Source organism: Cavia porcellus, unplaced genomic scaffold, assembly GCF_034190915.1.
Source record: "Cavia porcellus strain 051 isolate PalLab524CR breed Dunkin Hartley unplaced genomic scaffold, mCavPor4.1 scaffold_21, whole genome shotgun sequence".
Lineage (NCBI taxonomy): Eukaryota > Metazoa > Chordata > Mammalia > Rodentia > Caviidae > Cavia > Cavia porcellus.
Genome location: NW_026947504.1, coordinates 9,604,818 through 10,144,682, shown reverse-complemented (window position 1 = coordinate 10,144,682; position 539,865 = coordinate 9,604,818). Strand labels below are relative to the sequence as shown.

At 44.0% G+C, this 539,865-nt stretch overlaps 2 protein-coding genes and 4 long non-coding RNA genes across 27 annotated transcripts; 3 read left to right on the top strand and 3 right to left on the bottom strand.

Moving 5' to 3' along the window:
* Positions 1-3,532: 3,532 nt before the first annotated feature.
* LOC134471914 (uncharacterized) lies at positions 3,533-39,654 on the bottom strand. Its single transcript, XR_010041648.1, has 3 exons — positions 38,026-39,654; positions 7,300-7,448; positions 3,533-5,592 (listed from the first exon to the last, which is right to left on the bottom strand). It is a non-coding gene; the product is annotated as an uncharacterized LOC134471914 (long non-coding RNA).
* LOC134471915 (uncharacterized) lies at positions 6,621-8,893 on the top strand. Its single transcript, XR_010041649.1, has 3 exons — positions 6,621-6,863; positions 7,434-7,607; positions 8,775-8,893. It is a non-coding gene; the product is annotated as an uncharacterized LOC134471915 (long non-coding RNA).
* A 15,310-nt stretch (positions 39,655-54,964) lies between the features above and the next one.
* Positions 54,965-101,743, bottom strand: LOC106025149 (uncharacterized). The gene is made up of 8 exons (XR_010041647.1): positions 100,558-101,743; positions 98,546-98,671; positions 90,025-90,078; positions 80,206-80,410; positions 59,240-66,728; positions 57,681-57,865; positions 56,808-56,946; positions 54,965-55,535 (listed from the first exon to the last, which is right to left on the bottom strand). It is a non-coding gene; the product is annotated as an uncharacterized LOC106025149 (long non-coding RNA).
* Fgf1 (fibroblast growth factor 1) lies at positions 76,902-167,802 on the top strand. 7 transcript variants are annotated; one of them, XM_063232287.1, is made up of 5 exons: positions 85,526-85,952; positions 90,326-90,643; positions 150,601-150,803; positions 163,214-163,317; positions 166,557-167,802. In XM_063232287.1, the coding sequence occupies exons 3-5, from the start codon at positions 150,635-150,637 to the stop codon at positions 166,746-166,748; spliced, it is 465 nt and encodes a 154-aa protein (XP_063088357.1). In that variant the 5' UTR covers positions 85,526-85,952; positions 90,326-90,643; positions 150,601-150,634; the 3' UTR covers positions 166,749-167,802. The 7 variants fall into 7 exon arrangements, with proteins under 7 accessions (XP_012996559.1, XP_012996556.1, XP_003477242.2 ...); XM_013141105.2 differs by lacking the exons at positions 85,526-85,952; positions 90,326-90,643 and adding an exon at positions 76,902-77,251; XM_013141102.3 differs by lacking the exons at positions 85,526-85,952; positions 90,326-90,643 and adding an exon at positions 82,059-82,262.
* LOC101787993 (uncharacterized) lies at positions 167,670-428,626 on the bottom strand. Of its 15 annotated transcripts, none has more exons than XR_010041635.1 (13): positions 428,344-428,626; positions 406,120-406,200; positions 402,882-402,969; positions 325,944-326,004; positions 314,777-314,906; positions 292,164-292,253; positions 230,178-230,260; positions 228,985-229,101; positions 217,060-217,162; positions 200,667-207,020; positions 199,400-199,531; positions 198,182-198,415; positions 167,670-167,766 (listed from the first exon to the last, which is right to left on the bottom strand). It is a non-coding gene; the product is annotated as an uncharacterized LOC101787993 (long non-coding RNA). The 15 variants fall into 15 exon arrangements; XR_010041636.1 differs by lacking the exon at positions 217,060-217,162 and having other exon boundaries at positions 200,667-205,930; positions 206,882-207,020; XR_010041637.1 differs by lacking the exon at positions 217,060-217,162 and having other exon boundaries at positions 200,667-200,752; positions 206,882-207,020.
* Positions 428,627-428,678: 52 nt separating this feature from the next.
* Positions 428,679-443,051, top strand: Spry4 (sprouty RTK signaling antagonist 4). Of its 2 annotated transcripts, none has more exons than XM_005006972.4 (2): positions 428,679-428,860; positions 438,505-443,051. In XM_005006972.4, exon 2 carries the CDS (start codon positions 438,552-438,554, stop codon positions 439,449-439,451), a length of 900 nt encoding a protein of 299 aa, XP_005007029.1. In that variant the 5' UTR covers positions 428,679-428,860; positions 438,505-438,551; the 3' UTR covers positions 439,452-443,051. The 2 variants fall into 2 exon arrangements, with proteins under 2 accessions (XP_005007029.1, XP_005007030.1); XM_005006973.4 differs by lacking the exon at positions 428,679-428,860 and adding an exon at positions 429,631-429,807.
* The last annotated feature ends 96,814 nt before the right edge of the window (positions 443,052-539,865 follow it).

Below are 539,865 nucleotides of genomic sequence, written 5' to 3'. Positions count from 1 at the left end.
CTTCAATTTCATTGCCTGTTATTGGATTATTCAAGGTTTTATTTTTATCTCCTTGGTTCAGATTTCATAATTCATATGTAACTAGGAATCTATCCATTTCTTCTGGATTCTCCAACTTACCAAAGAACAGATTTTCAAAAAAGTTACTGTCTTCTGAATTTCAGCTTTTTCCATCATGATTTCACCTTTTTAATTTCTAATTGTATTGATTTTGGTCTTTTTTCCTTTTTATTGGTAAGATTGACTAAAGGTTTCTCTACTTTGTTTATTTTTTCCCAAGACCCAGGCCTTCAATTCCTTGATTCTTTGTATTTTCTTTTCTCAATTCTGTTAATCTCTGCTCTGATCTTTATAATTTCTTTCCTTGTGCTAAATTTGGATTTGGATTGTTCTTGTTTTTCTAGGACCTTGAAGTATAACGTTAGCTTATGTATTGGAGCTCTTTTCTGTTTTTCTGATGTGGCTATTCATGGCTGTAAACTTCCCTCTTAGGACTGTTTTATTGTGCCCCTTAATGTGTTGAACTGGCACTACATTTGATTTTAGAAATTTTCTAATTTATTTCTTGGTTTCTTTTGTGATTCATTGATTATTCAAGTGTCTTATTTAATCTCCATGAAATTGCATGACTTCTGTGTTTTCTTATGCTGCTGACTTCTAGTTTCATTGCACTATGACCTGATAATATACATGGGATAATTTTGATTCTTTTGCACTTTTTTAAGCATGCATTGCAGGCTAGTATGTGGTCTATTTTGGAGAAGTTCCATGTGCTGCTAAGAAGAATGTATACAGTATTCTGTTCTCATTTAGTGGAACATTCTGTAGATATATATTTAATCCATTTGCACAAAGGTTTGTTTCAACTTAATATTTTGTGTAGACTTGTTGATCTATTTGTGACAGTGAGGTATTGAGGTTTCCTGACTGTGTGTTCATATTTATGTGATCTTTTATGTCCAACTTTAAGAAACTAGGTGCACTGGTGTTGAGTGTGTCTATGTTTATTGTAATAGTTACCTCTTCTTTGAATTGTTCCCTTAACCACTGTGTAATGACTTTCTTTGCCTCTTCTGATCAGTTTTGTGTTTGAGTCCACTTTGTCTGAAAATAGAAGGGTTATTCTTGCTTGCTTTGGGGTTTCTGCTGCATAGACTATTGTTTTCCATCCTTTGATTTTTAGTCCATGAATTTCTTTTTGGATTTAATGTGTTTCTGGTGAGGATTGTTCTTTGATTCATTTTGTCAATCTGTGTATTTTCATTGAGGAACTGAGACCATTCACATTGATTCTTATTACTGAAGACACTGACTACTGTATTTTTGTCACTGTATTATTTTCCTGTTGCTTCCCTTTCATCCTCCTCTACTTACCTGCTTACTAGGCCTGGTGGTTTGATTCTGTTAAACTTTTTGGCACTGTTGGCTCCATTATCACTTTCTAGGATATCTCTGAGAAATTTTTGGAGTGCTGACTTGGTGGGCATAAATTTTCCCAAGCCATTCTTTGTCATGGAAAGACCTTATTTTTCCATTAATTTTGAAAGATAGTTTTGTAGGATATATCAGTGTGGGTTGGAAGTTTTCTTTTCGGGCTTGAAACATTTTATTCCTAGCTCCCCTGCCCTTTAAAGTTTGTGTTGGGAAGTCTGCTGCAATTGTAACAGGTTTACTGCTATCTGTGATTCATTGCTCTTCCTTAACAGCTTTTCAAATTCTGTCCTTGTGTTGGACTTCTGGGATTTTGACTATAATATGTCATGGAAGAGTTCTTTTTCTGATTGTGGCCATTTGGGGTTCTAAGTGCTTCACTTGTCTGTGTGTTAAATTCTTTCCCCATGTTTGGAAAGCTTTCTGCTACTCCTTCTATAAACAGATTTTTCTAAATGCCATTTGTATTCGCTTTTGTTTCTTCACTAATTCTAATTAATTACAATGGCACCTCAGTTAAAGAACTTAATTTATTTTACAATTCTGGGAAAGATGGCCAGGGTTGTGTTTGTTACCCACTGTAATGTGTGCAAACAAAAGCAAAATTTTGCCAAATGCTTCTACCTGTTAATCAAATTGTTTGCAAATGAAAGCATTAATAACCTGACATATTACTATAATCTTAAAAAGTCTTCTTTGCGTCGTCTAGCAGCTATACATTTTTAATGTTCTCTTGTTTTTAAAGTATCTCTAAATATATGGTTACCAGTATCAACCTCATCTTTCAGTTCTAACACTGTCCTCACATTGGTCATCCTTTTTTTTTTTTCCTGAGACAAGGTCTCACTAGTAGTTCAGGGTGGCCTAAACTCACTATCTATCAGGCTGGGCTTGAACTTATGGCAATCCTCTGCCCTGTCTCACAAGTGCTACGATTATATGTGTGCATTACCATGCCCAACTCACATTGATCACTTTTGCTGCCCATACTTTCAATAGAATTTCTGGATTTCTGCTTGGTATCTTTTCATGGACTCTAATTCTTTGCTAAACTATTTTGTATCATTTGGTGTAGCTCAGCTAGTTTTTTATTAGTGTCTTCTGTAAATTCATGGATCATTTTATTAAGTCTATTATTTAGTTAGCTATATCTTCGGTGAACTTTCCAAGTCACCTTATTAATATTTTTTTAAAAATCTGTTCTTTAATCATTTTAACTCATACATGTGCCCCTTGATTTCCTTTCCACTGATGACCCCATTGATCAGCTTTGGGGGAGTTATGAATCCTTGGAGGCATTTTGTTGTCTTATCTTCTCATGTGTCTATTTTTTTTTAAAGATATGTGTGTATGTGTGTGTGTGCACCCACGCACGTGTATGCACTGAGGTTTGCAGGTTGATTATAGTGGAAAGATTCTGTTGCTAATATGGAGATCTCTGTGGTTAGACTCTGCTTGTCTGTGATGCATTCTGGGTATGTCCAAATATAGGCCTTTGCCCTGTCACACGCTCCAACTTCCTCTGTTAATCTGGCAGGGAAAGGTACAGTATAACTGGCCCAGGACCCAGTTTTTGGGAATGGATCACAGTGTTGTTAATGACACAAACACAATCCGTATATTAGCATACAGAGAAAAATAATCAATAGCAACAACTATGCCACTCTGACAGTTACAACAAAGACACACCGGAGGCTGACATACAATAATGTACCACCCTTATTGGAAGAAAAGAGCTCTATAATTATAGCATAAACATAAAGACAAAGCAAATATTAACATACAGTAAATACCTATTAAATGTAACCACTGTAGCTCCACTAACAATAGAAAAGAACTCAAGAGTAATAGCACAGAGTGAACTAAATAATGACTGATAAAGCTTAATGGTTAGACGTGTAAAGATAGTGGGGTGGGGAACAGAATGAAAGTATTTGAAAAATAAGGAAGAGAAGGAGGTTAGAAAAGTGAAATGAAGGGCCGGGCATTTAGCTCAGCAGTACAAGCACCTGCCTTGCAAATGCACAGTCGTGAGTTCGATTCTTGGTACAAAAAAAAAAAAAAGTGAAATGAAGAATATTAAGGAGTAAAAGGAAATTAATTGAATTAAAGTAACAGAAAATAACAAACAAGAAAAATAAGAGAAGGAAGGAGAAAAAGTTGAAGGGGAAAAAACCGCCCAAACTGGCCCAATAAACCAATGAGGGAAGAGAAGTAAAGAAAAAAAGATATTAATCTAAAAAATTCCTTTGTATTTTTTAAGAAGTTGTTTCTTTCCAGGGCCTGTAGTTTTGGATCCGGCAGACATGTGTAAGTCACTGGTAAACCTGTTTTGTTTAAATACTCACATTTTTGTGTGTGAATGCAGAATTCCATTATGCCTTTCCCACCAGGCATGTTCAGTGAATAGTATCCACCCCACAGCTGTTGTCAGTCTCTTAACGCCCACTTTGGAGAGTCACGGTTGTCTCTCCTTGGCTTTATGGCCTGTGCATTTGTGAAGTAGCTCCCACCCCCACCCCGTCCCAGGGGCCCCTGTGTCCACACACCCCAGGCTGTGGCAACTGTCTAAATTAAGCCATACCCTTGCTCATGATGAGTAGCAGTGGGAGAGGGAGGGGGCTGTCAATCAGTCTGTTGGACTTAATTGTCAGAGCTTTCAGACCCAGCTCCCTCTGAAAGCCACACACGACAAGCTTTACTTCTCACCACAGGGAATGGTGCCCCCTAAATCCTTCTTGGCATCAGCTTAAACTTCTCAGGGAGTCTGTGTCTAGTCTACACACTCTCTGCAACTGTCTGTTGTGTCTGCCTCCCACCAGTCCTGTGGTTCGGTGCCACCAGATATTCAGGGTATAGTATCCTATAGTTACTCTGTGGTTTAGTCTTAAACAAACCTTTCTCAAAGTGGCTCTTGAGTTAACCTTTTCAAAGAGGGTAGGTAACCCCTCTCCAATATGGTGGGTGCGCTGGATTTCTTCTTCAACTGCAGGCTGCCTTGGGGAAGGAGTCACTTTCAGAGTGAAACACAGCGCTCCTTTGCAGCGTTGCAATAGCCATAGGCTTTCTTCCTTGGGGCTAGCGCTGCTTGCCTGGTTTCTTGCTCCTCCTTGGAGCTGCTGATGCTCTGTAGGCTTATCTTATGTCTGTGGAGATAGGTCCCTCTTCCCAGGAGGCAGGGTGAGCATTCTGACAGCTTCATGCTTTTCTGTTTTTCCAGCTTCCCGGTGCTTTCTGACTTTCCTATCAGCTCCTTCCCAGTTCTCATGGTTCCACTTCTTTCTTGCTCTTCAAGTTGTTGTTTTCCAGGAGTCTCAATTCCAGGTCCTGGACAGGCTGTATTTGGCACTGGCTGTGATGTCTACTCTACCACTTTCTCTTCAACATCTTTTAAAACTTTTAAATTCTCTTTCTTAAACTCTGGTAAAGTTCTGTTACCTTCCCCAGCACTTCTAATCAAAAAGTCCAGATGAGGAGTGTAATTTCATGTCTACTCTTTCTGCCTCATCCGTAAGTAGGCAGTCAGCGGTCCAAAGTCACAGTTATTCCCGACTCTCCTATTGTGCCTTCCACACTGTGCCCAGCAATTTCAAGTCAGCCGCACTCTCTGCTTCTGCTTTGTGCTTTTCTGTTCCAGGGCTTAGTTCCTAACCTGACTTGCTCAAATGAGCCTGCACAGTGCACCGTGCTGCTTCCCACAGACATTCCGTGTTCATCCTTATCTCCTACCGTGGTTCTTTTTTATCCTGCCAATTTGTTTCTTGGAATAGAGGCAGGGATGGATGGAAGCCACTTCTGCCCCTTGGCTTGGAAAGCCTCATGCCACATCGTTGGGCTCTGGCCCTCACCCAGCATCACACAGGTACACTCTGTGCAAGCTGGAGCCTTCTGGTCCTGAATGTCCTACCTGCTGTTGCCTGCTTTTCCTCCCTCGGCCTGATGATCTTTCCGAGTGTGCTATCTCTGTTATTGCCGTGCCACCCAGGACATTTGCTTTTCCCTTCCAGAGATCCTGGAAATTCCTGTTAAAACATAATTTAGTGGTCTGAGCCAGCTTCTCATTCCAAATTCATCAGAACCTCTCAGTGACATGCTCCCTCCTCAGATACGGGTGGTTCCAAAGTCTACTGCTTCTACACAGGCAGGACAATCCATTCATATCTGCCAAGGAAGAAAAATAACCATCTTCAGAATTATGTAAGTAGCAAATTTTTCCTTTGGCTTCTCCTCAAACATGGGAAAATAACAAAGGGACCAAAGCTTCTCTCAGTACAGGTAACGACTTCATTTATGCTCTTGTTATCTTTCTCTTATCTAGGAAGTATAAACTGAGTAGCCTTTTATATTCTTGTCAAGCCTTGGAGAACTGAGTTGTAACCATGGTAGATTCAACACTTACTTAATCTTGTATTACATCCCAGGCACTGTGCTAGGTAATGAACTTACAGAGGTGTATACAATGGGCAAATTCCCCTTTGTACTCAGATTAGTTTCTTCTAGGGAAACTAAAGAAGAGGTAGCAAAAAATATGTAAACAGATAAAAAAGAAATTTTACATATAGTGAGGCAGGCAGGATGACATATGCCTGTAATCCCAGTATCCTGGGAGGATTAGGAAGAAAGATCGTAAGTTTGAGGCCTATCCGGCCAAGTTGATGATTTAGCAAGAGTTTGTATCATAATACAAATTTAAAAGGCCTTGGGATATAGCTCAGTGTAAAAGTCTTCAGTTTAATCCATAGCACTATTAAAAAATATTAGTACCATCAAAAAATATAAGGAGGTAATATATTTCAGAGGTACAGTATTTAATAGTTACCAGAGAAGGCTGCTCTGAGGAGGCTGATCTAAAACCCAGTGAGGAGAGTATACAAAGGATGGTGAATACCTAGGAGAGAACTGCAAAAGGCCAGTATGTGCAAAGGCCCTGAGTCTGCAACAAATGCTATGCCACAGGAGAGGTTAGTAAAATATAGCCTGGAGACTTAATCCAGGCTCGCTGCTTTTCTTGGACAGCCTACAAGCTGAAAATAGTTTTTATATTTTTAAATGGCTGAAAAACAAAACATGATAGTTGTATGAAGTTCAAAATTTAGTGATTCATAAATAAAAACTTTATTGGAACATAGCCATGTTCATTCATTTATGTATTTTCCATGCTGATTGTATGTCACACTGGCAGAGTTGAGCAAGGCCAAGAGACCCTGTGGCCTATAAGACCTAAAATATTTATTCTCTGGCCCTCTGCAGAGAGTTTCTGGACCTTCGTATTAAAGAAATACGAAGCAACATCTTTTCAGACAACATTCGATTTATTTTAATTATTTCAGGTGTTTAATCCCTGTAAATAACAGAAGACCGGTGTCCAACTAACCTAAGTAACGTGGGGGACTGAAGACAGCCTTGTACTCTTCACAACTTTTCTTACCAAGGTAAGACTCTACGTCTTCTCCCCTTGCAGCTGAGCGGGCTTCATGACTTTTTTTACCCAGAGAATACGGCTGGCTTTAAGAGTCTGGTAGCTCCCACTTCTTGCCTCTTTGTACTCCTTGTAAGAAGGGGAAATGTTCATGATAAAGAGGCTGTGTGTGTGTACTCTGCTAACCCTAGACTTCTGGGCATCACTGCTAAGGTGCCAAATGGGTGAAGGCACCTATCTCAGACCTGAAAGACTAGTTTGTAAATATCAGTAAATAACTCCAGTGGATCAGACACGGAACCACCTAGCTGAGCTCTGCTTGGCTTCTTGACCTATTGAATTGTGAAATATAATACAATAGATGCTGTTTTAAGCTACTTCATTTCATGGTAATTGCTTCATGGCAATATATAATCAGAACAAACAACACAGAAATGTTATAATCTCACATGATAGAAACCTCAGACACAGAGCAGGCTCTGTCCACAACATAGCCACATGCTGCTTTCCTGCAATTTTCTCGACTCTGTTCTGCTGGTTGTTGACTGAGCTGTCAGAATGACATCAAGATGACTTGTTCCAGGAGTCATCTTCAAACCTGACAAGGTCCAGAGAAAGAGGAAAATACGTTCTTATAAAAGTGAAAATGCAGGCTGAACGTGATCTACCCTAGAATCAAAAATGGGACCACCTCCACCAACTCACTGAGGAAAGCAGATACCTGATCATAATTGGGATTTCATCAGGGAGGAAATAGGTGAGTAAGTAAATACAGGTCAACAACTCACCATTTCCAAAGCATCTTCCTTCCTACCATTACCCATTCATTCATTTTTCCAGAGTATTTTATGTTGAATCATATGAATTTGCTTTTTTTTGCTTTTTTTTTTTTTTTTTTTTTTTTTTGTCTTTTTCCTTTTTATCGGTACTGGGGATCGAACTCACGACTGCCTGCTTGCAAGGCAGGTGCTTATGCCACTGAGCTAAATCCCCAGCCCCGAATTTGCTTTTTTATAAGTCAAAAAAAGTCAAATAACCTTCACTTCAAATATTCAGACAATACTTATCAACTGCAGGTAAATAGTGCCAAGTTTAAGGAAGTGAAATGGAACAAGTGGTATTAATTTCCAGGACCCACACAAAATGAAAGTGGAGGGACTCCAGTTCAAAAACTGTTTCAATTTTTAGGATGCTGTGACCAGAGCACTAAAAAATCAAGCATGGAATCCTCCCAAGTGTCCTATGTGATGGCAATGTCATATGAGTTACATAAAGCCAGCCCTAGAGAAGAAGGAACTAGTGTCCCCAAGAGAAGACAGGTAGACCCAAGTTGAGACTTGGTGGTCAGGTGGGCTTTTCTGAAGAGAATTACAGTCAAGGACTTAAGCATGGATAGAAGTAGCCAGTAAAGAGTGGAGCCATCTGGGTCCTGGGAGAGAAATAGCCTTCTCCCTTCTCTTTCATCTTCCAAGTTGGTTAAGAGATGTAGGCCAGCCTATCTTATCAGCTGTGATGAGACAAAAAGATAATGTAACAGATCCTTGTCTTGCTTATGCCAGCTCAGGCCTATTTCCATCCCTTTTTTGTGTTCCAGATCTTAGCACTCCGGTAATCTGCTTATAGAAACTGATCTTTCCCCTTCAGTACTGTAGATGGCCAGGACTGCCCCAGGAAGGCCCCCGCTGACTCTTTCCAGGGCTCAGGGGAGATGCTTTTTAGTGTTAACAGTGTAACTCTCCGATCCACTTGGCCCAGACTTGCCCTAAACAGGAAGAGAGCTCTCCCTGTCCTATACATTCTCAATCCCAACCGTGAAGACACCCAACACAATGGACCTGAAAACATTTTATCTTCAGACTTGAATCTTCTCTCTAAAACGATCATATTCCCTTTTTATGTGTACTATATTTTTTCTTTATGTCAGATCCTATGGAACCTTGGTGTAGTGGACTTCCAAATTGGTTATAAACAGGTAAGATATTTATTAAAAATACAGATGCCCCAGCTCCATGCCAAACTTAGCTTCCTCTATTTTTAACAACCTCCACAGGTAATTTTGGTGTACTGCCAGGTTTCTGAATCACTGCTCTCAGCAAGCTGGAAAAAAGAAGGAAAAATTCCCATTTGGCTGGTAGGAGTCACAAAGTCTTATTTCTTGCTTAGGATTCAGCTGAATGACAAAGCGCCTGCCTAGCATGCACAAAGCCCTAGATTTGACCCTGATACTGTTAAAAGAAAAACAAACAAAGGAACAAACAGTTTAATTTCTGTCACTAACTATGGCTTCTGGGCAAACCACTTTGACTCAGTTCCTGAGGGATTCCTCCATTACCCACTGCCCAGAAGTTCTGTGTAGAGTAAACCCTTGGAGCCTCTCCAGTGTCTAGCCCCTCTCTGGTGGCAGTCAGTCCTCTGGTTTCTGAGTAAACCATCCTTCTCCTATTATAAGGTTTCTAGGACTGCTGGTCAGGATGCTCTGTTGCCTCTAGCTGACTGCAATACCATTCACATCTCTTTGGATTCCATTTATGACCAACCAGATTCTTTCTCCCAGGAAGTTAAATTTGAGAAAAGTGAGGCAGAGACTAAAATTAAATGAAGTTAATTTGTTTGGTTTGGGTGACCCCAAAGTCTATCTGTTTCTGCTCTCTGCTCCCTGGTCCCAGTACCTTCCAAAACCTGTTTTGTTTGGTTTTGTTTTGTTTTGTTTCTCCCAACTTTCTCTGAGGATCTATAAGTAATATCATATAGCCTTCTAATAAACTCCTTCCTCTGCTTAAGTGAGTCAGAGTTTCTCTCATTGCTTGCTACTAGAGTCCTGAGTCCCAGAATTAAGATCTATGATATAACATAAGCATACTGGTGCATATTTATAATCCCAGCTACTTAGGAACCCAAGGCAGGAGGGTTATAAATTGGAGATAAGTAGAAAATTTAGCAGGATCTTCTCTCAAAAGAAAACAATAAAACAGAAAAGAAATAATAGAAAATAAGATATAAATAAAAAAAGACTGGGATATAGCTCAGTGTTAGAGTGGCAGCCTATGCAGGAAGCCCTGGGTTGTGTTACTAGTACTGGATTTTTTAAAAAAAAAATGATTTCTGTAGAGTGTTCTTCTTGTAAAGTCACTGTAAACGATACTTTTGATAACTGTAATGACCATTCTATGGGAGTGTGAGTTTATTTTGTCTTATTTACTTTTTACTTTAAAATACAGTAGTAAAACAATAGAGAATTTAAAAGCAAGGTAAGAGGAGATTAACACTGGTTAATATATTGTATATTGTTATCTTCAAAGTAGTTACTCAGATTAGGCAAGATATAGGCATGAAAAACTGATCAAATAATATAAGCACAGACTGTTCGTTTCAATGAGCTAATACAAATTAGTAGTAAATTATCGTAGTTACTATATATTTTTTTCTTTTTTTTTTCTCTTCCTTCTTTTCTCCTGTCTCCCATCCCAGTTGTTCTTTCATTTTGAGCAGTTTCTTCCCCTTTCACAGTATCTATTATACATTCTAAGTCTTATTTACTTTTTGAGAGGGAGAGAATACAATGTTTATACATGCAAGTATGAGTTATTTCGCCTATGAGTACAATCTCAAGTTGCATCGATTTACCTGTAAAAGCCTTGAGTTTATCCCTCTTTATAACTGAGTAGTACTCCACTGTGTAAAAATACATTTTAAAAAATCCATTCCTCAGTTGATGGGCATTTTGGTCATTTCTAAGATTTAGGTACTACAAATTGTGCTGCTATAAACATGGTTGCCCTTAGATGACTGTGGTATGATGTATTTAATTCTTCTGGGAAAATTTCCAGAAGGGGAAGAGCTGGGTCAAATAGGACCTCCAATGCTAGTTTTTTTCAGAAATCTCCATACTGATTTGCCAGTCTACACTTCCACAAACAGTGGAAAAGGCTTCCTTCTTCCCCACAGCTCTGCCAGCATTTGTTATGAGTTGTTTCTTGATGATTGCCATTCTTTCTGGAGTGTGACGAAATCTCAGTGTTATTTTAATTTGCATGTCTCAAATGATAAATGATGTTGACAAAAATGTTTCCAGAACATTTTTTCATATATTTACTTGTCATTTGTATTTCTTTATTTGAGAAGTGTGTATTCATCTCAGATGCCCATTTTTGGATTGGGTCTTTGAATTGGGGGGCCTGATATTTTTCAATTCTTTATATATTCTGATAGAAGTCCTTTGCTTGGGAAACAGTTGGCTAAATTTTTTTTCCACTCTGTGGGGATTTTTTTTAACTCTGTTGGTGATTTCCTTTGTTATGCAAAAGCTTTTTAATAAGGTGAGATCCCATTTGTTGATTGTTTGTAAGTATTTCCCATGCAATTTGGATTTTACGCCTGAACTTCCTGCCTACACTTATGTCTTTAAGAATTTTACCTATTTTCTCTTCCAGCAGATTTAATGTTTCTGTTTTAATATTTAGACCTTTGATCCATTTTGACTTTAGTGTGGTGATTGACATGGGTATAATTTTAGTTTTTGGTATGTGGACAGCCAGTTTTTCCAGCACTATTTATTAAAGATGATATCTTTTTTCCACTGGACCTGTTTGACACTTTTGTTGAAGAGAAGGTGACTGAGTGTATTTGCAGTGGTGTCTTCCTCTTCTAACCTGTTCCACTGATCCCCAGGCCTGTGTTTCTGTCAGCACCATGATGATTTTTATCACAGTAGCTTTGTAGTATGATTTCAAATCTGAGATTTTGATGCCTCCTGCCTTGCCTTTGTTGTCCAGGATTGGCTTTGCTATTCTAGGTGTCTTCTGTTTCCAAATGAATTTTTGCAATGTTTTCTCTGGTTCTGTGAGGTATACCAAGATATTTTGATCAGAATTGCATTAAGTCTGTATAACTGTTTTGGAAGTATAGCCAATGTTGGCTCTTCCTATCCATGAGCAAGGGATATCTTTCACTTTCTCATGTGTTCTTCAATCTCCCCTTCTAGAGTATGGTTATTTTCAATGTATAGATCTTTTACATCCTTTGTTGGCTTTTATTCCAAAGTATTTCACTTTTTTTGAAGGTTATTGTGAAAGTTGGTGCTTTCCTGATTTCTTTCTCAGGGATTTTGTTGTTTTTGTAGAGGAATGCTATTGTTTTTGAGTGCTATCTCTGTATGCAACTACATTACTGAATTAGCCTATCAAACCTAAAGTTTTTGGTAGATTTTTTTGGGTCTTCTATGTAGAGTATCATGTCATCTGCAAATAATGATAATTTAACTTTCTTTCCTATCTTTATTCCTTTATTTCTGTCTCTTGTCTAATTGCTCTGGCTGTTTCCAGAACCACATTGAATAAGAGTGGTGATAGTGGACATCCTTGTCTTGTTCCTGATTTTAAAGTGAAAGCTTTAAGTTTTTGTCTATTTAGTATGATGCTCTCTGTTGGTTTGTCATAGATGGTTTTCATCAGATTGAGATAGAGATCATCTATCTCAATTTTTATCATGAATGAGTGTTGGACTTTATCAAAAGCTTTTTCTGTGTCTATTTAGATGATCATGTGATTTTATCTTTGGCTCTGTTGATGTGGTGTATTACATTTATTAATTTGCATATGATGAAACATTCCTGAATTCCTGGGTTGAATCCCACTTGGTCATGGTGTATAATCTGGATGATGTGCTACATTCTGTTTGCTAGTATTTATTTGAAGATTTTTGCATCTATAATCAGTAGGGAGATTTGCTTGTAGATCTCTTTTTTGGTTGGGACTTTCTCTGGTTTTGATATCAGAGTAATACTTGCCTCCAGCAATGAGTGAAGGATTATTGCTTCCCTTTCAGTTTCATTAAAGAGTTTAAGGAGTATTGACATTAAATTCACTAAATTTCTTGTAGAATTCAACTGTGAACCCATCAGGACCTGGGCTTTTGTTTGTTGGTAAGTTTGTAATTACATTTTCAATTTCATTAACTGATACTGGGCTATTCAGTTTTGGTAATTCATATGTTTCTAGGAATCTCTCCATCTGTTCCATGTTTTACATCCTACACGAGTAAAGATTTTTGAAGTCAGTATTGATGATCTTCTGTATTTCTACAGAGTCTGTAGTGATTTCACCCTTTTCGTTCCTCATTGAATGAATTTGAATTTTTATTTCCTTTTTTGATAAGGTTGGCTATGGGTTTATCAATTTTATTTATTCTCTCAGAGAAATAATTTTTTAATTAATTAAATTTTTGTATTATTTTCTAAGTTTCAATTGCATTATTTCTGCTCTGATTTTGTAATTTCCTCCCTTCTATGAGATTTGGTTTTGATTTGCTCTTGTTTTTCTAGATATGTGAGATACAGCATTAGGTTGTTTATTTATGCTTGTTCTGTTTTACTTATGTGAGAATTCACTGCTATATATTTCCATCTTAGAACTGTTTCCTTCCATCCCAAAGGTTCTGGTATGTTGTATCTGCATTTTCATTTAATTGTAGATATTGTTTTTCTCTTAATTTCACCTGTAACCCATTGGTTGTTCAGAAGGATATTACTTAATTTCCATGTGTTTATGTAGGTTTTGCAGTTTCTTTTGCTATTAATTTCTAATTTCAGTACACTATCGTCAGATAATATGCATCGGATAATTTCAATTTCTTTGCATTTACTTATGCATGTTAAATGAGTTAGTAGATGGTCTATTTTAAAGACTATTCCACTTCTAAGAAGAGTGTTATTGTGATATTGTTGGGTGGAACACTGTAAATATCTACCATTTGTTCACATGTTTGGTTCAGTGCTGTTATTTCTTTGGTGAATTTTTTGTCTTTTTTTGAGATAGGGTCTCGCTATGCAGTTCATGCTGGCCTTGAGCTCACTTTGTAGCCCAGGCTGGTCTCCAACTCACAATGATCCTCCCACCTCATCCTCCCGAGTGCTGGGATTACAGGCGTGAGCCACCACACCTGGCTCTTTGGTGAATTTTTGTCTAGTTGATCTGTCTGTTACAATGGGGTATTAAGGTCCCCCATTACAACTATGTTATTTCTTGTTTAATGTTTCATGTCTATTAATATTTGTCTTATATATTTGGGTCTCCCATATTTGGTGCACATATATTTATGATTGTTATCTCTTTCTCTTGAGTTTTTCCCCTAACAAATATGTAGTGATCTTTATTTTTTTTTTTTTTTTGATCATTCTTGTTTGAAGTTCACATTGTCTACAAACAGAATAGCTACCCCTGCTTTTTTCTGAGTTCCTGGTTGCATGGAGTATTGTGTTCCATCCTTTGACTTTCAGTCTATAAGTTTCTTTTTGAGTTAAATGTGCTTCTTGTATACCATATATTGTTGAATCTCAAACTATTTATTGTTGATTTCTCAAACTATTCTGCCAATCTGTTTCTTTTGATTGGAGAATTGAGGCCATTTACATTAATGGTTATAACTTATATGCATTGATTTATCTTTGTTATGATATTTTCCTCCTATGGGTTCCCTGCTTTTTCCCTCCATTTAATTACTTATCCTGCTTGGTGATTTTTTTGTTGTTTTCTTGGAATTATGATTATTTTAGCTCTATCTAGAGTATCTTCCAGTACTCTTTGCAGGGTTAGTTTGTTGGTCATAAATTTCTTCAGTTGTTCTTTATCATGGAAGTATCTTATTTATCTATTAATTTTTAAAGAGAGATTTTCAGGGTACATCAATATGAGTTAAAAATTGTTTTCTTTCAGGGCTTGAAATATTTCACTCTAAGTTCTTCATAACTTGAGGGTATGTGTTGAGAAGTCTGCCATGATTCTGTGCTTTCCTTTATAGATGACCTCTTGCTTTTCTTTAACAGCTTTTAATATTCTATTCTTGTCCTGAATTTCTGGGATCCTCATTATTGTATATCTGGATATACATTTATTTTGATTATAGCTGTTTGAAGTTCTATATACCTCACTTACTTGTATGTCAGATTCTGTTCCTATGCTTGGTAAATCTTCTGCTATTACTTTTACAAAGCTTTATATGTCATTGGTATTGACTTCTGCTTTTTCATTGACACTGATTATTCTTATTTTTCTTTCAGTCATCTTGCAGCTGTTGAATTGTTATTTCCTGATCTTTTAATATTTTCAAAAGATCTTTCCTTTCATGATCGCTGGTTGGTATCTCATCTTCAGTCTCTGAAAATTTGTCTTCAGTTTTGTGCAAGCAGTTTTGGCAGCTTTCAATGAAATTTCTTATATCCTGGATGTCTGTTTGAGTCCATTTTATGCATTAGTTTTCTTTCTTGCATTGAACATTCATGATTTCAATCTTTTTCCTATTATTGTCTATTATTTTTTAATTTATCTCGACTCTAGATTTGCTGAGCAGCTCCTGTATAAATGTTGACATTTCCTTTTTTAACCTGAAAGATTCTTTCTGATCTGATACCCTCTATAACCTCATGGATTTGTTTCTTTACTTCGGTTGCTGTCAGTTCAGATGTGCACTTTCCATTTTCCTCTCTCTTGCTGTCTGCTGGACTTCTCATGGGTGGGATGAAGGTCTGAGATTGCATTTTGCTTCTGCATCATGTCATTTTCTATTTCAAAAATTTTTATTTTGTTTTCTGTGTTGCTCCTTGTAAATTTCTGTAGTAGGTGGCTAATATCAAGTCCTCTCTAGAAAAATTCTGTTCCTCATGGATGTCTTCTGTGTGTAGGAGGTTCTTAGCTTGTGCTATTCCAAGATCCTACCTTCTAAGTTAATTAAGAGTGAGACGTTGGTATCTGTTTGGCTCAGCCCCCAGTTCTTTGGTGCTGTGCTGTGGTAAGGTCATTATCCCAGTGCTTCTGAGTACTGTTACAGAAGGTAGAACAACTGATTACAACATATGTGGCATCCTAGCTAAAGTAATATAATTAGCAATAACAATAGCATCAAGCACAGATTAGAAACTAACAAACTTGTGGTACCTTACTTTTGTACCTTAAACCATAGAAACAAAATCTACAATTATATAACAGAACCTATTGTAAATTGGGAGCTTGTGTTCAAAGTGTTTTCCCTTGGTAGAGTAGTTTTATTTTGTTGTGGGTAGATTTAAGAAGGATAGTTGATAAAATAAAAATAACAGAAAAGAAAGTAGAAATAAGGCTGGAGGACAAAGTATGATCATGCAAACTTTGGGAAACTAGAGGAGAAAGAATGAAGGAGTAAGCAAGGAATTATTTGAACTTGGGCTCTGGGTTTGGGGATGGGATTAGTTTTCCGTGGACTCCCCAGCCATTTATAGGCACTTATGCCACTGAGCTAAATCCCCAGACCCTCCCCAGCCATTTACAAAAGAGAGAAAAAAGAAAAGAGAAAAGAAAAAAGAAATAATAAAACAAAACAACCAAGAGAGAAAGAGAGAGAGAGAGAGAAACAGCCTGCTTCTACTCCAAGTGTCTTGGCCTGCAAGCACAACACAGGGTCGCCCGACTTACCACCTGTTGGGTCATATTGTTATTGCTGCTTCAGTCTATTCATGTCACTGGTCCCACCTATCAAACCTGTGTGCCCTCGGTGGGACCCTGCTGTGTTGCTGGTGTTCCCTCTGGTCTCTGCCTCTTCTGGAACAATTCATCTCAGTGGTGGTGAACATGAGAGGAGGGGCCATTCTCTGGGTCTTCCTGCATGGTTCACCAGAACCGCAGCTGCGGTGATGGGGCCCACATGGTTCACCTGGGATGTGCAGTGAGATGGCAATAGGTGAGGCTGTCCTGTACCCCACAGCGTATTGAACAAAGATATTTTTGTTCCATTAGTTCTAGAAAGTGAAAAATCTTCATTGGGATAAAAGGTCATTCATTGGTGTGCTGAAGTATCTTAAATGGAAACAGGCTTTAGGTAAATACTCTTTCTCTAAACAGTGTGTATTGTTCTGGATCTTAGTGAAGCAAAGGACAAGAAAAAAAGGAAAAAAAAAAAAAGAAGAGTTTGGGTTCAGTTTATGCCACCTTCCCCTTGGCTGCCTCCACCCTTTCCACTCACATTTAAGAAAAATTCAAGACTGATTTTCACAGGGCTGGAATTTCTATCTTTCCCATTTTGCTATGACAGTCTTTATTGTTGTTATTAGCATCCTTATTATTATGCGTCTAGCTAGGAGCCACTGAGTATTTCCTGTGAACCAGGCATAGTGCTAGATATTTTACATGCATTTCCTTATTTAAGCTTTATAACTCTTCCATGCTGGTCTCACCCCATTTTACAGAGGCGGAAATAGAAGTTTAGGCTAAATACTGGGGTAATGAGCTATGATATCATTTAGTTACTCATTATCTGTGTGTCCTTATCTGTTCCACTGCCTTAAATTGAAAGTGTCTGCTTAGTCTAACGCATGAGTGCAAAAAGTATTGCATATGGATTTCACCTAAAATGAAATGGCAACTGAACTCAATGCCATATCATATTCAGTATCCTTGACTAGACTGTAAGCTCCTTAAGGGAAGGAAATCGGTTTTATCTACAATTAGTATTGCCAGTACCTGCCCAGAACAGAGAAAGTACTTAAAAATGCATATGGGATCAATGAATATTATGTAGGGCCCTTTGACTGAGGGTTGATCATGAGGTTAGAAGAATGTGCGAAGGAATCCCTTTCTGGGGCTATAGCTCAGGGGTAATATACTTGCCTCGCTTGTGTGAAGACCTAGGCTAGAGAAGGAGAGACAGTGAGAGTGAGAGACAGAGACAGACAGACAGAGGAAAGGAAGGAAAAAAGAAGAAAAAGAGAACAGGAGGAAGAAGAAGGGAGGAGGAGGAGAAAGAAGAAAGAAAAAAAGGAGTAGGAGAAAAAGGAATAGGAAAAGGAAAAGGAAAAGATGGACAATGGAAGGAGAAAGAAAGGAAGAGATAGAAAAGACAAAGGACAGACACACACACATACACACACTCTCATACTGACACACCTTCGGGATGGTTTCAAACCTGGGATCCTGGACAGCTATTTGCCTTCCTAAAGAAATGTTGCATCCTCTAGGCAGTCCTGTTTTGGCCTGAGTTTATGAGGGAAAGTCTCCAAAACTCTCATAGGGGAAGCATAAACTGAAGACTGAAATCCTAGCCACGCCTCTCCCAAGGCAGGTTAACTTTTGGAGGACTTGAATTCAAACAGCATGCTTTTGATGGAGGACTGCGAGCATCATGTTGTTCTATGATTTTTAGAACTAGAACAAATATTTGGTTGACATACTATCTACATATTTTTGGATGAATTATTTTGTGCCTATTTCTCACAGAAAACAGGCAAATAAGCGTATGGGTAACCAATTGGAATTTCCTGCCAACTCCATGGTGTTCTCTCAGCAGAGTCAGTCTTAATTCATTCACCCCGATCTGGCTGGGAGTCTGGCCTTTGGATTCAAGCAAACCTGAGATTAGGCTTTGCCAATGCCGTGGACCAGTATGGACATTGGACAAAACCCTAGCTTCAAAGCCTTCACAGTCTTGCCTTGAAAGGTTTCTGCAATGTGATCATGTATGCAACACGCTTGGCACGTGCCTGGTATGTGGTAGGCAGGCAAAAAGACTGCTTAGTTATAATGATACGTCTGCCAGCTTCCTTTACACTTTTCATCCAAACAGTTGAGCAGTCATGTGTGTCCCTGATGTTTTAACTAGCAGGTGTTATCTGAAGTCATCCCTCAACTAACTAGATCACTTTCTCTATTTCTAAATTGTAAGCAGAATTAATTTGGAATAAGGCAATGAAATTATATACTAATAACATTTCTGTCCTAACCTGTATTTGGGAAAAGATTCAATGTACACTAAAGCTATTATTCTCACACAGATTATTATGACCATTTTTTAAGTTACTTTTCTCATTGCTGAGACAAAGTACCTGATACCCAAAGTTAAAGGAGAAAAGGTTTATTTTAGCTCATGGTTTGTAGAGGTTTCAGTCCATAAGTGGCTCACTCTAAGGCAGGGTGGCATGGCAGAAGAGCTTCACAGAGGACAAACAGTTCATAACAGGCAGAAGGCAGCACAATCATCCAAGTAGCAATCAACAAGTGACAAACAGGGACCCTCTTTCTATCCCTTATATCTTTTTTTAAAATTTTTTTAACTTTTTTTATGGGTACCAGGGATCGAACTCACGACCTCCTGTTTACAAAGGCAGGTGCTTATGCCACTGAGCTAAATCCCCAGCCCTATCCCTTATATCTTATCCATCTTACCCACATAGGGCAGAGAGCACTCACTCCAGGGTGGGGCACCCTTAATCCTTACCTAAAACTTTACCAAGCCACCCAGTGAATTAGTTCAGTAATCACATGCCCTTGATCTTACCATCACATACTCTAGATCCAGCCACCTCTGAAAAGCCTCACTTATGACTACTTGAGAGTTTGGTGGGACATCTAGACACAAATCATAACACCATTTATCAAGGAAAATCAGCATTAGTACTGCACTTACCTTGACTGTTTTACTGCCCAAACTTGATGTATCTATTTTAAGACTCAATATAAGGCACAGCTCAAGTTTGATTTTTGAATACAGTGAGGAGATGAAATGCTATTTCTTTTATTCTTTCTTTTCTTTTTAAAATTTTTGTCATAGTGGGCTTCAAACTCAGTGCCTCACGAAAGGTAACAAAGTACTCTGACCCTGAGCTATAGTTCCAATTCTTTTTCTTCTTCAAAAATTACCCTTAACTAGGTATGGTGGCACATGCCTGCAATCCTAGCTTCTGAAGAGGCTGAGGTGGGAGGATTGGGGATTTGAAGCCAGTCTGGGCAACTCTGCAAGACTCCATCTCAAAATAAAAAATAAAAAGGGCTTGGGATATAGCTCAGTGGTAAAATGTCCTTGGGTTCAATCGCCAGTACACACACACACACACACACACACACACACACACACACACAAACATACTCAGCTAACTTTGGAGGAGATTTTATAATCCTTCTCCTGTTTCATTTTTACCAGATTTCTGGCCAGCTCTTTACTATTTCAAGCCAGATAATGTCAAAGGTTCAAAACATCCATTCGTTCACACTGACTCTAAGTAGATCCATTTGAATTGGAAAAAAGATTTTTTTTTTGAGATAGTCTCAAACTCATGGTCTTCTTGCCTCAGCTTCTCTAACAGGCATGTACCACCATGCTGGACTGAATTTTTAAAAAATGCTAGTCTTGATGCATTTGTCAGCACTCCAGCACTGTAACAAAATACCTGAGTTAATTAATTTGTAAAATAAAAGGTTTATTTTGGCTTCCAGTTTTGCATTTTCTGGTCTATCATGAATTGCACCCGGGGCTGGGGGTTTTGCTCAGTGGCGTAAATGCCTGCCCCGCAGGTATGAGATTCTGAATTCAATCCCTGATACAAAAGATAAATAAATAAAGCATTTAGGACTAGGGATATAGCTCAGTGGCACAGCGCCTGCCTGGCAAATGTGAGTTCAATCCTTGGTACCAAAAATGAATTTGGCCCATTGCCTTTTAGGTGTCAAGTGGGAGCCCCAGATGGTGGTGGTAGGTACCATGTTTTGAAGCAACAGAACTTCACGGAAGCAAAAGATGAGGAAAGGCCTGGTTGCCACAGTGTACTCTGAAGATGTACACATTGTACACAATGAGTTAAGAAACTCCCACTGGGTTCTGTCTCCTAAAACTTCTATCACTCCCAAAAGCATCACCTAGGGAACCAACATTTCAGCAAATGGCCTTCTGGGGGGACAGTCAACCTCCACCTACAGCAATGGTAAGAAAACTTTTCCTAAAGTTATTGGGCTATAAGATCTGTCTGAGCTATTGGAATGTGGACAGTAGTCTACAAAAATCAGAACATAATTTTCTGTGTCCCCCTTTTCCCTATCAAAGACAGTTGACATTCATCAGAACATGCAGTGTAAGCAAAATAACTTTTGTTGTTTTAAGCTACTGATACTTTAGGGTTACTGGTTTCTGAAGCATAGTCTATTCTCTCCTGAGTAGTACAGCAAAAATATAGATGCAATATGCATGTGGAACAGGCCTACTCACAGTGCCAGTCTCAAATCCTCTCTTCTTCTTCTACCATTAATTTCCAGAAGCTAGTGATTTAGTGCAATAGGGAAATAAAGCTCTGAATTACAGTCAATATCAGAACAGCACTAACAGACTGGCATCTGGGGTATCTCCTTGATGCTATGGCAAGAGCAAGAAACATGGCTCTGTATTCCCAGCTGGAATTCTTACCTGTCAAAAGACATCGTAGAGAGAACCCAGAGCAGGTTGCTTACCCCCAGCCTCGGGCACGTTCCAGCAAGGTTGGAGAATTAGGACCGACATCAAACTGAGAACAGTATCATTTCTTTCAAGGAGGCCTCACTCTAGTAATTTATTATTGGTACCTCAAGTCTCTATTAAGAAAGAGCTCAGATATGATGCCAATCTTGTATGCATCATCTAGTCCCAAACCAGCTCCCCATGAAGGAACCAGTGGTCTTCCAAAGACTCTCTTGCTACAATAGAACATATTATAATTAAAACTAATTATATGTAAGTATATTGCATAAACATTACATAATTTATACAGATATTATATAAAATTACATAAAATACAAAAATATACTTCCAACCAGAATGATTAATTATAAAATTAACTTAAAATTAATTATAAATAACTATATATGTTCCTATATTATACATTGTAATATATATCTGTAATTCATATCTATATTATATATATATTTTTTTTTCTTGCAGTGTTGGAGATTGAACTCAGGGCCTTTGCACTGAGCTATATCCCCAGCCTATTCTTTTTTTTTAAATTTTGGGACAGTGTCTAGCTAAGTAACTAAATTGTTCAGACTGGCTCCAAATTTGCAGTCCTCCTACTTTAGCACTTCAGAGTCCTGGGGTTACAGGCTTGCCCCACCATGCTGAGCTAATTTTTAAATATTTTTATAACAAACACATGCTCTAAATCCTATTATATATAGTAATAACGATCATTTGTTGAGATCTTACTATTTGACATTATGACCTGCACTTTATACACATATTTTATTGAATCTTTGCAACAACTTGATCAGATAATGTGTAAGTTAGGGTACTCCAGAGAAACAGAACCAATAAAATATATATAGATATATCAGAAGGGATTTTTAACAAATAGCGTAAGTGATTGTAGAAGATATGAAGTCCCTAGATATGAAGTCTACGTGTGGCAGAATCAGGAAGGCCAGTCGCATAACCCAGTCTCATCTTGAAGAGTCTGAGAAACGGGAGATAATGTAAGTCCCGGTCTGAGGTCAGGGGCCTGGGAACCAGGAGAACCGCGGTCCTGGCAGGAGGAGCTGGAGGTCCTAGCTACAGTAAAGAGCAAACAACATCTTTCCTGTGGTGTCTGTTCTTTTCACCTTCAGTGGATTGGAAGATGCCTGCATGAGATTGTACAAGCAGATTTTTACTCTACTGATTTAAATGTCAATCTCTTCTAGAAATATCTTCGTAGAGACACCCAGAAATAACATTGTACCAGCTACCTGAGAATCTCTTAGCCTAGTCAAGCTGGCACATAAAATTAACCTTTAGAGATAAGAACTATTCTCTTCTTTTTTTAAGATACAATTCCCAAAGCTTAATGTGATCAAGTAAACTGCATAAAGCTTGCCAGCCCAGAAGCGGGAGAAATTACCCAAACTCAGAATGTGTGCTCTTAGAGGAGCATGCTTCGTGCCCCGCCCTGGCTACAGTATCCGATCTCCATCCTCACGCTCAGGGGTAAACCCTAGAATTCTCCTTGTCCTGACCAGTGACTTCATGACATCATTCCTCGTCTGATACCAATGCTGCCCTGCTATACGTCCGTCCCATGAGAACCAGGTCCCCAGCACCTTCTCATTTCTTCCTGCCTTTGCATAGATAAGCCTGGGAAATGAACCTACAGAAGAGAAATGGAAGAAAGTGATCCAAGGAGGAAAAATCCCACACCAGGGGGACCAATCATCTTCCTCTTTGATAATTCTGTGCAAGTGGGACGAATAACTGTGGAAGAGAAAAGCGATCACGGGCTTGTTGCAGACCCTGGAGCTGCGGTGAAAACAGACACTGTGAGACCAAGGAACCGGTGGAATGAGAGGCTACTGCCAGGAAACAAAGGACAGGAAACAGGATTGCTTCTATCCAGTATCCAGAACAAAGCTGACAAGACGTTTGGCAGGAAGGAGGATTACCACCTCGTAATTCCGGTGGAAAAGGACTAAGTGCTCAAAACTGAAGATACGTGGGAAGAGATGACTCATGGAGGAGGGGTGATATTTTCCCCAGTACAGTCACTTAATATCCCTGCTCAGCATTCTTTCAGCCTTTGTCTGCAGGCCTTGAAGCACCCGCTGGCAAGCCAGGCAAGGCTGGAATAGCACCGCGACGCTTAGTATGGAACACCAATGCTAGGAAGCTACACACACTCCTCCCTTCCTCTCCCCCTTCATGTCCCGCTGCTCCCTCCTCCAGAACGCCTCCCATTGTGCTTGTTGTACACAATTCTTTGTTTTCAGATCTTAGTTTAAACATCACTTCCACCAAGCTGCTTTCCTTGACCCTTATCTTATGGCAGATTCATTCTCATCTCTTTCTTACTAATATTATTCTAACCGTGTTGGTAGTAGAAACATTCCCAGAAAATATTACATTTCCTAGCTTCTCTCGTAGCTGGAGGTAGCCATATAACTTAGCTCCAAGCAGAAAGCAGTGGTGCACAGCTGTAATCCCAACTACTTGGAAGCTGAGTTGGGAGGATCACAAGTTTGAGGTCCAGTGGGGTAATTTAGTGAGATCTGTATCAAAAGAACAGGAAAATTTTTCTAAGAAGGAGACCAGTTTAACAGGCAAGCTAGTTATTGACACTTAGACTTTCTTCATGGCCCATGACAAAATGAATGGGGCTTTAGCAGCTCTTTTATGGGCATGAGGTCAAGGGTCATATCCTAACGATGGGAGATTATATTCTGAAGAAAAGAGACACTAAGATACCCAGTGCTAATTCCGTAGCATCATGATATAAAATCTAGCAATACTATTATTCTCTGTGCAGATATTAGTCTGTTTTCTTTTGTTTAATTTCAACATACATAAAAGATATGGGCAGCTATTTTGAAGAGAACGAGAGATATTATGGCAGCCATTGTTGACTTCCCTATTGTCTGGTCTTGAAGACCTAGAATGCCTGATCTGATCAATTTAATACTATTTTGTTCAGTATGAATTCACTGTGTGTGAAGATATGGAAAAACTATTTGGAAGAAAACAAGAGACAATATGATAGACAGTGAAGATCTCTGGTGGTCTTGTTTTGAAATCTGTGATTCTTAAATTGTTTTCTTATGATCTGTTTTGTTATGTTCAATTTTACCCTCTTTAAAATACAAAAAAGAAAGGTAGAAGAACATAGGGTGCCAAAGTCATTATTGAAAGGCTTCCCTGCTTGGCTCATGTCCAGTCCTCTCATATCCCTAGGAAATGAAAAAAAAAAAAACAAACTTTAAATTATTTAAGCTACTTTTTATCAGGTTTCTGGGACTCCAAGATGAACACAATCTCCACTTGATAATCCCCACCCAAATCAATAAGTAATTTCTTGATTTTTCTCTAACATGTCCTCTTCCATCATAGCATATATATTTTATAATTATTTGTGGTTTTGATACATGGCTTAAACTTCTTACTAGTCTACAAACTCCATGAAGGTAAGGTCTTTGCCTGTTTTGCTCACTGCTGTATTGGCATACCTAAAAACTAAGTAACTAGATTTCTATGCCAACCAATAAATACCCATCAGCAAGCAGTCCACCTATAACTGAAAAATAAGTCCAAATATCAAATAAGCAAGCAGAGCAGGGCATGGGGCTGGAGGCCTAGAATCCCCGAACTCTGGGAGGCCGGCTTATGACAAGTTCAAGTCCGGCTTGGGCAATTAGCAACTTAGTGAACCCTGCCTCAGAATAAAAATTTTAAAAATTCTGGAGATATAATTCAGTGTAAAACCCTGGAGTCCTCGGTTAAACCCCAGTATCCCAAACAAACACCAGGTAGGAGTCCCTGGAAACCATAGTAAGGTTTGAATCTCTGAAGAGATGAAGTAGAAATAAGCAGAACAGCTAGATCAGCAAAGTAAGTCCACCCTTTCAGCTCAAGTCGTTTTCGCTGTTGTTTTATTCCTTGCACGGTTTCTGCAGGAAAAGACAATGGCTTGCCTTAAATGAGGGCACAATGATAAAATTGTGAAGATTTTGAAATCATTGACCATGGTCACTGTTCCGATGATAGTAATACTTAATTTACATCATCTTGAAATATCTCGGAGTACTTATTTGCACTTATAATCAACTTTTCCTAAGCCCAGCATTTAAAATCAACTCTCCCGGACCCTAAGCATATTGGCTTTTTTTCACTGAAAGACATTAGTGAAATAAAACTTTTTCTCATATTATTTGTTTTTATTGGAAAGAACCATTACTATTGGAAACTATGTGGGTTAGTTCAAAAATGGCTTTTCTGGAAAATATTTTCAAATTGTTATTTTTGTGGGAAAATGTAGCCTGAACAAAATATCTGTCAAAAAGTGGTGTTACTTCTTTCTTCTTCTTATTTGATGCATTTGCATAGTTTATGCATAGTTTTACAAACTACACATTTATGCAAATTTTACTGGACAATATGAAAACAACATCAGCCGTCCGTCACCTGTAAGCTGCCCCTGACTTATTTTAGATTTCTCAGAAGCAGGCCTGAAAATAAGAATTTGAGTGTAAGCTGGTCATCTGGAAGGTGTGATGCCACAAGGAAAGAGTTGGGGAGATGTGAGAGAAGAAAGGGCGCATCAATGAGGCAGACTGGAGCATGTTCCTAGAGCTTAACCCATAGAGAAGCTCTGGGAAACAGACATGCGTCTGAAGCATCCCGTTAGAGGGGCCATGGAGCTGGGGACACACACATGCATCCCCATACACCATCGGATGAGGCTACTCTCGGGCTTCTTAATTCCCTCTAGCCTCCAAAGAGAGAAGAGGGGGCTTCTACAGTACCAAGAAAGCCCCTCAGTTGCAGAGGCATAGGTTCTGGTGTCAGGAGGCGCAGAGCGCAAGGAATCAGTGGCACTGGAGGCCTCTACTAGGACTTCAAATGAGGCTCAGATGTCAATGTCCTTCTCAGGGCACAGAAGAGAACTTCTTAGGCAGTTCATAGTCATCCTTGTTTTTTATTTTAATAATTACAAATTAAGTTTTCTCCTGCTTAATGTTTCAGATACTGGTTTCCAATTTGCAGTAGGAATATACAATCAATTTTATTCAAATTGTAACAAAAGATTATCAACTGCCTTAAAATATGCTGAAAAACATAACAGCATGATTGGCATACAAATATGCAAAAGTAATGGGGAAATGACTGAAGTATGAGAAACACTGATGGATATTTTATTTTAGTGCAGTTCTGGGCACTGAACCTAAGGACTTACTCATCATGCTAGGCAAGTGTCCTCCCACTGACCTAATCCCCAGCCCTCGTATTTAATAAATATCTGTTGTATACTTAGCATTCTTCTAGGCATCCAGAAGATACGCAGCAAAGAGAGCATGCAGGATCTCACTGATACAGTGCTAGTGATGTCTAGCATCTGTACAGAGAATGACCTACAAATGTGCCGGCTAGTGAGCAGAGGGAGATAGAGTCAGAGAATGAGGAGGGCGCAGCCTGAGGTTTCTCGTGCATTCACTAATCTGCTCTACGTAAGCCACAGCTGGACTCTGCATCTGGAAGTAGGAAGGATGGAGAGGAAGCAAGCTGCTGCTGAAGACTGCCAAGCTGCCCCTAAATGTGCTGTCTTGAGAGGCTGTCTTATTGTGTAAGAAGACATAAAAAATCCAGGTGGCAATTTTTTGGATTTTCAACTTCCTATGTAGAAGTTACACACATTTTCCAGTACATCTTAATTGTATTTAGTGTGTGTATGTGATGGCCAAATGTCTGGACATGAGAATAAAGTCACTGGGCTAGGACTGGCTCAGTCATTATGCAAGGTCTGTGTTCTCATAGAGGGGGTACGTGGGCGGGAGCCATTGCTGGCCTGCATCTCAGTGCCAGGCAGGCTCTAGGTTATCCACGTGTATGAGCACAAATCTGGAGTAGCAGCAACATCACATTCAATGAAGATCCAGTCTTTCTCCAGGAGCTATGGACTCACTACAAAATGGCTTGTTGATTCAGAAAACAAATAGGCACTTATTTGCACTTGAACTTGAGCTTGCATGCTGTTTACTTCTCTGGGGTGCAGAGAATGCACTTGCAGCCTATACTCACATAGCTCCGCATTCTTCTCTATTTGAACTAGGTTGACCAAGGCTTAAAAAAACCAACCACTGGGGCAGGAAGGGGTGAGGTCAGTCAGAAACACGGCTTGCGCTCATGCATCCAGAGTCTCAGTGCTGGCTCTGCGACTCACGCAAGCATGAGACCTTGAGAAATGCTTCATTTCCCAGATGTTGTCTTCATTTGCAGAATGAGACAATAGAAGTACTCCTTTCATAAGATTGCTAGGAAATTTAAAGGATACAAATGTTTAGGATGGTGCTTGTCACATATTAAGTGTTTAAGCATGTTGAGAGTGGTGACGCATGCTTGTAATGCCAGCATTCAGGAGGCTGAGACAAGAGGCTCACTGAAAGTTCAAGCCCAGCCTGGGCTAAAAAATGAGTTCAAGGCCAGCCTGAACTGCATAGTGAAACCCTGTCTCAAAAAAGACCAAAAAGAAAAGTATTGAAACAATGCATGATGATGACTAATTTTCATAATTTCATAATAGCTGAATTCATTTGATACCTTTCCTCACTACAGCACAGCAGAAGGTATGAAGAGGAATTGACACAAATATAGTGACAAAGACAAGGCTTAGTCCAATCCAATCCTTACAAGAAAATAAAAGAAGAAAGCAGAGGTATATATTAGGGTTCCCCAAAGAGAAAGAACCAATTGGCACATACAGATATGTAAGAGGAACTTTATTATGGGAATTGGCTGACATGATTATGAAGGGCATATTATGTTCCCATAATATGCAGATTGCAAACTAGAGGACATGAAAAGCTGGTTTAATTCAATTTTAATCCAAAGGCCAGAGTCTCAGGACAACCAATAGTCCTAGAACAAGGTCAAAATTCTGAGTTGGGGGTTGGGTGAGCAATCTAGGCGGGGAGTAGGGGGAGGCCTCTGGTATAATCCTGAACTTTAAAAGCTAAAACAGTTATTCTGATGTCAGAGGGCACAAGAAGTTGGATGTCCCAGCCCAAGAGAGTAGCATACCCTTCTTCTGCCTTTTTGTTCTATGTGGGCTCTCAACAGGTTGGAAGATGCCAATCCACAGAGGGGAGGGCTCTCAGCATTCCTCAGTCTACTGATTCAGATGCTCATCTCTTTTGTATACACTTCACAGACATATTCAGAAGCAATGTTTTATCAACTACCTGTGCATCCTGTGGTCCAGTCAATTTGACACAAAATTAACCACCCTAAGTAGGAAGAACGAGCCACTTCTGAAACATCAAACAGAAATGAAAGATTGGAAAACACAAAGAATCTGTCATAAAAGTAAACGTTTAGAGAAGCAATTCTCCCTAACTCATTCTTAGAAGCAACTATTACCCTAATACCCAAACTAGGGAAAGACCCAATCAAAAAAGAGAAGCACAGGCCAATCTCCCTAATGAACATAGATGCAAAAATCCTCAATAAAATACTGGCAAATAAAATGCAGCAAGTCATCAAGAAGATTATACACTATGACCAAGTGGGATTCATCCAAGGAATACAGGGATGGTACAACATATACAAATCAATAAGTGTAATACATCATATCAATAGAACCAAAGATAAGAATCACATGATCATCTCAATAGATCAGAAAAAGCTTTTGATAAAGTTCAGCACTCATTCATGATAAAAACCCTATGTAAAATTGGAATACATGGTCCCTACCTCAATCTAATAAAAGCCATCTATAACAAACCAATAGAGAACATCATACTAAAAACACAAAAACTGAAAGCTTTCACTCTAAAATCAGGAACAAGACAAGGCTTTCCACTATCACCACTTCTATTTAATACTGGAAATATTAGCCAGAGCAATTAAACAAGAGAGAGAGAGAAATAAAAGGAATAAAGACAGGAAAGGAAGAGGTTAAACTATCATTATTTGCAGGTGACATGATACTTTACATAGAAGAACCCCAAAACTCCATTGAAAGACTTGTAGAGATAATAAGCAAATTCAGTAACGTGGCTGGATACAAAGTCAACACTCAAAAATCAATAGCATTCCTGTATATAAACAATAAACCTACTGAGAGAGAAATAAGAGAAACCACATCCTTCACAATAATATCCAAAAAAATTTAAATACTTAGGAATCAATCTAACAAAGGAAGTATGATCTATTCAGTAAAAATTATAGTATTCTGAAAGAAGAAATCAAAGAGGATCTCAGAAAATGGAAAGACATCCCTTGTTCATGGATAGGAAGAATAAACAATGGGAAAATGGCTATTCTCCAAAAATTATTATCCATATTTAATGCAATTTTAATCAAAATACCATTAGCTCACAGATCTAAAGAAATCATTTGTAAAATTCATTTGGAACCAGAAGATACCTAGAATAGCAAAGGTAATTCTGGGCAACAAAAGCAAGGCAGGAGGCATTATAACCCCTGACTTGAAGTTAAACTATAAAGCTACTGTGATAAGATCAGCATGGAATAAAAACAGGCCTGAAGATCAGTAGAATAGATTAGAAAATACAGCTAAAATTACAAAAATACTCAGCCACCTTCTCTTTGACAAAGGGGCCAAATATGTTCCTTGGAATAAAGATAGCCTTTTTAATAAGTGATGTCGAAAAAAACTGACTTTCCATAATGTCAATAACTAAAATTAGACCCATGCCTATCACTGTGCATTAAAGTCAAAATAGATCAAAGATCTAAATATTAAAACAGAAACACTAAATCTACTGGAAGACAAAATAGGTAGAAATCTTGAAGACATAGTGGTCAGCAGAGAATTCATGAACAAAAATCAAACTGCACAGAAAATACTTCCCAGAATCAACTGGAATCTCATCTTATTAAACGCTTTTTGCATGTCAAAAGAAATATCCCACAAAGTGAAAAGAAAACCCATGTACTGGGAAAAAAATCTTAGTCAACTGCCCGTCAGACAAAGCACTTCTATTTGGAACATAAAAAGAACTTTAAAAATCAGGCCCCTCAAATTCAAAGACCCAATCCAAAAATGGAAATCTGAGATGAATATATACTTCTCAGATGAAGAAATACAAATAACAAATAAATACATGAAAAAGTGTTCAACACCATTGGTCATTAGAGAAATGTAAATTAAAACAACACTGAGATTCCATCTCACTCCAGTAAAAATAGCCAGGATGAAAAAAACCACCAATAACAAATACTGGAGAGATGGTAGGGAAAAAGGAACCCTTTTGCACTGTTGGTGGGAGTGTAGACTGGTGCAACCACTGTGGAAATCAGTGTAGAGGTCCTCAAAAAGCTTGGATTAGAGGTCCCACTTGACCCAGCTACTCCACTTCTGGGCATATTCTCAGAAGAACTGAAAACATCATACCACAATGATATATGTGCACCTTGTTCATAGCAGCACAATTTGTAATAAGTAAATCTTGGAAACAACCCAAATGCCACCAACTGAGAAATGGATAAAAAAGATGTGATATTTTTATACAATGAAATACTACTCAGCTATAAAGAAAGACCACATTGAGGTTTGTATAGGTAAATGAAAGTGACTTGAGAGCATACTCATAAATGAAATAAATCAAACTCACATGTGTAAATACCATATTGTCTCCCTAGTGTAAGAAACTGAAAGAGCAAACAAGATATAAAATCTTCAATAAATATTGTGAAATGGTAAAAAAAAAAAAACTGCTCAACGAGGAAAAAAATAGACAGGAAAAGGAGAAAAGAAGGAAGAGAAAAAATAAAATATAAATTTATATATATATGTAAGATTACTAAGATGATTGTACTACTAATTTATTAGTTCTTGGAATAAAACAATTAACATCTATCTGTACAATCAGATCAATTTTCATGACTATATCTGGTAATTTGAGTAAGACTTTTGAAGATAACTATGCAAAACTACAACATTTGTTATGTTCCTACCACCTGGTTTTGAAAGCCTACATCGTTACTATTTTGGGCTCTTAGTTATAGTTATTTATTTGTTGTTTTGTTTTTCTCTCTAACATAGAAAGGATAGATTTACATTTATATGCTTATATATGCCTAGAACTTCACCTAATGGGTTTACAAGAATTGATTTTATTATGTGTGATAATATGAACAACTACACTGAAGAAAATTAGGCATCATGGTAGCCACTGATGATTTCCTGTCATTTTGATTTGAAGTCCAATAATGCTTTTGTTCTTGGTTTTGATTGGTTTTAGTCTGTTTTCAATTATTTGATTTCAATATGTATGAAGGTATGGACAGCTAAAAAGAAGAGACATTACGGTGGCCACTGCTGATTCCTGCTGTCCTTTTCTGAAATCCTGTGTTATTTGCATTGTTTTACTCTGCTCTGCTTTGTACTGTTTTGTTTTGTTTTGTTTTGCTTTGCTTTATTCTCTATAAAATAAAAAAGAATAAACTTTTAGCCATAAACACAAATTATTATAACAAAGACAGAACATATTACTTAAAATAATTCAATAGGAAACTATATATTTATGAGAGAAAAAGAATGCTTTCAAACTCATTTCTGAAAGCCAGCATCACTCTGATTTCAAAACCAGACAAAGACTCAATTATAAAAGAAAACTGCAAGCAACCTTTTTAATGAATAGAGATGCAAAAATCCTCAGCAAGGTGTTAGCAACTACAATGCAACACATCATCAACAAGATCATACATCATGACCAAGTAGATTTTATCCCAGACTTGCAAGGATGGTTACAAATGCCAATTACAAATGTAATACACCATATAAACAAAAGTAAGGACGAACATCACATGATCATTTCTATAGATGCAGAAAAGGCTTTTGACAAAATCCAACACTGTCTTATGATTTAAAACCCTGAAGAAAATAAGTATTGAAGGACCATACATGAATTTGATAAAAACCACTTAGGACAAACCAACAGCCAATCTCAGACCAAATAAAGAAAAGCTGAAAGCATTCTCTCTAAAATAGTGGGACAAAGCTGCCCACTATCCCCACGTCCATTTAATATAGCACTCAAAACATTAACCATAGTAATCAGGCAAAAGAAAAAAATAAAAAGGATACATATAGAAAAGGAAGAAGTCAAATTATTCTTTCCAAATGAAATGATACTTTATGTAGAGGACCCAAAGAATTCCACCAGAAAACTCTTAGAGTTAATAACAAATTTTAGTCATGATACAAAATCACACAAAACTTAATAACATTTGTATACACCAATAATTAACTCAATGAGAAAGAAATTATACAAACAATACCATCATGATAGCATCAAAAACATTAAATATCTAGGAATTAACCTAAAACTAAGGAAGTAAAAGACACTACAATGAAAACTACTGTACACTAAAAAACAAGACTAAAGTGGATGTCAGACAATGGAAAGATGTCCCCTGCTCCTGGATAGGCAGAACCAATACTACCCAAATGGCCACACTCCCAAAGCTGTTATACATATTCAGTGCAATCCCAATCAAAATACCAACATCATTCTTCACAGAACTAGACAAAAAAATCCTAAAATTCATATGGAACCAGAACACACCCAGAATAGTTAAAAGCGATCTTGATCAACAAGAGCAAAGCAGGAAGCAATACAATATCTGACCTCAAGCTATACTACAAAGCAACCATGATTAAGATGGTATGGTAGGAATGCTTTTAATCTGGTTTGATTTTATTGTCTGTGATAGTACGAATAGCAATTTTGAAGAAAACAAGACATCATAATAGCTAGTGCTGATTTAATATCATCTTGTCTTGAAGTTCCATCAAGCTGTTGTTCGTTGGTTTCCATGGATTTTAACATGTTGTATCTTATTATATTCTACTATATGTGATAGTATAAACAAAATTTTTTATAGGCAAAGAGATAATATAGAAACTGTTGTTCATTTTCTGTTAGCTGGTTCTAAATACCCTGTAATTCTTACATTCTCTTGAATGGCTTCACACCATCTTAATATGTTTGATGCTATAGTATACGAAGTTATACTCAAATAATTCAAGGAAAGACACACTATGGTAACTACTATTATGTCAGGTTATCTGGGGGTGAAACACAATGGTGCTTAAATTGTTCGGTTCTGACCTGTGTTGTTCTGTTACTATGTCCTCTTTTATCTCAATCTCCCACTTTTTAAAATTAAGTTATTTAGGCTGGGGATTTAGCTCAGCGGCATAAGCGCCTGCCTTGCAAGCAGGCGGTCGTGAGTTCGATCCCCGGTACTGATAAAAAAAAAAATAAAAAAAATAAAAAAAAAAAAAAAACACGTGATTTAAAATTAAGTTATTTTTTAATTAAGGGAAAACTAAATTAAAAAACAGAAGGATATATTACAGTAACTTTTTTGTTTTCCTATTAACCTGATTTGAACCCCAGTATTGCTCTCCCCATCTTGTTCTGTCTGATTTTACTATATTCTGTTTTCTTTGATAGTATCAAGTTTGAGAGTATAGGCAACCACTTTGAAAGCAATAAGATTTACTATGATGCCCATTATGGTTTGACTATTATCTTCTTTTGAAGTCCTGTAAGGTCTCCAGTGTAGGTTTTATTGGTCTTGTTCTGTACTGTTTTGTTCAATTCCATTATACCTGATGATATGGGCAACTCTTTTCAAGATAGCAAGAGGCATAATGGTAACCACTTTTGATCACCTGGTATTCTATTTTTGCATCATGTACTATGTCCATCCTTCTGTTCTAACTGACTCTGTTTTGTTTTGTCACATTTGGTTTTAATTCTCTTCCAAAAAAAGTAATAAGAACTATGGGAGTAATAAAACCCAAAAAGTGTAATTGTTATTGTAAAAAAGGGAGGAAAAGAAAGTGGCCTAAAGGATATAACTGCATGTATATTTAAGTGTGTAGGATAGAAAACCATATTACTGAATTTTTGTTGGATCATTGAACAGAACTGTCTTCAATCTCACTGTATGAATGTTCACTTTGTATGCTGTAATTTTGTAATTTGGACAACTGTTTCTAAGATGACAGTATGTAATCTATTAACTAGGGATTTCTTACTGTATATTTTTTTTCTTGCAATTCTGTACTACTTGTACCCTTTTACTGCTGTGGGTTTTTTTCTCTTTAAATTAAAAAAAATGGTATGGTACTGGCAAAAAGATAGACATGTGGATCAACAAAATAGAATAGAGATACAGAAACATTCCCAGGTACATTCAGCCATTTGATAGTTTACAAAGAGATCAAAAATATTTGTTAGAGAGAAGATAACCTGTTCAACAAATGGTGCTGGAAAAATTAGCTAGTTGTAGCAGATTGAAGCTGGACTCATATCTCTCACCATGTACTAAACTAAAATTAAAATGGATCAAAGATCTAAACATTAAAGCAGAAATATTGAACCTGCTGCAAGATGAAGTGGATAAGACATTTGAAGTCATAGCTATAGGCAAGAACTTTCTGAACAGTACTCCAACTGCACAAGAAATAGCAGAAAGAATCAAAAAAATGGAATTATATTAAATTAAATATATATATATATTAAATGTCCCTTCTTCACAGCAATAGAATACATTAGTAGAGTGAAGAGATAACCTACAGAAGGGACAAAACATTTTGCCCGTTATTCCTTAGGCAGAGAACTAATATCTAGAATATATAAAGAACTCAAAAAATTAAATCACCCAAAATAAAAGGCCAATCAAGAAACAGGCAAGTAAAATGAATAAACATGTCTCAGAAGGAGTACCACAAATGGCCAACAAATATATGAAAACATGTTGACCATCTCTAGTCACTAGAGAAAAGCAAATTAAAACAATACTAAGATTTCATCTTATCTCAGTAAGAATGACAGTCATCAAGCAGTCAAAGAATGTAATTTTGAATGAAAGAAATGACACACAAGTTTAAACACTATTTGGTATCTTTCATTCTCATTTGAGTGAGGCAAAACACAAAAAGCAAAATAGAGGGCTGATAAAAGGAACAAGGAAATAGACCTTTTGTAAAGGGGAACAAGGTCAGGAGACAGAGAGATGAGAGAAGGGAAGGTTAAGGGGAAGCAAAGAATATTTATGGTCTGCCAGGTAGAGACAGCAAATGCCCACAATGAATGTAAACATGATTTGTCCAAAACATAAACTAATAAAATAATAACAAAAATTAAAAATAATTTATCTATTTAATTTTTTTATTTTAAAGAGAATAAACAAAAGAGAACAGAACAAAGCAAATCACAACAGAACAATGCAAGCAACAAAGCATTTCACAACCAGACAACTGGACATCAACAATAGCTATCATAATGTTTTTTTCTTCAAAATAGTTGAGCACACCTTCACACACAATAATATCAAACATAACAATATAGCATAAAACCATTCAAAAGAATGAAAGCGTTACAGGACTTCAAGACCAAATAACAAGAAATGAACAATGACTACTATAATATCTCATTTTCCTCAAAAAATTTGTCTATACCATCTCACATAATAAAATCAAATAAACCACAACAGGATAGAACCAATCAAAACAGAAGAACAAAAGCATGGCAGAACTTCAAAGCGAGACGATAGTAAATCAGCAGTGGCTACCATAGTGTCTTGTTTTCTTCAAAATAGCTATTTTACCATCACACTTAATAATATCAAACAAAACAGAATAAAATCAATCAAACAAATGAATGAAAGCATTATAAGACTTCAGGGGCTGGGGATTTAGCTCAGTGGCATAAGTGCCTGCCTTGCAAGCAGGCAGTTGTGAGTTCGATCCCTGGTACCGATAAAAATGAAAAAGACAAAAAAAAAAAAAAAAAAGCATTATAAGACTTCAAAGCAATAAAATAGAAAACCATGATTACCATAATATATCCCATTATATCCAAAATAGCTGCCCCTGCCACCTGACAGCATAAAATCTAACAAAACAAGACAGAACAAAGCCAAACCTAACAAAATTATGTAAATAATGCAAGAGTTCAAGATAAGACACTAAGAAATTGACAGTAGTATCCACCTTTCTCTCCTAGGTGTTTCCTCCCCTTTGCTCTTACATTAACTATTTTGCTTTTGGATCCCATTAACTCCTTCTGTTTCTTATGCTAGGGCTCAGGTGTATGAGTTCGAACTGTTTTGGCCATGAACATGATCTCCAATTGTGTCCATTTACCTTCAGGAGCCTTGAGATTATTCTACTTCATAGCTGGATAGCTCTCCACTGCATGAAAATACCGTATCTTTCTTATCCACTCTTGTTGATGGCCAAGTTACTCTTTTTCTTTGGTCTTCTGCTACATAGAACAATTGTTTTCTCTTCTTTGATTTTCAGTCTATGAATTTCCTTTCCAGTTAAACGTGTTTCTTGTACACAGTGTATCGATGGATCTTGTTTCTTGATCCACTCTCCCTGTGTTTCTTTTAATTGCTGACCTGAGGCCATCTACATTAATGGTTATAACCGGCATATACTGGTTTGTCTCTGCCCTGCTATCCTCCTGATGTTGGCCCTCCACTTTTCCCCTTCATTCAGTTGCCTGTCTTGTTTGGTGATCCTCCTCTGCTGCTGATCCTGAAACCACAGTTGTCTTTATCTCTCTCTAGAATATTCTTTAGCACTCTCTGTAGGGTTGGTTTGGTAGTCATGAATTCCTTCAGTTGTTCTTTATCATGGAAGTATCTTATTTTTCCATCAATTTTTGAAAGTTTTGCAGGGTAGATCAATCTGAGTTGGAAGTTGTTTTCTTCAGGATTTGAAACACTTCACTCCAAATTCTTCTTGACTTGACAGTTTGTGTTGATAAGTCTGCTGTGATTCTGATTGGTTTTCCTTCTGTCTCTTTTCTCTAACAGCTTTTAATATTCTGTTCTTGTGCTGAATTTCTGGGATCTTGATTATTATATGTCTGGCTGTAGATTTACTTTGGTTATGGCTAGTTGGAGTGTGTTATATGCCTCACTTATCTGCATGCCAGATCCACTTCCTCTGTTTGGGAAGTTTTCTTCTATTACTTCTGTGAATATCCTTTTAATTTCATTTGTGTTGACCCCTGCTTCTTCACCTACACCTATCTCTCTTAAGTTATGCTTCTTTGCATCATCTTGCAGCTGTTGAGTTGTTATTTCCTGATTCCATGTTATTTTTACAAGATCTTTCCTTCCACAATCACTAGCTGCAACCCTATCTTCAAGGTTTGAAAGTCTATCTTCAGTCTCTTTCAAGTGGTTTTGCTAGCTTTCGATTGAATTTTTAATTTCCTGGATCTCTCTTTGAATTTGTTTCATGCATTGTAATTCTTTTCTACATTCATTTAAGGTTTCTATCATTTTCCTACAGTCTTCTTTTTTGTCTATGTCTTCCTTAGTCCTGTTGAAAAATTCTTTCAGCATGTTTGTGATTTCTCTCAGCCTGATATTATTTCTGATTTGACTGCTTTTACAATCTCAGGAAGTTGTTTCCTTACTTCAGTTGCTATCTCCTCAGAGATTTCAAGTGTGTGACTTCCTTTTTCTTCCATGACTGTATCTCCCAGATTTATTCTGTGTGGGCTAGAGGGCTCAGTTTGCATTTTGCTCCTTTGTCTTGACATTCTTCTGGGTTCCTCCCAACAAGTGATTGTGGGGCCCCAGGCACTTCCCGTGTTGGCTGCCCATAGGCAGTGTAAGGGAATGAGACAGGCACCTGAGTTCCTCTAATTCCAGATTTACAAGGAGTTAGCAGGGTGTGGAGCGGGCTTCTCCAGACCTATGCAGCTATACTGTGGCTCTGCTGATGATCAGGGCGTGGAGGTGGGGTTGCTTCTCTCAGCCTATGTGTCTACACTGGGACTCCCATGATGGTGGCAGACACACAATAGTGTGTTTGTCTGATTCTGCTAGTGAGTGATGGCTGCCTGAGGGAACCAAGGGCCTCCAATGGTGGCCTATGGATGCACAGGGCTTACCTGGCTGTGTGTTCCTGCTCCTGCTGGCTGCCTGCAGGAAGGAGCCTTCTGGTGGCAGCTCCCTGAGGGTGAAGTGGATCTGCTGGTTCTCTCTGCCCACACTGGCCACCGGCAGGATGTGGCCTTTTGGTGATGGAGCACAGCAGGCAGAGGTGGATCTGTCTTTCTCCCTTGACCCACACTGGACACACAGAAGAAAGGGCCTTCTGGTGGCGGTGCCCGGCAGGCAGACGCAGATCTCGTGGTTTAAAAATAATTTAAAAGACGCTACACACACACACACACACACACACACACACACACACTTGTAAATAAAAACGGAAATAAGGGTTGGGGATGTAGCTCAGCAGCATAAGTGTCTGCCTGGCAAGTGCAAAATCCTGAGTTCGATTTTCTATATGGAAAAAAAATAGAAAGAAAAAACCAAGAAGGAATGTAATTAAAATAATTAGTAGGCAGGAGAAAGGGAGAAAGGGAGAGAGGAGGCCATGCTGCTTTTGCTGGTAATCTAGTAGCATAAATATGAAAATGACGACTCTGGTAGCAGAGGACGGGTAAGAAGTGGCCTTGTTGCACTGGAGTGCAGGCGCCAAGGCTTCCTCCGCATGATGGTGACAGCTTCCCCAATGGGCTTCTGCTTCTACTTCTGTCCCTGCATTCTCTACCCAGCAGTCAAAATTAGCTTTTAAAAATGTAAATGAGGGGCTGGGGATTTAGCTCAGCGGCATAAGTACCTGCCTTGCAAGCAGGTTCGATCCCCGGGACTGATTAAAAAAAAAAAAATGTAAATGAGATTTACTTTACTACAATGCTTTCAGTCTTTTCTAAGGAATTCTCAGTCTATTAAAAATAAAATCCAAACTCCCTGCCCTGACCCAAAGGTCACGATCTGGCCTCTGGATGGTTGCTTCTGTGGCCTCCTCTTACATCACCATCATACTCATGGAACAGGCCAAGCTCACCCAGATGCAGGGATGTCCCTCTGCCTGGGCCACTCCTGCCTGGATCTCTGCACAGCAGCTTCCCAGCACCCAAATGTAAATGTGCAAATCACTCTCTAACAGACTCCCTTCCTCAGAGGACTTTGATCCAGAGTTAAAAGCAAAAGTTGGCTGTAGCTGACCTGTCCTTCTTGCTAGGCAGGCGCTTAGGCCGTTGAGCTAAGTCCTTGGCTGTCTTAGTTACTTTTTACTGGTTGCTGAGACAAAATACCTGATGACCAAAGTTGGGGAGGAAAGGTTATTTGTTACAGTATTTGGTGGTTTCAGACCATACTCAGTCGGCTCCAAGGCAGGCTGGTATGGCAGGGCCGCAGTTCATGGTGGCTGTAAACAGTAAGGCAGAAACTGGCAAAAGAGAGCAAGACATGTCTTCTTTCTATCATTACATTACATTCTGGCTCCACCCCTAGGCCAGTGTAGCACTCACACCCCCAATCCAAGCCCTAAACAATGAACCAATCACAGATGCATAATATAAATGCATGAGGCCTGGCAGTCACCGACATAAACCATGACACTGGCCCTTGACCTGTCCTTTTGTCCTTCATGAAGACATTACAGACTCTGTCTAAAAAACAAACCAATACAAAAGACCTCACCAAGTTGAGGAACAGATTTGGGGAATATGGGGAGGGGCTGCAGGGTGAGGCCCTGCCCTCGATTTGGGAAGGGAGGGCAGAGTTTTGTTCAGCAAAGGGAGATCTGCTTGGATCTGGAGATCCCAGGAATTGTGTGGAATCTGAGGAGTTAAAAGATAGGCAAAAGGGAGAGAGCCTCAAGTGGGCTCAGGGAGGCAGATCCTAGGCACAGGACGGGGCCCAAGAGTACTGTCCAGTGGAGGCAGAGGCGCTGCATCCAGGTTGCTGTGCCAGTCAACTGCCAGGTCACGCCATGCCTAGCCACTCTGAAGAAGCTGAAAGGTAAAAGCATTGGAATAACAACTGAGATTAAGTTTCCTGAAAGCCTGATAGAATAGTGGTTATAGTTGTACTTCACTTGAATAGTTTTAAATAATGAAGGATTAGAACATTTCAGAGACATCTGAGTTTGGGAAACAGCAAATCTCTGCTGCCCTAAAACCCACCCCAGACATACTACACAGAGGGCAGCTTGCTGTGAGACCTGAAGATGCTAGTTCTGGCCTGAGCATTTCTCACATCTTGTTTCCTGGCATCTTAAAATAATGTTATGAGAAAAGATCTGTCCCCTGTATCTGTCTATCTATGTATCCATCCACTCATCATCTCTCTATGTCTACCTATTATCAGATTTAGAAGGCCAAGCCAGAGACACTGGCAACCTGCACCGGGGCAGAGGCTCACACACTGCAGCTTGTCAGCCCCTTTGGGACGCACATTTCTATCCTTATTCCTCCTGCTTGGGAACTTGTGAGGAATTTCTGGCCATAGACCAACCCCAGATTGGCTCTTTGGGCATCATCTTTGTCCTGCAGCTAGACATGAGCCAGGACCACCAGCTTGTTTGTGGAACAGAATGACTATGGCTATCCACTCTGAGAGGATCAGAACTGCAGGGTGGGAAGGAAAGAGGGCACAGCTCTCCTTCACAGCATGGGGCTGGCATGGTTTTCACCCCAAAGAGGTCACAATGCCTCCTCTCCTCCATCCAATATCACTTGGGTGTGCTCCATGGGACAGAGATACTGCCTAATTTCATTCCTTTCTTGATTTCCTTTTGCATGACAGTAAAGGTTACTTTTTTGCCTCAAAGACACAAAAATCTCTTCCTAGAAAATTTACAGACAGAAAGCTGAAATCAGGTCTTATGGGTGGGTGGGTGGGGTTGGTCAGCAATCCCATTTGCACGAGATGAGTTGCCTTCAGGGTCGCCCTCGCTGCCCCTGCCCTTTGTGCACCTCTAGTGCAGTCCTGCTGCCCAGTGTTATCCCTGTGATTGAGGAATGGACCAAAAAAGAGTTCCTCTGGGAGTATTTGTGATTGATAATCTTGTTCTTGCCAAGTGAAGGCAGGATGGGGAGGACAGTGAAGAACAGAGTTTAAAAACAAAGGCGCAGTGCTCTAGGCGAAGGAGTGCCTCTCATGGCAGAGGCTCAGCCCACAAAGTGAAGGCCGAGACACATCTACAAGTCCCTCAAATCACAGTGTGCTCTCTGGCTGGGGACTCCACCCTGAGGAAGCCATGTGGCAGCTGAGGGACTTCAGTGCCCCAGACTCAGTGAGCCTGAGCAGTAAATCCTAGAAAGGAGCGTAAAGGATATTTTCCTTGCCAATGTCTCCATATCCCTGTGCCTTGTCAGTGTCCATTCCTGAGCCCAAGCCTGTTGGTACCCAAGGCCAACATGAGCGGAAGAAGAGGTGACCCTTGCGAGGTATTTGGGAGACCTTCCAAGGCAGAAGGAGCCTTGAACTTAGACAGTTGGTGATGTGGCACAGAGCATCCTCTCCTCAGAGCATCTGACTGATAGGCCTTCTATACCCACCATGGTATAGGTCCCAGACCTTACTTCCCGGAGCTGCTCCAAGAATGGCGGAGAATGCAGGGTCCTTAGGCAGGAAACCTCTAGCTACAGGGACTCTCCATCAGCCTGGCTGAAACTTCCCCTCCCAGCTGATGCTCTTGAAAGTCAACATGTCCCGCCAGAGGTATCAGTTCTGTGAAAAACCTGAAGACCCTCGCTGACCAAGCCTGTTCCCCCACTTTCCCACATATGGGCAATGGAAAGGGACGTGACTCCTGGCACCTGCTTCTCAGAAAACCCAAATCGGCATGGGCAAAGAGAGGGGGCCGGGGACTGCCTCAGTCATGGACAGGGAGGCAAAGGGGACACCTCACCATCCTGGGGTGCTCAGAGTCCCTGGCGAAGGTGGCAACCTAATGACTAGGTAATTAGGGGAAACAGGCCTTTGGAAGGGAACAACCCCATAGTTGGAACAAATGCCACATCTGGGAGACACTGTGGGAGGCAGCATCCAAAAGAGAAGAGCTGCTGGTTTTTGCCAAACAGTCTTAGAGTTCTCCAGAGGGAGTAAAAAATGAGAGCCATTAACAAATAGTTACCCAGTTATGGGTTAAGTGGGAGAGGACTCTTTTTTTCCCTAAAGTTTTCCTGCGGGAGAAGAGCTACAGAACTGAGGAGCACCTGCAGCCCATGATTACTAGCACAACGAGTTCCAAAAGCATCTGACCCCTGAGCCTGGGCTGATCCATTTCACTAAGACCAAGTCCCTGATTCGGAAACCTGGGCTCTGAGGTGCAGGATGGACACCTGGGTGGATGCTCTGAGTTTTTTAGTATCTTTGGGGATGACCTCTAATACTCTATGAGGGGCTCTGTACCTCACAGCTACCAGAGACACCCCCAGACAAGGTTTTAGAACTTAACAAGCAAGAATTCAATGCCTTGGGGTGCTTTCATGGGACATGAGATTTAGCCCCCTGTTGAGGGCTCTAGGAGTTAGGGTAAATCAGCTACTATGGTAGCTGTGGTGGATTAACTAACAGTCAGCTTGGAACACTCAGATGAACTGAATCGTGTGGTGCTGGGTATGGAAGGCTCACCTAGGATTGTGGCCAGCAGCATAAAGGGAGACCTGGAGGGGAAGACGTGTAGCACTGATTCTCCTGGAGAAGCTCGTCACGCTGGCTTTCCTGATATGAACTGGGCTGTTCCCCTCAACAGAGGAGCTTGGGTTTTCAATGTCCACGAGGATGACTGTGGTTCTCTTTGGAGAAGGCTCTGGTCCTTACCTTGAGCGTCACTTCCTGGTTCCAGTGCTTTGTAAGCTTTCACCATGACCTTTGGGCCTTCCCAGTGCAGATCCTTGATACAGACTTGAATGAAACATTGTCGTGTGCTGTAGACTTCTAGTTGGACTCTTGGAGGGCGGTGCCATGGGATCCATTCCCAAGAATGGCGGAATCTGCAAGGCCCTTAAGGATTTTTTTTTGTATGTTTGTTTTTCATCTTTTTGAGATAGGGTCTCACTATGCAATTCAGGTTGGCCTTGAGCTCACTTTGTAATTCAGGCTGATCTCAAACTCACAATGATCTTCCTGCCTCAGCCTCCCAAGTCTGTAATTATAGCATGTGCCACCACACCCAGCTCAACTGGATTCTTCGGGTCTCTAGTGTGGACAGATCTCCCTCGCTCTTGCACTTGACTCTTTGGATGAACATTATAAAATAACCCTGTAAGTTATGTGACCTTGTAAACCCTGACTACAACAACAGCTATGGTAGAGAGCCTCAAAGATGCTCTGGTGACTGCTGCATCCTGAGATTCTTGCCCGATATAACCCGCTGGGTGTGGGCTGGACTATTGGACTCACTTCCATACTTAGAATACCGCAGAGGTAATGCAATGTCACCCCCATATTTAGATTGGTTCCGTGTCTGTCTGTCTCTGTGTCTGTGTCCATCTCTCTAACCCAAGAAGCCTAGGCTGTCTTGTTGGAGAAGTCACGTGGAGAAGAGAGGTCCAGGAAGCCAAGGGGACATGTGGAAGAGGACTGAGCAGACAGCATGACCACCAGCCCTGTAAGTGACCTTTCTTGCAAGGGAACCCTCCAGCCCTGGTCCAAGCTGGGGAGCACAGTCACTCTGCAGGGTCTGCCTGGGCTCTGGAGGGAACTGACTGGCAGATGTGACCCTTCAGCTTCACAGCTCCTCACCTGACTCGTGTGAGAATATATGTGTAGGGAATTTGTTCCACAGCAATCAACAGGAAACCTAATAAATCCTAGAAACCTAAAGAAATTGATGGTCCAAAAAGAAACTCAAAATGTAAATAAATTCTAGAGCAAAATAAAAGATCAATAACAGGAAATGGGGAGATGTACTTTTTTGTAAAAGGAATTGTGACCCAGAGATGACAGGAGGTGGGAGGGGAGCAGAAAAGATGAAAAAGAATTAAGATGCATTATATATCTGTACCGATTCCCCAAAATGACTATAATCATTATGTACTGCAAACATGTACTAATAAAAAAGTCTTTTTAAAAGATATTACTTGAAAATAAGAAGACAGATCAATAATTATACTACAGAAAGTCCATGGATATGAACAAAAATGAAATGCATTTACAAAACTTAAAAAGCAAAGTAAAAATGCGTGACCTGCTCTGAAAGGGAGCAGAAGAAGGTAAAAAGAAGCTAAAGGAAGAAAGAAGGCCATAGTGGATACATCACACGGGGCCAGAGGATGGAGTTCTGTCTCAAGGTCCAGACCTGCCATTAGTGGAAGTGTGGCTGTCAGGGGTGCGAGCTCCACAGAAGTTCAGCGGGGGCTGTGCTCTGAGGCCAGATGACAGCAGCATTAAAAGCCTAAGAGAAAAGAAGAGTAAACTTGAGGCTTTTATAGGTAAATTGACGCAACTAGAAATACACTCATTTGTGAAATAAATCAGACTCCCATGTGTAAACACTATATTGTCTCTCTAGTGTAGCAAACTGAAAGATTAAATAAGATCCAAAAGTTACAATAATATAGGAAAAGGGAAAGAATATTGCTTAATCAATCTTGCATACCTCACCATCACTTTGAGGATAACAATATGCCGTGTAACCACCATTGTTAAATTCCTGTCATCTTGTTTTGAGATCCTGCATCACCATCATTTCTTGTGTTGTCCTTGTCATTTTGCTACTGTTGTTGTTTTTTAATTGTTTGTTTGCTTCTTGAGTTTTCTGGGGGTTTTTCTCTTTAAAATAAAAAATAATGATAAATAAATAAAACCTAAGAGAGAGCCTAAGGCTGATGGTCTTTTTCACGTTCTCATTAAATCTGTCTGTCGGAGACAGAGTCCAGGGAGACCCTGGAGAGAGACTTCAGTGCCTGCAGGCTCTGCCGTGGACTGTCCTAACCATGCTCTGGTGCCAGGTACATTAGGCTGCAGTACATTAGGAGAGCTCAGTGTAGACAGTGTGGCCATGGATCGTGAATGTGTTCCTTTGCATTCTGATTTAAACAGAATCCAAAGCAGTTGACTTTCTCAAAAAGCTGACAGCATTTATTTACAGCTTTGCCTCCATACTATTTCTTTTCTTTTCTTTTTTTTTTAAACCGGTACCCGGGATCAAACTCACGGCCACATGCTTACAAGGCAGGCACTTATGCCTGCTGAACTAAATCCCCAGCCCCCCTCCATGCTATTTCTGATCCTCCATTCTCTGTCATAATACAGTCTACATGGCCAGGCATAGTGGGCACACACACCTGTAATTCTAGCACTTGGGAGGCCGAAGCAGGAAGGTTGCTGAGTTTGAGGCCAGCCTGAACTACATAGTGATGTGAGGTCTCATTCCCACCATCCCTGCCATACAATCCACAGAAATCTACACGCCATACATCACACTGATGTGGTCTATTGAGGGCATCAGGCAGAGTGAACACACACTGGCTAAACATCTTGAGGAGACAATTGGAAGGTGAATGCTATAAAGATGCAGGACTGCCACCAATCAGCGTGTGACTGGCAATCCCCTGAAGGTAAAAGACACATTGTACGAGCCCCAGTGGAAGTGTCGTGATGCAGCCCTGGGATCCTAGGGCAATACCATGCCCTCCACAGCAGGCAAGCACAGTGTATTCTGTTGGAGAACGGTGGAGACCACTACAAAGCGGCTCTGAGCAGGATTTAAAATTAACTAACTGGCTTTCTATGTTTATCTGTGAGTCTGTCCTAGGCCTTGCCTGGTGACGGGAGCTTATTCATAGTCAGTGAACTTCTATGAATCACTGGTCCTGGCTGAGGTCTGTAGTGGCCTGTGAGGCCAGAGCTACCTCAAAGGGCAAGATAAGGCCACAGCTGCAGACTCTTGGCTCAAACATCAATTAAGTAGATAGAGACTGCAGCTGCAGGAATCATTCCTACAGTCTCACTCCTACCATGTCTTCATGACATGACAGTTCCACTGAAATTGACTTGATTCATGACTTGGAGACGTCCTTGAAGTGACTCCCAAGGTCCTGCTCATTACCTGCACTCTCCTCAGTCTCCCCGCCCTTTGTTATTGGACCTAATAAAAGTTTGCAGTCCAAAGAAGTCTTTTTCTTAACCCTCAGAGTCTCGAGCTCAGCTAAAGGGTTTTGACCTTCCTGGAGCCCTAAAATCATACCACTTGTCTCATTTTATTTAAACCTTCACTGTACACTCGTTTGGGAGATCGGGGATCTAGGTCAGGACCCAACAGGAGAAACTATTCCCGATAGGTCACTGAGCCCTAATAGAGGCAGCTCGCTTGGCCGTGGGGGACAGGTGGTTTCATATGTCTGAAACCACTTACTGTGGGCTTCTATTAGAGTCATCAAGTCATAAAGCTGGATGAGCCACAATTACCCCATTGTAAGTTAGAAATGATACACTTGACATCAAGCTATACAAACAAGTAGTCAGGTGTTGGGGTCTGTGCCTAGGTCCCCAACCCCTCAAATGGGTGCACAGCAAAGACTCAAAGGAATGAGACACACGGGATGGACTTAGGGCTGCAGGAGGAGTGAGATCTTCAGCAGAGCTCATAACTCTGCTAGCCGGCTGGCTGACTGATGCTAGGCAGACTGTATTTAATCAGAAGAAGCAAGGAGTTGAGTGGACAATGGAGGAAACCTGAGCAGGATCTTGGGAGGGGTTCAAGGATTCCTCAGAGCAACAGATGATGCTAATTAAAAACGATCCAGAAAGTCTCTAGGTGGCCTCAGCTGTGGCCTTTGTTGCCACCTGAAGTGTCTCTTCATTTTCAGTTCAGTCATGCTCAGGCCATGCCACAGCCCCTGCGTGTGTATTCAGCTGCAATGCTCTCCAACAGTCTAGACTCTCAAGTCACCAGAGAGCGGCACAAATGTCCCTCCTCCAACTTGTACATATGCCGCATATTAGGGAAAGAGGTCCTTCCCTACTAAGACCAGCTAAAGGAGGAATAGGCTCTATTTAAGCTCATGAATGGGCTAGACAGGAGTGTCCATAAAAGCTGGAGGTGGAAAATCTTCCCAGTGGACTGAGCTGATATTCACAGTCATCGACTCTGTATAAAAAGGGAAAGTGATGATTGATGAAGCATAGGTTTATAGGCAAAAGTCCTTGGCCTGCTCATCTTATCAGTGGCCCAGGAGATCAGAAATCAAGGAGGCTGGGGCAGAGATATGTGTGTGGGCAATGGGCACAAAGTAAAAAATGTGTGTAGAACATTTTACTGTTCACATGAACACATCCACCACGGAAGAGACCCTGAGTAACCAAGGAGACAAAATGACTCCAGACTCCATGTGTGTGACAGGCAGATGCGTCAGTAGCCTTGTTAGCAGGAAAGAGGCTCAGAGGTATGCGGGTCAAACACTAAAGATCCCAACTTATTATGACTGATCTAGCTTCTGCTACCTTTGAATGTTCAACTGGGAAGCAACAAAGACCAGTCCTGAGCCTATATTATGCACTGAATTATATTCTACCAAATTTTTATGTTAGAGTTCTAAACCCCAATACATCAGAATATGACTGCTTTCAGAGACACGGTGTTTAAAGAAGTGACTGAGTCTAATTCAATGTGAGTAGCATTCTTTAAGAGAAAGTTTGGGCACAGACACCTACAAATGGAAGACAAAGTAAAGACATGAGGAGAAAACAGCTGCCTATGAGCCAAGAAGAGAGGCCTACAATAGATCATGGCACTCAGAAGAACCATCCTTGCTGGTACATTTGCTCCTGGACTTTTAGCCTTAAGAAGCATGAGACAATACATCTCTGTTATTTAAGTCACTTTGTCTATGAATCTTTGTTCCTGCAGCCCTAGGCAACTAATACAGCCCTCAGCATGGCAATATTCTTCAAGAAGATAGGGCTACTTGATGGTAAATTATCTCCAATGAACTCTTTCTGTCTTGGTAGGGCCTTCTGTCCATCCATCTTTACATAGAGAGAATTATTCTCTACAAGTTGGGTTTGCTTTCTTGCTTACAGATCCCTCAGTCACAACCTTGGAGCTTGGGATCCTTCATAGCAATTGTGGGTCCATGAACATGGAGTCCACTAGCTGCATCACCCAAAAGCACGCCAACCAGATGCAGTGGGTCTCTCAGTGCTGGGATGGCCTTCTAAGGCACAGCTGAAGGAGTGCTATGCTTCAGAACCACTGTAGGCATCAAACCAGAGAGCCCAGTGTGTCGCCGTGGGATGAATCCATTGGCCAGAGAACCAAGCAGTGAAGGCCAGAGTGACCCCATTTATCATGACCCCCACTGACTCATTGAGGGACTTTGTATTTCCTGTTCCAACAACTCTGGGCTTTGCAGGGTTAGAGGTTACAGCTCACAAGGGGAGTACATTCTGCCAAATGACACAACAAGGGCCCCATTGAGCCATAAAAGCTTCAGCTGCTGCCAGAGAGCTTTGAATTCTTTGTGGCTAAGGACTGGCAGGCAAGAAGTCAATCTTGGCAGAGGTGATGGATTCTGATCAGCAAGAGGAAGTTAGGGCTGCTTGGACATAATGGAGGTGTCGAGGCATGCATGTGGAAGCCATGGGACACGTCCATAGGTGCAGTTAGCCCACGGAGAAGACTGACGCTCAGACCTCTGGGGAATGATGGCTTGAGTCACATTGCCAGGGAAGCCACAAAAGTCTAGAGGTGATGGCTCAAGAAGGGGAAGATGTGTACAGGAATCCCAATGGATTCCCTGAGAACCACAACAGCCATGGGGCTGTGGTTTGTTCTAATTCCTTATAATTTTCACTCAAGGAAGAGAAATTGGTGTAAATCACAGGGCAGCAGTTTTCCCGAGTATATAGAAACATGATTTGTAAGCACGAGGCATGAGTTGTCCAAGACACAGGGATGCAAGTGTCCCTCTAAGAACGCACTGCTGGGAGGCCTGAGTCAGCTGACAGTCCCCAGCGACCACATCCTCGTGGTTCCCCTCAGTGCCCAAGACAAGGCTTTTCAGGCTGCTAGCCAGTGACAGTGAACATGGCAAATGTAGCAGAGCCAGGTCTTTTCTGGCTACACGAACCTCTTTACGTGCTGCAAGCCCTGTGGCTTGCCAACCGTTTTCAGGAGGACACTGTGGTCTGGCGCCCTTCCTACCCGATCCTTCCTTCTCCCTGTCCTTCCGCAGGGGTCATGGTTTCCACACAGTCTGAGCCTCTCTCTGAATATCCCTGCTTCTGCCCCCTTATTTCTCACTGAAGCCACACCAATACATCTACGGTGCTTCTCATGCCATCGTGGCATCGGCTTACTAACGGGCCTGGATTGACACACCCGCCCTCCTCACTGGAATGGGCAAGGCCCCTCGGCATCTGTGTGGCTTGGAAGAAAAGAATTGAAACAGAGGGTCAAAACCGCACTGCCTAAAACAAGGAATAAGAATTTTGAGTTTTCCATGGCTACTATGAAAAGGGACAAGACCTTAAAGACAGAGAAAAGAGGAAGAGAGTGGAGGCCTCGTGATTCCTTTGTTCCTGTTTTCCACATCTTGGGGCTCTGGGGCGAGAGCAATCTTGGGTTCAGTTTCTGATGCTTCCATTCCTTAACTTCTCGGTGGATCTCATTGAGTCTGCTGACTTCAAATGGCAGTAATATATTGACAGCCTTCAAATTTATATGGCAGGTTATCAAAATTAAAAACTCTTATGCTCCAAAGGACACAACAAAAGAAGGGAAAATAGCGTGTAATCCAAGCTCCTCAGATGCTGAAGAAGAGGAAAGCAAGTTCAAGGCCAGACTGGGCCACAAAGAGATGCCTATCTCAGAGAAGAAAGAAAAGACACAAAAGGAAAAAACTATATAGGAGAAAATATTTGTGCCTCAAATAAAAACCAGAGTGAGAGACCACTTCACACTCACTAGAGGACTATAATTAAAAAGCCAGGCAAGCCAGGCATGGTGGTGCACACCTGTAATCCCAGCACTCTGGCTAGCTAAGGCAGAGGACCACAGATTGAAGCCCAGCCAGGGCAACGTAATGTCTCAGGGAAACCTCATCCTAAAATTTAAATACAGGAAGGTGCAAGCCTAGTATGAAAAAAAAATTATAAGCCTTGTTAAACTATCAGGAGAAACTGAAACTTACACATTGCTGGTGGGAATGTAAAATGGTACAGCTGTTTCAGAGAAGTCTGGCAGTTCCTGAAAATGTTAAACACGTTACCCTATGACCCAACATTCCACGCCTAAGTATACTCAAGAGAACTGGAAACACATGTTCACACAAAACCTTGTATATGACTAGTCAGAGTAACATTATTCATGGTAGCCCTGAGTGGAAACAACCCAACAATCCACCACCTAATGAATGAATGTTACAAACAAAACACAGAACATCCATACAATGGACTATTATTCAGGTATAAAAAGGAATGGAGAACTGATACTCATGAGTGGATCTTGAGAACATTATGCTCAGTGAAAGAAGTCAGAAATAAAAGGCCACATATTGCATGATTCCATTTTGTAAGAAATGTCCATAAAAGGCAAATAAATAGAGAGAGAAAGTAAATTAATGGCTACCAGGAGATTGGACACCAACAGCTAATGGATGTAGGATTCTTTTGGGGGTGATAAAAATGTTCTGAAATTAGACATTGCTGACTTTTGCATGAGTTTGTAAACATACTGAAGCTTAACAAGTTGTATACTTTACAAAGATAAATTTATGGTATGCAAATTATTTCTCAATAAAACTTTTATTTAAAAAAAGGAATCATAGGAATGAGAAAAAATTCTTGTAAGTCAATAAACCCTGTTCTTTCCCTAAACTCCAGAAGGGCATATGTAATTGGATATTTGAAATCTCCACTTGGATGTTGAATAAGCATTAAAACTTTGTGTCTCAAATGGAACTCCTTGTTTGCAACATTGTGTCACCTAAATTTTTGCCTCCTTTGGTTTTTCCCATTCCCCATCTCTAGAAACGTCAAACATCATGCTTCCAGTTGCACAGGTAGATTGGGGTTCACCCCCAAAAAAATTTAATATAAACACACACACACACACACACACACACACACACACACACACACAACCATATACAGGATTTACCAGGGCAGCTAAACAGGATCAGAAGCACAAGAGTCCCGTGGCTGCCTTGAGAATCTAGAGTGGACAAATGTAAAGGCCTAAAGCTCACTGCAGAGGCTGATGAGAGTCCATGTTGGAAAAACCAAAGGGCCTGCACAGGAAGACTTCAGAGTCTAAACTAGAAACCGAAGGAACCGGAGACTGATTTTCAAAGGCAATGACACTGACCATGGCTCCTCCCAAGAAGAAAAAGGAGAAGACATCCTCCTTCTTTCCCTTTTTATTCCACCCAAAGAACAAGCCCATTGGTTGATGCTACCCACATTTGGGTTGTATCTTTCCTATTTTTTTTTTTTTAGCCTGCAGTTTATCAGCCACAGACACACTCAGAGTTTGCTAATCTGCTAGGCAGTTCCTGCCTAAGTCAGGTTGGCATGTCGCCGCAATCAAACGTCACATTAGGCCAAGGGGAAAAAAAAGAAACCATCTTTGACTCCTTTTTCTCTTCTTCCTACCAGGCATCAAGTCCATCAAAAAGTCCTAGACTTCCAGAAAGACAGTTTCGGAATCTGACCATTTCTCATACTTTTGTATCTATCACTCTGGTCCAACCCAACATCTGCTCTTGGCTGGACTATGGCATTAGCTTCCAAACTTATTTTCTTTCTATCATCGCCTTGCAGTAACTGAATTACTTCCTAAAATTCATGCTGTAATCAGCAGGACATCTGATTGTACTTGGACACAAAACCTTTAGGGATGTCATTAACCTAACATGAGGCCATTAGGATGGGCCCTAACACAATCTGATCAGCATCCTTCTAAAGAAGAGGAAATCTGTACACAGGGAGACACGGGAGGGCTGCACGCACAGAGGAGACCACATAGAAGGCACATGAAGAAGGTGGTCATTGGTGGACTAGGACTGTAGACACAAAAACAACCTCATGTACCTAGGGCCATCTGATGTTTGACACAGGGGCCAAAAACATATGTTGGAGAAAATACACCCTCAAGGAGGTTCTGGGAAAACTGGTTATCCACATGCAAAAGACGGAGACCAGGTCTGTATCTCTCACCCTAGAGTAAAATCAAATGAAAATGGATCAAAGCCTTAAATATAAAAATAGAAACTTTGAATCTGCTGGAAGATAACTTAGGGGAAACACTTAAAGCCATAGCCATAGGAAAGGACTTTCTGAATAGAAATCTAGTAGCATAGGAAATAATACCAAGGATTTACAAAAGAGATTGTATCAAATTTTAAAACTTCTGCATGGCAAAGGAAACAATCAACAGAGTGAAGAGGCAGCCTACAGAATGATAAAAATAGCTTGCTCTTCTGATAAAAGGTTACCATCCAGACTACATAAAGAACTCAAAGAACCTGTCTTCTAAAAACAAATGACCCAACCAAAATATCAGCAGATGAACAGAATAGACAGTTCTCAAAAGAAGAAGTATAAGTGACCACTAAGTACATAAAAAATTATTCACTAGGTGATGGGTTGAAATGCAAATCAAAACAGCTCTGAAATTCTAAGTTACTCCATGCGGCATGGCTACCACCAAGAACCCAAAAAGCAACAAATGCTTTTAAGATTGTGGAGAAAAGGGGACCCTTCTATATTGTTGGTGAGAATGTAAACTAGTACAATCACTATGGAAATCAGTACGAAGATTTCCTCAAAAAACTAAAAGTAGAAATTCTACTTGACCTAGCCATACTCTTCCTGCATGTATTTCCTAAAGAGTTAAAGAGATACTATCATCATGTACACATATGCATGTTCGTAGCAGTGCAACTCACAATAGCTAAGCACTAAACATAGCCTAGATGTCTATCAACAGATGAATAGATAAAGAAAAAGTGGTATATATATATATATATATATATATATATATACATATATATATAGAGTGGAGTACTATGCAGCCCTAAAGAAGAATGAAATTATGCCATTTGCAGGAAACATATGGAATCTGAGACCGCACTCTTAAGTGAAATATGTCAAACACAGAAAGTTAAATATCAAATGGTTACTCTTACATGAGGAACCTAAAATGTAAATAAAGCGCATTAAACAAAGGAAATATTGTAGGAAACAAAAAGGCAGACTTGTAGGAGATAAGTACGGGATGGGGGTGCAAGACTGGGGAGAGGGGAAGATGGAGGAGGTAGTCAAAAATGATCAGAATGTGCTGTGCCCACATACTAATCCCATCCCCCAAATGAACATAATAATGATGTATTACAAATATAAAAAGAAAAGAGAAAGAAAAAGCAAGCATACAGGCAGTCATCAAGAACAAAGGCACCGGGCTAAGGATGTATCTCAGTGCAAGACTCTGCAAGAGGCCCTGGGTTTGACCCCACTTCCAAAATCAATCAAACAAACAAACAAACAAACCAAAACAAAACACAAAGGAGAGAGGCCTCAGAAGAAATCAAATTTGATGTGAAAATATAAATTCCTGCTTAAGCGACTTGGTTGATGCTATTTTCCTGTGGCCACTGAATCAGAGTTAACACAGGCCACAGCCTAGTCTCACGCAGTAGCTTGCGTGAAATCACCCTGCTCTCTGCTCAACCCCCTGGCCTCCACGCTCCTCTCCTGTCTCCCGGCTGCATCTCACATGCCTCCCTCTGGAGGGCACAAGGACCTCCTGTCCCGTCCTATGTGCTAGGCCACTGGGGCTTGTGGGAAGAGCCACAGACACAATCCCTCCCTGACCCCTGCAGTTTAAGACTCCCCATCACTGACCCACCCTGTGTGGCCGCAGCCACACAGCCAGGGCTCACTTCCTCACCCCCAGCTTCCTGCTCAGGTGGACTCCCACGGGACGGGACGGGACGTCCCCGGGGCTCTGTCTAGAACACCACACCTCTCCTCAGACTCTCTTCACTTCCTCCTCTCCCCCACCCCCTCCTCTCTCTCTTTCCCTCTCCTTCCCTCTCTCTCAGCCTCCCTCCTTTCCTCTCTGCCGGAGATCAAGACAGAGCCTTTGTTCATGGCTGTACCACTGTGCCAAGAACAGAGCCTGGAGTACAGCAAAAACTCAATAAATGTTCATTTTTTTCATTAAGGGAAAAATTAAGGAATTGAGGCTCTCTGGGTTACCTTTAAGACTAGACACTTTTTTCAGCTGCAAAAAGACTCAGAACCAATTCATGATCTGTCTTTGATAGTCATACACTGGAATTTATGTAGTAAATTTATGGGATAAGACAGTCTATGTGAGTTCCCAGCCTATCTTGCTGAGTGGACACAGGTTTTGTTTGTGTCAGGCATTCCCAGGGGAATTCTGAAGAGTCACAAATTCTCCTCCAGAATTTTTCGAGGAAGAAAAAATTCCCTTTAGAAGACCACCTCATGGTCAGTGGGGCATGGTGATGCCTGTGATCCCAGCACTTGGGAGGCTGAGGCAGGAGCATCGCCTCAGTTCAAGGACAGCCTGGACTGTATGGTGAGTTCAAGGCCAAACTAAACTGCATAGCGAGACCTTGTTGATTTTTGTTGTTATTGTTTGTTTTCATTTTTTGCAAGGAGAAAGTATGGAAAACTGCACTTTGAGGGAAGCAAATGTATCTTCTTAGCCTATAAAATGTTGGGCCAACTTTGAAGAGAGTGCTTTAAAATTTGCCTGCCCTAAAGGGCATGAGGGCGGTTTCTGGTCAGCTGCCTGGGTGCCTGGACTCACGGGAACAGAGGGGCCATTCATTGGCTGGCTGGCCGGATCCCTAGAGACTGGCTCTGGCCCTGTGCCCCACAGAGGAGGAAGGCTCTGTGGAGCTGGCAGCTAAACCTCCTCGGGCCACTTCACAGACATGTGGACGGCCCCTCGGCTCCCCGGGATGATAAACCCTACAGGCTGAGGTTGGGCCCCACGCCAGCCCTTTGGGATCCTGCTCACATTGTAACGCAACCAGAAACACGGAAAAGACACCAGGGACCAGAGATAGATTTATTTACATTGACGGGCACTGCTTCAGATCATTCCCAGAATACCAAGCCCCAATCTCTGTTGGTCTAGAGCTTATATGGGATAAGCAAACAGGAAGTACAGAGGTGGAATGGCTTGTCAGTTGGGGATTGGTTTACACAGTGCGCATCATGGAGACCAGCTCTGCATCACAGTGATCAGCTGTTTTTAAGGACAGAAACAACCTGAGGCGGAAAGGATCTATTACCCGGGCAGCTGAGAAACCAGCGTATACTGGCTCGGGCAGGGGGATTTTCTGTTACAGCGCAGGCACACGCAGAAGCAGGGGAGGAAATGTCTTCTCCAGAAGGAGGCTGCTAACTACAACCAGTCTCTTTGCCAAAGAAATGTGCCGTCTGCCGCAGGCAGGGTCAGAGTCAAGGTGAGGAGTCCTGTGTTTTTCCAGCACAATTTCTTGACACCAGACTCCACCTGGCCTCGGATCACATCACTTACTCAGCTTTCTTTGCCTCTTTGTGTTTTGTGGGTTGACACTTTCCCTTAGTTGCTGAGGAGTCTAGTTGAGTCAGAAGTCTGTAACACAGAAATTCTAGCTTAATTGTTCTATGTCAGAATCATTTTATAGGCAGTAACTCTCAAAGTGCACCTGTGGGAAGGTCAACTGTCCGAAACAGAGCAGCCCAAACCGCATGGCTGTCACAGGGGTGTCCTGCCTGTAGCCTGGGGGTGGTACAGGTCTGGCTTCTCAGCCACACTGAGCGAAGAGGAATTGTCCTGGGCCACATTTAAAGTAGGTAAGATAGTTAACGTATATAACAAGACTCCCTTCTAAAGTACTGTTTACTGTATCACAAGTGTGTAGCTCTGAGTGAGTGTGGGGCGAGGCCAAGGACGCTGCCTCTTGGTCAAGTGCTGCAGGTGACTGGCAGACAGCCATCTGCAGACCACACTGTGAGAATCAAATCCCGTAATGCTGATTAGCAGCACAGTGTAGTCCCTGGTTTATATTTGACTTAACGATATTCTTAACCTTCAGATAAAGCATAAAAGCAATACACACTCAATAAAAACTGTGCTTCAGGTTCTGATCTTTTCCTGGTTAATGACACATTTATAATACTCCCTCACTAGGCAGGGCAGCAATTATAACGGGGTAAACCACCACACACCACGGTCAGTGTGCATATTGCTAAGTTATGATGCTTGGCAGGCTGGGTGTATTAAACACAGTTCTGACTTACAATGGGTTTGTCAGGATACGACTCATTGTACGGTGTGAACATCTAGACTGGCGTTTGGATCTGGCCATGCACCTCCTGGTGCAGAATTTGCACATGTGCTCTGTCCCACAGAGGCATCTGGCACACAGCTAAGTTTGGGATGCACTGCTACAGAATGTATTTCTTTCAGAAAAGATGAGCCAGACTTTGGTTTTTGAGGTCTCCAATGTGGATTCCCACCACTGCCTGAAAATCAAGGATCACAGTGCTGGCATAGAAACCTTGGGAAAAAGTTGGCATGGGACTCAGCAGCTAAGATCTTTCAAAAGGAGAAAGTATCATTATAATGATTTTAAAGAACTTTTCTCTCCTTTCCTGGGTCTGGCAGGCATCTCTAAGGTGAAAGCGGCCACCACTACCCTCCTGGCTGGGAGACTGTGCCACTCTGCATTCTGTGGAAAGAAGGCAATAGTAGCAGCTGTATCCACTAGTCACCCTGGAGCCATCGGGCTGCATGCATCCTGGACAGCTGCACATTGCCACCAGATGGACTCCTTCATTCCAGGAGCCAGGATACTGCAGCGGCCTGGGAGCGATGCACTGTGATTGGTGGAGCTGTTTGTACCTGTACGTGATGATGTCACCCGCAGGAATGCCAGGGTCACTGAAGAGCAGTGAGTTCTCTGGGGAAGACCAGCCTGGGTACCAAATTCCAGTCAAGTTAACAACAGGATCCATGGTCAGACTTGCTTTGCAGCAGGCTGCTTTAGGGGGGTGGAGGTGGTAGAGACAGCTTTGAGTTTATGTTAAGGCGAGTCTCATTCAAATCAATGCAACCCTTGTTTCCCAGTCCTCAGAAGACAAGTAGGAATCACGGGCCAGCAGAAACTCAAGCTGCTGACCTGCTTAACTGCCAGCCACTGCTTTCTCCTTTCAACAAACATCAACCAAGTGCCACCAGAAACCACTGTAGCCACAGTGAGCGGCTGCTCTAAGTCGGGCACCAAGTTAGACTTGAACTGGCAAACTTTTATTCAGTGTTCACCAAACTACATAAATTAGAGAGCTGCTTCACCTATGAGGACACAAAGGATCTGTGAGGAGAAGCAGCCTGCTAGATGCCACTGAGCGCCCGACAAACTGCAACAGTGCCCGCTCCTGCAGCTCTGCGACTTCCCTGCATCCTCATCTACACAAAAACCAAACTTGATTCTCACTGTAGAGCTTTCTTCCTCTAGGCCTGCCAACATGCTCAAGTAACTTACACCCTGACCAGCCCCTGGCATTGTCTCTCCTTCCTCCGCTCCACTAGCTGTCTCAGGCAGGCTCCTCCATACTGTCCCTGGCTCTTCGATAACTGATATCTGCTGCTTCACCTGCCCTGCGTCCCCCTGATTCTTCTAACAGTTACCTCCCACATGCCTTGCTTATAGCTCCTTTGCTTGCTCAGAGCTCAGGGCTGAGCCTAGAGACTGCTCAGGATTCTGCAGTGACTGACCTGGGTATCCTCTGGTGCTCCCAGGACAGTGACCTGAAGAAGACTTTGGGTATCAAGAATGTGGCCTCGTCCATTTAACCTCCTGGCAGAAGTGTGACGAGATCAGATACCAACGTGGGATCGTGCTTCGAGTAAGCAGAACGTTGCTCTAGGGGTTCTGGAGCTTGAGCCAACAATGCATTCACCTGGAAGGGGAGCGGAGTTGTTAGACTAGAGATTGCTGAGCTCCACCTCCGGAGCTTTGCAGTCAGTGGACTGAGGTAAAAATTCCCTTTCTAACAACTTCCCAGCGTGATGGTGATGCTGCTGATCTAGGACCATGCTTGGAGAAATTCAGCTCTAGAGTTCAGGGTTGAGGTCTAGTGGTCAAGTCCTATCGCTGCTCTGTGGTGATCCCCTACCACCCTCTTCCCGCTTGACAGCCGCTCGCACTTCCCCTTCAGATGCTTTGCAGACCACAGATGCTCATGGCTGAGTGCAGTGCACCCTCTTGTGGTCCATGTGAAAAACGACCTGAACCGTAATGCACTCGCCTCTACTCTTTAACAGTTGAAGTCTGCCAAACATTGAATTTCATCTGCCTGACAAAAATCATCAGTCACCAGATCTGCCATGTAGAGAAGGAACCAAGGGTCTATTGAGCGTGTGATAGGTCAAACACTGACCTACGGATGTCCACATATGGCAGAAAGGATGAGATGTCTAGATCATCCAAACTGGATATAAATTCTCTGTAGGAGAGTAAGCCTTTGTAGCATAAGTTAAAGGTAAATAGTGTCAAAGCCTTTGAAAGACTGTGTGACTAAGAAGGAAAAATAGACAAACTCCAAACCATGGTTGGTCCCTGAACTCCAATGTCCTGGAAAGCTGGCAGTTTTGTAATTAAATTTATTGGTATATTCTAGGTGTACATAATGACCACATTCATTATAGGGAATTGTACCTGTACATGGTATAACTTCATTTTTTTTAAAGCTGGCATGATTAACTGTGGATCCCCTGCAAAAGCACTTTGGAATACTTGTCACCAGCTCTGTCACCAATTGATTTGGCACAGTCAGCTTCTCAGCGTTTAGTAGCTGTTACACTGCTGCTACAAAATTCACTGCCACCTAATGCTAGAGCCAGGAGCTGGTAACCAGGAAACAGGAACAGCTAGGCTGTCTTCTCAGACTGCAGCATGCACTAGCATCACCTGGAAGCCTTGTTACAACAGATTTTTGCACTCCTCCCCCAGGGATTCTGACTCAACAGACTAGGGCTAGGTAGGACCCAAGAACTTACTATTTTAATAACTTCTTGGCTGCTTTTGTCCCCAAGCAGAACAAAACCCTTCCTGTACTACACATTTACAGGACTTGATTATTAGTCAATCGAAATCTATAAACAATCAAGAAGCTTTGATTCAGGTGTCTTAACATGAGCACTATTGACATTCTGCATGATAATTCCTTGTGGGATGTGTGCATGTGTGTGTGTGTGTGTGTGTGTGTGTGTGTGTGTGTGTGTGTGGCTATCTTATCTATTATAGGAATTTTACCAGCATTCCCAGCCTCTACCTGCCAATAGCAGCCTCTTCTCCCCAGGTTCAATTATCAAACAGATCTCAGACATCAACAGGTGGCCCTGGAAGACAAAAATTGCCCCCAATAGAGAAGCACTGCTCTAAAAGGTAACAATGTTTTCCTCTCTCATCTGGTAGACTGTGAAGGCATCTTCGAGTTGCCTTATGTAATGATACTGACTGTCTTAGTCTATTTTGTGTTACTATAACAAGATACTTGTGACTGCCTAAGTTATAAAGAGAAGAACTTTATTCAGTTTACAGTTTTGGAGGCTGAAAGTCCAGTGTTGGGTAACTCCACCTGGTCTGCCCCTGGTGAGAGTCTTCCAGTTGCATTTTAATGTGGAGGACAGCATCACATGGTGGGAGCCATGTGCAATGGGTCACATGGTACATTAGTCACTTTCCCATCACTAAAACAAACCAACGTCCACAACTTACAGGAGGAAAGGTTTATTTTGGCTCACAGTTTCAGTGGATCGGCTGACTCCAAGGCAGACACGGCATAAAAGGATGGAATACAGGAGGAAGGCTGTTTAGGGCATGACAACCAGGAAGCAGAGGGAAGAGGAGCTGGGGGCAGAGACACACCTTCCCAGCATTCCTGCAGTGAGCTCCTCCTTTAGAGCAGGCCCCATTCAGAAGGGGAGGCTTTGGGGGGCCATTTTAGATCTAAACCCTGACACTCCACCTTTGGTCGCCCAAAGCCTCATCACCATCTCATGCCAAACACGTTAGTCCTTTCCTAAAGTCACAAAGGCTCAACAATTCCAGCACGGCTGAAAAGTCTGAATTCAGAGTTCCCCCTGAGATTTAAGGCAAATCTTAGGGCTAAGCCACTGGGTGTTAAACACTTCCAACAGGGTAAACACACACATTCCAAATGGGAAGAATAGAGGGATACACAGAAATCTGTCCAAAGTAAGACAAAACTCAGCAGGGCAAATATTAAATCCAGTAGCTCCACAACCAGAACCCGGGGCTTGGGTAGCCCTGCCTCGATGGCCTTGTTGGTTGCAGCCCACATGGTTTCTCACTTGGACTGAATCTATGCACTGCCTGAGGCTTCTCTTAGCAGACAACCGAATTCCTGGCAGTTTCATCTTCTTAGGGTCTCTACTACATCTTGGCTTCATTCTTATAACATCACACACTGTCCTCTCATGGGCTCCTGGCCCCAGACCTTCTTCTGAAATCTTAGTGGAAGTCACTGTGACCCCATAACTCTCGCATTGTGCATTCCCCAAAAACCACCACCATGGAAAGGATGCAAAACTTGGCCACCAGCTTGAGAACTAACTGGATTCCCTTGGATCATGGCCGTAGTGGCTGCTGAGTGCTTCAATGCTTGAGCTTAGGGATACACTTCTATAGGTGGCCTTGGATGAGTAAGTGCCACTCTTCTCAGATGAAGAGTTTACAATTTTGCACCCTCAAACCTGGGATGGGTGGAGCTTTACTGATTTCTGCTCCTTGTACAAAGTATTTGGCTTCTTTTTAATGTTAACTTTTTCAGCAATCATGTGTTTTTTTGCCCTACCTTTACAGGTCTTACTTTTTTTGGCAAAATTACAAACTTTAAATCATTCAGCTCCACTGTCTATTCCTGACTTACCCAATAGGTCCAGCTAAAAGCATCCAGCTTTATACATGTCATGGTCTGACCAATGGGCTGCCTTGCAATTTCCTTTGCCAGATCGATTAGTTTGCTGCTCTTAATCTCAGTGTCCTGAAAAGTCCTCAAGTCATGGTAAAATGTAGACAAATTTTTTAATCAGAACATGACATAGTCTCTAACCCAAGCACCAATGGAGTCCTTTTTCCTCAAATGCAACATCGTGACCCTGACCTTTACTGTCCACATTCCTATTAGCGTTACGATCTTCTGAGCTCTGACCAGTATCACACAACACTGCTCACAGCATTCTAGGGCTTCTCTATCCTGCATCTCCAAGCCTTTCCAACCTCCTCCTGCAAATCAGTTCCAAAACTTTTAAACTACATGGTCAGCTACAGTCACAGCAATTGCTCTACTCCTGGTAGCTATTGCGTTCCTGTCCCTGGGACAGTTTGAAGCAGGAGAGGCATATTTTGACTCAGTTTTATTGAGTTCACTCCATGGTTGGCAGATGCCAAGGCAGAAATGACACTGCAGAATGGCATGCTGGAGGAATGCTGGTCTCCTCATGGCAGCCAGAAAGTAGAGAGAGGGCAGAGCTTGGAGAAAAACGAACCCTATAATCTCACGCCCCCGCTGTGGGAGTCTGTCTGGATTTTGTTGTGGTCTGGAGGAGTTGATAAATTATAATCTCAGGAAAAAGTTATTGGAATTTTTGCAAATAAATTCCAACCTACCATTTCCAATGCAAGCCACAGAAACAATAAAGAAACAAAGACACATCAAGACTTGGAGGGAAGAAGGGGTCCTAAATCCAGGCAGAAAAAAGGCTAAATGGAACAAAGGCCACAGCTCAGGGCCAAACCTGTGTTTATTAATTCGTGGAGAGGGGAGCAGCCTGGGGTTGAGTGACTGTGAGGAAGTGGGAAGTGTGTGAGCACTGTAACCTGGGCCTGGTAGGGGGCACGAGGGCACATTTGCAATGTGCAGAGTGAGGGATGCAGAAAGAGTACCAGGTTCTGACAACAGCCTCTAAGTTTGGAGGAATCTGCAGACACAGTTTGAGGAAGTAGTTTGTGTTTCGGGTAGGCTGCTTCAGCTGTGATATCTAGCTTTGATTGCACTGGGACCCCACCACCTCTGTCTCCAAGCTCAGTCCCAGCCAGCAGTGCAGTGTCTCTCAGCCTAGCTCACACTTAGCAGTAGGAAGCTATAGGCGGGCATCACAGACCGGTGGCTTTGCTTCAAAGGCTTACATCACTGCATCATCTCCTCTGGACCCATTTGCATTGTTTAAAGCCACCGAAGGGGGAAGAGCCTTTTCCTAGTCAACTGTGTGCATAGCAGTACCCAGAAGTAGGACAAAGGTGAATCAAAACGGAGGCAAAGTGTCTTCTTTCAGGGGCAGCTGTCTTGGTTGGTCCTCCACACCCAGTCCCTGTCCTTTATGGCCAGGTCCCACTCTCAATGTGAGGCTCAGGGGGCTCATTAGACCTAAACCACAACACACTGCAAGAGAGGGAGCAAAGAATGAACTGTGAAAGTCGAGCTCGCTTTGTAATAATTCCATCCTGTGGTAACCGATCCAGAACCTTGAGAAGAGCACAAACCTTTTCCAGGGATGACCCCCCTGCGACTGAGTCACCTCCCTCTAGGGCTCACCCCTTGAAGGCCCCACTTTCCAGTGCCACAGTGCTGGAGATGAAGCCTCAATATGAGTTTTTATGGAAACAAACCATACCAAGCTACAGCAAGGACACAACAAATTTTTAATCTCCTTTAAATTTAAATAGCAAGAGAAAGAGCAGCTTACATTTCTTGAGTGCCTACTGTGTGCAAATCATCCTGTTCACCTTTTTTCCTTATGATGGGGACTTATTAAATTGCCCAAGCTTGTCTTAACTCTCAGATTCAAGCAATTCTCCTACCTCAGCCTCCTGAGTAGCTGAGACTGCAGGTATGTGCCACCATGTCTGGTTTCTGCCAACATTTTAAAAATACATTATTGATATTTCAAAATTTGTCAGTATATTTTATGTTCTTGCCTTTGTACTTGGTATATATTTTTGCACTGATGGCAGATCTTAATTCGCACTATCCTCATTTCAAGTGCTCCAGAGCCACTCGTGCCACACTGCATAGCAGAGATCTAGACTCTGCTGTCCTCCAACCTTTATGTATCAAAAACGCAGGATCATTTTATTTCGGTGTCTTTCCAGTTTTGCTTCAAAGTCCTTCTGCTTACGCTTCAGCTGATTTCTCAGTCTCATATACCTATTCATGTACTCTGCAGTCTGTTCTTGGAATGTCTCCACTTATTTTTAAATGACATCTACAGTCTGTGAAATTCATCAGATAGTGGAACACCTCATCTGATGGCCAGACTGTGTTGATTATTGTTGTCTTTTAGTTCCGGTAGCTTTATTAGAAGCTGTCTCTCAATAGTTCTTGTTTTTGTACATGCACCACTGAGATCCTTCATCCTATCTGATGCTAATCGCTGATGCAGCGTCTGTATTTGTTATGGCCTACACCTACTTTTTGGAGGGTGGTATGGAAATAGAACTCAGGGCCTCACACTTGCCAGGCAGGCTCTGTGCCCACTGAGTTACATCCCTATGACCTATATCTAGATGTTGCCCCTAAGCCTCATGCACTCATAGGTGAGGTTTTGGGGAGGTACCTGGATCATGGGTGTGTGATACTAGATTGGCCTATGGTGGGTTTATAGTGGGGGGTGTTGCTGAGAGGTGAAGCCTGGTGGGAGGCAGTGGGCCACCGTGAGCATGGCCTGAGATCGACAGAATGTACCCATCCCCTCCTGCCACATCCAGTGTTGACCGCTGTCTGCTGCCATGCTGTGAGCTTTCTTCTCTGCCATAACCCTCTACCATCTCTACCACACTCCTTTGCCTTGGATCCAGCCAACCATGGACTGAAACTCTACAAACTGTGAGCTAAAATGAATCTTTCCTTTTTAACTTGTGGGTTTCAGGTATTTTGTTCCAGCAATAAGCAAGTAACTAAGACAGTCACACCCTTGTGCTTTTCAGTTGATCTCATACCATGCAGGCACGTTCTTCTCCATTCAGGATTCCGCTTCTCCATTAATCACTGTGATGTTTCTCCCTATAGCTCCTTGTATTCCCTTAGTAAATAGTTCTGTCCACTCCCGATCATTATTCTCTAGAGAATTTTTCAATAAATCTTACCATGTTTCTTCACTCAAATTTTAAAAATATAAAAATTAAGATACACTTAAATGCTGCAGTCAACTTCTACTAAGAAAAGTAATAATGAGAGCTAAGCCTCATGAAATGCTTCCTATGAACCATGCCCTGTGCTAAGCACTGGGCAATAAGGCTTATGTCATTTATTTTTTCTAATAGGACTATTAGGTAGGAGCTGTGACAACTGCCATATTTGAGTCAAGATAAGATGGCACAGAGAGTTTAAATGGTTTGTTCTAGGTCACCCAGCCAGTAACGGACAGAGCTGGGCATTGTATGGAAGTCTGCTTGATGACTGAGTTGATTTCCTGAATTCTACACTTAACTGTCAGCAATGACAGTTTGTAAAGGTTGCTCTTGTCTCTGAGCTTGTGAAGATACAACTTTATCAATTATATAGAGTACCTAGGACACCATGGGCCTTCCCTTGCTGGGAAATTGTAAAAATATACACATGGACTTCTCATGAGCCAGGCTCCACCATGGGGATCAGGACGAGACTCAGCAAGAAGACAAATCACACCTTCCCACAAGCTAGCCCATGCGTGGGCTGGGAAACCAGAAGACTCCCACCCTGCACCTCCACTCTCCCCTGCAGCCGGGGCAACTGGCTGATTCCGAGGACTCAGAATGAGATGATAGCAGCTGAACAGCTTGATGCTTGTATTGTTTGATTGACTTTGAAGATCGGGGACTGGGGGGCTGGGCTCTGTTTGGAGGATGACAGTGTGCACCTATGGGGGATTTCCTTCTGTCTTGTTTTTGAAATCCAGTGTTTTGTTTTGTTTTAATATATTGTTTCAATATATTGTTTTATTCCTCTACCTGGTAACCTGAGCAACTATTTTGAAGATAACAATATGCAGTATGACAACCATTATTAAATATTTTTTCCTTAATATCCTTAGAACTACCTGTGAAGCAAGATGTCAGGAGTTCAAGTTAAGGAGTCACAATAGAACCCAGCGGCAGCAGAGAGAGCGAGAGAGAGCAGAAGTCAGAGGACGGCAAGCTCAGAGGTGAATGGAGGGGGAGCTGCAGCATCTGGAGAAGACGGAGGAGGGAGGGGGGAGCTTTGAGGGCTCGTGCTTTCCCTCGGTAATTTTATTTTGTTAAGACAAGTGCTGCTGGGAAGAAAATGAAAAGCTGAAGACAGAGGAGAGCATGCGGAAGGGGCAGATGCTGAATGAGCAACGATCCCCAGGGTCAGGACCGTGAGATGTCTGGGGCCCATCTGGGGGGAACATGCTTGTTGGTTCTAATACTTACGTCTGCTTGTATCTGCATCCCACAACGGCTTCCCGCCATCACTATTAAATATTCCCAGGGACAAATGGCTTGGGAAGTTGTTAATCAAAAACACTGTATGTCTACTGGGTATAACTTCATGTGCTTTTTAGTGAAGAAAAAGAAAACGATACCAGAGTGTGGATACTGTGGCATCCCCACATAGGTGATATGGAAGGGACACTAAGTCTACCCCCACTTAAAATTGTCACCTTCGAGCCCTGAACTGTCCTACCACTTGAGTTACCTTCCTAAGGAGTCCTGTTAAAATACAAATGGACCAAAACAATCTTAAAAAAGACACCCACACTCATCATAAGTTATTCCCAATTGTCAAATGGTGGAAAGAAGCTGTGCCCATCGGTGAACAAGTAGAAATCAAAGGCGGTATCCTAATAACAACCTGGATGAGTCTTGAAGACACTACGTGAAGTGAAACAAGCCAGACATAAAAAGACAAACACGGGGCTGGGAATTTAGCTCAGCGGCACAAGCGCCTGCCTTGCAAGCAGGCAGTCGTGAGTTCAATCCCCGGTACCGATAAAAAAGGAAAAAGACAAAAAAAAAAAAAAAAAAAAAAAAAAGACAAACATTGTGTCATGCCATTTATCTGAGTTACCTAGAGGCACCAAATTCATAGGGACAGAAAGCAGAATGTAAGTCACCAAGGAGGGAGGTGAGCAGGGACTAAGGACATGGTAATACTAATGGGAAACAAATTAAAAGCTGAAAACAGAAGGGACCAGGGGAAAAGGGAGAGGGAGTTTCAGTTTAGGATAATGAGAAAATCCTAGAGCTGGAGGGTGTGGAATGTTTGCACAAGTGTGTGTGAATATATCTTATGCCATTGAACTGTACATTAAATTTTACCATAATTAAACCAACCCAAACTGAGTCATTTACAGAGTGACCGGCCCTTGGCCACTCCTTCTCCCCTATTCCTGGTTTGTCCAGATTTTCCTTTCAGTAGAGGGCACTGCACCCACAGCAGGACTTTAAGGAGCCGGGGCCCTAAGGGTTGCAGATAGAGATGAGTCCTGGGGCTGGTATCTCCCTCTGGGCTCTGGGGTGCTTCGAGCAAGGCCGGGCCTGGGGTTCTGATCCTGATTGGAGGGGTACAGCCTGCTGGCTCCTCAGGAACAAAAGATCAGGAAAACTCAGACACTGACAAGATAGTTCTGAGAGAGCCACAAGATGTCCCTGTGCACAAGCGGGTGTAAGGGAGGCTGTGACACTGCCCCACTGGGTCACAGCACGGATGAGGAGCTGCAGACAGTGCCCAGCGGGGGAGGCCGCTCAGCCTCATGCACACCTTAGCTTGGCTGATACACGTCCTTCTCCAATGGGCCCTGGAAAAGGAAAGCATTTTGGTTACACAAAGTATCATTTGAAACATTTCTCATTGATGAGAGAGACAGAATTGTTATGAGTAGAGGAACACTCAAAAAAGGAATAAATTACATTTCCATGCTTCTCCTGCTTGAGTCCCAAGCTAAACAGATGCTATTTTTATCAAATACTTTCTATTCTGTCTGCTTTGCCAACATTCTATTATTAGACAGATCAGAGAAAGTCTGAATTTGATTTCTTTCCCTCCCACTTTTGCAGGAGTGGTCATTTGGGCAGAGGCACTGTCTTATCAAGAGGAGGGAAATGATAAGCAATGGCAGCCACCTGGACGCTTACCTTGTTGCCATAGCATCCCAGAAATGGGCTTTGCCTTCTTCAAAATGACATCTACTCCTAGCTTCACCCAACCCCAGATGGTGTAGTTGTGGGATGCAAAAAAGTATGTGTTTTGAAGTATTTACAGCCTGATTTCCCCCACCCTCACTTCCTGTAGCCAGCTAAGTTCTCAAGTATTTCTCATGCACAATATGGAAGCATGTGGGAAGGGATTCTGAATGATGCAAATTTGTGGGTGGGACAGCTCAGTAGGTCCACCTAAGAAAAGCCAGGAAGTCACCTCCTAAAGAAGCAGAATAGATCAGAAGGTAAAATAGGAGAGACAGGAGCCAGGGACAGGGCAGGAGACAGGATGCACTGAATTGGGGGGTTCAAGAGATAAACTGGAGTTAACAACTGGGCTGTCATGAGGAACATTTGGAAAACAGGATTTTTTTCAGAAATGTCTTATGAATGGAATTCACTTCCTCTCTTTGGTATTTTTAAAGAAGATTTCAGTAAAAACATAAATTGGCTCAAAAACTATGTTTTGTATGAGAGGGCTGGTGTTTATTCAAGGAAGCTCAGCCTACAGAGAGGCTAGAATTTAACCGAAGGGAGTTTTGTCTTTCCCCGCTTCCTCCATCAGTGCAGATCATGTTCCCAATAGTTTGTATCGGTGTCCTGGGATGGATGTGGATGCCAGAAGTATTTTGTTGAGCCAGTTGAGAGTTAATTTTTTTAAACCACTATGGTGAATTAGAAATTCGTATTTCAAAAGCCTGCATTTTCATTCCCACTTTTCCATTGGACACCTGGTAATGTGAGGCCCTCATTTCCCTAAAGCAAACACTGGCTCATGCTCTCTAGTTAACCCCAGCGGCCACCACCTCTCTGAGCTGTGCAAATGTACATACGCCCGGCCCATGTTCTGCATTTGTATTTGTTACCATCTGGCAATGGAGTCTACAGAATGCAGAACTGATCTCTTGAATTGTTCTAAGACTTGGAAAAGCAGGAAAAATTAAAAATAAAAACTGCTGGGAAACATCAGCATTAAGAAGATAATACAGACTTGTTAAACAGAAAATGGGTGTTCAGGGAGGCAAGCCTAATAACTGCCCTTTTTACCCCTCATTGGCTGCTTCTAGAAAAGGCAACTAAGAAGCCCCAGTGCAGGTACTCATGCCGTGGAGACAGCATGAATACAATCCAGAGCCCATCGAAGGAGAAGGTACCTATAACTCCCATTTTAGGCTACGCCTCACCTTGAAGGAGTATACTTTAGAGCTAGATGAACTGGACCTCGCAAAGGCTCCACAAGATCCAATGAACTTAATACTTTAAATCCATTAACCTATTAAGGTGACCTGAGATTGCTGGTATCCTTAGGTTCCTTGCAAAAGCAAATGTAAAGACTCTCTGGGGAATTATTAATGACATCCTATAAGAAAAGGGTAAGTCCAATAAGTCTCACCCTACTTCTATCAACAATGTTTCACATACAATTTTAGCACATCTGAAAATGACCAGACACATGCGGAAATAAAACATGAAAGTGATACAATTGGAACAACTACAATAGAAACAATCCCAGAGAACTCTAGTTTTTGGAGTTATCAGAAGTAGACTTAAAAATGTTTACTGAAGATAAAATGAGATAAAAGACAGTATCCAAAAATTGGCAGGTAACTGGAAATTTAAAAAGATGATGAAAGGAGTTTGCACAGTACACTAACCGCTGTGGGAAGAACCGGACACCAGCTTTTCCCATGAGTCAGTGTCCTTCTCAGACTGCAGGGAAAGAGAACAAGAAGTCAACAAGAAGCTGAGACCTGCTCTGAGTCGGCGCCACGTGTGGGCTGACTGGGGGAGAGCCAGACGCTGGCCCCTTCCAGTGCACGGGCAGGGAGACAAGAAGAGCCAATGTTCCTCGTCTCGTAAGTGACCAGCGGATCTGGAGAGATACAGGCTATGATGATAGCTAATGAGGCAAAATACAATTTAATGCGTGTCGTGTTTAGTGTTTTACTGACTTTGCAGGCCTAAAGCCTGCATCTATTAAGAGGATCATCTATTAAGAGGATAACAATATGCAGTGTAGCACATATGGGGGATCTCCTCCTGAAGTTGTTAGTTCCCTAGTATCTGGTTTCAAAATCCTGTATTATTCTCATTGTTTTGTTTGTTTGGGTTTTATTTGGGTTATCTTGTTTGATTGTATTATATCTGATGGCATGGGCAGCTATTTCAAAGATAACAAGATATATTACGGTAGCCATTTTGGATTTACTATTATCTTGTTTTGAAGTCCTGTATTGCATTCATTGTTTTGTTTTTATTGGTTTTATTCTGTTCTGTTTTGTTTGATTTTTACCATGGCTGAAGGTATTGGCAGCTATTTTGAAGACAATAAGAGACATTTTGGTAGCCATTATCTAATTATGAAGTCCTGCATCACTTATAGTTTTCCTTTGATTGAAAAAGAAAAATGGTGAAGCCAGGGTTCAGCTCCGTGGCTCAAGTGCGCGCCTGCTAAGCACAAGGTCATGTGTTTGATCCCTGATACCAAAAGAGGGGGGAGAAAAGATGGTGATGAAAACTAGAAAAATAAATAGAAACTTAGAACTGAAAAATATACCAGTAACAGTAAAGAGCACTCAGTGGATAAGTTTAACAGGAGATCAGACATAGCTAAAGAGAGAATTGATAACCAGAGTTGCAGATTAGAAGACAATAAACAAGTGAAACACAAAGATAACAGGATGGAAAATGCTGTAGAGAGAATAAGAGACAGGAGGTAAAATGAAAATAAGTTCTAAATGGAGATAAGAGGAAATAGGGGAGGAGCAGTATTTTTTAAAAACTTGGTTGAGAAGATTCAAGCAAAGATGGCAGATAGATAACAGCTGGCTACAGAGGCTCCCTGAGATAGTCAACTTAGAATTCAATATAATACAGAGTGGGGAGCCCAGAACAGAAAGAGATGAATTCTCTCATCCCAAGAAGAAACTAAGGTGAGAAGAACCAATCAAACATACAGTCCCGGTGCTACTACTGGAACAGCTAAAGGTTCAGTGCTCCCCTGCAGCGAGCGACTTGTGGAATCATCTGAGGTCCTGCAGCTTCAACTCACTGGAGGTGCAGTCACACTGAGCTGAGGGTCGCCAGCTGAATGGAGAGCTGAGCTGGTGGGGAGCCTGCATCGACCTGTGGTGAGTGACGGGAGTGGAGCCATTCCACAGAAAGGGGGACTCTGGCGGAAGACATTCTAGGACCAGGCAGGACTGGCAAATACAAGGGGCAGCAGCGACTTCAGCCAGTTGTTCCCTTCCCAAACGGGATTGGTGGAGTGAGCTAGGCCTGGGTCACACGACCTGGCTGAGACCCAATAGATTATCCAAAATCAATTATCTACAGCAGCGGTGCACACTAACACAGTGAAGGCATCAGAAGTTTGACTGACCTGGAGGGTAGGCGGCACACAGTAAAACAGTGCAGGCCTCAGCAGCGTGACTGATCCAGAGGGGATCAGTTTGCAACTCACTAGCACACGGCAATGGGAAAGGTCACCTAGCCCAGCGTGCTTCAGAAGAATTGTAACCAATAAAGAAAGAAACTAGGGCTTCCTGAAGAAACAAAAAGATGGGAAGAGGAAGCAACAACAAAAAGTCCCCAGGTCCCAACCCTGAGAACATGGACCCAGGACAGGTAAATACAAAGGAGAATGAGAACAGCAAACATGCAATATCAGACACAGCACCAGTGGACATAAAGAGATATCTTCAGGACCTCATAGATGAGTTCAAAAGGGAAATATTTAGCCAAGTAAAGCAAGATATAAGAAAGTTAATGAAAGAGATGCTAAGCACCCCTCAAGAAGACACAGACAAAAGAAGGGAGGAACTCAAACAAAGGAGAGAACCATTTGATGGAGAATATAAAGAAAATATAGAATACATGAAGAAGATTCAAAGAGATTACCAGGAAATTAAAAGCTCTATGGAAAGATGGCAAATCTGCTTGAAAGAAACTAAGGATAGATAATCCAAACTGGAGGACAGTTTTGCCATGTGGGATTATGAAAGGAAAACCTTTTTAAAAATAACTAGAAAACAAGCAGTAATGATACAAAGGCTAGAAGATGACAAGAGGATCTACAACTTGAGAATAAAGAATGTGAATGAAGAATCAGGGGTACAAACAAAGGAACTACAAAGGCTATTCACAGAAATAATTAAGGAAAACTTCCCAACATAGGAAAAGGAAATGATATTCAGATGTATGAGGCATACAGAACTCCTGCCACCTACAACCAAAACAGAGCTACACCCAGGCATATAATAATTGAGATCCCAGAAATTCAATGTAAGAACAGAATATCAAAAGCTGTTAGAGACAAGAAACAGATAACCTATAAAGGAAGGCCCATCAGAATTATGGCAGACTTCTCGACACAAACCATCAAGTCAAAAAGAGGCTAGAGTGAAACATTCCAAGCCCTGAAAGACAATAACCTCCAGCCCAGATTGATATACCCTGCTAAACTGTCCCTAGAAATTAATGGAGAAACAAGATGCTTCTAAGACAAAGAGGAATTTGGGATATTTGCAACCACCCATCCAAGTCTACAGAAAATACTGCAGGGCATTCAAGAGAGAGAGAGAGAAAAGTACTAGGATTCCAGGAACAGTGGCAGAGAGGCCTCAATGAATGGAGCAGAAAGCAGAATGAAGAACATAAGCAGACAACTGAAGGCAAAAAAAGAGCATAACAGAAATGAGGCAGAGAAGGTTGGTTATAATCTCTAATATAGATGGCCTTGATACACTAAATTAAAAGAAAAAGAACCACACAAGGAGTAGAACAGGAGGTAGGGTCCACCAAGATGCTATTTATAGGAAACATAATTAACATGAAAAAGAGTACATGGACTGAAAATCAAATATGAGAAAACAATGCTCTATGTGACAGAGAACCAGAGAGTAATAGGGGCAACTAGACCAGTATTTGTGGATAGGCTGGAAAGACAGGCTTTAATAGGTAAATGAACATAATTAGAGATCAAGTCCAGGAGAGAGACGGTTCGGAACCACTTAGGTAAATAACAGGTTGCCCCCCTCAATTTAAAACCAAGGGTCTTGGTCAGACCCAAAAATGCACAGTGTACCGTAGGGAAGTGGAAGGGGAGGGGGAGGCTTAAAAAAGATGGCAGAAGATATTGTTAATAGTGTATCAGGATTTAAAGCCCACATTACTCGCACTACTCAGCTTAGATAGATTTTATTCTGTCCCAGTTTGTCTACTTGCATTAGATTTGAGGGCACAGACAGCTATCCCAAAAAACATCAGTAATCATTTTTAATTTCCTATTATCTTAATCTGGAGCCTGTATGACTTATACTGTTTTATCATGACTGATCTTAGTTAAATCTGGTTTGTTTGATTGCTGTTTGGCATCAACAGATTTTGTTCAAAACCAATATGATTGATAGTATCAAGTCTGAGAGTACAGGCAACTACACTGAAGATGACAAGACTCTATGATACACATTCTGGTTTGATAACTGCCTGTTTTTGAAGTTTTATACTATATACAAAGTTGTGTTTTTGTTAGTACTGTTACGTATTGATATACTCAGTTATACTATATCTGATGATATAGCCAATTCTATTGAAGATAACAAGAGACAACACAGGAACTATGGTAGAACTCCTTATACAATGGTCTTAGTCTTTTTCATTTCATGTGTGTATAGGAATATGTTTTTTTTGCCTTGCTTTGTTTTGTTTCTCCCTCTAATATAGAAAGGATAGAAATACATGTTAAGACTCATGCCTGTGTAGAACCTATAAACAGTTTATGAGAACAGATCTTATGACACATGATGAAATGAACAGAAACTTTGAAGAAAGACACAGTAAAGTACTCAGTACTGATCCTGGAGTGTCATAATGTGAAACCCAGCAATAGTATTATTCTTTGTTTAGAGTGATATTTAGCCTGCTTGGGTTTGTTCAATCTCAACATAATTGAAGATATGGATAACTGCATGTATGTTTAAGTGTATAGGATTGATAACCGTATTTCTAAGTTTTTGTTGGATAGTTGAACAGAACAGGTTGCAGTCTCAATGTTTGAATCCCCACTTTATATGCTCCACTTTAGTGTCTTGAATAACTAACTATTTGTAAGAGGAGAATCTGTAGTCATCAACTAGTGATTTCTTACTGTTTATTTTTTTCTGAAAGTATGTTTTATTTCTACCCATTTTCTATTTTGCTTAGTCTTTATTTAAATAAAATTTTTTTAAAAATTCGGTTGGGAAATTGTCAACACTGGTTAAAGGCATCAAATTACAGATTCCAGAAGCCTCAGGATTAACAAGCAGGATAAATTGTTTAAGTGCAGCACTTAAGTACATCACTAACGATACCAAAGGCAAGAAGCAAATATTACAAGTAGCCACCATAACCTGAAAAAATATAAGAGACCATTAGCTAATTTCTTCAGTCAAACAGTGGAAGTATAAATTAGTAAAATTCAAATATCTTTCAGGTACTGAAAGAAATAACTGTCAACCTAAAATTCCATACCCAGTGAAAATACCTTGAATAATAAAAATGAAATCAAGACATTTTCAGATATATATGTATATATATATTTTGATATATATGTATATTTTTTGCCAACAACAAATACTAAAGGATATTAAGATGACAGGTTAAGGATGCAGGAAGAGGTGAAGTACAATGATTAAGGAAATCTAGAACATGATGTCTATTGGAGGCTTAAAATAATGCAATATAAAAAAATCCATATAGATCAGGAGGGCTAGCAAATGAAATCAAATGTTCTGACATCCTTGCATTATTATTGCTCAATTTTGCAGTGCTGGGAAGTGAACATAGACCCTTGTACATGCTAGGCAAGAGTTCTACCCTGTTCTAGCTACTTCCCTGGTCTTCTTGAATTATGATAGAAAAATAGCTGGAGATCTAGCTCAGTGGTACAAGCGCCTGCCAAGCAAGTACAAGGTCATGAGTTTGATCCCCAGTACAAAAAAAAGAAAAAAGAAAAAAAAGGAAAATAGCATTAGACTTGAATAATTAGTGATGCATATTGTGATTTCTAGAATCACTTTTTAAAGGTATTTAAAAATATATAACGTCCAATGCAATTGAGGAAAAAATAAAATATTCAACTATTCTAAAAGCAGATCAAGAAAAAAAGAAGGTAAGATGAATGGGACAAGTGAAAGCTACTAACAAGATGGTAGCGTTAAATCCAAAGAGATGATTGTGTTAAATGTAAATGTGTTAAATGTATGTGTTATATATAGATAAATAAAACTGATACATTAATGCTCATCATTTAATTCATATAGTTTGAAGACTATAACTTCCAGCCTACATTAAGTCTCCACTATAGGAACAATCTCTGGCCTAGAAATGCTCCTCTGTCAGACTTGTTCATAAGTCACACAAAGTGAGACTTATACACAAGTAGACAATATAAAGCATAAAAAAGTCAAATCTACATACAAAATACTGTATAGTACAGTATGATATAGTACAGTATAATTATAAATAAACTACACTAAATCCTTGACTTAGTGCAAGATCTTGAATGTGCAAGATCTATTTGTATCTGTGCAAGTTTGCAACTCATGTGTTTGTAAGCTTGGGACTTACTGTACTGTAAATAGTAGATTTAATAAATAAACAATGGCATCATTCTCTACATGTACCTATTATTACTTCTAATATTCTATCTTTGATTTGCTTTCATAGATAAGTCTCTCAATATTTGGGGTATGGAAGAGAATCTTGTCAAGTGAAAAAAATGCCCACTAGATCATTAAGAGTTATCGAATTAAGTAATCAAAGGAAGCTTCCAATTTTGGAAATGAAGAATTTTACACTTTTAGTGAAGTCATTTAATAAGATTTGCATAGTGACGAGTATGATTTCTTTTTATACACTAAGGGAAAGCATTACTGTGAACACACGTTTGTTGTCAGGCAAACCAATATTAGGAAAGATTATTTACAGAAAGGAAAAACCTGGAAACTGATCTAAAAACTTGGAAAGCCAGGAAGACCACTGTTTTGAGGTAATGCAGTCTATCGCCAGCGGAGGGCAGTGTTGCACAAGCGTTCAGGCTCCATCTCAGCCGCGGAAAGGACAATTTCAGCTTGATGCAGCGAGAACCAAGTGCTCTCTAAAATGTGTCTGCACAGTGAGTTATTCACAGGAAAATGGCTCCAACGGGGATGGCGGCCAGAGGCTCTCCGTTTTGTACCTAGAATCACAGTCTGGGCCTGTAAACAGTTAAAACCTTGTTTTCCCCTTTAAGAACTGAAGTTTTGGTTGAAATTGGAGATTGAAATGATGGGGTCTGAATTAACTATAAAGTTTTTGGTTTTTTCTCTTTTGAAATGAAAACAGCAGTGAAATTTCAACAAAGTCAAAGTTCAGGAGGCAGAAGAATAAAGTGGCTGAGAGCCCCAACTCTGTGGCGTGGCTCTAGCCGTTCCAAAGTTCAGGTTGAAGACCTTTGCAAACCTCAGTTTCCCTGGCTGTAAGACAGGTGTAGCTGCCCCTGCCTGGTAGGCTGCTGAGGATTAAAGGAAATGAGGCAGGAGCGGCACTGAGCGTATGGACGGTGTTCTGCAAGCACTCGTAATCATGATAGCTAGCGCAGGTGATGGAATTGAACTGGCATTCGTCTGGTGTGACTATTTCAGCACTCCATTCACCTCCAAAGAGGAAGAATTGGGGGTAAAAAATCAAGCTGCGTGTTTCAGTGTTGTAAGTTTTACAAATCGAGGAGTTAGAAGCGGAAAGAGCCAGGAGTGTTGAACCGGTGTGTTCAGCCTTAGAGCCAGGCTCCTTGACATTGCCTGCGCTTGGGAACCTCGTGTTGACATTCGGTCTCTAAGTCTAACAGTGTGTATTATTGGGGCACAATTATAATGTAAGAACACATTCAGAAAATAGCAAACCTATACATGTTTCATGATACAAATTGGAGAGAAATTAGAGGTCTCTGACCAAGTTTCTGCTGAATTCTATTGACCTTGACAGTGTCTAAAGCCCAGCTGCGTACCACTGCTAAGTACTGAGTCAGAGTAATTGTCTATACCTTAGTTACCCTAGGCTAATCAAGGACGCTTAACTATGCTCACCCTGCAGGGCCCCCTGCCCTTGATCCTGAAATGTTTCTATATTATGATAAACAATTCCTCTGTTTCAATAAATATGTTCAACACTAGCCTGCCTGTCAATATATGACTTACTGCATGTAACCAATTATGTAATATTTTGTCACTTGCTTTGTACCTCCCACTTCTAAATGCTAGATAAACTAAACTCTTTGTAAACTCAGGGCTGTTGCCTTTGGGAATGATCCAGCAACAGTCCCTGGTGTAAAGATTAAAGGACGCCTTCTTATCTCCTCAGTGCAAAGAGTCTTCCTTTCAGTTTGACTTGGAAACTTTCCCACAACAGTATGCCTGTGAGATACGACCTCTAGCCTCACAAGCACCCATCTGCCTCCGATACAGAAGTGATGACTTTTCCCGTTACACCTAGCCCCTCTGGACCGAAAGGGTAGCAATCAACTAGTTAGAAAAGTTGGCAAACTGAACAAATTGCTTGGAGCAAAACACCTCCCCTCTGCCTCTGTGAGGAAAAGAAACAGTGACTGGTTCAGAGGGGCATGGAGACAGCTTGGGAGAGATACTGCTCCTTCCACCTGGCCGCTGTCCAGCCCTCAAATAGCTTGTGGGTCCAGTCCAAAAATAAGATCACATGAGAGAGTAAGCATGCAAGCGCTGTCCTTGGGCTTTCTGTGGGCACACTAGTGTCTGCCGCCCTTGCAGGGGCCCAAGAAGGTGGCTCTCCCCAGCATCTCAAAGCCAGGAGGCCACCTGCTACTGGGTGTGCGTAGAGTGTTTCACTCGGTTCTCCTCTGGAGCCCCCTTGTGTTCCATTCACACTAGGAATGGAGGACAAGTGAATCCAACAGCCTCGGCGGGGATAAGGGCATCTCCTCTTCTTCCTGAAGGACACTCCCTTCGGATGATGAATGGGAACTCCCTTCCTCCTGCAGCAGCTGTCCTGCGGCCTCCTAATAGTGCCCTGTGAGTACTGCAGCAGCTGTCTGTCCTGAAAGAAAGCGCCCCAGAGCCGAGGCACAGAGGTGAGTGCACCTGTTTCTGCGAGGGGCTGGTTTGCTACGGACTGCCAGATCATGGCTCGGCTTTCCCTTGAGCTCAGCATGCCTACTTTCCCTTAGCCCCTGCGCCTCCTCTCCTCTTCCCCATCTGGATCTGTGGCAGGTTTGAGGCTACGCGATGGATCCAGTTTGCTCCCAGAACGTGCTAGGTAGATCTGGTTCTGAGTGGGAAGGCAGGAAGTGATTCCCAAAGTGAATTATCTTTGCTGAGAAGACATTTACCAGGAAATCATTAGACAAATCCCATTACAGTAGGGTTAATGCTTCATTTTAAAAAGCACTGCATGAAGTAGGAAATAAAAGGCCAGCTGACTCTTTGTTATTAGGCAAAAGGGAAAAAACAAAACTGAATCTGCAGAGCTTCCCTTCGCCTTCCCTTCCTGACTTCTTAAGAGTCCTACAAATCATGCTTCACAGATCCAAGAATTCCTTATTTTAGTTGAAAACAAGAGAAATAAAATCAAAGGTTTGGTAAGCAGAGTCACGGAAAAGGGGTAAAGTTTCCCTCTTGCTCTTCCCTCTACTGTGTCTGCACACTCAATAGGATGCGTGTCTATGTAGGGACAAGTATGGGGTCACTGTCCCTTGCACATGCGTGTTCCAGCTACAGAGTAATCTTAAGATGTGGACTACAAATATCCATGCTAAGAAAAACCTAATCAAATTCAAAGTCCCAGTTTTTTTAGTGATCATAGACTGAAACTCAGTTTGAAGAGTCTTGAACAAAAAGATTTTTTTTCCCTTTTGGATTATGTAACTGAGAAGCCAGTTTGGGTATGGTAGTCCAGGTGTAAGAGAGTGGCATTGGCGGCTGTCCTTGTCTGTCTCTTGGCTTTGCATTCCCTGTGTCATCCTGCTTCCAGGAAGACTTGCTCTTGTGGTGGTGATACGGAGACGGCTGCAACAGCTCAGGTTGACACAGTCACCTTGCAAATGCAGGTGCTTCTTGCGCCCGCCCGGGGGCTCTAGCTAGTATAGGGTGCAGTTGCCTGGGACCAAGGTGGGGACTGTGCCCATTCCTGCGTTGGGGTACAATGGTCCCTATTCAAACCCACACTGCCCGAGAGCAGCAAAGACTGGCTCCCCAGTGCTACTTAGCATGCGGGTCCAGGAGAAGGTGGGCCTAGGCACAGGACAGCCAAGGGTAGTGGCTGCCACTCTCCTGCTCCTTTCTGCAATGGTTTAGATGAAAAGTTAAGCCTCCTCCAACATAGCACCCCCTCTTCTCCCTCTTACAGTCCACCAAAAGGCATGAGTGACAGGGAATTTCATAGGAAGGGTCATTGTTAACCGACGGGTGACTAAAAGGCCCGTGGTTTGTCATTCCTAGAGACCCCCAACAGTGGGAAAGTCACTGACACAATAAGGCTTGACTCTGGCTCTGTCTCTAGCGACCTACCAGGCCCTGACCTGCCTGGACCCCCAGTTTGCCTGTGCTCACTGGGTCCTCCCTTGCCCTCACCCGCTTCCTCTCCGGACCCCTATGGGAAGCATCCGCCTCAGTGCTGCCTCCCCTGGTACCCCGTCTGGCTCTTCCAAGCCTTTGTGCCCTCTTCCTTCCCCAAACCTGCACAGCAGTGACTATCAGGACTGTTTTTCCTTGTTTAAATATTCTTTAGGGACTTCACGATTCTCAGTTTCTCTCTCAACTTGAATTTGCCACATGGGGTGGTAAGAATTAAGTTTTGTGGTGCACTCTCTTTGTGGTATTCAATAGAAGATGCCCAGTTTGAGTCCAATTAAGAGACCAGCAGAAAATAAGCCTTCCCAAACAAGAGGAAGAGCTAGATTTCTTGAGGCCCTTAGTTGCTTCTTTAAAAGCAACATAATAAATAAGCTGCGTATGGTAGCACATGCCTGTAACCCTGACTCCTTGGGAGTCTGAAGCAGAAGGATGACAAATTCAAAGCTGATGTGGGCAACTTAGATGGTCTCAAAGTAAAATTAAAAGGGCTAGAGAAGTAGCTTAGCTCTCTCTAGGTTCAACCCCCAGCACCACAAGAAGCAGTATAATAACCAAAGCAAACACTGACTGAGCTCAGAATGTACATGGGACCCTTACAGGTATCATCACACATCATTCTCACAGTGAACCTACCAGGAAAGTATTGTGAATATTCCATTTAACAGGTGGGGAAACTGAGTCTAAAATAATGAATTCACAGGTTCTAGGTCATGGGAACATGTTGGGGTCAGAACCCAGATACACCTGCCATCTCATTTGCTAGCATGATTTCCTACCGCTGATTTTAAATAGCTGCTTCTGCTGGGTAGGGCTCCACAAGTCAGGAGTTATTTCCCTTCCTGGAGCCATCAAGAACACGGAAGAGTCAGGGATTTCAGAAAAGTAGCTCTGCAGAGAACAAGATGCTTTCGTAATTAAAAGGGCCTCGGGTGATATCTGGGGAGCTGTGTGGCCTTTAGAATTTAAACCTGTTCACCTGGCCACCAGTCATTAGACGTGACCCTGCCGTCTTTCCTGCCCTGACCAGGATGACCAGGGTCTCAGACAGTGAGTGGCTGACAGGATTTGGTTGGCAACCAAATTCTCCATCCAGAAGAAACTAAAATCTTTTTGTTTTGTTTTGTTTTGTTTTTGGTACTGAGGATCAGACTCATGACCTTGTTGTGCTTGCTAGGCCGGTGCTTTTGCCGCTGAGCTAACTCCCCAGGCCAGAGGAAACTAAAATCTTTAGAAAATGGTTAGGTTTCTTATACCATCTGTGCCTGCAAGTCACAGGCCACAGGCCTCTTGGCTGGTCTGCAAGCTGGTGAAACTCTTTGTATCTTGTTTATTTGATATACACAAATTTATTCATATGCGTTAAATCTTCAAAAAAGCACATCCCATTTGACTCCTGTCATTTCATTTATCTTCCCAATATCCTGTGAGAGGTTCAAAGAGCTAGTTTTCTCACCTTCCTTCTCTTGATGACACAAATGAGGCACAGTGAGACTGAGTCACGCCCTGAGCTGACAAGAAGGTCCCAGATGGGAGACAGCATACACGGAGATCTCCAGGGTCCAAGCCTGCTCACTTCTCCAAGAGCTTATGAATGGGTCTGTGTGGGGGAGCTGTAGAATTCTTTGGCCAAAGCCGGAAGAGAAAAACTACCCCTAGACCTAGGAGAAATGAAAGCATGTCCACACAAACACTTGTACATGAGCATTCACAGCAGGATTATTTATAACAGCTAAACAGAGGGAATGATTCAAACACTCATCAGCTGATGAATGGATCAATAAAATGTAATCCATACAATGAACTATTATTCAGCATTAAAAAGGAAAGAAATTTTGAAACATGCTACAACACAGATGAACCTTGAAGATCATATTCAAATAAGAAAACCCCCATATTGTGTGATTCTATTTGCATGAAATGGTCTGAACAAGGAATTCTATGGAGACCAGAAAGTGCATTGGTGGTTACCTGGATCTGGCAGGAACCTAGAATGGGAAACAGCGGCTATATTTTATCAAGATAAAAATTGGTTTAAAACCCAAACCACTACTAGTGGAACCATTAATCTAGAAGCAAGGCTTTGCGGAAGACTGTGGTCTCTGTCTGCCTGATAAGTCTGCATCTTTTTCCCAGAGAGCCTGGCTGTTGGACACTGCCATAATTCCAGGGGAAAGACTGTTGATGGAAAAGGGCCCCACAGATTTCTCCCCTGGGTCTAAACCAGGGAGAGTGCTCCCCTCTTTTTTACATAGAACATTCAATAAATCACTCAGTATTCTGCTTTTACTTCTGGGTTACAAATTCTGCTTCAAAAAGTAATCCCCATTCTAAGATGATAAATCTCATTCAGTAATGTTTTGCTATAATGCTTTCCTTTAGTATTTTCCTCTAAGGTTTGACATTTTACATTTTAACTTCTAATTCATCAGGAATTTAAACAATAAATGGGCATGCAGACTGGCTGTTTATTTTGACAAATAGCAAGCTAATTATTAACCAGGAGTTATGGCATTTTGTGACCTCCAAAAAGAAACGTAAAAAAGCATGTGAGCTTGCACATGAGTGCGTGCGTGCACATATTTATTTTTTGGGATAATAGGGTTATACATCTCTAGTTTATAACCTCCTGGGGCCCAGGCTGTATGCATTCTCATGCATGGAGGCCAAATGCTGAACTAATGGCCGAGGCGCTGAGCTACACCAGGCGAGTGACTGCTCCTGGGGAAGTCACGGGTCCCATACACGTGAGAGCCGCACCACAGTTTGGGGGTGAGTATCTGCTGAGGGAGAGGACAGGGTGGCTGTCACAGGCTCCCACTTCAGTCTATGAAGCTTAGGAGTGTTAATCTGCTGATAAATCCATAGAGCCGATAAACCATTCTAACTGACAAGATTTAAGACCTTCCCATTACAAAGACTTTGAGGAGGCTTTGCGGCCAAACTTGAGAATAACTGAGAAACTGAAAAATCAAGGTGGCAGATCCTCACGGCCTCACACATCACGTAATGAATATGCATGCAACCCAGGCTCACGGACCACACAGCGAGTCTCAAAGTGCTGGCCCTGGGCCAGCTGCACCCACCAGAAATGAGTTGGAAATGCAAATTCTAATCTCGTGGCCCACAAGACCTGCTGAATCAGAAATCCAGCAATGTGTAGTTTAACAAACACCTAAGGTGACTCCAGGCACATTCACGTTTGATGAAGAGATAAAAACCCCTCTCCTCATGGAGTTTCACTTCAGTGTGTGTGGCGGGAGAGATAGAAAGCAAGTAAGTTAATGCTTTGTGAATGTGACAATTTTCAGACAGTGGTAAATTCTGTGAAGAAAAGGAGAGCAGGGACGGGAAGGACAATAAGGAGGGCTGACTTAAAACAGCTGGTCTGGGAGAAGATGGTCTACGCTGAGACCAGACAGACAACAAAGAGAAGCCACGCAAGCCATCAAGGAGCAGAAAGTGAATGCGTACATTTTGTGAAGAGAGGACAACAAATGCAAAAGCCCTGAGGTAGGACCACGCTTGGCATACAAAAAGCGGCATGCCTGGGGCACAGTGGGCAGGGAAGTGCAAATAGTGAGTGAGCTTGGGGAGAAGCAGGTGGTGGAGGCATGCTTAACATCTGCTCTTCATTCAAGAGGAAGGTACTGGACAGTTTTGAATAAATACAGATACAATCTGATTTGCCTTTTAGCAAGATCTTTCTGGAATGAACTATAGAGGGACCAGTTAGGAATATATTACAGAGATCTAAGGCTGGAGTGGACTAGAGCAATCTATTACTAAGTGAAAAACAAATAATCATGTGCCCAGTAAACTGTTTTTAAATATACATTCATCTAGCAATATAAAGACATTTTCCCCCCATAAGATCTCAGCCCCTTACACATGTGTATGTGAACACACACACACACACACACACACACACTGGCTGTTGGTGGTTATCTTTGGGAAGAAAAGAGATAAGGATCATTTTACATCTTTTTGTGCCCTGTACATTTTAATCATGTGCATGAGGTGTTCTTATTTAAAATATTCAAAAATACAATTTAAAAACTAGAATCAAGGCACATAGAATGGGCAACGGCTGATCAGTATCAGAGGGGAAGCAGACAACCTCTCATGAAAGGGAACATTTTCAAGCACTCTGCCCTGGAGTGCTGGAGAGCTGGCTGGCAATTGGGTTGGGCTGAGGCGCCTCCTTTCCTGGAAGTTGTTGGACCTGGTTTCTGTTGGGCAGCTCTGCTGGTGTGTACTGCCTTTGGGTCTCCTTGGGCAACAAATGCAATTTCCTGGGACTGTTAGCTGCATTTCCCAGGACTCTCCGTCTCCTGGCACCTGGCCCACAGCGGGGCCAGAGGCTTTGGTGTAACTGCCTGATTGGCCGTAACAGGAGAGTCTGGGGTAGGGAAGAAAGTGGCCTGCAGCATCTGATTTTTCCTGTCAGCTGATTAGGATTTGCAGTGCCTGAGCAAGGTCAAATGAGATTAGGAAGAAAATGCAGCGCGTCTGGTATGCGTTTCATATAACTGCGTCACTCATGTAAACAGGACAAATGAGGGGGAAATTTTAAAGCAAATACCAAATGTCAGTCTCAAGATTCTAGGACAAAATTCCAGAGCTTATGTTATTCCAGGAGTGGGAGAAATGTATTTATGGGTGGGTGGCATAGTGCATCCTCTGAATCTATCACGCTCTGCTGATGCTTTCATGCTTAAGTGAAAAAGTGAACTTTATGTCTGATGTTTGAAAGCACTGAGCACAGAATAAATAAAACCACAGAAGAGCCACATTCTACCTTTATGATCCTTCTAGCTTTCTTATAGGAGATGTGGAGTTACTTTCTGTAATAACAAGTGCCTACGTGTTCTCACGGAGCCTGCCTCTCCGGACGTGGAAGGGAAAGCTGACAGCTAGCACCAGCCCCAACATTTTAGATGTGGATGACTTGGGGCAGGCCCACAAATCTGTAGGTAAACTGACTAGGATTTTTCTTGGTCTTCAAAATCTATAATTTTTTTCTTTCTCAGACCAGCTCTCTTCAGGGAGGTAAGGCTCTCGTATAAGGTTTTATCATGGAGGAATTGGCTTTTGAAGTGGTGTAAGAGCTTTGGGGAAGGTATGATTTCTGTAACATACTCTGTATAGGATAAGTAGACTGTGGATGCTTAATAAGTGGTTTCAACGGCTATTATTTCCACGGACTATTTCCTGGCATAAAACTAAGGGCTATTACAAGGCCAGACATTTCCAGTAGGTAATCTCAGGATCCCTTCCCACTCTAAATAACAGTAGGGCCGAAAAGTATCATATCATCATGTCTTAGGTCTTAAAAAAAAATCCGTGTATATTTAAAAGATAAATCTAGACATTTGACATGGAAGTTAAAACAAACAGAGACTGTAGGATGTTAAAATAGAATTTTTTAAAAATTTCAACATGCAGGGAATTACGTGACTAAATATTGTAAGGAACTGAGAATTAATTATTTTTCAGTATTTAGGTTGAACACTCAATATATAGCAGAGAAATGAGTATAAGTCAATAGCTAAGGAGTACATTTATTAAAAGTTCTGTGTGTGTGTGTGTGTGTGTTTAAAGAATCATTCACGACTGGATACAGTGGAGAAATGAGATAATGATGGTCTTCGTATCCCTAATGTTTAAGGTGCCTTCACACACTTGGACACATTTGATCATCACACCTCACGCTGATTCTGTGAGTCTGCAGAGCTGACCCTAGTGGGAAAGTCTTAGTGATCTCCTTCAGGAAAGAGTGAATCTGGGCCCTATAGAGCTGAGCTGCCCAGGAGTGGCCACCGGCACTGTGTGTTCAGGTCCAAAGGTGTCACAGCCTGCAGTGGGAAGATCCATAGTCAGAGCCATGAGGGTTCCACACTTCTGGTTCCCAGACACAGGAGATGAGCCCCCAGGACTTCTCCGGGCTCCAGGGTCAGGGATGGTCGGCTGGGTGCTTCGTACAGAGAAAAGTATTCACCTCTGCCTTCCTCGTACACAAGCAACAGAAAGGAGAGAGGAAGAGCAGAAAGAAGCGTAGCTCATCATGGTCGCTTTGTCCTCTGTATCTGAATCATCAGGTGGGCAGGCTCGTGTGTGCACGTGAATGTGAACACACTCGCCACTCACTCATGCCTTCCAGGCTCGAATGGCTACGGGAGGAGGCGGGAGTCTTTGCTGAGCATAGGAAACTGCTCATCATGTTTCCACTTAGGCTCTTCAGACACCCCTGTTCTTATCCTCTCAATCTACCTTTGTTCCCCACCTTTTAGCCAGAGTTATTTGTTTAGCTTCCCTCCTTCTCCAACCCTCTCTCTCTCCCTGCCTCCCTCCCTCTCTGCCTCCCCATCTTGGTAGTGGTGTGAAGACAACACCCCAGCCCCATAGAAGAAATAGCCACCCCGAAATAGGGATCACCTGAGGACCCATGTAGCCCAGAGGGGACAGGTCTGTGCAGTTTGAGGAATGACAAGTGCTCTCTGCAGCCCTTGCCGGGCCTAACTGGACGGCCACTACCCTGACTGGCTTTGTAAAATGCCCTTTGTAGGGCTTGGCTCTAGGAATGGTGCAGACAGACAGACAGTTATGCTGCCACACAGAGACACCTACAGGCATCTGGCAGGGCTACCGGATGACAGATCAGAAAAGGGCTCCCTTTCATCCAGCAGCCTTCTGATTCCAGAGGAGTGTCTCTGAGCCACGACCTGCTGTTTCCCTGGCGACTGAGGCCTCAAAATAAACAGGATTCTTCTCAGACGGGCTAGTAGTCCACTGGTTCAGGCATCTGCCCCAAGACAAACTATGGTAAAATAACACCCAGTGTCTTGATTCTCACTGTCTGCCACCTCTGCCTTTCTCTCTCTGCTGGCTCCCTGTATGTCCTGCTGTGAGGGGCAGTGTGGGAAGGCAGGTCCCCTCTGCTATGAACAAGGGGCAGAGGCAGCCCCAGAGGTCCACACTGCCGGCCTCCCCGCCTGCTTCCCACACAGCCCTCCGGGACTGTGGCACGGTGTCTGGAGAAGAGCCAGCAACCTGACGTGCATGCGGCGGCCCGTCCCTCTCCCCAGCAGAGCCGCAGTAACCCGGAGGCTCAGAGAGCCGGCTCAGGGCTGCTGGGGAAGCAGCCACTGCAAGGTGACGGTGACCGACAGAGCACAGGCACCAAGGGGGACAGCTTCTCAGGTAAGAACTAGGGATGTGTTCTGCTGAGAGAACTGGTTATGTTGGGAGCTGAGGGTGTGTGTCCGGGTGAAAGTACAGGCTACTGAGAGGAAAGTAAAAAAAAAAGGCATTAAGGCCCGAAGAGAAGTGTGTTAAGCAGATAGCAGAGACTCCCCAGGAGCTCACCTCTGGTTGGCAGATCCCTGACCCCTGGTGGGGGAAGAGCTTGCTAATGGCACAGACTTGCAAAAATAGCACTTCGGAGTTTAGACACTGCAAAAGCAAGCATGCGCTCTGCTCCATTATCTTCCTGCCCCCAGCACTTGCCCCAGGGACAGGCGGGAGCTAGAATGTTCCGGCTTACAACAGGGCTGGATACAGCGCTGCGGTCAGCGGGGCGGAAGCCGCAAGCGTGGCCGCAGTGAGTCTGGCTGACATTATCTTGCTGTGTCACGCTCACCCTCCCAGGGAAGGCTGGAAATTCAGTGCCTTCAGAGGTCAGTTCACCTGGTGGGTGCTTTAGATCTTACTTAGGAAGCTTTTGCTATAATGTCAGGCAGAATAATAGGATTGTCTGAGGGTGTGAGCTCTGGGTTTTGATAGGGTGGTATTCGGATGTCCCAACTCTGGGCCAGCTGGTTACTTCTCCCCTTTTGTCTGATCATCTCTGACTATCTCACCCTCACCTTGGACCCCTTCCACACCACCAAGAAAGAAGGAGCCAGAATGCTAACCACTGGGCTTGCATACTCTCCACGCCCTCCCTGCTGGTGTGTACCAAAGGTATGCAGGGCTCCTATGCTGAAGTACTTGGGAAACTCAGGCCTCCAGATGCTGGGATGGGAATCTCAGGCATCTAATCGAGTACTTTCTCGAGCCACACCTCCCATCTCAGTCCACGAGCTCACCTCTCCGCAGAATTCCAGCACTTTGTACTTGCTCTGACTGCTTTAAGGGCGCCTCCCCTGCCCCTCCTCCCTCTGCTTTGGTGATCAGTGCTTTCCCTTTCATTCTCTACAGGGATGCGATTGTTCATGTTATGGTTTAGCTCCCTAAGCCCCACTGAGAGGAAGAGAACACTGGGCAGAGGGTGAGTTGGGCTGCCTTCCTGGGGCTTTGCATAAGGATGAGCCGGCCTAGCTAACCAAGAGATAAAAGAAAAGAGTCTTGCTTTGGCAAGTGGTGTCCAGCAAGGAGCTGGCCAGCTGTTTAGCAGGGCTGTTTGTGTGAATAAGTGTGGATTTTGGTGGAGACTCTGATTCACAGCCACAATTCCCTATTCCTCTGTTTTCTTTGTGTCGGTCACTACGGACTTCCGAGGAAAGTCCCCTTTTGAAACTATATCCCTGAGGGTGGGAATGCCAGTCTGCTGCTGAGGGAGCTGGCTGACGATGCAGGGAGACTTTATCCTTGCTGTTTTTAGTAGGAATGCATAGGCTTGCAAATGAAGTTTTAACCCAAGGCAAAGTTAATATATAAAAAGTTCAGGAAGGAGTGGATGAACTTCCTGTACACTGTCCCCCAAAACTGTTTATGTCTTCCCTGGGCTCAAAGAGGGGTTAGGAAACAGCATCTGGGAAAGTGCTTGATTTACAGTTGAGTAGCGCCAACCATGAAGGTACGACTTTCTGGAGAGACGGGGAACAGATGACACTAGCAAAGGACGACCCGTCCCTGCAGGGATAGCATGGTAAATCTCTGGATGGACATGCATTTTTTAGACCCTGAATAAACCATTGTGCAGAGTGCAAGGTACACCCACTTCTACCTCATTAAATACACAGTGCTTAGCTGAGGCAAAACCCTTGACTTATTTAGGTTGCTATAGAAATAATCTCTAGCCATTTGTGCCACAGACATACCATGCTTTTAATAAAATAATATCTATCTGTGGTATATAAATTGTGGGTAAATGAGTATTTTTTCTTAGGAAAGGATTCATCAACAAGCAATTGTTCATCAAGTACCCACACAGTGACCCATTTCACCATGTGACTGGGTCCAGCCCCATCAACCACAGAGAAGGGAGGGGACCTATAAGGGGAGCTGGTTACAGAAAGGAGCCAGGCTGACAAACTGTCCAGTTTAGCTGGAAGGAGCGCAGGGTATAGGACTGGGTCGGTGGCCTGAAGGGACTGAAAGTGGGGCAGGACTAGCAATTATTTTACCTCCTGTATCACACTGTATAAGAGAAATAGTGTAACATGGAGTGTAAGTATATGGATTCTGTAGCTTCAAAGTCTGACTGCCACTTATTAGTCCTGTGATCGGCTTCAGTGTGCTTATCTGTAAAGTAGGTAATAAAGTATACACTTTGACGTAGAAAAGATCAAAGGAGTAACTGCCTTAATATAGTGCCTGGCTTACAGCGAGTGCCATGTGAATAGCTGGTCTCATCCTATTAAACTGTGAGCTCTGCAGAGGCTGCTCACTGTCTAAAGTGCTATTCTATGAGTGACAATTAGTGCCACCTATTGGCAGCATTGAGGCACTTTTTTTGGCATGGAACTTTGCATCTATGAGCATTTGGAAAGCGAAGAGCTTCCATCCTGGTCACCCATTTTGTGAGCACTTCCTTTGAGTACTGAGCCAGGATTTTAGTTTGTCACAGTACTGTCACAGCACTGTTACAGATTCAGGACTTGAGGCTCAGTGGGTGAACCCTTTGCCTGTGGCTTCACGGGTACCAAGTGGCAGAGCCACACATCACACCCAGGCTGTCCTGTGAGTCTGCGTTCCCAACTGGGGGTCTATATTTGTTTTGGGGACAATGAGAGGTGTCATAAGAGGCAGGTAAAACTTAGCAACAGAAATTCAGCCACAGATGCTATGAGAAGACCCTAGGAAATAGGCTGGAATTGGGAGATTCTGCTAAGAGATGGCAGGACCTAGTTGGGACCTTGGCATAGAGCACAGAGAGACTCTAGACAAGAATACAAGCACCGAGGCACAAGGTGTGCTCTGGCTTTCCTGAATCACAGACGGTGCCCCAAGACAGAGGAAAGGGAGCCTGAGACACAGACCGCAGCACACCACGCATGCTGGCCAGGACGCCCTGCACCTCTCTACCCTAAGGTCAGAGCCCACCTTGAGCCAAGCCTGAGGTTAATGCTGAGTAACCCTCACTATGGGAAGCGGAAGGGTAGATAACTCAGAACTCGATGTCTTGGCACAGTAAGGCTTCTAGTGCTGTGAAAGAACCGGCCCCTCTAAAGAGTCCATTTAAAACATAACAGGTAGACATGGGGCTCGCCCTGTCCGACTCTGTCCAAGGAAAGGGTGTTACTGATAGGTGTCGGGGTGTGCTCCCATGCACCAGCCCTGTGTGGGTATGAGGATGACTCGTGCACACGCCTCATCAGTGTTCCTCCAGAACCTGTGCCCTGCTCCAGGGCTTTTCACACTTCAGTGTGCGTAAGACTCACAGGGGAGTGCTCCATGCAGCGACTCACTGAGTTTGTGAGGGACCTTAGGTTCCGCTTTTCCTGGTGGAGCCGTGTGGTTCTGATGCCTGGGCTCCATAAGCCACCACTGAAGCAGCTCAGTTCTGGCTGTCACCGAATCCCTTCCCTTTATTACTACTAAGGGGCGCATAGCATTGTGAGGCCTAGAGCAGTGGCATCGCCTCTTCCTGAATGACATCGACTCCACACTTCGCTTTTTGTGTGGTAGGCATAGTGCTGAGCCCTGCGCTCCTGTTATCACTCGTCAACTCTTGGCTCTGGTCCCGTACATCAAATCCTATTTCTACCCAGTTTTGTAAGTGAGAGAAAAGGCCCTATTGTCAGTAGGTGCCTTGAAACTCAGGACTAGCACATAACCTGCGTCCAATACCTAACCACTAGGCCCGTGGTAGTCAACCTATAGCATGCATGTTAGTTTTCTTTTAAGAAAAAAGATGCTAATGTATGAGTTCTTTTTTTCTAAACTAAAACCTCAATATTCAGGTTTACTTATAGTGTCAGTACTTTGCAATAAATAAGTGGGTTTGGGGTTGCAGTTTGGATACTGGAGTCTAAATGGTTTGCCATCACTACACAAGGCTATTCTGAGGGTGGTTTTAGTCACTGTCTGTTCAGCCATTCTTTCTTACCTGTAGATGGGTGTCTGTCACATTACCATCTTGTCTGCCTCACTCCCCGACTCCCTAAAAAAAAGAAACGAAAAATCTCTGGAAGACGATCTGTCCTTGTGCGTCCCCATTTACTCTCTCCTGAGGAATCAGAGTGCTAGGGAAACGGGCATATGGGGGTAGGTGTCACAGGTTGTGCCCATACACTGACATTAACCCCTAACCCCAAGGATACTTATTCGGAGATAAGGTCCCTAACCCACAATGTCTGACATCTTTATAAAACTGGGAAATTTGTTTTTGTTTTCTTTTTTGGTACCAGGGATTGAACTCACGATCTCATGCTTACCAAGCAGGCACTTATGCTGCTGAGCTAAACCCCCAGCCCCTAAAACTGGGAAATATGGACACAGAGATGTGTATAGAGGAAAGATGATGTGAGAGACATAGGACTAAGGCAGCCGTCTCACCTCAAGCAGAGAAGCCTGAAACAGATCCTTCCTCACCGCCCTAGGAAGCAACCCAGTCTGCCCCTACCTTGACCTTTAACTTCCAGCACTCAGAACTTAGATGACAAATTCCTGTTGTTTCCATCACTTGGTCATGGAACTTGCTACAGAGCCTTCAGAAAAAGCAGAAGGTAAGAAACCAGATTCTAGGTTCCCTGACTAGGCCATGATTTTGGGGTGATCTAGTTACAATTCAGCATAGGATGCTAAGTTGCGACATCTCAAAAAACAGAAAAAAAAAAACTCTTGAGTACCTTTCTGGCAACTTAAATGATATCTTGGGCTGTGGGTGTAGTTCAGTGGTAGAGTGTTTGCCTGACATACAAAAGGCCCTGAGTTTGAGCCCTATTACAATCAAATACACATGCGCATGCGCGCGCGCACACACACACACACACACACAATTTTCTTAGGAGCCACAAGTGGGCGTAAGAACCAGGAGAGATGAAAGACTGAACAGGAAGAGTGAAGAGGGAGGAGAAAAGGGGACGTAAAGAAAACAGATGGAAGGAGGCAGGAAGAGAAAGAGAGGGAGGGAGGCCTGGGACGGGGCTTACATGACCACTTCAGGGTCATTCGGCCCCACCATGGTCACGGGGCATCTCCTGCTTTCCAGGGAGACTGTAAACACAGCTGCAGCACCTGGGGCCAGCACCTCTGCTTCGTGAGTTAGATGGGCACATGGACATCAGTCCAGAGGTCACTTTTCTAGGTGGTCTGCAAAGCAGATGGTAGAGGCCCCTGAGTCGGTCAGGGTGGGACCAGATCTTCCAAGAGGTGATGCTTGGGTTGAGATTGGGTGTGGGAAGAGCACGTGCAAGGTTGCATGGCTTGAGGCAGCGTAGCAAGCCAGGTCACTGGAAGGCCAGTATGACTGGACAGCAGGGGCAGCGGAAATATGAGCCCATAGGGCAGGCAGGGTCAGATAGGTGGAGGATTTATTCCTGAAGTTGTAAGCTATCGAACGGCAGGGGAGGCCATGATCCTCTCAAGAGTAAATGTTCAACCAAAGGACACTTGGAGATGCCCCCAGTGGGGGTCAGCCTCAGGTCAGTTCTGAAGCAGGCATCAGGCTTCTTGGCTTCACAACCCGGGGCTGGCTATGTGGGCACGAAGAACAGAGTTCTAGGCTACTTCCCAAGTAGTCTTCCAGCCACGGTACACCCTCAGCAGCGTATTTCTAGGTGTTTATAGGGGCCCCGTCACAAGGGCCTAAACACGGTCCCTTCTTCCCCATGAGTGAGGCTATCTAGTGAGAATGCAGGACTAGGTCACATTCAGGAGGCCAAGAGAGCGGCAGGAAGCCCAAGAGAACACCAGTGACCTCAAGGGAAGGAGGGGGCAGAACGGCAAGGGGCAGAGGTGCTGAAAGGAGAAAGCACAGATCCAGCTGGCAGACCTTGCCTCGTTTAGGATTTCCTACAAGAAGCAGTGAAATGCCTGGGGGCCGGGGGCGGGAGGGGGAATTCCAGCTCGGTGTTGGCAGCCCTGCCAGCTGCCTGCATGCCTCGGCTACCTGACGCCTCTTTCTCCTCATTGAGAAACATCAGCACGGTGCCAACCATTGTGGGCACAATCCATATTCTGTAGCAGCAACAAAAATCCTGCTACAGAAAAACACATGCCAGGTCTTTGCCCCGGTGCCTTGCTAGCCACAGAAAAAACTCCTTTCCAAAAACAATAAAACAATTCCTTTCCTTTGGATTGCAGCAGAATGACTGGATTTGGCTAAGCCAGGACAAAATCTCGAGGTGTACTTCGGAAAAGAGAGAGCAGCCAGCACACGAAGTACCCACAGGAGCCCCCTGGCTTCCTCTCTGTTCTGCACCCTTTCTTGCCGCTGTGACTTTGGGTACTGCTCCTCCTGCCTGGGTGCGCCCCACCTCCATTCTCTACACAGCAGAACCCTTTTCATCCTAAGGCCTCTACTCTCCTGTCCACTCCCCAGAAAGGCTCTCCTGGTATCCTCATTGTCCTCTTTTCCTTCATGGGCTGTCCCCAGCCAACAGTCATCTTGCTAGATTTAAGTAATTTTTCTATTGCTTATTTTCTCCACTAGAGTGTAACCACATGAGGCCAGGACAGCACTGGGACTGCCTAGGGTTGGTCCTTGCTGCTCTGAAGAGGGCACGCATGTCCAAGAGCAAAGCTGAGAAGCGTGCGTCCAGGGTCCCCTCACAGCTCTCAGGACCCTGTGCTGTGTGTCGTGTGCTCTGGCTCAGAAGGCTTGATCCCATCTCCACACAGCACTCACTTTGGGCCTGGAAAATCCACTCTCCTGGTGTTATTCATGCACATAAATGAGTAACGCTGTCGGTGACAGGTATCAAAGGCAAACGGGTGATTCCAGGTGCCCAGAAGGGGGATAGCAAGCCAGCACATTGAGCCCACATACGCACCGCAACAGCCAGAGCAGGTGGCCTCTGCCTTCCTTGCCAATCTGATGGGGGTGATGGGTGTGGTTTACTCAACGCGTGCAAGGTGCTGTCTACTACCTCTGGGGGACAGAAAGAGCTTCCAAGAAGGATCTTTTCATGTCCTTCCTCAGAATCCCTGTAGGAAGGTGACAGTGCCAAGAAGGGAAAGCTGAGCCTTCATGCTTGAGAGCCAGGCCCGGGCCATACAGCCAGCTCAGCGGTCCAGAGCGCAGGATTTCCCTGCTTGGGGTCGCAGGCCAGGATGGCCCAGCTGCTCCAAGCAGCTCAGTGACAGGTGACGTTTCAGTTACCAGGGGCAAAACATTCCCCCTTGAGCTTGATCAGTTTCCTATGTTTGGAGTGATGGAGGGAATTGTTCTAAAGGGTGAAGGTGCAAGTCACTTTCACAATGGCACCTTTCACGAGGAAGGTTGACGTCACTATGCAATTGGCCCGGCCTGGAATGTCCATGCTGAGGGAGATTAAGAAAGGTTTGGACAGTTTTGGCGCGGACCCACGTTGCATTGTTCTTCCATTATTTCAGAAACAGCTGTGGTGCTCTGCTGGGCTACCCCAGTGGTCAAGAGCAGGGACCTGGAGAGGGCTGTCTGGGTTTAAACTTGAGATCTGCCACTCAATAGCTGTGTGGTCCCGACCACGTTATATAATCTTTCTGTCTCTACAAAATAGCCACCATAAGGACAGCTGTATTTTAGTGCTGTTAACAGGAATATATAAGTTAGTGCAGGTAAAATCTAAAGTACATGTTGGTGCTATGTCAGTGTTAGCTGTGTGCATCCCATAGAGTTAGTATAAAAGTTTAGAGAGAACACATGCTAATTACTCAAAATGTTTTAGTACACAGGGCATCATCCATAGCATTTGCTCAACAAAATATGTGTTGTTATTGCTGCTGACACACTTTGCCACCTGGTTAAGGTTTTCAGAAATCTGCATATAAATGTATTTGAAATTTTAACAGTGACCCTGGAACATGAAGGGTCAGTCAGCCCTCCTATTCCCCATCAGCCTTTCCTGTTCTAGGGAGGGAAGATTATCATGTGCTTTCTCAGTACTTAAAATTCTCAGGACAAGAATCTAGATCCAGCCAAGAAAGAAACAGCTTCTTAAATGGTTCAAGCCCTAGCAGACACCAGCTTGCCCAGCAGTTTCAAGCTGTAGATGTTCCCAAAGAATGATTAAAGCATTGACCTTTGCTCCCTTTGCTCAATCCTTGGAATTCCTACCCAGCCAGGGACCTGGTGGCTCCTCAGTACAAAAACTTATTGAAAATTCTGCTCATTTTCTTTGGAACTGGGCTGTGAGTTCAAATCATTTGATAAATGACTTCTGACACTAGAGGAATGGCCTGTTACAGGTGGCAAATACTTCAGGGATTTGCAGTTCAGCTTCCTATGCTGCACCCTCCTTCCCAGAGTAGTCTGGGGGTAGGGAGCTGATCCTCTTTTATTTTTATTCCCCCCCAGCACCTCCCTCAGGGCTGGATGTGGGAGGTTAAACAGAGGTGTGTGTAAAGCCTACAGCGTGGCAGTCTCTCTTGATACTTGCTAATGCTCCTCCCTCCCTCCATTTGTGGCCCCTTGCCTGTCTCATAGCTGTGAATATGGAAAAACTCAGCGGCGATCAGTGTCTTAGAGATCTGTGAATATTCCCTTGCACCAGGTGACCATGAGCACATTACTTGGCTTCCGAAGCAGCACAGAGAGATGAATTCTGGGATTGGATCCAGGTTGTGGTCTGGAGGAGGGGATGCTGGCAGCCCCCACACTCTGCTCAGCTCATCCACTCATTATGGGGCCAGGCTTGAAAGATGGATTTGTAGCCTGCGGCTCTCCTGGGACGTCAGGCTTCTCACTAAGGCCTGAAGATGGATACAGCCCCATAGAGGAGGTGGACCCCTTCCCGCTCCATTCTGACCCTTCTCAGAGCTTTTCCACCTTCCTGAGGCCTGGGAGTTTAACACACAGCTGGTTCAGGGTGGATCCAGAGGCCTGCTGAACAAGGGGGTGGGGAACGTTTCCAAGGCAATGTCTGTGTTGTTTCTACTGACCCATTGACCTGACCCTCCCTGTCTTGCGCTGCCCCAGAACCAAGCCAAGCCTTTGGAGGGTGGCTTCACCCTGGGTTAGCTAGCTGCAGCCCACTGTGGTGGGAGGTTCGGATCCCACGCTGGATGGGCCCTGGAGGAGGTCAAGGGGAGGGTGAGCCAAAGTAGGCTTCTTGGCCTCTGTTACCTCCAGGCCTCTCCCTCTTCTCCCTGTTGGCCAGGAATGGTCTGTTCTAGGAATTATCTTTGTAAAAATCTCTAATCCTATCCTGGTCTAGGATAGAAGCAAGTCCTAAATCGGCTACTTTAAAGTCCTTCATACACAGGCAGATCAAGAGAAAGACTCTGGTGACTAAGTAGGAGCTGTACATTCATCAGACAATGGCAGCCCCAAAGGCAGTGTTTTCCTGGAGTCCAGATCCTTTTCTTCCTGGCCAGGCCCACATCCTGCTGGATCTGCGCTGGCCAGCTCATGTTTCTCATTATCTTTTCCCCATCCTCTGAAGGTCTTCTCACTCCACCCAGGCTGTTATTTTTAACTTGCACCATAATTTTAGGGCTCAGCAGGACATACTGCCTACCTCCACAGGAAACTGGGCTGCCTGGAGAGGTGTTCCCGCTTTTTAGGACTTTCTTACTCTCTCTCTGCCTCACTTCTTTTCATGTTTGTTGAGCACCAATTCCACGAGATGTCCTGCACCAGAGATATAACATCAAAAGGATAGATACAGCCTGGCCCTTGGATAATTTATGTTCTGATGGGGCAGGAAAGTATGTGACAGGCCTGGCATCCACACACAAACCAAGTAAGTCAGTGAAGACACGGGGGCAAGATTTACCCTGCAGAGCTGGGTGTGGCAGAGCACATCTGTAATCCCAGCACTTGAGAAACTGAGGCAAGAGAATTGCTTTGAGTTTGAGTTTAAGGTCAACTTGGGCTACATATTGAGTTCACAACAGGCTTAAACTACGTAGTGAGACCCCCCCCCCCAAAATCTATGCCATAAGGAAAACAAGGCAATTATATGGGGTACACAGGGGCCTCTCTGAGGCAGCGACACAGAAGCAGAAATTCAAAGAATGAGGACCACATGCACACCAGGAGAAGGCTGATCTTAGGCAGAAGAACATGCAGCAAGGCCCCAGCATGGGGTGTCCTAGAATGTAACAGGAGGCCAGGACACAGAAAGCCTGGCAGATAAGAGGGGGTGGGTGATCCAGACAAGCTGGGGAGGCATGCAGCGGCCGTGTGTGCAGGCACGTGGAGACATCAGGGTTTGTCATGAGTGACGTGGAGTCACTGGGCAGGTTGGAGAGGTGGTGACATGGAGAGGTGAACATTTTAAGACCTTCCCTTGGCTCCTGAGAGGAGAACTGACACTAAGAGGGGCAGGAGGAAAGGCCATGACGTGGATTAGGAGGCTAGAGGTTATGCACAAGAAGTGACCACAGTTGAGGCTGTGGGAACAGAGCCACAACAGGACAGAGGCTGTTGCTGCTAAGAGTTCACTGGTTACGGAACACTTTCTTTACCAAGGGTGCATGGCACTGTGTCCTCCAGGCACCAGATGGACTAGAACTCCAAGGCCAAAGTTGCAGAGTAGCTCAGGAAAAGTTATGGACTTTAGATGGCTGTTGCCCATAAGGGGTCATGTGTAGGAGGTTTCTAAACCCAACTAAGTTAGCTTTGTTCAAAGTTACCATGATAAAACCATCATGGTACTGGCAAAACAAACAAACACCAGACCTGAGGATCAGTGGAACAGAATAGAAGATGCAGACAACTACAAACACACTCAGCCACCTTATCTTTGTCAAAGGAGCCAAACATATGTACTGGAAGAAACATAGCCTTTTTAATAAATGGTGCTGGAAAAACTAGCTTTCTACATGCCAAAAATTAAAACTGGACTCATGTCTATCACCATGCACTAAACTGAAGTCAAAATGGATCAAAGATCTAAATACCAAAACAGAAACACTAAATCTACTGAAAGAGACAATAGGTAGAACTCCTAAAGACAGGTGTAGGCAGAGAATTCAGGAACACAATCCAAATTGCACAGGAAATACTTACAAAAAATCAACTTGTTGATTTTTTCTCAACAAAAGAAATCACCAACAGAGTGAAAAGAAAACTCACATAGTGGAAAAAATTATAGCCATTTGTCCTTTAAACAAAGGATTTCTATCTAGAACACATAAAGAATTGAAAAAAATCAGGCCCCCAAAATTCAAAGACCCAGCCCAAAAATGGGCATCTCAGATGAATGCACACTTCCCAGATGAAGAAATACAAATGGCAAGTAAATAGATGAAAAGATGCTCAACATCATTGGTCATTAGAGAAATGCAAATTAAAACCACACTGAGATTCCAACTCACTCCAGAAGGAGTGACTATCATCAGAAAATCAATCAGTAACAAATGCTGGAGGGACTATTGGGGAAAAAGGAGCTCTTCTCCACTGTGGGTGGGAGTGTAGACTGGTACAAACACTGGAAATCAGCGTGGAGATTCCTCAAAAAACTAGGATTAGAGGTCCATTTGACCCAGCTATTCCCCCTGCTGGGTAGCTTCCCAGAAGAATTAAAAATACCATACCACAGTGAAATATGTGTACCCATGTTTACAGCAGCACAATTTGTAATAGTGAAATCTTGAAAATAACCCAAATGCCCATCAACCAAGAAATAGATAAAAAAAGATGTGATTTTTAAAATTATAATGAAGTAATACTCAGCTGTAAAGAAGGATACATTTGAGACTTTTGTAGGTAAATGAATGAACTGGAGACCATATTCATAAGTGAAATGAATCAGACCTGCATATGTAAACGTTGTATTGTCTCACTAGTGTGAGAAGCTTAAAAAGTGAATAAGATCCAAAATGTAAATAGATATTGTGGATAGGGAAGAAACTGTTCAAACAAAAGAGAAACTGTGATGGGGGTAAGGGGAAAGGCAGGAAGACAAAAGGAAATATATATATAGCTAGATACATACATATAAGATAGTTATGATAGTTATACGCTAGTTTCTCTTAGTTCATTGACAAGAAAGGAAAGGTTTGTTCTAATACTGTCTGGACAGTATTTCACGCCTGTATCTTGTACTCTGAGTAAATACTGTGAAGATAACAATACATAATGTATTAATTATTGTTACTTTCTTGTTAGCTAGCCCATTATGAAACTTTTATTTTTACTTTTTTTTTCTCTTAAAAAAATTTAACTTTGTCCAACATTAACCCCTTTGACTTTGGTGGGGCAGGTACTAGGGATTGAACTTGTGACCTTGTGCTTGCCAGGCAGGCACTTGTGCCGCTGAGCTAAACCCCTAGCTCCCCTGCACCCAACTTTTCTAAGAGGTGTGTAAATGCTTTTCTCTCTTGGTACCATGGTAGTTCTTTCTGTCTTTTCCATCTCTGGCTGGGATATGAGGCCAAATGGACCTAATTCACTCTTCTTGAGGAACTATTTTATCAACTAAGAATAAAAAATGATTTTAAAAAATGAGGACAAAATTCACAGCTTTGATAGAACGTACTTTGACTAAATGATCTGTTTTCCACAAGACCTGCGCAGTGGTCCCTCTTCCTTAGGCAAACACTCTCGTGTTATTACTCTTCAGAAGAAAGCCATAGATCTGAAACAGAACCACCACGTCCAGCTTCTGCAGAACACAATAATAGCTGTTATTTCTGGTGCTTTGGAGGAACTGTAACTATATTAACTCATTTATCCCTCCAAAAGTTCCCTCCAAAAGATCAGGGAGGAGGTGCCAATCCTTTTACATGATGGGACAGAGGCTTAGAGGGAGGTGACACTGTCACAGGGTGGAAGTGGCAAAGTCAGGGTCTGGAGCCTGGCTGCACTCGTAACTACACACCAGGGCTCTGGCATTACCTGGCTTGGCCACTACTATGTTTTTAAAAGCCGGAAAAGGCTAGCAGGAGGTCATCCTGAATGATATCAGAGCAAGGGTATGAGTAAACGTGCTGTCTTTTCTCACTTCTAGTTCTTTGTTATTGTTTTGAAGAAAGCAAGGGGAGGAGTACATAGTGAATATTCAAAATCTACTTGTTTAATGAAGTTGATATATGTCACTCAAAAATTAACTTTGGATACAGATCTCATTATAGAAAATATTAAATATAAATACTCTAAAGAAAATAAAAATTTACCCATCACACAGAGGTATTATAATATTGGTAACATTGATTGTTACCTTTCCAGTTTTTCCTGTGATTTTATGTTTGTCTCTCTTTACCCATTCAGCTAACTACCTTCTTATCAACCTATATATGTATATGTGTGTGTCTGTGAGTGTATAAACACATATAGCATCATAATGTATTTAGAGGCTTTTAACTTAATTTTTGCACTCAAGAATATATTATGAGCATGCACCATTTCATTTTTTCTAAAATAGAATTTTAATGATAACACATTCCTGTATTATTTGTTTATTAGTGGTATTACTAATACATATGTGCAATGCGTAATGAGTATATCATCACAAGGAGTAGGCACAATCCTCTGTAATTTACTTACTGAGTCCTTTACTAATTGGATATTCAATTTGTGGTTACAATTATTAATAAGACTGTATTGAACATCCTTGTAAAAAACACGCATAGCAATCATCTTAGTATGTTTAGTCTGCTATAACAAAATGTTACACTGGAAGCTTACACATGACAGATATTTATTTCTTATGACTTGGGAAGTTGTGAAATCAAGGTCTAAGAACCTTGGTGTTTGCTAAGGGCTGCTTCCTAGAAGGCCATCTGTCCCCTGGAACCCCACACAGTGAAAGGGGTGAGGGAGCACTCTGGGGTGTCTGCTATAAGCCAGTGATCCCATTCATGTGGGCTCCACCCTCCTGACCTAACCAAGGCCCCACCTCTTAATGGCATCATCTTAAGGATTAGAATTTCAACATAGGAATCTGGGGAACACACAAATGCAGAAAGTCTATTTTGAGGGATTTGCTAGGTAGTCCAACTGGCACATTTCTTGCCTTTGTCTTTCAGAATCAAGACAAGGCGCTACCATTTAACATACCTTCCATGTCCTCAGCTCTGGTCATTACTCATCGCCCAAGTATGTTTTTGGTGCAATTCTGCTACAGTGAGGATAGGTTAGGAAAAATCCCAGTTGTGACTAAAATGTGGGTGCCAAAGTTAGACAACTTGGTTTAAATTCCAGTCCTCCCCTGAACCAGCTGTGTGATTGAAGGCAAGCTCATTTTTCTGAGCCTCAACTTCCCCATACATAAATGGCTCATACCTTGGAGGACATAATGAAGTAAACTGGGCAAAGCTCTTCTAAGCATTCTGCCTAGCAGGGAGCAAATGTGCAAAAAAGGTTTTATTATGAAGATGGAGGGGACTTGTCACCAGTTCTGTGCTTTGGTGACCCCTCCATCCTACTGTGCAAAATCCAAGGAAACTGGATTTTAAAATCACTCAAAATACATTATCCTTGTTTCTTTCGGGGAAGGGCATGTCAAAGTCTAAGTGTTAAAGACAGTTAACTCTTTTTTCTCTTGCTTACCAGGAGCCAGGCTGGTTAGATTACAGACAGATTTAAAATTCTGTTGTTCACAGCTGCATCGGGAATGTAGTCTTCCCTTCCATGGAGCCAGCTGTGTTTTATAACTGCCTCTCCTAAAATAAAACAAAGGAGGCAAAAGAGGAAAAAGAAGCAGTACTGTCTAGATCAATCCCAAATTGCCGTTTTATAGAACAATACAGAAAATATCTAGCCTCTAACACAGACCACGGAAGGAGCTGACCAGGCTCGTTTATGGTACCATGTTTGATCCTGCAGACTCACTACTGACACACACTAGGTCCTCCCTGGACCATATTGGGTTCATATCTGGATTACCCATCTTTCTTACAGCAATAATAAGCTGTTTCCAACAAGTTACTGAGTAAAGAAACAGTCTCTTAATTTAATCTAAATACTGTCAGGGCCTGCTGGGAGGATTAGAAATGATAGATAATGAACAGATGCTTTTTGAGTTTGTAAGTTGAGTGTTGAGAAAGTTTTTCCTCCCAATTCCTGGCCCTTGGAATGACGATGTTTATGATCATGGTGGGATTTTGTTGGAATTCCTGTAAACCACTGTACTAGACAGCACATACGGTAAAGCACTTCTGATGGCCACGCCAAGTTTTCCCACTTCTGTCTAGCCATGGGAAATGTTCAGCAGTCGTAGTATGTATGCATAAGGGTGTGTGCAGAGATCTCAGCTAACACACTTGACCGTAGGACAGGCTAATTCTAGGCATATGCATTGCTGGTATTTGTTGAGTGCCTTCTGCAAGATAACACGCTGTAAGGAAGTCAACGATAAAATATGTTTTCTGCTTTCATGAGCTCATGCAGGGGAGAGATAAGGCAAAATCTTGACTGGAGAAGGAATAAAATTATTGCTTGGTAACACACTGTGGTCCTTGAAGGAAAGAAGGAGCCTTTTTATGAGGGAGTCTGGGAAAGCTTTGTGATGGAGGTGACATTCAGCCTTGAGGACAGAAGGGTGGTGGAGCATAGAGAAGGCCCTCCAGCCTGAGGGAACAGTGTGACCTAACTGGGAAAGGCATGGAAGTTCTTTGTGTGCAGCCGGGACGGGGGAGCTGCTGAGATTGCTGAGAGGTGGGAGGTCAAGGTGAATGGTGAGGGCTTGCAGACCAGATTTGGAGTCGCTTAAACGCTTGGCCAAGCACTTTGGCCTTTGAGATCTCAGAAGAGGGAAGCTGCTGAAGACAGACTTTCCTTCAGGAGGACACTAGTGGCCATGTGCAGAAGGGTTGGAAAGCAGGAGACCCATCCTGAGGCTCCAGTGTCTGCTTCCCATTCTGTCTGGCCTCTTGGGGGCTTTCGGCAGTGTGGCCCAGCTCCGATACACCATCAGATGCGGGGACCCAGCGCCCTTTGCCTCTCCTCCTGACTTGGCCTTTGCTTGCCTGGCTCCTGCAGCTTCTCCTCTGAGATACGCGGGTGTGCTGGAGTGCTCTAGGCACATAGGTGACTCCACCGTAGCTGCTCTGTCCCCCTTTCTCCAGGTCATTTCCCCTGAAGAGCCTTGTTGCCCTCTGCTCTGACTCTACCGCATCTTTATCCCATTCTGCTGCTCTGCAGAGCCCCACTTTCGCTGCTGGCCAGGGGCTCAGCAGTGATGCACCCCACAAAGAGCCCCCTGCCATTTGCTCTGCCAAATAGGCTTCTCCATTCTTTCAGCAAATAGCCCTGCACTGGCGCCTCATACCCTACAGCCTGAATTCTGTCTGATTCTTCCTTCCTCCCCTTCACAGGACTCAGAACCACCCTTTCTTTTCTCCTTTATGCTTCAAGGTCAAGATCTTTCAATAAGCTACCATCCCCAGGGACTGTACTGGAAGGAAGTACAGGGGCCCTGGCCTCGACTAGCTTGCAGTCTAGGGAAGAAGATAAACATCAAGCCAGGAGTGGAAGACTGGTTAACTTTTCAGAGATGGGAATACACAGTACTGTCCTCCACAGCCTCTGCTCTGCCTCAACCCACTCTCATCAGTACCCCAAGATTTCCTGTTTGCAGGAGCACTTCCCAAGTTCCCTTCTCAGAAAATCTCTACTGGCTCCACTTTGATCTGCTTGCAGATGAAAGCCTGGATGCTTTGAGTGGTATCCCTTGAGGTCCTCCCATGATGCAACTCCAAACCAGTCTGCACTGATGAAGTGCATCTCTGGAAAGCCCCCTTCTCACTGGCCTTCCCCTCTCACCCCGAGAGGATGCCCTCCACCTCCCCTACCCAGGATTTTGCTCAAGCAGGTGCTTTATTCTGTCCCAGACCTGTAAAGCATCTCTGTCTCTCCTTTCATGAAATTCTCCTGCTTCCTTCTTTTGTACCAGCTCTTGATTTCCCCAGGTCTTGGCATCTGCCTCACAGCACTTAGCAGGGCCTGGCTCAATGCTTACGATTTAGCTTCTCAGTCTCAATCGAGTTGATCTTATTCATCCTGAGTAATCAGAATGACAAAAATGATAGCCAAAATTATGAGATTCTATAATGCATATTTTATTTATAAGCCAGGCATTGTGCTGAGAGCTTCACTTGCATTCTCTTAAGGCATCTGGGTAACAAACACTCAGGCTGGATTCTAGCACGGGCCTCCTTTTACAAGTGAAGCAGCTGAGGCTGAGAGGTAAAATGACTGTCTGGATTTAAATGCAGGGAGCCTCACAGTAAAGCCCATGTCTGTAACCGTAACTCCACCTTCATTCCCGCAGCGTGTCTGTCCAGGTTCCTTATTTGCAATATCCTTAATGGGGGTGGATCATGAAGGAAGAAAAAAGACAGAAAGCCAAGGGCAGTGTCTTCAAGGTCATGCTGTAAGGTCCAGTCACTGAGACATAACAAATGTGGGCTGTCAGTGGCTACACCTTCTCTTACACTTATTAACTAGGAAATGGAAGCAGCAGTTTCCAAAGAAATATTTTAAATATTTTGGCAGACTTGGTGGCAAAGGGTTAGATAGCAGTTTGTTAAATGCATATTGATCAAGTCTGATTGGATATGGGTGGTCCCATGCCCTATCACCTAGCCCTGATCGACCCAGGCTCCCAAGGCAAAGAATTTCTGTCAAATAGCTGCTATTACTTCTCTGAGCTGAGAAGGGACATTTAACATGGTCACCCTCTTTTTCATTGGACTATACCTGTCTGCTTCCTTAGGGGAAAAGAGTGGTGTGGCCCCAGGCTCCCCCACGGGCCGGCTGCTCAGTAGCAGACAAGCCTGCCTTTGTGGGGATAGGCAGGCGGTGGCCTCTTGGTCTGGACAGGTCCTCTGTGGCCTCCCTAGTAAGCAGGAGGAGGGCCAGGAGGGCCAGGAGGGCCAGCAGGGATGGGAAAGTTGGGAAAGGCAAAGGGCTGGTTGCCCAGACTGCCACACACAGCCAGCCACCATCCCAGGCACTTCCTCCATTCCTGTCTGGGACATGGACAGTAGAGGGTGTGAATGAGGTGACAGTGAGCCCCAGAGAGCCTGGGGGACAGAGCCCAAAGCCTGCAGCACTGTAAGCTGACACTGATAGGATGACCCGCTGCTTCTCTTTCCCCCTTCCTTTCTCTACCAGCTTGTTAGAGACTGAGAAGTTGGTGGCTATGGCTTGATGTCACCACTGAAAATCCCAAATGTGAGTTACAGTGCTAGTTGTCTCACCCATAGTGCAGATGTATTGATATACCACCGTGTCCTCCACATCCTGGCTGAGATGTCATGTTTTGGGGGACGTGTCAGACTTGCAGATGGACAGACTGCTGAGGAATAGCAGGAATCTTGTCTAATACACTGTACTTTTTAGACTGTCATTCAACAATGCCACACTGCCGCTGAATCTCATGAAATCTTACATCACATCCAAGTTGGTGCATATTCTATGTATGATATGATTTTACATGGACAGAAACAGGTTTTGAGAAACGGGGACTAGACATGTTCCTTAGACCACTGCACTCACATTCCTATTCCACAGTCCCCTGGAGGCATGTGTCAAGCCCCAGGTTCTGTTACAGATCCAACTCCACAGTAACAGGACCTCAAGGCTGAGCATGGAGCTAAGCTTCACTCAGCCAAGTCCAAGACTTTATCAGATGCCATGCTAGGGAGGTTTGTGGATTTCCTGACCCTGGGCTTGTGGTAGTGAAACAGGCCACTTAGAAAAGACAGACTTCAGGAGGAGCCTCACCTTGAAGAGAGGGCTTGCAGAGAGCCAAGCTGGGAGAAGCCACCAGCTCCTTCTTCAGCACTCATGAGACAATGAGACAGACCAAAGATCAGGAAAATAGGCAGAGCCTGTCTGCACTCATGAGACAATGAGACAGACCAAAGATCAGGAAAATAGGCAGAGCCTGTCTGCTCCCAGCCTTCCCGGCCTCCCTGCAGGGAGAGCTCTTTCCCACTGTGGAGGAGAAAACCTGACCATGCTCTCCGGGGCCTCAGGACTTTGGATGGGGCAGGACTGCAGATCTCTGACGACACCGGGAGGTTCCAACGTCACAAACATAAAGCTTCACCAATAGTGACAAACAAGGCCTACTAGGTAGAGGTGAGAGTTTTTAGGAGAAAATGCCATTTCTTACATCACTGAGTATCCTGACAGTTCTGGCAAGGAGAGAGGCAGCCAGCTGGACAAGTGAGCAAGGGTGTAGGAGGGAACAGGGAGATGGAGACACAAAGGGGAGCCTGCGGGTGGCCGGGCTCAGGGAGGTCACTCACTGCCAGAGAAAGCCCAGCCAGGGTTTGTGGTGGCTTTTCCCAATGAGGGGAGAGCGGCTTTCTCTCCCAGGTAAACAGTTCTCAAGTAAGGAGCCCCGCAGTGGCCAAAGTCCCCAGGAGAGTGTGTTGCAGGTGTGGGAAGCCGGGCTGAGAATGGAGGACGGTAGACAGAAGGGCAGGTGGCTGGGTGGGGACAGGAGAGCAAGGTGAGATGGGTGCCCGTGTCCTTGATGCTGAGGCTGAGCTCGCGGTGTGATCTGGTTTCTGAAATCTCTTCCCACCAGGACCCAAGATGAGTGCTTTGTGGTGGAGCTTCCAGGGTCTCTTGGGGATAATACTAAAAGAATTCTTTGTATAATACGTGATAGCTGGGTCTGGTGGTCTACAGCTGTCTTCCAAGCTGAAGCAAAGGAGGCTGAAGCAAAAGGACCACTTTGAATTCAAGGCTACCCTGGGCTACAACAGTGAGTTCAAGGCCAGTCAGAAATATATAGCAAGACCCTGACTCAAATATCTTCCCAGAAAGATAATAAGGTGATATTATTTAATAATTTATATCACAATTAATTTATGTAGTGCAGCACTTTCATACTGTTATCACATCTTATCCTCACAACAACCCTCTGAGTAACACTGCTAGCCCTACTAGAGAAGGGCAGACTGAGTTTCAGGGAGGGGACGCTGGCTTGTCCAGTTCTCACAGACAGCACTAGTGGAGCTGAGCTTTGCCCTCAGTCAGGCTGACCGGCTACTGGGAACAGAGTTAACCAACCTGGAGAAATGAGGAAAATCCCAGATATCAAGGGTACCGCGACTCAAACGCAGGTAGAACCAAACACCCCACAAACACTTCCTGGATTCTCCCTCTGTATTTTATCAAAACCAAGTGCCGTGAATTACAAGACACACCATCATTTTGTGTACCACTAAGAAAAAGTGCTACATAGCTCAGTTTTCAAAATGTGGAAGCTCTAACAATATATGCACCTGAGGCCTGATTTTAGGTGCCTCTGTGTTGTCATTTCATGCCAACAACACTGCTGCTTGTGCAAAAAGGGACACGGGGCTTAGAGCAGTGGTCTACTGTCTCTGACATACAGCTAGTAAGCTGCCGAGCCTGGATCTAGCCTTGCAACTTCCTGGCCCAAACTCCCCGACCTTCACCAGCTGGCCACATGGCCTCAAAAGGACAAGGGACATATTTGTCATCTGCTCCTGCTGGTGGTGTTGGCCAACAGAAACATAGTGGGGGCACCAGGCTTCAGGGAGAAGGGAACACTCGCCTTGTTCCCCTTCCTGGGATCATCTGTGGCTGGGCTCACTTGGCATCTCAGACTGTCCCAGGCTCTGGGGATGTATCTTTCGGATGTGAAGTCAGATGAAGCCTTCCGGACATGCTTGAGCTTTAGCCACTCACTTCCTGACCCTCATTTCCCGACATGCTCAATCTATCTCTTGCTGTCACCCCTCTCCCTTTCCCAAACGCCACTTGTGATTTCTGCCAGACTTTGTAGCATCATCCTTGACCTTGAACTGTATTCTTCCCACATCTTCCTTGCCTCCTCCCATTTCCCCACGCATCTTAACTTTTTTTCTTAATTTTTTTTTAACACCAAGTACATTTATTAGAAAAAAAGAAAGTTACGAAATATCCTCATATCTTTTCTTGGAAATGAATAAAAAGAGAAGAAACCAAAAACAAATAGAAGAAAATAATAAAGATAAAAAACCACAATCCTTTATCAAACTTCCAGCATCATTTTTCATAAAGATTAACATTTTGATTCTTATATTTCTGTAAAAATAGAAAAGAATCAGAACAGTCTAAACAACTTTGATAAAGGAACAAAATTAAGAGTTCCAACCCTCCCCAGTCCCATGACTTACCACAAGGTTATATACCAGTCATGATAAGCCGGCATTGATACCAAGATAGACAAACCACCAAAGTACCAATATAAAGTCCCCAAATAGATGCCCACATAACAGATGACTGATTTCTGGCAAAGGAAGTATTGTAACTTCTCAGCCTCACTCAGCCTTCTTCAAGAGCCTTATTCCTGTCTTAATCACCCCCCAGCCCGGTTCACCCTTCTTCTCATGAAAGGTTCCCTAAAATCTCTGCATGTTAAGATGAAAATATGGGAAAAGAGAGGTGCAACAAAGGGGTTGCATTTTGGAAAATCATCAGCTGGAGGAGGAGCGACTTTGCTCTCATTTTGACCAAGGCCTCCATCCCCACCACCCGGCTGGCTTCTGGGTTCGCAGCTCATGTTGTGACCACGTAGCTCGTCGCTCCGTCTTGGCCTCTTGGCTGTCCTCCCATGATTTCCCACAGCAATTCCAAGGCAATCCTACTTCATTAACTCTTCCCCATCTCTTTAAGACACCCTGCTCTCCTCCCTCCCAGCCTCTGAGTCCCCCTTTCCATCACATCTCTCTGCAAAGCCTCTCCCGGTCCTAGAGATGAAGGAAGGGACACGGCACTTCTGCCTCTCCTGGTTTTCCTCCCCACGGGACAAAACACGGAGATTCTGACTCAAAGCTGCAAGCCGCCTGGCAAAACTCCTCCACGGGAAACACTGGTTTTCTTTTTTCCTAACTGTCCGTCTTCTCACCTGCCTCTGCCCTTAAGAATCTGCCTTCTCTTTCCTTGCATGAGCCTCAACTCAGCCTAATTTTCCCACCAAGCCTCACAAAAAAGAACTTGAAAGCAACTTACAAATTTAACATACAGCAATCTGTATTAAATGTTAGCAAACATGTGCTAACATTTACATAACATAACATAGTCAAAGTGTGAAAATGGCTCAATCATATTTCTTTTGTTCTAAATGCCCCAGGGCAAAGAAATGTCTGCTTCACTCATGTCCTTCACACACCGAGGTGGCCACAGAACCGATGTGCTAGGTGAAGGAATGATTGGACGCCGTGGCTGGGACTGTGTGTCCATCTGATCTATGAGCACCACCCAGAATTCATTCATTCATGCATTCAACAAACACCTCTTGAGACCCAGCCATACGTCAGACCCTGTGTTAAGAGATGGATATAAGACATAACAAAACAAGTAAAACTCGCCCCTCTTGAACCTTACCTTCCAATGGAAAAACAGCTATTTAAAAAGCATTACACTGGTGTCCATTTATACCAGATTCTAATCAGTATGTTAGAGAAAGTCACCTAGTGACAGAATGCAATACATATTTTTTTCAAGAAAGCTAAAAAATCAGCAAAAAGAGAACATTAGAGAACAAGGATGTTTCTTATCAACATTATTGAGATGTAATTCATTTTTCACACAACCCACCACTTAAAAGTGTACAGATCAGTGGTTTTTAGTACATTCATGCTATCTAATATCAGGACAGTTTCAGCCCCTTAAAAAGCACCCTTAAAGCAACTATTCCCTATTACTCCTCTCCCTCCACTGGCCCTTGGCAAACACTAATTGATTTTCTGTCTCTCTGGATTTGCCAGCTTTGAACATACAACTTAGAGTCTTTCGTGATTGGACCCTTTCATCTCACATAATATCTTCAAGATTTCTCACATTGTGCTTATTTCTTTCTATCGCTATTGTTGTTGGATTTCTTTCTCCACTTATCACTTGATGGCCATTTGGATTGCTCTTATATTTTGGCTATCATAAGGAATTCTATGCACATAGTGGACTCACTTTGATGAATGTTTTCACTTCCCTGGGGGACACATTTAGATGGGCCTATGGCAACTCTAGGCTTCACCATCGGAAGAACTGCCAAACTGCTCTCCACAGTTCTGCACTGTTTTGCATTCCCACCAGCAACGAGGGCTCCAGCTTCTCCACGTCCTCGCCAACACTTAGCATTGTCTATTTCATTAAAGCCATCCTGGTAAGACTGTGTTTTGCTTTGTGTTTCCCTGGTGGCTGACAACATGGAGCATCTTTTGATGTGGAGATGAGAACACCTGTGTTATGTTTGTGTAGCGGCTGCTGACTGGGTTCCCAGCACAGTGCCTGCATGTTGTCGGTGCTCAGTAATATTTGCTGAACAAACCTAAATGCAAGAGGAAAAAAGAAGTATGCCTCGCAGGGTGTCAGTTCTGTTAACTACGGTGGAGCTTCCCCAGGAAAGGTGCCAAGAGGAAAATGGTTTGTAACATGAAGCAATTTCACCCCTTTTCACACCAACCATGTTCTCAGAGGCTGGTCCAGAAGGCTTGTCGCCTGGAGCCAGAGAAGGAAGGGGAAGCATAGAAAAAAAGACAAAGACAGTTGAATCAACTTTTACGATTTGAAATGGCTCGGTTCCCATTTCACATAGTGAGGGCGAGACCTGGCAGGCAGGCCGTGATGTTGGTACCCAGGGGTAGCAAAGATGGACTTTGAAAAGAAGATAGGATGATTGCATATGTATACGTGTGCTTTGACTTTACAAACGTCCAGATAAGTGGAAGAGATGCTGAGGACAAGGCGTCCTCCAGCATGAGGTGGCCCAAAGGGCCAAGAAGTTGACTTGGTGTGATGAGATGGTGAGTGGGTGGACACTGGTGCTGACCCCACATGATACAGAAGATATTCAGTTGCGAGCCAGCGGCACTGTGGGGTGACCCTACAGCAGGGGCAGGGGCAGGCCTCCCAGGCTGCGAGGCGGGGGCCCATGGCCAGCAAGAGCTGGTCGGCCAAGAAGCCGCCCTGGGCCGTGACCCAGCCAAGAGAGACCAGCAGCCCCAATTTGAGTCATAAAGGTCAAGAGGCGGGCAGAACAGAGCAGGCGGAGGGCTCATGCTGGAGAGCTGGGTCTCAGAGGACCTCGCACAGGAAGATCTCACTTCTCCCCTTCTGGGAAGAGGCTGAGTGACCTCCCATACTCCTCCTACAGCCCGATGCCACCTCAGAGAGGGGCAGGGGGTGGCTAAACCTGGACAAAGCTGAGGGTCGCAGTGCTACGTCACAGGACCACTTCACAGGGTGAGAACGAAGATGTTTTTAGCTATCTGAAACATGTGGTCACATGAAGGAGCCCCAACCACAGACGAACCAAGAGGTGCAGAGCCACACTGTGTGGAGAAACTTGTGCCGCTGTCCTGGGGTCTGGCTCTGGCTGGCTCCGCAACGAACCAGCCCACGTGGACACAGGGAGACAAGACCCAGCCGCACTAGCACTGCCCGCTGTGGCTGTTCTCAGGCCGCTTGGAGCCAAGGAGCGCCCAGCGGGAGAATCTCTCGCTTTCAACCAGAAAATCTGTCCAAAGTGCACATCCTTTGTCATCGTTGGCTGCAGTTCTTTCAGACACACGGGAGGCCTGTGGACAGGCCAGGCTAAAGAAACGGCCATCCTCCAATATCAGCCCTGCACGAGTCCTCCGAGCAGCCCTCAGCAGTACTGCTTTAGCTAAAGAAACTGGGGGCTTGGTGAAGTACCCCTGGATTCGGGTCAGTGACCTGGCCAGCACGTGAACCCAGTGTCCTAACTGCAGCGGCCGGGCACTCAGTCACTCTGTCCACTGCCTCTGGTTATTCTGCTTAGAAATTCCCCTTAGAGCTGAAGCAAGCTCTGGTTAAGAGCTGGACACTGAAGAAAAACACAGAAATGCTATTGCTTTGTATTTGAAAAAAACCAGCAAAACAACTTTGTGCTCATTTCTCAACCACAGTAATGTTGGCATAGAACACTGACATGTAACTACAGTGGCAGAGAACTGGAGGGCTCAGTTTCTGTTCCCCACACAAGCCAGTGTCATCATACTCAAGGCTTCAGCATTGTTGGTTGTTGAATGGCCCCCAAAACGTTACACACAGCTTGGCTCAGAATGTGTGCATCCAACTACCTACCCCTCCACCCATCTAGCCAGCCAGCCAGCTTTTCATCTCATTATTGAGCCTCCTGTATGCCAGGTACTGGGTACCCAGATGGCCAGAGAGCTCTTCCCTCAAAGGAGTTCAGAGTCTAGGAAGATACTCCCTGAGAGCACAGTATCTGCACGGCCTAGGTGGGAGGTTTTCTGCATTTTGCCTCTTTCCTTTCCTCATGTCTCAGCTCACAACCCATTCTTCAAGGAATCTTGCTTCTGAGTCTTATTGTTTATTGACTGACTTGCTTGCTTGGTACTGAAGGAAATATCCTCCAAACTACAATTTGTAATTTTTCCTTGTGCCTTCCCCTTCTGTGCACATGTGTGTGCCCTGGCTGTAAAGCCCCACTACAATGTGGTCCATCAGGGCAGGGACCACAGCTGATTCACAGCCGTCTCTCCAAGGCCTGTCCAGCAGTACGCATGTCTAGTTTGTTGCCTGAGTGAATGGAAGCTGTAACCAGATCATGCAGAGCTTTGGCTGCCAAGCTAAAAAGCGAGGCTTGTGCCCAGTGAGAAATAACACAGGAAGTCTGATCCAGGGCAGGGCACAGTCAGATCTGTGGCCTAAGAAGACAAGATTGCGGGGCTGGGGATTTAGCTCAGCAGCATAAGCACCTGCCTTGCAAGCAGGCAGTCGTGAATTCGATCCCTGGTACTGATTAAAAAAAAAAGAAACTTAAGACAAGGTTGGGGATGCTGTGGATGAATTAAAAGGAATTAATTACAGAGAGAAAAGTAGAAGCAGTCTTGCCATGGATCAAGATTGATAATTCTTTGATCTGAGCTAAGACACTGACAAAAAGGAAGGAAAATTTAGGAGATATTTAGGTAGAACTGTGGGGAGATACAGTATGTACCAAGGGAAAGGGAATGTGACTCTGTCTGAAGCTGGTGGTACCTGGTACCCCCTGTACAGGCCATTAATCCAGCCAAGATGACAGGAGCAGGAGGACGTGGGCCTCGTCCTTGGGAAGTATCTGCAGAAGTGTCTCGAAGGCTTTTTGGCTGTGATGGAGCCGTGACTCTGCAGACTGGGGTGGAGGCACAGGGCGGCATTTGGGAGTAGACTGAAGAAGCTGAGATGCACATAAACTTTAAAAGAGAAGACCTGGGACAGACCCCCAAGGGAAGCCACATTTCAAAGGGTGGGTAAAGGGAGAGAAGCCTGGGCAGGGCTTTAATCGAGGGCAGGTAAAGGAAGGAGGACAGTGCTTGAGGTTTAGAAGCAGCGCTCTTGGGAACCCAGCACAACTGCCCGAAATGGGACTGAAAGTCCTGGCACCCACTGGGCTAGAAACGTGGTGCGAGTGTGGTGGAGACCTGGTGGTGGCCAGCACAAGGGTGGGCTCTGTGACGGAGGAAGCCAGACAGCGTGAGCTGAATGGGAAACCTCCTGCTTCCTTTAGGAAGCTCGGCTGAACAGAGGATGGGAATGGAGCAAGGGAAGGAGCCCCAGTGGGTGGAGGGGACCAGCATGTCTGGGGCTAACGGGAAAGCTCAGCGAACAACACGCTTGCCGGCTCTCGGGGGTGCTTCACAAGGCTGTTGGGTTTTTCCCTTTAAATTAAAAAAATACCAAGCTGGGTGAGGTGGTGCACACGTATAATCCCAGCACTTGGGTGGTAAAGGCAGGAGGATCACCAGGAGTTCAAGGCCAGCCTGGGCTATATAGTGAGTCCAAAGCTAGCCTAAACTGCTGTGTCAAGAAACAAAACAAAACAAAAAAATTAGAAAAATACCTGCAGTGACAAAATAAAATGTGACTTCCTCCCCTCCTCCCCTCTCCCCTCCCTATTCCAGGTGATCATGTCTTGAGTTTCTATCTATGCATGCACACACACAAACACACACTGGTTTAAACCAGTTATGAGTAAGTCTATATATGTTGTTCTAGGGCTTTTTCCTCCACTCGTAAACACATGCATGGGTCTTTCTCTCTTTATTATAATACTTATTGCTTGCTTGACTGTAGAATCTATTTTTCACTCTGTTTTTTGATGCAACTTTGTTTCTAAATGTTTGCCTTTGCAAATTGCACTCAGGTGAATTTCATACAGTGATCTCGGGGGACTCGTGCAAATCCTTCTCTATGACAAGTTCTTAAAACCGTCCTCGCCAGGAGCGGGGTCCACACATAAACGTGCTGTGTCCTAGCAGGACTTCCTGGACTCATTCTTCCATCAGGACTGGGAATGAAAAGTGCAAGGAAGAACATGCATTTCCAAGGAAGCTTGTAAATCAAACACAAGGTTTTATAGTATTCCGACCTGATGAGTATACAGCTGTCTTTTTAATCAGAGCTATTGTGAGTGGCCGCATTTATCCATAAGTAACTCTCACTAACGGCCTGAATGTAGATGTCTAGAGCCAGTATTTGAAGAAGTCACTGATTGCCGAGGGCACGTTTAAGCTGCTAAAAGAGTTACTGTGTGGGAAATTTGCTCACATGTTGCAGAGATTATATTCCTTGGGGTTGGGCATTTAATACGTGAAGTCATCAGATCATTATTTGGCATAGGTTGCATAAAACTCTTCCTCCTCCTGCAGAGTGCTCAAAACCATGCAGGAAAAATCTCAGATGAAATCTCAAACTGCTTGTCAGCGTCATAGTCCGGCCTATTCCTCCGCAACCGCGGCGGGAGCACACTTAGCTCAGCGCGCCCTCTTCCGGCCCCAGGCGCCACTGCACCCGCCCGAATCCCTCCACCCAGCCGGCTTGCTCTCCAAGGCTAAAATCAAAGAACCTTTGACTTCTTCCGCCCAACATGTTCTCTGTCAGTACTGGTGCTATGTTTTCACTTTACCCAAGGCTCTGCCTCCTCTAGAAATGATTTCTTGACTGCTAAGTGTTTTTTTTCCACCTTAAATGCCCTTCTTAGATGTGAAATTAAGCCATTAAGATTCTACTTATGTTTGTTAACAGTCAGGAATAAACTTTAAAATTCTGGATAAGCGGGAACTAGAACTGGAAGCCAAAGCAGAACGGCAAACAAGTCTACATGTGGCCCAAAAGATTTAACAAAGCATGGTGAGACAGGGTGTGGGTCCCCTGTGGGAAGCTGTCAGGACCTTAGATCAGCCTCCTCTTTTCTGTACTCACTGAGCAGTATCTGCTGAGTACCTGCGATGCTAGGAACACATCTCGGTTGTGGACAAGACAAAAGCAGTATCAGCATTCAGCCTTACATGTGATAACCAGGTGGGTTTTTATGGCAAAAGGCGGAAATCTAAGTGCATCATAATGGCCTACTGGAGCCTTGTGATTTTCTTACACATTGCCTGTTAATTTCTCCTGTGCGGCTACTACTAAATTTAGGCTAATCCTCTAAACACAGAAATGGCTTCTTTCTAATGTCTTAAAGGGGGCTATTCAATCTTCCAAGGAACATGCCCGCAATCTGTTATGATAGGAAGGAGGAGGCAGCATGAAAGAAAAGTTTTTCCAAATAGCTGTTTTCCTTGGAACTCTGGTGGGCTGGACTGAGGCTGGCCCTGTTAGGATGGGGGGGCCTGTGGTTACCTGGCACGGTCTTCATTAACCTTGGAGGGTGAACGGCAGGCCTGTCACTCTGCTTGGCCTTCACCCCATACCTCCTGCAGAGAGGAGAAAAGCCCCTTCTGAACCCCTCACTTCCTCCTGTCATCCAAAGGCGTCTGCCAGACCAGGGGTCGATCCCTGGAGAGGGCCAGCCCTGAAGAAGGGGCACTTCCCTGCAGCCAGGACACATCACAGCAGGGTTGACAGTGTTAGAAGGCACTAGTAAATGAGCCAGGCAGTGTCATGCTAGAGAGATAAGGACATGACACAGCCTAGGGCTGACAGGAACCAAATTCCATGCGCATCCAATGAGATTCCACTCATTATTTATGGCCTTGCTTTTACTAAACTTTGGGTGAACCCTGGAGGGACAGACAGCCTTTCTTTCTCATTTCTCTTGCAATTGCAACCACAATATGACGTCTCTCTGGGAAAGTCATACATTCTCCTAGTCTGCTCTCCAAAGTTAAATGAAGTATGTACTACTTCATTACAAGTCAGTTGGGCTTTTTTTTTTTTTTTTTTAAAGACTAGCATTCTCTCTAAAAACATTCCCACTTTCCAAGAGGATGGTACCAAGGTTTGCATTTTGTGGGCTTGCTCCATCCAAAGTTCCGAGATCTCAGATGGCCCCTTCCAAGTGACTTTGTTCAATTAAATGCGGTTCATCCAGTCCAACTCAACAAATATTTACCGAGCTGAGAACTGTTAGAAAAAGGCCTGGACTCCACCCTCAGGAAATTAATGGACTGCGAGATGAGACAGATGATAAACAGACCATTTCAGTCCAGCCTGGTAAGTGCCATGCGAGTTTGCCCACAGGCAACACTTCCAAGCCTCTGCCCTCAGGGAGTTATGGTTTGGAGGGAAAGCCAGATATTAATTGAAAAATTGCACAAATAAAAGTGGGACTTAAATTCCAAGCAGTGCCACGGAGCAGAGGCAGATGGTGCCACAAAAGCTTTGATGCAGTAGCTTGGTGTATGTGAGTGTGTGTTTTGGGTGGTGTCCAGAAGGGTATCCTCAAAACAAAGGTACACTTGAGCCAGGGTGAATAAGCTGCAGAGGAGAGAAACAGTGGTCCAGGCAAGAGGGAATGGGTATAAAGGAATTGTGACACATGGTAGATTGGAGCCACCAAACCAAGGCTGGGGTGGCCACGACTCAGGGCTGGGAGGGGCCGCTGGGCCAGTGAGTCAGCGGACCAGATCCCCCCAAGGGGTCTAGCTGACCACAGCTTTCACGTCTGTGTGTGTTCATTTCCTCCTGTGTAATAACGGGGCTCTGGACAGCGCCAACCTCACAGGGATAAGTGAGTTCACCTCTGCAGAGCACACAGGACTACCTCCTGTATCAGCATCAGAGTAATTACCACCCGCATCCTTCTCCCTGGGCCAGCTCTGTGTGAGGCAGGGCCTGCAGACCTGCAGGGTGGGATGTTTCTTTTAAACAGCTCACATTGGCTCTGTGGGCACAGCACCAGCCAGGTCTCAGAAGCCACAGAAATTAGCATAAGCTCCTGTAAAGGTAGCCACTGGCTTTGGGAGACATTCTGAATGAATGACCGGCTGAGCTGCTGACCACAGAGCTCAAAACAAACCACTGAGAGTTTATCCCAAATACCCAGAAAAAAAACAAGACAGAGGAAGGAGGACAGAGCCTTCCAAGAGAAGGCTGGCTATAAATGGAAAATTACACCAAAGAAAAACAAATCTTATTTGATGTGAACCCATTTTTGAGTGTCTGGAAATCCAGCAGGGTAGAAGGAAGTGGAGGGGACAGGAAGGGAGCAGATGTGCCCAGGCTGAGACTGACTCCCAGGCTGGTGGGGACGCACAGGTACCGTGACAGGGTACGACAGGGGATGGGAGGGGAAGGGCCATCGCAGCTGGCTGCCAAGGCACCCACACCTCTGTCCAGACTCAAAGTCAAACAGACCCGGGGCTTCTGCGGCTGCCCGTGTGTTGGGTTGAGGGCTGGATGGCACAGGCTGGCCAGTGGTTCTGGGGGAAGAGGCAGGCAGTGCGGGGAGAAGCCCACGGAGCACTGCTGGGGCCTGAGTTTCTTCTGCTTCCTCTAATAGGACCTTTGGCATAAGTGTCATCATTGCATCTAATGGATCAACCTACCTGGTAAAGGACAGTCAGTAACCACCATTACTGGGTCATTAGCCATAGCTCTTTGATCCATCTGCAGCAGAGTAGAAGACAAGGTCTGAACATCTCGTGTTCTTCACTGGAGAACTGCAACCTTATACTGTTAATAACTGTACTTCAAAATATTCAAACTGTACTGTAAATATTCAACTGTACTTCAAAATATAACAGGAGACACCATTGGGTGACATGTCTTTACTATGTACAAAACTATCAAGAAACTTCCTGGGAGTTAATAGCCCAGATAAAGTTGTGCAGTGCACAGTGCCGATTTGGTCAGCCATGGACCACATATCCAATGGCGGCCTCGTCAGATTATAAATCCTAGTGACGTCATAGCTGCCTTTGTTTGTACAGGTACATTCTAGGATGTTCACATGACAGCATCTCCTACTAACACATTTCTCAGAACACATTCTCACTGTTAAGCAATGTTTGTAAAGACCTGGAATCAGAACGTCTGGGTACAAACTGCAGGCGGACCCCTTCTTGCATATGTGACCGTGAGCGATTATTTAACCCCCCGGGCTTCATTTTCTTCCTCTGCAAAGTGTGAATAATGCCTGTAACACAGTGCAGAGAGGCACCTAGCAGTGTTTATCCTCATTACTTATGCTCTCAGTTCCTCTGTAGTACAGGCCAGGAAACTGGGTCTAAAAAGAGGTTTCGAGTCCAAGTGATAGAATATTATTCAGCACTAAAATTATGAGCCATTGAGCCACAAGAAGACACGAAGGAATCAGTCCTAATTTGGGCTTATTACTAAGTGAAAAAAGCCAGTCTGAAAAGGCTAGATGCTCTCTGATTTCTACCATATGACTTTCTGCAAGAGCTGAACCTGGAGGCAGAAAACTGTCCGTGGTGGTTAGGAGAAAGGGAGGGTGGGCCCGTGGAACACAGAGGATTTTTGGAGTATGAAATCATTGATTTGATATTCTAAGAATAAACCTATGTCATTACACTATGATGGCACACTAGGAGTGAGCCATAATGTAAACCATAGCTCTTGGTGACAAAGACATGGGTCTGTGGACTGTACCAAACATGGTGAAGGATGCTGATCTTGAGAGAAGCTGTTTGGGAGCTGGGGAGAAGGAAATCCCTGTACATTCTGCTCAACTTTGTTGTGACCTTTTTTTTAAAAAAAAATGAAGCCCAGTATTTAAAAAAAAAAAAAAAAGGTTAAGTAACCCAGCTCTCATGAGACACAGTTGATTCTCAGAATAAGCCGGCATTCTCACCGCCTGCCCTCAGCTGCGGTGGTGAGCGTGAGCCCCTGTGCAAGAGGTCCCTGGAAAGAAGGGGGTGGATTAGGGAAAAAGGGCTCTGGGGATCTCTTGGGTCATAGCTCTGGCTACCTCCCCTGCGCCCTGACCTCTCTCTGCGTGCAGGGCCACTGAGCTGCACTGACACTGCAGACACTGACCCCTGTGACCACACTGTGGGGTGAGACCTGCATGTGCGGGGCTCAGTGTGTGTGTGTGCGAGGGGAAGTTTACAGTGTTTGTCCTCCTCGCGTGGCCTCCCACAGCCAACAGCACAAGGGATCCCATTTTCCATTCTAATGCGTTTCTGGAATCTGCATCTCATAACTCACTCTGTGTTGAGATTTTCCTGTGAAAATAATAGAGCGATTGAGGATTGCATATCTGAGATTTCTATCAAGTGACATTAGCATGACAACCATGCTAAGAATCTCTTAGCATTTCAAATAACAACGCTTTAAGCCGAACTCTACAAGATGTACACAATAACTGTTTCAGGCATCATTTACCCATCATTTATCAGTCTTCAAGAGGTTCTGCGTGGAACAGTTCCTGTGCCTCCAGTCACAGGTGTTACAAAATCCCTATGCTGTCCTGTTATCATTTTGCAGGTGAAGACACTGAAGCTTGGAGAGGTTACATCACTTCCCAAGGTCACACAGTCACTCAAGGAGTGAGAAAGCCAGTATCTGAGGCCAAGGCTGACAGAATCCATACAATATGTTTTGACTGCCATGTTCACCTTTCTTGTCTTTTGAAACCTTTTGCTATGTTACCCTAACCTAACCCATAGATTCTCTAACCATTTTTCTTGACGTGATACAGGATGTATCACACCCAGCACATGCCTGGCACAGGAAAGCTGTCAATCAGTGCTGCTCTCCAGCCCTCCCCATGCACCCTGTTCCTGCCACTGACTTGCTGCTCTTCCCTGTCCCCAGACCCCACCTGGCTGTCCAGTGCCTCCCACGGGGCCGTGTGTAAGGGTCACGTGAGGCAGTTTATCACAGTGCTGTCCCCAGGCTCAGCCCTGGAAACCCTGACTCAGTGGTCTGAGGTGAGCCAGAAATGTGCAGCTGAAGACAAAGTCCCATGTAGTTCTGGTTGTATTGTGTTCCTGGACTCATACCATGAGAAACACTGCCATGTAGGTTTTTAAAGAAACTTAATTTTAAAAAAAATGAAGTCTGTTCAAATGCATATGAAAAGTAAATAAGAAAGTTCAGAAGGGTAGACAGTACAGCTCAAAACCCTATATATAGAGTTGTCCACAGCAGCAGTTTAAATATAGTGAAAAATTAAAAGTAGCGTTAATGTACATCCAGGAGATTATATATAAATACAATGTAAACTATCAGTTTGGAATTTCTTATAGTTACAAGTATTATAGATAATGTATGAAAATGAACTACTTCAAGAACAATATTGCATGTATAAACGTAAATTGCAGGCCATATGCTCCAGGCACACTGTTTATTATAGTGGACCCGCTCCCCCCCACCATAATAATAGTGGTATCTGCAGAAGAAGTGGGGTAGAAATATTAAGATGAAGGGAACCAAGGGAGACTTCAACTTCGTCACCCATGTTTCATTTCTTTTACATAGATAAAGATCTGAAGTAATTTGAGAAAACGTTAACATTTGTTCAATCAGCACACAGGCATTTTTTTTTCTTAAAACAAAGATTTAAAAGTGTTGTCCCCTTGCCCCCTGTCATACAGTTTTCTTTTCCAGAGGCAGCCAGCCTATCGTATCTTGGTGGTTTTGTTTGTTTGCGAGTGTCTTTTGGAGCTGGAGATGGGATCCAGGGCATATTACATGGTTAGCGTGTGCTCTGCCCCTGAGCTGTATCCCCTGCCTGTATTATAGGCTCTGTGTGAAGTGAGTTGCTCTGGACAGTCAAGGATGGAAACTGGAGGCAAGGAAGAGTGATGGTGGCTTGGAACATGCCAGAAATAATGAGCAGATAGACAGCTCAAGTTGTTGATGTGTTTTGGACATAATAGATCATGCTGATGAATTGGATGGGTACCGATACAGGAGAGAAACACTGATTTCATGTTTGGGCTGAGGACTTATTTACTGTTCACCAAATGAATGGCTGGGGAGTTGGGTGGTGGAATCAACAGTTCTATCTGGGCCATGTTAACTTTAAGATAATGAGTTGATAGCCAAATGAAATGCTGAGTCAGCAGTGCAATGTAAGATCTGGCTGAGTGCGCTCTTTCCAGCCTCCCTGCTCCATGCACTCATTGTGTGCAGCATCCTTGACTCCACCTGGACTGCTTCCTCTTCCCACCCTGCATCGTCTTTGTCTATGATGAACCCTCAGTCAGGTGCAGCTGCCAGTTGGGGCCTGTGGAGACCCCAGTCAGGTTGAGGAACCATCTCAAGTGACCTCTCCTCCCCAAATCTGCATTGTAAAGGATTGGTGCCAGGTGGGGATTCACATTAAAACTAGATGCTTTATTTGGGACATTTTCCACACTTTCCCCTCTTATTACTATAAATTAACCTCCTCTGTTCGGTCGTAAGTTCCTGGAATACAGGGTTTGAAAGAATTTACCTGCTTATTTACTTTATCTATTTTTATAATATCTTCTGTGGTATCCAAAAACGTGCTCGGCATAGAGAAAACTACACATTAAATATGCTGGATAAGTGAATAATTAGGACATGGGCTGAAACGATGAATAGATAAATCCAGGCATCTGTGGTCAAAGGTGGGGTATTTTCTAAACCTTCAAGCCACTGCTGATCAATGTGCCTCTTATTCATTGGTGTACAGCTACCTGCTCAGTGCTAAGGATCTCAGTATTTGTACACGCATGGAGCCTGCTTTAGGCAAAGTGCATATTCTTTTAAAAGATCTGAATCTGATTTATGAACTCATTAAAGAAGCTCATTGTTAGAAAGTTGGTGGTATATTTTCTCCTATGGAAAAATGCATCTGTAATTTTTTCATTGTCACCATTCCAATCCTATGCTCAACTTTTAATAGAACTGGATTTGAGCCTCCTTTGGTTTTTTACAGTTGTAGGTCCATTATTCTTCCACTATCCTGAGGCCCTGGAAACTGGCGATAAGCCCTAATTCTTTAGTGATCTTATGCACAATCTGTCCACAGGCTTCATTAAAATCATACTGGCTTATTCTAATAAATTTTGCTTCCTGGTGTGCCGGGTCATGGATTCTGAAGTAGAGAAGAATTAATGACAGGATGGGCTATTGCCTAGTGAGATCTTGGTACAGAAGCTGACAGACACTGCAAATTAACAAAAAGACAACTTATAAATTAAAAGCAGTGACCATGGAGAGAATCTGAGGTGTGGGCTGAGCTCAGGAGGGTGTCAGAGGCAGAAGATGACTCTTGGAAAAAGTACACATGTGGAGACGAGGTGACATTAATGAAGAAATAAAAACATGAAGGGTGGGAGAAGTGAGATTGAAGGCAGATGATCAAGGAATACAGTCGATGCCAACAGCTACTGTCTGGCGAGTATTAATGACATCCTGCGCATTGGATTTTGCAGATAGTCTTATGCAGAGGGTCTTAGGTACTTATCCCAGTGCCCCGAATAGGGACTGCCATTCTACTCATTTTATAGATGAGGATCTTGCGAGTCAAGGTGGTTAGATTACTTACAAAGAATTTCAGAGCTACTAAGTCTATGATTTGGGGTTTGAATCCAACTTTGTTGAATGACAAAGCCCATGTTCTGCCACCTTCTGGTATTTATACGAGGGGCTTCGCCCCATCATGTGTGCTGTAGACTGAGGAACAAAGCATCTCCTTACACCCCAAAGAGCAAGGTGCTTGGTGATGAGCTAATTTGGATGTGTAGCTCAAAAGCCCTGCTATGACTGAGCTGTCTGCTAGGGCTATGAGTGCTCAGAGCAGAGATGTACTCATCCGTCATCAGGGAGTACTCACCCCATTGTCGGACCACACCTAAATGTTTTTTTATTGTCTGCCCTTCACTATGAGTAATGTCACTTTCCATTTTAAGCTGGGAGCTTCAGGAGATGACTGCATTCTAAGCCAGGATTTGAAGCTAAGTGCTGCCTGGGGGATTACTCACCCACTTCAAGATGTGGCCAACAACACAGCCTCCTACTCAGGATGCTGCTGGAAGACCTTCCGTGCTGAAGCCTGAAGGAAATTAGCCAGTTAGCTGATTCTCAACATGAAACTACTGTCTTACTTCTAGTCTGACCGTGTATACTAAGGTTACGTGATTGTTTATTCATTTGGCGTTTCTTGAGGGCCTACTGTGTGTCAGGCACTCTGCTTTATGATAGAGTTATTGTCAAGAGCTACATAGGTTTTATCCTGTCCTCGGGGAGAAAACAGTCCAGGGGAAATAAGCAGGCAAATATGACAAAATGCCATAATCAATAGATATACGCAACCGAGGAGCTCAGGGAATCTTGGGCGCCCACAGCCACAGCAGGCAGGAAGGACAAGGAGGAGCTGGCATTTAGAAAAAAATTGTAAGCAACCAAAACTGATTCCAGAAAGAGAATTTAGAGAACCTGGTGTTGCCAGTGAGTCACTGGCAAGCCATGGTCACCCCAAGTCACACTTTAGGAATGATCCTGACCAAAATGGGGTGTGTGTGTGTGTGTGTGTGTGTGTGTGTGTGTGTGTGTGTGTGTTCTAGGAGAGAAAGGTGGAATGGTGATTCTCAAATACAGAGGTGGGGCTTCAGATGCTGAGCAGTCAAAAAAGATGACAAATGTCATAGACAGCAGGTAGGAACAGGGACAGCGGTGGGGAGAGGGCTGTGTCAGAATGACCTAAGACACTCTGAGTCAGAGGAACCAAAAGTAACAGCTACAGAGGATGCTGACTGACTGAGGCAGGCAGCGCTGGGCACAGGCAGGCTCTGGGGACACCTTGGTGAGTGAAGTTTGCTCCATTGAAGGCTCTGCGACCTCGGAAACCAGTTATGTGCCGGCCGGTAAGTAGAGACTATGTTTTAAGCCTCTGCTGTGTTGTTTTCTTTGAGTGCTCCTGGGGCCATTCTGGAAGCGCACAGTTCTCGTTACCTGTTGTGAGATTACAGAGCCCAGGTAGCTTGGAAAAATGCTTTGGGCATGACAGTTGGCACAGGTGATGGGAGCAAGCCAGTGGCATAACAGGAATGACCAGACCCTTCATGCCTAGGCTACGAGAGCTGACATGCATTATTCCATCTCATCCTTGTGTAAGCCTGTTAGTTCACAGATGAACAGACTGAGGCATGAAGCTATGAAATGACTTGGTTGGCTAAGATCCTGCAGCTAGCAATTGTGGAGCTGGGATGCAGATGTTGATCTGTTCCGGTGTAACTAAGAGTCTGTTGGCAGAGACATGAAAAAGCAAGAGGTGGAAGAAAAAAGCTCATTGGAGGAGAAAGTTGTTTTCTACGCTAAACGCATTATGAAGGAACTGGAATCCTTTAGTTATACTGCTCTCACGGGAAGTATTTGAATATTGAGGTCTGTTATTGTGCTGGTTGTTCAAACTGAAGGCATGCAGACTTCCTGGGTACACTATAGAGGGGCCTGGCTGTTCAGTTAAGGAATAATTGGCTGTTCACTACTTATTAATATTTTACCTACTAAACCTTGCCTAAAAGTTGTTCAGCACAATGAATCTAATCAGACAACCATTTATTTATTAGGATAGTTTTATAATATAAGCTATGATGTGCATGGCATTCAATAATATTATATTGACAAAAAGCAGAAGAGCAGGCTCTAGTGCTGAGCTCCAAGTGGGATCTCTGTCCTGATCCCAGTTCCCTTTCATTGGCCTGGAAGATCTCGCTTCCCCCCACATCCCAGCCAGAAGCCCACAGCACAGCACACAAAGCTCTAGGTCTCTGGGCCAGGAACGCAGTGGCCTTTGCTGGCCTCTCCAGCATCTCCTCTCCGAGAACATGTGGCTCCCCCGACACAAAGTGAGGTCTGTTCAGTTGCCACTGTTGTCGATTCTTGGCATACCAGTGCCACCTATCTGCTCTCCCAAACTGTCAAGACAAAGCCCCACCAGTTCAGGAGCACTATGTGTTCCCTCTTCACACACCAGACATCTGTTTTGCATTGGAAGTCAGGGGCAGGTCGAGTGCTTGCACAACGCAGCTGGGTTTGCGGGTCTCAACACTGCCTGCCTGTGTCTTTTGACCTTAGAATGCCCCCCTAGAACTATGTCTCAGGCTGCAATCAGAACTTTACCTCCAGTCCAAGGGGATAAGGAAAATGAACTTGACTTCAGTTCACAGGTTATAGCCAAGAGGAAACCAAAGCACCTGGAGGGAGGGGGATCAGAAGTTCAAGCTCAGCCTGGGCAATTTAGCAACAGCAAGACTTTGTCTCAAAATGAAAAATAAGAACAGGCCGAGGATGTAGCTCAGTGCTAAGGCCCTGGGTTCAATCTTCAGTACATCCCTCCCACCACAGTTCTTCTCTTATTTCTCTGCCTTTATGCAATGCTTTTCTCTCTGGGCAACTCCTCGCCCTGAAGGGAGGAGATGTCATGGCCAATAGCATCCACTGGTGGATCCTAGAAGCCAGAGGGCAGCTGGCTCCTCTGACACCGGTGGGTACTAGGATTTGCTTCTCCTGGGAAAAAACTTCGGTTTCTGCCCATACTTCACTAGATTTGCTTCTTATTTACAGAAGTAAACAATTAAATAATGGCAGTGGCTGTTTTAAAAGTTAGTCACCTCCCACCACCTTTTGTGCCACAAAATTCAGAGATTCTCTTTAAATAACCCATTTGTAAATAAAGTCTGAATACAATAGTTGTTTGGATATTTAAAATAACTCCTATCTCGGGAGTTACTTAATTTCTCAAGATCTCAGTTTTTTTGTTTGCGAAAATGAGAATACATCATGTAAGCTACAGCACTGCAATGACAGATTAATCATGAGATAACACAGATGTACATGAAATCACATGTACCTTACAACAGACACTCAATTTAGTACAAGTAAATTAAACGAATTACGTGTATTTTAATTTTGAATTATATTTACTTATATAATGGCTCTCTGTGGTAAGTAATAGTGGTTTTATTTTCAGGAGTGACCCAAGTTTCCATTTAAAATTAATTTCAGTTTTAAATATTAATTCAACTTTAAAAGTACTAATTAAATAATAAAAAACACATCTTAGTTAAGTCTAAATTCTTCAGAATAAAACATGATATATGTACAGAAAAATAAACCCACTCAAAAAGAATGAAATGATGCCAAAAATACAAGAAGACAAACCCAACTGAACTTCAAATCAACCCACCAACCAACCAGACATTAGAAATCTCAACGGACATTTGTAGCTCAGAGTTGCATGGAAAATGCAAGATAAATTCTATTAGCTTTTACCACTACTAAGACCAAAACAGAAGACTAGATAGACAGTTCCTCTTGTCCCTTTCCTTTTTAGTGGCCTCTGTAACTTTCTTTTCTCATCTTGGCCACTCCCATTGGAAAGTCTTAAGAGCATTCAAGGTCCTCCACTGGAAGAAGCACCAATAGGGTTTCCGTGTTCCCAAGGTATCTTTCCCTTCCCATACATCAGAACTCCTCTCTTTTTTTATAAGAGGTGTATCTCCAAAGTATCAGCCAGACAGCTTCATGATTCATGCCGTAAGGATAAATAGATATCCACTAGGAACCTGCTAAGTGTATGTGAGAGTGCATGTCTTTAAGGGGCAGGCGTGCACAGGACCCAATTCCTGCCTAAGAGGGGTTGAAGGTTCACCGGGAAGCCCGAGACAGGATACAAATAACTATAATTGTAGGGTGAAAAGGCAGTGACTGCCACAAACAGCTACACAGGATGCTGTAGAGAAAATGATGAATTTGGCTTTGTGGGGATTAGGACAGGTTCAGCATGGAGGCAGTAGTGACCCTGACAAGCATTTGTCTTATTTTTAAAAAAGATTATATTATTAACTCCTGGAGCCCCTGCAACCAGTGGATTATTCTGAACCCCTTGTCTACACTGGGCTAACAACGGGAAAGAGGGCTGGCATCCCATTGTTTTTTCTCTGGGACCTGCCAGCACCTTCCCAGATGTTTTTGGCCACTCAGGTTCATATGCTCAGTTCTGTTTGCATGCTGCAGACCAAGTCAAAGGAGGCCATTTATTTTGGTTAAAAGGATAAAGGATTTATTCAAAGCTAGCTCTGAGGAAATGGAGGGGCCCATTTGCCTCAGATCACCGTCACATCATGTATAGGTGGGCAAGGGGAGGGACACAGAAAATGGCAGATCTCTGCACTTGCTTTATCACTCGCAGCAGTCACAGATTGCCCTCCCCCAACACACACACACACACACACACACACACACACACACACACACACGCAAGTTCTTGTGGAAACTAGAAAACTGGGCCCCAGTCTTCTGGGGTCAGCATCTGCATATCCTGCCACTGTTTGGGGGCTGAGGAGAGGAGGGTGAGTTGGTTATGTGCTCAGCAGGAGAGGTCTGGAGAAGTTCCTCATCTACTAACGAATCTAACTTTTAAAGTTCATTTTGCACTGCTGGTTACAAGGACCACAGATCCTAGTTGGTGAGAAACGTGTAGATGCCTGTGGCTCCATGCACATCCCTGATCACATCTGGAAAATTTCTGCTCATCAAATATCACCCCTCCAAGAGGCCCCTGCCCACTCTCTCTCCTGCTGGTGCTTCTCCCTCTGCTCTGTCCATATTATTTCAACAGGGAGTTAGCACCATTTCCGATGCTCTTACTCACTTTTTAAAAATCAAATATCCCTGTAAGAATAAAAATAGACAATAATTTATTGCTATCCATTCAGTGCCTTGTTACCTGCTCCTCCATCAGTGGCTGCCTATGTAGCCACTAGGTAAACATCAGAGTGTAGATATTTATCTGAGATACTGATTTCAATTCCCTATATATATATATATATATATATATATATATATATATATCCAGTAGTGGGATTGCTGAATAATTATTTGAGGAACCTCTATATTATTTTCTAGAATGACTGAATGACTACATTTTCACCAGAAGTACCCAAGAGTTCCTTTTTTCCTATCTTCACCAACACTAATTCCTTTTTGTCTTTTAAAATAATGGCTACTCTAACAAGTGTGAGTTGGTATCTCACTGTGGCTTCAATTTGCATTTCCCTAACTACTAGTACTGTTGAAGATTTTTTCATGCATTTGTTAGTTCTCAGTGTATCTTTTGAGAATCATCTATTTAAGTCCTTTGCCCACTTCTAAATTGGGTTGTCTTCTTACTAAGTTGAGTTCCTTATATATTTTGGATGTTAGTTCTTTATCAGGTGTGTGGCTTACAAACACCTTCTCCCACTCTGTCATTGTCTCTTCATTCTGTTGACTATTTCCTCTATTGTGAGAAACTTTCATCTGACGCAACCCCATTTGCCTATTTTTCTCACTATCTGTACTTTTTGGATCATATAAAACAATCATCGCTCAGAAGCTCTTTTCATGTGTTTTCTTCTAGTGGTTTTACAGTTTCCAAGTCAAATTTAAGATGTCAATTCATTTTTAATTGATCTTTGTATATGGTGGGAATCAACATACTTATTTAGCACATATTATGTGCCAGCCATGTGCTGGCTACTAGGAATAAAAAGCCAAGCAAGACTGACAAGGATTCTGCCCTAAAATGGCCAAAGGGAAAACAGCTAAATAAATTGCGTAAGGCTCACTCTGAGGTTATGTCTGCGAGAAGTAGAAATACCCTGTTTTTATGAGACAGATGGGAGTGGTGGCAATGTTGGTGAAGAGAGGTTTAGGGTAAGGGAAAAGCAAGTTCAAAGCCCAGAGGTAAGAATAAACTTGGTACTTCTGTAAACTGAAAGTTCACACCCCTGTTTGAGCCCACTGGCAGGTTCCAAGGCAGAGAAATCCTGGACTATCGATTTTTCTTCAGTACAAAGCCCAAGAGAGCTTGGAGACAGAGTGGGTCCCCAATAAATGGCTGGAATTTAAGTTCTGTCCATTTGCTTACCCTCTGAGAGTAGCCCCAGAACACAGCAGATCATTAGTGATCATCCCCAAAGTGGGAGAAGGAAGCCCTGGGAGGGAGTTTCAGCCTTTTCCTTGGACTTCACTAAGCCACACAGAATCATCTAGAGAGCCAACTGGCTCCCTCCCACCTGTCCTGCCCTTCAACCTCCCAGAAATGACACCATCTCCTAAGTTGTGTGAATTATAACAGCATGACTCGGAAATTCAGTTCTTGAGGTCACACTCACACTGCTGGTGGAGAGACAGTTTGTCCAGTCACTGGTGAGTAGTCACTAGGGTAGGATAGAAACTACCCAGTGACTACCCAGTCACTAGGGTAGGATAGAGAAGAGTAGACAACACCCCTGAGTTCCCAGCCTGGAACAGCAGGCAATGGAGGGATCCTTTGCTCCCCAATATTAGGTGTCAACTCTGGAGACACCATGGGCCCCACATTCCCAAAGCAGCACCATTGCCTATGGAAATACAGCTCCTGTACATTCAATGGTGTTTTATTTGATTCCAAATTTAGCTCATGTCTCAATTCCACTCATTGACTAAGTGCCATTGTCACCTTCTGAGAAGGCTGCAGGGCCAACATCCCTAAGATATCTTAGCAGGGACCCATAAAGAGTTATAGAGACCTTCCCGGTCCTCATCTCAGTCCAGGGAATTTATATTTGTAATCCCATGGAAAAGTTATTGGAATTCCAATCAGTGAATTCCAATCTACCACTTCCAGGGCAACCCATGGTAAGAATAAAGACACTGAGGTATATTTATAATTATGGGGAGCTAAGGGAGTCCTAAGTCCAGCCAAGATGGTGGTTCACCAGAACAAAGGCCTTGACCCAAGGCCTTGACCCATGAATTTTATTAATTCATGAAGAAGGAAGTGAGTGTGAGAATGGTGGGAAATACGTGAGTACCGTGAGCAGGGCTAAGTAGGAGATCTGAAATCACCTCTGCAATATGCAGCGAGAAGGATATGCAGAAAAACTAATCTGCATAACACAACTGAGGCAGCATCTAATGTTTTGGGCCAGTGCTTTAGTTCTGATATGCAAACCTTTCTGCCCCTGGAACTCATCACCGCCTAACTCAAGGCTCATCCCATGAGTGGCATGGAGTGCTGTATCTTTATCCTGCTCAGCTCAACCATGGTGTTTGCAAGTTACAGGATGAGGAATCAGCAGTTATCACCTACTTTCAAAGACTGCACCTCAGCACCTCAGCTAGCCCTTATTTACATTGCTTAAAGCCAACTGAAGGGATAAAGAAATGGCCTGGCTTTCTCTGTACATATCAGTACATGGAGGGGGGCCAGCTTTAGCCAAAATGGAGATAACTGCTCTTTGTTCAAGGAGAGTCGTCCAGGTGGTCCTCCACAAAGAGTGACCTCACCTTTGGCCCACATCCCTCACACTGCTCACCGGGGTCCCATTCCCTCCTCCCTGGCTACTGCAGGTACTTTCCTTGCTCTGCCTTTCTTCCCTTCTTCCATCAGCAGCCACACTGACATTTTCCAAATACAAACCAGATGATGTCACTCCTCAGCTTGTGCTGTTGAGTGGTTTCCCAAGTCCTTCAGACAAATGCCTACAAGGCTCTGAGTGGCCTGGCCCTGTCAATTCCCTAGACACAGCATTCTGTCCTCATCCACAGTGGGACTGTTCCCCAATGAAACATACTCTATCTGGACTCAAGACCTTTGCTTTCTACCTGCTACCTTCCTAATTCACTAGCAGTATAAAAGCTTTCATCCAGGAAGTCTTCCCACCTTTCTGCCTCTGTAGCCCACACATCCTCCAGCTCCAAGAGCATCCTGTGCTTCACCATGGCAACAGTTAATCTGGAATTCCTTGTGTAAGGGGCTCTTCCCAATAGAATCCAAATTTTGAAAGGCTTTAACTATATCTATTTTGTTCTTCACTCTATTCTTCCTGTCTTGTCCTTACAGGGGTTCAATAAATATGTGTCAAATCATTGGATATGAGTTCAGATGTTGACCAGATCAGAACAACTTTACCAAATACAAGAGACAGAGAGAAGCCAAAATGTAACAGGACCTCATATTGCAGTGCTGAGACACCTAGAGCTATTTCGCCTTACTTGAGGCCTGGGTGTTGTGATTAGCCCATTAATTTCATTTTTGTCTCAGTTCAAAGAAATCTGGGCTTTTCCCTCAGCCAGTACCATGATCAGTAAGCCAAGGAGGGCCAATCAGTAACCCAGCAGGGCTAGGAGGGTTCTGCTTTTTCTGCTTCACTGCTGTTTTACATTCCTCTCCCAGTAGCAACAAACAACAATTCAGTAAAGGAAATATGAGTAATGGAAAGAAAGAGAAAAAAATAAACATGTCAAAATGGGCAGAGTCCCCTGGGCTACTGCTATTAAAGAAAACAAGGAGGGTAGATTTGGAGATATTTCGGTGACTCTAAATGGAGAGAAACAGTCAAATTCAATCCTTCTTAACTGAGTTGCCTTCCTCTATCTTGATACAAAAGAACCGGTGCCAAGAGCAGGGGTCACATGACATGGACTGCACTGACCCCTGGGGGAAGGCCCAGCACTAAGTATAACAGAAAGGCGCCGATGGCAATGGAGTTTGGCAAGACAGTGATGGAACTCGGTGTGTGCTGTGCTCTACAAGTATTGCCTCACTAATCCTCCTAACTACCCTAACTTACTAGTACCTTCATTCCATGCATGAGAAAACCAGCACACAGGGAAGAAGCAGAAGTTGCCCATGCTTGGTGTGGTGGTCCACACCTGTAATCCCAGCACTCGGGAGGCTGAGACAAGAGGATCACCGTGACTTTGAAGTCAACTTGGGTTACATAAGCAAATTCAAGGCCAACCTGAACTACATAGTGAGATCCAGTCTCAAAAAAAAAAAAAAAAAAAAAAAAACGTTGCCCAAATTAGGCAGAGGCAGACTGGAAGCCAGGTCTTTCTGACTCTGGAGGTTCCAGTCTACACCATTAGAGTATGCTCCCTGCCTTTCTGAAGCTTACAATTAAATGTAAAAAAGTGCAAGAAACAAAAATGAAAAGTATGAACTACATAGATTTATGCAGCTATGCGCAATCATCTGGTAATTAATTATTTAGCAGGCTCTTTGGTGCAGAGATTTCCAATTAAGATTCTTAACAGGAAAAGCTATAACTAAAGTGACTGTTTTCCTTCCCGCATGGATGTGGGGCAGGGGGTGAGCACAATTTTAGAAAAGTCCCCTTCCTCGGCAGCCCATGGAGGAGAACAGAAGCCAAAGTTTCTGCAGCCCGATCTGGGTGGGAGGTCCTGATGCTGAGAATTCCCAAAGTGTGAAGGCCCTAATACCCGTGCTGAGGATGGTGGGCCTATCAGACGCCAGGATCCGTGCTAGCCCCTTTACATGATGTGATCAGATGCGATGTGGCTTGATCACTACAGCCTCGCATGGCCCATACAGAGAAACAGAGCAGAGACGCTAAGCAACTCATCTGTATTCACGTGCCCATCAGTGGGGAGGGGTCTAAGTCACAGCCAGTGGCCTTGTGCAGGTTGCAGGCTGTCTCAGAAGGTAAGAACAGAGACAGACACCATTGGGAATGCTCAGTGAGAGAGACTTCTCAGCTGTCTACCATTCTTACCTCACTGTGTGGGCTTACTTCAGCCCAGGAGACTCACCTGGTCCTTCTTCTGGCCAGTATTTACTGAGTGATTTCCACGATGCTCATGCCAGGCACAAAACCCCACATTTAAAAAGTAGAAGATGTGGTCTCCCTCAAAAAAAATGTACAGATTCATAGTAGATCAAAGGGACACAAACAACATTTACTGCTGATTTTACAAAAGGTCTGGACTGAAAAGAGATCTCAGTGCCTGGAGACACCCAGCAGAGATGTGTTTGAAGAGGTGAAGTGGAAGGAGCTGATACAACAACCTATCACAGATGCAGAGAACTAGCAGAGGGGAGCTGGAGGACTCCAAACACCGGGATAAGAAGACAGAGACTCCAGTTATCCCAAACTGAGCATGCATTGCCTCCCTGCATTGAGTTATCACATTGCAGCCCATAAATAAGTACAATTCCTGTGTGTCGACTAAAAAGAAACAGCGAACAAAATCGGAGACAGGAGACAGAAGTGAGAACAGGAAAAGGCGCAGCAAAGAGATTAAGCGCCTTCAGAGTCTGAGGCCAAAGGCTGCGTCTGTCAGGCACCCCGCTCCCCCAGCCCGTGCACACATGGTTACCACCCCACAGTCACACGGCGGCACACGCACCCTCAGGGAGGATGACACACATGGAACAGGGTCCTGGATCCTGTGCCTGTCGCTGTCCTCAGAGCAATTTTAGGTGCAGAGAACAAAGCTCCCATTTTAGATCTGAATCCTTCAAGTCCATTGTTCCCTACCTGGAAGAGCAGACAGACAAATCAGGAAGGAAGTACAGATAAGTAAGTATGACAAATAATAAACAGCCTAACTGTTCCGCAATACAGGATGAGTTAACAGTTTTGCATGGCCTCAAAGGGAACCCCAGACAGCCACTGCAAATGGAGATGCTCCTTTGTTTATTAACGAGGGAAAATTCCTGACATGCAAGTCAGATTACAAAATAACATGAGTAATGAACATATAAACACATTTACAATACAAATGCATCTTTAGATAAACACATGAATATATCACTCCATTTTGTAAAATGTTCACATAAATAAAACAGAAACATTAGCAGAAGTTAATTCTAGAAGATATAAGATATGAACATGTAATTTTTTTTTTTGGCAGTATAGTGTATTGAACCCAGGGCCTTTGCACTGAGATACATCCCCAGCTTTTTTTATTTTTCATTTTGAGAGAGGGTCTTGCTAAGTCACTAAGTTACCCAGGCTGGGCTCAAACTTGTAGAGTGCTGGGTTTCCAGGAGTACACCACCATATCCAGCTATCATATGCAATTTTTAAAACACTTTTATCATTATTTATCTGTATTTTCTCATTTTTCTATCACTCTGTTGTAGTTAAGGGCTTCTAAATGGACTAGCATCTCCTGCTCACTTGTTGAACTGATAGAACACTAAAGCATCAGTCCCTAAACAGCAGCCCCTGTTTTCCAAGTGCAGGGCAGGAGCAGATCAGAATGGCACTGAGATACATCTTTAAATAAAGTTCCCAAGGCCGGGAATATAGCTCAGAGGCACAGTGTCTGCCTAGCAAATGCAAGGTCCTGAGTTAGATTCTCAGTACCAAAAAAATAAGTAAATAAATAAAATAACTGGCCAGAGAAAGGAAGCTGCATTTTATGTCTCCTTAAATCACTTGGGTCATTCAAGGAGAAAGCTCTGGCTCAGGACAATTATGTTTTCTCTCCTGCAGAACTGCTGTTCTCTGTAACCAAGAGCTCAGCAGGCCAGAGGCAGCCTCCAAGGAGAGGTCAGCAGCACAGCTGTCCCCACAGAACTCGTCTTTACGACTGCCTTCTATTATGTATAGGAAGTTTTTGCAATTACGCTGGTGACCTCAAGCTTCCTTTAAATGAGGAAATTAAATTTAAGAAAAACTGCTTGTCAGTAATTTCAGTAGATGTTAACAGCAAGGAATTTGGTGACAGGACGGTGATAAAAAGTGATAAACACTGAAGCCTGGAGAAAGTGATGACCCCTGGTCAGGACAAAAAAAAAGCCCTCCTAGAGCATCATCCCAGGAGCCCAGGCTTTGATTTCTATCCATCTTATCATTTTCGTATAAAAACAATGGCATAGAAATACTAAATGGCAATTTGACCCAGCCGATGGGGGGCTGGAGGGTGGGACAATTCCAGAACAGGAATCTGAGTCCTAAATCCTGCAAGGAGAAGACAGAACAGGGAGGCTAAAAGCAGATAAAACTTCTTTGTAATGTTTGCCCTGAGGAAAGAGGCCCTTCCACAGGAAGAAGGTCAAGTCTGGTCTATTTTTACAAGAGCATTTCAAGTGGTTAGTGGATTTATTTCCTGTGGTTCCCAGGAATTTTGCAGCAGGTTCTCAGGAGGATGTTGGTGATAGGGAACAGGGAGTTGAGTGGGAATCGATAATTATCTCTATATTTGCTTCACTTTTTTCTATAAAAATAATCCAGAGGAAAAACACTTGCTTTAGAAGAGCAAAGTTCATTACAACAGGGAGCAGATTGGCACAAAAAAGTCCCTTGTTGTGTAGCAGTGTCCTTGGGTCAAGACTCTGCAATCTCAAAAAGTCCTTTAGTTACTCTTCCTCCTGGCCTCCTGGTTCCTTTCTCTTCTCCCTCTCGTCTCTCTCCCTCACTTAACAAATATTTGAGCCCAGCCTCTCTGCCAGCCTTGGTATGGGAACTGGGGAAGAGGAGGTGAACAAGCAGAGCTTCTGTCTCCAGGGGCTTACCGCCTAAGGAGGCAGGAACACCTCAAACGAGGACTCACAGAGGTGGATGGATAACGAATTACAAGTGATGGCTAAATGTTGGGAAAGCAAAGAACAGGCAGTGACAGGGACAAATGTCAGGAGGTGGAGAGAGCTTAGGAGGGGAGGTAGAGAGATCTGAGGAGGTGGCATTCAGTCGCCATCTGAAAAATGACTTGCTCTGACTGGGAAGGGCACTGCTGAGACGAGAACAGTTTATAGGAAGGCAGTGGCATGGAGAAGAACATTGTGAGCTCAGTAATCCAGGAGTAGCTGGGGTCGCTGGAAGACGGGTAGAGAGGGAGTAAGGGGAGATAAGGCTGGACCACACAGGGGCTCATAGGCCACAGTGAAGATTTCTATTTTGCTTTATGGAAATGAAAACCATGGAGGGTTTTGAATCAGATAGTGACCAATGTGATACAGATCATACAAGATCTCTCTGGCTCTGTGTATTAAAATGTCAGAAGGGAACCAACAACCAACAAGGAGAGGGCTTTTTCAAATGGTAGCACTTATGGTGACAGTAGACTTGGTCATAGCTGATGGGGGTGGCGGTGGTGAGTATGGCGGTCTGACAGTCATTTGCTGCAGTCAAAGGGCCTGCTTAGGAGACCTCAGAGAAGTCAGCCGGTCCCTCAGGCTGGCACTAGTCGGGGAGAAGGACAGCAGCTGCCTTGGGTAAAAGCTTCACTCCACAATCCTAAGTATTACTTTAACTCAATGCTTTCAAAAGTCTAATATCATATACAACATCCATAATAAATAACATATCAAATAAGTTTTGAAAGGCAGAGTAATAGTGTTGGCCATATAATGTGAACCGAACAAACCTGACATGAGCCATAATGACGCTTACATTTGTATGTGAATATGTATCAGAGAGAAAGACAGACACAGAGAAGCGGTAAAAAGTAAACAAACAGATTATAAAGTACTATAAATGTTAGGAGTAAAACATATTTATATGTGAGACAATACAATACAGGAATGAGGAGTGCTTCCTTACATAAGAGGAGTCCAAAAGAATTAGGTTCAGAGAGGCAGATGCCCTGCCTGGAGAGTCTAGGCATTAATAGAGTTTTGCAAATCAAACCCATCAGATTCCCTACATAGTGTTAAATGTCACAGCCTAATGATGTACCCCCATGGAGAATAACTTTTAGTTAGTCAAAGACAGTCTATTTTTTTGAGACAGGGTCTTGCTACGTAGTTCTTACAAGACTACAGTAGTCTCGACCTCATTATGTAGCTCAGGCTGGCCTTGAACGCATAACAATCTTCCTGCCTCAGCCTCCCAAGTATACACCATCATGCCTGGCAAAAGATAAGTTTTAAAAGCCACATCCACTTATCTATTGATTTCCTGTAAGCACAGATGTATAGGAAGGTTACACGAGTGAGGGTTCTAGAATACAGTACCACGAGAACACCAGGAGATGGCCTGTTTTTTATCTGCCACAGCCTGTGGGCCTATCTAAAGGTTTAGAGTTATCAAATCCTACAAGAACCCCTTGAACCTGACAAAGTCATGGAGGAGCCAAGGAATGTAGACCTTTTCGGAGAAGAATTATGTGCAAAAAGATAGCAGCGAGAAAGACGAAGTCACTCTGACATTTCTCCTGCTTTCTTGTTGCCTAATCTGCTTTCAAGACTAATACCTTAAGGTTTCTCCATTTTTCCAGCAGCCGCACCCGACCCAGTGGCTCTTTGATCTGTAAAACATGAGTGGGGCTGTGGACATTGAAGGAGATGAATGACCGTGAAAGGTCAGATGGAAAAGAGAAATGAGGGGGGAAGCGTTGACAGGCTGAAGGATCAGCCACAAACTACGCGCTGGGCCCCCGCCAGGATTGCAGCTTCTCCTGTGAAGGACCTCCCTTGGCAGACAGATGCCCTGTCCTGGTTATCCGTACCTACCTTTTTCTGAGAAACAGCATTTTGACTACACTATGTACCTTCCTAGAGACGTGAGATACCGGGGCATACTTATCTCTTACGTTAGCACATTAGATACCAGATTTTAACTCACTTCCAACCACTTTCATCTCTTTATTCAACACTGATCATTCCCCAGGGCCCAGGGCTGTGTTGCTCCATCTCCTATAAAACTCACCTGGTTCCCACCAACAGCTATGGCTGGGGGACCTGTGTGTGTGGAAAGCAGTGACATGATCACAGCACCACGGGAGTCACCAGTGGTACTGAGACAGGGGAAATGGTGTGCGGAGGAGAATGGTTGCTTTTGGACTATTGCTATGGGACCAAGGAGAGTTGGCCAGCACATGGAATCTCTAAAAATAGTCCAAGTCCTTGGAAAGAAAGAATGCAAAGCAGAATACGTTTTATATTGTCCTAATGCAGATCCTGTGAAAACTTAGGCCCTCCAGGTTGGGGCTGAGGCAAATGACTATTTTCTTCCTGTCCTTTGACTGTGACAGCCAGTGGGTCTCTCTGAAAATCCTGTGCCCTCCTCTGCCACCTGCTTCCTGTATGTCTTTGGATAGCTTTGCAGGATGCAGCTCTCAGGGCACAGCTGGGCGCCCATGGCCCCCTTTCAAGATCCAGAATAGACTCTGACACGTGAAATGAACTCAGAGATGTTTACACTCCTCCTTCGTGTCCAAGCACCCTAAATACAGAGCTGCATGCTGCGACTGCTACCCGTCTCAGAGCTGCCTGGGTGGCACCTGTCTAGCAGAAATGTGAGTTTTGTCCTTTTCATTTTTTTAGTGTTTTGAGTAAGTGGGGGCTCTTTGAAAATCAGGCCTCTCAACGGAGGGGAGACTGAGGGGTTATAAACCGATGTCTTGGGGTTCAGGGTTTCATTTCTAGCTAAGCCACAGATTTGTTTTGATAAGCTTTTCAGCCTCTTTGCGTCTCAGTTGTCCTGGCTGGAGAGAAAGGCGAGTTCTTGTGGCCCACAGCAAGAAGAGTAGCTGATACAAAATGAGCATAAAGTATTCAGTGCCATGTCTGCATGATGTCCACCTAAAAAGCCTGCTTGTTCATTAAACGCTCTGTGAAACCCTTAAAAATTCAAGTGATCAATCTACTAAAGACACAGGCTCTCATTAGCAATAATAATACCTGTCACTTTCTGGAAACAGCTATATGCAAGGTCTTTCCCAGACCTTGTTGGATTCTTTCCCTTGGCAAGCTTGGTTCCTTTAGAACCCATGGCCTCATGCATGCTAACCATATCTCCATCCTGAGATCCGCATTTCTAACAGTTGCCTTGTACAGATGAGACAGATGGGGATCAGAAAGGTTAAGTGCCTTGCTGCTCACGTAAAAAGTTAATGTCACAGCAGAGACCAGAATCCAGGTCTCTAACTCTCAGCATGGGAGCACTTCATTTTGTGGGCATTTCACAGGAAACCAGTCTGTAGTGGAACCCTTCTCCAGTAGCTTCTGGCCTTACTTGACCCTTCCCAGCAAGCAAAAATGACTTCCCTGACAAGGATTAAGAGGGCCTCACATGATGCGGGGCCACCTTGAGGGCTTGCCTTAGTCACTTTGTCCTCTCTGGACCCGATACCTGATGCACAATTTAGAACAGTTTATTTTGGCTTACAGGTTCAGTAGCTTCAGTCCATGGTTGGCAGACTCCAAAGCAGAAAGAGGCTGGCAGAGGGCTGTGGTAGAGGAAAGGGTGCTCGACCCAGGGGAGCTGGAAGCAGAGAAAGAAGGGGAGCCAGGGACAAGAACACAACATTCGAGGTCACACTCGCCCTGCCTTACCTCTTCCAACCAAGCGCAACCTCCTAACAGCACATTCGGCTATGAACTCATCAACAGACAAACCCATGATGAGTGCAGCATCCCCAGGATCTAATCACCTTCCACACACACCAGACTTTGGGAACAGTTTAGAGATAAAACATACTCCGTGCATCAGAGTGACAGCCAGAGAAGCACTGGTGTGGCCACTGCACTGCAGGATGTGGTCACACAGGCTGCACTTGAGTAAAATCAACACCTCCTTCTGCAACTGTCAAGGGAGCTATACGAGTGACACAGGCTGATGGGGCAGAGAGAATAAAGATAAAAGTTCACTTGCCCTGGAAGCCTTTGTTTTCTCTTGTCCACAGGGATGCAGGGATTAAAATCAGGGATTCGAGTCAGAAAACCCTACTTCCAGATCTCAAGTCTAACATATATTATGCTATATAACCTCAGCAAATAACTTAAGCTTTCTGAGCCTCAGTATCTTCAGCTGTAAAGAGGAGGGGTAAAGAAAGCAGAATTGGGGGCGGGGGATTTAGTTCAGTGGTGTAAGCACCTACCTGGCAAGTACAAGGTCATGAGTTCGATCCCCAGTACCAACAACAACAACAACAAAAAAGCAGTGATAGATTCTATTCAGCACACCTCTCTTTTCTGTTAATTATACTTTCAGACATGGAAACAGAGTGTGGCCTGTGACTGCACCAAAAGTGTTATTCTAATCATTTATCTCCCAGACAAAACAAAAAAATCAATGCCCTCCTACCAAAATTTTTTGAACACTAATTAAAATAATGCATATGATGTGCTTAGGGCCTGGTATATGGTTCAAGAAATGGTTGCTGTTTTATTATTTATGCACTCATTCTATTATTTATGGGATATGCAGAGCAAGCTGTTGAGTAACATACGGTGGGGCAAGCCCTGAGCACTGCCAAGCAGATAACAAATGTACTTTGAAAAGACTGCGTTTGGAGAAACTAAATTTTCTAGGTCAGGAAGGCAGAAAAAAAAAAGTAGATCCAACAAATAGTTCATCTTCCTAGAAGCTGGAAGTCGGCTGACTTTGAAAAAGGAATATCCTTGCTGGGCTGCTTCTGGAGATTGTAACTTGCACAAGAGATTAAAAGGATTTTTGGAGGAACATCAGTGAGAGAAGGTTAAAGGAAGGGGCGTGAGGGCTGACAGGTCCTGCAGAATCACTTTACATCTGGCTCGAAGCCCTGGGCTTTAATGCATCAGTCTGCAGGAAAGAGATTTCCGTTATGATGTGCGCAGATCTCCAGCATGGCTCAGAGCCGCTGGTCAGGCTGTTCAGACAGAACCGCGGCCAGCAGAGCTCGCTGCTGTGTGAGTGTGTGCTCTGTTTTTCCTCTCAGAGTGGACACTGTTTTCTGTAAGCACTCAAAAGAATTCCTGACCTTTATCTCAGCTCTTGTGGCAGGGCTGTGTTTTGGGAATGGATATGCCAGACTGCTGAGGATAAAAGATCACCAATTGAGGAAACAAATAAAGGATATTGGAGGCCATCCTTGGGGATGTATATGTGAGTCTGTTTATTTTTCTCCGCTCTTCATTAAGGAGTCTGAGAGCTAAGATGGGGATTGGACTGGTCCAGCTAGAGGGATTAACAGCCCCTACTTCCTGCCAGGTACGCCTGGTCCAAGCCTGCAGACTCCTCTCCCATCTGAAGTATGGTTAGACTATAGCTTCTTAAAGGCAGAAATGGGGGCTGGGGATTTAGCTCAGTGGCATAAGCACCTGCCTTGCAAGCAGGCGGTCGTGAGTTCGATCCCCGGTACCGATAAAAATGAAAAAGACAAAAAAAAAAAAAAAAAAAAAAAAGGCAGAAATGGATTTCTACTTCTAGTTCCTAATCTTGTATTTGAAAACCTTGGGCTAGCTATGTTTCAGAAACTAGAATTCTGGATAGTGTGCCACATATAACATACATAATGGAGGAGCACCAGCAGGATCTGGGATAGCACCTTAGGATACATGTTAGTAATTCTGCATCAGATTATATAAATAATTAGTACAAAATGAGCTAAATACCTGAAATAGTCTCAGGTCAGTTTGCATCAGCCATTGCTGTAGCTGAGTTATGAAAGAATTTCTAGTTTTCAGAGCATTTTGGACTTCAGAATTTTATACTAGAGATTTCAGGCCTTACCTCAGCTCAGCTCACCTTGCCACACCCTCCCCTTCCCTCCCCTCCCCTTCCCTCCCCTCCCCTTCCCTTCCCTTCCCTTCCCTTCTTCTTGTTTAAATTCCAGGACACCTGCAGCATTCTGCTAATAGCTGTTGACATCTAAAGTATGACATCTCAATCTCCCTCAAATATTTGATTCTGAAAGCCTGACATGTCAGAGTTTATGCCTAATGACTGAGGGGTTCTTCAGCACTGGAAAATTTCTAAAGATCAGGACAGGCAGACTATCGAGCCCTAGGGTATCTGTCATCCTGGACAGGGAATGTGCAGACCTGGGGGATACTCTGAGAATGCGTGACTAGTGAACTGTGTTCTGCAACAAAGCAAATGAGAAGACAGCATCGCTGCACATAAGTGATAATGAAAAAACTTGAACTTAGCACTCAGAAAATGGTAATATTGCTACAACAGTACCAAGTCAAGTTCTAAATCAGTAGCATAGGTAACTGGCAAAACTAACATCTACTGAATGCTTGCAAACTTGCTAATTCTGGGCTTAGTGCACTGTATGCATTGTCATTTAATACTGACAGAGACCATGCAGTAGCTACAGTTATGGAGCCCCACTATGCAGTGAGTGCCCAGTCAGGATTTAAACCCAAGTCTAGTAACATGCTGGTAATAGAGTCATCAGAGAGAGAAAAAGTCAAAGTACAGCATTTGCCAATTTCTGTAGTATAAATACTTGCACCAGAATTGATTTCAAGCTAAACGAATGGTTTAACAACCAGCACACAATTCCGAACTAGGTCCTAATTGGCTTTTGTGACCCTGTAAGAGCTGTCTCTTGCATGCCACAATCAAGTCCATCCCACAGTCAAGTCCAGTTGACTGTCAGTTTAGGAAAGTGGATTTCTGCCCACAGGATCTATAGAGCTGGCATGGAGGTAGCATGCTGCTATGTCAGCCACCAAGATCACACACCTCTCTCAGCTCCCATCCACATTACCGAGGGAAGACGGGGCAGGGTGACATGGACAGAGAGCAGAGCTCTCTCTGTCTCCTCTCTTCAGGCAGAATCTGCTTCCCCAGAGGTCCCTAACTGCCTGAGAGTGCTTCCTGGCTAAAATAACAAAACCTGGAATAGTTTATCCAGACCTTACAAATCTTTTTCTTGGTCAGGTATGAAGATTAGACCTGAGATTAACGAGTCTGCTCCTTTTCCTTCTGAAACCCTTAATTATGACAGTATTTTCTGTGAAGAAGTAAGTATTTGTTATGAATGGGAACGGGTATTGGGCCTACTATAAACCAAAGGTCAGGTATTGCGATGGACTCTGAGCCCAAGTGAAATACACAGGCAGTGGCTTAACATTTCAGTCAATTCCTGCAGGACACTGCCTTCTAATTGGATCTCCTGATAACACACCTCTGCTAGAGCCCCCTGAGAAGGGACCAGCCTACTATTCAATCAACAAGCATGCATGAGATACTGATTCTATGCAGGTATTTGCCAAGTCCTGGATGCAGAAGAAAAAAGCAATTTATGTCTTAGGACCTCAGAGACTAATGAAGGAGACCATCAAGAAGCATAGTTAGATTATATTCATTCACTCACTTAACAAATGTTTATTATTAGGTGCCAGGCATTTTGCCAGGCACTGAGATACCATGGTGAGAAAGACAGATTGGTTTCTATGATCATGGAGCTGACAGCCTACTCGTGAAGAGAACCATTAATTAAATAATCACAGGAATGAATGTGTAATTAAAAACAGATGCAAGAGCTCTGAAGCAATGTTAACGGTCCTAGCAGCTCTGGAGGAACCTGAGCCAGTTAAGGAAGTCAGGTACAACTTTCTTGAGGAATTAACAACTGAATTAAGAGTTGCAGAAAAGTAATTCACTAGACAGGTAGAGCAGACAGAAGGTGAAAAAGACTACTGCTCCAGCCAGGAGGAAGTGTGGGCAGGTGGCAGAGCGCAGTGATTTCAAAGAGGGAAAGCTAGCTTTGCAGAGAGAATGTGGTAGGCGATGGGGCAAGAAGGCGGGAAGGGCTGCACCTCCCAGAGGCTTTGGCCACCACTGCGGAGCCCTGGGAAGCCCAGGAAGGGTTCAGGCAGGACGTGCTGATGACAAGGACACCCGGCAGTGCTACGGATCAAAAGACTTGCTGTAAAGGAGCTGGTGGGGACCAAGCCATCTGAACGAGTGTGTGTGGTGTGGAGGGGACTGGGGATGGCGGGGTGTAACCAGATAGGGCTTTCTGGAGGAGGAACTATCCAAGTCCAAATTCTGAAGAGTGCGTATGACTTAGCCAGGCCACAGTAGCAGGGCAGAGGAAAGGAGAACGCACAGTTCTGGCAGAAGAAAACGGGGTTAAGGCCTGGGCGAGTGTTGGGGGCGGGCAGATAAGAGGAAGCCAATAAGACAGACACAGGCAGCCAGCTTAGGCAGACTGCAGATGATGAAAGCAGCGTGCTCATGGCAGGAGTCTGAGGGCAGCGGAAGACCACTGACCCTGCCAAAGCACTGCAGCTGGGAGGAGTCTGCAGATTCCCAAGAGGGGAAGGTCACACGCAGCAGGGTTGGAAGTGACCCCAGGGAGCCGTGCTGCAGCCGCGCAGGTGAGAGGGGCTCTCGGGTCTGCATGCTGGCAGAGCTGATGAGGATGAAGAGATGGAGTAGTTTTAGGAACACTAAAGGGTGAAAGTGAAAGGCCACTGTCACCAACTGGATGGTCGGGAGTGATTTCTAGACACAGCATAGTTAAATGAAACTAATTTGCCCTCGAAACTAATTTTTGTCTTACATAATTCTGATTAATGTTCCATGTCTTTGAAAAGAATGGTATTCACTTCATTGTTGGGTACAGATTCTCAAGAAGGCATTAAGCTCGCGAGCTGTATATTTCAATCTTCTGCATCCTCAATGAAGTGTGTCTGTTTACTTCACTGCTGGCAAACCTATGGCATGCACATTATTTTTAAGACAAAAGATGTTAAGGTAGGAGTTGTTTTTTTCTAAATTAAAACCTCAGCATTCAGGTTTAATTGCAGTGTTGGCTTTTGTGGTAAATAACCCAAAAGTGGGTTTTGGGTTACAGTTTGGGCACTTGTCTTCAAAAGGTTTGTCATCACTGGTTTATTCTTCCTTTTATGACAGAAATGTATCAAACTCTCCTACTGTCATTGAGGACTTGTCAATTCCTGCCTTGTGTATTCTGAGGCTATGTCATTACATATACATGAGCTGGGAATTTACCTCTTACGGTTGAATTTTATTCACTCATCATTTTGCAATAATTCTTTTTATCTTTACTCATTTTTGCCTTAGGCCTAGTTTATCTTCCATTAATATATTCATATCAACTTTTAGTTTTTTGTTATCATTTATGTGCTTTTGTTTTTCTTTTTGAGACAGGGTCTCACTATGTTCCCAGCTAGCCTCAGTCATGGGCTTAATGCTCAGCATGGTGGCATTCACCTGTAATTCTAGAACTCTAAGAAGCGGACAGTGTTGTAGTCAGAGTTTGCAAGGGAATAGACTTAATACAGGACACAACTTTTAGGTTTATTTTTTTAATAATCACCCAAAATGTTAAATGCAGAAGAGTGCGAGAGATCTGTCCATGCACTAGAGACTCAAAGAATCCAGCTGAGAGGGCCTGTATCCCCCAGCAATGTCCTGCATGAGTCCAGTTGAAGACCTAGAGCACATGATAATGTCTCATGCAAGTATGAATCAAGGGTCTGCACTGGAAAAACCCAAAGGCCAGTAGTGGAAGCTAGAAAGTCACCACCAGGAGGATGAAAGATCTGTGCCAGCAGGCTGAGGGATCTGCACTGGAGCCAGGAAGTGACCCTCAAGGTAAGGACCAGAGTGCCCCTGAAGAGAACCACAGCCATCCTCAGTGACAGCGAAGACCTAAGCTCCACTGGTGATGAGGACAACGAGTTCATATCAGGATAGCTACAGTGACAAGCTTCTGCAGGAGAATCAACAGCATACTATCTTCTCCTCCAATTCTCCTTTTCTGCCATTGGCAACAATTCTCAGGCCGGCCTTCCACATCCAAAACCACACTGACTCAGTTCAGCTGGGTGTTATAAGTTGACCATTAGTTAATCCAGCCACCATACATAGGAAGACTATACATTCAAGGCTAGCCTGGGCAAATTAATAAAACCCTTTTCAAAAAAATACATATATATATATGGCTAGAGATGTTGCTCCGTGTGAAGGCCCTTTGTTTGATCTCTAGTACTGCTAAATAGGTGGATGGAAAGAGAAGAAGAGGGGGAGAGAGACAGCAGGAGTGAGAGGAAGAGGGAGAAAGAGAGAAGGAGGGACACACTTCCACCTAAGCCTCCAAGCACCTGAAACTACAGGTGCCACCTAAGTCATTTTTACTTTTTATTTTTACTTTCAATGCATTTAATCTCCTTATATTTTTAATATGTCTCTCATAATTAGACTACAGATGGACTTTTTAAAAACCCAGTAGAGCTGGGGATTTAGCTCAGTGGCATAAACACCTGCCTTGCAGCCTTGTGAGCACGCAGTCATGAGTTCGATTCCCAGTACCAAAAAAAAAAAAAAAAAGCAACACTTGACTCCAAAAAACCCAATAGATACAAAATGTAGTCCATTTACATTTATTGTAATTAGAAATATATTTGAGTTAATATACAACCTAAATTTAAGTAATTTTTGAAAAATTTCTATTCTTTTTTTCTTTTACTTTCTAGATACTTTTAGTTATGTACTTTAAAAACTGTTCTCATTCATCCTCTCTCCCCAGCCCTGTCATTTGCTGGTTGAAATTAATGCATTCTATTTTATTTTTTTACCCTTAACAGTTAACATGCGTATTTAACTTAATGTAATTAAAGCTAACTACTTACTATAAGGAACAATTAAGGCTTTGGGGTGATCTTATTCATAGAGACAGGCAGCAAGGACTTGGAATCTATTTGAAACCAAAGCAAGTCCTGTTTTATATATACTGGGTTTCAAGATGTATCCAGTTATCACCTTGATAAATACCCACACATCTACCCTCACTGGCTTCAAGCATTGTAAAATGTCCTCCTTTGTGGGCAGCCTACACTGCATATGCAGTGACAGGAGTGAAAGACAGCCAAAAAAATAACTATCAGTGTTTGCCTTCCCTTGACACTTAGAACCGTAAACACTTCCTTCCAGTTCAATCAGCAGAGCCAAGCTGAGTGTAAATGTCTCTTAGAAATACCAAGTTTCACAAATGTCACTTCAGTAACTGTTGACTGGCTGAAAACTAACTATGAAACCATGATCTGAACTCTGTCATATTTAACCACAATTTACCATTATGTTCTTCATCTTCTTTGCTATATTTGAGGCTTAAATAATGGGGGAAGGGGCCAGCTAATTTCTTTCAAGTCTGATAGGGAATGAAAAGCTCTATTTTCAAGGTTGAAGGTATAGTTCAGGGCTTTGCAACTATGCCTGAGGCCCTGGGTTCTACCTCTGGCACCACAAAAAGAAAAAAAAGAGGGGAGAAATCTCTATTTTTGAACCAATTGAAAAATTAAATTAAGCATTTAATTATAGCTGACGACCATATCAGACTTCAACTAGTGTAACATAATCAGCTCTTTCTGTGTTCTATATATCACATTTCCACAACTTCAGAGTATTTTTGTGAATAGCATGCTCATTTCTTTCACACAACTCTGCAGTAGGTAGGGTGGGGTGACTGCGGTAAAGAAGACATCAGAACGAACGTGTGACCTGCGTCCCCAGAGTCAGCTAGTGCATAGCCAGGGTTATGCTGTGGTTTCTTGCTGCCCCACACTGAAAAGTGACTGCTGTATTCCTGGGCAAGAAAGTACATTTTTCATCCTGTTCATGTTTCCAAGTTCAGGGCAGCTTCCAGAAGTCGTGGCTAACAGAGTATGTCAGCCTTAGCATGGACGTTCCAGTAGGCTTGTGTTCCTCTCACTTTGGTTCCACTGCTCAAGCCAGAGAATCATCTGCTTTCTTTAAATCTCCAGGGCTGATTGTGCAAACAATGACCTACAGTCCACTGGCCTAGATCTTCTCCATCTCCCAAAACACAACATAGCTAATCCTCTTCCACACGTCCAATAAAAAGAAAATAGCAACAAAAAGCAGAGCTCATGAATTTCCATTATGTGTAATGCCTGATTTCACTTAGTTAATGGATTCATTTATTAGAGCAATTTGTGTAAATCCCCCAGAGCCTGCTAAGGCTGTTGCCTTATGGTTTTATCAAGTCACGTATTTCCTTTATTCTCATCCTTTAACAAATAGCAAATTGGCAAAGAACTTTGGAGGAACCGTTATTTAAAATATAAGTAAAATGTAACAAAGTTAAAAAGAAAAGCTTTTCATGCCTCTGGAATTCCAGCTGATCCGTAAGTCTACCCGCTGTGGCCCATCAACTCTACACAGCCTCAGGCTTATGTTCAGGAGTTGACATCTGCCGTTCAATTTTCCAGGTGTGATGCTGTACTGAAGGGCTGTGGGAACCATCAGCAGAGTACAGTCACCCTGTGACTGTCCCTTTTGTAGGGGAGGACAGCCAGGCAGAGAACAGATTTGTTGTTGCTTTGTATCACCACAGGTCACGCTGTGGTCAGGAGGGAGAAAGCCTTAAGGACCTGCTGGACTCTGGCTGAGGTCATTTAGCTATGAAGGCTCTGCTGTGATGAAGTCCAGGCTTCAAGGCTCATACATGTGTGAGTGTATTAGTATAATCTTTGGTCAGGGCTAGTACTTCTAGCCCCAGCCAGCCTTTCATGTGTCTGCTCCTCTTCATCCCAGTGGGATGCAAATGGAGAGAGTCAAATGCATGCTTAACACTAAGAACTGATGTAATGGAAACTCCTCCCTGGGGCTGGATCCAGGCAGAAGGCCAGCCTTAAAATGCAGCCACTCCACAAACAGCAACAAAAGCCCACAAAAAACTGGAAGAGACTCTAGACAGCAAGGAACAAAATCCAGCCCACCTGGGGTTGACAATATAAATGTCTATTTGTTCAGTAAGCTGGCACTAGAGTATAATTATTGTCTCCTGTATAGCAAATTAAACATATAACTTAGAAAGTGCTTGGGAAAAATAAATGAAAAACTTACCTCTCAGTTGTATTTTAAGGGAGGGGGAATCTGGTCACGTGTGCGCTGAGGAAGAGATGATGAGTGAAGTTACGAGGATCCAGAAGGCTGAGCTGTAGCTCAGGAGCAGAGCCTCAGTTTTGCATGCACGAGGCCCTGGGTTCAATCTGCAGCACCAGGGGGAAAAGAAAAGAAGGGATCCAAACAGGGGTGGATTGAAGAACTGGAATGAGAACAAGACTGAGAGTCTGGGGAGAGACACAGAGTGAGGGTGACAGAGGTCCACACTCAGACTCAGACGTGGGATGGAAGAGAAAAGTTTGGAATAAATAGTGAGAATTTGGGAGGAAAATATCATATGCTATAAATCCTCTGTCCTCTGTGCAAAATTGATATAAAGTTTTGTCTGTTATTGTATTATGTGACCAGAACTGGACTGAGTTTTACCACATGTGGAGAATGCCATTTGGGATGGTCTGACTTTAAATATAGTTTGTTCAATATATGCAAAACTTTGGGGGCAGGGATTTAGCTCAGTGGCACAAGTGCCTGTCTGGTAAGCGAGAGGTCATCAGTTCGACCCCCAGTACCCATAAAAGAATTTTTTTCCTTTGGGGGTCCTTGGAGAGACCTCAAACAGTGGCTGGCTTGTGTGCTGCAGGTTAGGAGATCTGTACCAGAAACATTAAAATGCCAGGAGCAGAGAAAATTAATGAGTGCTTTCAACACAAGCCCTAATTCCAGTGTCACAAGGACAAATGACTCAAGTTGTTGCCTTGATTTATGATGAGGCTGTTTTCTGTGCAAGCAGCTCCAGGAGGGTGCCATAAGGCTGGGTAGCTGTCTGGTGGCCATGGGGATTTACAGAGCTGGTGAAGGAAATGTGGGGAGTGTTGATCCACGGTTGGCAGGGGGCAAAAGCAGAGACTGCTGGTGGAGATAGGCAACATTTGAGTCCAAGTGAAAAATGAATTGGATGACAACTTTATGGGGTCAGATATATCATGTCAGGTGTATCAGTCAGGTTTTACTAGAGAAACAGATATAACATAAGATACAAAAATGTATAAGAAATGACAAGACTGACTTATGATGATCAGTCACAGAGTTGGATAAGGAAGCACGTACGGGTTGTCTGCACACTGGAGGCTGAAGGGTCCAGTCCGAGGTCTGGAACTCATTTCAGTATTCCGTGCAAGTCTGTATCAGGAGGCTGAAGGGCCTGTGATGGAACACTGAAGAATCTATGCCAAAGGGCTGAAGAGTCAATGCTGGAAAGTTGAAGAGTCCCTGGTGGAAGCTGAACAGTCTGCATCAGAAGCCAAGAGATGACGTCCAAGCTGAAGGCGAAGACTGGAGCTCCTCCAAAGAATCAGCAACCAGTCCTCCTTCACCTCCCTTCTATTTTATGCAGGCTATCCACCTGGGGGTGTCCTTTACACCCACACTATCTCTGTGCCCTCTTCTTGCACAGACTGAGGCCATTTACAAAGCAAGGATCCTGGGCCCCCTGCTGAATCACTTAAAACTTCTAAACTTCTCAAGTTAACACAAATGAACAGTATCTTAGAGCACAACAATGTGTCCTCTACAAACCAAGATATAGAGTTGTTGACTTACTTGTTAAGCTTTTAGACTTCTCAAGTTGACCCAATGTATCAACCATTATGCCAGGAAATGGGTAAAACCCCACTTCTGGTAACAATACTTCCATGACAGTGAAGCCACTTTGCCTTTCCCTGCAGATTAAGAGCAAACTAGCCTTTTGTGTTCACAGACCCATTTTGAGGCCTAGTTCTGCAACTATTAGCTGTTGACCTTGGATAGGTTATTTAATATCTTTAAGCTTTAATTCTATTTTGTGAAAAACAGGAATAATATTCATGTCCACATCAAAGGATCACAGTGAGGTTAACAGGCATAAATTTGTAGTGTAATATATATTAATTATGATGATCACTGTTACGATAAGACCACTTGATAATCCATGTGTACAATTAGCACCTACTCACTTACAAGTAAACCCCCACAGCAGCTTCCTGCTGTGGCCTCTTTATTTTAAAATCTTTATAGTCACCAGCATTTCCTTTTCCTAAATGATGGAACAAATATATGCTAGAAAATCCTTACATTCATTGACTTTTCTTTTTACTCTTTTGGAGAAATCACTGATGCATTTTTACACTAATAACATAAACGTGTATATGATGAGTATATATAACATTAGAAAATTATAAAATATAACATGGCATTTTCTTTTTCCATCGCATATACAAAATAATGAAGTGGGGCCAGGGACATAGCTTAGTGGCACAGTGCCTATCTGGCAAGTGCAAGGTCCAAAGTTTAATCCCTGGAACAAAAAAAAAATTAGGACAGAGATGAGCTATGTACAAGAAAAGACCCAGCTCTCCGTGTAATATGAGGACTTCTTGAAAGCTACAGAATGAACAGAACCTAGGCCTCTCATTCATAATTACCCATCTCATAAAATGTCCTTTGGGACAGTGTTTACTCTTTTAAAATCCTCATTAATCCCTTCCCTAGTTTCTGCAAACCCAGAATGTTTCCTTTAGCTATCAGCTCTTCCCTACCCCTGCCGTGTCCTTTGCTCCCAGGTCCCCAAAGGTCCAGGCCAGCTGTGCTCTCTGTTACACCTGGGCCTGGCAGGACCTCATCAAGCAGTGTGAGGGTGGAGGGCAGGGCCTCCTTCCCTGGCTTCTGAGCATCTGTGGTTAGACCCAAGATGTTATTTTAGGGCAACTTCAGTGTTTAATTTGAGGATTTACGTAGACCAAAAGGAGGGACCAAAACATGATTTTTTTTTTGCCCTTTGGCCAAATGATTAAATTTGAAGTTCTCAAAAATCCACAGCTTGATCCAAAGTGGTGTCCAATTGGGAAGACAGAAATGTTCTGAAGAGCCCTCCCCGGCCAGGGATCCTCCTTCCCTGACCACCGGTCATCCCCCAGGCCCGGCTCTGGGCATCACCTGGGCAGCCTGCAGTTACAAGCTGACCAGGAGCCCTGTGTGCTGGAGCAGTCCTTCCCTTCTTGAAAGTGTCTGTTGAGCCTTTGCTGGCAGAACATTCTAAGGTTTGTTTAATTTTTTACAGTCCTGAGAGTGCCACAATAAGCCGTTGCTGAGCCATGGCTGAAGGAGAAATCACAACTTTTGCAGCCCTGACTGAGAAGTTTAATCTGCCTCCAGGGAATTATAAGAAGCCCAAACTGCTCTACTGCAGCAATGGGGGCCACTTCCTGAGGATCCTTCCAGACGGCACAGTGGACGGCACAAGAGACAGGAGCGACCAGCACAGTAAGCAGCCATCTGTACTGCACCCCCTCACCTTTCTGTGTCTCCCTTAGTTAAGGATAAGGGTGAGGGTGAGAAACTTAGTACCAATGCCGGCTTCTCCAAGGTTTCATTCAGACGCGATGCATTCATTCAAAGGGGTGAGGTGGGGGAGACAGATATAAGTAATTGGCCTGGGTTTGGAAAACCCGGAATTGTGAGCTGGCACTGAGCTAATGGTGTCCTATTTCAAGTTTTTAAAAGGACTCTCAGCAGCCTGACACAACTGACTACCAGCGTTCCACAGCTGGATGTTTTCCTGAGTTTCTACAGCAGTGACAGATGCGGCCCTGAAGGCTAGGCAGGGGTCTGCTCGCTCCATGACGGAAGAGCCAGATGAGCAGGCATGGTAAATCCTGTGTAAAGATGTGGGCTCAATTTTCAGTTAATAGACACTCCAGGTGATGTTTCCGCTGGGCTTGATTTGTGAAATCCTAGTCCGTGACCGTAGTCTTACACATCATAAATTATGCAGCTTTCCCGCAGCACATCATGCAAAGGGGGGGGGGGGGCAGCGGTAACCAGGAGGGGGAAAGTCATTCCCCAGAGCCTGCCGAAGCCAGAGAGCCAAAGGCTGACTGTCCCTTCCTGGCTTTCCTGGCAACTAGCTCCAAGGAGCCTGATAAATGGAGGCGTGGCCTCACAACAAAGAACTTTCTTCGCTGAGTATAAAGACCTCTTCCTTCTGTCCCAGCACTTCTGGCTGTGGGGCATATGTTTGACATCCAGTGTCTAGTCCCCCCACTCTCTAGTCCTCCCTGACTACCACTGAGACATTAAATGCTGTAGAGGCCTGCTCCCTGCAGCAATCTAAGAGCCAAATAAGCAGGGCACAGGCAGAAAGCAGGTTTTCGTGGGGATGCTGTAAAACAATATGAAATGCTGGCTTTGGTGTGATGGTTTACATATCAGACAGTCTTGATTATCCCTGAGCTATGCACCAAAGGTTACGGACTCTAAGCACGACGACTACTTCGGTACAATCCTTCCTTTTCTCTCAGATGCACAGGGAACCGGAATGGGTGCTGGCATTTTCAGAACAAGTGGCATTGTCCCTTCCTTCCTACCATCAGTCAGCCCTTGAGATGAGCAGAAAGACAGGCTGAGGTTTGCAGCTGCAGGATTAGGGTCTGGGGGCATTGTTTGGGTGGTTTGTCTTTAAATGGGCCTCGTGCCAACTTTGTACTCAGTGAAAAACAAGCAACAGAATAATCAAACAGACTGATAGATGATAGATGACTCTAGTACATTAAATATAAGCAATATTTACTGTGAGTAAATGGACTTAGATTGTAGCCCATTGTGTTAGGCATGATACACAATTCATGTGATCTGCCCACACAATGCAGGGGACAAACCTTAACTTCTCTAAGTTTTAAATATTTTCAATAAGTTTACCAATTTTCCCAAATCAGTGGGGAATGCTGTGGTCTCCAGAGCTGAAAGGAAAGGCAACCTTAGTGACATGTTTCTTCAGGGTAAACTAGCCCTCCTGGGAAACCTTGAATTCTAGGGTAAAAACAGGCTACAACTTCTGGGATTTCTGTACAAGTGTCAGGTGCCTCCATTACTGTTACCCCATCATTAACACTGTGGACTGCATTCTGGGTACGTAACACTGAGACCCCTGAGGTCTGCTGCTGGTGTGATGCCAGGAACCTCTGGAGCCAGCACAGCGAGCCGTGGGAGTGCGTGCAGGGTGCTGGCATCTGAGTGAAGCTAGATGCCTGCCAAGTGAACATGGGCACGTTACTTCATCTTTCTTGCCTTACTTTTCCCATTTGTGAATTAAGAAGAATAATATCACTTGGGTAGAGTTAAATGAGGTAACATAGTAAATGTTTTCAGCAGTTCCTGGTCCAGAGTCACAGCTCGGTACATGTTGGTTCGTATTGCTTGTTATCATCTTGAAGATATCTATAAGTTCAATACTGCAATTGAAAACAAGTATATATGGGGGGCTGGGGATTTAGTTCAGCGGCATAAGCACCTGCCTTGCAAGCAGGCAGTCGTGAGTTCGATCCCTGGTACCGATAAAAATGAGAAAGACAAAAAAAAAAAAAAAAGAAAACAAGTATATATGAAAGGAACTTCCCCAGTCTCCTGTCTTCTATAATACCACATCCCAGGCAAGGCACAGGTCTCGATTCAGGCGTTGATTCAGGGCCTCTCACTAACATTCAGAGTTGGCAGATTGGCCTTTTATTTGCTTACTCTGGAACTAAGGACAAAGGCAAGGGGACAGACGTCAGAATTAGTGGGGTCAGTGGGCAGAAATCCATGCCTACACCTACCCAATGCTAGAACTGGGTAATCCACCTGGCCTATGCAGTCAGGGGCTCTAGTCCAGAGTCAGAAAGCTTGAGTCTGTATGCTTGCTCCGCCACCGTCTAACTGGGCTGTGAACATTCTCTCCATTTCCCAACAAGTATTCTGCAAAAGAAGATTCAATTACCTAAGCCTGTGGCTCTTCCAGTCTCAAGAATTTCCACACTGTCTAAAGTTGGGAGAAAATTTTAATATCACTCAGACTTGGTTTCTCCTTCTGTGGGCTGGAAATGATGGCCTTGCTCTGTGCACCTCGCGTGTCTGAAAGCTGCAGGTGGAAGGAACCCCCAGCCTCCTGGCAGCCCCAGGCATGATACACTCCCTGAACGGGCATCTGTTGCCCTCTTCTGCCCAGTGGTGGTATTGCACTGGCTCGTCTGAATCTCAAGATCATTAGGAAGCAGAATCAGCCTTGCACAGGAATGGAGTGGATGGCTTCCGCTTATCCATGATTATTCCTTGACCATTGTTCTGAACATGAATAGAATTGTGGTGACAGAGAGTCATAGTCCAAGACTTCCTTAAGGAAGAGCATTCTTAAAACTCAATCACATATTTATATGAATCTTTGTAAATCCTCACAAGATAGAGCTGTACACCTTGCAACTCTACAAGACAAAAATAATCCACAGTCTCTCTGTCTTCAACTAGTTGATCTTCCTTGGGAAGAGAAATTGGGACTTTTTCAAAAACATGTCTTCTTCCTACCCTTAGACAACTAAGTTTCCAAGCGCCTTATTGTGCTATTGACCTCCCGTGGATGAGTGCCCGCTGCCATCCTAACACAGACCCGAGTCCAGGGTCTCCACTGGCAGGACTTTCTGTCTGTGGAGAAGATGGTTGGAGTGTGTCTCCGTCCACAGCTGCAGGCACCTGTCCCCTCCACATCACCAGAGCCGGGTGAGCCAGACAGTGAGAGCGGCTGACGCTGGGCCCACAGTGTGCAGTTTGTGAGAAGCTTCACACTGTGAGAAATGGAGCGGCGTTGCCATGAGGGAAAGGGTTCTGGAGGGGGCACAGGTGCCAGGCAAGATAGCCAGTTCCATTGTGCGCACAACATTTGAGGAATGGCTCAAGCTCTCCTCGTGGTGATGCTCCTCCTTATACGTGTGTGATGACTTGCTGGTTCTGTCTCCCAATAAACTCCCAGAGGACAAGGACTCTGTCTCTTAAGGCTCAGCACTGTAACTCATATGTCCAGCACACTGCCTGCCACTTGGAAGAATGCCCAGTAAACATTAATTTGATGAGAGGCTGAACTGTACTGGAGGTACAGTCAATGATACATTCAATATCAACTGAGCACTGATGTGTGCCACGCGGTTTGCTACATTCCTTCCCCACGAGGTGATGGGGTACCATCACTCTGGGAACACTACAGCTCATGTGGGGACCAGCTTCTAATGGGGACAGCACGGAGAATCTACTCAGCCATTTCCAGCACTGAGGCTCTTTCTGTACCCCACCACCCCCTTGGATACCAGCACCATGATGCAGAATTCACCTCACAAACTAAACTGGAGCCACACAGCCTGACCACGGGCCAGACAGGTATAGACAGAGGTCTGATTACTGCCATTTACAAGTCTGTATGTCACCATGGTAGGGTTACTTCTCTACGTGCTCCAGTTTCCACATTCTAAAAACAAGAATGACAACAGTATCTACTTCCTATGAAAGTAGGAATCAGAAATGTGATGTCTGTTAAAATACATAGCACATTTCCAGGCACAGGAGTCCTTGAAAAATGATGTTTATCATCATCTTGGGGCCTCCCTGAGCCCTCCTCACCTGACACTGGATGTTTCGAGTCTGTTAAGTCAATGCTACCCTTGGTCACGAAACTGAGAGTGACTTTTCACCCCAGCTTCTCTGGGACTTCTAAACTGAGTCCTGAGACACAGCAGGCCCAGGCCCTGGTGGGGCAGAGGGGGCCGCCGCACTCAACACTGCCTCCTTGCTGGACTTTCTTCTCTGGAGAAAGCAGGCCAAGCCTTGCCTCTTGGCAGACTAAAGACTGAGATAGGAACTTGAGAGGCGATGAGGAGCCCTGAGCTTCCCAGGCCTGCAGCCTCTTCCTCTGCCCTAGTCATGTAACGGGCTGTGCAGAGAGCAGGATTATGGGTACTGCTCACCCCACAAATGGAATCGTTCTTGAACAAAGTGCCGGCCGATCAAATATTTATAAATCCAGCCATATCCTAAGGGCTCTGGGGGTGGGAGGTGCTGGTGAAAAGAATCCTGCCTAGCAGCCCTGCATCTGGGGCAGAAAGCACCTTAGTGAAATCTCTCCCTGCCTGTTGTTTTGGGGAGACAGACTCCCCTTGTTTGACTTGGTATGAGTTGGCATTTCATAGGAAAGGCACTCTGTTCCCACCAGGGTGGGCCTGGTATCGAGGCAGTTTTCCAGAGCTGCACCGTGCTGACAGAATCCACACAGGGCAGGTCCCTGCAGAAAGGTCCTCGGACGGTGTTCTAGGCTTGATCACATATGACGTGAAGATCTCCTGGTCCCTCAGCTTCCACCCCTTATTTGATTATACAGAGGGATTTCTGGGCTGGACTAAATCAAAGATTTTCAGGCACCCTTTCTACTCTTTAAAAGAACAAACACCTTTACAGGTTATGAGAAAGGTATTTCAAATATTGCATGTTTGCATACATGCATGTGTGTGTGTGTGTACACACATTCCAAACCACTAGAATTTTCCCCCCTCAAATCCACTTTTTCTACCTTTTTTGTCTTTCTTTAATGTCTTTCGGAGCCTGGCCTGGCTACATTTTAATTATAAATTCTGCGGACATAAAACCTCCTGAGTTCTGAATGAAGCTGACCTCACTTTGAGTAAACACAGCCAAGGACCCGAGGACGGGAAGTCTGCAACCCAGAATAAACCAGCCCGGCCTCCTCAGTCCTGGCTGGGACAGCTGCACGCTCACTGCTTCTGTCCACTGTGCCTGGCTCAATGCAGTGTAACCTCATCCTTAGCAGACCCTTGGGCAGGACCAGAAACGCTAGGCTTAGACTGGGACAGGCACACATCTCACTTAGCGGGCATGAACGCCTTCTCCTGGTTTCTGTACCAGGAAAACAAGGCATCATGAGTTTTAATCTAGTGAATCTAAGAAGCCTCTGGGAACAGAGGAGAAATCAGAGACTCAGCTCCACAGCTGAGTGCCCAGGTTGGGGCTGGCATATGTTCTCAAAAGCTTGGTGTCCCCTGTGAGTAGATGCCCTACATGTGCAGACATCTATGCAGGGTTCCAAGATAAGGTAGGAGGGTGATCTGCAAAGATGATTCTGTACATTTCAGTTTGACGTTTATTTTTGATAAGAACATGTGCTTAGGATGAGTGAAGCCCTGGGTTAAATCTTCTGCACACACACACACACACACGCACACACGCACACACACACAGAGAGAGAGAGAGAGAGAGAGAGAGAGAGAGAGAGAGAGATCATCCAGGACACTGAGAATTACAAATCTGCCATACACTTCCAGTGCTCTTCAAGTCCATCTTTATAGTGTATTTACAGTGAATGCATTGTCACTCTGAACTTCTCTAGTAAAAATGTATCTACTACTAAACAACTTTTTAGAACCTGCTTTCTACTCTGCTAAATCAAAAGTTGTCCCCATTTCAGAAGAGGGGAAAGAGAGGTACCCTACCAGCTATGGACATGTCTCATTTCTCAGCAAGAACTTGCTCTTTATCCTTGAGATGCCTGGAGCCCCTGCCCTTCCTGCTCACAGTGAGCAAGCCCTGGGTTCCTTCTCCAGGCCCCATTCCCGAGAGGCTAGCCAGTGGGGAGCGTTGAAAGGCGGGTGAGTGGAAAAGTTGTAGCTTTCATGGCCTTCACCCATCCCGCCTCCCTGGTCCTCCCAAGTCCCCAGAACAGCCAGGTATTATAGATCTCTGTATGCAGTACTAAATGCAAAGTGCGTCAGGAATGAGCTGGTTCACAAAACATCTTGGGGGTCAGGAGCAGGAAATGAAGTCTTGGCCAGCTCTAGGCATTTGCCCATTGATGAAGAGCAGAAGTTAAAGACACAACCCATGACAGGTATGAAGGGAGAACCATAGGGGACAGAAACTCTCATGAAAAACTTTGTGAAAAATACAAACTGTGCATAGCTCATACACGTGTATACAGTAAAATATAAAGATGTGCAGTGATCCAGACCGAATACCAGCCAACCCTATAGCCTCCTCTGCCCAGAGCAGATTGTTTTTTTGGTTTTTTTTTTTAATGAAGCGTATGGATGAAGGAGACAATTCTTCCCACCCCTCTTTCTAACCTTAGTCCTTCTCCTCCTCCCCAGAGAAGCTACTATATGAATTTGGTCTGTATCTAGTACACTATTTCACATTCATAAATATATATATATATATATATATATATATATATATGAGCTACACATATTGGTGGTTTTATAAAGTTTTCACCAGGGGTTTACTGTCTTCCCACAACATTTTTTTGACTATGTATTATTTTCTGCTTTGAAAGAAGGAAAAAAGGTGGGGAGGGGGCATTTTATAGAGAAAGAATACAAGAAAAGAGATAGCATTTGTATTATGGCTTTTGCGTTTTTGTTTGCATTTGCTCAAAAACAGATGGGGCCCTTGTTCTGGGTTATTTCCCCATGTATAGGTCGGCGTGTGTGGCTCCCTAAGCACGCGTAAGCCCTGGCTGTGGGGACCATGTATGCACAGAGCACAGTTCCCACACGAGGCAGATGAGTGTGTGTGGATGGAACGGTCTCCTGCACAGCTGAAGGAGGTGCTGCTGCACCGCGGCCACCCTCCCTCTCTTTCTGAGGTCTCCTTTCTCGTGCTCTCTCCTTCCTCGGTGGCAGCTGCAAGAGGATGTATGTCTGGAAAAGTGGGGTGAGGTCATCCTAGAGAGCTGGACACCTAGGCAGCTACACGAGCAGCTCAGGCTGGGTGTTGCTCCTTCCTGCTGGCACTGCTTGCAAAAGGATATATGTTTAGGAAACTTAGCCAGAAAGAAATCCAGTGAAAATGAGCTATGAAACTTGGACATCCTGGAGAAATAATATTTACAGAGGAAACTCTTGAGACGAACTCTCATCAGCCCAACAACCCTGGTGTTGGGGCTCATAGGTGGGGGCTGCAGTTCTGTGCTAGGCAGAGCTGCAGCTCTGGCCGCCTGTGTGAGGTGTTTCCATGGCCACGAGAGGACTCAACAGAGGGCACAGGCAGCTCCACTTAGCCCCATGGCAAGACGCTTGGGCACCACCTAAGGCAGCAGAACAGAAGGGAGCTAGGGCATGAAAAGCTTTTTAAAAATCTCCCTTGAGTAGCTAAAAAGACCTATCCTTGGGGATCTTGGCAGCACTGTAGTGTATTTGATGAACTACCCACACACATAAATGGCAGGTGGAAAAGACTGCCAGGCACTAGTGTCCCCCCACTCCATGAGAGAGGCCACTACCAGTGGGGCCCTGAGGGACTACCTGGCATCCTGCACACGTCTAACCTTGACCACAAGGGGCACAAGCAGGTTTGGACCACATAGCCTTAATTGGAGCCTAAGACACTGTGTGATTGAGAGGAAAAGGTAGGGTGACTGAAGAACTCAAACCCAGTTCTGGTCATGATTTTTCACCTTCTTATAAGAACAGCCTTGAATAAAATATGCTGCCGCCACACTTCAGCATCTCACCTATGGCTTGGAGGAGGTGCTGCCTTCTTCCAGAGAAGGCTGTGAGGACCGCATGAGGTGACATAAGCACGGAGCAAATAATGATCACACTGTCCTTTTTCCATGCATTTGATTATTTAATCTGCATAACAACTACATCGATAGGCAAGGAAACAGGTCAACAATCTTCCCAGTGATCACCCAGATAATGCACAGCACAGCCAAAGCTGGAATTTATGTGGCTGAGTCTAGAGCCCACAGACCCCTTATCTTACACTATTTATACCAAGGCAGGAACAGCATGGCTGACACACGTGAGTGATCAATCAATGGCTCTCCTCTTGCCTTTGTCTCACACATGCAAGATTATGCAGAGAAATTAATTTTTAAAATACATGGGAAGGTTCTCTAAAACCCATGAAGTCCAATGGAAATGCTGGACATTTAAGAGGTATGGATGAAAAAGATGTGGTATTTTTATATAACAGAGTGCCACTCAGCTATAAAGGATAAACTCGAGGCTTTTATAGGTAAATGGATGCAACTAGAAACCATACTCATAAGCGAAATGAATCAGACTTGCATATGTAAACACTGTATTGTCTCACTAGTGCAAGAAACAAAGTAAATAAGACCCAAAAGTTACAATAGATATGGTAAAAGGAAAGGAAACTGCTCAAAGGCAAACCATATTGCTTGATCAATTCAGCATGCCTGTATCTGGTAACAATTGAAGATATTGAAGGTAACAATATGTAATATAACAACCATTGTTAAATTCCTATCATCTTGTTTTGAAATCCTGTATCACTATTGCTTTTGTTGTTGTTTGGCTTTTTTTTTCTTTGTCTGTTTGCTTGATTGCTTTTTTTATTTTTCTGTGCTTTTTTTCTCTTTAAAATTAAAAAAAAGAATTTAATACATATATGACAGCAAAAAGGATGACATTGGAAGATAAATAATGAATCCACGTTTCCAGTGTTCTTCTTCTACAAATGAAACTCTTTGCATAAACTCCTGAGATAATAATAGTAGTTATTACTCTATTTTCCTTTGACCTTTAATTTTGATTTTTTGATGCATAAAATCAACAAGAAAATAAATTCACTTCAACCCCAAAATATAAATAAAATAAACAGCTTTACTGAGATATAATTCACATGCTATATAATTTACCCATTGCCAGTGTATAATCCAGTGTTTTTGCTTACAACTTTTTTTTTTTAACACACTGGTGCAGCCATCTCTGCCATCAATTTTGAACATTTTCAATAATAAACTCTGTGCCTTTTATCATAATTCCCCTATGTCCATCCATGTCCATTCCCCACCCCTGTTCAATCCCTGGCTAGTAGTAATCTACTTTTATGTATGAACTTGCTCATTCTGGGCTTTTTGTGCAACTAGAATATGTGGTCTTCTGTGATTGGCTATTCTTTTTTTTTACTTTACACTGATGTAGCATGTATCAGTACTTCATTCTTTTTTATCAAGGAATGATGCTCTGTTGAATGTGGCACTGCTGTAGGACTTTTAGACTTGAGAGGAACTTCATAGAGAAGAAACCCAAACACCACTATGCTATGGCCCAGAGTGGTTAATGAGCCTAGTCAAGGCACCTAGGGGCAGAGCTCAGCCTCCAGCTTCGCACCTCTCTATCGCCTAGGTTCCTCCTCACTTCATTCCACACTGCATTGCTGGGGACACAAAGCACACAGCTTACTGATGATGGCCCAGCAAAATGCTCTCACCAACATTAGCCTAACATCATCCATTCCATAAATAGATACCTGCCTGCTGTGCAAGGGGCCGGGGCCCCAAGGAGACCTAGGGCAAACGAAGTCCCTGCCCTTCCTCTCAGGGTGCACCTTCTCCTAGGGAGGCAGAAATAAAAGAACAAATGCCTAAGCAATAAAGTAATTGTTCATTAGAGGCTACAAAAGAAAGAAGGGGCTGAGAAAGAAAGTGACGTGGGCCTGGGGAGGCTCTGGCAGGGGTGGTGGGGTGGGAATGAAGGATCCTCTGTGCAGAGCAGCTTGGGGTCCTGAATCAGGGACGCAGGGGAGCCTCTCTGAGGACAGAGTAAGTAAGCTGAGACCCAGAGTGGGAAGAGGAGAAGCAGGCTTATGCATATGCAGAAGAAGATGCCAGAAAGAGTGCAGAGCAAGTGGAGGCCTGCAGCAGGAGAGAACTCGGTGCACGGAAGAGGGCAAGCAGGCAGAGCAGAGCAACAGAGACAGCAAGCTGTGCAATCTGAGGCTGGAGCGGGCAGGGCCCAGCTCCCGGTGGAGGAGCTGTCCTGTCAGCCTGTTCTCCATGACCACACTCTCAGGGCTAACCCAGGAGAGGTAGGGGAGGCCCTGTGGGAAAGGAGATCGGTGGCTTCCAGTACTCTTCCTGGGAATTCAGGAAGTTCTGCTTATCACAGGAAGCTGGAGGAAGCCAGGGTCTCTGGAGCAGACTTCCGAGGGTCGAGAATTGCGTCTCCAGTGGGGGTGATGTAACTGTGCATTACCCTTGGGATGAGTCAGAAGGCAAGGAAAACAAAGGGAAATGAGAAAATCCAGGTATATCCATAAGGATGTGGTCAGATGATTATGGTGAAGCCACATAATGGAACACAACTCAACTGACAAAAAAAAAAAGACATATTTTTTTCAGTACAGACATATTTAAGCAAAAACAAACAAACAGAAAACGAACAAAAACAACAAAAACCAAGATACAGAGCTGTGAGAATAGTATATTATCATGTGTGTAAAAAAATCATAAAGGGTATGATATCATTTGGTAACAATGTATGTATGTATATGATGTCTCTAGAAGGATTTGGTAAAATGTCCCCAAAAGGGACCCCTTTTTGAGTCTGTCTCCCCACAGGTGAATGTGCACGTGTGCACGCTCACACACAAAGGGCCAGGACCTCAGCTGACACTCACCTTCCCTGCTACGTGGTGAGAGGCTGAGGGCTGGAAGGGAATTTTCCACTGCCTTTTCTGATACTGTCGCCAACTATGAAACAGATGAATGGATTTCCTTCCTAGTCAAAGAAATCAAATTTTAAAATGAAAACAAAAAAGAGCCCATGAGAGGTCTACAGCTGGCAATACAAGCCGTGTTCCAGCCTCCCCGTGCTCTCTGATAAGCTGACCCTTAGAAAAGCCCTTTCTCTCTCAAGAGAAGCATTTCTTGAGCAGTCACTGGTTGCTGGACTAATTTCTTTCCCAATCATAAAGATGGTTTTGACAGTCTGGTGACTGAAGAACTAGTATAGAAAAGTCCAGAAGTAATTCCAACTCCCAAATGCAACCATGAAAGTACTTCCCTTCAGAGGTATTCTGCAGTGAATGAGCAAAAACATAATTATCAGTTGGTTCCTGGATTCCAATTTTGTACCCAGCAATGGGTGAGACCTCTTGGGAGTTTCAGACAGTGCACAGGGGAACTGCGTGGCAGAGAGCAATCAGCCTTGCCCTCAGTTTCAAGGTTGCTCAACCTGGCACCACTGATGTTTGAGGCTGACTAATTCTTTGTTGTAGGGGCCGCCCTATACACTGTAGACTGTTTTTGCAACATCCTTGGGCCTCTGCCCATTAGTTGCCAGAAGCATCCTCCATCCCCTCCAGTTGTGACAGCCAGAACAGTCTCCAAATGTTGCCCAATGTCCCCGTGAAACCCAACGGCCCCCGGCTGAGAGCAGTACCCTCATCACTGTATTTCCAGGTAACCTCCTCACTCTCCTAACCAAGAGCTGGGCTCCCTGCCTCACTGCACCTGGATGGCAGGTGGGCTGCACTAGAGTTAAAAGGTCGGCTGAATTTCACTGTGGATGAGCTCCCTGCATCCCGCAGGTGACAAGAGGTCTAACTCCTTGATCTGTCTGAAAAAATAATAATCCGCTGGCAAGACTCTCTCCCTACCTGAAGATGAGGCCATAAAACAAACCCTAGAGCAGGTAGACAACGGAATCAACACACTCAGGCTGGGAAGCTCCACACTCTAAGCACCCCAGCATCACCGGGGTGACAGAGACAGAACCAGGGAAGCAAGTGTCATATCCTCCTGTGATTATCCGAGGGGGGAAATGCAAAGGTGCCTACAGGGTCATTTGGGGTCATTCACAACAAAGCAGGTGGACAGGTAGGCCAGACAGGCACTGTCAGCCCTCCTCTTTAGGCCATAATTCACAGGGACAGCTCTCCTTGGAAGATAAGCAGAAAGGGACTGCTTGTCTGTGTTTTGATTAATTGAAGGCTCATCCTTGGGGCTCTACGAAATGAATGAGCAGAATTTTCCATGGCCAACTGTCCTGGCTGCTGGGCCCTATCTGCAAAAGCACAGTGTTTATTTACTTTTGTGTGTGTTATTTTTATCCCAGTTCAGCTGCAGCTCAGTGCGGAAGGCGTGGGGGAGGTGTATATACAGAGCACCGAGACCGGCCAGTACTTGGCCATGGACACCGACGGGCTTTTATACGGCTCAGTAAGTACGAAGCTGACATGCCTCCAGCTGTGGCCAAGGTTTGAGGTTTCCACAAATCTTGTTACACCAAGTGATCCAAACTAAAAAGCGTCAATTAGCCTCTGTTTGTTGTTTTTTCCAGTAGGATTCCTACCCTCTGCCCTGCCTTATTTTAGGCATAAACATAAAAGAGTTTCTTGTGGTAGTTACTCAAAATACTCACATGTATTATCATACAGACAGAAAGGAAACATTGATTCATGTTTTGACAACTTGTCAGGGCACATCTCAACCCACCTTATACCTTAGGTTCATCTCCAAAATGTTCCTTGAGAACCTACGACACGATATGAGTGTGTGTCTTAATGCTTTTTGTAAAACTGCCCAAACAGGACATGGTGCTATGCACCTATAGTCCCAGTTACTTGGGAGGCTGAAGCAGAAAGATCACTTGATTCAAGTCCAGCTGGGGCAACACAGAACAGAAACCAGAAAAGCAGCAGCCCAGATTCTAATAATTTATATGTCTTATATTAAAACTCTGGAAATAGTTTTATTCTAGAAGGAGCATCTACAAAAATGAAAAATGTAGTAACTAAATTCAAACATTTGCCAAATGGCTCCTACAGCACCTAAGTACCATCTCAGGTGTTGAAATTGATGTAAAGATGAATGAGCCATGTCAGGAAGTACAGTCTCATGTACAAGAACCCTGTGCCTCTGCTTCTGCCCTGCCCCAGTTAATGCTTTATATATTTGGTCTTTATGAGAAAAGAAGAGAAACACAGGCAATCTGATTCTGCCCCTCTTTGTATCTGTGCTCAGATATGTAAGTAGAGAGAGAGAGCTGAAGCCAGTAATTGAGAGATTTGCAATTACTTCTGGATTTCCAGGATCCTTCTCTGTATTCTCACAGCTGAGAGCTAAAGGTCTGATAGAAATTCATAATTTTTTCCTAACCCCTTCTTGCCTCTTATAAAGATGTCCACTAAATGCAACCAGTAGGCCAAGTTTCTTCCAGGGAGTCCTCTGAGTTGCATCAAACTGCCAAGCGAAGGTGGGCACAGGTGCCCCTCTCCTGAACCAGTCTCAAAGGGGGGCATAGGATGTGAATACAGTTGTTTTCCCCTTGCTGCCCACTAGGGGTCAGGACACCGGCTCCTCAGAGCACTAGGAGCCCCTCATGTGCTGTTCACTGAAATTCACAGTGAGGGGAACTACTAGATGGGGTTTGGAGCATACACAGTTATTTCTACGAAGGGAGATTTTACTTAAGGTTATTTTTGAGGTCGATAATAAAATCAATCAACCAGTCACAGTCTCAGAGTCACAACATGCATCTGCCACGCTGGCAAGTTACTTGCCCGCTTGGAGTTCCTGTCTAAAGTAGGGCTGTGACAGACAGTGTCCACCTCACATGGAGCATGAGGGTTCAGTGAGAGGACACTCAGAACATGCCCCTGGAGTGACTGGCACTTCCGGGGCACTAAGCCCCTTACCTCAGTGTGCCCTACATTATAAGTTTCCATTTTATGGCTTTTTCTTTTTTAAAATCAATTTTGCTACTTATTACAGCCTTCTCTTAGATATATAAAATATTAAGGAAGGATCTTTGAATCCAATTTCCTCTGGATCCCAGGGAGCCCCTCTCATCATGGCGCTGGCCATCAAGGGACTTCACCTGGACTCTGATCTTAGTGCACTGTGCCTAAGAATGATGACATTTTTCTCATTGATACAGACAAGTTCCAAAGTATCTCCAAGCTCTGCATCATGCCCTGAGCAAATTCTAGGTATCAACCCATTCTAATTCAAACTGTGTTTGTGTGTGTGTGTGTATGTGTGTGTGTGTGTGTGTGTGTGTGTGTGTAGAAAGGGTGTATTTGTCTTCTTAAAAAGTTTTAAACGGTATATCCTAAAATATTAATATAGTTATCTTGGTGTGGTCAGGGGTGACTTTACAATGTATGAATGTCTTCTTGTTTCCTAAATTTCCTGCAGTGAGTATATGTCCCCTAAAGAATCAGGGAGACAGCACGTTAAATATAAAAAAGGAAAGTGACACAGCAATAGGCATGAATCAATAGTCGGTTCGGTTCCCTCCTGCCTGGTGCCAGTGCTGACAAATCCTGGCCGAGGCTGCCGTGGAGCCGGCCTGCCCCCTCAGCTGGTGACTCAGCCGCTGTGTGCGTGTCAACTCCTCCAGGCAGAGAGAGACATCAGGTGGAGAGTGTGGTCAGTCTCACCTTGGTCACAGAATGCAGACCGACGCCCACGGAAGGCGTCATGCGGGGGAGCCCTCCTTGGCAGGGCAGAGGTGACCCACACCGTCCCTCCTTTTACCTAGCTCTGTGCACCCAGCTAACGTCTGAACCAAGTTCCTCTAGAGGGAACGGAGTCATCCAATTAAGTACTATATTTATATCCCATCTCCTTCCAAAGGGACCTAATGTGGCTCACTAGATGTCACTTCAATAGACTGTAAATGAGTAAGAAGCAAGAGACTTCCTGTTACACAGCTCCTGACTGATAACAGCTAACTATAGGCTGAGGGTGTGGATTGGAGGTACAGTGCTTGCCTTGAATGTGTGAAGCCCTGGGTTTGATCCTCATCAACACACACACACACACACACACACTACAGTTATACAATTGCCTCTAGGTTTTGGGGTGGTTTTGTTTTGTTTTTAAGCAAAGTTGTGACTTTTAAAAATACAATGCTATTTGTAAGTACCAAAAGATAGTTATTCTAAAATTTCATTTAAACTCTGCACGTCTTTTAAGGAAGACAAATTTTATACCAGCATTCATGTACGTATCAGTGCTGTGGTAAAACCCAGCAACTGTTACTGAAAACCACTAGGGTGAGAAGCTGGGAGCCCTCAGTGCCCTGCAGTGTAACTTTACCTGTTTCCAGTGTCTGTCCACAGCCATCCCTGGGGCCAAGCCTGCCCTGGGCATTCAGCGCTCGCTCACAGGGTCTCCCCAGCTGGAGCTCTCCAGTTCTGAGAACAGAAGATAAGGGGGCTTATAACAACAGCAGAGGGGTGTTGAAAACTCATTATATTCTGGGTCCCCCAGCTAAGCCCTCATAGCCATTCCCTGAGATAAGTTCCCTCCTTATTCTCATTCTTCTGAAGAAAAGACTTAGACACCGGGAGCTTCAGTAATTTCTCCAAGGTCACACATCTAGTGAGCAAGGAACTTCATTGAAAGCTACTCCCTAACCGTGGTACCCTCTTTTGGTTTTATCTTTCTAGCAGACACCAAGTGAGGAATGCTTGTTCCTGGAAAGGCTGGAGGAAAACCATTACAACACCTACACATCCAAGAAGCATGTGGAGAAGAATTGGTTTGTTGGCCTCAAGAAGAACGGAAGCTGCAAGCGTGGTCCTCGGACTCACTATGGCCAGAAAGCAATCTTGTTCCTCCCCTTGCCAGTCTCTGATTAGAGAAATCTGCTCTGGGTACTGATCACTCCAGAGGAGACTTGAGAGGTCCTCACCTGGTAGACCCCAGAACGTTCCCATGACCATTGGCTGTGCTAACCCCAGCCCACAGAGCCCGAATTTGTAAGCAGTGCACTTCTACATGCCCAGTTCACTTTTTGCAGAGCCCTTTACCCTGGCACATTTTGGGACAGAAGGACTGAATTGCCCCTCGGGGCCAACTGGCCAGTCTGGGTCTGGATGTGGGTGTCCAGTTGCCTCCGGGCACCTGCTGCTGGCCACCTCTCAATGCAGAGGCGGAGCAGAGTGAAGTGTCAAGAGGTCTGCTGAGTGGCTCACCAGAAACCCTAATACCGCCTGCTGCTGAGTAAACCTTGGCTGACGTCCCCAAAACATCTACCCTGACTGCCTTTTCCCCTTACAGTAGTCCACAAATGTTAGCAGACAGACTGATGTCCAGGTTAGAAAAAGGCAGCATTCCACGGCAGAAACAAGGACAGCGAAATCAAGCAGAGGGATCTGAACAGCAGAGGGATCTGAACTGCAAAGGGAGACTGTGCTGACGAGCAGCTTAGAAAGGTGGATCCCAGTACAGGAAGGTGAAGGTGGAGCGGCTCAGCCACAGGAAAGCAGGCTGAACCATGCCGCTGACCTTCCCAAAGTCACGAGCAGCCCCAGAAGCTTCTGACATCTGGGGGAGCAGGCACTAGACGTGGTTCTTAGCAAAAGCAATGACATCGAGGTTGGAAAGTTCAGGTCTGGGCGTGGGAGTGGGGAGCAGTGAGGGGTTGCTGTCCTCTAAAAGCGATGACTTTAGAAACAAGCACAGAGAGGGTAACACCATCATTTGTGCTTAGCCACCAAGAAGCCGAGGTCTCGGGGGTTCTGGCATGGGCTCCCCTCTCTGACGTGCTAACAGCTCACCTGGGAACTTGGTTTGAGTGCAGATTCTATGTTTCCAACAGCCTCCCAGGTCCTACAGCTCCTCTGCTTTTCCCCAACATCCTGTAAGGAGCAGATCCTAAAGAAATTCAAATAAAGGTGGCTAAATCCCTGAGCCTCCCAGCCTCCGCCTCATCATAAACGCATACACTCCAGGTGGCCCCCTAAGCCTCAGGCAGCATCCACGTAGTTATGCCTGAATCAAGGAACACGATTTTAAGGCACTTTGGCCCAATGCCTATATAATGCCCATTTAGAAAAACATACAAAAGCATACTTCAAAAAAAAAGTTAAATCCTCCCAAACAGCTTTTCCCAAGAGACCATTTCTGTTACCATTACTTGTATAAATATGCTTCCTGCTTAAAGTAAACTTGACCCAAGTGGCTAGCAAATTAGAAACACTATTCATCTCTGACATGTGATACGGATGCCATGGGAAGGCCTTTAATAAGCCATTTAAATTTATGGCGAGACTGTACGTTTTAATCACATTTTAAAATATATAGCTTTAAGGCAGTGAAACTCATTAGCATTCAGCCACTGAGAATGATAATAATAGGATATGATATACAAGCTTCTCAGCTAATTCTTACACTACAGTTACTCATGAGATTTTTGTCTTCCATTGTGCTGTTTCTGAATTTTCTTTTGAAAATGGGTTCTCATAAGCATTGATATGATAATTGTGGAAAAAACTGATGAGAGTGTTAGCTCACGTTTTACAGGGTATTGCAGTCATTATTAATGGAAACATAATCCCTTATTAATTGAACTGTCATATGTAGGACGGAAGAAAAACAATTTGAAAATCCAAAGGATAGAGCAACTGAGGAGCTGATGCTGACATGATGGTTAATCGTAGTACGCCACTTTTGTACAGCAAAATCATTACGGAATCTTTTGGTTTTATAACTCGGATGCAATGATTCTCTTTTATTTTTGTAAATCTTTGCATGTACGTTGGGAATAATGCAATTTGGCTTAACATCACTCTAGGAAGACTATCTGGCCAGTAAAAGGTACTCAAAAAGGATATGTAAGATATTTACTATTCCATAATATTTATTGTATGAATCAAATTTAAGTGTAACATTGGCCAAGAAAGATTAAATACCATTGCTAACAGATGAGACAGTAGTCTGTCATTTCAGAGCCCAAAGCACTGCAGGTAGGCTGTGGCCTGATACTCTCAGCAAAGTCATCATCATATATTTGCTCAGCAATGATTACTTGCATACTATGTGCCAGGCATTCTACTGGGTACCGGGCTTCTTGGGGACCTTTTCTGTCTAGATTGCTCCTCTGTTCCCTGAAGGGCTTACTTTATGCTGACAGATGTTATGGATCCCTTTCTTTTAGTCAAGTAAAAATACAGCCTCTGCAGGTTACTGCTACATAAATAGCAAATCCCAGACATTCGGGATGGAAGATTTAGCAAGCCCCAATATAAGGTGAACCCCTAAGAAAGTGGCAGAGGACATAGCCAAAGTCAACCCAAGTTTTTCAACTTTAGATCCGCATCAGCTCCAGTGGGACTGCTGGAAGCAGAAACAGAGCGTGGCAGATCTCGTAAGAAGGAAGTAGCGGACAGCTTCCTTCTGCTGCTTGGAATATGCAAACATTCCTTGGAATATGCGACAGTCCTGTCTTGTTCCGCTTCCGTAAGTAAGTCTTTTAGCCTTCTGCCTGTTCTGTGCGTCTCGCGAGGCTCATTTCCAGGCTGACTGTCACAGGTGCTTGCCACTCTGTATGAAGCATCTGGAGCCTTAGGATTTTTGAGGGTTAGGTATACTGTGGCAGTAGCTTCGCTGTCACTAAAGATAAAGTCCTTGCTTTGTGTTGGCCTTGTCCTCAGCCTTGCAGAACATTCTGCCTAGTAAGGTAGGCCTCCAGGGAAGGCCACACCTGTCATCTGCTCCCTTTTTTCCTCCCACTGGTCTGCATCTTACAAATATTAACAAATGTCCAGTAACAGTCTGACTGTCTCTGAATTGCTGAGCCTCAGATCCCACATCTTTCTAGGGAAGAACTTTTCCAGCACCCTGAGACAGGGCTCCTTCATTTTCTAGCCTTAATCTTGTTACCAGAAATGACTTTTAAAGGCTGACAGGAAAATTTCACACAAAAACATTTTTCATTTAGTTTCAATAATACTGCTTTTCTAGGTTTTTGGTAAGGGCATAGACTTGAGAAATTTGTCCCCTCAGACACCACTAAAAACTCACTTAAAACTTTTTCTTTATAATATGAACCATGTGAAATTCTGCCACTATTGCTGAGTTGACTGGCTTCTGTTTGGGCAAAGATACTGTGAAAAAGAAATATTTAAGGACTTACTTATAATTTTAGGGCAACATCAACAAGCTGTCTATATCTTAAGAACCCTAATGTGGTGCTATAGAATTCACTCATCAGATTTTCTAAATTATCAGCAATATTTCCTTAAGGGGACCTCTGAATCTTATGACTTCTTATTCCTAGGATGTGTCACACTGGTGCTGTGTACACTGCGGTGGATTAGATCTCACACACAACATGGACACATGTACCACCCATGAAAAAAACTGGGCAGTGTGCTCACAGTACCAATTACATATAACTAGTTCTCCTTTTCCTTCTAAAGTTACCATAAATGAATTTTTTCTACTCTTTAGAGCTTGTTCCATAAAAGAGCTACATTTCCCTGCATGTACGTATCCCTTATACATCACTGAAACAAAAAATTCACAAAACTCTAGGAGATGTACTTTGGTCTTTCTGTTATATACTACTAAAAAGTACCGGTCAGATATCAATTAAACCAGGTCCTGACATTAATGGGTCACAACCACAGTTTGAAAAACACTGGCTTAAAGCAATTGTTCTCCTTCCTAAAGATGGAGAGATCCAATTAGGATCTTGTGTTATGACTTTAGTGTTTTCAAAGACACGGTTCATTCTTGAATAAACAAAGACAAAGGGACATCCTGTTGCCCAGCCACCATCTGTTCTGAAGCTCAGTGAATTCCCTTCGCTGTGTTTGCTACTAATCATGCAAAATGAAGGTAACAATGCAGATTCCACGGGCGCCACTGCAGCCTCTCATGCTGGGTGAGCAGATGTCTGCTCTGGGGAGCCTGGGAGACCTCGGTCCCCTCCCTCCTCCTTTGGAATTCTCACAGCTTTGGGGTCCTGTGCTTACTCCCTAACTCATTCATCTCTCTCTATCCACCCCCAAATTCTTACTTCATGACCATTTAAGAAAGACATTAAAAGTAGACTGAGCCAGGCTATAAAACTAGGGTCTTGATCATCTTCCCCAGCCGCCCTCACTTTCTGGAAATTACCTTCTTACCTCTTATCTACTAAAACAAAACTCAATTCACTCATAAGATAAATACTACTGCTCCTGGGATATAGCTTATATGAGGACTGAAAAATGCCCATCTTTACTGAACTCACTAAAAAAAGTAATTCTGTGTCCTGAATATTAGCGTGGGGGAAAATGAGCCCCTCACCAGTGAACTTGACCATAAAGAGAAATCTACAAATGAAGTCATCACTTTTCAGATCTGAGTGAGATCCTGTTTGTTACTGGGTGGGCAGGGAGGGGCATCTCAAGTCCCAAACACTTGTGGGTTGTTATGTTGCTGATGTAATAGTGGCACATTTAAAAAAAAAAAAAGGAGGGCCTCAACTGCAATTTCACAATCAACAAAACTCATTTTTTAGGAACAGCAGTGATGCTGCGGGAATATTTAAGCCCAACTGAGAGGTGGACTTGTATGTTCCCCATTTGAAAAGTACTGAAGATGGATTGGCACAGTAGCATATATCTGTAATCTCAGTTATTCAGGAGGCTGAGGCAAGAGAATCAAAAGTTCAAGCCCAGCCTGGGCAACTTAGCTAGATCTTTTCTCAAAATAAGGAATGAGAAAAGTGTGGGGATGGAGCTCAGTCACAGACTGCTTACCTTGTGTACTCGGGGCCCCAGGTTCAATCCCTCATACTGATAAATAAGTAAATAACAAAAATAAATACATAAAAACCAGGATAATCTGTTTGACAGTTGTTAAAATGTAATAATCTGCTAGTAAGAGTGGCACTGCATCTTCCCTAGTCCCCTCCTAAAACTGGCTCTCCACTCCGGAAAGAAACCCTCTCCATCACTGTACATAAACCCTACTCTCAAAAGTAGTCAGGGAATTCGGAACCATGGGCACAGGGATGTGACACAGGCGCCCCAGACCCCAGTGATCCCACTAATAGTTACAAGGGTGATGCAGCAAATGGCTACAGGACTCTTTCTGCAGCACTGGACCTGCTTTGTGGTTGACATATTGACCATGACATACTACGCTGCTAGCTTTCCACCCCAGTTATAAAATTAAAGACAGAAACGAGGTCACACACAGCCTGAAGCCAGAGATGGGCTTGCTTTATGAAATGCACACACTGAGGGACCTAGCTTTGGGGTCTCCTGAAGGCTCTGAGAGTGTGTGTAATGTGGGAAGGAGGTTATTTCCCAAATGGCTTCCTTCTCTCTTGGCGCCCCACTGTCACACAGACTAAACTCACACATTCAGTAACTAAGCACTGGTGTCTGTCTTATTAGATACACTAGCAAAACTTCACCCTGTCCTCCAGGTGCTTTTCCATCAGCCTAATGAAGGGCTGGGCTCTGCCTGTTCAGAACTGCCTTCCCTTCCAGGATCTTTTCACCGGCCTGAAGTCTATGCGGATGGAGATGGAGACAGGCGATTTGTGCAAACAGTCACAGACGCATACTTCATTGTGTTTTCATATTTCCTGCTGTAGGAAGAAAAATGTTTCTCACCTAACCAGAGGCACACAGAGCAAGACCTCAGATGATCTTAGTGATATTCCTGATGGGCCTTAGCCAGAATGCTCTATTCTCCAGAAAAGGTCATAGGAATATTGCTATATACAAACTTGTGTGTGGGTTGGGAAAACAGGTCTGTGCAGAGCCTGGGAATGTGAACTGAGCTGGAGTTCAGCAATTTCCTGTGGAAATGAACAGAAACATCTATGACATCCTCAAAATAGAACACCTGCCTGGGGGCAGCGCTGCTGACAGGCTTGGGGGAAAGGGTTTCAGAGTGGCCAGATTATTTCTGATATTGCGGGATGAAACTACAAATCCATGAGAGGTGTGCAGAGAGGGAATCTCATTTCTAGGTCCCTGCTGCTGCTAGAATCTGCTATATTTAATTGTAATAAAGAAGCGCTTCATAGGTTTTAAGACTGCTTGACTATGTATACCTTCCAAGAAACTTAAACATGTGTGAAGAGTTCGGTAGGACAGAGGCCGCCCAGTCCAGTGCCTGAGAGCAGCAGGAATAATGTGACTATTAAGCATCTTTCCGCGGTTCCTCACTAACTCATCTGCTCGTTAGTCGCTTATTCTCTACCATATCTTCGTCAGAGTTCAGGCATGGGTTGGTAACCACACCAATCATTTGGACAGAGAAATTTAGAGGCTAGTAAAAGAGATTAACTGCTCAGAGGGACAAAGAGATCTCTGAAGGATAATGAACAAGCAGGTGTGGGGAGCAGCTACGGAGGCCAACGAGCGTCCCCCAGGAAGGATCAACTTGAAAGGTGTTCTCCCAGGAATGACATGCAGACTTTACTGGATGAGATGAGGCTGTGGCCCAGTGGAGGGGAAAGCATCTCACTGGGCGCTTCAGGGAGCTTCCCACTGGAGCGCAGGTGAGACTTGTGGGGTGCTGGCAAAACTCACCAGAAGCTGTGCCCCGCTGAGTCTCCCACAGGGCACTGTGCCGTACGAGCAAGAAGGCAAAACCAAGAACCTAACAGAACAGCCCTTTTTGGTTATGGTGCCCTCTTGCACCTTCTACTGACTAGCCTAGCGTGGTGTCAACTGGTATATAACAAGTGTTTACAGGCCGGGTATGGTGGCAAACACTCTGGGAGGCTGAGGCAGGAAGAACACAAGTTTGAGCCCAGTCTGGGAAATGGAGTGACTTAATGAGATCCTGTCTCAAAATAAACATTTTATAAAAATCTGGAGATGTAGCTCAGGCAGATGGCTCAGGTTCAATTTCAAGACTACAAAATGAATGAATGAATGCATGCTTTACAGGTCCATCTCAGTATTAAAAAACAAGGGAAAAAAGAGTGGACTAGGAGCAGAAAGGCAATAAATTGATAATTAACAAAATACACACAACTACAGTTAGATACTGTACTAAACACAGAGTATTTAAAGTTGAGAAAGAGTGGTCCTTTCTAAAAAGCTCATGACAGCCATGAAGAAAACCCTTAGATTTTTGAAACAGTCAATATTTTTTAAGTTTTCTTCCTTTAAAGAATGCTACTGCCACTCCAAGCCCTGACAACCTCTCAGAAGAGGACCAGTGTATGTCTGGTGCTGTCTTCAAGCACGCTTAGCCACCCCCTAACTTAAATCAGTGTAACATACACACTTGCTGCAGAAGACAGTTTGAAGCCAGCCTGCAGGACTTGGAATCCTGACTTCTGCATTTGCTGACTTTGTCGCACTGGGCAAATTATTTAACCTCCTTGTGCCCCGATCTCCTGCGTAAATGAGGACGTGCCCAGTGCAGCCTGGCAGGGCTGCTGGGAGGATTAAATAAGACGGAGATACACAAGCATTGTGCAACACAACATCTGGCATTCAATGAGGATTAAATAAACATAAGCAAATATAATTATTCATGTGCTAAAGAAGATGAGGCTAAAAATGATATTTAGATTCTGCATCTTAGAGCCCCTGTGACCCACTTCAGATGTCTAAGGGTCCTTCCAGGCCCAGGGCCTCCACCAGGGCCCGCTGAGTCCGTCTCCATGCTGCCTCTGCCCTGCCTGGCTTCCTTCCCCAGGAGCACTCCCTGACTCACTTGCACAGTGACCGCCCCCCAGGCTCTGCTCCCCGAGAGCCTCACCTATGACAACACCTGTCCAGGACGTGTTGACACTGCCCTAAGCAAGGTCAAAGCAGAGGTCCCTGTAGCCTTGTGACTCTACAGAGGCCTTGGGCATCTGACGCTGAATGCTACGGGCATATGAAGTAACAACCTGTGCTTGCCTCTGTATGCAAATTGTACCAGTGAGCCATAGGAAAACTCCACTGCCTTCTAATCACCTGGCCTGCAGCAGCCTGAGGTCACTTGGGAGGGACACTTGGTGAGTCATATGATTGTACATTCGATCACTTGCCCAGGTTTTCAATATTTTTAAGGCCTGCATCTGCACTAGGCTGTACAAAAAGCTCCCCTACAGTGCTTACACTACAGTAAGGGAAATGTCATGTAAGCGGTGATTGCATTGTTTCCAATGTTCAGACATCTTCACACTGCTTCCAAAACGCTTGGACATCTGCCTGTTGTCTGAGCATGGTGCTTCCAATTTATATGGTTTTTTATTTATGTAAGGTTGGTTCGCAGTTTTAACCACTTTAGGCCCACTACAAGAACAACTAAAATGTTCACAAGGGGTATTAATTAGTAGTAGTAGAACGTGGATTTCTTTTTGGTACTGGCAATTGAACCAAAGGCCTTTGTATTGAGTTATATACCCCTGGCCATTTTAAATTTTCTCTTGAGACAAGTCTCACAAAATTCTTAAACTGCCCAGGCTGGGCTCAAATTTGAGATTCTTCTGTCTCAGCTTCTTAGAGTGCAGGGATTCCAGGAGATTCCAGGCATATGCCACCACACCAGGTTCTCTGTAGATTTTTTTTAAGAATTCACATTAAAAAATAATATAACCGGGTCTGGGGATTTAGCTTAGCGGCATAAGCACCTGCCTTGCAAGCAGGCGGTAGTGAGTTCGATCCCTGGTACCGATAAAAATGAAAAAGACAAAAAAATATACATATATATAACCTATCATGAAATAAACTCTGTATATCATCTGCCTTGCTTACATATGTGTACTTCAGGAGGCAATTTTTAGGAAAGATCATACAGAGAAACATGAAATTACAACTGTAACAGGTGCTTACGAAGGACAAGTACCAGCATCCTGAGATCACAGAAAAGGAGATTTAACTTAGGAGTTCCCCAGCACAAGTAAACTGACAGAGGAAGGAAGGGTCAGAGTGAGTAGGTGAGGCAGCGTGGCTAAGGCCTGTGAAGGACGCTCCATGCCCCTCCCTGTGGCAGGGGACAGTGCACTCCAGTGAGCCTCGATGGCAGAGAGCAAGGGTTAAGGGAGAGTAGCCGGAACTGAGGCCAACCAGGGAGGCAAAAGCCAGAGACAGAAGAAGGACGCTGGGAGGACTCCGTTCTCCAACATCTGTAGGTGACCAAGTGGAAGTTGTATGTACATAAACGTTCTCTCTCCCCGCACAGCTGAATTATAACATTTCTCTAGACCCTCTGCCAAGGAACACAAATAATCAGTATCAGCATTGCCTGTATCTGGCCTGCCTCCAACTTTGAGAGTCTGCGAAATGTATTCCAGACTGAAACTGCAGGGGCTGAGGTTGCATTTGCTAAATATTTAGATCTTTTACTAAGGTTTTTATTCATTCCCTCCAGCAGGTGGAGTACAGGAAACTGCTTTGCGTTCCCATAAATTCTCTGATACCCTAAAGAGAAAGTGTGGTTTGCCAGCAGAATCCAGGGTGAGAACAGAGGAGAGAAGCAGTGATCATGTATTTATGTCTCAGTCATGTTGGAAACATCAAGCAATTATGTCCGTTATGCTTCTAGAGATTCAGAATTTGAGGTTTTTGTTCAAGTTTGGGCAGCTGTGTTATTAATCAGTCCAGAAACAAAGAAAGCAGTTTAGAAAGAAGCACACAGCCCAAACCTACATTCTTGACGAGAGAAGCCAAAAGACAACTTGGAAACTCTTCAGAGATGGTACTGCTTTCAGAGTCAGGAAGGAACTGGCTGGCTGGAGATGTCTTAACCAGGCATGAAAATAGGTAACATAAACATGTTTACACAGGGCTAGGGATGAAAGTGCAGCAGCCCACATTACCTCAGGAACTCGCTTCTCAGAGTCCTCAAGTCAAACACTGATCCCGCAGAAAGAACAAAGGAAGCAAACGGAGAAAGAATATTTTTGGTACTTCAAATTCTGTAAGAAACACCAGATTCTTTATAACAACAACTATAAATTGATCCCATTCTTTTTTTTTTTTTAAGGATGAAGGTATGCCTTCCTGATAAACAGACCAAAAAAAATTATTCCTGAATCCTTGTATGGAGGTGGGATTGTAAAAAATACCAAGAGAATCCAGAAAATGAAAGAAAGAAAAAAGAAAAGATTCTATGAAGGGGTCACAAGGTAGTTGGAGAGTGTAATACATAACAAATCATTCGAATGCAATGTGGAAGAACAATTAAAGAAATGTGTCCAAGAGACTGCAGCAATACAGGTGGAGAAAAGATGCTTCCCAAGGGAGTGAGGGAAAGCTTTCCAGAGGGCGGTACTTGAACTGTGTCAGAAGAGAGGAGCAGATGTGACAGCTTAAATATCTGTGTACTCCCCAAACCTAGTGGCCAATGTGCTGGTGGTGGAACTTGGGTCTTTGAAAGGTGATGGATTGGTTCACTAGGGTTCTTACAAAAAGATCTGATTTAAAAAAAAAAAAAAAATCCCAGAATGCTCTCTTGCTTCCTCCATCATGTTAGGGCACATGGCAGTTTCAAAGAGCTCTACTATAGACAGTAAAATAGGCGACTTATTTTTGGCCAAGCAATATGGCTGTCCTGAGCCCTGGATCATGAGGAAGAAAGGTCTCTTTCTATGGACTATGAACATCAACCTCAAGATTCAGTCTACAGATTTATATTACCTACCTGGCTTCAAAACCCTGACTGTTAGAAATAAACATAAGACATGGTCCACAGTATTCCCAATACCTGTAAGTAAAGCAAACTAAAACCTCTCTGTAGATTCAACTTCCCAAATCAGGAATGGTTTCCCCCCATTATTGCACCTCTAATCACTAGCTCATAATTTAAAATTTATGAAAACTTAAATGAAGGAAGGCCGGGCATGCTGGTGAATGCTTGTAATCCCAGCCCTTGGGAGGCTGAGGCAGGAGGATTGCTGCAAGTTTAAGGCCAGCCTGGGCTACACACTGAGTTCAAGTCCAGCCTGAACTGCCACAGCAAGACCTTGTCTCAAAAACAAACAAACAAAACAAACCCAGAAAAACCCCATCAAACTTAAATGAAGGAACAATAATAGCATTACTGAACACTCAAGAACTCCAGAAAACAGAATAATTGGGTGTTAATGACAGGTACACCATAAAATAACCAAATATATTTTTCAAAAGAGACTTAAAATGTGAGAAATATAAAGGATGTCATAAACACAGAGCTGACTGGCAGGTTTCTCTTAGAAAAGAAACAAGTAGAACCTCAAACAAGAAACAGAAACAGTAAAATTAAAAACCTAGGCAGACCATGGTGGGCTCAGAGAAGAGAAGCCAGTCTGCTCTTTGCTGAGTCAGCAGACGCCATGCTGGGTCTGGAGGAGCACATCAAGAAACTAGTTTGGGGGCCTTAGCTCAGCGGTATAAGCTCCTGCCTTGCAAGCAGGCAGTCGTGAGTTTGGTCCCTGGTACCGATAAAAAGGAAAAAGGCAAAAAAAAAAAAAAAAAAAGAAACTAGTTTGATCTTCCCATAAGCTGCACGATCTAGGTGGGGCCCAGGAAGACAGAAGCCAGATCCTCTTTCCCATGAGCTGTGCAGACCACTTGGGGCCCAGGAAGCGAGAAGCCAGTTCACTTTTCCTGTGAGCCAACTAGCACACAGGGCTAAGAATCAAGAACAAACCCCCCACCCTCCCCACCCTCCTGCAAGCAACCGGCTGGTTCAGAGGACAGCCTGAGCTGACAGCAACTGAGGTACTAGAACAACTAATGCTTGTGTTGTTTGGCTGACTTTGCAGGACTAAGGCCGGTAGTCTGAGCCTCTGCTGGAACAGTTACAGTACGCAACGTGGCAAATATGGGATTTTCTTCTGTCTTGTTTTGAAATCTACTACTGTTCCCACTGTTTTGTTTCATTCCAATTTATTGTTTTGTTTTACTCAATGCTCTGTTTTGACTGGTTCTATTCTTTTTGTTTTATTCAATTTTACTATGTCCACAGGAATGGACAACTATTGTGAAGATAATAAGATATATTATGGTGGCCATTGTTGATGACCTCTTATCCTGTTTTGAGATTCTGTACCACTTTCATGCTTTGTTTTGATTGGCTTTATTCTGTTTTGTATTGTTGGGTTTTATTCTACTTAACATAAAATATTTTTTTAAATTAAAAACCTAATAGAGTGAACTTCCAAGAATGGCAGAGGATTATAATGGTCATGAAATCTTCCCACAGATAACAATGTTAAAAAAAAAGATAAATTAACAAATACTGATGAAGATTCTAGAGAGATTCCAAGAGCAGACAAAAGCACACGGAGAATATAATTTTAAAAACTGTCACAAAAAGGGGTAAGATTTTTGAGTTTGTCTTCCCAACCTGAAAGTGAAGCTCTGCTCTCATAGCAATAGCTGTGAAAAAAGCAATGGAAAACCACAGCCTGACCAACCCTCAGTGCCAGAGATCAGAGTTCCAGGTGCGAAAGTAGCTAGAAATACACAAGAAAAATACTAGCAAGAGGAAAAAAAAAAAAAAAACACAGGAGTATAAAATTATGAGTATAAACTCTTCCCAAATCCCTGGCCAGAAGCTAAACCACACAGATGTGATAGAAGACTCGGAAGAACCTGGCCAGAAAAGTGGACAGAAACCAGAAATATCTGCTCATCAGTAAGAGCTATGTGCATTCACTTTCTCTCTCTCTCTCTCTCTTTCTCCTCTGTCTCTCTCTCATTTTTATTTTTTATTTTAAAGAGGATAAAATTAAACATAACAAAACAGAACATAAGAAAGCAATATAAAAGGCATAAATTTCTTTTTTTTTTTTTGTATTTTTACCGGTACCAGGGATCGAACTCACGACCACACGCTTGCAAGGCAGGCGCTTATGCCGCTGAGCTAAATCCCCAGCCCCAAAAGGCATAAATTTCAAAGCAAGACAATCAGAGATCTTCACTATCTATCATATTGTCTCTTATTTTCTTCCAAATAATTGTCCATATCTTCACATACAGAGAATTCACACAAAACAACATAGTATAGAACTGATCTGAACAAAATGAGGAAGGCATTTTAGGTCTTCAATATCAGACAATAGGAAAGTCAACAATGGCTGTCATAGTGTCTCTCATTCTCTTCAAAATAGCTGTCCATACCTTCATGTATGAAATTAAACAAAACCAAGTGGGCTAAATTCACTGTGAACAAAGAATAATAGTATTGCTGGATTTCACATCATGACGCTATGGGATCAGCACTTGGTGCTGTAGTGTCTCTTTTTCTTTAAAGTAGTTGTTCATTTCATCATGTGTTATATGATCAGTTCTCATAAATTGTTTATAGGTTCCACGTATGCATGAGTCTTTGCAAGTATCTGTATCCTTTCTGTATTAGAGGGAAAAACAAAGCAAGACAAAACAAAACAAATTCCTATAAAAACATGAAATAAAGAAGTCATAATAAATCACAGTACAAGGTGATCTAAAATAGTTACTGTGTTGTCTCTTATTATGTTCAATTAGAATTGTCTATATCATTAGGCATCATATAATTGAGTATAGCAGTACATAACAATATTAATAAAAACAAACATTGTAGACAGTGTAAAACTTCAGGTAATAATCAAACCAGAGCAGGTATTCTAGTAAATCTTGTCATCTTCAGTGTAGTTGCCTATACTCTCAGACTTGATACTATCAATCATAGCAGACTTGAATAAAATCTGTCAATATAAAACAGCAGTCTAACAAACCAGATTCAAATAAGATCAGTCATGATAAAACAGTGTAAGTTATACAGGGCTTCAGATTAAGTTAATAGGAAATTAAAGATGATTACCGTACTATATCCTGCTATTTTCAGGATAGCTGTCTGTGCCCTCAAATCTAGTACAAGTAGACAAACTAGAATAAAATATAATCCATCTAAACAGAACAGTGTGAGTAATGTGGGTTTTAAGGCCTGATACACTATTAACAATATCCTCTCCCTTCTTTATTTAGGTTATTCCTCCCCTTTCACTCCCACAGGGGACACTGCACATTTTGGGTCCCACCAACTCCCTCAGTTTTTGGATTGGGGGGGCAACCTGCTATTTACCTAAGTGGTTCCAAACCTTCTCACTCTTGAACTTGATCTCAAGTTGTATTCCTTTACCTACAAAAGCCTCAAGGTTTTCCTTCATTATAGCTAAATAGTACTCTATTGCACGTAAGTATCCCGTCTTTCCAACCTATCTGCAGGTGCGGGTCAAGTTGCCCCTATTTCTCTCTGGTTCCCTGTCACATAGTGTATTGTTTTCCTCATATTCGATTTTTGGTCCATAAACCCTTTTGCAGGTTAATTTCCTATACAGAGCATCTCGGTGGATCCTACCTCTTGATCTATTCTGCCTGTTTCTTTTCTTTTCTTTTTAGTATATCAAGGCCATCTATGTTAGAAGGTATAGCCAACCTTCTCTGTCTCATTTCTGCTATGCTATTTTTCTGCCATTGGTTGTCTACTTTTCTCCTTCATTCCACTGTCTGCTCCATTCATTGATGCCTCTCGGCCACTGTTCCTGATATCCTGGTATTTTTTTTTTCTCTCTCTCTAGAATGTCCTTCATTATTTTCTGTCTGGTTGGATTGGTGGTCGCAAATTTCCCCAGCTCCATTTTGTCATGGAAGCATCTTGTTTCTCCATTAATTTCTAGAGACAATTTTGTAGGGTGTATCAATCTGGGTTGGATGTTATTTTTCTTCAGGGCTTGGAATACTTTGCTCCAAGCTCTTCTTGATTTGATATTCTGTGTCGAGAAGTCTGCTGACTTTCATGGGTTTTCTTTTATAGGTGATCTTTTTTTTCCTCTAATAGCTTTTAATATTCTAGTCTTATATTGGATTTCTGGGATCTTGATTATTATATGTCTGGGTGTAGCTCTGTTTTGGTTGTAGGTGGCTGGAGTTCTGAATGCCTCATACATCTGAATATCATTTCCTTTTCCTATGCTTGGGACGTTTTCCTTAATTAGTTCTGTGAATAGCCTTTGTATTTCTTTTGTTGGTACCTTTGTTTCTTCATTCACATTCTTTATTCTTAAGTTATAGATCCTCTTATCATCTTCTAGTCTTTTATTATTCCTGCCTGTTTTATTATTTTTAAGAGATCTTTCCTTTCATGATCACACATTGCAAACCTGCCCTCCAGTTTGAATAATCTATCCTTAGTTTCTTTTAAGCAGTTTTGCCAGCTTTCAATGGAGTTTTTAATTTCCTGGTGATCTCTTTGAATCTGCTTCATGTATTCTAGGTTTTCTTTATATTCTTCATCGAACATTTCTCTCAATTTTTTGTGTTTCTCCATTCTTCCAACTGTGTCTTCTTGAGAGGTGCTTAGCATTTCTTTTATTAATCTACTTATATCTTGCTTTACTTGATTAAATATTTCACTTTTGAGCTTGTCTATGAGGCCCCGAAGATATCTCTTTATGTCCACTGATGCTGTGTCTGATATTGCATGACTGCTGCCCTCAATCTCTTTTGTATTTACTCTCCTGAATCAATATTCTCAGGGTTGTGGGCTTTTTTTTCTTATTTCTTTCTCTTGTCATGTTTTTCATTTCTTCCATACAGGTGTATAGCGGAGGGTCCCACCCCCTTTCTTTGTTGGTTATGGTTGGTTCTTCTGAAGCATGCTGGCTATGGATTTCTGCCCTCTCCAGTTTGCTGTCAAGTCACTGAGGTGCAAACAGGGACTGCATATGCTGGCCCCTCTACTTCAGGCCAATCAATCTGCAGGGGCCTTCACTGCGTTAGTGTGTGCCACGTGTACAGAATTGGTTTAGGATGACTTATTGGGTCCTGGCCAAGGGTGTGACCCAGGCCAAGCAGATCCCACCAATCTGCTCTGGGAAGGGGGCAACCAACTGAAGTCACTGTTGTTCCTTGTTCCTGTCCATCCTGCCCAATTCCAACATGTTGTCCAGTTGGTCGCCTCTTTCCTGTGAGAGGATCTTATTCCCTGCACTCACTGTGTGTTAATGCAGGTCTCCATGCTGGCTCTGTTCTCTGTGGGGCTCATCGACCTCGTGACTTCAGTGTGTCCACGAATCTGGCAGGTCACAGCAGTGTGAGTTCAGGCGACTCTGGCAAACCATGGTGGGCAAGTTTGGGCTGCTCCCACGAGAGCACTATCGCCACTAATCTTAGCTGCTCCAATGGTAGCCCTGGGACTGCATGTTTAACCAGCTCTTTTCCCTTTAGTTTCTTCTAAGAGGTAGAGAGGATCCATCTCCCTCTGTCCAGACCTCTGCAGGATGTTTTATTCTGGCATCTGAGTTGTCTCTCTCAAGGAGACTCTGTATGCTGCTGCTTACCAATCCGCCATCTTTGTGAGAGTCCTCTCTCTCATTTTTTAAACTGAGTGACTTTTTTCAATAATGCACAAGATGGCAAAAAATGTGAATTGTATAGGCTTGAAATATCAGAGTTAGAGCTCAAAATCTGCCAAATAGGTACAAAACAAGGAGAGAGAACCCATAGAAGAAAATCACAAAAAGTCTTTCCCATCTCTGTTGAAATTCTTGGCTAATCACCACATGACACAGAAAGAGGGAAAAGTTCCAAAGGGCCAGAAAACATCAATGGGAAGCTGTAAGAACAGGAGTGACAGGGACTATGTGCCATGATAGTGACAAATTTGCAGGTGGAGTTCAGACAAGTTAATTTCTTACCAAATTAAAACTTCAGTCATCCTCAGAAGATCATAACAGAATCTAGAGAGGCCACAATGTATTCCTACATGGTCCAACTTTCAACCTAAAACTACTACTAGACAAGCAAAGATAACTGAAGTATGATCTACATTTGGGGAAAAGGCAGCCAATGGAGACTGACTTTGAGTGGCTCCAGGTGTTGGATTAAAGCAGTCGTTATTAATATGCTCATACAATTAAAGGAAAATACAATATTAAGTGGAATAAATAGCTAGGAATTCACCTTGAGAAATGAAAACTTAAAAGTAGTATATAAAAAAATCAGGAAAGTGAAAAAAAATTTCCCAAATTTAAAAAGTTCACTACATGGGCCATAGAATTAAGACTGAAAAGAAATGAGAACTTCAGAAACCTGGAGGAATTATAGAGGAGAGAGAGAGAGACAGAGCCAGAGCCAGAGCCAGAGCCAGAGACAGAGACAGAGACAGAGAGAAGGGAAGAGGAAAAGCAGCTGAAGAAATATTTGCTGAAAATTTCCTAAAGGGATCCGAGGACAATGGTAGGAGTTGTTTTAGTTACTTTTCTCATTGGTAAGACGAAACATGTAATACCCAGAGTTAAATGAGGCTTATTGTAGTTCACAGTTTGTAGAGGTTTCAGTTCATTGTGGCTGGCTCTACAGCAGGTGGCATGGCAGAGGAGACATAGTTTATGGGAGGCGGAAGGCAGCAAGGCAGTAAGCAGCGAAGAAGCAAAGCAGCAAGCAACAACAGCATCCCCCTCTCTGTCCCTTATTTTCTATCCAGGCTACCCATGTGTGGATGGATAATACTCACACTCAGAGTTGGGCACCCTTATTCCTAGCATCTCACGTGAATTAATGTCAGTGTCATACCCTTAATCCCAGCATCACACACTCTAGATGCAGCCATCTCTGAAAAGCTCCACTTAAGACTGCATGAGACTTTGGGGGGTCATCTAGATAAAAGCCATAACAAGAGCTATGTAAATGTTCTTTATTTTGAGTGTGGTATCTCATGGATGTATACATTCATCAAGAGTCACCTAACTATCCAATATAAATGGGGTGTATAAAGTATACTTCCAACTTTATTTAAAAGTAAGTGATCAAACATTCTTCTCTCCTCCACAAAATCCTAATGGATTTAATAAAGTCTGAAGAGGTAAGGAAGGTAAGAGAGAAGTAAGTGGGGGGATAGGATCAAAGAAAGTATGCTATACATATGCATGAAGAGGTTACAGTAAGACCCATTAAATTGTGTAATTAACATGAGTCATTATTTATAATAATTTTTTAAAGTTTTAAAAATGAAAAGAAAATAGGTCTAAAGAAGAACCAGAATGATACAGGGTCAGATAAATGAGAGGTGCAGAGGCACAGAGAAGAGAATGAGAGGAGATTCAACAAGGGAAGACAGGAGACATGGGAAAACAGAGAACGGCCACTTGATGTTCCCATGTTGATGGGAGACAGGAATCCGAAGGTTCAGAAAGCACATGGAGGCCCATGCAGTGCCCATGGCCACGTTTACATAGGATGAAGTAGGACACCACGGAGAGTTTCGAAAACAGCTGGAGGTGAAGGTGATTAACTTTTAGGTGGCATTTACCATGGAAGGAGGCTTTTCAACACAGCAAGAGCATCCAGGAAAGAGAAAAATCTGACTTTAAAGAGCTGAGAGAAAATAACCGCCAACCGCCTGCTCACTGGAACCTTGCAGCTGTAAGCCATTTCTTAACTTATACTTTGAGCTTCCTCATTACCTTTTCATTCCAAGTCCATCAAAATACATCCCGTCTCTTAGGCTATTAAGGGATTTTATTTAAAGTAAACAATGTTAATGTGTTCAAGGTGTTAATGACATAATAGTGAAGACTGCCAGTGTTGACCTAAGCCAATTTTACTATAATATTACTAAAATATGCACAAATATATAAAACTGGGTATAAACTTCTTATGTGTATAGTTCTTACACAGCTATTAAACCTAAACAGATGCATAAATATACATGGGGTTGATTTATAAATTAAAAACAAAATTGCATGAGGCAGGAGGATCACCACAAGCTCAAGGCCAGCCTGGGCCACACAGTGAGTTCAAGGCCAGCCTAACTTCACAGTGAGACCCTGTCTCAAACAAAACAAAACAAACAAATGCCCACAAAATTGCAGCGCCAATGAAATCCAAAATGCTAACAAAAATGTGATGGAATGTGCAATCCATTCATCAGCAGGTGGACACGGGCTCTTAGAAACCGGAACCCTGTGCTGTAACTAGGCATTTTGTGCTGTGCTGTGGGAGGTCAACCACAAGGCTGAGAATGAAGGGTTGAGCTTCAGAGCTGGGATGCAACCCAGTGGCTGTCTCGAAACATGGAAACAGCAAGGGTACTTCTTCTAGGAGCAGCTGTGCAGATTAGATGCAGAGTACAAGGAAAGGCCAGTGCCAAACCCACTTCCACTTATTTCTTATTTTGTTGTTGTTACTGCTGAGGCTGCTGCTGTTTGATTTGCTGCAGTGCTAGGGTTCAAACCCAGAGCCTCACACGCACTACGCAAGAGCTCTACCCCTGAGCTACATGCCTGGGTCTTTTCCATTATTTTGAAAGGCTAAACAATTTAATGAAACTTCCCAAAATACAATACCAACAAATTTTCTATTCAAGGAAAAAATTCTGATCATCTTGGGACCAAAGGTGGCTCTGTGTTATGCCTTCCACCTGCAATGAAGGCACCAGAGTTTGCAGTGTCAGTGCAAGGCCCTGACTCAGGTCTCTCACCTGCGATGGGACGGTGATAGAATTTTTGGCGTGGCTAAAAACATAGAAACGTGAAATAAAAGTGGCCTTTGTTTTAAGAATGCAGAGAGAGAACCCCACGACCACTGAGGTCTGGCTTTTTTCTTTGCCGGACACGTGGTATGGGGGCATACATATAGCTTAGGCTTGGGGTGGTGCCTAAAGGGCATTAATGATGCACAAGTAGCCCATTGGCATTTTTTTTAGTGGTACCAGGGATCAAACTCATGACCTCTTGCTTGCCAGGCAGGCGCTTACGCCACTGAGGTAAATCCTCAGCCCACAAGTAACCCATTGGAATTTACTTCACACCACAGGTAAATTGCCTAGGGGAGGTGACCTGAAGATAGAGCCTCTTGGTTCTGGCTCCAGCCTCCCACTGCTGTGGTGTCCCATTCAGGGCAAAATCCTTTCAGAGGGGATGTCTCTGGCCCTGCCTCATCCCTGCAGGAGCTCAGACTTGGGGACTGAAGGACAGTGGCCAAACTGAGACATGAAGGATTTAGGAAAAGTCTGTGGTACTTTTGAAAGCTTCTCCATGAAACACAACGCCTCAAAGAACTCTCTGACATGCTAGTGGACACTGGTTTAGGAAATGCTGGTTGTATCACACACACACACACACACACACACACACACACACACAACACACACAAACCACACACAGATTCCATTAGTAGCTTTTTGGGAAAAAAGAATTTTAAACCAGTGAGAATCTAAGGCTTGGTGGAAGGATGTGGGCAAAGGGAAGGATTTATTAATTTCAGAGGCAAAAGAATACTTGTAAACAGTAAAAACAAAAACAAAAACAAAAAACACTATCATCCATGTGTGGCAGCACACGCCTATAACACCAGATGACCCAGCCTAGGCAATTTAGCAATTTAGTGAGAACTTATCAAATATAAATCATAATAAAAAGGACTAGGAATGGAGATTAGTGTGCAGGCTCTGAGTTTAATCCTCAGTACTGGGGGAAAAAAGAAAAGCATCCCACCCTATATTCAGTCTACAGAGAGAACAAACTCAACTGCACAGACAATAATCTTACGATTTTAGTTTCTACAGAAATTTATGATAAGAAAGGCTAGACTGAATGTCAGTCTTTATAGTGCTTATCAAGGGAAATTTAATATGCAAACTAGTAGCCCTAAAGGAGAAACTTTTCATTACTGCAACAATGAACAGAACACCCCACTCCTCCTGTGGGGTGTAGATTCGTGGTGGAGCACCTGACTACCATGCACAAGGTCCTAGTTCAATCCCCAGGAAACGAGCAAAACTCTCTACTTTCTAATGGCTTCAGCCCCTGTTGTATATGAATGCAGCTACTTAAAATATACACTTGACTTCAAAGAGTAAATAAAAGTATATTTTATCATTGTTAAAAAAATAAATTATAGATATTTATTAATTAAAGAAAGCTTATTAAGTCTTTCCAACAAAGGCACATCCTTTTTATGGTTCAGACTGGTCTTACTGCTAGATGTCTAAAGAGATGAGGAATTAGCTGAGCTCTCTGAATCTGGGTAGGTTGAGTTACTTCCTATGTGCCACTTTCGTTTCTACTCTTAAGTCTTCTAATGGCTGCCAAATTGTGGAGTCGCAAAGCTTAAAATTATCTCATGCGAGATCCATGATCATTTCTTAATCTCTAGAGACCATGATACATTGGCCTTCATCCCAAACAGCCTTGCCCCATACCCAAGCTGTGACTGTCCGCCTCTTCCTCTCAGGAGACTGACACAGCCTATGAACAAAATTTGATGGAATTCCTCACATCTCTTAAGAATGCAAAGAACAGATTAGGAAAGAGAGGAGGAGAAAAGATGGCAGATAGATAACAACTTGCTACAGAAGCTCCCTGAGATAGTCAACTTAGAATTCAACATAATACAGAGTGGGGAGCCCCAAACAGAGGGAGATGAATTCTCTCATCCCAAGAAGAAATTAAGGTGACTTACTGACCATCTGAGGTCCCGTTGCCACTGGCCAGGGTCCCGCCGCAACTTGCAGAGCCCTCCGAGGTCCTGCTGCTTCGACTCACTGGAGGCTCAGTTACACTGAGTTTGGGGCTCAGCGAGCAGGAGGGAGGGCTTAATTGGCAGGATGCCTACATCGACCTGTGGTGAGTGATGGGAGTGGAGCCATTCCATAAAGAGGGGGGTTCTGGTGGATGACATTCTGGGACCGAACAGGACTGGCAAGTACAAGGGGCAGCAGTTACTTCAGTCAATTGTTCCCTTCCCAAACGGGATTGGTCAAGTGAGCTAGACCAGGGTCATGTGACCCGGCTGAGACCCAATAGGCTATCGAAGGTCAAATCCCTGCACCGGTGGCACACACTAACCACACTGGCCCAGTGGGGCCTTGGAGGTTTGGCCAGTCCAGAGGGCAGGTGGCACAAAGTAATACAGTAGTGCAGGCCACAGCAGCTTGACTAGGGGAGGGGCCAGCATATGCTGTCCCTGTCTGTAACTCACTAGCACACGGCACTGGGAAGGTCATCTAGCCAGCGCACTTCAGAAGAATTGTAACCAACAAAGAAAGAAACTGGGGCCTCCTGGAAGAGGCAAAAAAGATGGGAAGAGGAAGCAACAACAAAAAGTCCCCAGGCCCCAACCCTGAGAACATTGATCCAGGACAGGTAAATACAAAGGAGAATGAGAACAGCAGACATGCAATATCAGACACAGTGCCAGGGGACATAAAGAGATATATTCAGGACTTCATAGATGAGTTCAAAAGTGACATATTTAGCCAAATAAAGCAAGATATAAGAAGATTAATAAAAGAGATACTAAGCAACCCTCAAGCAGATACAGATGAAAGAAGGGAGGAACTCAAACAAGGGAGAGAACCACTTGGTGAAGAATATAAAAAAACATAGAATACATGAAGCAGATTCAAAGAGATCACCAGGAAATTAAAATCTCTATGGAAAGATGGCAAATCATCTTGAAAGAAACTAAGGATAGATTATCTAAACTAGAGGACAATTTTGCAATGTGGGATTATGAAAGGGAAAATTTTTAAAAAATAACAAGGAAACAAGCAGTAACAATACAAAGGCTAGGAGACGACAAGAGGATTTATAACTTGAGAATAAAGAATGTAAATGAAGAACCTGGGATACAAATAAAGGAACTACAAAGATTATTCACAGAAATAATTAAGGAAAACTTCCCAAACATAGGAAAAGGAAATGATATTCTGATATATGAGGCATACAGAACTCCTGCCACCTACAACCAAAACAGAGCTACACACAGACATATAATAATCAAGATCCAAGAAATTCAATATAAGAACAGAATATTAAAAACCGTTAGAGACAAGAAACAAATAACCTACAGAGGAAGGCCCATCAGAATGACAGCAGACTTCTCGACACAAACCATCAAGTCAAGAAGAGCCTGGGGTGAAATATTCTAAGCCCTGAAAGAAAATAACCTCCATCCCAGATTGATATACCCTGCTAAACTCTCTGTAGAAATTAATAGAGAAACAAGATGCTTCCAAGACAAAGAGGAACTTGGGAAATTTGCAACCACCAATCCAACTCTACAGAGAATACTCCAGAACATTCTAGAGAGAGAGAAAAGTACTAGGATTCCAGGAACAGTGGCAGAGAGGCCTCAATGAATGGAGCAGAAAACAGAATGAAGAAGATAAGCAGACAACTGTTGGCAAAAAAAGGGCATAACAGAAATGAGGCACAGAAGATTTTATTCAAAACTGATATAATTGATAGTATCAAGTCCGAGAGTATAGGCAACAACACTGAAGATGACAAGACTCTATGATACACATTCTGGTTTGATAACTGCCTGTTTTTGAAGTTCTATACTATATACAAAGTTGTATTTTTATTAATACTGTTATGTACTGATATATTCAATTATACTATGTCTGATGATATAGCGAATTCTATTGGAGATAACAAGACAACACAGGAACCATGGTAGAAGTCTTTGTACAACAGTCTTATATGTTTATTTCATTTCATGTGTTTATAGGAATATGTTTTGTTTTGCCTTGCTTTGTTTTGTTTCTCCCTCTAATATAGAAAGGATAGAAATACATGTTAAGACTCATGCATGTGTAGAATCTACAAACAGTTTATGAGAACTGATCTTATGACATATGATGAAATGAACAGATAATTTGAAGAAAAAGAGACACTAAAATACCCAGTGCTGATCCTGGAGTGTCATAATATGAAACCCAGCAATAGTGTTATTCTTTGTTCAGAGTGATATTAGCCTGTTTGGGTTTATTCAGTCTCAATATAATTGAAGATATGGATAACTGCATGTATGTTTAACTATATGGATTGATAATCATATTTCTAAGTTTTTGTTGTATAGTTGAACAGAACTTATTGCAATCTCACTGTTTGAATCCCCACTTTATAAGCTCCACTTTAGTATCTTGAATAACTATTTGAATAAGAAGACAATCTGTAATCAACTAGTGATTTCTTACTGTTTATTTTTTCCTCTGAAATTATGTATTATTTCTACTTGTTTTCTGTTTTGTTTAGTCTTTCTTTAAACTAAATTTTTAGAAAAAGACACTATACTACCCAGTGCTGATCACGGAATGTCATGATGTGAAATCCAGCAATACTATTATTGTTTGTTCAGAATGATCTTAACCTGTTTTAGTTTGTTTAATCTAAACATAAATGAAGATATGGATAACTGCATGTATGTTTAAGTGCATAGGATTGACAACTATGTTACTAAATTTTTGTTGGACAGCTGAACAGAACTGTTTGCAGTCTCACTGTTTGAATTCTCACTTTACAAATTCCATTTTTGTATCTTGAACAACTATTTGTAAAATGACAATAGGAAAACATCAACTAGTGATTTCGTACTGTTTATTTTTTTTCTCTGAATGTATGTATTATTTCTACCTGTCTTCTGTTTTGTTTAGTCTTTCTTTAAATAAAATTTAAAAAAAAGAATGCAAAGAACATGGATTACATTCAGGCAAAATACCAGATTCTTAGAAATTGGGGAGGGGGGTAGAAAAGAAATTGGAATCTCCACTCCTCTGCCAGTTTAAATTAACATGTAGAGAGATTTTTTTTAAAAATTGGAAATATGAGCTCAAAAAAATACTTGTATGGGAACTTACACAGCATCATTATTCACAATGACCACGTGGAGGAATGACCCTAGTGCCTACCAGTGGATAAAAGAGTAAAGAAATTGAGGCATTTACATAGAACGGAAAGTTACTCAGCCTTGAAAAAAGAATGAAGTGCAGAGGTATGCTACGACCTGGGTGAACTTAGAAAACACTGTGCTAAGTGAAATAAACCAAACTCAGAAGATCAGGTATGGTATGAATCTGTTTATAAGAGTTACCTGGAATGGGAAAATTCATAAAGGCAGAAAGCAGATTGAAGGCTGCTGGGGGCTGAAAGAAATGGGAAGTTACTGCTGGTCACCCAGTTTGTGTTTGGGGAGATGAAAAGGCTTCAGAAACAGAAAGCAGTGATGATTGCACAACAGTGCAAATATAATTAGTACACTGAATTGTTTACTAAAACAATGGTTGAAGGAGCTGAGTGTAGTAGTACAGGCCTATAATTCCAGCCACTTGGGAGGCTGAGAAGGAAGACCACAGCTCAAGGCCAGCCTAGGCAACTTTGTGAGACATTGTCCTAAAAGAATAAGATAGAGCAGGCGAACGAGGAAGAGAACCAGTCAGCGTCTCCTGAGATCCTACCATGTTGGAACTTAGGTGCTGAACAAGAAAGCAACCCGCCCTCCTTCCGGGTGAGTGGCTGTGGCACAAGCGAGCAGTGGGCGAAACAGGAAAGGAATCAGTCAGCATCTCCCCTGAGCCTACCGGTGCCCCCAAGCCCTGCCAGAAACTGGGGGCCAGAGGTCTGAGCGTCTCCTCAGAGGACGACCGTATGCAATGTAGCAAATATGGGGGATTTCCTTCCATCTTCTCTTTGAAGGCAAACATTGTTTTCACTGTTTTGCTTTGTTCTGATTAACTGTTTTGCTCTATTCAATATTCTGTTTTGATAGGTTTTATAATGTTCTGTTTTTGGTTTGATTTTGCTATACCTGATTGAATGGACAACTACTGTGAAGGTAACAAGATATACTATGATACCTATTACTGTTATCCTGGTAACCTGTTGTGACGTTCTGTACCAATTTCACTGCACTGTCTCAGTTGGCTTTGTTCTGTCTTGTTCTGTTGTATTTCACTACCTTCAAATAAACAAACAAACAAATAAGATACACGAGCCCTAGTCCTCAGTACCAGGAAGGAGAATTCAAAGAAAGAAATTCTTTCTCTTTCTTCCTTCCTTCCTTCCCTCTTTTTTTCTTTCTCTTTCTTTGTTTCTTTCTTTTCTTTCCTTCCTTCCATCTATCTCTTCATAATCTTTTTTTTTTTTTGTACCAGGGATTGAACTCAAGACTTCGCATTTGCCAAGCAGGCATTTATGACACTGAGCTAAACCCCCGGCCCCATAACCTTTTTACAAATCAGGGAAACAACCCAAATGTCTGCCTGGCAAGTGCAAGGTCATGAGATCGATCTCTAGTACCAAAAGAAAAAAAAAAGACCAAATGTCCTTTAATGAATGACTAAATGCACAAGCTGCAGTACATCCGTGTATTAGAATAAAACGGAATAAACTGTTGTTATATATGAGCTGGATTAACTGAGGTGGCATTATGGTGAGTGAAAGAAGCCAGTTGCACAAAGGAGACTTTCTGGGTGATTTCATGTATATCACATGCTCAAGTGGGATGGAGAACACATTAGTGGCTGGCAGAGGTAGGGGATGGGGTATGCTTAAAAAGGGATGGCACAAGGCCCTGTTCACAACTCTGACTGTTATGATGGTGACATGAATTTATATAGTTGTTAAAACTCACAGAACATCAGACTTCAAAAGTCAAATTTTAAAAATAAAGTACAATAGGACAAATGTCACCAATTGCTATCACTGTTCCTGTAGCCACTAATAACTGCTTCCGTTCTCAACTCTCCACCCCCTAATTTCCCATGGATTTCTCTAAGTCTTAAAATTGTCCAAAGATCACTATCTGGAAACCTTGTCTTATAAAATTATAACAAAGGGTCCATATTTCTATTCCTAGAAGGGATTCTTTTCCCTGTACCACATCCATCCATGTAGTCACAATGCTTGTCTCTATAGCCTGATGTTTTTCCTGAACAAACTTTTTCACATGGGAAAAAGAAATGTTGCTGTGTCCCAGCAATAATATCCACAAATCCTGGGAAATGCTGGACAGGCATCTATCACGACACAACAAGGGGCACACTCAGCCCTTCCTTGGAGATGCGGCCTTGGTGTTTTCCCACCATATGCATCCTAGATTGTTTAGTGATGGCCCCTGAAAGCTGTCTGGTTCAGAATTCTGAGTACACAGAAGCAGCCTACCACATATGAGCTCCAAGAGATGCCACCAAACAAATACACACAAAAAAGCTGTGGGAGAGAAGCCGGGTATGGTGGCATACACCTGTAATCTCAGCACTCAGGAGGCTGAGGCAAGAGATTTATGGGGAGTTCAAGACCAGCCTGGGCTACAAAGTGAGTTCAAGGCCATCCTGAACTGTATAGTAAGACCCTGCCTCAAAAAGACAAAGAAAAAAAAAAAGCCGTGGGAGACTGAATCTCCACCAGTGGTCTGCCCAAGAAAAATGGTAAGATATGGCTTCCATTTTGCTGATGTTTCTGGGATAATGCATGCTGGACTGGCCTCTCTGGTTTTCTAGAAGCCCCTGGAACCCCCTAGAAGCTTCTGGAAGCCCTAGGAAATTCACAGGCAGTTATAGGCCCTGCTTATGGGCTGGAAAAACTCAGGAGAAAGTAGAGATCCTTCCTTGCTTTATCTCACCATACACTTCCTCACTTCTCCTTGCTGAGTGGGGTGTTACCCAATAAAAGAGCATTTTGTAAGCAAACCATTCATCAGAACTCCTAATTAAAAAGTTGGAAGGTATAACACTGGAGCTAGTTTTTTCATCTTCTGACACCTCATTAACCTCATCACTGGTCTTCTGTTGAGGGAAGGAGGCTCAGGAATTCTCCACAGTATCTATCCTTATGCTTGAACAAAAAAACAACCAGCAATGCTTTTCTTAAAAAAAAAAAATGACCTCCGCCATGTGATCCTGAGAGATTGCCAGATCACGAACCAAACAGGAAGGACATGACAAGAAGAGGAAAATCTACTTAGACTTGCCTAAATTTAGGAATATCCACTTTTACCCAAAGGAGGAGAAGGAATTAGTAACCCATTTTTCATAGGCCTTTCGAGTACAGAGGAAGATGATTCCCAACTTCTCTCCACAGAAAACAGCTAAGAATAAATATCTAGGGATCTGAACTGCATTGTGATCCAAAAGCTGCACATTTTGTAAATTTTGAATTGAGCCCTTTTGAGTGCTCTTTTTTTTTTTAACTCAACTGCAAAACCAAACTTTTATTTTAAATACATAAATAAGCCTTAGGGACACACAGTTCATACTGAAACCAGGTCCATTTCTTTTCTGCGACTGCTGAATTGAAACACAGAAGAATTCACCCAACTGAACTGATTTTTTCAAGTCTTGTCTCTGGTATCATGGAAAGGGGAAGAAACCAGGCTCTTCTGGAGCAAGGAATCCAACTCTACTTTTCTCCTAGTGAGACTATGGTAAGACTTATAAAAAGGAGATGGGCCCAGCTGGTCTCACAAAGTGCAGGGACAATGCCTCAGACCAAGTCTTATCTGAATCTATGACATTCTCATCTGCTCACAAGAAGCAGAATCATTTCCTTGTTGGTTCACCCCAAAGAGAAAGTGATGGAGCCTATTTTTAAAAACTCAAGAAATCAAGAAGCCAAAAGACAGATTCTAACCCTTACCTATCTTGCTGGACCTAGAACAAGTCAACAGGGCTATGACACTGGCACCCTGTCACTTGGGTCTCTCCAGAAAGTTCTAATAGGCACTTTGCAGCTTGAACACATGAGCAGGGACATTGTACATGGTACATACATAAGTCGAAATATCTTATTTCACCTAAATAGGAATTAAGTGGACAGACTGCTAACAAGGAATACCAATGTGTCTTGTAAATGAGGACACTCTGGATTAAAAAGGCAGAAACCATTGATACTTGGAACAGAGAGCATGCGTACTGACCAAGGCTATCCCTGGGAAGCAATGAAGTGGCCCAGGCTTGGCCCACGCCCTCAACATTGTGTGTGCACAATTGTGTGTACTGGGCGTTGAAACCAGGGCTTTGTATATGCTACATAAGGATTCTACCATGGACTACACCCTGTTCCTTTTTAGTTTGACACAGAGTCTTGTTAAGTTGCACAAGCTGGCCTCAAACTTGCAATCTTGCCTTCCAAGTATAAGGTGTGGTCAGAAAATATAGTGTGTGCTTAGATTTTATCACAGCAAAAGACACACTGCCATTGCCAAAATACTTTCCTTTGCTTCAAATATACTGTTCCATCGTTCTAGTCATGTAGAAGCAGTTCTACAAATCCTCTTTCATGAGTGTCTTTGTGCTGTCAGGGCCTCCTCAGTGTCCTGAAGGTATTTACGTTCATGGCCATTTTCACTTTGGGGACATACCAGGAGTCACAGGAGGCCAGACCCAGCCAGTAAAGGGGGACAAGGACACACTGTAATATTTTCACAAGGCTGCCTCTCCACTGGTAGCAGCATTCACCATACTTTTTATCACACCCTGTAAATACACTAATGCAAGCGGATCTCCAGAACTGCTTCAAAAGTGGCATGATTGTCTCCCTAGTGCAAAAAAACTGAAAGAGTAAAAAAGACCCAAATGTCCAGTAGATATTGTGGAAAGGAAAGCGAAAGAAAGTACTTGAAACACAAGAACAACTGGGATGGGGAAAGGAGAAAAGAGAAAAGAGAGAAGGGAGAAGATTTTATAGACAGACAGACAAATAGATAACTACACCACTAATCTGTCAGTTTATCAAAAAGAAAAGTTTATGCTTTTGTTTTCATGTTTTCATCATTTTTTCATTCCTAACTTTTGTAATCTAGACAACTACTTTGAGGATAACACTATGCAATATATTAATAGTATTAATTTCCTATTATTGTGCTTTGAAATTCTGTATCATAGTTTTTATTTTTTGTTTTGTTTTTAAATTAAAAAAAATAAAAGAAAGTAGTATGAACAATGGTATAAGTGTGTTTGAAGCAAGGAGGACAATTTTGAGGGGGCCTAATGGCAATATGTCTTTTACTAGAATATATTTTTAAAATATAAACATTTGCCATATTGTCAGTCACCCTGAATAGCTGATACTATAAGCACGTGCTACCACAGCAAGCTCGGGCTCAGCATCCTGACAGTCAGTCTCTTTTGGTTGGCTGTCCTCTCTCCTTCTACATATGGCCTACTCTTGGCCTCCACTCGCCTTGGGCAGCTGGAGCTACTCTCACACCTTCAGGAAGATTTCAAGGTTAACTCCCAACCCGCGTCTGCAGCTTCTCTTGGGAGGTGCGGACCATTACGTTAGCTACCACTGGACTCCGACCTGTGCGTAGTCTGCAGACACTCTAAGCAATTAGTCTACCTTCCCTTCAGACTCAAAGCTGCTCTTTTCCTGTTTTCGCTCATGAAAATTCTTAGCTCCAAAGTAAAAATTACTCCAAAACATTCCTGTGATACTTTCTGACTCTCTACATGAACAGATTTCCAGGCAGGAAGCCAGAGGGTAATCACGCTGTATCCATGTACCTGTTCACCCCTGGGGCTGGATGGACAAATATGGGGAGGGGAAGTTAGTGGTGGTGGGTGTGAGGCCAGGGCAATGGGGGAAAGTTTCCAGGAGACAGGAAATGGCTCTTTGAAAGGAGAGGCTGGTCACATGCTCCCCCTCAGAGTCCAAGTGCTTTCAATATTTATGCTTACTGTAATTGTTTATGAGACCTACCTACCTTATTGTTTACAAGATAAGACTGTTACAAATGCACATGGAGTTAGCTTAACAATTCAGGACAGCAAAGTCTCCTCGTCCCTAAATAAGACTCAGAACCTTCTAGAAAATGAGAGAGCAGTTTCTAGAAGGACTGAATGTCCAGCAGGCTCATTCTTGACCCCTGACTTCCTGACCCTTCTTTAAGGGTTTTCAGCTGTGTCTGGCCACCGTCTCCAGTAGAAGCACACACAGAACCCCCTTTCTCGTTTCCCACTTATGCCTCAGACCAGCTGGCAACTTTATAGAGGAAACAAAAACAAAGAACAGCTATTTCCTCACATTTGTTTTCAGGACTTGAAATCTAGACATAATTTAATCATCAAATCCTATCTCACTCCTATTATAAATGAAGAAATGAGGAAACTCACTTATAGTTTCCAAAGAGAAAACTGTCCAAGGAAGCTGTTGAAGGGCCCAAGGCCACAAAGTGGTTCTGTGACAGAGCCTGAACCCAAACTTGGCAATTTCACTGCTATCTCGTGCTCTTTTTATCCTCTCGACATCACTCTTAAAAACGAAGCCTCGAGCTGTGGCGGTAGCTCAGTGGTAGAGCACTTGCCTGCCATGCGGAAGGCCGACTTTGACCCCCAGCACCACAAACAACACTGATAAATACCTCTCCAGGTCTCGGTTGCCTGCCTCCACCCTGAGGTATGCTCTTCCTTGGCTCTGTGTACCAGCTGTTTCTTTTGCTTTTAGGAACTGGTTTACCTAAATATTTTATTGTACCCAATATCAAATTGTAAATGCTCCAACAAATAAAACTTTTGGCTGTTTTAACCCTTTTGCTCGCTTCTGATTTCCCATCTAAGCAACATAGCTGGTTTACGATAGAATTACCTAGATAACAGCACTGATGTCCTCCACAAAGAGCTGTGGCTCAGGAAACTTGTTCCAGATTCTTTAGAGGACTACAGGAAGTCTCCCAAACAGCACAGGAAAGTGGGCTTTCAAAATATTGCACAGTAAAGCTGGGTATTGTGGTGTACGGCTGGAATCCCAGCACATTGGGAGGCTGAGGCACGAGTTTCACAAGTTCAAACCCAGCCTGGGCAAGTTAGCAACTCAGAGAACCTGTCCAAAAATACAAAACAAAGAAGGGAATGTAGCTCAGTTCAAAGGCCCTGGGTTCAATCCTCTAATCTCCAGTACTACAAAAAAAGAAAAGTTGTTCATTACAGTTTCCATATGCTAATGCCATAATCGTATTGTTTCTAAAATCACATGTGTGCTTATATGAACATACAAACATACAAAAATTAGAGTATATTTACTGATAAGTTGTTTTTGCTGTAATATTTCATGCAAAACACCAGTATAAAAGGCACTCAAAGATCATATAGCACACAGGGAATTTATATAACATCATGTCTTAGCCTTAGGCCTGGGCTAAAAATCACCATAAAGTCTTCTTTGTCCTGATTTTGCTGGCCAGCACTCTGAGCGCCTGTTCTGCATACCAACTCAGGATAGCCGGAGAATCAGCCACGATCAGCAGGAATTTTATTTGTCGGGGCCCCCAAAACCTCATAAAATAGTGGCTTTCGAACATCTTGGCTATCTCTGAGGCATGGGGATGGGAGACAGCCTCCACACATAGAAAACACAAATGGTGGGAGGGGAGTTATATGATGTGTAAGATTCCTTTCCTAGGAGTTTATGTACGCGGCTAGATTTTCCTTGATCTGCGTACAGGGAGCCCTTAAAAGGAAAACTAACTATTGTCTCTTTAAGTTTTGTCTTGGGTTACTGACCAGGAAGCATTAAAAAAAAAAAATCTTCCTTTCTCCAATCCCTCTCCCAGGCAAGGCCAAAACATGATTCTGAAAGGAAGGAGCACTTTGGCCCTCTCACTGCTTGCTCCCCTCTCACATCCAATCTCAGAAGCAAAGCGCATTTTTGGTTGTGGAGACTCTATTAGATCATCAGAGGGAAGACGGGGCCCACTGCTTTGTGCTGAAGAAGTCAACGTGGCCACAATTAAAGAGGCAACTCGGTGCTTCATAGGTCTGGCCGTAGGCGCGTCCACTTGGTTCGTGTTTGCACATCTGTACCTACTGGCATGCACAGCGATGGAGAAGAGCTGCTAAGCCACAAAACTGCACCGGCAGTGCCAGGAACTAGCGCACCTCTGCAGGCCTGTGGAAAAGCTCTGTGGAGGACATCACCAGGCGCTTGGGGCAGCCGTGCCTACGAGATAGCCAAGAAAGTCACTTGCAAACAGTAATTCCCCCAGCTACTTCCCAATTCCATTTATATGGCCAGCATTACTTTGATACCCAAACCAGACAAAGACATAAGAAAATTCCAGACCAATATCCTTCACAAATATTGATGCAAAACATTAGCATATATATTCTAGCAATACCAAAAAAGGGCAAGGGTGGTGTCTTCACACAATAGAAAACTACTCAGTATTAAAGGACCAACTACTGCTACCCATAACATGCATGAAACTCAAAAATCTCCTACAGAGTAAATGAAACCAGACCAAAAAAATTATGTGTGTGTTGTAATAGACACAGATATGTATGATTCCATTTAGATAAAATTATAAAACAAAACAAATTATGTGCAGAGTGACAGAAAACATACCTGTGGCAGACTAGGATGGTGGGGATAGGGGATGGGGTTTGTTGGCTGGGGCCCAAGGAGACTTTTGGGTGATGGAAATACAAATCAGTAAGGATTTTTGCTATTGTTTTGCCCTTGTTTCATGCTGGGATTTGAACCTAAGGCCCTGTATACGCCAACATGCTCTTCAACCACCAAACTACACCTAGCCCAGTGATGGAAATATATATCCTGATAGTGGTAGTAGTTATATAGATATATAAAAATTTTAAAACTTATCACAATGGAACTTAAAATGGTGCATTTTATGGCATGTAAAGTGCAGCTCAATAAAACTAGTTTTTAAAATTTTTTTATTTTGAAGAGAAATAAAACCAAGTGAGACAAAAGCAAAATAGAGTTAGTCGAAACAAAAGGATAGATATAGTACATGACTTAAAAACAAAATGCAAGGTGATCAACAATGGTTACCATAATGCCTCTTGTTATCTTCAAAAGAATTAACCATATCATCAGGCATAATAAAATTGAATAACACAGTACAGAACAAAACCAATAAAAACAAAACATTGGACACATTCTAGGACTTCAAAGAAGATAATAGTCAAACCAGAATGGGTATCAGACTTGATACTATACCTCAGACTTGATACTATCAAACAAAACATAATTGAATAAAATCAGCCAAAACAAGACCATGAGAGCAATACAGGGCTTCAAATCAAGTTAATAGGAAATCAAAAATGCTTACCATAGTGTATCCTGCTATCTTTCGAATAGCTGTCCACGCCATCACATCTAGTACAAGTAGACAAACTGGAACAGAATAAAACCAAACTAAACAGAAAGATGAAAACAATACGGGTTTCAAATCATGATAAAAGATTAACAATGGCCACTGCTTTTCCTTTTTAGACAATTCCTCCCCTTTCACTTTCACAGGGTGCATTATACATTTTGGATTCCACTAACTCCTTAGGTTTTTAATTTAGGGAGGCAACCTGCTATTTACCTAAGTGATTCTGAAACTTTTTACCCCTGCACATGATCTCAAGTTGTATCCTCAAGGTTTTCCTTCTTTATAGCTGAGTAGTTTTACATTGTATAACTGTGTCGAGGCTTTCTAACCAATCTGCAGCTGATGGGCAAGCTACCCCCACTTTTTTCTGGTTCCCTGTCACATAGAGCATCATTTTCTCATCTTGGCTTTCAGTTTATAAACCCTCTTTCAGGTTAATTATACTTCTTATATAGAGCATATTGATGGACCCTTTTTCCTGATTTGCTCTGCCTGTGTTTCTTTTTATTAGTGTATCGAAGCTATCCATCTTAGTGATTATGGCCAACCTTCGCCTCATCTCTGCCATGCTACTTTTCTGTTGTTCGTTGTCTACTTTTCCTTTTCATTCCACTGTCTGCCCCATTCACTGAGCCCCCTCTGTCACTGTTCTTGAAACCATGGTCTCTTTTTCTCCCTCTCTAGAATGTCCAGTATTTTTTGTACGTTGGATTGGTTACAAACTCCCTGAGTTTGTCTTTGTCTTGTAAACATCTTGCTTCCTCATTAATTTTTTTTTCTTTTTTTTTTTTTTTCATTTTTATCGGTACCAGGGATTGAACTCGTGACCGCCTGCTTGCAAGGCAGGTGCTTATGCCGCTGAGCTAAACCCCAGCCCCTCCTCATTAATTTTGAGAGATAGTTTTGCAGGGTACATCAATCTGCGTTGGAGGTTATTTTCTTTCAGGACTTGGAATACTTCACTCCCAGATCTTTTTGATTTGATGATTTGTGTCACAAAGTCTGTCATGATTCTGATGAGTTTTTCTTTATAGGTGATCTGTTTCTTTTCTCTACAGCTTTTAATATTCTGGTCTTGTATTGAATTTCTGGGATCTTGATTATTATATGTCTGGGTGTAGATCTGTTTTGGTTCTAGCTGGCTGGAGTTCCGTGTGCCTCATGTATCTGAATATCATTTCCTTTTCCTACGTTTGGGAAGTTTTCTTTTATTATTTCTGTGAATAGCCTTTGTAGTTCCTTTGTGTTTACTCCTGTTTCTTCACTCACATTTTTTATTCTTAAGTTATAGATCCTCTTGTCGTCTTCTAGCCTTTATATTGTTACTTCCTGGTTCCTTGTTATTTTTAAGAGATCTTTCCTTTCACAAGATCGCAAGCTGTAAACCTGTCTTCAAGGTTTGATAGTCTATCTTTAGTTTCTTTCAAACAGTTTTGCCACCTTTCAATGGAGTTTTTAATTTCCTGGTAATCTCTGAATCTGTTTCATGTATTCGAATTTTTTAAATATTCTTCATCGAAGGTTTCCTTCCTTTTTCTATGCTCCTCTTCCATCTGTGTGTTCTTTAAAGGTGCTTAGCAATTCTTTTATTATGTTTCTTATGTCTTCTTTTATCTGTAATATTTCTGTTGTAAGTTCTTTTACAGCCTCATTAAGTTTTTTTTTTTTTTTCAGTTGCTGTTGCTTCAAAAACTGCAGGTGTGCAGCTCCCAATCCCTTCTGTGTTTATCTCTCCTGGACCAGTACTGCTTGGTTTGGAGGCCAGAGACTGCCTTTTGCTTCTTCCTCTTGTCATGTTCCTGGTTTCTTCCAGACAAGTGGGTAATGGAGTCCCCGGCAATTTCTATATTGGTTATAATTACTCTGAAGAGTGTTGGCTAGGAATTTTTTGCTGTTTGATGCTTTTGGGCTGGGGATTTAGCTCAGCAGCGTAAGTGCTTGCCTGGCAAGCGTAAGGTCATGAGTTCCATCTCCAGTACCCCCCCTCCAAATTGTGTTGTTTGCTGCTTTTCCCAGTCTGCTGGTGACTACTGGCATGTAAGCAGGGATGGGGCAGGCTGGCCTCCCCCTTCTGAGCTGGTTAACCACAGGGAGTTTTCGCCATGGGTGAGTGGGGTTGGTTAGGGATAGCGTTAGGGCAACCTAGGGGTGGCTCCTGGACTATGCACAGGGGTGGGACTCAGTCCAAGCAATTTCCACCAGTCTGCTTTAAGCGAGGAGTGGCTGAACAAAGCCGGCTGCAGTTCTGGTTCCAGGTTTATTCTGCCCAGCACCAAAATGGTACCTGACCAACTGCCCACTCACACAGGAGGACTCAGTTCCCCACACTCACCGCCAGCCAGTGCAGTCCTCTGGTCCACCGCTCCCCTCTGCCACCGCATCTCCCCACCAAGGCCTTCAGGCTTGCCAGCCACCAGCTGCACTGTGACTGTGCACAGCGCTTACTGCACAGTGGGACTGGCTCTGGTGAAGGCGCTGCTGGCTACTGCCTTCCTTTTAAGTTTTTTTTTTCTTTTTTTATTATTTCTGTGAGCTTCAATTCTCACTTTAGTTTCTTTCTCGGTCAAGGGGACCCACTTCTTTCCTTTTTGTCTTCTCCAGAAAGCTATATTCCAGAATCTGGGCTGTTTCACGCAGAGAGGTTGTTTACTCTGCTGCTTATTGTTCGCCATCTTCCCAGACTCCTAAAACTAGTTTTTTTTTTTTTTTTTTTTTTTACCGGTACCAGGGATGGAACTCATGACCACACACTTGCAAGGCAGGCACTTACACCACTGAGCTAAATCCCCAGCCCCTAAGCTAAATCCCCAGCCCCCTAAAACTAGTTTTAAAAGCAATCTAAAACTATCTGGTCTAATGGGGGATTTAATCTTAAAAGGCTTTAATGTTTAGTAGTATTTGCAGTTTTCCCAAAGAGCTCTGATCCTCCAGATGAAAACACTTCTAGAGCGGGCAGAGTAGCTCAACGTGAGACCACGTGAATGGCATGTGCAAGATCCTGGGTTCAATCACTAGTACTATAACAAAACAAAACAAAACTTCACACCAAAGATTCTCATTGGGAACAGCATAATATAATTGAGCCAAACCAGAAGAACCCTCTAATAACTAACCAGAAAAACACATTTCATAAAAAATCCATGAATGTAACCAGGGGGTGGCTGCAGATGCTTGAGTTACAGCTAATCAGGAGACCGAGGCAGGAGGATCACAAGTTTGAAGCCAGCCTGGGCAATTTACCCAGACACTGTACTAAAAACAAACAAACAAAAAACTCAGAAGTGTGGTATCCCTTGATGGTCCCTGAGATCAGGACTCCACACTTACAAGTGTTAGGTCCCCTCTTTCAAATTCTGACAGACTTTTTCCCTTGGCAGGACTTTCTCCTGAGAAGCTTCTAAGAACAATCTCAGCTTGCAGATAACAACCAGCAAGAAAATGGGGACCTCAGTTCTGCAACCACAAGAAACTCGATTCTGCCAATAACCCAACTAAGCTTGGAAGTAGATTCCTCCCTAAGCCTCCAGAAAGGAGCTCAGCCTGCCAGCAGCCCCTGGTAGTGGGTCAATAAGAAGCAGAACAGAGGAGACAACTGCATGCCAGTATCCTATCTCTACCAAGAGAACTCAAAATTTTCTGAAGTGGGGGGAAAAACTGTGATATTGGTCATTTGACAATATTGGAGTCTTCTTCCTTTTCAAACTCACTTGATACAGACTTCTCACTGGAGGCAACACAAGCACATTTATATGAGGTTGGCTCAATAGATTATATTTTAAAATAATATGACTTTGCTCTTGTAATTGCATTCACTGTTTGGATTTGCAAGTCTGTAGCTCCAAAGAGTTAATGCATCTCTTTAAACATTTAACTTCTTCCCAGACATTGCCGGAGGCACTGAGAAGAGAGGAGTATAAAGTACTGTAAAAACTGAGCTGTGAATTATTATTGCATGAAAACATTTCTAGGCCTCTCTGGGTAAATTTGTTCTAATACACTACAACCTGAGAGGAGACAGACCAGGCACCATGATGTTTTAAAAAGATTGCCCATCAAAACAGTACAAAGTAGACAAGTTTTCATTTATTTTCTTTGGAACATTCCAACTGGCAGCCGTACTTGTTTGGTTAATGGAATATTCTTGACTCATTAAATAGGCTCATTTAGGGGAAGGAGCCACTGTGCGTGGGATAGAATGTGGAGCCAGCCTTGCTCTCCATTGGCATGGTCTCCGAAAGTGGTGCCTTTCCAACCGTCCTCACAGACACTGTGTGGACGCCGTAAGTGGAGAATCATGATGAAAGACAGCAGCGAAAGCAGCATGAAAGAAAGATTGTCAGTCGCAAAGAGAAGGAAGTTAAAAGCTAGGACCTCTTTTAGGTACCCTCTTGGCACCTTGGGGTAGGGGTGGGGTCCCCCTAGACATCAACATCAGGCCTCCCTCCAAGCTGACCACACTTGCACTGGGACCTGCCATTACCTCTGCATATTCATCTGCCCTGAGCTGCTTATTCCAAAAGCAGTCACAGCTCACGTCCAGGACCCCTGGCTGAATGACTTCATGAGAAGACGATTAATCTGTTCCAACCCTCTGAAATGTGAACTACACAGTTCTCTATATTGTTTTCAAGAATAAGTGTGAATTCTAAATTTTGAGAGATGTATGGACTTTAATAAAGCTGTAGGAACTTTTAGTTCTAGAAAAATCAAATTCCATTACAGCAAATATAATAGTGACCCAAAAAATAATCCCAGAGTCCTAGCAGAGCCCACTTATTTCTAGCAGTATTTAATATGATGTAACTCAGGGCCCAGGATTTAGCTCAGCAGTGCAAGTGCCTGCGTGGTGGGAGTGAGATGGTGACTTCAATTCTTGGTACCAAAAACAAGAGGTAACTTTAATATGATGTCACTCTCAGAAGCCAAATATTGAAGTTGGTCTGTTAACACATTGAGAAGAAAAATCTTAAGTATTGGCTTTTTTTGGACTAAGTATTCCCATCAATGATTGATAAATGTACAGCACTTTAACAGGTTTTCTATCAAGACCTACTTCTCTCTTAAATACTGTAGCCATAATTTGTTACCGATAGGTCACTTCCATCCTCCTCTGGCTTTATCTTTCCATCCTATCCTGGCTATGTCCTCTGTCTTGATGCCTATTCCATCAAAGTGGCAAAGTGGCAGAGCACTTGAGACCAACTCAAACTTTCAGGCTGCGACAAAAGCAAAGAGAAGTCAATTTGGGAACAACAGCCCTCTCCCTCCACACACATGCGTGCATGCCACACACGCATGTGCACAAGGCACAGTTCTGGGTTCTTCAGGTCCATCAAGTCCAGGGTTCTTCCCAAGACTTTAAACACATGGCCAACAAAATTCATTTCCCAACTTGAAGCAGAAAGAATAAAGTTAACTGAGAAATGATAAAGCAGGACTTTAACTATTCAGCTTCCAAAAATACAAATACAAGCAACTCTGTTCAAGAGAAAACCATGCAAGCTTTGCTTTGTTCCTATGTGTGAGTCTCACCCTACAATATTATAAGCAAAAATTAGGCATCTAAGAAAAGGCAGGAAAACCCCTACAAGATTTGCCCTTTCCCTATTTTGTTTATTCTGCCCAGAAAGAAGGGCATGAAGTCACAAAATTATACTCTAAGGGTCAAAACTTTTAAAATTGCACTCTGTGTTAAATAAACAGTCTGAAATACTGCCATTTGTTAGAGAAGAAGGTAAATCCAGAATTAGTGAGCCTCAAATGTCCTTTGTGGCTATCTGTGACTGTGAATGGCAAAGTTCCAGCCCTAGAAGGTATTAGCATGTGTAGGTGTGGATCTGCTTAACTAGACACCTCATTTAGGGGTGACTTCTTTCCCCAGCACCTGGAATTTGAAGGGGTTTGCCAATAAGGACCAAAGGGAAGTATTCGGGAAGAAGGCTGATGGGAAGAACCCTGAAGTCCTCCAGTATCAATGCAAATACAAAGAACCCAGAGTCCCAAGTCCCCAGGATTACCCTAAAGAGAACCATGCTCTCCCAGAGCGCTCCTTTCTGTCCTCACATCCCCATTCTATCTCCAAACAACAGGCTCCTTTTGTAAATAGAATTATCTAAAAGGCTCTCCTCTGGAGGTGAATGAACCCTTTAGAAGGGTGGGGATCTGACCTTGGACCCATCCAAGCTCTCATGAAAGACTTGTGCATGCAACTGGCATCTGTGCCGCTGAGCTGCAGAGGGGTTTAATGTTTAGAGATGCCGTTCACCTCCTTCAATCCTGCTCTATCTTCTGTGGGTTCAGAAGTCTCTGGAACAGAAAAGGTATGGATCATGGGAAGTGGCTAATAGATTGCTCGCTGGAGAGTCCAGGATTCATTCTTTAAGACTATTCAGACTGTGAAAAACAAGAAAAGATTGAGTAGCCATCAGACCAAAGAAACTGGGGAGCCCTGACAGATAAATGCAAAGTGATTCCTGACTGGATTCTATAGGTTGCTTAATCATGATACACCACGGTCTCTTAGATCCGATGAAAGTACCATGGTAATTAAAATAAGGTGTTAACAATGGGAAAGCTGGGTAAGATGTACATACAACATACTCTGTACCATCTTTGCAACTTTCCTTTAAGCCTAAAATTATATCAAAGCAAACAACGAAAAAATCGTAAAAAAAAAAGTTTATGAAAAACCAACAAAGTCTATGATAATGGCACAGCAGAATAAAAACAGCAACAAGACGTACTTAGTATTTATATAGGCTATGAGCCTATATATACTAGGCTATTAGCCAAGTACTGGATCACATGAAATTCTAACAGTCCCCTCAGCAAGTCTATGAGATGGACACTAATTCTACCCTCGCTCTACGGTGAGGGAAATGAAGTTTAGAGAACTTAGTTAGGCAGCTGGTGTGAGTCATGGAGCTGGGAGGGGGCAGAGGAAGGATTCAGACCTGGACAAAGTAACTGCAGAGCAGTGCTTGTGTGCGCTGTGCCACTGCACAGCCCTTCTGCCATTTCTGGTCTCTATAAGCTGGAGAGCGCTCCCTTGAGAAGCAATTCAAAAGGCAAAATAGTATCTGACAAAGAAGCAGAAGTTGTTGGCAGTCTCTTAGAAGGCTGAGACATAGGTTGCATTCTGCAACGTCCTCCTGGTTATCACAACTTTGTGCACATTTTAAATGAGAGAAGTGATCATAGAATATGGTAAAACTACAGAGAAGGCTTCCAAATGAAAATCAAACCCCATCTGATGTATTCAACCTCTAGTTCTAATGTATAGAGTAAAGAGAGACCTATGACAGGTCCACATGAATGACACAGTTCATGGGAGTACACTTGTCTGGCTTGTGTGAGGCCTGCGTTCAATGCCCAGCACCACAGAGGAACAGAGTGTGCATCAATTCATGCACTGCTTTGTTCATCATGTCCTTGAACCTGAGAACCCTGATTGCCCTTAGAACTTTATAGAAATAATTATAGAAAGAAACAAAAGCCAGACTACTCATAGCATTGTCCTACAATTTAGTTCCTGCAGCCAGCAACCTACGAGATAGAATAAAGTGCAAAAGGTCAGAGAGCTCAGGAAGGTGTTATCTGAGTTCTAGGCTGATGACCCCTGGGGCAGGCTGCGGAGGCCAGAGCGGTTTCAGCAGCAGCCCAGTGCCTTTAGCCTCATTTGAGCCACATCAGTGGTCCATTATCCTGGGAGTCAGCATATAGTTCAGTGAAGAAATAATTAAATTCCATATTAGTTAAAAATGTTTTCAGCTGCAAGTAACAGAAAAGTTAACAAACAATGGCAGGTTGACTATAAAGACCTAATTTCTTTTTGTGCATGTAAGACTATGGATCAAACCCCTAGGCCTTGCACATGCCAGAAAGCACTCTACCACTGAGTGCCTGCCCAAGCCCAGGACATTTATTCTTTTTATAAGATGTATTTTTAATAGTACCTATTACTTTTATAAAATGTTGTATTTTAATATGACATCTTCCCACAAGTACATGCATATAACATAATTTGATCACATCCATTCCCTCTGTTACCCTTCCTTTCTTCCCTTCCTCATGTCTAATAATAGCCAGGACATTTTATTCTTAATGAGAAGTCGGGAAATGGAGCATCTCAGGACTCATTCAGCAACTCAACAATGCTGTGAGGGTTGCAGGTCTTAGCCATACTGTAACAGAGAGGCTTTTGCCTGCTAATACTTTTCACTTGTTGACAGATAGCTGCATAGCTCCAGGCATCAGCATCCTTGAATATTGAAAAGACAGAGAAGGAGATAGAGCTTTCTCTTCACAAGGGCCTATTGATCTGACAAGAAAATTTAGCCCCTTATCATCCTGTAGATTTCTCCTTTGGTATCAGTGGTCAAACTCAGTTTAGTTTCTGTTGTGGGCTAGATGGTGTCACCTACAGATCTGTACAGTGAGGCTTTAGTCTCCAGCTCCTCATCACATGACTTTGGAGAGAGTGCCTTTATAGAGATTAAAGTGAAGGTATCCAGTAGACTCTAACTCAATATGACTGCCACTCTTTTAGGAAGAGGTAATTTGGTCACACCGAAAGAAAGCAGGGATACACCTGGATGAAGAAGAGATCCCTTGAATGCAGATCAAGCCAAGCAGAGAGGCCTCCTGAGAAACCAGCCTCACCAACCCCTTGATCTTGGACTTCCATCTTCCAGAAACAGGAGCAAACACGCTTCTGTTGCTGAAGGCACAGGTCTGGTATCATGTCGTGGGAGCCCCTGCCAATGAATATAGTTCAACAGAGCTGCCACAGCACCTATGGAGAGGGCATTCGGGCAAAGCAAATGATGTGGCCTGATTGTCCCAGCCTGGACATTCTAACTCATACAACCAAATGGTGAGTAGCTCAGACAGGTGACTAACAAGGTTCATCCTAATTCTTGAGTAGAAAGCTTACACCATCTTTCCCCCGCTACTTAGCTGAGATAGAGGTGAAAGCTGTCACTCCAGTTTAGTGAAATGGATATGATAACTAGCAGTTATTCATTTTCTTTCCTGTCAGCTCTGAAACTCTACATCTAAATGACTCTCTGCAGAAAGGACATATATTTCTAAACTGCAAGGCCTTTATAATATTCTCGATGTTTCATTCCAACTTCCAAGTATCAAATAGTTTATTTCCTGAAATAATCAATAAATTTGAATCACCTTTCAAACATTTCCAGAGCCCTAGGAGCCACGACATTAATGAGCTATAAACACACACACCCCTCGCCAAAAACTGAAAGATCTGACATTTCCCTATTCAAGTATATAATTCCAAAGGGCAAAAATGAAATATAACCATTTCAGTGATTCCATAGGCCACTGTATGTACTAGCAGTGAGTGCTTGTTGTGAATGAATGGAAATCAGAACCTTTAGGGGTCATTTTAAGATCCCTTCATTTCACAAAGACTAGTCAAATACTAGCAATTAACTTGTTCTTTCTGGAAGATGGGTTTCAGCATCTTTAAAGTCAGTGAAGAGGCCAATTTGCCCTCCCTGTGAGCCAGCAGTAGTCATGCAGGGCCAGGAGAAAGAACAAGAAGCCAATTCACCCTTCTGGGAGACAAGAAGACACACTCCCCCACCCCATCCCATAAGCTGATTTGGAGGAACGCAGGCTGAGCTCATAGCAACTGAAGTACAAAAACAACTTAATGCTTGTGTTGTTTGATTGACTTTGCAGGCCTAAAGCCAGTAGTCTAAGCATCTATTTAGAGGATAATAATATGCCATGCAGCAACTATGGGAGATTTCCTTCTGTGTCGTTTATGAAAACCGATCTTGTTCTCACTGTTTCATTTTGGTCTGTTTTCTTTAGTGTTCTGTTTTGTCTGGTTTTATTCTATTTTGTTTGATTTTATTATGTCTGATGGTATGCGGGGGAATTTTGAAGATAACAAGGAGCATTATGGTAACCATTAAGATTTTCTATTAACCTGTTTTGAAATCCTGTATCACTTTTACTGTTTGTTTGGATTGGCTTTATTCAGTTTTATTTTGTTTGATTTCATTCTCTTTAAAATAAAAATAAAAAATAAATTCAGTGAAGAATCAAATTCTTTTCTTTCCTGAAAATCATCACATATAAAGAAAGCTAACTTATGAAACATTTTCCTTATGTTAAAACATTTTACTTTCAAAAGTACCTAGAAGAGATGTATTAGTCAGTGAATACTGTGAGAACCGATTAGGCACACAGGAAACAAAGTTTGACCTCCTCTTATATGATTTATTTTTCCCCTCAAAATTTTAGTTGGATTCAATGTAAAAAATATAAAAGATTAAAAATGTGGAAATCAGAAAAAGAAACAATTTGTAGAAGGATTTCAAGCATGTTTAAAAGAAAAATCCAGCTGAGGACATAACTCAGTGGTAGAATGCTTGCCAGGACTAAACAAGGCCCTAGTACTACACAAACACATGTGTGCATGTGCGCACATATGCACAAACACACAGCTTCAGTTTGCTATTAAAATTACTTATCAAAAAAATTGTTCTTCGTGGGCATCATTCATGGGCTGTGGAGAGAACAAGAAGCCAGCCACTTCCTGTGAGCTGGTGCCACGCGTGGACCATGGGGAGGATAACCAGATGCCAGACCCTTCCACACACAGGCTGGGAGACAAGACAGGCCAAGTTCTCCCCACTATTCCACTCAGTGACCTGTTGATAAGAGAAACACAGGCTGGGATGATAGCTACTGAAGTAAAACACAACTTAATGCTTGTAGTGTTTAGTGTTTCATCGACTTTGCAGGCTGAAAGCCGGTAATCTGATAATCTATTTATAGGATGGCAGTATGCAGTGTGGCATCTATGGGGGGGGGTCTTATTCTGAAGGTGGCAGCCATTGCTGATTCCCTATCATCTTGTTTTGAAGTCCTGTATTGTTTTCATTGTTTTGTTTGGTTTGGTTTATTCTGCTTTGCCTTGTTTGATTTTGTTATATTTGACGGCATGAGCAGCTCTTTCAAAAATAACAAGACATTATGGTAGCTATTTTGGATTTACTATTATCTTGTTTTAAAGTCCTACATTGCCTTCATTGTTTTGTTTTTATTGATTCTATTCTGCTGTTTTGTTTGATTTTCCTATGTCTGATGGTACAGGCAGCTATTTTGAAGACAATAAGAGGCACTCTGGTGGCTACTGTTGATTTCCTATTATCTTGCTTTGAAACCATGTATCACTTATATTGTTTTGTTTTGATTGGCTTTATTCTGTTTTAAGTCTTTAAAATAAAAAAAAAATCTTAAATTGTTTTCATTGCTGGGCATTGAACTCAGAGGCTCCTGCATTAGAAAGCAAATATTCTACCACTGAGTTACATCCCCAGTCCCAATTTTTAAAATGTTACCTGGAGAAAAATTCATACACAAGACCAAAGGACTTTCAATAAAGTTGTGAATTAATAATAATACCTGTGATACAAAAGGTTATTTTCCTTTTTTATATAAAGGTATCTTCAAATCAGTGGCCAAAATAATACAAAAGTATCATGGTGATTTGAGTAGGAAATTCCCAGGAAAAAAAGTTATTATCTGGAGAAAACATTAATTTCTCAAGGAAATATTAGTTTAAATAATAAAATTTAAGATTTGCACTTTTAAATATCTGTGTATATATTTGTGATGACATATGCACAACCAGTTATTCCTACACACTGTTAAACTGGTACAACCTTTCTGAAAGACAATTTGACATCCCTCAAAATTTTAATCTCCCAGACACTTTAAATAACACACACACACACACACACACACACACACACACACACTAAGTTTAAAATACTTATTAAATAGAGTAAAATTAAAATATTCATTAGTAGGAATTGGTTAAACACATTAGTGTATTCATAGAATACCATCTACCACGTTTTTAAAATTAGTAAATCTAGGTTTACTGAAAAGGCAAACATCCAAAATGTGCTAAATGAAGACCAGGCAGCTGTACAGAAAGATGCCCAATATGCTCTCATTTGTATAAAACAAATAAAAGACACACTTTGCACGCCTCTGTGCGCACAGAACATTTCCGGAAGGATACCCAGAATTTTGCTAAGTGTAGTTCCATCTGAAAGCAATTAGGTTTGAAATTTTTACTGTGACTGTATATTTCTCTAGTAATAAAAAATACCTATATATAGTTAAAATGTAAAAAGCTCCACGCTGCTTCCTCAGAAATTCCTCAAATGGGGAAATTAAGCTTAAAAAAGTCAGAACTTCCTGGGAGGGAGGATTGTCTTGGATGATAGCGAACCAAGAACTGGGCGGAACCGGGCCTGGGCCGGTTCGGAGGTGGAGGTGCTGCAGGGCTGGGGTGAGCAGGGGGACCCCCACCACCCAAGCCTGCAACCCGAGCAGCCGGACTCGGTGTCCTCAGGCTGCCCTGACCTTAGGCGCATCCTGGGCTCGGAGGGCCTGGTGGGGGCGCGCAGGGAGCCCCGGAGACATCAAAGCGCCCCGAGGCTGCGGGCTCCGCTGACCCCGGGTCACCGCCCGCGCTGCGCCCCCAGCCCACCCGGGGCGCGTGCGGGAAGCCAATTCCCAGTGATTTAGGAAATCGCCGTGCCGGGCCGGACGGGCAGGAAAGGAGCGATTAAGGGCGAGGAGGAGACGCGAGGCTTCCCCGGGAATGAGCACATTTGGAAGCCAGGCAGGAAGGGGGCAGGAAGCAGCTCCCATAAAACAATCTGACAATTACGTGTCAGTGGAGGAGAAGGGCTCTGGAAATTACGGGGCTGCCGCGCACCTGGGCCCTCCCCCCGGCGCTGTCCCCCGGGCTGCAATGAGCTAGGAGAGGAAATTATATTTGGGGCCAGGTGTTTGTTCCTCCACATTTGGGTTCAACTTGGGACTGCAGATTTTACACTCGCATGCTGAAGGAAACGACCGGGCCAGTGGGTGGTGTTATTATCAGAGAGGCTGCTACTCGCCCTAGCCAGGTGCTTCACCCTGTGACCCAGCCACCCTGCTGGGTTCCCTCAAGGGTTCCCAGGCCCAGAGAGGGTCGCTAGCTTGTCCCAGATGGGAACGTGGCTAGGGCTGACAGAGCAACAATTTGAGAGGAGGCGTTCTGTCTCCAAAGCTTTGCCCTCCAAATCCAATTAAAAGCCTAAAAATGGAGATTTTTCACAAGAGCAACCAGAACCATTATTTTATATGAGGATCTGGAGGAAAGGGTACTTAAGTCGACTGCTACCCAAAACTGTGGTTGCCTTTTCCTTATCTATCTAAATTACTAGAAGAGGGGCTGGGGATTTAGCTCAGCGGCATAAGCGCCTGCCTTGCAAGCAGGCAGTCGTGAGTTTGATCCCTGGTACCGATAAAAATGAAAAAGACCAAAAAAAAAAAAAAATTACTAGAAGAACTCTTGCTCCTAAAGATAACTAGGAGCCTTGTTACAGGCTTAGATGCAGACATACAGTATTTGCAATCTTTCCGTCTAGGGTTTGCTGGGGGCAGGTGCACTCCCTCAAACCCTCGGGTCCAGGAGCGCTTCCCAGCACACATATCTGACCAACTTCTGCCCTCTTCTTGCTCCCAGCCCTACTGGATGGGATCCTCTGCAAGATAGACGGATGGCTATTCCAGGGTTTTTAAGACAATCTGAGTACCCCACGGTCATTGAAAGGAAGCAAAGGAAGCTGTCCCATGTCCTGACTCCACCAGTCACTAGCTGTGTAACCTCAAGCATGTGGCTTCACCTTTCCGAACATCCTCTGTAAGGTGGGTTTGTTGTAAGGAATGAACCAACCTGGAATCCTTGAGCATGACGCCTGGAACAGAGTAAGCACGGGGTAAGTCTTGACCCTGATCCTCAAGCAAAGGGCTGGGTGACAAGTCAGCATAAACTAGTCCTGCTCTCACGTCTTCCATTAACAAGGCAGCCTCGAGACACTGAGAATGCTCCATTTCCCTCCTCACTCAAGTCTGTAATGCCCCACATCACATTAATTTTCACACAGTGAACTGTACTTGCTAACAAAATAATCTTGCTCACTGAGTTACTGTACACTCATTGTGAACACTAAGAGGGGCAATATACACAATAGACAAGAACAAGATCTCTGGAGTGGACTTTCAAGCTTAAAGCCCTCACTGTAATCTGGGCAAGTTATCCAATGCCTCTGAACCTTAGTACCTTCACCGGTCAAAACTGGGATAATAGAGCTAGCTCTTATCCCATTGGATAATTGTGACTATCAGATACAACAATGTAAAATTATTATGTGCCTGCCTTCAGGTAAGAACTCACTAAGGTGACAGCTGTTAGCATTTTCCTTTTACTGTTGCATTGTATTGTTGAAATGAAACAAAATGGATTCAGTCCTTGACTTGTGCTATAAAATGAACCAATACTCATGGTCAGTAGTACACAGATGGAATTAAATAAAGCAGTACTTATATGTCTATTAGAGTAAATGTTTTGATGAAATGGAAAAATGGAGTGCTGATTATAAGTGAGAAGATACCATTAAGATACCTTTGTGTCCTGCCAATGTCATTGTAACACAAATGATGACAAAAAGTGAAGACTGTAAAAGCTGAAGAAAGGAGAAGCCCAAAGGCTTACGTTGCATAGTTCTATGTTAATCTGTTCCATAAAAGAAGCTTCGGGTACATCTCCTTTTAGGAACTTCTCAAAGGTGAAGATATATCCTTATCTTTTCCAATATTTGCTGTTTCATGAAGAAATTGCCTGGCAACAAATATCTACAGGGGGAGTCCCTTTGGCACCTGTGTTGCTTGTTTAAAACTGTCTTTCAGGGGCTGGGAATTTAGCTCGGCAGCATAAGCACCTGTCTGGCAAGTGCAAGGTTGTGAGTTCAATCCCCAGTATCAAAAAAAAAAAAGGTCTTTCATATAACTTTAGTTATTCATTCTTCATATTCCCTACCTGTACTGACTATAAGGCTTTTATTTATTTTTTTTATAACCAAAACCTTGTCCTTGTGTCCTGCATGTAGTTAAGAACTCAGATAAGTTCTTGCTCCCTAACAAATCTTTCTTGGAATCTCCCTCATTATTACTCTGAATTTGCAAACAGTTCAGTGTGTCATGTTTAAATAAGATGTAGAAGGGGCCAGGAGAGGGCAGTGATGGGGCAGCGCTTGCCTGGGAAAGGGAAATGCTAGTGGGTATTATCCCAGATGACTTTAGGACACGGAAAACATCTGGATTCAGCCCAGAAGAGGGTGCTACCCACTTCTAAGACAGCTGCTCCAGGAAAGCCCAGCAAGGCGGGACACCTGACTGAGACTAGCACAGCTCTGTGTAGCCCTTTTGCCAGCATAGAAGAAACACTCCAACCAGTCTGGCAATCCTTTGACACAAAGAACTCTCCTACTTCAGATGAACAACAGGCAGAAGTCTAAAGAGCCTGAAATATCAGCAGAGCAGAGCAAAGAGGGTGAAAGGATGTACAGATTCCAGGCAAAGATTCCATTCTGTTCTGAGCAGTTATCCAGCAGTTTGGCAGGCACTAGAGATACAGTACCAGGCCCTCCGATGCCACCTCTACGCTTGCTGTCTGCCCCCAGGCTGCTTTTCAAAGATTCTGAGACAGGAGGGTTACTAAGTGTGAGGCTGGGTGCGTAAGATCACAGGGATTGAATGAACCCTAAATCTGGAATTCACCTCAGGGCTGACATACACGGTATCTTTCTATTTCTACCAGTATTCAAAATCCCTTTTGTCTTTGCAGTGGAGTGGCCTCTCTAGAGCCTGGGGTCTAGAAGACTGGGCTTTCATGGTATCCCTGATCCTTCCTGCTGGAGGACCTCCAGCTGCTCCCTCTTTTTTAGAGCCTATTATATCCATAACTTAAATGGAAATAATCGCTAGCATCTTTTCAATAATAAGATGGAACTTTTGTCCAAGATGTACTTTTCTCAATATAAAGTATGAGTTGAAGCACATCACTCACCTGTTTCTCATCTGTATTTCAAAAAATCAGGTGCTATGCTGTTTGTGAACAGAAACTCTTTAACAACAGCAAAAAGCCCTACATAAACGGAAGAAAGCCAATGCCCAGCTGTGGCTCCAGGTGGGAACTGAGTATAATAAGCAGCCTTGCCAGACCTGGTGGTCTACACCTGTAATCTTAGCTATTTAGGATCACAAATTTAAGACTATGTTGAAAAATTTATTGGGATTCTGTCTCAAAATAAAATACTGTTTAAAAAGAGCTGGGATGTAGCTCAGTGGTAGAGCACTTCTGGGTTTGATCTCCAGTACTGCAAAGAAAAAAAAAAAAAAAAGGCAGCTTTGATCCTGTTGCTAAGAATGTAAATGCAGAGAGTACTGCTTATATACTTACGTACAGTTTCGGCTAGCAACTCTGATTCCATGAATTTCCTCCTACAAATGTACGCAGATGTATGTGCTAGACAATCTGTCTCAGCAATCTCAATAGCCACAATCTGCAAAGAGATATTCACTCACAGGAATCTCATTGAATAAATTATGACACATCTACTGTACAATTGGATAGTATGTAGTCAGAAGCTAGAGTATATATATATATATATATATATATATACACACATTGGAAAGATGCTTAGAATTATGGTTAAATTTAAAACTTTATGGTATACTATATTTAAATTAAACATATAAATTATATTTTTTTCTTGGTGATTTTACATACACAGAAATTTCTAGAGGATACCCTGAAAGCTTCTAACATACGGACTTTTAGGTAGTGGGACTAGGGATATGGAGCACTTTTCATTGTTAAAAGTCTTTTGTACTGGTTCAATTCTTACATGTGTTATTTCTATAATAATAAAAACCAGTCTCAGGAGTGACAGGCATATCTCTCAGCTGTCTTCAGAAACTGTTGGCTATATTCATGTCTATCTAGAGTGTATAGGACAGAAACACTAGAGAAGACGATGGTATACAGAGGGACAAGTCTCTGTGGCTGAGGAAACAGATGAACTGAAAGCACGTTAGCTGGAAACCATTGGCAGGAAGGGCCAACTTAGAGTGACACCTGTAGCACACTGCGCATTCTACAGAGGAAGTGAGCAAACTGTGTTAGTTGGGATTAGGGTCAGTTATGAGATCTAGACACCCATTAGGAAATATAAGTTTCTGTCTTGTGCAGGAAGCCTTGAAGACAAGGAAGGGTATGGTAGTTGTTCCATCCTCCAAGATGGCAGTATCTGCATTTCAGACTGCAAAACAGAAGAAGGCATGAGGAAGAGGATCAAGGCTTATACATTAAATGCCTCTTACATGGGGTTCTGAGTGGCAGTAGGAGCTGCCTCTAGGCAAATTCGCCTACTTGTGTTGACCTGGACTCAGGTTTTTGACCTACCCAGGGGAAGGAGGGGAAGCTGGGAAATGTAGTCTCAAGGCTCAGTGGCTACATGTCTAGCTTAAATTGGGAGCTCTGTGTTTTACCACAGAAGAAAGGAAAGACAGATACTGGGAAATGTCTAATGGTTTCCTGTAACACTGATCTAATAGACTCCTATCCCCCCAAGCAACTTTCCAAAGACAAGAGTTTTACTGCTAGATAAGGAGAAATATCCTGCTTTGCTGTGTATTCACATCTAGAGCTTGGGGCAGCATTTAGAGAAATGTTTTGGCAAAACACTCATATGGAAGAGACGGTGAGATTATCCTGGCATTGCATTCATGTGTCTCCGCCACCCGCTCTAGCATTTTGAACATAATGGATAGGATATAGTAGCTATCAGGAACAGGAACCATGTCATTCCCACAATGGGTCCATCAAAAAAAAGTCAATAGACTACAGTAGAACTGATCCGTGATGTAATTCAGACGCTATTTCCTGTGAATGAGACAATACGTACAGGAATAGAATACTATATTTATGCTATGGGAAAGGCCCATGGGGCTTCAGATTTAGGTTTAAGGGAAAAGGAATTTGCTGGCTGATTATCCTGGGTCCCAGGGGAACTAAGGATAGTACAGTTGACAGTCAAAGGAATGAGGGTTGAGAAATTCCCAAGGTTAGCAAGGACAAAATCCTGTTCTGACCAGCATTCCAGCCTGCCACCGATCTTCCGAGCCACCAGCGTGGGCCCCCATGCCTCCTTCCTCCATCTGTACCCATCACTTCCTGCCAGGTCTGCCCAGACGCACTGGCAAACCCAGTGAGGGTTCTTGTATGTTTCCTTGCCTGCAGGCTTCCCAGTTAGCAGTAAAAAGCCAAATGTTTAAACTCTGAAGTTAAACTTCCATGTTGTGGTCTTCCGTCTTGTTAAAAACAAGCAACTCTATGGTTCTTCAGTCAATAAACGGCTTAGAGTATAGCAATAAAGGAAACGAACATTAGCAGGAAGGCAACAGACTAAACAAGGCCCTGAAGATGACTCAGAGGTGGACGCTCAGAGCTCACTGGCAGACTTCCCACATAACCGTGCCGGAGAACTGCTTTAGATGTAAAGCCCTGTGATCGCTTAAGTTCCCTGTGTGTGTAGCTTGGCACTGACCCCACGTGACCCTTTCCTCCTGGGCCTTGGTCAGTCAGGGAGCAGCAGTCATGCTGCCCTTGAGGACTCAGGCTAGCCCTTCATTCTCACCTCTGCAACTGCCTACATGGCCTCTGCCCTATAGGTTCACTAGCGAGATCTCCTCAAGTACAGCCCGTCTTCCATTCCCGCCCTCTCCCCTGTCCGCTGAGGAACAGGAGAGGTCTCTAAGGGAGACCTCAGTCTCCTCCACGTCACTAAAAGGCCAGGGTATAGCTGCAAAGCGCTTGAGGTTCTCCAGCCAAGCCATCAGGGCATCCTATCAGCCTTGCCTTCCCACGCGCTCAGATCTGACCATTTCTGACTCCTCACTGGGCCACCTTATCCCTCACCCCGGTCCTGGCTTATGCAAACTTCTCACCTGCTCTCACTGGTCCCTCAACCTACGTTTCCCATTCCTTTGTCACACAGCAGCTGGAAAAAGCCTTTTTAAACCGGAGTCACAGCCTCCTGGCTCTGGGTCCTGCAGAGGCCTCCGTTTCTTGAGGAGCGAAAGCCAGGTCAGCCCAGGTCTCCAAGGCCTCCTACCCCATCTGCCCACCTCCTGGGCTAAGCCTCCCAAGACCCTTCTCTTGCTGGCTGGGCTCTGCCTCCAGCTCTTTGCAAGGGCAGCTCCTCAACTTGCTTCAAATTGCTCCCCAATATCCCCTTATCAGATCCTTTCCTAGACAACCCTGTCTCCTACTTTACCTATCTTTATAATGTTTATGCCCACTTGCCAAATATGCACTGATTTTTTTCTGTCTGTCTCTCCCCACTGGAATGTAGATTCTATGGATACAGCATTTTTCCTCCTGAAAACAGTGGTTAGTACAGAGCAGGCAAATATTTTAAAAATGAATATTATTCTACATTGTCCAGTTAATGTGCAGCATAAAGCAAAACAAACAGCAACAACTACAATGAAAAATGAGTGTGTACAATGCCTTTTTCATTACTAACCTTACTAACCAGAAGGGACGTAGAGGCAGAAGCTAGGAAAAATATCATAAATAAGCAAATAAGGAAATGAACAAGATAATTTTCAAGTTATCGTTAACAACTATTTTCAAGGAAGCTTACTGCAAATTATCAACAAAAATGTGCTTATTTTGTGCATGGAATTTATGAGTCTCTTTGTCTACTCCATCTCCAAAATCTGTACTTTATAAAAAATATCTATATATTTAAAACATATTAAATGAATACAAGCTATATGTCTCTGAACAGCTACTTTATAACTTGTTTTAAATGAGTTACGCCTTGTCAAAGACAGTATCTGTTGTACATGGATTTAGCAATTTATATTGTCTTTGCCATATGTCCACAAGGTATCCATTAGAAAGAGTCAATGACTTCTCACAGGTCTTCAAAAGTAAGTGTCTGCGATTCCTTCTGACCTGCTCTTGAATCTTGACAGATATTTTACCATACTACTGAGAAGCTGCTTGCTTTTATTTTAGTAGACTTGGTGAATATTCCATATGGATTCTTCTGTTCACAAAACTGAATGAAAACACAGAACCTCTTAAAATAAAAATAGATGAGTTTGGGAATCGCAAGGGAAATGTTACTCTCTGAGCATTCAGCTTCTGCTACCCCTCGTGGTGGGAACCCACAGTGTCATTCCAATTTCCTATAAACTTGGCAGGACTCTGTGTCCATTTGGAATTGTAATAGCCTGGATTTCAGTTTGGGGAGGAAGGAAGAAGTCATTGCATTCCACTGAGGAGTCCTCCAGCACAGTCCCAAGAAGCCAAAGCTTAAATGTCAATATTCTCCCAAAGGAAGAGATGGCTCCGCCTAATGAATTTACCTGGTTAACACTTCATAACTAGGTCTGGCAGGCTTTCTCTCCTGGCCTTTCTTTGGTAAAGTGGCTTATTGCAAAAAATTCTGGTTCCTGCTTTAGGTTTGGGGATTTTTTCTTTAATTATACATAGTTTTTTTGGAGTAAATACCCCAGGCATTTTAGACTACAAGTTCCAGGCTGTGTGTATTTTTGCTGTGCACCCTCCACTCCTGCAAGCTTCCTGATTTGCAAGGTGAGAACTGCAAGGAAGCCACCAGCTCATAAACTGGCCAGCTCTAATCTTTTGCTGTCACAGTCAAACAAAAGAGCAAATCCTACAATAGTGGGGACAACAGGGTAGGAGGCAGGCTACCTCTCACTTGGGCTTTGAAGTGGCCTAGGGAGGGGACATGTCATGGGACATGGAAAATCCCAAGGTTTGCTGAAGGCTGATCTAACCCTGAGTCTGTGGCTCTTATTTCCCTCTCCCCCATTTTTGGTTCCAAACAAGTCACTTGCGTGCAAACAGTTACATTCCACAAGCAAGTCATTTCCTCTTCCTTGTGGGAAGGCAACTGGGAGGAGAGGGAGGAGGAAGCCCCAGCTCTTCAGAAAACCAGAACTGGGCTAAGGTCTTCTTTGGCCCTCAGCCCCTTCCTCTTGTTCAAGGGGGTCTGCTCTCTTCCCCACCTGAAGGAAACACATTTCAAAGCACTCACATCCCATGTTAAACATATACAATTCTTTCCCAGCAAGATTATGGAAGGACTTTTAGCTGTAATATTATGGCGCTGGAGATGCAACCCAGGGTCTTGCACATGCTAGGAAATGCTCTACCAGGGAGCTATATAGCCAGTCTAGAAGGATTTTTAAATTTTCCTTTTAAATTTATTTGGCTCTAAAGAACCAATGTTTAAATAATTCTTGGGAAATGAGAAAATCTAACCTATGGATTGTTTTCAAATGTAGCAAAGCCTTTAATGAACACTAAATTTTTTTTTTTTTTTTATGAACACTAAATTTAAGAACTGATTGAGTTGACATGTAATCTACTGTGGAGATTTAATTAGACATTAATTTAAATTGTGTTTATTTTCCTGTGTCAGTAAATGTACTTACGTTTTGCTGTACATTAAGATATCATCCCATATGTGACTATAAAAATATATTACATACGTAATAGTGTTCCAGGTTAAATATCACCATAAGCCCTTAAAACCAATTAGCTGAGGGGCTGGGGATTTAGCTCAGCGGCATAAGCGCCTGCCTTGCAAGCAGGCAGTCGTGAGTTCGATCCCTGGTACCGATAAAAACGAAAAAGACAAAAAAAAAAAAAAAAAAAAAACCAATTAGCTGGGCACTGTGTCTTCCCAACCTTACAGACAGGAGACTGAGAGGTAAATGGTCCTCTCTAAATAAAAACATTCCTGGGCATAATGACACATCCCTGCCATCCCAGAACTTCAGAAGGCTAAAGCAGGAGGATTCCAAGTTTGAGCCTAGCGTCAGGAACTAAGCAATTTAACGACATCTTGTTTCAAAATAAAATATTCCAAAGGGGCTGGGGAAGCAGGTCAGTGCAAAGGCCCTGGGCTCAATCCCCAGTACTGCAAAAGAAAAGCTCTCAGAGTTCTTTTGGACACAGGTTAGCCAGTGGATGAACATAACCACAGGCCAGTCCTACAGAGGCATCCCTGCCAATCGGCAGGCTCTTACAGAAGCAACGGATTGTCAACGCCCTGGCCCCCAAGCCTTGCCATAGGTGCAATAATCCCACCACCCGGTTTGTTTCAGGCCCACTCCAAGCCCCTGCAGACTCCCCTCCAGGCTGTCCTTCCTAAACCCCTTGAATCTCATTTTTCTTGCAGCTGATTTTTTTTTTTCAAGATGTTAACGATTTCTGTGGAACCATCTGGATGTTATTAAGAAAGTGTCCCGGGTCCTCTGAGGCAGCTGGCTGTGGCCTCTTGCCTTGTTTCCTGTGTCCTGGATGTCGAAGTTGACTTTCATAAGAAATTTGGAATATTAGCTTAAAAAAAGAAACAGTCAATATTTTTCAGGCGCTGAATGCTCACAGCTTAATTTCCCTGGTTGGGACTTTGCATTTTGAATCCCATCTTTGGCCCCCGCTCTGGGAAAGGATGAAGCACGTCTGTTTTAAAAACAGAAGGCACCAGTGGTCAGGGGTGAAGCAGAAATCCAATCTGCCCCACCCTCTTCAGCCAGCCTCACAAAACCTTCCTTATGCCATTCCTGCCCTGCCTGGCTGTCTCCACGCCCACAACCCCTGCTCCAAACTGAGACCCCAAATCTCTGTCCCAAAATAAACACCAGCTAGTTCAGCCCTATATGACTTCCTCCTAGCATCTTTGGGGTAAAACCATGAAACAGAAACCAAAAAAAAAAAAAAAAAAGGCACAACTACACAGTGACAAGTACATATCAAGAGAAGCAACGTGAGAACAGGAGCAGCTGGGACCCAAACGCAGGAGTTCCCAATATCTCCTTCATTATTCACTGCCCGCAAGGGGTTGGCTCACCCACCGCCTGTGCACCACCCAGACTCATGCACTACGCTCTGAGTGTTAAGCCGCGGCCGCTTGACCTCCCCACTAAAAGCATAATCATCCCATGTCTTCCTCGGCCTTCAGCCCCAACCAACTGCCCCATCATTACCTTTTGATTTCACTAATAGTACAAGCGCTCAGGAAAATTTTATTCATTCATTCATGTATTTTTGCATTGCTGGAGATGGAAGCCAGGGACTCCCCGCGCTAGGCAAGCACTCTACCGTGGAGCTACACCCAAACCGCCCGCTCCGAGGAAATTTTATGACTCTCAGTCAGTGATATGAAGTGACACAATCTGTTCAGGGCACCACTGTACAAGCACAGGACGACTTTCCCAAAACACACAGCTGCTGGTGGTGCCAACTGAGGGATTGAAGGGAAGAGTACAACTTGATCTCCTTTTAGGATTCACTGAGGAAAGAGGCAGGGCGTTCCTAATTTCCTTGTCACAATTCACAAGAATCTGTCATCTTTTTCTTTTCTTTCTTTTTTTTTTTTTTTTTGCAGGACTAGGGGGATTGAACCCCAGTTCTTCACATTGAGCTGTATCCCCAACACTTCTTATCATGTGTATTTTGAGCTAGGGTCTTGAGAAGTCACTAAATTACTTAGGCTGAGTGTGAAGGTTTGGTCCTCCTACCTCAGTCTCCCAGAATGCTGGGACTACAGGCATGCAGAAGCATGCTCAGTCCCTCTCCAGTATTTTTATTTTGAAGTAATTCAAACTACAAAAGGAATTTAAAGGAATAAAGGCAGGTGTGGTGGCACACACCTATAATCCCAGCTTGGGAAGCTGAGGCAGGAGGACTGCAGCAAGTTTGAGGCCAGCCTGGAGTACATAGTGAGTTCAAGGCTAGCCTGAACTACATAGCAAGACCCTGACTCAAAAAAAAGAATAAAATGAATCCTGTATATGTCTTACCTGCAAGTTAACCAGTAACTGTTGCTGCATTTGCTTGCTATACTTTTTATCTATTTGAAAATAAAGTGTTAAATATCATGACATTTCATCCTTAAGTATTTATTCCTTGAATAATTTCTAAATATACACACAATGCAGTATCATATCCAAGCCATGTAACACTGAAAAGATGTTACCTAACGATGGTTGCTTCAAATTTCCCCAGCAGTCCCAATCATTGACTTTTATTTTCCTACATATAATTCACATATCATAAAATTTGCCCCACTTAAGTGTGAAGTTCAGGTTTCCAGTATATTCACAAAGTGTACAACCATCGTTACTAATTCTAAAACATCTTCATGAGTCCAGGAAGCAGATACCTGGACGTAGAAGGAATCACTTCCCATTCTGTACCCCACCACCTGCAGCGACAGGTAATCCGCCTCTGCCTCTACAGACTGTCCTCGTCTGAGCATTTCATGGAGGTGAAATCATGTAAGAGGTGATTTCTGTCTGCCTTCTTTTCCTTAAAATAATGTTTTCAGGCTTCATTCATTATTTGGAAGGCGTCTATATTTCATCCTTTTTGTCACCTGGGGGGAGCTTCCTGGGGATCGGATCCAGGCTCTTTGTCGTAAGCTACATCCCAGAAATTTTGTTTGTTTTGTTTTCATTTTGAGCAGGGATTTGCTAAATTGCCCAGGCTGGGCTCAAACATGTAATCTTTCTGCCTCGGTCTCCCAGAGTGCTGACATTAAGGGCAATGTGCTGCCACTCCCAGCAATTAATTCCTACTTCTGAATCTTATAGTTCACATTTTATTTATCCACACATCAGCTGATGAATATTTGAGGTGTTCTATAGCTTTTGCTTAAAGTCAGGATCCAAGCAAGGACTACACAGTACATTTAATTGTCATGTTTCTCATTTCTTCTGATCTACAACTCTAATTCTAGAATGTGAATCTAGTTCCTACAACACTTTTTCCATCCTTTTTTTTTTTTTTTTTTTTTTATCTTTAACAACAGTTAAAAATTCTGAAGATGTAAGTTGGACAGTGCCCTCATAGATTTGTTTGATTATTCCCTACCGTTTGGTTCTGGTTAGGCAATGTCTGCAATTGTGCCGTAGGGGTTGGTGCAGGCGAACAGTGGGCAGGCCAGGAAGAGAAGCAGTCAGCATCTCCTGAGATCCAGCCATGCTGGAACTTAGGGTGCCGAGCAAGAAAGCAACCCGCCCTCCTTCAGGGTACGCAAGCCAGGAAGCGAACCAGTCAGCATCTCCACTGAGCCTACTGGCGCGCGGGCTGAAACTCAAACCTCCCATCTTGCCCCTCACCCCGTTAGCAACTGGGGACCAGAGGTCTGAGCATCTCTTGGGAGGATGACCATATGCCATATAGCAAATATAGCAAATATGGGGGATTTCCTTCTCTTTGAAAGCAAACGTTGTTTTTACTGTTTTGCTTTGTTCTAATTAATTGTTTTGCTCTATTCAATATTCTGCTTTGATAGGTTTTATAATGTTCTGTATTTCATTTGATTTTGCTATACCTGATTGAATGGACAACTACTGTGAAGATAACGAGATACACTATGGTACCTATTACTGTTATCCGGGTATCCTGCTGTGAAGTTCTGTACCAGTTTCACTGCACTGTCTCAATTGGCTTTGTTCTGTTGTATTTTACTACCTTCAAAATAAAAGTCTAAAAAAAAATAGTGCCATAGGGGTGACAGCATGTACATCACATAGGCACATGTCAGTTTGTTGCGGGATGGTTACATCTTGTTAGATGGTATTTATAACACAGGAACCAACTAAGCCCTCTAACTTCACTTGCTTTTAATCACTTGCTTTTATCACCAAGTTTATAAGTCACACAGATAAACACAATGTACTCCCTTTAGCTTTGCCATAAACAACACGTCTGATATATGGGCATGGTGATAAGGGTAGCCCATTTTTCAGGAACTTGGTAGCTCAAACCAGTACCATCACTGGGCTTTTCCCTGTGTTTATGCAAGTGCCCAATGAGTGACCTTATGATGTCAGATGGCCAAAAACAAATCTGACTTCAGAGCAAGCTTATACTGCCATTTTCTGAACATACATCCTATGATGAGCTATGAAGTCTGATTACCCAGGCACAGATCACCTGTGCCTGTGAGATATGTGATCTCACTTTTCCTTGGCTCTAATCACCTCTGCCCATTCCCCACACCACCCTGTTTCTTTTCTTTTTTTTTTTTTTTTTTTTTGTCTTTTTCCTTTTTATCAATACCGGGGATCGAACTCACGACTGCCTGCTTGCAAGGCAGACGCTTATGCCGCTGAGCTAAATCCCCAGCCCCACCACCCTGTTCCTTTATCCCATAAGAACCCCCAAGCCCTATCCTCAGGGAAGCAGACTTGAGACATGAGTCTTCTGTCCCTTCACACTTGGCCACCTTGTGGATAAACACCTTTCTCTTTTGCAGAACATCTTTTCAGTGGTTGCAGTAGAAAAGACAGAATGACCCTGGTTTGGTGTTTTAATAAGGTAAGTACCATTCAGTAATACTTCAGGATGTATGGGTATTTCCTTATCCATACTCTTTAACCAAATTTTTTATTCTTATGTCTTTTGCAGTGCTGGGGACTGAACCTGGGGCTTCATGCATGCTGAGTAAGTGCTCTGCCACTGAGCTGCGTCCCCAGCTCCTACACAATAGTTTCAGCATCCAGTGACAACCTCTGAACCCAGGGTAGTTATGTGCTGCTTAGCGACAGAGATATGTTATAGAAGTGTAGTCAGATGATTCTTCATTGTACAAATCTCAGAGTATACTTTGGAATGCTACAATGACTACCATGGCTCTACAGGATATAAAAGTAATGTTATGGTATCATCTGTGAAAATTCATTATGTAGCACAAGACTGTATTACTCAAAAAGTCTTCCAACATGTTTGACTGTAATTCCTGAGACATACAGACACTGACACTGAAACAAAAAATAAAACAAAATTTTGTGCCATTGTTATCGTTTCTTTCTCTGTAAAAAAAAAAAACTTTCCCTACTAGTCCCCATTTTTTTTTTTTTTTTTTTTGTCTTTTTCCTTTTTATCGGTACCGGGGATCGAACTCACGACTTCCTGCTTGCAAGGCAGGCGCTTATGCCGCTGAGCTAAATCCCCGGCCCCCTAGTCCCCATTTTTTAAGTCACTACTTTGAACCGAAAGATTTTTTTTTACAGTCAAGTGTGTTAAAATTGACATCACACTTAATATTCTTTGGTTCCTCAAACTGTCTCAAGTTTGGGAAAGAGAATCCACTTTGAGTTAGTCATGTATCTTTTCGACATGTTCCCACCAGTCTTTAAGGATGTCTTTATTTTGTGACTTGAGAAATGGGGAAAAAAGTCCAAAATGTTCTTCCTACTCTTGCACAGTTATGTGACACTTTATTTCTGACATCAGATGTGCATGTGAGTTCTTCCCCATATACCAAGCCATTCTCCAGGGGACACCAGCTGCGAGTCCTCTAATTCAATTCAATTAATTCAATTATGACACTCTACCTGCAGATAACATCAGAACTTTAAGGGCTCAGTCGGGAGATGACCCCTATTTCTGATGTCAAACACAAGCCCAGGTTGTGACCCACTTGCTATAAAATGGGGTTATTCCAGATGCTCTCCTTGGGTTTAATTTTCTACAGCAGCTTACAGAATTTAGGGAAACATGATCCTTATGTTTACCCACTTATTACAAAGGTTATTTCAAAGGATATAAATGGTTGGCCAGATGAAGAGTGAGATCTGGAGGGCGCCATACTCACGAGTTCTATCCCTGCGGAGTTGGAAAGTCCAGCTTTCCTGGCACACAGAGGAGATCTTATTCATCAACCTGGAAGCTCCCCAAAGCCAGTCCTTCCGGTCTTTTATGGAGGCTTCATTATGCAGGCATGATTGATGACATCATGGGCCAATGGTGATCAATTCAACCATCAGACCCCCCTCCCTGAGGCCAAAGGATGAGTCCAAATTTCTACTCTCTAATCACATAGTAAGCGCCCTGGCAAACAGCCCCTCATTCTGTGGTTACATAAGGACTTCCCAAAGTCACCTCATTAAGAAAAGAATCCATTAATTCTTTCCATCCCTACCGTGGCCTGGTGTGGGGCTCAGAAATCTGAATTTTTATCACATTTCTAAGTGGTTCTACTACAGGGAGCTCATAGATCATACTTGGGAAAATGACCGTGTGCGGGCCACGTAGCTGATACGAAGGACTGGACCAGGAACTTAAGAGTCCTTGAGTCCACGGCTGAGCTGCACCCCTAGTCTTCTCTCCTGCATCTTTCGCTTACTCATGTTCAGTTTCAGTACAAATGTCCCTTTGCTGTGCCTGCCTTCCCTGCTGCTCTGAACACAACCGGCCCTTTCTGTTACCTGCTTTCATCACATCCTGCAATTCGGCACAGCACACAACAACCTGAAAATTACATACCTTCAATTTGTAATTAGATGCTTAGTGTCAGCCTCCCTGTGTGGAATGGAGCACCAGAGGGCAGTAACCAGGGCCTTTGCAGCATGCTCAGGGCCAATACGGGCAATCAGTAAACGCCTGTGGACCAAGTACACAAGTGAAGGAATTAGAAGGTTTTTTTAATACTGACTTTATTATCAAATGAAGACGGAACAGAACACAGAATTCATAAATAATGAATATAGAATCAAGTTCATTACCAAAATGAATAATTGGATATCCCACTTCCTGTTCTCAGCATCTTTCCTGGGGTCCTTGGAAAGATAGTTTGCATAGAGGAAATTGCACTTTAATGACAAATTTGGGGACAATCTGCTCAGAATAAGCAGGAATTCATAATGAAATTACGGCCTCACTAAGGCCTCTCCTCCCACTTCCTTCCCTTCTGGCTTCAGTTGTCATCTTGAGCTGAAGCGGCAGCATCCTCTCCTTGCAGCCTCCTGCCAATTTCAGGAGTGCAGCACCAGGCAGGACGCCTCCTGGCTGGGGAGGGCGGGCACTTCCCCTCGGACGTCATTAACTGTGTGTTCCCCAGACGACATGCATTCGTCTCCATCCTAAATGTGAACCCTAAAGCTCCTTCACAATTTAACCTCAGGCAAAATAAGCATGAAATTTTACATCTAGAATTTATGTTCATGTATTAAAAGATGGGAATCAGGGTTATGTTGTTTCAGATATTTATTTCTCTAAATTAGTGACTGATTCTGCTGGAGAAATTGAGAGAATACGTGTGAGGGAGTGAAAACAGGGGCTGCTCTTTTTCGAAGGCTTCCAGAGCTTGATGGTGCCCCTGGACTTGAGACAGCAGCAGGTGTTGTTTAAGGGCGCACTCCTGAGAATTTCTTTCAGGGCACCGTCCCCAGCACATTAGAGTAACAAGACATAGAGACAGGAAGAATTAGCAACTTTTCAGTCTTAGCCAGATAGAAGAGCATTGTAGAATCTGAAATCTATGTGTCTCAGAAATTAAGAGAAATACACCTGATTCTTAGAAATTGGGTCAAGCTTATTTTCTTGTGAAGTTCCGTTTGGTTCTGGCATTGTCCTAAATTTGGAAGTGAAGAGGGATGGTACCGGGGGTGACCTGGCACCAGGCCTGCATCTTCAGCCCATTCAGTCCCTTTGTTGGGTGCTCACTGGACTCAACTCACCTGCTAGCAGAAGATGGGAGGTCATGGTACCTCTTCTCGGTACCTCAGTCTGATCAACCATAAGGCAGAGACAATAATATATCCTGGGGACAACAGAAGACATTTTATATCATTGTTTTGGGGTCGGAATGAATGAGATAGTCTTGCTTCCCATGATAATGACAGCAATAAGAAGAATAACAACAGTGGTAGCAAGCTCTAACATTTGATAAGCACTTAGTAAGTGTTAAGGACTAAGCTAAGCATTTCACGCAAATTACTTCAATTCTCAAAATAATCTTTTAAGGTGAATATTATTAGTACCTCATCAGTTAGGAAATTGAGGCTTAAATAAATGAAACACCTTGTTCAATATCACCCACTGAGTAAACAGTGATAGTTGGACTTTAACCGCTGAAACTCTGTGGCCCAAGCTCTTACCATCTACCACTCTTTCAAAGAGGTTCTGTCTTTGGGGGAAAGGGTAGTAGTGGGGAAAAGAAAGGCAAGGGAAGCAAATGATTAGACACACTCTGACTGGAGGGTTCCCTACAGATTATGATACGGAGCACGCTGTGAGAAGGAGCTGGGGAGGGCCAGCCACCATGCAGGAAGCCTAGGGAGGGAGACTGACCAGGCGGTGAGGAATCAGTGGGCGCTTACCAGGCATTCTGAGTCCAGGTCAAGAAAGGAGGAAGAAAAAGAAAAACAATCAGAGGAGACAAAAGACCCAAGATACAAAATAGCAAGGACAAAGAGGAACAGCACAGCATGTCAGAGGAACAGAGGGAACGGGGTGCAGGGCTGGAATGTGGGAGCCTGGGGACAGGCCCAGAGAGAAAGGTGGGAAAGCTGGTGAGGTCTCTATGTCCATGAGGCCTAGAGTCAGCGCAAGACAGCTGTACCTGATCTACTAAGGACTTGGATCCACAATGGATCTGGATATAAGGAGGGAGGGGAAAGAAGAGAGAATGAGCATGATGTGGCAGTGCATGTCTGCAGTCCCAGCACTCCGGGGTGCAGAGAGAAGATGGTAGGTTCGACCTGAACCGAGGCAACTTAGAGACTTAGTGAGACTTTGTCTCAAAATAAAAAATAAAAATGAGGCTGGGGATGTAGCTCAGTGCAAAGGTCTTGTGTTCAATGTATAGAAAAGTAGGAAGAGGGAGACAGGAGAGAAGAGAGAGGAAGGGAAGAGAGAACCAACCCAAAGAGGGAAGGAGACGGCAGGGAGGCTGCTGGAACGGTGCTGGTGAGAGGCATGGGGGCGAGAATGGAAGGAGCAGGGGCTGGGGACTTAGCTCAGTGGCATAAGTGCCTGCCTTGCAAGCCTGTGGTCATGAGTTCGATCCCTGGTACCGGTAAAAATACAAAAAAAAAAAAAAAAAAAAAAAAAAAACAATGGAAGGAGCAGGAGACAGAGAGGACAGGAAGATTCTAACTTAAACAATATTTGAAGAGCACTGATTAGAGAGGACAATAGTCTTTAAAGATCTTTGTTATGAGGCAGGGCTGGGGAGACCTACCATATCTCATGTAGCCCCCTCAACAACAATTGAGCTAGGGTCCATCACCAGGCCAATTTCATGGCCTGGAAAAGTAGGCTCTGAAAAGTGAAGGGGCTCACTCAAGGCATAAGACAAGTGGAAGCAGAGCCAGGATTAGGAACCAATGTGGTCTCGCTGCAAAGCAGGGCTTTGGTTTGGTTTTGTTGTTTTCTCTTTGGGGTAAAAGGAAAGGAGAAAGAGGAAGGAGCTGAGCATGAGGCTCAGGTTTCTTGGTCAGCAGACCAGAGGAACAGGAAGGCCAGGAACTGGGATACGTATGAGCAGGCATGGAGGGAAGATGAGACTCTCCATCCTTTATACCCTTGAGTAGGACACCCTGTTGATGCCATCCAGTAGGTAACTGGAAATACGTCAGGAATTGGGCCACGAATATGGAATAAAGTTCCTGGTGAAAAGTCTCAGGGAAGAGGCAATCAAAGAGAATAAGTGTCAGGAGAACTAGGCCTTGACCTTCAGAGGGCATTGGCTGCTAAGGGCCAACCAAGGAACAGAAGCTGGAGAAGCAGTCTGAGAGCAGCAGGCTAAGGGACCTGTTGCGGCAGGAGATCAAGAAGCAGTGTGCTACAAGAGAGACAAAGTGGTCACAGAGTCTAAGTCAGTGCAGAAGTCAAGAAAATGAAATGCTCTCTAAACTGAATTATTAGTATACAGTATCTATGTCTACAGTATCTATGGGGAGAACCCAGCAAACTCGATCCTGTAACAGAGGTCACAGAAGTAGCAGCGTGACAGCTAGAGGAAATGAGAGGGCTCAGGACACTGCTGCTGGTCTGTTTCAACATGCAGACACGAACATGTTTATAGGTAAAGGGGAAGAAGCCAACAGAAAAGGAGGCGCTAAATCAGTAAGACAGACCTGATTCCTGGAGGGCGTAGAAAAGAAATGAGAATACTAAAATCAGTGACTAAAATGCACTCAACAGCTAAAATTAATGAAGGCACTTTGATGTTTTAATTAATTGCCACATATTGACATAAAAAGGTAAAGAACAAAAGTTCTGAGAGCTCAGAAACAGATCTCTCTCTCTCTCTCTCTCTCTCTCTCTCTCTCTCTCTTTCTCTGTGTGTGTATATGTGTGTGTAAACTCAGTAAATGAAATAGGAAATGCTCTCTCAAGTTGGGAGGGTGAAGGATAGCTTATTCAACAAATAATCTACTTATATCTGTCAAATTACTTTGGGAAAAACTTAGATTTTCATAATATATGAAAAACTTCCAGTAGATTAAAGATTTAAATCTATGACATGAAATCATACGTGAAAATATCAGAAAAGCATTTTGGGAAATAGTAATATAACCTTGGGTGGAGATGTTTCTCTAAATGTCTGGATATGTCCTCATGGAGCCTGAACTTGGCCTCTCCAGAGGTGGTTTGGTAAACAGGTTGAGTGTTGAGCATGGACCTGGACCTGGGGAGCTGGCAGTGAAAGGCCTTCAGGGCAGAGCTGCATACGTATCACCTGGAATGGGACAAGGTTGCAGGAAGGAATGAAAACTTAGATATTGACTGCAATGGACAGGACAGCAGTGAGATGTCAAAGCCTGCTGCCCCCAAAGTTTCAACGGCAGAACACGCAAAAGCGAAGTCCCGGCCACCTCACCTTCTCGGCACCTCCTTGTTTATATGAGGCACTTTTCATAAATAAGAAGTAGATTAAAAAGTGATTCAGGGGAAGATTCTGGTAAGACAGTGGTATTGCCACAGTCTTTGAATGTCCCTGAATGCCCACAGAAAAATAGACTCCAAAACTAAAATAGCATAGAAAGTATTTACAGCAGACTAGGTGTTATAAACATGGTAACAAATTTTGCAGTTCCTCCCATCAAAAGCTGGAATCTGATTTCAGTTCTGGCCTTTGGTTAGCTTTCAGCAGTGACATGCAGTAGAAATGACACCATATGACTTCAGAGCCTCGGACTTGGAGGTTTGGTGAATAACCTAGGTCATCTGTCCGGAGACACCTCCATGAGTTCACAGATACTTCTGGATGCCTTTTGATGTGGACAGGAAACCAATTCATCACCTTAGCAACTTGATAAATAAAGAGAAAGCATTTATCCTACCTTTTTTAATGTATGAACTCTGCAAATAAGCAAGGAAAGAGTAAATGGGAGAAAGCATCTCTTTATAATAAAAATACTCCAATGAATATATGAAGAAAAAAAGAAATTAGGACATCATCATTCTACAATCACCAATGAATGAAGATCTTAACAAATGCATCAATAGCTACTAAGATTTTCAAAAGAGAAAGTGACAATCAGACTACATGCCTCTTCTAGTATTTCTGAAGGGATCAGGCTTACGTCTGCCCGAACCTCTGACTCAGTCAGTGCGCAAAGGACCAGTGTCTACGTGCCAGGGGACTGCAACCAACCAAACCTAGACTGTGGGAAAAGCCATAGGTTAAAAACAGCTTGCATTTTCAACAGCAGGATCATAAAGGAAATAATGAATGGTGGGAAATCTATAGACACTAAAAGGAGTTCTTTTGTCCTATGCTATGATCACACCCAGGGCCTTGCACGCGCTAGCCAGGTGCCCTACCATGAGCTACATCTCCAGCCCTGAAAGAGTTTATTTGAAAAGGGAACGACTAAACTATAATATTGAGACAAACATGTGAAGGTGATAAAATTATTATCAAAAAAATAAAGTGGTGGAGATATGGCTCAGAGGTAGAGCACTAGCCTAGCGTGAATGAAGCCCTGGTTTCAATCCTTAGCACTGAAGAGAAAGAAAAGAAAAGAAAAGAAAAGAAAGAAAGAAAGAAAGAAAGAGAGACAGTTTTGATCATTATGAATTTAGAAGAGCCCTCAACAGAAGGCAGCATGATTGGGGAAGCACAGTGCAAGCTCGGTAATTGATGGGGTGCCCTCTGCTTTAGTATAATTTATTATACTGTACACTACATGTATTTTGGGATATGCCCTGTTTCTGGTTTTCTGTTTATAATAAGGAAGTTTATTTTAAAATGAATTCAGAAGAAGAGGGAGCAGTTTTGGTTTGTCTGCTCTTGTTCCATCTTTCATGGCTGGAGAGGATGAAAAGGAAGTAGGAGCTTGCCAGAGAGAAGATTTCCCTAGAGGGATTCTGCACAATGGGAATGGCATTCTGGGGTGACTTAGAAAGCAATTAGGTGATAATGGCCATACTTCCAAAACAGTTATACAGACTTAATGCAATTCCATTCAAAATTCCAACAGCATACCTCACAGAATTAGAGAAAATAATCCTAAAATTCATCTGGAGCCAGAAGAGACTAGAATAGCAAAGGCAATTCTGGGCAACAAAGGCAACACAGAGGAAATCACAATCCCTGACTTGAAATTATACTATAAAGCTACTGTGATAAAAACAGCATGGTACAGAATCAAAGATCAAAGGAACAGATTAGAAAATACAGAAATAACTCCAGACATGGTGAGCCACTTTATCTTTAACAAAGGTGCCAAACACACTCACTGGAAGAAAGATAGCCTCTTTAATAAATAGTGCTGGAAAACCAACACTGTACATACTAAAGATTTAAAACTGGACACATTATCTTTCAACATGCATTAAACTAAGTTATGAGTGGATCAAAGATCTCAATACTAAAACAGAAACATTAAATTTGCTGAAGGATAGAATACATAAAACTCTTAAAGATACTGGCATAGACAAAGACTTTATAAATAAAACCCCAGTGACACAGGTACTATCACAAAGAACCAACAACTGGTATCTCATCTCATTAAAAAGTTTTTGCCCAGCAAGATAAACCACCAACAGAGTGAAGTGACATCCTACAAGGTGTGAAAAAGTGTTTGCTACCTGATCCTCAAAGGATTACTACTGAAAACATATAAAGAACTCAAAATAAAGATCTCTCAAATTTAAAGAGTCAGTCTAAAAATGAGCATCTGAGATGAATGCATGCCTCGCAGATAAAGATAAAAAAACAGCAAATGATTATATGAAAAAATGTTCAACATCACTGTTCATGTGAGAGATGCAAATTAAAACCACACTGAGATTCCACCTCACCTCAGAAAGAATGGCTATTATCAGGAAATCAGTCAATAACAAATGCTGGAGGGGCTATTGGGGAAAGAGGAACCCTATCTCCACTGTTGGTAGGAAGGTAGACTGCTGCAACCACTCTGGGAATCAGGGTGGAGATTCCTCAAAAAAATTAGGACTAGAGGTCCCATTTAAGCCAGCTATTCCCCCTGCTGCATATCTTCCCAAAAGAATTAAAAACATCTTACCACAGCAATATATATGCACCCATGTTTACAGCAACATAATTTGTAACAGCTACATTTTGGAAACAATCCAAATGCCTATCAACCAAAGAATGGATAAAAAGATGCAATTTTTAAAAATATAATGGAGTACTACTCAGTCATAAAGAAAGGATAAATCTGAGACTTCTAGAGGTAAATAGATGCAACTAGAGACCGTACTCATAAGCAAACTAAATCAGACTTACATATGTAAGCATCATATGGTCTCCCCAGTGTGAGAAGCTGAGATGTTTATTATGTGAAGTGGGAATTTAATTTTATCTTTCCAAATATGAATCAATTGTGTCAACATCCTTTATTGATGTCTCCACCGCTTTAACATGTTGTTGTTATCAGGACTGAATACACGCAAATACAAAATTACCTCAATGTTCCAAGGATTCTTTCATATTTCTAGTTGAAGTCAGGTGTGGCTTCTAGGCAGAGGCCCAGACCTTTGATTCTGGGGCTAGGCAGGACATATGCTGGCTCATTTACAAATACAATCACATGCCACATAACCATGTTTTGGTGAACCATAGACTGCATACATGATGGTGGTCCCATAAGGTTATAATGGACTAACATGTGTGAGGCCTGCGCTTGATCCCCAATACCACAAAAGAAAAAATTCCTATTGCCCAGTGACATCATAGCCACCATAATGCTACAGCATAACGTATGTATCTGTGCTAAAGCTGGTGTAAATAAACTCCCTGTACTGCCAATTGTATTAAAGTTGAGGATACACAACAGTGATGTGCACAGGATCACAGTAAATGTGTATCTAGTACTGCAATTCCGGGGGTTGAAGCCAGGGCCTCTGCCGAGCTAGGCAAGTACTCTCCCACTGAATTACAGTCCTTTGTATTTTCAGACAAGTCACAGTAAGTTTTCTGGGTTGGCACAGAACTTAATGATCCTCCTGCCTCAGCCTTTGTAGCCAAGATACAAGGTGTGCACCACTGTGCCTGGCTTACATGATCTAGTACTGTTTATCATTGTGTTTGCATCTACTACTACTTAAAAAAAAAGTAACTGTAAATAGACTTGCAGGTCTCTCAGGAGGTGTTTCCAAAAGGTGGTTTTGTTATCACAGAAGGTGACAAGTTACTGCCCGTGAAGAGCACCCAGTGGGACAAAATGTGACAATCCTGACACTACGTAGGCCTAGGTGAATGTGTATATCTGTGTCTTAGTTTTTAACAAAAAAAAGTAAAACAGAGCAAAACAAAACCTTGTAAGATCTGGGCATGGTACTGCACACCTGTAATCCCAGTTACCCGAGAGACTGAAGCAGGAGGATTTCAAGCTCAAGGCCAGTTTTTTAAAAAAGGTTGAGGATTCAGTTCTGTGCCAGAGTGACTGCCTGGCATGCGTGAGACCCTGGGTTTAACCCTCAACACCACAAAAGAAAGGAGAGCGAGAGAGCCTGCACACATCTATCAGGATAAAATGAAAACACTTTTGAATAGCTGTACAATGTGTTGGTTCTTCAAGCCGTTATTACAAAACAATCAAAACATTTAAAAAGTTTTTAAATACATAAAGTAAAGTTGCAGTAAGCTTAGGTTAGTCTGCTATTGAAGAGAAGTGCTGCTGACGTCAGCGTGGCCCGAGTGTGATGCTCACAAAGCAGGCCGCGGTGTGCAGTGCCGCCCTTGGCCTCGCACTGACCCGGCCCACTCCCGCGCTGACCCAGTGCAGCCTGCATCCTGGCAGCTCCATTCAGAGGAAGAGCTCTGTGTGGGTGTACTGGAATTGCTGTTGTTCAGTACAGACACAATTGTTTTGATAATTTTATTTATTAGTAAATGTTTGCAGTACATAATGTTTACATTCCCGGTGGGGCGCTGGTACATGTGCGTAACACATTTTAATTCCTTGTTTCATCCCCATTCTCTCCCCTTCCTCCATCTCTTGATCCCTTTCAACTTTCAGAAAGATCTCCCTAATTCCTGTTTTTTGTTTTGCTCTGTACATATTTGGGTGTAGTATATTTTTATTTTTTGTATCATATAGTTACTGTATTAATTCCATGGTTTGGACACCTGTGGACCCACAGATACCTACCAAGCTGCTCAGGTATACAGCCATTCATAGGCTGGACCGTGTAGGTTTCAGAACATGATGACAGCACAATAATGGAATCACCTAACAGTGCTATGGTGGATTAACGAATGGGTCAACTTGGAACATCCAGCTGAATTGAATTAGCATGGTGCTGAGTGTAGAAGGCCCACCTAAGGTGCTAAGGATTGTTGCCAACAGCATAAAAAGAGAACTGGAAGGGAAGATGGTGTGCCATTACTTCTCCTGGAGAAGCATGTTGCACAGACTTTTCTGATATGAACTCTTCTGTTCTCATCCTCAAGGGGAGCTTGGGCCCTCGCTGTCACAGAGGATGGTTGTGGCTCTCTTTGGGGGGGAGCTCTGGTCCTTACCTTGAATGTTGCTCCCATGAAGATCTCTTGGCCTGCTGGTACAGATCCTTCAACTCACTGACATAGACTTTCTAGCTTCCAACACTGGCTTTTGGGTCTTGACAGCGTAGATCCTTGATACAGACTGGCATGAGACATTGTCATGGGCTCTAGGCCTCCAGTTGGATTCATGGAGGACACTGCCATGAGCTCTAGGTCTTCAGCTGGACTCGTGCAGCACCCTGACGTGGGGTCCAGGCCCTCAGCTGGATTATTTGGATCTCTAGTGCGTGGACAGATCTACTACACTTTTTGCATTTGACTCTTTGAATGAATGTTATAAAATAATCCTATAAATTATGTGTCCTGTATTAATTTTTTTTCATTATAAACCTTGAATACAACAAAACTGGTGTCAGGAGAATGGGGTTATGGTTGTGTCATCACTTGGCCGTGTGGCTTAAGAGCCTTGGGAATTAATTTGGAAAGGTTTTAAGAGTGACTGAAGAGGCAGCCTCTGTGTCTTGTAAACTATGGGAGACTCTGGTCAGAGCCTGGAAAATCAGAGTACTGATGGAAATGTTGCTGGATCCCAGGTGGCGTATAACATGCTTGGCAGGAAATTGATCTGCATTTTGTGGTAGGGATATTGCCTGGGTGACAGCAAAATTTCAGTGCAGTCTAGTGTTGGGGTGGTGGCATAGTTACTGTTGAAGGCTTTAGGCGAGATCTAAGTTAGAAATTAAGAGCAAAGAGATAGCAGAGTGATTTGAAGCATCTGGCCAGAGGGAAGGCTCCAGTGGAGCTGTGGACTGCAAGCGATGATGCAGAGAACATAGCTGTTAAGAAGGAAGGAATGATGGAAAATAAACTGAAGCTTTTCACCAGAAGGGAAGAGCACATCTGAAATGCTGCAGATCCCTGTTTTAGTCTTGCCATACCTTGTTAAAATGGGAAACAAGGATTGTGATTGTAATTATTTTCAAATGTAGCTTTGTGTTTTGTTTTTGTTTTCTGGTACCGGGGATCGAACTTACGGCCTTGCACTTCTCAGACAGGTGCTTATACCGCAGAGCTAAATCCCCGACTCTGTAATTATGTAATATGATTTTAACGTAGTTTTTAGATATATATTTGACATCAGGTTAGAGCTACATCCACCTCTTCTTTTTATAAAACACCTAGTATCTGGTATTTCCTCAATAACAAAAGCTATTTAAGAAAGAAGTTAAAATTTAAGCCAAGACTTTCAAAAGGTAAGATAAGAGGGCTCCCATAATAAATGTATTATTTTTCACATATTTGAAGCTTTTTTAGATATTTTCTAGACACTGTTTTTAATTCTTAATTTAGTTCCCTTGTAGTTAGAAAATGTATCTGTATCCTTCTTATCCTTAGACAGGTATTGAAACTTGCTTTATGGCCCCCGATATCATTTATCTTGCTGAATGCACCATAAGCACTTGAAAGATTGTTTTGTTTTGTTTTGTTTTGTTTTCAGTTGTTGCATATAGATCAGATAAAAATAACTGGTGGTATTATTCCTGTCTTCAGTGATTTTAATTATATGTTTGCCTACTTAGTCTGTCAATTATCAAATTTTCTAGTAATGTGTATGGGTAGGTCTATTCCTCCCTCTGATTCTGTAAATTTCTGCCTCATGCATTTGGAAGACCTGCAATTAGGATCACTCACCTTTATAACTGGTCAGTTATGCACTCACCACCTCATCATATGTCTCTCATCTCTTTATATCTTAAAGTCTACTTTATCTAATATTAATAGAACCAAATGCCTGTCTATGCTTAACATCTGCATGTTATACAATTATCAATTTATTTTTATTCTATTTGTTGTCTTTGTGCTTAAATGGGTTACTTATGGTTAACCTATGGTTGCATTTTTCATTTTTATCAATCGCAGCTTTTATCGAACTGTTTATTCTGTTTACATTCATCATAATTATTTATAAAGTTGGATTTAGGTCTAACATTTAACTATTTGTTTTCTGTGTATCCTTCCTGTTTTTGTTTCTCTTTTCCTCCCTTCTAGTGGGTTAACTAAACCTGTTTTTAGAATTTCACTGTATCTGGAGATATGGCTTAGTGGCATAAGTGCCTGCCTAGTAACCACAAGGTCCTGAGTTCAATTCCCAGTACAAAAAGGAAGGGAAAAAAATTTCACTGTAATTTTTCTACTACTCCCCTCCTTGGTGTGTTCTGTTTTATTGTTTTGGTTTGTTTGCTTGCTTTTTGTAACTGCAGTATGCTTCCTTAACATTCTGCAACCTATTTAGAATTAACAATATTATCTGACTTAAGCTTGCAGTTGTATAGTTCCATTTTCCCTCATACATTATACATCCTCATTCATTATACAAGAGTTTTTTAGATATGAGACAATAGTGAACCCCAAGACACAATACTGGAGTTTCCCTTTAAACGGCCACGTGTATTGCAGAGGAATTAAGGGGGGATCACCCTTCCTATTCTAAGACATAGCTACCATGTTCAGCACTGTCTTTTTGCCCTTCTCTTCCCTTCTTTTTTTCAGTCGGGGACTGGACCCACAGCCTTTGCACTCGGCTCAATCCTGGGCTCTTCATTTATACTTTATTTTGAGGGAGGGTCTCACTAAATTGTCAAATCTGGGCTCAAACTTGCAATCCACCTGCCTCCTCCTTCCAAAGTGCTGGGATTTCAAAAGTGCCACCACACCCAAATTCCCTTCATTCCTAAAGTGTCTTTTTGTGCATATAGGATACTGAGATGACAGGGTTTTTTTTTTTTTCTTTCAGTACATTAAAGTCACTGTTTGCACTGTTTTCAGACCCCTGGAGATTATAAAACCACAATCATTCCCATCATTTCTCTCTCTGGCTGCTTTCAAGATTCATTATCTTTGTTTTTCTGCAATAGATTATGCTTTGCGTGGGTAGACTTTTCTTTGTATTTATTCTACTCAAAGCTCACTGGATTTCACAAATTATTAAATGCATGACTTTTACTAAATATGAGCACTTATTTCTTCAATTATGTTTTTCTAGGCCTCTCCTCTAGCCCAGGGACTCCACTTAAATATATGTTAGATTTTTTAAATATTGTTCACAGGTCTATGAAGTAAAGTTCATTTTGTAAAAAGTCTTCTTCCTTCCTACTTTTCATCTCAGATTATTGCTATCGATTCATCTTCAGCTGTGAGGACTCTCTTCTCAGTTACCTTCACTTTTCTGTTAGGCTCAGCCAGTGGGCTTTTCCAGATTCTGCACTTTTCATTTCCAGAATGTTCATCTGACTCTGGATAACTTCTCTTTCTCTGCTGAGATTCCCATTTATTCATTCATTGTGAGCATATTTTCTTTTATGTACTTGAACACAATTGTAATAGCTGCTCTACAGTCCTTGTCTCATAAATTCAAAATATGGATTTGAGGACTCTCTTCACAGTCATGTCATCCTCTTTCTTCATCTATCTATTAGTTTTGGATTATGTCCCAAAAAGTAAGAATGAAATGTTGAAGAGCTTTTGGATTCTAATATCTTGCAGATAATGTTTATTATTATCTGATTGTATTAGCAACTAGACTTGATTTGTTTTCTTTTTCTTTCTTTCTTTTTTTTTTTTTTTTTTTGTACCATGCATCAAACTCACAACCTTACCCTTACCAGGCAAGTGCTTGAGCCACTGAGCTAAATTCCTAGCTCTAACTTAATTTGTTTTCAACTCCCGATTTCTATCTTCCCTGCAGGAGTGGCAGCATACAGCTTTTGGGAGCTTTGTAACCTTCAGTCAGGGGCTTGGAGATCATCTCATGCACACATTATTGAGAGGTTACCATAATTGGAGGCAGAGTTATATTTAGAATTTTGAAGACCTCCATCCCCTCACTTTGTCCCATTTTTTAATGTATAGACACTCTATCAACTATGTTTCCTTTTGGTCACTCTTTAGCCCTTCCGGAAGTTCTTTCTTTTTCTCCTCAGGGTTTATGGTTGTTCTCTCTGTGAGAGTTGGTTTGAGAGGAGTTAGCTAGACAGTACTGGAAATGGTCCCTTAGAAGTGTGTGGTTTTTTTTTTTTTTTTAAATTTACCTTTTTTTTTTTTTTGGTACCAGGAATTGAACTCTCAACCTTTCACTTGCCAGGCCAGGTGCTGTACTGCTGAGCTATATCCACAACCCCATTAGAAGTGTTTAAATGAGGGAATCAAAGAATAAACTTACTTTTAAAGATATCATTTTGGCTCCCAAGTAGAGGAATGAATTTTATCAGGAATAATGGTGGAAGCAAGGGAACTAGTTAAGGGCTAGAGTGATGGCCCAGGAGAAAGGTAGCTATTGTGTGCACAAGGTCAGGAGCAAAAGAAATGGACCGAAGTGGGCAAATCCAAGTACGAAGGTAAAGTCAACAGAAGTTGTTAAAGAATTATTAAGTGCAGGAACTGAAAAAATGGGAAATTCCAGTTTAACCCCAGAACTCACAGTTTCAGTACTCAGGTGGATAAAGGTGCCTTTTAATGAGTCACAGAAGATTCAGAAAGGGGCAGGATATATTAAGACATATCAAGTGTGAGGTTCTCTTTAGATATTGAAGAAGCAATGTCAAGGATGTGGCCAGATGTAAACTCCAGAACTCTGGCATTCAAAGCAGAGGTTGGAGTTGAAGGCACAGATTTAGAATCCTTCAGTTACACAGGGTAAGAAACAAAATGAGATTTTAGAAGTTTGGGTGAGAAAAGGAAGATAAAGAAAGGTGATCTCAGGACAAGTTCTTGGTTTTGCCAAAATTTAAGCACTAAGCAAGGAGAAGTAGCTAACAAAAGAAAAAGCCAAGAGGTACCCAATAAAATAGGAAGGAAGGCCCTGGAGCAAGAGTGCTTCAAGAGATGGAAACCCACCCCAGTAGCCATAGCTCTGACGCCAGCTACTCTAGAGGCAGAGGCAGGAGGATGGCAAATTTGAGGCCAGCCTGTCTCAAAATAAAATTTCAAAATGGCTAGCAATGTGGCTCTGTGGCAGAGCAGTTGCCTGGGGTTCAGCCCCCATTCAAAAAAGAGGAGGAAGGAGAAAGATAAGAGGAAGAAAAGGAAGAACAGAAAAGGAAAGGGAAGAAGGAGAGCAGGGAGAAAAGTGGGCAGGAGGATAAGAAGAAACGATGTACTCAGTGTTGCTGTGAGTTTGAAAAAAATGAAGAGGAGACAACCTTCAGATTCGGCACTGTGAGCGTCAGAATCCCAAGTGGAGGGGTTTGAAGGGAAAACTAAAATCAGGGAGGGGAAGCAAGATGGTGACCAAGAAGAGGGTCTGTAAAGCTGTCCTGCAAAGGAGAAGAAAATGCGGCAGTGGTTGAGGGGGCATGTTGGCTGGGAAGGCTTCTGTTAATTCTGGAGTCACCAGCACATGTTCACACACTCACAGGAGACGTCCACTGTGTGTACTGTGTGAACAGAGCTGCATCTACCTGCCTCTCCTGGCTTCTCTCTTCTTATTCCACATGTCCCTAAAGAACGTAAAAGATTTATTTTGTTTCTGGTGGGGAGAGGATTACTGAGGACTGAACCCAGCCTATAATGAGCTACATCCCTAGGTCATTTTTAATGTTTTGTTTTGAGACAGGGTCCCCCCAAATTGCTAAATTGCCTATGATGAGCTCTAATTTGTAATTCTCCTGCCTCAGACTCCTAGAATCCTGGGATTATAGGTGTGTGCCATCATGCCTGGCATATTTCACTATTTTTAATACAGATAAAGATTGGTTAATTACATAGTTATCTAAGGGAACAAAATCCCACTGTTACCTGATTATCAACAGTCATTGATCTCAATGAGTCTCTGTTGAACACCCTTGGTCAAACTATGTATCGAAAGTCCCATGTAAACAAGAGTCAATCAATCCTTTTGACAATGGATTGCATGAGATTTTCCTATAGATCTGAGCATAGGGAACCTGAGCCAGGCTCAGAATCTGTGCTGTGGGTGTGAAGACAGCCCACACCTGTGAGGGCTTCCAGCCATGGGTGACGGCTAAACTACAGAAGCAGGTGTCTGTGCAGTGTCCCGGAGGTTAACAGTAAACAACTCTATTTTATCTGCAGCCAGGGAAGGGGGCTAGATGTTATCAACAGTGTTGGCAAACTCGTAGCAAAGTGCTTCCCAATAGAGACCCGGAGATAAGTCCCAGAGATGAGCACATGTAGGACAGGTGACCCTTTCTCCCAGATTTTCTCCTGATTTCCTAACCACTGTTCTTATGTGTCTGCATCAGTCACTCTTTGCCCTTCTGTCTTACTTATCTGAGCCAGCAATACTCAAAACAAAGACCAAAATGAGAAATTTTGTTTTCTTCTGAAACATATGAGAAGGCAGGACGATCTTCATAATGGTGACTGTCAGAGCTGGCGGCGTAGCTCAGTGAGGAACACTTGTGTGGCATATGTGAGGCCCTTGGTTCCATCCCCAGCACCACAAGAAAAAAAAAAAGAGGATGATGATGAGGACGAAGAAACAAAGATGCTCAGGTTTCCATCTAGTCAAAGGAAAAGCTTTGAGGCTGATCACATTTGGTTTCTAGAAAGTACACACAGAGGCGTTCATTCATAGGCCAGATTTCCCATTATTCTCATTTTGGGGTCTGGAATTTGCCTGAAGATAAAGCAACAAGAAGAATAGCTATTCCCTAATGATTTGCATATATTAAGTATGCTATCCCAGCAGCCAAAGCCATCATACGCTCAAAATAATAAAACACTTAAAGATGAAAACCAGAAAATAGTGCCTTTCTTCCAAGTTAAAAACAAAAAAAATTAATATTCTAGGTAAGCCTTCTGAGTTTCCACCTAGTTTTACCCAGGAAGCTATGCTCAAGGCCTTGCATTAAGTAAGGGTCCTTCTCTGGCCTCTTTAAAATTCTAAATGAGCAGACAAGCTTTTGTTACCACCAGCAACTCATCCATATTGCCCCCTCCACACTCACATATGCAAGTATGAGAAACTCAATCTTCCTGCTTTTACAACATGAAAGGCTGCCTGGCCCGGCGGTGCCGAGGAGTCTAGGGTATCCCAAGAAAGGGCTTAGATCACAGGCCACCTAGGCCTCCCCTGGGAGCTGCCTGCTGACAGCAGGCAGGGAAAACACCTCCAAGGCTGGGTGCTTATGTGTGAATTCTTGTTACTTTAATTGTCTTCTGAACTATAAAACTTCTTTCAGGTCTCCGACCAGCACGAACAACACAGATTCCGCACCAAATAGCAAAACTGCACAAAGGAGAGATAAAAGAATGAAACGTGCAAAGTGAGCAGGAAACAGGCACGTACTGTGGATTTCTAGATTCTCTGGACTCTCGGAAGTTCATTTTGATCGGGCTAGCAAATATTGGACTTCTTTGGGAGAATTTAACTGTTCACTAAAGTCACAGAGGAAAAGCTTGGGATTCTTCCCATTTTTATTAAATGAGTGGATAGGGATCGTTTTTAACACAAAAAGCTAAGAACGTGTATATGTAAATAAGAGAGCATGTAAAGTGAGTCCCCTTGAAGAGGTAAAGGGAGAGGACAAGACAATTGTATGTTCTGCTATGAAGGGCAGACCAGAGAGGGAAATTTCTCAGTGTGGTCCACAGGTCACTTGCATCAAACTACCTCATGATGTTTGTTACAACTATAGATTCCTAGTCTGGACTCTCCACTCCTAGAGTCTGATTTATTGATCTTGGATGTGTCATAGGAACCTACAGATTTTATTAGGTACCCTGGAGTTTGAGAATCTTAGCACGGAGTCTGGGAAGCACTGTTGTCAGATGATGAGTTTCTTAGTCTAGAAAACGTCATCTCTTTCATGTTTTTATTCAGATAGACCAAAGTTATTTCACAGCCCCTACAAAGGGTCCATAATAAAGGTTAAATTATTCAAAATGTGAGGCCAGGACGACTGGGCAGATATCTGTATGGAAAGATAAAAGCTCAATTCCTGCCCTTACCACACCTAAGATTCATTCTAGATGAATGAAAACTCTAATGTGAAAAATCATCAATCTGTACCTTCAGAAGAAAAAAAATGTTATAATGGAGAAGAAATTTTTTAACAAGTTCTAAGAAAACACAATGTATAAAGAAATGATTTGGGCCAGGGATTTAGCTCAGTGGCATAAGCCACTGCCTGGCAAGTGTGAGGTCTTGAATGTGATCCTCGGTCCCCTGTTCCAAAATGAATAAATAAATAATATGGTAACATGAAAAATTTTAAATTCTTTATGATAAATGACTTGAAATAAAAAGATACATAACTAAGTGGGAAAAGATATTTGGAACATATAGATCTGGTAGATTATTATTCATCAGAACTTTTATAGGTGACTAGGAAACAGACAACCTAATATAGAAATGGATAAGGGATATAAACTGACAACTCACTGGAAAAATAAAAAATCAAAATGTCCCATAACAAATGAAAAGTTTTTTGAGCTCACTATCAAATCTCATTGGCACATGCAAACATTTTTTAAAATTTAGATGTGATTGGGTATTTGTGCATGAGAGTGAAAAAATGACAGCTCTTCTATATCATTAATGACACTACTATTAATAAATTTACATAATTTAGGGAATGACTTCTTAATCTCTAACTTTAAAAAGCGCATATGTTATGACCCATCAGTTCTACTTCTAGATAATGAACAAAACTTTATATATCTGTACAAGGAAATGTGTCTAAGCATGTTTATTTTTACATTGCTTATAATGATAAAATAGTAGAGAACAGCAAAATATCTGTGAATAGGGTATTGAATAAACTGTGCTATACTCATATAGTAGACTGCTGGTAGCAATTACAGTGCATTAGCTACACAGGTGAACCACCAAAATCTCAAGTCAAAAGAAAAGCATGTTTCTGATGCACACATACAGGGTTGGAAATGTGGATCAGTAGTAGAACAATTTCCTAGTATGCGTAAGACTCTGGGTTTAATCCTCCTACTGTAATAAAAAAAAAAAAACCCTAACATACATAAAAAAATAGTACCACCAAAGAACGTCTTATCAATAGAAATAGCTTTATATGCGATTAGGTGAATAATCAAATGTAATAAGCACTATAAAGCATTTATACAAATGATCTGTGCATGGTTGCTCTTGGGGGAAGAGCAGAAGGACTTCATGTCTTAAAGACTAAAGAGCTGAGGTAAACCTTATAAAATGTTAACCTATTTATTAATTTCAGTTGTGAGTCAACAATATTCCTTGTACTACCTGTGCAGAGTAAAAACTATATTCAGTCAAAAGAAAAGCTAAGACGCAAAATAAGGCACAAAGATATTATCAGGTTAACGGAGTCCTGCGCCTTTCGTTAATGTTCCAGTGTGTGGGTTGGGTTGGTCCTTTGGGTGGCCTTGCGCTGGCCTGGCTCTGTTTTTTTTTTTTCTCTCTTTAGTTCTCACTAAAGATGGTAGCACATGCTGGGATAAGAAGAACTGGCTGGGACAGCCTCAGCCCTGTTCCGGTCTCTCCTTAGTGTCCGCTGATGCTTCATCCCAGTGAGAGCTGTTTCCCCAGAGTATAAAACCCAAGCCAGGCTGCTCTCTGGGGTCCCGTCACTGTAGTGAAAGAGGGACATACAATTTGGAATTTATTTGCCCTGGGCAGCCTTTCTGAACCTTGAGGGACAAGTTCGTAGCCATCCTAGGCTTCTGAGGGCTCTTAACGCTTGTACGTAACTTCCTGCTTCATGCAGCATACATTGTGTGTGTGTGGTAGTCAGTCTCACTAGGCCCAGATAAGTCAGCATTGGGTATTAGCGCTCAGCGAATCTGCTTCAGACTAATACACAGAAAGCAGCAGAGAACAGAAATAAGACTTCTAAAAAAGCCAAGTCCTACTGGATTTGGTTAAATAATATATAGGTATTTACTTGTGGACAGAAGACTGAGACACAACCACTCAGGTACAGCGATTTCTTACACCCAGTGTTTTAGCAGGTAGGAGACAATGTGTTTATGCTTTTTCTCACTAAATAGTCATGAAAATACCATCAAAGACAGAGACATAATAATACCTAATAGAGTGAAATACAAAGCATCAAGGCATCCTTTGGGACATGTTAAAAAAACACACTTGGTAAGGCCCTAAGATGTCTGAGGCTGAGATCCAAACAAGCCATATTCTGAAAGCCAGGGGGCTTAACCTTCCCTTGGGAACATCCTCAGCAAGATTTCCCAGAAGTCAAGTACTAGGGAACAGAGGTCAACATGAGCACCTCTTTTTTGTATCTGCTGGGAATCAAACCCATGGCTTTGTACATATAAGGCAAGAATTCTACCACTAAGCCACCTCCCCAACCAAGCGCCTCTTTGTAAACCGTCTTTGAAAGGCCACTGTCAACCCAACACCATGATTTCCAGTTCGATGGGGTGAGCAAGTGGCAGAAGGTATCTCTGTGAAGCAGTTTGCATTTAAAATCAGGTTCACTAGAGTGGAAACTCATTCCTTGAGGATTTTCAATCTTTCTTCTGGGCAACATGCGAGCAAGCCCACTCTTTTAGAAAGCAGTCATTCATTCAATAAATATGTATTGAGTACCATTGATAAGATAGGTCTTAATTTAGAACCAGAAATAACAGTGGGGAACACAAACAACTGCTTGCTATTTTCACGGAGCTTACATTCTATAGGGATGGAAATCAGTAATAAGAAGTGAAAAATCAATTAATCAGAAGGGTTCAAATGAAGGCAACTGCCTGGCAGCGATGAAGCAGAGTGCTGTAATCACAGTGATCAGTAAGAGTGGGACTCAATGTGACATAGTAGTGGCACAGGTCCATCTGAGAAATGACATTTCAGTGCAAATCGGAGGAGTCAGCACATGGGCATCTAGGGATGGAATTTCCCAAGCAGAGCTAAGAACCGTGTGAAAAGACCCCGGGGAGGAAACAAGCTTGCAGAACTGGAAGATCACAAAGTGCACGCATGTGGCCAGCAAGGCAAAGATGAGCTGGCGGCTGAGGTCCGAGAAGTCAGCAGGAACCAGGTCAGTCAGGGCCCTGACCATGGCAAAGGGCTGGTATAGTCCACGTATAATGGAAAGTCACTGGTGCGGCTGCAGGATGGGCAGCATCCCCAAGATGCTGTTCGCAGGAGGCTCCATCTCAGCCTGCCTCTGGTGCAAACCTTCAAAGGGCCACTTTATCTCTTTCTCAGCAGGCCCAAACCCTTCTGAGGCTCGTAATGCCCCAGGATGCAGCCCAAGCCCAGAGAGCAAAGGGAAGAAGGCTGTCTTGATGCCAAGGCTCCGGCTTTGGGCCTGTCCCCATGCAGCCAGGTGGAGGCAGCCTCCTCTCCGTGAGGGACACATGGAGTCCTGACATATTAAAGAGTTTCCCCTGGTCTGCAAATCCCCATTTCTTCGACTTTGGTCTTGTTTGAAACCTCACAATAAGCAGCAAAACTTTCTTTAGAAAAAGGAAGAAAAAAACTAGGTCAGGCCTCGTCTGCCTGGTAGTGCACGGAGTGCTGAGCAAACTCCAAAAGCAGCCGCTCCACTCGGAGGTCTCCATTGAGCAATCATGGTGATGTCAGATCTGAGGGCCTCCAAAGCAGTAGGATTTCTGAACCTGACCTCACCCGTGGTTTTCCTGGTAACTTTTTAAAACCATTACTTCCTGCCCTGTGCTTTATTTATCCCACATGTTTATTTTCTATACAATCTATTCCAAAACAGAGCTCCGTGTGGGTTTCCAGGTCACCGTGTCCCATGGGGCAAACTCAACAGATGTGGGATGAGCTGAAAGATAAAACCAGCCCTCACTGCCCTTGCTGAGCACAGGCTGCCACCCACTGCAGGCGTTCTCATTCTGGGCCAGCCAGGGAAAGCCAGCGCCTATCATTTGTGCAATCAATCTTCCTTCTCTGAAGGTCATGCTGTGGGCAGGGCAGGTCCTCCCAACCCCCATGCCCACAGTGTCCGTACTGACATGTTCAACATGAGAGTGAGGTCAAAGCAGCGTCCAGAGATTCCTGAGAAGCTTGCTTTAATTCCTTTTTTTTCTTCTGAGGGCACCAGCAATTTCCTCCCATTTAATTCATTCTCTGGGTCTCCTGGCATGGCCTACTGTTGTCATGGCAATGGGAACCAGCAATGCTACTGAGGTTAGTGTACCCTGTGGCCCACTGCCCATAGGCCTCCCGGGCTGGCCCAGGCAACCCTGCCTGCACCCGGCGAGCACGCTGCCCACACCCTTCCCCCAGCAGCCTGGCCACCACTGCAGGAGCAGGAGCCAACAGAAGCTTCAGACAAGATTGATGCCCCCTGTTCCTCTCCTAGATCCCAACAAATTAGAAAACCAAAAGCACTCCCTAGAAAACCAAACCCCAAACCTTTGAACTCTGCTATGCTAAAATTAAAATTGATCTTTCGTGCTTCTGAAACCACAAGCAGACATTTGGTTTTGACTGTGGGCTGTTTTCTTTGACCTCTTCCGGGCAGGAACTTATTCTTCAGTGTGGTATTAGGGCGCCTCAGTACTAGGAGCTGGCGTGCACAGTGGTGGTGGCAGCGGCGGCGGTAGCAGCAGCACAGACAGTGTGCATAAAAACACTAGTGTTAGTGAGTGTGACTAACACGAAAGGCTTCGTCTGTGCTCTTCATTCTTTATTACTGTTTATCACACATTACTCATTGTCATTGCATTCTCGCATCCAGAACACAGCACCTGGCACACAGTAGGTCATCGATACAGATTTGTTAAATTCATAAATGTTCTCTAAGCTCTTGCTGTGTGCTATACACCATAATAGTTTATAAACACTTAACCTTATTACAGCAGTATTATAAATTATATATACATAAAAAAGTAAATACCTCTTATCATGTGAAAGGTACTCTCCTAAGGATTTTACTCATATTAACACAACTGCCAATCCTGTAGTACCTTGAATGGTGGTCCCTAAAATGATAGATGCAAGCCCTCTCTTCTGCAAACTATAAATGGGAACTCTAAATAGAAAAAGGATCTTTGAGGATGTAATTAAGTTAATGATTTTAGGGTAAAATTAGATTAGTTGAGCACACCCTAAATCCAATGACAGGTGTATTTCTAGAAGAGGAAAAGGTTATGTGACGATCATGGCAGAGAATCCAAAGATGTTGCTATAGCCAGCAACTACCCAGAGCCACTAGAATTGACAGAGCAAAGGGAGAATTTTCCCCATTGGAGGGAAAGAAGCTCTCCAATATTGTGATTTTGGGTTTTTGCCCTTGAAGTTCTCATAGAAGAAAATTTTGTTTGAACACATTAATTTTTTTGTAGTAATGGGTCATGGTAGCCTTAGGAAACCAATGTAAATCCTAACTGGTTTCACAAAGGAACTAAGCACTGCACATGAAGTGACTCAACCAGCTTCACAAATAAGTGGTAGACGGAATCTGAACCCATGCTATTTGGCAAGACCTCTTTGCTCTTAATACTCATCCCTGGGGGAGGGAGAGGGAACAGAAGGAGGGAGGGAATAGGGAGGGAGGGAGGGAGAGGACATGCTGTACGTGTTGGGTGTTGACATACAGCTATAAACGAAAGAGATAACACAGCTTATAAAGCTTATGTGGGAAGTGATGTGATGGTGGGGGGGTGAATAATTTACCTAAGGTCATACAGTTGGCAGAGTTGGGATTTGAACTAGAACACATAATTCCATAATGCCCCCTACTTGCTGAAACAACATGGGAGCCGCTGGCTTAGGTAGACCTTGTGAACTCTTAACTAAAAGACAGTGAGGAAGCACAGTAGTCTGCAGCTGCTGTTCTCTTAGCTCCAAGCAAGGTCTCTTGTCAGGGAGCTTCACTCAGGCTGCCCTGTGATGGTAGAGAGATGTACTGGAGGGTCCATAGTAGCCAACTGGTCTACCAGGGGGCAGGGGTGGGGTGGGACGGGGCGGGGACCGGGGCGGGGACAGGGGCAGGGTGGGGCGGGGCGGGGGCAGGGGGCTTCCTTCTGCTTCTGCTGTTGTGGCCCCACATCTGGCAACAACCCAGGGGGCTGATGGACATCGATTTTGCCCCTCTAGACTGAAGGCAGGCTAAGACATTTGACCCAACCCTGCCAGCACCAGGGGCAGATCTGCTTCTAAATTTTCCACAGAATAATCTGAATTCCACCTGGAGAACAAAATGACTTATTAAGTGAAACCAGATGTCATCCTCCAGGTCCAAGGGCAAAAGCTCTGAATGGTACATCTGCACTTCCAATGAGCAGGGATGTTGTGTCCTGGGACTTCCGACACTTAAAGACAAACACATTGAAGAGGATGAAGGTGCCAGAAAGAGCTGGATGTGGTTTTAATTTTTTTCTTCCTTGGAGGAAAACAAAAAGAATGAATGAATATATATATATACTAGCTTAACTTGGATAAATGTGGTGTAATTTCCTTTTCTGAGTTTAATTTTAACTTGTTCAACTGCAAAAGCATAGAAAGTCACTCTCTAGTGAGGGGGATAAAAGAATGAAAAAGTGAAGATGAAAACAAGTAGAGAGAGACAAAAACAGGGAACTTATTCCATCCGAGGAAAGAGAGAAATAGGGGATGAAGTGGCGAGAGACAAAGTATAAGATAATCGGGAAATGCAAGGGAGAGACGTGAGTCAGGACAGGCAACCAGAGGAAACAGAGGCAGAAGAGACGGCTATGTTCTGCGTCACTCTCCAAATGCCTCTCCATCTGGGGCCCCGGCACCCTCCCCTTGGCCACTGCTCAGGGACTCTCTTATCAGTCTATTCAAGATGCAGGAGGCTATCAGTTTACAAGAAGAGAGGAAGCAGAGGAAGAGGAAAGAAAGCAGACAAATTACTAAATGAGGAAGCCAATTATCCAGCACACTGTACTTCAAGCTGTCAGCAGGCTGCGACTCCTCATGCACCTCTGGGCAAAGTGGGGCTCAGACCTGGAGGCTCTGCTGCCATCTGGCCTCTCCGATGAGACAATCTAGACAGACTTCCCCTAGCACGTTCGCATCAGATTGCCAGCATCCTGCCCGAGATCTTTCCAGCCCAGAGACCAGCACTACAGTATCACTGAATCACAAAAGCAGATGAGGTCTCCAAATAAAGCTGCCCAGGAACCACTTTGGTTTCCTATTTGGACAACTACAGAGTTTCTTTGGAGCCTTTGCTGACTTCTTTAACAGCATCAAGTGTAAAAAGCCAAGAGCAATAGATTTGCTTCAGTTGAGAAGCAGAGGAGGATAGAGAGGGAATAAAGATCTTTTATGGCTGCCAAAGACTAGAACATGAAAAGCAGCTCAGCACACAGTATCTTCATTTATGAAGAATCCTTCCACATAAAACCCTCACGAACACTGATGCAGAACAAAGTAAATACCACCTCATCTAGCCCCACGGGCTGGCAAGGGCCTGGCTGTACAACAGCAGCTCCAATAATTGGATGTGGGCCATTGATGGCAGAGAAAGGGCGGACAGGAAGATCAAAACGGGTGGAAAAGAATCCTGCTAGTCAGTGACACATTCCGCTTTGCAAGAAACACGAATCACAGAAAAGAGCTGGGGCGTAGGGTGAGTAGCAGCACCCCAGTTACACAACACCTCCAAACAAACACCAGCAGGGGAGACCTCTGAGAGGTTTAAAATGGATGACACACTATGTTTTCTTGTCCCTTGAACAAAGTAACGTGGTTGCCGATAATCCCAAGAAAAGGAAAATGCTGGGTCTGTGATGAGGTCAGCAGGGGGCTGAAGGATGCTGAGCAGGCAGTGATTCTACAACCCGAGGTCCCTCAAAGCAAAGCCGCTCAGCAGCATCCTGCACATCCTAGAAATGTTTCCACTTCTCCAGAGGGAGCAATGCTTGTCACTCTGGAAAACACTGACAGCATCCAGTATACCTGCCTTATTGCTCCACAGGTTAAAAATGATTGGCTACGGTGACCAAAATGATTGGTCTCAATAACAGTGCTTCTCAGGGTGGGACCTGGGGGCTACCTGCCTCAGTCAGCAGGAAAATGGTGACAGTGCAGATTACTACATCCAAGTTTCTTAGGCAAGGGGCTCCTCGGGATGTGCTTTTTCAAAGCAGCTCTGCTGGAGATTCTCACGCACCCAAAAGTTCAAAACTACTCTTCTACTGCATGCTGTGTATGGAATGTGCTTGTTTCCTTCCATCCATCCATTTAGATCTTGAGGTTCAATGCTAAAGGTGTGACTGCTGGGCCTAGTTGGCCACCCCCCACCCCCCCACAGTCAGGTTCTGGCAATTGTTTTTGCCTCTGTTTTCTCTCTGCAGCTGCAGGAACCTGACCTGACCTGTGGCCCTAAGACAGTGTTGTTTATTTCTGTTCATGTTACACCAAAATGTTCCACAACAAAGAAAATGCAGTGGCTCTGAATTACATTGATGCCAATATCTTTCTTCAGCCTGTAAATATGAAATATTGCACTGGATTTTGAACAGACACTGATAAACTTTCATCAGTGCCTCTCTGTACTGAGAGGCAATTTCCTTCTCATTCCCAAGGTTGCCTAGTTGGCTTCCATTTTTCTGTGACATCCTTCTAAGCCTCCGTTCAGCCTTCCTCCTGTTCTCCTTTAACTTTGTGTGAGTCCAAGATTTGCTGTCATTTCTGAGGTTCTTGGTTTCCATCTCTCTTTTCTGTAACAGTAGCCTCGATACAGTATGCTTGTTACCTTCAGTAACAGCACCACCTTCCTCTTGCATCTTCCCAATGATCATAACTTCCAAATAAGAATGAAACGAATTCCTTGCTAAAGGTCGCATGTACTTTAGCTCTACAAATAAAACAGGCAAAAGGAACTCCAAGAATCTGATGTTCACCCTAATGCATGCTTTTGAATACTGAGTTTTTTTCCTAGACAACCAGAGGGCCAGGAACAGCAGGTACCAGGGGAGGATCCGGAGATGGCAACAATCCTGTTTCTGCCCTGCAGCCCCCACTTAAACAGAATGGAAAGGACCAGAAGGAAATCCTGCCTGATAAATGTTACAGACCCTACTGCTCAGTAAGAAACAACTGCTTTCCTGCCACATGGGAAGTGCTGTGTGCCATCAGTCAAGTTGCACAGCAAGTTTGCCATGGGAAAAGAACCTCCTGTCCCTGCAGCCCAATGACATTATTTCTGACCATTTGAATTTGGGTAGAGCTACCTATTATACTGGTTTTCTTTTCCTTCTCTGCCTCCCTCCCTTTCCTCCATCCCTCCCTCTTTCCCCTCCTTCCTTTCAAGCTTTTCACATTTCTTTTCAAACTCTGTTTGACAGTTGTATTCAATGTGTGCCTGTTCTACCCTGCCTTTAGAAGGAGATGTTGGATCAAGAAAATTAAACAATGAGTAGCAGAAGCTTGAAAGCCCCAAGCATAACACAATAGTTTCCGTGGGTTTTCAGGTGCTTGAGCCAAGGCAAAAGATGAATACAGAGAAAAAGAGAGAGGAAACCACTCAACCTCAACACTGCTCACTGGGGGCCACATCAGGTTGGCTTGAAATCTCCTGGAAGATTATGTTGGCCCTGGGAGCCATCAGTATTGGGGCCAGAGTGGGGGAGGCTGCAAACATGCCTTTTTCAGGGAGACATTTTCTTTCTCTTCCTTTTTACCTTTCTTCCCTCCCTCCCTTTCTCCTTCTCCTTCTCCTAGAGATTGAACCCAAGGCCTTTACATTGAATCCAGCCTTTTTATTTTGAGGCAGAATCTTAAAAGTCATTAAGTTGCTCAGGCTGGCTTTGAACTTGTGATTTTCTTGCTTCAGCCTCCCAAACTGCTTAGGTTAAAGGTAGGCACCACCATACCTGGCTTTTCTGTTTTTGTCATTTATGTAAGAATATTCTCAGCAGCTGATAACAGAAGGAAACCCTCAAAGACCGAGTGCCTATATTTTTAGCAACACAGGCTAAATCAGAGACCTTACAGGCAGTGATTTCTGTGATCATCTTTAACTGCATCAACTGGTCATCTCTATGGACAGCAACCTTTCTGAATTCAGTGAGTGGCCAGTGGAGGGATTCATGAATCTTTCCTATTGAAACAAACCCAGGGAGCTCCCATAAAACTACAGTGTGCAGGTTCTTAGCAGGAATCAGGCTTGCAGCAGGGTCCAGCATGCATTCCTCAAGTTTATTAAGGGAATTCTGAGTTTTTAGAAAATAGTGCCTAGGCCTGGGGATTTAGCTCAGTAACATAAATGCCTGCCTGGCAAGCGCAAAAAAAAAAAAAAAAAAAGCCATTGTAGGTGTTGGTATGTAAGTTTCCTATAAGATAACTTAGCAGACATCAAAAGGAAGATGAAGTAGAGGCTTTCATCATTGTGCATATATAAGAAAACATCCCAGTACTTAAGAGGCTGAGACAGGAGGATGGCAAACTCAAGGCCAGTCTGAGCAACTTGACAAACAATGATGCAATCCAGATCCTTATTATCCTCATTTCTACTCTATGGCTGGCATCATGTGCTATGGATACTATTTCTTTTCTTTCTTTCTTTTTCTTTTTTTTTTTTTTTTTGTTTTTTGGTACCGGGGATTGAACTCACAATCGGCAGCTATGATACTATTTCAATGGTCCTCGCAGTACACTTGCAGGGCAGACTCTATCATTATCAGCACTTTACAGATGATAAGCCTGCTGCTAAACATCTTTAAATGATGCTCCACTTCATAGCTGGTATGTGATAGAGCTAGGCCTCAGAGTGATGTCTTTAACTCCAGAGGATGAGCAATTAATTGGCAAAGAGAAGAGGAGGTCTTAGCTCAATTTACTCAGGGTATCCTGAAGCACAACAGAAAAAACTTAGGAAGGTGTGAGTACTTGACCTTTGTAATGAGCTAAGGCAGATCTAGGAGAATGGAAATTTATACATATGTTTTTATATATATACATACATAGAGAGAGAGAGAGTTGGGGTTTCCATATACAAGGTAAAAAATTTATGAGTACATGGATTATGTATTAAATCCCAATGGTTTCTTTAGCAACAAAATGCCGGGAAGGCTTGTCTGTGAAGGCTCCTGTGGCTGGGGACGAATATGAAAGGCAAATAAACACATGAGAAGGTGCTATGCTGGAGAAACAGTTTGTGGGCACCCCCGGGGATCCTGGGCTGGAGGCTTGGTCCCCACTCCAGCAGTGCTGAGCTAGCAGAATCACCAGGCGGTGGAAGGAGGCCCTCGCCTGTCTGCTTGCCATGGACTGTTTCTCCTCTGCCGTGCTCCTCTGCTGAGCTTACCCTGTCAGCTATGGCCTGAAACCTCTGAGCCATGTATACCTTTCTTCCTTTAAAAAAGAAAAAGAACAAGAACAAGAGAAGGGGAAAAAAAAAAAAGAGGTGAGACAAGTGTAAGGTGACAGGGTTATGATGCCCTGGGTGCACAAGGGATTGATGTTATTCTCTTGGATTGAGTCAGTTCTGTAGAGAACACTTTGATATAAAGAAGTCACCCTGCAAGACTGGTCCTTCCTCTTTATGATGTGACATCAGTAGGGGGTCCTTGCCAGGATGTCAACATTGTGCCCTTGAACCTCAAGAACCACAAGCTAAATAAATTTCTTTACCAAGCACCCAGCTTCAAGGCATCTTATTATAGCAACATAGATGAGACTGAGACAGAAAGGGTAATAGCAAGTTTCCCCAGAACTCAAAGGTTTATTATAAGAAATTTAGTTGCCTAAGACACGTTTATCAAAAATGACTGCAGATGATAAAGTTGATAATAATGTGTCCTCTGCTATTGTCTTGGAGAGTGTGCAAATAGTATGACTAGAAATGATTGTAGAAGAGATTTTATTAATAGTAAAATAATAAAATCTGCATGTATACTAATATATTTTTCCATACTGGGGACTGAGCCCAGGACCTTCATACTGAGCAATGACCCTAACCCTTTAATTTTTTTTTAATTTTGAGACAAGTTTTTGCTAAGATGCCTATACTAGGTTCAAACTTGCAATGCTCCTGCCTCAGTTTTCCAAAGTGCTAGAATTACAAGCATGTTTTGGCTATAACTTTTGAATGATCAATTGAAAGGAAAACATTATCTTTGTCAATGACCTCTACCCTGTCCCTGGTAAGCACCAAGCTCACCAGATCAGAGTTTGCAGTCTGTCAGATATGGAAATGGTAAAAAATGGCCATGTGCCCATTTTGTTATGTATAGGAATAATAAATACTACAGAGTGCTTTAACATTATAAAGATATCAGTGATAGGATTATTAATTCAATATTCCTGATTTGCAGAGCCAAAGACTTGCAGAGTTATTATTAGGTAGCACAAGGCACCAAAGAGGTTAAAACAGTTTGCTAGACTACATGGAAAATGAGAATTCCTTAGGCTGACCAGAGATTACCCAAGAGATTGGCTCCTTCCAAATCCAAAAACACAACATGGTCTGCACTCAGTGTAGTAAGTTGGGTAGATCCCACTAGATCTGGCATAGAAAACGCATGCCATGTCACACAAAGGAGTTGCCTACCGCCAGGAGTGTTCCCACAAGGCATGCAGTGATGATGTACAAGTAGATTTGGGTTTGCAGGGTGATACATTATCTTGCTCTGTGCTACTACAACAAAACTCTACAGTCTAATTAATTCATAAACAATAGAAATCTATTTCTCACACATTTGGAGACAGAAGTTGCAGGCCAAGGTGCCAGCAGGTTTTGTGTCTGGTAAGGGCTACTCTCTGCTTCAAAGGTAGTACCTTCTTATTGCATCCTATAGAGCAAATTGTGCCTTTATTCGGCAGAAAGGATGTAGAGGGTGAACTCACTCCTTTGGGCCCTTTTATTAGGCACTAATCCTTTCATGAGGCCAGAGCCCTCAGGGCCTAATCATCTCTTAACAGCACTTCCTGTTACACTATTGCACTGGGGATTAAGTTTCAACATATGAATTTTGAGGAACACATTCAGACCAGAAAACACACACACGCATTCACAATGTCCCCATACAGATACAGATACACATAGTACATAGCACATGCAAACAAGAATGTTGTCTGCATCCTCCAGAGAAGAGGGAAGGGCTGCCTGAGGCAGGAAGGAAGCTCGCTAGAAGGGACACAGGGGCTGAGAGTCACAGTCATCTATTCTACAGACCTTCTCTGCACTTTGCTCACAGTGAGTCCACATCCTGCCCCCTCAAAGGTACCTGCAAGGACGCAGGCTCCCTGAACACCGTGGACCATTCTGCAGACATTACCAGGGACCCTAGCCTTGGGGGACCCATTTGTTCTTATCAGTTCTCCTCTGCCCCTTTCCTTTAAAGTCAATGTATGGTACAGTTCATGATCAGTTGTCAAAGTTTAAAACTATTTTACCAAACGGTGCCAAGCACGTCAGGATGCCAACCATCCTCCAGATGGATAATGAATGAAACTAAATCCACACACTTGCCAAGGAGCTGTGTACAGGGAAACTCCTCAGAGTGATGGTGGCATAGAGTTGGAAACAACCAAAATGCCCATCAAAAGGAACATAGCCTAAGAAAGTGTCGTACAGTTAACCCAAGGAGCTCATCAAAAAGAATAAGGTAGATCTAGGCAGACCAATGCAGAGGTCTGCAGGGCATTTCTGTGGAATGACAAAAGCAAGTGGCACAATAACACTTACCATGTAATTTATGTCTCATAATTCCTCACTAAAAAACAACGTAATGTTTTGTATGTCTTGCATTTACTTGTAGATCAAGGTCTGTCGGGCAACATACTAAACTGAAAAGCTAAGATTCTCTGAAGAATAACTAGGGATCCTGGAATTTGGGCTGGTGGCTAAAGACTTTAGTCTTACTTAAAATTTTCTGGTTTTGACGTCTGGCATGGTTGTGCAGGCTTGTGATTCAGGAGAGGGAGGTAGGAGGATCCCAAATTTGGGCCAGCCCAGACAATTTAGCAAGACCTTGTCTCAGTAAAACTTTTTAAAAGTCTGACTTTATAAAATCAATGTTTGCGTATATCATTTATAAAATCAGAAAAATTTAAAGATGTTTCAACATCAGATCTGTGTCTCCTAGCAATGGGACACCCCCAACCTATGTAAAATAAGTAAAACTCCTTAGCACAAAGAACCTCAGCTTTACTGCTGATATAATTTTTCTAGTCTTCATTCATTTATGTAGCCAACAAATGCTTCCTGAGGGGCTTCCATGTGTGAGTCTTGTTCTGCAAACGCTTCACTCAGCAGAGCTGCCATTCGTGGTTTCTTTATTCCCTGAACTTCCCCAGAATTCATCTCTTAAGCCCAAATTCTCTCCATTGAGGCCAGAGACTCACCAACTAAGGTTTCCAAACTCTCAAGGGAGGCCCCGCCTTTCTGGGGAGTGATCCTTCCAGACACTTAGCTCTTCCTCAACAAATACTAACCATTTCCCTCTGCACCACTGAATTAAAAGGCAGCTGCTCCACCCCTGATCTGACTGTAACATCCCTGAGTCCACAGAGGTTAGCAATGGGGAGCGTGCGCCCCACTATCCCTGCCTCTACTCCTCACTGTAGAAAAGCACAGAGTGAAGCACAACTCCCCAGCTGAAAACTGCTCCCCAACCCCTTTAGATACTGGAATGGATTGTTGGTCTGAGGCTTGGAGCTGCCGACCTGCTGACCACACATCCTGAGGTGCTGCTCTGGCTGCGTCTGACACTAATGAGGTTTGGTTCTTGTCTTAGCTTTCTACCATTTCTGCAGTGAACACTCTCAGGCCCGGGTCAGCTTCGCTCTTTCTTGCTGTTTTAAAAAGTGTGTGGACCTTGCACTTAAAGCCTAGTTTCTGTTAACTTTCCTTTGTTTGGTCTGCCTCCCAAACCAAAGAATGTTAAAAAGCAAAAGCAAAATTCTAAACTGCCCAGTGGTGGTTTGGCAAGTAGCAGATTTCTCCTAAGAGAGGAAGAGTCTGTGAATAAAGGGTTAAACATTAACACACTTCCCTGGATGGTCCTTTCTAGCTTGTTAATGGAACCCAAGTGCAAACCTTGGCAGAAATCAAGCATTAGCTCATGACAGGTGTAGGCTTTGTGCTGGCTGCTGCTGCATTTCCAGAAAAAAAAAAAAAAAAAAAATCGGGGACGTGGGGACTACTCTATGACACAGTAGGCTGGAACAGATTGCTTTGCAGAGATCTCCTCTGGCTGGAATAATTCCCTATAACAACTTCCTTGACATGCTGTCAGGATGGGCTGTTTCCAAGGTAATAGTTGATGCCTGGGGACATAATAGACATCATCTGTGGCCTTTCTAGACACAGTCACCTACTGCATTCTTCCAATAGAGTTATTGATCCATACAGCAGCCTCTTCTACCCTGGTCTCTCAGGCGGCCTCCAGGTATCCCCACCCCATCACAGTATACCCTTCTACTATAAGTGTGGATAAGTGTGGGGTCAACAACTTGAATGTCTTTGGGAGCCTGCCAGACAACATAAATGACCATGGCTGTCTGGATGATGACAGGAGTACCTCCTCCCAGGACAGGTTGCTTGCAACTCTGACAGATTGTTTCAACCTCAGGATGCTGTGGTGGGAACAGAGTTTTTTGTAGCACTCTCTGGTTGACATTAAATCCATAAAGAAGGTCCCAACAAACTGTCAGGATGATCTGTGCTGGACCGAATCCTGTCCTCTGGAATTTAAGTCTACCCAGAACCTCAGGACATGACTTATTTAGAAATAGGGTCTTTGCAGATGTAGTCAATTAAATGACACTGAGGTCATACTGGATTGGGGTGTGCTCTTAACCCAGTGATGAGGAGCCAGAGAGATCAGACACTCACAGTGGAGATAACCATGCGGAGGCAGAGGTGGGGTGGGGCCAGCAGCAAGCCTTTTGCCCCCGCACCCTGCCTGATTGAAGAGGGGGCTCTTGAGGTTTATTTCTTGTTATTTGTACATAGGTAGGTAGGTGTGCATTTTTGCTCATAAAAGAGCAAAATCTTTCAATGAAAGAGAACAAAACATCATGCAATACAAAACATCTGTGTCTCATGGCCTTGCATCTGAACAACCAGAAAGGCCCACTGAGGCCCCTTCGATCCGCTGTACAAGGTAGCCAGAGGGATCTCTTGCAAACTCAAGTCCCATGGTGTCCCTCATCTCCCTGAAATCCTGTACTGATGGCCTACTACTCTTCTATTGAGTTTGTTTTTGGTTTTGTTTTTTTGTCATTTTGAGGTAGGGTTTTGCTATGCAGTTCAGGCTGGCTTTGGGCTCACTTTGTAGCCCAGACTGGTCTTGAACTTGCCATGATTCCTTTGCCTCAGCCTCCAATCCCAGCAGGGATTACCAGCATATGCTACCAAGCCTGGCTATACTACTCTTCTAATAGTGACTAAAATCATTACTAAATCTCATAAGGTCCTCTAGGCTCTGATCCCTCTCATTCTCTGCCTTAGCCTCACTGGCTTCCTCTAGTGCAGTTTAAGAATGTCTTTTTAATAATGGCAAAGAGGTCTGATATATTGTCAGAAAGTATGGTGCAGAGGGTAAGAGCTTGGAGTCTGAAGCCTGAGTCCTGGGGTGGAATCTACTTCACTCAGACAGCACAACTCAAGGGAAGGTAGCTTTGCACACAAGGGTTACCTCTTTGCAATACTAACTCTACTTTTTTGAAAGCCTTCCTTTAAAATGCAGGATTTTCCACTACATGGATCCCCACCACTTATATATGCCTTACTCAGATGAGTCTAAACTCCAAGTTTTACCATTTCTTAGGGGCAACCCAAGACTACCCCGATTCCCTTTGTCAAAGGCATTAACCATTGTATGGAGACATTTTTGCTTGTTACCATCTGAGCCAGAGGGCAGGGGCAAGGATGGAGAACAGGGCTGCTATCAATGGGCGGGCCACTAGTGGGTCGAACAGGTGCTGCCAGACAACCCACAGCACATAGGACATCATGCTCTCATCTGCCCCAGCGAGAGTTAGGCAGCCCCAAGTGACAACAGTACCACGGCTGGGAACCCCTGTCCTAGATCACTGCATCTCACATGCCAAGGGGCCAGGACTCACAGACATCATGTTACAAGTTTGAGTGATTCAGTCTCCATGGTATATCCATTCCCCCTTCTTTCAAAAGAAGAGCCTTCAACAATAATCAGTGTGTTTCCAATTTTTGTAGACCACAAAGTAATTTGCCCTGATCCAAACTAAATCTTTCATCTATCCATCCAGGCCCTGAAGTGCCCTGTTCTGGCCATTGTCGTTTAGGAGGGACCACAGCGTTTCAAGGAAGTCCAAGCCATTCAGGGTCTGCAGGACGTTTGTGGTTAATCACTTCAACCTGCATAACTTCAACGGAGATTTTCTGAGACCTGTTTATTGTTTCACTGTTCGGTTGCTCCTAAGTTATCTATGACTGAAGTCTTAAATTTATTTGTAGAGCAGAACAAGGTATATTTTTATTCTCACATCCCTTCCAAGTCTCTGAATTAAATTAATATGAACTTTCCAAAATAAATTCACCTTTGAGCTGAAATGAAGCATGGAAAGTTCCAGCCCAAAGGATACCTTATTGGAGAGCAGAAGCAAATGAATGTGGGAGTGGAATGGATATTTCTCTGTAACTTCAGCTCCGGTAGTTACAAAGGAGAGAATATTTGTTAATGTAAAAGATTCTCTAACAAGGTTGATGTATGCAATCCAGGACTGACTTTCTTCCTTTTCTTCAGACTCTAAGAAAGATCAACTAGAAATAAACAGAATGGAAAAATCAGCACATGTGGATCTCATTCGCTGCCATGTCACTGGTTAAAAAGCAAGGAAAGAATGTTTTATCAGAATGGGAAAAAAGGAACAATCAGTAATAGGAAGGCCTCTGATTCTTTTACTCCATAAACATAATTTGTTGGACCATGACTGTGGTCTAGTAGCATTTGTCAACAACTGGAAGTTCACATTTTATGTGGATGGCCACCTTGGTTTTATTTATTCCCATCGCTCTTGGCAATGTGTAACACAGAAAAACGATAGGGCCTCGACAGCATGTTTCACCTCTTAATCCTCAACATGGAGAAACAGTTTCCAATCACCTCCAGCCCCTAGAAAATTAAAAATTTAGATGATTCTGAGGCATGTGTCTTTAAAAACCCATCCATAGCCATAATTGTGATTTTGCCAACATAAAGGTCAAATGTCATTAGTGCGGCATCAAAACTAGTGCAGGGCTGGCCGTGTAGTTCAGTACTAAAGAGTTTGTCTAGCATGAACAAAGGCCTGGAGGGGAGTCCCAGACTCTAGGTAAATTGTTATTTTCAAACAGTTTTCAGCAGCCACAGAATACTTCCCTTCACGTGGTCTCGAGCTAAGCATGAACATATAAGATACTCTAATAGAATAGGGGTCCCAGTAGCCCAGACGCCCAGAATTCTTTGTTTCCTATTGTGTGGATAAACACAGGGGAAAAACAGTTTCACAATGGTTTTTGTTTCCTTTTTTTTAATGAACTGAACTGGCGTAATTTAGAACTTGTCATTAGTTGGGTATAAGCAGATAGGTGCTTCTATATTAATTTTAATAACTCACAGAAATAATGATTACTGTGATATAATTGGGGGTGTTGCTTTATTTTTACTTTCCTTGATTCCACATTATTTGCATTTTTATTATTTGCCCCAAAGGACAGTTCTTAACTTTTTCCTTTTTTTTGTACCAGGGATCAAACTCATGATATTGGGCTTGCCGGGCAGGTGCCTATACCACTGAGCTAAATTGCTGGCCCAGTTTTTAACTTTTTAAAAAATGTCTTAAGAACTTAATAGTTTGTCCAGTTTCTTTTTGTCTTTTAGACTGTATACTGGCAAACAGAAAAGCAGGGGACAAATACCACCTTCCTTTTTCTTCACTCTTAATTTAATCAGATAAGTGCGCCTAAGGATGGAGTTAGCCAAATGGGTACACTACTGCGTTTTCACTGATGCAGTCTCTACAAATGCGAAAGTTTGGGTCCATGAACTCTGTCCCCTAGCAATGGCCAGGCCTCATTCTAGTGTCTTGGTGGGGGGTGAGAGAATGACCCTCCCCAAGGCCCTAGGTAATCTTCCCAATGCCTTGCATTGAAGAAATCCCATTTCTAGAAGGAAGAGTTCTTCCATGAGGGCATGTCCCTGTCACAGGCTCATAAAATCATAACCTGCCTAACCTAAAGGCTATGATGGTATACGGGGTGATGCTAAGTTTTTAACAAAAACATTAAGTTAAACCCACAGAGCCTTTAATTTCTACTTGGACTGGGAAAACATCTTTTAAAAGTGTTTCATCAGAAAATAGTCTCTCCAACTGCACAGCAATTCCACAAAATTAATCCTCCTTCAAATCTGTAATCCAGAAAAAAGAAAAACCCTACAACAGAAGCAGTTAGGTGACAGGGCCTTCAGGAAGATCAGCTCCCTAACACAGCCTTAGCATTCTCTTTAAAAAGCATGGGGGTAACTGAAGCAGTTGAAATTGTAGCTTTCTCCCGACCAGTTCAGAAAACTAATATTCTAGAGGCCGTGTGTCTTATCTTATGGACCACATTTCCAGTGGGGCCAAATACAGAAAGTGCATTTGGATTGGCACATAAAGATTTGAACTATTTTTCTTTAGAGAAAAAAATTGAGCAATCTTGGAAGAACTCCATATTCTTCTTCCTCAAAAAAGAAAATTTAAGTTGCTCTGGAAAACTAGTTAGGACTCTGAGCAGGAAGGAAAGGTTTGGAACAGTTGTCCCTGAGTGAGTCGGTAGAATGTTAATCACTGTCCTTCTGTCTTTTACTTAGAGATTAGCTCATGTCCCAGGCCTCTACAAAAGGAAACTGCATCTACTTAACTTGTGAGACCACCATGAGGAATATCTCTGTAACAGTGGTAGCATGTCAGCCGGATCTAAAGGACACTAAAGTCTGGAAACTTACCCCACAGCATCAAGAGCCCAAGGGGTCAGCAGTGGACTGACTGGACATTTGAGAAAGTCATTTATTTCTTGACCAAAGCTCCCCAGGAAAAAGTACAATTTAACAAAACAGAGTGAAAATGAAATTTCCATATACACTGGGCATACGGCAGATTTAGCCAAAGATATTCTTAAGCAAAGAATATCTGCGTAGACCATGTTAGGTTAAAAATATTATATTATGAGTACAATGACTTTTATATACTGTTAGGTGAGGACAGAAAAATGTTTTTAAAAATAGATAATATATAATTCTATTTTAATAAAATGAATAATGATTCTTCCGATCCAGATAACTGTGTTTCCCCCCACATGACTGTGAGCACATAATTAGGTGTAGAAGGATATATGAGTTGCTACTATTCATAACAGAGAAAAGGTTAGAAAAGAGGCAAGGAAGACTTTTTTTTAAAGAAAGAGAAACTGCTACTGGATAAAAAAGTAAGCAGGGTATAATATTATGGAAAATTAAGACTAAAATTCTATCCCTGTTTTTATCACAAATGTACAAAGACTGAATGTGCACGGAGACAAGAACTGAAGGTGACACACAAGTTTCTTTCAGGACGAAACCATGGATAATTTTGTTAAAGCAATTGCAAAAAGCATCTTAGAAACACGGAATACAATAGCTCTTCTCTGCAGTAAATACCCTCTAACCCACAGTCATTGGCTACCCCACAGAAAGGCAAAAGTGAGATGCACCTTAGAGGTGGGTCTAAGGCTCTGTGAAACAGAGCCAGGCTGTCTATGAGGTCTGAGCAAATGAGACGGAGCTTGGTGTGTTCCAGCCATGCACAAAACAGGCCCAGGAGTGGGACGGCTCCCCTCCTCAGTTGATTTTCTCCGGCACCTGGGACCTCCCAAAGAGCCAGGGACCACCACCCCAGAGCAGAGGCGAAGCGCTCAGGTTGGCCTAACTAGGTGAACATGAGTGCCCTCCATTGGGTACCCGTCAACAGGGACCAACATGACAGTGCTGCCGGTCAATATGGCAGCAAGATGCGTGCTTTCAGGGGTGAGTGGGAAACAAATCAGAAAAAAAATTAAGGAAATAAAATATTAAAAAATGTAAATGTGACGGAAATTATAAACAGCCTAAAGCTTTCTCCCTTCGGGAACAGCTGTGTCTGCTAATCCCTTGAGGAGTCCTCCCTGCGATCTCCCTTCCTTCCTTCCTCCGTCTCTCTCTAATAGCTCCCTTGTTCCTGCTGGACAAAACTAGCCCTTTGTGGCTGCTCTCAGAACAACATTAAAAACAGGAATAGGGAAATTGTAAACAGGAGGCTTCTGGCCTACAGGCGAAGACACACACAGGCCTCTGAGGCCTACTTCATGCTAAGCAAAGAAACAGACCTTTGTTGCTGAAGGGATTAGGACTGCAGGATCTCGGAGCACTGCTGAGGCTTTCAGCTGGCCTGAAGCAGGGGCTTTGTAAAGAGACACCTCCATTAGAGGTCTGCGAGCGGAAATCATTCATGCTCTTTATACAATCTGGGTAATGTGATAGTGTTGCACTGTTAAGCGCCTCTGCTGAGGCCTGGTCCTATCTCCTTGAATAGTAAATTCTTTAGCAGCTAAATAGATGGTGGTATAATTACCTTCGCTGACTTTTTTTGTGAGGCAGGGGATATCTTCTATCTTTAACCCTTGGAGGGAGTCACATTTAAAGATCATCCAGAGGTGGGGGCTGGGGAAGTGTGGGGGTAGAGTCTTCCCAAGTCAGCTCAGAAATAGTCTTTGGCTTTCTAGTACTGGCAAACTATTATCCAAAAAGTGTAACTCTGCAGGCATCACCCTAACATATACTCAATGTGCACTTTGTCCTTACATTCACCAGAATGAACGTCCCTAGAATTGCCTCATTCTGTGCCCTTGGTCTGGAATGTCCCCCAGTCTGCCTTCCTATCCACCCCATGACCGGAATTGCCCTCTCCATGACTGATGGGTGTCCTTCTTCTGAGGTCTGTAGTGTTCTGTACATCTCTGTCCCAACTGCATTTTCCACACGTTTGGAGACTCTCTGCATCTGCCTGCCCGGGTAGCTGTGCTTCTGATCAGTGGTTTATTTCCCACTGCCTGGCCGTTAACGGCCGCATAAGGAAAAGGTATGCACAGCAGCACAGGAAGATGGTTGGGTGGATTTGCCTAAAGATCAGTCCCTAGGGTAGCTGGGAAGACTGTATCCACCTGAATACTGCAGTGGCTTATAAGCACTTTTAAATTAAAATTTTAAAAAATCATCAATGAGATTTTTAGTGAAGGGAACCAAGCAAAATATACTATGGCCAAGAAGGAAAGAAAAATGAGCCCTTTCTCATTTTAGGAATAAAGCAATGACCATTCCCACAAAGGGCAGGTGGCTGGGTGAGGAACCTGGGGGGTCTCGATCCTGTCTCCACACTCTCCTTGGTTAGGAAATAGTCACCAACAGGATGGAAATGTTCTTTACACTTGATGTCTTGGGATCTAAATGGTAATTATGGCATTAATTACCCCCAAAAGTGCTTATAGTCATTGCAGACTTTCAAACATTCTGTCTTTAGTACTACAGAGGGAAAAAATGCTGCATTCTTGGAAATGGACCCTTCTCCTGGCATCATCAGACCTGTCCTAGATGCTGACAAATTCCTCCTGCCAGAAAACATGGCTCCTGGTGGGTATAGGGTTCTGTGGTAATTTCACTTGGAAGGCGTCCAGGTCTCCAAAGCAGAATGGCAAATACTATGGGGTCTATAAGAAGGCTGGTGGTTTTCCCTATGGATGCTCTTACATATATGGGCCCTGCTCAGCCAGGCCCTGAAGGGAAAAACAAATCCTTGCACATTTGGGACAACTAAGAAAATATTAATGCAGGCTATATATTAGTTAATATTACTATAGTGATATTAAATTGGGGTTGGTAATTGTATATTTTAAGAGAATATCCTTAGTCTTAACACACACATACTGAACTATATACAGGCAAGAAACTGGGATACTTAAAAGTTCAAGAAAAATCGGTTTGTATGTATATGTATATGGGAGGAGAGAACAGAGCAAAAGGTCAATTAGTGAATCTACATGAAAGAGTATTAACATTTATTGCACCCAAGGGCTTCACACTGAGTTATAGCCCCAGCCCTTCCTAATTTTTTTTTTTTTAATTTTGAGACAGGGTCTCACTAAGTTGTTGAGCTGCCAATCTGGACTTGAATTTTTGCTCCATCTGCCTCAGCCTCTCAGGGGACTAAGATTACAGGCATGCATCATTGTGTTGGCTGCACAATTATTTATGTTTGAAATTTCTCAAAATAAAACATTTGATAAACAACCTTTAAATACATAGACACACTTCAAGCTGGGCATGGTGGTATATGCCTGCAGTCCTAGCTCTGGGAGGCTAAGGTGTAAGGATTCCAAGTTCAAGCCCAGCCTGGGCAACTTAGTAATACAATAAGACTCTGTCTTAAAATAAAAAACAAAATTCAGTGTGCACTGAGCTTGGCATGAAGGATCTGAGAGTAAAAAAAAAATAATCATCACCATCATCAAATGCTAACCACAGGACTGGAAAAAGAACAAACAATTAGATATTAGTCAGACAAAGGCAGAGAGAAGGGCCTTCCATGGAGGGGGATGGCCAGCACAGGACTGTAGGGCAGGAATGTCCCATGAAGGCAGGGACCTGGTCTGTGCGGTTTCCCTTTTTGTCTCCACACCTTGAACTACTCCTGTCATATGTATGTATATATATATATATATATGTATATATATATATATATATAGTTGGCACTTATAGTTTTTGTCAAATGAATGAAAGAGTTAAACAGCACCATTTATTTGGGAACTGCAAGCAGATCTGGCTACAGGGAGCAGGCGGTTTGTGTTAAGGAGAAATGATTCAGCAGTCCAGGCAGGGGGCCTGGGTATGGAAGCTTTTGTACATTCTGCCAAGGTCCTGGGACTTTATCCTGTGGGTACTGGGAACCATGAGCCGGAGAAGAGGCAGTCAGATTAGCATCTAGAGGGACCACCCTGGCAGCCAGGTGTCACATGGAGTGACAAGGCACAGGCCTGGAGGCAGGAAGCAAGGGTACCAGCCAGGATGATTTCAGTCGCCTGCAACGTAAAGCCCTGCCTCCACCTGGCTGATTCTATTGAGAGACTCATTAGCCCAGACAGCTATAAGCACTGAAGGCTGCCTGTACCCTTCAAAAGATGGTTGTAGCAGTTCCTAGAAAAACATCTGGACAAAAATGACCACAGACAGAAGCAAACCATCTTGTTTGTATGCTGCATGCTTAGCAAGGAAAAATTTCCAGGAGTTTCCCAGGAAACTTCCCGTCATTCCATTGACCCCTATTGAGAATAAGCCCATTACAAAACCAATCATTGTTAAGAGAAGAAAATTACATGCTTGGCTCAAAACAAGTCATTCATGAGAAGAATCAACTGTGATGAACCACCACTCAAGCAAGGCAAAAAGTTGCTAGAAGTCTAAGCTAGGATCATGGAAATTAGGGGTGGAGGCGTGAAAACAGCCCCAAGATTTATTTAGAAAATAAAGTTAGGAGACTTTGGATGTGAATGGTGAATGTGGAGGATGAGGAAAAGGAAGGGAAGGGAAGGGTAGCTTCCTCTGTATTTCTAGCTTGGATGAGTGGACAGAAGAGAGCACTTACCGAGATAAGGTACCCAGGAGGAGGAGAGGGGGCTTTGGAGAAAGGCAGGTCTGGGAAGGTTCAATTGGAAGAACCTATGAGCATCAAAATAAAAGTATTGGATATCAGTGGAATACAGGAGATAATCCATGCCATGATGGTTTAGACCTAAAATGTTCCCAAGTCCCATGTTCAGAAGGGGGGCTTTTGGAATATGATTGGATCATGAGGGGCTTTTGCTTCAACCACAGATTAGCCTAGTCATGAGACTGTAATTTGCTGGCATGATTGGGAAGTAACAGAAACTTAGGAGGTGGGGCCTCGTTGAAAGGAGTGGATCATAGCATGTAACTTAGGGACCGCATCACATCCCTGACCTCTTCCTCAGTTCTGTTTCCTGGCTGTCAGAAGGTGAGCAGTTTTACTTCAACACACACTACTGCCATGATGGTGCTGGGCAAACGAACTATGCAAACATAAACTGAAACTATGAGCCGAAATACATTTTTCCTCTTTTAAATTAGTTTATGTCAGGTATTGGGTACAGTGACAGAAAGCTGACCAATATGATCTATTATCCCAGACATGGTTCTCAGACAAGTGTTGGCCCAGAAAGACACTTTTAAATTTGAACCAGTATTTAACCTCTCAGAAATTCCAAATAGGAATATGTATTTTTGGCTGGAAAAACTGGAAACACTGGCCCTAAATTCTTACATTAGTGACCTCCTTGACCCCTGGAGTAGCCACCCCGCTGCTAACACTCTCACACAGCTTTAGCTAAAACCAGCCATTCTCTATTCCGCTGCACTTACTGGTTTTCTCCTTGCTGATTTTGCCTGTCTGGCCCCTGGAGGCATTTCCATCTGACACCCCTGCCCAGAATGCTGGGGGAAGAGGTTAGAGCTGTTGACATCTGGTGTGGTGGATTAACTAATGATCAATTTGTGACACCCAGCTCAGCTGAATCAGCACAGTGCTGGGTGTGGAAGCCCTACCTGAGAATTGTTGCCAGAGAACTGGAGGGGAAGATGGTGTGCTGTGGATTGTCCTGGAGAAGCTTGTCATGTAGGCTTTCCCATGAACTCAAGTGAAATGTTGTCAGAAGAGCTTGGATCCTTGGATCCTTGCTTTCATTAAGGATGGCTATGGTTTTCTTCTGAAGAGCTCTGGTCCTTACCTTGAATGTCGATTCCTGACTTTAGTCCGTCAGCCTGTTGGCACAGACCTCCATCCCACAGGTGCAGACTTTCTAGCTTCCACCACTGACCTTTGGGCTTCCCCAGTGCATATCCTTGATACAGACTTCTGTGAGACATTGTCGTGGGCTCTAGGCCTCTAGCTGGACCTGTGAAGGATATTGCCATGGGCTCTAGGTCTTCAGCTTGGACTCATGCAGGGCATTGCTATGGCATCCAGGCCCTCGGCTGGATTCTTTGGATCTCTGGTGCATAGGCAGATCTCTTGAATTCTTCTCCATTTGACTTTTTGGGAGATATTATAAGGTAATTCTATAAGTTATATGTTCTGTATGAAATCTATTCCCTTGCAAACCCTGACTACAATACACAGGGAGTCACCTATCAACACTGAGGAGGTGGTCAAATCCCTGACTGTGGACACAATCACTCAGAGAAGATGCGACGAGAACTTGGTCAGGAAGGTCCTCTTGAAGCCATGTTTTTATAATGGAGGAGGAAAAAGTATGCAAGAGACAGAGAAAGAAACACCAAAGAAATTGGAGTGGAAACAGAGATGTTGGCATATGAAAAACTAGGAGAGGAGAGGTAATACCCATTTGGCCAGATATAGCAGAGTGTCCAAGGAGAGAAGACTCCAAAAGAGGTGAGGCAGCGGGTAGAGGGCGCCTTGTGATCCAGGGAGCCAAATGGGTTGAGTAGAGGATACGAGTTAAGTGGACAACACAAGTGGTCACACACACAGACACACAGACACACACAAACATTACTTGGCAAGAGAGGGAGAAAAATGATTGAATGGAAGATGTGGAATGACAGATGGTTCCCCCTAGGATAAGAGGAATCTGGACAGAGCCCATCCTGAAGGAAAGAAGCTGGTGGTGAGAGGGATGGTGCAGAAATCTAACACGGAAGGATGAACAACAAAACCAAACAGGGGCAGGGGTGTGAGACAGCTGGGCCCAAGGTGCTGGCTGTACACGAGCACAGGAAGGAGGTGTCCAGCCTCCAGTGCTACCAAACAGGAAGGAACAATATTTCTACAAGCAAATGAGTGTGTTCAGAAACTTGACGGCCACCAATGGCCTACGACAATGGGAAAAGTGGAATTAGTAACTCTTCAAAGGGATGCTCTGGGGTACCCTTCCTTTTTGCTTTAGTAGGAAGGCTGGGTAGGGAGGGGACAGTAGGGAGATCACCCACAGCACTGACTGAAAATGGCAATGGTGGGGGTCACAGCAATGCCTGCAGGCTGGTTTTCAAAGAGGTCCAGTTCCTATCACCAGAGGGGAAAAATGAACATGTATGTTGTGGATGATCATTTTCCGTGTGGCAGCAGCTCTGAGCATGGAGGAGAGGCGGTCATAGCACAACACACAGACTAGAGAGCAGCAAACAAACTGAGCACATCCTGCTGTAAGCGAATGCTTTCCTCTGCCCCTACACTCCTCATTCCAGAAGCGCCTATAGTCACCGACATGACAGTAAGCACAACTCCATTTGTTCGGTACCCAGTCAGCTCAGAGACCAGTGGCTGCACTAAAACCAGCACGGTGTGGCCGGTTGTTGTAACGCCCATCAGGAGAACAAGGTGGGATGTTGCATAAAGGTTTGAAGCAGAGCTGGATTTGGTGCCTCCTTTATCCAAGATGTTAGGCCTCTTTCAGGAAAGAGGCCAACCAAAGCAATTTTTAGGAGCGATTCTGTTCTGATGAGCCTTTCCATCCTGGGGAGCCAGGCAGACTCCAAGGCAATGGCTCCCCTGAAATTCCATCACTGCAGACCATGGTCTTGACTATGACCCAAAAAAAGTTCCTTCCTGGATTGGGCTAGAGAGCTGTCTGAGGCCCCAGGGCTTCAGTGAGCCTCAGAGTTCCCACCTTGTGATTCTAGCTAGAAGCCTTGAGGAGCAGGTGACTGCCCACAACCACATTCTCAAGCTTCCTAATGCCCAATTCCAGATATTATCTTGTCCCAAACTGTGACACAGGATACAAACAGCAATCTCCAAGCACTCTATTCACCCATATTTTAATAAAATTTCCTAAGGATAATGATTTGGATTGTCTCCTTCTGCATCTTTTTTCCCCCCCAGTGGTGGAGTTGCTATAATGCAAAACAAAACACAAACAGCTCTTTTATTATTTAAAAAAATGGAGGCAAAATATGTGCACAAAAGCCACTATCTTGACAGTAGGCACCCCTGAATTACCAAGACTTAGTTGATATAAAATTTTCCATGTTTCAAAAACTATTTCCAATGTTTAAAATAACAAAAATGTGGGTACAGCCAAACACTGGAAAAATATCAATATTCTTTAATTCCTTCTAAAAGACAGGAGATTTAAAAATAGAACTCGGCAGAAGAGGTAGGCGCACTGGCATCCTTTCACCTGTTTTGAATTATGTGGTTTTAACCCAGTATGCATTTCCCCAGAGGGCCTGTGGAATCTTCTTTCAAGAACAAGCTGAAAATCCATCTGTCAGAAACAATCTTGGGGTACTGAGGTGTAGAGATGGCAAACAGAACAGACCTTCCCCTGAGGTTGCTTCGTGTACAGAACAGTCCTATCTCCGCAAGATGCAGAAACTCATTATCCTTGATCACTGGCGACCTGAATGGCAAGGAAGGCCACCCACACTGGGCACACAGCAGTCCATGTCCTCAAGAAGCTCATCGTCTCCTGGCAGAACCAGATGCCCACACAGATCCTTTCAAGACAATACCACATTGTGAGAGAACAAAATGTCAATGGGCATCTGAGCCAAATGCTGTATTACCAGTGTACACCAGCGGTGAAGTGTGCCATAGAGAGTCACCTTCTGACACTCATGGGCCCTGGGGACAATGTGTTTCTTACCTGCACCTCCAGCAACACAGGAGAGGATGTTCCTCTCACCAAGGTGAGGATGAGCAGAGTGGGGTCTGAATCCAGGCTGTTCTGCTTTCAAAGTCCATGTGTTTTTCATATCGGGAAACACCTCAAGTACCACATATTTAAGATGGCCTTTCCCAACTCTTTGTGAATTTTATTTATTTATACTTCTCTCAAGGCAATCATCTTAATTTGGATGTAGTATCATTTGTGCTCTTATCAATTTTGCTGAATCGTCAAGTTCAAAGGCAAGGATAGCTTCTTTCTGTGTGTTTTGAGTGTGTGTGTGTGTGTGTGTGTACGCACGTGTGTATGTAGGAATTTTTAGATAAGGCATGCCTTGATGATGAGGTGATGTTTAAGCAGACACCTAAAAGAATGGAGAGCAATCCTGGAGGTAGGAGAGTTAGGGTGGGGACAATCCAAGAGTGGGCAGAGCAAGTGCACAGGTCCTGTGTCCAGCGATAAGGATTCAGAGCAAAACCTTCACTCTTCTACCCTGTAATGTGTCCACTTAATCTTACCTTTTTTCAAAGCATATCCCAATATTCAACATCATAGTTGTGCATTTATTTGCTTATTCTTTATAACTTCAGCCAAATTCTAAGCCCTGTGAGGACTTTGTCTTGGTAGATGGAGAACATGCTATACATATTGGCTTAGGAATGTTTTGTGCAAAGAAAAAAAAGAAAAAGAAAAAGAAAGCCAGGCATGATGGCACAAGCCTATAATCCCAGCACTTGGGAGGCTGAGGCAAGAGGATTGCTGTGAGTTGGAGGCCAACCTGGGCTACATAATGAGTTTAACACCATCCTGCGCTACAAAGTCAGACTGTTTCAAAAAGAATACTCTGTGTATTATCTGAATTTCTAATTTTCATTTTGTGTCAATTAAACTCTTAAGATATACAACTACTGAGCTAAGCACTTTACATGCATTACCTCACTTAATCCTCACAAAAGCCCTACACGTGTGAATACAAAACCACTACATGTATAAATACGACTGTTTCCCTCATATACCAAAGGAGAAAATTGAGTCAAGTGACTGGTTAACATGACTTAGCTACTAAGTGCCAGAGCAGGCATGTGAGCCCAGTATGATTTAAAAGTTTGCACCCTTTAGTCAAAACAGTATTCTCATCTTGCTAAGCCTCTTGTGGCCACCACAGTGTCATGAACACAGGAGATCCTCAACAGTCACTGTTTGACTTAAATTAATTCAGTGCGGTAGGGGCACATCCCAAAGAGACTGCAGCCCAGACTCTGGTGGCCAGGTTAGAAGATGTTTCCTTCCAGTACTGGAGCTTTTAAAGAACAGCAGCATCAAGGAAATACACACATTCCTCCCCAGGAACCTAGCACTCAAGAAACAGCATCTCAGTGTGTGGCTCCAGGGACAAATATTTGGCTGATATTTGAAAAATATTTGGCTGATATCCATTTAACTAAAGGCAGACAAATTCCAACTTCCAAAATCCTTTCATTATGGAGAGGAGCAGCTGCGATGACACACCTTTTTGTAGACTCATGAAGACATCGAAGGGCTGAGGGTCCTGGGCTTGATCCTCAGTACCATAAAACAAACAAACCAAAAACCCAAGAGTGCGGAGGCTAACCAGGGGGAACTAGGGAACGCAACCCTGTCACAGTTTACCCAGGAGCGCTGTGTCTGCTGGAGTGAGGAGGTTCAGTTCCTTGAAAGATAAATGATCAAGAGGAAGTCCGAGAAGTCTTCATCTCAGACCAAAACACAATACTGCCCTGCTTTGATTCTTGCTTGCTAAGATCAATTCAGTTCCTGGACACTAAAAAAATTAGCACAGATTTCTCACTGGTTTCTCCACCTTCCTAGCCACATAAGTGCAGCCTCATGTATACAGCTCAGGACCAGGCTGCTGACAGGTGAGCACCCCCAGGTAATCAATCAGGGCTTATTATTCCTTGTGTCTAGACATCCCCCTTAAGCTTTAGGTACTCATAGGTTGCACTTTTCAAAACTCGTTGGATTAGCACTGTGAGACACTGGGATTAAGGATGAGTGGTACTAAATTAGTTCACTGATTGCTTTAGCATAGTTCTGGGTGTGGACATTGGGAAGATTCACTCTGCATATGGGTGGCACCACCCAAAAGCCACTGTTTGCTGCCTCTGCCTGCCGTGAGCTCTTTTTCCTCTGTGATGCCCCTCTGCTGTGCCACCCAACCAACAGTGGGCTGAAACCTCTTCAAACTGTGAGCTGAAAAAACCCTTTCCTCCTTTAATTGTGGGTGTCAGGTATTTTGTCTTGGCAATAAGAAAAGTATGACAGTGCTGCACAAACTTGGCTGCTGAGAACAGCCAAGACACATCCAATCCCTGCACTACTCACAAAGAGTATCCACATCTTAAACTACAGGCATTTGGATGCCATGGTGGTACAGTGGTGCCAGGTTCACGGACTTCATTCTTTCCAAGATTCTGGTCTCATACCGAATTGGATGAGGACCGATACAAATTTCTTTATAAGGTTAACACTGATCCCAACCATTGAATTTGATTTAGTGAAGAATGGAGCCAGGATGGTTCCCCCAGAACCTTACGGTATGTTTGATCGTGCAGCAGTCCCACCCACTCTTTCCCTACCCGCCTCTCAGAAAACCATCACAGGCCTTGGAAGGACCTAGCTGGTGAGCTAGGTATCCATCCTTTGTTCCCTGGGCCTCAGCCTGTTCCAGAACAAACACCGTTTCCTGAGATGAGTGCCAGCCCAGGCAAACAGGAGACAGAAAAAGACTTGGGAGCCCTCAAGTCAATGGCTATTAGAAACAAGGCCCCTCCTCACCATGCTGAAAAGTAAGCACCCCCACTAAGCCCTTGCTTCCCTCCAGCCCAAAACAGCTCCCCAGAGCTAACAAGGACTGTAGCGAAATACACTGTGGGCTCAGAGCTCCAGGCTTCTTTCAATCCAAGCCCACCCTGCCCAGCACCTTGCCCGATAATGTGTCCAGCACAGGCTGCTTTCTCCCTTTGAAGCATTTAAGACCACACACTGGATCAGTCTGCCTGACTGCCCCTCAGGCTCTGCCTCTGTCTCATTCCTACCTCCCACTATGGCTTCTCCTGAGATACAAGCCAGGCCCTGTAAGAGGGGTCCTCCCACTGGTCCACAGACGTTTCCAGTGACTGCATCCTCATCTCAGGAAATGATGCTGCTTCGTCTCTCAAGACAGAAATAACCTAAGACTCATCCTTGATTCATGCTTTTTTCTCAGCCCCTTAAGTCATTCTATGTCATGCCAACTCTACCTCCAAAATATGTCTCAAATCTGTCCTCCTCTTTCCAAGCACACTGCCTCTTCTCTAAGTTTAGCTGTCACAAACACTCACTCAGGCTTCGAGAGCAGTCTAAATGGTCCACCCTTTACCACTCTTGGACTCTGTAGCACAATGCTAGTTGCCCATGAAATTCATTCTTTTCTGTTTTGAATTGAAAATATGGCTACATTTCCCAGACTCCTCTGCAGCTAGTTTGGCCATGTAACCAGGTACGTCTACGTAGTGAATGTAAATAGTGTATGTGATTGTGAATTCCTTGCTCAAAAGGAAATCGGTTCTCAGCTCTTCCTCTTTCTGTCCTTTTTCCAGAAGCTGGAATGCACATGTGGAGCTGTGCCTGGCCCTGGCCATAGATGAGCACAGGAACCTAAGGAAAGGTAAACAACAAGGAGCTTTGGTCCCAGAAGGATCTTGCAGAACAGAGCTGCCTGCCAGTCCTCGATTGTTCTGGTTGTGGTGATGAGAAGACAATGGATAAAACAAAAGAGACTGTGATACAAACCAAGTAAGAGATAATGGCTTCAGCATCAGAAATGGTGAGGTAGAGCCAAATTCTGGCGATACTCTGAAAATACACTTAGATTTCCTACTAAATTCTCTACTTTGGCCATGAGAGAAAGAGAGATGTCAAGGATGACTCACTCCAAGGCTTTTGCCTTGACTGTGAGCTGAGATAGAGGAAAACTCAGGAAGGAGCCTGTCTTTGAAAAAAAAATCACAAGTCAAATTTTGAATGTGCTTAAGAACAAAGATCACTATAGCCTTAACTTGTGATTAAGACTACTTGGATTTGAACCCTGATTCTAACACTCAGCCCCATGACCTTGTCCAAGTTACTTAAATCTTCTATGCCTTCGTGGTCTCATTTATAAAATGAAGCCCAGGAATACCCCTATCTCATAGAGTTGATGTTAACAGGAAATAAATGCATTCCAAGGTTGTCTTTTGTGCTGCTTGATTCTTCAAAAGGACTCAGAACATTTGAGATCAGGAAAAGCTCTTCCCCATTTCCATGTCTGCATATCTCATCTCAAATAACACTAAGCCCCCAAGATATTGAAAGGAGAGATGTGGCTGTCTGCTGCGGTTTGGGGACAGCTGTGAGGAGGCTTTCAGAGCAGCTGGTATAGGCACACAACCAGAACATTTTCTTCACCTCAGATTCCTAGCAAAACAAGGCTGCCGTTCGAAGGGAAAGGTTTTAATTACCAAGCCACCTGTCCAGCCATCTGAAGCCAACCCCGTAGCCAGCTTCCTGTGGGTGACGGGGCATTTAGGGAGACCACGCTCAGAGTCCCTAATGCCTTTCACATTTCTCAGCACTGTAGTGACAATAGCTCTCAAAAGCAAGCCCTGGTATGGTTCTCCTTCCCATTTGTTAATAAGGATGGACACAGGCACTGAAGGCTTGGGTCAGGAAGAGCCTGGATTAAATCCTTCCTTTTCCTGTGTTCAGGATATGATGCCCCTAAAATCAGATGGTCTTATGCTCTCCAGTGCTAACTGCATTCCCTCATGTCCCCTCAAACAGAGATAGGTGGTATCTAAAGTATATATTACCCACCGAGTCTTTAAAAACTGATAAATGTATGAAAGGTACACTGGCTATATCTAAACCTGTCAAATAAGAATAAAAAATAATATAAATTCCTAACTCTCAACATCAGAAAGAATGAGAAAGAAGAGATGTAAGGAAGCTAGAAAGAAAAAATGAAAGTAGTAAGTTTTAGGGGCATCATTTATTTAAGTCATATATAAATACACTTACTAATTTTAGTGTTTTTCTAAAGTTATTTTTTGTTTTTGGACATGGTCTCATCATGTACATCAAGCTAGCCTTGAACTCACAGTTGCCCTGCCTCAGCCTCCCCAGTGCTGGGTTTAAATGTGTGTGTCACTGTGCCTGGTTTTTTTTTGGTTTGTTTGTTTGCTTGTTTTTGAGGTAGGGTCTCACTATGTAGCCAAGATGGCTTTGAACTCTGCAGTCCTCCTGCAACGCCTGAGTGCTGGCATTAGAGGTGGGCACCACCATGCTAAACCCCCATAAAAGGAATAGACCTAAACTACAGGATAAAATCATACACACACACACACACATACACACACACACACACACACACACACACAAAGTGAGAGCAAGTATAAAAGGTGCCAGAATTGGGGTTGGGGATTTAGCTCAGCGGCATAAGCGCCTGCCTTGCAAGCAGGCAGTTGTGAGTTCAATCCCTGGTATCGATAAAAAAAGAAAAAGACCAAAAAAAAAAAAAAAAAGGTGCCAGAACCAATTCAACTGCAGAGCTCGGTAGACACTAGTATATTATCCATTAAAGCTCTTTCTTCCTCTAGGCCCATGGTTAGAGTACATTTCTCCCCTCCTTGCAGTATGTTGTGGTCTGGTGACCAAGTTCTGGCCAGGGGAATGTGGGCAAAAGTGCTGAATGTCACTTCCAGGCCTGGCCCACAAATACTTCTGTATAACGCAGTAGGCTCTCCTTTCAGCATCACCTTGCGAGCTGCCTGTTGAGGCTGATGAGGCCCCAAGATGGAAGAAACCTGCAATTCAGATGTATCACTTTGGAGGAGAACTGCTCACTGATTAGGCACAGCCAGTGAGAATTCAACATGTGTGTTTTAAACCACTGAAATGTTGACGTTCACCTGTTAACAGCAGCTAGCTTTACATGACTAACACAGCTCAACTCTTACCCCATCCCCTCCACAGAGCCTCAGAGACCACATCAAGGGTGATGAGCAAGATGAATGGAAGGATCAATCACAACCAGCAGAGTACACCCATGTGGGCCTGGTTGGCCTCACCCTTACAACCTTTACGACGCTGACTAAAAAGTGATGCTCTCTACAGAAATATGTTATTTCATAAAACAGCATGCATTGAGAACATAGGGATCTTTTTAAAAGGAACAAATGAAATCTAGAAACGTAAGAGCACCTATAGAAATAAAAGGCATAAATCAAATAATCTATCAGCTTGCCACAGTAGCACATCCTCTGCCAATTGGCTGTGAGCTCCATGAGGACAAGGACAACCTTCTTTCACCTCAGGGCCATCGCACATGCTGTTGCCTCTGCCCGAAATGCTGGGTCCATCCTCACCCGCAAGGCCTCTTCTGCCTGGGTATTCCTACTTCACTTTCAGATCTCAGCACAGCATCCCTCCCAGGTCTCTGTTATATCCCATTAGAGCACTGTATCTTCTGTATGGTTTTACATTCATGTATGTGATTTCCTTCACTGCATTTGCCCATATCAGAAGTTATCCTAATTATTCAAATCTGTATGAATCACCTGTCTCCCCATGACCTGACTAGGACCCTAAATGCTTCATCCATGGCTGTATGCCAATGCCCCCTTCAACAATGAATGACCCACACAATGTCCTCGACAAACAAGCTTAGTAAATAAGTGAGCTGTCATTCTCATTTAGTTGATTTTATCTAGTCGTCAACAGCTAGGCTGACTTTTTTCCATGCATATTTTAATATCACATACTGAGAGGTATCTGTTAATATCAACAAGATGAAAAACAACAAATAAGACACCAGTACTACAGAATCAAAAAAAGTAATTCATCATTAATTCTTCTATCTGACCCATGTGTATCTGGTCCCTTTCCTGTCAATATCTTAGAGAAATATGAGGATGAATGAAACAGAGTTCCTGTCCTCATGCAGTTTACCAATCAGGTTGCAGAAGAATATTATAAAACAATAAGGATGGGTCTTTCTCCAGCACTAGGCCAGGCTAGTCTGGGTTTCTACCTCAGAGAAAGGACAATGAAACATGGAGAATGATTTCTTTTGAGCATCAAAGTTTACGCACTGTTTGGACTGGAATGGACCCAAGTAATTAAAACTTTGGAGGGAAATACATGACAATATAAGAATAAGGCTTCCTAACCCCTACACAGAAGCCCTTCCACCAGGCCTGTGAAGGTAGAGGAAGAGGAAATCTTCTAGCTTCTCTGGAAATTTGAAGATTGTAGTGGTGGATTAATGAATGGTCAATGTACAACACCCAGCTCAACTGAGTGAACGTGGTGCTGGGTGTGGAGACCAACCTGAGGATTGTTGCCAACAGCATAAAAAGAGAACTGGAGAGGAATACTGTTGATTCTCATGGAGAAGCTTGCCATGCAGATTTTCATGATATGAACTGTTTGGGAGAGCTCTGCTCCTTTCCTTGAGCATCACTTCCTGGCTCCAGTGCAGATCCTCAGCCTGCAGGCACAGACCCTTCATCCTGCTGGCACAGACTTTCTAGCTTCCACCACTGACCTTTGGACCTATCCCAATGCAGATCCTTGATACAGACTTACATGAGATATTGTCATGGGTTCTAGCCTCCAGCTGGACCCAGGCAGGACATTGCTGCGGGATCCAGGTCCTGAGCTGGATTCTTTGGGTCTCTTGGGTGTGGACAGATCACTTGCACTCTTCAGCATCTGACTCTTTGAGTGAATATTATAAAGCAACCCTATAAATTACGTGTCCTGTATTAAATCTTTTCCCACATAAACCCTGATTGCAACACACATGTAACTGAAGCTCTGTGACCCCAGGTCAAATGCTCAAAAAGGCAGGGTCACTTGGGCAAACTGTTCAGTCCCCTTGCTCCAGCATGGGGTGAGGCAGGAGGGCCCACAGATCTACTGGGAAGCATCTCTGCAGTGAGATGCAACAGTGAAGGTAACAGTCATCCACGTGTCCTGGTGACCAAGGATTAGATAGGGTTATACAGGTGCCACCTGACAGATGCCTTGACTGGGATCCTAGATGCTACCCCAGGAGGGAAGCGAGGAGCTGGGGAACAGTCTGGTAGACAGACACATTTCGACTGACTGATAGTTTTAAGTTCAACTTTATTTATTTATTTATTTATTTATTTATTTATTTATCAGTCTTTTTGAGACAGGGTCTCATGCAATTCAGATACCTTTCCACTGACCAATAATTTGAAGTTCAACTTATTTTTCTTTTTTCTTTTTTATTTTATTTTATTTTTTTATCTTTTTGAGATAGGGTTTCACTATGCAGTTCAGGCTGGCCTTGAACTCATTATGTAGCCCGGGCTGGTCTCGAACTTGCAATGATCCTCCTGCCTCAACCTCCCAAGTGCTAGGATTACAGGCATGTGTCACCACATCCAGCTGAAGTTCAGCCTTACAATGATGCAAAAGTGGCAGGCAGTTAGTAGAAAGTGTACTTTAATTGTGATCCTTACTCTGGCTAGCCACGTGTAGCAGGACTTCCTCATGATGCCAGGCAGTGACAGCAGACTGAAGCTCCTGATCGACCACACGATCCCAAGGGAAGGAACTGTGCTGAGCGATGATGTTTGGTATGTCAAGAGTATTAATGACATTTTAGACTCAGTTGCAATTTATGATAGGCTTATCAGGATGTAAGCTCATTGTAAATTGAGTACCATCTGTATTCACAAGCAGATAAGGAGCTCAGTTTAGGAAACGCGTTAAATAAAATTCAAAGCCCAATGCACTGTTACACATGTATAATCTCAGCTACTCTGGAGGCTGAGGCAGGAGACTCACAAGTTCCTAGCCAGCCTGGACAACTTGGTGAGGCTCTATCTCCAAAAAAAAAAATTAAAAAGGGCTGAGGATATAGCTCAGGGGTAAAGTGCCCCTGGGTTGGATCCCCAGCAATGCCGAGAGAAAATTAAATTGAACCAGACATAATGGTGCATGATCAAAGGCCCAGGTACTTGCAAGTCTGAGGCCAGATGATCACTTGAGTCCAAGAGTTCAAGGCCAGCCTGGGCAACACAGTAAGACCCTATCAAGAGAAAACAAAAGAGGATGGAAGGAGAAAGAGAAGAGGAAGAAGAGGTGGAAGAGGGAAAGGAGTCTGTGGCACTGACGGTGGCGCCCCTATATAGATGTGAACAGTTAGTCTACCAAAAGGCAGAGGTCATCACAGAGCCATGACTACTGAGTACAGCTGTGCACCAGGGAGACCATGGCAGACTTCAGGAGGAGGGAAACATGAGCAGGAGCCTTGGGCTGGGAGAATTTTACGAGACAGAGACAAAAAATGGTAAGGTTCGATAAAAATGCATTTCAGAAGTAGGAAAGCTTTGACTAAAACAACAGCTTAACCTGGGGGTGTAGCTCAGTGATAAAGCATTTGTCTAGCATGCATGAGGCCCTGGGTTCAATCCCTAGCAGCTCAAAAATAAAATAAAAATAAAACAAAGCAATAGTTCACCTGATTTATCTATAGTTCAGAGTGTATGCAGGTGCAGACCCAAGATCCCTCAGCACTGGCTATCGGGTGGTAGGTAACACAGAATCACTAAATTGCACAGCTGTATGAGATGACCAAACTGTGTCTTAAAGACAACGAGCTAGCATAGATGAGCTGGAGGAAACAGAATAAAAGGAGAAACCAGGCACAGAGCTGAGAGACGGAAAGTACAACAGGAGTTACAGGAATGGAGGAAGAGGCTGGCGGTAGAGGTGGCTTCCTGGTAAGAACAGGTGGCAGGGGAAGAGAGGGAGGTGTTAAAGATATCGCTGGGGTTACAAGGACACCGGAGAAGAACACTCAGGGAAAAGCCAAGCTCAGGATGCCAGTAGAATAAGTAGGTTGGAAACAGGGAGTTGGATTTCAAAAAGATAGAAGTATCAACATTTAGCACTTATTGTCAGAGCATGAAGGTATTTTAATGATTACCCTAAGCAATGCTTCTCAAATCTGAAATGTAGAGGGTATTATAAAAAAAATATACTGTTTAAATTTTTAGAATTTATTACAGTGAAATACACTGTCCCCCCAAATACTGTATTCCACGTTTGTTTTTGTTTTTTGGATACCAGGAATCAAACTCAGAACCTTGTGTTTGCCAGGCAGGCGCCTGGGCCACTGAGCCATAACCCCAGTCCACTTGCACCTCACTTTGAACATACTTATCCCAGCACACTTGCCACTCTCTGAATCAGGTCTGGAAGTCTTCTTTCAGGAGTGTCTTTAGTTGTGCTGTCATGGCTACCACGATGTCCTGAATCAGTTCAAAACATTTACCTTTCATGGTCATTTTGACTGTGGCAAAGAGCCAGAAGTCTCCAGGTGCCAAATCCAGTGAAGAAGATGGATGATTCCCTGTACTGTTTCCCCAGGCCTGTCTTTCTGTTGGATGGCACACGGCAGCAGCATCTACTGTCTTTATGATCAGACCTTATAAAGACACGAACTTCCAGGACTGCTTTAGGAAGTAGCAAGAATGATGGCAGGGGTACGTTGGAAGCAAGGGGGAGTTTTTTGAGAGACTGATGGAAATGTCACTTACTATAATCACATACTCACCACAGACTTTGACCATAGCTCATCTATACATATGTGAACATCATCTCAGAGAAAAAAACATCCCTCCAAAAGATTGTATCAGTCATTAGAGACCTTGTAAAAATGTGGATTCTGATTCAGGAGCTGTGGGTGAGGCCTGAGTCTGCCTCCAACACACTCTCAGAGGGCTGATGCTGCTGGCCCAGGAACACTTTGAGCAGCAAATGGCTAAACCAGTATCTTCCCAAGCACCATGGGATTGGCTGATACATACAGGGATTTTAGGTGATTCACAAGCATTCTACTTCAAGATAAGGCAAACTTTCCCTTACAACTGTGATGTGAAGTTTGTTTAAATGCATGTAAGTATTTACAAGTTGATTTTAAGAAATATTAAATAATAATAGAGGAAGCTAATACTGGTGGCCAAACTTGGGCAAGTGGCCTGTAACCTCTAACGTGTGAAATACACATGTAGCAAGCATCGAGAAGAAAGAAACGGTAGGGAGAGGAAGAATAATTCCACTTTAGGCTAAGTAGCAGTGACGCAAGACAAGAAAATGTTGACTCGATGGATGCTACAGTGTTTGCTGAGACTAAGAGCTCAGCACTGTGCTTTAGTGTCACTGACTGACGCTTCCTGACAAGGAGGTGTACAGTCCCCCACTATCCCAATGAGGCACTGTGTCTCGGGGAGATTGCCCAAAGTCATACATGGGAGGGCCGAGTGTGAACTCAGGTCTGAGTGGCCCTTGAGCAGGTCACTCAACACCCTGCACAGCACTCTGGGTCTTCTCTACAGAGCTCTCCTTCACCTATTGCTGCTGCCCCCATTTGGCCCAATCATGAAGCATCACGTAACACTTCTGCATTTATGTGAGCCAGAGCTGTGCAAATTCAGATTCAGCGAATTCTGTTTTCTAAATCCAGGTGTTACCACTGACATTTTCAAGATGGTGAAGTGGAGCTTGCCAGTATTACACCATCAAGATTTAAAATCAGTCTCCCTGACACCAGATTCAAGGTGTTTCCCACAAATCTCATTATGCAGGACCTTGGCTCACGTAGACTCTCCTCGCTAGGCCAGAGGGACTTCCCACCATTTGCCAAGCACACATCTACCCACCTTGCTCTCAGCCCTGCTGGACACTTGACACCATTTAGGCTGATTCAGAGTTTAACCTAAAGTCTCGGTGTCAGTTGGTGGCTAACATCAGCCTTGTAACTCTAAGAGGGGCACCAGATCTCCGGCAGGTGCAGATGAGCCACAGGGGAAGCCACGCTGCTTCCTCTGCTGGACCTGGGTTCTAGGCCAAACTGCACACAGCCAACCCTCCCTGCAAGGCTCTTTGTTTTATCATGAATGCTACAAAGACTTCTTTTTCTTGCAACCAACCTTTTTTTTCAGATATTACAACATGGAAAAGTACTATAAATAACTCTCCTATGGGGCTAATCAATTCTTCTTCAAGACCTAGATCTATTCATACGGCATTATAACCAAAGCCTGAAATAACTGTTATTTTGCAAATAAAGCATTCTAGAAGTGAGGATTTAAGTGTCAGACAAATAACACGTACTCCAGATTCAAGCCCACCTTCCCTTTAATTTATGTGAAACGTGGTGTTTTAAGCAATCACCTCTTTTCTGTGTAGAAGCCAGCCTCTCTGACTTCCTCTGCTTCTCAGTTCCCACAGCAATCCCGCCTCTCTTTTCCCTGTTTCCAGGCTATTTTACACAGACAGTGTCACCTCCAGCACCCTCATCCCTATTCGTTACCCCAGGACACTGGCAGGGCTTCCTCTGGTCTCTCCCACCAAACCCCTCCCCTAACAAAGTCTCTCCACTGCTGGGAGCCTGAAGGCAGGCTCCAGAGGGGTGAGGGTCCTGGGACACTGAGAAAGGACTGGCCAGAAAAACCCAAGTCCAGCCACCAACCAGCTATCCTGCCCCATGAAGCCTCCCAGAGGAAGAATAAAGCAAGGCCTGGTGGTATGGACTGGGTGGGGTTAGCCTCAAGTTCGAGGTAGAACTTGAGCACCCTTGCTCAGGCTGAACTCCCTCGAGAGGACCAAGGAAGCAGGGGTGCCAGAAAGGCCCAAGTCCAAGCCAGCCACCACCAGGGCACACCAGAGAGAAGAGCAAGCAAGACAGGCCTTGCTCCATCCTAGAATGGAGTAAACTGAGGCCAACTCCTCAGTTCTGTCTAGCTACGGAGAGAGTATGAGCACCATCAAGGGGATGGGTGGGAAGGATGGAAGGAAGAAAAAAAGGAGGAGAAAGAAGTGGGGGAAAGGAAGGAAAAAGAGAGCAAAGGAACAAGTAGCTAATAGTAAAAAAAAAGGACAGTCAGGCCTTCTCTGAGTGGGCCCAGGCCTCCATCCAATGCCCTTGTGGTCTTCTAAGAGGACAGCAGATCAGACAATGGAAGGGCCAGCTCTCAGCACTCTGGGCAGAGCATGAGGACCCTGCAGAAGACAGGAAAGGTTCCCAGAGGGAACCGGGCTCCACCCCTTAGGGTCGTCAGAAGAAGAGATGGTGAGGAAGACCCATCCAAGGCTGTGCCCTTCCAGCAGCCTCAAGCCTGACTTCCCTCCTGCCAGACCCCCATTTCCATCCCTCCTGGAGTGATGGCAATACCTCTCACTCCCACACCTGGACCAGGCTGAGAGGGAACAAAGGTGGATCCAAACTCATCCTCCCAAATAGCCGTGTTACACAGTCACCTTCCTAAACCGTAAGTGGGTTTGCTTTTAGTTTTATTGAGGTATAACTGAAAAATACAATTGTATATATTTAGAAAGTACAAGGAGATGATTTGATGTCTTTGAAAGAACTACCATCAAGCTAGTGAACACAACCATCCCCTCACAGAGCTACTGACTGATTTTGGGGTGAGCATGCTAAAGGTCTACCCTCTTTGCAAATGTCATACAATATGGTATTAGTTATGGTCCCAACCATATTGTCTATTAGAGCCTTAGAGTTTATTCATCTTGTAAATAAAAGTGGGGATCCTTTGGCCAGTATCCTCCCAATCTCATAACCATCCCACAGCCTGGAAAACAATCATTCTACTCTATATCTGAGCTTGAATTTGTTTTTTAAGCCTTAAATTTTGACTTCAGTTTCGCCCAAAGGGTTGAATGAACCTGAAAAGGACTCTACCATGTGTTTCTCCTGCCTTCCTTCCTCCAAGACGTGTAGGTCCACCAAAACCAAGGCACTTGGAGGTGCCAGGCAGGACACAGCGCTTTCGTCCACCATGGCTTCTTGAGGACAGTGAATTTCCTTCTTTTCATTCCTTTTGCTTCTTTCTCCACAGCTGCTGGCCTGGTCTCCTAAACTGACCGCAAAGCCCTTCCTCACGGCAAGACAACTCTCACCCATGTCTCAGGTTGGGGGCGGATGACAGTGGTGGTCACTGCAAAGCCCATGGATTGCTGAGGGGCTGCCTGCCCTGGGGATCGTTCTCACACAAAGACACAACTCCAGAGGCCTGACGTGAGGCTCACACCAAATGTCCCACCCAACTCTTCCTTCCCCACCCCCACTGTGATACAGGAATTTCTTTGAAGGGAAACACATGGATTTCCTAAGTGCGCTCCTAGTTCACTTCCTCACACTCTGTACCTCCAAGGAATACTCTGGTAGTTGTTATGGTATTTGAAGAAAGGCTACATGCAGAATTTGTAAAAATAGTAACAGAACAGGAATTTATACCTTAAACAAATCATTCTAACAGATGGGACTTAAAGCATTTATTATCCCTCTCTGGTCTGGGACTTTTCAAACACTGCATTTCAGCCGGCCAGACGGGGAGCTGTTTGATAGTACCTCTTTGACCAATTACATACTAATTAAAAGACCTTGGTGTGCACTGGAGGTAGCAGCTTTGCATATGGACTTTAATTACTGGGCCCTAGTTTTGCCAAGAAAACACAAAGGGTTTTTCTGGCTGGCTGCTGAGGTTTAGGATGAACATATGGCCTGCGTGGGAGGGAGGGTTAAGAGCATAATCCTAAACAGGAAGTGAAGCGCTTCCCCCCTGTAATCTCCTGGAAGGAACTATGTACCAGAGTGATCCAAAAATCCCCAATTCACGCCCAGAACAAAGGGCAGGAAGAAGCTACCCGGGCCACGTCATTCAATCCGAAACTTGTTTCTGAACTGAAATTTGTTCTTGTCCTGCTGTCCTTGTCTTTTCTTTTTTCTTTTTCTTTCTTTTTTTTTTTTTTTTTCTTTTAAATCGGAACCTCCTGCCCCTCCCATAGACCTACCCAGAATCAGATCTTAGCTGCTCAGAATCCATTTTCCTGCCTTGCAGTAATGCCGCTCCAGATTCCAGAGCTCAGGGCCCAGACAGGCTACCCCTCAGGCTCCAGAAGGCACAAGAAGCCCAGTCTTGACCAACCAGCCACTTTAATCCCTCCAGCCATAATTTTTGGCTCAAGGATGGGCACTGGACCCAAATCAGTGCCGTCATCCTGACTTCCAGGATGTGCATGGCAGCGCATACTTGGGGAAACATCTCAATCCGTGTCTAGATGAAAAGGTGATGTTTGAGCCACAGCAGTCACCTTACTGCTGTAGCAAAGAGCAGGTCTGAAAATGGATACATCCCAAGGAAAGTAGGCTCAGGAGAGAAAGAGGAAAACTCAAACAGTATTTGAGGTCCTGGAGCAAGCCATTCCTGAGAAAATCTCCTTAGGACATTCTAGTGCTGCATGGTGAGCCAAAGATTTCCTCCTATGCTTAAATTGGCTTCCATTAAGTTTTCTATCAGGTTGCAACAAAAATCATCCTATCTGGTAGAAATAAGATTGAGAGGCAGGAAGTTAAAACAACTGTCCCACTCTACAGGAATCCAGCCTAGAAAGAACATACTTGTATAATCTCTGCGGAGTCTCAGAGATCTTGGCTCAGAATCAAAGAATTCTAGAGCTGGAAGAGACCGTAGGGACAAAGCATCCTGTTCAGCGACCTTTGCCATCTTTCTCTGAACAGGTGTGTACACCAAGGCCCTCAGAGGGAAGATGTCACAAGGCAACCCATAGACAAACTCTCCTTCCCTTCACAGTTTCAGTGCTCTCTACATGGTTGTGACTCAGTAAAGCATTTTGAACATTGCAGGTCCAATAGCAGATAATCAACCTCTTTTCAAAGATGTAGCCAAGGAAATAGTTATCTTTGTGTATGGCAAATCTCTTTTAACCAATTCTTCCATACACGACCTTCTGTTCCTATGACAATCTCTCTCCTTCCTTCCATTCTTTGGTTGACACTAGCATCTCATTTCTTCCTAGTCACCATTTTGCCTTTCGGTTGCTGTAATAGTCACCTTTCTGTTACTAGGACAAAATACCTGAGACATATGACTTAAAAGAGGAAAGGTTTGTTTGGGCTCACAGTTTCAGGGATTTGGCTGGCTCCAAGGCAGAAACATTACAGCAGATGGGCATGACGGAGAAAGGCTTCTCACCAAGAGGTAGCCAGGAAAGAGAGAGCAGGAAGAGTGCCAGAAAGAAACAGGCCAGGGACAAGATCTTTCCTCAGAAGCACGTCCCCAGTGACCTACTCCTTCCAGATGGATCTTGCCTCCTGACTGTTCACTTAGCTTTGAACTCGTCAGTAGTCTAATCCACTGATGAGGTTAGGTCCCTTCCACACGCTCCACCTCCAGATGCTGAGTCTGCTGGGATGGTTTTAATCCAAACCATAACAGTTGCTTCCCCATCCTCAGTTTGATTATACTAAAAATAGATGTGAGTTCTTTATACTGTACCACTAGCAAATATACAAAACTAAAAATCAATTTCTCACAACTGAGTTAACATTTTTATGATGGCCAAGAGATTATTTCTTCTTAAGATCAGATCTTACAGCCACTTGAAATATTTTTATTTTAGAGACAGGGGCTCACTATGTCACCCAGGCTCATCTTGAACTCCTGGGCTCGAATGATTCTCCTGTCTCAGCCTCCCAAATGGTTCAGCCTACAACTGCACACCACTGCACCTGGACTACTTGAAGTAGTTTTAAATGGTTCAGGGTGGTAGTAGAAAATAAGTCTAACGATCTATTCCTTGCCAACTCCTTATATGACATGATCAGTTATTTTCACCTCCTGTGACTAAATTTCTCCTATTTCTATGACAGATTAATGCATTTGCCAGTGTATACTGTTAGCCAAGCTCTGGTAACACACAGATGGAAAGCTTCCTGCAAACGTGAAACAAGGTTATTATTCTCTGGAACCCAGTATGCAGTTGGAACTCGTAATACTTACAATTATTATTTTTATATTCCTTTTAGAGTATCATAGGAACTTACAGGTCTTCAGAGAAAGAGCTTGAGAGTTTGGATGAGATTCACAAACTCATTTGCTCTCTAGTGAAGCTTTTATTACGACTTTGGACTGAGAAGGTGGAAAGTTAATCCAGGATATAAAATAAACAAGAGATACCTTAAATTTATGCAGCCTTCCTTTGCAAAAATCTTTAACTGCCCATGTGTACCATTTGATCATCAGCGTCTACAGTTACTGGAAGTCATTCTGGAGAGAAATAAAGAAAAATTGAAACACATTTACCATGAGTGTAAATTCCAAGCTTCCTTTCTTAGCACCATATAACTCTAGTTAGAAATTTCTTTCTTCTTAATGTTGAGCTTTAAATCTACGATTCGCCATGGATGCCAAGAATCTATCTTTACCAGCCTGACCTCCTTATCACATTGGGAAACCAACCTGTGCATCTTCTCACACACCCTCCTCTGCTCCTTTCTTTCCCACTGGCCATTTCCAATTTGCCTTCCACTCTTAGGGCTCTGAAGTCTGGATTCCCAAGGGGACGGGTGGCCCGATGCTAAAAAATGGGGTGGTTATTTCCTAAATTAGCCCTCTTTTTTGGTTTACCTAGGCTGAGATACGATTCCTCTCTGCAGGTGTCTGAGGAACCTCACGTGCAGAGACCTGCTTGATCCTTCATGGCTTATTCTGAAATGGGAGCCAACCTGTGACATCTGTGCATCCTGTGCATCTTCCTGCACCACCCTCACCCCCACGGTGGGAGTTCACATCCCAGATGAGCATGAGCACCTTAGCCCTGGCCTCACCCCCTGCTTTCTGGACGATACAAAGCCAAGATACATGTTTTCTTGGTCCAGCACTTCTCAAGGTATGCTTTGTGAACACCAGTAGCTGTTTTCCAGGGTGCCTACTAGAAAGACAGGCTCTAGGGCTGGGGATTTAGCTCAGTGGCATAAGCACCTGCCTTGCAAGCAGGCGGATGTGAGTTCAAATCCCGGTACCAATAAAAAGATATATACATAAAGACAGGGTCCTGCCAGGGATATAGCTCAGAGGCACAGCCTGGCAAGCACCTGAGTTTGATTACCAATACAATAAAAAGATAAAAGAAAAGAAAGACAGGTTCCTGAACCCACCCAACATGCTGGGTCAGGAGGTCTAGGGTATGAGCAATCTCTGCAGCAGATTCCTAAACACTTAAAAATGTGAGAGGCCAAAATTTCTCACCATGCCCAAACTCTGCTGAAAGGACTTTCTGATCATCCAAGCCAAAACCACGGCTTCCCTCTCGCCCCTCTCGTTTCTGCTGGGTCCTTTTCTTCTGTGTCTGTCTCCCTTTAGAAAACTCACTGCTCCAACCTGGTATCTCTCTTTCTTTCTGGGATATCAATAGGGCTTTCTGAACGGCTTCATCATTTACCCAAAATGGGACTAAATTCAAGGATCAGGCTACAAATTGATACAGAACCTAGAACAGTACAGTACAAGAAATGGGCACGTAAATTCTGTCAGAGATAAAGTTCTGTTGAGCTTTCAACTGGACAGAATCAGTTCTGTGCTGCATTTGCTGCAGTGTTTTTGTTTTATTTTGTTTCCTCCACAGTACTGGGGATTGTGCTTAGGGAATGCTGAACCATATCCCCAGCCCTTGCTTTGTTTTGCTTTGTTTTGTTTTGTTTTGTTTTCTGAAACAGGATCTTGATAAATTGCCCCGGCTGGCCTAAAATTTGCAATCTTCCTGCCTCAGCCTCCCAATTAGCTGAGATTACAGGCATGTGACACCTTGCCCGGGTACATTTAATTCTTGTATCACTGTGACATTCACTTTGCTGATTGTGACAATGTGTCCAGTGATTCCACAAAGCAGAGTCAGCTCACCTATGTCCATGAAATCCCGTCAGGGGACACTGCACCCAGTGGCTAGTGATAGTTAGAGTAACAAGGATATAAAATTCACTTCTTTTCTTTCTTTTTCTTTATTTCAGCCATCCTACCCTATGTTGTTCAATTCCCCTCCCTAATCTGGAAAACACTCCTAGGCTCACTTCTGTGTGACTTCAGCCAAAATCCATTTATTGTCCCTGTGTTCCATTTCTTTCCCCCTCCAGGGGTCTATCCTTTCTGACTTGAAAAACAGAAGTAAAAATGTTCTTATAAGGGCACAAATTGTGTTGGGTAGCTGTGATAATTATTAAGCATTTGCCATCAGCTCAGCCAGCCTTTCCAAATATTTTCTCATTCAGGCCTTCAATAGTCCTAATAGGTACATGAAAGTCATCCTTTGGTAACCAAAGAAGACTAGTTCCAAGGACCTCCCAAAGATCCTAAAGTCCCTTACATAAAACGCCATGGTGTACAAGCATACAACCTATAGATATATCATACACTTTAAATTGTCTCTAGATTACTCATAATATGTAACATGATGCAAATGCTATTAAACTGTTATACGTATTGTTGAAGAAATAATAAAAAAGTCTGTAGAAAATTCAGTGAAAAGCAACTGCTAAAAAAAAAATTTTTTTTTTCCAGCCATCATTGATTGAGTCTGACTGTGGCTATGGTGGGCTGACTGTACTATTTTGATTCACCTTTACAGATGGGGTTTGAGAGTTAGAATTTGCCTACAAAAAGTGCTAGAGGTTGTCTGATCATGAGGTCCAGGATTCTAACCATTCTGGTATCTTCTTTCCCACTGCCTGATGATGTAGTGATTTTCCACACTGTGGCTTCCTGATAGGAACTTCTCATGCTAACAACCGTCCTTAAGTCCACATCCACGGCTGACCTAAGTCAACCCACAGGAAAGCAGGCAGCCAGCCTCACCGCCTGGTCTTTTGCTCCCTCTCAAACAACTCCCTGCTTATTAAAGACCTAACTCCGCAGTCATTTGCCACGTGGTCCCACCCTATCGAGCAGGCAGTTCTTTCTGTGTAACACCAGCAGTCCTCATGCTTGGACTGCCTTACAGGCATTCCTACCATATCCAGCCAGGAGCTCATTTCCCCTCAGTATTTCCTCCTCAAGCAGCGTCCAGGCCATCAACCCTAAAGCTCTGGCCCAGACTCCCACACTCTTTCATCCTGGCATCTGAAGTACTACAGAAAAGGGTCTCAGAGCATCCTCCAGAGACTCGCAGTCCCCACAACAGAATCTGTGTGGGCCTCTGACATTTTCTCCTTTGAAAGCCTTCAAATCCCCAAGCGCACAGTTGTCTCATCTCAGTAACTCTGTACAGAGTCTATTTCCTCTGGTTTTTATCCTTCTGAGCCCTTAAAACCAACAGAGATTTGAGCCAACGGACAGGGTTAATTAATTGGGTTTAGCATGGCCCCTGTTTCATCAAGGCATAGGTCTGGTACTCAACCCCATTTTAACAAATTCAAGGCAGCCCATGCTGGTACTGTCCCTCATCCTGGATCGAGAGGGGATAGTAACTGGCCCCCACCCCAAGCAAAATTTAGCTTTCAATTTTAAGTTGGCTTTCCAGCTATCTTGCTCTCCCCAAGCCTGCACATCTGGAATCATTCACAAAGTGGTGGTTGAAATTTTCACTAATTCAAATGGAATGCTAGGGATGGAGGCCATCGGGAGGCCCTGAGCTTCCCTCAAGTCGCAGAGCAAGCAGTTCTACTCTCAGAAATGCACACATCAACAAACACGCTGGCGAGCACCCACTGGGGACAACGGCCTGTGCTAGGGGCAAGCGAGCAGCCCAGCTTTACACGCGAGCCCCCTGAGACATCGGGGCCAATGGTACAGGCAATGTGTCCTCAAAAAAGTTCTCACGGTGCAGCCCTAACACCTAAGTGACTCTAGTGACCGGGTATGTGAGATGAAGTGCGACCATGAGGGTGAGGTCCTAATTTAGTAAGATCGATGTATGTGTAAGAAGCAATGATTCATATTCTCTTGCTCTCTGCTGTATGAAGATGTAGTGCGAAGGTGGCTGTCCTGCTGGCCAGGAAGAGAGATCTCACCAGAAATCTACCATGCTGGCATCTTCTTCCCAGCTCTCACAACTGTGGGAAAGTACCACTGTCGCAGTTACCCAGCCTACGGTCTTCGGTAGCCCAAACTGACCACACAGACGGCAAACTCTCACATCCACATCCAGTCAGTGTGGTTCACAGGAAGCAACAGGAAGCCAGGGATGTCCTTCTCCTTGTCTGCCTAGCAACACTGTCTAGGAACAGGCATCAGAGAGAAACGGGAGAAAACACACGAAACTCACCCATTTACCCATATCCATCCAGCACCCACCAACTCACCAGTAAGAATTCAGTGAATAACTATTTTGTGCAATTATAAATAAATGAAGTATATTCATATTTGCTTACAAATGCATTACAAGATCTGGAAATGCACACACTAAATGGATGCGTCACTTCTGGAGTAGAATGCAAGGGAAGAGAGGAAAAAGGAGACAAAGCACTTGATGAAAAGTTTTACTGATGTAAAACTGTTATAAAGTGTTCACCTGTAAAAGGAAACCACAGGCCCTCGCACACAGCTGCTGAATGCTACACACGTAGGCAGCATGCAAAGCACATGGAGCCTGGCTTTACTACTGGACAGACTGTGCTACCCACTAGGCTTTACCTCTGGGATATTTTTGAGAAGGTGCCAACTTTGATCCAGTGATGGCTATATCCCCAGTAATTAGCTCAGTGCCGGCCACATAGTAAATGTGGAAACACCGATAGCCTGGATACATCCATGCATGAAGGATCTGGGAGACAGAGAGAGAGAGACAGAGACAGAGACAGACAGAGACAGAGAGAGAGAGAGAGAGAGAGAGAGAGAGAGAGAGAGAGAGAGAGAGAAAGGTTCTATGGGAAGCTCTCAGTTGGCCAGGAGCTTTGGTCAAGACACAAATCTGGGGGACCCTGTAGAATAAGACAAGTGGACAATCTATGTGGCTCTGAAGTTTAGATGTTCAAAGGGACTTCAGGTGCCATATGGAAAAGGGGTCTGGAATTAAACCCAAAGTTTCCTGCACTTACAGAGGGCACTATGTGAAGGGCCTTGCCCTCCCAGACTGCCAAGGACCATGCAGATCTCACAGAGACTCTGCCCACCTAAAACATCCAAGGTTCCTGAAAAACTGTGAACTCATTATAATGTCATATCGAGACTCAGCAAAGCATGGAGGTTAAGAGCACAGACTGGATCCAGGATGCATGGGTTTGAATCCTGTTCCATCATGTAACAGAGTTAGTTAATTCTCTGTATGCCGGCTGCCTACCTGTTAAGGTAGGAATGGTGGTGCTTGGTCCAGGAAACAGGTGAGAATTGATTGAAAGGGGGTGGGTATGACGATAATCAAGAAAACTCTGTAACTTCACTCACCCAGAATCCATCATCCGAACTCCTAGAAACAAAGCAGGTTGTGTTAAAACCCACTTGGGGGGTTTGGACTATAGTTCAGGGGTAAAATATTTGCCTAGCATGCTTGATGTCCTGAATTTGATTCCTAGCACTACATAAACCTCTATATTAGATGTCTCATTTCATCTTCACATGTGTCAACTAGGCGAAATTAAATGGCAAAGACTGAAGAAGATAGGTGGTAATCACTCTTCATCCTACATAATACCTTCTCCCAGTTATTCAGTGAAACCCTAATCTAGATGCTGCTATGAGAACTTTTACAGATGTGGTTAAAGGCCCTAATCAGCTGACTTTAAACTAGGGAGGTTCCAACCCAATTATATGAGACTTTGTAAGAGGCTAAGCCTTTCTTGGCCAAAAAAGAAAAAAGGGAAAAAAAAAAAAAAAAAAAAACTCCAATAACAAATAGGTAGGCCACAATGGTTTCTCCTTTCCTGAATTCTTTTCAATCATGCCCCTATGACTGACCCTTTTTGACAGCTTGTTCTGCAGATGATAGTTCACCTTCTTAAATCTCATGATGCCTAAGTCAATTCCTGGCAAACCAGCTCTTAAAGTATATTATCTCCTGGTGCTTTTGATTCTCTAGCTGATCCTGATTGATATAATCATTTCCTAGAAGTGTTCACTGGAGAATAAAATGGAGCCACTCCCCTTTTCCATATGCACTGTTAAGTAGCAAGAGGCGAACTTTGTGTAACAAAATCTGGTCAGTTCTCATTATTTACAGCAGTTATGTTCTATAAAGCTACAGCGAACAGTGAATTAGTCTACTGAACCATAGCTTCCAGGGGAGAGCCAAGATTAGGTGCTTGTGAGATGCTAGTCAAAATATTTTCATCAATTAATCAATGCATAAACTTACACACAGCCAGAATCCCAGCACTTGGGAGGGTGAGGCAGGAGGATTACAGCAAGTTCAAGGTCATTCTGGGCTAAATAGTGAATTCAAGGCCAGTTTGAAATATATAGTGAGATCCCTCTCTCAAAACAAAACAAACCAATAACCTTATTTTATGGGTATTTCTGCTTAACGAAATCTTATTGGCTAGGGATGCAGTTCAGTGCCTAACATGTGTGAGACTCTAACAGGGCAAATAAAAAAATCGTTGACTCATAAACATTCAATTCATACCCAACAGCACTGTATTCATGACTAAACAAAGTATAGCTAACAAACACACAATGGGTTATCAAGAGATAGTGCTAAAATTTTAAAACTTTGTTAAAAGATAACATTACCATGAATTCCCTTCAAAATACCTCTTTTCCAACACACTTATCCCATCATTCTTGGCATTTTCTGAAGTAGCCCTGGAAGTCTTCTTTTGTAGGTTTATAAGATATGACTGTAAATACAGAGAATGCTTCTTCCCGGTGCCATCCCTCCAAAAGGCAGGTCATAAAAACATTACAGTTCATCTTCATCCACCTCATCTGGCCCTGTGCAACTTTTGGCTTTTCTGACCTTCTAACCTTTCATGATCATTTTGAGACCACAAAAATCTCAAAGTCTCAAAAGTTGAGATCAACTCAGAACATTGAGGCAGCTACAAGAGCACAACCAAAGCCTTTAAACTCATGAAACAGGGCTTCCACGATACTTGACAAATAGGAGGAAGGCAGGATAAGTCTGCTAAAAGCTAGGGGGGAGTGTAGGGATTGGCAGCGATAGATCTTTTACTGTAATACATTTTTAAAATGTAAACCCTTGGGCCTGGGATATAGCTCAGGAACATAAACGCCTGCCTGGCAAGCACAAGGTCATGAGTTGATCCCGGGTACAATCAAATAAATAAATAAATATATCTGAACCCTCACCATATTGTTTACTCATGCCTTGCATTTTTTCCACAAAGCGCATCACAGCCTTCTGGAGCAGAAAAACACTTAAGTAGCACTATACTTGGGGGTCACTTTATATAGCGACCAAAAAACGCACAAAGACATACGAAAAATATGGCACAAAACAGATTCTTAAAGTGATACTTGACTGTAAGAGCTGAGACAAGGAAGAGCACTCCTGGATCTATTTCGGCTGGAACCACGCACTTGGATGCCTGTTTTCACTGCTCTATGTCCATGACTGACCACAAAAGCATCACCATGACTTCTGCGGTGCTGGGGACTGAAGCCAGGGCCTCACATATACTAGGCAAACACTCTACCACTGAGCTGCATCCCCAGCTCCATCACCATCACTTCGGAGGGCTGTTATTTTTAATGACCAGGTAGTTGTGTGTAATGAGCATTAATTTTATTTCTCACTCCTTTCCTCTCAATACTGGATAAAGTTTCTCTCTTTCACTCCCTTTCTCTCTCCCTCCCCAATTTTTCCAATTTGAATTTTCTCTTTCTGTTTTACTTTCTCTTTCTCTTCTGTTTTGCTCTCATCTGACTCTTACAAGCTGAGTAGGGCCATCTTGGTGTCTGCTCTGCATCTGTGTAGGATAGTGGCAGGAGGAAAGCTGTGCTCGGGCTCCGACCAAGGCGGAGGCAAGAGGCCCCTGAGACGGAGGCGCTGGGGTAAAGGAATGGCACGTGTGTGCATGGGTTCCAGTTAATTCAGTAAATACTCAGGAACTCTACTTGCAATGAAGATTTCAGAGATATAGGCCCCCTGGGGAAGGAAGGAATTTTGTTTGGGACCCATTCAGCTTGAAGTGGCCAGATCAGCTAGATGTTACATACATATATATTAAAAAATCAATTCTTACTCAAGCTCATAAAGAAATCATTAATGAATATGCAGTGACCCACAGAATTGCTGTAACAGTCAGAGAATCAAGGTTGACAGGGAACAAGCACCACGCTCATCCCGCACCTGCTGAGAGAGGCTTGCTGGTATCACTTGAACAGACTCTGAGGCTCACAGACCTGACCTGGGGCCTCTGCTGCCACAACACCAAGAACTTGGATGTAGTCACCCTTCACGAGAGATCCCTACACTGAGAAACGTGGGGTGGCCGTGAAGAAGAACACATGTCTGCTGCAATGTTTTCAAAAGGACTGGAAGAAGGACAAGTAATGACAGCTCCCACTTTGGAACACCTAACAGTGTGTCACGTACCATACCACATACTCAACATGCTTTGTAGTATTTAAGCTACACGGGAAAGCACCCAAGAGGCTGAGGCAAGAGGAGCACTTTGAGTTTGAAGGCAACCTGGGCCACAAGGTGAGTTCAAGGCCAGCCTGAACTGCAGTGTGAAACTGTTTCCAAAAGACAAACATTAATTAATTAAAATAAAATAAATTATGCTGTAAGTACGAAAGGAGCATAGTGAAGAGATCTAGGGAAAACAGAACAGTTTCTAGGTTGCTCAATTGTACCAGTCTGCAAGGACTAAACAGTTTCCCAGTAAACAGAAGTTTCTGGTTTAAAACTGGGGAAATCTCTGATAAATTGGGGAAGTCTGGCAATTTAGGCTGGTCAGACCAACCTGCCTCCAAATTCTAACCTGTCGCCTGGGGAAGGATAATCTAACTTCTTTTGAACCTCACTGTCTCCATTTATAAAATGGGTTTAACCAAAGTACCTCCCTTTCAGGATTGCTGTGGAGGATTAGAGGAGTTGTAGCCTCTAGGCCCTACTGGGCCTAGAGTGGGCCAGGTTTCAACCAGACAGAGTGACCTCCTAATACGAGAAGCATTGCATGTAGTCCTCGGGAGGATACCTTCAGCATGGAGCCTAAACTAACTTAGACAAGACACTTGCGATCTTTTTCTAGTAATATTTCATGCAACCATTGCTATCAGTTCCCCATGTCTGGAGCACAAAAGTAGCTACAGCAGTGGTGTGATCCAATAAAACTTCATTCGGAAAGCAGGCACCTGGACTATGAGTCATAGTTCATCAGCCCCCAATTGGGCCAAAGGCTCTTCCTGCCTCACCCTAACAATGGTGGAAAGAAAGGCTCAAAGGGATCAAACTAATTCCAAGGAACATAAGTACACACCCCAGAATAGCAAAGTCCAACAGTAATTGGACAGATGAAAAAAAAAAAAAAAACCCTCTATTCTATATGGAATTCACAATATTCAGATCCAAAGTTATCAGGACTACGAAGAAAATATAACCTATAACGGTGATGGCAAAGCCTTTAGAGCTTTCAATAATACAAACAAGCCTCTGTGGCATGCGTGCCATAGATTCACCACCACTGCCCTAAAATAAAGAGAAAAATCAGTCTAAAGGAACAGACCCAGAAATTTCACAGATGATAGAATGAGCACAGATACTAACAGTATTGTAACTATGCATGGTGCATAAAATTAAGGAAAGTGTAAGCATGTGAGAGAGAGACATGGAAGAGGGGAAAACACTGTAAATCAACTTAAATAGAAAATAAACTGGGTGGGATTAGGAGTAGATTAGACATTGCAGAAAAAAGAGTAGAGTTAAAAGACACAGCAGTGGAAGCCACATAAGATAAACTATTGACAGAAGAAAATGAGCAGAGAACACGTCAGGGAACAATGGGCCAGTACTAAGCAAAATAATACACATCCAATTGACATCAGAAAAAACGAATAAAGGAGTAGAGGTAGAAATTATATCTGAAGAAATAATGGCCAAAAGTTTCCCAAATCTAATAAAAACTAAAAGCCCAGAGAAACAATATGGTTAAGAAATCTCAACAAAGAAGACCACACCAAAGAAGATGCTATAGTCACTTATAGTAACTAGTGATAAGTAGGAAACTTCTAACGCAGCCAGAGAAAAAGGACAAAGAGGAATAAAAATTGGCAGCAGACATCTTGTGCATTTCAGAGAACAGGTACATCTTTATAAGGTACTGAGAAAAGAAGAAAGCTGTTCACCTAGAGTTCTTTCTTAGCCAACAAGCAGACTTTCCAAAAACAGAGGTAGATAAAGACACTTTCAAACTCAGAAAGAGTCCGTCACACACAGACAATCTCTAGTAGAAGAGTTAAAGAGCACTTTAGGCTGAAGGCTACCGATAACAAGTGAAATTTCAACCTATAGAATGGAATAAAGAATGTGGCAGGGGGGCTGGGGATTTAGCTCAGCGGCATAAGCCTGCCTTGCAAACAGGCAGTCGTGAGTTCAATCCCCGGTACCAATAATAAAGAAAAAGACAAAAAAAAAAAAAAAAAAAGAAATCAAGAATGAGGCAGGGCGGAAATATATATGTAAATAAACTCTCCTCCACTTAAAAATAATCTCTTTAAAAGAGAAGTGAGGGTTCCAAGGAAAAACTGCAACAATGTCTAGAGGGTTTATAGGGCATGAGAAATAAAAGGAATGTCAACAACAGTACAAAGGTCAGGAAAGGGAAGGGGTAGAAACAGAGTGTGGCAGCGTCAGTAATGACAGGCTAGTGCTTCAAGAAAGTCTGAGACTAATTAAAGCTGTATACTGTGAACCTCTAAAACATTAAGACTTTGGCTAATTAAATAAATAAAGAAGATAAAACATAATCATATTTACCACAAATGGCCAAAGGATCTTTTTGAGGTGTTAGAAATATTCTAAAAGTGGATTATTGTGATGGTTGTATAACTATGTAACTATACTAAAAATCATCAAGTTACATACTTACAGTAGGTGAGTTATGTGGTATGCAAATTATATCCCCAATAATGTTGCTAAAATAATGAAATTATGACAAAAATTCCAAACTAATGCAGAAAAAAAGAACAACAAAACACAAATGGAATAAATAAAAAGTAAATAACAAGATGATAGATATAACCACATATTAAAAAAGAGAGAGACATAAACAATCTTGGTTTAAAAAATTTAAAAGAGTACACTACCTGATCTCTGGAACTCATAAAACAACAGAATGAGCATAAAAATAGACTTACAGATGAGTGGAACAGAATAGACTTCAGAAATAGATACAAGTATTCATGGTCATTTGATTTTTAACCAAATTGCCAAGGCAGCTCAATAAGGAAAGAACCATCTTGTGAACAAATAGTGCTGAGGTACTGGACCAGCCGTAAGCTCAGACAGACAAAAAGTCTGACCTCATACCACAAACAAATTTAACTCAAAATTAATCACAGACTTACATTAAAAGCTAAGAATACACTGTCCTTAGAAAAACACGACACGATCTAAGTAAACTTGGGTTAGGAAAATCTTCTTTTACATAGGATATGAAGGCTAAAAATGTATTATACTTCATCAAAATTAAACAGTTTTGCTCTTCAAAGGACACCATCAAAAAATAAAAACTAAGCTACGTATAGAGGAAAAAACTTTTTATAACGATCTTTGGGGAAAGATGGATACAGAATATATACAATGGGATAATAATCACTTTCTAAAAATGCGATCCCACCATCTGCCATAACACAGGTATTGTACAAGAGATTATTATGCTAACTGAAATAAGCGAGTCCCAGAAAAACAAATATTGCATGGTCTCATTTATATGTAAACCTAAAAACAACAACAAAGTCAAATAGAAGAAAAAAGTAGTAATAGGGAAAATGTAGCTCAGAGGTTACAAAGCAGCAAGTACACAGATGGATGAGTCTAATGTAAAACATAAAAACTGCAATTAATAAATTGTTTTTGAGGTTCCTGCTAAATGAGATTTTAGCTGCTCTTACCTTTAAAACAAAGATAACTATATGATCTAATGAACATGAGTTTGTGTCATTCTAGTAACCATTTACTGCCTAAATGAATCTTACAGCATCATGTGCTCCTCAACATGCACAATAAAATTGATTTTTAAAAAGATGTATTCGGAACAAGAACTCTTACAGCTGATTTATGTAAAGCGTCTATTAAAGTAGATAAAAGACATTTCATCAAAGAGCAGATACTGATGGCAAACAAGCACAATGAGCTACCACTGCATACTCCCTTGAAAAACTAAATAAAAAAGACTGATGTTATTAAGTGCTGGCAAGGATATGGGAGCACCTGGAACTCTCAGATACTGTCAAAGAAGCGCCATGGTTCAGGCAACGTACAAAACAGATTAGTAGCTTTTTCTAATCAAGTTAAATATACATATATGACCCAGGTATTTATCCAAGAGAAATAAAAACATTTATCTATAAAACTGACAAATCAGTGCTGATAACAGCTTTAGTCATAATCTTTACGTGTCTATCAACAGGTAAATTAATAAGCATCATGGTATTCTTATATAGTGGATTACACTGAAGCATTAAAATTACTGAACTATCAATACATGCTGCCACCTAAGTAAATTCCATACCATACTAGGTGAAAAAAGTTACACATACACATACACATATCCGTAGACATGTAAAACTACCTACCATGTGATTTAACCTGTATGAAATTCTAGAAAAGGCAAAACTATAGTACAAAAAGATCACAAAGGGAGCTGGGGAATTTAGCTCAGTGGCTCAAGCATTTGCCTGCTAAGTGTGAGGTCATGAGTTCAATCCCCAATACCAAAAAAGGAACAAAAAATCACAAGGGGTCAGAAGTAAAGGCAAAGAAGGGCTGGCATTTAGCTCAGTGGCATAAGTGCCTGCCTGGCAAGTGCAAGGCTGTGAGTTCAAACCCTGGTACACACAAAATAAGTAAAGGCAAGGGATTAATTGTAAAGAAAGACAGATGTTTGGGAGCTATGCGAATGCTCTATATTATGATTGTAGCAGTGATTGTAATACTTTAGATATTTGTCTAAACTCATTGCATAAAACACTTAAAATTGATTCTATTGATTTTTAGCTACATTTCAAGAAAGCTGACAAAAAATAAAGCATATGGAAATCAAGAATCACACTAAAGTGGTATGCATGCATGAGATTATCTCTAGGAAAAATATTCCAACTCCTATATTTAAATAATCTTTTAAAATATTTATCGTGGCTTATATTTTATAGCATACCTACTATACTCATACATTAGCATATATATAATGTAGAAAGGAATATTCAAACGTTGAGATACACACTCAGTTTTTCTCATTGATAGGGATGAATTGGTTAAGATGTCTGGAGACTGCAGAGTTGCTTAGTCAGTCTAGAGGAGCAACTTCGGCATGAGACTGCACCAAGAGTCAAGAAGGGAGATGACACACGAATGTCTCTTTCCCCATGTTTGGTGGAAAGAAAAGGTCCAGCTACAGGAACGCTGGAGAGGTGATCGATCATCAAGACCAATTATTGTACGCAGCTTTAAAGGAAAGATTCTGGGGGGGAAAAAAAAACCAGGCTGATAATATATAGCACGGGAAAGGAAACATTGCAAGGAGATCCTCAGAGTTTACGGAGCCAGTGCTGCTGAGGTCTCAGTGAAGAGCCTTCGGGAAGCCTGAGAGAGACTTGTGAGTTGATGGTATCACATTTAAGAAGATAGGGAAGATGGGGAGTTGTCTTTGGAATAACTAGTCTGAAAATAATATTCGGAATGACTAGATTCCCACATACTTGTGAAGACAGCTACATTTCCACCATGCAGGTATTTTATGCACCAGCACCTGCTGCAGTAGCATTTCCAAATCTGGTCTCCAGTGGGTGGCAGAAGACAAGGGCTTACTCTCAGCACTGTCTCTTTACGCAGACTCTAGGCCTAACCAGCAAAAGGTGACAAAGACCTAAGTGGAAACTGGGGAAGAACTCATTTCTCTATCTCTGGCCCCCTTTGTAATTCATCTCCACCACCCACAGGGTCTAGGACCAGGATTCCCACGTGGCCTCAAAAACTAATTTTGGTCCTGCTGGTCAGCGCTAACCTGGGTGTGGTGGGCGTGTGGGTGGGACCACCAGGAAGTAAAGGAAGTGGGATTGGTGAATCAGGTAGGGGCCTGACTCACCCAAGACCATGGGAAGGGGAACTGTGGGGCTGGTGGAGCCATCTCTGAGCAGCACCAGGACCCCAAGGGGCATCATTAGTGGTTGCAAATGCTTGCCTAGCACTTCTCACAGGATGGCCATAGGACCTGCCCACATGCCACTTGGGCAATTATGTCCTATTTACCCTCCTGCAGATTCACTGAATTAACAGTAGATTTCCAGGCTTGACCTCTCTGAGCACAGCAGGCCTGAGGTTATGCAGTATTTGTGCCTTAAAGGTGCACTTCTTCCCCTCTTCCCTTACTCCACAGGGGTGGGGGGCACAGAACACTGGGAAGCACAGAGGCAGGGCTCTGACAGCCTTCCCCTCCTGGTTATCAACTACCGTGCATTCTCTTAGGAGAAACACAGACCTCCTCTACGGCTGGTGTGGCTGTGGCGCAGGGGTTGCTACTGTCTCTCCAGCAATTCCACTTCTTTTGCTATGTGGAAATATTTCTCCTTTGCTCCGTAGTCAGTGAGGTCTGAGTGGTGACAACTCTACCCCAGCCCCTCTATTGGTCTATGAGAAAATAGCTGTGACTGCTTTAACACCAGATCTGTGGCCCACAAAATCTCAATGGGAGCCAGTTGTGAGAGGTCTGTAAGACTCTTAGGAAGAGAGATCACTCTTTTCTGCTCATGAGAGAGCGCACCAGATGTCGGCCAAAATTTACTGGCAGTTTTGTTTTTTTTTTAAATGAAATTAAATGCCCTTTATGTCCAAAACTGTGCCATCTGTCTCTATTATATCATGTAATCCTCACATGAAATCTGTGTCTTACAAATTCTGTTAAGTTTGAAGGTGTAACTATGAAACCAGCCTTCCTGGGTTTGAATTCTGGCTCCAGACTTGCTGGTTGTACAAAATTTAACATTTTGTACCTCAATTTTCTCATCTAATATCAAATGGAGCTAATAATAGTACCTACCTCACAGGTTGTTATGAAGACCAGTGGGTTTATATACGTTAGAGCACTTAGAAGCTGGTACAGTGGCACATGCCTATAATTCTAGCTACTTGGGAAGCTGAGGTTGGAGGATTATTTGAGTCCTGCTTAGGAAACATAGAAAAGTCCTGTTTCAAAAAAGGGGGAAATTAGAGGAATTCTAATGGTGCTGGACATGTAGCTCAGTAGTAGAACAATTGCTTAGCATGCATGAGGTCCTGGGTTCAATCCCCAGCATGATAGATAAATAACGGAAACTAAGCCATGGAAATATTAAGAGACTTGTGTATGGCAGTAGACCTGTAAGGATGTACCAGAGAACTAAAGCAGGGCCATTTCTGGCTCCAGAGACTTTGTTCTTGACCATCACAGAATACTTTTGTGGCCTTGGCAACCCTAAGGAAGAGTTCGTCTGAAAACAGAAAGCTAAGACACAGCAAAGCAGAGCTTAGAGATGTAGACAATAAGATAGAGTCCTAAGGAACTGTCTGAGCCCCTTGTGCCAACCATGGCAAAAGTCAAATCTACTCCTGGAGCTTTCAACAATCTTATCAATAAATTTTCTTCCATCCTAATCCAGTTTCAATCGGGGTATCTGCCCCTTACAGCTAAAAGTCTTTGCAGAGTTGATCAATACAGCAATTCAAATCTCAGCTCCCAGAATGTTCTTACATTCTGAGTTTGACTTGTTAAAGGAGAATAGCTTAGAAGAATCCACTCTAGGCTTCCTGAAACAAAACTGTTCATTTCTTTGCTCATTCTTTCACTTAATTCAATCACTCTTATGTTTCAAAATATTCGGGGTGGGCCAAGCCTAAGGCATTGCTACACGGAAGCACAAGGCAGATTCTTACTGTCACAGCAGTCAAGGCCAACTCCAGCCCCAAGCGGAATCGCGGGTCTCCTATCTGTCAGAACACAAGTCTCTGGGATCTTAAAATATGTGTCAGATCCTTCCCAAACACTGCACATTCGCTGCTGCAGCCCGAACTCCAGCTTGTCTTTAAATGGAAGAGGTAATGGGGAATTTCTGCATGGACTAAATTATTCATCTCCATCGAACCACAGCAGCAGCATCAATCTTCATCTCTAGACACAGTCTGCCCAGATCAAAATATTCGATTGAGGTCTAAACAGGAAATGCAGATATAAAATGGGTGACTTTAGAATGCCAGGGTAAAGCTCTCTACCACCAAGGTGGTTTTCTGTTTGTTTTGGTTATTTTTTTTTTTTCAACAGATATAGTTATGGAGAACCCTCAAGGGCTGAGTATACTTTTGATTTTTACATCACAAATGTCATAGAAAATATACAGTGAAAACCCCAATGATTCCTTAGCGAGTTCATTGCTCTCTCTCTCTCATTTTCTTTGATTCCCTTGCCTCCTCTCCACATCCTTTGAACTTCTAAAAAGACACTTTGAAGGCATGTCATAAAGCAGTTTTTCATTCATGCCCCTCTCTTTGATGATCTTGCTATTTGTCTGAACTGCAGCGTCCACAGGATGTCAGGCCGGGAGAGCTGAAAGCCAATACTGCCAAGTAAGGGCCGAGTGAGGAAGAGCCTGAGCTGTGTTTGTCAATGAAGAGGAAGGCGAGTGGAGGAAGGGATGCACCCGCAGAGACCCAGGCAGAATTTCTGTCTTTCTTACATGTTGCATCCTTCACAGCAGCAACTCCTGAAGCAGCTGATGGTCCAGAGCCCACTCCACAGCCTGGGGAATGTTTTGCTCAGATGCTTTCTTCCTCCTCTGACCTCAAACAGGACCACTCTCTGCTCACCCTCAGCCTCCAGCCACAACCCGCTCCAGCTCAGTGAGCAGCATTACTGGTTTGATGGCTCCAACCTCCCATTTTGTCCTGGTTAAAGATCCATTCTCTTCAGTGTTGACATGAGCCCTATGAGTACAGAAGACACAGAGACTGTGCTACAGAGAAAGGAGGACATCCAGACACACACCTCTTTTGCCTGTTGAATATATGGTTGAAATCAAGACTTCTTACTAATGGCTCTTAAGAAGGCTAAGTTACTAGGAAAGGTTCAATAGCCTCAAAGTAGTAATGTGGCTCCCTCAGCCTGGGCTTGCGAGCTTTGGCAGCAAGGCAGATACTAGCCTTCCCTGAGCCTGAACCCTGCAGACTTGAGGGCAACATATCATTCTGCTATGGAAGAGACTGTGAGGGCCAGGGATGAGGAGGAACCCATGACTCCAGAGGATGTGGTGTCAGTGGGAAAGCAGATTTGTCTGCTAATATATATTTAGTGAGAGACTCCTGCTAAGTCCTGATTCCATAACCATGTACAAAATAGACAAGGTCTTTGTCCTGAGCTAAGAGTTTATGTAAAACAGTTGACTCTTGCATGCATAGTGATAAACTGAGATATCTGTCTTGAAGAAGAAATAATGGGTATTATTGTAACACAGGTACACAATTTGACCACGGGGTCAAACTACCTGGAGATCCAGGAAGTCCCTCCAAAAGGGGACATGGACACTGAGACTTGAAGGGGAGAGGAAGCTAAGTAGGCAGAGAATGGCAAAGAGTATTTGACACAAAAGGAATGGCATATAAAACGGCCTAGCTTAGAAGAAGCCAGGTTGGAAGGGTCAGCACGGGAAGCAAGGGACCAGTTAGAAGTAAAGCTCAAAATGCATTCTGAGCCCTACAACTTGCTAAGTGAGTTGCTGAGCACCAGGAATACATCAAGGAACAGAGTGCCCTCCTGGAGCCCACCCCAGATGTTAACCTAGTCAGCACCAGATGCTAAACAGGGAAGCCAATGGTTCAAGCTGCATGCTACAATAAGGGAAGGGACTCATACACACATGGAAAGAGCCACAGCAAGGGCTTCCGGAGAGGAGTAATGCCTGTTCCTTTTCTGCTGGAAGGATGCCAGCCCCGGCTACCATAGGACCACAGCAGAGGCCTGAGCCTCCGGGTCAGATAAGCAGGAGACCCACGGTCCATGCTGAGAATTCTGGCTCCCACAGCCAGGGCCCTGGGTGACTGGCAGCTTTTCCAAGGACCAGCCAGAGCTCTCAAGAGCACTCTGGCACCTAGCACACTGACAGGGTGGGGCTCCTGTTTTGTTTTGTTTTAAGGTTTTTGCTTAATAGGGATTGAACCTTAGAAACGCTGAGCTATATGCTGGGGATTTAGCTCAGTGGCACAAGTATCTGCCTGGCAAGCATGAGGTAGTGAGTTCAATCCCCAATTCCAAAAAAAAAAAAAAAGAAAAGAAATGCTGAGTTACAAACTGAGCATTTAAAAACAGGATTTCATCAGATTTTCTGATGAAAAACTATCATATGATTTTTCTTATATGAGAAGCCCAAAGTATAAATAATTTAAAGGCAAAATAACAGATAGCAGATAATAGGGAGATAGACCTTTTACAGATGGAAAGGGTTGGGCAAAGTAAGGAGAAAGGACTATCATAAGAATATATTATGGGGCTGGAGATTTAGCTCAGCAGGCATAAGTGCCTGCCTGGCAAGTGTGAGGTTGTGAGTTCGATCCCCAGTACCACAAAAAAATTTAAAATAAAATAAAAAAATTAATGGAGAAACAAGATTCTTAAAAAAAAAAAAGAATATATTATGTATCACACATGTATAGTATAAAGAAAAAGAAAAAAACGTCAAAATAAATAAAATACAAAGTTTCATTAATTTGCCTGGGCTGGCCTCATACTTGCAAATCCTCCTGTCTCGGCTTCTTGAATATTTAGAATTACAAGTGTAAAACACCTATAAAGACCATTAAGGGCATAGAATTTTTGAATCAATCAATACTGACTCTTAGCCCCAGCACTGCCACTCACCAGCCTAGAACTCAACTTCTGTGCCCACAGTGTCTTGTTAAGTCTAAATGTCCTCACCAGGACCTTTACTGCAGGGTAGTGTTCAGGGCTGAAAGTCAGGGTATGTGATATGCTGGGTGTCCTGCATGGCCCAGGACAGCTACTGTGGCAGTCAGCACTGTGATATCAACCACCTCCCTGAATGGCGGGGCACGCTTTAGCATAACTTTCATAAATCACAGAATTACAAGTCAGGCAAGTCAGCGCCCTTCAATACGCTTTCCCCTGTATTCACACATTGCCAGGGAAACCAAGGCACAGCTCAGCCTCTAGCCCGGCATAACCCCAGCACTTCAAAGTCAGGAATGTTCATTTCTGAGAACAGTGAGGCAACCACAGGAAGCACACTGCAGAGGAGAACAACTGGCTGAATGAGTCCCACAGGAATTACTCGGAAATATCTTCCATTCAGAAAGACTTTGTGAATTTTCCATTGCAAATATTTAATATCGAATTGGGTTCTCTCTTCCGCCTCTGTCAGTGGAGTGCTCAAAATAATTTTAATATTAGCCTGAGCCAAGTAAAATTAGGAAAATAAATCTGCAACATTTCCTTCCCCTTCTCCTGCCTCTCCCTGCCACAACACATCCCAAAGCCAAAATTCAATGATTTGAAATTTTCAGCAGCTCAAGAGCACCGCAGCAAAGCAATGGCCTTGAAAAAAGGATGACCTGGCTCACACGCTGGCCCCAGACTTTATAAATGGCATGATTTTAAGCTCATACAATGCTCTTTAACTCTCAGTTTCCTGTTCCACAAGTTGGGAGGAGACAAGCACTTACTTCACCGAGTTCCTAGGAGAACTCCATGAAATTACACACCGAGTGCATGCCGAAACTTGCCCAGGTAAAGGAAGGTTCAGTGCTGCTATTTCCACTCTCCATCAGAGTCCCACCTCTGGGTCACTCAGAGAGGACTTGGGTCCGTCTGGGCCAATCCCCAGAGCCGGCACCAGTACACCAAGCAAAACACATCCTAGCCTGAAGCAGGATATGAAGGCTTGGCATCCTCTTGGGAGAGTCAAGATAGAAGGATAGATCTGTGTGAAAATTAAACATAGTCAGACCACACAGATACCGACAGAACTGTCTACCTTGATTCTCATGGAGTCCAATGCCTCTGTCAGAGTGAGCAGCACCTTTGGGTCCTGGGCATCTACAGTGTATTCAAGGACCTCACCGAATTCTTCTTTGCTTCCTTCACCCTTTTTTCTTTACACAACAGACACTGCCAACTCCTGGGATCCATGGAGCTTCATCTTGGAAAAAGACTAACTATGATGTCACAAATTCATCAAAATTCAATGAAGGAAATAAAGTATGTGATGAGATAGAGTGACTCAGATGGGGTGGTCAGGGGAGGCTGCCCCAGGGCGGTGAGAGTCAACCCACGGCTGCCTCATCTCATGCAGCAGACCCTCTTGCTCATTCTCTACTTGCAGCACAAAACTCAGACATCCTGAAGAAGTATTTGAACCACACAAAGGAAAATGAAATTCGTTACCCATGTAAAAGCACAGGACTGACAGTATCGGGGAGCCAATGACCTCCTACAAAGGTCCCTAACGTATTACAAGAAACACAGGGCTCTGGTTTTTGGCACCCAAAACCACTAAGTGACAAAACGCAATCATAAAGGCAATAAATGTTTTGTGAGGATGCCCTCTGCACCAGGCAGAGGCAACACGCTTCCTGCACCATCCCCATGGCAGTGGGCATGTGGAGATGATTCTTCTTAGTATCCACACTTTACTCATGGGGAATCCCAAGCTCAAGGAATTTAAGCAGCCTACCATAACACAGCTCATACCAGGTAGGCTGAGGCTCTAATACTAGGCACTATATGTGCATGTTCTGCACGTTTAAATAGATGTGACGCTGCCTTTCCAGAACTTTGGACTAGTAAGACAAATGTGCAAATTTATCATAAAATATCACTGCCACTGTACAAGAGAGGTTTGAGGGGTGATGACAGCAGAGAAGGGGGGCACAGAAGACCATCTAAGGTAAACAGCCAGTAGATCAAAGAGGATTAGCCAAGTGCAGAGAGGGTCATCAGTGTGCCAAGGATCATGAGCACCAGACACAATGACCCTGGAGAACCCGACAGAAAGCAGGAGGTAAGATGACAGAGGCAGGCTTACAGATGAGGCTCAGGAGGTCACTGGGGGAGAAAGCACGAGAGGGACAGAAGCCAGGCTGCAAAACCATGAGCAGTCATCCCAACTCCACGGCAGGCAGAGGTGCAGCTTAGGAACGGAGTCTAGAGATTCATCAGTGGCTTGGGGGAAGAGGGCAGGTGATGTAGAAACAGTGATCACAGTTCAGGTAAAGGGTAAGAAAAGATAGAAGGAAAAATAAAACCACAGGGAGGAATTCAAGAGAGACAGCAGAAGGAGGCAGGAAGGACCCCACTAATGCCGAGGGGTCAAGGGAGAGAGCGGAGGCTCAGCTGGAGAAGAGGGCCCTGGGAGGGCTTGTTTGGGGGCTGCGACAGAGTCAGTGTGAGCACACAACAGGCAGCACTGCAGGTCTGACAGGTCTTGGGGCCTGGGCAGGGCACCTTGATGTGCCCCAGAAACCGGTGCTATCCTGCCCATTTCATGTTCAGTGAGGTGGAATCATTTGGCCACTCATACGCTTGTGCATGGAGGACTGAGGCCCAAATCTAGGCCTCTCCTGCAGCTATTCTTGGGGTTTCAATCCTTCCCTCATTGATACCCATGGCCTTATGTGCTGCCATCTAAAAAGGGAAGGCTTTCAGATGACCCTTCAATGACTGCTAATTAACAACCCTTGGATAAAGCAAAACCACAAACAATTCTGGCTCAACCTACAAACTGTTTTGAAATGTGAACTGGCCAACAATTAGAAGTTTGCTTTTACCTTTTGTGTTTTGGGTGTTTTGTTTGGGGCTGAGAATAGAACTGTGTTAGACCGGTGTCGCGAGGAAGACTCCAAGGGCCTCGCTCTCATGTAAAAACAATGGGGTTTTTATTATTTCGTGTACACGGGGTCCTCCAAACAGGTGGAAACGGAGAACCCTGAGTTGGGGCAAGGCTGGTGTTTTTAAGGATGAAAACCGCAAAGCAAGCAAGCATTGTTACAGAAGCCAATCATAGCAGTTAGAGCAGAACAGTTGGTGATTTGTCCATTTGTGATTGGTCAGATCATGAGGGGCGACCAGTGGGTCAGAGTTGATTAACTGTCTTGTTTTGCACAGCTTATTTTTAGGTCACCTAGCTCCTGTGTGGCTTGGTTCTGACATACTTCCCAATCTTGATTAGCATAGTCAGCAGACTTTATCTCTGAGTTTCCTGACATAATTACCTTACTTTAGCACCACAACCTTTCTATTTGTAGAGGGCAACAATGGTTAACATATCAATTGGGTAAGATTTTACAATTCTTTACAGAAGAGAGCATTGATTAACATATCAATCTTTTACCCAGGGAAAAAGGAAGACACACATTTACAGTTACAGGTATTACTATGATATAAACGAAGCTATTTCTGTGAAGAATGTACAATCTAATACAATCTGATGCAATTAACACAATTTGTGACGGGGCTACCAGATAGGGAAGACCCAGGATGTCAGGAGCTAGTACCTCAGGCCTTTGTTTTATGGCCTTTAGGAAGTTAAAACTTAACCTAGTTGGATTTGAAGGGAGAAGGGGAGGGGAAGCAGCAGATGGAACGAGCTTTCTTCGTCTCTTCAACTGAAAACCAGAAGGGTTTACACACAAATCCAGATACCTGGCTTCTCTCTACACAGCAGATCACTGCCGGGTGTAGTGGTAGGCCCCTGGAATCCCAGCTCCTTGGGTAGTTAAGTCAGGAAGCCCGTCTGAGTCCAGGACTTCAGGGCCAACAACATACAGAGGTCCTGTCTCAGAAAACAAAAACAGAAGTAGATTATCTGGCAATATTGAGCCTGTGTCATGTGGCAGAAACTGCCTTGAGTTGAAAAGCAGTGGCCCTCTTAGGTGAATGCACGCTTTGTAGTTCACCATAGTCCCGTCGCCAAAACACCAAACAACCAAAATAGAAACTACGATGTGTAACCACCCAGGAAGTCTCTTCTTCAAAGCCAGACCTTATTTTTGCTTTGGGGGCAACAAGAATTAGTGGACACCAGGCTTAACTAGAGTCTAGCTTTCAGCTAACAGGGAGCCCTCCCTTCTGGGCCTTGAAGCACTTGGTCTCCGGTCTCTAAGTACTGCTATTTCACTCTTATGGGAAGGGCTAATAGCTACTCACCGTTGGATTCCACTTTGGGACCACCCAGGGACAGTGTCTTCCTCTACAGCCCCACGCCTGAATAACCCACCCGCTGCCACCCAGATTCTAAATTGTAATTCCAAAAGCTTGCCTGCAGGACATCCCAGGGACTTGAGGACACACAAATGGATCGCCTACCACCATTTGCAAACAAACACAATCCAAGTGGGACAGAGCTCATCTGAGACTGGCACAGGTCCTCAGTGAAATGGGATATTCTTTCAGAGCAGAGTCCTAACAAAAAGCTGAGAAGAAAACTGATTTCCCTCCCTCGCTGAGGTTTGGCTCAAAACAGAAAAATGAAACACACCCTGTGTCTCTCTCCAAAAAATCCCAATATGGAGAATTGAGTGCCAACATGTAAAAAGGGAGCGTAGAAGATGGTTGCTAGAATGAACAGGGGGTCTCTTTGCAGCCTGCTGAAGGTTACGGATGCCGAGAGGAAATGCCAGTCACTCCAAACACTAATGCTCAGCACCCCAGCTCTCCCCCATCTCATCTTGCTGGGGACTCTGAGGTCCACTGTGGATGAGTTAGCAGCAGGCCAGCTCCTGCGAGCTGGAAAGCAAATCTTGCTTCCTAGACTTCATGGCAGCTTCCTCCCAGGCACACACTTCCTATGCTTCCGTTTGTACCAAGTTCTGCAGAGAGCCTGAGTACAGAAAGCTAGGCACAGCGCACCCTGGGGTACAGCGATAAACGACCACAGACAGGCTCCTGCCCATTGTGGTTTATAGGCAAGTTGGCGAGATAAACATCAATAAATAGTCACACATATACCTGTGTACATATTCAAAATGGAACCAGGCCCTCAAAAGGAAAGCGAGTCCTGTGTGCGTGTGTAACAGGGTGGTAAGGAAGGCAGCTAGGTGGTAGAGAGTAGCTAGCTGAAGACGGTTGAACAGAAAAAGCATGCCAAGACCCTAAAGAAGTGAGGAGCAGCAGGCACGGACTGAGCAGGATGGCCAGCCAGGTGGCTGGTGAGGCATGTGGCGAGCTACTGCTTCCACAGCCATCCTGCAGATCCATGCACGCTTCAGAGACCCACCTTCCCTACTGCTCCCCAGTCAGGAAGGGCTTAGGAAGAACAGGATGAACAAGTGTATGAGGAAAACACATCTCACAGAGGACACACATGCAGAAGAATTAAATGTGCAAAGACCAGTGGTAAACTGGAGCGGCCAGGTACAGGTAACTGCAGCAACAAAGAGCCTGGGGTTGACCATATGCTAATCCTGATCCTCTTCTCTCGTCGGGTTCTCAAACTCAGAACTGGTTGCCCGCATCCCTGTGGCCCTCACAGTCCCAGGAGACACGCTTCCTGGCCTCTGACAGCTGAGCCCAGGCAAAAGCAGCCACATCCTTCAAAGCACTGGGCATGACGGAGACAGGAGGCCGCTCCCTGGACCTGCTGAACCATTTCCTCTTATTCCTGGTTTAGCTCCAATGTGAGATTTGGGGGACCCAAAGGTAGCAGGGGGACGAGGAAAGAGACAGAGGGAGGTGGGATCCCCCAGGGTCCAGCCCACTACCAACTTATACTGGACCCATGGGACCACTAAGTTAGTTCTGGGTATGATGGTGTCAGTGACGAAGGGTTTGAACCCCGGATAAGGTAAGAAAACATGGGCTGGGATAGAGTACTTGCATAGCATGAAGGGAACCCAGGATTCAATCCCCAACGTGGGAAATAAAAATGGCCAGGTGTGGTGGCACAGGCCTGTAATTCCAGCACTCTGGGAGACCAAAGCGGGAGGATCCCAAGTTTGAGCTCAGCCTGGACACCTCAGTGATTTAGGGAGACCCTGTCTCAAAATAAAAAATTAAACATAAAAAAGGACTAGTGATACAGCTCAATGAGAAGGCCCTGGGTTCAATCTCGTGCACTTAAAAAAAGAAGAAGAAATGTCTCCATCGATTCCATTAGAAGGCCAAGTCCATGCATCAGAAATGACCCAAGTAGCCAGGCATAGTGGCACACACCTGTAATACTAGTACTCAGGAGGCTGAAGCAGTAGGATCACTGTGAATTTAAGATCAGCCTGAGCTACATTGTGAGGCTAAGGTCAGCCTGAAAAACACAGCAAGGCCCTGTCTCAAAAATAAGAAGAAGGAGGAGGAGGAGGAAGAGGAAAAGGAAGAGGGGAAGAGGAAGAGGAGGGGGGGGGGAGGAGGAAGAAGAAGAAGAAGAAGAAGAAGAAGAAGAAGAAGAAGAAGAAGAAGAAGAAAAAGAAGAAGAAAAAGAAGAGGAAGAAGAAGAAGAAATTACTCACATGTAACTTTAGCCACACACATAAATCAAGATTTTTAATCATCCTTTGCAAAACTTCTAAATTCTGGCCAACACCACTTTGAACTTGTATGAGTTTCAGGTTGTGGCAGAGAGGCCATTCCAACCTGGGGATCACCCTGGGCGGTTTCAAACAGCAGCCCAGCACCTTCTCAAGCGTGGAACATTCCTTACTCCTAGTTCAGCCCCATGGAGACAGCCACGCCGCAGTCAGCCCTGCCCACGGCAGCCACCTCTGGTTCTTCCTCCCCTCTGCTCCACTCGCAGCTCTGCAACGCAGATTGGCTAAGTTCCCGGCTCCTTGGCCGGCTGGACACTTTGCTTCCTCGGTCACCGCCATCAGCCCTGCCTCCCCGGCCACACTTAGGTCTCAGCTTCAGTGTCACTGTCTGCAAGTCCGGCCACAACTGCCCCATCAAGAGCAACATGTCTCCACTCTGGTCTCAGCTCATGTTCTGCTTTTGATGTTGTTGTTTTTGTGGTACTGGATACTGAAACTTGGGTCCTTGCACTGAGCTATATCCCCAGCCCTCTTGCACTTTGAGATAGGACCTGGCTAAATTACCCAGGAAAGCTCAACTTGGGAACCTCCTGCCTCAGCCTCCCACAGTATGCCACCACAGTCAGCTTATTTTTTAATCTTTTAGAGCAGATGCATGTCCAACCAGAACTGTCTTCTGTCCTTCTGTCACAGTGGTTTTCACTTTTCTGTAATTTATTTACTCACTCTCAGGTCCTCCCACACTGTAAGCACCAAAAAGGAAAAAGATGAGTTGATTCTAAAGTTTCCTTGTCAGCTGCAGGGGTCCTGGCACACGAGTAACCTTTGACAGCTACTAGCTGCTGACAGCCACCTGGGTAATGTGCAGAGCACCAGTCCTGGCCCCTCAAAAGTGACAAAAAAAGGCAAAACAGCTGGGGAATCATTCCTGATTAAAGCACACTAAAGAGACACAACAACAAACGCAGTATTATCCTTGATTGGCCTGCATCTACTGTAGACGTGACGAGAACATAAGGGAAAGTCATCTGTGGACAGCATGTTAGAGAAAAGGGCTGGATCAAATCGCCTTTCCTGACTCTGTATTCCCGCTGCTGCGAGGTAACAGAATGGGAAGAGCACACAGCCAGCGCTTCAGGAGAGACCTGACACGAAGTCTGCAACTTACTCCACAGGGCTCAGGCGGGGCTATACGTACCCTCTTACAGCATGGTTCTATGCTTATAATCTTCCTTTAGATTTCCAATTTTTCAAAGTAAAAAGCTATAGAAATACAATGAAAGTAATAGATGAATAAAAAAATAAATACCAGAGTATGCTGTCATTTTTTATTTAAGTAAGGGAGTTTTGTTTGGGGTACTGGGACTTGAACTCAGGGCCTTGTACTTGCCAGAGTGGTGCATATGCCATTGAGCTATGTTCCCAAACCTTGTTTTGTTTTTGAAACAGGACCCTGCTATGTATTTCAGGCTGGTGATCTCAAATTCACAGAGATCTTCCTGCCTCAATCTCCCTAGTGCTGGGATTATAGTGCGCACCAACAGATCCAACCTGAGATTTCTTCAAGTTCACATGAATAATCGCTGGCTGAGCTGAGATTGAAACATGTCCACTGTATGAAAGTACTCACTTGGACTCCTGATGCCTCAAACAGGTAACTTTTGGGGCCCTGACACTTACTACTAGTTGGATATTCACCAGCTCAAAAATAATCAAAACATGTTGGGTAATTTTAATCTGGGACTGTGTTTCCAGGCATCTTACAAAATAAAAGCCTTCTGGTTCGCAGGCATCTATCCCTGGCCAGTCTCACTCCAGCCCTTCAGTTCCCACACAGTGTGAGTGCCGCTCCCAGCAGTGAGGAGCTGGAGAAGACCGGGAAAGCCTAAGTACCAAGAAGCCAGGTTATGTACATGCACCACCCCTCCACAGTGAATGTCACCATTATGTACCGCAAAACAAACAACCAAAAGGGAATTTCAGGGATGAAGAAACACGACCAGCACTGTTTTACTTTTCTATTTTTGCTTAAATTCTTAAGTTTAAACTTTCCTTCTTTTAAATCCAACCAAGGGCCTTTGATGCCTATATAACTGTGCATAGTCGAACTCCTACTCTCCTCTAGAAAGGCTCCCACGACTCCTCCAGGATAGTCAATTTAGGTGCCTCTTACCTGGGTTTCCACAACCCTGCAGTTTTTCTGCTAAAAATTAAACCTCGTTACACTGATTTTTACTGCCTCTTGCCTGTGCACCTTCATCGTAGGTCATGGCCTCTATAAGGAAAGGATGAGACCCTCCACGAAGTCAGCATAGTAGGGGATCCCCGGAGCTCAGAGAAGACCCAGTAAGCCCACTGAACTTCCCATCATTAAACAGGGGCTGCCCCCTCCCTCACCTATCAAGCCTTTTATTTTTTATGTGTCTTTTCTAGCCCTGGGGATTGAACCTAAACCCTTGGGCTTGCCAGGTAGGTGCACTGCCACTGAGCCACACCCCAGCCCCTAAATCTTAGATGATTCCCGGAGGGCAGACTAAGGCGAGTTCCTCTGAAGCGGCTTTAGTGAGGCTCGTCCTCTACCTGTTGTTTCAGGTGCCCTGTGTCATGTCCCCTTTGGGATAGCAAGTGTCCTATGTCACTGTTTTCTCCTCTTCTTCTGCTATCAAAGGTTTGACCAGGGAGCTTCTGGGTGGAGATCGGGGGTCTGGGTCTAGTCACCCATCCATCGCCTGCTAGAAGAGCGACCTGCAGTGACTTGGCAGTGAGGAACAACACACCCTTCATTAAATAACAGCAACAGACTGCCTGCTGCACACCCTGTAGCAGCACCACAGCTCAGGGATGAGCTATAGTCTCCAGGCGGGAGAGGCAGACAGGCTTTACAGGAAGCAGGAGGGGCAGGAGATTTGGGGGATGCAAATTCTTTGGATTCTCTGGATTTGACTGTAGAAAGACTTGTCAGTTGTTCTAACTCTTCCCCACTGGACACCAAGCAGAAACTGCACCCAGACTGCTATCCAGAGATGGTAACGTAACCCACGTGATGAGAGGAAGACACAGAACTGACTCCCAGCTCTTTCCATCCACCATCCTGTAGGCTGGGGCCAAATACTTAACCTCTTGGAGCCACAATTTCATTCTCTTTGAGTAGCGGTCCATACGGTAGTTCCCCTTTATCCATAGGGCATAAAGCCCAAGATCCCCAGTGACTCCTAAAACCATGGATAGTACGAATGAAGTTTAATTTATAAATTAGACACAGTAAAACATTAAGTTGGGTGCAGTGTGGTGTGGGAAGGTGGTGCATGTCTGTGATTCCAGCACTTGGGAGGCTGAGGCAGGAGAATCACTATGAATTTGAGGCCATCCTGGGCTCTAAAATGAGTTCAAGGTCAGCCTGCACTATAAAGTGAGACTCTGTCTCAAAAAAAAAAAAAAAAAAAAAAAAAAAGACACAGAGAGAGACATTAATAGCCATAACTAATAACAGAATGATTGTAACAATACACTATAAAAAACTGATTCAAAACTTATGAATCATTTTATTTCTGCAATTTTCCATTTAAAATTTTTGGCTAGCAGATAACCTCAGGAAATAGAATCTTGAAAAGGGAAACCACACGTAAGGGCGTCAGTGGGGTTTGCTGTATCATCTAATCCAGATATATTATATATCATGCAAACCTTTATTATAACAACTTCAGACACAAAGTACTACAGCCCTGAAGCAGGATTCAAGAAAACCAATCCCTTGAGTGGAGGGAGGAACAGGAAGGAGCAAGGAGAGTCCAACAGGGCAGACATGCCAGGGAACACAGACTTGGCTACGAGAGTACAAATACCTGCTGTGCATTCACGAGGTACCCAGTCAAGGATATAGAACTTGAGAACAGGGTGGATACTGCATCTTTTTCTTGTCTAAACCCTGACACTTGGGCCCCAAGTTTCCAAAAGACAAATAACTGATATAGTGATGCTCTTCTCCCAGGTCCAGCCAGCGTGAAGGAGACAACTGAATTTCTTTTATATCACTGCCTTTGTTAACATTCATCAGCAACCCAGCACAACCTAGCCCAAAATTCCATATGTTTCTATTTAAGCAACTGTTTGCCAAGCTCACATTGCCAAGGGACCTGCATACTAGCTGAGCCCTGGTAGGGACTGCTCAGAACACCTGCCAGCTCTCCACTTGCAGACTCTGCCTCATCTTTGGCATCTGGCCTCGAATGTCACCACCTCGAGTGGGCCTCACCAAGCCTCTCCATCGCAGCATCCTGATCTTTCCCTCCACAGCAGGGTGCCAGCCTGGGCTTATGTGTTAAGGGTCTTATGGTTTGATTATCTGCCTGTCCTCAGGGATCAGAGACACCATGAGGGCAGGGCTTTATCTGTGGCACTCACCCAGTGCTTGGCAGGAAAGTGCCCCATAAGTGCTTATGCACAAAGACATGGATGGATGAGCTAACCACCCAGAGGAGGGAAGGAAAGAAAGGCTGAATCTCTGGAGATACGTATTCAGAACAGTATTCTCCTGGGAAACTTTGAGAGTAACCTTCAGGATTACAGCTCCATGTTTTTACCTGTTCGGAGAAAGTGACACAGAGAGGACTCTCATCAACCCATCTGTTCTCACAGTTTATGCAAACTTGAACTTTGCCTTCTCCTGGGACAGTCTTTGGAGTGGACCCTAGAAGTGAGCAGGCCTCAAAGGATGACTTTATAGCCTCTGGCAAAACCTGACAGAGAGGTATCACCACTGTTGTTTGCAATCTTTAACCCAAATCCCATAGGGCTGGCAAGGCCTAGAATCCCTAGAGCCACTCCTGAGATTCCTGCACCCCACAAGTAGGAGCCACTGCTCCGCAGAGGCACCATCCACACTCACAGGGCGAGGCTGTGACGCAGGACTCCAGATGCAACAGTTAGCCTTTGAGGGACTTCAGGGGCACCCCTAAAGCTCTTCCTCTCAGCCATAAGAAAATATGTATAAAGAGACACCGAGGGAAGCGGAGAGGGAGAGATTATTATTAAATATGCAACGAGAGCCACAGGGGAGGAAATGTCCCTGCACTTACTCCCTGCAGGTCACTGATGTGGACGAGAAATAATACCTCTATAACAGTGCCAAGCAGGAAGGAAGCACAAGAGGAGGGAAATAAAGACAATCAGAGAGGGGATAAGAAGAAAACGCTAATGTCTTTCTAAGAGCAGAACTGTTCTGTTAGGGAGACAACTCACTGCAAGTTGCTCTCCCTCTGTCCTGCAGAATTTTTCCTTTTTGCCTTGTGGCAGGGAGGACAAGATCTTTCTGCTCCTTTTTTTCTTTGTCTTTCTTTCTTTTTTTCTTTCGTTTTGTTGTTTTGTCTTTTGGCAGGGGAGAGAGAGGGAGCTCTCTCAAGGCCTCCCATACCTTCTGGGTTCCAAGAGCATCCTGAGGATATTTACTAACAGGAAGCCAGGCGAAGAGGGGATTGCCATGGTCATTAGATGACATCAGCCTGCTGACAAGCTGCCAACTCGGCCTATTGAACATACAACTGAAAAGCCAAGCATTTCACTCAAACTAGGTCACCCCCAAGCGCTGTGGATGTCAGCTGGGAGTTTGCCACAGACCCAGAACTGGGGAGCCAAATTGTTAGTGGTTTCTCCTGGGGACAAGCTGAGGTCACCCAAGGAGAAGATAAAAACTAGGAAGGGAATCTGTAAGGATGGATAAAGTAGAAAGGGGATTGGGGAGCCACAGGCAAGTGGATTTCCAAAAGCAAGCCATGGAGATGAGGCTGTCAAGATCGGAGCAGGCCACTAGTGCACAGCCTGTGTCGCTTACGTGGCATTTTGGTATTATTTTCGTGCTTTTGCTCTGTTTGCCTGATAAGTATTCTCTTCACTAGCTACAAATGCCCCTTGAAGTGTCAGTTCCTTACAGGCAAGGACTGTCTATTTTGTCATCTTCAGTCTTGCCAAATACTGTGTGAGATCTAAAGCTGACACTTAGTAAACACCCGATGACTTTGTGGCAGTGAAAGAAACGACACAGTGGATCTGTTGAGTCTGTGGGCTCTGATGCAGTTCATTTCAGGTTGACACTTGGACTCATTTCTTGTCATCTCCATCCCTTGAATAACTTTCCTGACTTCTGCATGTTCAGACTCCTTGTTTATAACAGAGGGATGACAGGTCCAGCCACCTTCGTGGCTCTTGGTGAAGATGCAGTGAGATGTGGCATGTGATGGGCCTGGCACAAAGTGAAACATCAATAGCTATGGGCTTGTTTCACTTATAAACAGGACTATAATAAGATCCTGCATAGGAACCCTGCATACCTGGTCTGAAAATTAATACAAAGCATTCAGGTTGATAAGAACATGAGGCATGGAAGTCCATTAAGTCCAGGGGGAAAAGACTCAGACCCTGGTAACTATGAAGGGGTTGGGGAGCCGTGTCCTTAATAAAAGTGGACCTTTGGGCTATGCCTTGCTTGAAGACCAAGTCCCATAAATACACTGCTACAGTTTGGATGTTCAGTATCTCCCAACAGTCCCTATGGTCAATGCATGGTTCCCAGCATGGTGAAATTGTGATGTACTATAGACTTTAGGAAGAGAAGCCTCGTGGGATGTCCAAGGTTACGGGATTTCATGCTCTTAGAAGGCGGGGATTGGGCCTGTGGGACTCAGCCTCTTCCTCATCTTTTTGCTTCTCGGCCATGAGGTGACTAGCTTACTCTGCCATGCAATCCTCACCACTGTCGTCTGGCACTGCCACCAGAGGCCCAAAGTAAAGAGTCTATCTGATCATGAGTTGGAACCTCTAAAATCATGAGTCATATAAGCCCTTTCCCTTTATAAATTAACTATCTCGGACATTTTATACTAACGTATTCCCCCCAGGAAATTTTTAATGTGCAACCTAAATAACTTAAACTGATAATACTTTCAAATAAACAAGGTTTCCAAAGAATAATTGTGAGCTTTGAGTAGAAAAGTGCATGCTTCTTCATCCTCTACAGCAAACAGATTCCACACTCCCCCCCCCCCAAAAAAAAACTGTTGAAAACTCCAGAACTCTCTCTAGAAAACAAACATGCAAACCTAGGACCTGGCAAGTGCTCTACCAACTGAGCTACAGCCCCAGCCCCTATGGTCACTTTCTTTAATAATAATAGAATAGATACACTTTAATGTGTACTTCGGTGTGCCATACATACTCATGATAATCCCACACTATAAGTACTTTAGGTCACAGTCTTCCTGCAGTGGCCTCCTGAGCAGCTGGGATTACAGGCATACACCTCCACCACACTTGGCTACTCTCATTTTCCTCTCCTATTTTGCAGATAAGTCTGAAAATCAGAGAGGGTCAGTGAGTTGCTCAGTGCCACACAGCTCATCAGTGAGGGAGCTGGCTCTTGCTGCCAAAGTTCAAGTTCTCAACCACTAAGCCCCACGCCTGTCTTCTCTAGAGGGAATCTCCTGCCTTCTGTTCGTTTCACTGAGCAACGGAGATAGCCTGAAGGCCATTATGTTCCCACAGAGCTCATCTACCTTATCTTGGGGAACGGGCCGGCTGCTGGCTGGATAGCCTGGGACACAGGTGAATGGGGTCTCAGATCTCAGCTCTCCATTAGATTCTGTTCATTACACGAAGACTTAAAGGTCATGCTTTCAAATCCCAGCCCTTTCCTCATTATCTGCCCGGCATCAGCGCTCTCCGGGTCCTGTATTGACTTGTTTTATCTCCTGGCTGCTGGCCCATCTCCATTAGATCCCAGGCATTTGAGCAAAGCACACAGCTATCCAGTTCTGACTGAAGGGAACTCACTCGCCGTCCTCCTCTATAATTTTGGGCATAGTCTGGGAGGATCTAGAAGGTGTCATTGACTGGAATTATAGTGCTTTGTTACAAAATGAATTTCCGGGCTGTGTGGAAGAGAGCAAGGCTCCCCCACACACTTACACAAGCAGCTTTGTTCCCACCAAAGTGTCCCTCTAATTGCACATTCACTCCGGACTGCGCCACTCCTGCAGGAGGAACTTTATGAAAGAGAACTCAGACTTCCTACGGTGCTTCACACCTGCAGCCTTCACTTGGAAATTAATCTTGGCCTGCACGTTCTTTCTTCTCCCTGCCATCATTCACTGTTTTATTTCCTATAGCTCTTAAATTCTTTTGCTTGCCTTTGTCATACATGGCCCACCTCGGGGCCTGGAGGCAGGAGCCACTCTGCGTGAACCTCGTTTCGGTCCCGCACGCCGCCCTGCCTGCCTTAGGTGCTGATGCCCCAGTGGCGGATGACCGCACATCTGCTGCTCTGTCGGAAGTTAAGTCACTCTTCTGCACCCGAAACTTACGTGGAAGGAGAGAGTCGGGGGGAGAAACGCTGGGCACGCTGAGATCCCGAAGCAGATGGTGCTGTGTAAAAAACAAAACATAATATTATAGTTTCTGCATTATAAGACATAACAATAAAACTTGCTCCCATGAGGTCGACTAAGCCACTAATCCCTTGGTACAGATGGAAACACAAAAGCTTCTGAAGGTTCAGGGCCCCCAACACACCTGGTCAGACAATAGCCAGGCCAAAACCTCCTTTCTCAGCTGCTCTTGTGCTTCAACTCCCAAACCACTTACACGGAATGCTGGGGGTTTGCAAATAAATTTGTTTGAGAAATGGAACAAAACTGTATCGTTGCCTCACCAAAAACAAAAAAGCAGGAAGGAAAAGAAGAAGAAAAGCCTTCATGATACAGGCTAGGAAAAAACCGCATTTTCTCCAGATCTAAGAGGAGGGAAAAGTCATTAAATATTTTTCAATTTCTACTAGTGTTGATTCACTTTTTAAAATTTTGTCAGATTTCCTCCTCTCATCAGCCTTCAGTACACAGCCCCTCCTGTCTGTTTTTCATTCAATAGTTCTAGGCAGCTGACTGTGTTCTCTGCAGCCAGAGACCCCTGAGTGCAGACGCAAAAGCTCTTCGCTGGGCTTCTTTATATTGATTCCCTCAGCACCAGGATTGCTGCTGCTTGCATGACTGACTTTCCCCTACAATCTCACGGCCCCGGGAACCCCCAGACCACAAGGGAAGGCAGATTCTACCAGTAATGAAATCACAGCCCGCGGGAAGGTGAAGTCCAGACGCTGCCTCTGTTACTCCCCATGAGTCCTGGTCTATACCTCAATTCATGCAAAAAGTAAGTACTCAGTAAATTATGACATGGAGGGAGGAATCCTGGAATCCTGGTGTGCTCTTTGATAGTAACATACTTCAAAACTAGAAAAAAAAGTTTTTGAATGTCTTCACCATATAGAAACCATACATGTTTGAGGAAAAGCTATGTTTAACCTAATTTATATATTACATAATATATGCCAGTATCAAAATTTCACATGGTACTCCATATAAATATGTACTTTCTTTTCAGTGCTGGGTCTACCACAGAGCCACACCCCCAGCCCAACATGTATAATTTTTGTTTTCATATATCAATTAAAAAATAAAATTATAGGGCCGGGGATGTAGCTCAGTGGCACAAGTGCCTGCCTGGCAAGTGCAAGGTCCTGAGCTTGATTACTGGTACCAAAAAAAGAAAATTATAAAAAGAGAGAAGAAAAATGAAGAGAAAACACTCCTTGAGGGAAAAAGAACCTCACTCTTTTCTAAATATTCCTAATCGTCATATTATCATACAACCTAAGTCCAGGGACTGAAAACAAACACATCTGTAGGTCCAAAATGGGGTTGTATCTCAGTGGTAGAGAATTTGCCTAGCATGCTTGAGGTTTTGGGTTCAATCTCCAGCTCTGCAATTTAAATAAATATGTCTGTAAGTTGAAATAGGTGTAAGTCAAGTTGACAGGGACTCGGGTCAGGAAGGAGAGGGATTAGGGGGACCAAGGTGGGCCCGAGAATGCCACCCTGCTAAGGGGGCCAGCCTGGCAAGGCACCAGCCAATCGTGACCATAGGGGATGCAGCCCAGCATCTTCTGTTCTGAGTTTTCAAGGGAACCAGCTCTCCATACTGTAATGTAAAATTTCCCAATTGTTAAATGCAGACTCAAAGAATCTGGAAAGGAAATGGAATGCCACGGTTCAGAGCAGACTCCAGAGCCACAGCAGCTGGGCTCCTCAGTCCTAGTGCTGCTATTTGGTTGTTTGTTTGTGTTTTGTAAGATACTTTGGACAAACCATTTAACCTCTTCCTCTTTCCTCATCTGAACAGCAGAGATACTGTTTGTACTTATTTCATAGCACTACTGCAAGGAATAATAAAAGATTTACATTTTTGTATATATAATATAAATATATATCCAGAACAGTAGCTAGCACATTGTAAACACCACAGAAGTTTTAGCTATTGCAAATTCCATGTAGAACAAAAACATTCTTTTTATGGAAGTCTTATATCAGGCAACTTTGTAAGATCTTAGCTATGAGACACTAACCTGTGTGCAGCCACCTCTGTCTCAATGGCTGTGAAGACTGGGTTAAGAAATCTCTTGTATCCAACCAGCAGCCATCCCCAGAGACCCAGGCCCTCTGAAGCTAAACCCAAAGAAGATGCTTGGCATTATCTCATTAAATTGCACATCCTCTTGCATCCTCTCCCCAGGAGTGAGAGTGGGCTGGCAATGTTCCACTGTGTACATAGAACCCCTTGGGGTGCCTGACCTGTCAGCACTTTAAAGCAGAGACGGTCTTACCACAAGGAAACTGCTGGAAAGTTTGGTGCTGCTTGCAAATTCATGGGGCTTGTGGCCCGAGGGCTAATACAAATTGAGTACCCACCAGGCCTCCTGGTTTCCTTACAGTAACCGATCTTTAGGTATTCTGATGACCAGTTATCCCGCCTGGAGCTTCTAAAGCCTCTGAGAAGCCCTGGCTTCCTACACTGTGCGGTTCTTAAGAGATTGTTCAAACTCCTCGGTCTACACCTGTTGTTTACCATTCCATACAACTCCCCATCCTTCCTTGCAATGAACATTTTCTCCAGCCCTTCCTACAGTTCCTAGTGAGCAAGCAGAGATGCATCTGTTAGCACCACAGAAGGCTTAAAAAAAAAAAAAAAATGAGGAGGAGGTAAAGAGGAACACAGTAACTGGGAAATGGAATTGCATCTTCAATTCATATTTTAAAATCATCCTTTTCCTCATTGATTTCTTTTAAACCGAACTCTAAGCTAAATTCTGACTCTGGATAAAGCATCTCCCTAGACTTGAGTTCCTTTCTGCTCCACCTCTCCTAAAATGATATTTGAAGGTTAATGAGCTGGGGGTATAACATGGTGTGGAGTATGTGGTCAACACATGTAAGACCCTACATTCAGTCCCTAAAGTCCCCCCCATGCACACACACAAATCAATGTTTAAAAAAACGACTATAAAGGCAAAAGTAACTTACTTTTTAAGAAGATGCTAATTGGTAAGATTTGTCTAAGAATTCATTTTTTGAGGTATCTGAAACACATAACTGTGAATCTTTCTGGTCAGATATATACTTTCAGCCTATGTGTCTTAAAATTATGGATACAAAATATGTTCATAGAAAATCAAATAATATTCAAGTGCACAAAGTAAAAAAGTAAGTTTCTGTATTACATTCCAACTCCGAGTGAATCTGTCTTTTTCTAAGAACGTATCAACATAAGATAGATGACTGATGCGTAGATAGATAGATAGATAGATAGGTAGATAGACAGACAAACAGATAATATATACACACGAATCTATCATGCTGGGGCTGGGAAGATCCAACAAGAAGCCAACCAGCCAGCCTTTCTGGTAAGCATGCAAGCCACACAGCTCTCAGGAAGAGAAAATTGAGTACATCTCCTATATCTAGTGGCACATGGGAGAATCAAACACCTACTCCCACCCTACCTCATAAGCAACCTGCTGGTTTGCAGTACAGGCTAAGTTGATAGCAACTAAGGTACATAAAGCAACTAAATGTTGTATTGTTTGGTTGATTTTGCAGGCCTGAGGCCAGCAGTCTGAGCATCTCTTGGGAGGATGATAGCATGCAACATAGCAAATATGGGAGGTTTCCTTTATCTTGTCTTTGAAACCCAATATTTTCTCACCATTGTGTTTTATTTTGATTGATTTGCTTTACTCAATATTCTGTTTTGTTTTTGGCTTGATTTTGCTATATATCTGATGGAATGGACAACTATTGTGAATATAACAAAATATAGTATGGTAGCTATTGTTAATTTCCCAGTATCTCACTTTGAAGTTCTATACCAATTTTGCTGCTTTCTTTTTTTGATCAGCTTTGTTCTGTTTGGTTTTGTTGGATTTTACTTTCTTTAAAATAAAAAAAACAAGGGCCAGGGATTTAGTTCAGTGGCAGAAGTGCCTGCCTGGCAAGCACACAGTCATGAGTTCGATCCCTGGTACCAATAAATAAATATAATACAATATAAAATAATAATACAGATATATACACATACATACATACATATACACATACATACAGTTTTCTCTCAGGATCAGAATCACATAATGGGGAGCAAGTGGGGAGTATTTTTCCCAGTACGAAGGATCAAACCCAGAGCCAGAGTCTCATGCATGCTACACAAGCACTCTACCATCAAACAATATCCCGCAGCCCATATTCTTTTTTATCCATTTAAAAAAAAATTTTTTTTATTGGTATCGGGGATCGAACTCACGACTGCCTGATTGCAAGGCAGGTGCTTATGCCGCTGAGCTAAATCCCCAGTCCAAAGCCCATATTCTATAGTTTTAAAGCTTTTCCTTTTGCTCAACCTTGTATTTAATTATGTACAAAACTATCAGTCCTTTAAACGAACACAGCTTCATTGTCTGCATAACTTGAGATTACTCAGTTTCCTACTTAAGAATATTTGGTTTATTTCTAGTTTTTGGTGCTGCAATGACCAGGTACAATGCAAAAACCTCTAAACACAGCCTGCGTGGAAAAAGAGAAAATATTTGCAAATTATATGTCTGATAAAGAATTCATTTCCAAAAGCATAAAGAACTCCAATTTAATAACAACAAAAAGACAATTGTTTAATGGGCTAAGGACCAGGCACACACCAGTAACCCCAGCACTGAGGCAGACGGAAGCAGAAGGATCACAAGTTCAAGTCCTGGGCAACTTACCAAGACCAGCACCAACACAAAAACAAAAAAGTAAAACTACAACAGTCACTCAAGAAGACTGCAAATTTGAGGCCAGCCTGAGCAGTTCACATCCAAATTTTTTAAAAAGTAAAAAGAGTTGGAGCGAGACCTCAGAGGTAGATGCTTGACTCGCATGTGAGAGGCTGGTGAGTTGAACTCTACCACTGGACAAAACCAAAACAAACCAACCACCACCAAAAACATAAAACAACAGTGAAACCTGGCATGCAATCCAGCAATTCCACTTCTAGGTATACATCCACAAAGGCTGAATCGAGCATCACACATAGACACACGGAACCCCATCTCCATTACAGCATTATTCATAATAGAATATTTGGAAATAGTACAAACACCCTTTATTCAGCCTTTGAAAAAAAGAAATTCTATAATGTGACAACATGCATGACACTGTATGGGCACATTATGATGAATGGAGTGAGCCAGTCACGGAAGGACACACACTGCATGCTTCCACTGACACACAGTATATGAAACAGTCAAACTCACAGATGCAGAGGCTGGAGTAGGAGGAAATGGGAGGTTGTTCGTCAGTGAGTGTAAAGTTCTGATTATACAAGATGAGTAAGTTCTAGAGAACAGCTATGTAATGTTGTGCCTACATATTATGATAATGTACTGTACACCTAAAAATGTATGAAGGGGCTAGGGACATGGCTCAGTGGCACAAGTGCCTTCCTGGCTAGCATGAGGTCATGAGTTCATTCCCCAGTACCAAAACAAGAAAAAAGAAAAATGCATGAAGGACCAGTACGTAGCTCAGCAGGAGCACACTTGCCTAGCACTTGTGGGGCCCTGGGTTCAATCTCCAATACATGCATACTCACAGATCTGTTAACAGTATCTTGCATGGTAAGTCTTCCTACCACAGAATGTTTTTTTAAATTAAAAAAAAAAAAACTCAAGTAAAACCATCACAGTTGCAAAAATAACGGATTTTTAAATCATTAAACATATAACAACACCAATTCATTCTTTCATTCATTCGTCTGTTCAAGTACTTGAGGTTACAAAGTTCTATGCTAAATCCAAAGGATTAGTAATAATAATAACCCACAGGGACTAAGGGAGTAGCTCAGATGCAGAATGCATGCTTACATGTATGAGGCTCTGGGTTTAATCTCCTGCACGAAAAGAAGAAAAGAACAGTCCGGAGGTCAAGGCAGGACAATCACAAGTTTGAGTCCAGGCTGAGCAACTTACCAACGCATCTGAGCAAAACCCTGTCTCAAAATAAAAAATAAACGTGGTCGCAGAGACAGCTCAGTGTGAAGGCCCTAAACTCAAGCCCTAGTACAGTGGGGGAAGTGGAGGCACAATCACAGGGCAGGCCTCCTGCTCTACAGGAACCGACAATTCAGTGAGCAGACAGAATCTAAATGAATTCCGTACCACGTTTCCGAGCTGTGTTTGAAAATAGGGAGGACAGGAAAGGAAAAGGAAGGAAAAATGATTTAGATGCAGTATGTATACACACCAGTTCTCAAGGTGAATGTAATTATTCTGTACCACAAACATGTGCTCATTTTAAAAAGGAGCTGCACTGAAGTTCACCAAGTGAAGAGCACCTAGCTCTGAGGAGATGAGAGGCACCAAGAGGAAACACAGAACCGAACCTTAGGGGTTGTCAGCCAGGACCACAGCAGGACAGCGGAGAGGGCAGCCTTGCCAAAGATTGTTGTCACCACATCCAATCCTGTGAAGTCACCAAGTGGGCAGGACATTTAGAGACTGATTTAGACAGCATCTGAGAGGAGAATGAATGGCCGTCATCAAAAAGCCTAATAATCACAAATGCTGGTGAGGATGGGGGAAAAGGAACTCCACTGCACTGTTGGTGGGAGCCTAAATTAGTACAACTACTACGGAAATCAGTGTGGAGGGTCCTCACAAAACTATAATTAGAAATCCCAGATAGTCCCCTTCTAGAGATCTTCCCAAAAGAATTAAAAATTTTGGCTGTGGTTGTTTACAACTGTAATCCCAGCACTCAGGAGGCTGAGGCAGGAGGATCACTGTGAGGGAGGCCAGCCTGGGTTACATAGCAAGATCTTGTCTTAGATAGATAGATAGATAGATAGATAGATAGATAGATAGACAGATAGATGATCATCATAGTATACCTATGCATACCTATGTTTATAGCAACAGTTTAAAATAGCTAAATCTTAGAAACAGCATATATGGCCATCAAAAGATAAATAGATAAGGAAATGTGATATTTATACACAGCAGAATACTATGCTGCCATAAAGAATGATAAACCTTACAGACTCTGCCAAGGATAAAAAAAAAAAAAAAAAAAGAATGATAAACTTGGCACATCAAATAAATGGATACCACCTGAAAACACAATGTTAAATGAAATAAATCAGACACAAAGACTCAAATATTGCACAGTGTTATGGGTTAAAAATTGATGCTCAACTTAACACCAGCTGAATTAAATCACTATGGTGCTGAGCAAAGATGTTCCACCTGAGGAAATTTGCCAGCATAAATAGAAACATGGAGAAGGGAAGCGTTGAGGCATTGTGGATTCTCCTACATGTTGCTGTTTGAGCCGTGGGTTCTCCTGGAGAAGCTCTGGTTCTCACATCAAGCATTGCTTCTGGCTCCAGAGGGGAAGATGTATGCTGTTTAATCTCCAGAATGAACTCGTCATGCTGGCTTCCTGGCATGTACTAGACAGTGCTTGTCATCAGAGGGGCTCTGGGCCTCTGTGATGCTGAGGATGGCCGTGGTGCTTTTCAGGACAGCCTTGGTCTCTGTTGTGAGTGTGACTTCTCAGTTCCAGCATAGAACCCTCATCCCACCAACACAGCTCCTTCACCCCGCTGGCATAGACTTCCTAGCTTCCACCGCTGACCTTTGGGCCTTCCCAGCATGGATCCGTAAAACAGACTGGCGTGAGTCCTTCTTGTGGGCTCTAGACCTCCAGTTGGACTTGTGGGACGCATTGTCATAGGTTCTGGGTCTTCATCTGGACTCATGCAGGACATTGCTGTGGGATTCAGGACCATGATTGAATATTCTGTATCTTTGGTGTTGTGGATAGATTTCCTGTACTTTTTTATGTTAACTCTGGGTGACCATCATAAATAATATTACAAATTTTATGTCCTGATTCTAATTGTTCTCTGCACAACCCCTGATGCCAACACATGGTTTCTCTTATATGAGAAACACTATACATATAAAACTATGTACACACATACACACACACTTATAAAGAGCAAAATAAAAAAGAAGAAATAGAGAGAAGTTTAAATATTTCCCCAAATTATAAATTCTGTTGTTTTGAAAATACTTCATAAATGTATATGCTAGTTGGTTTCATTTATACTATTTGTTTATTTTCATTGCAAAGAAAGTCTTGTGTTATTATCTGTTCTTTTTGGAGGAATCTTTTTTGGTTTAGTCAAGGGTGGTGGCACACACCTGTAATCCCAGTACTCAGGAGGCTGAGGCAGGAGGATTACTGCAAGTTCAAGGCCAGCCTGAGCAATATAGTAAATTCACGGCTAGCCTGTACCACATTAGTGAAACCTTGTCTCAAAAGAGAAGAAACAAAGCAAAACAAAAATTGAGTGGTTTTCTTATTACGCAGGTTTTCCTGGGTTTGGTTGTTGGTTTTTTTTTTTTTTTTTTTTTTTTTTTTGAGACAGGGTCTCTCTATGCAGTTCAGGCTGGCCTTGAACTCACTTTGTAGCCCAGGCTGGCCTTGAGCTCAACAGTGATCCTCCTGCCTCAGCCTCTTGAGTACTAGAATTATAAGTGTGTGCCACTACGCCCAGCTTTATTATTCAATTTTAAGAGTCCTTTATGTACTCTATGTACAAAGCCTTTATCAGAAATATGCTTTGCAAATATTTTCTCCTGGTCTGTGGCTTGTCTTCATTTTCTTTTTTTTTTTTTTTTTTTTTTTTTTCCTTTTTATCGGTACCAGGGATCGAACTCACGACTGCCTGCTTACAAGGCAGGCACTTATGCCACTGAGCTAAATCCCCAGCCCCTCATTTTCTTGATAGCACCTTTTGAAAAGCAAACGTTTTATTGTTTTGTTTTGTTTTTTTTTTTATGTTAAAGCCCAGTTTATCCATTTCTTTATGAATCATGATTTCATGTCATATTGAAGACTTTGGGGGCTGGGGCTCCATAGTAGAGCACTGGCATGTACAAGGCCCTCCCTAGGTTTAAGATCCAGTACCACAAAATAAAAACCTTTACACCTTTTCGTAAGTAGAGGTCACTAATATTTTTCTCTTCCTATAAGGTGCTGCAGCTTTAGGCTTTATGTTTGGGTTTATGGTCCATCTTCAGGGGCATTTCAGACAGCTACGGAGGCTTCTTTGACACAGTGCTGGGAGAGGCTCAGGCAGCAGCACTGGGCAGGGCCAGGAGAGAGGTTCCAGGAGGCACCGGAAATGCATACAAAGCCTGCACAGCTCACACGGCTACCAAAGTCTATTAGGCCAAACAGTATTCAGGATCACATCAATATCTACTTGATTTTCATTTCAAAACACTAAAACTTTAAGGAAATAATATTAGCTGAACCTTTCCTTACTTCTCTCAAGTCCAAAGTTTCTCTTTAAGAGCTTCTATTTCATTCTGTCTTCCAGTTTACTTGTGCTTGTGTACTTATATATTGAATTAGGTGTTTTATTATGAACTCATTTCCTTTCACTTTTCCTTCATAATTCAATTATGGCATTAAATTAATTTTTTATCTTGTGTGTGTGGCTGGTTATATTATCATACATTAGCAACATGATGAGATTTAAAAACAAAAAACCACTGAGCTTAGTAGTGAAAGAAGACTTGGAATGACATCTACAGCAATACCACTTACATATTAAAATATTACCATCATATAATTAAAACGTCTAGAAACCTCCACATGCATCCACATTGAAGGGTCCAGAACATACGCTCCAAACACTGCGACAGCTGCCCCCCCCCCCCAAGGAGGAAATGGAGTGGGGGATGGGACGGGAGGGCGGCCCCGACAGGGCGGCCCCAGACAGACCGCCCAGGAGGAAGCTCCACGCCTTACGAAGCTCCCTGTACTCCTGGATTCAGGAGATGCCATCTCAGTAAAGCATCATGGGCTGGAAACACTGTAAGCTGCAAAGGCATTTAATACCTCACCCACAGGCCATCATGGTTTGGTCTTGGTGTTTGACCCCCTTGACCATGTGGCTGGCTGTGAGCTGCCGCTGCCCTGTACCCCGAGAGTATTGTCCCGCACACTGCTGAGGAAGGGTTCAAAACTCAAACTTCCATATATGTGTTCTCCAGGAGATATCTCACTTTTACATCATGGTAGGATTAAAAAATTACAGTTTGATTGCATACATTAGGGTCCACCCTGTAGTGTATCTTAAAAATTAAATTTTAGTTTTACAACACTGGAGATTGAACCTAAGACATTCTTACTGAGCTACATCCCAGCTCTTTTTAATTTTTTCATTCTCCCTAAGTCACTTACTCAGGCTGGGCTCAAACTTGCCATCCTCCTTTCTGTCCCAGCCTCCCAGAGTGCTGGGATTACAGGGTGAACCACCAAGCACGGTTTATCAATTTAAAGATACAGAGGCTAGAAGCTGGGCATGGTGATGCATGTTTATAATCCCAGCACTTGGGAGGCTGAGGCAAGGGGACTGCAAATTCCAGGCCAGCCTGGGCTCCATAGTGAGGTCAAGACCAGCCTGGACTGCAAGACACTGTCTCAAAACAAACGAACACAAAAATTTAGGGGCTGCGGATGTAGCTCAGTGGCAGAATACTGCACTGGCCTAGCATGCACAGAGCCTTGGGTTTGATCCTCAACATGTAAGAAAGAAAAGAATGTATTAAAACTTCTCCCCTGTACTGGACACTGTTTGAATGCCAAGAATACAAAAAATCCCTGCCCTCATAGAGCTTACATTTTAATCAGGAAACAGAAGCAAAACTAGTATCTCAAATGATGATAAGTGCTAAGGTAGAAAAACACCCAGAGGAGGGGACACAGAATACCCAAGGAATGAAAATTTTGGTGGGCTGGAGATACTTTACAAAGACCTGATAAAGATAGTGAAGTGAGGCTGATAGGGACAAGGGGAAAGTATTCCAAACAGCGGGAATGATAAATTCTTCGGGGTCTGTCGGGGGTTATCCATCGCATTTGCTTAGCAGGCCCAAGGCCTGAGGTTTGATCCCTGTCTCAGTCACTTTTCTCACTGCTGAGACACAATACCTGACAAATTAGAAAGAAATGAGGTTAAGTAGGCTCATGGTTTCAAACCAGGAGCAGCAGGCCCCGAAGCAGGAAGGCACGGAGGCAGGGTCTAGCAGAGGAACCATGACAGCCAGGAAGCAGTGAGAGCAGATTGGGGGATGCATGGCCACGAGTCACCTCTCCCCACCCTCTAACACCACATGCAGCTCCAACACCCCAGTGCTCCAATCACCTTCCAAAACCCCCAGCTCCTGAGCACATGAGAATCTGGGGACTGGCTCCATTGCTTGATATAAATCATAACATCAGGATGGATAGATTATGTTCTCTAAAGCAGTACGCCTAGGAGGCCTATTGTCTGAGAACAACAAAACAGCAGTAAAGTTAGACTCAAAACACACAAGGAGTGAGTGAAAGGAGGTGATCAGAGAGGGGAAGTGGGTCCATTTAGGGAGGGCCTCATGGCCACCGTGAAGACGTCGGTTTTTATTCTGACATGTGCTGCTGCTGAAGGACACTGATCACAGTGACACAATCTGATGACACTTTTACTAGAGTAGCCACACTGAGCACAAATTACCTTGTTTATATGTTTCCCTACTGCTTATCAGCTCCTTGAGGACAGGAAACTTATCTGTCCCGCTGCTAGTATAGCACCAGGCACAGAAAGTACACCAAATGTTTATCAGGAGAATGTCCTCTAGCTGGGCGTGGTGGTCTTGGCCTGCAATCCCAACAGCCTGGGAGGCTGAGGCAGGAGGACCACCATCAGAAGCTGATAGGAACTAACTGTAATAATCTGACGAGATCGGGCGCGTTCAGGGTGGTATGGCCGTAGACCTAACTGTAATAATCTAAGCAAACGATAACCTAGCTGAGCCCAAGATAGAAGCTACCACAGTGGTGAGAAGTGAAGATCCTAGACGTGCCCTGCAGGAAGACAGGATCTGCTTGTGCAGTGAATGTGAGTGAGGGTCAAAGATGCCTCCAAGCTCAAAGCATGAAAACCTTGCAGGACATTACTTCCTGGAGTTGAGGGAGAACAAATTTATGTGGGTGTGGGAGACATATTTGATTTGGACCTTACCGAGTTTGCCATGAATGCTAGACCTCCAAGTAGGGTGTGGAAGGACAGCAGGATGTCTGAGTCTGCAGGTAAGAGAGGGCAAGGTAGAGGTGTACAATTGGGAGGTGCTTTTTTTTTTTTTTTTTTTTTTTTTTTGGTATGGGGATCAAACTCATGATCTTGCACTTACCAGGGAAGCGCTTGAGCCACTGAGCTAAATCCCCGATGCCGGGAGATGCTACATAAAGCCCAGGGATTTAGCTCAGCAGCACATGTGCTTGCCTGGCAAGGGCAAGGTTGCGAGTTCAATTCCTGGTACCAAAACAAAAAGCCCTCACTTCAAGGAGATCCCCAAGGCAGGAGGGGAGATAGCAAAAGACCGAGGACAAAACTCTATCCATATGTTTGATCAGAAGAAAGAAGAACAAGGAGGAAGGCTGAGAAGGAGCTGCTGGGGAGGGGAAAGGAAAGGCAGCAGAGGGTGGAAGTCAGACGAAGAGTCCAGGTCCCTGAGCAAGAGTCAGCTGTGCCCATGCTCCTGACAGGAGGGTAAATGGGAGGGGAAGTACCTACCGCGTTGGGAAGGAAGAGGCTGATGGCGCTGGCAGCAGCTGCACTGTTCAGAGGTGTGCAGGGACCTCTCACCATTCCCAGTGGGCTCGCAGCCCTTCTTTCTGCCTGCTCCTCTTCCTCCTTGCTTTGTGCATTTGTTTCCCCTAGAAAATACCTTTCGTCCTCTTTACTGAGTTGCCATCTGCTCATCATGAAGACCTCAGTTCCTACGGGAGCCTCCCCAACCAGGCTACATCCACTCTGTGCAGACCACACTTCCAAGGTTTCGTCTCTCCCCTGGCCTGGGTCCTGGCAGCATTTTCCTTTGGCATAGGCCATGATACCCTCAGTGCCTTAGTCCGGCTGCCTGCATTCTCTGGGGCAGGAGCTATGTCCTACTGCATAAATGCAGAAGGATATGGAGCAGGCACATGACAAGGAAGAGGTCAAGGAAAAGGAGACTTGTGAGCACTAGCATGATGCGCAGGAGAGAAGCATATCCAGGGACGGAAATACAACCTAGATCCCATGGAAAGACAGAAGGCACGGTGAGGAGAAGGAAAGAAGTCCTTCCTCCGAGGCATACAGCAAAGGTCTAGGGCTGCGCCTCAGTGAAAGAGTCCTTGCCTAGCACTGCACAAGGACCAGAGCTCAAAAGCAAGCAGGAATACACACAGCTGGGAGGGTCTGAAGAGACTGCAATCACTCAGATATGGCAGCAATTAGAGGAGGAAACAGAGAGGAAAGGGAAAGGAGATAGCAGAGGACTCTGGAATCCAGTTTGCCTCGTTTGGGCTCTTATTTTAGGCAGAGCACAGGTGGACTTTGTGATCCCAGGTTGGGAAACCCATCTGGTCACCACTGCAAAAAGACTCTTGGAAACAGATGTTTCATGGCAGGAGGTATCATCTACTGTTGCAAATTTAACACTGGGAGTTAGTAGATGAAAGTTTATCCTTGAAGAAAGAGTAAAAACCTGCATTGTGCTGTATCATTTAATCTTCAACTGTCCTTACCCTATCTAAGGTGCTTCCGTCCTATCTTCTTCTACTCCTGATCACCATCAGTTACTTTGTTTATACACTTCTCTAATGCTTATCAGCTCCTTGAGGACAGGAAACTTATCTCTCCCTCTGCTAGTACAGCACTAGGCACAGAGAGCACACCAAATATTTATGAAGAGAATGCCCTCTAGCTGGACATGGTGGTCTAGACCTACAATTCCAGCAGTCTGAGAGGCTGAGGCAGGAGGATCACAAGTTCGAGAGCAGCCAGAGCAACTCGGTGACGTACTGAGACCCTGTGTCCCAAAATAAAAAACAGAAGTCTAAGGATATAGCTCAGTGCAAAGGCACTGGGTTGAAAAAAGAGTCTTTATACTATTTTACAGATGAGATTCTTGCTCACATTTAATTTTTTTGTACCTTAGTGTTTAACAAAGATTACAGGTTTTTTATTTTTATTTTTTATCAGTACCAGGGATTGAACTCATGACCACGGGCTTGCAAGGCAGGCGCTTAGGCCGCTGAGTTAAATCCCCAGCCCCAGGTTTTTTATTTTTGTAGTACTAAAAATCAGCTCAGGACCTCAAAAGTCCTCTACTACTGAGCCACACCCCAGACAAAGCACTGCGTGTTTATACCAAGGCAGCCCTGACATGCTCACTGCTTTTCCTCTGCTGTTCAGCTACACAAAGGCTGATCTTGGACCCAAAGCTCTCTCCAAACAGCAAAGCTTGTCCATCTTGTATTTAAAATCTTGAGACCCAGCACTACCCACTTGAAGAACACCTGTCCGCCCATCTACACCTTCACAATTGCTCCTGCTCTGTGGGTCACCCACCCCTTGGCAGTGGTTGGAGCTCATGTCCCCAGGTCCTCTCTCAGGGAGGCCATAATAAAGCTCTGCAAACTGGGTGGCTTAAAATCTCAATTTACTCTCCAAGTTCTGGAGTTTTGGAAACCCATATCCATATGGCAGCAGGGTCATGCTCTCCTTGAAGGAATGAACCAAAAGAAGCTGTTCCAACCTTTCTCTTAACTTCTGGTATTTGCCAGAAATCCTTAACATAGCTCAGCCTCTTCTCCCGGTGCCTTCAAATGCAGACACTGGCCCTGCTGGGCTGAGGACCCACCTTAGTCGTGTAGGACCTCATCCTCAGTTACATCTGCAAGGACCTATGTCCAAATGAGGCCACATTCAGTGGTGTTAAAAGTCACAACTCCACATCCTTTGCGGGGACATAACTCCTCACTCTCCACCAAAAAAGCTGGTCCCTCCTCTAGCTATCTGCATCCTACACCTTTAAACTAACTTGACACACCACACAGCTATTATTTTCCATTGAATTCATTTGTTCTCCAAAGGAGATAACAAAGAGATTTCATTCTATGTATAAACTCAACTAGGCAGTTAGTGAAAATATTCTTTGATCAGCTGATACTGTCTGTCACAAACAGAAGAAAGGGGAGGAACAGAAACTAAATCAGTACTTCTTAAACTTTAATGTGTAAAGGAAGCCCTGGTGGATCACATGACAATGCAAACTGACATGATAAATGGATTCTACATTTCTAACCTGGTCCTAGAGACTGCTATGCTGCTAGGTCATGGACCATCTGCAGCAATACAACTTTTGTATTGTACATTAAAAGATATAAAATTGAAAGACTATCAAATTGCTGTGATCTATTTTAAAAGCAGGGTAAGGCTGGGCTATAACATGCCTATAATGCCAGCACTGGGGAGACTGAGGCAGGAGGATTAGTGTGAGTTATTGGCCAACCTGGGCTACAAGGCCAGCCTGAACTGCATAGCGAAACCCTGTCTTAAAAAATACAAAAAACAATAATAAAAAATTTTTTAAATTGGGCAGCAAAGTATATTGATGCACACTGATAATCCCCGCAGTCTAGGGCGTTGAGGCAGAAGATCATAAATACAATCTAGCCTGGACAATTTAGCAAGATGTTGTCACAAATAAAAACCAAAGAGCTGGGGCTGTAGTTTAGCATGAAGGCCCTTGGTTCAGTATGCCAAGAAAAGAAAAGAAAAAAATGCAACTGAATTGTTGTTTAGCTGTGCTTTAGAATGATCCTATCTGGCAGGCACCTGTCACCTGTCAGGCTGAAGGTCTCCCCACGGCCCATCCTAGGTTCAGAGCTGGGAGCTGTTTGACCCTGCATACCAAAGATCTCAACTGCAGCTTGAGCTGCTTGGAGCGGAGGAAGTCCAGGTCCAAGGGAAAGCCAGTTAATCCTCTCTCCTCCCAGGCCTGAGGGGCTTCCGGTGAGGAAACCTGGTTTCTCTGCGAGCTCAGAGGATGGCAGGGGACAGGAGCCAGCATGTAATGAGGTTAGGAGTGGTGATGCCATTTAGCAACCCCTGCTGATCTAGCAGACCAGCTCCGGCAGCTGTTTCAGACCGCTTCTGCAAATGAATCATCCCAGCCCTGGCCCATGCCAGGTGCAGCCTTGGCTCCCGGGATCACTCCTCCACCCAAAGCAGCCATGAGGCTCAGCATGTGAAAACTTGGCCCCAACTCCTCCAGAAGTACGTGCAGGCCACAAGGTACTCTCACCCCATGCACACGCATACAGACACAGAACATACAAGTGTCAGGTTCCACCAGGTGTGCAAGCACATGTGCCATTTCTGAAGTGGAAGCCAGGTTCCAGCCCAACCCAGCTCTGTACTCCCCAGGCTTCAAGCACAAAAACCCTGCAAAGCCTGGACAGAGCAGCTTCAAGGGTCAACTATTACAAACTCAGGCTCTGAATTCCTAAAGAATCAGGAACACTGAGTACATAGTGAGACCCTGTTTCAAAAAAGACAAAAGAAGAAAAAAAGAAAAAGAAAAACAAGGCAGAGAATTTATGGGAGAATGTGGCCTGGAGCCTGAGGGCTGGGTCAGCACAGGACACAGCGGATGGCCTCTAAGTTGGCCTGATTCCCTCTCCTTAGTGAGTATGTGGGCCGCATGCCCAATCCCGAGGTTCTCCCTGGCTCCAACATTCTCCAGTCCAGGAACAGGGATCCAAGGGAGGAAGGAGATGTCTGTATGTAGACATGCACACGCGTGAGCTTGTGCAAACACACGCACTTCCATTCAGTCTCAGCCTGAACAGGAAATCAGGAGAGGCGCCTAGGAGTGCAGTGGTCCACAGAGGAGATCTAGGACTGAGGGGTTAAGACCAGGAAGTTTATTATCACTACGTGGCTGGAGCATGTTATACTGTGGCACTGGCTGGGAGTGAGCCCAGGGCTAGTGCTAGGCAAGTGCTGTACCACTGACCTGCATCACCAGCACGGAGCAAATAACAGCCTTTCTAGGGCAACAATTGTTGCCTGTTGACGGTACTAAATGGCTTTTACTTCTCTCAACAGAGAAGCCTGAGCCACCTTCACCTAGATGCTCCTATACACTTAACAATGATAAACTAGGTCATCATCGTGACATAGTCTAACTGTTGACTTTAAAAAATCTAACAATAGGATGGGGATTTAGCTCAGTGGCCTAAGTGCATCCCTGGCAAACACAAGGTTGTAAGTTTGATCCCCGGTACCAAAAAAAAAAAAAAAAAAAATCTAACACTAACCTCGGGCCTCATAGAAAATACCAACATAAATTTCCTGGCTTTAACCATGTAGTATGATTATTCAAGATCTTACTGGGGGAAGATAGAGTAAAGGAACAGAGAAATCTCTTTAATAGTTTTGCAAATTTCTGAGTCAAAGTACTTTAAAATAATCAGCTGCTTCTGAGCATAGTGGCACATGCCTATACCCTATAATCCCAGCACTCAGGAGCCTGAGGCAAAAGGATCACCACTAAATCCAAGGCCAACCTAAACCATTCAGTAAGCTCAAGGCCAGCCTGAATTATGTAGTAAGACCCTTCCTCAAAAAAAAAAAAAAAAAAAAAAAAAGAGTAAGTTGCTTAAAAATTAACAAGTACAGGGCTGGGGATTTAGCTCACCTGCCTTGCAAGCAGGCGGTCATGAGTTTGATCCCCGGTACCGATAAAAATGAAAAAGACAAAAAAAAAAAAAAAAAAAAATTACCAAGTACACAAAAATTACTGCATATATAATTTTTTTTTTTTTTTTGGTCTTTTTCCTTTTCATTGGTACCAGGGATCGAACTCATGACTGCCTGCTTGCAAGGCAGGCGTTTATGCCACTGAGCTAAATCCCCAGCCCCTGCATATATAATTTTATTTGAGAAGGTCAAAAATCTAAATTTGAGGGTTTATGTAAATGAGATAACCATGGTAAACTCTATCCTTTCTCCCAACTTGCTGCCTTTATGAAGATTAATTAGATGAACTGTGTACTTGGGAGGCTGAGGGAAGAGGATTGCAAGTTTGAGGGATACACAGCAAGTTCCAGGTCAATCTGGAGTACATGGCAAGCCCCATGTCTCAAAACAACAACAACAACAACATCAAAGAGATGGACTGCATACAGCTCTTAGCATAGCAATAGGCCCAGAGCTTCAGGGTTTGCCATTTTTAATATTATAACTACCCAAAATAGCTTCAGAGGAAAGTGATACTATAACATTCCATTTGGGGGGTTTATCATGAGTGAGCCTTTTGGGAAGGGGGTTGCTAAGGATGAACCCAGGGCTTTGCACACGCTCAATAAACACTATACCATAAGCCATAGCCCTAAACCTGAGCCATCTCAAGTGAAGGAAGTTCATAACATATAATACTAAGTGCAGGGAAGCAGGCTACAAATTGGTATGACTATCGAGTCTTTTGAAAGTTACTATAGTGCATGCCCAAGAGTATAGGCTCTGAAACCCCAATACCTAGGTTCAAATCCTGGCCTGAACACTTGTTATGCCATCAGAAGCAAGATGTCTAATCATCCTGAGCCCCTGCTTTCTCACCTGTACAGTGGATTTATTATTAAAAAATCAATCACTGAACTGTTTAGCATCAAATGAGTACACACATATAAAGTACATTTAATACTATACATAGCCACTGTCGAGTATTATATTCTAGCCAGGCATATATAGTGGTACATGCCCATATCCCCAGCACTCTGGAGGCTTAGCCAGGAAGATCACAAGTTTAAGTTTAAGCCCAAACTGGACAACTTAGTAAGGACCTGTCTCAAAAAAGGATAGGAATGTAGCTGAGCACAAAAGCCCTGGGTTCAAACCCCAATATCACAAGAAAAAAATGTATACTTTATTTTACATTAATATATACTCACTAGGAAAGCCTAGACTAGCATATGAACATCAAAATAGCAGCAATAATACTGGATGATAGCATTACACAGGACTTTTTGTTTTGTTTGGGGGGGGCTGGTATTTCAAATTGTTCTACAACAAAAATGAAATTCTTAAGACTGAAAATATTTTTAAAATGTTAAGACATATTGTTGCCATATACTATCTAACAGAAAACAGGGAGAGCTTTGCTGCTGTCTGAAAGCAGCTACTTGGGCATCTTCTCCAGTCCATGGCTCTCAAAAAACATTGCATAATGTGCTCATGCAGGTCAGCAATATACTGGATGTATATTTTAAACCATGCACACAATCTCATGCCCAAAAATACTTCACACATATGTACACAGTACCTAAGAGCAGAGCACATAAAGGCAGGTCAAATCGAGTCATGGAAAGTACCTTGGCAAGGGCATGCCAGGGCACAAAGACCTTTCTGTGGCTTCTCTGTGCTAAAGTTCCAACCCAGGCTCACAACCAGTGACGCACAGACAGCATAGACTCACACCCCCTTCCCTGAGTAGCAGCCTTCCCACGGCTGCCTGCCACCACTGTTACTGGCATGGGCCATAAAAGGACCTTACATTTAAGGTCTGAGACGAGCCAACCAAGCATCCAGAGGAAGCCAGGAATCCTGCTCCCCACCCCTCCATGGTTTGCTCAGGAGGACCGGAGCTGTCTCCTCTGGCTGCCCCAGGACCCTGGCGATGCTCTTGCTCTGTGGGCAGAGCCCCAGGCAAGCTGTCGCTGGCAAGAGGCCTCTGGCCCACTCGGCGGCGTTACATGGAAGTGAAATGCCAGCCTGTTCAGGGTCAGCCTGGCACAGTACTGGGAGGAAGCTATAAAAGCTGCCAACACAGGTTACCTCAAGCATTTTCCTTCTCAAATACGCGAGTGAGGCTCTGGCTCCCATTTTTTGGGAAGAGCTTTCTGTGTCCCGCCTGTGTTTATTGAAGTCCCGGCCTCTTGCCCGCTCCAGCTTCTCCAGCGTGATTCTCCCTTCTCACTGGTCAAAGTGGCCCCTGTTCGGACCCACTGCCCATAATGCCCTTCCAGACCACACGGCCCACTGGCTTCTCAAAGTCTGGCTCGGAAACCAAATAAAAAGCTTTTCATTGACACTCAAGTTTATGTACAGCCGCTCAAAAGCCTTATTTTCATGTCTTACATGGCTCCCACCTGAACAAATTCGTCTTAAGTGCCACTTTTCCATTAGTGGAACACGCAGCGTAAGGAGCTCTGAAGGACAGCCCCTAAAGCTCCAGGAGATGCCACTGGGCAGGCAGCGATGCAAGGCGATCCCTTTGAGACCAGGTAGGCCAGATGATTCCAGGACCCTTGTCAGGAAACAGCAAAGCTGGGAAGGGCAGGTACAGCAAGGCCCTCCCAAAGCAGGGGCTTGCAACATCGGCTGTAGTTAAAAACAGGACCCTTAAAGGTCCTGGCTTCCAGCCCAGTGAGCTCCTAGCCGTATGTGCTAGGGGCATGGGACAGCCGTAGAGTTTACTTTTTCATCTGTAAAGTGCAGGCCACATTAGGGAGGGGGCTATTGTAATGACTGAAACATGACGAAATATAAAATGCTCAGCATTGTCGCTGAAACACAGAAAACAGCTCATCCGCAGCATCCACCAGCACTAAGACTCATGTTCAGGGGGCTGGGGTTTAGCTCAGCGGTATAAGCGCCTGCCTTGCAAGCAGGCAGTCGCGAGTTCAATCCCCGGTACCGATAAAAATAAAAAAAAAAAAGACTCATGTTCAAATGTGTGAAGCACGTACTCTGTGCTAGGGACAAACAGACACAGACTCTAGACCAAAGGTCTTGCCATGCAGGAAAAAACAAAAACAGTCCTAACGCAGCGTGACTATGGTGACCATGGCTATGGGGCTGCGTGTACACGACACAGCACAGCGCTGGGCCACATGTGGCTAATCCTGCCTGGGCCAATCTGGAAACCACGATTATTCAGACCGATGTAGATACACCCCGTGTAACATGGAAGCCTCTGTCTACCCTGCCTCATTCCCCACCTACCCTCTGCCCTATCCAGATGTGGCTGTGATATCCTGCTGTGCCAAGATCTGCCCCACCCAGAGGCCCTTCCTGCGTGCTCCCTCCCCCAGCGCTCACAGTTGACTGCTCCCTTCCCTAGAGTCTCTGCTCACAGCAAAAAGCCTTCCCCGCCATGCCAGGAGCTGCTCTGTCCCCATCCACTGGTCTGCTCCTCACTCCAATATTACAATCAGATCTACATGCATTCATGTTTTCTGTCTACCTTGCCCACTAGAAAGGGACCTCTGTGAGGACCCTGTTTTGCTCATAACTGTGACCTCTGAACCCAAAACAGGGCCTGAATTAACAAAGTAACACAGCAGAATATGAGTACTCTGCACAGGAGGCGCTGGGCTGAGCGCTTCGCCCATCTCAGCACCTGATCCTCACCACCTCCCCGCCAGAGAGATGCCGAGGTCACGGTGGCTGGCGGCTGGAGGACAGTGATATCTAGGGCAAGGTCTAAGATCTGAAAGGCTCAAGTGCAAGCTGGGGAGACACTGACAGCTCCCCACCATCAGTTCCGTGCCCTGCCCCAATCCACTTCCCTCAGGAAGCTCTAGCTGAGCCCATTCTGCTCTCTGCCTTGGCCCATTGCTAGGAAACATGACATAGGACCACTCTGGGGATACCTCACCCAGCCTTGTTCTCCTTGTCACCTTTCCTACCTTCAATGGCTGTAATTCTGATAAACAGCTCCCAGGATGGATAAATAAAGCTAAAGATCTTTTGTATGCCTGAGAGACCTGTGCCCCACAGTGTGTTCTCCAAGGGCCAGCAAGGAAATCAACAGTATGAGAAAGGGCCCAGCAGTCCCCGCGTCATCACAGCAGCCATCACGTATTAAATATCCATCATAGCCCCGGGCTTGACATACCTTCTCATGTCACTGTCCCATTCTCCCTCGGAACCATATGACTCCTCCTTTGGACAGGGCATTGTGAGACTCAAAGAAGTCAAGCCACTTTCATACCCAGGACTTGAACCCCAGTCTATCTGATCTCCTCTCCCAAGCCATGTATTACCTACCCTGCTCCACAGCTCTGCCCTGCTTACACAAGCTTTCTCCTATTGGTTTGTCCTCCTTGGTCACACAACAGATCAGAAAGCCTGGCACCCGATGCTTGCCTTGCCACTTGCTCTGTGTTTGGCTGAGTGATTACCCTGTCAGAGCTGTACTTCCACCTGCACAGTGGGGTAAAGGACACCGACCTCAGGGGATATGAATAACAGACGCAGGCCTACCAACCGCTGCACAGCCACTGAGAAGCCTTACACGCCTACTTGCCACAGCGGCCTGGCACTTCCCCCAGCTGGATCCTGCCTGGTGGCGGCCAATAGGTGGGTCTGGCCTCACTCTGACTTATCACAGAGCTGCTCCTACAAGACCAAAGGCAAGGAGGTTTACCCAGCAGGTGGTGTCCCCCACTGAAGAGCAGCCCTTAAAGAGGGATTCACCTCTTAAAGTGACACCCCTCTGAGCACCCTACTAAGTCAGGCAAACATGCTGCACAGCTTCACTTCTCATACACTACACAAGCACATATGCTGGAAAACATGTTTAAGTCCATTTATCAAACACCGAGTAAGTGCCAAATCCATTTAAGTATACAAACTCCAATCCCTACTTGCATGTTTGTGTCATCTGTAGACAAATGATACAACAAAAGCCTCAGTTTGCTTTTTTGCAAAGCAGATAGTAATTTACTTGTCTTCCTAAGTTTTTGTAAGGTTGAAATGAGGTAAAGCATGTTAAATGCTGATAGCAGTGCCTGACACATGAAAAATAATAAGTGTAGCTTAATGACTCTATCATATCTCATAGCCAAGAAAAGAGTGGGAAGCAAACCAATCTGCCCAACGTTGCACAGATGGTGAGGTGACGGTTCGCAAATCTAAACCCAGCCTGACACTGGGCTATTTCCTTGCTGACATTTCAATATACGCACCCAATGACCACGGCTGCGCACTGAAGAAAGACATTTTACATTTCAATAGAAAACTGTAGCAGACCCTTATGGGTCATCAAATTCTGGTGCCGTTCACTGTCTTTGAGCTATCTCATCTATAATTTAGACTTGCATTTTTGTTGGTTTTTCCAAAACTCTCGATTCTTTTGGTATTCAGTGCCTCCTCTCATTCCTGACATGGTATCCCTGAGAGCAAAGTTCAGAGCTTTATTGGAATCTAAGTTGTCATGTACCTGATGTTACTTCCCAAAATCTACAGACGTGTGTTTAACCTGTATAATTTGATATAACTTTTTTATTTTAAAGAAGATAAAACAGAATAAGACCAATCAAAACAAACCAGTGTAAAAGATACAGGGCTTCAAAACATTACAAAATCAATAATAGTTACCATAATGCTTTTTGATATCTTCAAAATAGCTGCAGATAACTTCAGATATAGTGAAAATCAAACAGAACAGAATAGCATAGAAACAATAAAAACAAAACAATGAATGGCATAAGGGACTTCAAAACAAGCCAACAGTAAATCCAAAATTGCTACCGTAATATATCTTGCTATCTTTAAAATAGCTGCTCCTGCCACTGGAGTTGCCATGATCAAACAAAACAAAATAAAATAAAATCCAACCCAACAAAACAATGGAAATGATACAGGACTTCCAAAATAAGACCACAGGGAATCAACAAAGGCTGCAACCCTCAGAAGGAGATTCCCCCTAGATCCCTAGATGCCACACTGCGTACCACTATCCTCTGACTCTAAGATCAGACCCTTGCGCCTAGACCTACAATGTTAGTGAAACACCAAAGCACCACAGGCATCCAATAGCATTTCACCTCTATAACTCTCATCACAGCCTATGTTTCTCCGAATAAGCTGGTCACCGATGGGAGAGGGGAGGTGCTTACTTCTTGTTTGCCAGCCCACACGCCAGAAAGGGCTGGGGTCTGTCTGTTCCAGTCTGGCGGCAGCCCACACACGGCACTGATTCCCAGACTGGGTTTGCTTGCTGATGCAGCTTTGCTCTCTCTACCCCCGTCCGTGAATGCTGCTGACTCACAGCAAGAGGTTGGGGTCAGTCTGTTCCAGTCTGACGGCCTAAACACTGGATACCCTTTGCACACTAGGTACACACCCCACTTGATATAAATTTCAAAGGAAATTTTTTAGCAAGCATAATTACAGGTCCCAGTTCACACTCAAGTCAACCCACTGGCTTGGGCCTCTGAGAAGGCAGCACTTCCCAGGAGGAGCACTTGGAAGAACAAAACATTTACCTCATGGGTAAGAAAAGAACAGCAAAAGATAGAGTCCTTTGAGGGCACACTGCCACTGCCTTTCCTATTTCTGGAAGGTTCCACCACTATCTACCCAGGGAACCAAGCCTTTAACATATAGTCCTTGAGGGGATACTCACCCCAACCGTAGCAATCCCCCACATTCACACACCTAAACGGGATGTTGCTTAGTGTAGAGCACTCACTGAGCTTGTATGAGACCCAGGGTTTGACTCCAAGATACATAAATAAACACGTGCCTGATGGTTCCTGTCCTCTGGCAAGGGTCCTCTTGTGCCAACTGGCTTAGCTCCCTTACGAACAGAAAGTAACCAAACACACAGGTGTAGAAAAGTTTATCTTCTTTCCATAAATGGCCAGTGGCACTAAAAAAGTCCCTCCTTGAACAAGCTTTCCTCAGACTCTTCTGAGTTCTCTTTTCAAGCAGACCATGGTATCCTGGTCTGTATCCCTCCTATCCTTATTTGTTTTTGTTTTTTGCTTTTGGTTCCAGGGATTAAACTCGCGACCTCATGCTTGCCAGACAGGCACTTGTGCTGTTGAGCTAAACTCCTAGCCCCTTGGTTTTGATTTTTTAAGATAGCATCTCCCAAAGTTTGTGCTGGCCTCAAACTCATGAAGAACCCTGCCTCAGTGCTAGGATTACAGGAGTGCCCCACCATACTCGGCTCTTTTCCTGTCCTTGACAGACCTGCACTGCCCAACCACAGCAAGAATTCTGTCTAGTCAGTTTAGAAAGAATTTTCCATCAATGATATCTAATCGCATTCTTCGCCCTCACCTCTGATGTACCAACTCTTGATCTGCTTGCAGCAAGAATCTCAACTCTTGAGGTCTTCTCTTGGTGACTTTCCACCCACTGACCCCTTTACTCTGTTCCTTAGCTAGCAGTCCCCAGCTATCTTTGTATATTCTGAATTGAGTCCAATCTCTCTGCTCTACTGCAATAACCTTATTGAAATAGTCTCTTTTTGAGATGGGGCCTCACTGTGTAATTCAGACTGGCCTTAAAACTCACTATGTAGCTCAGGCTGGCCTCAAACTCACGGCCAGGCTTCCTGCCTCAGCTTCCCAAGTCCTGGGATTACAGGTGTGCAACACCATATATCCAGGCCTGACAACCCTACTGAAATAGTCTTGAACAAAGTCTTCCCTACCATCTTAACAAGTGTCGGAATCTTTCTTCTTTAACACCAAGGCTTCAAGCAGAGGGCCTATCCCTGCCCAAAACTGCTAATTGCAAGTCCCAAGCACCCCCAGATCACTTCCCATAGCCACCCCTCTCTCTCTCCACCAAAGACAAACATGACAGACTGCACTGGTTTCCCCATCACCACTGTGGGGATCTTTACCAGCCCCCTACCTGCCCCAGCAGCTGCAGCCCCCAGCTTCACGAGTCCATTCACCCAAAGAACACAGCTTTGAGAAGACAGGAGAGAAACGCATTTCCCATCCAGAAAGGCCTCAGAGTTAAATATTATGTAGGATGTAATGGTGTGCATCGACTGGCAAAAAGCAAGGCTAAGAGAAACACCGAGACACAGGAGGCTGTCAGCAAGAGGCCAGTGCGTCAGCAAGAGCTAAATTTAGCAAGCTAATCCTCTAACTTCATTCTTTCAGGGAAGAGAGTGGTACAGAAAAACGTGTGAGTATACCTACGAGAACCTTTGAGAAAGGACAAAATTCTACATCCTAACTGACCTGCGGCTGCTTCACAAAAATGAGCCTTGAGGAGGCACTTGGGGGCCAGCCCTAAGGTCCAGAGAAGGACTCCCCCTGCAAGGAACCCAGCTCCCTACAGAAGGTCCCTGTGGAGCCAGGGACAATCCAGTACAAAGAAAGCTGTAGTTTGGGAAATGAAAATGGTAATTGCTGGGGGCGAGGGAAGCAGGTGGATTCTGCAAAACTAGAAGTTCCAGAAAAACCTGTAACACAGCTCTCAAACAGATTTTGCTTTCTAGTGAGTGGCAGCTCATCACCGGCCCGGACTGCCTCCAGGGAGTGTTCAAAGGAAGCCAGAGACAGGATGCGACATACTACACACACACACACACACACACACACACACACGCCCAGGCTCAAAGTCACAGCTCCACCTATATCCAGCCCTGTGAGATTGGGTAATTTACCCCTCCTGCCTGGGGTACAGATAATCCATCTACTAAACAAAGGTAATGACCAAACTACTCTACAACATGTTAAGCTATGAGATATGTTTCTGGACTTATGTGCTGAGAAAACCCTTCAGCACCCTCAGACACCACTAGGAGGAAAATTAGCATTACTTCTCCAGGACCAATTTGGCCAGATGAAAACAAAAATGATTAAATAGGCCTCCCATCTGACTCAGGTACTCCACATTTAAAGCTCTGTCCTACAAAACTATTCAAGGATATGTACAAGGATGTAACTTGAAGGAATGAACCATAATGTTATTTTATAATCCTCAAAAATTAGAAATAGTCATCTATCAAATAAGAGGGATATACTACATACGGTAGAACAGTTAAAACTTTACATATAATTGAAAAATCAGGTTTCATGAAAAGTAAAAATATACAAAAATGTTTATATTGTATGATATATTGAGTGGAAAACAGATTTTGGCTGGGGATTTAGCTTAGCGGCATAAGCGCCTGCCTTGCAAGTGTATGGTCATGAGTTCCATCCCCGGTACAAAAAAAAAAAACAGATTCTGAAGTTATACATACAGAAAAATCAAATTTTCCCTGTAAGCCACCTCTCAAATATATAAAATCCTCATAGGTACAATGAAATAAAAATTGGAAGAAGACACACAAAAATATTATCTACCATGTTACTTCCAGAAGTTGGAGGGTCATTAGATAGGCTGGCTTTTTTTTTCCTTCTAGGTATTATTCTATATTTTCAAAACTATTAAACAGATTCATGGCTCTTTAGGATTCAGAAAAACTCTGTATTACTTTTTGAAAGGAACAAAGGAAAGAAGTTTCTATCTTTTGAATAAGGAAAAGGCTCTAACAATTCTAGCCAGGCACCAGCCCCAGGCCCCAGGCCCCAGACCCCAGGCCCACCTAGCTATTCAGACAACCTTCATACATCACCATGGCCCCCAAAGAACTCACCATGCCCCTAAGGAACTTGCAGCCTGCAGACCACATCTTAGGCTTCCTCTTGCCGGCTTCTGACCTAGGAAGATCTGTGGTTTGCAATGATGAAAAGAGTATCAGCTCACTGCTCAAGTCCCTGACACCTCCTGAGGGTCTTTCTATCCCTTGTCTAGTACAGCTTTCAACCAGGCAAGAGGTGAATTACCAGAGAGCCAGGGAGTGCTGATAGTGTCTGTCCATCACAGTTCCAGACACCTGTCAGCTCCTGTGAGCCTGAACAAACATCACAGTGGACAGGCAGCCATCAGCATTCTGGCTTTAAGAAAGGGACAGGAGGCCCAGGAAGTTGCACACTGAAACAGGGCAGGTGCTCAGAGCTGACCTAAAGTCCACTCCAGCTGCCTGCTAACTCCAAGCCTTCTTTGACCATGGTCAGGGGCCCTTGGTTGGAAGGGGACTGGGACCCTAACATTTTCAGCCCCACTTGGCCTGTTGGACCTTTGGGTTCATCCCATCCAAGCATCTGGCCCTCTTCCAAAATTCAAGGGAAACTCTGAGCGGCTCCTCTCCTGACTCATTAATGCAGCTGTCGAATCTTTTCCATCCATCATCTCATAGATCAAGAAGATCTAATTTTTTCAATCTAAATCATATAGGTCAGAACTTGCTCTGCTGTAAATAACAGAAACATAAGCCAACCCATGAAAAAGCTCAATAACAGCTCAAGTCACTCGGGAGTCCAGGGTGCAAAGCCAGCCTCAGGCACAGCTGGGCCTTAGAAATTGACACGTCAGAGCTCTATCTGTCCTTTCTCCATCTACTGAGCACACACTCACCAAGTGCCACACACACACAATGCTACCAAGTCCAACAAAACAGACCATCTTTCCCAAAGACCTCTAGTAGAAAAGTGCCAGAAAGGATTCCACACTCCCACCACTTACCCACTGCAAGGGGACCTAAAGCCTGAGCCAGCTCTGCCCAGCTAACAGGAAGAGATGTTCTCTTCCAAGGGAGTGGGAGACTGGGAAAGCAAAGGAACATCGGGTCTCTTCCTATTTAAGAACAAATCAGATTTTTGACACAGGCATCCACTGGCCATGGTAAGCATAACTGATTTCACAGGCTCTGTCACTTTGGCATTCAGGCAAAGTGACTTATTAGCTAACATCCACAAGACATACCCAAACTGATACAAGCATTGTACACTGTCATCCCCAAATCATTTACCCAGAGCACAAGACATCTGCCTTCAATTGTCCAAATAATACCAGAACAAATCCTTCTCTTCAGCAAACTAAGAGAAATCATTACTATAACTATCTTAACTATTTTTTATATACATGGCTTTTCTTTCAGCTTGTCATACTAATGAAACAATATGATATTTATACATGTGTGTCTTATTTATTTCACTAATGAATATATTCTCAAGGTATATCCATTTATCTATAAAAGTGTCCAGTTTATCATTCTTTATGGCTGAGTGATACATCACTGCATAAAAATACATCTTTTTATCCATCCCTTAGTTGGTGGCCATTTAGGTTGATTCTAAGATGTGGCCATTATAAACTAAGCTTCTATAAACATGGGTGCACATATTCACTGTGGTATGATGTTTTTAATTCTTTTGGGAAGATACCAAGAAGATGAATAGCTGTGTTGAATGGAAACTCTAATTCTAGTTTTTTAAGGAATCTTCACACAAATTTCCACAGTGGTTATACCAGTCTGCATTCCCAGCAACAGTAGAGAAGAGTTCCTTTTTCTCCACAGCCTCTCCAGCATTTATCATTGGTTGATTTCTTGATACTCACCATTCTTTCCAAGGTGAGGGGGAATCTCAATATTGTTTTAATTTGCATCTCTCAAATGACCAATGATGTTGGACATTTTTTCATGTATTTATTTGCTGTTTATATTTCTTCATCTAAGAAATGTATATGCATTTCACATGCCCATTTTTGGACTGAGTCTTTAAATCTGGGAGGGTTGATTTTTTTGAGTTCTTTATATTCTTGATAGTAATGCTTTATCTAGGAACAGCTGACATTCTCTCCCACATTGTAGGTTGTCCGTTCACTCTGTTGGTGATTTCTCTTGCCATGCCAAAGCTGTTCAGTAGAGTGAGATCCCATTTGTCGATTCTTTGTGATAGTTCTTCTGCAATCTTGGTTTTGTTCATAAAGTCTCTGCCCACACCACTGTCTTCAAGAGTTTTACCTACTCTATCTTCCAGCAGATTTAATGTTTCTATTTTAATATTAAGATCTTTGATCCATTCTGATTTTAGCTTAGTACATGATGAAAGATATGTGTCCAGTTTTAATCTTCAGCATGTATACAGCCAGTTTTCTCAACAAAATTTATTAAAGAGGCTGTCTTTCTTCCAGTGAATGTGCTTGGTCCCTTTGTCAAACATAAGGTGGCTTAGTGTGTCTGCAGTTATTTCTGCATCTTCTCATCTATTCCACTGATCTTTCGGTCTGATTTTTTACCAGTATCACACTGGTTTTATCACAGTAGCTTTATAGTATAATTTCAAGTAAGGAATTGTGATTCCCCCTGTCTTGTCTTTGTTGCCCAGGACCGCCTGTGCTATTCTATGTCTCTTCTGGCTCCAAATGAATTTAAGAATTGTTTTCTCTAATTCTGTGAGATATGCTATTGGAATTTTGATTGTAGTTACATTGAATCTGTATAATAATGTGAGAAATATAGCCATTTTCACTACATTGGTTTTTCCTACCTAAAAGCATGGGATATCTCTCCATTTTCTAATATTCTCTTCAATCTCCTCTTTTAAGAGTTTTCAATGTCGAGGTCTTTTGTTTTACATCCTTTGTTACATTGATTCCTAAGTATTTCTTTATTTTTTTTTTGATGTATAATAAGAGGTATTATTTCCCTGATTTCTCTCTCAGTGAGTTCGTTATTCATGTACAGGAAGGCTATTGATTTTTTTTTATACCAGGGATCGAACTCATGACCATATGCTTGCCAGGCAAGCACTTATGCCAATGAGCTAAATCCCCAGCAGCTATTAATTTTTGATAACTGATTTTGTAATCCGCTATGTTACTGAATTTGCTTATTACATCTAGAAGTCTTTTGGTGGAGTTTTTAGGGTCTTCTAAGTAGAATATCATGTCATCTGCAAATAACAACAGTTTAACTTCTTTCTTTGCTATCTTTATTTTTTATTTCTTTCTCTTGTCTGATTGCTCCAGCTAAAATTTCCAGGGCTGTGTTGAATAAGAGAGGAGACAATGAACATCCTTGTCTTGTTCCTGATTTTAGTGAAAGCTTTCAGGTTTTGCCCATTTAATATGACGTTGGCTATTGGTTTGTCATAGATAGCCTTTATCAGATTGAGATAAAGACAGTCTATTCCAATTTTCTGTAGAGTTTTTATCATGAATGGGTGCTAGATTTTGTCAAAAGCTTTTTCTGCATCTATTGAGATGATCATATGATTTTTGTCCATGGCTCTATTAATATGGTGTATTACATTTATGGATTTACATACGTTGAACCATCCCTGCATCCCGGGATCAATTGCACTTTATCATGGTGTACAATCTTTCTGATGATTTGCTGCAGTCTGTTTGCTAGTTCTTATGGAGGATTTTGGCATCTGTGTTCATTAAGGAGATTGGCCTGTAGTTCTCTTTCTTAGTTGAGTTCTCTGGTTTTGGAATCAGAGTAATGTTCACTTCCAGGAATGCATGCAGTATCGTTTTCCATCCTTTCAAAGGATGTGAATTTCCTTTTGAATTAAATGTGTTTCTTGTATACAGCATATTGTTGGATCTTGCTTCTTGATCCATTCTGCCAGCCTGTGTCTTTTGACTGGTGAATTAAGACAATTAACACTGATGGCTAAAACATATGTATTGAATTATCCATGTCATGTTATTTTCCTGTTGTTGCCCCCCACCTTTCCTTTCCTCTAACTTTTTGTGCTTCCTGGTAGATTCCTTCTGTTGGAGTTCATGGAGCTGAAGTCCTTATTATCTTTTTCTAGAATGTCCTGAACATTTTGGAGTGCTGGTTTGGTGGTCAGAAAGTTCCTCAGATGTTCTTTGTTATGGAAGTGTCTTATTTTTCTGCCAATTTTAAAAGATAGTTTTGTAGGATACATCAATCTGGGTTGAAAGTTGTTTTCTTTAGAACTTGCAGTACTTCACTCCAAGCTCTCCTTGACCTGAGAGTTTGTGCTGAGACATCAACTAGGATTCTGAGGGACTTTCCTTTATAAGTGATTTGTTTCTTTTTCATAGAAGCTTTGAAGATTCTATTCTTGTGTTGAATTTCTGGCATCTTGACTATGATATGCCTGGATGTAGATTTTTTTTTTTGATCATTGCTAACTGGAGTTCTATATGCCTGACTTATTTGTATGTCAAATTGTTTTTCTCTACCAGGAAAGTTTTCTGTCACAATGTCTGTGAACATGTTTTTAATGTCATTTGTGGTATCTCTTGCTTATAAACTGACTCAAATTAATCTTAAATTATTCTTTGTCTCAACTAGCAGCTGCTGGGTTGATTTCTCATGGTCCCTTGCTAGTTTTGAGAAATCTTTCTTTTCCTAATCACTAATTGCAAGCCTATCTTCAATATCTGAGATCCTGTCCTCACATTGGTCTAATCTGCTTCTAATACTTTCAATGGAGTTTTTATTCTCCTCATATCAGCTTGAATCTGCTTTATGGATTCCTTTTGTTTGGTGCTTCCATAATTTGCTTAAGCTTATCTATTTTGTCTGTGTATACTCTAATGTTGCTAAACGTGGTGTGTATTTTGGTAATCTCTGTAGTTATTTGAAAGATTATTTCTGATTTCATTTTTTACAGAGCCCTTGTTCAATTGCTTTGGTGTTACCGCTTCAGAGAGACCTGGTGGGAAGCTTTTTGTCCCACCTCATTGTCCCCTGGTTTGCCTTTGGTGAACTGGCTGTCTGGGGTTGCATCTTGTTTAAGTGTCTCCTAATTTCTTTTCTTTTTTAGCTAATTCCTGGGGTGATACTTATAAATTGCCTATGGTGAGATGCTTTATTGGTGGTATTTATGACACTTAGATGATGATTACTTCTCTGAGGGATCCTCCAGGTGTAGCTGGTTTTAGGGTTTGGAGTCTGTTGGAAGATCTTATCTCTTCAGTTTGTTGGAGATGAGAAGTTGTTGCTTGTTTAGCCTAGTCTCTGGTTCTTTGGCACTGTGCCATAGTATTTTCTGTGACCCTTAGTTAATCTGTCATGGATTATCAAGGCCAACAGCTGTTTAGAACAATTATGCCAATTGTGGCTGTAGTAGTACCAATAGCATCAAATGCACCCTATAAAACAACAAACTTTTAACCCTATGAACTAGATTTGTGATTATATAAAAAATGCAAAACAAACCAAATAATTATATGCAACATGTAGGCCCATAAAGTGCCAATTTTGCACTCGGAGATTAAAATTTAAAATGGATTAGGGATAAAATAGAGAAGTGGGGAAAGAGACATTACAAGTAAGGTTGGAGGACAAAGATGGATCTCGTCAACTTGGTGAAACTGATGCAGAAGATTGAAGGCAAAAAGCGGTGGAAGAGATAAAAGACAGAACAGAACAGAACAGAACAGAACCACACCCACAAGGTAGTTAGGAACCACTGTCACCCTCATTTAAAAAAAATGAAGGGGCTGGGGATTTAGCTCAGCGGCATAAGCGCCTGCCTTGCAAGCAGGCAGTCGTGAGTTCCATCCCCAGTACCGATAAAAAGCAAAAAGACAAAAAAAGAAAAAGAAAAAGAAATAAAAGAACAAACTGAATAAAACAAAACAAAAACAAACAGTCCATTTCCAGGATTCTCTCCGGTTCACTAGTAGCCTGTGGAGACAGAGTCCCAAATTGTGCCACTGTATCCTCACAAGCCAGAGTTGCTTTATGGCAGAATAGTAGATGACCTTAGCAGACCTGTACTGAGACCAGACTCACTGGGCTAACCGCAATCCAAGCAGTTTCCACGGCTCTGTGCCCAGCTAGGAGCTGCTGGAGGAAGCCGCAGCACTTCTGGTTCCTGGCTTATCTGGCCTAACTTCAAAATGGCTCCCAGCCAATCACTCTCTCCCGCAGGAGGACTGAGTCCTCAGCACTCACCACCAGCAAGTGCAGTCCTCCACGTCCACCACTGTCCTCCACTACCGCATCTCTTTGCAGAGGCCTCTGGGATCATCAGCCATCACTGTCACCGTGCCCTGGCATCCCCAAGTTCCAACAGCTCCTTTCATACTGTAAGTCCAGCTCCGGGCGAAGGCACAGCCAGCTACCTCCTCCTTCTCTGTTCAAGTTTTTCTTTTTACTCTCTCTGTGGGCTTCAGTTCACACTTAGATTCTTCTCGGGTCCCGGGGACCCACTTTGTTCCTTCTTGTCTTCCTTACGATGTTATATTCCAGAGTCGTGACTCTCAGGGAGGCTGTTTTCTCTGCTGCTTACTGTTCCGCCATCTTCCCGGAAGTCCGAGAATGGAATTTTTAAATGAATTTTGTTGTGGCATAATTTACATACAATGAATTTCATCCTTTTTAGCAAGGAATTCTATGAATTGTAATAAATACACACTAACCCACCACCAAAGACAAGATATACACCATTCCAACCTTCAAAGATTCCTTTCTCATCACCTCCTCTCCCAGCCCCTGAAATTGCTATTGTATGCTGTGTCTTCTAGCTGGATCTTTTCCAGAACATCATAAAGGCATTCAGTGTGCAGTCTTTTGACACAGGCACGTTAGAGTATATTACAGACACATCTATGTTGGTGCCTCTGTCAGTAGTTTGTTCCTTTACTGCTGAGCAGCATTGATATATTGAGATTTTAAAAGTTTACCTATAGGCAGGCATGGTGGCACATGCCTATAATTCCAGCGCTTGAGAGGCTGAGGCAGGAGGATTGTTTTAAATTTGAGTCCAGCCTGAATACATAGCAAGACCCTGTTTCAAAAAATAAAATAAAATAAAAGCTCATCTGTAAAAGATTTACTTAGGATATGTATAAGGATAACCCTACACAGATTAGCATTTTAGATATCAGTTCAATACATATCTTGGTTTACCCTGTATGCCTAGGCAGGGGTTACCTCAGTGAGAAGGACAAAGTCCTCATTCTCACAGCCCCTTTACTAATGGTAAGAGACAGAAAATAAACATATACGTCAGGAGGTAAGAGGTGACAGGAGGACAACACAGCAGGAAGGAGGTGGGAGGGGAACATACATTCATACTAAAGTGACCCGAGAAACCTCAGGAGTAGGTACCTGAGAAGAACACTCTCAGCAGAGGGAACCACCTGAGCAGAGGCTTGGAGGCCTAAAGGGACAATGAGAGGGCAGGTCTCACACACCAAGCAAAGGGCTTGGGGTCCCTCCTAAGGGAGCTAACTGGGGCTACCCAGCTGTCCCCAGCCAGCCACACGCCTTTTCACACTGATATTCAGGCTGCTGGGGCCCGCTGGGGAACACGCCAGAGCCTTGTGAGTTACAGCCATAACAGATTCCACCCCCACTTCAACTAACTACCTTCCCACTCTCAGATGCTTCCTGAAGGAAACCTCCTTGGCATGGGCCACCGCCTTGCAATGCTGCTGTCTCCCAGCAGCACGAGCTGCGCAATCTGCCGACCCAGTTACGCTTGCCAAATAAAATACAGGATACTAATTAAATCTGAATTTTAGATAAGCAATAAATAACTTAATCTAAGAGTGTCACAAATATTGTACAGGATATACTTGCACTAAAATGACCAAAACAATCATGGTGCACAAACCTGTAATTTCAGCACTCTAGGAGGCTGAGGCAGGAGAAATGCAGGTTTAAATCCAGCCTGGGCCACTCAGCAACTGAGTGAAAGCCTGTCTTAAAATTAAAAAAAAAATTAAAACGGACTGAAAGTGTAGTTCAGTGCCAAGGCCCTGGGTTCAATCTCCACCATGGAGGGAAAAAAAGAAGTTCAATTACTAAGAATTTCAAGATAGTCACAGCAGCAGAAGAAACAAAGCACAAGCTGGGCATGATGGCACATGCCTATAATCCCAGCACTCAGGAAGGAGGCTGAGGCAGGAGGATGGTTGTGAGTCTGAGACCAGCCTGGGTTGAAAAGTGAGTTCAGAGCACAAAGCCCTTCCACGCATGGGCCTGCCCAGCCATTCAGGTAGCACATGGCAACGGCAGCCTGCTGTCTTCTCAGCTCTCCATTTGGATAGGAGACCTGCAAATTCTGCTTTCCTAGACATCTGACGCTCTCTCCTGCAGCTACTTTGGCGCAAACAAACCATCCAAATAGAGGCTGTGTGACTTCCAATTCCGCACTCTCTCCCATCCGCCCCCACTGGTGTCCCTTCTTCAGGTGAGTCCTTGCACCACGACCCACCTCTTCTCTGCAGTTTCAGCTTCTGGTCTACCAAACTCTTTCTCACCAGCAGGTGACATGCTCTAGTCTTCCATATTGAAACAACACCAGCATCACCACCATCCCTTTAGCAGTCAAATATGGTGAATGAGTTAACAGCATAGAAGACCAAGTGGACAGCTCTCCCTGGATGCACAACTATTACCTCTGCATTAGTTAAATCGAGCCTCATTTCCATAAACTGATATGTACAGAGGGGTTCCACTATTTCCTTCTCCCTTCGACTGGCTCTAAGCAATGCAAATAAGGCTGGCTGAGGTGCTGATAAGTAATCTTTAAGGCCAACCAACAGTTTCCTTTCTCCTTGCATTGTGTTCCCTGTAAAATGGTTCAACTTGAACAGTTGAACACAGCGGGATGGCAGAGCCAGTTAGCTCCAGGAATGCCAACTGGGTAAAAGTCTCAAAATAAAAAGCTATCACTTCCCAGGGTACAAAAGTTTACATATCAGAAAAGGAAGCAACAGCCTGCTACATTCATTCACATGTGTCCCGACAAGTTATGCAGACTGGCCCTTCTCCCTGCATATGGCAGAGGTGCCTGCTCTCTGCCCAGCTAGCTCAGCTTACCTTGCTCACGTAATTCCCACCATCTCCAATGCCACTCATCACTGAGTCACTTCTTTCTTCACGAGACAATAAATTCTGGGAGAGGCCTTAGATGGAGGCCTTTGTCTGTATATCGGATTGGACTTCGGACCCCTTGGCTGCAGGTAATTTTGAATATGTCTTAGAGTCTTTACTCTAGCCATGGGTTGCATTAGAGGAGGTAGACTGGAAGTAACTTGCCAGGATTCCAGTAACATTTCAGTGGGATTACAAATATAACTTTATGGATTGTGAAGAAGACTGGAAAAAGGCTTACAATATATGGATTGCAATATACAATATTTAGATTATAATATTCAATATTTGGATCACAATCAGCAGCATCCATTTACCTGGCTGTCAGCTTCCAGTCAACTTCCTGTTCTTTGGCTGTCTCCCCAGTACTCTACCACACACCCATGCTATAGTCTAGGACCTTGTCTTTCTCCTCCCTTTTCAATGTGGGGATCAAATCCAGGATTTGAGCTACCCCACTGAGCTACCCCATCTCCACATGACCTGCCTGCTGCTCATTTTTGGCCTTGTCTTTTCCTCCTCAAAACTCTCCTTCCTTGGCTGTAGGACATCAGATTCTCCTGACATCTTCTGTTGAAGGCACCCCTGACCTTGCTGTCTGGGCCCTGTTTTCTTATAAACTGGGGTTCCCAGCTCTAACCTAGACTCTCTCTTCGCCTCTTCCACACTCACGCACAGGGAAGCACAAAGGTTCTACTGCTGAGGGAACCTTTAGTCTCTCTAGTCCAGACTCCTCACCGAGTTTCAGCATCTGCAGGAGAGCTCCACTGTGTGTGTGGAGTGAACACACATGTTTTTGTTTTGATCTCACTTTTGGTCTCACTTTGCAATGCAGCTGCCCTTGAACTTGCTTAATTAGCCCAGGCTGGCCATGAACTCACTACGATCCTCCTGCCTCAGCCTCCCACAGACTTCAAATTCAAAAGGTTCACTCATATCCCCACCCTCCCCCTTCCACCTTTGTTTCCTAAATGCTGACTCATTTCTAAACCTGACATCCTTGGTTCTTTCATCTCTTCACCTTCCTGTCACCAAATTCTAACTCTGCTAAGTATCTCTGACTGTGTAATTCCCTTGTCCCTCCTCTGTTTTAGGTCACCACTATCTCTTCCCCTCTAGAGTCTTCCAACAATCTCCTAGCCCCGAGGTGGCGTTCCTATGGTGCTAGTTCCACAGCAAGCTGCTTGTATCATTGAAAGCTCTAAAAGGTTTGCCATCACTTTTCCCTGCTTCCCCCCCCCCCCGCCCCAACAGCCCCAGGTGTAAACCCTCTGCAGCTTCATCCTCCAAGGCTCCCAGTCACACACTATTAAGGTTTATATCCAGGGGGCTGGGGATTTAGCTCAGCGGCATAAGCGCCGGCCTTGAAAGCAGGCAGTCGTGAGTTCAATCCCTGGTACCGATAAAAACGAAAAAGCCAAAAAAAAAAAAAAAAAAAAGGTTTATATCCAGTATGTCTCAAAGCCTGACGCACTCCCAGGTGGGGCTTTGGATCATGGCCTGAATGGATTTACTGAAGGCACCAAGCCACAGGCTTGTAGTCTGAAGGAAATAAAAAGAGAAATGGAGGCTTCCTGCTTTCTGCTTTTGGCCTTCCCTGCTTGAACTGCTTCTCTTCTGCCATGCCACCCGCCTCAGAGCCAGCCAGCCAGACTGAAGCCTCCACAAACGGTGAACTAAAAAAATCTTTCCTCCTTTAATTTGCTGGGTATTTTGTATCAATGACAAAAAAGTAATTAAGACACCACAGAGGTTCACCCCGTACGTATCTTTAGTATGTGTTGGATATGGAATCAAAGCCTCGTCCTGGAAAGCATGCACTATATCACTGTGCCACAGCCTCAGCTCCAGCTCTTCAGTATTTTTCCATCCTCTGCCATTTCTTGCCTTGTTCTGGAATTCTCTTTTTCCCTCTTTCTTTCGTCACTCTTCAAGGAGGCTAACTCCTACTAGCCAGCCATAAAAACAGTAAGTGTGGTTAAAACATAGATTCTACAGTTAGGACAAATTCAAACAACAGTCTACCATGTCCTACGGCAACTTTTCTAGGCTTCAAATTACACTCCAGAAAAATGGAAATAGCTGTGGCCGTATCACTGGTTGACAACTCAGCCATTCCCCTTCTTCCCTATTAATAGAAATCTAGTTTTATTAAGGGGCCAGGTGTCAGTTGTGATTGGCTTAAGGAAGTTGCAGAAACCAGTCTTTCAGCCAGTGATAAAATTTGGCCAATGACATGTAAGAGGAAGACTCCTGAGGGTTTCTGGAAAACACAGTACTGTCCTTACAAACAAACAAAAGAGGTCATGCCCCAGCCCCTGAACTTTAGAGGATCCCAACTTCCACAAACACGCACGCAAAGGTTAAAGGACACCTAGGCAGCTGTCACTGAGGGTCACACAGCATGATCCATAACCCTCAATGTCCACTTTCATGACTAACACCTAACTCCATTCAGGCCTCAGAGAAACACTTCACCCCCCTCGCCCTCAGATGTACCCTCAAAGCAAGGGGTAGCTGTGTCCTATCCAAACGAGCTTGTGGATCAGTCTGCTGCCAGCACCAAAGACAGGCTCTGCAAGAGTATGTGAGAAGGGGCCGGGGATTTAGCTCAGCAGCATAAGCACCTGCCTTGTGAGCAGGGGGTCGTAAGTTCGATCCCTGGTACCGGTTTTAAAAAAAAAGAGTATGTGAGAAGCATTCAAGCAGCAAAGCAACTTCAGTAAAGAAAAAGACACATCAGTCTGTCAAATCCTTTCTCTCAGCACAACTGCAACACTTTCTTAGAGAATGAAATTTAAAAAGCCAGGATCAACTGGGCATGGCAACCCAGCCCTATAATCTCAGCCTTCTGGAAGACTGAGGAAGGAGAATCACAAGTTCAAACCCAGCCTGTGCAGTTTAACAACGTTTAAGACCTGTCTCAAAATATAAAATTTTAAAAAGGGCTGGGCGCTAGGGATGTAGTACATAGTGAAGGCTCTAAGCTCAGCCTTCCATACTGCAAAAGAAGAAAGAAACCAGGATCAAATTCATGAAAAAATACGTTTTTTGGTTTTGTTTTGCTTTGCTTTGTTTTGTTTTATTTGAGACAAGGTCTCAGTAAATTGTACCAGTTGGTCTCAAAATCCTAAACCAAGCATGATTGCCCATGCCTGTAATTGTAGCACTCAGGGGACTGGGGATTTAGTTCAGTGGCCTAAGCACCTGCCTGGCAGGTACAAGGTTATGCGTTCAATCCTTGTACCAAAAACAAAAAAAAAAAAAACTAAAATTCTAGCTCTCAGGTTAAGGCAGGAGGTTCTAGGCCAGCCTGGGCTACACAGTGAGTTCGAGATCAGCCTGAACTATACAATGAGACCCTGTCTTTAAAAAAAAAAATACACTCAAGATTTTCCTGTCTCAGCCTCCTAAGTGCTGAGATTAGAGATCTGACTTCCATTTCCTTGTTCCGTTCCGAGTCAAGGGTCCAGGTGTACTCACAAATCAGTGTTACTCAGTTATCACTAACTGTACACAGGAGCTGAGGAACATCTTGCAAAATTATATTACTCATCTATATGAGAAGCACAATTCATAACACCAGTCCTTTGCTTTGGAAACTAAATGGACACTGAGTACTAGAATGGCATGTATAATAAAGATATATCCTTTACATAGTAAGCTCAAGGCCAGTCTGAACTGCATAGAGAAACCCTGTCTCAAAAAAAAAAAAAAAAAAAACACCTCTAGCCGGGGATTTAGCTCAGCGGCATAAGCACCTGCTTTGTAAATTCGAGGTCATGAGTTCCATTCCTGGTACCAAAAAAAAAAAAAGACATTTTTAAAGATTTATCCTTTCAACTTTTAAATAATTGATTAAATTGTTAACATTAATTTTAAATTTAAAATGTATCACTTTTCAGTGATAAATTTATCACTTTTCAGAGAAATTTGCACATTTTAGAAGAAAGAGTTTAAAAAGATAATCTGAGCCAAGTTGGTGGCATATCCCTATAATCTCAGCATTCTGCGAGGCCGAGGCAGGAATACTGCAAGTTTAAAATCAACTTGGGTAACTTAGCAATTTTGCAGAACCCATCTCAACATTTTACAAAGGGTTGAGAATGCAGTGCAGTGCGAAAGTATTGGTTCAATCCTCAGTACTGGGGAGAGGGATAACTTGATTATTCAACTTAATCTGAAATCTTGGCCATTTTCCATATGAGTTAAATGCTCTTATATTTACATTCAAAATCAGCATTGTATAACATAAATAGTAAAAACTCATGCTAATAATTTAACATTTTAACTTTAGAACAACATCCACTAGTAAATTTAAAAATATGATTTCAAGACTAGGGATATAGTTCAGCAATATAGTATCTACCTGGCAAGTGCGAAGTCCTGAGTTCAACCCCTGGTACCAAAAACAAACAAACAAAAAAATATAATTACAAGCAAAAAGGGACTGCAGGGGCTGGGGATTTAGCTCAGCGGCATAAGCACCTGCCTTGCAAGCAGGTAGTCGTGAGTTCGATCCCCGGTACCGATAAAAAGGAAAAAGACAAAAAACAAACAAACAAAAAAAAAGGGACTGCAAAAGAAAGTAAAGAGCTTTACATTTTAGTATCTTTGGTGGCACTTTTTTCCTGCATTTAAACATAGAGCTAGGTCCCACAAATTTTATCAGAGTAAAATATGATACCAATAACTGCCAGGATCAAAGGCCATGGAGGCTACTGAATAGGATTAAAAGATTAAAGGGTTAACTTCAGCATCGCTTCTGAGACGGGTCTTCCTAGGTCCCTGAGTCCCCATTAAAGAGTTGACCCCAGCCGCTCTATGTCCTGTCTCAGCATGTATCTCCAAAGCCTGTTTCTACATCTATCCACCACACCCTGCTGCGGGTCCAGGAGGGTGGGATTGTTGGTCCATGCTTCCTGTGTCCATGAGGACTCGTAAACAGCTGGTGCTCAATTAATATTTGCTGAATTAACTAATTATGGCTTGTGGGTGTCTTTATTTTCCTGGCTGGGCATTGAACCCAAAGCTTGACCTGGCACATGTTAGACAAGAGCTCTACTGCTAATCTATACCCCCAAGCTCATGTGTGTTGTTTATCTCCCTGCCTAGCCCTGGTGATGCCACTATAAGTTAAGTGCACACTTGGGCACTGTGGGAGGACCTATATTTCAATTCCAGGATATGACAGGACTCAAGCACACTCTGCTGCTCTTCCAGCACTTTTGCCAACCGTCAGACAACGCACCTGTGGACTTCTACCAAGGAAGAGAAAGAACAGAGTGCTCTCATCACGTGGTATCAAGTTATTATACAAGCTGACAGTAAAGGCCAACCCGTGAGACCCCAACCCAGCTGGGCATGGAAGCCCCATTACTCTATCAAGCAACTGTTAAACTACATCTTTCTTGTAGAAATATGTATCTCTGAGTTAAGGGGAAGGGGGGAATGTTAGATTTTATTCTCCAACACACCTCTGTGCATCTCAACTGAGGGTCCTGAGCATGCAGCCCCCTTGCACCTTTCTTCCCTTTCCCCACTGGGAGCATTGCAATGGCCTCTCCTACCATCTCTCCAGGGCACCCTCAGAAACAGTGATCCAGAGCCAGGGGAGAGGGGTAGCCAGAAAGAGCCAGAGATTCTGGTACCCATCTCCACAGCCAGGCCCCAGAACTTAAAATCCCCTTCCAAGAAAGCAGTGCAAAAGCTCTGACCCAGGCCCTCACAGAAAAGGAAAGGCAATTAGAAGGAAAACACAGCAACTGTCCTTTCCTCATCAAATGCAGACAGCCAGAATTCTCTTTGGGAAACAGAACATCGGCAGGCAATCTGGCAGGTCCACCTAGCTAATTCCACCCAGCTAATCCAGCCCAGCCAGCTCCACTCGCAGAGGCCACTTGCAGGTTCAGGAGGAGGCTGAAGTTCTGGACTTTCATCAACAGAGCCAACCTGCTAGGATTTGAGAGCTGACGTCACATGGTGGCCCCGCTGCCCACAGCTCCATCACAGCGAGGCTTCACCGAGGGACAGGCCTGCAGTCAACCACGCAAATCTCAGGACCTTCCACCACTTTTCTCCTCCATCCACGACGACAGAACTACAGTAGGAGACAAAACCACACTTGCACAGTCCCAGGAGACTTTCTAAATTTTGTCTTCTCCACGTTGTGCACCGAGGATTTCAGTAACACGTCTCACCCTTCACCACTCACAGTGCCTCTGCCTCCATCTGTTTGAGGACCTTTTATTTCCCCCTCATTAATGCAAGTGTCGCTGGAGAAGCATTTAAACCTACGATGAAATTTGGAGCCAGTTATCTATTTCTGGATCTAAAGGAAGGCTTACAATGCAAAGTTGATTGTGGAATCAGGGATTTTTCTCCCCAAACCCTTCATACCTTACTTTCTACTCCACAGGACTTTTTATTTTTTTTTAATTAACTTCGGGGGGGAGTAGATTTCTGGTTTGGGAAGAGGAAGCAGTGGTGAAACATGCAAACACACGGAGGCTCCCCCTGCCCCCATCTGTTCCAAATCTTCCCCTCACAGGATGTCACGTCTAAAAAGCAAAAAAAAAATATTCCTTCCTCTTCCAACATTCAGCAGGATCATGCATGCAAAGAAGAATGTCTGGTTACTCGGTGGATTTTCATCTGCTTTTTAACTCACATGTTGCCAAATTACACCAGCCCCTCATCCCATTTCCCCTTCTCCTCCCCAAAAAGCTCACTACAGCAGGCTCATCACCGCCACCAGCGAGGACCATCCCAGCTCTAGCAAGAAGCTCCCCTCCCCTCTCCACCACCAACCCCTCCTGCACAAAGGATCAGTTCTCTTCAGGTTGGCCAATGACTTTTGCAGATTTCTTAGCTGAAGACCATCAGAGGGCTGTGTGGGCCCCCCAAGGAAATGAGGCTATCCCGAGGGTACAGGATCGGGCTCCGAATCTCCACCTTCAAGAACAGCACTCCCTGCCCCACTTTCAGGCCCTGTGCACGCAGATGTGCACAGGCGGCCACTCCTGGACAGGCGAACGGGAAAGGATGTCCCCGGGAGCTCGGGTTCCAGGGCTGGGATGGTGGTATTTATAGGAAAGGCAACCAGCCAAGCAAGCCCAGCTCCAGCTTTATTTCAACCCACCCTCTTTTTCCATCTTCTGTAGTTCTCCTTCAAGTTAAACAGAGAAGCATTCCTCCCTTTATGGCTTGATTTTTACGCAAGGACTGAGGCTCTCATTAAAATGATTGAGAAACTCTTGACTGAAAAGAGAAAAGGACCTGCGTGCCCTGGCCCTCCCTCTTTGGCTTATAATCTCCTTCTCGTTTGCTCCTAGCCACCCCCAGCCCCTGCTGCCCCACCAGGCTGCCTGGCACATGTCCTGCCACACAGACCCCCTTGCGGTCTTCCAGATGGGGAAAGCACATTCTCACTCTAGGCCGAACTGTCCTTCCCCCCTTCCGCCTTCCCCAAGCCTGCGTGACCAGTCCTCCCCTACCCTTCTACTCCACCTACCTCCTCCTCCTCAAACGAGGTTTCCCCTCCACCTGGATCACTCACCTGCAGGAAGTCTCAAAGCTCGGCCCTCATTTATGCCCCAAAACATCTTGCCAATAATAATATTCAATCACCAGCATGACAAAAATAATAATAATAATAATAAAATAAGCCCCTCATCTCACCGTGGCCTGATTATCCTCAACAACTTTATTTTCTTCATAGCATCCACAGACTTGATCCTTGACTAAACGTTAGACAGGGTAAGAATGGTTAAGTAGGAATCTCTCTGTTCTTGTCGTCTCCTCTTAGAAACTTTCCAGACTCCGAGCCCCTCATTCACTCTGCTAACCATAAATTCCCAGGCAAGACTTTGCTCCATTCAAAGATGAGCTTGCTCTCTCCCCGATAACAGAGTAGGCTCCCATTGCAATGGTCTCAAATAAAGTCTCCCTTCCCATGTTTACAGAACAGTTCTTTAATACCACCTCACACTCTGATCCTTCTGCTCACCTGTGTCCCTCCCCTGGACTGTAAACTCCACAAGGGCAGAATCTAAGTATGTTTATGTTCTGCTCCATCCCTAGCTTCTAGAACAGGCCCTTGCACATGGCAGACACCCAACAAGCATTTATTGAGTGGACCAATCTAACTACCTCCACTTGTCTTTTGCTCTTAGTTTATCTGCCACCTCTAGAAAGTCATCCCTGAATCTTCCAAGGCCTGACCCTGGCTGCAATTAGCAGTGAACATATTGATTCCAGAGATAATTCTCAGCTTTAGCATGTACTTTTCATTTAAGTATCTAGCAGACTAATGTACAGGATAAAGCATGGAACTCTCTCAAGCGTTTGCCCTTCTTCCCCCTCCACAGCTCCATGACACTCAGTCCCAGTCTTTTTCCTATGTCCCCTCCCACTCTCCCTCTCTTTACCTGGGCCCTGGCAAAGACTTCATTTAAAGAGGGAGAAGGGATGCGGGATACGGCTCAGGAGTACATTACCCTCACATGCCGCAGGCCCTGGGTTTGACCCCTGAGCACTACAAAAGAATTAAGAATAAAAGGGGGAGGAAGGGAGCCCTACAGAGGCTGATAGCCTGCTTGGTGTTATTTCAAACCAAACAGAGGGCTTGGCTGTCACTCAGTGGGACAGGCCTGCCTAACACTGGTGAGGCCCTGGCTTCCATCTCAGCACCAGGAGAGAAGGGAGGCAGCGACACCCAAGCCTGACTTTGCCCCATCTTCCTAGCTCTCTCCACCCCCAGGGAGGAGGGAGGCCACTTGAGCTGGCTGTCCCTAGAGGCGGATGAAGTCCCACAGGGCCGTGCAAACCTCCAGAGCCCTCTGTTCCAAGCAGCCTCCTCAAGAAGGCTCAGCTGGGGGCTGGGGATTTAGCTCAGGGGCACAAGCGCCTGCCCTGCAAGCAGGCAGTCGTGAGTTCGATCCCTGGTACTGATAAAAAGCAAAAAGACAAAAAAAAAAAAAAAGAAGAAGGCTCAGCTGCCCCAGCAAGTCACAGGCTAGGGGATTTACCTCCTGGAAGCCCAAGGGAGAGGAGGCCCTGGGTGGGTGGGTGGGGATGCTGGTCCTGGAAGCATCCCAAGTAGCTTCCACACAGATGAAGGCTCTTTCTCAGCCCTACAGCCTCAAGTGTTGCTGAAATGCCAAACTGACTTACAATGCTCTGAAAGATCTAGAAGAGGAAGCACCAGCTACTGATGACCCTCGACCCCCCTAAACCCTACCTGCAGTCCCGAGTGGCAAACACAGAGGCTCAGAGGACAGGCAGCTACCTGAGACATGAGAAAACCATCCCTGTCTCCTGAGGTGGTCTCACTTCCTCCTGCCAAGCTGGGAAGGATTCTTAGGGCAGAAAATGGACCCGGACCCAAAAGGCTGACTGTAGCCGACTACATCCCAAGGCAGGCAACTCCATCATTCACACCCTAGGACACCAGAAGATAGAGAAGTATTTGTACCTGCAGATCCCACAAGGCTCATAATTTTTTTTTATCGGTACCGGAGATCGAACTCATGATCACCTGCTTGCAAGGCAGGTGCGTATGCCGCTGAGTTAAATCCCCAGCCCCACGAGGCTCATAATTAACCACTACCTCATGCAATGCCAGGTGGGTCAGATTCTCTCTTTGAGTTGCAGGTGAAATGTGCTTCCAAGTGGATTTGCCAAGCAAAGAAAAGTAAACCTATTTCAGTGCCGGAGCCTTGCTCCCTCCCTCAAAGACTTCACCAGATGCTGTTACCCACTGTCAGCATGCTAGGGTGACTAGCCACCCTGGTGGCCAGGGACTGTCATGGTTTTAGTGGTAAAAACACAGGCCCTGACCCTTTCATAGGCTAGGAGGCTCCAACAGAGGACCTTCTGGGACTGGGCAGACTAGCTGGAACAGGACGCTGCAGTGACTTTAGTCACATATTCCTCTCTCAAGCAGGACCAGTGGGGAGCGCTTGGCCTGGGTGATGCCATGGACTAAGACCCAGTAGGCTAGCCCAAACCAGGTCCCAGCACCTGGTGATGCACCCTAGCAGTGAAGCCTTCAGTAGGTTGACCTGGAGAGGCGGGCCTGACATATGCTGCCCAGATCTGTGTCTCCCTAGTACACTGCAGTGGGTGGGAACATCTAGCCAGCATGATTCAAACAAACTGTAACCCACAAAGAAAGAAACTGGGCCTCCTATATACGCCTGTATGGAAGGAACAAAAAATATGAGAAGAGGAGGCAATAAGAAAGGGTCCTCAGCCCCCAATCCTGAGAACACTGATCCAGGAAAGGTAAATGCAAAGGAGAATGAAGACAGAAAACATGCAATATCAGACATAGCACCAATAGACATAAAGCGATATCTCCAGAGCCTCATAGACGAGTTCAAAAGTGAAGTATTTAACGAAGTAAAGCAAGATATAAGTAGAATAGTTAGAGACATGCTAAGCACTGCCCAAGAAAAAACATGGTGGAATGGAAGAACAGAAAAAAAGGGAAGAATTGTTTGATGGAGAAAATAAAGAAAACATAGAATACGTGAAGCAGGTTCAAAGAGATTACCAGGAAACTAAAAACTCTATCGAAAGCTGGCACAACAGCTTGAAAGAAACTAAGGATAGATTATCTGAACTGGAGGACAGATTTGTAATGTGGGAGCATGAAATGAAAAACTTCTTAAAAATAATAAGAAAACAAACAGCAATAATACAAAGGCTAAAAAATGATAAGAGGATCTATAACTTAAGAATTAAGAATGTAGGGGCTGGGGATTTAGCTCAGTGGCATAAGCGCTTGCCTTGAAAGCAGGCAGTCATGAGTTCGATCCCCAGTACCAATAAAAAGGAAAAAGACAAAAAAAAAAAAAAAAAAGAATGTAAAAGAAGAAGTAGGGACACAAACAAATGAACTATAAAGGCTATTCACAGAATTAATCCAAGAGAATTTCCCTAATTTAGCAAAAGGTAAAGATACACAGATGTATGAGGCATACAGGACTCCAGCCACCTACAACCCAAACAGAGCTACACTCAGGGATATAATAATCAAAATTCCAGAAACCCAATATAACAACAGAATATTAAAAGCCATCAGAGACAAGAAACAGATCACTTACCCGAACACCCATCAGAATTACAGCACACTTCTCGGCATAAACCATCAAATCATGAAGAGCACGGGGGGGAAATAATTCAAGCTTTGAAAGATAATTACCTCCAGCCAAGATTGATATATCCTGCACAACTTTCCCTAGAAATTGATGGAAAAACAAGGTGCTTCCAGGATAAAGAGGAACTAGGGAAATTTGCAACCACCAATTCAACTCTACAGAGAATACTGTAGGACATTCTAAAAAAGAAAAATACCAACATTCCAGAAACAGTGGCAGAAAGGCCACAATGAATGGAGCAGAAAGCGAAATGAAGAAGACAAACTGATAACTAATGACAGAAAAAGAGCTCAACAGAAATGAGGCAGAGAAGGTTGGATGGTAGGAACAGCTATTTTGGAGAAAACAAGACATCATAATAGCTAGTGCTGATTTAATATCATCTTATTTTGAAGTCCCATCAAGCTTTTGTTCTTCTGTCTCCATCGGTCTTAACATGTTGTATCTTATTGGATTTTTTTTTTTTTAATTTTTTTTTTTTTAAATTTTATTTAAGGAGAAAAGAAAAAAAGCAGAGAAAGGGTACAAGTTATACAGATTTGCAGAAAAAAAAATGAACAGTAGGAAATTACTAGTTAATGGATTACATATTGTCATCTTAGAAATAATTGTTCAAGTCACAAAATTAAAGCTTGTAAAGTGGACATTCCATCAATGATACTGCAAACAGTTCTGTTCAATGATCCAATAAAACTCTGTGATATCATTTTCTATCTTATACACTTAAATATACATGCAGTTATATAGTACAGAGCACTTTCTTTTCCTCTCTTTTGTACAATGACTATTACACATTTTGGGTTTCATTGCTCCCATGGTTCTTATTACTTTTTTGGAAGAGAGTAAAACCAAATGTGACATAACAGAACAGAATCGGTCAAGTCAAAAGGGTGGACATAATAGATAATGTGAAAACATAATACAAGGTGATCAACAATGGTTACCATAATGCCTCCCGCTATCTCTAATAGAATTGCCTATATTGTTAGTTACAATACAATTGAACAAAACTGTAAAGAATAAAACCGACAAAACCAAAACATTGGAGACATTGTAGGTCTTCAAAAATAGATAAAAGTCAATGAGAATGGGCGTTATAATGAATCTCATTATCTTCACAGCTGATGCCTAAATTTTCGAACCTGATACTATCCAGCAAAACAGAATGGGGGAACATCAGTTAAAAACCAGATGGTGAGAGTAATACAGGGCTTTAAATCGAGGTAATGGAAAGTCAAAGTGGGTTACTATAATATATCCTGCTACTTTTTTCCTTTAATTAAAAGGATAAAAATAAAAAAGTAAATAATGGAGTGGAGATTGAGATAAAAGAGGGCATAACAACGAAACAGCACAGATCAAAACATAACCATTTAAGCAGAATAGTGTTTCACCACCAGATAATCCTGACCTAAAAGTAGTTACCATATTATCTCTTTCCTTGAAATCCTTGAGTACAACTTCGTATACTGTAGCATTAAGTATATCAAAACAATGTAAAACCATTCAAGAGAATGACAGCATTACAGAGTATTTAGAATCGACTAACAGAAAATGAACAATGGTTTCTGTATAATCTCCTTGTCTTTAAAAGGTTTTTGCTTATACTATCATACATAATAAAATCCAGTAAGATACAACCTATTTGGACCATTGGAGACAGAAGGACAAAAGCTAGATGAGACTTCAAAACAAGATGATACTAAATCAGTATTACCTATTAAGATGTCATTTTCTCCAAAATAGCTGTTCCTATCATCCAATCTTCTCTGCCTCATTTCTGTTGAGCTCTTATTCTGTCAGTAGCTGTCAGTTTGTCTTCTTCACTTTGTTCTCTGCTCCATTCGTTGTGGCCTCCATTATTTCTGGATTCTTTGTATTTTTCTTTTTTTAGAATATCCTGCAATACTCTCTGTAGAGTTGAATTGGTGGTTGCAAATTCCCCCAGTTCCTCTTTATCCTGGAAGCACCTTGTTTTTCCATCAATTTCGAGGGACAGTTGTGCAGGATATCTCAATCTTGGCTGGAGATTATTATCTTTCAAAGCTTGAATTATTTCCCCCCAAGCTCTTCGTGATTTGATGGTTTGTGCAGAGAAATCTGCTGTAATTCTGATGGGTGCTCCCTTGTAAGTGGTCTGCTTCTTGTCTCTGACAGCTTTTAATATTCTGTTCTTGTATTGAATTTCTGGAATTTTTATTATTATATGCCTGGGTGTTGCTCTGTTTGGGTTGTAGGTAGCTGGGGTCCTGTATGCCTCATACATCTGAGTATCTTTACCTTTTGCTAAATTAGGAAAATTCTCCTGGATTATTTCTGTGAGTAGCTTTTGTAGTTCATTTGTTTGTGTCCCTACTTCTTCTTTTATGTTCTTAATCCTTAAGTTATGGCTCCTCTTATCATCTTCTTGTCTTTGTATTATTGCTGTTTGTTTCTTTGTTATTTTTAAGAAGTTTTTCATTTCATTCTCCCATATTACAATTCTGCCCTCCAGTTCAGATAGTCTGTCCTTAGTTTCTTTCAAGCTGTTATGCCAGTCTTCGATAGACTTCTTAGTTTCTTGGTAGTCCCTTTGAACCTGCTTCACGTATTCTATGCTTTCCCTGTTTTCTCCATCAAACACTTCTCCCCTCTTTTTCTGTTCTTCCATTCCACCATCTGTTTTTTCTTGGGTGGTGCTTAGTATTTCTCTAACTATTTTGCATACTTCTAGCTTCAGGTCGTTGATAACTTCATTCCTGAATTGGTCTATGAGGCTCTCTATATGGCGCCTTATGTGTAATGGTGCGGTGTCTGTTATTGCCTGTTTCTCAGAATTGGGGGCCGAGGAGCCTTTCTTGTTGCTGCCTCTTCCCATATTCTCTGTTCCTTATGTATGCAAGCTTATATGAGAGGCCTAGCTTCTCTCTCTGTCAGCCACAGCCTGATCGAATTGCGCCGGTTAGGTGTTTCCACTCACTGCTGCACACCAGGCAGCCTACGCGGGGGCCCGCCCCTCCCGGCCTCCGTCAGGCTCTGGGATCTGGGTTGGGCCAGCCTACGGGGTCCGCCGGCAGCGTCACGCAGGCCAGGCACTTTTCACCAATCCCGCCCGACAGGGGAATGTGTGGCTGGAGTCGCCAGCGTGCCCTGCTCCCGCAGGACTGCCCGGGCCCAGAAAGTCCGCTGGAGTCAAACTGTGGTGGAGTGTCAGTTTCTCTCACTCACCTCGCCACAAGTCAGAACATGCCTCCCTGCCCGTCCTGTTTTCGACTCCGTTCACAGACTCCCGTTCTCAGAGTTTCCGCGCGTCTCTCTCCTTGCCGAGCCGATGTAGAGGCAGCCAGCCACCGCGCGGCGGGAAGCCCAAATGGCGTGGGGTCCAGCCTCAGCAGCGAGGCTTTTCTGTTCCTGTTTTAGCACCAGGACTGCATTCCGAGTTGGTTTCTCTCAGCCGAGTTCGTTCCTGAGTCAGCAGAGCATAACTCCACCTGCTTATGTCTCTTTAGTCCGCACCATACCTGGCTTCTGAGCCTAGTTTTCAGAGAGCCTCCGGTAGTTGCTGTTATCTGTCCGCCATGTTCTCCCGGAAGTCATCTTATTGGATTTTATTATATGTGATAATATAAACAAAAAATTTGTAGACAAGGAGATTATACAGAAACCATTGTTCATTTTCTGTTAATTGGTTCTAAATACCCTGTAATAATGTCATTCTCTTGAATGGTTTTACATTGTCTTGATATGTTTGGTGCTACAGTATACGAAGTTATACTCAAAGATTTCAAGGAAAGAGACACTATGGTAACTATTTTTATGTCAGAATATCTTGTGGTAAAACACTATTTTGCTTAAATGGTTATGTTTTTTTTTTTTTTTTTTTTTTGTCTTTTTCATTTTTATCGGTACCGGGGATCGAACTCACGACCGCCTGCTTGCAAGGCAGGTGCTTATGCCGCTGAGCTAAACCTCCAGCCCCTAAACGGTTATGTTTTGACCTGTGCTGTTCTGTTGTTATGCCCTCTTTTATCTCAATCCCCCCCTTTTTAAATTATTTACTTTTTTCTTTTTATCTTTTTGAGGGAAAAATAAATAAAAAATAGCAGGATACATTATAGTAACCTACTTTGATTTCCTATTAACTTGATTTGAAATCCTGTATTGCCGTCACCATCTTGTTTTGACTGATTTTCCCCTATTCTGCTTTGCTTGATAGTACCAAGTTCGAAAAGTATAGACAAAACTGTGAAGACAATAAGATTTATTATGAGGCCCATTCCGGTTGACTATTATCTTCTTTTAAAGTCCTGTAATGTCTCCAATGCTTTGGTTTTATTCTTTACTGTTTTGTTCAATTTTATTATAACTGGAAATTCTTCTTAAAATAGCAAGAGGCAGTATGGTAACCATTGTTGATCACCTTGTATTTTGTTTTTACATTATCTATTATGTCCATCCTTTTGATTTGACTGACTCTGTTCTGATATGTCGCATTTGGTTTTACTCTCTTCAAAAAAAGTAATAAGAACTGTGGGAGTAATAAAACCCAAAATGTGTAATTGTCATTGTACAAAAGAAAAGAAAAGAAAGTGCTCTAAAGGTTATAAGTGCATATATGTTTAAGTGTATAAGATAGATAACCATATTACTGGGTTTTGTTGGATCATTGAAGAGAACTGTTTGCAGTCTCACTGTTTGAATGTCCACTTCATATGCTTTAATTTTTTAACTTGAACAACTATTTCTAAGATGACAATATGTAATCTGTTAACTAGTGATTTCCTGTTTATTTGTTCTGGAATTCTGAATAACTTGCACCCTTTTTCTGTTTTTTTTTTTTTTCTTTCTTTCTTTTTCTCCTTAAATAAAATTAAAAAAAAAAAAAAAATACAGGCCCTGGAAATGACAGGTTCCACACCACTGAATTCTCCCCCATCGCCGAAGCTTCAGGATGGGCTGGTATTTGGGAGAGCAGTAGAGCCAGCTGGAGGTGGGATTTCTGGTATGAGGCTCCCCATATCTCTGTGCTGGCTAGTTTCAGAGAGGAGGAAAGTGGTGAATTACGTGGTTCAAGAAGTTTCTTACAACCAAAAGCTTTCCTTTAAAGCAGGGACCAGGGATGTAGCTCAGCAGCACAGTACCTGCCTGGCAAGCCTGAGATCCTGAGTGCAGTTCCAGGTACCTCAGAATAAAAGTTTTTTTTTTTTTTTTTTTTTTGTCTTTTTCATTTTTATCTGTACCAGGGATTGAACTCACGACTGCCTGCTTGCAAGGCAGGCGCTTATGCCGCTGAGCTAAATCCCCAGCCCCAGAATAAAAGTTTTAAAAAATAATAAAAAGTTTTATTTTTTATTTTTTTTAATCCAAGGACTTCATACTGTGCTAATCTCCGGCCCTTTTATATTGTTTTAATTTTGAGGCAGCATCTCACCTAAGGCCCTGAATTGCCCAAACTGGGTTCGAATTCTAGATCCCCTTAACTCAGCCTCCCAGAATGCGGGCGTTACAGGCACACCCCTTCACACTTGGTGAGCACTTTCTATCCTGTGTATAATTTTCTGTAGGAAAAATACTTTTGTCTTTTCTTTTTTGGTACTGGGGATCAAACTCTCAACCTTGTGCTTGCCAGGCAGGCACTTATGCCACTGAGCTAAAGGGAACTCCCCGGCTCAAAATTTGTCTTTTCTATGGGGCTATGAGTGTAAGTCAATGGTAAAGCACTTATTGTGCATAGACAAGGCCCTGGGATAATCCCCAGCACCACAAAAAAAAAAAAAAAAAAAAAAAAAATCAAAAAACCTGAGAGTTCTAACAATGATTAAGCTGCTCATTGATTTGCCATAGCTAATGAGGGGAAAGAGGTCATCAGGACTCAGATCTGCTCGATTCAGGCTATGTCCTCTTATTCTACACATCAGTCACATCCACAAGAAGACAGTAGCTTTATTTGGCTGGGCAGAGCTACTAGCAAGTATCCCTCCACCCTTTGTACTATAATCCCAGCTCGTGGGAGGCTGAGGCAGGATCATCACAAGTTCAAGGCCAGCCTGGGTTACATAGTGAGAACTCATTTGGAAAGAAAAAAAGAAAGACTAAAAATCATGTCCTTGGTCTGGAATCCAAAACTCCACTGCCTGGCTTTGGGCCTCATTTACTGCCATTGCTTTTGTGGAATTGTTAAGCCACCAAGCAGCCTCACTGGGTGACATGGCCAGATCTGCGTCTGGTTGAGAATACTGATGGTGGAATGAAGGCAGAAGGTGAGGGACTGCACCCCAGTTGCCCCACTGAGAAGACCACCTGGGCCTGGCAAGTGGCCACGGGAAACACACTGTCCATGGAAAAGCATCCACATCCAACAAAGCAACAGCATGAAGACCTGGAGCCAGAATCTGGCTGCCTCTCATCTCGGGGCCTCCTGGCTGTCGCTGTGAGGAATCCGGGAAAGGGGAGACAGGGAGGCCACCTCCAGCCTTGCCCCAGTCCACGGACCTGCTGGTGGGAGGCAGGGGCAGGGAGGCCCTGCGCCGTCCACACCCACAGTGCCTGGCCTGGCTGGGCTTAGCTGATTGCAGGGTTCCTGCTGAGGGAGAGGGCAGGCTCCAGAGAAATCGCATGGCATCATGCTGGCTGGGTTGCAGCAGTGGAGTAGAAGCATCACGAATGATCACCGCCAACACAGGCACTAACCCTGCAAAACCTGTGCACCAGAGGGCTTTCAAAATAAAGAGGGAAGAACCAAGAAACGAGGAACCTACTTGACAGAGGTTCTCAGCCTGAAGTAGTCTCTGGATCCCAGTGGCACGGGATTAAAATACAGATTTTCAGGCTCCCCCACCAACCTTCTGACTTAATCGGTCCTGTCTGGGCCAGCATTTGTCAGAAGCATTTCCCCAAATGACGTGTAGCCTTTGCCTACATGGTGTGTGCCTATTAACCCCAGCACTTAGAAGGCTGCTGCCAGTGGGTTCCTGTAAGTTCTAGGCAGCTTGGGCTACATAGTAAGACCTCTGTTTTGAAAACAAACAAACAGCTGGGCATGGTGGCACACACCCGTAATCCCAACACTTGGAAGGCTGAGGCAGGAGAATCACTGTGGAGTTCAAAGCCAGCCTGGGCTACAAAGTGAGTTCAAGGGCAGCTCAAGCTGCATAGCCAGACCCTAACGTACAGGATTGCTGGTGATGCTAAAGACTGACATTGAAGGGCATTTTCTTTAATTACCTTTTTGGGAAGGTGCTGAAGCTGGAATCCAGGACTTTGCACATGCCACGCAAATACTGAAGTACTCTACCAACAAGCTACATCCCCAGCTTGCTTAATTACTTTCTTTTTTTTTTTTTTTTTTTTTTTTGTCTTTTTCATTTTTATCGGTACCAGGGATCGAACTCACGACCACCTGCTTGCAAGGCAGGTGCTTATGCTGCTGAGCTAAATCTCCAGCCCCTACTTTCATCTTTTAAAAAATATATTGGGCCAAGGATTTAGCTTAATGGCACAAGGGCCTGTCTGGCAAACTTGAGGTCATGAGTTCAATCCTTGGAACAAAAAAAAAGGAAGAAGTCCAGTGTGGTAAGGCTATAACATCAGCACTCAGGAGGCTGAGGCAGGAGGATCGCTGCAAGTTCAAGGCCAGTCTGGGATTCAAAGTGAGCTCAAGGCCAGCCTGAAATTCATAGTGAAACCCTATCTCAAAAAGAAAAATAATAATTATTATTATTATTTTATATATATATATATATATATATATATATATATATATAAAACAAAGGGTATATGAAGGAAATTCTTTGTATTCTGTTCACAACTTTTTGAATGACAAATTATTTCAAACTAAAAACTTTAAAATATATAATACCTATCATGGTGGCTCATGCCTATATTCCCAACACTATGGGAGGTTGAATCAGGAGAATGCCAAGTTTGAGCCAAGCCTCTGCTACCTAGTGACTTCGCAAGACCCCAGATGTAAAAAAAAAAATTAAGAAAAAAATTTTTTTCAAGCAAAGTCTCACTATGTAGTTCAGGCTGACCATGAACTCATTATGTAGCCCAGTGTGGTCTTGAACTTGTGTGATTTTTGTGCCTCAGACTCCTAAGTGCTGGGATTACAAGCATGTGCCACTAAGCCCAACTCAGAAATTTTTTAAAAATAAAAATAAATAAAGGGCTGGGCTGTAGCTCGGAAGCAAGACCCTGAATTAAATCCCCAGTGCTGAAATGTGATAGGTTGCTTGCATAGCATGTACAAGGCCCTGGGTTTGAACTCCAGCACCGCAAAAACAAAATATAACCAAAAAAAAGAAAAATGTTTTAAGCATGTATGTTACAAACGTAATCTGTGCCTAGAGGAAAATACTTTTAATAGGAACACATTAAATAAAGTGGAAAATGAACATCCTTCCTTCCAAAAGCACCATCCCACTTCTCCAAACCACTCACTAGGAAAGTGTGGCATGCTTCAGTTTGGTATATTTTTGCCTTTGTTTTCTGGGACGCTGGTAATAGAACCTAGGGCCTCACAGACAAGCACTCTGTATCCCCTGAGCTGTACCCCAGCCCCAAGCATTGTCATGGTTTAACCCTGAGCAATAACAGGAAGAATGCAATGAAACCTCAGGCCCAAAACTGCTGACCCAAAGTGCGAATGAATGCCACTCTCTGGGGAAGCAGGTTAGCAATGTGTATCACAGACCATAAGCACGTCCCCAGTCCTGGACCCAAAGAATCGCCCCTCATCTAGGACGTCCTCCACCATAGTAAAAAACCATCTGACTGACGGCAAGAAACAAGCCAGAGGGGGAGGTTAGAAAACTGGAGGCATTAGACTTACCCTCTGATGACGGAATTGGGTTTGTTTGTTAATTTTGGTTTCATTTGCAGATACATAAGGCATTTCTACCAGTACCATATACATACATGTATACTTGTGTGTGTGTGTGTGTGTGTGTGTGTGTGTATGTATATTTTCCTTTTTCAGTTACTTCCTCTGTGGAGAGGCTCAGCACTTGGACTTTACAGACAGTTGGACAGATCTTAGTGAAAAACTGACCTACCACTTGCCACATGTGTAATGTGGAGGACTTATTACAGCTACCCTGGGCCTCAGCTTCCTATGAAAACCACTGGAGATTTTTTGGATTTTGGGGTGGAGGGTGTTTTGTTTTGTTTTGTTTTTTGAGACAGGGTCTCGCTGTATAGTTCAGGTTGCCCTGAACTCACTGTGTAGCCCAGGTTAGCCTCAATCTCCTGAGTGCTGGAACTACATTCAGGGGTGCACCTCCGTACTGGGCATCCACTATGGTTTGTTTGTAATCTGTTTGTGTCTGCTCCAAGGAAGACAGGACAGTGGGAGAGAGAGGGAAAAAAAGGAGAGGAAGGGGACAGGAGAGGTAAGGGGAGGAAGAGGAGAAGAAGGAAAGGGAGGCGCAGAGAGGGGAGAGGAAAGAAAAAAACCAACTGGACAAGCAGGGCATGGTGTGCGCTCCTACAATCCCAGCTACTTGGGAGGCTGAGACAGGAGGACCATGAACTCAAGGTCAGAATGGACTACCCAATGAAATCTTGATTGAAAATAAAAAATAAAAGCTAGGGTATTGTTCAATGGAAGTATACTTTAGGTTCAGTCTTGAGTACAATAAACAAACAAACTGAAACAGCAAACATATGGACACACTGAGCGCACACAGGGACACAATTAACAGAGCTGTCACAATTATGTTTCTGTGCTCTATGTGATGAAGCCTGGGATGCAGGGATGGGGAGCAGAGCCCAGTGCTTGCCTGGTATGCTGACACCCTGGGTTTAATTGCTAGCATAAAAAAAAAAACCTCACAGGTCACCAGGATTAAAATTTTGATAGTCCTCACTTTCCTCATCCTAACCTCTCCTAAGCCCCTGCCTGATTTAACTCTGAAAGCCACATTGTATGGTGCATTAAAGTGTCAAGGCCCTGTAGCAATGAAAGGGAATAAGATTTGCGAATTGTAAAGCACCTACAAATGGAATGCCTGGTGAGTCCATTTTTACTGGATGACCCTGCAGGAAGAGAGGTTTAAACAAAGGCCCAAGTTAAGTACCTGAAGCATTTACAGGAGGTGCAGTGCATTAAGCATTTGCAGGGGCCCCAGTGAAGATGGAATGTGCGGAGGTTGTGTGTCAAGAAAATCCTTATTACTCTCCTGCTGTCTGGACAACTCTTACGGGAGAGGGCGAGACTGCAGAGTGTGGAAAGGAGGTATGAGCCCAGGAAGCTTTCAGCCAATCAGGAAACGACTCCTCTGTCCACTGTCCAGTAATCCATCACGATCCTTCTCCACCAGCAGTGGCTCCAGGCACCTTCACTATGGAGTTAGTCACGAACTGTATCCCCCAACTCCAAGTTTTATCATCATCACTGTCATGGTGTAGCTGTTGCTGATAATGTATTCAACGCTATTTTTTTCTAAAATTTATTTGCTCTAAAAAATAGGAGGGCTGGGGGTGTAGCTCTGTGGTAGAGCTCTTGCTCTGGGGCTCCATCCCCAATACTACAGTAAAAAGGAAAATGGTAGTCTTAAGAAAATATAAAACAGGGGCTGGAGATTTAGCTCAGCGGCATAAGCGCCTGTCTTGCAAGCAGGCAGTCGTGAGTTCGATCCCCGGTACCGATAAAAAGGAAAAAGACAAAAAAAAAAAAAAAAAAAAAAAAAATATATATATATATATATATATAACAGTATCAAGCTAAAAACATTTGCTTTTAGGAAGGAACCAAGCACCTTGACATTTGAGTTACAGCCCCCTCTCCGTTTTTTGAGACAAGAATGTCACTTTGTAGTGCTGGCTGGCCTGGAACTCATTAGATAGATAGCCCAGGCCGCACTCAATTCCTAGCGATCCTCCTGTTCCAGCCTCTGAGTGCTGGGATCACAGGCATGCGCCACCACACCAGACCCCAGCTCTTTTTATTTTGAGACAGAGTTTTAATAAATTCCCAACGCTGGGCTCAAATTTGTAATCCTCCAGCCTCGGCCTCCCAGAATGCTGGGGTAACAAGACAACACCACCACATCCAGCTTTTAGCTATAAACTTTTAAATCCTCTTCCCATAGCCCACCTTACCTCCCACCCTAGGGAGAATTGCTAACTGGCCATACGTGCTTCCAGAACAGAAATACATGTTTTACACCCACGTACACATACACGCACACTTTCTTTTTACATAAATAAGACCAAGCCCTATGCTGTGAATTATTCGCTTCATAGTAAGTCAAAGGCATCTTGCCACCCTTACACACAGGAACTGTGCAGTGGTTAATAGTGAACTTAACATTTCTTTTCCCATGTAAAAAATATTCTAATAGTAACCAAGGCTTATCAAGAAGACTGAGTTAATATTATAAATGTGCAAATATTCCAAAACACACAGAGCACCTGGAATAGTGTATATAGTAAACAATGCCACTGTTATTATCTCCCTGGCTTTTTCTTTAATGGCCATGCTCAGTCCATTGTTTAGATGGACTGTAACTGGCTGAGCCAGTCTCCCGCTGACAGACTCAGAGGTGATTTCCTGTGCTTTGCTCCAATGAGCATTTCTGAACATAGGTCCTTGTATACATGTGCAATCATTACTGTCGGACAGTTTCCAAAGCGTGGAAGTACTGCATCAAAGGTCAGGCTCATTTGTTATGAAAGATGTTGCCAAAGTTCCCTCCAAAAGGCTGCACTAATTCACAGCCCTGCCAACAGCTTATGCGCGCCTGTCTCCAGGCATCCTCACCCACTGGCAGCCCGGCTCTTTGGCACCCTCCGTTCTGCACTTGCCTTCCCTCAAAGAAATCTAAATCAAAACCACCAACACTGCATTTGTTAAAGTCCCAGGGACACCTAATCCCTTTGTCTCCTGTAAATAGAATTAGACATTCGCTTCGCTGACGGGCCTTCAGTTGCCTGGACACAGTTCTGGGATGACTTTGAAAAATATAAATAAAACACACTTGCTGTTTCCTGACACCCTCCAGAGAAGCTTGAGGAGGCCTGCGTGAGGCCCTACCACTCTGCTTCCTATCACATGTGAAAAGGATTTTCAATAGCAGCTGGTGTTTTCCTGGGTGGAGATCAGAGCCAGCGTTTGTATATAAATATTATCCCAGGGCTTGACGGAAAATCAGGCTGGAAGCGGAGGCTGCCACATCCCAGTTGTGCTGTTAAATGGCAGGGGAAATGTGAGGGCTGTAGCCTGACCCTGAGCCCCCCAGGGAAAGGGAAGCACCCCAGGCCCAGAAGGCCCCCATGAGGCAGATTTCTTGTTTATTTGTTCATTCCTTTGACGGTTTGGTTTTTTTTGAAACAGAATCTCATTATGTTGTTCAGGCTGGCCTTCAACTCACTACGGCCTCAAAATCAAGACAATCTTCCTGCCTCAGCCTTAGGAATGTTGGAATTATAGGCGTGGTTCACCACACCTAGCAGCGAAACAATGCCACAGCAGGCTGCTTCTGTCATTGAAAGTTCTGAAAAATTAGTCATCACTGTCTAACAAAACAACCTGAGGTAGAAGCCAGAGACTGATGCAGCGCTCAGCTGGAAAACTGGACCAGGCAGGTCTGCAGCCACCTGATTCCCTTCGCTGTGGCTTCTGCCTTGGGACAAGGTGATCACTGACAAATGTGGCCCTTTGGACTTCATCTCCACCGGGATCCTGGGGTTCTTCAGCTTTGCTCCCAGACCCCTTGGAATGAAGGGGAGCTGCAGGGAGAGGGGTGCTGCTCAGGAGGCCCTGGCACTCTCAGGCAGGAATGTCAATAATTCCAGGGCTGCCCCTGCTAAGCTCACAGGGCCCGCTGCCATTCATCCTCCAAACTTGTTTTTCGGGCTAGTCTATCACTTCTCTTTGTTCTACCCACAGTCTCCGAGAACCTCACACCTTTCCAGGGAGGGGAGGAAAATGGGTCTCTGGAACAATGGAGCAGACTGCAGGGGAGATCTGGAGACAGTCACTCAGGTGAGTGGGTGAACCTTCCTCTTCTGGTCAGCTCCTTGGAGGAGCTGCAATCCCTTGGCTCTGACTACAGGAAGCCCTCAGTTTGCTTCAAGTCAAGGCACTTAGCTCACCGTGCCTCAGTTTCCTTTTCTCTGGGGGCTGAAGGCTGCCAACACCTGGCATGTCACGTGCTGAGCAAACACTCTGAAACACCAATGAATGATCATACTAGACCTCCAGGAGTTTCTAGTCCCTACTGACACCATGATTGCTACTGAGAAACTACGGGAGGTGGTAGAGGATGCCAAGAAGGTCCAGCCACTCCGGAGTGAGCTCCATGGCTCTCAGTCAAAAGACACGGCTTTTAACCATGGATATTAACAACAGCTAATCTGGTCCACCACAGAGCTTCTGGGCCCTGGTGTGAACAGTCCTGGGAAGGCTGGAGGGAAATATGTTCACACACTCCAAGGCTTCTCCAACACTAGTCATAATCAAGTCTTTTAGCTACAGCTGCATCTCCCCATCCTGGTCCCCCACCCCTACCCTTGCACTCCTGCTGTGAACGGACACTCTGGAATGCATGCACATGCACACACACATACATACATGTGGGAGTTGGTGATGCACTGAGTTTGAGGTCAGTGGGTTTTTATCTGTGTGGTCAGTCACCTCCATGGACAGCTGGGTTTGGGGATGGGGTTTTTTTTGGTTTTTCTTGAGACAAGGTCTCAATATATAGCTCAAGCTGGCCTTAAACTCACTATGTAGCCCAGGCTGGCCTTGAACTTGTGGCAGTCCTCTTGCCTCAGCCTCCCAAATGCTGGGATTACATTTGTGTGCCACCATTCAACACGGCTGTGTTCTCACAAACCCCTCCTAGTGTGGGCATAGCCCTCAGCTCTGTAAGCAACTAACTAAACACAATGTGTCAATTGCTGGCGCTCTTTTCTCACTCTAAGTGTTCACTTATAATACTGGATTCACAATTTTGTATTTATCACAGAAATTGCATAAACTTCAGAATGTCATAAAAAGCCACCATCACCAGGCAGTTATGACAGGCCAGGATCTAAATCCCTCTCTCATGCACTCTTATTTAATACTCAACCAACCCACTGAAGCAAATAGGGATTACACCATTTATTCTACACAATAAATTTTATTCTGCAGGGTTGTGGCTAGGATTCAAAATTACCCAGCGCCCAGGGCAGTGCCCTGTACACCAAATACAAGCTATTATTACCATTCACTGGGTGGCCTCTGTGAGCCCTAGTTTCCTCATATGTGAAGTTGAGGAGGAACTGAATATGTAGCTCAGTGACGCTTGCCTAGCATGTCTGAGACCCTGACTTCAGTCTCATGCACCAATAAATAAGTAAATACAGGAGGAGAAGGTATGTCTAAAACAATGGTACAATGGCTGCTTTTGTGGTGGGAGTTAGGGTACTTGGGATGATTAATTTTATTAGTCAACTTGACTGGACCAAGGGATGCCCACCTGGATGGTGAAATGTGATTTCTGGGTGTGTCTGAGAGGGCATTTTACCATGACATTAGCATTTGAATCAGTAGCTAGAATAAAGAGAAGATGTCCTCACCAATGTGAGCTGGCATCATCTAATTACATTCATAGCATTAATCATCTACTCAGAGACTACCTAGAAAAAATACAAGGTGGCACACACCTGTAATCCCAGCTCTCAGGTGGCTGAAGCAAAAGGATGTCAGTGAATTCAAAGCCAGCCTGAACAGCAAGACCTTGTCTCAAAAAAATAAAAAATAAAAAAAATAATAGACTAGGCAGAGGAAAAGTGAATTCATGCTCTCTTGGTCTGGGACATTCATTTGAACTTGTCCTTGAATCTCTGCACTGATTTTCAGGCTTCAAACTGGTACATGAGCTATACCATTGGTCCTGTTGGTTCCTAGTCGTTGGGCTTACGGTTGACCTACAGCACCAGCTTTCCTGGTTTTCCAGCTTACACACAGCAAACCAGGGACACGTTAGCTTCCAACACATTGTGAGCCAACCCCTCATGACAAACCTTTCTCTGTATCTATGCATTTCCTATTTGTTCTGTTTCTGGCGGAGCCCTAACTAATACAGGGGGAAAGCACTCTTGTATTTCAAGTTTATTTTGTTTCTGTTTGAGTTGGTTTGGTTATTTGAGACAGTCTCACTACATAGTTCAGGCTGGTCTTGAATTCACAGTGATCCTCCTACCTTGGCCTCCTGAAGGCTGGGATTACAGGCCTGCACCACCATGCCTGGCTTGTGTTTGTTCTAGATGACAACATCCACACTTGCCAGTGTCAGGAGCTGTCATGTACCACTGCGTGTAACACCCTCTTGGAGGTAAGAACTAGTCTCATTTCCATTTGCAAGTATGGAAACAAAAGATAGAGAGTTTTAGAAATATCCTTGCCATTTAAGGCAGCCAATATGGGAGAGACTGGATTCACACTCAGGTTGGGTGACTCTAAAGCCAGAATACAGAATGGTCTCCACAGTCGGCCCTGCTGGATGTGATGTGGACGCTCCAGCATCCTTCCACCCTCAGGATGCACAGCTCTCTGATGAACTTCATGGTAGCAAGACAGTTGCGGGGCGGGGGGGTGGGAGGGGTGCCCTGGAGTGTGGGACAAGGAACACTGTCACTGCAGATGTGACAGCAGCAGGACAGTCTTGTAGGACTTACCAACTGGCCAGAAATTAGGAGAGAAGAAAGGCAGAGATGGAAGAGGGAGCAAAGGAATGTGTGCAGAGCACCCACTGTATACATCCAACAACAGCTCGGTCATTTCTCAAGGAAGCTGCCCAAGCACTGTGCAAGGGAGACACCATCAGCCTGAGCCCTGTGTCCTAGCTGAGCATATAGGCGGGGACAGTTCAGGAAGCTCCCTAGGCAGCTAGAGGCTCACAGAGGGGAAAGGGCATCTCCCAGCAGCCCGCCCTCCCTCCGCTCTCCAGATCTTCCTCCAGCTTGAGCAGCCAGAAGCACAAACCCCCACCATGCAGCGCTCCTCAGCAGCCCATTCTAGTAGAGAATATTTGGGGACAGGTCTCAGGAGCTCTCCTGAGTCTGTAAACTGAAATAGGGATCCCTCCCCGCAGGGAGAGGGAGATTGATTAGCTACTGAGCTTTCTGCAGTGCATGATGTTCTTGGCCCAGCACCCCAGAGACCCCTTCCAGTGCTGTAAGATCTGCACTCAGTTCAGGAGAACTAAGCACAGATACTTGAAGCACTTGGCTGCCTTGGATGTAGGAGTAAGCATCTTGCACCTGCCTGCCTTGGATGTAGGAGTAAGTGGTCCACACAAGCCTCGGGCTGTTGAGGGCTTTCTGCAACAGCCACCTAATAAAAATCTTGCCACATCAGAGCTGTGTGACCATAAGCACAACACATGGCCTCTTTGACTCAGAGTTTCCTTAGCTGTGAAAGAAGGATTAAGACGTGGTCAGTGTTTGTGTAATAAGTGATGACTCTCTACTAGATTGCAAGTACCCTAAAGAAGGACAGTGTAACCTTCCAAGGAACCTTTCTAACAAAGTGTTTCACTGCACAAAGGGGCTAATTTCAGGCAGAGTACAGAACAGCATGGATTATGGGTCATACAGACCTGGATTCAAATCCTTTGATACCACTAACTTTCATTAGAGAGCCTCATCACTACTCTTAGAAGAATAAGTACATCTCCAAGTCCCTGGAGTTGCCAAAGTCCAGGGAGAGCTATTGCCACCAGGTGTTTCTACGGTGAGGAACACAGAAGCTCTGATTTCAAAGGGGGTTGCATGGGACTTCAAGGAAAGCAGACAAACAGGCTAGAAAAAGCATCAATTAAAGACATTCAAATGATACAACAGCAGACTGGGGCCACAGCAGATGATTGGAAAGCTTAAAAATTTGCTAATATGCAAATATAATACCACAAATTTGTATTTCAGAACTCCTGCCTTTTCTAGTTGTTCCAGGAAAGGTTTTAGGAGCCTCCTTTTTTATTTTTCATTGGGAATGTGGAAGTGGTTCCATTAGTAAAGATATATGAATTTTTAAAAACCCCTTTCCTCTTAAAAATGGTCTATTCACCAAAAAAAAAAAAAAAGGTCTATTCACATAAATCCTTATCTTCATTTTATATTGATAAGCTGCAGAGTTAAGAGTTTCTGGACGTGTTTGTTTGTTTATTGTTTTTATTTTTTAAAACTGTCTAGTGGAATGCAAATGTCTTTTATTTGGGTGAATGATTGTTTTCTTTTTTTCTTTTTCTTTTTTTTTTTTTTTTTGTCTTTTTCCTTTTTATCGGTACCAGGGATCGAACTCACGACTGCCTGCTTTCAAGGCAGGCACTTATGCCGCTGAGCTAAATCCCCAGCCCCCCAACTGACATGTTTTCAATTTCTTTTCTTTTCTCATTGAAATAAAATGGATTTGAAAAATAAAAAATAAAACTGTCCTGTCATTCTAAGACCTGGAAGTTTTTGGCAAATACCCTATTGAAGGACATGGATCTCTGCACGGTGACCAAATAATATGCAGTGACTTCTGCTGTGGCCTCCAAAGCTATGTCACTAGCAGGACTGCACTCCTCCAGGCAGAAGCTGCCTCTGCAAACCTTACAGGTTTAAGGAGGAAACTCAGGCGCTGTCTCTATCCATGGCTCAGAAGCGGAATAGTCACCTCCCACTCTCCACATCTGTAGTAAACCAGTTCTTACATCCTCTGCAAACATCTTGCTTCCTAGTTCCTCACTGAGGGACTGACGATGCTCCAAGATCTGTATTATTGAATCTGCATCTGCCTGAGAATGTGGGTTGGGGCATTACCACGTACATACAGGGAGAAAAAAAATGGGATGAGACGGAGCAGAGTGAAACAAATGTTAGGGTGGTAGAGAAGGGACAGAATGTCAAGACTCTGCTCTTCACCTTGCCTCATCACAGCCAAGCCCTGGCAGGTTTCCTTATCAGTGGTTGAAACCAAGACTTGGTTTCCTTATCAATGAAATCACTCCAGTGAGGTGCAAGAGTTGCAAACACAGGTCACAGGTAGGAAAGACAGAAAGAAGCAGAACACTGTCAGACTCCCTTCTCCCAGGTATGAGCTTCACTGTGCTGCCTCCAACAGCCCCAAACTCTCACACGCCCACGCTGCATTCCTTCCCCAGCAGCAGCAGCAGCAGCAGCAGCAGCTCAGCAGACCTCAGCCAACGACCCTGCTGTCAGCAGGGTCAGTACCAGTTTCCAAAGCCCCACAAAGGGCTTTTCCTGAAACCGCACTTTGGCTTTGTTTCCTCCCTTTGCCTGGCTCTCTCACGGGGTTCTGCTGTTTCAGGGTCTGCTCTTAGGTAACCCAGTGTGAGACAAAATACCTAGGACACACATCGTATCCAAAGTGGGCAGCTGCGGCTCAGCCCCAGCCTGTCCCCATCCGTGGGGACACAGGTCCGATGCTGTCAGACATTCCGGTGCCTCATGAAAGTCCAGAGATGTGCGTTTTAAAGTAAAATTGCTAATTTTTTAATGTTGGCAATCTGATTTTTAAAAATTAAACACTGTAGGGCTGGGATAGCTCAGCGGCACAGCATCTGCCTGGCCAAGTGCAAGGTCGTGAGTTTGATCTCCAGTACCAAATAAATAAACACTGTAAAAGCCAAATTAGACACATCTGTGGATCAAACCCAACAACCCCAGGCCCCAATTTCTAAGTATCGAGGTTTCAAGTACCTAATATGTCCTGTGCATGTGCACGTGCTGGGGCATCAAACTCAGGGCCCCCAAATGCTAAGCAAGTGCCCTTCCACTAAGTTACAGCCCTCACCCCCAACAGACCCAAATACTTTGCATGTGTGAGCTCATGTAATAGATTCTGTGAGGTGGCATCATTAGCCCCATTTTACAGAAAAGGAAACAGATAAAAATTAAATAACCCAACCGATATAAAGATTAAATAGGGGCTGGGGATTTAGCTCAGCAGCATAAGCACCTGCCTAGCAAGTGTGAGGTTGTGAGTTGGATCCCAGGTACCAAAAAAAAAAGTAAAAAAAAAAAAGATTAAATAACCCAGGGCCGAGGATTTAGCTCAGTGGCTCAAGCAAGCACAAGGTCATGAGTTTGATCCCTGGTACCAAAAAAAAAAAAAAAAGATTAAGGTGATGTTACTAGGAAGTACAGATATGGCTTTGTTTTCTTGTTTTGTTTTATGGTACTAGGGATTAAACCCAGTGCCCCCAATCCCTTTTTATTTGCTATTTTGTGACAAGGTCTCCCTAAATTGCCCACAGATTTCTTTTCTCAGTAGTGTCAGGGATGTACCCAGGGCCAGGTGCAAGCTAGGCAAGCGCTCTATCACCTAGCTGCATCCTCAGGCTGGAAAGCTGTTTTTCCAAACAAGTTTTGTCTACCGTGAGGCCTGAGCTCTCAACCACGGGACTCTCCTGACAGCTCTGCTCCATTGCAGCCCCTCCCTGGAGGGGAATCAGGAACTCCGACTGAAAAGTCACCCAACATGCGGGATGAAGAGGGAAAAACAGGACTAGAGGAAAAGCTTTAAGCACAAATTTGTTCAGTGAAAAACTGAAAACAGTGCAAATACCCCAAGGAGAAAATGCTTACACAAATGATGGTTCAGGGAATCGTATCCTGTGGTTATAAACAATAATTAGGAAGCCTGGAGAGAAACACAGGAAAGTATCTATAATATAATGTTGAATGGAAAAAAATAAAAATAAAAAACAATAGACACAAAATCCTATCAATCACAAAGCTGGCAAGAATCATGCCTAGATTTGAATCCCAATTCTGCTATGATCACACAGCCCTTCAGAGCCTCAGTTTCTTCATCAAAGCAACGTAGGTAATTCCCTCCTTCTAGAGTCATTGCAAAGGTTCAGTGAAAAGCATGTAAAAGGTCTGGCTCATGCTAGGTAGGATGGCGCATGCCTGTATTCCCAGTTACTCAAGAGACTGAAGCAGAAGGATCACAAGTTCAAACTCGGCCTGGGCAACTTAGAGCCTATCTCAGAAACTAAAGAGGGCATGTGGTTCAGAGGGAGAGCATGAGAGTAGAAGTGCAAACTCTTAAAATATACAAACAAGAGGCCAAGGATGTAGCTCAATGGCACAGGACTCGCCTGGCAAGCACAAGGTCCTGAGTTTGATCCCTAGTACCCAAAATTAATAAAAACTATACACACACACACAAATATATATAAATGAGGGCTTTGACTGGAATATTAGGGCCAAACAAGTTTCCTGTAATCCATGGCCCAGTCTGGTGAGTGAGGCTGATGTCTGCTCTTGGGACAATTGATGTAGAAATCAGAAAAGCATAGAGCTCTATAACATCCAGGACCAAGTCTACGTGAGTCTTGTGCTGCGCCTGTTACCTGTTTTCTCAATGAGATCTTGAGGAAGCCAGGCTAGAGGATGAAACGCATATTCAAAATTCAAAACCACCATAATTACCATTTCATATCCATGCTCTGAGGCGCTTGAAGAGCTTTTGTACCTGGTCCATTTAGCAAACCCCACAGCCTGCCCACCATAGCTGTCCACAATGCCCAGGGCCTGCTTTTCCCCACGGAGCTTGCACTCAGCCTGGGGGCTCCACCTTCCTGGCATAGGAGCCAGGCTCATGGGAGGAGGCAGCAGCTGGGCTGCAGGTTCAGCCAGAACCTGAGGACTTTCGTGGGACTTGATTTGTTCCTGGACAGTTATCACAGAGACAGGCTCCCCGATTTTCATTCCACAGAAGCAACAGTAATGGAGGCATCATGAGTCTCAGGCAGAGTGACAACGGGGTGTGAAGGGGTGAGAGGGGCCCTTTCCAGGCCCACTAATCCACTGGACCACACTACCAGTGAGGGTGAGCGAGAATAGGGAGACACTAGACATCTGTCTCGCCCTGTTTGCTGTTCCCAATTAAGCTAGAAGCCAAGTTCCTGACCCCTACTCTGACTCCAAAAGCCCCAGATGGACAGAGCTTGTTCAAGGCCTCATGTGAGACTGGAGGTGCAGCCCAGAGTTCAGGACGTGCTTAACACATGCAAGGCCTTGGGTTCCATCCACAGCACTGCACAGCACACATCCACGCACACTGAGATCTCACGTCAGTGGCTCAGCATCAGGAGGGGTCAGGAGTGCCTGGGGAAGGCTGCCCCCAATCCTTCCCCAGATTAGCCCTTTTCCTCTCGAGGAACAGCCAACATTATCAAGGGTTTCCTGTGCATTAGGAGCTACGCTAAATGCATGATACACATCATCTCACTTTTTCCTTCCAACAACCCTATCACTTAGGCTCTGTTATGATGGCATCTGACAAAGAAGGAAGCTGAGGCTCAGAGAAGGTGACGCAACTCGCCAAGCTGGTCAAGGGGTGGCAAAACTGCCAAAGCCAGGTCTGTCTGACCAGGGAGTCCAAGCTTCCACCTGCGCATTCTTTCTCCTTTTCTTCCCCAGTTTACCATTCTCTGTGTATGCCAAGGCTCCCTGCTCTCCTCTCCTTCACCCCAAATCGGGCCCCTTCTGGGGGACTGGGGTCACTCAGCAGCCCGGGGACAGTGAGGCTTGGCAGGTGGAGGAGGCACTGTGTCTGAGCTCTCCAGAACAGGAAACTTCCCGTGCTGCCTGCAATCAATCCAACTCTCCCTTCCTTTGTGATTTCACCCCGGAGCAACGCTCCAGCATGACTCATCGCTAGGCTTGCAGGAGCCCTCCTCTGGAGACTGGAGGTGACCTTGGCGGGCACTCACATCCGGTGCCTGTTTTCCCGTTTGTCAAGTGGGCAGCCCCGGCCTCCCACTGGGCTTGCCATGAACTCTCTGCGTGAACACAAAGCATGTGGAAAATAATTCTGAAAACTGAATGCAAAATACTAACAATCTCCTCCTCCAACCTCTATCCCATATACCAAGCCAGTGCCTAAATCCTCTCAATCAGAATTCTGCCTGCGAGAGGTCATGGGCACTCCTGCATCTTCTTAGTGTACGCTTGACCAGGAATTCTGTAGAGAAAGACAGGCAACAGCAAGAGCTATTCTTTCCCAACAGTAGCCGCCGCTTCAGCTCCCCCATCACCCTTTCTGAGCACCGAACACTAATAACAGCCAACACAAGCCCTGAGTGTGTTACATATTTTTTCTCATTTGATTTCTTTATGAGAAAAATTAGGTTCAAATCAGTTGGTCACAGGAAATTAAAGGTCACACAGCTGGGAGGTGTCAAAGCCAGGGTCAGCATCTGACACTAGTGTCTGCCACACAACACTGTCTTCATTCAATTTTTTATTTTATTTTTGAGACACAGTTTTGCTGGACACTTCAGGCTGGCCTTGAACGCACTTTGTAGCCCAAACTGGCCTTGGACTTACAGGGACCCTCCTGCCTCAGCTTTCTGAGTGCTAGGATTACAGATGTGCTTGGCCTCTTCATTTAACCTGAAAGCTGTTAGCAACCCTGAGCCACTTTCCCTACTGCATTTTTCTGCATAGTTCCTATGCTGTTTAGGAAGAAATCTGCTGCCAGAAGCCTCCCTCATCCAGGTAATACAGTCCATTTGGGTTGTTTGGCCACTGACATGTAGGTGTTTAATCCATATTTTGGCCAAAACAATTTCATTTGGCCAAAGATTTTCATCAGCCATTTTTTTTTGTTTGTTGGTTGAGACAGAGTTTCCCTATGTACTTGAGGCTGGCTTTGAACTCACCGTGTAGACTAGGCTAGCCTCAAACTCACAATACTCCTGCCTCAGCCTCTCAAATGCTGGGATTATAGGCATACATTACCATATCCAACTTCATCAGCCATTTTTGATCATCCTTTCTGCTAGGCTATCAATTCAATAACACGTTATTCATTTCTGTCCCACCACCCCTCAAAGCCAGTGTTTAGAACAACACTTTGAACATAAATATACATTTACAGTACTGGTTTTGGAAGGTGCTATGAAGATGGCCTGCTATTTGGGAAATTCACCATCCCTTCCCCACAAAAAACAACCATTTAGTGTTAAACTGTTTTAAGAGGGATGGAAAGTTGGGTATGGCGGCCTACATTTGTACTCCCAACACTCAGAAGGCTGAGGCAGGAGGATCGCTGGAAGTTTGAGGCCAGTCTGGCAATGAGTTCAAGGTCAACCTGAACTACTTACCGAGACCCTATCTCAAAAAAAAAAAACCAAGGGTGGAAAGGGGTGTCCCCTACCCATCTTGCCCTGAGTTCAGCTCCCATTCCTACTCGATGAAGCTGGTGGCCAGACCAGCAGGGTGCCTGACAAGAGGGACCCTAGAGGGATCCTGCTTTGCCCCGTTCTGCTCTGTGTTCTGACTCACCTCTCCGGGAGGTGGGAAAGCACTGAGCATGTTCCCAAACTCCGCAGATCAGCAGGCTGAACGGGTGTCTGGAAAAGGGGATCTAATTAAGCGGAGTAGGTGATAGTGTCAGGAAGAGAATGTAAGCAAGTGGCAATTTGGATATCTGCCTGCAAATAAGAGAGATGACTGTCGTGTTCTCCTCTGGTTCCTGTTTGCCCTGTAAATCTCAGTTCACTAATCCAAGCGTTTTAATTATCGATGTATAATACAACACACTGTGTTGGAGCCTATCATGGGGAAATTAAAAAAAGGAGGGGGCGGAGGGCTTCAGACTGCCTCGGTCTCCCATTTCTCCTGTTTACACTAATCTGAATGTGTTTTTCCCCCTTCTGCCATAAACACAACATGGGGTTTTCCAGCATCAAACACATTATCTTCTCCCCACTCATAAAAAGAAACTTCAGATTCTGCGTTCTGACAGCCAAGCTATTCTAGCACCACCAGTCATCTTCAACGCTGTGGACACGTAACTCCAGAGATCAGAAGAACCAGATTCTGAATTAAGTACCAACAGCTCCAGGCCTAAAGCAAAAGTCTTGGCACTAGGAAGCAGCATGATGATTGAGATCCCATTTGAATATCACCTCTCCTACCCATCAGCTATGTGGCCTTACACAAATCGCTTCATCTCTCAGACTTCAAAGAACAGTAATAAAACAGGCAGGTGTGACAGCGCCCACCTGTCATCCCAGCACTAAGGAGGCTGAGGCAGGAGGAACACCCCTCGCTAGAAGCCAGCCTGGAGTACATAGTGAGTACATAGTGAGTTCAAGGTCAGCCTGAACTACATAGCAAGATCTGGTCTCAAAACAAAACCAAACAACAACAAAATGATAACAGGATTCAATTCATAACAACATAAAGCACTTAGCACAGTGTCTGATACGTAAATGCTATGTAACACACTCTCATCTCTGGGCTTTTATCTTTGCCATTCTAATCTTCTAAACAAGCTTCTTCCTGAAAGCTTGTGGCTCACTCCTTGTATTTTCCCTTATTATCCCTCTCTGCGCCTGCCTTCCTTACCACCCCAATTAAACCAGTGGCCCCCACCCCTGTGAATAAACACTGCATCTCTTTATTTTTGTCCACAGCCATACATATGCATATATTTACAGATATGCGTGTGCATATATTTACATATATAGTGATTATTATTTATGGGGGCGCTGGTCCTTGCTCACCTAAAAGGATTCCAGGGCACCACTTTTGTTTTGTTGACTGCTGTATCTAACACCTGTAACAGTGGTGCTTGGCATGTAATGAGTGTTTAATAAATATTAACTGAATGAATAAACAGAAGCTATTTTTCCTATAATGGCTGGAAGGGTCATCAGAGACCAAAGTTCTTCACAGGCCAGGAAATGGAGATCAGCAGCTATCAGATGATCTGCCCTCTGGATCCTGCCTCCCCAGAACTGAGTGGTGGAGGATGGGGATTTTCTTCCTGGTGGCACTGCTCAGCTTGGCCAGCCTGCTTGGAGCCTGCAGGTTAGCACGGGGTGGCAGGTTGGTGCCCTGTGCTCCACATCTGAGGGCTGGAAAGAAGCCGATGGCTCTCTTAGCTCTCCTCCCAAAGTGCTAGGGCCCTGGGGACCTAGTGATTGGTCTACAAAAGCAAAAAAGGACAGGTAGAGATTCTGAAGTCTGCTCTGGATATCCATCAACAAAAGTGCTTGGAGCTGAGCAGGACTTACAGACAGGTGCGGCTGGAGGAGCCAGAGCCACCACACTTCCCTCCTAAAATCCACAGGCTCTGAGGACTGCACAGCTTTCTGCACTAATTGAAGGCCAGCAACTGCACTTGGATGACTTCCTCTGGTAGGGACACAGAGGACCCTGTGAGGACAAACCTGAGCTCAGTTCCACCATTTATGGGTGCCCAACTTTGCTAGGTATCAACTAACTCTTTTTTTCTTTTTTCCTGGTACTGGGGCTTGTACTCAGGGCTTTTTCATTGAGTTACATCCCTAGCCCTTTTTTATTTGAGACTGAATCTGGTTAATTGCTAGGGCTATACTTGAACTCCTGATCCTCCTGCCTCAGCCTCCCAGAGTGCTGGGATTACAGACAGAAGTCATCACACGTGGTTCCGACTTTTTTTTTTTTTAATCGGTACCAGGAATCAAACTCAAGACAGCACACTTGCAAGGCAAGTGCTTATGCCACTGAGCTAAATCCCCAGCCCCGGTTCCGACTTTTTGAGTCAGGATCAAATGAGATGATACAGGTACCGCATTGGACACAGTGCAAGGCCCCGAGCAAGTCCATGATAGCTTTAGCTTTGATATATGACCCCACTAGTAGGCAAAGTCACCCCCACACCTCACCAGCTCTTCCCATTGCCCCCTGGAGCTGGGAATCTGAACACAGGGTCTGCCAGGGAAGGAAGGCAGCACCAAGGAAGTTCTTAAAGGACCCCACTTTCCCAGTGGAATAGCTTCAAAAGAACTAAGGTTCCAGCTGTAGTGTATCAGCCACCCAAATCTCTATTCTCCCAAAGTGAGGCCAGGCCCAGAGCTCCCTGGAGGTTGAGGAGACAACTGCAAACATCCTTTGCTCCCTTCCCCACCTGTCCCACTACCCCAGTAACAAAGTTTATTAAAAGCGATTCCAGCAGTAATCAGAACGTGATTACTGTTCCTCAAGAGTCATGAGTCTTCTACTTCAGCCCTGTGAGCCAGCTGAGGACCTTAGTTTCCTCATCTGTATAGAGAACAGCAAACGTCTGCCTCTCGGGATAAACGCAAGGTTTAATTCGGTTCAGCACTGTGCCTAGGACACCAGCTGCCTCTTTTAATATTCCAGCAGCCTGGTGAAGCCAGTGCTTGCCGTAAGCATTAATTGCTTAGAAAAGAACACTCTGTACAGCTTAGGCAGTGCTCGTCTAGACCGCGGCCAGGCCAGACCCTCGGCCCGGGCCACCCTGCGGGAGCCGGCGCCCCCTGCGCTGGGGCCAGAGCACCCGGAACCCTCAGCGTGAAGGTGGGGCCGGGAGAGGCAGAGCCAGGAAGGCACAGGTGGAACCTGGAACCGGGGGCGCCTCGCAGGCGCTGGACGCTCCCGGAGAAGTGCCTTGCGCCTCCGCCCTGTCACTCTCAACTTCCCAACGCCAGCGGCCGGGCCAGCTCCGCCTCGGTCTACGCTAGCGCTCCTGCCGCGAGGCGGTCGCGGGTCAGGCACAAGGCCCGGGGTGACCCGACCCCGCAGAGGGAAGCGAGCTTTCCGGAGCCCCCAGCGGTGCCCAGGCGCGGGGGCTCTCGCCTGCTCGGGGGCCGCCGAGGCCCAGCGCCCCTCACACACGCACACACGCGCAGCAGCCGCGGGGAAGGCGCGCGGCCGCCCGAGCCCCCCCCCCAGCCCGCGCGCGCCCCCGGAAGGCTGGGCTCGGGCGCGCGCGTGCCCGCGGGGCGGGGGAGGCGGCGGGAGCGCGTGCCCGCGGGAGCCGAGCCCCGCTGCGCCCGGCCGGGCGGGGGCGGCGGAGGCGGAAGCGGGGGCGGCCGGAGCGCGGTGGGGATGTTTAAAGGAAATTTACAATCATTTCCTCTCTGTGGTTTGGTGACAAATCAACAACATCCTGTTCTTTTGTGAGGCTCCGGGCGCCTGCGAGGCGGGGCGGCGCTCGGCTCTTAAAGAGACACGCACGGCCCCTCCCCCACGGCTCACAGAAGCCCCTCCGCCCGCCCCAGGGCGCCACCTCCGGGGCTGCGGGCCGCGACCCGAGACCCGCGCCGGCCCCTCCCGGCCCCAGGGCGCCAGGCCACCGCCGCTCGGGAGATGTCGCAAGCCGGGGCCAGCTCCCGCCGAGGGGCGGCGGGCGCCCGCAGGAGGCTCCCTTCCTCCCCCGCTCCGGCTGCGGACTCCGGGGGCTTTGCATCCCTGCCTCCGCTCGAATTCTCCAGCCCCCCAAAGAGTGGGTTTAGTTAAAATGTCAACGTCCGCGCACGAAGTTTATCCAAGCCGAGAGAGAGGGACAGGGAGGGAGACAGACAGAGATGCAGCGATAGATAGAGGGGGAGAGAGAGAGAGAGATGACTTCCCGAGCTGTAGGAGTAATGAAAATCAGATGGCAGATGGGTAGGAACAGAAAAATAAAAAATAAATACTCTACTGCCCTCCTGGGATTTCGTTCATTCAATCGTTTAATGAGTATTTTTTTTACTAAATACTGGGCACCCCCAACAGGAATGGGAGAGACACGGTCCCTGTCCCCAGAAAGGCGACTTAGATCTTCAAAACTAAGCCAGTGGGCAGGAATATTTCAACTCCAGAAATGCCATGATAAAAGAGCATCCTATTCTAGAACAGCAGCTGTATAGGGAGAAGTCAGAGGTGACGGAGCCGAGGCCCACGGGTGAGAGGCGCCTGTCCGCATCCCGGACTAGGCTGAGGGGTCCACACGTACTGCAGGCTGCACGTGCCCTGGCCCAGCTGAAAAGCATCTCCAGGGCCAGATTTCCCCACCAGGAGAGCCTGGGAGGTTGGCACACAGGACAGTGAGACCTGGGTCCTGCTTGGATCCTGTGGCCTGAGGCTTCTGACCTGGGAAATGAGAAGGCCACACCTTCAGGAATCTTCAATCTGGGTGCAAAGCAAAACTCAACCCACTCAGATCCCTGGCAACAGGGCCGAGACATTGGCATTTCCGGGAAGGTTCTGGAAGAGGCAAATTTAGCTTGTGGACAGGTTTAAGAGCCACATATTTGAATGATCTGAAGTTTGGGTTTGAAGACAGCACAGGTGGGCACTGAGTGCTTGGTATCGGAGGTACCAAGCCCTGAGCAGGCATCATGTACGTTTCCTCCAAGTTACAAGTAAAACCTCTGTGGAGCAAGCTAGGTGGTTATTATTTCCATTTCACAGATAAGGAAAGGGAGGCAGAGGTTATGCGCTTTGCTCAGGGACACACAGCTGGTAAGCCAGCTCAGTGTGCTCTAAGCCAGGTGCCTTTCTGGTGACCTGATGGGGTTGGTGAACACAAGAGTAGCTACCGAGATGGGAGCGTGGGGTGCCATAAGCCAGGATGGTCCCTGCATCTTGCACTGAGGCAGCCTAGCTGCCCGGGGTGGTGGTGCCAAGTGACAGAACAGCCTCGTATGGTATTTCCCTCTGCAGAGACCCTCTTGGTCATTTCAGAGATGATTCCCATAAACCCAAGGCACAGCTTTCGCCAGAGGGAGAAGCCATTTGGTAGCATAAGAAAGAGAAAGGATTTCCTATATACCTCAGGAAGGGCCAGCACAGAATACACTCCTCCGCCCTCCACACTCTCCCATATGGGGCAGTCCACTGCCCTTCCCTTTGAACTCTTCCATTTGTGTGTCCTCTGAGCCAAGACTCAAAAAACTAGGCGCACACCAGGATAGGTTCCCTGGCTCTCATGCCAGGATAGGCAAGGGACAATAATAAAAAGCAGAAATCAGAAGAAAAGATGATCTTGTCTTCTAGTGGAATAGTATGTAGCTATTAAAAAGGGAGTTATGTGCACCAGAGAGATGTCCATGGTTGATAAGGGTCTGAATAAGATCTTCTCACTGACAGTCACATAAACACTACGTGAGCAAGTGAATTTATACCTGCAACCACGCACTGCACGCGCACACACACACCAGACTGAAAGTAACAGCAATTGGGCAGATACACGGTAGAACGCAAAAAGGGGGGCTTTTTGTGATACACTTTCACTGTACTTTCTCTGTATTTATTTCCACAGTATTTTTTTGTTTGTTTGTTTGTTTTCAGTACTGGGAATTGAACTCAGGACAGGTGCTGTGCCACAGAACTATATCCCCAGCCCTCTTCACAGTATTTTTAATCGGTGTCTAAATTGCAGTCAATAGCCGTGTGCGGATTAGAAACAGTGCTTGTGTTTACCAATGATCATGTAAATACCTAAGGGGACTATCTGAACCCTCTCTGGGTGGATGGCCCCCTAGCTCTGTCATCTTTTCTGAGTTTGCAGCTGACACCTGGATCTCCTTCCTCTCACGGTTGCTTCACCTCAGCCTGCCCAGCCTGCTGGGCCAGTGGGAATCTCTTACCTGGTCAAGCAGCTCTCCGCCAGTCCTCCACTGTCACGCCACACCTGGGTCCTAGCAGGCCGATCCGAGTGAGAGCTGCTGGCTGCAGCTGAGATGAGAGATGACAAAACTCATGTGAGGGGGGACAATATTGCAGCTTCTACTCAGCGGTGCTAGTAGTGGTGTGCATGATGGGCCGACGGTGGTCTTCAGGGCTCCTAATTTCCCTTTATGTCTGTGTGTTGTTCTGGAAGCTGAGAAATGGAATCTGACAGTCTAAGCCCCAAAGAGAAACAATAGTGCTTGGTGGTCAGAATAGAGTGCAGAAATCCCTAAGAGAGAGTTTGAGGCTGTACATAATGCCGTGTGCCCATCAGTCTCCCGCTAGAAGCCAGGCACCCCCACGCAGGACCTGAATCTTCAGCAGAAGGTGAAATGTCTGGCTGTCCTGTTTCCTCCTGTTTTCTTAGGCGTGTCGTGTCGTGGTTCAGAGCATGCATTAAGACAGAAAACTCAGGTGGGACTTCCTAAGCTCAGTTTGGTCTCATCAGAGCTACTGCCAGCCCTACTCTTACCTGGGACAGACAGTAAATCTAATTGCTAGTTTTGTAGCTAACAATACAAGGTTCTCAGCAATTGCAATCTTTACCAAACAAGTGAGAATAAGGAAGGTGAACGAGAGAGCAAAGTTCAAGGGTATTTACACACCTATTAGCCTACTTGGCCTCTGACATTAGCAGTCCTGTCTGCCAGAATCCTCTGTGGTTGAGCTATTATCTCATTCAAAAACTACCAGCTTCCCTCTGAGTAGTGGTGCACAGCTGTAATCCAGCCTACACAGGAGGCTGAGACAGGAGAATTTCAAGATTGAGGCCAACCTGAGCAAGTTAGTGAAACTTTATGTCTTAAAATAAAAAAATAAGGCTGGGCGTGTAGATTGGTCATAGTCTGCCCCAATTTCAATCTTAGTACTGAGGGGGAAAGAGGACAAGGAGGAGGAAAAGGGGAAAGAATGAAGGAATATCCTCACCGTTACGTGAAGTCCAGATTTATATATGTTTGAGTGCTACCAGCTACACAGATAGATCCAGGCAGGTGAAATTCCTTCCTTCCCCACCCAGGGCTTGGCCACCTTTGAATCTTCTCCTTCAAAGGACAATCCTTCCTGTTGGTTTGTTCGTTTTGGGTCTCATTCTACAGTTCACTGGGGCCTCAAAGTCACTGTGTAACCCGGGCTGGCCTTGAATTTGTGATGGTCTTCCTGCCTCAGCCTCCCTGGGGCTGGGGTTACAGGTGTGCACCATCACACCCAGCCCCTCCTTCTCTCTCCCTGCTGTGGCTCCCCCTTCCTCCAATCTAGTTAGAAAAAAGAAAGTTTCTGGGGATAGGAGGTTTAAACTGATGGGCCATTAACAGCATAACAAAGCAAAAGGAATTTTCCAGGTCACCAGCCAACAGCTTCAGAGCAGCACTATTTAAAACTTGCTGCTTTAGGGCCAAATGGTGGGGGGCAGGGGAAGCATTTCTTCTAGTTGATGGGGAACTGGAAAGCGATTTTTTCTGGCCAGCAAAACCAGTAACATCATAAAGTTCAGCTTGGTTTGCATGCAGGCTTTTTATCAATGTGCTCAAAATGTAGATTTTTGGGAAAAAAAGATGTCTATTGCTGAAACCTTAAATAAAAGATTCTCTCTGGCTTTGGATTTAGGAAACACCTCGATCCCTGCTCTGGCCTTGAGCATGATTTTCTAAAATATAACATGCCTGTAAATTTCTTGTAGCTCTCTGATCAAACACAAGCACATGCAGGCGTGAGCACACACACACACACACACACACACACGAACACGCATACACATGCTGCGTTAGTACAGCTGTGGCTAAGGCTGCCCAAAGTGCTTGGGTATACCGTGTTCTCCCCGACTGCATTTTAAAAGTGCACCGGCGGGCAGGCCCGGGGTTGCCAGCTGGGGTCTCAAGCAGCAGCAGCCCTGCTTTGTGGAAATGCCCTTTCTCCAAGGATCACCTTTGCCATGGAGGGGAGAACGCCCAGCAAAGCGTGCCTGAAATTCCACAGGGGTCCCTTATCACCTCTCCCCGTTGCTGTCCAGGGATTTCCACAGGCTCTGGCCACCTAGGAAGGCCCCAAAACTCCTGTCATCTCTTGCCAGGCACAGTGGAGCCTGCCGTGCCTGTAATCCCCTAACACTCAGGAGGCTGAGACAGGAGGTTGATGAGTCCAAGGCCAGGCTGAGCTACACAATGGAACCCTGTCAAAAAACATTTTTCCCCTTAACCTTAGGACCTCCTGGGGGCCCTGCCAAATTGAACAGATATGCTTACGTGGTAAAGATGGCCCCAATTACTATGGCTTGCATTATGATTTTCCAATTGGAAGGGAGTACAAAAGCAACTATATCATATTGTCAATTTTGATCTTTCCCCAGGCTAGCGGTAAACAAAACAGTTTTCTCATGATGTGGGGCAGCAGCGGCAAGAGCAGCCCCAGCCACGTCGTCACCGTCACCAGCCATGTATCACCGACACACCGCAGGAACTGGCAAAGCTTTGATGTCTGGTAGGTTAGGTGTGTAACACGCATGCTCAACTTTCACGGGTTTATGGGGATGTAAACACATCATAAATCGAGGTGCATCTGTAGCTATATACATTTTTCAGCTTCTGTATTATGGTGGCTTCCCGAATTTTTTTTTTTTTTACTTGATTATTATTATTTTGGTCTTTTTGAGACAGGATCTTGTTATGCAATTCAGGCTGGCCTTGAGCTCACTTTGTAGCCCAGGCTTGTCATGAATTTGCAAGGATCCTCCTGCCTCAGCCTTAACAGTGCTGGGATTACAGGAGTGTGCCACCACACCCCGCTCAAATTTTTTAAAAAAGCAACAGCATCCCTTTCGAAGGAATGAAAAATCTGGAACATAGGAATGAAACGATTGTTTCTGGTGAAAGGTAATCACAATGTTCAAAAAGGCCCTTGGGATTCAAAACTGGGGGAAAATATTTTAGAATATCATTGCATTATTACTTTCAGTAATTTTTTTAGTATACATAAGGATGTAGCTTAGTGGTAGGCAGAATGCTCAGCTAGAATGTATGAGACCCAGGACGTGATCCCTAGCAGAGCCCCCTCTCCCACCACCCCACCCAACCCAAGGAAGGAAGGGAGTTAAGGAGAGACGGAAAATGATATGGATCAGAAGTCTACACTGTAACCCTCTTCGGTCCAGCCCCTGCTTACCTGAGCCATGTAGCTCTTTTCATCTGGTCTTACTCTTGCTTGGGTTCTTGGTTTTCTTTGTGTGAGTCCTCTGTTGGTTACCTGGAAAGAGACACAGAAAAGATAAGAGTTTTTAGCAGGGCATGGTGGCACACGCCTGTAATCCCAGCACTCAGGAGGCTGAAGCAGGAGGATCATTGTGAGTCAGAGACCAGCCTGGGCTACAAAGTGAGTTTAAGACCAGCCTGAACTGCACAGTGAGACCCTGTGTCAAAAAGACAAAAACAAAACCACAAGAGCTAGATTTTTTTTTTTTAGACCTTACATATTTGAAAATAACTTTCTTTTTTTAATTTATTTTTTGAGATGGAGTTTCACTATGTCCAGTCTTGCCTTGAATTTTGGGCTAAAGTGATTCTCCTGCTTCAGCCTTCTAAGTTTTGTGTTTTTGTTTTGTTTTGTTTTGTGTTTTTTTGTTTTTGTTTTTGGTGCTGGGGATCAAACTCATGACCATCTGCTTGCCAGGCAGGCACTTACACCACCGTGCTAAATCCCCAGCCCCTTCAGCCTTCCAAGTAGCAGAGCTGCAGGCGTACACCTCTGAACATCTGGCATTCATCACTCTTGGATCATTTTGCTAGGTATAAAGTCTTAGATTGCATATCTTTCCCTGACTCCACAACCTCTGCCTCCCCATCAAGCTAACCCACTCCAGGTTCCAGATCTCTGAACTAGCAGCTCCTTTTGCACAGACCATTTATCCCCTTTCCCACGCCTGCATCTGTGACACTGCTGAGAAAAATAAGTCATCATTTTCATCAGGGAAATGTCTACCCCTACAAGGCTGGGTGGCTATGTCTTCAACGAGCTCCCACAACAACTAGCACTGGTCCCCTTGTTATACCCATGAGACAGGATTATCACGGCCTCATTCCCAAAGTCTTCCATGTCATGTGTGAGGGCTGGGAATACACAGCCACAGTGCCACTCTGAAAATATTTATAGGGAAAAAATGGTCATGATTGTTTGAATTATCATCTACAATAAAGTGTTTGCAAAATGTCCTCATTAGTTTCAGATTTTTGATTAAAGAAAAAGATTGCCCTGGAGGAAAGAAATGCTACCTTTTGTGTGTGTGTGTGTGTGTGTGTGTGTGTGTGTGTGTGTGTGTGTGTTTGAGACAAGGTCTCACTATGCAATCCAAACTGGTCTCAAACTGACTATGTAACCCAGTTTGGTCTTGAATTCACAGCAACCTTCCTGCCTCAGCCGTCCAAAGCCTGGGATCATAGGCGTGTATCACTAAATCCAGCTAAGTTTTTGTTTGACACGTTTCCTTTGAAGGCAGGTACCAGTTCTGCTCTCCTCACTGCTATTTTCCCAACACTCAGACCCCAAGGAAAGACAGCTTAATAAATAGTAGCTGAATGCAGAGCACCTGCCTAGCATGCATCATCAGCACCAAGAAAAGCACAAAGAGTTGCTGAATGAATGAACTGCTCCACATAAAGCAAGATCTATGCATTATTCTACAAGGAAAACTAGCAGAAAAAAGTACCTACTGTCTTTACCATTTTGGAATAGGGGACTTGTACAGCAAATTCAGTCATTATTGCCAGCCACCCCGGAGGCCAACCATCACCCTCTCCCCACCCCGTCCCAGGAGTAGCCATGCTTCTTTGGACACCTGAACTTGATGCTCCGGAGTCTGCAGGCCCTGACCCTGGTCCCTTTCCTTCTGTCCCTCTTCAGTATGAAGTCCTGTGGCCTCCTCTTCCTTCTCAGTAACTTTCACACTGACAATCCTTTCATACTCCTCTTGCTGGTCCTCTCATTTTGACCTCCATCACCCTGTGCTTGGGCTTTCACACGGCCCTTCCTTCATTCCAAGTCACCTTGGCCTCTCATATTCATCTCTTGGAAGTGTTCCAGGCAGCTGGGCTAGTTAGAAATACTGTAGGTAGTCAGACAGGGCTGGGCCCTTGAAGAAGCCAGCACAAAGGACTGGATGGCTAGTGATCCTGGAGGAGACACACACCCCTTGCTGTGGGCCAGACCTCGGGACAGAAGGCAAAACAAAGCGACCACACCTTTAAGGATGTCTGGATCACCTTGAGAAACCTCGAGTCGCCATTCCAATCCCCTATAGGAAGAGTCACTGATCTTAAAGCATGCTCAATTGCTACATGACTCGCTTCCCCATTTGTCCCCGATTTGGTCAATTTTACCTGAACAATTAACCTTATTGGATGACCATAGCTCTGTCCCACCTCATGCCCATCTGCCTTGTGAGTTCCCAGTTTTCCCCAATTTTAGGCCCGCCTCACCCCATGGTTTTATTCTATAAAAATCTCCGGAAAAGGCAGAGTCCTTGGCAACCCGCTAGGGACCCCTTCTGTCTCTCTCGGGCAGAAGCTTTCTTTCCCTCAATAAATATATTCTACTCTTAACCTCCGTTGTTCCTAAAATTCTTTTTTCGGTTTTAGAGAACAAGAACTCATTCTGAATGTGTAGTAGGTCGGGAGTTGTGTTCCCCTATCTCAGAAGCTTCACTTTCATCCATCTGTTCACTGTCCAATCACTTTCTGAGGTTCCTAAATTCCTTTCACAGTAAGCTGTAACTCCTCTGCCGGTTTCCTATCTTAACAATCACTTCTAACACTCTCTGTTTTCCTTCCACACACACCCACCACTTACACACACAGCTCCCTCTGGTCAAACGAGAGATGAGTCAGTCTCAAAAAGAAGACAGCGGATTTAACACATAGTTTGTGCATTCTCTCCTCTGGAATGTTCTCCTCCTATCTCCCTTAATCCACTTCATCTTTGCAGATCCAATTTAAATCTTCCCTTCTCCAATTTACCTCCATCTACAACTTTAGGCCTTGCTGATCTCTCCAACTTTAAAACTCAAACAGTGTTTGTCTTCTTTGCAGCCCAATTAAATTCTCACAGGTGCCTCCAAGGTACCACGCAGTCTGCATAGATCAGTGTCAGCCTCCTCCCACAGCCTGGGTGGGGCTCCTGATGGTAAGGCCACCTTAGGAGTCCAACACACGCGCACACACACACACACACACACACACACACACACACACACACCAGTTCAATACAGTAACTTTCAGCAAGTGATAGGAAAGCCACCTTCAGAAGCACACATGAGTTAAATCCCAGCCCTACAATCACACAGTATTGGTAGGTGGAAAAGTGTGTCTGTTTGTGAGTGCATCTGGGCAAGCAATTTAAATCCTCTGAGCCCCAGGGTACTCCTCTATAAATTGGGATAACAACAGTGCTACCTTGTCAGCTTGTTGGGAAGATGAAATGAGATTATGCCAGGTAAGGGAGTTTGTACACCGCTCAGCTCCACAGCTAAACACTCACTGTATGCTACCCGCTGTCAGAACAGGCATCCAGTCCCTCTCCCTGGAGTCAAACGTGGGTCTTGGCTTCACTGTCTTCTGTCACCGAGCGGCCTTACAGTGACGTCCCGCCAGTTCCTCCTGCGTCTTGGGACACGTCCATTATCTCAGGCCCCACTCTGTCTTTCTCCTGCCCTCAGCACAGGACCGACTCATTGGCTGCCTTTGGTCTGTGAACCGTCTAAAGCCTTTCTTTCTCCCACTGAATTGTGATCATTCTATTGTCAAAGCAACACATGCTGCCTGTCTAAAAAAACATTTAAAGTGCAAAAGATGTAAAAGTGAAGAATGAAAATCTGACTCCCCATCCAAACCTCATTCTTACTCTTCCCCCACACAATTTCTATTCTTCAGAAGTATCCAAGCCAGATGTGGTGGCACATGCCTGAAATTCCAGCACTCAGGAGGCTGAGGCAGGAGGATTGCCATGAATCTCCAAGGCCAGCTTGAACTGTAGAGCAAATCCTGTCTCAAAATGACAGAAAAAAAGGAAAAAAAGGTAACCAGGCAGCAGCCTCTTGGGTGTATTCTAGAAATCCTTTCCATCTATAGAAGCACACACAACACACATGCAAGTTCTACGACTTGCTTTAGTCACTGAACAGTTTTGAGCACCTTTCTGCAGCCATACCTAATGGGCATGACACATCACTTAATAGCAGCACAAGTCTCCTTTATAGAGAGGTCTGTCCTTGCTGACTTCATCGGCCCCTTGCAGATGGGCAGTTAAGTTGCTCCCCCTAGAATGTGGCAATGAGCATCCTTGAATTTAGATCTCTGTGGACCCCACAAGCGCTCAAGCCTTCTGCTTGCCAGATTAGACAGACCGACTCTTCAGCTGGTTTTTCTCCTGATTCCCCACCTGGACAGTGTTCAGTCCCGGACCTGCTGACTCATGGACTGGCAGCATGGCCCCTTCCTCCTAAGCTCAGAATAGAAGAAAGAGGTCACTGGACCGCTTCCTCGACATCCAGCCCAGCGGGAGCTCACGGAAGCGGGCTCCTCCTTCTCTCTGGAACATAGGGGAAATCTTGGGTATCTGGGGACAGAACTTCAGAAAGGGACTGCATTCTCGGGTAGCTGAGGAAGCCCAGCACAAGAAGGAAATGCGTATTTGGTTCTGGAGACAAACTCCAGCTGCTTTCCGTGGGGCTGAGAGGGCTGGAACTGTCCTGCCAGGGACAGTAGCTGTGACGGGCTTCAGGTGGTGGCTGGGAGGAAGTGAATGCAGGCTCCTGATCAGCAGTGACGCGGCACTATTATCCAAGCCCACATCCGTCCCCTACACACTGTCCTTCCTTAGGCCAAGGACAGGATGGGATGTGAGAAGTGGGGCTGCACAGGGCCAGCTCGTCCTGAGTCATCCAGCCACCAACCGTCCCCCGGAGGAGCAGCCTCAGGAGCTGGGGGGAGGAGGGCCCCCCTAGGCTGCGCCCAGGTTGCTCAGTGATCACCAGGGACCTGCAGTGAGGCACCACACCATCCGGAGCTTCGGCAGCCTCCTTCCTTCTCAGTCGAAAAAGCCGCACCGACAAACAGTCCCTGTCCTAGTCTGTCCTTGGCAGCAGGATGTACACGGAGTGCTTAACACAGGACATGACGTCGCATAAGCAGTCAATAAATATTTGATATTTGCTTCACTTACGTCTCCTGGCCTAGCACAGCACTCAATTCAGCGTACGTGCTCAACGAGACAGTTATTTATTATTTACTTGTATTTTTTTGGTGCCGGGGATGTCCATGCTAGGCACGTGCTCTACCACTGAGCCATATCCCCAGCAGAAATGTATTTTTAAGGAGATGAATAACCTCTTCCTTTCTGGGGGATGGACGGGAAAATGACAAAACGGCTGTAACGGCCTATCCAACTTCATTATCACGCGTTCTCTTTTTCTAAGTGCTAGTTACCGAGCCCAGGGCTTCCTGTAGGCCAGGCAGAGGTACCTGGCAGCCCTCTTGCTGTCTTTACAGCTTGTGACAGTACAGTTGGGTTTGTTTTCACCTTTCTTTTCTGCCTTCTTTGCTTCCTTTGTTTCCCCTCCCTCTTCCTGCCTGTCTTTCTTTGGACATGGAGTCTTGGTGTGCTGCTCAGGCTGGCCTCGAACCCCGGCTCAAGCAATCTTCTGGCCTCAGTCTTTGGAGTAGCTGGGACAGTGGGTATTTACCACAGTACCCATGTTTTTTTATCCTTCTTTTTTTCTTTTTCCTCACTTGCTCCTCCTTTCCTCTCCTTTCTAAAAGATACTATAGCCAGGGACATGGCTCAGCAACACAGAGGCCTGCCTGGCAAGCACAAGACCCTGAGTTTGATTCCCAGTACAAAAAAACAGAGAGGAAGAAAGCCTTTACTGCCGCCCTGCCCCAGGGGAGCCAGACTGGACCTCCCCACTCTCAGCCTCCCCTCCCAAACTAAAAGATACTGGGTTCTCCCTAGTTTATCCTTAAGAGCTGGTCACACAAAATATAAATTCATAGTCACAGTCTCACAATCACAATGCAGTTACTAAAGCGAAACCAAGAGTCCCAGACTATAGAGTACCTAAGGAGAGACAGGTGTGGTATTATATGCTTATAAATAGTCTGGGAAGCTGAGGCAAGCAGTTTGCTAGTTCAAGCTCAGCCTAGGCAATTGTTATGTTTAGATTTTTTTAAAAAATTGATCCCATGGGGCTGGGGGTTTAGCTCAGCGGCATAAGCGCCTGCCTTGCAAGTGTGCCGTCATGGGTTCAATTGCAGGTACCGATAAAAAGGAAAAAGACCAAAAAAATTGATCCCAGGAGCTGGGGCTATAGCCCAGTGGCATAGCACCTGCCTGAAAGCACAAGGTTTTGAGTTCAATTCCTGGAACAAAAAAAAAAAAAGTCCCCAGAAGCCTCTGGCTTTCAGAGGTGAGGCTTTTTAGAAGTGTCTGGATCATGGGGCATTATATTCACCAGTGCATCAGCCCACCGATGAATCCACTGTTGAACATGCTGTTAGCAAGTGGGCCGTGGCGGGAAGAGGCAATTCACAGGGGCAGGACCCAGAATCCTCCCTTCTGTCTCTACTTCCCGGCCACAATGATGTGGGCAGGCTTTTTCCTCCAAGGCCCTTCCACCATGCCTTTCCACCCATCATGGATTCAACTTGCTAAAACTATGAGCCAAAATGAACCCTCTCTTCCTTTAAATTGCAAGTGTCAGGTATATTTTCCATCAACAACAAAAGTGACTGAGACTGCAACCTCAGAATTTGACAATGCCCTATCTCTAAATAAAAAATTAAAAAGAGGGCTGGGGATATTGCTCAGTGCAAAAGCCCTGGGTCTAAGGACTAGGAAGATGAAAACTAAGTTTTCACCGAGTAACTACAGAGAGAGTAACTACAGAAAGGGCGCCTGGGCCAGCCCCTCCAGTCCTTACCACAGTGCCCTCCACCCCTTCTGACACGGCTCCCACAAGCATGCTTGGGGCTGCGCTGCAAGGCCAGGTGCCCCTTCCGTGATTCCTGCCCTTTAGTACTCTCTACACGGAACACTTGGGCTCACCCTCCCAGGACCTGTGTCCTCCTCTGGCTTCTCTGAGTAGCCACATTCTTCGGTCATCTTCCTGTCTCCTTTGTCGGTCCCCACTTCTCATCCCTCTTGTAGACTTAACTGCATCCCCTAAAATTCACCTGTGGAAGCTAGGTGCAGTTGCTGTGGTCCAGCAACTCAGAGGCTGTGGCAGGAGGATCACAGCCTGAGGCCAGCCTGGGCAACTTCTCGAGACTGTGTGTCAAAAATAAAAAAGACTTAAATTAGTCTTACCTCTAAGAAAAAAAAAAAAAAAAAAAAAAGATAAGAAGGCCAGTTCAATACTAAAACAATAAGTAAATAAATAAAAATATAAATCATATGTTGATATTGTACCTCAGAATATGATCACAGTTGGAGATAAGGACATTAAATAGATAATTACAAGCCTGGCATGGTGGTGCACTTCTATAATCCCAGCACTCGGGAGTCTGGGGCAGGATTGCTGCAAGTTCGAGGCCACCCTGAACTACATAGAAGACTGTATCTCAAAAAACAGAAAGAAAAAAAGAAAGAATTATGATAAAATGAAGTCATTAGAGGGGGCCTTAATGCATCTTTATAACAAGAGGAAATTAGGATACAGTTAAAGAGAAGAACCTGCAGACAGAGAGGAGGTCATCTTGAAGCCAAGAAAAGTCTCAAAAGAAGCCGACCAGATGTCTACTGTTTAAGCCATCCAGCCTGTGGTACTTTGCCATGGCAGTCGCAGCAAAGCCACGTATCACCAGAACACAGTCAAAACTCCCGAGGCCCAGACCCCTGTACCCGCCTCCCCCAGAGGTTCAGCCAAGCCCACACACCGACACAGGAGCTCTCACCCACTCTCCCATGCTGGATTCCAATGACCAGTTAGGAAATTTTCTTTGCATTGTTTTGCTAATCTATAAATCTGAAGCAGTCCAGGACTACAGAATCATGAAGGTGAGCCCAAGCTGCTGTAGCTTAAAAAGGAGGAAACTCAAGCAACCAAAGACAAACCCAGCTTCTGTCTGACTGCATTACTCCGATGAGCAGCATCTACCTGGAGTGTGCTTAAAAATGTGGCATCACTCTTCCCTCCCCCTCCTCCCCAGCCCAACCAGGGGGCTTCAGTGCGCTCCACGGCACTGTGTCTGTCGTCCTGGGGCTTCCTTAGCCTGTTTCCCCTTGCAGACTAGTGCTTCAGAGCACTTCTACACAGCACGTATGGACTGTGGAGACCCTACTGGCCTGTGTTAGGGAGGGAAGAGGAGGCTCAGGGAGTTATCGCTTGGATCTGGCCCCTGGAGTCATCTGGTGGCCTGATGAAATGATTCGAATAATGGTAACTAGATCACAGTGTCTTTGTAAGAATTAAATGTGGATTTGGACCAGTCTAGAGTTAAAACTCTACATGCAACCTCATGTCACCTTCTTGTCTGTCTGAAAATGCAGAGTGAGCGGTTCAGTTTCTGACAGTGTGGTAGCCAAAGAACCCTGCATAATGTGATGTTCCAGTGGAAAAAATCAAAAATATTGAATAAAATGTAGCATTTAATCTCCCAAATAATGAATTGCTGACCAGTACCCCCTCCCCACCCCCACAAAAAGAAAGAAAAGGATTATGAAGAGGCCAAAAACTAAATGAAAAGGAATTCTGGACTGCAAGTGGCAGGGCAGATTTGGACTAAGGGTTTCTGCCAAAACTTGATGACTTGAAGCTCTTATTTTGATGAGTACGGAATATAAGGGCTGGGGTGGGGATGTAGCCCAGAGGTACAGCGCTTGACTAGAATGTGTCAGGCCTGAGCTTCAATCCCCAGAACCACAAAATTAAAAGAAGAAGAGGTGAGGAGGACCGATTGTAGAAGGTAAGGAGTTTATCAGAAGAACAAAGTGTCCATAACATAGTATTCTCTCTGTGAATAAGAATTAAACCCATACCACAGAGGGCACAGCAAAGAAATTTGTTTGACCAACCTTGATACTGGTAGAGGGAAGAAAAAAGCCTCCCCTGAAAGCTGCTTGCCAGGAGTGGGTACTCTGATTCCTACTATCTGTGTTCTACGTGGTTCAAAACTCTCAGGAATAAAATTTAATTTAATAAGCTTTTTTTGGGTCTTTTTTAGCTGGACTTGAGCTTACCTTATAGCCCAGGCTGGTCTCAAATCTGAAATAATCCTGCCACTTCAGCCTCCAGAGTACTGGGATTTCAGGTTGATAGAAACAGATTCTAGCAACTTACAAGAACCAACACAAATCCTCTCCAAATGATGTAATTTCTTTGTTTGATTGTTTGTTTATTTGTTTTTGCAAATGATGCAATTTCGGTCCACATCAATTCAGCTCACAGGTTAAAAATCAAAGCACACAAGGAAATAAGGCACCATGAGTGACAGACTGCAGAAAAAACAGCAGCGTGGTTAGACCCACAAAATGATGACAGACAATTTCTTCAATGGTTCTGGGCCTGAACCCAGGGCTAGGTAAGCCTTACCACTGAGCCACACCTCTAACCCAGCCCCAGAAAACTATGATGTAATAGAAATCCTAAGTACAGAACACAACTCAGTATTTGTATTTCAAAACACAAACATGAGGCTTAAATATAAAAGTATAAAACAACCAAGCCACGTTAGAAAGAAAGCTAGGATTTGTTTAATAGTAGATTTGACATTGTGAAAGACAGATTTCATAGCCACATATGATGGCACATGCTGGCAATTCCAGCAGTCTGAGAGACTAAGGCAAGACTCCAAATTCCACCCCAGCCTGGACAATTTAGCAATTTACTGAGAGACCCTGTCTCAGTCAATCAATCCACCAATCAACCAATCCATAAAAATTAAAAGGGTTTGGGCTGGGTGTGGGGGTGCACACCTGTAATCTCAGCACTTGGGAGGCTGAGACAGGAGAATCACCATGAGTCTGAAGCTAGTCTGGGCTACACAATGAGTTCAAGGCCCACCTGAACTATTATAGTAAGACATTGTCTCAGAAAATGTAAATAAATAAATAAGAAAGGGCTGGAGATGCAGCTCACTGTGTAGGTTCCAGGTTCAGTGCCCAGTGCTAAAAAGAGGAGGAGAAAGGGGAGGAAGGGGCTGGGGATTTAGCTCAGTTGCATAAGCACCTGCCTTGCAAGCAGGCGGTCGTGAGTTCGATCCCCAGTAGTGATTAAAAAAAAAAAAAAAGAGGAGGAGAAGAAAAAAAGAACAACAGGAAAGAGAAGGAGGAAGAGGAGAAAGATGAAAGAGAGAGAGAGGAGAAGGAAGGAAAGGAGTAAAGGGGAAGGGGGAAAAAGGAGAAAAAAAAATGAAGATGGACATACGTGAAGCCAGGCAACGGAATGGGATTACCTAGAGTCACATATAGTACACAAACAATACTTATTTCATTGTGTTTATGGAAGATAAAATGGTATTTGTAGAGAATCAAGAGAGACTTGAGTAAGGGGAGTGTGGTACAAAACTTAAGGATACAATTTAATTCAGATATACTACTCACCCTCAAGGGCAACCTGACATTCGCAGAACCTCAAGAATGAGCACCTCTCACATTTTATGCCAGGATTCCTCGCTAGTTTTACACTAGGAATGGCCCTGCAGAGAATTTTTCTAAATTTCTATATGATGTCAACATCTGGATCCAGAAATTCCAAGAAGAATAAATGCACAGCTAGATACATCACAGCGAAACCACAGAGGGTGTGAGACACACACACTCAGAAACTCCAGAGCTGGCGCTGTTCTAGCTCAGGGGTGAAGGGTGCAGTGCTTGCCAGCTTGTGTGAGGTGCTGGGTCCTGCAAACGGAAAGGGACAGGTAGAAATAAGACGTCTCCGGGGAGCTTCCAGGGCCCTAGTCTCAGACTAGCACTGACCTTAGGGCTCTCTTGTTCTGCGGCTTCCAGCTTCTCACATTGTCCAGCTGCTGGACCTTCCAGCTCTCCAGCTCACAGACGGCCACCATGGACCTTCCCACCTCCAAGCCTGTAAGGCTACCCAATAACTTCCCATGCATGTTCTTGTATGTATGTAATCCTTTCTATTGATTCTGTTCCTCTAGAGAACCCTAACCAACACAATACAGAAACTATGTACAACACCATCAACTAACTTCACCTAGGTGCCATTTACAATGCCTTCTATCCCAAACAAGCAAAATGTACAACGTTTTAAAAAGCACTTGGATATGTACCAATAAAAACTATTTGCTCAGTGATGAAACAAGTCTTAAAAAAAAAAAAGAAAACACAGAAATCTAACTCAGAAATTTTCACTACTTAAAATAACACAAGCAGCTGGGTTTGGTGATGTAGGCCTGTAATCCCTGCAGTTGGGAAGCTGAGGCAGGAGGTTCACCCCAAGGCCAGCCTGGACTACATAGCAAGACTCTGTGTGGGAGGAAGGAAGGAAGAAGGAAGAAAGGAAGGAAGGAAGGAAGACAAAAAACTGAAATATAGGGGTCTGCATTGAAAAAGCAAAATTTGTCTGACTTATTAGAAAATAACATCTAGCAATATGAATATTATAAGTACTAGTGGAGTTAGGTTAAATCGTGATGGGAAAAATAACTCCCAACCTGTTAGATGTCAGATTTACAAGTGTGTGATCTCACATCAAAGGAGGAAGTCCTGAAGCAAAGAGGAGCTTAGGAGAGTTTTATTGGAAATAAGAATAGCTTCTGGGTGGCCGGAGGGTCCTCATTGGCAGACAGCCTTGCAATCCAGAGTGCCACATAGATAAGAAGGGCATAAAAACTGTTCAGCTGGGGGCTGGGGGTTTAGCTCAGCGGCATAAGCACCTGCCTTGCAAGCAGGCAGTCGTGAGTTCGATCCCCGGTACTCATAAAAAGGAAAAAGACAAAAAAAAAAAAAAACTGTTCAGCTATATAGCAGCCACAGGTGGCTCTGTGGATTTAAAATGACCAACTGGAACTCAGACTCTAACTCAGTTCTTCAACTTGTAAGGTTTAAAGAAATTGACATTTTAGAGAAAACTGGTTATCTTGCATTTTAAATTCCTCTGAACCAGGAGCCTGTGGGGGGCTGCACCCACGCTGCTGCAGAAGTTCACTTTGGGTACAATCACAGCTGACGCCTGTTCTAGCCCAGTCCCTGAGGTCCAGCTCCTCACCCAGTGCTCTCAGGCCCTGCCCTCACCAGCCACCTCACTCATAAGCTAACTAAATAAACTATTCTTACAAAATGAATGCTAAATATTCCTCCTGCTTTACCCAGCCAGTGTGGTGTCTCTGTGAAGTCACATAGAACAAAGCCGGTCATCTGAGGAGAGTCTGATAAAGGAACTATTTGTAGAGGAGCTGCAGAGCTGCTGCGGCAGCCTGGAACTAGGAAAAATAGGCTCCATAACTGTCACTTCTGGAACCCAAGGGCAAGGTGGGGTAGGCAGTTAGCAGAATCCAGCCCAGCCCTCTCCAATCCCTCTCTCACTCTGTGATGCCCAGATTGGCCTCAAAATTGCATCGATCCTCTTGCTTCAGCTTCCTGAGCCCTGGGACTACAGGTAGCCCCCTCACAGCTTGCTATGCAGTTTAGGGTGCCCTGGAGCTTACTGTGTAGCCCAGGCTGGGCTCAAAGGCATGGCAATCTTTTTGCTTCAGGCTCCCAAGTGCTGGGATCACAGGCATGCACCCACTATGTCTAGCTTCAGATGAGTTCTTAAAATTCAAATTAGAGCTGACTGTGAGAGGTGGTGCAAGTTTATAATCCCAGCTGAGAGGATGGGATAGGAGGATCTGATTGCCTTAAGTTCAAGACCAGCCTGGAGTACATAGTGAGACCGTTTTAAAAATAAACAAATAGGGCCTGGGATTTAGTTCAGCGGTATAAGCACCTGCCTGGCAAGTGTGAGGTCATGAGTTTGATCCCTGATTCCATAAATAAATAAATACTGAAGAATGAAGGAGTAATTTTTTTCCCTCCCTTAGTACTGGGGGTTGAACTCAAGGCCTTCATTCTGAACTATATTCCCACCCTATTTTATTTTATTTTAAATTCTAAGACGGGTTCTTGCTAAGTTGCCAAGGCAGGACTCAAACTTGGGTTATTCATTCCCTGTTTCTTTGTGTCTGAAAAATTAAAGGGCACTTACACTGAAAATAGAAATATTTCCTGGACTTTTTCTTTTCTTTTCTTTTTTTGTTTTCAAGACAGGTTTTACTCTGTAGTTCAGGCTGCCTTAAATTCACCATGTAGTGGGGCTGGGGATTTAGCTCAGCGGCATAAGCACCTGCCTCGCAAGTAGGCGGTCGTGAGTTTGATCCTCGGTACTGATGAAAAGATTAAAAAAAAAAAATTTCACCATATAGTTTAAGGAGATTCTCCTGTCTCAGCTTCTGAGTGCTGGGATTACAGGCACAGTCACCCACATCCAGCTTCCAGGGCTTTCAGTAAGATGAGGATGTGGTGGCTGAGCCTCTGTGTCTGGAAGGGCAGATGGGCCAGGCCTCTGGCAAACCTGATGGGCCTTCAGGGTGGAGCACAGGGAGTGGCTCCCTATTTTTGGCCCATCAGGCTCAGAACAAAGGCAGAGGACTGGATGACCCACGGTGAGGGCCACAGCCCTGGGAGCCAGGACCACAGCCAATAGCATCCAGCTGACTGAACTCTGCACATCTGGGCAATGTGGGCTGATGGAACTGAGTTTGGTAGGTTCCAGATAATTGCTAAGCACAGAGAAAACCCTCTCCCTTAAAACTCCCATTTGGGAAATGGACCAAAGAGCATTTCCTTTTATTATCAAAACCTACATCCTGCTTTCTGCTTTGATTGACTTTACACGTGGACGGTAATGGCTCTACGCCTTGGCTTCCTCATCCTCAATGGGGACAAAGGTTTTTAGGTTCTTTAAGGGCATCAATAATAACCCTAAAAGCAGCAGCGGCGGCAGAACCCTCTGCTTAAAATCCCCTAAGACTTTTCATTGATCGGAAGGGAAAGCGCCAACTATTTACCACAGGTTTTAAGGCAGCCTGTGGCCAGGCCACTGCCTGTTTCTACTGCTCCAGAAGGACCAACTTACTTCCCGTCCCACATCGGCCACACTCTCGGCCACCACATGGCCCTTGCACCTGCTCACCCTTTTGACTGGGGTGCTCCTCCTTTGGGTCCGCTTGTGGCTGCACCTCCTTGGCATCTCTGACCAGATGTCTGTCAGCTTGGTCACCACCACCCTGGCCTTCCCATTCCTTTAGTCTCACTGCCCAGTCACAGTACCTTGTTTTATTGCCTCAATAGCATATCATATATCACTACCTGAAACTATCTTAATTATCTATTTGCATAGTTCTCAACTGTGTTCCCCAACTGAACACACATTCCAGGACTAAGCTTCATCCTGGCTTCTCAGTGCCCAGATGGAGCCCGGTAGGCATCCCATAAACAGTCTCAGCTGTGCGAGTGGGTGATGCACCCTACAGAGTAAGAGCCACTTGGCTGATACTGCACCGCAGATGAGGGGCTGAGCTGGGGCCTGAAGCCAGGTGACATGGGGTGGTGGCTGAGGATCACAGAAGGAGCAGGGAGGGAGCGGAGCCCAGCGATAGCTGAATCCCTGCCTCGCTGGCTCAGAGACTCGTGCTCTTGACCACTGCGCACACGGAGCCTATGCCTGCACAACACCACGCTCCTCCCTTCTGTGCCCTGGTTTATTCTTTGCACACAACCTGGCCCAAGAGCCGGACCGTAAGGAGGTTCTGATAAAGCACTGAATAGAGCAGGAACTAGCAGTATCTTTTTTTTTTTTTTTTTTGACAAGGTCTTGAGCTCACTTTGTAGCCCAGGCTGGTCTCGAACTCAAAATGATCCTCCTGCCTCAGCCTCCCAAGTGCTGGGATCACAGGCCCGCACCACCACACCCAGCTTGACAGTATCATCTTGGACAGCTGTTTGGAAATCCCTACAAAAGCTGAATCAGTCTTCAGTATTAAACCTACAGATATTCAAGCGTGTGTTCAACAAAAGTCATACATAGGAAAGGTGCTAGCAATCAAACCCAGGAGCTCTGTACATGCTAGACAACTGCTGTACTGCTAAGCGCCACTCTCAGTTTAAAAACACTTTGTTTCTGTATTTAATTTTTTTCTTTTTTTTTGAGACAGGGTCTCTGTGTAGGTCAGACAGGCCTTGAACATATTCTTTAACCCAACATGGCCTCGAACTCACAACAATCCTCCCACCTCAGCCTCTTAAGTACTAGGATTAGAGGCATGCATGACCATGCCTAGCAATTTATTTACTTATTTAAAAAATATTTTTTGTGGTACTAGGGAGTGAACCAGGAGGAGCTTTGTATTGGGTTAGGTCCCTGCCTTTTTATTTTTGAGAAAGTTCCCCTATGTAGGCCAGTCTGGTTTGAACTTGAAATCTTCCTGTCTCAGCCTGCCAGAGTACCGGTGTTACCAACCCCATGCCTGGTTTAGAAGCATCATTTTTTTTTTTTTTTTTCATTTTTATTTTACTTTTTGGTACTGGGGATTGAACTCAGAACCTTGTACTTGCCAGGCAGGTACTTATGCCACTGAGCTAAGTCCCCGGCCCAGAAGCAATATTCTTCATAACAACACAGAAAACAATCTAAATGCCCAGTAATGGTAAAATGGATAAATATAGTATATTCCATATTGGAATATTACATAGCAATACAAATAAAACTACAACCACATGCCACAATATGGATGAATACCTTTCTTGCACACATAAAGTACATGCTGTGTAAATCCAGTTATAGGAAGATAACCAGCAGTGAAGTCAAGAGCGTGCTTAGCCTTGTTGGTGGGGCAGCAGCGGGGAGCTTGGTTGGGGGTAGGAAAGGCATGAACAGGGTTTCCAGAATCTACGATAAGGAAGCAAAAAAAGTCTTCTCACCTGAGTGTTCAAGAACTGAGGGCACTGTGCTTAGCTGGGCTGGACTGGGTTTTCTTTCTTTCTTTTCTGATAAAGAGTCTCGCTATGCAGTTCAGGCTGGCCTTGAACTCACTGTGTAGCCCAGACTGGTCTCCAGCTTGCAATGATCCTGCCTTGGCCTCCTGAGTGCTGGGATTACAGGTGTGCACTACGCCCAGCTGTTCTTTCCTTCTGCTTATATTTTATGTGAATTTGAACTAATACAAATTTGAACTGTGCCACCATATACATACATACATACATACATATATATATATATATGGGTCACATATATATATATATAAGGGTCACATATATATATATGTGACCATTTGTGATCAAACTCACAACATGCTTGCCAGACCCCGGGATGGGGGTCTTTTTGAGACAGGATTTCACTGTGCAATTCAGGCTGGCTCTGAGCTCACTTTGTAGCCCAGGCTGGTCTCAAATTTGCAACAATCCTCCTGCCTCAGCTTCATGAGTGCTAGGATTACAGGCATGCACCACCTCACCCAGCTCATAAAAATATATTCATAAAAACTCTTAATTCTGTTACCGAAACTGACAGAATGCAAATCTTACTACACATTCATACCTATGAAGACATCACTCTTGAATTATGTGAGGTCTTCAAGAATGTATCATTTATACAATATTTCACTCCTGTGCTCAGCAGTCAACACAAAGGCTCATACAAGAAGGGCTGGGAAGAAAAGACTAGTGATCTGTATCTACACCCAACTAAATCTTCAAAGTTTCTGTTACACATAACTAGAGGGCCACAGAAATCAGCTATGTAGCTAACTCTGAGCTAAATTACTTGAAAACCATTTATTCCTCACTGAACCCTCTCAAGAGAATGCAATGTGTGCCCCTCCTTTTGCAGGAGAAGCTTGAAGATATTAAAAATAGTGTAGCCAGACATGATGGTGCATGACAGTCCTACCACTCTGGAAGGCTGAGGCAGGAGGAGCCTATGTTTGAGGACCAACTTTATGAGACCCTGTTTCAAAATAAAAATTGGAAAGGATGGCTGGTCCGATGGCAGTGGGTTATCAGAACTTATTAACATTAGTGTCACTAAAGTTGGTGTGCCCCCCCCCCACTGCTAAATTTGACTGGCTTAAAAAAAAAAATTGGAAAGGTTGGGGATGGGGATTTAGCTCAGTGGCATAAGCGCCTGCCTTGCAAGCAGGCAGTCGTGAGTTCGATCCCTGGTACCGATAAAAAACGAAAAAGACCAAAAAATTAAAAAATTGGAAAGGTTGGGAGGATATGACTAGAGATATACAGCTCAGTGATCCCTGTCCAATCCCAGGTACCTTCTACCCAAAAGAAAAAAGTTATGTAAAGTTGACAAGTGCTTAGTATCTTGCCTCCTCCGTCCACACCAGAGAAGCAATAGTGTGGTACATTCTGCTTTAGATTACACTATCTGCTACCATTGAGATCTTCAAGTATCTGCATTGTTAGGGTTAAGTCATCCCTTTGGTCAACTTTTAAAGATATTCAGCCATAAAACTGAGAGTACATCTTCTGCCCTGCAAAAATTCCACTATGTTAGCAATGACAGCTTCAGCATACTTGTTTTAAATTGTTATTAATTTAGAGAACTTTTTTATGTATGTCATTTTCATACCTATGTGAAATTTACTCCAGGATCTCAAACATGCAAACAGTCTATCACTCAGCTCTACACCTCAGCCTATTTTTGCATTTTAAGTTGCATTTTCTCATTTGATACTCAGATAGTTTCCGTTAAAATTCTCATTCTTTACATCAGAACAACTGGATATGTCAACAATCACCTAGCCCTAGCACCTTACTAGATGATGATATGCCAGGTCTGTCGAAGGGCCTTGTGTGCATTAACCTGGTCAAGCTTCGCTCATTCCTTTATATTACAGATGGTAGAACTGAGGCACATTGTTTGAATAACTTCTCCCAGGCTCTTTATATTGGGAGGGTGGGATTAACCCCCATAGCCCACAGTGAGTACCTGCATGCACACCAGTTTCTCAAGCTCTGGAGTTCCCAAAGCTGAAACAACTGACCACATGGAACACAAAGCTCAGAGAGAGCATAGGCTAGTTTTAATCTCTGCTTTCAACACTCTTCCTTTCCTTGAATGATGAGGCTCAAGGCTCCATCCTGCTTCTAAGGCTTCCATCACTAAAGTAAACTGATCCTGGCTCCTCTCTGCTCTGCAGTCCTGAGCCCCCGAGAAGCCTCCCAAGCCCCAGGCTGTGTCCCTCCTTTGCATCCTGCCCGCACTACTGAAGTGAACTATAATGAAACCATCCTTTGATCAACTGTTTGCTTAACATCTATCAATCATACTCAACTGTAAACAGTAGCAGTTCTAGATACTCCATACAGGAGAGTGCAGATGATCCGGGTGGATGGGGTTTTGTTTCCAAGTGGTAACTGAATGCAGGAAAGCATGAGTATGTTGATGCAGATTAGAGAGGAAGCAGGCTAAAGATTTAACCTCTGCTTCACCATTCCCTCCCCTCTGCTGGCACCACCAGACTATAAACTCCTTAGGGCAAAAATACCTTGCTCCTTTTGTCACTGTAAATACTTGGCACTGTGCCTGGTACCCAGGAAGTACATGATATTTTTGTGGAATTAATAAAGGAAATGGAATCTTGAATTTATCTGAAAAAGTGGGATAAAAATATGAAAAAGAGGGATGACACTTATGGGGGGGGGCATTTGTGGGGGAGGGTAGTGGGGCTTGAACCCAGAGCTTTCACACTGAGCTGTATGCCCCTTTAAAAATTTTTTTGCTTTTGTTTTTTCAGACAGGGTTTCACTAGTGGTCCAGACCAGTCTTGAACTCCCAAGGATCCTCCTGCCTCAGCCTCCTGAGTGATGGGATTATAGATCTATATCACCATATACAGCTTTTTTTTTTTTTTTTTTAAATTTTTGAGACAAAATCTTACTAAATTGCCCAGGCTGGATTGAATTTATGATCCTCCTGCCTCAGTCTCCAGAGTGTTGGAATTTTTTATTTATTTTTGTCTTTTTGAGGCAGGGTCTCTATGCAGTTCAGGGTGGCCTTGAGCTCACTTTGAAGCCCACGAACTCACAATGATCCTCCTACTTTAGCCTCCTAAGTGCTAGGATTGCAGGTGTGAGCCATCACGCCCAGCTGAGTGTTGGAATTATAGGCATATATAACCACGTCCATTTTGTTTTGTTTTACAGTGCTGGGGCTCCAGCATGAATGAAGGATTTAGCAGAGTATATATATTCCCAGGACATCGGGACCCAGCTTCTAAAGCAGCAATACATATGAAAACGCTCTGAGCACTGGACTGGCAACAGTAAATGCTCCACAAACATCTGTCATTGAATTTTTTTTTTTTTGTCTTTTTCATTTTTATCGGTACCGGGAATCGAAAGCCTACTTGCAAGGCAGGTGCTTATGCCACTGAGCTAAATCCCCAGCCCCTCATTGAATTTTAATTCCTGCCCCTCTTCACTCCCACTATCTCATCTCCCAGGTTCCAGGGCTCGAAAGTCTGAGGCTTAACACAAGAACAAAGCCCAGAACTGAACCCACTCTACTCTCCCCTTCCCCCTCCCCCACAACCTGGGCCGGGGTGAAAACACTGTCATTATCCCAGGCAGGAATGCAAGGCTGTTAGAATTTTCCTATAGCAGCAAAATTTATACAGTACCTCCTCAAAGACATTGAGTAGCTTCAGAGTTAACATCAGCTGCCGTAGGAGAAAATAAAAACACAAAACCCAAAAAAACCAAAATCCAGCATCTCCTTACCAGCTACAACCTGCAAGAGTGAACATTGTGGCAGTGCTTTCCACCCTAGCAAATGTTTTCCAACTCTCCCATCATTTTTCTTTCTGGCTCTTACTACCCTCTGCGAGCCCCATCCCTACCGCCTGGCCACCCTCATTCCAGTCATTGGCTACACAGTTGCTACAAACCACACTGTGGTACATCCTGCTTAAAACCCTCCAGAAGATGGACCTGAACTTGCCATGTTCCCGCAACCTTGCCTCTCAACATTTGCCTAGCAGCAAAGGAGGAGACCTTCTGTCTGCCCCGCCCCCCATATGCCAGGTTTTCTTCCGATTTGGGGCCACCACTCATATTGCAAGGGCCAGGGATGCTGAGATGCCAGAGATACTGAGATGAGCTTTGGGCTCATATTTCAGTCTTCAGTCTGAACTCACAATCTCAGGCCCCCTCTCAGAGCGACACTCCCCGATGCCCAAATCAAAATCTTTCTTCACCCATCACTCTGGTTCTACTGCCCTCCAAGAATGTTGATTTTTTTTTCCTCTGAGCACTTCCAGCTTTAAATAATAGTCTGTCTCCTAAAAAGACTAAGCTTCACATGTTCAGAGGGGGCTAGCTGTCCTTCACCATGAATTCCTAGTCATTGAAGCACAGTATGAATGAATTTCTCACAACTGCTGCCTCAAACCATGTCCAGGCTTAGGTTCCAAGCAGGACAAGAAAATGGCCTCTGGTGCCCTCCCAGGCACTCAGCCTACAGTGTGTAAGATCCTTCCAGTAGAGCTGGGGACTGAGAGCCTTTGCTCTCCCCACTGTGGACTGGATCGTAACTCTTCCTTCAGGAAAGCTGAGAAAAAAGAATCCTGTCTAGTTCCTCTAATAAAGGAAGCTGTAGGATGGACAGCCCCACTGTCCATCTGACAGCTAATAAAATCAAAGTTTGTATATATTCTCATTTTGTAACTGAGCAAGCAACATTGGTGAGCACAGGTTGAAAAAAGCTGTTGTTCAACTGCTTTAAATGACACACAAGAAACAGTACTGTATTTTAGGTTTGCCAAGGCAAGAAGGGCTGGGAGCAGCAGAGATCCTGTTGTAAAGGTCTAGAAAATCAGCAATACAATTTACTGGGGCTTGCATCCATTACAGTCAAGACCCCTTGGCCTCAACTTCTGCCAAAAGGAAATTGTGACATTGAATTTCAAGATCCTTAAAGGGAAGTCCTGAACAGCTGTAAAATCTTCCATTGTCCAGGTAAAAAGAGCTTTTTTCTTGCCTTTCGATGGAGGCCTTGGCCTTGGAAGAGAAGCAGAAGCTCCCTAGGATAGTTAGCTCTAGTCCCAGGAGCTGGGTACAAGATCACCGCGGAGGTGAATCCGAGCTGTGAAAAGACATTTTTGACTAGGACGCCTTGACCTTGGGTTCCGATCTGGGCTGACTGTCGCTGCAGGGCCAGCCCCAGGCGAGACCTCAGCCTTAGGCTGGGAGGCTTTCTGGTTCCTCTGACGACTGCAAAGCGCAATCCTATAGTGGCGTAGAGAGAAAAAGACAGCCTCACAGCCTCTCCGGAAAGCTCAAATGCCACACCTTACAGGGCATTCGGACTCAGCCCATTCTTATCCTTGCATCAAAGCCACCCCCTACCCCAGTGTCCCCGGAGGCTACACCATCCTCCGTTCCTGGGCGGAGCAGGGCCTGCTGCGAGGGCTCACAGCCTTCTAGGAGTCAGACCTAACGGTGGGGGCTTTTCTTTTCACTGGTTTCGGCTCCACCCCTCTACCCCCAACTCCCGTCATTAACAGCAAAGAAAGGATCTCAGCTATTTCCATGTCCTCTAAGGCTCGAGAACCCTGTTATTTAATCCCGCGGCCACGCCGGCAGCATCCACGGTGCGGCCGACCCCACCCATCGACCTGGCGAGTTCTCGGCTGCTCCCTTCCCTTTTGGGGAGTTGGAGAGGGGCGGGGGGGGACTGCTAGGGAAAGCAGCCTACAGCAGCAAAGGGTCGTGGGCCTTAGGTGGACAGAGTCGCTTCAGTCCAGCGTCCCGAAAGGGCTGGGATATGAACTGGGTAAAACGGAGACACCTAGCTAGAGCAGCAGAGAGCTGGCGGAAGCCCCTAAAACTGCGGGGCGGGGGGCCAAAGGGACTTTCAGGCCAGAGCCTGGCCTTTCTCTGAGCGAACAGAATCGCCCTGGGGGGCACCGGAGCCGGAAGAGGCCTCTGTCCAGTCACTGTCCACACCCAAGAAAAGGGTGGGGGGAGGGGTGGTCCGCACTCACGACTCAGCCTCAGGAACCAAATCACTCGCTCAGCAACATCCACTCCGCCCTTCTTTGATATGGACGTTGGACGTTTTTCTTAATTTTTGGCAAATACAGCTTCAAGATCCCTCCCTCCGACGTCCGTAGGCGCCACTGATCTGCCGAACGAGGAGGACCCTAACAGGGGTCCTACCGCCTCCCCAACCCCTTGACTGCCTGCGGCGGGAAAGATACCCAAATCTAGGTATGTCCTCCCCCACCCTGCTCTCAGCCCTGGATCTGGAGGCCACGCAGCCCCGCGCCCCCCAACGACACTGACGGTTCCTGCCCAGGCCCGCAGCGGCGTGAAGGTGGCCTTTACCTCCTCTCGTAGGCTGGGAGGGGGTACAGCCCGCGCAGCTGAACCAGCTGCAGCAGTCGCCGCCGCCCTCCATTCATTCAGAAAAAAAAAAAAAAAAAAAGCAACAACAACCTCCACCCCTCTTTGTAAAAGAACGACGGCCCCTTGAGGAGCGAGAGCCAGCCCCAGCAATCACGGGTTAAGTTCTTTTCCGGCCCCCCATTCATAAAAAAAGGAGCGCAGCGCATGCGCACGCGGGGTCTCTTGTGCCCACCCATTCATAGAATTGCGGACGGCGCGCGTGCGCACTGGATCTCCCTTCCCTCCCATTCATAAAAAAGCCATTTTCCCAGGCAGTGGTTGCAACACAGCCGCCGAGGCAGCGAGCAGAGCTGACAGCGCCGAGCTGGCTCTGCGGGACGCTGAGAGCCTTGCAGGTTTCTCCGGCTGGCGTCTGCAAGTACAGCGGCGGCTGAATCGCTCGGCTTCAGGGATTTACAGACTTGGAGCAATGCTTGTGACTCTGCAGCTCCTCAAAGTAAGTCCATGGCCGGTTTGAAGATCCGAAACTGGCCACTTTGAGCCGCGACGCTACTCCCCTTAGGGCTCGGGCAAATGGTGCGCTATTTCTAACCGCACCTCAGTGTTCCTTCCCTCTCTTTGCGCCTCCCTTACTCGCTGCGGTGCGCCGCAGCTCCCTGCCGCCCTCGGCCGGGCCGGCACGGCGCTGAAGTGTTCGCAGCCTGGCACCACTGTTTCCGACCCCCCGGGTATTGCCAAGCCTGACTTCCCCGCCCTCTGCGACTCGGGAAGCCCCGTGCGTGTCTTCAGAGTTTGTCTCTCGCCTGTCCTCTCTTCTCCTGTCGCCCCTCGCCTCCGACCCTGGAACTGTTGGCTCTGGGCTTGCTTGGGAGCCACCCTTTGGGTCTGGGGTGTGCCCTAAGGTGACTCTCTCACCCCCGGGCTGCGTGCCCACGGTGCCAGCTCTGCCGTGGGTCTTTCTGGCCCGCCGCAGCGGCCTGTGCTCGACGTAGATTTTTCTCTCCCCTTCGGAGCCAGGACGGACTGGCTAGCTTTCCTCCCCTTCTGCCTCTCCCTCGATGGTCAGCTCGGGGCCGGCCCAGGACTGCGCATTTCTGCTCCGGCTCCTCGGTGAGGCGGTTCCAGGCCGTCTGACCTTTGCTCGGCTGCCGCATTTTATGCTGTACAACTGCCTTGCAGTTGCCTTTTCTTTCCCCGGCTCTGCAGGGCCCGAGGCTTTCGGCTACCCCTTGCCTCCGTATTCGTGGGCTGTGCCAGGCCCCAGAGCCCCCGGGCGTCACTAGGACCGTGGTGGGGGCTGAAGGTGCGTTTACATAACGCTGGGCGTGTGGGTGCTGGAGGAAGAGGTTGCATACGTAGGAGAGATAAGACTCCTAGTTTTCCTGCTTCCCTTCTTGGTGGTACCAGGCTTGACATCACCTAGAAGAGAGAAGTATACAGACGGTACGTTCTAAAAAATTCTGAATCGCCAAGACCACAGGAGCAATGAGGGGGGTGAAGGGCGGGTTTGGCCAGCCAGGGCAACCGGAGCTTGGCTGCATCACTGGGACCAGGGCTGTGCCCAGTTCCCCCTCCATGCAGGCGATCAAAAAGCGTTTAGACAGTAGCTGCTCTTGTGCAAGAAGACGGTTTCTCAATTTTCTTTGATTGGGGGCTGGGGGTTGTGGGCAGAGGAGGCTAGAGTGGCGGAAAATGGTTACATGGTTTGAAGGGTTTAAGGGATGGAGGGAGAGGCAAAATGGGCTGGAGAGGATGGTGAACAGAGGATAGAGAGGCTAGCTGCCTCTCACCAGCTGCTGGATAGGCATCCATATTGGCAATCTGGCTAAGGGCTGGAGAGGCCTCCTTATGGCGCAGCCAGACTCCCAGGAAACCCCCCCCCCCCATCTCCATGGCTTATGCTGGAAGGAAAGGGTTAGAATCTGTGGAGTACCGGACTAAGTGGCAAGCCCCTCTTTCCTGTCTCCAAACCAGTGGCGTGGTTTTCTCCAGTTTGGGGAGAACCCAGACAAATTGAAGGCCAGAGAACTTGTGGAGGGGCAGGAGCTGGTGCATTGCTGTCTGGTTTGCTGACCAAGGTTCTAACCTTCCTGACAAACCTCTCAGGGATACAAAGCTGGAAGGTAAAAGGCTCAGAGCAGTTGGGAAATAGGGATTTATCAATCTCTTAATAAGCTCCATCTGGCCTGAGGCCCTACCCAATATTGCACTGGTGGATTTCACAATGTTTAGAGTTCTCCGAATCTTCACAGAAATGGGGCATAAACATTTTTTTTTCCCTTGTAGTGCAAGTGTGGGGCGGTCTAGGCCAGGTCTAGGCACCGGTTAGCGTTGCGCTCTATATTTCCCCTTCTCTTCCTGGGTCCCCATCTCCCTCTCTCTGTCTCCCTCCCTCAGAAGGGTAAGAAGATTTATAGATGCCCATCGTGAAATCACATTTCTGCTGTTTCCCATCCCTCCCATAGGAAGGTCTTATGCTAGCTGGCTTAGAGTACATCTTAACCTGGTGGTCAGACATGCTGACCAGTTGAGCTGTGTGGCCAGGATGGGGGGAGGGCACTTTGGTAGCTGGTTTCTGAAATCTATGGAAGCATGTCATCCAGCTAGGATGAGGGAAAACTTTAATATGTCTGGCTGGTTGTCTTCCTTTTTTGTTTCTAAACTCAAGTCACTCCCCTTGTGGAGTGTAAATCTCTGAGTCCTTACCCCTCCTGTGTGTTCCCATGACCTTTCCTAGATTGTCCTCTGAAATGGCAGGCTCTCACCACAACTTTGGTTGGTCTGGTGGATACAACACGTTGAATGGATTGATTCCAGGCTAAAGCAGGCCAGAGGCTGGGCACCGGCGGGCATTTGAAACTCCCCAATGTCATTTTTGTCTGCATCCTTCTACAATTGATGGGAAGATGTGGCTTTCTGGAAACTCATCACCTGCCAGTTCATAGCTCTTATGCCTAATCTTGTAAATCTGACATTAAATGTGCCCAGAAGTTTTCTTTCTTAAGAGATAAACGAAGGCAATGTGTAAAAGTCAGTGATTTAAAAATTAAGGTAGAAGGGGGCAAAAGTTAAACACTTTCTAAAGTGGCCCAAAGATGTATTGACCTGGGATTTAATAACTTTTGGATCATACTAGGGACTTCTCTCTAGTTTCTGATGCTAGAAGTATCTTCGTGTAACCTGTAGTTTTGCACACACACACAGCATTTTTCTGAAATAAGGCCATCTGTTAGATCAGGCCTAGGAAAGACCCTCCTTTTTCTTTTTTTTTTTTTTTCTAAATACGTAGTCTCACCATGTAGCTGAGGATGGTCCTAAACTCACTGCGTAACTAACTAGGCTGGCCCTGAACTCAATGCATGCAGTCCTCCTGCTTCAGCCTTTCAAATACTGGGATTACAAAACATGTGCCCCCAAGCCCAGTTTAGCCCTCTGTCTTTTTACAGACAAATTCTGATATTCAGAGTCACAGCATTATTTGGTTCGCAGCCCTGAATGCCTATCACTAGCACCTAATGAAGTGGAAGTTTCCCCAAACTGGGGAAGGATTCCTGCTCTCCTGGCTTTGAGGATAAAATCAAAAGTTTGGAGTCTGAGATGCAGACACCAGGTTTCTTAAGGAAGAGGATTAGCAAGAGTGGCGAAGGTTCCATCTCATGGCCATCTCGGGAAAGAGGTGACTCATGGGGATATATTTTGCTCTTCTCAAGAGGCAGAGCAAGAAAGTAAAGAATGTACTGCAGGCGAGGTCAAGCGAGGGGCCAGGGCACAGCAAGCCAGTGGCCAGGCAAACCTGGTAAGTGCAGGCCTTAGTAGAGAATGTGATCTTCCAGACTCCTTCCAGGGGGGCTGCTAGTGACTCTCAGGACTGGGACCTGTTATTACCGGATTTCTAAGAATTCCTAAGAGGAGGACCCGGTTTTAGGAACATCTCTAACCGAAGAAAGGCTCAGAAGGTATAGGGTGTAGCATGATGTAAGAGGCGGAGTATTCTTGGCGCTTGGATCTGGGGCCACCCTGCAGATCCGGACAGCTGACAAGGCTGGAGAATGTATCCGGGACATGTGGCTGGGCTTAAGAGGCTCCACCGTTCAGCTGTGATCACGATTGTTCTTTCCAAGGACAGGCCCGCCAGTGGAGGAAGCAAGGGCACTGGGGAGGGAGCACAGATGTGCTGGGTCTAGCTGAGGAGGGAAGGGGCCCTTAGAGGCAGGTGGCCACTTGCAGAAGAGTGGTTTCCCTTGTCAGGCAGCCTGTCTCTTTCTGGCTAGGAGAAGGGGAAGTCATTTCCTGCCCTGTCCCAGGAGTAAACTAAAATCTATTACTGTCAGTTCATTCTTGTGGCTGGTAGGGAGACAAATAAGACTATCTTGATGTCCGTGGGAAGAAGCCCTACCCTGGTCTCACTCTGAGCCTTGACTTGGGCTAGTAGTTCCCAAATAGTACCAGAGAAACAGTATGTCTTTGTTATGCTTGACTTCTTGTTGGTTTGTTTTGTTTTGTTTTGTTTTGGAGGCAAGGTCGGGCCAGCCTTGAACTCAATAGGTAAACCAGGCTGGCCTCAAATTCATGGCAATCCTCCTGCCTCAGCCTCCAGAGTACTGAGATTACAGGATGCTTGGCTTCTGATTCCTCTTTGGGGGGATCTGAGCGGGCTGAGCAGGTAGAACTACAGTGAACCCGCAACCTGAAGGTGACTAAAATAGTTTAGAACCAAATTGTACAGCAAGATATACGCTGGGGCTCTGGAGCTGAGCTGCTTGGTTGTGAAAAGAACAGGACTGGAAACTGATAACTGGTGACAGGCAAAGTGATGAAAAACAACTGTTTTCTTTTGTGATCCCTAACAGATTATTACCAGCAGTGAGCTGCTTGGAGCTGGGCTGGGAGGCAGGGGCGTGGGAGGAAGAGGAGGAGAAGGAATTCCCAGACAAAGTCAGGTGCCTAGGGGCTTTATTTCCCCATTGGGGTCATTCTCTGCAGAGATAGCCACCTTAGGGTGTTGGCAGGGGCAACTCCCTGGCTTCCTTCTGCTGCCCCTCCCCCTACTTTACAGGTCTTTAAAACAGTAGTAAGTCATCGTTTGGTTATAGCTTAATTAACTGATCTGGGACTCTGTCTCAAAGAGTAGAGCAGGGGTGATGGGGAGTGGTGGGCAGGCTCTCTGGCAACCTAAAGATCTTTATCCTATGTTGTGAAAGGGTTAAATAACCTTCCTTTGAAAGATCCCACTGAGACTGAATGGGGCAGTGCGGAAAATGCTGGTCATTCATTCAGAACCTCTTGCCAGTGCATCACTAGTTGATCTGTACTTTTCAAAGTACAGTTGTCAGGTTTTCCCACTATTTCCCAACGTCCCTCCTTGGGGTAATTCAAGTAGTAGATGGGCTAGAATAGGTGGCTGACCCATTCATGTATGTAAACGTTTAATACGCCTCTTGACTCTTTTCTGCTAGCCTGTGTTCAGCTGGTCTCCAGCCCTGCTGCTCTGGGCTCCTAGATCTGCCAAACAGCAAATACAGGGCCGGGAGCCCTGGGGTTTCCCATGTTCTGCTGACTCAGTGCTCCAGCACCTCTTCTTGTTTCTCTGTACCTTGCTGCTTCTTACAGACCTGTACCGGACACTCCATAATAAAAGTGCCCTTAGGGAAAGTTCAGTGGATAGGAGACGGGATTCCTTTCTACCCCACAGTTTGCTTTTAAGGATTGCTCCGTAGTGAAATTGTATAAGTGAGACAGATTCAACTTTAGGACAGCTAAAAAGGACAACGGTATCGGGCAGTGAAGTGACAGAAGGATGCCAAGGAAAACTGAGAGTGAAAATAACTTGAGCTCAGAGCTTTCCTTAAATGACAGGAACCCGTTGCTTGCCTCTGCTCCACACTGATAAAAGGGGGCTTCATTTCCCTGCTGACTGAGTGCCCCAGATGGCCTAGGAGGCTCCCTGAAACCAGACTGAAGGGGTGTCCGAGACTGCAAAGAGTGCTTGCCCACCCAGGTGTGCGCAGAGGCTTCTGTGAGCTGGGCTGCAGTTTAGGTAATTTATTGCCTCTGCTGTCTGGCTTCAGGTCTTCCCTGATCACTCACTAGAACTGTGATGTTTTATGCTTTCTTTCCTTCCTTTTCTTTCTTTTGTGGTACTGAGTATTGTACCTAGAGCCTCCACATAGAACCACATCCCCACCCTCATTTTTTTTAGAAAGTAAATGTATTTATTTATTGTTTTACATTTCCCAGGCCGGACTCACACCTGTGATCCTCCTGCCTCAAGTCTTGCAGAATGCCTGGCATTCAGGCTTGGCCCAGCTACACCTGGATTGTGCTCTTTTTCTAACTCCAAAATGTGTGCTGTCCTCTCTAGTGACAAAATAAATCAATGAGGGCTTGGGTATAAGGCCTAGGGTTAAAAAATGTCTTGTAAGTATTTGTTGCTTCTGTAATTATCATGTATTATTTTTTGAAGTTGGGTGGAAATGAAAGTTCTCTTGTGGCCTAAAACTCCACAGGGGTGCTTCTGTGGCTGCGTGTGCAGCGGTGGCTTTGGGTCTTTGTCCAGAATCTTCCAAATTGGCCATCAGTCTCCTCCAAACTGCCTACATTAAACAGAGCCTCCTATTTATATTATGTATCTCTTCCTTAGAGGGGAAGTGGAGGTACACATATAATATGCACTTAGGCTGGAGGTTGAGTGGGTCCCTGTGAATGGAAATTGGGCTGGGTTTTTTGTTTTTGAGACCTCATGGAACTGTTACTGAGGAGTTGTTTTTCTGTCAGCCAAATTGATTCAGGTGGAGCTCTTAGAGGGCCCTCCTGTGGTGGGTCCCTGCTTAGAGGCAGGTGAGGCCCCAGACTTGATCGAGTTTGAGTGGTGGGACTGTGAGCCAGCTGGTAGGTTTTGATGCAGCTGAAGAATTTGTATCAGGTTATGATGTGGAAGGTACGTTTCAGAATGAGCCTGCTGGAGACATCAGATGCTGCTGTCCCAGGAGAGCTGAGTCATTGCGGGCCATGTGCCCACCCCGATGTCTGGCCTCACCTGCCAGGCCCAGATGTTGGCATCTGCCTCTGGAGAATGATGGGGTCGGCTAATCGCAGTGTGCTCACAGCCTGAGTGTCTGCTTCTGCTGGCTTCCTGGTAGGGTTTTTCTATGAATTGGGGCATCTCCCACTGAAGCCAGACCTGGATTTTTAAAAAATCCCTGTGTTGTCCCCTCCCCCGCCTTTTGCTTCATCTGCAGGAAATGCACCTATTGTTATTGGCAATAACTGAATTGGGAAGGCAGAGATCATCTGCTGGGAAGAGGGGAAGTATCTTTTACTTTTTCCCATAGCAGGGCCAATCCCAGTCCAGGTCCTGAGACATCTCCAACTACCTGGAACATTGGAACCTTGACACTGCCACTGATGCTTAGTTGGCAGGGCCCGAAATACTCCTAACGTGGGCTTCCGGAATAAGGAAAGTCGTGGTTGTCTTTGCCATGCAGTTATCATCCTTGCTGCAGCTCATCTTGGCTGATAGTGGCCTTATCCATAGCATTTTCTATTCTTATGCCAAGTCCCGCCTTTTCCTCTAACCAAGCTCTCCAGGGTTGGATACCGGACACTCCTAACCCTGAGCTGGGGACTGGGGACTGAGCACTACTAACCCTGATCTATTGACCTCAAACTCATTTATTCTAGAAGCAAGCATTGGACCCTTAGCGAGAAAAGTGGAAAGACTGAGTAGCATTCCCTCTGTCCAGCCTGACCACAGGAGGCAGCTTTGGCAAACAGGTGCTGTTTCCTGGCAGACTTGCCAGGCACATAAGGCGAGCTGTGCTACAAGGAATTCTCCCACTGGAAGGCGATGCTGTGTTTTCATCTGGAGAGAACTTTGGTCAGGCACTGCCGCTAGATAGACTTGATCCCAAACAGGAAAAACAAAGTGTTAAAGAAATGCCAGCATCTTTTCAGTGAGCAGAGCTGCGGGAACAGAGCCAATAGTGAGTGCCCTGTGTGAATGGGAGCTATCAGTTGACTGAGCACTGAACCTTGTAGAAAAGACTCGATGCTTTTCTTGCATTTAAAGAGTATAGATGATATACACAGATGAGAGACTTAGATAACCCCTTTTCAGCCTCTTCGTGAACTTTTCTCCTAGAGCTCTCTTTAGACAGGCCAGCGATATCCAAGGGAGCCCTTCCCTGATGATTTTAACTGTTTCTGATCAAACTATTGTCTCCAAGCAGGGAAATACAATACGGAACTACTCTGAATGTCTTCTTGCCCTGATTCCCTCCTTACTATAGATGGTTTGAGTATGAATGAATGCCTCAGGTGTCAGTAATCCTGTGAATGGACTATACAGACAAACCAAAGACACCAGAGCCTACAGGGTATACTGGATGGGAAGCCTATCTGCTCCCCTTCACAGGCACACCTTTGGCAAGGTGAGCCTAATAGCTGGTGGACTGGGTCAGCTTTCCTAGTTAAGATGTCATTAGCATCTTTAAACAGAATTTTAGGGAAGCAGCATTTGTAACACTAGTCTACTGTGGGTTGTTATTTTCCTTAAGGTCCATCATCTTCCTCCTCTGCACCTCTTCTTCCCCCGGACGCCTGGTTTTCTTTAGTCTAGTCTTTGCCTTGGATTCTAAACTGTGTCCCCTTTAGCAGAGGTCCTGGCCTTCTGCTGCTACTTCTTTAAATTGATCTCCATCCGAATTCCAAATGTAAAGGTCAGCAGGCAAGGAAATGGCACTTCTAATAGAAAACAATGTGCACTTTCTAAATTTGAACCAAGCCGTTTCCGCTCTTTGATTTAAGTGACTTCCTGGGGTTCCGTGTCAGGCACTGCAGTTGAATCTCTGGCCGGATGCCAACTTAAAATTGCACTCTCTCAGTGAAATTAGAAACTGATCCAGGGTTGGCTTAGCTATTCTAGTAAGTAGCATTTAGGCTGAATGTTCAGCTCAGCATTTGGAGAAATGGGTGATGTGAGCACCCCTTGAGAGGGTTTCCCATCCAGGGTGTCAGAAGCTCACCTCCTCGGGAGTTATTAGCCAGTGGAGGTTGCTCCACTTAGAAGTGGTAGCGATAAGTTAATATCCTGAATAATGTCCAGATAACAGCCCTTCCTTGTCTTGTGAATATCTAAAATTAAGGCTTTTGTTTATCCAGCTGAAAAATTCCATGGGAGCACACAGGGCCTGTTGTGTTCACCACACTGTCCTCAAGGTCCAGGACAAAGTAGTTGCAAGTGCTCAGGAAATCAAAATTTACATTCTCGGGATGTAAATGTAACAAACTGTTGGGTACTTACTATACGACCAATAATGTGCATTTTCTCTTTTAACTCTTACAAGAACTTTTTTTTTTTTTTTTTTTTTTGGTACTTGGAATCGAACCCAGAGCCTCACACTAGCCAGGCAGGTGCTATGCTGCTGAGTTACATCGCAAGCCCAAGAACGAATTTTATAGATGACAAAACTAAGACCTGCCTGGCATGTGGTACATGCCTGTAATCCAAGTACTCAGAAGGTTAAGGCAGGCATGTTGCCACAAGTTCAAGGCCAACCTGAACTATCAAGACCCTGTCTCAAAAAAACAAAACAAAATACCAGAAATTAAAAAGTTTAAAAAACAAAACTAAGGCTTAAGGCATAGGAGTTACAGAAAAACTCTTTCATAGTAACACTCCTAGGCTAAGGTGAGAATTGACACTCACATCTGATTCCAAGTCCTGTGTTCTAACCCCTGAGCTATACATCTTACATAAGGAGCACATTCTGTAACAAATAGGAGAGTACATTTAGACTGTGAGGTTTGAGCACTGGCCCTAAAAACTAAATGACTTTAGTATTAAGGTACTTTGAAAAGTGCCTCATTTCTCCTTCTTTGTGGTACACTGGAAATTGAACCCAGGACCTCATGCATGCTAGGCTACCACTGAACTATCCCTCAGGCCCACTAACTGTTATTATTGTCTTATCATTAATCATGTAAGGCTTGGAAATTGCTGGGAAGTCTACTGAAGAAATTTGGTCCCATTCCTTTGGGCTTGCAAGGCCCTGCTGGGGGAATGTGGGCAAGGGGATGTTAACAGACTACGTACTGATGCCTACAATCCATTCTCGTTTATTTTCCCCCATTCTCCCCCAGGGCCCCTAGAAGCCTGATACTCGGAGCAGTCCAGCACCTCCAGCCCCATGGAGCCCCCGATTCCACAGAGCGTCCCTTTGACTCCCAGCTCAGTCATGGTGCAACCCCTTCTTGACAGCCGGATGCCCCACAGCCGCCTGCAGCACCCACTCACCATCCTGCCCATCGACCAGATGAAGACCAGCCACGTGGAGAATGACTACATTGACAACCCCGGCCTGGCTCCCCCCACGGGCCCTAAGCGGACCCGGGGTGGAGCTCCAGAGCTGGCCCTGACCCCTGGCCGCTGTGACCAGGATGTCACTCACCACTGGATTTCCTTCAGTGGGCGCCCCAGCTCCGTGAGCAGCAGCAGTAGTACTTCCTCTGACCAGCGGCTGCTAGACCACATGGCTCCACCGCCCGTGGCTGAGCAGGCCTCACCCAGGGCTGTGCGCCTCCAGCCTAAACTGGTCCATTGTAAGCCACTGGACCTCAAGGGCCCGGCGGCCCCACCAGAGCTGGACAAGCACTTCTTGTTGTGTGAGGCCTGTGGCAAATGCAAATGCAAGGAGTGTGCGTCCCCTCGGACGTTGCCTTCCTGCTGGGTCTGCAACCAGGAGTGCCTGTGCTCAGCCCAGACTCTGGTCAACTATGGCACATGCATGTGCCTGGTGCAGGGCATCTTCTACCACTGCACCAATGAGGACGATGAGGGCTCTTGCGCCGACCACCCCTGCTCCTGTTCCCGTTCCAACTGCTGCGCCCGCTGGTCCTTCATGGGCGCCCTCTCCATGGTGCTGCCCTGCCTGCTGTGTTACCTGCCTGCCACTGGCTGTGTGAAGCTGGCCCAGCGTGGCTATGACCGCCTCCGCCGTCCTGGTTGCCGCTGCAAGCACACGAACAGTGTCATCTGCAAGGCAGCCAGCGGGGATGCCAAGGCCAGCAGATCCGACAAGCCTTTCTGACGCTTTGCGTTGAATCCCAAGCGCTGCCCCTGGAAATGAGGGTCCTTCCTGCTAGCCACCCAAGGCTGACCTTGTTCACCTGTCATCTCCTTGCCCCTAGATTGGGAAGAAACAGGCAGAGACCACCACCACCCACCCTCTAGCTCCCAAAAGGAGGAAGAAACACTTTGGGGGGTTTGGTATTTAGGGCTTTGGAACTTTTGTCAAGCAGATGGGCAGGGTGTGGTTAGGGGGGATTTTTCAGAAGCCGGAACACATATGTGGACACATCCGGAAGCCGCAGCTGCTTGATGCCCTTCTTGGTCCTTCCTCCGCTCTCTGTCCCTCCCACTTGGCCACTGTCTCTGACTCTTGGAGCTGGCTGCCTGAGTGCCAGGAGCCCTTGGAGAAGACCCTTGGCGTCCTGACTTCGCTTTCTTCTCCTTCCCTCCACCAGTTGGCTCCCGCATCTCGGGGAAGGCAGAGAACACTAGCTGTCCTGACTGTGCGTACTTGGGGAGTCCTGAGAACAGAGGACAGCCAAAGAGCTGAAGCCTCCCAGGAGCCACGAGATGGTTTTGGAGCCACTTCGCAATGCATTCCTCTCTCCGACCTTGTTAGTAACTCTCGGGGGTGTTCCTCTCGTCCTACGCCGTCCTGTGGTCCAGTTCTAACGAGTCACCGACTCGCCTACCTGCTATGTCCTGAGTTTTCTCTCTACTCAGATCCTTTCCAGAAACTTGATGGGTAGAGAAGGCTGGGGCGGCACATGTGAGACCAAATATCATTTTGCCAATGAGTATGAGGCTGTAGTCTCTTGACCCAGTCGTGATGTTTTTATAGAATAACTAAACCAGATGCTAATGGTGTTTTAAAGAACAATAATAAAACAACTTGCTTCCTTTTGGGTCACCCCCAGGAAGGGCTGATTTCAAAATCTGGGGGTGAGCAACCTCAAGGAGCACAATTCCCCTACCCACCAAGAAGAGGATTTTATCAGCGAAGACGAGGCAGTGCCTCCCATTGGCAGAATGACAGTTGAGCCGCGCTGGGGTTGGGTTTTCTCTCTTCTGATTCTGCTGCTTGCTGTCATAGCCTTTTGTGTATAGCGATGCGATGCATCTGTATCTTTATGTAAATAGATGATGAAAAGAGAGTCTATTTTAGTGTTAGGAAGCCCCAGCGGGGGAGTCAGAAGAGCTCAGAGAGGGTGGGTAAGATTTTCCAGGGGCCACTGGGATTGAGCCCTGCTTTTGTGCACAGCACACCCCTCTCCCGACAGCCCCCAAAGACGTAGCAACTCTTTCTCTCAAGGTGCTAAAGGACTCAGAAAGTGCAGCACGTCCAGTGGGTAGGTACTTGTTGCATGCAGAAGCTATAGTGTGTCTGATCCTCCCCTCACTCCCTACCCCAGCTGTTGGGGGGGGTTTGCTTTGTGTGGTATTTTTGTACCCTCCTCCCTCCAGGAGAGGAAATAGCCTGGGTCAGAAGAAAGGCCCCAGGTGATTTTGGAATCGCATTAGGCAGAGCCAGAGCGTCTGAAGCATTTCCAGCTTGTTCTGTGCAAACAGCTGCCTCCAGGAAGGAGGCCAGGAGGCAGCGAGTAGCTGTGAGTGGCATGTGGACCTAATGCTTCCGAGCCCCCCTCCCCTCAGAAACTAGTAGTAACATCTTATGATTTAGCATAAGTTAATTATAACCATAGGTATTTATTGATTGGAGGAAGGGAGGGTCTTACTAGTTTCGGCTTTATTTATGTAACAATTGCTGGCTTGTAAAAGGCAAGTATAAGATACTGCATCTCCATTCCCTATGGCAAGTTCATATAGCTACCCTTGCCACAGTTGTGATGGATGTATGGGTGTTCTTGCACAATTTGGAGGGAATGGTAGGAAATGAACATATTCAGCCAACCACTTACACTAATTGAATGTAGCAGAGGTGTGCCGAAGGGGCTGGACATGTTTTCCTCAAAAGAGGTGTGCAGAGGTGGCCCCCACAGTGATAGCACACACTTGTGCTCTTTCTTTCTTTAAGGCCTCGGGGACTCTCTCCAGGGACCCTGCCTCAAATCATCTCCACAGGAAATTTGACCCAGTTGCAAGCTGCACTTTGGTGATCCTGGCCTACACACCTGTTCTGTGGAGATTGGATTTGCATAAGCTGTGTATGCGCACATGCACATGTACACAAACATACACGAACACACCCTGGCCCTCAACCGACATATACCCTGTTTCCTGACAAATGGCCTTCTGAACCCTGACTTTTTGTGTACATAGTTGTAAAGAGGTTTTTCGTGGATTTTGGTTTGCTTTTTCTCTTTTTTTCCTCGTCCCCCTTTTTGGCTTGCTTTTAACTTGCTAGATGGATGTCTGCAGAACTCTCAAGGAGTTCCTGAGCCCTGTGCACTCAGCAGTAAAGGGAAAAGGTGAAGGAAGTGTCCTTGGTCCTCCCAGCTCTGTTGTGTGGCCGTCCTTCGGCAGTTTTTCTATGCTCCTTGGCAGAAAAAGAAGGAAAATAAGCATGGCTTGCCTGTGGTCCTGCCACCCTTTGAGGCCAGCCAAGGGCCACGAGGGACCAAGCACTCAGAAGCACGACATCGTTCTTTGTAGCTGCTTCTTGCTTGTTTTGTATCACTAGTAGCTTGCTTGGCTGGATGAACCCTCACCGTGGGAAGTGCCTGGCAGCAGATTCTCACTTGTGTTGCCCCTGGGTGCACTGTGATTGTCCCTGCAACTAGGGGCCAGGAGGGTTTTCCAGAGATGCCTTGACTGCTTGCTTCCCCTCCCTGAGGGTGGGCTGGAGATGCAGTGAGTGAGCGCCCTGGGAACTGGGCTTGGGCTGCAGAATCCTCCCAGATGGATGGCAGACACAACCCAGTGTCCTCAGCAGCTGTCTGGAAGAGTGGGCAGCCTCTTCTGCTGGCCTGGGCCCATCACAGCTGACAGGTGAAGGCACCCTTGTGATGTAGAGGTCTTTAACCTGTGCGGTCTCCATTGACCCCTACTGTATGTGAGTGGGGTCTGGCCAGGCAGTGACTTGCCCAAGGTTGCACATGTGAAGAGCGTAGGTCTGGGCGGGAACCCAGGTGACTGTCACCTCGGAGCGTCACATTCTCCGGCACTGTCCCAGGAAATGTCTGACAGGTGTGGGCAGCGCAGCTTCGCCCTGCAGAGTTTCTAGGGCACCTGCGAGCTTCGCCAGCCTCTGGTTCACAGCTCTGGTAAGCCTTTTCGTGCCCTTCTGCTTATCGTGACTGGATGTCGGACCTTGTGTTGCCATTTTTGCTCTGGGTAACTGTGCTGTGTCTTATCTTGCTTTCTCCTCTTGCTGTCCGCAGTTGGGTTTCGTGTTACAAACAGTACAGCTGTCCCCGGCGCCCACTCCACTATATTCCTAATTCATTTTCCTCCACTGCAGCCCCTGCTCACCCCACCACAAGCGTTACCACAGAAGGTTTCCTTTGTATAGAATATTTATTTTGAAGCTCTATTTTAATAGTATTTATTTTAGAAAGTCTACTATTGTAAGAGTTCTTCTGTTTGTGAAGAAAAAAACAAGTTAAAACTGAATGTACTGATCTAGAAAAATATCTATAAATATATATTGTTAAATATATGCAGGACTGTGTTCTGTGTGTGTGTTCAGTTTCCTGTCCTTCGCCCTGCAAGGCCATGGGTTTGTCCACCAGGTGCAAGCTAGAACTGAAAGGCCGGGCAGAGACTCCTAGGAAAGTTTAAGAACTAGGGGGTGCATTGCCTGCCTTTATATCCTTTTACTTTTCAAATGAGACAAGCCCTTGCTAAGGGCCACACTGGCCTCAAGTTTGCAGTCTTCCTTTCTCAGCCACCAAGTAGCTAGGACTACAGATGTGCACCACTGCACACTTTGTGAAAGCTTTACGTACTTTATCGGAAAACAGCACAGCCTGATGCTGGGAAATCCTTTTTCCTGGGCCAGCTGGTCCTATACACTTGACGGCTTTGCGACACAAATAGGAAAGCCGGGAAGAGCTAGAGGTGGTAGAGAAGAATGATCTAGTCTGTCCATGTCCCAAAAATCCTACAGCTCTTTTTTTTTTGGCCTTGGTACCCACAAGTCTGTTTTAAGAAGCCAAACAGAAAAGCCCTTGCGATCTCCTTATTCTGACTGGATGAACAGATCCTGCCCCAAACCAGTCCTGTGCCCTCTAACACCTACACATGTGCTCACTTGTCTTGCCCTCCTCCTGGTGCTTCCGTTTGGTTCCTTTCCCCCCTCATCCCATCAACACCATCACTCAGGAAGCCCCAGCCGCCGCCTCTCAGTGTGAGAACACAGCTGTGGGAACTCTTTTTAAAATTACTTTCAATTCATTTACTAGTCACAGTGAAATTTGAGCTGTATGCCTGTCTCCCATAAGCAGAATCAAAGAGTTCCCAGGATGTAAGGGAAGGTGGTGCGGGGAGGAATGGGGATGCTCAGGTCCTGTTCTTGGTTCTTCTGGGAGTCACTAAGTGTGGCCTGCCATGCTGCTTTGTGAAATCCAAGCCTTGTGGCATTATGTGGTGTGGAATCCCCTGGTCACTGCCCTAGAAGACACAAAGGCTGTTACTCAGTGTGGTACTGTCACCCGGCCCTGTGGGTTGATCTGTCCACATAGGCATAGGTTAGTGCTGAAAGTCAGCTTCACTAACATGGTTAGTAACAAGACACTAGGAAGTGATCATCTCTTTAACCCACTCAGTCCCAGTGAGTGTGTACCATGCTTTAATTCTGAGTCTCCTTAGGGGTGGGAGCCCTCCCCTGATTTGTCTGTTCATTACTGGCATTTTGGAGGTAAAAACAACCACCACATACACAGTTTGGGTGCTTAGAGTCCCATCCATCCAAATGCTCTTGGAGAAACAAGTTAGGCAATCTTCACAGAAAAAGTTCCACAAGGGCTTTGGTCTGTTCCTCTCCGTTCCAGTGGGAAACGGCTTTGAGGTGATAGTAATGGTTACCATTATTAATTAAACAGCTTCTTGCCTGGTACCAAACATGTGGCTGAGGCTGATATCATTTTCTTCTTAAAGAGAAGTTGTCACATACAGTCCCAAAGTGTGACTGAGGGGTAGGATATCTGTTTTTGTGATACTACGGGTAACCCAGGGCCTTTACACTGAGCTACATTCCCAGCCCTTTTTATTTTGTATTTAGAGACAGGTATTGCTAAATTACCTATGCTGGGTTTAAATTTGCAATCCTGCCTCAGCCTCCTAGAAGGCTTGAATTATAAGCATGCACCACCACCCCTGGCTTGGGTAGGGGCTGAAGTGTAAAATCATCAGCTGAAGGAGTTAGTTAGCAACTGAATTTAGGAAGGAAGAGAAAGCACAGAATGGAGGAGTTAGAAGGCTCCCCCGTGATCCAGTGTAAAACTAGGGAGAAATCCAATTCAACCCCCCCTTATATGCTCAAGTCAAGAGGGACTGGTCTTGGTGGGGGGGCAGCTCTGGCAACAGCTAGGACCCTCCCCACCCACCGAGGACCTGCAAGTTGAACTGAGCTCAACTTGCCAGAAGAGCTCATGTGTGAATGTCCCAGGCAGCCGGCCCTGTGCTAGAGGTGTGTGCCAAATGAAAGTCAAGAGGACATTTTTAAGAGCCTTAAGTTTATTCATCGGAACTTTAATAAAACAATATGTCCATGGCCCGCGGCAGGTATAATTTTCATAATTTATGGGTCTCTGAGACAGGAAGAGAGCTCGGGGTTTTATTGTGTTTTGCACGATAAACGGCATTCCAATTGTCTACATGATGTTCTTTAAGGACTCTCGTCTGGCAGCGGCACAGGCCTTCTGGAGCCCACCTGGGCCTCAGGCCTGAGGCAAGGGGTAATTATGAATACAGCTGTATGTGTTAAGCAGGAGATGATGGAAAACTCCTCCATTCCTTCTGTCATTAGGACTTCCTTTGCCGACACCTATATTAACATTTAACTGTTGCAAGGTCTGGAACCCTCCCTCTCCCCTCCCCGCCACTGGCTTTCTCAGGCTCCCCTTCCCCGTACAGGTGGAGACCCAGGTACATTCCTGCATGGCAGAGGAGGTGACAGAAGCTCCTCCCTCCTTCAGACCAAGGTCATGAAGTGTGAGTTGAGCTTCTGCTTGAAATCAGTGCTTGAAAAATCTCTGGGAGATCATGGAAGAATTACAAAAGGTGTCACTTCAGGGCACAGATGCAACATTTTTGATTGCAGTCAGTCAGGTTGATGCAGTTGGCCTCATTTTACAGATGAGAAAGTCAAGGCTTCAAGAGGTTAAGTCACTCTCTTGTCAAGGGCACCCAGCTGAAGTGGTAGGCTTCAGATATTATTTCAAAGGCTCTGCCCATAGTAGACACTAAAGCGCCTTTAGGATCGCCCATTCCAATGATCAGTTCTTCTGGGGTGCCTAGCTATATACCTATATATCTAGCTTCCTTCCCACTTGTGTTTCCACAGAAGTCAGTACACAGGTTTTAAGCAAGATTATTTCAACTGGGCTGGGGATTTAGCTCAGTGGTGTAAGTGCCTGCCTGGCAAAGTGCAAGGTCATAAGCTCAATCCCCAGTACCAAAAAAAAAAAAAAAAAAAAAAAAAAAAAAAAAATTACTTCAGCTGTCACTGGAGTAGGACTTGAACCTGGGTCTCGGCAGTGAGCCACACATATCGTATAACAGACTAAGTCCTCATCATCAAACTGATCCCGGGAGGGAACCTCTGTGACCATACGTCACTGCCACCAACACTCCTGATCTCCTTGGCAATGGAAAGATGGATTATTTTGTTGTGATGGCAAGGGCCAGTGTTCAGTGAAGGGGCGAGAACCCTCAGAGAGCAAACTGAAATCAGCTAGCGGATACATGGTTGGTTGAGCAGAGATGCACGGGTCCACAGAGAGTAAAGTGTGTGTGGGCCACACCTCTGCGCTTCTAGGGCAGGCATGTCCTGTGTCAGCCTTAGAGGTCGATGCCAGGAGAATCAGAAAGCCAAAGCAGTGAGGGCGGGATGGAACGCAGTGGGGCTGGGGACTGGGGACCCTCCCTGTGAAAGGCAGTGTCCTCGCAAGCCCCAGACTACCCTTGACCATTTCCGGGTACTGCTGCTGCAGCCCAGCCCAGGGACAATAGAGCACAGTGCCAGCATTTGAGTTGGATTATAGAACTGGTGTCCATCCAAGCAGGCCCAGTTCTCATGGGCATAACTAGGGCCTGGGGGCTCTCTGAGAAGGGACGGCCACTCCCATAGGCCACTCTAGGACACTGGTAATGAAGAGCACAGAGCCTTGGGTGCCCCAAGTGTGCTGTCTTCACTAGCTGTGATTTGGGAGATGTTCAAGGGTTCAAACCCAGGCCTGGGGCATGCGAGGTGAGTGTTTTACTACTGAGCTAGCTCCCCAAGTCCAATGAAGTTGGGGGGTTAGACAGCCGTGCCACTGTACTCAGCCCTGTGCTGATTGTTAATAGCGTCCTACAGATGGGGAGCAGAGAAGATGTGTTTGTCCTCCGGCCTTCTTCAGTTCCTCCATCACTTTATTTATCTGTATTTTTGGGTCTTTTTGAGACAGAGTTTTGTTGTGCAGTTCAGGCTGGCCTTGAACTCACTTTGTAGCTCAGGTTGGCCTCAGACTTGCAGAGATTCTCCTGCTTCATCTTCCCAAGTGCTGGGGTTACAGGCATGCGCTACCACACCAGCTCAGGTCCTCCATTTTAAGCATAGCAGTGTAGACCCAGGTCAAGCCGAGTTTGATGATACACTCCTGAAATGCCAGCACTCTGAAAGGCTGAAGCAGGAGGATTGCAAGTTTGAGCCTAGCCTGGGCAATTTAGAGAATTAACAAGGTCGTGTTTCAAAATCTTAATGGGAGGGGTGAGTGGGGCTATAGCTCAGTGTGAAGGAGTTGAGTTCAAGCTTCAGTACTCAAAAATCCACACAAAATCCTTTGGGTTGTCATCACATGAAACTTAAGTTTTCCAGGCCAAGCATGGCCATTCACATCTATAATCTCAGCATTTAGGGGAGGCTGAGGCTGGAGAATTTACAAGTTTAAGGCCAGTATGAGATACTTACCAAGTTCAAGGCCAACATGGACTATATAGCAAAACCTTTTGAAGGGCTATAGCTCAGCGGCATAAGTATAAGCTGGTAAGTTCAATCCTTAGTTTAAAAAAAGTATGTATAGGGGCTGGGGATTTAGCTCAGTGGCATAAGCGTCTGCCTTGGAAGCAGGCAGTCGTGAGTTCGATCCCTGGTTCCGATAAAAAGGAAAAAGACAAAAAAAAAAAAAGTGTGTATAAAATATATATACACATATATATACACACACACATATACATACATAGGCTAATTAATCAGTGATACACTGTGGGGAGGCTCAAAGAGGGTAAGGCAAGTAGCTTTAGACTACATTTCTGTCCTGACACTAGCCAAGTGGTAAGACATAACGTTTCTACTACATAACCCTAATGACTCCAACATTAGTACCAGCTCCCATCTGCTATGGCTGACATCTGAGTTTACCCTTGCTAGAAGACCTAGCACAATGTGAACCACCTAAGTTTGCTTGTGAGGGGACGCTGGCTGTGGAACCCAGGACCTTACACATACTGAGCATTTGCTCTGCCACTGACCTGCGCCCCCCCAGGCCACCAACTAAGTTGTATTTTTTTTTTGGTACTGGGGATCGAACTCACGACCATGCACTTGCAAGGCAGGCACTTATGCTGCTGAGCTAAGTCTCCAGCCCTCTAAGTTGTATTTTCTCAATCATTTTCTTTGTCCTACTTGATAGATAGAAAAACAGGGCTATACAAGGTATAAACATGGGTCTAAGTTTGCACAGGCTCAATTCCAGTGCCCCAGCTTGCTACTGGATCACCCACGCATTTCAGCAGGGTGACGGTGGATGTGGGGGTGGAGAGGCCAGAGCCAGAAGCCCTGACTGCCTCACTCCGGTGTCACTCAGGAGCTGTGAAGAGTTGGAGCCAGTAGCTTGCAAATCAGAATCTAGCAAATTCCCATTCTGTGAGTTTGCCTGTGACAGAGCATTCCCAAGGAGGATGAGGAGACGCTAGTTTAGAAATTTATGGCGTCTGGTTCTTCTAGCCCTTGTGGCACATAGATGGCCACCAGAAGTTTTTGTTGTTGTTTTTTGTCTTTTTTTTTTTTTGTCTTTTTCGTTTTTATCGGTACCGGGGATCGAACTCACAACTGCCTGCTTGCAAGGCAGGCGCTTTGCCGCTGAGCTAAATCCCCAGCTCCCTGTTTTTGTCTTTTTTTTTTTTTTTTTTTTTTAATATCAGTACCGGGGATCGAACTCATGACTTCCTGCTTGCAAGGCAGGTGCTTATGCCATTGAGCTAAATCCCCAGCCCTGTTTTTGTCTTTTTAAGATGGGGTCTCATTATGTAGTTCAGTCTGGCCTCAAACTCACTTTTGTAACTCAGGCTGGTCTTGAACTGGCAACGATCCTCCTGCCTCAGCCTCACAAGTACTGGGATTATAAGCATGCACCACCATACCTGGCTTTAGAAGTATTTATTAAAGGTCAGCAATGGGCATTTGCTGCCTAGACTAGGCCAGCATACGAATGACTACTGATCAACTTAGAGAAAAGGAATCAGGCTAATACTTAGTTTTTTAAAATATTATAAAAAGTAAGGGGTTGGAGATTTAGTTCAGTGGTACAAGTGCCTGCCTGGCAAGTGCTAGGTGGTGAGTTCAATTCCCAGTAACCAAAAAAAAAAAAAGTAAAACAACAGGGAACGTGAGATTTCCCACCATATCTTCATCTATTCCCTTAAGACACTGTGAGTGTCCACTATGTGCTAGGCGTGCTGTTTCACCCTTAAAACCCTAAATAGGATCACACTGCAATGTATTTTGTGCATTGATTTCTTCACTTAATGACACATGATCATTTTTCCCCTTCTCTATTTTCTTTCTCTTTTTCTTCCTTCCTTCCTTATTTCTTTTCTCTTCTTTGTTTTTTTTATGATGACCGAAGCCGGGTCCTCCTCCCACATGCCACGTAAGCACTCTAGCACTAGGCTGTACCCCAGTCCCTTCTGTTTTGCTTAGAGACAGGGTCATGCAGAGTTACCAGGCTGACCCTGAACTTGTGATTCTCCTGCATCAGCCCGAGTAGATGGTTGTGTACCACAGCTGTGTACCACTGTGCTGGCTCCACCCCTCCTTTCTAACATCTAGCGGTGCATTGTGTTTAATTTATGACTCCATCACCTCTTCTTCAGACGTCCCCTTTCGTAACGTCAGTCTACTAAAGTTACGCATTGAGAAAACTGTAGCCAAACCCAAATCGAGGGACTTTTCTACAACATACCTGACTGGCACACTTCAAAAAGTGACCAGGTCTTGAAAAATAAGAAAAGACAGAGAAATAATCACAGACTAGGAAAGATGTGATGGTAAATGTAACATGGGACCCTGGGCTGGTTCCTGGAACAGAGAAAGGGAAAAAAACCTAGTGCAGTATGAATAAAGATGGATTAAAAGACTACAGACAGTCTAGGTAGCAGTTTATCAAATTCCTTGTTTTGATAAATGTATCATAGTTATGTAAAATGTTAATATTAAGAGAGGCTGGATGAAGAATATAGGAGGATTCTCTACTATCTTTGCAATTTTTTAAAAGTAGGGTCACACTTTGTAGTGCAGGCTGGCCTTGAACTCACTGTGTATTCCAGGCTGGTCTCAAATTTGTGTCAATCCTCCTGCCTCAGCCTCCCAAATGCTGGAATTATAGGTGTGCACCACCATGCCTGACAAACTTTGCAATTTTTCTTGTAAATCTAAAATTACTTCAAAAAGTAATTTTAAATTCAAGTCTTTAAATAATTAATGTCTTTAAATAATAAGTCTTCAAGTCTTTAAATAATTAATAAAAATAATCTAGCTTCTTTATTTCTTTCAGTTTTTAGTTTTTTTTTTTTTTTTTTTTTTTGTACCAGGGATTGAACTCATGACCTTGTGCTTTCCAAGCAGGCACTTACACCACTGAGCTAAATCCCTGGCCCTCAGTTTTTGGTTTTCTGATATAGTGTCTCACTATGCAATTCAGGCTGACCGTGAACTCACTTTGTAGCCCAGACTGGCCTCAAACTCACAGCAGTCCTCCTGCCTCGGCCTTCTGAGCACTGGTATTGTAGATGTACATCACCACTCCTGGCTCAATTCCTTTTCGTTGAAATTTTTTTTTTTGTCTTTTTTTTTTTTTTTTTAATTGGTACCAGAGTTTGAACTCACGACCACACACTTGCAAGGCAGGTGCTTATGCCGTTGAGCTAAATCCCCAGCACCCTTTTCTTTGAATTTAAACTCAAACTCCTTACCAAAGTATACATAAGACCCTGCCCGATTTCGGGCAGCCCACCTCTTCCACCCTCAATTTGTGAACCCTCTACCCAACCCCGGGCTCCACCAACAGGCACCAGCACTTGCTTCTGTGAGGAACACTCCTGGTCCCCACCACGTGTGCGCACCTGCTTCACTGGACTGTCCCTTCCTCAGGGAAACTCCTGGCCACTCCAGCATGGCCGTGCTTTTCCTTCACTGTGCTTATTTCAGTTTGCAATTCTACATGTCTGTTGACTCCATTCCTTTATTTACTGGCTTTCTCCTTTCAAGAGCAGTGGTATTTATTGCTCTAGCACAGATTCTAAAACATTGCCTAACACATCGGTTGTCAATAGTTTTCTTTTTTAATTTTATGAATAGATCCATGCCCCGTTAATGGATATTTAGGTTGCCTCCAAACATTTGCTCCCATAGACTTTGTGGTGAACAAGTTAATTGATATCCATCCCTGGCTTTTATTCACTGCCCAGATTTTAGTCCAGAGTTCACCTTTTTGCTGTGTGGATTCTATTCCCAGCTCCAGGGATAAACTGGGAAAAGTTTAAAGAAATCACAGTTGGCCTTATTCCCTTGATTCCCTGATACGTGATTCAGTGCTGGCCAATGCAATATGAAGGGAAATCTGCGGGGCTAAAGGGGATGCTGAGAAACTTTCTATCCTCCCTCTTTCCTTCCTTCCCTTCCTTTTTTTTTTAATTTTTATTTTTTACTTTTTTAAACTTTTTATCGGTACCAGGGATTGAACTCACAACCGCATGCTTGCAAGGCAGGTGCTCATGCCGCTGAGCTAAATCCCCAGCTTTTCCTTTTTTCTTTCCTTCCTTCCTTTGCTCTTTCCTTCCCTCCTCTCTCCTTCTGTCGCTTTCTTTCTTTCTTCTCCTTCCCTCCCTTCCTTCTTTTCTTTCTTCATCTTACAATGTAGCCCAGGCTGATCTTGAATTTGCAATCCTCCCAAATGCTGGTTTACAGGTACACACCACCATGCCCAGCTTCATTCTTTTTTTTTTTTTTTTTTTAACCAAGGATTCAACACACAACCTCATGCTCACCAGGCAAGCGCTTGAGCCACTGAGCTAAATCCCCAGCCCCTTAGCTTCATTCTTAAAATGAGAACAGAAGGACTTCTGTGACGATGGTGGAGTAGCAAACAGCAGAAAAACAACCTCTCCAAAATTTGGTTTCCAGATGCTGGAATATAGCAGTGTGAGGAAAAGAAGGAGGGACCCAGCAAGGCCCTCAAGCAAGAATTGAAGTCGATGGGGAGAGCAAAGAGAGAGACCTCACTGCAGAAGAAGGAGGTAGCAAGCAATGCTTTCTCCCTGATCCCTGACTCACTTCGTGGGACAGGCAGCTTGAACTTGCAGATAGTGAGTACTGGTGACCCCAGAGGCCTCTGTGGGGGAACACACCAGTCAAACTAAGCAGTGGATGCAAGAGACTGCAGTGGAGAGTGAGTTATTTGGTCTCAGGCATCCCACAGGAGAGGGGCATTGGCCATCATGGAGAGAGAGCACCCGAGCTCAGAACTCAGAGCAGCTGCAGGTTGACGCCTAGTGGCTCCCAATGTCAGGCTGTTGAAGTCAGTAGGAGACCAGTGAGCCCACTTCAAATCAGCAGGAGGTCAAGGAACTGAGTTCAAGCCAGCAGAAGACTAATTTCAAGCTGGGAGGAAGTACACAGAGTGTTGCAGGTTAATCTGGCTCTAGTTTCAAAGCCGGAAGTCAGCCTGAACTTCAGTGGGATTAAAGGTGTAAATTTGCTGGGATTATCCACTGTCCCACTGTAAATCTACTGCTGGCTTACTGGAATTAATTAACATGGGTCTGAACTCTGTCTGCCCATTCTGTCTACCAGTGACAGTGAAGACACACCATCCTAAAAGGGACTTTTTTTTTTGGAAATAGGATCTTGCTGTGTAGTTTAGACTGGGTTTGGACTCACTTTGTAGCCCAGGTTGGTCTCAAACTTGCAATGATCCTCCTGACTCAGCCTCCTGAGTGCTGGGATGACCCGGGCCTACCAACACACCCAGCTTTTTCTTCTTGTTTTTATATTAGTGTGAAATAAATTTCTAGTTTTCTCATTGTTGTTCTGTTCTGCTCTTGTTTTTTATTTCTCCCATCCATCTGTTCCTCCTCTCTTCTTCACCAGTTTCCCAAAGTTAGTGTAATCTTTCTTTGTCTTCCAACCTTGCTTCTCATTCTTCTTCTTAATTTCCTTGCCCCCCCCCTTAAATTTTCTCCCATGAAGGTAAAATCAGCATATGGAAGGCATATTTACTGTATACAATTATCTGGTTTGTTCTAAGTATTTTTTATGTTACTGAAAATATAGTTTATATGGTTAAAGATGGCAAATTAATACTTTACCATGGTTGTAATTTCTAGGCTGTGTTTGATACGGTTGTGATTGCTGATTGTACTACTTTAGCCAAGGTGCCATAATTGTTCTATCAGCTATTCTTCCTAGTATGCCAAGACTGAGATTGCCTCGGTGTCATAAACCGCTCTATAGGCCAGTGCCAGGGGAGCAGGGGCGAGCCCAAATGGGCAGCAACTCCGCATCCCCATAAATTGGAGAGGCAGGATCTTGCAATAGTCTCAAACCGAAAGGTTAACTGCACCTGAAAAACACCTCTGAGAAGTAGTCATTTCCTAAGGGTTCTAAATACTAGGAATAAAACTACCTGCTGTACGCAATTTGCAAGCATCAACCCAAGAATTAAACTAAAAAGAAAAACACAGAAAATGAGAAGACACTTAGGCAAGATGCAAGCTAAGATTTCCAGCTCACCAGAAGCAAACTCAGGGGATGGCGAAGTGAAAAACTTGAAAGCCACCCACGTGGACTCTCTGAAGTGGCAACAGCAAAAGTAACAAAGCAGATAAATGAGCACCTGCTTGACGAGTTCGATCCCCAGTACTATCCCCCCCCCCAAAAAAAAATTGAATCAGAAATAATTTCTCAGGTAACTACAGAGGTGGTCACCATAATGAAAGACATGCTAAGTGAATACAGAGCAGATACAGATTTTTAAAAATTAGAGGAGCTTCGGGAAATCGTGGAAATCATGAATGCCCCACATAGAAAAGAAAGGGAATCTGTGACACAGATTCAAACAGAAGATTAAAAATTCCATTGGAAGTTGTTATACTTTTCGCCAGGCATGGTGGTATACACCTGTAATCTCAGTACTTAGGAGGCTGAGGCAGGAGGATCATTGCAAGTCTGAGGCCAAGCCTGGGCAAAGTGAGTTCAAAGCCAGCCTCAACAGCACAGTGAGACCCTGTCTCAAAAAGACCCCCCCCAAAAAAAAAAGAAAGAAAGCCAAAAAGAAAAGAAAAGAAAGTATAGACAGAAGAATGAGCCAATGTTGGGACAGAATATCAGACACTGAATACAAGATTGAAGCTAGCATTTCTGAAAAGAAAGATTTCTTAAAAATAGCAAGGGAAACTGGGTGCTGTGACATGTGCCTATAATCTCAGCACTCGGGAGGCTGAAGCAAGAGGATCACTACTAGTTTGAGGCCAGCTTGGGGCAAAAAGTGAGCTCAAGGTCAGCCTGACTACATAGTGAAACCCTGTCTCACAAACACACACACAAAAAGCAAGGGAAGCCAGATGTGATGGCACATACTTGTAATCCCAGCACGCAGTAAACTGAGGCAGAGGATTGCCATGAGTTTAAGGCCAGCCTGGGCTACATTAATGAGTTCAATGTCAGCCTGCACTACATAAGTTTAGAGCACACATAAGGTTAGACATGTCTGAAGAAGAAGAAGAAGAAGAAGAAGAAGAAGAAGAAGAAGAAGAAGCAAGAGACAGTGACTAATCCAGTGGCTGCTAGATGATGCAAAGAAGAATAACATAAGATTGATAAGAATCAATGAAAAATCAGGAGACAGTGCAAATGACATAAAAACTTGCTCAGAGAAGTAATGGCAAAAAAACTTCCCAAGCATGGAAAAAGAATTTGACATGCACATAAGTGAAGCATATAGAACTCCAATACCCAAGATCAAAAAAAAAATTTACATCAAAACATGTAATAGTTGAGATCCAGAAACTCAACACAAGAACAGAATATTAAAAGCCATCAGAAAAAGAAACAAATCACATATAAAGGAAAACCCATCACAATCATCGCAGACTTCTCAACACAAATCCTCAAGTCAAGGAGAGCTTGGAGTATTTTAAATCATAAAAGAAAACAACTTCCAACCTAGATTGATGTACCTCTCAAAATTTTCTTTGAAAATTGATGAAAATACAAGATACTTCCATGACAAAGAACACTTGAAGAGATTCATGACCACTAAACCAGCATTCCAAAATGTTCTCAAGGACATTCTAGAAAGATTTAATGAGGACTACAACGCCATGAACCCCAACAGAATGAATCTACCAAGCAAGGCAAGTAATTAAACAGAGGAAAAAAAGGGAACCCATGAGAGGAAAGTAACATGACAAGGGTAAGTATATCAGTTATAACCATCAATATAGTCCCAATTAACTAATCAAAAGTAACAGATGGGAAGAATGGATCAAGAAACGAGATTCAACAATACACTGCATACAAGAAACACATTTAACCCAAAAAGAAATGCATAGGCTGAAAGTCAAAGGATGGAAAACAATACTATATGTGATAGGAACCCAGGGATACCAAGCAGGGATAGCTGTTCCATTTGCAGAAAAGCTGGATTTCAAGCCAACACTGATTAAGAGAGACAAAGAAAGTCACTACATCCTTGTAAAGGGAACAATTTAAGATGAAGTGATAATAGTCATATATATATGCAACAAGCACTAGTACACAGGACTGTGTAAAATATTCGGGACATGAAAAAAATCAAATAAACATTAATGCAGTTGTAATGGGGGACCTTGATTACCCCGCTGTCACAAATAGATCAGTAAGGCAAAAAAATCAACAAAGAAATACCAGAACTGAACCAAACTTTTGAACAAATGGACAAAGATGTGTGCAGCGTTCCACTCCACATCAGAATATATATTCTTCTCAGCTTCACATGGGATGGTCTCCAAAACAGACGACATACTAGCTCATAGAATATGCTTAAGTGAATACAAAGGAATTAAACTTATTCCATGTATATTATCAGACCACAATGCAATGAAATTGGAAATCAGTGGTTAAAGAAACCAAAAAAACTTCATAAACACATGGAAGTTGAGTAACATCTTTCTGAATAACCAATGGGTCACAGATGAAGTTAAAAAAGAAATTAGAGAGTTTCTACAATTAAATAATAATGACAGTACAATATACTGGTACTTTAGAACACAATAAAAATAAATGTATAGCAGTGAATTCTCATATTAGAAAAACAGAGTAAGTGCAAATAAGGTAATGTTGAACCTCAAGTTTCTAGAAAAAGAAGAGCAAGTCAAACCCAAAGCTTATACAAGTTAGGGAATTATGAAGATCAGAGCAGAAATTAATGCAATGGAGACTAAGAAAATAATACAAAAATGAATGAATTGAAGAGTTGATTCTTTGAAAGCTTAAATAAAACTGACAAACCCTTAACCAACCTTAACCAAAAAAAAGAAAAAAAGGGCTAAATCCATCCAATCAGGAGTGAAAAGGGTAAAATCACAACAAATCCTGCAAAAAAAATCCATAAGCTCATCAATACCTACTTTAAAAACTTGCATTGTAATAAGATAGAAAATGTATAAGAAATGGACAGATTCCTAGATACATATGGATTACTAAAACTGGATCAAGAAGATATAAACATTCTAAATAAACATATCAGGCAATGAAATTGAAGATGTAATTAAAAACCCACCAATAAAGAAAAGCCCAGGCCCTGATGGATTCACCGCTGAATTCCACAAGAAATTTAGAGAAGACCTAATGCAATTACTTCTCAAATTCTTTAATGAAATTGAAAGAAAATCAATACTTCCAAATTTCTTCCTGGAAGCAAGTATTACCCTGATACCAAAACCTGAGAAGGATCCAACCAAAATAAAGAACTACAGGCCAGTCTCCTTAATGAACAGGGATGCAGAGATCCTCAATAAGATACAGTCAAACAATGTAGCAAATCAACAAGAAAATTTTAAACCCTGACAAAGTAGAACTAATCCCAGGGATGCAAGTATGGTTCTACATATCCAAATCAATAAATGTTTTATACCATATCAACAGAGCCAAGGACAAAAACCATATGATCATTTTACAGATGCAGAAAAAGTGTTTGACAAAATCAAACACTCATTCATGATAAAGAAAAACAGAAAAAGACTGAAATAGATGATCTTTATCTCAATCTGATAAAAGCCATCTATGACAAGCCAATAGCCAACATAATACTAAATGGAAAAAACCTGAAATCTTTCACGCTAAAATCAAGAACAGGACAAGGATGTCCACTGTCACTACTCTTATTCAATATAGTTCTGGAAACATTAAACAGAGCAATTAGAAAAAGAGAAAGAAATAAAAGGGTAAGGATAAGAAAGGAAGAAGTTAAATTATCGCTGTAGATGACATGATATTGTAGCTGATACAAAGTCAACACTAAAAAAAAAGCAAAAACAAAGTTAACACTCAAAAATCAATTGCAACTGGGCATGGTGGCGCACACCTGTAATCTTTTTTTTTTTTTTGTCTTTTTTCATTTTTTCATTTTTATCGGTACCAAGGATCGAACTCACGACCGCCTGCTTGCAAGGCAGGTGCTTATGCCACTGAGCTAAATCCCCAGCCCCGCACACCTGTAATCTTAGCGAGGCCAAGGCAGGAGGGTCACTGTGAATTCAAGATAATTCTGGGCTACAAAGTGAGCTCAAGGCCAGCCTACACTGCATAGTGAGATCTTGTCTCAAAAAGAAAAAAAAAAAAAAAAATCTGTTGCATTCTGATACACGAATAACAAACTCACTCAGAGAGAAATTAGTGAAACACCTTTCACAATAGCTTCCAAAAAAAAAAAAAAAAAGAAAGAAAGAAAGAAATACTTAGAAATCAATCTAAAGAAGGAAATAAAGGACCTTTACATTAAAACTACAGTACTGTAAAAAAGGTGATTGAAGACGATATCAGAAATTGGGACAGCATGTCTTGATCTTGAGTGGGAAAAACCAATATAAAGAAAAAATGGCAATACTGCCAAAATTATACAAATTTAATGCAGTTCTGATCAAAATACCAGTAGCATATATCACAGAATTAAAAAGCAAACAATCCTTATAGCTCAGTGGTTTAAGCAACTGCCTGGCAAGCACAAAGTCATGAGATCAATCCCTGGGTCAAAAAAAAAAAAAAAAAAAAAAATCCTAAAATCCGTTTGTAACCAGGAGAGACCTTTTGTAGCAAAATCAATTCTAAGCAAGAAAGGAAAGGCAGGAGGCATCACAAGCCCCAGCCCCAGCAATCTAAATATTAAAACAGGAGCACTAAATCTACTGGAAGGTAGAACAGATGGAACTCTGGGATACATTTGTGTAGGCAAAGACTTTACAAACAAAACCTTGACTGCACAGGAACTATTACAAAGAGTCAACAATTGGGGTCTCATCTTACTAAAAAGCTTTTGTACAGCAAAAGAAGCCACCAACAGGATGAAGAGAAACCTACAGTGTAGGGAAAAAAATTGGCCAGCTATTCCTCAGACAAAGGACTGATATCCAGTATATACAAAGAACTCAAAAATAAATAAATAAATGACCTCTCTAAATTTTAAAACCCAATCCAAAAATGGGCATCTAAAATGAATAGGCACTTCTCAGATAAAGAAGTACAGACAGCAAATAAATACATGAAAAAATGTTCAGCATCACTGGTCACTTGAAAGAGGCAAATTAAACAACACTGAGATTCCATCTCACTCCAGAAAGAATGGCTATCATTAAAAAAATCAACCAATAACAAATTCTAGAGGGCTGTAGGGGAAAATGAACCCTTCTGCACCGTTGTTGGGAGTGTAGCCTGGTGCAACCACTGTGGAAGTCAGTGTGGAGATTCCTTAAAAATGTATGACTAGAGATCACATTCAACCCAGCTATTCCTCTTCTTGGTATCTTCCTGAAAGAATTAAAAGCACCATACCGTCGTAATACATGTGCACAGCCATGTGTATAGTGGCATAGTTTGTATAGGTAAATCTTGGAAACAGCCCAAAAGCCCATCAACCAATGAATGGACAAAGAAAATGTGCAGTTCTGTTTTGCTTCATTTCATTTTGTTTTGTACAGTGAAGTACTTCTGTGCCATCAGGACGGATAAATGAGATATTTCTAGCTAAATAGATGTACCCTGAGACCACACTCTTAAGTGAAATAAATCAGACACACATGTTTAAATACCACGTTGTTTCTCTGGGGTGAGAAACCAAAGGTATAATAAAGACAAAAATACATAATAGGTATTGGGAAATGGGAAGAGATGCTCAAATGAGAAGAGAAACAAGGGCAGGGGAAGGAGAACGGAAAAAAGAGACAAGAAAATAGAAGGAAAAATAGAAACAAAGCTTTGTACAAAGGAGGGAAAGAAGGGTTGATGGGGGGGGGGGAGCAGCAGGAAGATACACTAAGTCCAGGCACAAATTCCCTGTGATGGATGTTGTCATTGCGTATATCTAAATGTACCAGTAAAAAATGAGAACAAAAGAGATGACTACAATGCCGAAGATTAAAACTAGACTTGTATTTTACACCTCGCCACGCTGGAATTTCTTATTGTACTGAACTGTAGATTTCTTAGTACCCGGAAACTAGTGTGAGACAAAGACCAGACATAGATGGCCGAGAGAAAAGAGGGAACGAACCTGGCTGGCCTTTTATTATTGTGCAACCAACCCTGAAGTCATATCTAAAGACTTCCTGTTATGTAAAGGAATAAATCTTATCATTTAAGACAGTGTAAATTGAATAATGTTCATGACTTACGGTCAAAAGCATTGTAATTGATAGAACTAGTGATTCAGTCTGTTTCTTTCTTTCTTGGTTTTTGTTTTTTTTTTTTTTTTTTTTTTTTTGAGCCAGGCATCGAACTCACGACCTCATGCCCACTAGGAAGGTGCTTATGCAGCTGAGCTAAATCCACAGCTCTGGTGGTCCATTCTGAACTTCCCTACAAGGCTTATGTCTAGAAATACAGCCTTAGGAAGTGTCTTTAGAAGTTATCTTGTTGGGCGAGATGGTGCATGCCTGCAATCTGAGATTGGGGGGCTGAAGCAGGAGGATTGACAGTTGGAGTCCGGTCTGGGGCAGTTTAATAGTTTAGCAAGGACTTTTCTTGTTTACTGTACTTGTTAAACATACACAGCTTTTTATGTGTCAGTCATACCTCAATACACAGACCTTGAAAATAGCTTCAAATGTGTCAGAATAAGAAGTCACCCTTTCTGAGCTCTTTCTCAGAATGAGCAGCACAGCACATCTTCAGTGTGCCTGCAGTTGCTCTGGAGAGCCATGTCCAGCTCTAGACAACCCCTGTAGCATTCGTGGAGTTAGGCCAGGAGCCTGCCCCCTTGGTAGTGGCTGTTTCCACCCCTAGGTAGAGGAAGTGTAAGAGGAAGTCCCTGAGTTCTCAGTGTGTCTTCTATTCATCTATTTAACAGCTCTTTTTCCTCAAAGATAAGGTTGGGGGGCACAGAGCCATAACTCCTAAAATCTTCCACAGTAGATCCCGTGGAATGTTGTCTCTAAAATCAAAATCATGTTTTCCTTGTCATGCCAGGAAGGAAGGGGGAAGTCAGATCTTAAATAGGTCTCAAATTAGAAACAGTCCCCCTCCCCAAAGCTTCACAGCCCAACAAGTCTTTCTCTTGTGGACTTTCAGACTGGAGCCCTGCCAAAAATGTGAGCAAGAATTTGGCCCATTGTTACTTTAAATATCCTGTGTCGCAGGCCATCTAGGAATGTCTAAGTATGGGAATTTTCCTTTGGAGGCCGGGGATGTAGATATAAATAACCCGCTTGTTAGATTCTGTCTCCATCCTGCCCTCCTAGCTTCAGTGGCTGTGAATAAGCCAGCCCTGTAAATAATGGTCACGGACCCCCTTGGCAGCACAGCCAGTAACACAACGCATCAGGAGAACTTTCCGCTGCTCTCTAACAATAACTTGCTGCCAGGCCAGCTGGGGAGCTGTGCCCAAGGCCACCCCAAATTCCTCCTGCCATGGGATGCACTATGTGGGCGATCATGGTGTAGGCTGATGCACCCCCTCACCACCTTGTGATGAGCTTGCGTCTCTGACCCAGCGGATGAAAGCTGGGTTCCTGTGTCTCTTACCGATTCTTGCACCAAAAGCCCAACTGGCATTGGCCTCTCTCACTGTGTGCTTGCTGGGACGGTTTGTCCAAGTCTCTCCATCCTAGTTCTGACTTCCCCCAGCTTCTTTGGCTTTGGGATCACACCAAAAGCAGCCTGTGGTAAGCACCCACACTGAGCCCAGAGGAGCCCCCATTTCCTCGTCAAGGAGGATCGAAAGAGGCAGAATCTGTTCGTTGGGTGCGGTGATGTACCCTAGTAATTCCCATTACTTAGGAGCCTGAGGCAAGAGGATTGCAAGTTTCAGTTCAGTCTGAACAATTTAATGCGAACCTATCTCAAAATGAAAAATAAAAAAGGTTAAGGAGGTAGCTCAGTGGTAGACAGTGCCCTCGCCGGTGCGGATGTGGTGTGACCTGCACCTTGCTTCTCCTCCTCTTCCCTCTCCTCCGCCTCCTCTTGCTAAGGAAACCTTCAAAGTGGCAGACTTGAGGTCATCCTGCCCTTGTGAGAGACTGTCTGTGAGAGCCATGGCTCAGCATAGAGTTTCAGCATCAGAGATGGACCAGAGTTCAAATCTCTACCACGCGATGTGGCCGATATGTGAACATACAAGTCCCAAAGCCTCCCTGAGCCTCTGTCTTTATCTGAATAGTGAGGGAATAATGACGTATGTCCTGCAGACTCTGTCAGGAGGCGGCAAGAGTCTCTGTATGCAGCATTTACCACCAGGGGAGGAAAGAGTTTGAACAGAACAAAGGAGAGGGAAAGGAGAACACAACAGAGGAACACAAGGTGGACGGGGAGAGCTGTGGAGAGGTGGCAGGTGGCAGGGCTGGAGGCCAGCAGCACCAGCTAGAGTGCAGGGAGGCGCTCAGAGAAAGCTCCTCCCTGGAAAAAAGAGGGGCAGGGTGGCTTTCTCTCTCTTGCTCTAGGGTTGGCAAAGCTCCACCACCTGGGTCTCGTACTGGGAGCTGGGCTGAATGTTTACCCAGAGTCGTGGCCTGCTGATAAAGGCTGACAGAGGATCCACCGCCCAGGGAAAATCATAACATGAGATCTTTTCCCTTTAAACAAGGACTGTGGCCCACCTGCTGACTTGCCTTCCTGGATTCAACTGGGCCTCAACTGTGGGCACAGGCTGGGCGCTGAGCTTCGAAGTGGGCAGCTAGAGCATGCAGACAGACAGTGCTTGTGCTCAGAGCAAAGGATCCAGATAAGTGCAAAACAAACCTTTTCAGGATCCCACGGGGAAATGATGCTGGCACCGGGGTAGATAAAGAATGTAGTCACGGGGGCTGGAGATTTAGCTCAGCGGCATAAGCGCCTGCCTTGAAAGCAGGCAGTCGTGAGTTGGATCCCCGGTACCGATAAAAAGGAAAAAGACAAAAAAAAAAAGAACTTTTAAGGCCAAGGATTTAGCTCGGTGGCATAAGTGTTTCCTGGCAAGTGCTAGATCATGAGTTGATCCCTAGTACCAAAAAAAATAAGTCATCAAAGACAAATCTGCAAGTACTGCTCAAATAAACACAGGTGAAATCTGTCAGATTAGCAAGTCTCCAGAGATATGGCTGGAAGGGGCTGCAGCTCCCTGGGGTGCTCTCCATGGGGCCGGTCACAGGGATGAGGCACAGACAAATGGCCCACATAGAAATTTTCCCCTTTCCTTGCTAAGGACAGCACCTTAACTCCGGGAATCAGCCAGGCTTCCTCTGACAGCAGGAGAAACTTCACACTCTCAACCACAGTAACCCCCTCTCCTCCTTGGGGCGGGGTGAGGGGTGGGAGACCACAATTTACATACAAAGAAATGCCGAGGGGGAGGGGAGGTCGGGGGAGTCAGGGAGGAGTTCAGGCAGGAAGCCAACCCTTGACCTAAGAGCACTGAGACTGCTGTGTTCAGGTCAAAGCTGCCCAAACAAAGTTAAAGGTGTAAAAACAAAGTGAGAAGGTCACAGGCTGAGGCCTCACTGGGGACCCAGGGTCGGGCAAGTGTGAAGTGGTCTCCCTGAAAAGCACGTTGCAGATGCCCCTGGTGCCAGCCAGCAGCCTTGAGGGAAGGCTGGCACACCACACTCCCAGGCTGGTTCATAAACACATAAACATAAACTGGTCCATTCATAAACACACATTCTGATGTGTTTGAAGCAAGCCAGTCTCTATGTTCTGTTCCCAGCCTGCTTTTCTAGCAGCTTACCCGTAGCTCCAGCCAATAAATCTTGGGCTTCTGTCTTTATTTCCCGTCCTATGTGCAACCCAGGAGCAAAGATCACGGTGAAAATGAAGGTGTGCATCCAGACGGGTCCAGCATTCAGGCGGTTCCGTCTCCGCAGGCCACTTCCATGCTTGCTCTCACCTTGGCAAGACCTCTGACATCTGTACAGGCACCTGGTGCAGCAGCCTAAGGGAACTGACTGAGAGCTGCTGGCAGCTGGGTGGCCTCGGGCTGCTGGTCTGAGCCTGCTGCACTTTGGCCTCTGGAGCAGCACCTTCCGTCTGAGGCCCTGTGCAGACAAGCTGAAATGGGGTAAGTAAAGGCTGCGATGTGTCTGGCACGCAGGGAGCCCTGGCACTGGCACTCGTCCGTGGTCCACTCACTCACGAGGCTGTGTTTAGCTGATTGTTTACTGGTCACCTCTTCCCACCAGGTTGCACACTACTGGACGGCAAGAACCAAACCTCCCATGCCATTGTAGGAGTCTGCGCAGCCATCTCCCAAGGAAGGTTTCTTCCTTCAGAACACTATCACGGCCCTCCTGGCGCCTGTGATTTGTCGCCATCATCCCTGTCTCACCTTCCTTTTATTTACTTTTTCATATCTTTCTTGCCACAGGGACTTCCTTGAGCCGGCCATTACACCAGCCTCTCCTCCAGCTCACTACACCAGGGTCTTTGGATTTGCTGGTCCCTGGGTCTAGAAAGCTCTTTGCCTGGCTATTTGCATGGTTCCCACCCTCACTGTATATAGCTCTGTTTATTTTTATTTTACTTTTGCCTTTATTTATTTATCTTTCGCCCATGGTCTCACTGTGTCGTTGAGGCTATCCTTGAACTCATAGTGATTTGTGCTGGTATTCCAGGTGTGCAACATCACACTTAGCTCACTTGTGTTTGATTGTCATCTCTTCTGATGTCTGTCCTCCCTGTCCAAAATAGTCCTCAACCTTTCCAGTGCCCTTCACCTATTTAATGCTTCATTCCCGCCTGCTCTTCTGTTATAGACACATTTATTTTAGGTGCCTTTTATTGTCTGGTGGCGAGAACGGAAACTCCATGAGGGTGAGGAGTTTGGCTACTTCACCTTTGTGTTCCTAATACCTGGCTCTTGGTAGAGTCTTAATAAAAATGTGTTGAATGGAGGAATGAACAAACAAACAAATGAATAAACAAAGTAACAAGTTAAGTTGACTAAACTTCATGCACCAGGACACTGTGTAAGGCTCTTTATACACTGTATCTGTATTTGTTCTGTCCTGCTAAGGACATCACCACTACTAAAAGTGGCTCCATTTTAAAGACAAGGAAGCCAGGCCAAGTTCCCACATTTCCTGTGCTGGCCCCCTACCGAGAAGCCTTAGGCCTGAGCGTGCTGCTTGGCCCCCTCCACCGACGTGCAGCTCAGCTCTGAAATCTTTTCCTCCACACAGCCTCTCCTGCTCTATACTTGTCAGGCACCCTCGGTACTCAGGGTAGGCTGTCTGACTTCTCCTGCCCCCCAACATCTGATAACCCTGGAGGAGCTCACTTCACCCTTCTGCACTTTGGTCTTGGCCTAGAAAATAATCACAGTTGCCTCCTGTGAAGATTAAAGGAAAAATGAGAAATAATGACCTTTGAAGAGCGCCTGGTATGTAATAAGTCCTAGAATTGGAATTTGTCTGATGTTTTATTTACCATGCTACTGTGTTTTTGGTTTTGTTTTGCTTTGCTTTTTTTAAGATGGGTGTTGCAAAATTGCTTGACTGTCTTTGAACTTGATGTCTTTCTGCCTCAGCCTTCCGAGTGCTAGGGTTATAGGAGTGAGCCACCATACTCTGCTTGTAACTGATAATTTAATAATCCATCTCCTGAATGTTTGTGTTCCCTCCAAAATTCATGTTGAAACATAACCCACAGTGTAGTAGTCTTTAGAGGCCAGGACTTTCAGAGGTAATCAAATCAAGGGGGCTCTTCCCTCATGCATGGGTTAAAGTGCCTCTCTGTCTAGTTGGTTAGCAGTACACAGGATTGATCCCAGGGAGCGCTGAGCTACATCCCCAGCTTTTTTTTTTTTTTTTTTTCTTCTTCTTGATAGAGAGTTTTACTAAATTACCTGTGCTAGCTTTAAACATCCTCCTGCCTCAGCCTCCTAAGTAGCTATGCCACATGCCTGGCAGATTAAGGTCTTTCTAAAAGAAGCTTCCCACAGCATCTGGCCTCTTCTGTCCTTCCATCTCTTTCCCTATGCGAGACCACAGTCTGTATCCTCAGAGTATGCAGCATCCAAGGTGCCATCTTGAAAGCAGACACCAGACCCAGCCTCCAGAGCTGTGAGAAATACACTTCTGCTGTGTGTAACTGCCTTCCCTGGCGTTGCGTTATAGCAACACAAATGGACTAAGACCTCCTCTAATGATTGTGTATTACCAGAAGCCAGGATCCCAGTTAGCACCTAGCACAAGGATTAATGATCAGTGCTCAACAGGAAAGCCTATGTTGTGTGTGCTCTTTATGTGCCAGGCCAGGTGCCGAAGAGCTGAAAGACATTTGCTCATCCAAAGCTCATTACAAACCATGAGCTGCTGCTATTTTTGCCATTTTACAGGTAAGGAAACTGATGCTTTCAAAGTTTAAGCAAATTACCCCCCAAAGAGTAAGCCAGAGGCCAGCATTCAAACTAACCAGAAGGAAGGAAGGAAGGAAGGGATGAAACAAACCAACTTGACCTCACTATTGGCTTAGCGAACCCAGGGCTCCAGGGATTAGTGTAGCTTGTGTGTGAGAGGACAGGAGAGAGCTAATAAACTTGCAAATCTCCCCCAAGCCCTGCCTCCCTCAGGCTCCGACAATGGCAGCTAATTGTTTCCTGCTGCTCTGGAGCTGTCTCTTTGGCAATCAAGCACCGGGCTTAGGTGGGGGTGGAGATCTCATTTTCCTCTAGAGAATTGTCATTGTTCACTTCTGGGTGAAGGTTGCGGGGATAAGAACCCCATGGGTCTCCTGGCATCTTCATTTCCGGCTGCAACGAATTCTTGCAGAGGAATGTCCACACCAAAGCCACCCCGAATAAATCATCAAGGCCCTGAGGAACACAGCCCAGACTACCGCCCTGATTCTGACTCTTTCAAAATCAGGAAAGAGGGAGAGAGAAAAAATATTCCATCGCTGAACACCACGCTGGGGGAAGTTTCCACTTGCCCTGAGTTTCAACCCCCTTCAGGGACTGTCGGAAATGCACCGCTGAACGCTGCCAGCACCCAGCTCTCAGAGCAGTTCGGGCTTGTCCAGGGCTGGAAACAAACCCTGAGTTACTCTGCTCTTTCCAAAGTGGTCCTGCTGGCCTGAGTAATAGGTGCTGAGAAAAGTATGATAGAGGCACTGTTTGAAAGCCACGGCAGATCCAGGTGAAGTGACTTGCCAGTAAAATCTGCCACTCTGGGAGGCTGAGGCAGGAGGGTTGCAAATTTGAGTTACATGTGGGCAACTAACTTTGCAAGATCCTGTTTCAAAAGAAAGGCATTTGAGGTAGGGATGGGGGGTGTTAGGGACATAGTCTAGTGCAAAAGCCCTGGGATCAATCCCTAGTACCACAAAAAGGAAAGAGGAAAGGGAGGAAGGGGATAGATAGAGACAGAGACAGCCAGGATGGGCTAACCTGGCCTATACGGAAGTTTGGGAAAGTCCAGGAAACACAGGTTTAAATCCCACTTGCACCACCCACCGACTAGGTGATCTCAGACTGGTCACTTGTGTTCTAATCTGTAAGCTGGAGATCTTTCATCTCAGTTTATATGACTGGTACTGGGTTTAGAGGGAAAACAGTGTGACTAGTGAGGACACACGTCATCATAGGTACCCTGTGACGCATTAGTGTCAGCATCTGATCCAGACCTGCTGGAGTCATTGTTAACAGGCCTGGTGGTGACTTCCCCGTCAACTGCAATTCACAGCACACTGGTAGGAGGATGGGTTTGCTTTCAAAGGCCTCAGAGATTCATAGCACTGTTTTCAGCCTCTGGCTGGACTTGGAGTAGGGGGCTCTAGGCTCCTGTCAGTACAGGACACATCCAGGCACGTCTGTTTGGTTTGGTTGTTTGAGACAGTCTCTCACTTTAGTTTAGGTTGGCTTTGAACTCACTGTGTAACCCAGGCTGGCCTCAAGCTCTCAGGGATCCTCTTGCCTCAGCCTTCCAAGTAGTGGCATTACAGGCATGTGCCACTATGCCCAGCTCCAGTAACTGTTTCTGCGCCAGGGCCAGGAGCTGGGAGGAAGAATACAGGGATGGAGCCTGCCCGGGGAAGTCTGGCCACCTGTTGGGGAAACAAGACCCACACACACCTGGTAGGACAGCTGGACACAGGTGGCAATGTCAGGTGAGTCCTTGATGGGTTCTCCTTGGCAGAGCCCCGGTGTAGAGATGGCACAATGTGATTATGCTGTTTGTTAAAGAAAAGGAAACAGCAACTGCCCACAGTGCCCCAACCTGCATTCCAAGCCAGGCTCAGGATCTGGCTCTGTCACTGCTTGGCTGTGCAACCTGTGCAACCTGTGAGAGCTCCGTCACTGGAGTTCTGTAATAATAAAGGTACAGGCAACAAGGAATACACAGAAGAGCTTGTATGTGTTTGTGTGGCGTGAGTGGCTTCTCGTTAATTTGGGGGCTTTGCTCCCTAATTATAAACTGAATCTCTGGCCTCAGGTCCACGCCTCACTGTGGACAAAGAAGGGCCAGCCTTGGCCAAGGGGCCGGGCTACCCGGCCTTCCCCACTGCCCAGCGGCCTCTTCCTGAGTCTGAAATAGCCTCTTGTTTCCCAGGCAGCCGTGGGCCCCACACTTTGCCTCCTTCCCGTGTAACCCAGTTCAGGACTATCGGCCAGGAGGTCATAAAATGCGAAGAGGAAGCGGAGCATCCCACGATTGTAGGAGCCCAGTCTCCAGGGGAAGTAACCTGTCTGTAGGTCTGTCTGCCTGCAGGGAAATGGGCCATAAATCGCTGCCTTAAGGGCTGGTGAAAGGATACGAGCTATTTATAAAGTCTTGGGCTTTTGAAGTCTTTAAAGAGGCAATAGCCTTCACTCTGGGTAATTGGAGTTTGGCATCAAGAGCTCAAAAGTTCCAGCAGACAAAGCCCCTGACACCCAGCTGAGGAGAGCAGCGGCTGACAGGAGCCTCAGGGCTTGGTGTGGCTATAGGGTGGCTGGTCCTACTGCTGTGTACCAGGGCTGGTCACTGGGCTTGCCACGATAAGGGCCCCTGCAGGGTTACATAAAATGCTCTGCATTTCGCATGTCCCACTTAAACGCCTGCTGGTGCCATTTTAAATGTCAGCTTGCTTCCCTGACCGTCCTGGCACCTCGAATCACACTACTTGGTTCTTACCTCTTTTTCCTCTGCTCCTCTCCTCCCTCTCTTCTTTCTGCCTCTCCTCTCTCTTCCCTCTCCCGGTTCTGTCTCCTCCCCTTTTCCTCTTCTTCACCTGGGTCAAAACCAGAACCCTGAGCAGCCAAGCATGTGCTGTACTATTGAGCTACACACTCCCTCTACTCGGTTTTATTTTCTTCAAGAACTCTCAGCCACCCAAGGGCTGGGCTTCATGGCTCTGTTTCCTTTGGGCCCTGAGCTCCAGCACCCCCTTGGCCTGTGAAAGGTGTCCCCTAAATGCTCATTGCAAATGAATAAGCATGAGGACAACACAGGAGGCACCTCTACTGTGATGGGGTTCTGGGGAGACTGGGCTCTGATCACAGAAGGTACATTTGGGCTGGGCCTAAAGTTATGGGGGAGAAGCAGCCCTGCAGGAGGGTGGCCAGCCAGGTTTAGTTGGGGCACAGCTGTTCACATCTGGAGACATCAGGCTGGGTTGCAGAGCCCATAGCCACGTGGTGTGCCATGTGGCCACGGAGCAGGCAGTGCCAGAGACAAGTGAAGAAGTTTGTAGTCAGATTAGGAAACAAAAGCTCTGAAAGCTGAACCATAAATACTTTGGAAAAACTATGTCTCCCTAGGAAATGGGGGGGAGGAGTAAACTCAAGGGATTTGGGGGCAGGGAATCTGTTCTGTGTGGGTGTGCAATGGTGGGCCTGTATGTGTTACAGACTAGCCCTAATATAGACCATGGCTTTGCTTCATAATGTATGGACATTTGCTCACTAGTTGTAACCGGTGAACCATACAGGATGTTAGTAAGGAGAAATGGGCTGGGTGCAGGGCTATGAGGGTTTGTTCTTTGTTTTGTTTTTCCCATAACAGCTATGCAGTCCAGGGTGGCCTCGAACTTACTCTGCAGCCCAGCCTGGCCTTGGACTCACAGTGACCCTCCTCTCCCAGCCTCCTGAGTGCTGGGATTGCAAGCATGCCCCACCATGCCCAGCAAAACTCTATTCTTTTTACTTCTCATTCTATAAGCAAAACAAAACAAAAACCTCTCTCCAGGAATGTGGTATACACTTCTCATCCCAACACTGGGAGAGACTACGTGGCTGATGAGACCTTGTCTCTAAATAAATAAATAAGCAAACCCTGGGTGTTCACCGGTAGGATACCCACTAAGCAAATGGCGATAACCCACACAGTGCACAATTTCTAGGCACAGAAACTGTACCAATATGGAACAATCTCTAAGAAAAAAATGCTAACCTGTGTGAAGGGTGGGCTCTTGTTTTTGTAATTCTGTGAGAGGAAAAATAACACAAGGAAGCGGGATGTCCCCTCTCTGGGAAGGGACTTTTCACTTTACCCTTTGTAGTTTTTCAAAATTTTGTACCAGGTGCAAAAATATATTTACTCAAAAAAAGATATAAAGTTTAAAATTTATTTGTAAGTTAAAGCAATTTTGCCCTGCAGCTGTAGCTTCTAAGTACAGTAGGAATGAGAAAATTCTAGCACTCCTGTTCTGTCTTCCAGGAGCACAGAGCCCCCCAGCACCCTGTGCCTCTGCCTATCCCTGACTGCACTTGGGATTAGTTATTCCAAAGTCTTTCCGCCTGTGTCTTCCAGTTACAGCATGAACTTCTTGAAGGCACATGTAGTCTCTGGCATGTAGATTGCTGAGTCTCTGGTACCTGAAAGGCCTTTTAATGATTGTAGTAGCATACTGACAGCTTAAAGAAAATCCTTTCTGGGGCTGAGGATTTAGCTCAGCGGCATAAGCAGCTGCCTTGGAAGCAGGCGGTCGTGAGTTCGATCCCCAGTACCAGAAAAAAGAAAAAAAAAAAAAAAAAAAAAAGTTCAAAGAAAACCCTTTCTATGAAGACCTACCTGACTGCCTCACAGATATATATTCTCAAGTTCAATGTCTGCATGGTTTTCTTTCTTGGTACTGGGGTTCGAATTCAGGACCCCACACTTGCAAGGTAGGTGCTTATGCTGCTGAGCTAAATCCCTGGTCGCTTTTCTTTCTTTTCAACAGACATGTATCCAGTACCCACTACAGGTCAGCTACTTCATAATTATATCCTTTTTTATTTGCTCCTTTTTTTTTTTAAACTTTTTATCGGTACTAGGGATCGAACTCACGACCGCCTGCTTGCAAGGCAGGTGCTTATGCCGCTGAGCTAAATCCCCAGCCCCAATTATATCCTTTTTTAAAGAACAGTTTGTGTTTTCATTGTTTGACTTATTTATTTATTTATTTTTGTGCCGGGGATTGAACTCACGACTTTGCATTTACCACATAAGCACTTGAGCCACTGAGCTAAAATCCCTGGCCCCACAATTCTATCTTGCTGTTCAGTCTTTTATATTTATTGGGGGTACTGGAGTTGAACTCAAGGGCTCACACATCAATCTTTCCCCCAACCCCCATTTACCACAGGTTAAAATGCAGGACTGTATTTTGTTGTTTGTTTGTTCAAGACAGGGATCACTAATATATTTCAGGCTGGCCTTGAACTCGTGATAGTCCTCCTGCTTCTCCCTCCTGACTCCTGGGATTATGGGTATGCATCACCACACCCACTCGACTCAGGACTGTATTTTATCCTTGTATCTCCTCATGGAAAATTAAACGTTCCTTGCACATAGTCCATGCCCAGGATGTTATTGTTGCAGGAATGAATGAATTACTTTAATTGACGTCCTAATCAATTGAGCTAGCATGAATAACCAACATGATGTAGATACAGATTTCCCATCTAACCCTACAGCAAGTCACTGAGATCAGTACACTGGTGGAAATGAGGAAACTCTTTTGTATTTACGCCAAGTATTTGCTTACCTGCTGTCAGTCTCAGCCCAACTCTCAGATGAGGGAATTGGAACTGGGGACAGCCTGTGTTACTTGTTTTGCCTGTTGAGCGGGAGCCCGCTGTCTTCATGTCTTCGTATTTAAGTGCCAGTGCCCCACACTCCATGCCAGCCTAGTGCTTTATTTTACTTATCTGTATTTTTTGCAGTGAAGAGAATCAAACCCAAGGCCTTGCCCATGCCCAGCAAGCATGAACCAAAAGCCCAACCTTAGTGCTTTTAGGCATAAACATTTAGAGCCAGACTTGAGGGTGCATTCCTGTAACCCCAGCACTTGGGAGGCTGAGACGGAAGGGTCACCACTAACTTGCAGCCAGCCTGGACTACAGAGCAAGACCATGTCTCAACAAAACCAAAACCAAAACCAAAACCAAACAAAAGATAATAATAAACATCTAGAAAAATGATTTTAAAAACTCAGTGTTAACGATAGGCATGGAAGCTCTGCACCCAAGCCAGCTGCATTTGAGTCCTGGCTCGGCCATTTACTAGCTGTGCAACTTCAGGAAATCACTCAGCCAGGTGGTGCCTTCCACTGAGAAATGGAGATGAGACTGGAAACCTCGATGGAAGTTTCTAGAAAGGTTAGCTTGCAGAACTCACTCCCTAAACATTCCCGCTGATTATTAAGCTTTCCATAAAGGAAGCAATTGCCAGTAGAAACGTTAATGTGCTTGTTATTATGGGGTGCATCAGAGAGGCACAGGACAGAGCAGGCAGAGCTTTCTGCAGGACATGACCAGAGGCGCTTGGGTCACAAGGCTGCATCCCCTTTATGGCTCTCTAAAGGATCTTCCCGCCACTTGACCAAAGGCCCTGCCTGTTTATTATTCTCTTTTGTGGGGAAAGAGCAGGGAAGGGGCTGGGGATGCAGCCCAGTGGCATAAGTGTCTGCCTGGAAAGAACAGGGAAGGGTACAAGGGGCAACATGACACGGCCCAGTGGACACAAGAAGGCAGGGCCTTGGAGTGAGCTGAAAGCACAGTTGGGGGTGTGTACACACACACACACACACAGAGCCCCAGGTCTGTGGCTCTTATAACTTGTCAACACCACTTGTGCATGTCCACCTTGCCTGGACCTGCTAAGCGTGGAATCTAAAACATACAACGTGGTGTAACCAAGAGGCAGCCAGGAACTAATAAACACCAAACCCCGAAGAGAAAAGTGCAGGGCTTCTCAGGGCTGGCGAGTCAACAAAGTTTCCTGTCACTTCAGACAAAAGTGGTGGGAATGCATGGCACATCCTGCTTTTGCAGCCCCAGGGTGGTAAGTCCCTTTACCCAGTGGTGGTAGGGTCCTTGGGTAAATCACCTGGGGGAGTAGATGTTCTCTCCCTGCAGGCAGGGGCCTTTGGTCAAGTGGCGGGAAGATCCTTTAGAGGGCTATAAAAGAGACACATCCTTCTGATCCAAGCACCTCTGGTCGTGTCCTGCAGAAGGACCAGGGACAGCATGAACAAAGGCCTTTCCTCGGCAGGAAGTGGTGACAGGATTTTGTCACATTTCTCCCCACCTCTTGCTGTCCAGCAGCCCCTCTGTCTCACTAGGCTTCAAGCTCTTTCCTGCCCACCAAGTGGGTGTTTAATGGCAGAAGAAAATCAACCTCCCTACTATGGCAGGCTCTGGAATAAAAGAAGTCACCTCCCCAGGGTGATGGGGTGACAAGGAGGACCAAAAGGTCATCTCCATTTGGTGCCTGCAGTTCCCACTCTGAAGGACCACCTGGGTTCCAGCCCTGGGAAGTGTCATTGTCACCTATTAGCTTCATAAGTAAATTTTAGTGTACAGGAACAGTTCCTGTCCCAGGCAGAGCTGGAAGGTAGATGCCTTAGGGAGGCCCAGGGAGAGGCTCCAGACCCCCTCACCCCTTGCCCTGGGGGTTCTGTGAGAAGGAAAGGTGTCTTGGGTTAATGGGACTGGGGACTCAGAGGAGAAGACAAATACTGTACATGTCACAGGACCCAAGTGCCTCGGCTTCTAGGAGAGACAGAGTGTGGTGCATCCTTTAGGCTCTTTGTACCTGGGCTCAGGGGCCAAGGTCATCCCAGCTAAACCCTAAAAATCTCCCTGCTCACGGCACTACCCCTCCCCTTCCAAGTCTGTGGCTCCAGACTTGTACTTCGGCAGGAGACAAAACCAGAGCGTTTCACTCCTGCCCTGCAGGGCCTAGGAATGCCAGTAGCCCTGGATCTAAACCCTACGAGCCACAAAATGTCCATAGCTTCCTGATGGCAGATTCATATTTACTGTTTCTGATTGGCTTCATGCTCTAAGAAAGCCTGGGGCTGACTGTGCTGCAGAAAAGCCCCAGTTAGAGGGTGCTTTCCAAATAGGATGGCTGGATAGGCAGAGGGACCAGTCAGGCTGCAAGTGGCTGCCAAAAGCCTGAGGATGCTGGCCATGCCGGGCAGCAATCACTGTGGCCTCAGTTTCTTGTGCTGTAGAATGGGGCTGATAACACAGCTGCCTCCTTAGACTTGTGACAGAACTAAATGTCTTAGAGACCCAAATAACTGGCCCAAGTAGAAATTCTGGGGGCCCGAGCACAGGCCTGATCTCTCCTCTGGCCTGGCCCATCAGCTCCAGGGTCCTGCTGTCCCACAGCTCTCTACCTGAGTAACTCCTGCCTTGAGCCCTGCCCCATCCAAACCAGGCCTCTTCTAATCTCTTCGACACTGCAGTGGGTGCCATCGATCACTGAACACTGCTTTGGGCAATAGTGTGTTTGAGGACCGCATCTCTTGCTATAGCAAAAGCTGGTGGAAGATGGAAGCTTTTGTGCTAATCATGGGGTAATCCCAGTTCCTAGTCCACAGCAGGTGCTCAGTAAATCTTGGCTGAATGAAAAAATAATAAAATAAAGTAAGAGAGTATTTGGGATGTGCCATACCCAGTTCCATCCATTAACTGCATCAGCCACGCTGCAAGCTGAATAAAGACAGCCAGCAAGGCGAGGCTTACATCAGCAGGGAAAGGAAGGGACAGTACGAGTAACACATTCCAGTGTGGGCTGGGATCGCTTTGAGGCTCAGGGAAGTTAATGAGTGCAGAGAAAAAGTGCATCAGGAAAACGGAACTGGAGCCGAAGGACGCGGGATGGGATGGCAAGGGAGAGCAGGGCAGGCTTCTCAGAGGAGAGTATCTTATCCTAGCCACCATCTACCGTTACTAAGAGCAGGGGTGTTCACACTCCTGATCATCATCATCGGGCTGATGATTCTGTGCTTACAACCAGGCCAGGCAGTATACCCAGCCTTTTACAGAACGGCTTTATTTAATCATGGAAACAACCCTAAGGAAGTTATTCTTGGGATTACCATTTTGGCAGTAAGGAAGGTAAGGCAGAAAATGTTCTATAACTTGCGGAGCACTCACAGCTAGTAAATAAATAGGTGTGACACTCACAGGGAGACCATTTTCTGGCTCATTGGGACCAGCCAGGCAGCAGCAGTTACAATGGCTGTGACAGTCAACCTGGAACCACCTGAGAGCAAAGTGGGCGTGAAGATGACACTGTGAAGCCAGGATGGCGGGCACATCTGGTCCATTCAAGCACAGAATGAGCAAGAGAGGCCAGAGCTGGGAGCAGCGGTGCAGGCGATGATCTGAGCCAGGGGTTGGAGTGGCCACAGGGACGGATGGATGCAGGCAGGGCAGTTGCACGTGGGGGCTGGAGATGCTTAAAGGGTATCACTTAGAGAGAACTCTAGGGCTAGGAAGGTGGCTCAGTGGTAAGTGACAGAGCCTAGCAAGTGCAAGGCTCTGGGTTCAGTCCCCAGCACTACACACACACACACACACACACACACACACACAAATCATGTAGGTCTAAAAATTTTGGAGTTTTAAATCAAAACTCAAGGACTGAGGGTTTTAGCTCAGCAGCATAAATGCATGCCTGGCAAGTGCAAGGTCTTGAGTTCGATCCTCACTACCTAAAATAGAATAAAATAAAATAAAATAATTAAATCAAAACATGAAATGGTCCATCCTCTTTCCCATTAAGTAGTTACTGCTGACAGTCTTCCCAGAGCTCAGGAACCACCTGTTTTCCTTAACAATGTACACTAGCAAAAAGAGCTTCGTTATGTTTATATGACCAAAGTACCCGTAAGGCTGCTGTATTGTTCTGTATGCGGTTTTTCCCCTCTGGGTGACGTAATTGATATGTTAATCAATGCTCCCCTCTATAAAGAATTATAAATCCCTAAAAACCTAATATAATTGATATGTTAACCATTGTTGCCCTCTACAAATAACAGATGTGGTGCTAAAATAAGCGGACAAAAGATTGTTAATTACTGCTAGACTTTTCTGTTCTCTGCTAAGGGAAACAAAGGTGTTCCTCATTAGCAGATTTCCTCATCCACGCCCATAACCCTTACTTTATAAACTGTGATATGTACATGAAGGCTGCAGGCTTGGAGAGAGACACACAACTTTTGCAGACTCCAACTGCATGTGCCGCTGGGCCCAGGATAAAATAAATCAGTGCTGCTTTTTAAAATATGTTTTTACCCCATTTTTTGAACTTGAGTTTGGGGACTTGTTTGTGGATTACAAGATTTGTTTTTGTTTGTTTGAGACAGGGTCTTGCTATGCAGTTCACGCTGGCCTTGAACTCATTAGGTAATCTAGGCTGGCCTCAAACTTGCAGGGATCTTCCCACCTCAACCTCCAGAGTACTGGGTCACAGCCATGTGCCACCACACCTGGCATCCTTAGCACTTAAAAGACACTATTCCCTGACTCCTAAAACCTGACTCTGTCCATCTCTTCAGTATCACATTGGTAGTTTGAAATCAGTCAGTGCAGTATTTACACCGTGGAAACCAGTGTACACTACAAACCAGTGCTGATTTTCCTAGGGTGGTGGTTATTAAACATTTGCCAGCACGCATCTGCCTGGATGTGATTTAAACTTCTCCAGTGCTTGTCAGAGATAGTTGTTCCCTTCCTGTCATGAATGAAAAATAGAGAGAGGATGAATAGATTCAAAAAGTGGACAACGGACCCCGGTCAGCAAGCTCCCCTCTGTAACTACAGGGATTAGAATAGCTAATGTCCTCTAAAGCCCACTGCAACCGCTCTGGACAGAGAACTCCAGTCATAGGGTCTCATGGAGTGGCCAGAAAGGTAACGAGGAAAGAGCAGGAACCAAGGAGCACGGGCCCTGCCACCTGTCTGGCAGAGGTGTTACCCACCACTACTGGGAGTCAGACAGAGTCGCACTGCCTGGGGCAAATCCTTTTTTCCTGCTGTTTAGGCTCCTGAGGTCTAGGCAGAGCATGTGACTGGCTGAATCAACCACGTGGCTGGATCCTAACTTCCAGGAGTTTGGGGTGGGCTTTTGCAGGGGAGGCTGATTCTTCTATCAGGATTCTTGGGACGCCCCGACATAGAGAAGGATGCAATGCTGGGAAGCCTTAGGAAACACTGTCTTTTTCATACACTGGTTTTCCTGACTGCTTAGGTGCTTGTGCACAGGCAGCTCATTTGTGGTCCTTGGGCTATTTGCACACTGTGGAGTATCATTCCTCATTGTTTGATCTGGTTTCCAATATTTCTTTCTTCATTGTAAGTTATAATATACAACATAATAGGATTTCGGTGACAAATTTTAAAAATGTAGCTCAAACAATAAAGAAAATATTGGGGTTGATATAACTGAAAAAGTCATTTTAAGTCATGAAAAATGTTATTTCTTTCGTCTTTGCACTTTGCTTTTCAGCCTCCACTTTACCTCCCATAGCAGCAGCGGGTTTCCAGCGGCTCCTACAGGGGGTGAGATTTCCTCTCCACTTTTGGTTTGAGCTGGAGCCACATGGGCCTCTCCAAACCACAGTCATGACCTGGGAAGACTGATCTATACAGACCAATGGGGCCCAGCCTGGAGGAGGCTTGGAGGTCACTTCCATCAAAACCCGAGCCGGCGGAAGGAGGTACAGCTGGCTCAGAAGACAAACGGGACAGTCGGCAGAGTGCATGCAGCAGGCCTAGCTGGAAGACACGCCTCACACTGGCACCGAGTTCTTCACTGTTCCATGTCACCTGTGGGATGTTATCTCAGTTTATCTCCAAGCATTATCAGGAAGGTGTAAGCACTTGGTGACAATGATTGTTTCTCATTATTTTTATAGCTCAGTTTTAGCATAATACCTAATATGTAGATATATAGGTCTAGTGAACAAGAAGGTTTTCTGTACATTAGAACAAGCAAAATAAAAATTTTTTTGAGACATCTCAAAAGCCTGTCCTTAAACTCACGGCAATCCTCCTGCCTCCCAAGGACCAAGAGTACAGCATGCATCACCATGCTCGACAGAATAAAATTTTAAGATGGGGCATTCTATGCAGGATTCATAAACTACTGAGTGGCATCTCCAGGGAGGGGTCTTCGGATCTGCCCAGCAGAGGTCTGATCCTGTCACTGTGTTCCGAGGCGATTCTTCCCTGAGGTTTGCACGGAGCAGTGCCAACTGCTGGTGGCCAGCTGTGTGTCTGAGGTGGTGTCTGCCTTCGCAGGAATCTCCCTGGGCCAGGTGCCCTTGGCCACGTTTCTGATCTAACGGTGATGGCGTGAGTCACCGAGGAGGGTGTGGGAGCTGGGGGTATCATTACCGGCTTTGTTGAACAATGCGCTTCTGTAGAGCATTCCTGTTCATCCAGCGTGACTCACTGTGGGTTTAAAACAGGCGTCCGGTCGTTTTTGGATCTCTGGGGCCTTGTGGCACAGGCTTCATGGAAAAATATTATAATAATGACAATAAAAAATTGGACGGGAAGAGAGATAAAAAAGAGAAAACATATGAATGTGAATGGCTCCTCTTTTTTCCTCTGGATCAAATGTATGAAAAATATAGATCTCTATGCAATCTCAAAGTTGTCTGAACTGGACAGATATTGTGCCAAATGGATCAGCATTCTTAGAGTAGCTTTACCATGAAATTGATTTGTTCCAAGTGACACAAAACCTTCAGAAACACCAGGGTTGTGCTTCCTACAAAGGTTTTACTTAAAATTAGCAATGGCCTAACATGGTGCACACTTGTAGTCCTAGAAGTCCGGAGGCTGAGGCAGGAGGATCATCACATATTCAGTGCCAGCCTGGGCTACACGGGTGTTGTAGTCAGGGGCTGTACACAGAGAACAACTAGGATTAGGACATGGAGTTTATAATATTTTTATAATGGTCACCGGAAGTTAACACAGGAAAATGCAGGAAATCTATCTGCAACACCAAAGACATAGATTATTTAGTCAAGAGCCTAAACCCCATGGCAATGTCCCACATGAGTCAGATAAAAATCCACAGCTCAGGACAATGCCTCCCACGAGTCCAACTGGAGGCCCAGAGCCCATAAGAAGGATTCACGCCAGTCTCTTTTACGGATCCGTGCAGGGAAGACCCAAGGATTAGCGGTGGAAGCCAGAAAGTCTATGCCAGCAGGATGAAGGAGCCGTGCTAGTGGGATGAGGGTTCTACACTGGAGCTGAGAAGTCACACTCACAACAAAGACCAGGGCTGTCCTGAAAGGCACCACAGCCAACCTCAGCGACACGGAGGCCCCGAGCTCCTCCGAAGACAAGCACAGTTGGGTACGTGCCAGGAAGCAGTGTGACGAGTTCATCCTGGAGACCAAGCAGCACAATGTCTTCCCTTCCGGAGCCAGTAAGCAATGTTCGAGGTGAGGACCAAAGCTTCTCCAGGAGAACCAACAGCTCAGACAGCAACTCGTAGGAGAACCCACAATGCCTCCTGAACCCCTCAACCCTCAACACCTCCCTTCTTCTCCACCTATTTATCCTGGCAACCCTCCTCAGGTGGAGCATCTTCATTCAATGCCATGCTAATGTAATCCAGCTGGTGTTAAGTTGACCACCAGTTCTTAACCCGTAACAACTGGTGAGTTAAAGACCAGCCCGAACTACACAGCAAGAACTTGTCTCAACAAAACAAGACAAACAAAATCAACCTACCTCATATTTCTACATTTTTTTTTTTTTAATGGCACTAGGGATCGAACTCATGACCTTGAGCTTGCCAGGCAGGTGCTTATGCCACTGAACTAAATCCCCAGCCTGATTCCCATACTTTTTAAAAAAAAACTATGAAGAATTTACACATAATCTCTCTCTCCCAGATCGCCCTACTATTATTGCTGTTGTTTTTGTACCAACGATCAAACTCATGACCAAGTGCTTGCTAGGTAGATGCTTATGCCACTGAGCCAAATCCCAAAACCGTCCCCCATTATTGATATCTTGCACTAATGCAGTCCATTTGTTCCAATTGATAAGCCAATACTCATGTTTTGCTTGTTTGTTTCCTTTTTTTGTCTTTTTGAGACAACGTCTCGCTATGCAGTTCAGGGTGGCCTTGAGCTCACTTTGTAGCCCAGGCTGGTCTTGAACTTGCAACGATCCTCCTGCCTCAGCCTCCCAAGTTCTGGGATTACAGACCACGCCCGGCTCCCAATACTCACGTATGCATCAATCAAAGTTCAGACTTTATATTAGGGTTGATTGCTTACACTGTGTACTGCTGATTGCAACAAATGTATATGACCTGGATCCTTGTTACAGTATCCTGTGTAGAATAGTTTCCTAGAAATCCTGCTCTTCATTCTTCCTTCTCTCCCCGCTAATTAGGCCCTGGGAACCACTGACTGATCTCAAACTGTTTTTATAGTTTTGCCTTTTCCAGAATGTAATTGGAGTCATACAATCTGTGGCCTTTTCAGATTGGTTTCTTTCACTTGGTAATGTTTGTTCCATGCGTTTTTTGTTTTTTGTTTTTTTGGGGGTTTTTTTGGTACCGGGGATCAAACTCATGACCTCTTGCTTACCAGGCAAGCGATGGACCACTGAGCTAAATCCCTGGCCCCTTTTTGTTTTTGAGACAGGATCTTACTATGCATTTCAGGCTGGCCTTGGGCTCACTTTGTAGCCCGGGCTGGTCTTGAACTTGCAGTGATCTCCTGCCTCCGCCTCCCAAGTTCTGGGGTTACAGAGTGCACCACCAGGCCAGGCTTGCTCCACGTCTTTCTACAGCCTGAAAGCTCACTTTTTTTTTTTTTTTAAATCACTGAATCGCATTCCATTGTCTAGATGCCCCACATTCTGTCCATCTACCTGTTGAAAGACATCTTGGCTACATCCAGCTTTTGGCAATTATATATAAAACTACTGTTATGGTATAGATTCTTAATGTCTTCTAAAGGTCCATATGTGGGAGGCTTGTTCACCAGCTTGTGGCATAAATTAGTTTCTCAGTGAAGGAGCTAACCAAACCGAGAACAGCAAAAATCACAGCTTAAGCCTCTCAGACTCAGAGCTTTGAGAAAGGCTTCATTCTTAAATATAAACAAACACAGCTCACTAGGCAATTAAAGAAAGTCAAGTTAAAAATACAGACCAAAACAAACATTAAAAAGTTGAAAAAAATGTTTTAAAAGCATGTTGGAAAAAATACAAATTACATCTAAAGAGATTTATGTATATATTTTTGAGATTTCTTTTTTAAAGTTGTCATTACTATTTTTATTTTTATAGTATTAAGCTTTTTTGTGTTCATTAAAAAGAACAATATGTTATAAAAAAGGAATATTTAGAAAACAAAAAAGAATTCATAGTAGCAGCCTGTTTTCCATGACTGTAAGAAAAATACCTGAGGCTGGGTAGCTTTATAAAGAAAAGAGCTTTATTTAACTCACACTTGTGGAGATTGAAAGTTATGGTGCCTGTTTCAAACCCTGATGAAGATCCCATGCAAGGTGACATTCTAATAATAGGGGTGGAAGAGAGAAAGAGAAAGTATGAGAACTCAAGTGTTATAAGGAGCACTGCCTCAATCCCTGATGAAGGCCGTGCCTCCAATGACCTAAGGACTCCGTACTATCTCCCACCTCTTAGTAGACAGCACAATACTTGGGAACAACACATGGACCAGTGGGTGACAAACCACATCCAAACCATAGTACCTGGAGATGACACATGACATAAACTTTAAACTCGATGGAGCTGCTGGGAAGTAAGACAGAAGAACTCTCCTAGAAGGTAGAGTAAAACAAGAAGAGATGGAAAATAAAGACGTAGTAAGAAAAGTGGAAAACTTTCTAGGAGGTGAGTTTCAATGAACAGAATCTCCGGAAAGAAAGATGAGAGAAAAGGAAGAAGAGGAAATCCGTGAGGACATGACCTCCCAGGGCTGGCCGGATCCAGGTCAGGTGGTGTAGGATGAGGGCTTTATTGTGGATCGGTCCCTTCTCATCCTTCACTGTGGATTAGATGATGCCTTTGGAAGGAACCAGGGGTGACTCATCGGTGGGAGGGCATAGCTCCCTCTCTGGGTCCTCCTTTCTCTCTCTGCTTCCTGGCTGCCATATGGTGGCCACGCTATTTCTGCTTTGGAGCCAGACAACTATGGACTGAACCCCTAGAAACTGTGAGCCCAAATAAACTCTCCCTTTAACTTGTGAGTGTCAGGTATTGTGTCAGGGCAGTGGGAGATGACTAAGACATCTGTGGAGCTAGGGGAGCCGTCTGTGTAGACCACTGCTTTTCTAAACGCAGTGGAGCCCAGAGAGTCTGCAGATCTGCAGTTGGGAAGGAAAATGAATGTGCCTAAGAGAAGAAACGAGGTGGCCCCACGAGGACAAACCGCATCTTTGTCTCTCACTGCCTCCAACCTGAATGCGCCAGTGACCCACGCAGAATCGATCACTGTCTCTGCACCACACAGCCTCCCACGCTGGCCAAAGATCTCAGAGAGGCTGAAGGCACAGGTGTGGCAGAGCTCACGCAGCAGTGAGCCCAGTGCTGTCCAGGTGCCTGGAAGGATGCCAGGCTTTGGGGCACAAGGCACGACTGTGGCTTCACTTTGGTCTTACAAAGCTGGCACAGATCTGGCTGAGATTAGCCTGATATCATGCAGAGAAAGGAATCCTGGGAGGCACAATTCCACCTCAGCCAAAGTGATACAGTACAAAGCCACCATAAGAAATCATTCAATAACATGTATTAGGATGGAAAGGCATTTTAAATTAAAAGAATCCACAGGGTGCTTGAAATGCTGGATGAAAATAGGTTCACATCAAGGCCTGGCACTGAAAAAATTTTTAAAATGGGACAAGGGGAAAACAAGCTTGCAAAGAATCATAATGGCATTGGATCTTTCAACAGCAACTCTGAAAGTCAGGGAAAATGAAGCTGTGTCTTCAGAATTCTGAAGACAATTCTCACCCAGTTTTTCACTTAAGGGTAAGAACAGAATGAGGCAAGGTCAGAGGAAGCTGCTGAGTAATGTGATTCACTAACAGGCAACAGATTCTGGCAAGATGGTCCAACAGCAGGGCAGTGGCAGGACCTCCGTAGACAAATAGCAAGCAATTTCCAGGGTAGCTTCCCCAGGCCCAGGACAGGCCAGCTGGGCTGGATGAGGGAAGAATGGAGGGAAAGGAGGAGGGAGAAGATGAGAGAGGAGGGCTCACCCCAGGGAGGGCTTACCAGGGAAGCGCCAGCTTTTGCTCAGGATGTCAATGCAGCCCAGATCAAGCAGCTTCTGTGGGGATCCGGAAGTTTCATTTTTGATCTTTTGTTTCATTTTTGATCAGGGCTTCCAAGAGCAGGAGCGCAAGCGTCTGCCTGGTGAAATGGTGGGGTGGGTCCGAACCACTCAGAGGGTTCAGATTCACCTTCCCAGTTCGGAGCAGCATCAGGTGGCTGTGCTTTGAGGCTGTCCTTAGACATAGCCCAGGAACCTCTTTTCTCCCCGAGACTCGGACACTTGGGTTGAGTTCTCAGGAAGTGTGTGAGCCTGTATTCACTATGTAGGGAGCGCAAAATTAGCTGTGGTGAGAGAATCAACACCACAGAAATCAGTTAAAACTACAAATCAGGGCTTTTAAAAAATGTTTTTGGAAAGCTAGTTGAACATTGACCAGCTCACCACTGCCTACATATGTTGAAAGAGGGAAAAATAGACACAGATTGAGTGAGCAGAGAAAGTATATTGACAGTGGTAATTACAGGAGGCGGCACTTGGAGCAAGGACCGGGCAGGACAGGCTTGAATGTAGGTCGCATGTCTATGACAGGTAATTATTTTGTACCATTTTTCATACAGTAGGACTAAGGCCAAAAGAGATGAGGTCGTCTGCTCAAGGCTGCAAACCAGGGGTGGGAAGCGAATCTCACAGCTCAGATTTAAAACTCAAGCCTGACGGTAAACCACAGGAAGGGCAAGACTGCAGAACGGGTGTGAGCCTGCGGAGTGGTGTGCCTGGACTCCTGAGCTGGCGCTGCTGCTAATTTTTTTTTAAATTTTATTTTGAAGGTAGTAAAATACAACAGAACAAAGCCAATCAAGACAATGCAGTGAAATTGGTACAGAACTTCACAGCGGGATACTGGGGTAACAGTAACAGGTACCATAGTATATCTTATTATCTTCACAGTGGTTGTCCATTCAATTAGGTAGAGCAAAATCAAACCAAGAACAGAACATTATAAAACCAATAGAAAGAGAATATTGAATAGAGCAACCCAATTAACCAGAACAAAGCAAAACAGTGAAAATAATATTTGCCTTCAAAGAGAAGATAGAAGAAATCCTCCATATTTGCTACACTGCATACGGTCATCCTCCCAAGAGATGCTCAGACCTCTGCCCCCAGTTGCTAATGGGGAGTGGGAGGACTGGGATGTTTGATTGTCAGCCTGTGCCCCGGTTGGCTCACTGGAGATGTTGATTGGTTTTCCTCCCAGCTCACGCAAAGGGCGCTTACCAGGAAAAGGGGTAAATTACTTTCTTGTTCAGCCGCCTAAGTTCCACCATGGCCGGATCTCAGGAGACACTGACTGGTTCTCCTCCTGGCTCGCACAAGGGGTGCTTCTGGTGCTAATTGGCTGCATGACCTCAAGTCAGATATTCAGGCCATCTTTGCCTCAGTTTCCTCATCTGCAAAATGGAGTAAATAAAAATATCTTCCAAACAAATCAGTCTTTCTCCCAAAGCCTGGCACCTGCCTGTACATTAACAGCCAAGAGAGTTATTCCTGGAGTTATTATAGCTCAGGCTGGCCTTGAACTCATGGCAGTCCTCCTGCCTCAGCTTCCTGAGTGCTGGGTGCCACCATACCTGGCTATTCCATTTCCATTTTCTGTGAAACAGTTTGACTCAAAGAATTGGCATTTGATCTCTGGAGGTCGCATAAGAAACCAGTCTGTTGCTTGCTGTTGGGGAGGAGAGGGGATGGATATAAAAGAGGCTCAGTCAATGCCTATCCAGCAGCCAGAAGCCACACTGGCCATTTCAACTGTGAGAACCGGAAGCAAAGAATTATTGTGTTGTGAAGTTGTTTGCTGGGTAAGTGAAAGGTAGACAGTGGCAGACACCTCAGCTCTGCACGGAAGTAGCCACCAGGGGTGGGGAAACAGAGAAGTTCAATTATTAAAAGGGTCAAGGATGGAGAAGGGGCCTCCGAACGTGCTGGGGCAGAGCAGAGGCCTCTGAAGAGGAGCTGCTGCCGGCTGCAGCTGCACAGGGGTGGGTCTGAAGCACACTGCCTGCTGGACTCTGGGGAAGTGGGTACAGCGGCTCATGGGGGGCCATGGCGAGGAAGAGGCCCTTCTCCTCTGGCCTCAGGCTTTCCCCAGCTCTGAGTGGGGAGTCTCCCAGGAAGCAGTCGGCCAAACAGAAACAGGCTTTACAGAGCCCCTGGCCAGGGTCCGCACACTGAGGCTGGAAGGGTATGTTCAGTGCTTCATCGTCAGTGTCTGGGCTTTTGCCCAATACCTATTTTACCATTTGAGTTACATCTTATTGGACATTTCCTTTAATTTTTTAAAATTTACTTTCAATACAGGGTCTCACTATGTATCCCAGGCTGGCCCCAAACTCACAGCGATCCTCCTGCCTCAGCCTCCTGAGTGCTGGGATTACATGTGTGCACCAGCATGCCCAACCCTTACTTTTAAAAATAAATGAAATTAAACTTAAAAGAAAAGGAAATCTGACATTCATCATTGAGCTTGGCTTATGATGTCTGTGTGGCACAAATTTAGTGCTTAATAACAGTTGCTGAATGAATGGACGTGAATAAGCAATTCGTGAACACATGCACTGGCAGTCGTCTGTCAAACGCCATCTCTGTAGATGCTGGGGACAATGGGTGATAAAACGTGGTCCCTACTTCTGTGGTGAGGGTGGGAAACATTAAAAAATGCATTCATTTCAAACAGTGACAAAGATTCTAAAGGCACAAATGGTGACAGTATGGTGGGTGCAAGGTATGGTTGGAGAGCTTTCAGGATGTTCCCACAGGAAATGTTGAAACCCAAACCTGAGGGATGACAAAGGATCAACCCTGAAGGATCTAGAGGAAGAAGAGACAGCGACTGCAAAGACCGAGGCAGGGAGAGTGTGGTGTGTCCCGTGTTTTCACCAAAGGCCGGTGGCAGGAGGTAGCCACCCTGCAGCTGGCTGGGCTCCAGAGATCTGCAGTTCCTTCAAACATGATAAAAGGGCCACCACTGTGCTATAGCAGACGTTAAAATCAGATTTGCAACTCTCAGGTATCTGCCTCTCTCCTCAGTGAAGAGCGCAGGGAGGGTGGTGTGGAGTCCTTCAGGGCTGCCAGCACAAAAGACCACAGCGGAGGGCTTGGACAATAGAAATTCCTGGGCTGCGGTGGGGCTCAGTGGCTGCGCACTTGCCTGGCACGCGAGAGGCCCTGGGTTTGTGGGTTCGTGCCTCAGTACTGAAAAAAAACCCCAAACCAGAAATTCATTCTCTCCCAGGCCTGTAATAGAAACCCCTGACATGATATCAACAAGACCTCTTTGGTTCCAGGGACTCAAGGAGAGAGTTGACTCTTTCAGCTCCGGGGGCCCAGTTTTCCTGGGCTTATAGTAATGTCACTCCCATCTCAGCCTCTTTTCTGCTGTCACTTTTCTCTCTGGGTGGCTTCTGAGTGTCTGCGTCTCACACGGGCCCTTTTCATTGGTATTGGGGTCCAGTTCAGGAGGATGTTCGCATCTTGAGATCTTTAACTTAATGGCGTCTACAGAGATGGTTTTCGAAGAAGGTGATATGCACTGTTGGTAGAGGGGGCTAGGAGTTGAGCACATCTGTGGGCAGGAGGGAGCACAATTACAGAATCCAATGAGGAGCTCAGAGCAGAGCTGCAGGTGAGGAACTGTGGTGGACCTGAGCAGGGACTGCAGACGTGGAGCAAAGCAGATGAGTTAGATGGATTGATATATTAGCCAGGGTTCTGCAGAGAAAGACAGACAGACTGACCGACAGTCAGAGAGATGTATACACATGCATATATATATATATATATATATATATATATATTCACTCTCTCTGGATATATAAATTATAATATATATTATAAGGAATTAGCGCATATGGCTGTGGAGGCCGAGAAGTCCTGAGATCTGCAACAGGCAAGCTGGAGACCCAGGAGGGCCAGTGCAGTGTTCCAGTGGGAGTCTAAAGGCTTGACAACCAGGAAAGCTGCAGATGTAAGTTCTGGTCTGATGGCCTGGAGGCTGGAAACCTATGAGCAGTCAATGCTTCAACACAGGTCTGAAGGCTAGAAAAGACCATCCCTGCTCAGAAGCCCAGCAGGAAGTGGTCCCTCTTCCCCAGCCTTTTCCATACAGATGGTCAGCTGAGTGGACGAGATCCATCCACATCAGGAAGGCCTGCTTGGGGTACTCAGTCTACTGAGTCAAGTGTCCATCTAGGAACACTCTCCCAGGCTTGGCCAAATGTCTGGGTACTCTCTGGCGCAGTTAAGTAGACACAGAGAATTAATAATCACAGATGAAGAGTAAGGCCAGAAAACCAGGATTGAAGAATCTCACATCCCATGAAGAGACACTGTACGTATTTGCTTAGCCCAATTCAGGGTCAGTTGGCAGAGGTGGGGAAGGCAGGCTTTAGGGAAGCCAGAGGCTGTGAGTGTCCCATTACATAAGAGAGCTCAGTGGATACTCTGGTCCAGATCACACTCTTGTGGCTTCTTTCTTGGGGGAATTTTTTTCCTTCCCATTACGGGGTAGCTTGCTCCTTTGAGGAAGACAACCTTGGCAAATGGGTCAGCACGCAGTGTGGCGCTGGACACTGGATGAAGGTAGGCTGTTTGGAAACCTTCCCCCTGTGCCTCCTACTAGTCCAGGCTCACTCAGGAATACACAAGAGCTAGCAGTCCACAGTGCCATTCTGATTTCCACCTGAGTGGGTGCTTTTTGCACCCACAAGTTATGAGACGCATGGCCACACCACAGACTAATAACTTTCCCTGTCTTACTATTTTCTTCTTATATTAAGGCAGAATTCTCTAGAATTTTGATATATAATACTCTACAGACTTCCATGCCAAACAGCCTTTTGTTTTTGTTTTTTGAGACAGGGTCTTGCTATCTAGCTCAAGCTGTCCACGAACTCACTCTGCAGCCCAGGCTGGCCTCAAACTCACAGGAATCCTCCTGTCTCAGCCTCCCAAAGTGCTGGGATTATAGTCATGTGCCACCAAGCCAAACTCTGCTTTTTCAAGGGAAGAACGTCAAATCACTTGGAGGCATTTACTTTTTGTTTATGTCCAGGTTCTCTGGAAGCCTTATTCTCATACCCAGCAGGCTCTGAGAATGGTTGGTATATCATGAGATATGAATCTTTCAGACCATGCTAAGGAAAACTAGTGAACCGCAGAATAGGACCATGTGTCTCCTGCCCATAAGAACATCATTAGCAAACAGCACCAATAAAACAACAATAATTATTTCACTTTGGAGTTACTGAACACACTCAAAATGTAAACAACTTGAAATCAGGCATATTACCAGTCTGTTGTCTATTTCCAACCCAGAAGCAGCTGCTCAATAAACATGTATGACTAAATGAATGCCTTTCTCATTTTAAGTTTGCAAGGACCCATGAAGCTATGCTCATTCTACAGGTAGGGAAACTGTGGCACAGGGAGACTCATTTGCTATGGCTAATCATGAAAGAGTTAAGAAGGGAACTTCAACTATCTGACTCCAAGTGGTCGTGGAGAAATAGATCAACAACTGATAATTACAGAACCAGTGCTAGTGACGATGAGTTGGCATGAACTAGAGGAAGGAGGATGAGGCCTGAATTAAAAGAAAACACTGGATAATCCAAAAACCATTTTCATCTGGTTCAGGAACATAGCCAGAGACATACTCTCAGAGGAGTAGCTACACTCAAACCATCTGGACTTGGCCCGATTTCTACCCAAAGCTGACACTCTCTGGAAGGAATCCTCAAAGGATTCAGCCCCTGCCCTCCCAGCTTCCTTGAGCTAATGCATCTCTAAGACTTTCTAGAAAGAGAACACCCATGTTCACGTCTAGAAGCCACATCCCAGTTGCTTGGGCTCGTTTCCTCCTGCAGTCTCACAATTCTTTATTTTGTAAACAGCATATTTCTTTCTGTTGTATCCTAAGGAGGAAAACACCTTCCTTAATTTCCAGAAGCAACCTCGATTGACCTGGGGGATGCTGCATGAGGATTCTGCATGTGAAGGGCTGTTCCCTAGTGTGTCTGAAAGGGAGACCTGAGGGCCATCACATGACAGGATGGAAATTCAGGGGTTGTTCTCATGTTAAACATACCTAGCTCTTTGGGTGTCTCAGAGCCCCTCCTGCCAGCTGCAGCAACCACAGGCAGATACCATGCAAACACAGCCCAGATGTGGGAGTATGAATGGAGAACAATGCTGAAAAGGCCATGCCAGCCTGAGATGTGGCCAGCTTCGTCTCAGGCTGACATGAAGACTGAGAGCCTACGTGGTTGCAGCTCAGCCCTGGTTCTGGCTCAGCGGCTACTAAGCAAGCTCCCTGGCTCTTTTTGGACTGTTTCCCCCTCTAAAACCTCAGAGATCAATGTAGGCTGGCCTTTGAGTAGTGAGCTGAATGTGCTAAAGGAATCTCAGGCTGACGGTTGTCACAGGTAAAAGAACAAATTGAGTGTTCAATGGGTTGAATCTGACTTGTGGATATTATTTGCAAAGAACATTTTTTTCCCTAAATTTAAATTAGTTGCTAATGTTTTAAAAAATGAGGATATTTTACATTTTAAAAAATTTAGAGGGCTGGGTACAGTGGCACATGCCTATAATTTCAGCACTTGGGAGGCTGAGGCAGAAGGATTTCTGCAAATTTAAGACCAGCCTGGGCTACATAGTGAGTTCAAGTTCCCCTGAACTACATAGCAAGACCCTGTCTCAAAAAAAAAAAATTTAAAAAAAATTTAGATATATAAGAATTGGAAAGTGTAACATCAGATGGGCTGTATCCCCAAAAGATGAGCTAGAGCTAAGAAGAGGATGTCACTGACTTCAGGCAGGGTGGGATCTAAGCAGCGTGTAACAGTCTCCATTATTGCCTTTTTTCAATTTTTTTATGATCATCATTATATAAATTTAACTTAAATATTTTGAGTTTTTCAGAATATTACAACTCACACATGTATGTTGATATTATGTAGATCTTTTTTTTTTTTGGCTTTCCTGTCTATAAAATGTTGCAGAGTTCCTGGAAGTTGAGTTTAGAGGATTTTGCTTTGTAGATCCCTCGTGTGTTTGTCTGTCTGCTGAACGGATAATCTGAGCACCTACAGACTTTTGGTCTTGGGACTCCTACCGCAACGATAAGCAGAGACACTAACATGACACTGAGGATTTGGAGGCAGATTGGACACTGATTGGGATCATTCCCAAAATATCAGGCCCTGATCCTTGGTAGTTTGGGGCTTACATGGGATAAGCAAGCAAAAAGTACAGAAGCAGGGTATTTGGCTTTATTTATTGGCTCTTACAATATGCATCATTGTTACCAACTATGCATCATAGTAACCAGCCATTTCTAGGAGACAAGTAACAGGAACTGTAACAGAAACTGTTACCTGGGCAACTAACAGATGGTGGGGGGTCATTTTCTGCTACACTACCCGGACTAAAGAGGCAGCTGGCCAGCCAGGGAAGTGGCAGAGCACTATGAGAAAACAGGGGACAGAAGGAATCTGTGGTTCATATACTTCACTCTTTTTTAGGGGGTACCAGGGATCGAACACATGACCTCGCACTTGCCAGGCAGGCACTTATCCCACTGAGCTAAATCCCTGACCCGATATACTTCACTTTTAAGATAAAGACTCACAGGCAAATGAGACCTGGACTGGACTGAAGGGGGTTGCGGTGGGGGCGGTGTCAGTTCCCCTAAAGATTAAGATCTTTCATCCCAGGCCTGTGTCACACTAGAGCTTGGATCTAGCATAAGAACTGGCAATCTTGGCTGACAAGACGGTCACTGACTTTTAAGAATGAAACTGTACTGGAACATAGCCATATCCATTTATTTATAGCTTGTTTATGGTTGCTTTTGCCCTCAGAAGGCTGCACAGGGTAACTTCATCACAGACCATGCGCCCTGTACAGACCCAAGCTTTGGTCTCGCACCTCGGGTTGGAAGAGTTGGGGTTTACCTAAGTTATCTCAAGCAAAGTATGTATGTGGTCAAACACAACCAGGAGTATGTTAGGTGCCAAGGACACAAGCCTCAGAGAAATCAGGCCCTCGAGGAACTAAAACTATAACCCCACATCTTTCTTGTGGGACTTTTGCTTCTATTTGATCTCTCACCCCCCACCCCCCATTACCTGATTCCTTTGGCTTTCCTGCCTTCTCTCAGCTTGCTAAAGGTCCTCAGGACTGCCCAGACCCCTTCTGTGTCATGTGGTCCCATGAGCCTTTCAGCTCTGCTTTCCCTTGCTGACAGCCACAGCCTCGAAGTTTCTCAGTGCTAACCTCCCAGGGGAGGAATCGGATTGTTCCAGATCACATTTGCAAACCTGTGAATTTTGGAGCTCTCTCGCCAGCCTGTGGCTATCCCATCCCCATGATCAGAAGTCCACTCCTGGATCGATATCAGGAGCCATATGGGGTTGTCACATGGAGTAGAATGTGTTGTCACTCAGCAGGGCTGGTAGGCAAGGATCAGACCTAGCTACCTCAGCTGGTAAGGAACCCGCCCTTAGAGCCAAAGAGAATTCTTTTTACTTTCCTGACTTGCATGACTAAAAAGCAGGCCTTTCCAGCATGCCTTCTCCCTGACCTGGAGTTTGCAGAAGGTGTTAAGTCAGCAAAGGGAGAGAAAAGCCAGGTCAATGGAAGCAATTGGTAGGATGCAGAAATGATGACCTTGTTTCTGGACTGGCAATAGAGCAGGCAGGAAGAGAACAACCTGGCCAAACTTTCCAGGTTCTACCCAAACAGCTGGGAAGAAACTAGCTATTTTTCTTCCTTTCATTTTACTCCAGGCCTCAGTTTTCCCCCTGATCAAATCATTGGGTTGGATTAGACCAGGTGGCTTTCAGAAAGCCTCCTGCAACAACCTCCACACAGGGCCTGCCAAAATAATACTTCTGGGCCCACCCTAGTCTTTCAGATTCCCTATCAGAGGTCAGGCCTGAGAATCTACATTTTTTTTTTCTGATCTTTTTCTTTTCTTTTTTTTTTTTTTTGAAACGGGGTCTTGGGGCTGGGGATTTAGCTCAGCGGCATAAGCACCTACCTTGCAAGCAGGCGGTCGTGAGTTCGATCCCGGTACCGATAAAAATGAAAAAGACAAAAAAAAAGAAAGAGACGGGGTCTCGCTATGCAGTTCAGGCTAGCCTTGAGCTCACTTTGTAGCCCAGGCTGGTCTGGAACTCGAAACGATCCTCCCACCTCAGCCTCTTGAGTGCTGGGATTACAGGCCACCATGCCCTGTGAGAATCTGGATTTTTAACCAATTCCCTGGAGGTTCTGATTGCCTGGAGGGACTTGGGGCCATCCTCTGAAAGCCTCTGGTGCTAAGTACCACTAAGATACCTTCCAAGCATAACAGGCTGAGTCTAATCTCCCTCTGAGGATAAGTTTGATGAGATTTCTGGTTATCTGGAAAACTGAGTCTGTGGGTCCAGGAAGCCTCATCTGGGTTAACAGGCTTTTCCTGAGCCTTCCCTAGTAGAGATCAGATCAGACTGAGCCTCAGCCTGGCCATCTTTCCTGCCTCTCACTACCACAAGGACCATGTTGCCATTCTGGGCTCCAGAAATACCCAGCCGCCTTCTCAGCCTGCTGGAAAATGTTGACTTTCTATTCCTCCCCTTGGCCAAATTTTGTGGGCAGCATGGCTTCCCGACACGTAGGCCACACAATTGGCTCTCACAACTTACTTCCTCAAAGGTGATCCCATGTCGTTCTGCTGTCCATGATAAACAGCTCCAGACCGGGCAGCCCAAACCCAGGGGAAGTCAGCCTGCTGTGGATCTGGAAAGTTCCCCACAGGCAGATAGATGGCAACTGCTCCTCTGGCCCAGGTAGGGGCCAAGCCACAGGCCAGGGGGGACAACTCAGAGCACAGGCCTCCAACCAGCACAGCAAATTGGCCCTGCAGGGCCCAGCCAGGCCAGTGGAGCCCAAGGGGTGGAACTCTGAGTGGCAGCTGAGTGGGGAGACACCCTTCATCATTCTGCTAAGTCACTAAGAGGTTTCTGAAACAGGTGGCTCAAATTTCCCTGAAAACCCAGAATAATCCCCCATTTGAAGTGTGCGAGAATCTTGTTGTCACCACCTTGTATTAATGGGCAGGCACTGCAGAAGGAAAAAGGGGTTTCGGCTACATTTTTGCACACTGACTTGCCTGACAAGCTCAATAAAAGCTTAAACAAATATTAAAAAACACACAGAGAGTCAGGCTGGTTTAAATTAACTTCCCGAGCACTTTACCTACTGTAGGAAGAAATTATAATAAAATGTCAGAGCAAAAATAAACCGCGTGTGGAAATAAAAATAAAACATAAAATGCCCTCTTACAACTAACTGTTCACTACGATTTGCTTCATAACAACATATCATTGTACATGAAGTTTTCATAGTTCTAAAGTATTTTTGGGCATTAGGAATGTTGACTGAAAAGTTCATATTTTATGCACTGGGTATCTGTATCTTTTCCAGAAGTCTTCCATATGTAAACCACTTTAAAACAAATAAAACAAAGCACCCCCCACCAAAAGAAAGAAAGAAAGAAAAAAAAAAATCCTTTGTTAACTCTGACATAATTCTTCCAAATAGAATATACCAGTTGACACATGACAAGTTCTGTTTCACTAAGGCCTTCGCAGCCATGAACTGCTGCTCTGGCTCCTACCTAGCGAAGGAGAGAGTGTGGGGCTGAGAAGATAGGTTCCGCCCTGGCCACCTGAGAAGATAGGTTCTGCCCTGGCCACCAGAAGTCTCACCCAGAGGAGGAGCTGGTGAGGGAGAGACACTCTGGTCCCTGGGCTGTGGTCTGTCAAATTCCCCAACATTGAGGCCTAGAATGAGCTGGATATATGGAGAGATGGATGAGGAAGGGTGTTGGGGCTCTCTCTACTGGAGTTAATAAACAGAAAGAAGAGAAGCAGGAAAAGACAGAAAGGAAAGGAGGTGGGATGGAAGGAAGGGGAGAAAGAAAGGAGGGAGTGAGGGAAGAGGGAAAGGAGGCAGCCAGGCAGCCCTCCTGCCCACTTAGCTATCTTGTAAAGTTTCCCTCAGGGCGGGTTACTCTAACTCAGTTTTTGGAGTCAAGTTGATCTACTCTGGCTTTCTAACCAGAGAGAGTACAGGGGCCAAGAAAGACCTTGTGGGTCTACATGTCCTTCCCTCCTCTGCCAGGTTTCTGTCACACTGCAAAGGTGATTTTCTGGGAAAGGATTTCCTGCCCGGCCTGGGTGGAGCAGCCTGGTATGGGACCCTCCATGTCTGGCTCGCCACAAGAGTTTCCAGGGGATCCATGCCGGCCTTGGAAGACCCAGCCTCCCTCCCTCCAGCGTCCTGTTGAGGACTCCCACAAAGTGCTCTGTGCCAGAGAGAGGAACCAAGGAATCCCAGGACAGCAGTGGAAAGGAAACCAGCTACCAGTGGATGCACATAAGTTCACACAAATGGAATTATGAAAGTGGGTATCTCCATATTTAGACACATGTATACATGCATGTGCATCTTTCCTGGTGACTTAATTACAACCTTCCCAAGAGATCAGGAGATGAATCAGCAACTGGCAGGGTCTGGGCATCCATGTCAGGGATACTAGGACCAGTGACCCCTCCAGAGTAGACTGAAAGCCATGTAGAATCACAGAGATCAAACGTGAGGAGATCCAGTCAAGGGAGCTAACACAGACTCAAAAATGCAACTTATTTCTCTAATCTACTAGTACTGATTGTGCCAGAAACAAATACCAGCAGGCTTGGAAAAAATGTTTCTGTTCATTTGCCTCAGCTCTGAACCACCCACCCCAAAGCAGGAGAAAAAAGAAGTGGATCAGATTTGGAGGGATGGAAGGGCACCCCCACCACACTCAGGACCTGAAACGGTCCCTTCAATTTCCCACAAAAATTATTTCAGAAGCAGAAACTGGCTGGGGCTCCCCAGGGCAGAAATTGAGAGCTCAGCTCTAAACCACTTCCTCGTGCCTGGTAACAATGCACGAAGGAATTTCCACAAATCCCCTTAGCTGTCATAGCTTCCCCTTCTCAACTTGGGAAAAAACAACCTGGGACATTCCAGCCCCCAACCTGTACCTCATTTGATCTCTTTGGCTCCTGAACAGGCCTTGGAGAATGCAATGTACATTTCCTCCAGGAGGTGAGAGCCCCCAAGTCTACCAAGGCTAGGAAGAGAACTGGCCAGCTCCACAGTGTCACTAAGAGGCCATTCCTCTGCTCTGTAGAAGAAAGCAGCTTCCAGAGAGGCAACAGGGAGAACCCAGGTGACAAGACACAATGCAAAAGGCACAAACTCTGGAGTCAAACAAACCTGGCCTGTGTTTGGACTCTACCGTTTCCTAGGCAGATCCTCTTGGGAAATTACTTGAGTTCCGGCTAGTAACAGCTCCTATAAGACTCAAAGAAATAGGTTTTTAAAGCACTTGGTAAACACAAGTGGCTACAGTCCAGCAAATATCTATTACCCTGAGACTTCCCAACCTTTAACAGCAGAACCTTAGTATCCTCAACTCCCTATGAACACGCCGCAGCCCTCTTAATTCACACACCACATTACTGCATGGGCGCTCCCAAACTCATTCACTCCAGCCCATAAGGTCCCTTGGGGAAATGCCCTATCTCCACGCCAGGGCCTACACAGGTGGCACTTCCCACAAGTGATTCTCTCAGGCCCCTAGTAGAATGGTGGGCTCTCAGCAAAGGCTGGGAAAATGGCATGCTGAACCTTACTCAGCCATCACAGATCACCAGAATAGTTGAATTTGTGCTTGGAACCGCACAGTCTCTCTGGTGCCAGCATGCTGGGAGGAATCATCTATCTTTTTGGAGCCAGAGTTTCTCCTTCAGGAAGATAGAAAGGTTAATGGGCTAAATTGTATCCTACCCTGATTTTATATACCAAACCCCTAATGTGACTATATTTGCAAACAGACCTCAGAAGGATATAACAAAGGTAAAATGAGGTCATATGATAAGGCTTAGTGGGTATCCTTTAAAAAAGAGAAAGAGGGGCCTGTGAGAGCACCAGTGACCCCTCCCTCCACTCAGAGGACCTCATCAGGCCTGCAAGAGTGCTAGTGATCCCTCCCTCTATTCAGAGAACCCAGCAGGCCTGAAAGACTCCTATTGACACAGTAGGGCCCTGGCTGGGGTGCACACCATGAACAGCTGGGTTTGAAGCTACAGTAACAATATGAGCTAAGGATTGGTTCAAATTAATACTGCTAGGCTAGTCAGCCTGGGAGAATCCAGAACTCACCCAACTGGCCCCACAGAAGGAATTCAGATGACTGGCTCCTCCCCTACACTGTGGGACCCGGCATTGGGTGAACACCAGCCACATAGTAGGACCCTGATTAAGATGCACATGACAGACAGGTGAGAGTAAAGAGGTTGAAAACACTGAAATATGAATCCAGAGGTGAAAATGACAAGACAAAAAAAGAATATGCAATCTCAGACCTCCAGCCCATCCAGAACAAGTACAGTAGACATTAACATAGAAGAAACTGGAAGACATACCCCTGAAATTTCTAAAAAGATGGCAAATGAAGTAAAGAAACAAATCCACAAAGTTATAGACAAATCAGGTAAGAAATAATCTCTCGGGGCTGGGGGTTTAGCACAGCGGCATAAGCGCCTGCCTTGCAAGCAGTAGTCGTGAGTTCGATCCCCGGTACTGATAAAAAGAAAAAAAAAAAAAGAAAAAGAAAAAAGAGTAGAAATAATACAGAATTTTTTTTAAAAAGTAAGAAATCACTAGTTGATATTTACATACTGTTCACTTACAAGTAGTTGCTCAAGTCACAAAATCAAAGTAAAAAAAATGGACACTTGAACGACAGCACAAATCATTCTGTTTGATGAGCTAACAAAAACATCAGTGTGGTTATCTATCTTGGAAACTTAAACATACATACAGTTATATCCTTTAGAACACTTTCTTTCCCTTTCATTGTCACAATATCTATTATACATTTTAGATATTATTACTTTCAGCTTTTTATTATTATTTTTATACTAGAGAGATAATACAATATTTTAAGATGTAAGTCTGATTTATTTCACTTATGAGGTATTGTAGTCAGGGGTTGTGCAGAGAACAATTAGAATCAGGACATGGAGTTTATAATATTATTTTTATAATGGTCACCAGGAGTTAACACAAGAAAATTCAGGAAATCTATGTGCAACACCAAAGACATAGAATATTTAGTCAAGGTCTAAATCCCACAGCAATGTCCCACATGAGTTAAGCTGAAGACCCAGAGCTCATGACAGTGCTTCCCATGAGTCCATCTGGAGGTCTAGAGCCCACAAGAAGGACTCACACCATCTCTTTTATGGATCCATTCCAGGAAGGCCTAAAGGTCAGCAGTGGAAGCCAGAAAGTCCATCCAGTGGGGTGAAGGAGCTCTGCTGGTGGATGAGGGTTCTATGCTGGAGCCGAGAAGTCACATTCATAACAAAGATCAGGGTTGTCCTGAAAGACACTAGAGCCATCCTCAGCGACACGGAGGCCTAGAGCCCCTCTGATGACAAGCACAGTCCAATACATGCCAGGAAGCCAGTGTGACAAGCCCATCCTGGAGACCAAGTGACACACGTCTTCCCCTCCAGAGCCAGGAAGCAATGCTCCATGTGAGGACCAGAGCTTCTCCAAGAGAACCAGTGGCTCAAACAGCAATACGTAAGAGGAACCCACAATGCCTCAATGCAACAATACATTAACACCTGCCTTCTGCTTCTCCACCTCTTTATTTATGCCAGCAACTTTCCTCAGGTGGAGCATCTATGCTCAGTGCCATGCTGATGTAATCCAGCTGGCATTAAGCTGACCCCCAGTTCTTAATCTATAACAAGAGGATATTTACCTATAAAAGCCCCAAGATCAACCTTTTTTTTTTTAAAGCTAAGTAATATCCCATTGTATAAAAATACCACATCTTTTACATCCATTATGCGGTTGATGGGCATTTTGGTTGTTTCCAAGATTTAGCTATTACAAATTGCACTGCTATAAACATGGATGCACATATATCACTGAGACATGACCTTTTCAAATTTTGTGGGAAAATACCCAGGAGGGGAATAGCTAGATCAAATGGAACTTCCAATCCTAGTTTGTTGAGGAATCTCCATACCGATTTCCAAAGTGTCAAACCAGTCTATACTCCCACCAACAGTGGAGCAGTGTTCCTTTTTCTCCACAGCCTCACCAACATTTGTTATTGATTGATTTCTTGATGGCAGCTCTTCTTTCCAGAGTGGGATGAAATCTCAGTGCTGTTTCAATTTGCATTTCTCAAATGACCAGAGATGGTGAACATTTCTTCATGTATTTATTTGCCGTTTGTATATCTTCATCTGAGAACTGTGTGTTCATCTCAGATGCCCATTTTTAAAAAATTTTATTTAAGGAGAAAAAGAAAAAAAAAACAGAAAAAGGGTACAAGTTACACAGAATCTCAGAAAAAATAAACAGTAGGAAATCACCAGTTAATACATATTGTCATCTTAGAAATAGTTGTTCAAGTTACAGAATTAAAGCATATAAAGTAGACTTTCAAACAGTGAGACTGCAAACAGTTCTGTTCAATGATCCAACAAAACTCAGTAATATGATTATCTATCTTATACACTTAAATATACATGCAGTTATATCCTTTAGAGCACTTTCTTTTCCTCTCTTTTGTACCATGACAATTACACATTTTGGGTTTTATTACTTCCACAGTTCTTATTACTTTTTTGAAGAGAGTAAAACCAAATGTGACATAACAAAACAGAGTCAGTCAAATCAAAAGGATGGACATAATAGATCATGTAAAAACAAAATACAGCCTTTGTCTGGAGGAGGAGGGATCCCGGGTTCCTGAGGCACCTCGGCCTGTGCCCAGCCGCGCCTAGCCATCGGTGTGCAGAGGAGGAGCTGCGCGGATCCGGAGCGCCTGCAGAAGCCCCTTCCTTTGTCTGGAGGAGGAGGGATCCCGGGTTCCTGAGGCACCTCGGCCTGTGCCCAGCCGCGCCTAGCCATCGGTGTGCAGAGGAGGAGCCGCGCGGATCCGGAGTGCCTGCAGAAGCCCCTTCCTTTGTCTGGAGGAGGAGGGATCCCAGGTTCCTGAGGCACCTCGGCCTGTGCCCAGCCACGCATAGCCATCTGCGTGCAGAGGAGGAGCTGGGTGGATCCGGAGTGCCCGCAGGAGGCCCTTCCTTTGTCTGGAGGACTGTTGATATCTCTGCAAGCAGGGAGGGATCACAGGCTCCTGAGGCACTGCGGTCTGTGGTGAGTACCCTAACCCGGCTGCGATCCAAGAGCTGTGGATCTACCAAGGGGCAGGTGGGCACACAGTGTCCCTGAGGCTCAGCTTGTCTGGAACCGCGGAGTTCTGAACAAGCAGAGGAGGGCCATTGGTTCTGCAGGCCCAATGGCCTGGGGTAGAGTGGTGCCAGAGTCTCAGTAGCTGCAAACATAGAAGGGGATTTTCAACAGATCCTGAGGAGGCTTTCAAATAACACTTGAAACACAGAAATATAGGAAAATGACAAAACGAAAGACCAAATTACAACCTCAAACCTCCAGCCCATCTCAGGAAACCCTAGGAGAAATGTATTTAGAAGAAAATATATCCCATCCTCCTCATATATCAGACACAATAGCTACTGAAGTTGACAAGCAACTCCAGGAAGCTTTAAAGAAATTCAAACTCGAAATAATATCCCAGATAAAAGAAGAAATGATAAAAGAAATGAAAGAGATTCTAAATATATCTAAAGAAAACACAGATAAAAAATTGGAGGAACTAAACAAAAAGATAGAATCCCTAGATGAGCAATATAAGAAACAAACAGAATACATAATGCAGATGCACAGAGATATACAGGAAATAAAAAACTCCACTGAAAGTTGTAAAAACCGCCTTAATGAAAGTGAAGATAGAATTTCAGACCTTGAAGACAGGATTGCAGCTAGTGAACAGGAAAGGAAAGATCTTTTAAAAATAACAAGGAATCAGGAAACAACAATTCAACAACTGCAAGATGATGCAAAGAAGAATAACAACAATGATAGGGATTAATGAAAAAGAAGGAGACAACATAAAGGATATCAAGAGGATATTTAGAGAAGCAATAGCTGAAAACTTCCCAAGCATGAGATCAGAAACTGACATCAGGATCAGTGAAGCATATAGAACTCCAAATAGTCATAACCAAAATAAAACTACACCCAGACATATAATAATCACCATCCCAGAAATCCAACACAAGAATAGATTATTAAAAGCTGTCAGAGAGAAAAGACAGGTCACTTATAAAGGAAAACCAATCAGAATCACAGCAGACTTCTCATCACAAACAATAAAGTCAAGAAGAGCATGGAGTGAAGTATTCCAGATCCTAAAGCAAAATGATTTCCAACCTAGACTGATATATCCTGCAAAACTATCATTTAAAATAGATGGTGAAATACGATACTTCCATGACAAAGAACAGCTGAAGAACTTCATGAACACCAAACCAACCCTGCAAAAAATATTGAAAGACAGTTTAGATACACAAAGGAAAAAACCACTAAGCAAAGAAAATAATTAAACAGAACAGAAAGATAAAGATGCAACAGCAGAGAGATAAGAATCCTACAATTAACCAACATTTAACAGTAATAACCATTAATGTAAATGGTCTCAATGCACCAATCAAAAGAAACAGACTAGCAGAATGGATCAAGAAACAAAATCCAACCATATGCTGTTTACAGGAAACCCATCTAACCCAGAAGGATACTCACAGACTGAAAGTCAAAGGATGGAAAACAATTCTTCATGCAGCAGGAATCCAAAAAAAAGCAGGAGTAGCCATTCTGTTTGCAGACAACGTGAACTTTAAACCAACAATGACCATAAAGGATAAAGAAGGTCACTACATACTCGTAAGGGGAAAACTCCAAGAGGAAGAGATAACTATCTTAAATATATACGCACCAAACTCCAGAGCACCCAGTTATATAAAACAATTATTAAAAAGAAATGAAAACTCAAATTATCAGTAACACAATTGTAACAGGAGACCTTAATACGCCATTGACACCAAGGGACAGATCGACCAGACAGAAAATGAGTAAAGAAATAACAGAACTGAATCATACCTGTGAACAAATGGGTTTGATAGACATATACAGAATGTTCCACCCAACAACATCAGAATACACATTCTTCTCAGCAGTACATGGATCATTTTCTAAAATAGACCATATATTAGCTCACAGAACATATTTAAACAAGTGCAAAAGAGCTGAAATCATCCCTTGCATGTTATCGGATCACAGCGCTCTGAAATTAGAAATTAACGATAAAAGATACTGCAAAAATCCCACAAACACATGGAAACTGAATAACACACTCTTGAGTAATCAGTGGGTCACAGAAGAAATTAAAGAAGAAATCAAACAATACCTAAAAGAAAATGAAAATGCAGATACAACTTACCGGAATCTGTGGGATGCAATGAAAGCCGTCCTGAGAGGAAAATTTATTGCACTGAGTTCCCACATCAGGAAAACAGAACAAATACAAATAAATAACTTGATGCTACACCTCAAACAGCTAGAAAAAGAAGAGCAAGTCAAGCCCAAAGCCAAAAGAAGAGAGGAAATTATAAAAATCAGAGCAGAAATCAATGCAATAGAGACTAAGAAAACAATCCAAAGGATCAACAAATCAAAGAGTTGGTTCTTTGAAAGAATAAATAAAATCGATAAGCCCCTAGCCAACCTTATTAAAAAAAGGGAAGAAAAAGCTCAAATTCATGCAATAAGAAATGAAAAAGGAGAAGTCACTACAGACCCAATAGAAATACAGAAGATCATCAACACCTATTTCGAAAACCTCTACTCTCAAAAGTTTGATAACACAGAAGAAATAGACAGTTTCTTAGAAGCATATGAAGTGCCAAAGCTAGATCAAGAGGATGTAAAATTGTTGAATAACCCAATCTCGGTTACTGAAATTGAAAATGTAATTAAGTCCTTACCCACCAAGAAGAGCCCAGGCCCAGATGGATTCACTGCAGAATTCTACAAGAAATACAAAGAAGACCTAATGCCGACACTCCTCAAACTATTCAATGAAATTGAAAGGGAAGCAATCCTTCCTAAGTCATTCCTGGAAGCAAATATCACTCTAGTACCAAAACCTGAGAAAGACCCAACTAAAAAAGAGAACTATAGACCGATCTCCCTAATGAACACAGATGCAAAAATCCTCAATAAAATATTGGCAAATAGGATCCAGCAAATCATCAAGAAGATTATACACCATGACCAAGTGGGATTCATCCCAGGAATGCAAGGATGGTTCAACATACGCAAATCAATAAATGTAATCCACCATATCAATAAAGCCAAAAATAAGAATCACATGATCATTTCTATAGATGCAGAAAAAGCCTTCGATAAGGTCCAACATTTATTCATGATAAAAACTCTACAGAAAATTGGAATAGATGGTCTTTACCTCAATATAATAAAGGCCATTTATGACAAACCAACAGCCAGCATCATACTAAATGGCCAAAAATTGAAAGCCTTTACTTTAAAATCAGGCACAAGACAAGGATGTCCTTTATCACCACTCCTATTTAATATAGTACTGGAAGTACTAGCCAGCGCAATTAGGCAAGAAAGAGAAATAAAAGGGGTAAAGATAGGAAAAGAAGAAGTTAAGTTGTCATTGTTTGCAGATGACATGATACTCTACATAGAAGACCCCCTAAGCTCCATTGAAAGACTCTTAGATACAATAAATAAATTCAGTAATGTGGCTGGATACAAAATCAATACTCAGAAATCAATAGCATTCCTATACACAAACAACAAAACCACAGAGAGGGAAATAAGGGAAACTGGACTATTCACATTAGCAAGCAAAAAAATGAAATATTTAGGAATTACTCTTACGAAAGAAGTGAAAGACTTATACAGTGAAAACTATATTACACTGAAAAAGGAAATTGAAGATGATCTCAGAAAATGGAAAGACATCCCTTGCTCATGGATAGGAAGAACAAACATTGTGAAGATGGCCATTCTCCCAAAACTCTTATACAGATTCAATGCAATCCCAATAGAAATACCATCAACATACCTTATAGATCTAGAGAAATCACTCCTAAATTTCATCTGGAACCAGAAGAGACCTAGAATCACAAAAGCAATTCTAAGCAGCAAAGACAAAGCAGGAGGCATCACAATCCCTGACTTGAAATTATACTACAAAGCAACAGTAGTAAAATCAACATGGTATTGGAATCAAAACAGAGCTGAAGATCAATGGAATAGATTAGAAGATACAACCACAACTACAAACACACTCAACCACCTTATCTTTGATAAAGGAGCCAAGCAGGTTCACTGGAAGAACGACAGTCTCTTTAATAAATGGTGCTGGAAAAACTGGCTCTCCATTTGCCGAAAACTAAAGCTAGACCCGTGTCTATCACCATGTACTAAATTAAAATCTAAATGGGTCAAAGATCTGAATATTAAAACAGAAACGCTAAATCTATTGGAAGACAAATTGGGTAGAAACCTTGGAGACATAGGAGTAGGTAGAGAATTCATGAATAGGACTCAAACTGCACGGGAAATACTTCCCAGAATCAATAACTGGGACCACTTCTTATTAAAAAGTTTTTGCATGTCAAAAGAAATCTCCAGCATAGTGAAAAGAAAACCCACAAACTGGGAAAAGATTTTAGTGAACTCTCTCTCAGACAAGGGACTCTTGTCTAAAACATATAAAGAATTAAAGAAACTCAGACCTCCAAAATTCAAAGATCCAATCCAAAAATGGGCATCTGAGATGAATACGCAATTCTCAGATGAAGAAATACAAATGGCAAATAAATACATGAAAAAATGCTCATCATCATTGGTCATTAGAGAAATGCAAATTAAAACCACACTGAGATACCATCTCACTCCTGAAAGAATGGCCAGGATCAAGAAAACCAACAACAACAAATGCTGGAGAGGCTGTGGGGAAAAAGGAACTCTCCTGCACTGTTGGTGGGAGTGTAGACTGGTACAGCCTTTGTGGAGGTCTGTCTGGAGGTTTCTCAAAAAGTTGGGATTGGAAATCCCATTTATTCCAGCTATTCCACTTCTAGGCATATTCCCAGAAGAACTGAAAGCATCATACCACAGGGATATATGTGCACCTATGTTTATAGCAGCACAATTTGTAATCGCCAGATCTTGGAAACAACCCAAGTGTCCATCAACTGAGGAATGGATAAAAAAGTTGTGGTATTTCTATACAATGGAGTATTATTCAGCTATAAAGAAGGATCGCATTGAGATATTTATCAATAAATGGGCGCAGCTTGAGACCATACTCATAAGTGAAATAAATCAATCTCGCATGTATGAATACCGAATAGTTTCCCTAATGTAAGTAATGATTCAAATATATAAAAATATGTGATAATCATGATTCCCCATTATGTGGCCTTGAAGCCTTATAAAATTTTCACTTATTAATTAGAAAGGCTTTATTCTGGGCTTTTTGATATGGAAATATTTGAAGCTATAGTATATGAAGTTTTATCCAAATATTTTAAGGAAAAAGACAGACACTATGGTAACTACTATTCTTTAAAAAAATTATTTAGCTATTTCTTATGTTTATTTTAATTAAGGGAAAAATTTAAAAAATTAGGATATATAGTAGTAACTCTTTTTGATCTCCTATTAACTTGTTTTGAAGTCCTGTAATACTCCCAAGATCTTGTTTTGACTGATTAGACTCTGTTCCATTCTGTGCGATAGTAGCAAGTCTGAAGGTATAGGCAACTAATTTGAAGGGAATAAGATTCACAAAGATGCCCATTCTGGTTTGACTATTGTCTCCTTTGGAAATCCTGTAATGTTCACAATGCCTAAGTTTTATTGGTCTTGTTCTCCACTGTTTTGTCCAACTTTATAATATCTAATGAGATAGACAATTCCTTTTAAGGAAACAAGAGACAATGTTGATAACCATTGTTAATAACCTTGTACTCTGTTCTACATCATGTGCTATGTCTATCCTTGGTTTTGACTTACAGCTTTGTTTTGCCATATTTGACTTTATTCTCTCCCCCCCCCAAAAAAGTAATAAGAACTAAGGAGTAATAAAATCCAAAATGTGTAAATTTTGTTGTAAAAAAGAGAGGGAGGGAAAAAAAAAAGAGCTCTAACGGATATAACAGCAAGTGTGCTTAGGGATGTTAAATAGCTGACTATATTAATGTTTTTGGATCATTGAACACAGCTGTTTGCAGTCTCTCTGAATGTCCACTTTGTATTCTTTGATACTGTGATTTGAGCAACTATTTCCAAGATGATAATATGTAATCTATTAACAGGTGATTTCTTACTGTTATGTTTTTTTTGTAGTTCTGTATTATGTGTAAACTTACACTGCTTTGTTTTGTGTTTTTCTCTTTTTCCTCTTAAATTAAAAAAAAAAACCAAAAACAAAAAAAACAAAATACAAGGTGATCAACAATGGTTACCATAATGCCTCTTGCTATCTTAAAAACAATTGCCTATATCATCAGTTATAATAAAATTGAACAAAACAGTAAAGAATAAAACCAAAACATTGGAGACATTACAGGACTTCAAAAGAAGATAATAGTCAACTAGAATGGGCATCATAATGAAACTTACTGTCTTCACAGTTGTTGCCTATACTTTCGAACTTGGTACTATCAAGCAAAACAGAATAGAGGAAAATCAGTCCAAACAAGATGGTGAGAGCAATACAGGGTTTCAAATCAAGTTAATAGGAAATCAAAGTGGGTTACTATAATATATCCTGCTATTTTTATTTATTTTTCCCTTATTTAAAAAGATAAAAATAAAAAAATAATAAAAAAAGATTGAGATAAAAGAGGACATAACAACAAAACAGCCGCAGGTCCAAACATAACCATTTAAGCAAAATAGTGTTTCACTACAAGATATCCCGACATAAAAGTAGTTATCATAGTGTCTCCTTCCTTGAAATCTTTTTTTTTTTTTTTTTTGTCTTTTTCGTTTTTATCGGTACCGGGGATCGAACTCATGACTGCCTGCTTGCAAGGCAGGCGCTTATGCCGCTGAGCTAAATCCCCAGCCCCTCCTTGAAATCTTTGAGTATAACTTTGAATACTGTAGCACCAAACATATCAAGACAATGTAAAACCATTCAAGAGAATGACAATATTACAGGGTTTTTAGAATCAACTATCAGAAAATGAACAATGGTTTCTGTATAATCTCCTTGTCTATAAAAGTTTTTGTTTATATTATCACATATAATAAAATCCAATAAGATACAACGTTAAGACTGATGGAGACAGAAGAACAAAAGCTTGATGGGACTTCAAAACAAGATGATACTAAATCAGCACTACCTATTATGATGTCTTGTTTTCTCCAAAATAGCTGTTCCTACCATCAAACCTTCTCTGCCTCATTTCTGTTGAGCTCTTTTTCTGTCGTTTGTTGTCAGTTTGTCTTCATCATTTCGCTTTCTGCTCCATTCATTGTGGCCTCTCTGCCACTGTTTCTGGAATCTTGGTATTTTTCTTTTTTAGACTATCCTGCAATATTCTCTGTAGAGTTGAATTGGTGGTTGCAAATTCCCCTAGTTCCTCTTTATCCTGGAAGCACCTTGTTTTTCCATCAATTTCTAGGGACAGTTGTGCAGGATATATCAATCTTGGCTGGAGATTATCATCTTTTTTTTTTTTTTTGTCTTTTTCGTTTTTATCGGTACCAGGGATCGAACTCATGACTGCCTGCTTGCAAGGCAGGCGCTTATGCTGCTGAGCTAAATCCCCAGCCCCGAGATTATCATCTTTCAAAGCTTGAATTATTTCCCCCATGCTTTTTGTGATTTGATGGTTTGTGCCGAGAAGTCTGCTGTAATTCTGATGGGTGTTCCCTTGTAAGTGGTCTGTTTCTTGTCTCTGACATCTTTTAATATTCTGTTCTTATATTGGATTTCTGGAATTTTGATTATTATATGCCTGGGTGTAGCTCTGTTTGGGTTGTAGGTGGCTGGGGTTCTGTATGCCTCATACATCTGAGTATCTTTACCTTTTGCTAAATTAGGGAAATTCTCCTGGATTATTTCTGGGAATAGCTTTTGTAGTTCATTTGTTTGAGTCCCTACTTCTTCTTTTATGTTCTTAATTCTTAAGTTATAGATCCTCTTATCATCTTCAAGCCTTTGTATTATTGCTGTTTGTTTTCTTGTTATTTTTAAGAAGTTTTTCATTTCATGCTCCCACATTACAAATCTGCCCTCCAGTTCAGATAATCTATCCTTAGTTTCTTTCAAGCTGTTATGCCAGCTTTCAATAGAGTTTTTAGTTTCCCGGTAATCTCTTTGAACCTGCTTCACGTATTCTATGTTTTGTCTATTTTCTCCATCAAACAATTCTCCCCTTTTTTTTCTGTTCTTCCATTCCACTATCTGTTTTTTCTTGGGCAGTGCTTAGCATTTCTCTAACTATTCTACTTATATCTTGCTTTACTTTGTTAAATACTTCACTTTTGAACTCATCTATAAGGCTCCAGAGATATCGCTTTATGTCTATTGGTGCTGTGTCTGATATTGCATGTTTTCTGTCCTCATTCTCTTTTGCATTTATCTTTCCTGGATCAGTGTTCTCAGGATTGGGGACTGAGGACCCTTTTGTGTTGCTCCCTCTTCCCATACTTTTTTGTTCTTTCTGTACAAGTGTTTATAGGAGGCCCAGTTTCTTTCTTTGTCAGTTACAGTTTGTTTGAATTGAGCCGGCTGGTGTTCCTGCCCACTGCAGTGTACTAGGGAGACACAGACCTGGGCAGCCTCTGCTGGGCCCACCCCTCCAGGTCAACCTAGTGAAGGCTTCACTGCTGGGGTGCACTGCCAGGTGCTGGGACCTGGTTTGGGCTAGCCTACTGGGTTTTGGTCCGTGGTGTCACTCAAGCCAAGTGCTCCCCACCAATCCCGCTTGAGAGGGGAATATGCAACTAAAGTCACTGCAGCATCCTGTTCTAACTAGTCTGCCCAGTCCCAGAATGTCTTCTGTTGGAGCCTTCTAGCCTATGGAAGGGTCCCCATTCCTCTCACTAATGGCAGGTCGATGCAGGGCTCCCTGCCAGTCCAGCTCTCAACTCCGTTCACTGATTCCCGCTCTCAGTTTTCGCACGTCTCTCTCCCTGCTGTGCTGATTCAGACACAGCAGGGGCAGCAGGAAATTCAAATTGCAGCTTCCAGAGGTGTGGGCTCCAGCTTCCATGCTGAGATTTTATCTGTTCCGGTTATAGTACTGGGATTGCATTTCCAGTTGGTTTCTCTCAGCTTAGTTCATTCCTGGGTCGGCAGGGTATATCACCCCTTGCTTAGGACTCCTCACACCGCACCATTCCTGGATCCTAAGCTGGCTATTTCAAAGAGCCTCCATAGCTGCAGTTATCTCAGATGCCCATTTTTGGAGAGGGTCTTTGAATTTTGGGGCTTGATGTTTTTTAATTCTTCATATGTTCTGGATATAAGTCCTTTGTCTGAGGGGTTGTTGGCTAAAATTCTTTTCCATTCTGTGGGGTTTTTTTTTTTTCCACCTTGTTGGTGATTTCTTTTGAAGTGCAAAAACTTTTTAATAAGGTGAGATCCCAGTTGTTGATTCTTTGAGTACTTCCCATGAGGTTTGTATTTTGTTCATGAATTCTCTGCCTATCCCCATGGCTCCAAGATTTCTATATACCTTGTGTTCCAGTAGATTTAGTGTTTCTGTTTTAATATTTAGGTCTTTGATCCATTTTGACTTTAGTTTAGTGCATGATGATAGGCATGGGTCTAGTTTTAGTCTCTGGCATGTGGAAAGCCAATTTTTCCAACACCATTTATTAAAGAGGTTATCCTTCTTCCAGTGAACCTGTTTAGTCCCTTTGTTAAATATAAGGTGGCTGAGTGTCTTTGTAGTTGTGTTTGAATATTCTAATCTATTCCATTGATCCTCAGGTCTATTTCTTTGCCATTACCATGCTGATTTTATTATAGTAGCTTTGTAGTATAATTTCAAGTCAGGAGTTGAGATGCCTCCTGCCTTGCCTTTGTTGCCCAGAATTGCCTTTGCTATTCCAGGTTTCTTCTGTTTCCAAGTGAATTTTAGAAGTGTTTTCTCTAGATCTGTAAGGTATGTTAGTGGTATTTTGATTAGGATTTCATTAAATCTGTATAAAAGTTTTGGGAGTATGGGCATTTTCACAATGTTGCTTCTTCCTAACCAAGAGCAAGGAATATCCTTCCATATTTTAATATCCTCTTCAATCTCCTTTTGTAGAGTAGTATAATTTTCAGCATATAAGTTTTTTACTTTCTTGGTTAGGTTGATTCCTAAGGATTTCATTTTTTAGATGCTATTTCTATTTCTCTCTCAGTGAGTTTTTTGTTTGTGTACTGGAATGTTAAAGTGTTGATTTTGTATCCAGCTACACCGCTGAATTTGTTTATTAACTCTGCTGGTCTTTTAATGGAGTTTTTGGGACAGAGTTCTAGAAAACATATGCACTACCAAAGCTCAATCAAGAAGATATAACAATTTTGAATAACCCAACATCAGCTATTGAAACTGTGATTAAAAATTTATCAACAAAAAAAGCCCAGATCCTGATGAGTTCACAGCTGAATTCTACAAGAAATTTAGAATTGGGGATTTAGCTCAGTGGGCAGAAGCATCTGCCTAGCAAGTGTGAGGTCATGAGTTCGATCCTCAGTACAAAAAAAAAAATAAAATACACAGGTAACATTCTGTACAAGAAATTTAGAGAAGATTTAATTCCAATATTCCTCAAACTCTTCAATGAAATTAAAAGGGAAGTGATCTTCCCTAACTCTTTCCTGGAGGCAAGTGTTACTCTAATACCAAAACCAGAGAAAGACCCAACCAAAAAGGAGAGCTACAGGCCAGTCTCACTAATGACCATTGATGCAAAGATTCTCAATAAAATACTAGCAAATAGAATGCCACAAATCATCAAGATTATACATCATGACCAAGTAGGATTCATTCCAGGAATGCAGGGATGATTTAACATATACAAATCAATAAATATAATACACCACAACCACAGAGTCAAAAACAAAAATCCCATGATCATCTCAATAGACACAGAAAAAGCTTTTGATAAAGTCCAACACTTGTTCATGATAAAAACCCTTCAGAAACTCAAATACACAGTGTCTACTTCAATCTTATAAAGTTCATCTATGACAAACCAATAGCCAATGTTACACTAAATGCACAAAAACTGAAAGCTTTCACTTTAGAATCAGGAACAAGACAAGGATGTCCACTATCACTGCTCCTATTCAGTATAGTTCTGGATATTAGCCAGGGCAATCAGACAAGAGATAAAAATAAAATGAATAAAGATAAGAAGGGAAGAAGTTAAATTATCACTCTTTGCAGAGGACATCTTCTTTCCTTCATTAACAAAAATTCTCTCTCAAATCCCTTGCCTTGGGCCGATGATATAGCTCAGCAGCATAGCACCTGCCTGGCAAAGTCTATGCCTGCCTTTCTAACAGTATTCTATTCCTGTGCAAGAAGACTACTGACTTACAGGACCCAAGGGCCCACCCGACGTTAAGTGTTTGATGCGGAAGCAACTTCGGATGCAGACATTAACGGTGCATTTAGCAGGACCTCGGTTGTCTGGCACAATTACACAGGTTAACTTGTTTAGCTCTCCCTGCACCCCTGCAAGGCAGGGCTGCTTATCTTCACTATGTTTCTACAGCTGCGTCCCTTAGAACTAGAAAGTGACCCATCTGAGTCAAAGCCCATACCTATCCTTCAGTATCCTAGAAGGAAGCAGAAGAGGCACAGAGCAGTCACGCTGTCTGCAAGGGTCCCCCTCAAGCTCCTCATTCACCAGGGATCTGTGGTAATAGTGAGAAATCTTCCTCAGCCATCTCAGGACTAAGTCAGTGGACTGTTTCCCCTGAGGACCTCATGAGTGGCGGTTCAGATATGTTGTCCAACCTTTTTTTTTTTTTTTTTTTTTTTGCCTTTTTCCTTTTTATCAGTACCAGGGATCAAACTCACGACTGCCTGCTTGCAAGGCAGGTGCTTATGCTGCTGAGCTAAATCCCTAGCCCCCCCTATTTTTGTATCTTATGCTGCACATTTGGATTATGATTTGAAGACTAAAACGAAAGTATACAAATGGGTACATGGTCCTTTTGAACCCAGTAAGTGGCACTTAATGTTTTCTTATTGGAGCTGGTGGACTGATGATGTTGTGTTAAACATTACAGAGTTCAAGAAAGGTTAGGTAGAATACAACTGTTATTTGCTGACAAATTATCAGCTATATAGGATCCCCCAAGTAATATGTAGACACAGCATTTGAACTAATAACAGAGGTTTGTAAGACTTCTTGATAAAACAATTTATGTTTAGAATTTCTATCGGCAATAATCAGAAAACGCAATTTTCCTGTAAAGATAGCTGTCAAACTGTTTAAAGAGAAATACATCTATAAGAGACATGGAAATGTTTTGTGGAAAAAGTGATGAAGATTAATTCATTAACTAATTAAATCTTGCTAGGTTATCCAAGCTGGTCTTCAAATCCTAGGCTAAAGCAATCCTCCTGCCTCAGTTTCCCAAGTACACTCTAGACATATCTTATGATGCCTAGCAATGATCAAATTTTAAATGATATTATAATAAATATAAATAATAGAAATACAATCTCTGTTCAGAAGATTCATTATCATAATTGTTGATTCTAACCAAACTGATCTCTACTTTTAATCTAATGCCTATTAAAATCCCAATAGACACTTTTAAGAGACTTGGAAAGCCATTTCAAAAAAGTATATGGAGAGGTGCATGCCTGTAATCTGCACACTCAGGAGGTTGAGGCAGGAGAATCATTGTGAGTTTGTATTCATATCTATAACAGCACAATTTGTAATTAGCTAGATCTTGGAAACAACCCAAATGCCTATCAACTGGGGAAGGGATTAAAAAAAAAAAAGATGTGTTTTTTATATAATGGAGTACTACTCAGCTATAAAGAAGGATAAACCTGAGCCTTTTATAGGTAAATGAATGCACGTAGAGACGACACTCATAAGTGAAATAAACCAGATTCACATGTGCAAACACTATTGTCTTCCTAGTGTGAGAAACTGAGCCAGCAGGTAAGATTCAAAATATAAAATAGATAATGTGAAAGTGAAAGGAAAAGAAACTGCTCAGAATGAAAGAACAAGATGGGAGAAAGGGGGGAAAAAGAAGGAAAAAGAAAAAATATATAAATACATGTACATACCTTAAGATAGTTATTATAGTTATTATAGTTATATAGCTAGTTACTCTCGGTTCATTAATAAGAAAGATTTGACCTAATATTGTTTGGACCATCTTTCATGCCTGTATCTTGGACTCTGAATAACAACCATGAAGATAACAACATGCAATGTATTAGTTATTGTTATTCTCTTACTATTTTGAAATTCTATTTTATTGTTATTTTTTTCTCTTTAAAATTTTTAAAAATTAAAAAACCTACAAAAACCAAAAATACTGCCATCACTGAGACAAAGCAAATGGTTAAAAAAAAACACTGTTTATACCCACAGGTGGTAAAACCTGAAAGAAAGCAAATGACAGCAGGAAATCGGGGGGCCTTGGGCCGAGGCACATGCCCAGGAGGAAACACTGAGGGCTTGAGAGGTTATGGTAGCGGGTGGGACCCACAATGCTAGTTCTCACATTATCCCTGTTTAGGCTCTACATTCTTTGGTACTTTTTAACATCTGTGATATAATTTGTAATGAAATTTAACTGACAAAGAAAGTATAGCTATGGAAATTAACCTGAGTGTCTCTTCCTAATGACGGATTCCATAAAATGTGGGCTAGTTATGTCATCAGTCAGTTACTGTAGGAGGCAATTCGAGGGACTCCCCTTGAATGTCGAACAAATGCTGCAACATTACTTCAATCAAGTCTTATTTTGGTATGCTGATATGTACAGAGCGGGCTGAGCTATTCCCTTCTCCCTTCAATTGGTTCTAAGTGATGTAAATAAGACTAGTTGAGGTACTGATAGATAGTCCCAGAAGCCGATCTGACAGTTTCCTGTTTCCTCACATAGTGCTGTCTGTAAATGATTGAAGCCCAGTGGGACAGCAGGGCCATTCAGCTCCAGGAAAGTTGGCAGTGTAAGAGCCTCAAAGTAACAGGTTATAACTAATTAGGATACAAAAGTTTACATATCAGAAACTGAAGCAAGAGCCTCCTAGATTCATTCCTATGCTATCCCAGACTGGTCTTTCTGCATATCTCCATGCATATTACAAAGATGCTTTTCTCCCCACCTGACTAGCCAGCTCAAATTACTCACATAGTTCCCACCATCTTCCCTGGAGCCATTTCCTTCTTCGGGAGATAAATTCTGGGAAAGGCCTTGGATCAAGGCCTTTGTCTGTATGTCCTCACTTGAATCAGGCTTAGGACCTCTTGGCTGCTCTGAACTTTGAACCTGTCTTGGTGTCATTATCCCCACCGTGGGTAGCAGGGGAGGTGGTGGGTTGGAATTAACCTGCCAGGATTCCAATAATGTTTCAACAGGACTACAAATATAACTTTCCAAATGGTAAGGAAGATTAGAAAAGAAATTACAGTACTTGGGTTACAATAGTCAATATCTGGATGACAAAAAGTTACCCAGCACTGTGCCCTGAGCTAACACTAAAGGCTCTGGGTTGTGCAGTGAGGTTAGAAGTGTGGAGCCACGGTGGGCAGGGAGAGAAGCACTGACTTATTTGCAAAATTAATATGAAAGACCAAATCAGTTTAAGGGCTATCTTCTTTCTTTTTTTTTTTTTTTGTTCTCCCAAAGTCTGAAAGCTTTAGATGATCAGTAAATGCAAAAGCGATTCAAAGATGAGACTGAACATGCATCTATTTAGTGTTCCAAAACCCACTAAAATACAGACATAAACCGAGAAGGACAAAGTGAAGAGACACAGCAGCCAAAAGACAAACACAAAAGCTCAAAAACACAAATCAACAAAAACCCAGCCACAAAAGAAAAAGCTGAGAAGCAGATAAACAAGATAATTGACATAGCACACCCAGCACACCGAGCCCTACCTGAGCCAGGGGCCAGGAAAGCTGCCCTGGCCCTGGGGTTTGCACTGCAGATCCCTTCCAAGAGCTCAGGGATCTGCAGCTCCAAGGAGGACTGAGGAACTGGAGATGCAGCCAGCCTCTGTCCCCTTCCTGTCACCTCTTGCAGTCTCCATGTGAGAGCTGGGTCTCATTCCTGGGGGGCAGCAGCACGTGGACAGCAGTGCTGATGGCAGGATCTTCATCTGAGGAATCTGACCTGGTCAGGAGAGACCTGCAGACTGCAGAGGCACTGTTATTCCCACGAAGAAGCAGCCGTTCTTTCACTGCCACCCGGAAGGGAGATTGTTCTCTTAGCAGCTCAAGGGCAAAGGTTCCTAGCACGCTTCCTACCAGCTGTGCGAACAGCGGGTAACTTGCAGGGCTTCAGGTGTGGGTCAGTGGTGGAACACTTGCCTAGTGTGTACAAGTCCGTGGGTTCAATCCCTCAGGGGGGAAAAAGGCAAGCTTGCTTTTCTTGTGTCTCAGTTTCCCCATATCTAACAGTAATGTGATGTACTCCTTACAAGACCTACAAGGATTTAAGACATTTATGATGAGGCCGGAATTCATCTGTCACTGTTGGGTGACTTGGACCACCAGTGGTACTTGTATGAATGACCCACACAGGACTGGACCACTTCTACCAGTGGTGGTTCAGGCCGTAAGAATCCGTTAACAGAGAGAGCGGCTGAATAAGCGGGCACCGTGCTTAGCTCCCTGGGGAGCTCTCATTACCTTGCCAGGAGAGTGGGGATTTTCTATGGGCCCGCAATCTGAGGGGCAGGACCTTACCCAGAGACCTGTCCAAGTATTCCAAGCCATGCTCATTCATATCTTCCCATCAGCTGTCTCATCTGAGGCGGTCCTTTCCTCTGAAGCCCTGGTTACCCCACTCTCCCCAGTGCTAACAATTACTTCTAAATCACAAGGAAGGCCCAGCCTCGGTTCTGGGCCTTGGTGAGCTCAGCTGAGACCGGAAGGTAGCGCAGGGCTAACGCTGGCCAGGAAAGGAGGTGGACAAGACTGGAACACAAGCGAGAACACTTCTCAGAACCCTGCATGTGGACTTCTCGTGAGAATTCAAGCAAGGTTTTGATAGGTGACCTCAGTGGGGCCCCACGTGAGAATGAAAAGACAGTCACCATTCAGTGCTGACTGTTGTGCCTCTTCACGATAGCTCACCCTACACCGCAGGGATTACTTTTATTTTTAATTTTTCCTCCCTTTTTTATTTGATCCAAACTCGCTCTAGAAACCTGTTTTTTCCCATCCTTTCAGTTTTATCCCCTACCTTTAATAAATGTGAAACTTTGTCATTGTTTATGTTTGTTTCATTCAATTCTTTGTCCAGGACACAAAGAGCCTAGAAACCACCTCCAGAAGGATACCGCAGTACCCCAAACCCCAGTAACATAAGCTCAGTCCCTGGGTGAGGCGGCTTCTTGTCACTGTCAAAATGCCTGACATAAACAACTTAAAGGAGGAAATACTTACTCTGACTTAGGGTTTCAGAGGCTTTTAGGCTAAGGTCAGCTGGTTCAACAGCGACGGGCTCAAGATGGGACAGAATAGCAGGGCAGAGGGAGACAGCGGAGGAAAACTCACCTTGTGAGCAGAGAGAGAAAAGAAAGCAGAGCGAGAAAGCACCAGAGAGGAGAGGAACAAGGATAAGACGCAGTTACCAAGACCACGCTTCCCATTGCTGGTGGCTGAGTAATCAGAAATATCATAGGCAGTCAGACAGGGTTGGGCCCTCCAAGGAGCCAGTGCAGAAGACCAGATACCTTGCAACCAGACACCCTCCTCCTGTGGGCCAGATCTCAAGACAAAAGACAGAACAAATGCAACCACACCATAAGTGTAAGCATCAGGGACTGACATTCTAAATAGGAATCCATTACCTTGGGAAAGCCAGAAGGAGCCATTAACCAACCCCCATCCCGCAAAGACCCTATTCTGTACTCATGCCTGCTTGCTCTGTGACTTGCCTCCCCATTTGATCCCGATTTAATCAACTTTACCTGAGTAATTACACTTGTAATCTTATTGGTTGACTGTAGTTCGGTCCCAGCTCATGCCCACCTGCCTCGCCAGTTTGCATTTTTCCCCACTTTAGACCTGCCTCACTTGGTGGTTCTGCTTCACAGAAGGCATGGTCCTTGGCCACCCACTCAGGACTCCTTCGGTCTCCCTCGTGGACAGAAGCTTTCTTTCTCTCAATAAATATAACCTCTGTTCCTAAAAGTCATTCTTCAACTTGAGAGAACACAAACTCATACCAGACGTCCAGTGGGTTAGGAGTTTCTTTCCCCTATGTCACCAGGACTCACTCTCTTCAACGAGGCCCCAGCTTCGTGTTCCATCACCTCTCAGTGACACCATCATATTATGACCTCATTGATAGATTCTAATGAAGTCTGAGTGCCCTGATCCAATCTTTCCAAAACCCCATTCAACTCAATGAGTTTGGAGGGACATTTTAGGCAACCATAACAGATTTCCCAGACCCAGGCTACTGTTGGAGCCCAGAGTACCTGCCTCCAGCCTCAGAAGTACCTGATTAGGGGAAATCTAAAGAGTTCTCAAGGAATTTTGGAGCCTAAAATGAGACTTGGCATCAGCGGGCATGGTCTGGTCCTTGTGGGCCATTCTTGCGAGATTCTCATCACACACATAAGTTGTCTGGGAATGAGTACCCTCTCCCCAGAGAAGAGGGAATTCAAATCACTGCCTTATCAGATGGGGAGAGAGATGAAGCAGCTTTTTGGGGGTGGTTTAAAAGGCCAGGAAAAAAAGGCTCAGCGAGCCCATGTCCTACCTAGGATAGGAGGCACCAGGTGCAGCGAACCTGCTGGACAATGCTCCTCTGGGACCTGCCCAAGTGCTCTGCTCCAGAGGTTAGAAAAGGCCCACGTGACTTAGCAGGACTTCGTGCCTCGCAAAAGAGACCCCATAATGAGCAGGAAAAAAGAGCAAAAATACTCATTAGAAAGCCAAGAGGAACTCTGAAAGATCCAACCCACCCATCCCCCTCTGTGCTCCAGCCCCATTGTCATCTGCTCAGCCACAAAGCCTTCAAACCCTGGGGAGCCGGGCTGCTCTTCTCCGAGGGCACCACATGGCCAGGACAAGAAAGCATTCCTCTCAGTGGGGCGGAGGAAGTGGCCCAACCCTGCAAGGCAGGAGGGGACGTGGGATTCTACTCCTATTGTTCCCTCAGACGGCCCAGCAGGGGAGAAGCAGGGGCCGGGAGGCGCCTGGAGAGTCTGGCTAGCTGGGGCAGAACCAGGGGCCTCCCTTCCTCCCCGGTTCCTGCATCCTCTCTTCCCTGTCCCGGCTGCCCTCAGCCAGATCTTCAGTGTGCAGGAAGCCCTCAGGGCTCAGGGGCCTGGCCAGCCCTGATGCCTGTCACTTGTTGTCAGCTATGGTTTGCTTGGTAGGGCTGTCAGAAATGGCCTCTCTTGCACATCTGTAACCATGATCCACAGAGGTAAAATTTGAACACATTTCCCAGCACTTGGTTATTTTTGGTTGTTTGAGTCATGTAGAGTCCACAGCACAAGTCACAGACCCGCAGTCCACGGCCCCAGCCCACAGAGTAATTTGCTGTTCAAACCTGACTTCTTCAAAGGTCAACACTCAACATGCACTCAGGCTGAGTGCATGACGGCTGAGGCACGGTAAGAAATGGCCACAATGGTCTGTTATTTCATTCTTATAACAAGTTTGTGCCGGGCACTGTTTTGGGGGAAGCTTTATTGTGTTGGGGAAACAGCAGTGAACCAAAGATCCCTGTCTATGAAGTCTCTGTTCTAGCGGGATATGTTCCCCTGACCCTCTGCAGCCACTCGTGTGCCAGATCTACGTGGCAATAAAATGCCCCCTTGACTGTGTGGCCAGGAATGTGGCAAGAGCAGGGTTCTTAAAGTTAGCTAGACCTAGGCTCCACCTCACCTTAGGAAGAACTACTTTCCTGCTTTCCTTCCTTCCTTCCTGAAAGAGTTTTGCCCTAGAATAAATTACAGGACACTATGGCGGTCAAATCGGGATGCTTACCCTGCAGGCCACTTCCTCTTTCTTCCCAGATTACAGCTTCCTCTTTCTTTTCCTAGTGTACACGAAGACAACCCCAATCAGCTCCTCGCGCATCATCAGTGCCGCCCCAGGCACCACCCCCAGTCAGAGGTCACACATACCCCACACCCCCATAAATGGGCAGAGGAGAAAGCCAGCCCTTGCTGGTTGTGGGCTTCCCTCTCTTCCTGTAAGTAAAAAGACCACTTTAATTTTTTCTTAAAATTGCTCCTTAAAAGTGCTCCTTTACTGTTCCAGAAAACTAACATTTCCTTCCTTCATTTCTTCCTTCCCTCCTTTGTCCCTGCCTCCTTTCTTCTGTTCCTTCTTTTCTTTACCACTCTATCTTTCTTTTTATGTTATTTTTGGTTTTCTGAGACAGATTTTTGCAGTGTGACTCAGGCTGGGCTCAGACTCATAAAACTCCTGTTTCAGCCTCCCGGGTGCTGTGATTACAGCCTGTACCACTGTGCCCAGCTCCAGAGAACTGTCCTTGCCTTTTGAGTTCAGCTTCCTTATCTGTAAAGTGAGGTTTTATTACTGTAAGAAAGCTTATTGTTAAGGGCAATAGTAGTTCATTGTCACAGGGGTTGTTTTAAAAGCCCAATTAAAATATGCATCTCAAGGGCTTGACCAGAGTCAGAATGTAAGGAACGAACGCTTGGTAAACATTAGATACCACCATGGGATCATTCCTCACAGGGGAGTTGTCTGCAGGAGGACTCCTGCGCTGGTTTACTGGGTACCTACAGAAGTTCTAATTGTTTCACTTCTCCCCTTTTTTGCAGTGTCCTATTGTAATCAAACTCCCAAGACAGAAACTTCTTGAGCCATTTATTTTCCATTTGTCTATAGCTCACCACAAATGCAGGGGACCCCTGAAAGACGCTTAGACTTAGGAACTGTAGTCACAACCGTGCAGCCAGGGAAGAGACCCAAGTGCAAAAAACTCTATATGTGCAGATTTCTAGGGTCCCTGAGAAGCACATGCCTGCTTGCTATGTGACTCACTTCCCTATTTGCCCCCAGTGTTTGGTCAATTTTATCTAAACAATCCTATTGGTTCACCATAGTTCTGTCCCGCCTCATGCCCACCTGCTTTGCAAGTTTCCATTTTTTCCATCTTGGACCCTTCTCACTTGGCAGTTTTGCTCCTCCCTAGAGGGCCAGGGATTTAGCTCAGTGGCACAAGTGCCTGTGGGCAAGAGTGAAGTCATTAGTTTGATCCCTGGTACCAAAAAAAAAAGTCCCTAGAAAACACAGAGTCTTCAGCAACCCACTCAGGACATCTTCTGTCTGTCTCTCAGACACAAGTTTCTTTCTCTCAATAAACATTCTGCTCTTAACCTCCATTGTTCTAAAATTCATTCTTCGATTTTAGAGAACGCGAACTTGTACCAGTAGGCTGGGATTTTTATTTCCCTATATCAATATCATAGCCACCATCTCCCTGAGAGAATACAAACATGTCCGAGGTCAGTCACTGGACCAAGCATGGGTGGGGCAGAGTGGACAGTTTACCCTTGTCACAAATAAATCCTGCCCACAATCGAGGTCCAACTCTTCATTTTTGTAGTGGGAATAAAAACGCCATTTTCAGAGAAGATGCAAAACAAGGGCCTCAATTCATGAACCCCAACTTCCTCCAAGATGTTTAATCCTCACTGCATTTGGGAGTCATTTACTCAGTTATTGGAAGAGCAGAAGAAGTATGTGACTAGAACATGATCTAACTCTCCCGTCTTGGGCAAATGTGTTTTCTGAGCACTTCTCACCACTAACTTGATTTAATAAAGTCTCACACTGCACATAGCATCCTCCTAAGTGTTACCATATTTGTTTGTTGTCAGTGTGCCTCAGACATGTAAAAAGGTCACACTGAGCTCTCAGGATCCTAGGCAAGCAGAGCCAGGAAAGGAGGCCACCAGTTCTCTCTGAAGATCTGGGATAGGCCTCCCTGGCCCAGGATCCAGTTCAGGTCTTTCTGTATATGAGGATGGAGGTGTGGAGGATGCTGGCTTGTTCTCTGGGGACACCAACCCTGGAATAAGGCATTCAGCTAAAGACCCTCAGGAACAGGGCTGAAATGCAGACACAATTAGCTCCAGGAGGGACTATGTCATTTCACTCAATGTGGTATCTCTCCGGGCCTGGTAACAATGAGGGAAACATGGCAGACTCTGAGTCTGCCAGGGTCCTGGTAAAAGCAGTTGGCTCAGGAAGCTGTTTAATAAGAGCTCTGTGGGACTTGGAGATGCTAAGGAAGCCAACAGGAATAATGCATTGTCCTAGGGCAAGCAATGGTCGGGGAGGCGCCCAATAGTGGGGGTGAGAAGAGGACTGGCTGTGCAGTGCAAGGCCAGCCAGGTGCATGGAGCTCTCTACCTCCCTCAATCTTCCCACTGGCCTGGCTCGGTCAGACCACAGGGGCCCAGCTTTCAGGCCCCAAGGTCAGTCCCTTAGATCATGGGGCAGGCTAAGGAAGGGCAGAAATTAGATCTGGAAAGGCAAATGGAAGATATCCAGCCCCCTCCCCCTTGATGATTTGCTGGTTGACCACAAATCCAGCTCTGACCAAGGATGAAGTTTATGAAGTAACACATGGTGTTCCTCTGAAGAAAATCCACGCACTGAGCACTGTTACATTATGTAAGTGAGCATACTAAATCTCCCTCACATCCTTATGAAGTGAACACTGTTATTATGCCCATTTTATAGATAAGAAAACCAAGTGTCAAAGGATTTATGTGGCTTGGCATGGTAGTGTATGCCCATAAACCCAACACGTGGGAGGCTGAGGCAGGAGGATCACCACAAATCCATGACCTATCTAGGCTACATATTGAGTTCAAAACCAAAAACATAGTGAGACCCTTACTCAAGAAAAAAAATTACATAATTGTCTCAAGGCCCATACTTTTAATGTGGAAAGAGATTCAAACTTTTTTTTTTTTGTACCGGGAATTGAATATAGGACCTTGCACTTGTCAGGCAGGCACTGTGTGGCTGAGCTATCTCCTTGGCCCCCTCATTCCTTTTCAATATAAAATATTTTAAATGTAGAGAAAAGTGGAAAGGATAAAATGATGAACATCCTTATACCAACCCCTTGGATTCAACAATTGTATTTTGTCACATTTACTGTATTTTATATGTATATATAAATAAGTAGACTTCTCCGCCATTTGTCCTTCCTGTAATTTTTCCAACTTTTTATAGTATTAAAATACATATGAACTTATAACAAAATTTAATATATGTTGTGGTTTGTGTCTAGATGTCCCCCCAAAGCCTCATACAGTCATAGCAGGAGGCTTCCAGAGTTTATGATTAATTCACGGTCCAATGCTGTAAGTGTGGACCGTAGGGTGGGTGGCCTACATACATTAGAAGGGTCAGAGTCTTCTCCTGTGCTCTTCCCCTTTTGCTCTTTAACCCTTTTGCTGTCTTCTGCTGCCTTGGACCACTGCCTCTGTGCCGTGTTACCCTGCCTCGGGGCCTGCAGAATATGGACTGAAACCTCCACAAAGTGCGAGCTAAATAAATTAAACCTTTCTTTCCTTCCTTCATTTTGGGTGTCAGGCATTTTGTCTCGGCAATGAGAGAAAAGTATCCAAGACACTATCTAACCTGGCATGGCAGCACATACCTGTAATCTCAGCTACTCGCAAAGTTGAAGGAAGGGGATCATAAATTTGAGTCTAGCCCAGGCAATCCAGTGAGCTGTCACAAAATAAAAATAATAAAAAGGGTGGAGATATGGATGAGCACTCCCAGTTCTCAATCCCCAGTACTGAAAATGTTTTAAAATAATCTTAGTCATTTTTAAATGGACAGTTCTGTGGTATTTAATACATTTATAATGTTGTACAACCATCATTGGTCTTTCTAACATTTTCATCTTGTATAACTGAAATCATACACCCAATAAATAATGACTTCCAAGGGCTGGGGATTTAACCCAGTGGCGTAAGTGCCTGCCTGGCAAGTACAAGGTCGTGAGTTTGAGCCCTGGTACGACAATAACAACATCAACAACAACAACAACAACAACAAAACAGAATAAGTAATGACTTATGGTTGCTCCCTCCCCCAATGTCTGCAATCCCAGGCCAGTTACTGTTTGTGATTTGTGTGTTCTAGGACTTTACAAATCAACTGATACAGTGTGTATCCTTTGAGGGGGCGGGTCTGGGGATGGAGCACAGAGGTGCTCCCTCTGGAATATCCTCAGCCTTTTAAAGTTAAAGTCTCCCTAAATTGCCCAAGTTGGCCCCCAATCTTTGATCTTCCCACCTCTGTCTCTTGAATAGCTGGGTTTGTAGGCTTGCACCATCGTGTACGGTATATGAGCTATTTTGTGACTGTTGTATTTTACTTAGTATAATGTTCTCAAGGTTCAGCCACATCGTAGTGTACCAGAAGTTCCTTCCTTTTCCAGATGGAATAGTATCCCAGTGTATGTGTAGACCACGTTTGCTGATCCACTCCTCTGTCCGTGCACAGGGGGTGCTCCTGTGTTTTAGCTGTTGACAACATTGCAACTTGCTATGAACGTGGGTGCACACAGATCTCTAAGATCCTATTTTCAGTTCTTCTGTGTATACACCCAGAAGCCTAATAGCTGGGGCATATGCTAATTCTCTTTTAACTTTTTGGGAAACCACAATTTTGGTTTCTACAACAGCCATGCCTTTTACATCCTGAATTCTCCATGCCCTTATTGACTCTTGTTATTTTGGGGTTTTTGATAATAGCCATGTTAATGGATGTGAAGTAGTATTGATTTACTCTTCCTTAATAATTAGTATGGTGATACATACCTATAATCTCAGCACTTAGGAGGCTGAGGCAGGAGGATAAATAGACTATAAAATGAATTCAAGGCCAGCCTGAACTGCATAGTGAGACCATGTTTCAAAAAAATAATGATGTTTAATGATGCTCATGGCTTATTAATCATTTGAATGTACTATTTTTTTTTTTTTTTTTTTTTTTTTTTGGTACTGGGAATCAAACTCATGACTTTGCCCTTACCAGACAGGCACTTATGCCACTGAGCTATGTCCTTGGCCCTGTATATATTCTTTAAAGAACTTTCTGTTCAGATTCTTTGCTTTTTTTTTTTTTTTTTCAGTACTTAGAACTGAACCCATGGCCTCACACACATATGCTACCACTGAGATACATTAAGAGTTATTTTATTGTTTCTTTGTTTTAAAAAAATTTTAAAGAGAATAAAAAACAAAAATGATACAGAATTTCAAAACAAGGTGATGGGAAATTAACAATGGTTATTATATTGTATATAGTTGTGTTCAAAATAGTTGCTCAGATTACCAGATACAGGCATGCAAAATTAATCAAACAATATAAGCACTAACTGTTCCTTTCAATGAACTAACAGAATGAGCAGTACAATTATCTGAGCTGTCTTGTATATGTATCTATATTTCTTTTCCCCTTCCTCTTTCTTCATTCCCCCATCCCAGTTCTTCTTTCCTTTTGAGCAGTTTCTTTCACAATATCTATTGCACCTTTTGAATTTTACTTACTCTTTTGATTTCTTATACTAGTGAGACAACACAATGTTTATACATGTGAGTCTGATTTATTTCCCTTATGAGTATGATCTCTAGTTGTCTCCATTTACCTATAAAACCCGGAGCTTATCTTTTATATAGCTGAGTAATACTTCATTGTATATTTAAAAAAAGAATACCATGTCTTTTTTTCTTCATTCCTTGGTTGATGGGCATTTGGACTGTTTTCAAGATTGTGCTGCTGTATACTTGGGTGCACATATATTTCTGTGATACGACGTTTTCAGTTCTTCTGGGAAGATACCCAGCAGGGAAATGGCTGGGAAGAATGGGATCGCTAATCCTAGATTTTTTGAGAAATCTCCACACTGATTGCACTAGTCTACACTCCCATCAACAGAGCTCCTTCAGCATTTGTTATTAGATGCTTTTTTGATGATAGCCATTCTTTCTGGGATGAGGTTGAATTTCAGTTTTGTTTGAATTTGTGTTTCTTAAATGACCAGTGATACTGAACTTTTTTTATGTATTTATTTTCCATTTGTATTTCTTCATCTGAGAAGTGTGTATTCATCTCAGATGCCCATTTTTTGACTGAGTCTTTGAATTTTGGGGACCCGATTTTTAAAAATTCTTTATATGTTCCAGATAAATGTCTTTTGTCTGAAGGACAGTCACCTAAAATATCTTCCCAATTTGTAGGTTTTCTTTTCATTCTGTTGGTGATTTCTTTTGAGGTACAAAAACCTTTTAGTAAGATGAGATCCCAGTTGTTGATTCTTTGAAGTATTTCCTGTGCGGTTTAGCTTTTGTTCATGAACTCTATGCCTGTCTTCAAGATTTCTACCTACTTTGTTTTCTACTAGATTTGATATTTCTGCATTAATATTTAGATCTTTGTTCCATTTTGACTTTAGTTAGTTCATGATGGTAGATATGTGTCCAGTTTTAGTCTTCAGCTTGTGTAAAGCCAGTTTTTCAAGCACCATTTATTAAAGAGACTATCTTTCTTCCAGTGAACATGTTTGGCCCCTTTGTCAAAAATAAGGTGGCTGACTGTGTATGTAGCTTTGTCTGAATCTTCTGTTCTGTTCCACTGATCCTTAGGTCTGTGCTTTTTTTTTTAATTGTTGTTGCCAGTACCATGTTCATTTTTTCACAGTAGCTTTGCAGTACAGTTTTCAGTCAGGCATTGTGATGCCTCCTGCCTTGCCTTTATTGTCCAAGATTGCCTTTGCTATTCTAGGTCTCTTTTGTTTCCAAGTGACTTTTAGGAATGTTTTCTCTTGTTCTGTGAATTATGCTAATGGTGTTTTGATGGAGATTTCATTAAATCTGTAAAACAGTCTTGAGAGTATGGCCATTTTCACAATGTTGGTTTTTCCTATCCATGAGCAAGGAATATCTTCCCATTTTCTGAAATTCCTCTCAATTTCTTTTTTCCGACTACTGTAATTATCACTGTATAAATCTTTTACATCCTTTGTTGTATTGATTCTTCCCCCCCCCCTTAGATTGATTTGTAAATATTTATTTATTTGTTTTGGTGTTGGGAATTGAACTCATGACCTCATGCTTGCCAGGCAGGCACTCTGCTACTGAGTATATTCCCAGCAGTATTTCATTTTTTGGATGCTATTGTGAAGGATGTGGTTTCCCTAATTTCTCTCTCAGTGAATTTGTTGCGTATATACAAGATTGTTATTTTGAGTGTTGACTTTGCATACATCTGTGCTATGAATTTGGTTATTAAATCTAGAAGTCTTAGCCGGGCGTGGTGGCTCATGCCTGTAATCCCAGCACTCGGGAGGTTGAGGCAGGAGGATCGTTGCGAGTTGGAGACCAGCCTGGGCTACAAAGTGAGCTCAAGGCCAGCCTGAACTGCATAGCAAGACCTTGTCTCAAAAAGACAAAAAAAAAAAAAAAATCTAGAAGTCTTTTGGTGGAGTTTTTGGGATCTCCTACAGAGAGTGTCATATCATCTGTGAATAATGATAATTTCATTTTTACCTTTCCTAACCGTACTTTTATTTTTCTCTATTGGCTAACTGTTCTGGCTAATGTTTCCAGAACTGTATTGAATAGAAGTGGTGATAGTGGACATCCTTGTCTTGTTCCTGATTTTAGAGTGAAAGCTTTCAGTTTTTGTCCATTTAGTATATTATTGGCCGTTGGTCTGACACAAATGACTTTTATCAGACTGAGGTAGAAACCACCTATTCCAATTTTTTTCTAGGGTTTTTATCATGAATCAGTGTTGAACTTTATCAAAACCTTTTTCTGCATCTATTGAGATGATCATGTAATTGTTTTTGGCTCTGCTGACATGGTATATTACATTTTGACCTTTTTTTTTTTTTTTTTTCCCTTTGGGTGCTGGGGATCAAACTCACGACCTTGTGCTTGCCAGGCAGGCGCTTATGCCACTGAGCTAAATCCCCAGCCCTGGTATATCACATTTATTGATTTTGCATATGTTGAACCATCCCTGCATTCCTGGGATGAATCTCACTTGGTTGTGGTGTGTAATCTTTTTTGATGATGTGTTGCATTCTGTTGCTACCATTTTTTTTTTTTTTTTTTTATGATACTGAGGCTTGAACTCATGACCTCGTGCTTGCCGCTTGCAAGGCAGGCACTTATGCCGCTGAGCTAAATCCTCGGCCCTGTTGCTACCATTTTATGGAGGACTTTTGCATCTATATTCATTAGGGCGATTGGCCTGTAGTTCTCTTTTTGGATTAGGTCTTTCTCTGGTTTGGTATCAGGGCAATTTTTGCCTGCAGAATGAGTTAGGGAGAACTGCTTCCCTTTCAGTCTCATGAAAGCATTAGGCATATTAATGCTAAATCTTCTCTACACTTCCTGTAGAAATGTAGATCCCATAGGTTGGGTTGCATCCCATAGTGCATCCCATAGGTTCCAGTAAGTTGTACATGCATTTTTGTTTGATTGCAGATATTGTTTAATTTCTTCTTTAATTTTTTTTGTGACTTATTGGTTGTTCAGGAGGATGTTATTTAGTTTCCATGTAATTATGAAGTTTTTGCAATTTCTTTGTCATTAATTTCCAATTTCATTACACTGTGGTCAGATAATATACATGGGTAATTTCAATTCCTTCTCATTAAGTATATTCTATTGGCTAGTATATGGCCTATTTTATAGAACGTTCCAAGCACATCTAAGAAGAATATGTATTCTGATGTTGGGTGGAACACTCTGTAAATGTCTATTAAGTCTGTTTATTAGATTCAGTTATTTTGTTATTTTTTTGCTGATTTTCTTGTCTAGTTGATCTACTTCTTTGTGATAATGAGGTATTAAGTTCCTCCATTATAATTATGTTATTGCTTATTTGATTTTTCATGTCTATTAATATGTCTTATATAGTTGAGTGTTCTTGTATTTGGTGCATATATATTTATGATTATTATCTCTTCCTCTTGAATTCTCCCCTTACAAGTATGTAGTGACCTGTATTTCCTCTGATCATTCTTGGTTTGAAGTTTACATTATCTGCACATGAAATAGCTACCCCTGCTTTTTTCTGGGTTCCTGTTCCATGGTGTATTGTTTTCCACCCTTTGACTTTTAATTATGAGTTTCCTTTTGAGTTAAATATGTTCATTGTATACAGCATATTGTTAGATTTTGTTTCCTGATCCAGTCTGCCAGTCTGTTTCTTCTGATTGGTGAACTGAGACCATTTACATTGATCATTATAACTGATACATGTTGGCTTATCTTTGTCACATTATCTCCCTGCTGTTGGTTTCCTGCTTTTCTCCTCTGTTTAAATGCCTGCTCTGCTTGGTGGTTTCTTTCTGTTGTTGTTCTGGGAATTATGATCATTTTTCTCTCTGTCTAGAATATCTTTTAGTACTCTTTGTAGGGTTGGTTTCGTGGTTATGAATTTTTTCCGTTGTTCTTTGTCATGGAAGTATATTATTTTTCCATTAATTTTGAAAGATAGTTTTTCAGGGTATATCAATCTGGGCTGCAAGTTGTTTTCATTCAGGGCTTGATATATTTCATGTAAAGCTCTTCTTGACTTAAGGGTTAGTGTTGAGAATTCTATCATGATTCGAATGGACTTTCCTTTGTATGTGATGTTTCTTTTCTCTAACAACTTTTAATATTTTGTTCTTGTGCTGAATTTCTGGGATCTTGATTATTACATGTCTGGGTTTAGATTTATTTTGGTTATGGTTAATTGGAGTTCTATATGCTTCACTCATCTGTATGTTAGATCCTTTTCCTATGCTTGGGAAATTTTCTGCTATTACTTCTGCAGTAGTCTTTTTACTTTATTTGTGTTGACCCCTGCTCTTTCCCTGATAGGTATGAGTCTTATTGTTTTTCTTTGCACATCTTGGAGCTGTTGAATTTTTATTTTCTGGTTCCTTATTTTTAAGAGATCATTCTTGTCATGATTGCTAGCTGCAATCCTATCTTCAAAGTCTGAAAGTCTATCTTGAGTTTTTTTTTTCAAGCAGTTTTGCCAGCTCTCAGTGGAATTTTCAAACTTCCTGGATAACACTTTGAATCTGTTTCACACATTCTAATTCTTTCCTATATTGTTCATTCAGGATTTCCACTATTTTCCTATGCTCCTCTATTCTTTTAAATCTATGTATTCTTTAAATATGCTCAGCAATTCTTTCATTATGGTTGTTTTCCTTTTTTGCCTGAGAGATTATATCTGATATGATTTCCTTTTCAGCCTCATGGAGTTGCTTGTTTATTTCATTGTCTATCATTTCAGAAATTTCAGGTGTGAGACTTCCATTTTCCTCTGTGTCTGTGTCTCCTGGATTTGTTCTGGGTAAGCTGAAGTTCTGAGATCACATTTTGCTCCTTTGTCTTCACATTTTCTATTTCAAAAAATTTTATTTCGTTTTCTATGTTGATCTTGTTTATTTTGGTTTCAGGTAGCAATATCACTAGTATCAAGGATAGGAAAAGTTTGTTCTTCAGGAATGTCTTCTGTGTGTAGGAGATTTTTGGTTTGTGTACTTCCCAAGATCCTTCTTCCCAATTAATCGAGAGTAGAATGTTGGTTTCTGGTGGGCTCAGTCCGAAGTCTTTCAGTATAGGGCTGTGGGGGTTTATTATCCCAGAGCTTCCCAGTATTGATCCACAAGGGAAATAACCGATTATAGCAGATATGAAATTGTAGCCACACTAGTACAATAAGCAATAATGATAGCATCAAGCACAATTTAGTAGTTGACAATCTGTTGTAACTATTTATTTTGTATTTTAGACCATAGGGACAAAGTCTATGGTTATATAACTAACCAACTGTAAATTAGGGGTTTGTATGCAGAGTTTGTTAGAGGGGATTTACCCTGGTTCCTCCAGACAAGCTGATTGCTGAGTCCCAGTTGTTTCCTGCTCTGGCTGCCCATCCTGTGATGCAGAGAGATGGGCCAGGCATGGGGGTTCCTTCAGACAGAGGTTCCTGGGGTGGCAGAGAGGCTATGGGCAGGGTTTCTCTCCTCTTGCACTGCTCGATGAACCCCAGCCCCTGCCTCTGTGGTGGAGAGGCTATTGGCAGGATTTGTCTTCTTCCCCATGGCTTACCCCACAGTTCTTTTTAAATTCTGAGAGTGGGTCTTGCAAAGTAGCTCAGGCTGGATTTTAATTTGAAATCCTCCTGCCTTCGCCTCCCAAGTGTACCTGGGTGTACACTACCCCCCTGACCTTGTTCATTCTTTTTTTTTTTTTTTTTGTCTTTTTGAGACAGGGTCTCACTATGCAGTTCAGGCTGGCCTTGAGCTCGCTTTGTATCCCAGGCAGGTCTCAAACTCACAATTCACAATGATCCTCCTGCCTCGGCCTCCCAAGTGCTGGGATTATAGGTGTGTGTCACTACACTCAGCTGTTACAAATGTTTGACCTCTTTTAATTTAGAACTGAGCCCCAACTTTTAGGGAACAGCCCAGCCTAATGTCCATATTTTCCACTTGTCTCACTTGTTCCTCAAGTATAATCGAGCTTGGTTTTCTGTCTCTTACCTCTCTGAATTAAAACTAGAAGTGAGATGAGATTCAAGTGATACATTTCTGGTCAGAACTCTGTGCAGACTGCTGGTCCCTTTGACGGTGTCTCCCCAGAGGGCTCTCTTCTCACCTGTTGGCAAAGGCTGAGTCAATTTCCACTCTGGGCAAGGGCAGGACAGCCTGGACACCAGATTGGCAACCACTAGAATAATCTGTCTTGAGAAAATACAGGCTGGAAATTCCTTACTGAGAGTTGTCTGGATGTGAGAATGGAAAATCCATGGGAAAGAACGGAACAAGAGGGACAGAGACAGATGCTGCTCTCCTCTGGGGAGTCTTTGGTCGTCTGCATCCAGTTTCAACATATCTGTTTCCAACCACTCCAAAGTAAAGGAACGCTCCCACCAGGGAGCCACAGCTATGTCTTGCAAAATCTCCCCTCCACTCCTGACCTCCACCAGGCCTGCAGCTCACACATATACAACCTGGCATGTTCACCTTTCTTGTGTGGTCCCTTTGCCCATCAGCACTGGGCTATTTTTTGGCTGGCACTATTCCTTTTTAAGTAGTAAAAATCTAGGTGCGGTGGCACAGGCCTGTAATCCTAGCACTCAGGAGGCTGAGGCAGGAGGATCACTGTGAGTTCAAGGCCAGCCTGTACTATGTAGTAAAACCTCTCTCAAAAAAAATTAAAATAAATAGGGCAGGGGTGTAGCTCAGTGGTAAAATGCCTGCCTGGCAAGTGCAAAGTCCTGAGTTCTCGTGGCAATGAAGAGAGAGAAACAGAGAAAGAGAGAGAGAGAGAGAGAGAGAGAGAGAGAGAGAGAGAGAGATCTATTCCAGGTAACTGAAATGAGAGAGAATGCATCATAAGGAAATAGACATATAAAGAAACATATGAGCTGGGCACGGCGGCGCACTCCTGTAATCCCAGCACTTGGGAAGCTGAGGCAGGAGAATCATTTGCAAGTTCAAAACCAGCCTGGGCCACAAAGCGAGCCCAAGGTCAGCCTGAACTGCATAGCAAGACTCTGTCTCAAAAAGACAAAAAACAAACAAACAAACAAAAAACATACTCACAAGCATTCTCCTCAAAGAAGAATGTCCAGCACCTCTCATGCTGTATCCTGATAAATACAACATACTAGCTGTATTTTGGGGTGTCTGGTCAGTACATCCCTCTCATGGGCCCTAAAATCATCTACCCTGGACCAATTAGATTCTGTCCTCCAGGAATCTGGAACTGGACCTAAGAAATGCACACCAGACTCATGCTGGTTGCTGGAATTAAATAAAGCTGAGGATACAACGCACAGTGAGACAAAGGAGCAGAGGCGTTTCAGGGGGCCTGGGGAAGGAGAGAGGCTCTTCCCTGAAGGACCCTAGTTCACTGGGCACTTTCCCTTTTTGGCTTAAGCCAGTTTGTCATGAACCTCTGCTGACTTGCCTCTGACTCTGACAGTAGTCTACAGAGGGCGGGGCACAGGGGAGGAATATTTTACACCGACATTATTTAGAACTGCTGGTGTATGGCGATCCCACGTTTATTTTATTCCTGACTTTCAATCTCTGGAGACAATGTGCCTCTTATTGCTCGCACCAAGGGGGACCACTCCCACCACCGTGCACTGCTGTGACAGAGTGAACTGGAAGTGATTTAGCAATGCTTTCTAAAGCCTTTGTTTCCTTCTGCCTTCTTGGCCCTAATTCATGTGTGCTTCAGGGAGGAGCCCACGGCAAGCTACGAATTCCCAGGGAGGCTGAAGAAGAAAATTGTCTCTCTTGGCGAACTAAAGAGAGGCCAAAAGGCGATATCCCAGCCCCAGCTTCTCCCTCTGGAGAAGCTCTCCAGAGTCCACATCTGACCCTAGGTCATAGAATGTCCTCCCAGCAATAGGAAGGTGCTGGCACCCACCTCCTGGTCTTCTGTAGGCTTTGACTTCCCTGTTCATGCATGGTGATCTTGCCCATAAAAAGTGCGATTCAAAGACGGAAGCCCAGAAAGCTTATAGTGGAGGACAACTTGAATGATGGCCTCAAGACACACCCAAAGTGTTATCTTTTCCACAGCCATTGCACGAATGTGGTCTCTTCTACCTGGCCTGTACCACATGCCTGTGATCCCAGCTACTTGGGAGACTGAGGCAGGAGGATGGCAAGTTTGAGGCCAACGTGGGCAACTTAGCAAGATCCTCGCTCAGAATAGCATTTGAAAAAGGCTGGGGATGAAGCTCAGCACTCTCTGTATTTAATCCCCAGTACTATAAAAATGATAATAAAATCAATAAATCAAAAGAGCTTTCTGGAGCTGGCTGCCCAGGTTTGACCTCTGACTCTGCTGGTTGTTAGTCTCCAAAGCTTCAGCTAAAGTTACTCTGTCTTCCTCAGCCTTGACTTTTTAAAAATAACTTTCCTAAAACAACAACAAACAACAACAACTTCACTGAAGTATAATTTTTAGTAAATTTATTGAGTTGTGCAGCCAACATAATCCTGTTTAGGACATGTTTATTACCTAGGCTCTCTGGTGCCTCTTTACATTAATCCTCATTCCTACTCTCAGCCTTGACCACCACTAATCTACTTTCTGTCTCTACAGATCTGCATGTTCTGGACATTTCATAAATGGAATCATACAATATGAGGCCTTTTGTGTCTGGCTTTTTTAATTTAGCATAGTGTTGTGAGGTTGATCCATGTTGTAGCATATATTAGTATTTTGCCCTTTTTTGTTGTTAAAAAATGGTCCATTGTCTGGATACAACACATATTGTTTACCTACTCATGAATTGACTGATGTGAGTTGTTTCCAGTTTGGGGCTCTTACAAATCACACTGCTGTGAACATTTGTATATAAGTCTTTATGCAAACATGTATTTTCAATTCTCTTAAGTATATTTTGGAGTCAAACTGTTGGGTTGAATGACCGTGTAGTTTAATTCTCTATGAAAGAGCTACACTGTTTTCCAAAGTGCCTCAGCTGCAGCATAACCATCTGCAAACTCTATTTTTTTTTTGTTTGTTTTTATTTGTTTGTTTGTATGAGGGATCGAACTCACGACTGTGCACTTGCAAAGCAGGCGCTTATGCCGTTAAGCTAAATCCCCAGCCCCTGCAAACTCTGTTCTGATTCCATCCCTCCCGGGGCTGCTACAGAGACTGAGGGGGCTCATAATCCAGCTCGGGAAGCACTGTCCTCCTCACGTAATCAGCTTGTAATCACCAGGCCGACTCTTCACTCCACTGTCAGCTCTGGGAAGCAGGAGCTGTGTTCATCTGAGTCTTCATCCCTGAGTCTCTCATTCAGGGCAGATGCTTCATTGGTGGATGAAGAAACTCCAACACAGAGTGTCTACAGGACGGAAAGGACAGGGTGCAATCCCAGAGGCACAGAGCCACAGGAAATGAAGCGAGGCAGATTCCTGATGAGTGTATCTGGTGGGACTTCACAGAAGAGGCAGCAACGGGGCAGGGTGTTGAAGGCTGACTTCTGTAGAAGCCCAGGATGAGTCCCTGAAAACACACCCTCTGTGTCTCAGGCTGGGGCACCACTGTAGCTCAGAGTCAAGCTCAGGGCTCTTTATTTTCCTTTGGGAAGCAAGGATGAATGAAGAGGGACATTTTCTTGGCTGTCTGGCAAAAAGACTGCTAGAAGGAATACTGGGAGCACCCAGCTCACAGCTCTGTCTAGTATCCTGCCAAGACGCAGGGCAGGCAAGGGGTGTTGGACCACAGACTCCAACACTCTGTACCATCCTCCTGAAGACACCGCTGCCCCCTCCAGGCCTCCTCCCGCCCCTGTCCCCTGGTGGACTCCTCACTGCTCCTCCATTCTGGAATTCCTTCCGTGACCAGGCCTGGGCATGTAGCAGCAAGTTGGGGTTACATGTGGAGGTACATGGAAGCACATGGGGGTACTTACCCTCTTCTTGGAATGTAATGATGCTTTCTCCCTGCTTTTCTTACTCGTCCCTAAGGAGGTAAAGGGAATGATAAATCTCACACCTATAGCCCAGGAACATCTTTATCTGGCTTTATAAGTTTGGGCTCTAATGCACCAGAGCTCACCACAGCGCGGGGGCTCTAAGAAGACTCTTGACCCTCAGTGATCAGACGTGCCACTTACTCCATCTCTCACCGTGCCCCAAAGCCCACTGGCCGGCAGCCCCAGCAGTGGAAGGCTGCTGTGGCTCGGACTGGGGAGAGGGAGGCCCCCAACAAGATGTTTCCCATCTCAGAGGGCAATTTCAGAATCAGCTCATCACTCTGCCTCCTCAACAGCAAACCAACTGCACGTTGAAGGAAATCTGTGGCATGTATGCAATTAATTAAAGGCAAGGTCTCAAGTTAGACTAAATGCTGGAGACCAGCAACCGGAGTCTAAGACCCTTCATGATCGGAAGGGGGAACTTCCCGATTTGATTGCAGAAAGCAATTTACTTCAATTAGCAGTGACATAAACAGGGTGATTGCTTAATAGGAGTACTGCATCTCCAAAAGATAAACAGCCTGAATTGCATCCCTTCCCATTGTATGAGCAGCAAAGGATCACTTTTCCCAAGACAGGCTTGATTAACCCTTTAGGAGCCGACCGTGAACAGATCTTGTCAAGGTCCCTATGGCGGTGCTGACGTATGTGGTGCATGTTGGGCACATGGTAATCATGTGCCTGTGCTTTTGAGTCTTTTAATCGTCCCAATAACCCTTGAGATATGTATTGTTATGTCCATCTTAACAGGAAACATGAGGCTCCACAAGTTCAAGGAGCAATCTTCTCAAATACAAGCTAACTGTGCCACTGCCCCTGCTGAACTTCAAAGCCCCCGGAAGCCCCTGAACCCTTACTATGGACTCCACAGCCCATGTCATCTTTTCCTGTTTGTTTCTCCCACCTCTACTCGAGCATCTTCTCACTGCTCAGGACAGCTTCTATTTTGTGGTCACTCCGCTCCTCAGGCACATCGATCTCATTTCCACCACGAGGTCTTCGCACAGGCCGTTCCTCAGCCAGGCACAGCCACCATCCCTTTCTGTGCAGAAGTGACTTCCTCTCTGGGGCTCAGGTCCTACCTCCCCTCCTCAGAGAGCTGTCTCTCTCTGCCCCACGGATCCAACCCATCTCTAAAATCATCGTGTCTGTTTATTGTAAATGTGTTTCTTGCTCAGCTCACCCCAAAATGTTACTTTCAGGGGAGCAGAGATCCTGGTCCTGTTTGTCCTGCTCACTGCGCAGGATCGAGCCGGCAGGGTTGACAGGAGCGACTTGCCTTAGAGAAGTACTAGTCTGGCTTTGGTGGACACGAGGAGACCAGGGCTTAGGGGACGGGAGCCACTTCACAAAGTAAAACTGCTGGCCAACGGCAGAGCTGGGGTTCAGGCCACGCTTCCTGCTGGGAAGCCACGTAGCGCAGTCCTCCTTTACTGTATGATTTGTTTGCTGTGTACCCCATTTAAACTTTATTTTTAAGGCAGAGTCCCACTAAATTGCCCAGGTTGGCCTTGAACTCTCCTGCCTTCACCTCCCAAGTAGCTGGGATTATACATGTGTACCACCATGCCCAGCAGCTACAGCCGTTTGGACTGTGACATGCCTGCCTTCCTCCATGTCCCCCACCCCACCAGCTCCTCAGCCCTCTCCATTTTGCCCCAAGAAGGAGGAGGTGCAGGAACCAACCAACAGGAAAAGCAAACTCTAGAGCAGTCTCCTGTCCTTGCTGAGCTCTATCAGCAGCACTGGTGCGTCCACTTGCACAGGGAGCTCCTCATGCAGAGGATGCAGAGAATCCAGAAGTAAAAGCCTGAGTCCTCTCTCCTTCCAGCCTCTCTAGGAAGCATTTAGGTGAGGAGCTAGGCAATTTTTAGGAAACACCTTCCTGCCCTGGGCTGAGGAGACCGTGGAATAGCTCTTTAGGGGAGCGCAAGCTGCTGCCCTTGATCCCTCTGCACACCACAGCCAAATCTTGACCCAAGCTGACCACACTGCCCAGTGGAAAAGAGAAAACCTGGCAAACCAAGATCAGTGGCAGAAGTTGCACTTGGCAGGAGACCAGGGAAAGGTGAAAGTGGGGAGATGTGGGAGTCAGCACCCCGCTGTGAGCTGCAGGGTAGTCCTGTCTTCCAGGCACTGCTGGAGGCTGACCTGAAAGCCAAGGCATGTCCCTTAGCCACATCAGGCCTCTCTACAGTGCTGTCACCCATGCGAAGATCAAGTGTAGGTGTCATCAGGGTTTTGATGTTCATCCCTTGTACGACCTTGAGGCTTTAACCTCTCTGAGGCTACTTCCTGGTGGAGAAGGTGCTCACAATGCCTGGCCCACATAATGTGCAGTGTTTCGATGGCTTTAGGCGAGATAATCATGCCTCAGAAAGTGTAAACAATAAGGTACACTAAGAGGATACTCTTGTTTCAATCCAAATAGGAAAAAGATTTTTAACATTCATTAAACATCTGTTATCAAAGGTGGGGTTTCCTTTGCTCTTGGACAGGTAGGGAAACTGAGGCCCACAAAGCAATTTGCCTGTAGCTACTAAGCACAGAAGCTGAGATCCTAATCATTGTTTATGCCGAATGCTTCCAACTAGGACAGGAGGCGCAGGCTCAGACAGCATCCAATGAGATCAAACCCTGAAGAGCAGCTGCTGAAGGCGCGCTATCCACAATAAAGATGGGGCAGGGGCAGGGCCAAGGGCAGGCACGGCTCTGCCCAGGCTGTGGAAAGGGGTCTCTCTGCTTTGGTTCTAAGTTATGGGAAGGATGCACTGAAAAAGATAACATGCGGAAAGCAGTCCTGGCCTGGTGAGGGCAGGATGTCATGGGTGATGGGGGACAGGGACCCAGTAGGAGGAATGGCGGAGCTGCAGGGAAGAGACACCGGGGAGAGAGTTTGGGGATGAAGCCATCGGGGTGTGGTGAGGATGATGCGTGGTTGGCAGTGCTTCGCAGAGGGGTAAAGCAGAATGTAAAGGAAGGCCTACACCGAGTGGGTAAACAGGAACCACTCCTGGGAGCTGGCCCCATCTAGGCCTGGGGGAATGGAATGGAGGCCTCTAACCTGATTGGCTGCAGCCACTCCGCTTCTTTCTTTAATTAGGCTCCTTGTTAAGCCCCTCGCTGTTAATTATTCCCAGGCTCCTGGGTGGGATGGGATCTTTATTCTTGAGATCCCAGCCTGGCACTCTCTGCAGAAACGCCGGAACATGGCTTTACTTATGACTTGGCGCCAGGCTTGGGCCTCAGAGACACAAATCTCCCCTGTGACCCGGGGACTGAAAACGGAGTCCCAGGCAGGTCATGCAGTTTCCCAAGGAGCTTAGTGTCCCCTCCCACGGGAGGCCTGTCCCCACTACTCTACACTAGGGATTCTGCCCCTCTGTCACTCTCCCAGGGCCACTGGGGCTTTCTTCCTCCACTGCAGTGATCACATCAGCCACCATTGTTTGATGTCTCATTTGCTGCCTTTCCCCACCAGGCTTGGTCCCCCCAAAAAGTCAGGGAACAGGGCCGCCTCATTTCCACTGTGTGTAAGCACCCAAGCGCACTGCAGGCTCTGCGTGGCTGATTTATAAACATTTCCCCACTGCATTCAAGCCATTGCTCCGGGCTGGAAAATTCTACTCAGCCCTTCCTGGTGGTCTCTCTGGGCTCCAGGGCTCTGGCTGCCTGAGATCTGCCTCTTCTGTCCTCCGCAGTGATTCCCCTTCCCTGTCTCAGGGGCACCTATCAGTCTCAGTGGCTGTCTCTGTGTCAATGCACTGAGGTTCATAGGTTACTGATAACAGGAAAAGAAGCCAGGTTTTTCTTGTTAGGATGATAATGCCCTAGGATTACTGCAAATTGAGTGGGCTCAGTCGAGGACAGTGAATGCTCAGAGCAGTCAAGACCAATCTAGTTTCTGATTCCTCTTGGTGCTCACAAACCAATGGGATCCTCAGAATTTTTCCCAAGAGGTGTCCCTCAGAATAGACTTCTGTGCCAGGGAATCCAGTTCTGCACACGGCAGCTTTCGAGTTCCTCAAAGAAGGAATCCAGGCAGGGTCACCTTCACCATCGCCACCAGGGCAGCGGGAGTCTAGAAACAAGGTTGTCATGTCCCAGCTCTGTGGCCCATTGATGGTGTAAGTCCTCTAAGCCTGATTTCTTCACCAGCACAGTGGAGATCAAGTCCTCCTCCCCACAGTGTGGCTAGGAGGATAGAATTTGATGACCATGAGAGTTACTGCTAACATTTTTTTAGTTCTTTACTAGTGCAAGGTATATGCATGATCTTTTTCTGTGCTTTCACATTTAATCTTTCAAACAGCCCCATTGGGAGGGTTTCTAGGTACACCCACCTGTGTTTAGAGGTAATGACAGGTTACAATGGTTGCCCAGTGTCAGGTGGCCAGCGGTGGTGCTGGAGACCCAGACCCCATCACTCTACACAGGAGTAGAAATGTCCCATAAAAGCTACGTTTTTTTCAACAGCTTGGGCTGAAGCCTCAGGCTCCCGCAGCTCTGGCTGGTGGCCAGGCTTGGCCTATGATTGCCCAGCAGTTAGACCCTTCTACTCCTGCTTGTTCTAAGCCTGGAATCTGCATCTTTATAAAAGCGCAGGCTGGGTTGAATAGTGGCCGCAAGGCCAGTGTTTCCCATAGCTTCTCCAGTGACCCAGTCAGGGCCACCCAAATCTCAGCCCCAGACTCAGATCTGGGCCTGCTCAGAGATGCCAAGTGGCCAAATTGCCTCAAGAGATTAATTTTGTTCTTCCTGTTGCCCTCACTCTGCACACGGGTACCAGCCTGAATTGAAACAGCAGGGGATCTGAAACATAGCTCTGGGTGCCACTGGGACTCACGTCCAAAGAAAACGGTAGTATGAGCTCATTCATTATAATATTTAGCTCCCAGAAGAAACCACTGCAAGCCCCATCCAAACCACAGACAGCTTTGGCAGCCCTGGTATCCTCTTACGGTTACATAAGCTTTGCAGGGAAATAAATACCAACTCATCTCACAGGAATTTTAAGGGCTAATAAACCTTAACCAGTCTGTGCAGAGAGGGTTCCCTTCTGAGGGAGGGACTGCGGTTTCAGAGAGGAAGAGAGCTCCGGGGCAGGGATGGGAGGGGACCTCGTGGGCCCAGCTGTGCAAGGTCCTCAGAGAGGCTCAGTGCTGAAGCTGACCCTGTGGGCAGACAGTGCCAAGGCCAGCCATGCCCCAAGCCACGTCCTTCTCACATTGCACCAGGATTCACACTTCAGTCCTCTTGTAGGTAGTGAGTTCCCCATGGTTGGAGGTATTCAAATACTCAAACTACATGTCCTGGTTCTAAATTCTAGCTCTAAGTTTGCATTATTATATTAGTTTTCAGATACAGAAACTTGCCCTCAGCATCAACAAAAGGCAGATAGTATCAGAGAATTTGCATCTCGATTCTGAAGACCTCTTACAGCATGTGAGTGGGTTGACCTTGGGTGGACTGCTTTTCTTTTCATGCTTCAGTAAGAGAAGCCTAACAATCATTTTCTTCTACCTCCTTCACACAATTCCTGCAAGGAGCAGATAAACTGCAGGTGTGTGAAAAGTGCTTTGCAGATTTCAAAATGGTTTACCAACAGTATGGTGCCATAGACGTGCCAGGTGCTAAGCAAGAATGGCGGCTTTAGGAAGCACTACAAGCCCAGCCTGACCATCTTTCTGTGGTCGGGTTCTTTCTGGGGAATAAATCAGGTGTGTCAGAATTAAGGCTGTAGATTCCGGGTCAGTTTCCTTGACTTCTCTGTGCCTCCTCTGAAATTTGTGTAACAACAGAACCTATCTTGGAGAGTTATTAAGCAGATTAACTAAGTAAGATCTATCAAGTGCTTTGAGCACCATATGGCACAAACAAGTGCCATATAAGGCTTTGCTGTTCTTAGTAGTATATTACCCAGCTAATTGGATTAATCCTCTCTACTAGTCGCTATC

Excerpts from the sequence above, each read along its gene's own strand:
- Fgf1 (XM_013141105.2), top strand. The coding sequence starts at position 150,635 with ATGGCTGAAGGAGAAATCACAACTTTTGCAGCCCTGACTGAGAAGTTT. Across the intron at positions 150,804-163,213 it reads AGACAGGAGCGACCAGCACA|TTCAGCTGCAGCTCAGTGCG; the intron begins GTAAGCAGCCAT and ends TTTTTATCCCAG. Across the intron at positions 163,318-166,556 it reads ACGGGCTTTTATACGGCTCA|CAGACACCAAGTGAGGAATG; the intron begins GTAAGTACGAAG and ends TTATCTTTCTAG.
- Spry4 (XM_005006972.4), top strand. The coding sequence starts at position 438,552 with ATGGAGCCCCCGATTCCACAGAGCGTCCCTTTGACTCCCAGCTCAGTC.